General features: G+C 41.8%; 37 protein-coding genes and 6 pseudogenes across 44 annotated transcripts; 15 read left to right on the top strand and 28 right to left on the bottom strand.

Moving 5' to 3' along the window:
- Positions 1–2,595: 2,595 nt before the first annotated feature.
- Positions 2,596–370,046, bottom strand: LOC309516597 (vomeronasal type-2 receptor 26-like; the record flags this gene model as incomplete). The annotated part of the gene is made up of 5 exons (XM_082195358.1): positions 2,596–3,497; positions 4,518–4,644; positions 5,773–6,000; positions 6,696–7,553; positions 369,981–370,046. The coding sequence occupies 5 exons, from the start codon at positions 370,044–370,046 to the stop codon at positions 2,596–2,598; spliced, it is 2,181 nt and encodes a 726-aa protein (XP_082051484.1).
- Positions 19,074–20,006, top strand: LOC309517503 (olfactory receptor 12D1-like; the record flags this gene model as incomplete). Its single annotated transcript, XM_082196732.1, has 1 exon — positions 19,074–20,006. The coding sequence occupies one exon, from the start codon at positions 19,074–19,076 to the stop codon at positions 20,004–20,006; it is 933 nt and encodes a 310-aa protein (XP_082052858.1).
- On the top strand, positions 24,098–25,036 carry LOC309517504 (olfactory receptor 12D1-like; the record flags this gene model as incomplete). The annotated part of the gene is made up of 1 exon (XM_082196733.1): positions 24,098–25,036. One exon carries the CDS (start codon positions 24,098–24,100, stop codon positions 25,034–25,036), a length of 939 nt encoding a protein of 312 aa, XP_082052859.1.
- LOC309517505 (olfactory receptor 12D1-like) lies at positions 31,136–32,074 on the top strand (the record flags this gene model as incomplete). The annotated part of the gene is made up of 1 exon (XM_082196734.1): positions 31,136–32,074. The coding sequence occupies one exon, from the start codon at positions 31,136–31,138 to the stop codon at positions 32,072–32,074; it is 939 nt and encodes a 312-aa protein (XP_082052860.1).
- LOC309517506 (olfactory receptor 12D1-like) lies at positions 35,411–36,366 on the top strand (the record flags this gene model as incomplete). Its single annotated transcript, XM_082196735.1, has 1 exon — positions 35,411–36,366. Exon 1 carries the CDS (start codon positions 35,434–35,436, stop codon positions 36,364–36,366), a length of 933 nt encoding a protein of 310 aa, XP_082052861.1. The 5' UTR covers positions 35,411–35,433.
- Positions 40,495–41,433, top strand: LOC309517273 (olfactory receptor 12D1-like; the record flags this gene model as incomplete). The annotated part of the gene is made up of 1 exon (XM_082196415.1): positions 40,495–41,433. One exon carries the CDS (start codon positions 40,495–40,497, stop codon positions 41,431–41,433), a length of 939 nt encoding a protein of 312 aa, XP_082052541.1.
- On the top strand, positions 50,363–51,307 carry LOC309517262 (olfactory receptor 12D1-like; the record flags this gene model as incomplete). Its single annotated transcript, XM_082196404.1, has 1 exon — positions 50,363–51,307. One exon carries the CDS (start codon positions 50,363–50,365, stop codon positions 51,305–51,307), a length of 945 nt encoding a protein of 314 aa, XP_082052530.1.
- On the bottom strand, positions 54,892–55,821 carry LOC309517283 (olfactory receptor 5V1-like; the record flags this gene model as incomplete). Its single annotated transcript, XM_082196424.1, has 1 exon — positions 54,892–55,821. The coding sequence occupies one exon, from the start codon at positions 55,819–55,821 to the stop codon at positions 54,892–54,894; it is 930 nt and encodes a 309-aa protein (XP_082052550.1).
- On the bottom strand, positions 62,088–83,028 carry LOC309517289 (olfactory receptor 6B1-like; the record flags this gene model as incomplete). The annotated part of the gene is made up of 2 exons (XM_082196430.1): positions 62,088–62,850; positions 82,779–83,028. The coding sequence occupies 2 exons, from the start codon at positions 83,026–83,028 to the stop codon at positions 62,156–62,158; spliced, it is 945 nt and encodes a 314-aa protein (XP_082052556.1). The 3' UTR covers positions 62,088–62,155.
- LOC309517507 (olfactory receptor 8I2-like) lies at positions 68,651–71,650 on the top strand (the record flags this gene model as incomplete). The annotated part of the gene is made up of 2 exons (XM_082196736.1): positions 68,651–68,668; positions 70,703–71,650. The coding sequence occupies 2 exons, from the start codon at positions 68,651–68,653 to the stop codon at positions 71,648–71,650; spliced, it is 966 nt and encodes a 321-aa protein (XP_082052862.1).
- On the bottom strand, positions 74,872–75,835 carry LOC309517239 (olfactory receptor 6F1-like; annotated as a pseudogene). Its single transcript has one exon. The product of its transcript is annotated as an olfactory receptor 6F1-like (transcript).
- Positions 89,876–90,805, bottom strand: LOC309517284 (olfactory receptor 226-like; the record flags this gene model as incomplete). The annotated part of the gene is made up of 1 exon (XM_082196425.1): positions 89,876–90,805. One exon carries the CDS (start codon positions 90,803–90,805, stop codon positions 89,876–89,878), a length of 930 nt encoding a protein of 309 aa, XP_082052551.1.
- LOC309517508 (olfactory receptor 9S13-like) lies at positions 101,954–102,895 on the bottom strand (the record flags this gene model as incomplete). Its single annotated transcript, XM_082196737.1, has 1 exon — positions 101,954–102,895. One exon carries the CDS (start codon positions 102,893–102,895, stop codon positions 101,954–101,956), a length of 942 nt encoding a protein of 313 aa, XP_082052863.1.
- Positions 108,812–112,977, bottom strand: LOC309517509 (uncharacterized protein; the record flags this gene model as incomplete). The annotated part of the gene is made up of 2 exons (XM_082196738.1): positions 108,812–109,762; positions 112,054–112,977. 2 exons carry the CDS (start codon positions 112,975–112,977, stop codon positions 108,812–108,814), a joined length of 1,875 nt encoding a protein of 624 aa, XP_082052864.1.
- LOC309517510 (uncharacterized protein) lies at positions 119,486–129,741 on the bottom strand (the record flags this gene model as incomplete). Its single annotated transcript, XM_082196739.1, has 2 exons — positions 119,486–120,503; positions 128,798–129,741. 2 exons carry the CDS (start codon positions 129,739–129,741, stop codon positions 119,486–119,488), a joined length of 1,962 nt encoding a protein of 653 aa, XP_082052865.1.
- Positions 134,421–135,344, bottom strand: LOC309517293 (olfactory receptor 6Y1-like; the record flags this gene model as incomplete). The annotated part of the gene is made up of 1 exon (XM_082196435.1): positions 134,421–135,344. One exon carries the CDS (start codon positions 135,342–135,344, stop codon positions 134,421–134,423), a length of 924 nt encoding a protein of 307 aa, XP_082052561.1.
- Positions 140,232–143,008, top strand: LOC309517243 (olfactory receptor 6B1-like; the record flags this gene model as incomplete). Its single annotated transcript, XM_082196383.1, has 2 exons — positions 140,232–140,319; positions 142,034–143,008. Exon 2 carries the CDS (start codon positions 142,049–142,051, stop codon positions 143,006–143,008), a length of 960 nt encoding a protein of 319 aa, XP_082052509.1. The 5' UTR covers positions 140,232–140,319; positions 142,034–142,048.
- Positions 157,646–158,623, top strand: LOC309517511 (olfactory receptor 6B1-like; the record flags this gene model as incomplete). The annotated part of the gene is made up of 1 exon (XM_082196740.1): positions 157,646–158,623. One exon carries the CDS (start codon positions 157,646–157,648, stop codon positions 158,621–158,623), a length of 978 nt encoding a protein of 325 aa, XP_082052866.1.
- LOC309517512 (olfactory receptor 5F1-like) lies at positions 161,516–162,452 on the bottom strand (annotated as a pseudogene). Its single transcript has one exon. The product of its transcript is annotated as an olfactory receptor 5F1-like (transcript).
- On the bottom strand, positions 182,124–183,264 carry LOC309517513 (olfactory receptor 14C36-like; annotated as a pseudogene). The gene has a single exon. The product of its transcript is annotated as an olfactory receptor 14C36-like (transcript).
- Positions 192,242–226,620, top strand: LOC309517514 (olfactory receptor 2AP1-like; the record flags this gene model as incomplete). The annotated part of the gene is made up of 3 exons (XM_082196741.1): positions 192,242–192,603; positions 224,958–225,471; positions 226,540–226,620. The coding sequence occupies 3 exons, from the start codon at positions 192,242–192,244 to the stop codon at positions 226,618–226,620; spliced, it is 957 nt and encodes a 318-aa protein (XP_082052867.1).
- Positions 195,211–196,161, bottom strand: LOC309517515 (olfactory receptor 2AP1-like; the record flags this gene model as incomplete). The annotated part of the gene is made up of 1 exon (XM_082196742.1): positions 195,211–196,161. The coding sequence occupies one exon, from the start codon at positions 196,159–196,161 to the stop codon at positions 195,211–195,213; it is 951 nt and encodes a 316-aa protein (XP_082052868.1).
- On the bottom strand, positions 199,891–201,513 carry LOC309517237 (olfactory receptor 2AP1-like). Its single transcript, XM_082196378.1, has one exon. The coding sequence runs from the start codon at positions 201,017–201,019 to the stop codon at positions 200,054–200,056; it is 966 nt and encodes a 321-aa protein (XP_082052504.1). The 5' UTR covers positions 201,020–201,513; the 3' UTR covers positions 199,891–200,053.
- Positions 212,141–212,992, bottom strand: LOC309517516 (olfactory receptor 2AP1-like; the record flags this gene model as incomplete). The annotated part of the gene is made up of 1 exon (XM_082196743.1): positions 212,141–212,992. One exon carries the CDS (start codon positions 212,990–212,992, stop codon positions 212,141–212,143), a length of 852 nt encoding a protein of 283 aa, XP_082052869.1.
- LOC309517517 (olfactory receptor 10A5-like) lies at positions 235,963–236,884 on the bottom strand (annotated as a pseudogene). Its single transcript has one exon. The product of its transcript is annotated as an olfactory receptor 10A5-like (transcript).
- On the bottom strand, positions 239,852–240,796 carry LOC309517518 (olfactory receptor 2AP1-like; the record flags this gene model as incomplete). The annotated part of the gene is made up of 1 exon (XM_082196744.1): positions 239,852–240,796. The coding sequence occupies one exon, from the start codon at positions 240,794–240,796 to the stop codon at positions 239,852–239,854; it is 945 nt and encodes a 314-aa protein (XP_082052870.1).
- On the bottom strand, positions 245,962–246,906 carry LOC309517519 (putative olfactory receptor 2W6 pseudogene; annotated as a pseudogene). Its single transcript has one exon. The product of its transcript is annotated as a putative olfactory receptor 2W6 pseudogene (transcript).
- Positions 250,682–251,695, bottom strand: LOC309517520 (olfactory receptor 2AP1-like; the record flags this gene model as incomplete). Its single annotated transcript, XM_082196745.1, has 1 exon — positions 250,682–251,695. One exon carries the CDS (start codon positions 251,693–251,695, stop codon positions 250,682–250,684), a length of 1,014 nt encoding a protein of 337 aa, XP_082052871.1.
- On the top strand, positions 252,119–268,629 carry LOC309517522 (olfactory receptor 6C75-like; the record flags this gene model as incomplete). The annotated part of the gene is made up of 3 exons (XM_082196747.1): positions 252,119–252,140; positions 266,982–267,073; positions 267,667–268,629. The coding sequence occupies exon 3, from the start codon at positions 267,676–267,678 to the stop codon at positions 268,627–268,629; it is 954 nt and encodes a 317-aa protein (XP_082052873.1). The 5' UTR covers positions 252,119–252,140; positions 266,982–267,073; positions 267,667–267,675.
- On the bottom strand, positions 262,500–263,513 carry LOC309517521 (olfactory receptor 2AP1-like; the record flags this gene model as incomplete). The annotated part of the gene is made up of 1 exon (XM_082196746.1): positions 262,500–263,513. The coding sequence occupies one exon, from the start codon at positions 263,511–263,513 to the stop codon at positions 262,500–262,502; it is 1,014 nt and encodes a 337-aa protein (XP_082052872.1).
- On the top strand, positions 276,683–277,510 carry LOC309517523 (olfactory receptor 10A7-like; the record flags this gene model as incomplete). The annotated part of the gene is made up of 1 exon (XM_082196748.1): positions 276,683–277,510. The coding sequence occupies one exon, from the start codon at positions 276,683–276,685 to the stop codon at positions 277,508–277,510; it is 828 nt and encodes a 275-aa protein (XP_082052874.1).
- On the bottom strand, positions 288,909–289,868 carry LOC309517276 (olfactory receptor 10A7-like; annotated as a pseudogene). Its single transcript has one exon. The product of its transcript is annotated as an olfactory receptor 10A7-like (transcript).
- Positions 300,930–301,871, bottom strand: LOC309517264 (olfactory receptor-like protein OLF3; the record flags this gene model as incomplete). Its single annotated transcript, XM_082196406.1, has 1 exon — positions 300,930–301,871. One exon carries the CDS (start codon positions 301,869–301,871, stop codon positions 300,930–300,932), a length of 942 nt encoding a protein of 313 aa, XP_082052532.1.
- On the bottom strand, positions 305,051–308,282 carry LOC309517232 (olfactory receptor 6F1-like). 2 transcript variants are annotated; one of them, XM_082196371.1, is made up of 2 exons: positions 308,014–308,282; positions 305,051–306,078 (listed from the first exon to the last, which is right to left on the bottom strand). In XM_082196371.1, the coding sequence occupies exon 2, from the start codon at positions 306,067–306,069 to the stop codon at positions 305,083–305,085; it is 987 nt and encodes a 328-aa protein (XP_082052497.1). In that variant the 5' UTR covers positions 306,070–306,078; positions 308,014–308,282; the 3' UTR covers positions 305,051–305,082. The 2 variants fall into 2 exon arrangements, with proteins under 2 accessions (XP_082052497.1, XP_082052498.1); XM_082196372.1 differs by lacking the exon at positions 308,014–308,282 and adding an exon at positions 307,612–307,780.
- LOC309517241 (olfactory receptor 6B1-like) lies at positions 309,969–312,811 on the bottom strand. The gene has a single exon (XM_082196381.1). It carries the CDS (start codon positions 311,402–311,404, stop codon positions 310,442–310,444), a length of 963 nt encoding a protein of 320 aa, XP_082052507.1. The 5' UTR covers positions 311,405–312,811; the 3' UTR covers positions 309,969–310,441.
- Positions 314,123–315,661, bottom strand: LOC309517229 (olfactory receptor 6F1-like). The gene is made up of 2 exons (XM_082196369.1): positions 315,579–315,661; positions 314,123–315,246 (listed from the first exon to the last, which is right to left on the bottom strand). Exon 2 carries the CDS (start codon positions 315,235–315,237, stop codon positions 314,233–314,235), a length of 1,005 nt encoding a protein of 334 aa, XP_082052495.1. The 5' UTR covers positions 315,238–315,246; positions 315,579–315,661; the 3' UTR covers positions 314,123–314,232.
- Positions 317,496–318,460, bottom strand: LOC309517281 (olfactory receptor 5V1-like; the record flags this gene model as incomplete). The annotated part of the gene is made up of 1 exon (XM_082196422.1): positions 317,496–318,460. Exon 1 carries the CDS (start codon positions 318,426–318,428, stop codon positions 317,496–317,498), a length of 933 nt encoding a protein of 310 aa, XP_082052548.1. The 5' UTR covers positions 318,429–318,460.
- On the bottom strand, positions 323,808–324,740 carry LOC309517282 (olfactory receptor 5V1-like; the record flags this gene model as incomplete). The annotated part of the gene is made up of 1 exon (XM_082196423.1): positions 323,808–324,740. The coding sequence occupies one exon, from the start codon at positions 324,738–324,740 to the stop codon at positions 323,808–323,810; it is 933 nt and encodes a 310-aa protein (XP_082052549.1).
- Positions 330,750–331,667, top strand: LOC309517300 (olfactory receptor 5A2-like; the record flags this gene model as incomplete). The annotated part of the gene is made up of 1 exon (XM_082196442.1): positions 330,750–331,667. The coding sequence occupies one exon, from the start codon at positions 330,750–330,752 to the stop codon at positions 331,665–331,667; it is 918 nt and encodes a 305-aa protein (XP_082052568.1).
- LOC309517261 (olfactory receptor 10A4-like) lies at positions 338,918–339,862 on the top strand (the record flags this gene model as incomplete). The annotated part of the gene is made up of 1 exon (XM_082196403.1): positions 338,918–339,862. The coding sequence occupies one exon, from the start codon at positions 338,918–338,920 to the stop codon at positions 339,860–339,862; it is 945 nt and encodes a 314-aa protein (XP_082052529.1).
- On the top strand, positions 344,499–345,287 carry LOC309517524 (olfactory receptor 10A4-like; the record flags this gene model as incomplete). Its single annotated transcript, XM_082196749.1, has 1 exon — positions 344,499–345,287. The coding sequence occupies one exon, from the start codon at positions 344,499–344,501 to the stop codon at positions 345,285–345,287; it is 789 nt and encodes a 262-aa protein (XP_082052875.1).
- Positions 370,047–381,184: 11,138 nt separating the features above from the next.
- On the bottom strand, positions 381,185–387,724 carry LOC309517222 (vomeronasal type-2 receptor 26-like). The gene is made up of 3 exons (XM_082196362.1): positions 385,467–387,724; positions 384,762–384,888; positions 381,185–383,356 (listed from the first exon to the last, which is right to left on the bottom strand). Exons 1-3 carry the CDS (start codon positions 385,623–385,625, stop codon positions 382,446–382,448), a joined length of 1,197 nt encoding a protein of 398 aa, XP_082052488.1. The 5' UTR covers positions 385,626–387,724; the 3' UTR covers positions 381,185–382,445.
- A 3,209-nt stretch (positions 387,725–390,933) lies between these two features.
- On the bottom strand, positions 390,934–392,852 carry LOC309516598 (olfactory receptor 10A3-like; the record flags this gene model as incomplete). Its single annotated transcript, XM_082195359.1, has 1 exon — positions 390,934–392,852. Exon 1 carries the CDS (start codon positions 391,879–391,881, stop codon positions 390,934–390,936), a length of 948 nt encoding a protein of 315 aa, XP_082051485.1. The 5' UTR covers positions 391,882–392,852.
- Between the last annotated feature and the right edge of the window lie 183,864 nt (positions 392,853–576,716).

Here is a 576,716-nt window from a genome sequence, read left to right on the forward strand (position 1 = left end):
AAAGTCTTGAAAAATAAGAATTAGTGTGGCCAAAAAATGCATAACAGCATATTTCTTGATGCGGTAACTCTGCAGAGGAAAAGAGAAATGCCCTAGATCCATTCATTTCACTGTCACTTGGGAGGGAAAGCTTATTAATGCCTTGTGCTTAGCAATGTTATCAGGAAGGTAAAATATTTATAAACAACTCCCAGCATTGACAAAATATCATTTTTTAAAACACCCACCATAAATAAATGCAATATTCCTCAAATATGTGTTCCTTGTAATTAGGGTCTGAACATATTACAAAAAAGTGAGGGGAGAGGAGCAGGGAGATGGTGTCTTACATAGGTTCATGCGTCACAATATGTGTAGGCTGCTTCAAGAGAGAAAGTAAATCATAGAGATAGAAGACTTGAGAAACAATCCCACCAATCACAAAGTCCCCTGGCTGGAAAAATTCATGAGGAATAGAGAGCAGATCATCACGAATGCTGCAATTAATAAAATGTGACTTGCATACAGCATGACACAACAGGAGAAGCAGCAACACCATCAATGTCATGATCCTGTTGGCAAAACCACCCATTCACCCATTCAAATGTTGGTTTTGAAAGTCTCCTTGGCTACAGCCACAACTGAAGGGTGGATAATACTCTGGCTGCATAGATTTACAACTTTGTCTGTTATGGATGTGGATGCCAGTACCAATTTTTTCTAGTTCAGGGTTTCTAAAATTGCTGTTCGTGGACTACCAGTGGTGTGCATGCTTCGTTCAGGCTGTCCACAGCATGTCTGTAACAAATAATTATTATCTGAATTCTATAGAATTCAAGCTGGAATACAATAAAATAGAGATTTCAAAATAAAAGAAGTGGCCCATGCTTTGGGGGGGGGGTCTACTGTCCTAGTTATATTGTTCCTCTGTTTTTTCGCTTTGAGGTGGGTCAAGAATAAGTTAGTGGAATGTGACTCCCACTGATATTGGTGGGTCTCATGCAATCTAGATCCTAGTCTCCTCCCTTTACTTTGATGGTGGTGGGGTTTTTTTTGTTTTTTAAGAAAAAATGTATCTGCTTGTGGAAATATATCCTAACGTATAAGTGAGAGATTTTTTAACAGAAGAGTGACAGAGCCCTGCCTCTACCTAGATCTAATTCTGAAGAATACAAGTGTTTTATAGCTTTTCTTCAGACACTTGCTAACATGTGCTGAATGTCAGTTGCATAAACCAGCAATTTTGACAGGTGTGATTATCATTCCCCAGTGTGTTGTTGACTTTTGAAGTTCTATCATGCATAACAAAACTGTTAGAAGATTCCCTCCCTTCTTTTTCTCTGACTCATACACAGATTATTTTTTCCCTTTGATGGAAAATAAGTAGCTAGTCTTGTATAGCTGGTAGATCCAGATCTGACCAGTACCAAGGTCAGCTTCATCCATTGGTCATTCATATTTGAGATAACTGGAAAGCCTGGTCTGGGGAAAGTGAGAGTCACAATTTGTTGTGCTGATAGATACAGTTCTCTTAACAGATCATTTCTAACTATTTTTTGACCCATTTCCTTTTACTGGTATTTAATTTAATTAATAAGATTCTCTATTAATGCAGTACTTAAAATGTTCGTGATGTTAACTTAAAGCAGGGGGGGAGTTGTATGTTCCTCTATCAATGCCTTGCACCTATCATGGCTGCTCTACCCCTTCACATGGCAGGGAGGAGAAGGAAGGTGAATCATTCCAACTGAAATAACATCCAGCCCCTACATCCTTTGTAGTCTTTGGGGTTTCTTTCCTCTCTGAATTACCTCTCCTGAGAAAAATCCCCAGAACTCTACTTAAAGAAAGTTATTCCACCTCATATGGCAATATGTAAAGGGCAAATGTGATTGTGCTCTGGATACGCCAAAGAAGATTTTGAGTACAGCTCATATTATAGGAACTGTCACTGAATTTTGATGTCAATTGAAGCGATTAATGGTTATTTTACTGAAAGATAAACAATCCATTTCATGATTGTTATTATTTGTAAATTCACTATGGGTTGTGGGCTTCCCAGAGCTCTTCCCAGAGCTTTTTAATTGATTTTGTACTTTTAAATCACTTAAAAGTCATTTGAGCCACTGATCATATGTATGTGAACACACACACACACAGACACAGTAGTTTCCTATGGGGGGACGCAGAGGGACGCATCTCCCTAAACATTTCGTGAATCTAAGCTTGGCCTCATTGAGGGGCAGTATTTCACTATGAGTAGAAAAATGAGAGTACCCCTAAACATTTCACACAGGCAGAGCAAGAGAGAGAGATTTGTTCCTAGTAATTTAAATGTTTGGGACCAGCACAAAAATGAATCATACGAGTTTGAAAATTACATACACATTCCATCTAGGATTCAAATGCAAGGGATGCTAGCAAACTTAAGTGAGAAGCAAATATAAATGCAATGTTTCTGGCCAAACTCTGCATACAAGAATTTAAGGACAGATGTTTGCTTAAGCAAGGACCCATGACCAAATTCTTATGACATCCCTCCCACCAGCATTTCCAATGAACTACATACACAAACAAACAAACAAACAAACAAAAAACAGATACATTCATGTTCTTTTACTTTTTTCTGCTGATTAGTATTTCCCTGGTGTTAAGCTCAGGTCTGAATATAATAATGTAGCATTTTGGGGAAAAGATGCAAGCCAGTAATCCAGCACCAGAAGACAAGATGGAAAAGATCTCCACGGCTACCATGTATTTTCCTTTGGTGCTCAGATAGGTGGGAACAAAGGACAACCAAACACTACAAAACACCAGCAAGCTGAAAGTAATAAATTTGGCTTCATTGAAACTGTTAGGTAGCTTCCTGGCAAGGAAAGCCAAGATGAAGCTGACAATGGCCAACAAACCCATATAGACTAAGACACCATAAAACATGGCCACTGAACCCTCATTACATTCAAGTATGATTTCCCCATGCAGCGAGTGCATATCCGTATCTGGGAATGGAGGGGATGTACTTAACCAAAGAGTACCTATGCAAGCCTGAATAAAGGAGCAGAAAAGGACAATAGAATTTGCCAGCCTTTTCCCTATCCATTTCCTCATCCTGGATCCTGGTTTGGTTGCCATGAATGCCAAAAGCACAGTAATGGTTTTTGCCAAAACACTGGAAAGGGCCACAGAAAAGATGATGCTAAAGGTGATTTGTCGGAGAAGGCAGGTCACCTTTCCAGGCTGTCCAATGAAGAGAAAGGAGCAGAGGAAACAAAGCAGGAGGGAGATGAGGAGGATGTAGGTGATAGTCCGATTGTTGGCTTTGACTATGGGAGTATTATTGTGCTTCATAAAAGTCCCAAGGATGAATGTTGTGACCAGAGAGAAAGAAATAGTCAAGATAACTAAGATAAGCCCTAAATCTTCTTCATAAGAGAGGTAGCTTGGGACCTTGGGAATGCATTGGGTTTGGTCATGGTTGGGATACTCATCTTCTGGACATTTCACACAGGCAGCCATATCTGAAATAAAAGAGGAACTGTTTAAATATTTCAGATATTGACCAATGTACAGCTAAAGTATTGGTTCTTAACTTTTTGGGCGGCGCGTCACAGAACTTTTATATAATCTCCTCATAAAAATATCCACATAAAGACATAAACAGCAAATTTTGCATTCAATTTATATAATTGCTTTCAAAATTCCCTTTTTTCACATAGACAGAATCTAAAAACCGTCTACAATGTTTCATGTTATTTCATGCAGCTGTAAAACATTGGGTTGCTCTGTTATACTGACAATTTATTTTGCCCGTTGTTTGAAATATTATTCCTAAATTAATGATGACAGAAACTGTATCGCAAGATTATCAAAGGGGAGAAACAACGATGGTGAATGTATCCTGAAATGTTGGTGATATTATCACCATGTTGTGTAATATAAACTCGAAGGCTGGGATTCAACTAGTGCAGGCTTTTGGGTGTTCTTGAAGAATGAATGTTTCACAATGAGTTATCACATCTGATAACGAATATGCAGAAAGTAGAAATGTCCTTTATTATGTATTTATTTAAATTATTTTTTCTCTGCTCTTCATTATTAATCTAATTTAAAAGTAAAAAAAAAATGTTGTCATAAGATTCTATTTTTTTAAAAAAATGTAACTAAATTTAACTAAAAACAAACTATATTCTTGAAATGCCAGATGGTCAAGAAGGAAAAGCGTCTTCTGGATACCATATTGAAACTTCACATTTCAAGGTTGGAAAGATCTAGGAAAGTCTTTTTCATTAACTGTGGAGCTACTTGACAAGGGGTCTTCATATCCACCCTGTCAGGTTGCTTTGACTGACAGATAGTGATGGACACAAATTCAGCCAGTCCCATACTCTTTAAAACTCTTAAAATATAATAGTTAGGGATTTTTATTTTTTGTTTACATTTTTTCATTTCAAACTACCGTCATAAGCATTTAAAGTGTTACACTTTATGTTTTGTTATGGAAATGCAAATAAGATAGTTGTGTCCGTTATTCCTCCCACCTTTATACTTAGAGACCATTCCTTCTGGACATGGAGCACAATCATAGCAGCAAAATTTCTCTCCCTCCTTCTTTTTCTTGCTGTAGCCAGGATAGCAGCCGTCATTGCACACAGAAATGGGTAGCACCTGTACAGAACCAATAAAGAAAGGGTAAGAGATCACTGAAAAAAAGGAGGTTGGGAGAAGAAATAGAAGCTCCAGGTTAGAGCTGGGAGAGTTCACTTTTCTCTGTCTTGTCAAGTTAAGATTTACTTGTGGAAGAGGACTTTTTCTGCTTCACTCTCTCACACACTTTTGCTTTCATTTAGGTTAGGTTTTTTATTGTATTGTTTTATATCCCTCAGCTGCCGTGGGAAAACCAGGAAATCCCGTTTTGTCACACACGAGTACAGTGGCCATTTTAGGCATTGTTATCTCACCCTTTAAAAAGTGCCTTTTCAGGGCCATGATCTCACGCGAATCATGTGACTCACATGGGAGCACGGCCCTGGAAGGTGGCACCCTAGTTTTACAGCGTGTTGAGGGGTATGTTGTATTAATAAAAGGGAGAAAAGGAGATTGTTTCAGTTGCTGAGGAACTGAGAGGTTGGGCATTAGATTTTGTTCTACTCACATAAATGTACATTTTGCATTGGAATGAAGAACCTCTGGCTCACTAGCAGGCAACCCTCCCCAGGTCACATCGCCCAAGTGCTTTCCCCTGGCTAGAATGTGTTCTTAAACTCTCATAATGTCTCAGCATGGCCTTTTCAGAGAGATGTTTATTTGGTAGTGTATGTAGAAACTTACAATTTTTAAATAGGTGGATATAGTTCTTTTAACATCCTAAATAAGGAAATATCTATCCAAATGAAAATAATCCCTTAAAGATAATACCTAGCCCCCTTTCCTGAAATCAGTTCATGAAATAAGTTATTTATTTATTGGGGGACAGGAAAAATAAAAAAAATACAGTGGTACCTTGGGTTACATACGCTTCAGGTCACATACGCTTCAGGTTACAGACTCCACTAACCCAGTTTCAGTTTAAGAATGGACCTCCGGAACGAATTAAGTACGTAACCAGGGGTACCACTGTAATAGAAATTCGACCTAGTTAGAACAGAAATATAATAATGTTTTTGAAAAGATTCATGGAATAATAAAACATCCTATGGGATTTTATGAAAACTAAATTTGAAAGGGAGTTAGATGACTTCAATCCCTTTGAAAAAATTGAGTCAAAACATCAAATGCCACAGAGCTGTGTCTCACCTGATTAAAAACATTATGCCACACAATTTGATCATCATTTATGCTTAATTCTTTTCCTAAAGGTGCCTGAGAATCCAGTCTTCCAACTTTGACCCTAAACAATGAGCCATTCGGGGAAATAATCCAGTTTGTTACATCAAAACCTGTAACTAACTCTCCATTATCATCAAAACACACTGAATCCCCAGCACTATTGTTGAACAAAATGGACCTTAGAAAATGATGGACCTAGATAGGAAGAAAGTGAAGACTGTTTCAAAATTCTTCAACAATGTATGTGGTGACTTCATCCATTGGGCGATCATGTTTTGTTCTTGAATTGGAAACCTTATATCAGGGGTCTGCAACCCGCGGCTCCGGAGCCGCATGTGGCTCTTTTACACCTTTGCCGCGGCTCCAGGGCGGATACTAGTGAGGGGAGGAGGCGCATTGTGCGCCCCGACACTCCCCATTGTGGCGGGTGCTGTACTCGCTGTGACGTCGCATGGGGGTGGTGCGTGCGTTAGTCACGCACCGTCCCGACGTCACCTTCCCGCCCGCTGTCAGATCGCGGCTCCGGAGATATATTTGTTTTAAATGTCGCAATGGTTTTGCGGCTCCCAGTTTTTTTTTCCCTTCGGAAACGGGTCCAAGTGGCTCTTTTTGTCTTAAAGGTTGCAGACCCCTGCCTTATATGATTATTTGATATTTCTAATTATCTTTACTTTCCTTTATATCCAGGTTGGTGGGTGATTTTGAATTGAAATAACAATATTTTATCATGGGATCATCAATACTTATCATAATGGATTTCCAAAAGGAAAAGAAAAACATGAAAGGCAATGAAAACCAATAGAGACACAGGCATTGTCTCATGCAGACCTAAAATTCCCTATTTTTCTGGATGAAAATATAGACTTTTAAAAATGTTCAATTGTAATTACCTGCCATGGTTGCACATTCTGAAAAAACAGTTTCTGTTGTTCTCCCAACTGTCTGACTTTGGAATTGGATTTGTATATGGCTTGCAAAGCATGAGCCACAGCATAGACGGCATTGTAAACATTGTAGCTGTGGCCAGTCATTTCCATTTCAAACAAGGTACCAGGAAGACTCTTCACCTTCTCTCCTCCAGAGCAGTATTTCCTTTCCTGATGCTGCCCATTAGACATTTGTAATGAACAGTTGAATGCCTGTTCCCAAAAGTCCTGGATAAAACCATCTCCTTTGGCCCATGAAGGTCTTAGCATCTGAAGGAAATTTTGGAATCCCAATGGTTGGTTTGAATGAACCGTGAAGGATATGGAACCATGGAAGGTTTGTAAATCCCAAATCTTCTGAATAGAGTGTGATGCAAAATCCCAGTGGGATGTAATAATCCACACTTTACCCAGAGGTGGCAAGTCCACCAAGGGTGCTAGAAACAACATCATTCTTAGAACTTGAAAGGATGGAGGTTCCCCATATACAAAAAATACATTGGCCTTTCTTTCAAAGACAATGATATAAGCATCCATGTGCTTAAAAAACCAGTCTAGCATCTCATCCATATAACTCCATTTTGGAATGTTTACTATGAAGTCATAACAGATGCCATTCTGGGTAAGCATTGGCACTATTGTCTGTAAAAACCTATTCCCTTTGTCATCATCCACGGCACAAAGCCCAACCCAGGTCCATCTGAAATGCTGAAGTAACTGGACAAGTCCTTTGTGCTGCTGGGCTTCATTGGGGACCATCTGGTACAAGAATGGGAATAGCATTTCTGCACTTTGTAGGGGTAAAAATGATCCGTAAGTGAGCTGTAATGAAACCCATGAATATTTCTCAGACAGATTACAAGAGAATAGTAAATCTAGTTCAACATCCTTTTGGAAACCAGAATCACAGTTTCTGCAATCAATGGCTGTTTCATTAGCCCTATTATTGAAGTATTTTTACTCCCAGTGTTGGACCTTAAGCAAGTACTTCTTTTGCAGCAGTACAGACTGAATCTTTGACCTCTTCTATGTGGCAACAGTTTCAGTCTTTGAAGAGTGTTGCAATATTCTGCCTCAAACTCATTTTCAAGAGCCTGAACATACCAATTTCTTTCAACCTTTCCTTATATGATGTGTTTTCCATACTCCTGACCATATTCATTGTCCTCCTCTGAACCTATTCTGAAATGAGTGCATTCTTATTTAAGTGTGGCAACAGTGGTCAACATGAAGTCTTACTAGCTAAAGCTACATAGATGGGCCTTTACTACTTTCAATTCAGGCTAATCTTGTATTTATCTATTTACAGCCACATCACAAAATCTCACATAAATCTGCTTTCTGATCAGCTGAAATCTTGGGAGAATGATTTCACATGTCATACTGGTAAGGATGGGGGGGGGGAATTAATTTCACATTTACAGCTAAATCCATTTAAAAAGTATATGAGAATCGAAACAAAGCCATTCTCAAACCAAACAATGTTTATAAACAAGCATATATAATAGGAAAGTAAGAACAAAAATAGGATATCAATGCAAACAGTATAAAAACTGCATTATATTAGGAGAAATTGCTTGCAAAAATGCACATTAGTCACAGCTGCATACAAAAGTGTGTTTATTAGGAGAAATTAACACATTAAAAACATTAATATGAGAGGATTTTGTCTAAAGAAATGCAATTTGCTGCAGAAATGTGCAGAACTGAATTTAGGATTGGGAAAATGGGAATCTGAGCAAATCAAAATGGACAGCTCTTTCCACCCCCAGCCTAGTGCCAAGCCATGTTTCCTGCATCCTATGGGTGTGCAAATGGGTGTTGTTGCTTGCCTAAACATTTGATTTGTCTCCTTTGATTTCATTTCCCTCCCAAGTTTTTCATTGCAATAACATCATTGTGATTTTATTTCTGTGTTCTTCAGTTCTTCTTCTCAGTGATACTAGTTCCCTCAGCTTCAGGGTGTATAAACACCAGTTTAGGTAACTTTCCCCCCCCTGCTGCAACCAGTTCACTCAAATGCTTTCAAAACATCCTATTACTACTATGTATAGTAGCCTTAGGAATAAGATAGACACCAATGCTGGAGGCAGAATGAACTTTAAGCTAAATATTCTCTTGTGGTTCTTTTTGAGGGTTTCTGAAGACTCGGGAGACACCATTCCTGACACTAGCCTCTAAGTGGCTTTTACCTCAGGACAAATTCCCAGATTTCAATTCCAGGCAAATATATCCACAGCCCAGTCCAGCTACTGGGGACAATCTGCCCTAAGAGCTCCTCTGATTGTATTTCTGCTTGCTTGGACAGTTTAAACAATTTCAGATACTCAAATACAAGCAAGTATTTACCCTGGGCAACTTCTCAGATCAACTCAGATGCTGGCTTCCTACTTCTGATCTGCACCAATGGATTTTAATAACACACTGGGCATTAACATACAGGCCTCAGCTTTCCCCTCAATTACTCTCTACCCTTATTTATCACACTGACCTCTTCAGCTCCCTCAATTGTCAAAACTAGAAGTGCAGACTAAATTTTCTTGATCCATGACCCATATAATATAATCTTAAAAGTAATTCCCTCTAGCTACACAGGAAACAATGTCTCTATGCAGGCAACATCCCACACTGACTCTGTTCAAGTGAGTTTGTGCTGTGATAATGCTGCTTGCCTTCTAGTGGTGAAAATACTGGTGTGTTCTGGGGGTGTAAAAACTGCTTGGTTTTGTGTGTCTGGAATATAATGGAATGCCCATAGGTAAAAGTCACATCTCCTGTTCAATGCCCACTTTCGTCTCTGTACTTACACCCCTGTCATTCACCCCTGCAAATTTCTCTTTAAGTGAAAAAATTTACCTGCCCATCAGCTGCCCATGATCCAAAAGATCATCAACACTTTTTTCTCAAATCATGGTGGTGTTTACAGCCATATTGCAAAGCTCACAAGTATCTCATTTTCATAAAACTATGCACACAGGTTACCTGTGGTGTTTTGTGGATTGCTGAAATAATGGCCACATTGGCAGAGATTTCAGAGACACATCCTCCAACAACAGCGACCAGTTTGTTCTGATTTTGACATTTGAAGTTAGGAGAAAATCTTTGTTGTTTAGAAAGCAAGCTCAGGGTGGCCTTATAGGTCATGCTAGCAGTGTAGCTATTAAGAATGTGGAATCCCAGAGAAATGTTTGGTAAGATATTGGGGTTCTCATTTATCTCTTTTACAGCAAAGGCTAAGGCCAGGATGTGCTGGTAGTCCTTAGGCACCGAACTGCAATGTAAGTTACAGCTTTTTAATAAAACAACAGTGACAGAAGCAATGAAAAACACATTTGTATTCTTCATCCCTCATCCACATCCATTCAAGACTGCTGTGAAGCTAAAAGGAAACAAACTCAAAATGAAATGAAAATAAAGTATCTCAGTTGAGCAACTAAATGCTCAAATTGTTTTGGGATCATACTTTTTGTTAACAAACTGCTGTCTGCTGTTGCTGTAGTATTTCCCATTGTCTACAAGCAACAATGTCAACCAGGTAAACAAGCTGTAAGTAACCCAATGTATATAGACCATATATTCTCTATTTGTAGATTATATTATATTTTAAATGAACAATTATTTAATATATTCCGGAGCCTTTTTTAATTTAAAACAGCATAAACGAAGAACAGAGCAATACAAACAATGAAGCTCCAACACCAAACTTGAGAACACTCATACAGATATCAAATTCCACCTTAGTGATGAAAATCATCTCCCTTAATGTATTTTCACCATATGCATATAGGATTTCACATTAGTTTAAATTATGCATTTTGTGGATTTGTAGCTATATATATTGCAATCTTATATGTATAAATGTGGAAGAGCATGTAAGGGACAGCATGTTTAAATCAAAATGTGAAACACACTGCAATACAATGTCATATTCCTCCTTGAGCATATCCCTCCATTGTGCAGAAGAAAAGATAAACCAAACAGGTCCATTCAATTGTTTGGCAGTTGTAAGGGAAAGTTTATTATTATCTTGTGCCCAGCAATATCACATAGAAGGCAAAATAGTTATTAACAACTCCAAGCATTGCCAACATGCTGCTTTTTCACAACCAGAATAAATAAATGCAGTATCCTTAAATATGTGTTCCTGGTAAATATGGTCTTTACATATTACAAAAAAAAAAAAAAAAAAATGTGTGTGAGAGAGAAGGGAGAGCAAAGTGATGATGTCTTACATAGGTTCATCAGTTACAATCTGTGTAGGTGGTTCAATTAGAGAAGGTACATTATAGAGAAAGAGGACTTGAGAAACCATCCCACCAATAACAAGATCCCCTGGCTGGTAAAATTCATGAGGAATAGGGAGCGGATCATCACGTATGCTGCAATTAATGAAATGTGACTTGCATACAGTATGGCACAGCAGCATAAGCAGCAAAACTATCACCATCATGATCCTGTTGACAAAAAATCCCTTCCAAATTTCAATTCCCATGGTACCCTCTACAGCATTACTTGTGGTTTTTCAAGGTTCAGTAGGTATGGCCTCAATCAAATAGTAGATAATACTATGGCTGCATTGATTTTCACCTTTGCCTGCTATAGAATGAGTATGCCAGTTCCTTTGTTTTCTAGTTCAGGGGTTCTCAAATTATTGTTTGTGGACCACCAGTGGTCTACATGCTCCGTTCAGGCTGTCCAACAGCATGTTTGTGAAGAACATTTATAATTTGAATTTTATACAATAAAATACAAGATTCAAAATGAAAAAGCAATAAAGTACTCTTAAAATTATGCAACCTCAACATCTTAAAATTGCTGCAAAAGGAAGACCATTAAGTGGTCTGCAAAGAACTTCAACAAGTTTTATGTGGTCCATGGCAGGAGAACTGTTCTAGTTAATATTGTTCATCTGTTTCTCTCTTTGAACTGGATCGATAATAAGTTAGTGGAATGTGACTCCTGCTAATAACACTGGGACTCATAAAGTCTACATTCAAGTCTAAAGCTCCACACTTTATTTGTATGTATGTGTGTGGGTTTTTTGTTTTTGTTTTTTGGAAGAATAATTAACTTCTGAAAATATATCCTAATATAAAGAGAGATAATCTAACGGAAGAATGACAGAGCCCTGCCTCTACCTAGATCTAATACTGAAGAATACAAGTGTTTTATAGCTTTACTTCAGACACTTGCTAACATGTGAATGTCAATTGCATAAACTAGCAATTTTGACAGATATGATTATCATTCCCCAGTGTATTGCTGACTTCTGAAGTTCTGTCATGCATAACAAAACCGCTAGAAGATCTTTCCCAAATATTGTTTTCCCCATTTATTTTTACTGATAGTTAATTTAATTAGTAAGAATCTTTATCAATGCAGTACTTAAAATGATCATGATGTTTACATAAGAACGGGTTGGGAATGTTTCCTGGCCGAAGAAGCTGATACTCTAAATGTTGTGTACTGTATGTATCTGGGAATAGGCTGGATATGAAGTTGTTACTATGATGCTAAGAAAATGCAGAAGCAAGAAAACACATGACTCAGGAATCTTTGAAAGTTACTATGTTTGGCTTGGCCCAGGTCCTTCAGTATAAATTGCTATTTTAACTATATTGATTGCTATGGTATATTTCAATCATTGGTGTTCAGATGAAATTAATTGAACTTGTATTTTCATTTTATGTGGCTATATCTTATAATTGGTTTTGTACTTGTAAACCACTTAGAAGTTGTTTGAGTCACTGATGGCGATATATATGCAACCAAAAACACACATATGGAGAAATTATTTCCAAGCCAATTAATTTTTGAGGACCCTCAAAACAAGGAATCATATGAGTTATAATTGTGTCTTCATTTGAGTTAGCATTACCCTAAACAGTTAAGTAGGAAAGGCTCCATTCAAATGCAGGAGATGTTAGCAATCTTAAGTGAGAACCAAATTAAAATGAAATATTTCTGGCCAAACTCTGCATACAAGAATTGAAGGACAGACATTTGCTTAAGCAAGTACCCATAGCTGAATTCTTAAGACATCCCTCTCACCAGCATTTCCAATGAACTACATACACAAGCAGAAAGAAACATATGCACTCATGTTCTTTTACCTTTTTCTGCTGATTAGTTGTTCTCTGGTGTTCAGCTCAGATCTGAATATAATAATGTAGCATTTAGGGGGAAAAGATGCAACCCAGTAATCCAGCATCAGAGGACAAGATGGAAAAGATCTCCACAGCTACCATATATTTTCCTTTGGTGCTCAGATAGGTGGGAACAAAGAACAACCAAACACTACAAAACACCAGCAAGCTGAAAGTAATAAATTTGGCTTCATTGAAACTGTCAGGTAGCTTCCTGGCCAGGAAAGCCAAGATGAAGCTGACAATGGCCAACAAACCCATATAGACTAAGACACCATAAAACATGGCCACTGAACCCTCATTACATTCAAGTATGATTTCCCCATGCAGCGAGTGCATATCCGTATCTGGGAATGGAGGGGATGTACTTAACCAAAGAGTACCAAGGGAAGCCTGAATAAAGGAGCAGAAAAGGATAATAGAATTTGCCAGCCTTTTCCCTATCCATTTCCTCATCCTGGATCCTGGTTTGGTTGCCATGAATGCCAGAAGCACAGTAATGGTTTTTGCCAAAACACTGGAAAGGGCCACAGAAAAGATGATGCTAAAAGTGATTTGTCGGAGAAGGCAGGTCACCTTTTGAGGCTGTCCAATGAAGAGAAAGGAGCAGAGGAAACAAAGCAGGAGGGAGATGAGGAGGATGTAGGTGAGAGTCCGATTGTTGGCTTTGACTATGGGAGTATTATTGTGCTTCATAAAAGTCCCAAGGATGAATGTTGTGACCAGAGAGAAAGAAGTAGTCAAGATAACTAAGATGAGCCCTAAATCTTCTTCATAAGAGAGGTAGCTTGGGACCTTGGGAATGCATTAGGTTTGGTCATGGTTGGGATACTCATCTTCTGGACATTTCACAAAGGCAGCCATATCTGAAATAAAGGAAGAGCTGTTTAAATATTTTGGACATTGACCAATATATAGCTAAAGCATTGGTTCTTAACTTTTTTGAGGGGGGTGTCACAGAACTCTGATAATGTCATGATGATTTTTTCCTCTGGGGAAAAAATGCACATAAAGACTTAAACAGAAAATTTGAATTAAATTTAATTGATTAATTTAATTTAATTTAATTTCCCCACATAGACATATTCTAAAGACAATCTTCACAATGTTTCATGAAACAGTAAAACATTAGGTTGCTTTGCTATGCTGACTATTTATTCTGTTCTTTGTTAAAAAATTTAACATAAGGCAGGTGGGGGGTGCGTTTCCTGACCAAAGAAGCTGATACTCTAAATGTTGTATAGTTTATGTACCTGGGAGTAGACTGCATAATATGAATTTCAGAGTCCTGCAAATATATGTTCCATGTATTTTAACTTAGTCTAGTGACTAGCAAAGGATCTGCTACATTTTAAACCAATTACATATATATGCTTTGCTGGCTGTGATTCTTTGTTCTGCTCACTGTGGGCCGGGAAGGTCCACAAAAGTTATATTACAGGAATTTAATTTTGAGGTTGCCAATGCATAGATCTCAGTATCTAGGCTACTGGAATAGTCATAACCAGTTTGCCAGATGAAGAAGGTTTAAGGTGCTCCTTGCTGCTTACATCACTTGGGCTTCCCATTAAAGAGAAGGGTCTACAACATCCCTAGATTTTGTACCTCTTACTTCAGAAGGAGCACAACCCCCCCCCAAGAACAGGTAAATCTCCAAACCTCTAAACTTGGGAACTGACCAACCACCATGCCATTGCCCTACCAGCATTTAACTCATGGGTAGGCAAACTAAGGCTCGAGGGCCAAATCCGGCCCAATTTTCTTCTAAATCTGGCCCTCAGACAATCCGGGAATCAGCGTGTTTTTACATGAGTAGAATGTGTCCTTTTATTTAAAATGCATCTCTGGGTTATTTGTGGGGCATAGGAATTTGTTCATTTTTTTTCTTTATCAAAATATAGTCCAGCCACCCACAAGGTCTGAGGGACAGTGGAACGCCCCCCTACTGAAAAAAATTGCTGACCCCTGATTTAACTTCTGACATTTGGCCTTCAGTTAGCCCACCACTGTAGCCAGATAACTTTTTGGGTTGGTCACTGGTGACTGCTGACTTTGATGTAACAGTGGAATAGAGCTGAGTTCCAGCAATATACTGATGACTCCTTTCCCAATATACTTTCTCGCTCCCAACCTTACTTAGCACTCCCTGATTGGTGGAAGCTTACAAAACTAGTACTGGATAATTGTATAGTATTCGTGTCCAGTGCCGGATTTACGTATAAGCTATAGCTTAGGGCTCCAATCTCTTGCCCCCCCCAAATAATTCAAAGGGGAAAAACTGGATGTACTTTGATAAAATACATATTTTCTTATGTGCAAATGGCTTTAGAAGAAGAAGAAGTGTTTGGATTTGATATCCCGCCTTTCACTCCCCTTCAGAAGTCTCAAAGTGGCTAACATTCTCCTTTCCCTTCCTCCCCCACAACAAACACTCTGTGAGGTGAGTGGGGCTGAGAGACTTCAAAGAAGTGTGACTGGCCCAAGGTCGCCCAGCAGCTGCATGTGGAGGAGCGGAGACGCGAACCCGGCTCCCCAGATTACAAGACTACCGCTCTTAACCACTACACCACACTGGCTCTCGTATTGGGTCCATAAATTACAATATAGCATATATTCAACACAAAAAACAGCGACAAGTTGTTGTTGACAAAGGACAGCTGGAGATATAAAGGACCGCATTACCTTTAGTAGCTTAGGGCCTCATCAAACCTAAATCCGGCCCTGCCTGTAACAACCCACCCTGGAATTTTACAGGACAGTTAATTTTACTCTGTGCTCCAGCATATAGAGTCATACCTCGGGTTGAAGGAGCTTCAAGTTAAGTATTTTTGGGTTGCGCTCTGCGGCGACCTGGAAGTAACGTACAGGTTTTGCCACTCACACATGCACAGACGCTCAAAATGACATCACGCGCATGCGCGGAAGTGGCGAAACGCAACCCGTGCATGTGCAGACGTGCAGATGCGTCTTACGTTTACTTCAGGATATAAACAGGGCTCTGGAACGGATCCTGTTCGTATCCAGAGGTACCACTGTAGTCAACATCTGAGTAACAACACTGCTTATTGCTGTTCCCTTGCCTCACCACTGGGAGAAGGATAAACGGCAAACCTGTGAGTTCTCTCCTCATAGATTTTCTTTTTTAGCCTTCTAGGCAGGCCTAGATCTCTCCTTAACTGCTCTTACAGTTACTTCACTGCAACCTTCGTTTCCTCCCTCCTCAGCATATACTCATCCCCCCTTCTGCCCCCCCCCTTTCTCCCTCTTTTTGTTTGGTCAATATCCAAGTCAGATCCTCTCAAGGCTTTTGCTGGCTGGTCTCTTCTTCTCTTGCCTGCACAGCATTCCTCAACCCTGAGTGTCATTTTAACTCCCAGCTGCATTTTTATTACCCAGCTAAAAAAATTGTGTTTGTTCTCATAATCCACTGCTGCACTTCGAGGTTGCCAAGCTTGGTGTCTGCATGTTTCTCCTCTCTAGAATCTCCCTGCACCCACCATGACTGCTCTCCCGCTTCACAGTTGTCCATGGCTACTAACCACAATTATTATTTTCTTCATCCAATTTCAGAGGCAGTGTGCATCTGAATACTAGTTGCTTGGAATTAAATGAAGCATGCTGTTGCAGTCACCCTGTGAACCCTAATTCAATGTGCAGCCAGGAAGGGCAGCAGGGCTCAGTGTTCAATCCTGGTGGATAAAGCTTTAGCAGCATGTTCCATGTGCTACCACATGGAAGCACCAGCAGGACAGGCCCTGCAGAATCTGCCTTCCTCTCTTTCTCCACCCACCCTCCACTGTACCCTGACAACCCAGCCCTCCTGCCTTTTGACAGCACACACCCCTCCAAGTCAGCAGACCTGAGATAATGTTAATTAGAAGTTGCTTGTTGCATATGCAAATGGTTGATAAAAATGTGCCCCTTGCATCAAAATACAGTCTTGTGTTTTATTCCAGTGGGAGCACATTGATATGAATGACATGGGTGTTGTACCAGGATTGGGGGACTAAGGGTTCAAATCCCCACTCAGCCGTGAAGCACAGTAAGTGATCTCAGATAAGTTATCATCTCTTAGCCTAACAGAGTTGTTGCGATGATAAAAAAGGAGGCTGACATCCATACATGCCACCTTGCACTCCTTGGAGTATGATATGGGTTGAGTTGTACTTTGCTTGTATTAACCCTGAGTAAATTACCTCATTTATTTACGCATTTTCTCCCCTTGAGAGTAATTAACAGATCTCTTGTCCCTCCACTCACTGCACCCCCAGTGTATTGATTTTATACAAAGGGACTGCATAAACAAGGTCTGCTATTGGGTACGAATGGCACCATACAACCACAACATCACCAGTTTTTTCTGGAATACTGCTTTCCACTGGACACCATTGACTGAGAAGAATAGCTGGAAAAGTTAATGCTTGGTCCCTAGAAAAAGATGCAAGTATAAAGTGTACTCTTTGTATTCTTAATTTCTACTTTCCTTCCTCCAGTCTTCTAAAAGGAAACACTCCAGTGCTGAGCAATTATGTTTGGGTAAATACTATTGAAATATGAGCTACGTCCACACATTCCTGTGCTTGAGTCTAGTCAACTCCTGATTTATGACGTCTATTTACAGTGGGTAAAATAGTTGTAAAAGGAGTGGGATATAGGACGGAAATTGGAGAAAAGTTAGAATAATAGAAGATGGTCTGAAATTGCTTCTGGACCAAATATAGGGATAGGGAACCCATGGCTGTCCATATTCATTCATTCATTCTATTTGTATGCCACTTTTCCACACAAAAAAGTCATGCTCAAAATAGCTTGCAACAAAGAAACCGGGATGCATTTCAAACACTACAAAAACAATTTCATCATAACAGAGCAAAACAATAACATAGTAACAATTTAATAACAACAATTTCAACTTCATATATTCTTGGTTTCCATTTCCCATTTGCCCCATCTAGCGTGACCAATGATCAGGGATAATGGGAGCTGAAGTCCTACAACTTCTTCAGAAAACATCCTTGCTTAATTCCAGCATGACTTCTTCTTCCCTTGGCAGGGGGTTGGACTTGATGGCCCTTGTGGTCTCTTCCAACTCTATGATTCTATGATTCTATGATTCTATGATTCCTTAGGTCTTTGCCAACAATGAAGGTGCTCTGTAACTCAATAATAATTCTATCTGGTCAAAGAAAGGAGTGGTCATGGAAGAAGATCTGCCAAGTCCAAATCTATCAGTCTCACAATAGCAGGGCAATAGCAGGGTAGAAGGGGGGCATTACTACTATTTTTTGTCATTATTACCCCTGGAGCATCAAAGAAGTAGGGGAATATAATTGCTTTGGACCCACTTTGAGAGCAGTTAGAGAGTGGCTTGCCTTGTTTTCCCAAGCTTCAGATGCTTGCTCTGTATCTTATAATGGGGGAAACAAACATTTATAACTTGGGGAGGGGAAGTGGATAAAAATTTGCAGACATAAATTTCTTCTAAAGAGGTGCGAGGATTTTAGAGTGAGAAAAAGGTGCACTTGATATACACACCAGTGTCACATAAGAACACAAGAAGTGTCCCACTTAGTCAGGCCAAAGGGCCAACATAGTTGAGTAGCCTGCTCTCACAGGGGCAACCAGACACCTATGGGAAGCATACAAGCAGAATCTGAGAGCAATATTCTTCTCCCAACTTGTGATTCCCAGCTCCTGTTATGTACAGGTAGTACAAAGCTGGTTAGGACAGTGATGGATATGGGCATGAAGCATTACTTGGGAAACTGGTTGGTGGGCATGCCTTTGTGGCACACAGTGTCTTTGTTATGTGTATGCAAGTTCTCACTCTTCATTTAAGAGCCAACAAGCCCAGCACATCATTGTAGGCTGATCTTTAGAGCAATTTGCTAATATGAGAAGATTGGGGCCTGAGGAGTCAGCAAAGATGAAGAGATCAGCTCTTCTCTACTCACCCACCCCAAATCTTATGCATACCCTTTAGCATAGTCAGGAATTTAGATTTGGCAGAGGATCCTAGCTGTGATTTACTGTGGCCTATGAAACCAATTTCTATTTTTGATGTTCTAGACTTACTTATCCTTTCCCCCATCCGCCTGGTTTACTTCTTTCTTTGGCTTCATCTTTGCTCATTTACAACTGAAACAGCCTGTCATAATAATGCTTCCTTGCAATATTTCTGCCTTTATTTTCAGTGATGGAGAACCAGACAAATGTGAATAATTTTATCCTCATGGGTCTGACTAATGTCCCTGGGCGGAAAACCTTCTTCTTCATCAGCTTCTTCTTTGTCTACTTTGCTATCATGGTAGGGAATGCCATCATTTTACTCATAGCACTGATTGAGCCACGCCTGCACATCCCTATGTACTTCTTTCTTGGGAACCTCTCTTGCCTTGACATATGCTACTCCACCGTCACTGTACCAAAGATGTTGACAGGCTTCCTCTTCGGATACCAGAAAATCTCTTTTATTGGATGCATGACACAGCTTCATTTTTTCCACTTCCTGGGTAGCAGTGAGGCTTTACTGCTGGGTGTCATGGCCTATGACCGCTATGTAGCAATATGTAATCCACTGCGTTACACTGTCATCATGAACAAGAAGACTTGCCTTTTCTTGGCCATGGCTACCTGGACCACTGGATTCCTCCATGCTCTCATGCACACCATAATGACATCTCGGGTCCATTTCTGTGGCCCCAACGTAGTCCAGCACTTCTTCTGTGACATTAAACCCCTTTTGAGATTGGCGTGCTGTAGCACCATTCTGAACCTCCAGCTCCTCAACATAGTTACAGGCCTAATTGTTGTGCTCCCTTTCCTCCTAACATTTCTTTCATACACCTACATCCTCTCCTTCCTCTTCTTAAAGGTAAAGTCTAAGGAAAGCAGAGCAAAAGCCTTCTCCACTTGTGCCTCACATATCACAGTTGTGACTCTTTTCTATGCAGGGGCTATCTTGACTTACGTTCCCCCCTCCTCAGGAGAATCCCTAAAGCAAGAAATCATGGTCACTCTCATGTACACTGTTGTCACTCCAGTTCTGAATCCTCTGATTTACACTCTAAGGAATCAAGAAGTGAAAACTGCTATTAAAAAATTAATAAATCAAAAGTGCAGAGCTTAAATATGGACTTAATAGTTTGTTATTGCTCTTGTTTCAGAGATATTGGCCATGGAAGGTCATAAGATGCAGCTAGGCACAGAGAATGTCAAAAGATCCTCATAACCACTTTTAGGCTTTCCTGTGTTGAACTAAGGGAGGGGGCAGCTATATCTGGATTCTTTATTGGTGGGTGGGATATTTTCATGCAACGGGCATGACTTTTCTAAATCTTTTTATCAGATCAAATCCACTGTCTTTTATATTGTGTCTTTCCAAGCTACAGTAAGTAACAATCTGTTGGATAGATCTGGTCTCTGAAACTGGTTCAACCTCACAAAAGGTCTACAATAGGGATATAGAACAATCCAGATGCTGTTGGACTGTACCTCCAATAATCCCAGACATCATTGCCAATAACCAAAGAATATGAGAGTTGTGGTCCAAGAACAAATGGAGAGCTAATGCTTCCCATCCTTGGTCTACAGACTTTTATAATGAATCGTTATGGTGATTCCCCTTTCCTGTAGACGCCTAAAAATGTATGTAACACACAGAAAAAGCCAACATGCCTTTAAAACATGAATACCATGTGAGCATGCCTGTAGGGCTTGTCTGTAGATCATAGGCAAGTGTATACTCTATGACCAAACTCTCTGCTGCAATGTAATGCAGGTAAGATCTTTGGGGTAGATCTTGATTGATGGAAGGCATGGTCCTTATTCAATGTTGAAAACAAAAATTATTTCATTGTGGGATAAAGGGAACTGATATGCCTCTGTAATTTCATCAAAAAGAAAGGGAGGAAGGAATGTGACTGTACTTGCATTGCCAGAAGTATGTGTAAATGGTTAGTTTTTGGGAAACAGCAATCTGTGTTGCTGAAGAGATATCATACTGGCAGGTCCAAAGTTCATTGTACTGGCAGCAAGGGCCAAAATGCTCTCACTACTCTATTTTCAGTTTATCAAAAGAAGCATGTGCATATGCAGATCATATCCATTTCAGATGTGATGCAGCAGTTGGAATTCTACCCTGGCAACTGAGATGACATTTGAGAATAAAACCAAGAAGCTAGGAGCTGATCCAAAGCACAGATCTGATGGAAAGAGGGTATCATTGTAAGCAGGTATAAACAAATAAAAGCAACATTCAGCTGAAAAAAGCAATCTCTTGGGAAAATGAGGGGCTCCTGTGACACCTTGGTTACAGAACATAGTTTGTCTAGGCTAAGATGAGCAAATCTGTCAACTACATTTTCCCTCAGTTTCTCATTTTTCCAACTTATTTTCACTTTCCACATTTCCACATCAGTTTGTATTATTTAAAGTCCTCGCAAAAATTCTCTAATTTCAGTGTGAATTTCTCCTGATTGCCACATGTTTGTATGGGATTTCTCCTGCTATACCATTTCCCCCTACTATAATAGAATTTTGTGTGCTGCTTCCACAAATATGTCACTTTACACTGGTGTTTGCATTTTTGTACACATTACTTGGGTGGCATTGCTAAATTCAAAGAAGTTACCATTTTAAAGCATGGCTGTGTTTTGTTTTGCTGATTGCTTCACAAAGTATGAATTAATTTGCTTTTTAATGAGAAATTACCCACAAATGTGTCTGAACTGTTGGAAAGGAGGCAATGGTGTGGTGTTCCACACCCAATTTGTATAATTCAAGCAAGAAAGAAGGTGAACTGTGCAGTGAAATGCAAAGTTGAGTTATTGGGTGGATTCTTGATTTGGCATCCCAACACCACCTTTGATAAAGAGGTGTCAGGGACTGGACTGAGGGGGATGAGACTGAGGAGGAATGGTGGATACTGCCCCCCCTTCTCCTGAAGCTGTGGTTTGAGGAAGGTCACAGCTCAGAGACAGGTGAACAGAAAAGTTGAGAGGTGTTGGGAGAAAAGAAGGGCGAGACAGAGACACATTCTCACAGAACAGCATTTCTGACGCCCCCTCCTTCTCCCAGAATCTGGCATGCATTGAAAGTGGAAGAGCAAAGGACTCAGAGACAATAAGACCCTGGTGGCCACTGTAAGGTGAAGTGCTGTTGCTAGGAAGGGAGGGAGGAGGAGCTCAGTTGGAGCAACACCATTAACTTAAGAGGCAGTGTACAGAGGCCTCTTGCCATGAATATTGAATAAAGACTCAGTAAGAGCTTCCTTGTCTACTTCCTTGACTGTCTACTGTGAGAGGGGAAAGGATCAGAATTCACTGAAACCTGACAAAAGGCCGTGTTTAGACATAATGGTAGTTGCTCAGATGACAGTTTAGGTTGGCCCTACTCTTCTTTTAGGGGGTTGTAAAGCTTCTGCCTGAGCCTCCAAAGGAAATGGGTATCCCATTAAAGGGATCTGGGAGGAGTTGCTACTCTTCAGACACCCAGGCATGGGCTAGGACCATAGCACTCCTTAAGACAGTTCTCCTGTGGTGGTGACCCATTTGGATGTACTGTATGTTACAGGTCCTCCTCATCTCAGGAGCAACCCCCTTTGGAAATACTTCCAGCAGCTGGGCTGGGTGTTAATGGTTATACCCAGTGTGTTTGCCAAACCTATTACACCTGTAAATAATAAAAGTTGTGGCCTTATTTGACCCCCAGAATTATTATTGTGTATTGATTGGTTCTTTTCCTAAATCAGGGGACATCAGGGTAGTGGTGGTGCCTGGGCACATGAGGAGAAAATCTGTACGCAGCTTCCAAGGTGCAAATACAATTACATTATGATGGATTCTGTACTCAAGAATGTGGGCCTTATAAAATAATATTCTAAAAATAAAATTGGTCATTAAAAACAGCTTGGCAGAATTTATTGATTCTACAAATTGTGTTCTCAAAAGCACACTTTATATTCTCAAAGGCACACAGTGTTTATTTTCTCAAAACCAAGAGATTTATAGACTCTATTCCCACATGAAGAGGTACTAAATTAATGAATGTAGCTGATTTCCCCAATGACAGCCAACAATCTTTAACAAGCTGGGCACATGTTGCATACTAAGTCTTAGGCTTACACATTCACGTGGGGTCACACAGCAATCAGAGTGTATTTCTTTTGTCTCCTTTAAATACTTCCTTCATACCACTTAACATCAGTCTCAGGTTCAATCATCTAAGGGAAAAGCGAACTCATCAAGGTAGGCGCTGTCTGCAGCTTGAAAGAACACACTATATAGCTGGATGTTAATATAGCAATTTATGTTCATCCAATTCTTTACTCCCAGGGTGAAATTATGCATGTTACAGCCTGCTTTTGTGAAAACTACAGCTGATAAACCTGAGTAAAGAACACAATAGAAAAATGAAATGCTCATGGTGATAAAGTAAAGCAAAGGGTTGAAACTGGTGCTAGTAAGATAAGACCATTTGAAGTTAATGAACATAACTTGGGTTCAATAATTTAAATGGGTGTTTGCTGCAACTCGAATAACTGGATTGGCAAACATTAATTAATTGGTAAACATTAATCTTGACCAATGCTATCTGTAACTATTTTTTGTCCAAATGTGGATTTCAGATGATCCTGAAAGAGTCATACTGGAAGGAGAAAACAGGTACAATTTTGCTGTAGTTATTTATGTAATGATATGCTAAAATGTGAGTGTCTATTTCTGGGGGTAGGAGGGGATGGCTCTGCGACTGGGATGCGATAAAATTGTCCCTGATTTGACCAAAAATACTGTTTCTTGACTGTTATTCATCAGACAGGTTTGAGGGTTGTGCGACACCTGGGCATGCAAGTAATGATTATGGTTGTAGGAAAAATAAAATCATTTCCCTATAAAGAATGTAAGTGGGTTTAGAATTAGACTGGGGTTTTATCTGGCTATGTTTGTAGAGATTTCAAACACAGTCATACCTTGAGTTGCGTTTGCTTCACATTGCCTTTTTTCCAGGTTATGAATACTTCTGGGTTCGCCGGTTCGCACATGTGCAGAAGTGCTCTATCACGTCACACGCACAAGCAGAAGTGGTGTTCTACTTATGGACTTTTCAGGGTGCAAACGGCACCCCAGAAGGGATCATGTTTATAAGTAGAGGAACCACTGTATAGGTAAATGGCTTGAATGGTACTCACCTACCTTTCTTTCTCCCTGCTGTCTTTTAGAGATGAAGAACCAAACAGAGGTGAGAGAATTCATCTTGACGGGCCTGACCAATCTCTGGCAGCTTCAGTGTACACTCTTTGTCACCTTCCTGATGCTATATTTAGCCAGCCTATTGGGGAATGCATCTATTGTGCTTGTTGCAGTAGTTGAACCAAAGCTGCACACTCCCATGTACTTTTTTCTTGGAAACCTTTCCTGCCTTGACATCTTCTTTACCACAACCACAGTTCCAAAGATGCTAGCTGGTTTTCTGTTGCCAGTCCAAACCATTTCCTTTGGTGGTTGCATGGCACAACTCCACTTTTTCCATTTCTTGGGCAGCAGTGAAGCCATTCTTCTTGGAGTAATGGCATTTGATCGCTATGTAGCAATATGCAACCCTTTGCGTTACTCCATCATCATGCGCAAGCAGGTCTGCCAAATCTTGGCAACAGCCACATGGTCTACTGCCTTTTTTCATGCCCTGATGCATGCAGTGGCAACTGCCCGTTTGCCCTTCTGTGGGCCCAATCACATTGAACACTTTTTTTGTGAAATCAAGCCTTTGCTGAAACTGGCCTGTGGTAGTACTCACCTGAATCTCTTACTTCTTAATATTGTAACCAGTTGCATTGTCATGGGACCTTTCATTGCCACACTCCTCTCCTACTTCTACATTATCATTTTTCTTCTCTTCAAAGTACAATCCCAAACTGGTCGGCAGAAAGCTTTCTCCACCTGTGGATCTCATCTGATGGTGGTTGGATTGATGTATGTGCCAGTGTTGTTTAACTACATGCTTCCTTCTGTGGGTAATGCTTCTCAAAGGGATATGATGGTGACCCTCATATACAGTGCTGTTACACCAGTTTTGAACCCACTTATCTATACATTGAGGAACCAGGAAGTCAAAACTGCCTTGTTGAAGATTCTGGGAAGAAGGTTTTTGACATTTCACTGAAAGGAAATGATCAAAAGAGGCTTTATTGGTTTGTTCTTGTTCTTGTTTTTATTATATTTTTGTAGTTCTTTGGTGTATTTTTATGTTGAGAATCACCCTGAGATCTACAAATGCAGACCCTCCAAGTGTCCCTAATTTACAGGGACATCCCTGATTTAGAAAAGCCATCCTGGTTTCTGATAAGATCCCAGAATCTCCCACTTTTCCTTAAGATGTCCCTATTTTCATTGGAGAAATATTGGAGGGTATCTGACCCCTGAGCCATGTGAAGGCAATCTGTTTAGGAAAGGTGTTTTTTTATGCTTTTTATGATTTTATGTACCGTATTTTTCTCTCTATAACACGCACCTGACCATAACACGCACATAGTTTTTAGAGAAGGAAAACAAGAAAAAAATATTCTAAACGAAACAGTGGATGTATGATTTTTGTGGTTCATGCCGTGGCCACAGACATGTGATCTGACGGTGAGTTTGGGATAGCCCAATGCAAAAATCCTGAATATCCATGTGGATCCATGCTTTGTAACCACGTTTTTGCGCCATTGCGGTCACATGAAACAGTGGGTGCGTATGTGTTTTTTGGTGCAGGCTGTAGCCATGGACATGCTATGTGATCTGATGGTGAATTTGGGGTGACCCAGTGCAAAAATCCTGAGGATCCATGTGGATCCGTGCTTTGTAACCACGTTTTAAGTGGGGAGGGAAGGAAAAGCATTCAAGGGACAAGGAGCACGCGTGGGGTGTGTGGAGAAGGATGCTGCTAATAATGCAGGAGAGGCTCCTCTCCTCTCCTGCTTTGCTCCTTTAAAACAAGCAGGCTCTGCTTCTCTCCCTCCTCCCCGGCTCGGCAGCTGCCGAAACGCTCACACTCACACTTAAAGATAATTAAAAGCAACGTGCTAAGACAAAGGAAACCACGATAGTAACCACTCTGAGACAAATCAAGAAAAATTGTGACCAACACTCTCCCCCAAGAAGCCCAGTGAGGTCAAAACACACACACACACACGCAGAGAACCGGCCCTAAAGTCACAGGGGCGCTGGAAGTCGCAGGGGCACTGGGGGAGTGAATGGGAAGCAAGAGAAGGAGAACGATCCCTCACACACACACAGACACACAGAGCATCAATCCTAAAGTTGCAGGGGCACTGGGAGAGCGCAGGGACGCTGGGAGAGTGAACGGGAAGCAAGAGAAGGAGAATGATCCCTCACACACAGAGAGACATACAGAGTATCAATCCTAAAGTCGCAGGGGCGCTGGGAGAGTGCAGGGGCGCTGGGAGAGTGAACGGGAGGCAGCAGGAGGAGAACGATAGCTCAAGCACACACACACACAGCCCCTACAGTGGCTAATCCAAAATCGGACAGCAAAAAACTGCAGGCAGAGACAGAGAGCACGGGGTTGTTTTAAAGCAGCCAACTGGACAGGAGCCGCTTACACTCGTGTAAGCGGCTCCTGTCCTCTCCCGCTCTGCTTCTCTCCCTCCTCCCCGGTTGGGCTCGCTGACAGGAGCCGCTTACACCCGCTTTGCTGTTTCAAAGCAAGCCACGGACCGCTCACGACTGCAGCAGATTCCCCCGCCATCCGTAGGCATTCACTCCATAACACGCACAGACATTTCCCCTTACTTTCTAGGAGGAAAAAACTGTGTGTTATGGAGCGAAAATTACGGTGTGTTGGGAGCTGCCCAGAGGCAACCCAGTAAGATGTGTGGGGTATAAATAGTAAAACTATCATTATGGAATGGGATGTCCCTATTTTCATTGGAGAAGTTTTGGAGGGTATGCAAATGAAGGGTGGTATAAAATTTAATAAATAAATGCAAATAAATAAACTGAGGAACTTTGTCTGAACCTTACATCACTTTTAAGAGCCTAACAGAACAATCATAGTATTTAACAAAAGCATGTTCCCAAAAATAGTCTTGATAACATTATAAACACATTTCCAGTTTAACTCAACACAAGTCCACTATAACTTAATAACTCCACTTATTTGGTGGTTTTCAATCAAGTATTGAAGTTTCATACTGAGCTCACCAAAATTATGTGGATGGGAAGGCAAAAAGGAAATGAAAGTTGGGGTGAAATCTCCCTATTTGCAAAAGTATTATGAGACATGATAAAATCGACCAATATGATATATTCCTTTAGTTGTCAACAATACCCATTTGCTGCCTACAAAGAACAAACTGATGAGCCTTTCCCAAACTAATAAATGGATACAGATCTGATATATAAAAAAGGCAACATGAAGAAACCATTGGGTAAAAAAGAAGAAGGATTCACTGTTACTGGCCTGAGAAGAACTACAAAAGAATTTCAAAGATAGACTCCAGCATGAAATTTCATAGCTGGAATTCATCAGCAAGTTTGCTTAAACAAGCTCAAAATTTTCTCTCTCACTCTAGACAACATCATATAAAACAAACAATTAACATACCATCTCAAAAGACCTTATTAATCATTTATGTTTTCAAAAACAAAGGAATTCTCATATGACATGAAAAATCTCTAAAGGTTTTGGCTTTTTCTCCTAAAGGGAGGTTGGTTTTTCTTTTCCAAAGGAGGGTAGATGTGATAAAATGAGCACTCTCAAAAGTATACAAAGAAGCTATATCTCTCCTCTGCTTTAATATGAGTGTGGGCAAACTGATGATAACATCTTACTCTAGTTCTGTGGATTTTAATCTATTTACAAGTTGAATATCTAGACTGAAAGAAGTATATAGTTTGCTAAGGTAAGAGCTGCAGCAGCAAGCAACTTTTTTAAAAAGATAACAAAAATGCATTCAGTATGTGGATCCCTTAACTACAGGGTTGCCGTATTTCAAAAAGTTGAGCTGTTTTTAAACAAACTCCAAGATTATTGAGCCTTTTTTCTTTCTTTTTTTACAAAAACGCAAAAAACTCACAATTTTCGGTCAACTTCTCTAAGATCCAATATAAAGAGCCTGTTGGAAATGACCCTGGGACGTCAATTCCAGCTTTGAAATCCCGGTAATGAAATCCCAGGAAAATCCAGAAATAAGGTAAAAGTAAAGGGACCCCAGACCATTAGGTCCATTCGTGACCGACTCTGGGTTTGCGGCGCTCATCTCGCTTTATTGGCCAAGGGAGCTGGCGTACAGCTTCCGGTCATGTGGTCAGCATGACTAAGCCACTTCGGCAAACCAGAGCAGTGCATGGAAACGCCGTTTACCTTCCTGCCGGAGAGATACCTATTTATCTACTTGCACTTTGACGTGATTTCAAACTGCTAGGTTGGCAGGAGCAGGGGCCGAGCAATGGGTGCTCACCCCGTCGTGGGGATTCGAACCACCAATCTTCTGATCGGCAAGCCCTAGGCTCTGTGGTTTAACCCACAGCACCACCCACATCCCATCTACTTAGCAAATTTCAGATACCTTCATACCTTATTCTCCCCTATGGGTTGCATTACAGAAATAAAGGAATAAATGAGTTAAAAATTAGGAGTACAGTTCACACAGTGGAAAAAGTGGAATAGATGTGGGAAATGATACAAAGCATTATTTTTACAGTCTGCACATGTAAATCATGTCTCGTTTTCTGTCTCGTAGTAATACTGTTGTGCTAGTTTTCAATATTAACAATTACTTCAGCAATTAACAATTGATCTTCAGCAATTAACAGTTTTAAACACTTGTCTCCATGCCAAGTAAAAAAATCTTTATCTGATTAAATGTTGCCTAATAACTAGTGGGTAATCAGTTGGAGATGCAACTCGATGGAGCTGCACCAATATAGAATGAGTATACATAGCTATGGGCAGATCTGCACTATACATCTAAAGCACAAGTGGTGCATATTTAAAGCACAGGACTTCTCCCAAACAACCCTGGGAAGTGTAAGTTCTTAGGAGTGCTAGAAATGGTAGCTCTGAGATGGAGTAGCTCTGTTTATGGTTGCCAGAAGTCCCTGTTTCCCGGGGACAGTCCCCGGATTTACAAATCTGTCCATGGACAAAATCCGTCCCCGGAATGTCCCCAGATTTCATTTAATGTCCCCAGATTTATATTTTAGGTGTTGTAGATTTATTAGCAGGGAATGAATGTTGTGTGATTGGTTCAACGGCACAAGACACATCATATGGGGACCTCCGGCAAGGCAAAATGGTGGGCACCATGGCAGCAGGCAGCTCCTGAAGCCAGCCAGAGCCAACTGCGCTACCAGGTTGGCTCCGGGCTGCTGAGACTGTCACTGCCACAGCAACTGCCAAGGGGGAACTGGAGACGCCTGGCGCATCAACTGGGGAAACCGCTGACACCTCCAACCCAAATCGAGCCTGGAGCGAGAGCACCTGGCCACCCGGCCGACTGCCCAGTGGTGCTCTGGGGCCAGGAAAACCCCAGAGCTGATGCAGAGAGAAGGAGAAGAGGAGAAGGAGAAGGAAGGGAGAGAAAGAGGAAGGAGAAAAAAGAGGTGAGCCCCGACCTTGCTGCGCCGCTGCTGCTGCTGAAGAGGAGAAGTAGGAGAGCACTGGGAGGGCAAGGACACATGGCCAAGCCCAGGCCCAAGCCGAGCCTACTCCACAGTGGCTAGCACTCCAAGAGAGCAGGTTGGGGCCTAGAGGAAGGCCATGTGACAGAGGGGACCACAGAAGAGGACATATTACTTCTTTAAAATAATAATAATAACTTTTTTAAATAACCTTTTTCTCTTTTCAAAAAAAAAAAGTGTCCCTGGATTCTTTGAAAAAAATCTGGTAACCTTACTATAGTTCCTACAATTTTGGGGGTGAATAATGTGTTTCAAAAGTGTGCTGAACATGCTTTAGGTGTATAATATGGATCTTCCATAAAATTCACTATCATTCATTTTCTTTGTTCCTTTGCATGCAACTGGGGCAATGAGTTTCCCATGTTTGCAGCTGTCCCATTGTACTGTAACTTTAAGTGCAGTGTGATGTTGAGCAACTTTGTAGCTAATAATGTTTAACTCAATGTCTTTTTTCTTGGGGGGAAAGTGACATCAAACTTCCCATAATGACACAGATACAGGGGCCAGTTAAAGTTGCCAGTCTGAATCAACAAGAACAAACCTTTTTGTAGTTTATGCAACACTTGTTGTTTTTGTTATTTTCTTCACATTTAACAAATGAAAGGAAGGGGGAACAAAAAGAAACATGGGACACATCTGAAGAAGCCAGTTTGGTTGTTTGGTGAGCACTCTGGTGAGTTGAGTCTTTTAACCACAGACCAATGCAATAGATAGCCCAAGCCTGTAAGTGTGATGTAAGGCAGGTTTACAAAGGTTGCTAAAACAATGACAAAGCAATGCAAAGTGGTTCCTTGGTTATGTTCAGAGAAAGAAAAAGAAGTGAGGGATACGTTTATTGCTTGGACAAGACAGTGAAGTGTTAACAGGTGATGGAGAGAAGGTGCAACCACTAATTTTTTTTGCTTTGCACTTCTCCCATAGCGGTAATGGTGTTCTACCTGGGAATAGCAAGAGAGAGAAAGAGAGTGTGTGTAGGATAGAAGAGACTCTAACAAACTCATTTCATACAAAATGTGATCTGATTATTCAATATGTCACTAACTGTGTTTCTTTAATTCAGGGGCGGCCAATGCAGTACCCTTCAGAAGATGCTATTACTCACTCAATTCCTGAACAAACTGGCTAGAGCTAGTGGCAGTTGGAGTCCAACAACATCTTGAGGGCACCACTTTGACTATCCCTGCGCTAATGAAAATTCATCACTCTTTCAGGAATGACAGAGTGAGATAAATATCGCATCAGATGTATTCCACCCTGCATTCAGCACTCTACTTAGCATCACGAAAATTGAAGAAATGATGGAGATTATTTAATCCAACACTCTGGACTTCTGCTGAAATACTACATACTTTGAAAATAATCTTCATGCCTTTCTATCTCATATTGTTTTCCTTAAAATTAATTTAAAAACTGACCAGGGAAAGAAGCCTTGTCAAATTGCCTTCATGGCTTCAGTCCCAACACCACAATCCATTGTCTTTCAATTCAATCATCACTACAGTACATTCTCTTCTAATTCCATTCTAAAACCACTGGCCTATTTTCCCCCATTTTTATTTTTTTTATCTGCACAGAGATGGGGAACCAGACAGAGGTCTACGAGTTCATTCTCTTGGGTATAGCAAATGACCACAGACAGCAACACATGCTTTTCACAGTCTTCCTGCTGCTCTATGTGGCCTGCTTGCTAGGAAATGGGGCCATTTTGGCAGTAGTCCTGGTTGAGCAACGCCTTCACACCCCCATGTATTTTTTCCTTGGAAATCTCTCTTGCCTTGATATATGTTGCTCCACAGTTACTGTACCCAAAATGCTGAATGGCTTCCTAAAGAGGCACAACACTATCTCCTTTATTGGTTGCCTGACTCAACTGCACTTCTTCCACTTCCTGGGCAGCAGTGAAGGCATGCTTCTGGGAGTCATGGCATATGACCGCTATGTGGCCATATGCAACCCTCTGCGTTACACCATCATCATGAATAAATGGGCTTGCCTTGCACTAGCTGTGGCTACCTGGGCCGCAGGCTTCTTTCATGCCCTAATGCACACAGTAGTCACTTCCCGGCTGTGGTTCTGTGGTCCCAATCTTATCCAGCACTTTTTCTGTGACATCAAGCCCCTGCTAGAATTGGCTTGCAGTAGCACGGCCCTCAACATGACCCTCCTCAATGTTGTCACAAGTTGCATTGCTCTAGGTTCCTTCTTTCTCACTCTCCTTTCTTATCTCTATATCATCTCCTTCCTCTTCTTCAAAGTCCAGTCATGGCAGAGCCGTTGGAAGGCCTTCTCAACCTGTGCTTCTCACCTAACGGTGGTAGCACTTTTGTATGTTCCAGTTATTTTCAACTACATGCTTGCCTCTACTGGTGAATCTTCTGAAAGGGAAATGAGCATCACTCTGTTGTACAGTGTGGTCACACCTGTTTTAAACCCCTTGATCTACACTTTGAGGAATCAAGAGGTAAAATCTGCTCTGAGGAAAATATTATGCAGAAAAATTATCTTTCAAACATAGGAAGCTGGCTTATACAGAATTGGATCATTGCTCTATTTGACTAACTGATGATGGCTCTCCAGGGTGTAAGACAGGGTCCTCTCCTAGTCTTACCTGGAGATGCTGAGGAATAAATCAAAGATGGTAGCCTGAGCCATACTTTCGAACTTTGAGTCATGCCATGTAACTTACCCACAAAACAGTTTCTAATGAACTGTTAGAAAGGAGGCAATGCTGTGGTGTCCCCAAACAGTTTTGCACAAATCAGAGGTCTTGTTTAGACATGACGGTGTCCACCTGTCAGCTGCAGGGAATAATGCCTGGAGGCTTAAAGGCCTGGTTGAAAATGTGATTGGTTTGATGACAAGCCAAAAGTGCTTGGCTCATGTGGCAGTTTAGGCATTTGCTTGGCCTTAGTCTTGGTGGAGGGCAGGCTGTAATCCTCTGCTTGTTCCACCAAAGGAAAGAGGTATCCCATTAAAGGGACCCAGGAAGATGCCTAGGAGGGGGCTATGGTCATTGAACCCCTTAAGGTGGTTCTCTTGTGGGGGTGAGACATTTTGATGTATGTTATAGGTCCTCCTGGTCTCAGGGGCAAACCCCTTTGGAAATACTTCCAGCAGCCAGGCTGGATGTTAATGGTTATACCCAATGCTACGCCAAACCTATTACATTTGCAATGAATAAAAGTTGTGGACTTTTTTGACCCCAAAATGTAAATGTTGTGTCTTGACTGGTTCTTTTCCTAAATCAGGAATCATTGCATGTGGTGGGGCCAGGGCACACAACTTCTAAAGAGAGGAGAGAATGGTGTTAAGATGGACTATCTACTAAAAAATGTGAGCCTTTAAAAAAATTGTTGAACGAGCAAACATTGATGATGTTAAAAATAATCTTGGTCATTAAAAATAACGTAGCAGAATATATGGATTGCATAATTTTTGTATTCTCAAAAGCACACTTTGTATTATCAAAAGCACAAATTGTTTATTTTCTCAAAATAAAGAGCATTGTGGACTCAATTCCCACATGAGCAATCAAGAGGCACTAAATTAATGAATGTAGCTAATTTACCCAACGGCGGCCAACAATCTTAACAAGCTGGGCACATGTTGCATACTAAAATTGTGTGGGCTCACACAGCAATCAGAGTGTTGTTGTTGTTGCTTTGTCTCCTTTAAATACTGTACTTCCTTCATACCATTTAATGCAGTCTCAAGTTCAATGGACAAGCGGACTTATCAAAGTAGGTGCTGTCTGCAGCTTGAAAGAATGCACTATATAGCTATCTGTTAATCAAGAAATGTATGCTCATCCCATTCTTTACTCCAAGGATGAAAGTATACAAGTTTGTGCTGACAGTCTGCATTTGTGGAAATCTACAGCTGATAAACCTGACTAAAGCACACAATAGAAAAATGAAATTTTAATTATGATAACACAGAGGAAAGGGTTTTATCCAGGTTACTCATTTCAGGAAATTATACTTTGTAGTCACTTTAGGTTCCATATAAGTTGCATTAATTCTTTTTGCGAATCTATTTTCAAAGAGGAAGTGCCCTTCCATTGCATGCCTGATGTTTTCCTAAGGTTGTGTTACATATGTAGGGTGACTGGGAAATTAGTAGTTATATTTTAGACATTAGTTAAAGGAATTCTGTATGTATTTCTAAAGTCTTTAAAAGTCGTTACACACCTTTGTTCTGGGTCTTCCTTGCAAGGAGGGAGAGAACTCTGTTGCAACAGAAAAGAAAAATCTTCATTGCTTTCCAACTCCACTGAGGCACAGAGTCACACGACGGAGCCAACAAAGGCAAAGCAAAACTGCTATGGAGTGGGGTCTATGTGACTGGGCAGACCAGGCTTACTGCTTGGAGGCTCAGAGCTTCAATGGCTCTAGAGCCATGGTTCTCAACATGGGGCACATGCCCCACAAGGGTGATTTTTAAGGGTGGCAATTTGAGAATGAATTAGACCAAGTTAATAGGAGTTCACTTTTTGAATAATAAGAATTATATGTCACCAGGGTGGGGGGTGGGGAATCAGGATTTCCGAGAGGCTTAGGTGGCTTAGGTGGATCATGACCAAAAAAAGTTGGGAACCACTGCTCTAGAGGCTTCACCCAGGGCAAAATTCCTGGCTAAACCCCTTCATTTCACCACTGCTGTAGTTATTTATGGAATCAGATACTAAAATGTTAGTGTCTTATAGAATCAAAGACTTGGAAGAGACTCTGAAGATCATCTAATCTAATCCCTGCAATGCTATTCCTGTGTGATGGACAATGAAATATTCATATCTCAGTGTCTGTTTCTGTGGGTAACAGAAACAAGGACAAAACAATGCTTTTGTTGGATTATGAAGTCTTTAATACTGAAACTGAGTTATAATCAATGTCTGGAGTTAATTTCCTAGTATTAATGTTACTAGAGGCAGAATACCTTCTGCTGTGCTTCAGATGTGCTTTTTAAGCAGAGACTCATTGAGAATTTTGCAGCAAAGCCTGCATGTATAACATACAGTTAATACCTTACTTGAGCTGCAAAAGAGACATTATTATTATTATTATTATTATTATTATTATTATTATTATTATTATTATTATGCCACCCATATGACTTGGGTTGCCCCACTCACTCTGGGCGTGTTCCAACAAAATATTAAAAACACAGTAAAACATTAAACATTAAAAACTTCCCTATACATTAGAGCACTCTCCAAACATTTTGCATTTCTGTAATTACCATGTAGAAGTTCTAGATGTTATTTACACAAACTCAAAAATGTATTGTTAATGCAAGTTAATGATGTTTTGGATAGTTGTATTCTTTAGAAAGCTTACAGCATTTTTCATTAACAGCTTCCTGCTGGTTTTCTCTCATACAGAGTCTGGCTAGATTCTATTTTTAAGAGACTTAACCATTTTGGCTATGGTTTTTGTTCACTTTTTTCCTCCACCCCATTTTCTGGGAATTGTAGGTGGAAAAAGTGGAGCTGCACTGAGGTTCTGCTTGTGACCTGGAAATAGACATCTGGCCTACCACTGTGAGAACAGGATGCTGGGATAAATGTTCTCGTGAGTAAAGGCTCAGAAAGAGTGTCCCACGAGCTTCTCTGCACGTTTAAAAAGTCTGTAGATTTTACAAGTCATTCATCCGTATGATATGACTAGGAATCTCAAAAGGAATGAAAATGGTTGAAGGAAAAGAAAATCACTTCTCTACGGGGGTTTAGAATTAGACTGAGTTTTATCTGCTTATGTCTGTATGGATTTCTGATACGGGTGATGGATGTGAATAATACTCTACAGTGATCTCAACTACCTTTCTTCCTCCCTTTTAGTGACAAAGAACCAAACAGAGGTGAGAGAATTCATCTTGATGGGCCTGACCAATCTCTGGCAGCTTCAGTGTACACTCTTTGCCGTCTTCCTGATGATGTATTTGGCCAGCCTACTGGGGAATGCAGCTATTGTGCTTGTTGCAATAGTTGAACCAAAGCTGCACACTCCCATGTACTTTTTTCTTGGAAACCTTTCCTGCCTTGACATCTTCTTTTCCACAGTCACTGTTCCAAAGATGCTAGCTGGTTTTCTGTTGCCAGTCCAAACCATTTCCTTTCCTGGCTGCATGGCCCAGCTCCACTTTTTCCATTTCTTGGGCAGCAGTGAAGCCATTCTTCTTGGAGTAATGGCATTTGATCGCTATGTAGCAATATGCAATCCTTTGCGTTACACCATCATCATGCGCAGGCAGGTTTGCCAAATCTTGGCAGCAGCCACTTGGTCCGCTGGCTTTTTTCATGCCTTGATGCATGCAGTGGCAACTGCCCGTCTGCCCTTCTGTGGGCCAAACCACATTGAACACTTTTTATGTGACATCAAACCTTTGCTGAAACTGGCCTGTGGCAGCACCCACCTCAACCTCATGCTCCTCAACACTGTAGCTAGTTCCGTTGCCATGGGACCTTTCATTGCCACACTCCTCTCCTATTTCTATATTATCATATTTCTTCTATTCAAAGTGCAATCCCGAAGTGGTCGACAGAAAGCCTTCTCCACCTGCGGATCCCATTTGATGGTGGTTGGATTGATGTACGTGCCAGTGTTGTTTAACTACATGCTGCCCTCTGTGGAGAATGCTTCTCAAAGAGAAATGATGGTGACCCTCATATACAGTGCAGTTACCCCAGTTTTGAACCCACTTATTTATACACTGAGGAACCAGGAAGTCAAAACTGCTGTGTTAAAGATTTTCGGCAGAATATTTCAGTTTCCACTGAAAGGAAAAAATCAAAAAAGACTTTGTGAATAATACTACAATAGGACAAGCATACACTAAAATGGAAACTCAAAATGCTACGGTAATACAAGAAGAATAACAAAAAAAAAAATGGGTTTTACAATGCATGACATCATTGCAGGTCTCTGATATCAGCTAAAATCTTTTGTTTAAGCATAGATAATATAAGCCACCACTCCTAAGAAACCATATGAACATCATAGTTTCTTAGCTTTCTTTGAAAGTTCTGTTGATGTGTTTCCTAAGTGAAATCTCCAAATGTACTTTTATCTCTTGTTGTGAAAGGCAATGGACCTTATCAAAGCACTTAAAAAATTAGATGCTGTGTCCTCATTCATGTCAATTTAAACCTGGGTGGAGAACCTAATGGGTTCTGGAGCCCAAGATTGACAGGTGGGTGGGAAATCTGCTCATCAGTCACATGATGGATGGGTGCTTTACTCTTCCCACCACTAAAAATCCCTTCTGCAGGGTTCCCAAACTTTCACTCACTTGGGAATCACAGTGTGAGAGGTGTTTCCTGCCCTTTGCTTGGTGCTTTTGGGAGTTCTAAGTATCTGACTGGTAAAGCCTTGATTATCCCCTCTCCATCAGGTGATGGAGAGAGGAGAAATAAGGCTGTACTTTGAAGGATTGGTTGCAGGCAGGAGAAGCCCCTCTCACTGTTGATGCCAGCATAAAAGGGGGACACTTGCATCCACAGCTAAGCCAGAATTGATCTCTACCCTCCCACTCACAAGCTGATGTCACTTGTGACATCATCTGATTGAAACGTGGATGTGGTTTGGGGAAATCACGGCATCTTCCAAATTGGACATCCTTGCTTCAAGGCATAGTGTATACACTTCCATTACCTATTACCAATCAAGTGATTGAGAGTGGAGTGGAGAAATTAACCAGTATTTTACCAAGAATCCCTGCCACAGGCAATGCCTGCAAAAAGTTGGGGCTGCTTTCCTGGGTTATTCCCAGTACGAAACAGGCATGCAAGTTAGTGTTTTACTAGAAGCGCCAACCCACCAGCTGACATCACTTGTGACATCAGCTGATTGATAGGTAAGCATGATTTGCAGAAATGGCATACGGGCCAAATTTGAACCCCCGGTGGACCACGATTGGCCTGTGTGGTGGAGGTTCCCTACATTACAACATAGCTGAAATTGTGGATACTTCACTCCTTCCTGTTTGTGTTGTTGCTAAGAGCTAAGCCATTTCCTGGTTTCGTCAGAACCTGGGCCCAATGGCACTAGATGTCCAAAACTGAGTTTGGTTCCAGGATCTTTCTTTTTTAAAAAAACAAAACAAAACCATTTTATTCAAAATTAAAACAAAACATATTATCCAAAAACATATCATCCTTATTCCCCCCATTTCCCCCCCTCCCTAGGTTCCAGGATCTTGATAATAAAATCCATATTACAGTCAACGATTTCTCATCCAAGCACCTTACCTCAGTTAAAACAGCATAATAGAATGATCGTATGTTTTAATGAAATCAATTTCCAACAATATTCTGGATAGCGTTAAAAAAGCCTTTCAAGTTTACCTTTACACAGCTCTACCTATCAATTGGTGATTTGTTGGTGTTCACTCATGTGAGTGAAAAGCAGCATAGAAATATAATAAATGGAACAAAAATGAAATGATCCTAGTTGGCTGAAAGGGCTCCAATAGAAAATTATTGCTTGTTCTAAGTGTTACTTAATACCACCATGTCAACCATTTTCTCAATACATTGAACTCAAACTTATTACAGAAAAGGTAGAGATTTGTGCGTGAGTGAAATGAGAGGGAATGAAAAAATCTGCACTGTGTATCAGTCTTCAAGGAGTGGAAATAATGGTGCTTTATAACAGACCCTTTACTCTGAAATGTGAGTCTTTCAAAAATTATTGAAACAACCAGATATAATGATGCTACAGCAGTAAAAAAAAAAAGCCATTTAATAAAATTTGTTACAATTAACCGATGTCACATATTATTTTATTCTCAAAAGCATAAACTGCACAATCAGAAGCAGCAATGGTTTATTTTCTTAAAACCAATATGCTTTTGCATTCAGTTCCCATCTGAACAATCAAGAGTCCCTAACTTGATTATTGTAGTTGTTTTCCCCAATGACAGCAAAAAAATTTAATTGGCTGGGTACAAGTTCCATATTAGGGTTTAGGCTTATAAAGCCATGTGGGGTTCAAACAGCCACCAGAGTGTATTTTTTCCTGTCACCTTTAAATACATATGGCTCCCTTCATACCTCTTACAGCATTCAAAACTTCAATTTACCTCTAGTCTTATCTAATGGGCTCATCAAGGTAGGAGCTGCCTGCAGCATGATCAAACAGAATATTTAGCAGAATGTGTGTCAAGCAAGGTTGCAACCCATTTTCCAAATATTTTGTCATTGTTTTGGCCCTCCAACCCCTTTTGCAATGCAAATAAGGTGGCTTATCTAGAATGTCTGGATTTCATGGGTGTGCACTAGCTACAATAATTCATTGTATCTAATGCTGCGAAGCATACATAGGCCACAAAATTCACATTGTATCTGTATCAGTGTCAGGGATGAGCAAATATCTCAATTTTTTTAACCTCTCAGTGTCTTGCTAAATGCGAGATGGTTCTTTTAAAATTAGATTCAGAAGCAATACAAATCCAAGTGGGTGAGAAGATTACAGATTTTATTCCAAACGGCAAGCAAAATATACATTACCAAGAAAGTACTTCAATATGCCACTAAGAAGCCCTGAAGAAGTGGCGAAGTGACCCCCAGGTAGCCTTTGATGCACAGCTCTGTGGCCAATAGACTGTGCCAAACTTCTGACTTCTATGCCCCAAAACTAGATATTTTATAGACCTGTGGCCTGTTAGGGTTTATACAGGCTCAGCTATGAGACAAAAAGCCAGGCCATACATGCCATACATCAAAGGCTTTTACTGACCAGGATAGAGAAAACAATAAAACACAGATAACCAGAGCCAGGAAGGGATAATCAGAGACAGGAAGAGTTGACCATGCCAGATCACCAATCTCAAAATCACAATAATTATTCTAGAATAATTATCCCATACACTCAGTTTCTCATCTTTTCAGTCTTAAATTTGGTTATTCACATTTCCACATCAAGTTTGTGATTTTTTTTAAAAAAGAAAAGTCCTCATGAAAATTCAGCATCATTTTAACACAAATTTCTCCCATTTTTTTCTAATAGGATACATTTTGGTATGTTGATGCTCACAAATAGATGAATGTATATACACACTATGCCTGCACGTGCATGTACCGTATATCAATCTTTGTACAAATTACAAGGCTATAGTTGCACCATTCAGATAAGGGTTAATTTTGGAAGAAGCTTGTGTTTGCTCCCCATATTGTTTTTGAAAGTATGAATTCTGTTGATAGACTCTGATGCTACAAGGCAGGTTCCTGGTATTTGTTAGGCACACACACCATGTCAGCTGCTGGGAGTTGTACTCTGTTGCCACCTGATGCACGTATGAAAACCTTCATACTTTTAAGGAATAGAAAACAAAAAGATCAAAAAGCTGCATCACCACTAGATACAGGGATACTATTTTTAACAAACATATTCCAATATCAAGAGAAGAACATTTTTGTTAGTGTCTTGAATCCATGTTGGTTGCAGACAGCTTCTCTAACCAATTTCAACATTGATGATGTAATCAACTGTTTTGAAATCTACAAAGCTACAGTATGAGTGGGCACTAGTCACAATGGCCATTTTCTACCTCCGCTGTCAGAGGCAGTGTGTCTCTGAATACCATTTTCTAGAAATTGCAGGTGGATAGAGTGCACTCAGGTTCAGCTTTTGATGTGGCCACGAACAAGTAATAGGCTACTTGAGAATGGTACTACTCTCATAAGTAGTTATAATATTTTTATTATTATTAAAAAATACCTAAACAAAATGAAGGTGGGTTTAGAGTTAAATAGAAATGTTCTTTGTCATCTTTATCATTTATGTACATGCTAACAGTCTTTCACCATTCTTACAATTCCACTGAGCAATTTTATACACTTCTTTCTGAACAATTTTCTTATATACTGTAGGTAATGAATATTACTTGCACTCTACAGTGACCTCCTCTCACCTTATTATTCTCTGCTGACTTTTAGTGATGGAGAATCAAACAGAGGTTACAGAATTCATCTTAATGGGCCTGACCAATGTCTGGGAGCTTCAGTGTATACTCTTTGCCGTCTTCCTGATGATGTATTTGGCCAGCATAGTGGGGAATGCAGCTATCTTGCTCGTCACAATAGCTGAACCAAAGCTTCACACTCCCATGTACTTTTTTCTTGGAAACCTTTCCTGCCTTGACATTTTCTATTCCACCACCACAGTTCCAAAGATGCTGGCTGGTTTTCTATCAGAGACACAAAAAATTTCCTTTGGTGGCTGTATGGCTCAGCTCCACTTCTTCTATTTCCTGATCAGCAGTGAAGGCATTCTTCTCGGTGTCATGGCATTTGATCGCTATGTTGCAATATGCAACCCCTTGCATTACACCATCATAATGCGCAAGCAGGTCTCCCAACTCATGGCAGCAGCCACATGGTCCGCTGGCTTTTTTCATGCCCTGATGCATACAATGGCAACTGCCCGTCTCCCCTTCTGTGGGCCAAACAGCATTGAACACTTTTTATGTGATATCAAACCTTTGCTGAAACTGGCCTGCGGTAGCACCTACCTCAGCCTGATGCTCCTCAACACAGTAACCAGTTGTGTTGCTATGGGTCCTTTTATTGCCATACTCCTCTCTTACTTCTACATTATCACTTTTCTTCTCTTCAAAGTGCAGTCCCAAAGTGGTCAACAGAAAGCCTTCTCCACCTGTGGATCCCATCTGACGGTGGTTAGTTTGCTCTACGTGCCTGTCCTGTTTAACTACATGCTCCCCTCTGTGGGTAATGCTTCTCAAAGGGACATGATGGTGACCCTCATATACAGTGCACTCACCCCACTTTTAAACCCACTTATTTATACTCTGAGGAACCAGGAAGTCAAAGCTGCCTTGCTAAAGATTCTGGGGAAAAAATATTTCATTTTTCACTGAAAGGAAATGATCAAAGACGGGTTTTTCCCCCCAATGGTAGTACTCTTAGACATGTAACCACCAGAGCAGGAACTCACACTGTAGCAGAACTGCAAGAGAAAGACAATTGGGTTTTACTTTGTGGTAAATCATTACAGGCCTCTGATAGTGGATGAATTTTTTTGTTTAAATTTGTAAGCCACAACTCCTGAGAAATTTTATGGGTGCCGTGGTTCTTCAGCTTGCTTCTAAAGGACTTCTGATGTGTTTTCTCAGTAAAATCTCCAAATATGCTTTACATTCTACATCTTATGTAATCAATAAGAACTCTATTTATCAAAGGACCCGAAAATAAATTGCTGTGGCCTCATTCATATATCAGGGATGAACTCTCCCTTTTTTTCTTGAGCACAAGTGCCAATTTTAAGGGAGGGAGGGAAATCCTCCTGTTGATCATATTACAGCATTATGATATCACATAAAAGATGACTGGGTTGTCTTGTAAACATCTCTTGCACAGGGTTCTCTAGCTCCTGGCACTTTGTGGTAGGATGCCTGGGGACGGCAGTAACAAGTTTGATGCTTTGGGGAAATCTGAGGATAGGGTGAGGAAAGCATCCTTTCTCCTGCATTTTACAAACATTGGCTGCATGGGACACAGGAACCAATCACAACTGATGCCTGCAAAATAATAATAATAATAATAATAATAATAATAATAATAATAATAATAATGGTGATGATGCAGAGATTTGTCTTGGCTGAACACATGTGTTCCAAGTAGGGAACAGGGATGCACATGCAATAAAGAACTAAATTCTATCCTCCCATCAGTTAACATCACTTACAACATCAGCTGATTGATAGGTGGGTGCGGTTTCAGGAAATTGCCTTGCAGACCAGAATGGTCTTCTTCGTGTTCCTGTTCCATAAGAGGTCTGGAGGGTGGCAATATGTGAACCGGTCTTTTCTACCATGGCTCCCTATTTATGGAATGGTCTGCTCAAGGAGGTTTTGCTAGTGCCTTCATTACACACCTTTTGGCACCAGGTCAAAATGTGCTGGGGCAGCAGGTCGGGGAGGGGGTTTTGGTTTGTTTTTGTGTATTTTTTTGTGGATGCTTCATTTTTTCCTGATTGTGCTGCTGCCAGGAGCACATACATTTCCTTGCTTCAGATTCCATATTAACCTGGGTCTCAATAAACCCAAACCAGTGAACCAATGACAAACATTGATTGCAACTTGTGTGTCAGGACTGGAGTCAGTAGTAGGTCAGCAACGAAACAATAAATCACCCGAGGTCAGTGAAGTTAACTCTTTTATTCAAGGAAACAAACCACAGATCCGGCCCAGTGGTCTCAGCAACTCGTTCTATGAGGTATTGCCCCGATGAAGTAGTTGCAAGGGCTGAAGATTCTCACCTTCCCAGTGCTGCCTAGAACTCCTCCTCTCCAGGGTCTTTCTCCTGCAGTCTTAGGCTGTGTCTGCACACAACCACCCTCTGCTCTGCTCCTTTCATTTCTCAGCATGTTCTAGGAGACCAGGGAAAGGGTAGCTGGTTGCAGCAGGAGGGGGAGACCTGCTGACTTCTTCAGCAGCCTGCCTCTCTATCTCTTGGCTCCACCCCTCTACAGCCCCCTCTTCTGCCTCAGAGTTTGAACTGTGCTCTGCTTTGGCCTCTTCCTGTTCCCTAAATCCTGTCACCTCTTCCATATCCTCCAACATTTATCCAATGAAAATAGGGACGTCCCATTCCATAATGATATTTTTACTATTTATACACCACACATCTTACTGGCTTGCCCCAGCCACTCAGGGCAGCTTCCAACATATATAAAAACACAATAAAGCATTAAACTTTTTAAAAAAAAACAACTTCCCTATACAAGATTGCTTTCAGATGGCTTGGAGGTCAGATAACTCCATACCCTCCAACATTTCTCCAGTGAAAATAGGGACGTCCAAAGGAAAAGTGGGACATTCTGGGATCAAATCAGAAACCGGGATGGCTTCTCTAAATCAGGGACATCCCTGGAAAATAGGGGCACTTGGAGGGTCTGCTCTTCTGCTTCTGACACCTCCTTCTCTCAGTCTGCTCCTTCTCCCTCTGACCACTCATTGTCATCTTACCACAAATTCCTCGGCTCCGAGCCTTCTTCCTCTGGGGGTTCCCTAGAGGGTTCATCAGCTGGTACCTCCCATCACTCTTCTGAATCCAGCTGTGGTTTGTTTGGAGAGGGGGGGGAAATGACCACCCCAGGTTTGGGTGTAACAGTAAGTTATGGGTGGGGAACCACAGCACTACCACCTTGTTCTCTCTGTCTGGCTTTGAGACTAAAAGGCCACACCCCTCATTGACCTTTCTTTGCCCCCTTTGCCACACATAAGAATGAGTTCTTATGTGTGTCTTGCTAGTCTGAAATCTAGTCCTTTTAGATTTTACCGAAATAAACAAAATTTATAATGCTACTTTAAAAGAAAAGAGAAGAAAAAAGCTTGATCATTGAATGCAACTTGCCAGCATGCATTGATTGCACAAATTGTTTCTATTCTCAAAAGCACTATCTGTATTCTCAAAAGTGCAACTAGTTTATTTTCTCAAAATAGATAGGCTTCTAGATTCAATTCCCATATGAACAATCAAGAGTCTCTAACTTAATGCTGGTAGTTCTTTCCCCAAATGGGTCACATGTTACATACCAGGGTTTAGGCACATATATTTATGTGTGGTTCACACAGCAATCAGTGACACTGTTTTTATCTATTAAAAGTCATATGACCTCCTACCTTGTATAGTATTCTCAGCTTCAATTAACTTCTAGTCTTATGTTATGGACAAATGGATTCATCAAGGTAGGAGCTGTCTGCAGCTTTACAGGACACAATATATAACAGGATGTTAATGAAGCGATTTATGTTTGTCCCATTCTTTCTTATGAAAGTTGCAGTGTACATGTTTGAGGTTACAGTCTGTTTTGCAGAAAGCTACAGCTAATAAACCTTGGTAAAGAACACAATAGAAAATGAAAATGTTCATGATGATAAAATACAAATATTGTGTCCAATGCTAGTCCTACACAGATAGCATCCTCTGAAATTATTGAAGATTACATAGTTAGGTTCTTTATTTTCAGTGGGTCTAAATCAGCGGTTCTCAACCTGTGGGTCCCAAGATGTTGTTGGACTACAACTCCCAACATCCCTGAGCTCTGGCCTTGCTAGCTAGGGGTGATGGGAGTTGTAGTTCAACAACATCTGGGGCCCCAAGGTTGAGAAAGGCTGGTCTAAATTGAATAGAATTGGTGCCCTACAACTCAAATAATTGATTAGCACACATTGATCCTAAACAATGCTATCTGTTTCCATTCTTTGATCCTAGACAACATATCAGAAGATCCCCAATGAGGCATACTGGAAAGAGAAAGCAATAACAATCTTGCTTTAGTTATTTATGGAATTTGGTATTAAAATATGAGTGCCTATTCCTGTGTGCCTATGCGTATGTTTCCATGGGTAACACGGGCATGGACACAACATTGCCATTGTTGCATTAAGTGTTTAATTCTAAAACTGAGTTATCATTAATGTTTGGAGGCAATGCCCCTTGCATTATTGTGGTTTGAGGCAGAATACCCTTTGCTGGTCTTCAGATGCGTTTCTAAGCAAGGTGAAAATATTTCAGCAAAGTCTACCATCTTTAACATACAATTAGCATCTCACCTGAACTGCAGAAAGGACTAACTTTCATAGTCTCATTAGAACTCTTTATGAACATTTTGCATTCATTATAATTTTGAAATTCTGAATGCTGTTTTCACCAACGGTAAAATGTGCGGAAGGGCATTTGCATATTTATAACCCATTTTTCCTTCAAAAGCTTACGGCAGATTCCATATGCCACTTCATTCTGAATTAGGCCTCCTTCCTATCTCTGCCACACAAATAGGCACACCCCCCCCCAAAGGCAATCTAACCTAAGTTCATGATTTGTATGCTTCCAAATATATCTGTCATTGTTTTGATTCTTTCCCCCATTTGTATTTCAAGGCAGGAAATCCAGATTCTAGCTAGATTGTAAGACTGTGCACCAGCTACAAAATTCACCTAGTATCTGTATCTGTGGTAGGGATGGCCAAATATCTCTGTTTGGTTTTTCTCAGGATCTCATTATTTTCAAACTTAAATTTGGTTCTTTAAATTTCACTATCTATCTGCATGAAGATTCACTGGGTGTTTGCATGAATTTCTCTAAATATACTCATGTTTGCAAAACAAATTTTATATAATATAATTCATAGGTGAATGTCTTCCTCACTAGCAGATGCATATTCTTCACTCTTCATCTCAGCATGTGATTTTTCTGTACACATTACTTAATTGGAAGACTGCATTGCAAAATACAAAGAAGTATGAATGATGAATGTTTTTGAGTTTGTTGACTGAAAGTATGGATTCTCTTGGTCATGATGGACTCTGATGCTACAGTGCAGCTTCAAATAGTCATCCCCCCCACGCCATGAGATAAGAGATAATATGAAGATGAAGCTCGTAAGTATTAACTGATATCGCCAAACTCAGTGAGAGATGCATTTACAATTAGGCTGGGGAGTTCTAAGTCACCTTCCATCATTTGTGTGCATGTTATTAGCCTGTTTCGTTCACCTTCTATTCCCACTGCAGTTTCAGAGCTTACTGACTTGTGGTTTTCTTGTGTGTGTGTGTTTCTTGGTGGCTGATTAGCTGTTTTCCCTGTGTAAAGCTTTTTATGATGGAGGACCTCTGTAGCCAACCCCAACGACACGATCTCAAGATGGAAGGGGAGGGAACAGCTGCAGTCGCCTGCGATTCCTGCGCAATGTTTGCCATCTTGCCAAAGGTTGCAGGCAGCTTTACCTGCAGCAATTGCATGTTGATTGCCCTCTTAAAAGACAAAGTCCAGCAACTGGAGGAACGTGTAGCTACGCTCCAAAGAATTAGAGAGCTGGAGCTCTTCTTGGAAGCAACAGAGCACACCGTCTCCACCAAGGAGGAGACAGGGGACTCCCCTGAGGAGTCTAGTTCACCAACACAGGAGCCAGATATATGGAGAAACGTGACTCAAAGAAGTAGGAGGCCCAGGGTTCACTCTGATTGCTTAGAAATACACAATCGCTTTGAGGTCCTCTCCCCTAGCATGGAAGACGAAGAGCAGACTCCATTTGAGGATCTCTCCCTCATTACAGTCGATCAGGTATATGAAGACGAGCAGCAAAGTCAGTCCTCAGGGAATGTGCAGGCGACCTTGGAACGGACAGCTCACGGAAGAACCCCGACCAAACCCAAGAGGAGGCGTGTAGTGGTGATAGGGGATTCCCTACTGAGGGGAACAGAAGCAGTGATTTGTGGGCCTGACAAGATGTCTCGGGAAGTGTGCTGTCTCCCCGGGGCTAAGATCCAAGATGTAACTGAACGACTGCAAGGAATCATAAAACCCAATGACAAATACCCCTTCCTCTTGGTTCATGTGGGAACCAATGACACTGCAAGCAATAGCCTCCAGAAGATCAAAAGAGACTACGAGGCTCTCGGCAGGAAATTGAAGCAACTAAATGCACAAATTGTCATCTCATCTGTCCTCCCAGTTGAACGACGTGGCCCAGGGAGAGAGGGGAAAATAGTGGAAGTGAACAGCTGGCTTCGCAAATGGTGTAAACAGGAACGGTTTGGATTCTTAGATCACGGACTGCAGTTTCTTGAAGATGGACTTCTGGCAAGTGATGGGCTGCACCTCACAACGGTTGGGAGAAATGTTTTTGCCAAAAATCTCAGAAACCTCATCAGGAGGGCTTTAAACTGACTAATGTGGGGGAGGGAGACAGTGCTCCTGAAGGTAGGAGTCTATCAATTAATGAAGATGATCATCCAAATGTCATAGACCAAATGGAGCAAACAGCACGCGGACCTAGTGGTGGGAGGAAAAAATCCTTAAATAAGAGACACGGGGGAATGATTAATGGACTTCAATGTCTGTACACTAATGCGCAAAGCATGGGAAATAAACAAGATGAGCTTGAGCTCTTGGTACAGCAAACTAAATATGACATAATAGGCATCACTGAAACCTGGTGGGATAAGTCCCACGATTGGAATGTAATAATGGGGGGATACAATCTATTTCAGAGAAACAGACCAGACAAGAAAGGAGGAGGAGTGGCGTTATATGTCAGGGATGTGTATACCTGTGAAGAGATCCAAGATTTAGATCCTCAAAGCCAAAGTGAGAGTATTTGGGTCAAAATTAAGGGAGAGAAGAATAACAGAGACCTCATTGTGGGAGTTTACTATAGATCCCCAAGCCAAACGGAGGACATAGATGATGCCTTCCTGGAACAGATGGCCAAGCATGCAAAAGGAAGGGAGATAGTAGTAATGGGGGACTTCAATTACCCGGATATTTGTTGGACGTCAAACTCAGCCAAGAGCATAAGGTCAAACAGATTCCTCACTGGCCTTGCAGACAACTTCATTGTCCAGAAAGTGGGAGAAGCAACAAGAGGAACAGCCATTTTAGATCTGGTCCTAACCAATGTTGATGACCTGGTTAGTGGGGTAGAAGTGGAAGGATCATTAGGCGCGAGTGATCATGCTCTTCTGAAGTTTACTATACAGCGGAAAGGAGCAGCCAAGCATACTAGGACTCAATTTCTTGACTTTAAGAAAGCCGACTTCATAAAACTTAGGGAAGTGCTGGGTGAGATCCCATGGACAACAATACTAAAAGGAAAGGGAGTTCATGATGGCTGGGAGTTTGTTAAGAGGGAGATACTAAAAGCACAACGTCAGGCAATACCAATGAGACGGAAACATGGAAGGTGCCTAAAGAAGCCAGGGTGGCTATCTAAAGAACTTTTAACTGAATTAAGATTAAAAAAGGATGTGTACAAAAAATGGAAAAGGGGGGAAACCACCAAAGAGGAATTCAAACAAATAGCCAGCACGTGTAGACACAAAGTCAGAAAAGCTAAAGCACAGAATGAACTCAGGCTTGCTAGAGAGGTTAAAAGCAACAAAAAAGGCTTTTATGGGTATGTTCGTAGCAAAAGGAAGAACAAAGAAACAGTGGGGTCACTCAGAGGAGAAGATGGTGAAATGCAAACAGGGGACACAGAAAGGGCTGAACTACTCAATGCCTTCTTTGCCTCAGTCTTCTCCGATAAAGAAAACAATGCCCGACCTGAAGAATTTGGAGCAAATGATTCAGCAAAGGAAACACAGCCCAGAATAACTAAGGAGATAGTACAAGAATATTTGGCTAGTTTAGATGTATTCAAGTCTCCAGGGCCAGATGAACTGCATCCAAGAGTATTAAAAGAACTGGCAGATGTGATCTCAGAACCACTGGCAGTCATCTTTGAGAATTCCTGGAGAACAGGCGAAGTCCCGGCAGACTGGAGGAGGGCAAATGTTGTCCCTATTTTCAAAAAGGGGAAAAGAGAGGACCCAAATAATTACCGCCCAATCAGTCTGACATCAATAGCAGGGAAGATTCTGGAGCAGATCATTAAGCAAACAGTCTGTGAGCACCTACAAAGGAATGCTGTGATCACCAATAGTCAGCATGGATTTCTGAAAAATAAGTCATGTCAGACTAACCTGATCTCGTTTTTTGACAGAATTACAAGCCTGGTAGATGAAGGGAACGCAGTGGATGTAGCCTACCTTGATTTCAGCAAGGCATTTGACAAGGTGCCCCATGATATTCTTGTAAAGAAGCTGGTAAAATGCGGTCTTGACTATGCTACCACTCAGTGGATTTGTAACTGGCTGACTGACCGAACCCAAAGGGTGCTCATCAATGGTTCCTCTTCATCCTGGAGAAGAGTGACTAGTGGGGTGCCACAGGGTTCTGTCTTGGGCCCGGTCTTATTCAACATCTTTATCAACGACTTGGATGATGGACTCAAGGGCATCCTGATCAAATTTGCAGATGACACCAAACTGGGAGGGGTGGCTAACACCCCAGAGGACAGGATCACACTTCAAAATGACCTTGACAGATTAGAGAACTGGGCAAAAATAAACAAGATGAATTTTAACAGGGAGAAATGTAAAGTATTGCACTTGGGCAAAAAAAATGAGAGGCACAAATACAAGATGGGTGACACCTGGCTTGAGAGCAGTACATGTGAAAAGGATCTAGGAGTCTTGGTTGACCACAAACTTGACATGAGCCAACAGTGTGACGCGGCAGCTAAAAAAGCCAATGCAATTCTGGGCTGCATCAATAGGAGTATAGCATCTAGATCAAGGGAAGTAATAGTGCCACTGTATTCTGCTCTGGTCAGACCACACCTGGAGTACTGTGTCCAGTTCTGGGCACCACAATTCAAGAAGGACACTGACAAACTGGAACGTGTCCAGAGGAGGGCAACCAAAATGGTCAAAGGCCTGGAAACGATGCCTTATCAGGAACGGCTAAGGGAGCTGGGCATGTTTAGCCTGGAGAAGAGGAGGTTAAGGGGTGATATGATAGCCATGTTCAAATATATAAAAGGATGTCACATAGAGGAGGGAGAAAGGTTGTTTTCTGCTGCTCCAGAGAAGCGGACACGGAGCAATGGAGCCAAACTACAAGAAAGAAGATTCCACCTAAACATTAGGAAGAACTTCCTGACAGTAAGAGCTGTTCGACGGTGGAATTTGCTGCCAAGGAGTGTGGTGGAGTCTCCTTCTTTGGAGGTCTTTAAGCAGAGGCTTGACAACCATATGTCAGGAGTGCTCTGATGGTGTTTCCTGCTTGGCAGGGGGTTGGACTCGATGGCCCTTGTGGTCTCTTCCAACTCTATGATTCTATGATTCTATTCTATTCTATGATTCTATGACTATTAAATTTTCTGATACGGATAAATGATTTTATGAGCATTCTGCAATGCCCTCACCTCCTCTTATTGTTCCCTATTGTCTTTTAGCAATGGAGAACCAAACAGATGTGAGAGAGTTCATCTTGATGGGCCTGACCAGTCTCTGGCAGCTTCAGTGTACACTCTTTGCCGTCTTCCTGATGATGTATTTGGCCAGCCTACTGGGGAATGCAGCCATTGTGCTTGTTGCAATAGTTGAACCAAAGCTGCACACTCCCATGTACTTTTTTCTTGGAAACCTTTCCTGCCTTGACATCTTCTTTTCCACAGTCACTGTTCCTAAGATGCTAGCTGGTTTTCTGTTGCCAGTCCAAACCATTTCCTTTGCTGGCTGCATGGCCCAGCTCCACTTTTTCCATTTCTTGGGCAGCAGCGAAGTCATTCTTCTGGGAATAATGGCATTTGACCGATATGTTGCAATATGCAACCCTTTGCGTTACTCCATCATCATGCGCAAGCACGTCTGCCAACTCTTGGCAGCAGCCACATGGTCCACTGGCTTTTTTCATGCCCTGATGCATGCAGTGGCAACTGCCCGTTTGCCCTTCTGTGGGCCCAATCACATTGAGCATTTTTTGTGTGACATCAAACCTTTGCTGAAACTGGCCTGCGGCAGCACACACCTCAACCTCATGCTCCTCAATACTGTAACCAGCTGCATTGCAATGGGTCCTTTTATAGCAACACTCCTCTCCTACTTCTACATTATCACTTTCCTTCTCTTCAAAGTGAAATCCAGAAGTAGTAAACAGAAAGCCTTCTCCACCTGTGGATCCCATCTGATGGTGGTTGGATTGATGTACGTGCCAGTGTTGTTTAACTACATGCTCCCCTCTGTGGGTAATGCTTCTCAAAGGGACATGATGGTGACCCTAATATACAGTGCAGTCACACCAGTTTTGAACCCACTTATTTATACTCTGAGGAACCAGGAAGTCAAAGCTGCCTTGGTGAAGATTTTGGGAAGATTTTCACTTTTCACTGAATGGAAATGATTAGAGGCAGCGCTGGATTTATGTATAGGTTAAGTAGGCTGAAGCCTAGGGCCTCTAAATCTAGCAGGCCTCACCAGCCTGCCCTCTCCCCAGTGCTGCAGTCTCCCCTCTCCCAAAATTGCAAACCCAAGACTTCATGTGAGGGCAGGACAACTTGGGCCCAGCAACTATGATACTCAGGGCTAGCCATTGGGGTCCAATTTGAAGCAGTGGAGTGCAACTTGGGTTTTTGTTTTTTGTTTTTTGGTAGGGCCCCAGTTCACAGCTAAAGTCTGCAAAATCTCATAGATATAAATATAATCCATCTAGATTGCCCAGGTGTGATCCATCTAGATCCCCTTAGGAGTGGCACCCAATTTGGCCCAATTGCTCCAATTGCCTTAAGGGCAGCCCTGATGAGACTGTGCAGGGCTTGGACTGACAAGCCCTGCCCCTTCTAGGTCCCTGGTGTCACATAACAAGAATGAAGGACTTGTTATGGAAACAAAGGGGGGGCACTTACTGGAAATCAGTTTTGCCACCTCTCCCCCCAAACCCAAAGACAATGAGCCCAGCCATCTTTTATTCACAGTCACATAAGCACTACACTACAGTATGACCATAAACCTGTACGTTCAACTACTGAAATATACACCCAATATGTAGCAATGTAGATTTACGTTACTGCTTTATGAATGAACACTGTGTTTTATGAATGGACTCTGTATATTGTGAATTACCTAAAAGCCACCTATAGGGAGCTCTAGAATCTGACAGCTAACCAACTGGGTACTACCAAACAGCGACCCCTATTGCTGAAAGCAGGTAACCAGCAGGGAACACGTCAGTTCAGCCTATGCACTGTTGACTGTACACCCCCTGCTGTGCAGATAATGTAGAAAGCTCTTAATTATATCCCTTCTGGCATCCCGGCCAACTCTATTACGCTGGTGTAAACACTGGTATCTGGTGGGCAATATCATCCTTTATTTCCACACTGTGGCTGCAGACCAAATCACCTGTTAAGAGAGTTATGAGATTCAGGTGAGGGTCAGATGCCTTGTCAATCACAGCAGGTATATAAGAGGTTTCGCCCTGGCCAGGCCTTTGCCCACAGTTTTTTTAACAGGGCAGGGCAAGAGTCCCAGGGGGGCGCCGTCCGCGGTGAGCGGCAAGCTCCTTAGGGGGCAGTGTGGCAATGTCACTCCCTCCCAGGGATGACACCCGGGGCAGGCTGCACACACCACACACCGCTTCCTCTGCTGGTGTTTGGGGGCATTCTTCCTGCACTTTCTCTTTCCTGCTAATACATTGTCTCTGATTTTTCCAGCAGCTGCTTGATTTGCAGCTTTTAAAACATGATAACCAGGTCTTTTTATCAGCTGGAACTCACTGGAACTCAGTTCTGGCACCTCTCAGATGAATTCCATTGCCATTCTAAGAGAACAAGGGAGGTGTTCATGGTGAATTTCAGCACCTATTTTTCTAGAAAAATAGCACCGGTGATAACATTTATCTCTGGGTTCAATCATTTTGCATGACAACTCTTGGAAAATGTGATAAAAATACACCTTGAAGTGCATGTACAAAAAGCACAGATTGAGTTTATGTTGCTGAACTTCATCATGATCCATGACTTTACTTGTATGACATTTTTTTTATCCCTATCCCACTAGGGAAATAATGAACAAAGTCATGTCAAGATTCCACCCACCCACTGCCCCTCAACTATTTAGGAAGAACCAGACATAGTACAGTTTATGGGTCAAATAAGGCTACAACTTTATTGGTTAAAGATGTAAGAGGTCTGGCATAGGCATTGGGCATAAACCCCAACTTCTGGCCTGCCTACCAGAAGTGAAGCCCTGGGTCAACCTGACAGTGTCGGGTCCTAGGACTTATATAAAATAGGAGGGCCCCTGTGGGGATCATCATCTTGACGAGTGCTATGGCCCAACCCCCACCCCTCCACCCTTTGGGCATATGAACTCCCCATGTACAGAAGCAGCTCATCTCAGATCCCTTTAGCAGGATACCTTTTCACTTGAAGGGGTAGGCAGAGACTACAACCTCCTCTCCATCCAAGACTAAGGCTCACCCAATGCCTAAGCCACCTAATTTGTGACCATTGCTATTTGGTAGGCAAAACCAACAGACAGGAGCCAACTGGCCTGGTGGACAAATTCCTGCCTGGCCCTGAATATGGCAACCAACAGAGTCCATAGCAAGGTCAAATTACCCAAGACAAACCTTTACACAATGGGAGGGTGGGTGAGCCAATGAAGAACTGAGCACTAGAGCCAGAGCAGGCTGCTTTAAATGCCCCAACAGCAGACTCAAAGGAAGACTTCATGCTCCATTGGGTCCACCCCCTGAGTCAGCCCCACCTCCCAACCTACCTGCCATTGACCACTTTGTAGGCAGTCCTGGATCTAAGTGAAACCATTAAGATCTATTCTTCATAGAATACTTGTTAATAAAGTTTCAGTTTTGTATCCATTGTGCCTCACCTTTAAGGTGTTCCCAATTCAAGAAATAAGTGGTCACAAGACCCCTGCAACAAGAGTAGTTGCTGTTGAATTATAGTAAACACTGCCAGATACAGAGAACCTCTGAATTCATAGTCTCTGACATATCTGACTTGTCTAAGCTTAAATCACCCAGACCTGGTCACATTCTCTTGTTCCCATCTTTACTGAGGGAGTTTGCTACATGGTATAGAATCATCCCAATTAAAAAGAAAATGAAACTGAAGCCTTTCTAATTAAAAAGATAGGCATCTGAAGGCTTTCTAGTTTTAGCATGTGGTTAAGATGAATTTTCACATATCCACCAATTTGCCACATATGTTTTAATAATAAAAGGAAATTGTCAGCAAGGTGAGTTGTAAGCGCTCAGCTGAGATAAGAGTCCGGGAATCCAGTCATATTTTACAAGGCCTTATTGCTTCTTGACATTATTTACAAGCAGTTCAAAGATGCAATCCGATCATGGTGGGTAGTTGTCCCGACTAACTACCTTCCGCTTTGGGGGCCAGCATAACCAACGTCTAAGCCCAACCCCCCTCCTTCCTCTGTGACGAGAGGTACTTGCCCTCAGAAGTACCTCCTCCCTCTCAGATTCACTCCCCTCTGACCCCCCTTCATCTTCTCTCTCTTCTGAAGACGAAAAGCTGCTAATCAAAGGGGCTTTCTCCTGATAACTTCTCATTCCCTCCTCCCTCTCTGTCTCCAGTTCCCTGACAGAAATTGTGTTAAATTAACTGTGATAATTCATTGTGATGCACAGTCTTGGCTATTTAACCATTCCTCTTGACAAATCTGATTTGCCTCCCACCCCAGCAGCTCCAGTGTTTGTTGGAACATTATTTAACATGCTTTTACTAGTGAAATTTCTCATATTAAACAGGTTTTAATGAGAATTTCAGTGTGAGGATACAGTTACCCAAAAGACATATATAGAAAATGTGTGTTGTTTAGCTCCAAGGCAATGAGAGATTTACATTAAGAGTGATGGTGTGGCACTATGTAGAATACCCCTAGTATTTCTGATATCAGGCTAGAAGAAATCTGTTCTAATTCTTCAATTCTGAATTGAGGATTACCCTAGTTTCTGTCTAGCCTCACAAACTTCTTGAATGCCTCTTTTACCTCCTTGTTCCTTAGACTGTAGATAAGGGGGTTGAGAATAGGGGTGATCACTGTGTACAATACTGCTACAATTTTGTCCATGTCAAGGTACATGGATGGAGGTCTAACATAAGTGTAAATGACTGAACTGTAGAAAAGTGTCACCACCATTAAATGAGAGGAGCATGTGGAGAAAGCCTTTTTCTTCCCTTGCACTGATTGGATCTTCAGGATAGAGGAAACAATGTAGATGTAAGAGACTAGAGTCATCAGAAAGCAACCAAAGCCCAAAAAGAGGTCCGTCACCAACATTAGATACTGGTTGAAGGTTGTGTCTGTGCAGGAGAGCTGAAGCAGTGGTGGTAGCTCGCAAAAGAAGTGGTTGATAGTACTGGGTCCACAGAAGGACAAGCGGAGGACAGAGAGAACATGAACATTGGCAAGTAGGATACCAAGCACCCATGTCCCAATCACTAAGTAACTGCAGACTTTCTGGCTCATGATGATGGTGTAGCGCAAAGGTTGGCAGATGGCTACATAGCGGTCAAAAGCCATCACAGCCAACAACAGCAGTTCAGTGGCCAGGAAGATGACAAAGAAATAAGCCTGTGTTAAGCAGCATTGGAAGGAGATGGTCTTTTTCTCATCCATTAAATTCAGCAGCATCTGGGGAATGATTGCAGTGATGGTGCAAATGTCCAGGAGGGAGAGGTTGACCAGGAAAAAGTACATAGGAGTGTGAAGTGTGTGACAGACCCTGATCAATGTGATGATAGAAATGTTGCCCACCAGAGCTCCTGCATAGGCAGATGCAAAGGCCACAAAGAGGGGAAATTGTGCTTGAGAGAAGCCAGAGAAGCCCAGTAAGATGAATTCTGTCACAGAAGTTTGATTGTTACCTTCCATTCCTGCATATCCTTTGGATCATACTGAGAGAATTAATTTTAACTGGAAAGGTTTGACAATCAGATTTGTTTCTTTTTAAGAAAGAAGAACACCTGGCAATGTTAGAAGTCTTCTCCTCTGAGGTACTGCAAAGAAGGAAGACTGTTAAGCTGATTCAACCACAGTTCATTCCTGCACATCTCTACTAAGAAATTAACCTCCACTGAGTTCAACTGGAAAAATCCCACAGCTAAGCATATATAGGATCGTAGCCTTGGACATTCATCAAGCCTCTGGGAGGAGGGACAGCTTTGAGAGTTGTATGGCTCACCATGCAATACCATAGCTCCTCAGCCAATTAGCTTGGAGTAAATGATCACAAACAAGAGTTTCAAAGAACTGCAAAGCAAATAATTATTAGATTAAGTGTGGTGTAGAATTCGAGTGGCATCATGCGATTCACAATTTATGATTACCGTTATGTATTTTGTGAGTTATTCACCTCCATTTCCTTCTTCTTACTAAGTAAAGAAAATGGAGGGGAGGGTACCTCATGCAAGTATTGATAACTTTGGCTGTTTACTTTTATTCCTGTCTCCTTGATCCACTATGGTATTCCGTTAAAGGAATCCAGGGCCTGGATCCTGTCCGAAGTCCGCTTGAGGAGCTAGGGCTTTGTAAGGTTTACCCTTATTGACTTCCTGCAAAGGGGGCAGGAGTCTGATATAGTCTAAGCCAATGCCTAAGCCAATACCGCTCACATTTCTGTAATTCAATAAAGTTGTGGCCTAAAATTTTGCCAATAACCTTAAACTAAAATTCTGTGTCCGTTTTGCCACACAATAGCCAAGCCTCAGAAACATACCATTGCACCCTATAATCTGTGGCTTGGTCTCTCTTTATCCAAAGTTAGTTCTACTCAGAACAGACGCAATGAAATTAATGGACACAACTAATTTAGATTCATTTATTTCAGTGAGTCTAGTCTACACTGTAAATTGCTTTAACATTTTTTTTAATCTTTTCCAATTATTTTAGATTTCTTTTACTGTAAGTGGTAGAAATATACTATGCATCATGCAAATACCTGACTGCATTGTCAATATTAATTCATATCCCCCACTTACTTTAGTTGCAGTCATGGTTTCCACTTGATGTCTACCCCAGTGTTGTTTATGATGCACTTACATGGCAGTGCTGCAGAGTTTCTTAATGATCTTGTTGAGTTTATTTCAAAGTCGGTGCACTTAGAACAAGCACCCCCACAAAAAAGCACCAAAATTTATTTTTGGTTCACCACTCCTGATATGAAAGAGCAGCAGTCTGTTATTACTTGGCCTTTAATATATCCTCAAATCCTATTCACAAACATGGGCTGGACCAGTTTGACTGCACACATGGGTAAAAGGAAATGCACAAATCATTAATCCAAGTGTGTTTTCTAACTATGTAATCATTACATCCCTTCCAAAATATCACAGATGAAAACAGGAATGCTCTTGGGTACTAATAATGTGTCTCCCTTGAGATGACTGCCTGCATCCATCCTATCTGGTTACATATGGGTTGAGGGGAGTGCTCCTCAGCAATAACCAACAGAGCTCCTAAACTCTTGATATGTGACCAGGATAAGTCTTAATGGCTTGGGCATTCATTGTGAGCAATTGGCTACTTCCTGGGTCCTAATCTGCATTGACACTATAGTAGATGCAAATGTTAAAGTCCCCGCCTCATATGAACCCACAAATTTTGGCTCTTGCATACTTCTGCATCTGAAGGCCATCCCTCTATCATTTATGTACACATTCTATGTCCCAATCAATATGTGTAGTGGTTTGGGAGGTCCTGCATTTGTGCCATACTCTCAGAAAAGAGAAATTGTGAAGAGGACTGGCAAAGTAATTTCTTCCTATGATGATTTTGCCAGGGCCAGGCTCCATACTCTTAAATGGAGAACATGATTGCTCTAGACACTATTATCACAGCAGAAATCACATAGTGTGGAAAACAGCAATATGTACTTTCATGTCATATAACTGATGTTGTTGTTGTTTAGTCGATTAATCGTGTCCGACTCTTCGTGACCCCATGGACCAGAGCACGCCAAGCACTCCTGTCTTCCACTGCCTCCCGCAGTTTGGTCAAACTCATGCTGGTAGCTTCGAGAACACTGTCCAACCATCTCGTTCTCTGTTGTCCCCCTCTCCTTGTGCCCTCCATCTTTCCCAACATCAGGCTCTTTTCCATGGAGTCTTCTCTTCTCATGAGGTGGCCAAAGTATTGGAGCCTCAGCTTCACGATCTGTCCTTCTAGTGAGCACTCAGGTCTGATTTCCTTAAGAATGGATAGGTTTGATCTTCTTGCAGTCCATGGGACTCTCAAGAGTCTCCTCCAGCACCATAATTCAAAAGCATCAATTCTTCGGCAATCAGCCTTCTTTATGGTCCAGCTCTCACTTCCACACATCACTACTGGGAAAACCATAGCTTTAACTATACGGACCTTTGTTGGCAAGGTAATATCTCTGCTTTTTAAGATGCTGTCTAGGTTATTCATTGCTTTTCTCCCAAGAAGCAGGCGTCTTTTAATTTCGTGACTGCTGTCACCATCTGCAGCGATCATGGAGTCCAAGAAAGTAAAATCATTCCCTCCCTCTATTTCTTCCCCTTCTATTTGCCAGGAGGTGATGGGCCCAGTGGCCATGATCTTTGGTTTTTTGAAGTTGAGCTTCAGACCATATTTTGCGTTCTCCTCTTTCACCTTCATTAAAAGGTTCTTTAATTCCTCCTCACTTTGTGCCACTCCAATATCCCTGCCAAGAAAACTCCATGGACAGGCATATAACTGATAATTTTGATGATTTTCCATGTGGAATTTAAAGGAAATAGTTTTTTCCGAAATTCTGAGGTTGTCAATTCCAGTTTCTAAAATCTGCACTCCTTTATGTCAAAATTAACTGATCTGTAATATTCTGGTATAGGTTTTCTTTTTTCTTTTTTCTTTTCTTTTCCTGCATGTTAATAGCATAAAAGAATCACTAGGAGAATATTGACCGTTCTACCCAGGCCCATTCACAGTAAAACCAGAAGGAACAAATCAGTGGTGGACTTTGGTTTTTAAATTTTCAGTGGCACTCTGTGTAAGGCCAAAATTTTGCCTTCTATTCTGCTCAATTTGTGATGTTATAATTGCAAAGACCTACAGTACCCTCTAGTGTCGGTGCTCAATGCAGTGGAACCAGTTGCACCCCCTGAAATCTGCCTCTGAACAAGCTGTGAATGAACACAGAGGCCCAGATGTTGGAGTAAGATAAGCCCCAGCTACTCCTCCTCCCTTTCTGTTTGGTCTTCAAAAAAGAAAAAGAAAAAGAAGTTTACACTCAATTTCTATATTCTAATCATAATGTCTCATACCAGCAGGTTTCAGTAATGCCCATTAGGTCATATCTGCTATCCTTTATTTAGAGCAGAATTTCATCTTGCTTGTTTCCCCTACTCTGTGCATTCTTATAGAGACCACTATTCATTTATACATCTCAGAATTTCTTAGTTTTTTTTTAGAATTCCCACACAACAGTAGTGCTAAATATTTTTCTTTATCTTTCATGTTTTAGTTCAATGTTATGCAATGCTTGCAAATGAAGAATTAAAAGTTTTGATATCCACTCTCTGTCCAACATTTTCTCCCTTAATGCATTTCTCATTGTTTTTTGGTCACATATTTTTAATAAGGGTCAAGCTGGGCCATATATATTAGCAGTTTCATTAATGCTCACTTTCTTGCTTTCCTTGTGTGTTTGGTATTTTACTTTTGTTGTATTTCAGCACACTACAAATTCAGTCTCCTACAAGGATATATTAACAGCTTGCTTCTAATTGTTGAACAAAGAAAGCTCTGCAAATTCTGTGGATACACTAAGGCCTTATTATTCTAACTTGACTGCTCTGAACCCCTGGGTATTCTGTGGTTAACTCTTTTGTGTTTTCTTTATTATTAATCCTAACTTTGTCAATTGATACTCCCTCCAGTTACTATTTTAGACTTAAGCATCAACTCGATATGTGTCCTGTATACATAATCAAAGCCTGTAATTGAATTATGTTGAAAATCAACATTGTCCTTTTCATAAACTATTAAAGCTTCACTTTTGGGACCAGAGAGCAATTTGGTCATTTCAGTGTCTTTCACTTGGAACTTGAAAGCAAAATCACTGGGGCCAAGAATTCTTTAGGGATTAAGTTAGACATTTGGGCTTGATGGTTCACAAGAACAAGTCATGTAAGTCAATACAGTAGAATAATGCTAAAAAGGCAGAAGAAAAAAATCACATCTCACCCTACTCACACTTTACATGCATATAGCTGCTTTTGCTAAAAGGGAAAAAAAGTGCTTTGTCTGTATTAATTTTATATTATATTATTTTCTCCCCCCCCCCCCAATTCGGTACAGGTAGACAAAGCTGCTTGAAAAAAGATAGCAACATTGACAATGCCAGTGCAAAACAAAGAGTATTTATAAAGTGACAATCACAAAACACAAATCATGGACAATTAAAAGAGAACCATATCTTGTTACATCTCAAACACCATCAGAAATAAAACAATATTTAGATGATCCTTAAGCTAATAGAGAAGAAGCAAGATGTTTCATAGCTTGCCATTCAAATGGCACAGTGTGTGTGTGTGTGTGTGTGTGTGCGCGCGCGCGCGCGCTCTGTGTCATTTGATTGATTATGTGGGGCAGGGCTTGCCTGTCCCCCTCAATACTTTAGTCAAGTTGGCACCCCTGCTACTGAGAAATTATTTGTGTGTTTCATCATCCCCTGCACCTCAGAGATGAGGGAACACAGATCAGGGCCTTAATTGTTGACCATAATAGTTGACCTAAACCTACTGGTAGGTCCACAGAGAAACTGGTGGCCCATGACATCTTAGGTTCCATATAAGTTATGAAGGACTAGAGAACATCAGGCCTGGGGGGACTTCCCACAGGTCCAAGTCCCTTACATGCATGTTTTTTCTGGCTGCAATGTGCCCTTAAACTGTGATATAACTTCTTGCTCACCTAGAAGGAGCAAGGAGATTTGTAGTGTGTGTGCAAACCTTTGGCATTTCCGTGGCTGGAATGTAGGCTGCAATACAAAGAGTCATAGCCATTCCCCTGCCCATTTTTGCAGCTAGTTCTGTGTACAGTGTACAGCCATACAACAACGAGCTTTATTAGAGTTCAGTGATGCATTCCAGCTGGACAAAAACACTCAATAGGGGTGCAAACCAGGGCTTGTGCCCACCTTCAAAGCTGACTCATATAGACTATAGTAAAGTTAAGGATCTGGTCCACCAGCCAGACCCAGTTACCAACCTCTGGGAAGCAGCAGGCAAATGATCACACTGCACTATGCAGGATGAGCACCTCCCTGTTCAGGGGAGATGTTAATTCTATGCTCCTTTGCAAGCAGCTTTTCTCCTGGGACGCCACTTACAAAGGAGCACCCTGAATCATGCAACATCAATATCTCCTTTGAGGGCAGCACTGAACCAGGCCTTGAGGGGCAGGCCTCGGGCAGGAAGAAGAGTCAGGCATCAGATGGGAAAACTCAATGGAAAGGCTGAGACCTCCCATTACCTCTGACTGCAAGCTCTTTCTTTCCCCAAAAGATGCAACCAGAGGTCATGGTTTTCCCACCTGATGCCTGACTCTCTTTCCTACCTGGTGCCTTACCCCATGACAAGGCCTCACCCCTGAGGCCTCACCTTCTGTATATGCCCAATTTGGCTCAGGACTCAGGGCTGCCATATGTCTTCTTTTTCCAGAACACATCCTGTTTTTCATGGGTTTGTAAATGAGAGTCGTCATAGCGATTCATAGTTAAAAGTAGAAGTCGACAAATGTGTCCTCTTTTTTCTCTTTAAAATATGGCAGTGCTAATAGATGACTTTAGACAGGCCAATATTTTTGCAAACTGCTTTTTATCTGTAGTGTGGGGTTACACAAGAGAGTTACTGAATCAACTCTTTCTGGTGATCTCTATAAAATTTATAAAACAACTAGACATGGTTTGTTTTTTCTATTTATTTTCTCTGAACAACAAGAAATAGGGATTACCAAGATAATAAATGTAAAACCCTGGAGGCCTTCTTCTGGCCATCCTAACTAGCTCCCTCCAACATCATTCTTACCATAATGGTAGTCATATAATAAGGAGAAAAGGAGTGGCCAGGTTATTGGGCTGGGTTGCTTTTCACTTACTTCCCATCCCACTGGCAGAGACTCCTGACCTTGGACAATGGAATTCTTCAGACTTATATCTTCTTGGTTTAGAGAATCCCACCTATCTTGATTTGGAAGGGCAGCATTATTCTGAGCCGAGCCAGCATTTTCTGCCCAGATTTTTCTTCAATGTCTCTTTTACTTCTTTATTTCTCAGACAATAGATGAGAGGGTTGAGAGCTGGCGTGACCACAGCATAGAAAATGGACACTATTTTGTTGAGATTAAAGGGATGAATTTTTCTAGGTCGAGCGTACATGAAGACTGTTGTTGAAAAAAAGATGATGACCACAGTGAGGTGTGAAGCACAAGTTGAGAAGGCTTTTTTCTTCCCTTGGGTTGTGGGGATACGGAAGATTGAATTGATGATAAAAAGGTAGGACAGAATGGTAACAGACAATGGGATTAGGAGGATGACCAAAGCTAAAATGAAATCAACCAACTCAGCCACTGACATGTCAGTGCAGGAAAGGTTGAGTACAGGGGAGATGTCACAAAAAAAGTGATTAATGATCCCAGGCCCACAAAAACTCAATCTAGAGATGAAGGTGACCTTGACCAAGGAGATGGAAAAACCACACACCCAGGAGAACACACCCAGTTGGAAACATAATCTATGGGTCATAATAACTGGATAACGAAGTGGGTTGCATATGGCTACATAGCGATCATATGCCATGACTGCTAGGAGGACACACTCAGTGCACATAAGGGAGATAAAGAAGTAGAGTTGTGCCATGCAACTCTCAAAGGAGATTACTTTGGTCTGTGACCAGAAGTCTAACAGCAGTTTTGGAAGTGTGACAGTGATATACCAGATTTCTAAGAAAGACAAGATTCCCAGGAAGAAATACATGGGCTTGTGAAGGTTCCGGTTGCCTTTTACTACAGAGATAATAATGAGGTTCTCCATGACTGTTAGTATATAAGTGAGGAAGAAGACCACAAAAAGAAAACTCTGGATCTCCAGCTCAGCAGGAAACCCCAGGAGGATGAATTCAGAAATGATAGTTTGGTTCTTCATCTCCAAATATATCTGTAATAATGCAAACCTAAAGAATAAAATGGCAAATCATGATATTTAGTAAAGTAAAATATACAACAGAAAGAATGATTAATTTTAGTAGTAGTAGTAGTCACATAGGGAACATTACAGCCAACTAAGCATTTTGAATTCTCACTGATTACATTAACAGAGCAATCCTAAGTGGGACCAGGGAAGAGTGGAATGACAGATTCACCACTGCATCCCAAGCCTTGTCAGCTTACCTGAAGGTGATGGAATAGTTCTTTCTCCAATTACTCTGTGCCAGCTACAGGTCAATGCAGCTGAGGAGCCCAAGGATCAGGTCCCTTAGGGTAACCACAAGCTTTGGATAAAGCAGATCTAATGCCACCATTGCCCAAGTCTGAAATGTCCAATACCAGGATTTCCCACTTGCTACCACCAGCAGAGGCTGTAGCTTTTGGCATCGCAGTGGCTCCTACCATGGTCGAGTTCTCCACCAGCAGTTTCCTGCTCTACTAAAGGAGAGGCACCCCTGCACCACCAAAGTACCCCCTTCAGTCATCAACATTGTGGGCAGAGGAGCTGTAGGATTGCTCTCAGAGAAAGAGTTAAGCACAAACATTTCAGTAATAACTTAATACCTAAGCTTCAGCAGTGAAATACCAGCATGCATTATAACAATCACCTTTATTGACATACTAAAGCATATAAGCCAAAGCATAAAATTAGCATCTGTTCAGAAAAGGGCATACAGTGGTACCTCGAGTTACAGACCTGAACGTCTGTAACAGATGCTTCAGGTTACAGACTCTGCTAACCCAGAAATAGTACCTTGGGCTAAGAACTTTGCTTCAGAAGGAGAACAGAAATCGTGCTCCGGCAGAGGGACGACAGCGGGAGGCCCCATTAGCTAAAGTGGTACCTCAGGTTAAGAACAGACCTCCAGAACAAATTAAGTTCTTAACCTGAGGTACCACTGTTCTTTGAGGTAAAACTAATAAGAAGGTTAAAAAGGGCCTCCCAAGTCTTATAGTTTCGTGACATCTCTAAGAAAAGGTCCTGGAAAGGTCAGGGCAATTTAACCTTCCTTTCAGCATGGAGTTTAAATATTTATCACAGATTTTAAAATGTGTAAAATGGGCAGTAAAATAAAACATGTACAATGGTTTTGACCTGTTTTATATTGCAATAATAATGCCTTTCTGAAGATGGAATTTTTGAGAATCTTCTGTGCAGAATTACAGGTGGCATGATGTGAAATATTGCAAGGGGAAAAGCTCCATGTTGGTGAGGGGTCATATAGGTGATGTATATATGGAGTGGCCTGACCAAGCAAAGGTAGAATCCCTAACCCCAACAGAGAGCAAACCTAGGCGGAATGTCTGGAAGTCCTGGGCTATGCAAATGACAAGACCCTCTCTTGGCCTCACTGATGTGGTCCAAAGGAAAGCAGAGCAATACATTTGACCCCAGCTTGGCTGCAGGAGTTGCCAGAAGGCAACAACAAGGTGCCATCCAACTGTCTTAGGCACTCCACTCCAGATTTGTGTAGGGTTTACTCCTTAGCCTTTATTCTCCTGAAGAAATCCCCTTACAGAAGTGTTTCCCAACCTTGGGACTCCAGCTGATTTTGGACTACAGTTCCTATCATCCCTGACCACTAGTCTTGCTAGCTAAGGATGATGGAAGTTCTAATTCAGGAGCTCCTGTCTGACAACTACAACTTGATTTGTACAGTTTTCCAGTTGAATGCGGATAAGGGAGAGAAAATCAAAGAAATAAGCAATAAAGTTAAATCTGTTTCCTATACTTTAAATTGAAATGAATAAGTCCCATTAATGTTCCCCCAATAAATAAAAAGCACAAAAACAAACAATTTATCAACAAGACTGATTAGATAAATAAGGCCATTATTGCATTTGGTATTTGTGTGTCACCGAACACACAAGGTCTGATAGTTTTCTACTCACATTTGCTTTAAATCGTTCCAGAATCAAGCATAATTGTTTCATAGGTACCTATGTTGTGGCTTCAATTTTTTTGCTCTGTGAATAAATCTAATAATTCATTTATTTCATTTTGTCTATGGCCCAATTGTAACAGTCAGCTTGCTTGTCGTATTTTTTTTTCCAGTGGCTAGATACTGTAGATGTCTTTCCTTTAAATAAAGTCCCTTGGCTTTCTGAAGACACACCAATGAGTGCATCTACTAATGTGTAATTAGTTAGCAGACAGTCTCTCCAACCTGACACAATTAGCTGGTGTGTGGGTGTGGGTGTAGGTGTAGGTGTAGGTGTGTATAAAGGGGATAAAGGATACAACAAAGTCTTAAATGAACTTCTGCCTTGGTTTTGCTCTAAAGTATTCCCTTGGTATTAAATTATCCAGTTTAGTCTAATTTAAGTCAGTAATGATGGCATAAAGGTTAACCCTTGTTCAGAGCATTTAATATTATCAATAGAGTGAATATGCTACACTTCTGTATTTGGCTAAGTGTAGAGTTCTAATTTTCATAAATGTTCATAAATAGTTTAATGGATTTAGATCTATGACTTGAGAGTCTGTATTTACGGTACTTTAAAAGCACTTTTAAAGCTCTACCTCTCATTTAAATCAGAACCAGGGAAGGCAGTGAATATCTTATGTGAGTGTCTGGAGGCAGTTGGAGGATGGATGGCAGCTAATGGATTGAGGTTGAATCTCGACAAGACAGAAGTATTGTTTCTGGAGGACAGGGTGAGGGCAGGTTTGGGGGATTCCCTTGTCCTGAATGGGGTGCCTGTGTCCCTAAAGGAGCAGGTGTGCAGCCTGGGAGTCCTTTTGGACTCACAGCTGTCCATGGAGGTGCAGGTCAACTGTGTCCAGGGCAGCTGCCTACCAGCTCCATATGGTATACCGGCTGAGATCTTACCTGTCTGCTCACTGTCTCACCAGAGTGGTACATGCTCTAGATATCTCCTGCTTGGACTACTGCAATGCTCTCTATATGGAGCTACCTTTGAATGTGAATCAAAAACTACAACTAATCCAGAATGCAGCAGCTAGACTGGTGACTGGGAGCAGCTGCCAGGGCCATATAACACTGGTCCTAAAGGATCTACACTGGTTCCCAGTGTGTTTCTGAGCACAATTGCAAGTGTTGGTGCTAACCTTTAAAGCCCTAAACGACCTAAGCCCTGTATACCTGTAGGAAAATCTCCACCCCATCATTCAGCCCAGACACTGAGTTCCAGCACCAAGGGCTTTCTAGCTGAAAGAAGTAAAGCTACAGGGAACCAGGCAGAAACGTCATATTTGGTGCACAGTCTTGATTCAAAATGGCACCTGACATCCAAACATTGATGAAGGCCGGCACTCCCACCTGGGAACCCCTCATGCTGAGTTTGGAAGTGTTATGTAGATAGGTGGCCAAACCATTACTTCAAAAATGGTGAAGTCATGCCAACGTGAAGTTTTGGGCCTCCATTTTGATTCAAACTGGCAGCTGACATCCAAACATCATAAAAGATCACTGCCCCTACCTCAGGATCCGAGATAGATATGGAACTGGGTGTATGATTCATATAATATGGTCAAGGACAGTCTGGAGGTTTCCTGGAAGACTTCGTTTTATAATACAGTAGTACCTTTGTTTATGAACACAATCCGTTCCAGAAGTCCGTTCTTAAACCAAAGCGTTCTTAAACCAAGGTGTGCTTTCCCATAACAGCGGGGGACTCAATTTACAAATGGAACACACTCAACAGGAAGTGAAACATGTTCTTATTCCAAGGTAAAGTTCACAAACCAAAGCACCGTACTTTGCAGCGTACTTAATCCAAGCTGTTCATAAACCAAGGTACCACTATACTAGATTCAAGCACAGTGTGGAAATTGATTGTGAACACCTACCTAAATCTCATCTAAATAAATACTAAGATGATGACGTGTTACAATGCACACAACTATAAACTGTCTCTACCCAAGTACAAGTGTTTGTGTGAAAGAGTGTACAGTGGTACCTTGGGTTAAGTACTTAATTCGTTCCGGAGGTCCGTACTTAACCTGAAACTGTTCTTAACCTGAAGAACCACTTTAGCTAATGGGGCCTCCTGCTGCCGCCGCACCGCCAGAGCCTGATTTCTGTTCTTATCCTGAAGTAAAGTTCTTAACCTGAAGCACTATTTCTAGGTTGGCAGAGTGTGTAACCTGAAGCATATGCAACCTGAAGCGTATGTAACCCGAGGAACCACTGTACACTTCTTGATTTGTACAGCTCAAGCTATTGTTACTGAGGGATTTTTCATTAGTATGATTTGGCGAAGGGCATGAGAGGACAGTCCCCTGGCCATGTCATGTTTTAAGTTTGCTGCGGCCATTCCTCCCACCAGCGATGATTGGACAGCAGGGCTGCCCATGGGCAGGGCCCCGCCCAGTGCCAACAACACAGCCAGATGGCTACGAGGAGGGTGTTAGTCTACACCCCCAGCTGGATCACTGCGGGACCTGATGCCCAGCTGCAACGCTGCCCACCATAAAGGGTAAGCGGACTTTCTCTCCCCCAGCCCCTAGTTGTTGGGACTCAAATATTTGTGGGTTGTTTTGGGGAAAAACTTGATGGTTCATAGACTATTAAAGAGCATCAGTTTAACTGAAAGGCCATAGGGGTAGGGTTGTTGTTGTTGTTGTTGTTAAGAGCTGATTGTGCAATTGAAAAGATGACTGCTCAGGTGAAATGGCTTCAACTTGACAATTTGGCAATTGACAACATCAGACCAGAAAGCAAACCTGACTCAGAAGCTTTTAAAAAGGTCATATGCCATCATTCAAACCACTCCAGGCAGTTATTATAAAGTTTTCTCACTGGTGTGTCTGGTTTCCCTAGAATTTTGTCTTTTATCCTGAGTTGGCTTCTAATGCACAGAATGGTTTTCTGATCGTTATTTTTAGCTATGGGATAAAGATGAGGGGGATTTACTAATTCAGTCCCAAATTCTAAAGGTCATGTCTCGTTTAATTATATATATGACAAGGTCTCATCCAAAAGAGAAAGAGGCTACAATTATTCTCACATTGTCTGTCTTTCAGAGTTCTCTGCTCTGGCATCTGTTGATGATGATGATGATGATGATGATGATGATGATAATAATAATAATAATAATAATAATAATAATAATAATAATTTATTTGTACCCCGCCCATCTGGCTGGGTTTCCCCAGCCACTCTGGGCAGCTTCCAACAGAGATTAAAAATACATTAAAATGTCACACATTAAAAACTTCCCTGAACTTCCAATAGCAACAGGGTTAATTATTGGGCAAGTGTCTGATCTTTGGTCCTACTCATCACTAACTCTTGCTTTCATTAAATGGGGCCATATGCTCCCTTCATATCATGGTAGGGAAGCGCCAGATAATAAGAGCTCCGCTGATTCCCCAGGTCATATCATAAGGAATGCCCAAGAGAACAAAATAATAATAATCTCTTGAGAGAAAGTGCCACGTTGTAGAAAATAAAACCCTTATGAAGTTGTTAGATGTAGTTCTATTTATTTCAGAGCATTGCCATGTTGCTGAGAGACACAGTGGATTATGGTGTCAGTGGATGCGGTAAGTATACAGAAACGTAGGACACAATATCCCAGGCTATAGTCATTGGAATACATATCTTACACCAATGGTCAAATCCTTTTCAGATTGTTAGATCATTGTTTGCAGTTATGCAGAGGAACTGCAGTTGGTAGCCCTTGCATCTGATTATCTACTAGATCTTCTCAATCTTCTACCAAAATCAGTTATTCCCACAGGATTTTTAATCGTTTTAATTCAGTTTCATTTGAGACATAAATATAAATGAGTAACCATGTGTAAGTGATTGTTATACCATGGGTACTGTATGTAGTAAGCTAGGCTATTTAGTCCAATGCCCTGTTGCAATGCAGTGTTCCATACCTAGATGTTTTTGTTGTTTAGTCATTTAGTCATGTCCGACTCTTCGTGACCCCATGGACCAGAGCACGCCAGGCACTTCTGTCTTCCACTGCCTCCTGCAGTTTGGTCAAACTCATGCTGGTAGCTTCGAGAACACTATCCAACCATCTCGTCCTCTGTCGTCCCCTTCTCCTTGTGCCCTCCATCTTTCCCAACATCAGGCTCTTTTCCATGGAGTCTTCTCTTCTCATGAGGTGGCCAAAGTATTGGAGCCTCAGCTTCAGGATCTGTCCTTCCAGTGATCACTCAGGGCTGATTTCCTTAAGAATGGATAGGTTTGATCTTCTTGCAGTCCATGGGACTCTCAAGAGTCTCCTCCAGCATCATAATTCAAAAGCATCAATTCTTCGGCGATCAGCCTTCTTTATGGTCCAGCTCTCACTTCCATACATAACTACTGGTAAAACCATAGCTTTTACTATGCGGACCTTTGTTGGCAAGGTGATGTCTCTACTTTTTAAGATGCTGTCTAGGTTTGTCATTGCTTTTCTCCCAAGAAGCAGGCATCTTTTAATTACGTGGCTGCTGTCACCATCTACAGTGATCATGGAGCCCAAGAAAGTAAAATCTCTCACTGCCTAGATAACACTATGCAATTTTAACTCCAGAGTGCATCCAGCAGAAAAAATATGTCCAGGGATCAGGTTGAATTAGAACTTTATTATGCATTTGCACATGAGCTGGTCTGAAGGTTGACTGTCTTCTTTAAATAATGTAATTTCATTTGCATAAGCGCAGTTAGTCACTCACAGGGCTCCTGCCTCTGCACATTTTGAAATCAGTGCAGCAAGTCCCATGGGGAGCAATGAGTACTGATGACGTGTTATCAATCTCACATGGAATTTTTATGTATCATATGTACATTTTATGTATTTTATGTTCAATTACTCCTAAGACTCTAAGAATAAACTATATGTCAAAGCATGTAAATTGTACATAAAATACGTACATAAAATTGCACACAAGAATAATGACATGTGATTAGTAGGAATATACAAATGTGCCTCAATCCATCCCAACATTTATTTTCACATTATTCTGGTATTTAAATTTAAAACAAAGATTTATGGGATGGGTGGGGAAAGATGAGCTAAGTTCGATGTGCATTGTGAAAAGGAAACTGCACACTACCTAGTTGCTATTAAGCAGCTGGAAGCATTTTAAAAAATACAACTCAGCTTGGATCACCTCGTGTTTTGCCACCCTTGGAATTCTTACATAAAAGGTGTAGATTTTTATGAAGGGTTGCCATATTTTGAAGACCAAAAAAGAGGAAATTTGGCGTATGGATATATGTGAACTGATCCTTAAAACCTGCACAGAAATGGGATGGAAAAGACTTCAGTCTTATTTGGTGGTGAACTAGGCCCAAAACTGATTTTGTCCTTGAGCTTATCCCTATTTGTGATTCATGGATCAATCGCTCCATTCAGAAAGTGCCTTGGTTCATGCATGCCAAACGATAGCTACCATTTTGCCTAGCTCCATTTATCTTATCAATTCACACTGAAATAAAATGTGTAAAGAGCTCTGAACAATATAAAGGTTAAGCAGATTGTTAATTTGTTTATCAAGTGTGTGTCATTATTACATTTTCCTCTTAAGAATACCATAGCTGCCATGATGGTCTTTCCATTGCTATTTTCCTCTTAGGTAGCCACCTCAATAAATCAAACTGCCATCACAGAATTCATCCTCCTGGGATTTGGACATCATCCTGAACTACAGATTCTGTTCTTCTTGATATTTCTGAGCATCTACATTTTAACCTTAATGGGGAACCTTCTCAATGTTGTGTTAGTTGTGAATGATAGACAGCTTCATACGCCCATGTATTTCTTCCTAGGGAATTTGTCCTGTTTGGAGATTTTCTATACCTCAACTATTCTGCCCAGAATGCTAGTCAGTTTCCTAACAGAGAATAGAACCATTTCCTTTTCTGGCTGCTTTATACAATTATATTTATTTGGTTTTCTGGTGACTGCAGAGACATGTCTCTTATCTGTGATGTCATATGATCGGTATTTAGCAATTTGCAAACCACTGCAATACTCATTTCATATGAACAGCAAGGTCTGTATCTCTTTAGCAGCAGCATCCTGGATAAGTGGTTGTTTCTCTGTCTCTGTGGTAGTCATATGGATGACACAATTAACTTTCTGTGGTTTCAACGGAATTGACCATTTCTTTTGTGATTTTATACCTCTCAGTAAGTTGGCCTGTACTGACACTTCATTAATTATGGCGATAGCCCTTATGTTATCTTCCTTATTCACTTTCCCTTTATTTATGTTGACCATAACATCTTACATTTGCATAATCTCAGCCATTTTGAGGATTTCCACAACATCTGGGAGGCAAAAGGCATTTTCTACTTGCTCCTCTCATCTTATTGTAGTCACCATTTTCTATGGGTCCTTAATGATTGTTTATGTCCTCCCGGATGACCCCAAACTGAGAGGCTTAACCAAAGTGCTCTCTACTTTCTACACGATCCTTACACCAATGATCAATCCCCTCATATACAGTTTAAGGAACAAGGAGGTTAAGGTGGCATTGGGAAAACTGGGCCAGACATGCATGTTGTCCCTTAGAACTTAGAAAACCAAATTATCTAAGTAGGACTAGATATGTAAAAATACAAACACAGAAACAAGTTCTTCTTTTAATTGACTGTATAAATAATGAGAAATAAAATGTGATGGATATTGAAATAATGAAACACATCATAGGATTTGATTTTCTTTGAATTTTGTCTCTTTGAACCAGAGTAGGCAACACAATTTCTTCCAGATGTTGCTAGACTACAACTCACATCTTCCCTGCTACGTTAACAATAACTAAGACTATTGTTCTTTGGAGTCTAACAATATTTGGAGGACACCACCCGGCTATCCCTCGTATAAATTATTCATTCAAGCTCAACTATATGTTGTAACTTTTATTACCATTGTAAAAGGTAAAGGTACCCCTGCCCGAACGGGCCAGTCTTGACAGATTCTGGGGTTTGTGCGCCCATCTCACATCTATTGGCCGGGGGCCAGCGCTGTCCGAAGACACTTCCGGGTCACGTGGCCAGCGTGACAACGCTGCTCTGGCGAGCCAGAGCCGCACACGGAACGCCGTTTACCTTCCCGCTGGTAAGCGGTACCTATTTATCTACTTGCCCCCGGGGGTGCTTTCGAACTGCTAGGTGGGCAGGCGCTGGGACCGAGCAGCGGGAGCGCACCCCGCCGCGGGGATTCGAACCGCCGACCTTTCGATCGGCAAGCCCTAGGCGCTGAGGCTTTAGCCCACAGCGCCACCCGCGTCCCTCATTACCATTGTATATATGTCTAATTAACACACATATCTAAATTCCAAATCATGGCAAATATGTACTTCATGAATACTAGATTAATTGATACGATAGTTGTATTGAAATCAATATGACATAAGTTATCATCAACCTAAGTCACATTGATTTCAATGTTTCTGCTCTAAGCATGGTTAAATCTGAAACCAACTCATTCTGTACAATACTTTTATCCAGATTCTGTCAGAATGTGGATGGAATGTTTGAAAATTAATTTTAATCCAGAGCTATGTAAAAATTAAAAATACATTGGCACTTATATGTTAACACACTTTCTAAAGGCTATAACAGCCAAATGGGATCAGACCAAAGGTCATCAAGCCCAATCATCTGTTCTCACAGTGGCTAACCAAATGCCTGTGGTAGGGAGAGCCAATGTTATATCATTTTTTTGCACCACGTTGCATCAAATGTTTTGGGGAAAGTTGTAGACCACAACATCTGGAGAGCACCATACCTTCTTGCTCATGATCCCCAGCAAATAGAACCCATTTTTATGTAGCTAAATAGATAGATAAAAAGTCCTTTGAATTGCCACTAGTTATTATAGTTTATACACAGTGGATATCAAGCATTAAAAACAAACAAACAACTGTGCAGGTTTCCTATGGGTCAACTACTGTAGGAACAAGATACTCCAGTAGATAGACCTTTGTTCTAATGTAGCATAGCTCCTCTTATGTTCTTATCTTCAGAACAGCTTTCAACTGGAATTAGATTGCAAAGAAGAATTCAGAATGCATCCTGGTACAGGATAAAAGTCTCAGAAATTTGGACAACTTACAATGGACTTAAATTGACATCAGCTCATATTTGAATTCCATAAAATCATTGAGCTATGTGGTTAGTCTTAAAAACTCAAAGTGCTGAAAGTATAACAATGTGATTTTGTATAAATGCATTAGGATTCGAATGCTCTGTAACCCTATGTAAGTGTCTTTCAGACCCATGTATCTCTAGCTATGAATTTCTCTAATGCTCAATGAACCTGGGGCTGAAAACATTCTAAGCTTGCAAGAAATCCTAGGAAGTAGACAATTATTCTTGATTCAAATTTGTTGTACAACCAACACTTTGTAAAAACTTTATTTAACACAGTGTGGGGAAAGTAAACTCCACCAAGATATTGTAACACCTTTAAATAAATACATACTTCCTTTTAAAATAAGAACAAAGAACTTTAGTTATTACACACAAAAAATGTTAATGATTAAAATAAATTGCATTACACACAGCAATTAGGCACATATTTAAATACAGTGGTACCTCGGATTACATATGCTTCAGGTTACATACGCTTCAGGTTACAGACTCTGCTAACCCAGAAATAGTGCTTCAGGTTAAGCACTTTGCTTCAGGATGAGAACAGAAATCGTGCTCCGGCGGTGCGGCAGCAGCAGAAGGCCCCATTAGCTAAAGTGGTGCTTCAGGTTAAGAACAGTTTCAGGTTAAGTACGGACCTCCGGAACGAATTAAGTACTTAACCTGAGGTACCACTGTATGGGTGACAATCAAAAAGGTGTGTATGAAGAAAGGTTTAGTTCCATTATAGGCATATATAATATATAGGGTTTATATCACTCTGTCAAGTCTTTCCATAAGGGATTCTGGGATTTCTGAGCTGATGTGGGAGAGAAATTAATTTCCATTACCAAATTTGCACTTCCTAAATCAATACATGAACCAAGAAATACATGTTCTTTGAAAGTTGCACTTCACAAAGTTTGTGATGCAGCTGAGAACATGTACAAAAAATCAAAAAATGCAGGCAAAAGAAGTGTACAGAAGTGAAAATAGCAAACAAAATTGCATTCTGTGAAATGAAAACTGCTTGCAAAAAAGCTAGGCAAAACTTTGTACAAAAATTTGCATATGCGGAGAAAAGTGTGCAAAAAATGTAAGAATTTTCATGAGAATTTAAAAATGAAAGACAAATGGGGGCAGAAATTGGGTGAATTGGACTATGACTGTAAAAAGGAGAAATTGCGAGAAACCAAATTTTGACAGATTCATCCAACTGCAAACTGCAAAGTTTGGTGTAGTTACCACCAAACTACACTTCCTGTGGTTGGAGCAAGGGAATCATTTTAAGCCTTTTAGGGAAGGGGGGGGAATAAGGGAGAATAAGAGAATAAAGGAGGGAGGAGAAAGAGAGATTTTGGCACCGGGGTGGAGGAAGGGGGTGGTTTGCCCCGGATATCACCACTGAGGGGGGTGACAAATGCTCTGCCCCAAATGGTCCACCAACCGCCTCCCCCTCAGCTATAGGGCAGCTAAGTGGGAGGAGGCAGGCAGACTCCTCAGAGGCCCCATGGAGCATCCTGCCCCAGCTTACCCCATCCCCACGGATGGCTGGCCCTGGCCCTGGGCACAGGGCACATGCGCCACCCCAGGCACCCAATCGGCTTGCTCCACCGCTGTTTGGCACATCAGAGCTAATGAGCATTTTGCCCACATATTGTCTTTTCTACCAGCAAACCATGATCATAGCTCCAATATTTTTAACAAAGACCCGCTTCCTCAACTTCTTCAAAGCATCCTTTACCTCCTTATTCCTTAAGCTATAAATCATTGGATTGAGCAGTGGGGTGACTACTGCATAAAAAACTGATGCCACTGTGTCTAGCTTAGAAGGAGAAGGGGAAATGGGTCTTGTATATATGAAGATAACTGTGGCATAGTAAATCACCACCACAGTAAGGTGTGAACCACAGGTGGAAAAGGCCTTTTGTCTCCCACTGGCTGAGGGGATCCTAAGTATGGTTGAGATTATAAAGGTATAGGATACCATGGTGAGCAAGCAGGTGCTGAGGATGACAAAGGAGGCCAGAACTGTGACTAGGGTAGAGCTGACAAAGGCATTGCCACATGAGCGCCTCAACAGGGGCCCAGCGTCACAAAAGAAATGGTGAATCTCCTTAGGCTCACAGAATGAGAGCTGGGAGATGAGGACAATGGGGAGCAAAGGAGCTAGAAATCCACCCACCCAGGCTGCTGTCACCAGCCATGTAGTTACTTGCAGAGTCATAAGAGCTGGATAATGAAGAGGACGGCAGATGGCCAAGTAGCAGTCATAAGCCATAGTAGCCAGGAGGAAGCATTCAGTGGAGCCCAAGGCGAAGAAAAGATAGAGCTGGGCAATGCAACCCGCCACAGTGATTGTACTCCCACCAGCCAGGAAACTTTCCAGCATCTTCGGCACAGTGGAGGTGGTATACCAGATCTCCATGAAGGAGAAGTTGCCTAGGAAGTAGTACATGGGTCACTGCAGTTTTGGGTTTGCCTTAATGACTAAGATGATGACGATGTTGGCAGTAATAGTGAGAACATAGGTGGCCAAGGCTAGGGTGAAAAGCTGTGGAAAGCTGTGGAGAAGCTGAGAACCCCAAGATGACAAACGCCTTTACCACACTCCTGTTAGAAGATTCCATGTCGGCATTCTCTCTGGTTAGCAAAGTTGTGGAGAAGGAACAAAAAGGGAACAAAAAGGGGAAAGATTAATGTGCTATATTTAAGAACATTTATTTACATTTGTTATTAGGAATGTCAGAAATGTGATGAATGTGATGAACAGGGATGGAGAACCAAATGTATCCTTCCATACTTCTCTATCTATATCCCTAAATGTTGAGGAATGTACATCCATCTACACTTTATACTTCATGTAGTTGATGGGAAAAACTAATGTAACATAAGGGCATCCATGATGAACATGATTGCCAACTCTAGATCATGGCAAATTCCTGCAAGAGTACATGTGCAGGTATTTCCCCAGTCTTGGCAGGCTGTATGGATATGACTAACTTAACACCATTAATTGCAATGGGTCTACTCTGTTTATTCAAATCTTTTTCCATGTTGTCAGGGGTTCAGGAGCAGAGGCAAGGGCAAGGGAGGAAACAGAGAGCGAGGGGGAGGAGGCAGAAGAAAAGATGAGTGATGACGACGACCCGAGATCTCCGAGTCTTTCCAGTGAATCAGAAGATTCACAGAAAGGAGCACCAGTGGCCAGGGCAAGGGGGGAGCCTAGGGGGACACCCCAGGAAGATAGAGCCAGAGGGGACTCAGAGGGGAGCAGTTGGAAATCGGGACCAGCGTCACCGCCAGAGAGCAGGGAAGAGGAAGGGCGCCAGGGATCAAGCGCTGGCGGCTCACAACAGGGGGGAGGGCACGAGTCAGGAGTGGCCACACCTCCATCGGGGAGCGAAGAAACGGTCAGACGGAAAGTGGAAGGTTGGGCGCGCGCGCCAAGTTCAAATGCACAGGAAAGAGACGCAGTAGGCAGCCCGGAAAGGGAGCCAGGTCCTAAAGCCCGGCACAAGGAGACAGGAGGGTCCGGGGGGTCGGCGTCAGAAGAATCCCGGAAGGAAGAGACCCCGGGGGGCAGAGGGACCCAGAGGAGAACAGTCAGGCGGAAAAGGTGGAGCAGGGCTAGGATATTAAGTTGGTGTACAAGGGGCGGAGACTCAGACGGAGCTTCGCCGATCTAACGCATAAGACGTAGAGTTGCACGCAGCAGCTTGAGATTGGATACTGTAACTCAATAAAGACTTTTACTTAATGATCGCTGGCTAGCGTGATCCTCTGTGAGCTAGGATCTGGGAGCAGCTCTGACACATGTCATGTGGGAAAGCGTGTTCTCCTTCATGGAGAGCACATGTTGCGGTGGGGGCCGCCAGGACACTCCAAAGTTGGGGACGGGCTAATTGTTCGTTGGCCACTGGTGTGATTGGGGCTTCCCTTGTTGTTGGGAAGAAGTTAATGTTGCCATTTGTTGATTGATAGCCAGAAATGCTAAAACTCCTTGCACGAGGCTAGGGCTTCCTTTTTTCAACCATGCATCGGATTGCCCGTCCCACCCTCCCTAGAATTAGGGTTGTTCACTTTGACCTTACTATGCCTGTCATGGGGTCGTCTGCTCTTGGGGCAGGGGCCCGGTAGGAATTTCGTCCATCTGGCTGATTGGCTGGGGCCATTTGTTTTTTGCCTACTGCATAGCAAATCGTCACAACTTGTAAGGCTGCGGTTAGGCATTGGTTTATGGCTTGGTTGGTTGAGGGGCATGGATTGGCTGTGCCTGCCCCTCTAATGCTGCTGCTGCAAGGGATTCCGTTAAAGGAATTGGGGGCTAACTATTGCTTGTCCACTCTGTCAAGGGGGCTCGGGTCATAGCAATGAGCTCCTGGTTGCATTTGGGGTGAGGGCAGGTTCCCTGCTCTGCGTTACCCCCAAGTGTATTCCCCTATTCTGACTTTCGCATCGTGCGGAATGTCAGTCTGTCCCCCATGGTGGGGGCAGATAGTCGCAACCAATGTGTAAGCAACCACTCGCAAATTTGTATTTCAATAAAGTTGTGGCCAAAATTATGCCAAAAATCTTAAACAAAAAATTCTGTGTGATGTGTGAGTTATTGGGGTGGCCCTGGGGACCTCGACACGCAATTACCCATCCAAGAATTAATGACCTGTGCATTTTTTGAAAGCTGCATCCCAAGTAAAGAAAGATCTGTTCAGCGATATATTCAACAAATGTTATTTTCACCTACATATTTCCACACAAAAACAGTTACACAGATGTTGTCTTCTTTCTTTAAGAAGAATGGGATTATTTAAAAGAGGATTCATGAGCACATATCAGAAGTAGCTACAGTGCCTATTATGACTGGTTATGGCTTCCAGAGCCTCAGGCAGAGATGATGACAATAATAATAATAATAATAATAATAATAATAATAATAATAATAATAATAATAATAATATACCCCGCCCATCTGGCTGGGTTTCCCCAGCCACTCTGGGTGGCTTCCAACAAAAGATAAAAAATACAGTAGTACCTCATGTTAAGTACTTAATTCGTTCCGGAGGTCGGTACTTAACCTGAAACTGTTCTTAACCTGAAGCACCACTTTAGCTAATGGGGCCTCCTACTGCTGCTGCGCCACGGGAGCCCGATTTCTGTTCTCATCCTGAAGCAAAGTTCTTAACCTGAAGCACTATTTCTGGGTTAGAAATAGGGCTGCCTTCAGATGTCTCCTATCATCTGCTACCTGATCATTTTAACTTCCCAGAATGGAAAGGGATTAAAAATAATGGGGCATCTGCCTGAAGAGACAGTACTGTACCACTGAGCTATGCACTCTTCCTGTTTTATTCCTTCTTCATTGAATATAAGGGATACCTTCTGAGGTTGTGGAACTACAATTTCCATTAGCCCAAATTGTTGGCTATCCCAGAAAACTTACCAGGTAGCATTCTATGATTACAAAGTAAGAATGCAATTATGCATTCCTTGATTATACTAAAATATAATCTATTCCACTCAATATTCTGTCTGAAGCAGTGGTGAGCCAAATGCCCCAGGGAATAATGAAGAGCTAAAGAAGGTTGTAATAATCATTTCAGGGAAATAGTTCTAACAACACAATTATATGCAAGTTTGCTCATAAGTGTCATTGAATTCAAAGGGGTTTAAATCCAGGGAAATTGACATATGATTCAATCCTATAAACGCTATTCATACTCAGTGGCAGTGACTACTCTACGTTCATTATGTATTACAGGAAGTTAAATGTATCCATACCCACTCTGTCCACGCTGATCTGTAGGTTGTGTCTCAGTAAGTTATGCACGCAGCAGAGTCACTGAAATGGATTAACCTAAGTTAGTCATGTACATCAGCATCAATAAATCTACTCTGAATAGGACTAGCACAGGATGCAACCTGTAGTTTTCTAATTTCTATCAATCTCCCCACTTTTATATTTGTCAGCAAAACAAAACCCATCATTTCAGTGTAGAAAAGGTGCTCCAAATATCTGATCATATTGATATATACCGATATACCAATATATATGCCGTATTTTTCGCCCTATAGGACACACTTTCCCCCCTCCAAAAATGAAGGGGAAATGTGTGTGCATCCTATGGGGCGAATGCAGGCTTTCGCTGAAGCCTGGAGAGCGAGAGGCGTCAGTGCGCACCGACCCCTCTCGCTCTCCAGGCTTCAGGAAGCTATCAGCAAGCCTTGGGAGCCCGGCAGGAGTGCCCGCTGGGCTGCCAAGGCTTGCAGGCAGCAACCTGCAGCCCGAAGCATGGGGCGCACTCCGGAGCGTGCCCCGTGCTTCGTGCATATGTCCGCAAGCCTTGCGAGCCCGGTGGGAGTTCCCGCCGGGCTCGCAAGGCTTGCGGGCAACAGCCTGTTCTGGGGACTGGGGTCAGGGGAAGCTTGGGCTTCCCCCGCCCCCAGCCCTGCAAGTAAGCTCCAGGAGCGATGGCGAGGTTGCGCAACCTTGCCATTGCTCCCGGACCTGTTCTGGGGGCTAGGGTCGGGGGAAGCTCGGGCTTCCCCCACCCCCAGCCCCGCAAGCTCTGAGAGTGGGAGGTCCCGCCGGGCGTGCAAGGCTTGGGGCGGCAGCCTGCTGCCTGAAGCATGGGGCGCGCTGCAGAGCACGCCTCGTGCTTCGGGCAGTTGTCCACAAGCCTTGTGCACCCAGCGGGAGGTCCCGCCGGCCTCGCAAGGCTTGCGGCCGGCAGAGTGATGGGAGCTGGGGTCAGGGAAAGCTCAGGCTTCCCCCGCCCCAGCCCCAGCCCCGTGGCTGGTGGGGGGAAATATTTTTTTTTTATTTATTCCCCCCCCAAAAAAAAACCTAGGTGCGTCCTATGGGCCGGTACGCCCTATAGGGCGAAAAATACGGTGTGTGTGTGTGTGTGTGTGTGTGTGTGTATACACAGTGGTGCCCCGCAAGACGAATGCCTCGCAAGACGAAAAACTCGCTAGACGAAAGGGTTTTGCGTTTTTTGAGTTGCTTCGCAAGACGAATTTCCCTATGGGCTTGCTTCGCAAGACGAAAACATCTTGCGTTTTTTGCAAGTTTGTTTCCTTTTTCTTAACACTGTTAATACAGTTGCGACTTGCCTTCGAGGAGCAACTCATAGAACGCGGTGTGGTAGCCTTTTTTGAGGTTTTTGGTGATTTTTGAAGCTTTTCCAAAACTTTTCCGACACCGTGCTTCGCAAGACGAAAAATTTGCTAGACGAAAAACTCACGGAACGAATTAATTTCGTCTTGCGAGGCACCACTATATATATATTGCTGTAACTCTTTGTATTAATGTGTACATATTAATGCATGCACACACACATAGAAACACAGACACCTATATCTACCAATCTACATATCTACATCTGTTTAGTTCTAAGGATTTATTAGATAGACAGATACACAGACATTGTAAAAAGATGATATAAGAATATATGGTAAATTCATCAATAAGATATGTATTCACCTGAATGAAGGGTAATCCACAGGGCTCACACAAGCTGCCAGTTATCCAGGAGGCATCAATACTATTCAGGCTAATTAGTAGAATGAAATCCTATGAAAATGGCAAACTAATATAGATTATTGCCAAATGAAACAATGATACTAAATCCTTTCATTTAAAGGAATGAGTTTTCAAGAGGCAATTCATAACTTAACCACTTACATCTTTGCCCTTCTTATCTCATCTATCCTTGTGCCTAAAATTTCCTGCACCATGTTATCCCGCAAAAAACATAAGACGGGAAACTGTACAGCCTGAGAAACAGCTTTATGTTGTTTGGTGCTGCTATTTCAAGAGTCACTTCACACACACAGAAGACCTAATCTATATCTCCGAGTATTAGATAACCTTTGGGATATGTTTAATAAAAATCAATTATTTACATATTCTCTCTCTTTCTCTCCTGCCAATAGCCTAGATCATAATTCTTGTTTACCTAACATAGAGGTGGAAAATTGTTCCATGCACTTTTTAGGATGTGGAAGAATGAACAGATTAGTAGGCAAAGGAGATCCAAATTGGCCTCACCATTTGGTAGCCTACAGGTCCACAAATTTTCAGTGTTTATTCTAAGACAAACAAAGAAAAGTATGCCATTAGTCCTTTAAATTATGCAGCTGTAAACAAAGGTCACCCCGTGTGCTCTGACTAATGTTTTCAAAGGCACTGGACTACTGACAACCACTAGGGGAAGGTATTCAAGTATTAAATATATTTTAAAAATATTTTAAATGAACCATAAACTAAAGGCAGATTAAAATACCTGATAGATTCTACATGTCTGAATAGGTTTGCCAAATAAAAAATGTTTTTAGCCACCATGGAAAATAATACAGTGGAAGGGGCTGCCTGATGTCAGTAGATAGGGAGTTTCATTGTTTGGTTGCTGCCATACCTAAAGATTAATTTCTTACAAGTGCTGAATGACTATATGTGACACTTTAAATATTGCCAGTTCTGCAGCTTGAAGTGGTAAAGTGTACATCTATGGGGTAAAGCAATCTAGCAGGTAAACTAGTCCCAAAGTATTAAGGACATTCTTCCTATTTATTTCATTATAAATATACACTGCTCCATTGTAGAAAAACTCAATGCAGTTTATGTACTTATAGTAACAGCCTGAAGTTGATCCAGTAGCAGACTGTCAACCAGTGCAGTTTTCTGAGCACAGATGTTAAGTGCCAAAGGCACATGACTTTCTGCCTACCAGCACATGTTTTCCTTGCCCACACTGCTGTTTGGTTTGGGGCATGTCTTCCTTGTTATATTTTAATAAATATAACCCTGTCTGAAGTCCTCATTTGAAGCGCCGTGCAAGTAAACATATGCCCTTCAGATGCACTTCAGATGTAGATATTAGCCCATTCTCATTGATGAAGGTCCATGCACTGATTTTCTGAAGGCATCTTTGAATTCCTGATTCCTCAGGCAGTAGATGACTGGATTGAGAAGTGGTGTGAGGACGGTGTAGACAACAGACACCAGCTTGTTGGCATAAAAGGAGGTGAGGGCTCTTGGCCGGGCATAGATGAAAATAGTGGTAGAATAGAAAATTGTGACTACCAGAAGGTGTGAAGCACAGGTGGAAAAGGCTTTGTGCTTCCCTTTGGCTGAAGGTATGTGGAGAATTGTGGAGATGATGCAGATGTAAGAGGTGATTGTTACAGAGAGTGGGCCAATGAGAATGAGTAAGGCAAGAAGGAAATCAATGAGCTCAGCCAATGACATATCAGTGCAGGCCAAGTTGAGAAGTGGGGAAACATCACAGAAGAAGTGGTTGATAACGTTGGGTCCACAGTAGCTCAGGCGTGAGATGAAGATGATCTTCCCCATGGCAATGAAAATGCCACTCAACCAGGAACCAGCTGCTAGACGAATGCATAAGTTTTGACTCATAATAGCTGGATAGCGCAATGGGTTGCAGATGGCAACATAGCGATCATAAGCCATAACAGTTAGAAGGACACACTCAGTGCATGCCAAAGCCAGGAAGAAGTACAGCTGAGCCATGCAACCTATGAAAGAGATTTCCCTCTTTTCTGCCACAAAGCCAGCAAGCATTTTGGGGACCGTGACGGAGACATACCAGATCTCCAGGAAAGAAAGATTACTCAGGAAGAGATACATAGGCTTATGAAGATTGATGTTCATCCAGATTAAGGCAATGATCACCACATTCTCCATTATTGTCAGTGTGTAGGCAACCAGAAAAATGGTGAATAACAAGAGCTGCAGCCTCAGATCTCCAGGAAAACCAACCAGGATGAATTCATTCACTTGTGTCCAGTTTGCCAGTTGCATCTCAAATGCTTGCTGGTATCATAGATAAAAGGCAGAAAGAAGATTAATACACATGACTTGTTCAAAAGCAAATGACAGTGAGTGCCCTTCCACTCTGCAAATTTAATTTAATATCTTTATTTCATAAAAATTATTCACCAATTGATTGTAAAGGACCTGAAAGTGATTAGCAAAATGAGAAAACCATACAATCAAGGACTGTACTTTAAAACACACAAAAGTTAAAATACTAAAATAGATTAAAATTAATTCAACTTTCTATACATATCTGTTGTTGCATAGAGAGCTTTATGATTTCTTTATTCAGGAAACCATATTTCACAGGGTTGCATCCAGTCTAAATCCCATTCAATTCAACATGAAAGCCATGACTAAGTAAAGCCCCACTGATATCAGTGGGAACTGAGTTCAACTAACTTCGGCTGTAATCCAAACACACCTTATAAGAAGCAAAGCTTACTCATCAAGCTACCATAGCCTGGTGGTCCACTCTACAGCCCAGGGCAGTGCATCTTGTTTCACTGCTTGGGGAAAAATGGAAAATTCCACTTTGCCCTACTGCCCCTGCCCCCACCCACTCTTGCCGCCACCTGCTTTTGTGTGTCCTGCCCCATCCTCTGCTGGCATAGAAACGGCACTGCCATCGATGCCAATTTTCAGTGAGATATTGCCCCAAAGTGGTGCCAATGGTGGTGGTGCTTCTCTGCCACTTGAAAAGGAGGTGGAGCAGATGGACCACCTACAGGAATGCCACCTGGGGGGCTTCTGCCACCTAAAGCAGTAGCCTCACATGCCTCATGGATGGGCCAGCACTGTCTACAGTGAATAGATTTTGAAGGACTGTCAGAGGACATTGACCTCTGCTTAAGAATTGTCCAGTCTAGATTAAAGATAAGGAACCAGAAAAAGGGAGATCGGGAACCTTGAAGATACCCAACAAAAGTTAGTAGCACCTGGTCATCAGTCTAACCCAGCACAGAAATCACCTGATTTCTTCCCCTCTATATTGAGATGTATTGCATTTCTATTTAAATTCTTGTAGTTCTTTCTAAATGTGTGTATATACATATGAAGCACCATATGAAAAATTTATGCAAATATTTCATCCTCTTTTTTGTGAATGGGAAGCCTCTTTTTTTGGCAATACATAATTGGCCATTCTACATTAAACATAGACTTATTTCAGATTAGATATACATAAGATGGTGCTGGATGTGACTCTTAATGTATAACGGATGACTTAAGTTTTTAATGAGTGTTGCTATCAAGTTGTTTACCAAAACTGATTCATAAATCCATGTTCATAAGCATGTAGGTAGTGGGACGCGGGTGGCGCTGTGGGTAAAACCTCAGCACTTAGGACTTGCCGATCGTCAGGTCGGCGGTTCGAATCCCCGCAGCGGGGTCTGCTCCCGTCATTCGGTCCCAGCGCCTGCCAACCTAGCAGTTCGAAAGCACCCCGGGGTGCAAGTAGATAAATAGGGACCGCTTACTAGCGGGAAGGTAAACGGCGTTTCTGTGTGCTGCACTGGCTCGCCAGATGCAGCTTGTCACGCTGGCCACGTGACCCGGAAGTGTCTCCGGACAGCGCTGGCCCCCGGCCTCTTAAGTGAGATGGGCGCACAACCCCAGAGTCGGACACGACTGGCCCGTACGAGCAGGGGTACCTTTACCTTTACCTTTAAGCATGTAGGTTAAATTTTATAACTGTAAAAGCAAATATATATACAGTATACTCATTAACAGCAACAGCAACTGGAGACAACACAATCATTTTGGGATGGTTAAAGAAATGAACACCCATAGTGGGACAGGAAGCCAATGCATTATTGCAACCCCAAATGGTGAGCATTAGACATTTTCAGTAGTACCGGGATTTCCCTTTGGTGCTGGTAATGGTCACTGCACTTATTTTGCAAACCTTTATTCAGAATGGTGACAGACTGCACCTTTTGGCCATTTTAACCCCACTTATTACAATTACCCTTCAATACATGCCAGCTGAGTTGTGCCCCTGTCTTTTGCCGTCATAAATTTGCCACCAAACATTTGTTAATCTTGAAGGTGCATCAAGACTTTGTTGAAGGGCTAGCCTCAAGCAGAGCAGCCAATGGTGACTCTCATCCCACTCAAGTAAATGTTCACACTACCCAAGTAAGCTGGTCAAGAATTTTGGGCATCTTGAAGCATTTGTCTCTCTTCCCAGCAGTAAAAATAAAATAATGTTAGCTCGATGTTAGACGGCTCCCCTTCCCATACTTTAGTTAGTGGGTATTGCTGCATTTATTCATTTAATTCCAAACAAATCAGTATTTTAAATGTTATCTTCTTTCTCAGGACCTCACATTGTGCACTAACATACTTAGTTTGTTTAGTTATTTACATTGCAAATGTCCTCTCCTACATCAGCAGTCAAACTGGAATGCATATACAAACAAGTCTATGCATATTTTAGGGATGCTTCCGAACTTTCCACTGTCATAACTATAAATTGGTTCACTTATATATTTTAATATGGCTGTTAAGTACAATAATAGATACCTCACAGCATCTTAAAAAGCAGAGACATCACCTTGCTGACAAAGGCCTGTATAGTTAAAGCTATGGTTTTCCCAGCAGTGATGTATGGAAGTGAGAGCTGGACCATAAAGAAAGCTGATTGCCAAAGAATTGATGCTTTTGAATTATGGTGCTGGAGGAGACTCTTGAGAGTCCCATGGACTGCAAGATGATCAAACCTATCCATTCTGAAGGAAATCAGCCCTGAGTGATCACTGGAAGGACAGATCCTGAAGCTGAGGTTCCAATACTTTGGCTACCTCATGAGAAGAGAAGACTCCCTGGAAAAGACCCTGATGTTGGGAAAGATTGAGGGCACAAGGAGAAGGTGATGACAGAGGATGAGATGGCTGGACAGTGTTCTCAAAGCTACGAACATGAGTTTGACTAAGCTGCGGGAGGCAGTGGAAGATGAGTGCCTGGCATGCTCTGGTCCATGGGGTCACAAAGAGTCGGACACGACTAAACGACTAAACAACAACAACAGATACCTCACATATATTTCATCATCTGTCCACCCATTTAAAATATTGAATATAATACCCTTCCATTTTAATAAGTCAAGGGAAACTGATTATAAACATTCTGCAATAAAATATTGATTTATCATAATAGTATATTGAATCAGATAGGACTTGATTCTAATAGGAATTTCCACATAGGAATATGTGGTCAGGCTGCAATCCTATACTCAATTAATTTGAAGTCACACCAAACTCAGGAGAACTTACATCTGATCTCAAACAACCTCACAGCTAAATAAGACAACCTTCTGAACAATATTTTAAAACTGAGTTATTAAAAAAGATAATGTCTAGCAACAGCAAAAAAAATCAATGCTACCAAAAATAAATTCAGCTGCATTTACTGATTTAACCTCACCAAAGTCAAATTTAAATTCTTCTAAATATAATCTTGAAACAACTGCATTTAAGCAAACAAACAAACTGCTTCCAAAAATCTCATCTTCTTTTTTCCTAATAAATTTACCACTTGGTGAATGGTTTTATATATTCGCTCTTGTACTAATAAGTACACCTAGTTCTGTTCCGTTGGTGAAAACTACTGATCTCAGAAAGCTGTCCTAAATGATACTAGCACACAAAACCCTTATTTTAAAATATACTTAACTGGAACAGAACTGCAAACAAAACAACAACAGTGCATTACTTCAAAACCAAATATTGTTTGTCATGCATAGAAAATGAGAAGTGCATCTTTAATCCAAATTACAAATTTGGATTACCATTTACAAATCATAAAAATGCACATGTGAAATAATGAAAACATTGCAAATACTTGCAGATACTAATTTTGAGGTTTACCTACACAGGAGAGATGAAGAAACAATGGAAAGAATTTCTATCTTCCCAAAAACTTGTTCAGACAAAAAGTTACAAGAAAATTGAAAAGAAAAATATAATCAAAAAGAGAAAATTATTTCTCCACTGATATATGGGCACTGCTGCTCATGATGAGTAGTGATGATGGTCACAAATGCAAGAGGGCAGAGGAGATCAATGCAGAAACTGATATAGTCAGGCTGGGCTGAAAATCACACCATTGCTGAGTCTTTCAGAGATCTGTCCACAAAACAGCAATGGGAAGGTTTCTATTATGTCCCTTTGGCAGCCTTTTCCTTTCTCCTTCCCTTGAGTTGCTGCACTTGTTTAGGAACAAACTCCTAAAAAAAAACTTGGAACAAACTACTAACCCAAACCTCTCAGTGGGTGCCACAGATGTAAAAGCCTCCTCCTCTGTCACCATCTGCTGCCCTGGAGATCGAACCTGGGTTCTGCAGATGCTCTACCACTGAGTCACAGCCCTTTCCTAACACCTTCATCTCTAAACTCTAATAATAAAGCCTTCTCCTATGTTGACACCATCTGTCTCACTTCAGATGGATGGGGGCACCCAAAGGAAAGTTGAGAGCCATCCTCCTACTTGCCACGGAAGCATCCCAGTGACTCTGGGAAATGTTTTCTTCTTCTAGAAAATGCACTGACAATGCCCCCTGCTCCTAGGATGCTATCATTCATGAAAGCAAGGATGAAGGAGGCCTGGGAGAGTCTTTTAGTCCTCCCAGACCTATGGATCTGATTTAGCCAATATGAGGGGCAGATAATTGAAGGAGGAGGAGAATGGTCGGGCAGAGTTCAGCATAGCAGGGACTTACAACTGACATATAAAACTCCTGATGATATGTGGTGTGGTGGTTAGAGTGTTGGACTAGGACCTGGAAAGCGTGTTCTCCTTCATGGAGAGCACGTGTTGCGGTGGGGGCCGCCAGGACACTCCGAAGTTGTATGGCGGGCTAATTGACCGTTGGCCACTGATGCAATTGGACTCCCCTTGTCGTTGGGAAGAAGTTAATGTTGCCATTTGTTGGTTGACAGCCAAAAATGCTAAAACTCCTTGCACAAGGCTAGGGCTTCCTCTTTTCGCCCGTGCATCGGATTGCCTGCCCCCCCCTAGAATTAGGGTTGTTCGCTTGACCTTCCTATGCCTGTCATGGGGTCGTCTGCTCTTGGGGCAGGGGCCCGGTAGGAATTTTGTCCATCTGGCTGATTGGCTGGGGCCATTTGGTTTCTGCCTACTGCGTAGCAAATCGTCACAACTTGTAAGGTTGCGGTTAGGCATTAGTTTATGGTTTGGTTGGTTGAGGGGCAAGGATTGGCTGTGCCTGCCCCTCTAATGTTGCTACTGCAAGAGATTCTGTTAAAGGAATCGGGGGCTAACTATTCCTTGTCCACCCTGTCAAGGGGGCTCAGGCCACTGCAAGAGCTCCTGGCTGCATTTGGGGTGGCCTGAGGGCAGGTTCTCTGCTCCGTCGCTACCCACAAGTGTATTCCCCTTTTCTGACTTTCGCAGGCGTGCAGAATGTCAGACTGTCCCCCACGGTGGGGACAGCTAGTCGCAACCAATGCCTAAGCAACCACTCACATTTTTGTATTTTAATAAAGTTGTGGCCACAATTGTGCCAAAAACCTTAAACAAAAAATTTGGTGTGATGTGTGAGTTATTGGGGTGGCCCTGGGGGCCTCGACACGCAAGAAAAAGGTTCAAATCCCTAATTAGTTATGAAGCTCATGGACCCAGGCTCTCAGACAAACTTACCACATATGATTGTTGTGAAAGTAAAATACAGAGGGGGAAGAACCATCTATACCAGCTTGATGCTTGAATAAGCAAAGAATTGACCTCCGCAGCCGATCCTTTAAGAAAATAGCTTTAATTATAAAGTACAGTCCTGAATCCAGCCTAGAGCAGAATAAGGTGCTTCCCATCACTAAAACATACTTATGGAAAAACAAAGTGTAGGAGGAAGAGAGTGATGCAAACATATATAATGGGCGGCAGGACAACAGATACTGGGAAATGTCTTAAGCATGCAGCTTAAGATATTAGACCTCAAAACACTTGGTTTGAAATACAGCTGCATATCCAAAAACATATCTAGTGTTGTTGCCGATTTCTGCATATCCTAGCCTGGAACTATATGGAAATAATAATAATAATAATAATAATAATAATAATAATAATAATAATTGGTTCTCAGCAATTTGTAATGTTCATCTCAAATAAAATGCATATATTGCAGCTCCAAGAATTTATCACACCAGTTTTGAACAACTTTTTTTTCCCATGATACCAAAAGCATTTGTTTAACTCTCCCCCCCCCCCCCGCCATGTTAATGCTTACTAGATATTTAGATATAAGATTCCAGGGACTGCTGGGCAAGGTTAGTGTCACTCCCAACATTCAGGGGAAAAGAAAACATATAGTCCTAGCTTATTTAAGAACAATCCTCTTCAACAAATCTTTTGGCTGATTAACATCTGATGTCCTTTAAAATGTGTTGTGGAATGGAGAAATATTGGTTTGTTATTGTTCTTATTTTTACTGTGTATTTTTTGGTTTTTATATTGTAATCTTATGTTTTGAACTGCCCTGAGATCTACGGATTAAGGGTGATATAAATTAAAAAAAATACTAATTATTAGTATTTAGAAAATGCAGTAGACCCTTGGCTTACGTTACCCTCAGGTAACGTAAACTTTGGGTAGTGAAAGCGGCAAACCCAGAAGTATATTTCCGGGTTTTGCCGCTCGTGCATGCACAGATGTGCTCTACGCACCACGTGTCTGCACAGAAGCGGTGCCTCCAGTTGTGGAAACTTTAGGATATGGCCGGACCTCTGGAACGGATTCTGTCCGCAATCAGAGGTACCACTGTATAAGTATTTGGAACTGTCTCAATGTAGAAACTTAGTTCTTTGCCTTATGCTTAACGTCGAGAAGGTCCATGAACTGTTTTGCTGAGGGCATCCTTGAATTCCTGATTTCTCAAGCAGTAGATGACTGGATTGAAAAGCGGTGTGAGGACTGTGTAGACAACGGACACCAGCTTGTTTGAGTTAAAGGAAGTGAGTGCTTTTGGGCGGGCATAGATGAAAAGGGAGGCAGCATAGAAAATGGTGACTACCAGAAGATGTGAGGCACAAGTGGAGAAGGCCTTTTGCTTCCCTTTGGCTGAAGGGATGCGAAGTACGGTGGAGATGATGTAGAAGTAAGAGGCAATTGTCACAGAAAGGGGGCCCAGGAGAATGAGTAAGGCCAATAGGAAGTCAATGAGCTCAGCCAATGACATATCAGTACAGGCCAGGTTGAGAAGTGGAGAAACATCACAGAAGTAGTGGTTGATGGTGTTGGGTCCGCAGTAGCTCAGCCGTGAGATGAAGAAGACCTTCCCCATGGCAATAAAAAAGCCACTCAACCAGGATCCGGCTGCTAGACGAACACAGAGGTCTTGACTCATAATGGCTGGATAGCGCAATGGGTTGCAGATGGCAACATAACGGTCATAGGCCATAACAGCTAAGAGGACACACTCAGTGCATGCCAAAGCCAGGAAGAAGTACAGCTGAGCCATGCAACCTATGAAAGAGATTTCCCTCTTTTCTGCCACAAAGCCAGCAAGCATTTTGGGGACCGTGACAGAGACATACCAGATCTCCAGGAAAGAAAGATTACTCAGGAAGAGATACATAGGCTTATGAAGATTGATGTTCATCCAGATTAAGGCAATGATCACCACATTCTCCATTATTGTCAGTGTGTAGATAATTAGGAAAAGCGTAAATAGTGACATCTGCAATTCAGGGTTTCCAGGAAAACCTACTAGGATAAATGTATGTGTCTTGTTCTCCCATTTCATCCTCAATAATATGTTGTTGCTGTTTAGAGCTGTAATAATATTCAAAGTTCAGATTTCACAATTTTATAGATACATATTATTCAGGCCAAATCACATTCAGAATTAATAGATAAATCAGCATCTTGTCATATCATATTTCTTAATCTGCTAAAATCCCATTGTCTATAAAGATTTACCAGACTGAGTCAGAAAACAATTGCACAGTTCTGCATCTGCAGAGATACCAACACATATTATAATGCAATAAGGATTATGAGCATGAAAGAAGCCATTGGTTTCTCTGAAGGTATGGTGATAGTCTTGAACATTTTAACTTCTGAGGGAAGAAAATGCTTGACCGCATGTTCAGAAATCACCCAGATTTTCTGATGTGTGTGAAAGGTGTTATTCGCTAGAGAAACACCACGCAGGACCTAGGGACCAAAGGATTTATGTGGAGAGAGCTAGAGAGTGAAAAAGCTTAGTGGCACTGGTAAATCATTTTAGAAGAAGGGGATTGTAAGAGACAAGGCACAGCAACATAAACTTCCCTTTTTAAGACCTACAGCTCATCATAGGGGTGTAACTTGGAAGAGGCCATAGTACAGTTATAGAACACATGCTTTGTATGCAAAAGTTCCCAGCTTCAGTCTCTGGTGCAGGGCTCGTAAATGATTCCTACTTCAAATCTTAGAGAGCTGCCAGTCAGTACTGACAACATTTTGCTATAAGGACTGACTGACTGACTGACTGACTTACTTACTTACTTACTTATTTGAGACCATCAAAATGGTGTACAATGTGCCACATAGACCTATGTTTCTAAGTAATGTTAGCTTTAGATAAGCAATGATAAATATACCCAGTTGTGTTCTTATTCAGTTTTATGAATTGAGTTCATCCATTTAATTACAATGAGTGGATGACATGGGTGACAGATTTCTCTGCCTTTGATTTATTTAGGGGGGGGGGCGAAAGAGGGGGCACAAATGCTTACATTTTTTCCAGGGGAGGAGGCAACTCTGATCTGCGTAAAAACATTATAACAAATAATGGAAAAGCAGATCCTTCCTATTACCTTGTTCCTCATCCACAGTACAGGTGGAAGTATGCAGAGTGAAAAATGCTCTGTACAGAGTGTAATTTGAGCAAGCCAGTTAGGCAGAAAGCAGCAACTGCGGCCACTGCCTGGCTGTATAAGTGCTGGGATAGCCAGATATTGAACTAGCTAGATAGGACCTCCCTGGACCACACGTGCAAGCGTGTACACGAGTGCACACACAAACAAACAAAAAGGAGGGAAGGAAAAATCTGAAAGAACCACTCAACTTGTTGCAACATATGGCTAACTAAAATGCTGCTTTTTGTACATACTTGAGACAATTTGTGCAATTTTTGCCTCATTTCTCTGAAGTTGGAAAAATGTTCTTAAGATAATTCTCCCCATGAAAATGAGATTCAAAGGCATGGGTAGGTGGGAAGACATTTCACAACAGTGGCCTTGCATTACGAAAATCCCATTTGCTCAGATTTCTAAAATTCTAAAACAAACGTTATACATCAATTATCCACTTTCATGCACATCTCTCTCTTTTTTAAGAACAATTCACATAGATTCATCGTGTAAAGTGTTAGCTGATATAAAAAAAGGAGTCATTTGATTGTTCTGCATTGCAAAGATTTGGCATCGTTATTGACAAAGTTTACTTACATAGCAGTACATCCACAGGATAACTTGTTAGTTTCCACCCCCAAATATATATACGTATATTTGTAAAGGCAAACAATGCGAGTCTTTCTGTGGTTGTTCCAAAGCTGTAGAGAAGAAAAGTCTCTCTGGGTGGCTTTGCAGGCTTCCGATTACTGATCTGCTGCATGTGAAGGAAAGATGGGACATAAAGCATGGAGACTCATGCTAGATGTGTGAGGTAATACTGTTTCTTCCGCAACCCAAGATCAGTCAGTCATAAAATGTTTGGGGAGTTTGCTTGAAGTTCCTCTGACCCTCTCCTTTTTTTTCTTGTTCCCTCGGGTCATAGCAGCTGGAACATAATCATCAACTCTACTATTGAATCACATGTATTAGCACAGTTCAGCTCAAGTTTGTCAGTGTTTAATGCTTGAAGTTAACCATTATAGTAGGCATAGTCTATTGATATACTACATTTCCAACAAATACAGCTGTGCTCAAAGTGATTCACATTACAAAAGAATAAATGCAGTAGTAATATTGATAAATAATAAGTATGTAAAAAACACACACAAGTGAGCATAAAGTTTGCCAATATGCCAAGTAAAAATATCCAATAACATCACATCCAAAAGTAGCTGCAAAAGTTCTTCTGGAAATGGCCCCCTTTTGGTTAAATACTGTAATGTGCTTACATGTTTCTGAACTTTAACCCTTTGCTTTGTGTGCATATTGAAGGGTGAAAGGATGGCGGTTTACCCAAAGCTCTGCCCGTTAGCAATCAAAAGCCATATCACTCAAACCTTGTACTGTTTCTTGAAATCTAAAGCAGCTCTTATTAAATGTTGGTAGAATATCTGCTCACCTGGGGCTCGGGGTGGGGGTGGGCATTTGCTGCACACCATGGCCATGGTTGGTCCAGGGACCCCACCAATTTCCGGTGCAGATAGCGGTGGGTAGCCACCTGCAGCAGCCCACTACCAGCCATGCCAAACCTTCCAGATGTGGGCAGACATCACCCATGAGACCAATCAGGGGCAAGGATATGAGGGTTGTGCCCAGCCCACTGCTGCACATCACCGCTGCGGACATACAGATTGTTGACATCAAATGATGTGCCTATCTGTGGGAAAGAAGAATTTCCCAGGACGTTCACAGGCTGGATAAGTCTCTGTGAAGAGTGTAATCTGAAACCTTCCATTTGCGCATGTTCAGGAAGTTTGTCAGACTTGCTAGAAGAACTGAACTGAAAGGACGTGTTTTCCTATAGTGCTGTAATGTCAGAAATAAACATCATGTAAATAGATTTCTGACTTATTTTCTTTTCCCTGCGGAAGCAGGAGAGAGGGGTTGTGCATTTTACCCACTCTTGGGAAAATGTCGCCTATCAAAATCTCCCTGGTCTGTCTGGATATCAGCCAGAGGAGGTTACTGGTAAGCAAGCTCCGAGGACAGTGAGAGGGGCCAGCCTCTATGGAGGTGGCTTGCAAACCAACACCCACCTCTGGGGATGACCAGGAACAGGCCACCTTCTTTGTTGCCTTTGCAGGAATTTTCCACCCACCCATCCAGGCTGTTAGGGCCCTGCTCAGTAGAGGAATGGACACATTCACATATGGACCTTGCTATGGTTTACTTGGTCACTGTATTCACAGAGAATTTTTTCCAGCCCTTTCACCTGGGTGCCTTTTAGACAGAGGTGTCAGGGACCCCTGGCAATACAATTAGGCTTTCATGCTTTACAAGGCAAAGTAGGACAATTTTGCTGGTCCCAGGCTCTCCATCCTCCTCATCTGGACCTTGTGTCTTATATCTGATCCTGAACTTACAGGATTTTGATAACTGAATAATAATATAATTCTAGACAATGGGGCATAGTCTAGCATAGCATTTGATGTGACAAAGTACCAGGGAGATCAGGGTTAGAATTCTTGCTCCATAATGAAACTTTGTCAGTGACCTTCAGTCAGTAACAATATCTCAGGTGGTTCTAGATGACCCATTTTTTAAGCATTCATCCTTATTTGTTTGCAGGGAGCTTAGATGTTGACTATTTATTAAGCCTTCATTCTGATTTGTGGCAGGGGGTGGGTGGCAAGTTAGATCATGTTACACCAGGTGCGGTCCGAGACTTTCCTGTGCATTTTGCATCACTTTCCTTATCATAAATGCCGATCTTGTACGGAAGTGGGTTATTGTTCAAGTCAATAGTAATTGTGTAATCTGAATGTGTTGGTATGGAATTGAAACCTGCCTGAAAATAAAGGCATTATGGAAGCATTCTGAGGCTACTACCTCATAGTGTTGCTGTCCTGGCTGTTTTGTTGTTGTTGTTGTTGTTGTTGTGGGCATAGAATAAAATGTATGCCACTTTATAGCACTTGAAGTGAAAGTCAGTTAGTTAAAATAATTCATAAACTACCACCATTCAACACTATTGTGGAAGTTCACAAAAAGGAAAGAAAAAACAAAATACAAAATGAAATCAATAAGAATATATTCAATCCATCTGTAAAACGGACACAAACAATATCCAACAATGCAACTGTGAAAAGAAAAACCCTAGTTGATTTAAAATGTCTTAGGGAGGTTGTTGAAAGAACAAATTGTTTGTACCGCCCTAATTTCAAGCAGAGAGTGCATTCCAGTGTGTGGGTGCCACCACACCAAAAACTCTGCTCTAGGTAAGCATTCGATAAACTTCGAAGGTGTGTACTGGGGTGTCAGGGGATGATTAGCTGCTTGTGCTTAAAATAGTGCCCCTTCAGAGTTTGTGCGACCCCACAAACCTCTGTGTGTGACAGAGCTCCTCAGACATGTCTGCTCTAGTCACTTGTAGAGTCCGACAGTGGCTGTCTGCGGAAGCGCTTCCAGCAAAGAAGTTCCTTAACGGAAACGCGTCTCCTGGACTCACGACGTGACAGCTTCCGACGAAGCATAGGTCTCCCTGCAGTTGCTTCTGACACCTCCCCGCTATTTTCGCTCGAAGTGTCTCTCACCCCTTTCTCTCCCCTTCTGCTTCCTGCCTGGGCTGCTGCGTCTCTCTCAGCATTACTGAGATCCTCCTCCAGAGACCCCGCGCTCCCCCTACTGGTCCCTGCTTTAGCTGTTGACTCTCTCCCAGTCTCTGGGAGCCCTACCACTTCCCTTTCCTCCGATGTCAGTTCCCTGACATCCACCTCCCCTCCAGGGCCCCCCTCTCCCCCGCCCCTACTCTCTCCTCTGGGCGGTGAGGAGCTGAAACCCCTAAAAGAATCCTCCTCATCTTCCGACGTCTCGAACATTTCCCTCCATCGGTCTTCGTTCCGACTCGCTGAATCCTCCTCCACCTCGGAATCAGCGAACCCCTCCAACTCTTCTTCTTCGTCGGTGGTGGCGAAGTATTCCCTCCGGAACCTCGCCACTGGCTGGGGTTTCCGAGGGAATCTCTGATGAAAAGTTTCAATCAAAACCTCGTCATCTACATCCTCTGCCCTGACCCAGGTGTTTTCCGACTCCGGCTCCCCTTCCCACATTACCAAATACTCTACTTGCTCTCCCCTCCACCTGGAATCGAGAATCTCCGCTACATGGTAGCTGTGTTCTTTTTCCTCCATAGCTGGTCCCCTATTGACCCTCCCCTCTCTGTCCCCTATATACGGTGACAGCAATGATCTGTGGAACACTGGGTGCAACTTCATGTGGTTAGGTAACCGGAGTCTGAAAGCCACTGGGTTGACCTGTTGCGTGACTTCAAATGGGCCCAGTCTTTTGGGTCTTAACTTCTTACAACCTCCTTTAAATGGTAACCCTTGGGTGGACAACCACACCTGATCCCCCACCCTAATGCTTTCTCCTTCCCTTCTGGTTTTGTCTGCCTGCCTCTTATATTCCTCCTTCGCCCTGTTTAAATTAAGTTGGAGCTGGCGATGGATCGCTTCCATTTCTTCAACGAACTGTTCTGCGGCTGGAACGCTCCAGTTCTCCCCCTCCCCCCCTGGGAAGGCTCGGGGATGACACCCGTGATTGGCCAAAAAAGGGCTCATTCCCGTGGACACGTTCTCCGCATTGTTATAGGCAAATTCTGCCAACGCCAGCTTCTCCACCCAATCATTCTCTCTGTCATTCACATAACACCTCAAATATTGCTGGAGGACACCATTAGCTCTTTCCGCCTGCCCGTTGGTTTCTGGATGACGGGCAGTTGAGAAATTCACCTCTACATGCAATAAGCTCATGAGCTTCCTCCAGAACCTGGAAGTAAATTGTTTCCCTCGGTCCGAAACCACCCTCAAGGGGGCACCATGCAATCTAAACACATTTTCCACAAACAATTTAGCGGTTTCTTCTGCTGTGACCGCATGTGAGCAGGCTATAAAGTGGGCCATCTTGGTTAACAGGTCTACCACAACCATAATGGCTGTCTTCCCTTTGGACCTGGGCAGATCAGTCATAAAATCTATTGCCACTGCCTCCCATGGTCTTTCCGGCGTGGGTAGTGGTTCTAATAAACCTGCCGGTGCCCGCCTCTCCCCCTTGGCTCGTTGACATCGGTCACACCCTCTCACATACTCCCGCACATCTTCCCTGACCTTGGGCCACCAGAATTCCCTGGTAACCAGCCACATGGTTTTGTGTTGCCCAAAATGCCCTGCTGTGGGGCTATCGTGCAGTTGCTTGAGTACCTTTTCCCTCAATTCTCCTTCAGGTACGTATAACGCTCCCTTGTAGTACAACGCCCCGTTTCTCTCCTCAAAACCCCCGGGTTTGTCTCCCTCCCTCCTGAGACCCCTGAGTTTGTCCTGGGCATATTCATCCTGCACCGTTCCCTCTATCAGTTCCCTTAGCCCCACCAGTGCCGCCCCACACACCCAGCGATCCTCGGGAATGACATGGGTCTCTTCGGGTGCACCCTCTCCCTCCAAATATTCAGGTTTGCGTGATAGAGCGTCCGCCCTAACGTTCTCCTGGCCTGGTACGTAACAAATCTCAAAGTTAAATTTGGAGAACTCCTGGGCCCATCTCAACTGCCGTTGGTTGAGCACTCGCGCAGTTCTCCAATACTCTAGATTCTTATGGTCCGTGCGTACTTGCACCTTCTGTTGTGCACCAATTAGTAGGTGCCTCCATCTCCGGAAGGCCTCATAAATCGCAAGAAGTTCCCGGTCATACACCGTGTAGTTTCTCTCCGATTTGTTCAGCTTTCGCGAAAAGAAGGCACACGGTCGCCACTCGGACCCCTCCTTCCCTGGCTGCAGAAGAAGCACCGCCCCTATGGCTCTGTCAGAAGCGTCTGTTTCGACCCTCAGCTTTTTTTGTAAATCCACATGTAGAAGTTGTTCGTCAGAGGCGAAGGCCTTTTTCAGTTCCTCAAACGCTCGCTCCGCCTCCCCCGTCCAAACAAACTTCTTTTTGCTGCTGAGACAGTCCGTGATGGGCGCCGTCAGGTGAGCGAAGTTTCGGATGAACTTACGATAAAAGTTTCCAAACCCTAGGAACCTCTGCACATCCTTCTTAGTCTTGGGGGTTTTCCATTCCAGCACCGCTTGAACCTTGCCGGGGTCCATGGCCAACCCCTTGTCTGACAAACGGTACCCCAGGAATTCCACCTCCTTGGTATGAAACTGACACTTCTCCAGTTTCACCCACAGTCTGTTGGCATGCAGCCTGCTCAACACTTCTCTGACGTCTCTCACATGTTGCTCCTCATTCTCCGAATACACCAACACGTCATCTAAGAAGGCCACGCAATTCTTGTAGAGCAAAGGCCCCAGTACATGGTTCATAAAGGCTTGAAAACACGCGGAGCCTGCTTGTAATCCAAAAGGCATAACGAGATATTCAAATGCCCCCAAAGGGGTGAACATGGTGGTCTTCCATTCATCCCCTTTCCTTATACGTATCAGGTTGTACGCCCCCCTTAGGTCCAGCTTTGTAAAAATCTTTCCTTTTCGCACCCTGGTCAAAATATCGTCAATCCTGGGCATAGGAAAAGCCACCGGCTCTGTCACTGCATTTAGGGCCCGAAAGTCACATACCAGTCTCGGCTTGTCCGTGTTCTTTTTATCCACAAAAAACACTGGGCTACCCCCCGCTGCCTTGGACTCTCTGATGAAGCCTCTCTTCAGGTTCTTGTCAATGAACGCTCGCAACTCCTGCATCTCCCTGTCTGACATGGCATACAACCTGCCTACAGGAAGCTGTGCTCCAGGGAGTAAATTGATCTGGCAATCAAAGGGCCTATGCGGGGGTAGTTGGTCAGCTTCCTTCTCGCTGAACACGTCGCTGAGATCAGCATACTGTGATGGCACCTTCCCCTTCTCCATCACTTCCGTCCCTGCTAGGGTGGCTTGGGCCCCTGCTGACCCCTTTTCCCCCCTGCAGTGTTCTAAGCAATGTGCGGAACCGAAGGAAACCACTCTTTGATGCCAGCCCACCAGCGGATCATGTAGGGCTAGCCAGCTCATTCCCAAAATAATGGGAGCGCCTCCCAAGGTGGCCACATTAAACGCTATCAGTTCTGTGTGCCTTGCCACCCTCATTATCATTGGGATGGTCTGCAAGCTGACGCCTCCTCCCAACAGTTCTCTGCCATCGATCGTGGTCACCTGCAGGGGGTTGCTTAAGGGGATAGTCTGTATCTGGTGTTCAGCCGCAAACTCCTTGCTCATGAAATTGCAGGAGCTGCCTGAGTCCAACAGCGCCTTTATTTTTAGGGGGTGTCCATTTTGCAACTCTAGCGACACTTCAATCACTAGAGCAGGTCGAGGAGCTTCTGGCACTGGCACTTGGGAAAGGGGCACTTTCACTGCTCTTTGGCCTGGCTGCAGTGCCCTGCTGGCAACCAGGCGTTGGCTTTTACCTGCTCCGTTTCTCCCTGCTCTTCCCCCTCAACAGTTCCCACCATCCCTTGCCATTCCTTCCTCTGGGGGCAGACTCTGGCAAAGTGGCCTGGCTGTTGGCAGAGATAGCATTTCCGGGGTCCCTTTCCCTCCTTCTTCGCCCCCTCACTGGGCTTTGAAACTGCGCGCGCGCGGGCTGTTCCGATTTCCATCGGCTCTGCCGGCGGGAAAGCTGGCTCAGGAATGTCTGGAATGCGTAACTCCTTCCAACGTTCCCCTCTCCCTTCCCGCCTCTCCAAGGCTCTTGCCTCCTGGCGCGCTCCAATGGTCAGCGCAGATTTGGTCAGCTGATCCATAGACACCGCCCTGGGGCTCCTGGCCAGCTCGTCTTTCACAGCTGAAGAAAGACCTTCTTCAAATAGCATCTGAATGGGTGCTGCCGATAAATCCCACCCCAATCTGTGAATCAGCATGGTAAATTCAGTCCAGTATTCACGGTCAGATCTGCTTCCCTGCTTGCAAGCCATTAGCTGTCTGCGCACTCCCCCCTCCTCAATATCGCTGGAGAACATGATATCCATTGCACGAAAGAATTTCATAGCGTCCTTCAGGATATCGTTGTGCGTTGCCATCAGGGGTCGAACCCAGTCCCGCGCCCCCTTCTCAAGATGCCCAATTACGAAAGCAACTCGGGATTCCTCATCAGGGAACTCATCAAACTGCACATTCAGGGCATATTGCATTTCAGTCCTAAAGGCATGGTAATCCTTGGGGTCCCCCCCAAACTTCTGCACTAATCCTGGTACCTTTCTGGGGAACTGAGTGGTTCTCCCCTTCTTGTCTGCATCTTGAGCCCTCCTCTCCTCGAGCCTCGCCGTCTGCAGCGCAAGTTGGACCTCCAATGCTCGGTATCTGTCTTCCAAGCTTGGACCAGCTCCACCCCCTGCGGCTCCGGCTCCTGCTGGGTCGCTCATGATGCCTTCTCCTGCACAGGCAGCGTACAGAGACTGTCGGACTGCTGTCAGGGGATGATTAGCTGCTTGTGCTTAAAATAGTGCCCCTTCAGAGTTTGTGCGACCCCACAAACCTCTGTGTGTGACAGAGCTCCTCAGACATGTCTGCTCTAGTCACTTGTAGAGTCCGACAGTGGCTGTCTGCGGAAGCGCTTCCAGCAAAGAAGTTCCTTAACGGAAACGCGTCTCCTGGACTCACGACGTGACAGCTTCCGACGAAGCATAGGTCTCCCTGCAGTTGCTTCTGACACCTCCCCGCTATTTTCGCTCGAAGTGTCTCTCACCCCTTTCTCTCCCCTTCTGCTTCCTGCCTGGGCTGCTGCGTCTCTCTCAGCATTACTGAGATCCTCCTCCAGAGACCCCGCGCTCCCCCTACTGGTCCCTGCTTTAGCTGTTGACTCTCTCCCAGTCTCTGGGAGCCCTACCACTTCCCTTTCCTCCGATGTCAGTTCCCTGACATGGGGCACTAGTGAACAGTAAAAAACATGATGCATTAACCCTACAAGAAATAGGCTCCAAATACTAGAAGAAAAATGGAGCAATTCTGTCTTCACAAGAGAGCAACACTGACCATTTAGAAAACTAGCAAACTAGCAAACATGGAGAGAACTTGAATTGTGCTTTTCTAAAGGAAAAGCAATTGATGAAACCAGTTGAAAATTTGGCAAGATGAACAGTATTGGCGACAAATCTTGGAATGCTGGGTTGCTTTGGTCAGAGTCCTTGGCATGCAAAACTTGGCATTTTTTGTAGTACAACTGAAAAGTTGTACTGTGCTAGCAATCAGGATTTTTTGAAGTTGCAGAATACTTAGCTATTATTTCTCCTATCATGAGCACTTGACCTGAATAAATTGGTGACCAAATTTGCAAAGGAAAAGGTATGCAAACGGAGATTTGTCTGAAACCTAAACTTTTAAGAGACTTAAATTTTAACATCACACTTCACAAGATTATTCAAAATATTTTGTTTGCTAAAAGATTTTATTTTGTATTTGAGAAAGATAATCAAAAAATTGATGTATTATTCTTTTTCCATAGTGGGAGGGTGGGGTGGGCTTTTTCTCAGGAGGGTAGTGAGTCAATCACCCATCTCCTACTACCCTCCTGAGAAAAACCCCCACCCAACCCTTCCACTATATATAAGGATCTGGTGACTACTGTTTCAGTGTATCTGAAGATGTGTACATGCACACGAAAGCTTATACCAAGGACAAACTTAGCTGGTCTCTAAGGTGCTACTGGACAATTTTTTTATTTCTTTTTTTGTTTCATTTTTCTATAAAACATCTGTTTTTAAAAACAGAAGCTAGCAATTTTGGGGCGGGGAGGTGCCTTGCCTAGGGTGCAAAATAACCCGGCACAGCCCCTGCTTACACCAGACTTGAGTTCACTCAGCTTCCACTCAACCAGCTAGAATGAGCAACTTATGCTAGTGTATGTTCAGAACAGTTCAGTACTAGCTAAGGCATCAGTTAGCTAGCTGAGCCAGAGATTCCATGTTGGTTATCCCAGTGGTTCTTGCCATAGGATTTTTCCCTGGGTAAAAGAGAATATTGAGAGTTCTGATTACAAATGTAGTTTTTTTTTTTCCTGGTTTGGCTTGGCTTATGGGATTTAGCACCCCCATAAGGTTTTGTCAGATTTTATCTGTTCATTGAAAAGAGCCTCTTTTTCCCCAGATTCCTTTTTAGAGCTGCTTTGACATCTTTGTTCCTAAGGCTGTAGATGAGGGGATTTAGCATTGGAATAACAAGAGTGTAAAACACAGAGACAATTTTGCTTTGAGCTGGGGAGGACATGGCAGCAGGCTGAGCATAAATAAAGAAGACTGTCCCATATAAGATGGTCACTGCTGTTATGTGAGAGGCACAGGTAGAAAATGCTTTTCTCCTGCCCTCTGCAGATTGAATCTTGAGAATGGTGGAGAGAATGTAAGTGTAGGAGGTGAATATCACCACTGTGGTGATGGCAATGATAACGTTGGAGAAGGAGAACATCACAGCTTCGTAGAGATATGTGTATGTAGTGGCAGCGTTCATTACAGCAGGGACATCACAGAAGAAGTGGTTGATTTTGCTGAGGTTGCAGAATCGCAAATGGAAATAGACACTTGTCTGAATCACTCCGTTTGTACAACCGCAAGCATAGGAAGTAGCCACCAGACGATGGCAAGACTTCTTGGACATCTTAGTTGGATAGAGGAGTGGGTAGCAAATGGCCATGAAGCGATCATATGCCATGACTGCTAAAAGAAACCCTTCTGTAGTAACAAAGATGGTGAAGAGCATCAACTGGGCCACACAGCCCTCATAAGAGATGATGTTCTTCTCCTCGAAAAAATTCACTAGAGCTTTAGGAGCAATGGTGGAGGAATAGCAGAGGTCCAGGAAAGACAAATTTATGAGAAAGTAGTACATAGGGGTGTGGAGCTGAGAGTCAGCACTTATGACAGCAATCATACCACCATTGCCCATCACTGTGGTGATGTACAGCACCAGAAAAGTGACGAAAAATGTTACTTGCAGCTCTGGGAGATCTCTGAACCCCACCAGGATGAACACAGTGGCTGTGCTGCAGTTGTCCATGATAGGTTCCTGAAATAAATTAAAACATTTTAATGATACACAGCAAACATCCCTTGTTAGTTGGCTCCTCGGAAACATTTGGCCAGCCACTGTTAGTAATAAGTTCAACAAATCATTCTGATGTGGTTGAATTATATTTTCCTTTGTGCTGTCTACATTTATTTTTCTCTTTTTGACAATTTAATTTTTATGCCTTCCTTTTACATCACTATTGATATATTTCCATCATTTAGTGAAAGAAAAAGAGAGAAAGAAAGGAGGGGTTCTTTTCTCATTAGAGCTTGTCATGGTGTTCTGTAGATGTTGTTGGCTGGGGCTGTTGGGAATTTGGGAAGGGAGTGTCACACAACATATGGAAGACACCAGTTTGGCTCGGACTTAAATTCACTTGTCTCGCCTTAACATCTGAAGGGCGGATATGGCTCCAGCTCCCAAAAATGTCTTTCTCGATCCTTACATCTTCTCTTTCAACTCAGTGGCTAACTATGCACAAAATTCCGCTTCAGTGCAGTAACTCATACTAAACATTCCCTTCCCCATCTGTCTCCACTTTCTTAAAGCAAATTATTTTACCCAGGCATCTTCTACCCAAATACTGAGCCAGCACTATGTTTAATTTATTTCTATGTTAAATTATTTGGGTTGCTTCAGTTTTATTCCTATAGGCAGCAATCCTATACACAGGCATCTGAAATTAATTTTGGTTGGAGCCTGTGGGGCTTACGTCTGAGAAGACATTGGCCATTAGGCATAACCAGAATAAAATGCACGGAACTGCCAACATACCACTTAGTCATTTCTTTGAACCCAGAACATGTTCTATCTCTACAACACAAATAATAGCATAATGCTTGGAACAATTAGCATTGAAAGGGTGGAAGAATATAGGGAATCTTTATAAAGCCGTGGCCATGGTGTTAAAACTGATGTAAAGATTAAGGGGGGGAAACCCTACATTTTTTTGCAGTAAAATAAAAGACTTCTTGAATTCAATGAAGCTTGCACCCAGATAAATGGGGTTAGGTTTACAGTTTGAACTGGAAAAAACAACAGCAGATTTCAGAATAGCCAAATCTCTGCATCAAACTCATTAAATAAGTCAGCAGCCCCACCTGCTTTAGCAGAGTTGTCAAAATGTGAAATGATAAAACTTACTCAAGAGGTAATGGGGTAGGCAGAAAGTCATGTAATTGGAGCTCTTATGCTTGCATGTAATTGGAGCTCTTCTTGTCAACGAGAAAAATCCAAATTTCCCTTCAGATTGGTAGTCTTATAATATAGCGGGCCAAACAAGGGATCCTATACATTCTTACATTGGAATAAGTCCCATTGTGCTCAGTAAAACTTACTTATTGAGTAGACACAAGGCTAAAAACTCTGTATCAACAGACAAAGCCTTCCCTTTTGTGTCGGAGCCAGCCGTTATACAAATGGTGCTTTTTAAGCATAAAATAAAGACACAGAAGCTAGCAATCTTTCCATAGACGGAGGGCAGCTGAATCAGACTTCTCCTCTTCCTCCAGTCCGTTTATTACTCCTTTGTCCTCTCCAGCCGCATGGCTGCATTCCAATGTCTCACGTTACCTACATCCGGTCAAGGCTTTAACCCACCCACAAACGATATAGGGTTACACTGCCCAGAGGGGGGGGGGACATAACTCCATATGAGGTCATGCATTCCAATACATTGTAAAGCTCAGAGTGCTGGTCAGCCGAGGTCAGGGGGCACCCTGCAATATTACAAGCCTTTACCATGGCTATGACTCCCACACTTTTGAGTTGCCTGATCAGAGCCTGTTTGACCTCCTTGTTCCTTAGGCTATAGATGATTGGATTTAACATTGGAATGACAACTGTGTAGAAAACTGACACCACTTTCCTTTGATTGGGAGAGGACATGGCCCCAGGTTGGGCATACATAAAGAAGACTGTCCCAAAGAATAAGCTTACAGCCATCAAATGGGAAGTGCAAGTTGAGAAAGCTTTGTGTCTCCCTTTGCCAGACAGTATGTGCACGATGGTAGTAACAATGTAAATGTAAGATACTAGGACAATTATGGCTGTGGTCACAATGATGAGACCACAGACTACAAGGAGACCATTTCATTCACAAATGTGTCGGAACAGGAGGCCTTCATGACCACTGGGACATCACAAAAGAAGTGGTTTACATGAGTTGGGCCACAAAATGCCAAACTAAATGTAAACCCGGTTTGGGTGCAGCAGTTGACACAACCAAAGAAGCAAGAGATGCACACAAGACACATACACCTCTTCTTGGACATAATGGTATGGTAGAGAAGTGGGCTACAGACAGCAATGAATTGGTCATATGCCATCACAAAATGTCTTAGGGAGGTTGTTGAAAGAACAAATTGTTTGTACCACCCTAATTTCAAGCAGAGAGTGCATTCCAGTGGGTGGGTGGCGCCACACTAAAAGCTCTGCTCTAGGTAAGCATTCGATAAACTTCGAGGGTGTGTACTGGGGCACTAGTGAACAGTAAAAAACATGATGCATTAACCCTACAAGAAATAGGCTCCAAAGACAAGAACTTTGGAGCAATTCTGTCTTCACAAGAGAGCAACACTGACCATTTAGAAAACTAGCAAACGTGGAGAGAACTTGAATTGTGCTTATCTAAAGGAAAAGCAATTGATGAAACCAGTAGAAAATTTGGCAAGATGGGACTTCCGGGGTGGCGCCATTGGCAAAGGCACACTCCCTCTGAACTGGAGGGACTAGCTCTGCATGAAACGGTTCTTTTCCGCTATGGCGAAGCGGGGACCCAGCTAAAATTCACAGGCGGATGAAGCCTGTGACCATGGGACTCAGCGGGCACCCCTAGTGCCCCCCCCCAACCTGCAAAGGAACCCACTAACGGGCTCCGAAGTGAAGAGGGGAAAGTGGCGTGGTGCTGTGAGTCAACTGCTATTTCCGTGGAGTGAAGCCACACAGCCGTTGCCAGAGAGCGCTGCCATTTTCCTGGGACAATTTGGCTTCTAAAATAAGCACCCATGAGTACTTAAACTTTGAACAATCAGACTTTAAACAAGGACTTGCGAGAAGAAAGGAATTGGACTTAAAAATTTATTTTAATTTGGTACTGAAATGGGAAGGTCTAAACAGGAAGTCAGACTTCCGTTTCTTTGTAGACAGACAAAGACAACGTAAACTAGAGCTCAGAAAATTGCTTTTAAAGGATTGGTTTTCATCATTTAAAATTGTTGAACCCCCCTTCGGCAGCAGGAGAAGAAGGGGGATCTTTTTTGGACTGTTTAAACCTGCAGAAGTGAGTTTAAATTAAAGTAACTTTCCACCGTCCTGATCCTGGAGCGGGGTGTCAGGACTGACGTTTTGAAGCTCATTGACCAGAGACAAACGTTTTTGACAGATAGTTAAAGGAAGAGAAACATAGTGATTCCATTGTTTCCTTTCGCACTTTAAAGGAACAAATATTGACAAAATATCTCAATATACTTTGTTGCAAGAACAAATAGAAGTCCCCCCCCCAAGAGGGAGACTGTGAAACTGTAACTAATTCCAGGGAGCTTGCAGCTGTCTCAGATTACAATCGTGGGAATGGACTTGTGACCTTGTAGGACAATGTATTCAGAGGCTCTGTTGTGTTCTTTCTGTAAAACAAGTGCCCTACTGGAACAGTTAAGTGAGAAGATGGATTTGATGACTAATGCGGCCAGAATTTTTGAACAGGCAGTGGGAAACTATGTGGAGCCCACCCAGGAATTAGATCAGGAGTGTGTCCTGATAGAGCAGATGAGAGAAGAGGATGTTGCTGAATCTTGGGCACCAGAGATGGAGGGAGCTGCGGCCTTGCAGGAACAAGAGCTTTTGGATTTGACAAATGAACTTGGAAAAAGCCAGATTTGGAAAGATAAAGTTTGGACTGGTCTGGAAATGGGGGGTTGGATTGACCCCCCTATGCAAGGATGTTTGGACTTTCTGAGTCTGGCAATGGGCCGTGAGATGTTTGGAGCTGTGGAGGCTCTCAATTTCGGAGGGATTCTGAAACATCTTCTTAAATACCACATGGAGTTGAGTCTGGACTATGGAAAAGGGGCTGATCTGTTGAAAAGGGTCAAAAACATCACCAAGCTGGAGTTCCCACGAGTGAAAGGAGAATATGAAGAAGAGCTGCGGAAGGGACATGGAAGAGATTTAAGGGCCTCGGATATAAGGTTGCCAGGTTAATGCATTAGATCAATGGGATAAAAAGGACTGACAAAACCCGGGACCAGGAGGAAGGGACTATTTCTTTTTTTACTATTAGGATTGTTTTATAAAATTGATGAATGTTAGAAAAATGTTGGAACAAAACTATTTGGCTTTAGTAAAAAAAGTTTAAAGAATTAGGTAAGAATATTATGGTTGTGAGAAGTAAAAATAAGATTTAAGTTTTAAGTTTTTAAGGTTTTCTATAAGATAAGATGAAAATAGATTAAGGTAACGTAATGACAGAATACTATGAAATATGGAAAGGATTTGCTGCGTAATTATTAATCAGGATACAAAAAAAAGGGAGGAGGAGGAGGTCAAAGAAAGAAGGTAAAGAGAGTTGAGGATTTGAGAATGAGGGATGTATTTTTGTTTGTATGTGGTGTATTTTTGGTTTTTTGATTTTGTATTATTTGAGGTGGTTTCTTTTTTCTGTGTTTTTTTCTATTTTCTTTTTCTGCTTTGTTTTTTCTTTGTAATTTCAAAAATCTTCAATAAATATCATATTTTTTAAAAAAGAAAATTTGGCAAGATGAACAGTATTGGCGACAAATCTTGGAATGCTGGGTTGCTTTGGTCTGATTCCTTGGCATGCAAAACTTGGTATTTTGTGGTACAACTGAAAAGTTGTACTGTGCTAGCAATCAGGATTTTTTGAAGTTGTCGAATATTTAGCTCCTATTTCTCCTATCATGAGCACTTGACCTGAATAAATTGGTGACCAAATTTGCAAAGGAAAAGGTGTGCCAACAGAGATTTGTCTGAAACCGAAACTTTTAAGAGACTTAAATTTTAACATCACACTTCACAAGATTATTCAAAATATTTTGTTTGCTAAAAGATTTTATTTTGTATTTGAGAAAGATAATCAAAAAATTGATGTATTATTCTTTTTCCTAGATTCAGGTAGGTAGCAGTGTTGGTCTGACGCAGTACACACACACACACACACACACACACACACACTAAATGTGCAGTGGAACCTTAGAGGCGAACTAAGTTTGTCCTTGGTATAAGCTTTCATGTCCATACACACTTTTTCAGATTCACTGAAACAGAAGTCGCCAGACCCTTATATATAGTGTGTGAGGGTGGGGTTTTTTTCAGGAGGGTAGTGAGTCAATCACCCATCTCCTACTACCCTCCTGAGAAAAACCCCCACCCCACCCTTCCACTATATATAAGGGTCTGGTCACTACTGTTTCAGTGTATCTGAAGATGTGTACATGCACACGAAAGCTTATACCAAGGACAAACTTAGCTGGTCTCTAAGGTGCTACTGGACAATTTTTTTATTTCTTTTTTATTTCTTTTTTCTATAAAACATCTGTTTTTAAAAATAGAAGTTAGCAATTTGGGGGCGGGGAGGGGCTTTGGCTAGGGTGCAAAATAACCCAGCACTGCCACTGCTTACACCAGACTTGAGTTCAGTCAGCTTCCACTCAACCAGCTAGAATGAGCAACTTATGCTAGTGTATGTTCAGAACAGTTCAGTACTAGCTAAGGCATCAGTTAGCTAGCTGAGCCAGAGATTCCATGTTGGTTATCCCAGTGGTTCTTGCCATAGGATTTTTCCCTGGGTTAAACAGAATATTGAGAGTTCTGATTACAAATGTAGATTTTTCTTCTGGTCTGGCTTGGCTTATGGGATTTAACACCCCCATAAGGTTTTGTCAGATTTTATCTGTTCATTGAAAAGAGCCTCTTTTTCCCCAGAGTCCTTTTTAGAGCTGCTTTGACATCTTTGTTCCTAAGGCTGTAGATGAGGGGATTTAGCATTGGAATGACAAGAGTGTAAAACACAGAGACAATTTTGCTTTGAGCTGGGGAGGACATGGCTGCAGGCTGAGCATAAATAAAGAAGACTGTCCCATAAAAGATGGTCACTGCTGTTATGTGAGAGGCACAGGTAGAAAATGCTTTTCTCCTGCCCTCTGCAGATTGAATCTTGAGAATGGTGGAGAGAATGTAAGTGTAGGAGGTGAATATAACCACTGTGGTGATGGCAATGATAACGTTGCAGAGGGAGAACATCACAGCTTCGTTGAGATATGTGTATGTAGTGGCAGCGTTCATGACAGCAGGGACATCACAGAAGAAGTGGTTGATTTTGCTGAGGTTGCAGAATCTCAAATGGAAAGAGACACTTGTTTGAATCACTCCGTTTGTACAACCGCAAGCATAGGAAGTGGCCACCAGACGATGGCAAGACTTCTTGGACATCTTAGTTGGATAGAGGAGTGGGTAGCAAATGGCCATGAAGCGATCGTATGCCATGACTGCTAAAAGAAACCCTTCTGTAGTAACAAAGATGGTGAAGAGCATCAACTGGGCCACACAGCCCTCATAAGAGATGATGTTCTTCTCCTCGAAAAAATTTACTAGAGCTTTAGGAGCAATGGCGGAGGAATAGCAGAGGTCCAGGAAAGACAAGTTTTTGAGAAAGTAGTACATAGGGGTGTGGAGCTGAGAGTCAGCACTTATGACAGCAATCATACCACCATTGCCCATCACTGTGGTGATGTACAGCACCAGAAAAGTGACGAAAAATGTTACTTGCAGCTCTGGGAGATCTCTGAACCCCACCAGGATGAACTCAGAGGCTGTGCTGCAGTTGTCCATGATAGGTTCCTGAAATAAATTAAAACATTTTAATGATACACAGCAAACGTCCCTTGTTAGTTGGCTCCTCGGAAACATTTGGCCAGCCACTGTTAGTAATAAGTTCATCAAATCATTCTGATGTGGTTGAATTATATTTTCCTTTGTGCTGTCTACATTTATTTTTCTCTTTTTGACAATTTAATTTTTATGCCTTCCTTTTACATCACTATTGATATATTTCCATCATTTAGTGAAAGAAAAAGAGAGAAAGAAAGGAGGGGTTCTTTTCTCATTAGAGCTTGTCATGGTGTTCTGTAGATGTTGTTGGCTGGGGCTGTTGGGAATTTGGGAAGGGAGTGTCACACAACATATGGAAGACACCAGTTTGGCTAGGACTTAAATTCACTTGTCTCTCCTTAACATCTGAAGGGCGGATATGACTCCAGCTCCCAAAAATGTCTTTCTTGATCCTTACATCTTCTCTTTCAACTCAGTGGCTAACTACACACACAAATTCCGCTTCAGTGTAGTAACTCATACTAAACATTCCCTTCCCCATCTGCCTCCACTGTCTTAAAGCAAATTATTTCACCCAGGCATCTTCTACCCAAATACTGAGCCAGCACCATGTTTAATTTATTTCCATGTTAAATTATTCGGGTTGTTTCAGTTTTATTCCTATAGGCAGCAATCCTATACACAGGCACCTGAAATTAATTTTGGTTGGACCCTGTGGGGCTTACTTCTGAGAAGACATGCATAGGATTTCTCTGTTGGCCATTAGGCATAACCAGAATAAAATGCACGGTACTGCCAACATACCAATTAGTCATTTCTTTGAACCCAGAATTTGTTCTATCTCTGCAATACAAATAATAGCATAATGCTTGGAAGAAAATAAGGAATCTTTATAAAGCCATGGCCATGGTGGTAAAACTGTTGTAAAGATTAAGGGGGAGAAAACCCTACATTTTTTGCAATAAAATAAAAGACTTCTTGAATTCAGTGAAGCTTGCACCCAGATAAATGGGGTTAGGTTTACAGTCTGAACTGGAAAAAAACAACAACATATTTCAGAAAAGCCAAATCTCTGCATCAAACTCATTAAATAAGTCAGCAGCCCCACCTGCTTTTGCAGAGTTGTCAAAATGTGAAATGATAAAACTTACCCAAGAGGTGGATGGGGTAGGCAGAAATTCCAACCCCATCAAGCTGTTCTGCAAGAAAGCCTCAACAGTAGAATTTGAAAGAATTTATAATAAATGAAGTCTTACAGACCTGAGGGTTAATTTATTCCCCACAGTGTCATAAAGTTAACTGCTTGAGACCAATTAAACGTACATGGTGTATGTTGTAGATATATGTATATACCTACATATATATATGTATATGTATACACACACACACACACATACACATATACGAAAGCATATACATATATATATATATACAAATATAATATAATAAACATATTATATATGTTTAATGCATCATGTTTGAACAAAATAAATTTTAGTATCCCTATTCAGATATTATTGACTTCAGATGTAACATTCTGTTACACATACACACACACATATATATGTATATATATAAGTTAGGTGCCAGATTAAAGACTAAGCCTCAAAGGATACTGTTTTAGGCATATCCAATAAATGCATTGACCTTAGATCTTTCGCTTGTCCCAGATTTTTAAGACACAATTAAATTGTTGAATTACAAGGCAATCTGAGGAATTCTACTCAGAAGTAAGGCCCTATTAGTTTACTTCCCTCCCTCCCAAAGTAGTTGTGACTAACATTTTTCGAGCAAATGGGCACATTGCCCTCTGAGAGGCATTCTTCTGTTGGTGCCAAGGAGCAGCCTATGAATAGAAGCAGGCCACAACAGCATTTGTTTGTTTGTTTGTTTGTTTATTTATTTATTTATATTTTTAGTGAGTGTGTTTGCAATAAAAGGGGTGGGGAAGGCAAAGGAAAATGGTTTTTAGAAACCTGCTTCTTTAGTTATATGCATATATTGACTTCACTTTGTGTCTAGGTTAGCAAACTTTCTTGAGTGTTGCATTGGATTGGTTTCCTTGATATAGTTGGCATGGATTCATTTGAACTGCTTTCTTGTGTCATGTGCTTTGCATGTAATGCGAGCTCTTCTTGTCAAGCAGGAAAAATCCAAATTTTCCTTCAGATTGGTAGTCTTATAATATAGCGGGCCAAACTAGGGGTCCTATACATTCTTACATTGGAATAAGTCCCATTGTGCTCAGTAAAACTTACTTATTGAGTAGACACACAGCTAAAAACTCTGTATCAAAAGACAAAGCCTTTCCTTTTGAGTTGCCTGATCAGAGCCTGTTTGACCTCCTTGTTCCTTAGGCTATAGATGATTGGATTTAACATTGGAATGACAACTGTGTAGAAAACTGACACCACTTTTCCTTGATTGGGAGAGGACATGGCCCCAGGTTGGGCATACATAAAGAAAACTGTCCCAAAGAACAAGCTTACTGCCATCAAATGGGAAGTGCAAGTTGAGAAGGCTTTGTGTCTCCCTTTGCCAGACGGTATGTGCAAGATGGTAGTAACAATGTAACTGTAAGATACTAGGACAACTATGGCTGTGGTCACAATGATGAGACCACAGACTACAAGGAGCACCATTTCATTCACAAATGTGTCTGAACAGGAGGCCTTCATGACCGCTGGGACATCACAAAAGAAGTGGTTTACGTGAGTTGGGCCACAAAATGCCAAACTAAATGTAAACCCAGTTTGGGTGCAGCAGTTGACACAACCAAAGAAGTAAGAGATGCACACAAGACACATACACCTCTTCTTGGACATAATGGTATGGTAGAGAAGTGGGCTACAGACAGCAATGAATCGATCATATGCCATCACAGCCAGGAAAAAGGCCTCTGTGGTTCCAAAGAGAGAGAAGAAGAACATCTGTGTTGCACATCCATTGTAGGAAATGGCCATGTCCCCTGTTGCAAAGCTCACCATGGCTTTGGGAGTGATGACTGAAGAGTAGCAAATATCCAAAAAGGACAGGTTCTTTAGAAAGTAGTACATAGGAGTATGGAGTTTGGAATCGGAACTGGTGATTAAGATCATACCAGCATTTCCCACCAGAGTGATGGTGTACATCAGCAAAAAAAGCAATAAGAAAACTATTTGTATTTGTGGCTGACCCTTAAAGCTCACCAATATAAATTCAGTGACCTCAGTATGGTTTCCCATAGCTTAGTTATGACAAGGTGGAAAGTCAGGGAAAAATGTCTTTAAATATCCTTGTATTTGTATTTGCAAACTTCAGAAATGAGAGCTTGAGTATGCAATCCTCACAGTGTGGATGCCAAAGGCATAGGAGCACTCTACTGCTACTTTGCATCATAAATATAGCTGCTTTGTAAAATTGTAGTTACAGAAACCTGAATGGGAATACAAAGGAAGAGAGGGAGAGAGAGAGATTACACAACAGTGGTTCCTAAAGTAGGTAGTAGTACTGCCTGTTGTGGGGGATTCCCTATATTACCACTAAAAGCCAAGGGCTGACAGGTGGATGCTGGAGGCGTAAATGACTATCAAACTTTGAAAAGGTGGTATCACTGGATCAAGTTGAATAATGTTGTTGAATTAATTAAACTAAATAGTTTTAATTTGATTGTTTTTTTAAAAAAAGAAAGCAAGAAAAGTGACTTAAAGAGAATGCATCATTGGGCTAACAACAACAAATACACACCGGTCTTAACTAGATTTTGAATAAATGTGAAATTAATTGTTACTGCTTTGATTTTATTATATTATCATCTTCTTTAATGGACCATGGAAACCACAGTTCTGAATGATGATTTTCATAGGGTATGGTGTACTGGGGATGAGTTTATGGAACTAATGAGGCAGTGGCCCAAAATCAGTTAGGAACCACTGGATTGCATCTTACTGACATTTCAGTGAAGCTTAAGTACCTCAGAACAAACGAGGTGGAAGGAATTCTCATAACCAGTATTGATTCATGATTAAGCAATTACAATAATCAACAAAGCTCCGCAATTCAGAAATTATTAGGAGTTTTTAAGTCCTAAAGACATCAATAAAGGTAAGTAATGAGATGGTGATAATGATGATTAATCCAGCAATGTCATACAGCTCATTGGAAAACTTCCATCACTGGAATGGGGAGTGAATAATTTTTCAATGAGTTTCTGCTCTCCTGCAACCTCTTGTGTTACTATATCTACCTGATGCTCTGGAACATATTTATTGGTGTGTGGGCTGCAGGGAGAGGGGAGAATCACAAAAAAAATCATTGCTTCCCATTCCGTTGATGGATGTCTTATAGTCAGTTGAGTCACACCATTGGATTAAATCGTCATCGGGATGAATACAGTGTCTAATGGTGGTTTTGAGTCTTAGTACAAACTAAAACAAAGATAATGCCCTGCGAATGACTAGCCAGTTGTCTAACAAAAAAGACCAAAAGGGAAAACATAGAAAATGAAAAGTTCAATATGTATCAGTACAATAAACATCCATGGAAACCCCTGCTGATTGCCTGATATTAAAACATATATGAGGAGGGGAAAGTCAAACAGACAGTTAATTCAAATTTTGAGAAGTTGCTTGAAATAAGAGTGCAGTTACATGAATTAATAGAAAAAGGACATAAACAAGCAAGGGACGTATATATGGCTCAACAAGTAAAAAAGTATCATTAAAATGAAGAAAAACAAACTGATTTAAAAAAAGAGATGGGTCACAAAACAAAAAGGGGTCCAACAGCATGTACTGGTCTAAAAGAAAATCAACCTGTTGTGTTCTGAGGAAATCAGCTGTTGATGTTGATGTTGTTGTTGTTGTTTAGTCGTTTAGTCGTGTCCGACTCTTCATGACCCCATGGACCAGAGCACACCAGGCAATCAGCTAGTTACCATTAAAATATTTTGAAGCAATGGGTTTCCATTACATATTCTAATCTAGATTTAGGTTGGTAGCCATGTTGGTCTGAAGCAGTCGAAATAAATAAAAAAATTGTCCAGTAGCACCTTAGAGACCAACTACGGTAAGTTTGTTCTGGGTATAAGCTTTTATGTGCATACTATCCCTTGCAAAATTGTAGGACTAATTGCAGTCGTTAACAGTCGTCAACAGGTTTACCATACCCATTGAGTCAATCACCTATCTCGTACTACCCTTCTGAGAAAAAACCCACTCCACCCTCCCACTATATATAAGGGTCTGGTGACTTCTGTTTCAGTGTATCTGAAGAAGTGTGCATGCACACGAAAGCTTATACCCAGAACAAACTTAGTTGGTCTCTAAGGTGCTACTGGACAATTATAAAGAGCCCTTCCTAGCCATTCACACAGCTGCTGAGGTGTTATGGTTTATGCACAATCCAACTGCTTAGTAGCCAGATGCAGTTGATGGCAGGAAAGGATACGGAGAACAGAAGGAGGAATGAGTTTTAACTGGATTTATACATGGTCTTTGGAAGTCCTGATGTAATTGAGGTTTGCCCACAAATGTCCATCAAACACTCTCTTATGCCTGAGTTGCTTCTACTTCTACTTCTGCTTTGCTTTTTAAACTCCCCCCTGATTCTCTCAACAGAGAGGGTTGTGGGTTTTTTAGGCTGATTGACTTGCCAAATTATTTTCAAAAACGCATTCATTGCAAGTAATACACACACACACACACACACACACACACATTACTGGCATCTGAATAGTAGAGATGGACACCTGACTTTAATAACTGAGTTAGAAGATTGGTTCATGTAACTCAGTATTGTCTACACTCCAGGGTTTGGGGCAAGGGATATTCTCAGGCCTATGAGGAGATGCTGGTGATAGCCTAGGCATGCTTTACCACTGAACCACTGTGGCAACATGAGAGACTGTCTTGTGAAGAAGAAATGTGAGGGATGAAAAAATGTATGCATGTATTATTAGTTAATAAAAACAGATTACACTATATGTAAAAATGAATAAATCTGAGGTTTTCTTATTGATCTCAGCTCACCACCATCATCAAAATGCTCCAATTCCTTATGTACAACTCTTACCTTGTCAAGTTTGTTGTTGTTTCACCTTGCTTTGATATTTCTTACAATATGAAGTGTTTCTGATTACATTACAAGGTCAAGTTGATTTGCAGTTACTTCCTTTAAAGTGTGAAAATGTTCACTTAGTTGCAGAGATAAGCAACCTACTGCTTGAAAACATGGTCCTTCTAAGGAAACAACCATTCAAAGTTTTTCCTATAGTGTGGCAGCATTTTATGGTGTCCCAGTAACCTGCTTCTTAAATATTTTGGATCATTTCCCCCTGAACTAATTCAGCTTTCAAGGACCTAGTGCCCTCCTCTCTCTTCCATCGGAGCAATGCGCCATGTTCCTCTCCTACCACAGCAGATATTTCATTCTCCATTGGGTCAGATTTTGAATCAAAATGAAATGAAAACATTAGCTTTTGTTCTGTTTCACTTAAAAGTATATATCGGCACCTACCTCTGAAACAAGCGAGTCACGACAATGTTCTTTCTGTGTTCAGTGTTAATGCATGTGTAAATAGTCCCATAACACTTGGGGGACAATTGCTTGCATAGTCAAGCTCAATCTCTTGAGAACCACTAAGCTTCAAGATGCAAGAGCTCCTAGTGGGACTAGCTTCCAGATGTGCTCTGTTTTGTAAGATTAAAACATACCACAATTTAAGAGATACTTCAACAGATGGGGGAGGAATGAGTTTTAAGTGGATTTATACATGGTCTTTAGAAGTCCTGATGTAACTGAGCTTTGTCCACAAATGTCCATCAAACAGCCTCATATGCCTGAGCTGCTTCTACTTCTGCTTTGCTTTTTTAAAAACTAAACTCCCCCCTGATTCTCTCAATAGAAAGGGTTTTTGTTTTTTTAAGGCTGATTAACATGCAAAATTATTTCCAAAAACACAGTCATTGCAAGTATAATACATATCTAAAGTACTATATTTCTGCAACATGATTTTAAAAAGTATTAATAAAGTTACATGCATTGTGTTATGTACTGATATATTAGGAAATGTGGAGTGCATTGTGCATATGCTATTATATGAATAATAATACAAAATTCAATTCAAAAGGCAATAAGAACAGAACAGGGAAATGAACAATCTGAAGCATTTATTATTCATGGTCAGCAACTCTGGACATCCCTGACTATTGGTCATGCTGGCTGGGGATAATGGGAGTTGCAGTCCAACAACATCTAGAAGGTTGCACGTTGGCAATCTCTGACATATGAAGATGCTAGCTTAACAATGTATTACTAACAAGTCGAGGTAGCCTAATCAACACTAAAGACAAAAAGTGTGTTAAACAGTGTAAAAGCTTTCGTGTTTAGCCTGTGTGTCTATATTTACAGATAAACATACTTGGCCCACACTCACAGAGAATTGCTGGAAGATACCATCACATTGCCTGGGCAACCAATGAACTATTTCCGGGCTCTGTAGCATGGCTCAGACACATTCCCAACACACACACACACACACACACACACACACCTGCTACACAATACAGAAAGATTGCAGTGTCAGAAAAGAAAAGAAAATGTTGCTGGAAGAAAAACAGGTGTCCCACAAAGCAACTTTGTCACCCTCAAAATATGACTCATATTCAACTATCTATGTTATTGTTGGAGCCGTCTCAGTTGGGTTGAGGCCATTTGTCAGTTACGCTCCTTCACTGACAGGGAAGGAGGACGATAACATAGAGAGAGAGAGCAGTGAAGAATGGAATACAGGGGGGAGGGAGAAGCAGCAGAGAACAGCAGTAACTTGATCTCTGAGCAAAGAGATACAGTGGTACCTCGGGTTACACACACTTCAGGTTACAGACGCTTCAGGTTACAGACTCCGCTAACCCAGAAATAGTACCTCAGGTTAAGAACTTTGCTTCAGGATGAAAACAGAAATCATGCAGCAGCGGTGTGGCAGCAGTAGGAGGCCTCATTAGCTAAACGGACCTCCAGAACGAATTAAGTTCTTAACCTGAGGTACCACTGTAATGGAAGGGAGAGCCAGAGTGAAAGTATGCAGCTTGTCAGCTCAGATAATGACTCAGACTCAGGAACACTGGCAGTGTTCTCTCCAAAATCTCGTAGGGTCACAAGACTTTACGAGAAGTGTGAAAAGGAAAGGAACAGGAGGTGGGGGTTTTCCTCTTGGGGGAAGGGGCGGGGCTTAGTTCCGGCAACTGTGCTTTCTGAGGATGATGAAGATTAGTTGAGCTCCGACCCAGGGCTTGTTATTGGACTAATGTAGCACCCTGCTTGTGGTTAACGCTTAGCTGGAATGAAATATTCAATGCAGCAATAGAGAAATTAAAATAATAATTTATTTGTCAGACAAATAAATGAGAGACACAGTGGTATAAGGATACCAAAGCTCTGCCCCCTCCAGCCCTGATGGCCAGCACTTATATTTCCTCAGCCCAGCCCCCTTGCTCCTCCTTTGGCTGCCTCTGTCCAATCAGCCTGGTTGAAATTCCTATTGGCTGTTTGCTAGAACCAATCATAAAACATACACCCATTTCCTATTACCTTTTATGGGAGACAAAGAGCTATATTTCCTGCTATCCATAAATGGCAGACAAGTAGCCATATATCTTACATTTGCCTCGACCAGGCACCTTAATTACCAGATAACCTTTTTGCCCTATTGCCCTATTGCCCTATTCACTCCAGAACAGATGGCTAATGGTTTTAATTTTTATCTTAAACAGAGATCTTGGGTTCACCTTCTCACACACCATCATTGAAATAAGAATCTAACATAAGAATCTAACATTTCTTACTTTCTAAATCCTTTGCATAATTACATTTAAGCCAATATATTTCATACATAACATAGATAGATTTTTAGAAGGAAAGGCCTTTTCAAAGTAAAAAAGGCACTTTAATAAAAACAGTTTCGAAAGCAGCCTCTTTAGTTTACAACTCCTTTTCCTAGCCAGCTGCTGTTTCTATTAGCTCTTGCCCTTTAACCTTATGAAAATATGGCTCGAGTCTTCTGTTAAACAATAAAACTTACTATTTACCAACTCTTAATTTGGGTTTTTGCAGCTTGATTGTATTCTGTAATTTGTATGGTCAGTGTGACCTTTTGCTCCCAGCCTGTAATTTCCTTTTACAACCCTGAGGCACTGCTATAGATCAGAGGGGCCCTGTTTAGGAAGATAAACATCTGCCAAAGCACTCAGCCAGCTGGTTTCTGTCTGGCATGAGAGATACAAACATTTACAAATATATATTTTTAAGCTCATTTTAAAATGCAGGCCTTGATCTGATGCCTCACTAATAAATCTGAAATAATTTACTGCCGGAGTCATCTTTTGCATGTGGGAGAGACCCAAGACATTATAGCATTGCTTCAGGTGGAAGCATGCCCATGGCTGTCTTGCCTGCCCCATCACCTCCACCAGTGGCAGAGAAGCGCCGCTGCCAGCAGCACCAATTTTGAGCAAGAGTGTGTCCATTGGTGGCAATATCTCATCTGAAATTGCCATGCTCTTGCCCCAAATTGATGCTGGTAGCAGTGCTGCTTCTCTGCCAGCAGTGGATATAGCAGGGCTCACAGCAGCAGGAGGAGGAGGAGCAGGCGGTGGGGTTGGCAAGAGCAACAGGGCAAAGCAGCACTTCCCATTTTGCCTCAAGTGGAGAAGCTGATTGTTGTGCACTGCCAACCATAAAAATATAATATAGTGTTTACTGGGTGAAAGCAAACCTTTTCAACAGTCTTCCCAAGGCATCTTTGACCTCCTTGTTCCTCAAGCTGTAGATTAATGGGTTCAACATTGGGATGACAATAGTGTAGAAGACAGATACCACTTTACCTTGGTTAGGAGAAGCGAGAGCTCCAGGTTGGCCGTACATAAAGAAAGCTGTCCCAAAGAACAAGACTACAGCCATGATATGAGAAGTACAGGTTGAGAAAGCCTTGTGTCTCCCCTCCACCGAAGGTATGCACAGGATTGTGGCTACTATGTAGCCGTAGGAGATTAGGACAGTTGTGGAGGTGATAATAATGATAAATCCACACATCCCCAAAAGCACCATTTCATTTACAAAAGTGTCTGAGCAAGAGGCCTTCATGACTGCTGGGACATCACAAAAGAACTGGTTGATCTCCCCTGGCTCACAGTAGGACAAGCTGAATGAAAGGCTTGTTTGTGTGCAACAATTGATAAAGCCAAAACAGTAGGAAATGGCCACCAGAAGTGTGCAGGTCTTCTTGGACATGGTGACATTGTAAAGCAGCGGATTGCAGATGGCAGTGAACCGATCATACGCCATCACAGCAAGGAAAAAACATTCGGTGGTCCCAAAGAGAGAGAAGAAAAACATTTGAGTGGCACACTCATTGTAGGAAATGGCCTTGTTTCCAGTAGCAAAACTCAGCATGGCTTTGGGTGTGATGACTGAAGAGTAGCAGACATCCAAGAAGGATAAGTTTTTCAAGAAAAAGTACATAGGACTTTGCAGTTGGCCATCAGTAGTGATGATGGTTATCATTCCAATATTTCCTATTAAGGTAATGACATACAACAGCAGGAAGAGAATAGAGAGAGCCAGCTGTAGTTCCATATTGCCTTGGAAACCCGCTAAAATGAATTGTGTAGCCATTGTGTGGTTTTCCATTTTCTTTTCTTGACCATAAAGAACATGGGTTGTAATTATGATGGGGGCTTTAAAGCAGAATTGTGCCTTCTGTCTCCATTGCTGTCTATGCCATATGATAAAATATTATTGGATTTCCACAGTTAACAGTAACATTATCCATTTCCCACACCATTTTATTTCTCTCTTTTTAAAATAAGAACCGATGAATACAGTGCAAGGTTTGTCTTTCTTGAAATTATTTCAGTGCTGGAAGACAAATGCAAGTGTGAACAGATTTTTGCAAGAGATGGTGTTGTGGACTCCTTAAAATATCAAATAAATAACATCTAGAATACAGTAACAACTATAATAACAATATATCTGTTTTCACCTAATATTGACTGCTCTGTTATTTATTCTGCAAGTAAGTTTTCAATGTGTGTAATTTTTCTACACTGCCTTGTGAAAGATGGCATCTACACTATATGGAAATGAGAATGCTCTGCTGCAGTCATTGTGAAGCAACAGATCCAAGCTTGTCACAAAATGTACACTTGACAAAATGCCAAGCTCTTGTATGATACATGCATTTGCTGTACATGGCCATGCTGCAACCTCATTAATCTTGCACTTAACTGAGGTTTTTCAAATGTATTATACCATCATTCTAAAATGGGCTTAATAATAATTTCCTAAATCAGACTGTCAGAGCTGTTACTTGCCTTGCCCAGTGAAAATGAATTGGTGGGCATTTTTACTGGTTTAGGAAATTGGTCCCCAACACCCCTTATTAGTAGAATAGTGTGATGCTTCACTTACTGTGATTTGACTACAACAGGTCCCAGGTGCAATCTCCAGCATCTCCAGAAAGGGCTAAGTATGACAGCTACCTGCGATCCTGGACCTCTGCTGCCAATAAGTGTAGGCCAGTTATCTTCAGCCTTTTCAGACTCAGGACCCACTTTTAACTGAAACATGCATTTGGGTACCCATCTCTTCATATGTTACCTTACAACTGCATGGTGGTAGTGCTCCTGGATCAGCTCATGACTGAGTAGTAGGTCCTGGCCAGTTGAAGATCAGTGGGTAGACAATACTGAGCTAGATAGATCAGTTGTGTGAGTGAGCATAAGGCAGATCTTTATTTTTCTATGTTCCTAGGCAGAGCATCATACAAAATATTGACTACCCCTAGATGCAGAAAGTATTGTCAATTCTCGCAATATGCAAATCTTTTCAATGTGCTTCATTTTTACTAATTTTTTGTAAAATGAAAAAAGAGACCCATTCTCCAACAAAGAGGAGCTCATTATAGAGTCATTGTGTAAGTTGCTGTGGCTCTGTGGCAGATAAAGCACATGCATACAACCCAAAACTCATGAAAGCCATACACCCCATAGGGCTCCTTTCTTTTTATTCATACAATCTGAAAAGGAGAGAAGGAACGACTCAAGCAGTATCTCAGTGGATTAGTGAGTCATCATTGGGGATGTGTCTGTGGGAAAATATTGTGTTTGAGTTACCAGAGAGTAGTTCCAAAGTTTAACTGTATTTCATACATGCAACCAATGACTTCATTAATATCAAGTCATAGCTGAATATACACGTTTCTTATGGTAGTCAGTTGGTTTTTGGTATTTTATTCCCACTGTGAACCCCAGTGGTTCTTATTCAGTTTTAAATAAGATACATTGACCAGGAGCAGAACAAGGAATTTTCCATCCTGCTAATAATTCCCTTATCAAAATTCCAGTTTCTACTCAAGGCTAATATCAAACTGTTTTCCAAGATCGGGGTGGGGGGCAGATGGGGGGACAGGGGACACACCATCTGGAGGTACAAGCAAATATGACTACTAGAAGCTTTTCTCTACTTCCCAGATGTCATGTACTTTGGAATTGGAGATGAGGGTTCTCTCCAAGTCCACATATCATTTCCTTTCACAGCTCTGATGCACATTCAGGGCCTTCAGCAACTATCATTTTTATTACCCCATGTAGAGTGTGGGCACTCACATTCTGCTTGAAGGACTGACAAATGATCCTTATGTACAGTGCAGGTTCCAAGTACACAATTCGTTGCATTTATCTTATAAATAATTTACTCTATGTATTGTTCCAAAACATGACTGTGAATGTAGTTAAGAAGTGCATTTCATCTCTAGAAAATATAATGGCTACTACTCTTTTTCTTCAACAGCCTCCGTAACAGCTAATGAAAAAAATAAATATGAAAACATGTAGTTACATGCTTTTTAAAAAGCCAGCTTGCATTGCCTATTTTCCTTTTAGCAGACGTGGAGATACGTCAGAAAGTACTTATGTAAAGATGATCCAAACCCTTCTTCAAAGGGTTCACCATCTCTCATCCAATAATGTCAAAAGCTTCAGAATAAAAATAATCAAAAATGTGGATGTACCTTGTTTCAAAATATTGCAGCTCCTAGCTATGGAGCAGAAATTTAAAATAGGAAATTTGTGTAACACACAATAATTATCAGTTTCAACTGTCTGTAATAATTTTAGAAAATCTATTCATATACATGCTACGACATTACTATGATTAGTTATGGTGGTTATATCATCAAGAATCATCTCTCACCTCTGTTAATCCAAGGATGGTGTACAAACTGTACATTTGCATGACTCTGAAACCTCTTTACTCCAAAGCCGTGCACCTTCTATTCATAGTTAAATCAAGATCTTCAGGGATTTTGCCTTCTCCCACTGAAATACATGAATGTATCTATAAATGTATTTAAAGTGGGGAGAATTTACCTCAGTGGGATTGTGTTCTTGTTTCTTGTAATAGTTTTCTCTCTTTAAGTAAATGGTGCTCACTTCAGACTCAGTCCCCAGAGTGTTACTATGTTCGGAAATGCAGAGCAGATGTAACATTTTCTAAGTGTAAATTAAACATCTGCATAACAGTAAGGGGTTTTGCAGTGTGCTGGCTATAGATTTGCTATACAGATAAATTAACAACAAGGAAGTTTATACATGTAGATTAAATTTGTTGCACATTTTAAGATACTGGTTTTAGAAAGCACTCACAGGAAAACAAAATTTGTCATTTGGGTTTTTAACTCTCTCTCTCTCTCCCCCTCTCTAAATGTAAAGTAGCAGAAGACATCCAAGAAATGTGTGGGAAATACATGTAGACTGCTCCTGTACATCCAGGGACATCAAACTCCTAGATATAACTAGTTCTGCGCTGAAATCTGTTGGCCAGAATTTCCATAAAGATTTTTCTTCTTTCCTGTCTGTGAAAGTGCCAAATTTTGAAGCCGCATAAGGTGCCACTGAAATTTGAGACCCCAAGGTATGCCACTACTCTAGTCCTCTTTTAAAGTCATCCATATTGGTGGCCATTATTGCATGTTGTGGGTCCAAATTCCATGGTTGTTTTTTCTTCAGAGTGGACAAATCATTTTTATTGATTTTCCAAATTTTATCAAATGAGCCACAAATTAAGACAAATTCAATACAATTTTCCCCCAAATTCCACAGTTTAACTATGCACAGTTGATGTAAGTAATGTGAGAGTGTAACACAAAGTCCATAGAAAACATGATGAGATAAAATCAGGGCTGGATTTAGGTTTGATGAGGCCCTAAGTTACTGAAGGTAATGGGGCCCTTTATATGTCCAGCTGTCCTTGGTCAACAACAAATTGTTGCTGTTTTTTGTGTTGAATATATGCAATATCGTAATTTATGGACCTAATAGGTATCTAAAGCCATTTGCACATGTTGCCATGCAACCAGTCCATGCAGAATGTAGGCACCTTATATATAGAAATGAGCAAATCAGTGATATTTTAGGGAGCAGGCTAGCAGGTGGGATCCATTACTTACATCATAGGAGCCTACACTGTTACTGTATGTAGGTTTTATTTTATTTGTTATAAAATTCTACGCACTGAAGCCAGGAACAAACATCCTTTCAAGCTGGGAAAGCGTGTTCTCCTTCATGGAGAGCACGTGTTGCGGTGGGGGCCGCCAGGACACTCCAAAGTTGGGGGGCGGGCTAATTGATCATTGGCCACTGATGCGATTGGGGCTTCCCTTGTTGTTGGGAATGTTGCCATTTATTGATTGACAGCCAGAAATACTAAAACTCCTTGCACGAGGCTAGGGCTTCCTCTTCTCGCCCGTGCATCGGATTGCCCGTCCCACCCTCCCTAGAATAGGGTTGTTCACTTTGACCTTGCTATGCCTGTCATGGGGTCGTCTGCTCTTGGGGCATGGCCCCAGTAGGAATTTTGTCCATCTGGCTGATTAGCTGGGGCCATTTGGTTTTTGCCTATTGCGTAGCAAATCGTCACAACTTGTAAGGTTCGCGGTTAGGCATTGGTTTACGGTTTGGTTGGTTGAGGGGCATGGATTGGCTGTGCCTGCCCCTCTAATGCTGCTGCTGCAAGGGATTCCGTTAAAGGAATTGGGGGCTAACTATTGCTTGTCCACTCTGTCAAGGGGGCTCGGGCCATAGCAATGAGCTCCTGTTTGCATTTGGGGTGAGGGCAGGTTCCCTGCTCCGTTGTTACCCCCAAGTGTATTCCCGTATTCTGACTTTCGCATCGTGCGGAATGTCAGTCTGTCCCCCCTGGTGGGGGCAGATAGTCGCAACCAACGCCTACGCAACCACTCACAAATTTGTATTTTAATAAAGTTGTGGCCAAAATTATGCCAAAAATCTTAAACAAAAAATTCTGTGTGAGTTATTGGGATGGACCTGGGGACCTCGACATGCAAAGAGCAACCAATAAAAGTCTGAATGAACAGGTAGCTCTTAAGCAGATATGAAAAGCTCATCACAGCGCCTGCAGCTGGTCAGTTGCTTTAATGTACTGCTTGTGAACCTCGTATAAACATCTTGTGAACTCTTGGAAACATACTGTGTCTACTGAACATAATGGAACAGCAATGTTCTGATGTATTAGCAACATATAGTGGTACCTTGGTTTGTAGCCGTTTTGGATTACAACCGTTCTGGATTACAACCACGTCAAACCCCAAAGTGTGTGTCCCTTTTTTGGATTACAACTCATTTGGGGGGGGGGGGGGGTTACAACCCTTTTTTATTTTGGAGGCCCCATTGGTGAAAGCGGACCTCCAGAACGGATTATGGTTGTAAACCAAGGTACTAGAAGGGTTTGGAGAGTTTCTTTACATAGCAGTTGTCTTCTACACATACAATCTTTTCATAAATTTTGATAAGTGAATGGATTACTATGTGGGGCTTCTCTTGCCCTGGATCTGAAATCTGCAATAAGTGTGGAATGCTGTGGCCAACATGTAGCACCTCTGCTCAGAGACCTGCACTAGTTGCCAATCAGTTACTGGGTCAAGTTCAGGGTGTTACTATTAGTACATAAAGCCCCTAAAAGACTGGGACCAGTTTATATGCGAGATTGCATTACCCCATATATACCCACTTTACTTCTTCGAGCACTTGCAAGAAATTGATCTTTCGGTGTGGCAGCACCCAAGCTTTAGAATTTCCTTTTTGTTCACACTGTTCACCTCAGCAGGCCCCTTCATTCCAGTGCCTACTATTTCTTTTCTTTTTTCGTTTCTTTTTTGGCAAGCCTATTCAAATATGTAAAAGCTAATGGGTGCCTTAATCTGGCTTTAGCCAATTGTTGATTTAAAATATTTTTGAATATCTAAAACACCTGTTTTAGAATGTTGTCTACTGATGAATTTTTGTAAACCACTTTGAGGTTTTATTAATCAAGCAATATATATTGGAAGCTGCCCAGAGTTGCTGGGGCAACCCAGTCAGATGGGTGGGGTACAAATAAATTGTTGTTGCTGTTGTCATTGTTGTTGTCATTATTATTATTATTATTATTATTATTATTATTATTATTATTATATAAATAAATAATAGAATAAATGTAATGTCACTTAACATATGCTAACATGCCATAACAAATGAATCTTGCAGACAAAAAATTCAGATTATCCAATAAAATATATTTATTGTTACTGTTATTTTCCTCTGAAACACTTTTTTTAAAAAAATAACTTGTCTGCTCCCTTTTTATAGCTTTCCCTAAAAGAAAAAAGAAAAAAGACAAGACTAAATTGAGATAAGATATACAAACATTTTAACCCAATAGTTAAAACCCATTCCTTGCATAGTTCGGGATTCCCCCTGTAGGTTATGTTAGGATACACATATGTTACACAGGAGACATACAGTAACATGAGAATATACTGTGGTTTGTGAATGAAACCTCCTCAACTTCTATTCTTAGCTATATGTAATTTCCACGCGACTTCTTTCCAGAAGGTAGCTAACCTTTTGAAGACACACATGAAAAAGACACACATGAAAAATACATCTTTGTTTCTCAAAATCTAAGGCTGTGGCTCTCTGGAAACTGAGTTCAGTGAAATTAAGACCACCATCCATTGCAAACATACCAGGGAGTCAGCCCCCCTGAACTAACTTCTGAGTGGTATAAAACTGAGTCATATTCAGAATAGGGATGCAAAAGAAATTCAACTGATCCAGAATGCAGCAACTCAATGCAGCTATTGCTTCAAAAAATTTCTCTTCCTTGAATTTTGCAATGCAGTCCTCCAACAAAACAATGTTTATATTGTATACATTGGGGGAGGTATGCATTAAATTGTATATACCAGCAATATAAAATGCATTATATTAGAGGAATTTATATATTAGTTAATACTACTCAGAGGAGACCCAATGAAATTAACAAATACGTCTACTTCAATTTCATTGATTTCAATGAACTTTGTAGGATTTGAGTCATGCAGAGCATCTAGCTACACACCAGTTTAAGTACTCAGCACCATAGCCCTTAGGACAGTCTTGTTATTGCTGCAGTCAGATGTTAACGTGTGTGTGCACGTGCACACACGCACACACGCACACGTGCACACACACACTAAATTTGATTTTAGAAATGTCTTATGAGTATCTTGGTTTGTTAGAGAGTTTCTGGAAGGCATTTTACTTGAAGAAGTTAAAAGCTACTGGCTACTTGTTCCAGAGTGCTGGAGATGCAACAATAAAAGCCTGTTTTCTTCTACATATTAAGCATACCTGTAGGGCATGCAGTACTCTTAGCAGTGCCCCTTTATCATTGTTTCAGGATACGTTTAACATCTAAATGTGTGTGAATTAATGGAATATTGGTGTGATTGAAGGGGAGAAGTGTATGGATGTCTCTATGGGCTTTGTAGGTGGCTTCCTCCCCCCCCCCAACTTTTAGATTTGGCCCTGCACACTACCAGCATTTAAGCTTTGGAATGTGACCCTTAAGCCAAAAAGGCTTCTCCGCTCCCTGGCTGCTTCAAAAAACAGCTGTGCTTGCCTTTCTAATAGGCAAGAGCAGCCTGCTTCTTACTTCTCTGTAACATTAAATCTGAACTCTTCCCTGGATTACTGTTGTTGCTTTAGTTAAATTTGTATAGAACCGAATGCCAAAATAGATTTATATGTGGTTTACAAATATAAAAACCAATTGCACAAATATTAAAATATAAACATCCATAATTAATCCATAACCCAGCCAGATGGGTGGAGTATAAATAAATTGTTGCTGTTGTTGTTACACACACAATAAAACATTGAAACATAAACCTCCATCATTAAAACATGCAGTAAAACAATCCCATTAAAACAATACAGTGCTTGAAACATTTTGAGAGACCAAGGGAATGTCTGTGTCTTCAAAGCCCAGTGCAATGCCAATATAGGTGTGTCCTCTTGTATTTCAGCAGGGAGTGCTTTCCATAACACCAGTGCCACCAGACACAAGGTCTGTCTCTGCATCACCAGAAGTTGATAACCAGAAGTTCATGGAAAGGCTAAATTTGTTCCATTTGCTGAGCTTAATGGAGGGCAATTGGTTCTTTCAGATAACATAGTCCAGAGCTGTTTGGGTCTTTATATTTTAGTAACATAACTTTAAATCTGGCTTGGTACTTAATAGACAACCTGTGAAGTTCCCTTAGCACAGGTGTGACATGTGTCTAGTAAGGAGCACCACTCAGGCTATGGTATTCTGTGCTAATAGCAGTCTCCATATCAGTCATAAGCAGTGCCGGATTTATGTATAAGCTAAGCAAGCTATAGCTTAGGGCCCCACTCTCTTGGGGGCCCAAAAAAAGTTAAAGGGGAAAAACTGGATGTACATTTCCAAAATATAAGATTAAAAAAAGAAATAAAATAAAACCTACATACAGCAACAGTGGCAAATGGCTTTAGATACCTATTAGGTCCATAAATTACCATATAGCATATATTCAACATAAAAAACAGCAACAATTTGTTGTTGACAAAGGACAGCTGGACATATAAAGGGTCCCATTATCTTCAGCAGCTTAGGGCCTCATGAAACCTAAATCTGGCCTGGCTATAAAAAGGCTTCCTTTATGGCTTCCGCAACAGGGTTTTCTTCAGTGCCTGTTTCACTTCATTGTTCCTGAGACAGTAAATAATCGGGTTGCAAAGGGGGACTATGACAGCATAAAGAAGTGAAACAAGTTTGCTCGAATTGAGGGAGCTGATGGCCCTGGGGCGGGCATAGATGAAAATACTGGCAGAGTAGAAGATCACTACCACAGTGAGGTGAGATGCACAAGTGGAGAATGCTTTCTGGCGGCCTTTGGCTGAGGGAATGCGTAGGATGGTGGAGATGATATAAATGTAGGACATGATAGTGACAAAAAGGGGAGTCAGTAGGATAAACAAAGCTAATATGAAATCTGTCAGCTCAGACATGGACATATCAGTGCAAGACAAGTTCAGAAGTGGGGATACATCACAGAAGAAGTGATTTATGATATTGGGGCCACAGTATGTCAACTGAGATATTAGGAGGACTTTCCACGTTGAGATGAAAAAGCCACTCATCCATGATCCAGCTGCCAGCTGGATGCAGAGAGTTTGTGTCATGATTACCTGGTAGCGCAAAGGGTAGCAGATGGCAACGTAGCGGTCATAGGCCATGACGGCAAGGAGGACACACTCAGTGCAGCCCAATGCCAGGAAGAAATAGAGTTGCATCATGCATCCCACAAAGGAGATCAGATTGCTCTCTATCACAAAGTTCACCATAGCCTTTGGCAGGGTGACGGTGATGTACCAGATCTCTAAGAAGGACAAGTTCCACAGAAAGAAGTACATGGGAGTGTGGAGGTTGTTGTTCACCCAGACTGTCAGCATGATTATGACGTTCTCAGACAAAACCAAAATGTACACAATGAGGAACAATGTGAAGAGCAAGATTTGGAATTCCACGGGTGTTGGGAAGCCCAGAAGAATGAAATCTCTAACACTGGATTGGTTCTGTCTCTCCGTGACTGAATGCCTGTTCTGCATAGAAAAAACACTTACAGTGATTAGAAAAAGAACCCAGCACCCAAATTAGTTTTGTTTGTTTCAAAGTATGAGGGGTTTTTTACAATCTAATTTTCTGGGACATCCAGTAGTTATAGCAAGCTTCCCTAGCCCCCACCTCAGTGCAGCTTAAGCAAAAAGTGATGCAGCTTGAGACAAACAAATCCTAATTTCACAACTCATAGGGTGGCCACACAGCCCTGGCCCAAAATGAGGATCAGTGTCATCAATGCAAAGTGAAAAGCCAGCGAGCCATGCATAAAAGCCACCTGTGCCTGACTCCCTCAGTCCAGTCGGCAGAAGAGCAAACCTTCTCTCCCCTCCCTTATATTTAAACATTTTTGTTGGTCACTTCTCATCTCTCCCAAATCCCTGCACTTCCAAATATATGCTCCAGAGAGTTGGCAGAGCTTCAAAATGTTGTGGGATGTAGTGCAGCAGGGTGCAAAGGAAAGGGGCAGTCACTGAAAATTGGCTCTTTCTCACCCCACTGGATCAAATACCAGCCGGAGGTACCAACTAGATGCGACATGATAAAATAAATAATAATCAATCAATCAATCAATCAATCAATAGCATCATTTATTTTCTGGGGAATAAGGAAAATATTTTTGAATAACACTGTTAGTGTAATCCTATGACTTGGAAGAAAGCCCTACAGAACACATAGCATGATTTACTTCCAAATTAACATGCATATGATTGTATGATTGTACTTCACAAGTTAAAAAGCCCCTTGTGCTCCAGGAGGGACTAGCATTTAAGAATAAAATTAAAAGGCCATGCTTCTCCAGGAAAAAAAAGATGTTATTGCTCTGTTTTTAATTCAGCCTTTCTATGGGACAGTACCAGCACTCCAGCATTTCCATATATTTGTATCTGAGTACATTCATTTAACTTGATGTAATGACTAGAATTGCTTCCATCTTGTTTAAGTCTATTCACTGCTTTATGTTCAGTGGCCCCCAATAGATCACATTGGATAAAATATAACGCTTGATGGTGAAAAGTCTTTCATCATTCTATTTGTGTTTACTCTGAATTAAGCCCTACTGGGTTCAGTAGAAGGGTGTGTGTGTTTTTGTAGTTATGAACTAAAGGTTGCAATGTCAATAGGTTAGATCCACAGAAAGATCTTCTGAATCATAAGAGTGTTTTAAAAAGCCCTGATGGATAAGAGCAAAGTCTTATTTCATAATTTGTATAAATGCCCTTTCCTAAATAGATAAATAAATCTACTTTCCAAATAGGTTCTCATAATTTTCAGCTGCAAACAAGTGAAAAATGTTTGTTATTTATTTAAAAGCATAAAAAAAAATTATTTATAATTTGGTGAGTACAATGGTGTTCATGGTGTGCTGCAAAAGTATTGAATTTATTATATTTTTTGTTCTATTCTTCCCAGAAAACAAATATACATTTTTTCCTTTATTTTCAGCAGTTTTATTCAATATTTTTAAATCTTGTTCTAATCAGTGTAAATAGTGCCATGTGGCCTCTGCATTGGAATAGATAGATATGAAGGTTGCTAAATTGGGAGAAAGTTCTACTGAACTCCATAGAACCCACTTTCTAGTAAATATACATAATAACAAACAGCAAATTTGAAGCATTTTATATCATAGTTGCATTTCAATTTATTTTATCTAATTGTACTTCTAAGTAACAAAGATCCATATCAGCACACAAGGACTTACCATGCTTTCCTTTGAAGGATCCTACCAAATCCAGATTTTGCATGGCAACAGTTGAAAAATGAGAAACCCTTTTCCTTTTTGGAGGATAGATTGTAAATAAATCATTGCGCCAAAATTAAGTCTGCACTGGCAAAAAATGTTTTCTGATTGGCAAGACTTGACTGTTTTCACCAACAGTCTGCAGTCTGCATTACAGATGAATGCAAAGCTTTTCCTGGTGGAGTAGATAGTATATAGTGTAAAACACTTTTATCCTGTACTAGTCTAAGATGCTGTATTAGATCACCGGGGGAAAGGCAAATGACACAGGCAAAAACATTTTTTGGGTTTCCAGGAAAGCTTGTAAAGTTTTTTTTCAAAGATATGGCGCATGGAAATATGCAATTAGGGCACTTCCAGCTGTCACTATTAAAGTTCAATTAAAGTTCATTTGATGTTCTTTGCAATGAACTCACTTTTGTTTTGTTTTTTTTAAAGGACTTTTTCTGATAAGGAGAGTGACAGGAAAACATACTGGAAAGTGTGGGATAACAATTGCTGGGTGCAATGTCTTATAACCTCCCTGCAAATAAATTGGCATGAATGTGAAATAAATACATGTGCAATGATGTCATCTAACCTCACTGCAGAACATGTGCAAAAAAGACACTTCTCTGAAACCCTGAAGAGCTTCTGCTGGTCAGTGGGGATTGGTTTAATTTTAGTATAGTAATTTTTGATTATTATTTTAAAAGTTCCTTCCCCCCCCCCTTTTGAATAGTTTGTGTAGTTTTGTATAGTTCTGTCTTAAAAGGAGAGGGTCAGGGCTGCCTGGGAGTGGGCCTCAGCCAACAGAATGGCTGAGGCAGGTTCCACGGGGCGGGGGGGGGGGGATGCACTGGGACACCCGATCTCCGTGATCTCAGGTAGGAGGAGGAATTATGCTAAGACCAGACCACGTCATTATCGAGGAGGCAGGTTTAGTCATTGTTTGAAGACTATCCCTGCCTCCGGGCAACCTATTGGGAAGACCCAGTTCTCTGAGTGCATGTTCTGGAAGTTGGGCAGAGTGGTACATGCTTTGGTTATCTCCCGCTTGGACTACTGCAATGCACTCTACGTGGGACTACCTTTGAAGGTGACCCGGAAACTACAACTAATCCAGAATGCGGCAGCTAGACTGGTGACTGGGAGCAGCCATCGAGACCACATAACACCGGTCTTGAAAGGCCTACATTGGCTCCCAGTATGTTTCTGAGCACAATTCAAAGTGTTGGTGATGACCTTTAAAGCCCTAAATAGCTTCAGCCCAGTATACCTAAAGGAGCATCTCCACCCCCATCATTCTGCCTGGACACTGACGTCCAGTGCCGAGGGTCTTCTAGTGGTTCCCTCACTGCAAGAAGAAAAGTTACAGGGAACCAGGCAGAGGGCCTTCTCGGTAGTGGTGCCCGCCCTGTGGAACGCCTTCCGATCAGATGTCAAAGAAATAAACAACTACCTGATGTTTAGACGACATCTGAAGGCAGCCCTGTTGATGTTTTAATGTAATTTTAAACTTTTGCTGAAAGCCACCCAGAGTAGCTGGGGAATCCCAGCAGGATTGGTGGCGTAATAATAATAATAATAATAATAATAATAATAATAATAATAATAGACAATATGAGCTAGTTGTACTGGTGCTCTAACTTAGTATAAGGCAGCTTGCTATTATATTTTTCTTTCACTTTGCATTGCACAGAAGATTTTACTGACTTGATTTTAATTCTTGTGAGCATCCCCCCATCCATTAAATAAATAAACACATACATGAACGTCAAAAATTTATTCACTGGAAATAAGATGGACAATAGCATTATTATTATTATTATTATTATTATTATTATTATTATTATTATTAACCCATCAACCTGAGATCACAAGGCAGATTGCAACAATTAAAACACATTGTTAGAAACAGCTTAAAACAACTTCCAAAGGTTCTAAAAAATATACATTTCAGGTGTGTCAGATTATCAAAAGGGGAAAACATGGACTGAATTCTGTGCTTAGTGATACTCAGAGTAGACCCATTGAAATTAATGGACATGGTTAACATAGGTAAAACTTGCTTAGCTAAAACTCACTGTTTCTTTTTTTGTTGACATACCACAATTGCTGGGATTTGTCTTTCAAGGAGGTGCAGAATATATCCAGCATTGCTGATTTTGCCATTTTATTTCAAGCATGTTCATTTAATTAAATTTCTCCGCTATAAGACTCTGAAGTGTGTAACCCAAATTCAAAAACACTGGAGCACTGTTCAGGCATTCAGCCTGATCGTGCAAAGGCAAAGTGCATGCAGGGGGACACCACACCTGTCCCCATTTCCCTTGCACTGCCAGGTGTACCGCCTTTACCCCTGACTTTCAAAGATCTTAACAGTGCTTCTAAATATGTTCAGCTGAATTTTCTTAGAAACCTCCTCATTACAATTTCCAGTTGTAAAGAGGCTTAAAAGTGAATCTAGCTGATTATGCTTAGGGCAACCTTCATACCTTTCCAGCCAACACAGAAAGATTGGGTACAACAACTTGCCTAGTATTCAGGGGTTAAGGGTTGCAGTGTATTCCTATGTCCCACATACACTTTTAGTCCTTATGTGATCAGGCTGAACACCCACATAAGGCATTATGATGCAATCCATACATTTCTACTTGTAAGTCCTACTGTGTTCAGTGGGGCTAACTCCCAGGTAAGTTGGTATAGTCAATGGCCACAACATTGTAAATAATGAAACAGCATAAATGAGACAAACCAAGAGTAGGTTTGACAGAAGAGTTTTCAGAATGGCAAATGATCAAAACTTAAAATCAATCAGATCCCCATATCAAGTAGATTAAAAAGAAATCCCCTAGATGGGTATAGGACTGCAGCCTTCTTTTGTTTTCCACTATCCAACAGTTTATGGTGTCCTGTATTCCAACTCCCAACTTCATCAGTTCCTTAAACTGATAGAGTCTTCCTCAGTGCATCTTTTACTTCCTTATTCCTGAGGCAATATATTAGAGGGTTCAGAAGGGGCACTACTACAGTGTACAGCACCGACACCACTTTGTTGGAGTTGTAGGCATACATTGCTTTGGGCCGTGCGTAGGTGAAGAGTGTGGTAGAGTAGAACAGCACCACAACGGTGAGATGGGAACTGCAGGTGGAGAAAGCTTTCTTTCTGCCTTGAGCTGAAGGGATCTTCAACACCGTTGAGATGATATAGATGTAGGACAGCACAACAACACAGAGTGGGACCATGATAACCATAAGAGCTAGGATAAAATCTGCCAGCTCAGCCATGGAAGAATCTGTGCAGGATACATTCAAGAGAGGTGAAATGTCACAGAAATAGTGGTTGATCTTGTCAGTGCCACAGTATTTCAGCCGACCGATGAAGCTAAGCTTGATTGCAGAGGTAATTAAGCCGCACGTCCAGCATCCCGCTGAGAGCCGAGCACATAAACTATTACTCATGATAGCTGGATACCGCAGTGGGTAGCAGATGGCCAAATACCGGTCATAAGCCATAACAGCCAGAAGGATGTATTCAGTGCACACAAATGTGACAAAGAAATACAGTTGTGTCAGGCAGCCTTGGAAGGAGATACGCTTGTCTTGTGTGAGGAAATCTGCCAGCATCTTAGGGACAATGATTGTGACATACCAGAATTCAAGGAAAGAGAGGTTGCACAGAAAGTAGTACATGGGCTTGTGAAGGCTGTTGTTCAGCCGAACAACTATGATGATGATGAGATTTTCCAGTAGGGTCAGCAGGTAGCTAAGTATGAACAGGACAAAAAGAAGAATCTGAAGCTCTGCAGCGCTGGGAAATCCCAGAAGGATGAAATAGGGGACATTTGTCTGGTTGGTTTCTTCCATTCTTGAATGCAGGGTACTTGCAAGAACAAGAAGGAAGAGATGTCATACAGCATCTATTAACCCCCCTTTTACACCTTAAAAATACATAATAATGATGATCAGTGCTTTTTCTCTAGAAAAATAGGTGCCAGTACTCACCATGAAGTTGTTACAGTAAGTGCCACACTTTTTAACAATAAAAAGAGTTGTCAGTACTGCGTACCCTTGAGCACCCCCTGGGGGAAAAAACACATTGATGATTTCAATAATATTTAAAAATGAATTTAAACCTTTCATGCATATAACCCATTTTGATTAAAAACAAAAAAGTAATAAAAGCTGGTAAATAATTCTGCTGTGTATTTATTTATTACTTATACTGGGAAGTGGGGGTAGATAAATCTCTCAATTTAAATTTACCTATCTTTTCTCCCACCCACTCCACTTTAATTCTCCACATTTCTATATCACTTTGAAGGACTGTGAGGAAGGTAAGGCTGAGAGGCAGGTCATGGCTGAACATCACCCAAAGCACTTCATGCCCAAGGTGGGATATGAAACCTGGTTTCCCAGAGCCTAGTCCCTGATATACCACACTGGCTCCCACACTGTACTAGTTTGATATATGTATATATGTGGGGGTTTGGATTGCAGCCTAATACTGTAAAACTTAGGGCACTTACAGCCTGTTGTTGTTTTGGGTTGGCATTCAATGGCATTCAATACTCAGGTTGTACAATTGAAATGGATATGCGGTTGCACTGCTGCACAACAAGCCTTCTAGCCTCCAAGATCAGACTTGCTGCAATAAGGAAAGCAGCGGGAAAATGCACTCAGAATTGTGGAATAAGACTTGTTTGAGGCAATGTGGCATAGCATCCCCACAACAAATCAGAATCAATGCTCAGCAAATTGCTGATGCAATCAAAACTCCATGCAAATTTTGTGGCGGGGAGAAGGGGATGAATGCTTAATAAACAGGTCATCTGAAAGTTACCTTTCTTTTGGAATAAATTATGTTGAAACCATCAGGATTTTCTCCCACGTAAGTCTATCTCTGAGTGCAAAGTTGGAACTGGCTCTGTTGCATTCATAAATCAGTTTTTAGTCAAGCCCCATCACAGTTTACTATAGAACCAAGGAGAATTTCAGAGGGGAAAATGTGCTTTGTTGTTGTTGCCCACAACAAAATAAATCTCATCCAAATTTCTCCCCAGATTCCAGAGTTTCTATTACTTGGCCTTGTTCCAAATGTGTACACCAAATACTATACATCTGTGGATATTCAGGCTTTTGCTTAACAACAACCACTGTCATTTCTGAGGACTGGCCATGTTGACTGGGACTGATGGGAGTTGGAACCCAACAATATCTGAAAGGTCATGGGTTCCCCATTCCTACACTACACTATACCAGCTAAACTGCATCAACATCAGCAGACATTATTTGCATGGGCATAAAAATACTAAGCAAATGCATTTACTGTGTTTAGCTTCCCTAGCCTATCTGTGCCTGATCTATCTTAATATATGCATATGCAGGTATAAATTTCCTGTAGTTTATATTTAATAACCAATCAAAACATTATGCACAGATTTGTAGAAGTAAAGAATACAATTCACCTATTATGTGTCCAGGTAAGTTTTTTGCCTCCGTGTTCATATGCAGCTGCATACAAAGAACTTCTATTAAATAGATTTCTTCCACTGTGGCCATATGCATGCCCCACCTTGGGACTAGGCCTGAAAATCAGCAGTTCCCTCCCAAGGGTAGTAGCCTCAGAAGATATCTCCCCACCACTCCCTCATTCCAGTCATATTCTTTCCCTTTTCTTCCTTCCTTGTAATTTATAACTGAGTTTAGAGATCACAGCTGTAAGGGGGGATACAACTAGACCATGGAAAAGATAGCACTGATTTAACACAAGGACATATCATAAAAATGCATTGTCTAAATAAAAATAATCTAAGATATTGACAAGTTTATAAAAATGGTGGATTTTTAAGACTGCAGTGTTCTCAGTTTTTCCACAGCTAAAAAAGAATAAAACACATTCATAAAATAAAACTCAGTTGCTTAAAGGGGACATCTTACATCAAGTCAGAGCAATCAGGTTATTGGCAGCTTCTTTTGAAACTGGCAGTGAGCAGTGTTTGTTTTAATTCAGCATTCCATGCTCCTCAGCTTGATCCTCATCAGCTACTGACTCATGTCCAACAAGGCTTGTTTTCAGCCTGAGTCCCAGCAGTTGGTTTCAGGTTACCTCCCCACCACCAATAATTCTTCTGGCGTTGTAGTGGGGAACCTCAAACCCTTCAATCCTCTCCACTTGGCCTTCAGAACTATGACCATCCCTTGAGTTGTGAAGAGACTTCTTGCTTGCCTGGATGAAGAGTGACCATACCCACTTCTGCTTCGTCCACAATTTGTATACAACCTATAGAAGGCAGCCTATCGGGAACACTACTTAGCGATTTTGGCAATTGATTGGAATATAAAATAAATAAACAAACAAACATGCATCTCAGGCTGAAAATGGTTTTCCTCTCTTTTGTAAGATAATCATGTCTCCCTCTTAAAATTGATTCTTTCCCACCTGCCACCCCAACTGTCATCTCAGGTTCTACACTTCTGTTAAGAGTCTGCAAGACTGAAAGCTGCACCTGAGGGGTGGGGAGTGCACACTGAAGGAGAAGGGAGGGTTTTTAGGTGGGGAGCAGGATTTAGCTTCAATAAGCTGCACTTAATGTTCCCCACTCCCTCCAAGCCTGATGACCACAGAAGGGTGGCTGAGCAGATTCAGGGGGCTATGGAGATGGTTGCAGGGTGGGGGACATGCCACTTTTTTGCCTTTAGCTGCAAGTGCTGGTCCTGTGGCATGGACAAATTGATTGAAGGACACTAAGAGGTGCCTGAGCCTAGAGAGGGAGCTAATTGTCTAGGGAATGGCCCACTGGCCGACCAGTTTTGAGGGGCACATTCGTGGCACCCTGCAAGCCCAGTGTCATTTTCTGAGATTTGCAAAAATAGCGCTGGGTTCACAGGATGCCGTGAGCTGTTGTGTCCTTCTCTGGCACCTTCCAGCTTTCCTTCCTCCTCACAGCTAGAGGGGGGCTGAGAAGGACAGCTCATGATGCCCTGTGCCACCCAAAAAACTTTGCCCAGAGTGATAGCCCCCCAGTCCACCCTACCCCCCATCTTCACCTGTACGGCCAATAGATACATAAAGAGAGTTCAGGAAATGGGATGACATCACAGAAAATGCTCCATCCCTGTAAGTCACCTGCTTTCTCCTAATCTTCTGGGCAGAGGGGTGTCCAGAATAGGGTCTTCCACAAAGATTGTACAACCATGTTTTAAAAGTTCAAATTTTAAAATTATTATTTCAACCCACCCACCCCGCCCCCAAGAATCGTGGTTATTATAGTCAATCACCATTACCCAAGGATCTTTAGAGCCCTAAACCCTGGCATTCCCCTTCAGTTCAGGTCTCAAACTATGCCAGATCTGGCATGGCATAGTAATTCCCCCCTCCCCCATTGTGGCCAATGGAAGGCTTCCTTTCTTTTCTCCAATTTCTCATTTTCAATTTTAAGCTTTCCTGCTGAGAGAGTTATGGGCCTAGCCTTCTCAAAACCTAATCAAATTCAATAAACAAAACCAAAATGTTAACACGTTGAGCTTTCTGTGTTTACTCAAGCTCCAGGGATCAGCAAACTTTTTCAGCAGGGGGCCGGTCCACTGTCCCTCAGACCTTGTGGGGGGTCGGACTATTTTTTTTGGGGGGGGAGGGAAATGAATGAATTCCTATGTCCCACAAATAACCCAGAGATGCATTTTAAATAAAAGCATACATTCTACTCATGTAAAAACACGCTGATTCCTGGACCGCCCGCAGGCTGGATTTAGAAGGCGATTGGGCCGGATTTGGCCCCCATGCCTTAGTTTGTCTATCCATGCTCCAAAATATCATGAAATTATAGCTATTAAGGAACAACCCCTTAACAAGTCCATTACTTAGTTAGTATTGATATGGTATCGTATTGTATCGTACCCTATGATTTGTTCCAACTTCATCACTATATTGGAGTCAAACTGCTGAACCCAAGTCCTAGATTTGCCTGTTCACTGGAATAGATTAATGGAATCCATGCAACTTAAGCCATCATAAAGCAGAAGCAACTGCCAACAAGGTGACCTACTTCTGAATATTCAAGAAAATTTCACTAGGCAAACCATTTATACTGAAGCCAATGCATTTAACATGACTCATAATAGTCATTCATTCATTTTAGTCATTTATACTTCACATTTTAGGACCCAAATCCTCATAGCAAGCCCTAAACTAATATTCAGTTAAAACAATATGAAATTGAAACATAAAGTACTAAATCAATAGACATCAATTCCATTAAGTGGTACTTGTGTCTAATTGCTTTCTTACAAACTGTTAGTCCCAAGTAGGTGAGCTCTAAAATAGAGTTTACTTTGTCTCACTGGAAAGGGTACTTCAGAGCGTCTGATTACAACATCCAAGGGAGTTTATTCTTCCTCTTGCTCTTTTCCCATTGTTAACGTCTAATTTAGATTATGGGGAGGGGAGTAATAGACAGGGGTTCTACCAAGTTAAGAAGCTCTGAGGGAGAAGGTTCTGATGAGACTTCAGGTGCTGTTTACATGAATATATCAAGCTATGACAGAGCTCGGCCAATTCCAAGCAGGTGAAAATCCTCCCACAGTTACTGGACTGAGCAGAATTAAACGTTCTATGTTACTGAAAGAATAAAGGGCAGGCCAAACAACAGACCAGAGGTTTTGATAGTTTGTAGCTGAAGCCTGTTCATGTTTGCATGTTATATTCCAAACTTCTACTTGTTTGCTCTACTTTATATCCTGTATTTTTTCTCTCTCTCACCACCCTTAAGAAAGCACTATAGTGGAAGCTCCATTCAAATACTCCGTCAGAAATTCCAGACATTCTTGTCCACTGCATGTTGTGAGTACAAACTTTTATTTCCTGAATTTGACGTAGTTTGTTTCTGAAGCCTAGACAAATGTTAATTTTTGTGTGGCATGTGCTTATTTATATTTTTCTTTATGTTGTGATGAGAAACCTGTGGCCTTCCAGATGTCATTGGACTCCACATCTCATCAGCCCCAGCCAACATGGCTAATGGTCAGGGATGGTGGGGTCTGTAGTCCAGAAACATCTGGAGGGGTGGAGTTTCCCTGCTCCTGGTTTACTAGTTAAGAAGTAAATTTTTAATGATAACTTGGGAAAAAGTAAGGACTTGTCAAAACAGTAACGTATGGTTGTATCCAATGAAGTTATCCCATTAGCACAAGGATGTCCACTTGTCTCTCACTGCATCCAGAAGTACTTATGCCAGGCTCAACAACTTTGGTTGACCCTCACACATGTTCACTTCATCAAATCTCTTTGAAAAAAGTTTGGGCACCCCTGGCTTATGCTAACAGAACAACTTAATTGGATACAGCCTTTAGGCTGCAATCCTAGCCCCACTTACTTGGGAGTAAGCCCAAGTAGATGTTGTTAGGCTTGTAATGTTAAATGTCAAATAACTAAGCAAGTGAGATGCACCTCATTGCCAGTCTCATGCACAAGAAAATGTGGAGCAAAATCCATCCAAGCACAGGCACTGAAGTATGTGCACTCTGAACTCAACAGGACTATTGCATATTAGATCAGATCATGCCCATAACTATGAAAATGCCATGCTGCCTAAACACTTGACTTGATCCTGAGATCAAACTGTAAACTGAAAGTGTAATGTGATCTAAAAGTAAAGTATGCACAACTTGGCATAAACATTGTTTCACTGTACTTGGTGCAATGGTTGCATACATTTCTCATGTCCACCATTGGGCTGGTTTGCAGATGCTTAATTACTCTGCACTTGCAGACATTGTGATTGAATGTGTGGACTGGCTGCGGAATCATGGTGTTTGAGGTAATGTGATTTGATAGAATAGTTCTGGCCGTGGAATTTGATCTGGCATGACTTGGTCACATATCATGCAAATCAACACCTGATACTATATATGGCAATCATTTATGCGTGAACCAACCCAGTGGTTATGATATTAGAATGCAGGCTTCTTACATGAATTGTTTCCTGTATATTGTATGCTTGATTTCCATTAGATAAACTTGATGAAGGTGATATATGTTATGTTGGTGGTAATAGGGACAGAGGAAGCTGATTCAGACCATTGATTCATCTAGCTCAGTATTTTCTACATTTCCACTAGCGGAAGTTCTCCAAAGTTTCTCTGGGACTTTCTCCAAGCAAAGCAGATGTTCTACCGTTCAGTTGTGGTGACCCTTCCAGTGGATCTGTGATGACCCATTCCCATGTTGTTGTTGTTGCGGGAAATGTCATCAGACTCAAATTCCCACCATTCCTCAACTGCAGCCCCCTGAATCCACTTCCAAAAGCAGGTTTAAATGCCCTCTTAGCCTATGGAACCACATTTTGGGAAGTGGATGCAGATGTAGAGGGAAAGAGCAGAAGTACGTTCAACTTTTGCCACTGTATTTGTTGTGAGGTATGTCATCACAATGTGGTTTGTCCTGTTCTTTCATGTATTCTGCCTTGTATTTTTAATACATTAAAATGATGTGTTGTTTGGCTAGCATAATCACCATCCACATCTTAGCATGCTTTTGTTTACTCCTTGTTCTTCAGGTCATTAGATCAGGCATGAAGCTGGAAAACCAGACCAGAGTCCAGGAGTTTATTCTCCTTGGTTTCCCTACTGCCATAGAATTTCAAATACTGCTCTTTGTAATATTCCTTGTTATTTACATCCTGACCCTCCTCGAGAACATTGTGATAATCACTCTGATCAGGACAAACAGCCATCTCCAAAAACCTATGTACTTTTTCCTTAGCCACCTGTCTTTCCTGGAGACCTGGTACATTTCTGTGACTGTTCCCAAGCTCCTGGTTAACTTCCTAGCAAAGAACAAAAACATTTCCTTTGAAGGCTGCATGGCCCAGCTCTACTTTTTCATATCCCTAGTCTGCACTGAGTGTGTCCTCTTGGCTGTCATGGCTTATGATCGCTACATCGCCATCTGCAACCCACTGCGCTACCCAGTCATTATGAATTCCCGGCTCTGTTTGCAGTTAGCTGTGGGATCTTGGCTTGCTGGTTTCCTAATCTCAATGCTGAAAGTCTTCTTCATTTCCCGCTTGAGTTTCTGTGGACCCAACATCATCAACCATTTCTTCTGTGACATCTCACCTCTGCTGAACCTCTCCTGCACGGACAGAACTGTAGCTGAGATGGTGGACTTTGTATTTGCCCTCCTTATCCTCATAATCCCACTGTCTGTCACTATTGGTTCCTATGTGTGCATAATAGGCACCATTTTGCGTATCCCCACAGCCAAGGGGAAAAGAAAAGCCTTTTCCACCTGTGCCTCACACCTCACTGTGGTTATTATTTTCTACTCAGCCACTCTCTTCATGTATGCCCGACCAAGAAGAATCCATTCTTTTAATCTCAATAAACTCGTGTCCATTGTATACACTATTGTCACCCCGATGTTGAATCCATGCATTTACTGCCTCAGGAATCAAGATGTGAAGGAAGCCATGAAAAAGATATTTTGTAGCAGGAATGCTGAAACCACGGTTACCACCAGTGACCATTAGACTCACACCAGACAGAAAAGAATCCCTTATATTCTCAAATATAAGAAATGACTCACAAATACAGATCAGACCTCCAGTCAGACCCTTTGATCCTCCTCTTTATGATAATCTCTCTAATGTGAACACTTGCTCACAGCGATTCAAAATGCTGCATGGTCAGAAGCACGTTATCCAGACTTCCGGTTCGGCGCCAGCGCTAATGGCTGCTCCCTCTCCGAGCTCCGGAGAGAGGACGGCTCTGCGAGTTCGGGTCTGACCCGCTACGGCAAGCGGGGGACCCCTAAAATCACAGGAACGGAGCCTGTGAACAAGGAGATTCGGTGGGCACCTGAAGCGCCCCCCTTTACCGCAGAAAGAGCCTTTTTAAAGGCTCCGGAACGACAACGGGGAGCGCGGTGCTGAGAATCGCTACCCAGCCCGCAGGGTGAAGCCGCGTCGCCATTAGTGGAGAGCGCCGATTCCCTTCCTGAACAATTTGGACAAAAAAGACCCGTGAGTAAGATTGAACCTCTATTCGTGCCAAAACTATCTGAAATTAGGCTGAAAACGGGAAAGGCGAAAATTAAGGAAGTCTGCCTTCCCCCGACTGCATGACAATTAAAGCAACGAAAGTTACTGAGCTGCATCCGTATGGGATATTGTTTTTAACTGCTTGAATCCGACATTTGGACTTTGACTATCCCCTCTAGCTTGCAGGGCAGAGGGGAGGAATAAGTGACTTTATAAGCTGCATGACCAACTTAAAGGAAAGGGAACTCTCTGCAGCCTTCAACCTGGCACAAACTGCTATTAGAACAAAGGAACACTGAACTGACTTTAGACTCTTGTGAAAGTAACAAAGTGGAAGTCTCATTGCTTATTTGATACAAAGTTTTGGGACTTTGTGGACACAATATATCAGGGAAGGCTGGGACTTTATTTAATGAGAAAGTGTTGCAATATACATATAGAAGCCTCCCGATAAATTTGCTTTTCAAATATTCCTTGCCTTTGTTTGCGGACATTTTGATTTGCTCCCTCTAGAGGGTAAATTAAAAGTTGCTACGCTTCGGGACAGTGGAATTTTCCTTTAGGAGAAGGCTCTCGTGGGAAACGACCTTGGGATATGAGTGGCCCAGCAGATGAGATAAGCACGAGAGCCAAGACAAGGCAATATCAACAACAGCTACAGCAACACAAGAAAAGAGGCTCGATCTCAGGCATAACTCCTACAGTGACAACAGGACAAGAAAAAGGTACAGCAGTCTCCATGGATGCAGTGTCGCAAGCCCTTCTTAAGATAAACCAGTCTCTGGAGAATCTAACAAAGCAGACGGCAGAAAATACCAAGAAATTGACAGAGAATTCACAGAAATTGACAGATTTAACAACAAGACTTGACCTGAATACAGAATCTATAAATAGGCTTACGCAAGAAAATTCTGCCACACGACAAATTGCGGAGGAAGCCAGAACTATTGCTGGAGAGACCCAGGAAAAATTAGAACCGATTGCCAGGAAGGTCTATGACCACGACACAACTCTGGCATTGTGGGAACTACAAAGAAAAGAAAGGAATTTGAAATTACGATCAATTCCAGAGGACGAAGGTGACAATCTTACGGACTTTTTAACGAAAGAGTTTGCTGATTTCTGGGAAGACCTAGAGGAAGACGAGTTTAAAATCACAACAGCATTTAGACTGGGCAGAAGACAGAACAGAAAGGCGCCGAGAGACTGTCTGATTACCTTGAGATCGAAGGAGGAAAGAGACAAAATTCTAAGACTGCACTTTGAAAAGGCCTTACAAATTGGGAACTCTCCGATACAGATCTTTAAAGATATTCCTAAACATATTTTGGACTTGAGAGCTTCTTATAAGGATTTGGTCTACCTGTTGAAGAAGAACACCATTCTTTTCAGGTGGGAATTTCCACAGGGACTGTCTTTTGACTATAGAGGGAAGAAGGTGAAAATAAAGACGATACAGGATAAAGACAGGTTCCTGCAAAGAAATCAGGAAGACCTACAGAAAGGAACTGTAGACCCAATTGCTGAGCAAAGGAGTGTAATTGACATCCTGAACCTTTCGTTTGGACAGAACCTTCCACCACCAACAGAGGAGGAACAACAACTGGGAGCTGTTGGAGGAATACCAGAAAAATAACAAGATGGCCCTGCAATTCCTTAGTTGGAATTGTAATGGGATGAACAGCCCTTTGAAGAGACGACAAATATTCCATATTTTGAACAGAGAACAACTGGACTTGATTTGCTTACAGGAAACCCATATAACCAGAGCACACAGGAGACTGCTTATGAATAAAAAATTGGGACAAGAATTTATTTCGTCGGACAAAGTTAAAAAAAGAGGAGTTGTGATTTATGTAAAAGAGAAGTGGGCTCCAAAAATGATGTTTAAAGATGAACAAGGAAGATATTTAGCGGTGGAGATTCAGGTACAAGGAGAAAAATTTTTGATAATTGGGATCTATGCGCCAAATGAAGGTAAAGCAGAATTTTTCAAAAAACTTCATGAAACTTTGACGGATTATTTGGAATACAATATGATAATTATGGGAGATATGAATGGTGTAGTTTCTACAAACATGGACAAGACACAAAGACTGACTCTTACTAAAGAAGGGAGACTCCCGAAGACTTTTTTCGAAATGACTGAAAATATGGACTTAATAGACATTTGGAGAACAAGGAACCCTCTTGAAAGAGAGGGAACCTTTTTCTCCCATGCAAAGATGACCTGGACCAGAATCGACCAAATCTGGGTTACTAGTGGAATGGCTCCGAAGATTAAGAAGGTAGAAATCTGCCCAAAAACCTGTTCCGACCATAACGCCATGAAGATGGAAATGAAATCTACAACAACTGGTCAGTTTAGATGGAGAATGAATGACACCCTATTTCGAGATAGAGAGATCCACATGAAGGCCCAAAAAACTCTAAAGGACTATTTTGAAATCAATCTAAAGGGCGATGTGGAAAAAAGAGTGATCTGGGACGCAAGTAAAGCTGTGATGCGAGGATTTTTGATTCAACAAAACTCAATAAAGAAGAGAAAACAGAATGAGAAAAAGGAAAAAATTTTGGAAAAGATAAAAGAAGGAGAGAAAAAATTAAGATCAAAACCAAAGTCCCAGGAGATTTTGAGGGAGATTAAGTTGTATCAAACACAATATATGGAATTGATGAACCAAGAGATAGAATGGAAAATAAAGCAAATGAAACAAAAGACATTTGAGTCGGCAGACAAATGTGGTAAACTTCTGGCATGGCAACTTAAGAAAAGACAGAAATTAAATACAGTCACAAGTCTAGAAGTGGATGGAAAAAATATATCTAAACCCAACGAGATAAGAAATTGCTTTGTGAGTTATTTTAAAAAACTCTATTCCCAAGGATTACAAAATGAAGAGGACATAGATAAATTCCTTAATAAATATGGATTACAAAAAATCTCTCATCATAGTAAGGTGGAGCTAAACCAGAGAATAACAGAACAAGAGATAGAGGGTGCCATTCAGGATATGCAATTGGGCAAATCTCCAGGGCCAGATGGACTGACTTCCAGATATTACAAATCTTTAAAGGAATGGCTAATACAACCGTTGAAGGAAGTTTGTAACGAGATCTTAGAGGGAAAAAAGGCACCCGAATTGTGGAAAGAAGCATATATCTCACTCATACCAAAGACAGAGGCTGAAAAGACTCAACTGAAGAACTACCGCCCAATTTCGTTATTGAATGTGGATTACAAAATTTTTGCAGACATTTTAGCAAAAAGATTTAAAAGAGTATTGATGGAGAAGATTCACAGAGACCAAGCAGGCTTTCTCCCAAAAAGACACCTCTCAGACAATGTTAGGAACATAATAGACATTTTGGAAAAGTTAGAGGTGAATATAAATACTAAAGCAGTTTTGATATTTGTGGATGCGGAGAAAGCCTTTGACAATATTTCGTGGAGTTTTATGAAAAAGAATCTTCATGGGATGGGGGTAGGACAAGGATTTGAGAATGGTATGGGTGCAATATATTCTGAACAAAAAGCTAAGCTAATTGTAAACAATGTAATAACTGAGGAACTTAAGATAGAAAAAGGAACACGACAGGGGTGCCCAATTTCCCCATTGCTTTTTATTTCGGTCCTGGAGGTGTTGCTGAACATGATTAGAGATGACCAGCAAGTTAAAGGGGTACAGGTCGGAACTAAACACTATAAGTTAAGAGCGTTCGCAGATGACCTTGTATTGACTTTGCAGGAGCCAAACACTAGTACAAAAAGAGTGTTGGAAATAATCCAACAATTTGGGCAGGTAGCCGGATTTAAATTGAATAAACAAAAAACTAAAGTCTTAGGGAAAAACCTAACAGATATGGAAAAGAATAAGTTTCAAGAAGAGACAGGTCTGACGGTGGTTAAGAAGGTGAAATATCTAGGGGTTAATTTAACATCTAAAAATTTGAATCTGTATAAGGATAATTATGAAAAATGCTGGTCAGAAATTAAAAAAGATCTAGAAATATGGTCAAATTTGAGATTGTCAATGTTAGGCCGAATTGCAGTGATTAAGATGAATGTATTGCCTAGAATGTTATTTTTATTTCAAACTTTGCAGATTATTGACAAGATGGACTGTTTCAAGAGGTGGCAGAAAGATATTGCGAAATTTGTCTGGCAGGGCAAAAAGCCCAGAATAAAATATAAAATATTAACAGATGCAAAAGAAAGAGGGGGATTTGCCCTGCCGGACTTAAAATTGTACTATGAAGCAGCAGCATTCTGCTGGCTGAAAGAGTGGATGCTCCTCGAGAATACAGATATCTTGGACTTAGAAGGTTTCAATAATGCATTTGGCTGGCATGCATATCTATGGTATGACAAAATCAAAGTGCATAGTGCCTTTAAAAATCATATTGTAAGGAAAGCGTTGTTCAATGTTTGGATGAGATATAAAGATCTGTTGGAAAACAAAACCCCTAGATGGTTGTCACCCTTAGAGGCTAAGGCCCACAAGAAAGTTAATATGGAGGACGGATGGCCAAAGTATTGTGAGATCTTAGAACAGGATGGAGAGAAACTGAAATTAAAGAGCCATGAAAAACTAAAACCCAAAGTACAAGATTGGCTCCACTATTATCAAATAATGGAGGTTTTCAAACAAGACAGGAAAATTGGCTTCCAGGTGGAAAAATCAAAACTTGAGACAGAATTGTTAGAACCCAATACTAAGAACTTGTCAAGAATGTATAACTTGCTGTTGAAATGGAATACACAAGACGAAACAGTTAAATCAGTTATGATTAAGTGGGCACAGGATATTGGTCATAATATTATGTCTGCTGACTGGGAAAGGTTGTGGAACACTGGTATTAAATTTACGGCATGTAGTGCTTTAAAGGAAAATGTTATGAAAATGGTCTATAGGTGGTACATGACCCCAGTTAAGCTAGCAAAAATTTACCATTTGCCTGATAACAAATGTTGGAAATGTAAGGAAACTGAAGGTACTTTTTATCATCTTTGGTGGACATGCCCGAAGATTAAGGCTTTCTGGGAGATGATATATAATGAAATGAAAAAGGTATTTAAATATACCTTCCTTAAGAAACCAGAGGCCTTTCTCTTGGGCATTGTCGGCCAATTGGTGCCAAAAAAGGATAGAACTTTTTTCATGTATGCAACAACAGCAGCAAGAATACTGATCGCAAAGTATTGGAAGACACAAGATTTACCCACCTTGGAAGAATGGCAGATGAAAGTGATTGACTATATGACATTGGCGGAAATGACGAGCAGAATTCGTGACCAGGGAAAGGAGACTGCGGAAGAAGACTGGAAGAAATTTAAGATTTATCTTAAGAACTATTATAAACTTGATGAAGCTTAGAATGTCGAGATTTTACAGAGAGAAAGGGTTGCAGTAATATAAGATCAGATTAAGAAAGGACTATGATGAATTAGGATGGGAAAGAACATTTATAAGTTGCTATAAAATTTGAACATGAGGATGCAGAAAGGGGAGGTATGGGGAAGTCCGAGGAAAGAAGTTTATGAAAGGATATTTTGAAATTATATTTGTTTGTTTGTCTGTTTTTCTTTTATGTTTGTTTGTTATAAAAACTTTTGTAAAACTAATAAAAATTTTATAAAAAAAAAAAGAAGCACGTTATCCAATTCATACACTAGTAAATTTGGTTTGGAGTCAGAGGGCTGATGAAAATGTGCACAGGGAAATAGAGATTGCTGTCAAAGAATGAACAAAAATGTGGAAGCACACAATTTTATATGGAATTCGTCTTTGACACTGACTACTTAACTCAGTTTTGAAATGATTTTTTTAAATAAAAAAATCTCATTTTTATCTCTTACCATAATTGGGAACAAGACAGAAAATGTACATTTTAAAGCAAATTCAACTTAACGTATTATGCTTGCACATTTTATTTCTGTTTCTAATTTTTTAATTGTCCAGAGTTTGAAACATAGTTTTATGAATGTTTTACACTGCTACTATTGTCTGCTATATAGAATGCTCTTTTAATTTTAATTTTGTTATATATATATACCCAGTGATATTCAGAATATCACTCATGAAATCACCCAAGATATCCCTCAAGTAATTAAGGAACAAAAGAAGAAAAGGCACACTAATCTAGGAACTTCCTCTCTGCCCAGAACGTTGGAGGCTATACACCACACCCCTCAACAGTATTTATAGGAACTCAAACACCAGACTCTGCTCTGTTCCAGTAACAAGAAGCCGAAAGCACCAGCCTGAAGATGACGAGTGAGACCTCGTCGAAACGTCGCACAGACACCCCGACTCTTACACGGGAAGACACCCGAAGACACCAAAACCTGCATATATATATATATATATATATATATATATATATATAGTTTTGTTTGTTAGTTGCCCTGGACTCACTTTGGGTAGGAAGGGCAGGTTATACACTTGAAATAATTGTGGTGGTGGCAGTGGTAGTGATAATATAGTCTATATGTATGGAATAACAAATTTTAATCTGATATGTGACAATTTCAAGTTTAATTCTGAAATTATGCTGGATAATCACTAATAATATTCACTAATGTTAAAATGTGTATATTAAAAGGGAAAGGAAAATAAGAAATTTCAATTTATAAATATCATTCATCTGGTTGTTTTCCTTGAAGTAATGTACCATTGTTTTCCAATGTTAAGTGTTCAATGAGTTCATTTGATGACACTTAATTTCCAAATCTGAAATGATGGTGTGTGGTTTTTTAAAAAAAACGTTTTAAAGTGCTTCAGTATTTGTCATTAATATTCATCTGTTTTTAGCCTTCTGTATTTTACTATGCTGTTTTAATATGTATAAGCCATATTGAGTCCTAGACTGGGAAAAGGTGAGATGATGATGATAGTTTTCTTTTAAAACATTTTTTTTTAACAATTACAAATATAAAAAGCTTATCTAGCAGTACATCTAATGGTGTTTTTTCTATTCACACATATAACATGCGGAGTCTAATTTAAGAAAATGGGGGAAATGGTCCAGAGTTGTCCAGAGCTTTTTTTTTGGGGGGGGGGTAATGCCGAAAATCACTAAACGCAGGCTGCTGCCAATTGATCACGTCAACGAACTGCAGCAACAGCCAATCCACTACAGCCTTTGCTGAAGCAACCAATCACCCACTCAGTTAGCATAGCAGCTGCCAATCCAAAGCAGCCCTTGAAGCAGCCACCAATCGCCCACCAAATTGCCGCTGACAAGCTCCTGCTCGTGACTACAAGCAGTCACCCTCCCCCCCCCCATTTGCTATCCGTGTATAAGATGAGGCACGGTTTTTAACATTATTTTACTGTAAAAAAACACCTCGTCTTATACACGGCAAAGTGCGGTACTTAATGTAACTTCTTCACTGAGAAGACTGAGAGGTTGTTATAACAAGGTATTGATAGTGTGGTTCCTTACTGTACTTTGTTGGACAGGAAAAGCTTCCCACCACAGTGTGTTTTCCTCCCCTCCCCTTCCCTTTTCATGGTGGCGAAGAAGCTCTGGTAACATTACAGGTATCCTAGCAGGAGGTAGCATGGAGTCCAGTGGCCATGAGACTCAGAATGAGGCATAGCCAGATAGATGGCTGTAAACAGCTCCCCACAGGATCAAAAGCAAGTATAGGAGAGAGAGTTTCCCCAGCAAGGGCTAGCTCTTTAATTAATTAATTAATTCCAAAAAAAAATGTGCACGCCGCCCATCATCATAAATACCCACAAGACAGACATGGGATGAATAATTAAAATTATAAAGTACAATATAGCTTATTAAAACCACAATTAAAATCTGCACCAAACCAATAGCAGAAGGCACTCCCTGTTTCCAAATAGACAACAAGGATTAACTGCCTTCAAAAAAACCTGGCGAAAAGAGATGTCCGAAACTCAAGTCATATTTCTCACAGGAGGGAGTCTCTTAGCCATGGGGTCACCACAGAAATCATTGTTTATTTTTATATTAAATTTATATCCACCCTTTATCTGAAGATCTCAGGGTCGTTCACAGCATGCAGGATAAAGCGGGTTCTCATTAAAGGAGAGCACGGGTTGCGGATGGGGCCAAACAAGACACCCTCTTGGTTGTCAGGCAGGATAGTCCAAGGGCTTGGTTTAGATTGGTGGATGTAATCACTGGGGTAAAATTGATGTTGTCAATTTAGGGGTGGGATCAGAGGTTATTTAAGCAAGGTCCACAGCTTGTTCCTTTCTCTTTCGCTGTGGACACTGGATCTCCCACCCGCCCTCCCTTGATTGGGCTTCACTTTGACCTTGCTATGCTTGTCATGGGGTCGTTCACATTGGTGCGGGGGCCTGGTAGGAATTTTTCCTTTTGGCTGATTAGTGTGTGCCAATTGGGTTTTGCCTACTGCGTAGCAAATCGTCACAACTTGTAAGGTTGGCGGTTAGGCATTGGTTAAATTGGTTTGTGGAGGGGTATGGATTGGCTGTGCCTGCCCCTCCAATGCTGCTGCTGCATGGGTATTCCATTAAAGGAATTCTGAAGCTTACCATCCCCTTTGTCCAAACCCTGGGGGCAGTGTGCGGGCCGTGTAAGCTTCAAGGAGCATGCGGGGAGTAGCTGAGGGTCTGTGTCGCAGCTCCAGCTGACCCCGATCTTGTTCCTCCGCACTGACTCACGGGAGTCAGTGCTGTCCCCCAAGGCGGGGGGGACAGCTAGTCATAACCAATGCCTAAGCAACCACTCACAATTTGTATGATAATAAAGTTGTGGCCAAAATTATGCCAAAAACCTTAAACAAAAATAATGTGTGATGTGTGAGTTATTGGGTAGGGGTGTCTTGGGGACCTCAGCACGCAAAAGCATGAAAAGCCCTGTCTTAAGTCACTGCCTGTAACATACTTATTGGTGGGACAACCAGAAATCGTAGGTGGTATAACTGTTGAAAGTTGTGTGTGAGAGAGAGAGAGATTCTGTACCTTTTTTTAAAACTAAGGACACCAGGAAAACAGGGGGCATAAACAAGTTGTGGGATAGAGAAGTAGACATCATTTTGGAGAAACAGAGCTTGGCCTACAGTTTGCCTATTACGGTATTGACTCCATTAACTTTATGTGCTTCCACTGTGTTTGTGCTTCATCTGCTTCATCTAATCACCCTATATGTTTGCTTGCATTTCTACTCGCTCCCTGGACAAAGGTGACTCACCAAACAGTTCTGGTCCCATCTATGACCATAATTGAATAGCATTTTGACAGCCACGTTGTTTGGGGATTTGTATTTCCATCCCATATACCCTGTCAGTTTTCTCAGAGGTAGTTCAGATGATATATTTGGGCTGATCTAACACATCACATTGATTGATTAGAAAAGCTCTGCACTTTTTCATGTTTGCTACATTCCTTCTTCATCTTTTATGAGCATCACACACAAAGTATGTGGCTGATACATGAAGAATCCAGCCACTAGTGAATCAAAAGTGCCATGATGTTGGCAGAAGCACCAGCTTATGAGGGTGATGGGGGGGGTGCAATGTCAGGCACATGACATGACATCCTGACATCATGCGTATGACGTCAGGATGTCGGGAGGTGCAGTCGAATGTGGCAGTCCCACAAATCAATGGCCAGCTCCTCCTCCGCCTCTTCTTGACACTAGCACTGACAGGAGGATGCTTCAACCCTTCTTCCCCTCCATGGCAGAAGAAGGAGGAGCCAGCCACTGGGGACATGCTGCACTCGGCTCCACACTTCGGCTCTGTGCTTTTAGGACATCTGGCAGCCATGGCCCTTACCCCAAAAATATAGGGGGGGAGCACTTGTTCCCCAGGAGCCGCCCCCCCCAGATGTAGGGAACAAGGCTACATGCTGCAAATACCTTGAGCTTATGAACTTATATAAATAAGAGCTGTAGATCAAGAATAAAAAATCTTGAATCCTTAATTTCCACAGTTTTGACCATGTGAATGGACGCAGGTTTGAATTTCTTAAAGTACATTCATGCTTCAGAACAGTATAAATTACAATAACGTCTTGTTTACACATTTCATGGTGTGTAGAAGTCAAATAATAAAGTACTGTATAACTCTGAGCTATTATCCTGTCAGCTGCATTTGCGAAGGCATTCTACGAGCCAGTTCCTGAGTATTTAGCTCCCTTGATATCCCTTGTTAGCAGGATAACTTATACATCAAGGCAGTTCAAGCAGCATTGCTCCTCTGAGAATTCTGATGATTTTGGTAAGGCTGCATAAATTTTTCAGCATAACTTCTTGTTGGATTAGCCTTTTCTTTGATCCAACACAGTTCCAAGTTGTCTTCACAGAAGCTCTAAATTAAAAGAAAAACAGAAATTTGACTTGCTCAAAATTTAACCAGAAAGATACCATCCAGCATATGATGAAATATTCACTGAAGTTCACATGTAGATCAGGTACTGGCTTATTTTGTTTATTTCAGGTTTTTTGTTTGTTTTAAAAAATAGAAATGTCCTGCATTAGTTTTAGCACTTTAAAAAGGAAGTATGTTTAAGGGGAAATGTATTTCACATTTTAATCTCTGTGCAATTGGTTTTTATACTTTGTAAACCACTTTATATGCATTAAATGATGTTGATGAGGAAAGTAATGCTAAAATGGGAAATGCACATATAAATTCGCCCCAATTCTGTGAGGTAATTAATCTCTGCACAAGAATATTGGCATACACAGTGAAGCTTTTGAAAACATTTCCTAAATAGTACAAACTCTGCTTTCAAATGTGATGCAAGATTGCTACTCTTTTAGGGGAGATGTTTGCGGATCTTTCAGCTACAGAACTCTGGAAAGGAATCAGTATCTCTCTCTGCTGGAATTAATATCCTTAAATATAACTTTTCATATCACTGCAGAAATTAAAGCCCCCTTGTCTTCTACTTCTGAAACAGTTACCGTATGTTACTGAAATATAGCAGAAATTTTATTTGCAAGTAGTAATAGAGAAAAAACTCGTGCAGTAAGGTGGGAAACGAGGAACTTCACATTCCATTGCATTTCTTAGTTTCAGCTTTTGTATATCTGAAAGAAGATGGTTTCTTCAACAATTATAATATACCTCTAGATTTCAGGAAATGCATTATTTGTCCCACATTTAACAATGTGGAAAGATGGATATTTTAATGAACACAAATCTCAGACAAACTGTATGGCATGTTCAAATTTGAATGATTTTTTTTTTAAAAAAAGAATGCATTTTCATAGAATTAAATAATAATAATCAAGGTTTGGTAAATTCTCATGTGGAAGACTTGCAGCCATAAAATGCAATCAAAATTAATGAACAGAGATTGGGAGAAGAGTTGCTATAGGTGTTATTACATGTAAGGTGCTGTGCTGTTTTTAGTGTAATTACTGGTATGTGCTAAACAGATTTTTTAGATGTATATAAATATATATATTAATGCTATCAATGTTTAATTGATATTTTAACTTGATTTTTTTCTATTTTTAGTGGATGTTGTTTTTATATGTAATCTGCCTTGAGTCCCATCAGGGGGAAAGGTGGGGTATAAATAAACTGATGATGATGTTGCTGGTGATGATATAGCCATCAAAAAATGCGAGAGAACATTCCCATGATTTTTAAGTTATTTATTATATTTGTGAGCTGCTTCATAATTTATGTTGTAATGTAAAATTCAACTTCAATTTTAAGCTTCCGTGACTGGAGACTTTTAAGACTCACTTAATATGAAACAACAAACATTTACAAGAAACAATGTGCAAATAGGATACTGACAGTGCAATCCTATGTTGATTTACTCAGAAATAAGTCCCACTGAATTCATTGGGACTTACTTCCAATGAATGGGACTACAGCCTTGTATAGGATTTCAGCTTTAAAGTTAAATCTGTCCTCTGCCTTCCACATGACACATAATATTGTGGGATGAAAACAGAAGTAGAACTTAACACCACTAAGAGGTGTTACTCTTCTACTGACATGTGCTCAAAGGTCCACTGGTTTTGAAAATCTGCTGTCTGAAAGCACCTCAGGCTTTGTTTAAAATATAATATAAAATATAAGGTTCCTTCAAAAGTGGCATGTAAGATTTGTGCTGATGGCCCATCTCAAATTAATAAGGTACAAGCACAGGACAAGCATTTCAAATGAAGTGAAATATAAGTGATGGGTTGGACTAGGGCCACATTTTATTTAAACTATATCTATAGAGCAAATGAGAAGAATGGGATTCTAACTTCAGCATTGGGTGAGAGAAACCCTGCCAATTCTAAGGGACATAAGAAGGCTAGGCTCCAAAGACTGGGACACACCTTATGGTCAGTAGGGGGATCTTCCTTCCTCACTCCTGGGCTTCAGAACTCTGTGCAGATGTGGCAGGTGAGCTTCAAGAATGCTTCGTATCCAGGAGGTCACTGCAGCCATGGTTAAATGGGTGCAAGGCTTTGGGTACACAATAACCATGAGACAATGGGAACATTTGTGGAAAACAGATTGGAAATTTACAGTTGCTTGCACTTTAAGAGAGAACTTCCTTAAAATGCAACATTGTTGGTATATAACCCCTCGGAAGCTCTCCAAAATGTATAAAAGTGTACCAAGCAATCGTTAGAGGTGTAAAGAAAAACCAGGTAATCTATATCACATGTGGTGGCAATGTAAAGAAATCAAGGTGTTCTGGATATGAATTTGCTGAATTAATTTTTTTTAAAAGGGATACAAGAACGGGAGACGTGAGGAAGTCCGGAAAATAAGCTAATTGAAGATGAGAAATTAAGAAAGAGGGAATTTTTGTTTTTTGTTATTATATGTGTTTTTATCTCTTTTTTCTTTTTCTTTTGATGTGTTTAATGTCTGTATTTTTGTATTGTATTGTTTTTTGTGATTTTGTATTTTCTTTGTCTTTTATTGTGAAAACTTAATAAAATATTTATATATATAAAAAAAAGAAATCAAGGTGTTCTGGGAGGATATCCATTCTGAACTGGAAAAAAATGTTAAAAATATCTTTCAGCAAAAAACCAGAAGCTTACCTGCTAGGAATCATAGATTTGGATATCCCTAAAAAAGCAAAATAACTTTTTCTCTATGCTACAGTTGCAGCAAGAATGCTCATTGAAACAAATTGTAAAAGTGATAAAGTCCCTTCTAGATCAGAGTGGATTCAAAAAGTGACCGAATATGCAGAATTAGACTAGTTATCAGAAAGAATAAAAAATAAATCAAAGGAAGTGTTTACCACAAAATGGGAAGTCTTTAAAATTTATTTGAAAAATAGCAATGACAGTTTGAAGTCTGTAGCAGCATTTGAATAACTTCAGTAGAAGTTTTAAATCTGATGGAAAACCTAGGATAGAATAAGTAACATTAAAGCCAAAATATGCTATAATATGGCACTGAATAACAGATGAGAAATAGAAGTAAGGAGTAGACGGGAAGTCAGCTACATATGAAAAAGTTATTTCTATGTTAAATGTATTGTGAGCAATATTCAATGCATTGGTGTTGCTGCTATTGTTTTGTATTTTTCTTTTCTTCTTTCTTTCTTAGTTGTTAGGTGATGGATATCAGTGTATCTTCATATTTTCTTTTTGTATGTGGTGCATTAAAATGAAACAAAAACTATTTAATTTTTTTAAAAGAATGCTTCACATCCAGTTTAAGGGCCTCACAACAACTGGCCTCTGCAAACTTCCTTCATGGTCAAAGGTGCTCACCTGATACCTTATCTAACCTTGACCTTTCCTGCCACTCCCTGTCAACAATGTGACCAACTTAACCATGAAACAAAATTAATCAAATCAACCTATTTAACAGCATCAACCCCTAAACACCAATTTAGTCCAAAATAATTAAACAAGACGAGACAGATATTTTCTGAAAATTATTCAGGAAATTAAAGGCAAGAATGCTAAAAACTGAAGCATAATTTAGTGCTCTTCTGATGAATCTCCAAATAATTTTGTAACGTAACCAATCTTGGAAGACTCTAGAATGAGCTACAAAGCTTCAGAGTAAAAGAAATTGCGAAACAAGGCAGTTGAGCTCTGTGGATGTCAAAGTGAAAAGGATGCATCATGCCTATTTTTTTCTGTTTTCCCTCTCATCCTTCCTATTTTCTTTTCTATTGCTGTAGATCCATGGACCATAAGAATAAGAGTGTTGTCCGGGAATTCATCCTACTTGGATTTCCAACCACCATGGAACTGCAAGTGCTTCTGTTTGTGATATTCCTTGTGGCCTACATCCTGACACTCATGGAGAACACAATTATCATTGTTGTGATCAAAATCAACCCTCAGCTTAACAAACCTATGTATTTCTTCCTCAGCAACCTCTCCTTCCTGGAGACATGGTACATCTGTGTTATTGTCCCAAAACTATTGGTTAACTGCCTGGTGGAAGACAAGTCCATCTCATTTGAAGGATGCATGACACAGCTCTACTTTTTCAGCTCTCTCATATGTACAGAGTGTATCCTTCTTGCTGTAATGGCATATGATAGATATGTGGCCATCTGCAATCCACTGCGCTATCCAACCATCATGACCCAGCGCCTTTGCTTGCAGTTAGCTGTGGGTTCGTGGCTAACTGGCTTCTTCGCCTCAATGCTGAAGGTTGTATTTATATCTCGCCTACCCTTTTGTGGCCCTAACATCATCAACCACTTCTTCTGTGACATTTCACCTTTGCTAAATATGGCATGTGAGGATATGACAGTGGCTGAAATAGTGGACTTTGTCTTGGCACTGATAATTCTGCTGGTCCCACTCTCAGTTACAACACTTTCCTATGTGTGTATCATTGGTACCATTTTGCGTATCCCAACTGTCCAAGGCAGGAAGAAGGCCTTCTCTACTTGTGCTGCTCACCTCACTGTGGTCACCATCTTCTTCTCAGCCACTCTCTTCATGTATGCAAGACCAAAGAGGATCCACCCTTTTGATCTAAACAAATTGGTTTCTGTCATATACACCATTGTCACTCCAATGCTGAACCCATTCATTTACTGTCTGAGAAATCAAGAGGTCAAGGGAGCTTTAAGAAAAGCTTTCTGTAGCACAAGTGCCCTCCCCAAAATCTCAGCACCCCTCACTAATGCTGAATGGCACAGATAGATTTATTTATTTTTTTCTCATTGAGAAATATCCTTGGACCTTTTCAATTTTCATTTGCTGGAAGAAGTATGTCGGAGAGAGTGTCATACCCATCAACTGTCCCTGAAAAACTGGGACATCCCATTTTCCTCCAGAAGAGCATGTGGCCATTTTGGGCGCCACACTCTTGTGCAATTTAGAGCCAAGATCTCCTCCAGCCAAACAACATTTTTTCTAGTCCACAATCTCACACAGTGCCCCCAAATGTGTGTTTTTTCAGGTCCATGATCTCACTCAGTGCATTTTGGGGTGCTGTGCCTGAAAATAATAATTTTTCCAGGTCCATGACTGAGTGCAGACCCAGGAGATGTCCCAGTTTGGGGCCATGTTGCATTGGAGAGTATGATATGTGTGAAAAAGCATTCTTAGATAACATTTTTTCTCCCAATTTATTTTGATGTCTGAGGCAGAAAGCCCAAATATCCTTCCTTTAGTGAAGATTAAATAATCAATTTCTATTTTGATAAGAACCAAATAAATATTCAAAAGTTGATGACAATGAACACATACATGTTCATTTTTACGTGATGGGAAAAGGGTAAATTGTAACCCTTTGCCCACCATCTACAGAATTGAGTAGCATAACCAACCACTTTTTCTTTTTATTATTATCTAGAATTAGTTCTTGTCACTTGCATCATGTCAGGAACATGATTAAGTTCTATTGTGTTAGGGATGAGCATAGCTCCTTTATTTAGATTCTTATTGTGCTATGAGCATGTTCTTCCCTGTGTGCTCCTCCTGCTGAAGCTTAAGTAGGAGCCTCTTTCTGTAATTTATGAACATGGTACGGACATATCTAGTAGGAAAAGAAATGGAGAGGGGAATTGTTCCATCTGCAGTTTAAAACAAAGAGGCTTTTGCTGGTCCCAGACTTGTAAACATCTATCAAGCAAGTTATGTACTTCTCTAAATTTAGAAATACAGTCTCAGGTTTGTTTGTTTTTTAAAGCATACAAAAATGTGTATTTTAGTGGGAGGGTGTATACAAAATAAATACTTTAGAGAAAAGTGTGTGCAAACTGTATTTGTGTGTGTGTGAACGTGCGCATGTGTACATAAAAACACTTAAAAAGCATCCACAAAATCTAGGACTGGACAGACCTATGGTAGAGCACATTTGAAACGGGCATGAAACAAAAATAGGCTGAAGGAGAAATGAATTCACTGTTCCTGTCAGTGGGTGTTGGGTGTTGGTTTTATCTGCTTATATAGTATTTTTCTGATGCAAAATTCCACAAACGGGTAACCACCAAAGAAAAGGCCCATTCTTGCCTTGCCACCCTCTGGACTTCTCATGGAGAAGGTGCATGAAAAAGGGCCTCAGATGACTATAATAGGGTCCAGGTCAGTTCATGGGGGAGAGGTGGTCCTTGAGGTATTGCAATCCTGAACCATTTAAGGTTTATAGGTCAAAACCAGCACTTAGAATTCGGCCCAGAAACTAATCAGCAGCCAGTGCAGTTGGGCCAGAATCAGTGTAATATGCTCACACCATCTTGCATTCAGCCAGATCTTTCCTCCCCTTGTATGAGAGCCATCTCCCAGCTTGTTTCCTTGCCCTAAACTCTGGAGTATAATAGGGAGTGGGTGCTCAGGAATGATTGTGTCAATGGCCCGATATTCCAGAGGTTGGCCAGGATTCCAACAGTAGTGCCAGTCATATCAGCCAGAAAATCCCCCAGTCTCATCTGGAAGCCTACTGGATCCACTGGCCTCTGAGAGCAGTCCATCCATTTAGGTCCTCTGCCTATGCAAAGGGGAAAAGGTGCAGGAAGCCTAAGGCTCAACAGGAAATGATCTGACCATGGCAAGGGACTGATGTCAATGTTCCCCACTTTCAGATCTCCCTCTAGCTGCCCAGTTGACCAAAAAGGTCCAGAGTGTGGCCTGCCACTTGTGTTGGGCAAGTGACATGTTGGGACAGTCCCATCGTCATCATAGCAGCCATTAAGTCCTGAGCCACTACAGAGCCAGCTGCCTCGTCATGGATGTTAAAGTCCCCCAGAACCAGCAGAACTCAACACCACCTCTGAGACCAGCTTTGTCAGCACAGGCAGGAAAACTGCTGGGCAGTGAGTTGACCAATACACCAGCATAATCCATAATCTGTCCTAATTGCTCAATATCAGGAACACACATGCTAGGTTCCCCCTGCCTGCTCCTAAACTGGACAGGGAGCCTGGTGGGAGAGATGGAATCTCTATAGACTACAGCAACTCCCCTTCCCCAACCCTGAAGCTGCACTGAGTACTCAGGGGGGCACAGCTCAGTAAGACTAACTCCACCCTGCTCACCCACCAGATCTCACTGACAGAGTAGATAACACTTCTCATTCATAATCAGATTATGTGCAAGGGAGCTTAATCTAGTTTAGTATTTTATACCTTGACTAGCAGCTAGGAATGAGGGAATACATAAAATTCAGTTTCTACCAGTTTCTCATTTTCTCCAAACTTTGATTTTGTTATGCAGATAGTCACATCAGTTTTTGATGGAAAAACAACAACAGTGCCTCATGAAAATTCACCAGCATGGTAGCATAAATCTCTCCCCATATAATTGTTATATGTGATTTTCTCAAATACAGACTTATTTCCCTGTGCAATAATGCATTTTTGTTTACATTCTTATACTGATTTATATGTATACTTTGCATATAAGACTGAAGGCTCTCCCAGCCTCACCTGGTGATGCCAGGGATTGAACCTGGGACCTTCTGCATGCAAAGGAGATGCTCTGCGCTACAGGTAGAAGACAGAAGGTGCTTCTCAAAATGTATTTGGTGAGCAAATGCCAGTTTGTCATTTGAAAACACCAACTACATGAACTTTGAAAAAGAATTAAATATCTTCATTTGTTAAATTTTCTGCACACCATATTGTGTAGCGCTCTCTTCACTTCTTCGTTACGGAGGCTGTAGATGATGGGGTTTAACATGGGTATCACAATAAAGTAAATGACAGAGGGAGCCATTTCCTGATCCTGAGAGTTCTCTGAGGTTGGCTTCAAGTACCTGAAGAAAATTGTTCCATAGTACAGCACAACAACTGTCACGTGAGATGTGCAAGTGGAAAAAGCCTTGTGTTTCCCTTCTATGGAGCGTATCCTCAAGACAGCGGAGATGATGTGAATATAGGAAGCCAGTGTTATGAAGAGAGCCCCCATCCCTAAAAATGAACCAAGGGTGAAAATCACCATTTGGTTTGCAAAAGTGCTGCTACAGGAAAGTTTGAACAGTTGTGGGGCTTCACAGCTGAAGTGATGGATTACATTGGCCCTGCAGAAATGCAGAGTTGTTAGCAGAAGGGTGTTCAGTAGAGCATAGAGAAAGCCAGTGAGCAACACACTGCACACCAGCTGCGAACAGACCCGTTTGCTCATCATCACGTTATAATGCAAGGGGTGACAGATGGCTGTGTACCGATTATACGCCATCACAGAGAGGAGGAGACCCTCTCCCACTGAAAGTGCCATGACAAAGAAGACCTGGGTAAAACAACAATCAACCGTGATTGCTTTTCTGGCTGAAAGGAAGTCTTCTAACATTTTAGGAACTGGGAACTGTAACAGAAGAAAAAGCAATATCAAGGGACGCCAAATGAGAAAGGAAGACATACATGGGAGTGTGAAGATTAGCATCCATTCTTATAGCCAAAATGATGGCTAGGTTGCCAGACAGAGTTATCAAATAAATCAACAGGAAGATTGCAAAGAGTAAGATCTGGAGCTTTGGATCACTGGAGAAGCCTAAGAGGATGAACTCAGTGATGTGGGTTTGATTATCCATATGTGTTTCCTCCTGTAGAAAGCACAGAAAAAACCCCCAAAACAAAAAAGTGTTTTATATGTGTTTTGTAAGATTTGAAGAAACTTTCCCCCAGTCCAACTGGGAGACATAGATAATTTATGCATGGGTCACATCCACGTCAGGGCAAAAAGTCCTAACATTAATATATACCAATGGGGCCTAAGCTGGCAGTGACTAACCAGGAAATAATCTACCATCATAGCTGAGATATGTGTCATGAAGAAAACATTTACTCAGCATGCAATAGCTGTGGGGGAAATGTGAGTCACCGGGGGGGGGCATTTTTTGTGAATGTATAAACTACAGTGGAAGACTCCAAAGGTGATGTGTAATTTAGAATAATAAAACCAACAAATAAGAACAATGCAACCATAAAAGCAGTTTTGAAAACTCCTTGACTAACATCACCAAAGGACCCATTCCAATCCAGCTTCCGCTCTGGTCATGGGACCGAGACGACTCCGGTCGCCCTAACAGATGATCTCCGTAGGCAGCTGGATCAAGGCGGGTCGGGGCTGCTGATTCTTTTAGACCTGTCAGCAGCCTTCGACATGGTCAATCACGAACTCCTGGACCCCTGCCTCACCGACGTGGGGATCCAGGGCACATTCCTTCAATAGCTGCGCTCGTTTCTCTCTGGTCGGGGACAGAGGGTGGCGCTTGGGGGGGAAACTGTCGTCGCGCCACTCCTTGGTGTGTGGAGTGCCGCAGGGTGCGATAGTCTCCCCGATGCTTTTCAACATCTTTATGCACCCCCTCGCCCAGCTTGTCCGGAGTTTTGGGTTGGGCTGCCATTAGTATGCTGATGACACCAAACTCTATCTGTTGATGGATGGCCATCCTGACTCAGCCCCAGACACACTGATCAGACGTTTGAAAGCTGTGGCTGGATGGTTACATGGGAGCCTGTTGAAGTTAAATCCTTCGAAGACAGAGGCCCTTTGGCTGGGTCGACATGATATGGGATTGGGGGGGGGGGCAGCTCCCATCTCTTGCAGGGGCGCAATTAGTGCCAGCACTGTCCGTTAAAAGTTTGTGTTTAATCTTCACACTTCCCTTTCCATGGAGACGCAGATTGCAGCTATAACAAAGGCAACATTTTTTCATCTCCGGCAAGCTAAGCAGTTGGCTCCTTACCTCTCTTGCCCTGACCTAACCACTGTGATCCATGCAACAGTCACCTCCAGACTGGATTATTGTAACTTGCTCTACATGGGGATGCCCTTGGGACTGACCCAGAAACTCCAGCGGGTGCAGAATGCCGCGGCGAGACTCCTTATGGGGTCCTCGCTGCGGGATCACATTCACCCAGTGCTATACCAGCTGCACTGGCTCCCAGTGGAGTACAGGATCAGGTTTAAGGTGCTGGTTTTAACCTTCGAAGCCCTTGTACCTACAGGACTGCCTCCCCTGGTATGCTCCAGAACTCTTGCCCAATGGTTGCCATTAATCTGATTTGAACTGATTTTATAATGAAATGATTTTAGAATGTTGTATCATTTTACTGTTGTTATCTGCTCTGGGCCCGGCTTTGGCTGGGGAGGGCAGGATATAAATAAATTATTATTATTATTATTATTATTATTATTATTATTATTATTATTAGTGTACTCTTAAGGGTAATTCTCACACGTTGTTGCATATAAAAGTAACCTATGGTTTGTACAGGTTCTGGGGTGGGAGCACTTGCAGCAGATAAAGCTCAGGAAAAGTCATAAAGATAAAATTAAATTCATCTGCGAAACAAACAAGAATGCCTGTGCAATTTTTTAAAATGTTTGCCAGACCCTAAGGAGAAAAAAAAAAACAGGCTTGGAACCAAGCAAACTTTTCCAAGGAGAGCTTTCCACATGTGGATTTCATGGTCAGACAGAAACCTGGCCAACTGAGATAATATGCACACACGGGTGTGTTTGGACGGGATCGGATGGAGAATAATGCTGATGAGGAATAAAGGGTTGAGGCAGGTTAAGGAAATAGGAGGAGGTCCTTCAGATTCTGCACGATTGAAAAATGTGCAGAAAAGGGCAACAAAAATAATCAAGCAACTGAAACTCCATGAAGCATTTGAGTTTGCTTCCTTGTTTTTAGTTAGCAAAATATGACTTACCTATCAATCTATCACACTATGTAACTCAGGGGTAGTCAACTTTTAATACCTACTAATGCATCTTTCTTGATGGTAAAATTTCCTTACTGCCCACCAGTGCTCGATGGAAGGAGGATTCAGCTTGTGCCCTAGAAGCCCCTATCACCCACCTAGAATCCTGAAATGCCCACTAGTGGGTGGTTGGGACCAGGTTGACAACCCCTGGTGTAACCAGATATTAATTCAGATACATACCACTAGATAAAGCTTTATTACGGTATTTCTGCTTTTTCTTACAACCATCTTGACATCATTACAGTTAGAGATGAAGAATTGGCTTCCCTGTGCTTTCTTTGAAGAAGGTTTCTTCTGAAGAAGCTTTCTTCAGGTTTTTTGTTTCCTTAAGCTTAGCTGTGGTCCTATAGGATTAGCTTCATAACCTAACTATAGGACACAGGGGTAGCAATCCCCAGGGTTCTACAGTGAGCACCATATATTCTGTACCCTTTACCCAAAGACGTCACTGCAAATGTGCACTGTTACTATGTATTATTTCCCTCCTGCAATTTTCTAAAAAAATGTGAGCAATTCTCAGGAGCAAAACACAGATAAGATTCTCCCTTACCCTTCCCTCGTACATTATATAGGGATGTTTTCATTTGCTATCAAATTATGCTCAAAAAAAATTTGTGAATAAGAAAACAATTCAATTGTTTTAAAATTTGAGTAATAATTTGAAAAATCCCCCTTTGGTTGCATAGCCCCATTGGCAGGTGATAAAGTTGAGGAAGGGTTATGTTTTGCTTTTGCTTTTTTTCCAGCTGGGGGTCTTTACAGAAGTCTTCATTGGATTTTGTGGGAAGAGGTAAAAATGCCCTCAAAATATTGTATTACTTTTCAAGGGATGGGAATCACCAAACTTTCAGGTCAGATGTGGATCTTTGCCTCTGCCTGTTATGTTTCTGAAGGCTGACTTGCTTCAGATAGAAGTTGGTCATTTATTGCCACTGGTGCAATGCTATGAGATGGTTTTTCCAACAATGATCCTTACTGCTCAATTCCTTTTTATGCTGAGAGGCCTATTCAGTCATTTATTTATTTTTAGATGAGCCTATGTTTTTATGGTATCTTATACTCCATTGATTTTGTATACATTGTATATGTATACAAAAGCATCAGGGTTGCAGGTTTTCCCACATTTGTGATAAATGTTTTGGGAGCCAATCCACCGCTTCCTGTGGAGTTAAGCGGCCTTTTCGTGGGGCAAGGACAGGTTCTCAGCAGGATCAGAAAGGATCCTCTCCTTTAGCAGCCTGTGTTGTTAAGTGAGGGCTTATTGACCCTAGCTCACTCATACTCCCATTATGTTGCCTGCCTTGAGGGCGGGGATGCACAGGTATCCTGATACAGCTTCTGCTTCCTATTTGGCTTGGATTTTCTCAGGGCTTTCGTATCCCAGTGGTGTTCCCACCTAGGCTACCAAAGTTGAAAATCAAAAATCTGTCAGGGAGTTGGCTGATGTTGCTAGGAAAAAGATCAGGGAGCAATTGACTTTGGGTAAAAGGCTGGCCCATTTGCGCACCCTCCTTACCTAGATTTGCACCTTTCTCCTTTGGGTGTGTTGCCTCAAAAGGCCCCAGGTGAATTTCGCTTAATTCACAATTTATCTTACCCGCAGGGTTCATCAGTAAATGATGCCATCCCTCCTGACTTGTGTTCTGTTAAGTATGCCACCTTTGACCAAGCAGTCAAGTTGATCAGGAGCTTTGGGAAGGGTGCACTTTTGGCAAAGTGTGATGTAGAAGCTGTCTTCCATTTACTTCCCGTTCATCCACATGATTTTAAGTTGCTGGGGTTCCAGTTGAATGGAACTTTTTGTCAGGTGTGTGTGCAGGAGCCAGGCCCTGTGACCAATAGGACTCTGCAGGACTGGGGGCCTTCCTAAGTTTGTTCTGAAGAGGCAAGGTGCAGCCACACAAGAGAAGCCAATTGGTAACTCACAGCACCTGGTGACAAGAGCTGGGAAGGGATATAAGGTCAGCATTTTCCCTTCAGCTCTTTGCCACAGCAACACTTTCCCTGCCTTGCTGCTTTTGACTCCTTGACTCCTTGCTTCTTGATCCTCGGACCCCTGACTTTGTGACTCCTTGCTTCCTGACCCTCGGACTCTTGGCTTTCTTATTCCTGGCTTCTTACTTGTTACTTTTACAGAGTAACAAAAACGCAGGGTTTTGTCCCCAAACAGTGCTTCCAAGTCCCATTTCAGGAAAGTGGCCCAGAAGGATACCATGGCTGACGGTACTGAAAACCACTGAGAGGTCCAACAGAACTAGCAGGAACATACTCTCTGCATCTAATTCCTGGTGTAAGTCATCAATCATGGTGACCAAAGCCATCTGTCCCATAACCAGACCTGAAACCAGATTGAAATGGATCTAGATACAGTGGTACCTCTGGTTATGAACTTAATTCATTCTGGAGGTCCATTTTTAATCTGAAACCATTCTTAACCTGAGGTACCACTTTAGCTAATGCGGCCTCCCGCTGCTGCTGATGCTGCTGCCACTGCTGCCGCATGATTTCTCTTCTCATCCTGAGGTAAAGTTCTTAACCTGAGGTTTTACTTCTGGGTTAGTGGAGTCTGTAACCCGAAGTGCTTGTAAACCGAGGTGTTTGTGACCTGAGGTACCACTGTAATTTCTTTCCTCCAGAAACCCCTGGTACTGACACGCGCTTATTGCAATTATATACCACTTCTTCCTCCAAAGAGATCTTTGTTATTTTTAACTTTTATGAAGTTTACTTTTGAGTAAGCAGGATTAGGAGTAAAGCGTTATTTTAATTTCCAGTTTATGTTCAGGTTATAATTTGAATATGAAAAGTGCCACTCCTTCAATTGCCACAGGAGCCCAACAAAATGTCTGAAGAGAGATCTCTACCCGCCCAACAGCCATTCTCCTCTGCTGCCTCTGACCATAAACTTTCCACCTTAAGTGGGACTCAGTGGTGCCAGTTCTAAATTAAACTTACTATTTTTTTATATAAGACCATGAAAAATAAGAGATTATTGTGCAACAAATTTGTGATGAATACTACATATACTATCAGAGTGTCTAGTTGCGATTCTGTGATAGCATCCCATTAATGCTTTCTTTAAAATAACCACTAGATGGAAGCACAAGCTAGAGAATAATCACAGGAATGTTTGCATAAGAATGCTTTGAAGGAAAGGAATATGAAAGGTGTATAGGCAACATCATGGAAGTTGCACGTTGAATCATAATTTGGGAGAAGTACTTCTTCCATTAGAAATGATAAATACTGATCATTTTCACAATTGGGGTCTAATCTGTACAACACAGGAAGCTATATTTTCTGTTTCCTCTTGAAGGTAGTGAGAACCACTACACTGTACCTAGAAACCTGTTTTAAAAAGGAAAAAGTACAGCACACCACAGAGTTGTCCTAAAAGCCAGCTAGTTCCCCAACACACATACCTATACCACTTGAAACATTAAAACATCTGGACCCTAAATTTGATAAATAAGCTTCCTCCCCCCATGGACATACTGTATACTGTGGGAATTAAAAAAAAATGGATGCAAATCATGATCTTTTAATGAATCTCCATTTAATGTAAATGTTATCCATTTATCCTTTGGTGTCAGTTGCCTGGATTATACCCTGATCCTTTTTTAGTGCTATGATATCAAACAACTTCCATGAATCATCCTTAAAAATGGTAACAGTAACATGAGTTGTGCTGAGAATGGCCTCTTCATGCTGTTGGGACATCTACATACAGTGGCGTAGCGTGGGGGGTGCAGGGGGGGCCGGCCGCACCGGGCGCAACATCTGGGGGTTAGGGGGCGCAAATCCACGGGTTAGGGGGCGCAAATTACTTGCCTTGCCCCAGGTGCTGACAACCCACGCTACGCCACTGTCTACATAGCATCACACATACACATATCTAACAGTCACCGTGAGATTCCTCACTCAGTTGAACAATTGTTCGTGGTACTTTTTAGTGCCACCCTTTTGCACTGCAGATGTCCAGAAGGTGGTATTACAGCTACCAACTCAGAAGATGTCAGCTGACGAAAGGAGCAATTGAATCCGACCTAGAATGGCTGCTAACGGATTGTCTGAACAATCTGTTGCTCAAACACAGGTAGAACTGCTTTGCTTTTTCACCGACTATTAAAATATATTAAGTGTCCATCTATACGTATCATTATAACACGGACTATCTAATATTTTAGATAGACTACTTCCTGGTGAAGTTTGGACTCATGACAGTTATCCGCCATGACAAGAGTGGGGGACTGATGAAGATGGTCTGCCCTTCAAGATTTATGGATCCTAATGTATCCCTGAATGCTCTGGGGGACTTTCCAGTGGATAGAGCAGGTGATCCTGTTGAGGCACCCATGTCACTGTGGAATGGTGAGATGAGGAAGGCTACTAACATCATCACTGACGAGTGCCCATAATGCCCCCTGGTACTCTATCGTTGCATGTGATAAGATATGGATGTCAACTAGAGCACTGGCTGTTTAGATCTTGCTCGAGGCCAACTGAGCATGGGTTACAGCACCCAATCGCATCAACAATGTGGCAATAAGAGCAGTGAATAAATCTTACTTCATAGTCTCTACTGCCTCCTCAAGTACAGGCATATCTCATTTCATTGTGTTTTGACTGAGCTTCAGAGACAATCTGGTTTTGAAGGGTTGCTGCAGCTACTGAGTTGGAGACTAAGCTGCTGGTGCCTGTCTTGTAGGACAGTGATTCCTGCTGCTCTTTACAAGGATGCAGGTGTAGCTGCAGACAGTCAATCAATGCAGCAAACTTCATTGCTGTTTTATTTTAAGAAATTGCCACAGCCACCCCAGCCTTCAGCAACCACAACTCTGATCATTCAGCAGCCATCAACATTGAGGCAAGACCCTCCATCAGCAAAAAAATTATGACTCACTGAAAGGCTCAGGTGGTGGTTAGTATTTTTAAGCAATCAAGTATTATTTTTATTTTAAATTTAAGTATGTACATTTAAAACAAAAACAAAAACAAAATTCTATTTCACACTTAATAGTCTGCAGTATAGTGTACAGTGGTACCCCGGGTTACATACGCTTCAGGTTACATATGTCTCAGGTTACAGACTCCGCTAACCCAGAAATAGTACCTCGGGTTAAGAACTTTGCTTCAGGATGAGAACAGAAATTGTGCTCTGGCAGCATGGCAGAAGCGGAAGGCCCCATTAGCTCAAGTGGTGCTCTAGGTTAAGAACAGTTTCAGGTTAAGAACAGACCTCTGGAACGAATTAAGTACTTAACCCGAGGTACCACTGTAAAGGTAACTTATATATATATATATATATATATTGGGGGTGGGTGTATAACTTTCTTTATTGCAATATTCACTTTATTGCGGTGACCTGGAACTGAACCTGCAATATATCGGAGGTATGCCTGTGATTGTCCCACAGAGCTCTTCTGGCTCATCCAGAATCTGGTCTTACCTGGTGTGGTGTGAATAGGACTCTGGAAGCAACAGAGGCCTGCTGTGAAGATAAAGTATTTCACCTCCACAGTGATTTAGACGCAACCATTTTGGTTCAGTCCCAGATAAAATGTTCACTGCTACATCTTCTCCAACTTCATGGGATCAATTTCCGTTTATGAGGCCTGATTATGTGGCAGGGTGCTTGCAGAGAGATGCGTTCAACTACATGCCTTCTTAATTCCTGCTCTTCATGGCTGATGAAATTGAGTTGGGGAGGGTGTTTAATAGGTAGGTCCAGGTAACTGCCACCTTAAAGGAAGTATTGGTGCAACTACTACTAAAAAACCCCATCTCTGGACCCAGTTTATTTTAACATCTATCACCTGGTTGCAAATATTTCCTTTCTGGAGAAGGTGGTTGAGCTGGTTGTGGCATTCTTAGATGAAACTGATTATCTGGATCCATGGCAGTCTGGACTCAGGCCTGGGTTTGCAACTGAATCAGCCTTGGGGCCCCTGATAGATGAGCTTTATATAGAGAGGGAGAGGGGCAATGAAACCCTGCTACTTCTGCTCAATCTCACAGTGGATATCAACTCCATTAAATATGGTATTCTCCTTGACTAAATCTGTGGGATGGGTATTGATGGTTTTGTGACGCACTGTCTCTATTCCTATATGCAGGGTCATGTCCAGAAAGTAACAGTGGGAGAGTGTTCTTTGGCTCTCTGGTGTCTATAACATGGTGTGCCACAAGCACTATTTTGTTCCAATGATTTTCCCAATGAAGCTGTGGAAGTGGCCATTAAGTGTTTCGAAGCAAGGTATCATCAATAAGTTGACGATACCCAAGGCTATTTCTCCATTATATCTGAATCAGTCAAGTGTGTGCAAACCCGGGGCTGGTGCATGAATGCAGTGGTGAAATAAATGAGGGTCAATAAACCAAACTTGAATATGGAAAGATGGAAGACTTTTGGGTGGGTGGTTCCTGTGTCTCAGAGATAGGTCAGCTGCCTATTCTGACAGAGTGGCACTCCCTCTGAAGGAAAATATATGCGGGGGGGGGGGTATTCCTTGCTCTGTAACTGTCACCAAGGCCAAAATGACCTCAGTGGCCAGGAGTGCTTTTTACCAGCTCTGATTGGTATAAAGCTATGACCGTTCCTGGACCATGACAAGCTGACAACAGTGGTTCAAGCACTGGTAACCTCAAGATTTGATTACTTAACACATTTTATTTGGAACTTCCCTTGATTCTAGCCCAGACTTTTTCAGGCTGCAGCAGCTAGACTACTCACGGGAGCAGATTAATAGCAACTGGTTACTCCACTTCTGAGAGAGCTGAACTTTTTACCAATTCACTACCAAGCCAGGTTCATCTTTGGCCCAATTTCCTAAGGGACCACCTAATTCCTTATGGTTCAACTTGATTGCTCAAATCCTCTGATGGGGCAATTCTGATGGATCCCCATGGCCTCAAGGTTCAATTGGCATTCACTAGGGATTGAGGGTGTAGGCCTCACCCTGTGGAATTTCCTACCAGCAGAGATTTGGCAAGAACCATTGATCCTTCCCTTCCTTGGGGTGTCATTTGCAAACTTTTGCTGTTGTTGTTTAGATGGGACTTTGTGACCTGACTTTTCTCTCAATTAACCAGCCAGTATTTCTTGATGGTTCTAATTATTTTTATATGTTGCATTTCAACTTGCTATATTTTATGAATGTATAGATTATAGATTCTTAAATAAGAAAGAGGTGGGTTTTAAAAAAAATACACAAGGGCATGGATGATGCCTTCCTAAAGCAGTTTACCAAACATTCAAAAAGGAGAGATGCAATATTCATGGGAGTCTTAAACAACTCTGACATCTGCTGGAACTCAAAATCTGCCAAGAATGTAAGGTCCAACAAATTCCTCTATGTCAATTTCATCTCCCAGAAGGTGGCAGAAGCAACAAGGGTGTCATCTCTCTTGAACTTGGTCCTCACCAACAGGAAGGAACTGATCAATGACGTGAAAATTCAGGGAGCCTTGGGAGGAAGTGATCATGTCCTTTGAAAACCAATACCAGATAGGCGGCAATAAATGGGAATAGAACATATAACTAAGTCAAATTATAGCTTGCATTGAGAAACAGAAACCATGTTCAGCAAAGGCCAGAAACTCTTGTATGGCAGGGGGCATCACCTTGCCATACATGTAGACTTTCTGCTGTAAGTTAGGGCTCTAGATGTAAGAGATTTCCATGTGTGTGTTGAGAAGGGGACTGTTATTACACCTGCCACCATTTCCAGGTGGTCTTGGGGGCCTGGGCACACACAAAATTATCACTGTGAATGCCTGGCCTCTTTCCACCACTGGTGCCGCCATGGCAACTGGGCCAGGGCACCCATGCTCCACCCCACTGCTGCTGTGGAAGCACAGCCACAGCCACCATGGGTCCCATCAGAGGCCCCGTGGCAGAGGCCCCTGTGCAGTTGCCACCATAGCCATGGAGAGTGGTGTGCGCACACCATGACGTTAGGGTGACGTCATGACATCATGTTGTGCACACACGCCACTGCGCACCCATGCTCTGGGGCCCAAGTTGGTGCCTCCGGTCATCACTGTGGCAGGTTCACTCCTGACACAAAGGAAATGGGAGATCCCTTTACATATGAAGACTACACATGTAGGTCACATCCACATCATGCATTTAAAGCACACTTTAGGAGTCATGGTTTCCTCCAAAGAATCTGGGTAGCGGAACTTTGCTATGGGTCCCCGAACGATTCCAGATACCTTTATTAAGCTACAGTTCCCAGGACTCTTTGGAGAAAGCTATGCCTCTTAAAGTGGTATGAGATTGTTTTAAATGTATGGTGTCGCTGTGGAAATGTGTAGCCATTGCAGCCACTTAGAGAATGGGTGACCTGGTGTTGGTGTCAGCATACATCCACACACTGTGCCATACCCATCAACTCCCCTGCTTTGAGTGGGATATACCAGAATTACAGAAGCTGCCCTGGCTTCAGATTGGATTGTGGGATACCCTGTTTTGGCTCCCGAGAGAGTGTGGCCCCCAGAGACACCCATTTTGTGGGGGCGGTGCTCTCAAGCAAATCACCTGGATCCTGCAAAAGCACAGCCCCCAAAGACATGTTTTGAGAGGCCAAGCTCTCATATAACTTCTGCGGGAGCCTGGCCCTGAAAGACATACGTCCCAATTTTCCTCTACAGGATGTTAGAGGGTATGCCAATGTTGGAGGTAGTGACAGAGGAAGCCTGTTGGGCACCTGGGGCGTTGCACCCAGGGGTGGAGCCAATGCCCATAGGGGCAGGCAAAGGTGGAGCTAGCGGCGTCGGTGTGCGCCCCAGGGGGTGCATCAGTGTCAGCGCGCATCCCATGTGTGTGTTGTTGTCTTCACACATCCTGAGGTGCATCATCGCACATCCCAAGAGGTTGCACTGGTGGCAGAGAGAGTCCCGGGGGGGCGCCGCCTGCAGTGATGTCACCCCCCTCAGGAATGACACCCGGGGTGGAACGCCCCCACCACACCCACCTTGCTCTGCCTCAGGTTGGAGGGAATGGCTGACATGAGGCAAACTTGCGTCTCCTACAGCCTTCAATCACTCATTCCTCCACCTTTTTTAAAAAAATGATATTTATTGAAAAAAGAATCTTCTTTTTTTAAAAAATATACAAAGAAAAAAGACAAAAACAGAAAAAGAAAAAAAATAAAACCATCATTTTCAAATCCTCCACTTTCATTACCTTCTTTCCATGACCTCCCATCTCTTGTATCTTGATTAATAATTGTCACAGCAAATCCTTTCCATAATTCATAATATTCTGTCATTACATTACCTTACTCTATTTTCATCTTATCTTATAGAAAACCTTAAAACTTAAGACTTAAATCTTATTTTTATCAGCTTCTCATAACCATTACCTTTTTACCTAATTCTTTAAACATTTTTACGAGAGCCAAGTAATTTCATTTCAACATTTTTCCAACGTTCACAAAACATTTCTAATGATAAAAAAGAGAATAAAAACAATCCAATCTTCTTCCAGTGTTCCCTCCCCCCGGTCCTGGGATTGTCAGTCCTTTTTATCCCATTAGTCTGGCACATTAACCTGGTGATCTTATATCCGAGGCCTTCAAATCTCTTCCATGTCCCTTCCGCAGCTCTTTTTCATATTTTCCTTTCACTCGTGGGAACTCCAGCTTGGTAGTGTTTTTGACCCTTTTCAACAAATCAGCCCCTTTCCCATAGTCCAGACTAGACTCCATGTGGTATTTTAAGACATGTTTCAAATTCCCTCCAAAATTGGAAGTCCCAACAGCTCCAAACCTCTGACGGCCCATTGCCAGACTCAGAAAGTCCAAACATCCCTGCATAGGGAGGTCAGTCCAACCCCCCATTTCCAAATCAATTCAAACTTTGTCTTTCCAAATCTGTTTTTTTCCAAGTTCATTTGTCAAATCCAAAGGCTCATTTTCCTGCTGGGCCAAAAGTCCCTCCATCTCTGGTTCCCAAGATTCTGCAACATCCTCTTCTATCATCTGCTCTGTCAGGACACACTCCTGTTTAAGTTCCTGGGTGGGCTCCATATAATTTCCCACTACCTGTTCAAATGTTCTGGCCGCATTAGTCATCAAATCCATCTTCTGACTTAACTGATCCAATAGGGCATTTATTTTACAGCAAGCACCCAACAGTGCTTTTGAAAACATTGTCCTACAAGGTCACAAGTCCTTTCCCATGGTTGTAATCTGTGGCAGCTGCAAGTTCCCTAGAATTGGTTACAATTTCACAGTCCCCATCCAGGGGGAAACTTCTGGTTGTTCTTTCTTTTAAGGACAATAGAAACAAAGTTTCTTTTTTAAGATATTTTGTCAATATTTGTTCCTTTAAAATGCGAAAGGAAGAAGTGGAATCACAATGTTACTCTTCTTTTAACTATCTGTCAAAAACATTTGTCTCTGGTCAATGAGCTTCAAAACGTCAATTCTGACACCCCGCTCCAGGGTCAGGACGGTGGAAAGTTACTTTACTTTAAACTCACTTCTGCAGGTTTAAACAGTCCAAAAAAGATCCCCCTTCTTCTCCTGCTACCGAAGGGGGGTTCAACGATTTTAAATGGTGAAAACCAATCCTTTAAAAGTAATTTTCTAAGCTCTAGTTTACGTTGTCTTTGCTTTCTTCTGATTACAAGGAAACGGAAGGCTGACTTCCTGTTTAGACCTTCCTGTTTCAGTACCAAATTAAAGTAAATTTTTAAGTCCAATTCCTTTCTAATCGCCAGTTCTTATTTGAAGTCCAATTGTTCAGTGTTTGAGTACTCACGGGTGATTACTTTATATGCCAAATTGTCCCAGGAAAAAGGCAGCGCTCTCCGGCAACGGCTGTGTGGCTTCGCTCTGCGGAAATAGCAGTTGACTCACAGCACCGCGCCGCTTCCCCCTCTTCGCTTCGGAGCCCGTTAGTGGGTTCCTTTGCGGGTTGGGGGGCGCTAAGGTGCCCGCCGAGTCCCACAGTCACAGGCTTCATCCGCCTGTGATTTCTGAAAGGGTCCCCGCTTTGCCGCAGCAGAAAAGACCCGTTTAGCGCAGAGCTGGTCCCTCCGGTTCAGATGGCGCCACCCCGGAAGTCCCCATTCCTCCACCTTTTAATCAGTGCAGGTGAATTCCTGTAGGGTGAAACAGGAAAGGGTGAAGCAGGAGGGCCTCTCCAGGTGGGGCTTAAGCAAAGGGTTGGATGTAACACTACCCCTTACCCTTGGCTAGTTAGATTCACCACAGTTTGTTATGAACAGTTAGTATCCTGCACCATTGTCCCCTACTGCAAATCTATTGTGTTTAAATTAATAGTCACCCAAGATTGTGTTTTGCCTCCTTATTTCCTGTGTGGTTGCAAATGGACACACATTCCCAAGCACTTCCTTCCTTCCATTCCCCTCCACAGAAACTGGATAGGAAAGGTTGCAGTGTTTAATTTCTCACTGTTCTGTATAAAAGATGCATTGTACCAACTACACAATATATTTTATGTCTGGAGGTACAGAGTAGGGTATTGAAATTGGAAGGACAGTAAGTGTTCACAATATAATTTTGCAGAGGTATCCCCAATATTTCTCCAAAATGTTTGTGTATAATGGTGGGCAAGCAGAGCTGGGAGAAGCAGGTTGGAGGAAATGTAATATATGCACGGTGCCTGCCAATTAGGAAGGCAGTATATAAGGCAATTTAAGCTTAAGCCAAATGAATTTCGTAGGGCTGTCTTCCTATACATCTTGGTGCTAAATTGGAATGGCTGCACTGAAATTAATAGTGTTGAAGTGTAAATCTATCTTTAGATCACATCCTGAACATAATTCCTAGGCCCTTTCGTAAAGCAGACCATGAAACAGGCATCTGCTGATGAGAAATGATTTTTTTAAAATTACTCTTATTCCCCTTGACAACCTTATGTCATTAATGTGCAGCCTGGTTAACAAGGTGCTTCGTATTTAGTAGTTAGCAGCAACCAGGTCATTAAAAAGTTTTACGCAAAGTAATTATAGGAATAAATGTCTCTCAGCCTTCTCCCTCTGGGAGTGAGAGTTCTGTCAGTTTCTCTGAGGGCTTTGAGCAAACACAAAAGCCCTAATTATAACTTGGCAAAACTCTTGAGGCCTTGTTGATGAGGGAGGGAACAAAGCCTTCTGGAACCAAAGTTTGGAGTTGAACTTGGAGTCTCCAAGGTACAGCATTGGTTGTGTGACAGGCAGGTGGAAAAGAGACAGAGTGAGAGACAAATGTTATGTCAAATGATTTTTTAATGGCACAAAACAAAGGCCTGAGGTCTAATGCTGTTGTTCACATCAATAAGACAATCAGTTTTATTGTTTATAGTCAATGGCCAGCACAATACAGTACGAGCACAAAACACACAGCTACAAAACAAAAGACATTACATGCACCTGACCAGGACAAATCTTCAATGTCCAAGATTTACGAACATTATATATAATAATACCTGAACAGAGCTATACAGATGTTCTAATTCATCAATGTGTAATGAATGTGCTCTATTTGAGGCTATCTTAGGACCAGTTGAGGAAGCTCAAGCTGCTGCAAAATGCTATGGCCAAACTGTTGGTGGGGGCAGACTACTGCCAGCTCATAGCTCCATACCCTCCAACGTCTTTGAGCCAAAAGCCTGGGCACTCCCCCCCCCACATGCTGCCACCCGCATGTGTTCAGGCCCCCCACATGATTTCACCACTTATTCCCCCATCCAGTTTTGTCCCACCATCACTGGCGCACCCTCCACTGCCTATCTTTTTTGTCTGGCCTTCCTCATTACTTCCGCTGCCGCTGCAACAAGACCACTATCACGGCAAGGTCTGCCACTGCCTTGCCACTGTGAGAGCTGATGAGGCCCGCTACCACTGTCCACTGCCATGAAGTTCATCGAGGTCTGCTGCTGCCACTGTGAAGCCCTATGAGGCCCGCCACTGCTGTGAGGCCCAGCAAACTGAGCCACTGCCTTGAGGCCTGATGAAGTTCACTGCCGCCACCAACCTCCACTGTGGCTGCTGACATACTTCCAGAAGTTGGCACTGCACCAGAAGTGCACTTCCAGAAGTGCAGCCTGCTTCCTTGCAACACATCAGTGACCATGGTTGATATCTGGACCTAATTGGAGGCCTCTGTCAGTAGCAGAGAAACTGGGGCATCACAGATTGATATAAGGAGTCAGGGTGGCTTTTGTCAATTTGTGATGTCCCAGAGAAATCAGGACTATTGGTGGGTGTGTAACTCCAGTAATTTAAAGCTTGTCCATCTGCTACCAGGCAAGGTTCAAGGTTTTCATGTTGATTAGAAGGTCCTTAAAAACTTGAGTCCAGGGTACCTTAAGGAGCAATAGATGCCTTATATCCCTGCCCAATCACTGAAGTGTTTAGTGGTCTTCATTCACTGTCTGTAGTCCCCCATGGTTCAGACAGATAGATCATAGCCATCAGGAGTTGTGTTCAGTTCTGTGGAACTACCTTCCTGTTGAGATAAATGATTTGATTATCTATTTGTTTAAAGGCCTGGGGGGCATTAATGTGCCTGATATGGAGGATATAATTATTTTCTTTATATTTTTATTGCTGGTTGTCAGAAATCAAGAGCAAAGATTACAAAACAAACATTCACAATGGTGGGGATTAAAAAAAAAAACCCAGCTGCCAGCTGCCTAAATTAAGTCTGGCAGAATAGTATTTTGCACTGGGCTGCCAGGTCAGGTGACTGAGCTGAAGGGGCCTAGAATCCAGCCTGAGTCCCTCCCACCCCACCCGCTTGGTTTAGTCCCTTTAGGGGGAATTACACCACTCTTATTTTAGCCATTTTCAGATCAACTGACTGAGCAAATTACTTCAGCATATCTTTGACAGAGCTGGGTTAGGGACATAACATCCGCTGAGCCTGACTGAACTGGGAATCAGCTGACCAAAGTTGAGATCCACTGCATCTTAAACTGCGCATCCTTGCAGATCTTGTCATAGCTCTGCCTCTCCTATGCACTAGCTGCCTGGCTGGGCTGTATTAGGAGTTTAGCAACAAGTCGGATAAAAGAGGAGTCTGTTTTCTGTTGGAGGTTGAAATACCAACTGCACTTACATCACACACACACACACACACACACACACACACACACACACAATGAGATTATGATGTTGGCAGTTTTATTTTTGATCCCTTTTTCCAACGTTCCCTAACACAGAATTCACCTTTTTCACAACTGTTTCACACTGAGTCAGCATTTTAATGTAACTGTCCACTATGATCCCAAAGTCTCTTTCCAGGTCAGTCACCAACAGGTGACTATTGTGTGAAGTTAGCATTTTTTTGGCCCCAATGTATACTTGCTTAAACTAAATCACATTTGACATGTTAATACCCATTCACCCCGTTTGAATATATGTTTTGGGTTGTATTGAATGGGTTGGGTTGTATTGAATGCTAGTCTTTGATAAAATCCTTTTGGCTTTCCTTGACATTCTTAGATTATTATGCATGACACATGAAACCCCCACATTTCACTGTACAGTTTAGGCATACAGTGGTACCTCGGGTTACAGACACTTCAGGTTACAGACGCTTCAGGTTACAGACTCCACTAACTCAGAAATAGTACCATGGGTTAAGAACTTTGCTTCAGGATAAGAACAGAAATCATGTGGTGACGGCGCGGCGGCAGCAGGAGGCCCCATTAGCTAAAGTGGTACCTCAGGTTAAGAACAGTTTCAGGTTAAGAACGGACCTCCAGAATGAATTAAGTTCTTAACCCGAGGTACCACTGTATTTCATTAACACTGAACGGATCTGTTACATGAAGTGGAGAACATACAGTCGCATCAGTATATGACTTTCTGCACCCTGGTGTTCATTATGAGTACCAACTAAAAATGTAGTCCATCTGTCTGTGCCATACTTGGCACTGTTGCTATCTGTTGTCTTCTACTGCCCTCTTGTGCCTGTTATGCAGATTAGCTGCTCTATTATTAATTCAGATCCCATCAGTTCAACCCTGTTTAGGGACACCTACATGTGTTCAGGCTTTCCCAACACAGGTCACGTAACATAGAGCAGCCATGCTAGATTCTTGCATTGAAGAATCTTGTGGCACCCTAAAGACTTTTAATAGTTAAACATCATCATACTTAAAAGTTATTTTTAACTCTAACAGTAGTTATAATAGTTCATGATTTTGATTCCTTCTCTTTGGTTAATGTTGAGCATTAGGGACGCGGGTGGTGCTGTGGGTTAAACAACAGATCCTAGGGCTTGCTGATCAGAAGGTCGGCGGTTCGAATCCCCGCGACGGGGTGAGCTCCCGTTGCTCGGTCCCTGCTCCTGCCAACCTAGCAGTTCGAAAGCACATCAAAGTGCAAGTAGATAAATAGGTACCGCTCCAGTGGGAAGGTAAACAGTGTTTCCATGCACTGCTCTGGTTCGCCAGAAGCGGCTTAGTCATGCTGGCCACATGACCCAGAAGTTGTACACCAGCTCCCTCGGCCAATAAAGCAAGATGAGTGCCGCAACCCCAGAGTCAGTCATGACTGACCTAATGGTCAGGGGTCCCTTTACCTTTTTATGGGTTTGGTTGTAAGGAATGAAAAATACACAGAAATGGGTTTTGTTGATTTTTTTTAGCCAGCTTTTATTTCAGACAGTGCATAACAATCCCCTTTGTGGTAGAGAAGGTGCATTTCATGAAACAGCATTCTATCCATCTTTAAGAAATTACACTGTTCTCCACTTTGGGGGCAGAGACCTTTAAGAAAGTACTGTATTTTTCCGTGTATACGACAAGGTTTTTTATTTTTTAAAAATGCTACAAATTTGGGGTCATCTTATACATGGATAGTGCTGAGATGGGACGGGTGATTTGTGGCTGCCGCAAGCAGGAGATTGTCAGCGGCATTTGGGGAGGGGGGGTTGAATGGTGGCTGTGGCAAGGTCAGCTGGCGATTGGCTGCTGTCAGGTCAGGTCAGGCAGGTGAGTGATTGTTGGCACTCCCCCCCCAAAAAAAGTTCAACAAATCTGGGCAATCTTCCCCCATTTCTCAAAAAAATAGAGGTTGTTTTATACACAGGGGGGTGTTATACACGGAAAAATACTATAGATGGACATGGTTCTCAAAGGAAATCAATCTGACTTAAATAAATATAATCTATAGATACTTTCTCCAGATATACACATACATATACAGGAATAAAACACACGGAACATATTATTATATATCTTTTTTATTTAGTATACAGTAGAACCTCTACTTACGGCCACCTACACTTGGGCCCGACCACAGCAAACCCGGAAGTAAATACCAGGTTTGCCGTGATTTGCGCACGCGCAGAAGCGGCTTCTGCCATTTACACACATGCAGAAGCGGCTGCCGCAGTCTACGCATGCACAGAAGTGTGCTGCCGCTGAATGTGCCTGCACACAATGCCGCTTCTACCAGTGACCCATTATGCCTACAGGACAGGTCACCAGAATGGATTATGGTGGTAAGTAGAGGTTCCACTGTATATATTTAAGTACATAGAATATAGGTCAGCTGTGATTATGTTGATCTTTTCCAGGCACCTTGATCTTTTTTTTAGCTTTGTACATGTAGGAATTATTTTAAATAGAAAGAGTGAACTAGCTGGTTTGGGTCATTCTATATGTCTAAACTAAAATACCCACAAATATACACATCTGGCCTATAGCCTATTTATATGTCATACATACAAACAAAGCAACAACAACAGAAAATTAAACATCTGTGGCATCTACTTATTTGCTAATTTGTGGAAAGAATCATAGAAGCTCTCACTCAAGTTACAACCTGGGTTCGGAAACCTTGTGTCAGAATATCTTTAGTGGGTTAGAAAACATATTTATGAAGGTAGTGAGTACTGAAACTTTGAAAATTGGGCACTACTGCAAGAAGACAAGCAACTCCTGGGAGTTCCTGACTCCATTGCTCTCACACACAGGAATACACACTCTCTTACACACAAACACACCAAGGAGAAACTTCCTCAGTCCAATACCTAGAACATCTGGCTTCCAGTTCTGCTCTGCCTGAATAGAGGCTGCCTCCATGACAGCAGGAGATCGTTGGGAAAAGAATAACAAGGTTGACTGCAAATTGACCCCAGGGACGGGGGGAATGGACTTCATAGTTCGTCTTGGTACCTGGCTCTCACTCTAGCATGGGATTTTTGGGGGCAAGGAGGTACTGAATGCAAAAGTACTTCACCTACTGAAAACCCTCCAATGCCACCATTAAGAAGCAGAGGTTTTCCTGTTAGTTAGAGCTTAATTGGACTAAAGTACAGACGTGTGGTAGAAGAGATAAGATGACAAACTGCAGAACAAACCAACTGCAAGGACTTTAAAGTTTGAACTTGAGATAAGACTTCATTTGGTGCAAAGGACAGTGAGGGGAGAGACTACGGTTTATTTATTTAAAGTTTTCTTCTCTACATTTTTGAGTCAGCAACCCTAAAATATAGAAAATCATCAAACCACCAAATCTAGCACCCGGGGGTGACTTTATCTATATTAAATAATTTGTTATCTGAATGATTGGTATTAATAATTGTATTATAAATGGGTATTGTCATAATGTCGCTACTATTGAACTGTAATTGAAAACTAATAAAAATTATTATATATAGAAAAAAATGACTCAGAACATCTATGTAGGCCTTATTGTTAGGCAAGTGATCGAAGATCATGCGGGCCAGGACAATTAGTTTTTTAATTAATTTTCTCAAAGCCCCCTTTAGTTCTTTGTTCCTTAAGCTGTAAATGATGGGATTTATCAGTGGAGGCACCACAGAATAGAGAACAGCAGCTACGAGGTCCTGACCAACTGAGGATGCTGACCTTGGTCTTGTATAAGTAAAAGCTCCAGTGCCCAGAAACAAACAGACAATGATTAGGTGTGGGAGGCAGGTGGAGAAGGCTTTGTACCTTCCTTGGGTAGAAGGGATCTTTAGCACAGTGGAGAATATGTATACATAGGAAACTAGTATGATAGAGAAGCATATAGATGCCAATGAATATCCCAGGACAAACATTAAGATATCATTGACATATGTATCTGACAAGAGATCTTCAGCAGTTGTGGGACATCACAGAAAAACATCACATCACAGAAAAACTGTCCAATGGTGTTAGATTTGCAGACGGATAACCTGAAGGTATTAGCTGTATGCACAACAGAATAAAGCATGCTACCAATACAGGAACCAGCTGCCATTTCTATACACACACACACCAGCTCATGAGCACCCTGTAATACAAGGGGTGACAGATTGCAGCATAGCGATCATAAGCCATTGCTGTAAGAACGATTCTGCATCTGCAAAAGTGATGACCAGGTAGACCTGAGCAACAGGAAATCTGTCTGGAGTTGATCAAAGAGTTCACCATGGATTTGGGAATGGTGACGGAGATGTAGGAGATGTCAAGAAAGGAAAGGTTTGCAAGGAAGAAGTACATAGGGGAGTGGAGGTTGTGATCAAGGCCTACAGTTGTAATGATCAGAAGGTTTCCTATCAGAGTTGTCAAGTATATAAGAAGAAATGTGGCAAAATGTAGGAGCTGCAGCTCCCGTGTGTTTGAAAATTCCAGAAGCAAGAATTCACCCACAGAAGTCTGATTGGACATTTCTGATGCAGAAGCAGCCCCCTGTTAAAACAAACAGAACAGAACACCATATATTGTTTCTTATGGAAGCAGAAGTAGGAAAACTGGGTGGTAGCACATTATTTATTTGTTTAACAGCATTTATATACCACTTGCTAGGACAAAATACTTCTATGTGCCTTACAACAGAATCTAAAACAGTCTTTAAAAATACAAATGAAAACACATATTAAACATAAATATAAAACACTTACTAAAAATACATGCCAAAAGCACATTACATGCCTGAGAAGGCATTCTAGAACAAAATGGCTTAGCAAGCACTGGAAACAATACCATGAAGGCTCCTGTCTAATATCAAAAGCAGGAAGTTCCAAAGTATATGTCCTGCTACATGAAATGATTGATTTATTGTAAGTGTGGAATGAGCATTATGTGGCACTTGTAAAAGTGCCAGTTCCAAATTTCTAATCAGAGTAGAATTTAGGGCACCAAGCCAAGGGGGTACCACAGGATGCCATGACTATGACAGTGCACATGCAGAATGGAAGGCAGGGGGCATCAAATTTGGGCCTCACACAAGAGGCTGATGAAATTTAATAGACCAAATCTGACCCTGTTCTAAGGCATCAAGTGTGCCCGTATGGGGTGGGGTGATCCTTGGCGTAACATAATCATGTCTTTTAAAGATGCACTAGAAGAAGAATGGAAAGGATTAATGTGGCCACAGAATTTCATCTATGGTAAAATTTGGAATGCAATTTGGAGGTTTATCCTTGGACAAAACATCAGAGAGCTTTTGAAGGAAATAGCAGAAGTCATAATGAAACTGGTTAGATCCTCCAGGAAGATTAAGGCCTTTAGAGCAGGTTGAAAAAACCTTGTACAAATTAACATTAGAAAAGTGCATGATGCAATAATGTTCCCAAGGACCTCACCAGTTTTTCTGACGATAATGGATCTGTAAACAGCAGGTAACTTTTTGCTGACCTTATCCACGAGCCCTAAACTAAGAGCAGCATACATAGTTTGGCCAGCCCCATTTTACCCGCTTCCCAAATCATCAATGAATTGTGAAGTAAACCTATGCAAACTATACAATTTCCCCCTCAAGCATAAAGTGCATTGAGTTGCCTTTAAAATATTTAGTTTAATCCAAATCATTAAAAGTGATGGTGGCAAAGGAGAAAGAGCAGCATGCAAATACAGGCAAAGGTATTTTCTGTGTGTTGTAATTTTACATTTCTGGTATGATATATGGTGGTATGTCTGGGGAGAAAATGTAGATATTTAAAAAGGTGCAACAACAATTTTCTAACGACTGTGCAAAATTGTCTGCTTCAAAGCCAGAGTTGGAAGTTCTTTGAGCAGCCACAGAATGAAGACCACCTGCAAGAAAGGCAGTAAGTAGCATTTGACGAAACATGTGATGGCAAAAATCGGAATCATTAGCAGGGCTCTTGTGAAAATCTGTGTTCCACATAGGGAGTTTAATTCCGTAAGGCCAACATGAACTATATTATCAACTGTGTCACTGGCATCTTATCCCTGAGGTTTATTATTCACGATGAATGCTCTACTGTTTTAGAATCTTGAATAGTTATCACAGATTGGAAGAGTGAGCAGCCTGTGGTCTGATGGTCACATCTTGGGCTAGTTTCATGCTAGTGACAAGGAAAGGAACAATGGGGGAAAGAGAGTGACAGGAAGAGAGGGAGTGGGGGAGCAGAAAGAGAAAAAGGAATGGAATTCCATCTTTTGGTACTGCCCACATTTAGCTCTGAAGTTGCCATTGCTGATGTCAACCCACCCAACTGACAACATATGGCAAGCAGGCATCCCTCAATGAACTGTGTCATTCTACAGAGAAAATGTTCATTTCCTCTGCTATATGGTGTGTGTCATCTCACTTCTCTGGATCCCTATGTAAATAAAACTACAGTATCCACACACAAGAGAAGAGGTACCAGTGGCCTAAAGTGAGGTGGGGGTGAGGGTTGTGGGATCTGTTGGGGTCTGACTTTTAGAGGACATCTGAAGGCAGCCCTGTTTAGGGAAGTTTTTAATGTTTGCTCTTTTACTGTATTTTTAATATTCTTTTGGGAGCTGGCCAGAGTGGCTGGGGAAATCCAGCCATATAGGTGGGGTATAAATAAATAAATAAATAAATAAATATTAGGCAGTCATCCAATGCTGAACCCTGTCTTGGTGCAAGCCAAGCTGGCAAGGTCTCCCTGGGCAGCTGGGCTGAGGATTCCAGCCAGGCAGAGATCCAACCCAAGATTGGGGCATGCCAAGGCCAATCCTCCCCTCAGGTCCCTTATGGAGCCCCCTTTCACTATGTTGATCCTTCCTAATACCATTTTCACCCCTATACATACAGCATCATTCTGCCTAACAAAAGCAAACCTTACATTTTACTGAAGGAAAGGTGGAAAAAAAACCCTGAGTGAGTGCTTGAGGGCCCTGCTCTTGCCACTTACCATCTGGCCTGGGGCGAGGCCTGAAGCCTCATAAGGACTGTGTGCTGCTTGCTGCCTGCTGCCCAGGAGGAGTCCCCTGAGTGAGTGCCTGAGGGCCCTGCTCCTCCCTGCCACTTACCACCTGGCCCAGGGTGGGGCCTGACAGGCCTCACTAGGACAGTTGTTACTGCCGGAGAGGCACAGAGTGTTTTTAAAATGTTTTTAAAATTTTTCTTTGGATTTTTTGTATGTGGGGGGTGGGGGTGGGATGGATGTTTGGTTGGGCTTGGGGAATTTTTATTTTTTTTTATTTTGATGTTTTTGTAATTTTTACATTTTTTTGTTTGTATTGTTTTATTGGTTTTGTTTGTTTGTTTAAGGTGTTATTTGGTTTTTAGGGGGAGGGGTCAGGGCTGCCGGGGAGTGGGCCCCAGCCCACAAAATGGCTGGGGCATGTTCCACAGGGGGGGATGCACTGGGACAACCGATCTCAGTGATCACGGGTAGGAGGAGGAGTTACGCTAAGACCAGACCATGTCATTACAGAGGAGGCAGGTTTAGTCGTTGTCTGAGGACTATCCCTGCCTCCGGGTCTGGTCCTGTCCGGACGGATACTAGAATCAGCAAGGGATACCCACATGACCTGAAGGGGCTGCTGTGCAATGCCAGGTCAATGATTCATAAGACCACTGCCATCCATGACTTGATCATGGATGGAGGATTTGACCTGGCATGTGTAACAGAGACTTGGTTGGATGAAGCAGATGGGCCTGTCCTTGCCGCTGCTTGTCCACCAGGTTTCTCTTACGCACAGCAACCCAGGTCATGTGGGCGGGGAGGGGGGGTTGCAGTGATTTTTAGGAAGTCATTAGTTTGCACCAGGCGTCCTATTGGGAAGACCCAGTTTTCTGAGTGCATGTTCTGGAAGTTGGGCAATAGGGGCAGTACAGGATTCCTTTTGGTGTACCGACCTCCCCGCTGCACCAAGGATTCCCTGCCCGAGCTGCTTCAGGTCGTGGTGGATGTTCTCCTGGAGACACCTAGCCTGGTCGTCCTAGGGGATCTTAACATCCATGCCGACACAACCTTACAAGGGGCCGCTCGGGACTTCGTGGAAAGCATGGCCTCCATGGGGCTGTCCCTGAATAAGTCTGGCCCAACTCATAGCCACGGACATGCCTTGGACCTGGTGTTTACCTCTATGGATGTTGGTGATCTGACACTAAGTAAAAGCGAAACGAAAGAAGTGCCATGGTCAGATCACTTCCTGGTGCAACTGGACTTCTCTGCGACCCATCCCCTCTGCAGGGAGGTGGGACCAATTCGGATGGTCCGCCCCCGCCACTTAATGGATCCAAATGGTTTCCAGAGAGTGGTAGGGGATGCTTTATCCCATGTTGATGGCCTTTCAGCTGATTCCCTGGTGGCCCGCTGGAATGTGGAGTTAACCAGGGCTATTGACTGTTTGGCTCCGAAGCGCCCTCTCCGATTGCATGGAGCCCGGACAGCCCCGTGGTTTTCCACGGATCTGAGGGCAATGAAACAATCGTCGAGATGGCTAGAGCGCCGGTGGCGGATAACTCATTCCGAATCTGACCGGACACAGGTTAGAGCTCAACGTCGAGCCTACCAAGTGGCGATAGCGACGGCAAAGAAGAATTTCTTCACCGCCTCTATTGCATCTGCAGAAAACAGCAGCAGGAGACTTTTTCAGGTGGTTCACAATTTAGCGGAACCACCTGCAACATCGGGGCCCAGTACGGGCCACATGTTCTCCTGCAATGATTTTGCAAAGTTTTTTGCAGATAAAATCGCCCAGATTCGGGAAGAAGTAGACTCCACCGTGGCAGCAGGGCCGGGGCGGGAGAGTGCTAGAGTTCTGTCTAGTCAAGTTGAGTGGGATCAATTTCAATCTGTTACCTCCGAGGATGTGGACAGGCTGCTTGGACGAGTGAAACCAACCACCTGTCTCCTGGATCCTTGCCCATCCTGGCTTATAAAAGCTAGCCGGGAAGGACTGGGCGATGGGCTTCGTGGGGTGGTGAATGCTTCCCTCCGTGAGGGAGCCTTCCCAGACCTGCTGAAAGAGGCGGTTATTAAACCGCTTCTTAAAAAAACATCTTTAGATGCGGCCACGATGGCCAACTATCGCCCAGTCTCAAATCTTCCATTCCTGGGCAAGGTGATTGAGCGAGCGGTTGCCGAACAACTCCAGGCACGCCTGGAAGAAGCGGACCATTTGGATCCCTTCCAGTCGGGATTCAGGCCTCATCATGGGACTGAAACTGCCTTGGTCGCACTGGTTGATGATCTCCGGCGGGCTAGGGACAAAGGTGAGAGCTGTTTCCTAGTTCTGCTGGATCTCTCAGCGGCGTTTGATACCATCGACCATAGCATCCTTCTGGACCGTCTTGAGGGGCTGGGAGCTGGGGGCACTGTTATACAGTGGTTCCGCTCCTTCCTCCTGGGCCGTGTTCAGAAAGTGGTGGTGGGGGATGAGTGTTCAGACCCCTGGGCTCTCACTTGTGGGGTGCCTCAGGGTTCTGTCCTCTCCCCCATGCTTTTCAACATCTACATGCGGCCGCTGGGAGAGATCATCAGGAGGTTTGGGCTGGGTGTTCATCAGTATGCGGATGACACCCAGCTCTACCTCTCTTTTAAATCAGAACCAGTGAAGGCGGTGAAGGTCCTGTGTGAGTGTCTGGAGGCGGTTGGAGGATGGATGGCGGCTAACAGATTGAGGTTGAATCCTGACAAGACAGAAGTACTGTTTTTGGGGGACAGGAGGCGGGCAGTTGTGGAGGATTCCCTGGTCCTGAATGGGGTAACTGTGCCCCTGAAGGACCAGGTGCGCAGCCTGGGAGTCATTTTGGACTCACAGCTGTCCATGGAGGCACAGGTCAAATCTGTGTCCAGGGCAGCTGTTTACCAGCTCCATCTGGTACGTAGGCTGAGACCCTATCTGCCTGCGGACTGTCTCGCCAGAGTGGTGCATGCTCTGGTTATCTCCCGCTTAGACTACTGCAATGCACTCTACGTGGGGCTACCTTTGAAGGTGACTCGGAAACTACAACTAATCCAGAATGCGGCAGCTACACTGGTGACTGGGAGCGGCCGCCAAGACCATATAACACCGGTCTTGAAAGACCTGCATTGGCTCCCAGTACGTTTCCGAGCACAATTCAAAGTGTTGGTGCTGACCTTTAAAGCCCTAAACGGCCTCGGTCCAGTATACCTGAAGGAGCGTCTCCACCCCCATCAGTCTGCCCGGACGCTGAGGTCCAGCGCCGAGGGCCTTCTGGCGGTTCCCTCATTGCGAGAAGCAAAGCTACAGGGAACCAGGCAGAGGGCCTTCTCGGTAGTGGCGCCCGCCCTGTGGAACGCCCTTCCAGCAGATGTCAAAACGATAAACAACTACCTGACATTCAGGAGACATCTTAAGGCAGCCCTGTTCAGGGAAGTTTTTAACGTGTGATATTTTACTGTATTTTTGGTTTTTATGGAAGCCGCCCAGAGTGGCTGGAGTATAAATAATAAATTATTATTATTATTATTATTATTATTATTATTATTATTATTAATCAGGTTGAAGGGGGGAGGGTCATTTCCAGCCCTGTCAACCAGTAACCCAAATAGTTGTGTAAAGGCTCTAACTCAAGGGCTGAAGGGGAAGAAGCTTGCAGGGCAAAAATACCCTAATCACTGGTGTGGAAAGACTTATATAGGCTTTTCTCCTCTCTACCTTCCTGCAAGGGCCTATGGACAGTGCCGGAGACCAAATGGGCCTATTGACAGTGTGGCTGCAGACCAAAGCACTTGTCAGGAGAGCTATGAGATTCAGGTGAGAGTCAGATGCCTTGTCAATCCCAGCAGGTATATAACAGGAAGATCCGGCCTGCTGGGCCTGAAGGTAGTGGAATGGAATCCAGTAGTTGGACTAAGCCAAGCCTGCACCATGGGAGTTGGCCAGTGCTGAACCTTGTCATGGTGGAAGCCAAGTTGGCAAGTTCTCACTGGGCAAAGAGAATGAGGATTCTAGCCAGGCAGAGACCCCAACCTGAGTTTGAGTGTGCCATGCCCAGTCCCCGCTACCTTGGGCCCTTTAAGGGGGCTTTCCTTTTTACTAAGTTGATTCTTCCCAGTGTTGTTTCCATCCACCATACCAAGACAGCAATTTCCCACCTAACAAAAGAAAGCCATCATTTTCACTGAAAGACAGGTGGTGGTGGGGAACCCAACCAAGTTTAAATCAGATTGGGGGGGGATACTTTCTGGCCCTGTCAATCAGCAACCCAAATAGCTCAGTGAATACACTAACCCATGGATTGGCAGGTGGGAAGCTTGCATAGGCGCCGACTCCATGGGGCTTGAGGGGGCTTGAGCCCCCTCAAAAAAAATTTTGGGGGGGCTCAGCCCCCCCAATAATCTCGGGCGCCCTTGCCGCCGTCCCCCGCCTCCTCCCCACCTGCTCCCTCCCCAGCCAGCCAGCCAGCCGCGCGCCCTAGCTGGAGAGCCCCGGCCGTCCCCCGCGAGAACAGGGGAATCCCCGGGGGCGGGGGCTTCTGCCTCTAGCCCCAGGTTTCCCGCATATCAGCTGTTCCGGAGCTGATTAATAGGCAGCAGCACGCTCTCCCCTATTCGCTCACGAGGGGGCGGCGCCACTTTATTTGCATATTCATGAGCTTATTTGCATATTCATGAGCTTATTTACATTTCACGAGCTTTCCCGGGCCCCCCCAATATTTTTTATAAGTCCGCGTCCCTGGAAGCTTGTGGGGTGAAATGACCCCAAACTCCAGAAGGGGAAGCATTATAGAGCTTTCCATCCCCTCCTATGAATTAACCTGCAAGTAGAGAGGGAAGGCTCAGTGGAGAAAAGGGATGACTATGGAAATATCTCAGTTACCATAAAGGATCATCATGCCATCTTGAACATCAAGGTAGCAAGGAGAGAGTGCTCTAGAATTCTGATTCTATGAAACTCACAGGCACACATAAGTAGGGCAAGGAGGATGAAAGTGGGTTGCAGCTCCAGGTGTTGCTGTTAATGTGGAGAAAGGAATAATTCAAAGGAATGACAAAGTAGGAAAACTCTTCCATTTTCTTCTAGTTGTGAGGGGCGGCTCACAAGTGGAGTAGCCTAGGGCCTCTCTTCATCTAAATCCAGCCCTGCTCTCAGGTCATCTATCTCCAACTATCTGAACTCATTCCATTCTTCCTAAGCACCAGGCCATCTCCTTCATGACAACTCCACAGGTCATGTCCAGTCCCTTCCAATCCACTAAGGGATATTCAACAAAACCAAACCTATTTCTCTAAACTCCACTGTCAGGTCCAGTAATAAAGATGACATCTAATTAAGTTTTCCGGGGAAGAAAATTGATAAGGGCTATGGAAATATTGGAGGGGTGTCATATGCTCTGTGGGTTCAGAGTGTTGCAGAATGTTATGACATTTGATTTGCTGTAATGAATTCCCTCACTCCCAATTCATGGTTTTAGCAATATATTATGTCCCTAATGGTTGAACGGCAGGTTCCGTTCGTTGCTTTAAAAAAAACCCAAAGGACGCATTATCACTGGTTGTATTGGTGGTATGGTGTTTAGTTCGTAGCACTGAAAGACACAAGGACACTGAATGAGATCAGGGAAAGAAAAGGACCTAGGAACTGATCCATTTGTTATCATAAAATTTATCTGCGCTGAATAACAGCAATAGAAGTAGAGCTATAGACAAATCATAAATGAAGAGAGGTGGGTAACTATCAGGAAGTATGGTCTTTTCAGAGATGGCTGAGGGAGATTACTCCAACACTATTTTTGTGATCTGTTCAGTGCCAGGTGAGTATATTCACCCAGATCTTTAACTTATGTCTCATAGTCTGGTGCTTACTTTTAGCATGTGTTTAAATTGAGGTTCCTACTTGCTTCCATTATATTTTAACTTTCCTCTTATTATTAAATTTGTATGTGACATATTTTGTTTTTGTTTTTTTAGACTGGCCCAGGGAACTTTTACTATAGACAGTCATATAAAAGGTAAAGGTAAAAGGTATAACAAAGTAATATAAATTCAGTTAAGTCCCAAAGTTATAAGATAAACATGTTCCACAAACTATTCTTCCAAAGCTATGACCATGATAATCTGTTGCAGGAAAAGAATTACATTTTTTCTTCTCTTTTTTGCAACCTGTTGATGGCTGATTAATTCATTATGGCAGCAGCTGTCAAGGACTAGAGTTGCCTTCAACAGATGCCCCCCCAAACAAAAAAAACAACAAAAAACATTTGAAATTAGTTTTACATTGAAAGGAAAATAAAAACCTTTGTGAGGATCTTTGAACTGTATTCATGATCTTTGATAAAATCTTATACAAAAAATCTGTGATTTTCCTTTTTATTAATGAACCATCATTCACACTCTTAATCATGCTCAATCCTGTAAACTATTTGAAGAATTCTGTTGAAATATGAAGTGGTATATCATATGACTCCTCTCTCTGCATTGTTCTTTTCACAAAGATTTCATTTGTCTCAATGTTGGGAAACCAGACAAAGAGGCCAGAATTTATTCTCCTGGGATTTCGGGAATTCTACGAATTGCAGACACTTCTTTTCCTGACATTTCTGGTAATTTATGTTGTGACCATAACTGGAAATATTCTTACGTTTGCCCTTATTGTCATTGATCAGCACCTTCATACCCCCATGTACTTTTTCCTGGGGAATCTCTCCTTCCTGGAGGCCTGCTGTAGCTCCAATATATTCCCACGGATGCTTTTGGCTCTCATTACTGGAGACAGAAGGATTTCCTACAGCAGCTGCTTAACACAGTGGTATCTCTTTGGTTCCTTAGAAGCTACAGAATGCTTTTTACTCTGTGTGATGTCTTATGACAGGTACCTAGCAATCTGTAAACCATTGCACTATGCAACAACTATGAAAACCCAGACTTCTATCCATTTAGCAGCTGCATCTTGGTTCAGTGGATTTATAGCTTGCTTGATATTACTCATTTTGATATTACAGTTAATGTTTTGTGGCCCTATTGAAATGGATCATTACTTCTGTGAATACTTCCCTCTTCTCAGACTCTCTTGCAGCGACACCAGTGTGTTGGAAATTGCAAGTTACATTGTGGCTGTCATATTTACTGTCCCTCCATTTGTTCTAACTATAACTTCCTATGTATACATTATTGCTGCCATTTTAAGGATCCCCTCTGCCACTGGGAGGCAAAAGGCCTTTTCCACCTGCTCCTCTCACTTGATTGTGGTTTCAATTTTTTATGGCACACTCATGATTGAGTATATGATACCGAAGTCAACAGAAAACAGAGAGATGCAAAAGATTTCTTCTCTCTTGTACACAGCTCTGTCGCCTCTGGCCAACCCATTTATATACAGCCTAAGGAACAAGGAGGTCAAAAATGCCCTGAGAAATAATATTGGTAGTATTGGTATAGAGCTCCATTCATATACCTCAATATATTTAAGACTTATATATGTCCACCAAACCCCAGTTGTTTTGTTATGCCATTTTTTATATTTTCTTTGACAGATTTATGCACATCATTTCTGATTGAACATATACCCAGAAACATTTCTATATAAACAAATTTATTTGGTAAGGGGGCAAAGCTGTGTAGAAGAGGAGACTTTCAATATGTGACTCTCTCCAGTCTTTGATAAGATAAATTGCAAGTAAAGAATTTGTGGTCTTTCAACTGCTGTTGGACTGCAACTCCCATTAGCCCCAGAAAACATGGCCAGTAACAGATATTGTATACACAATATGGTTAGCATGGGTGTTTGGTATAACACAAAGTGGATGATGTAAGTGGAGCAGATGCCTTCAGGTAAAAAAAAAACAAAACCAAAACAAAACAATACACAATACACAACAAACAAAAACCAGCAACCAAGGTATCATGTGTCTGAGTCAGAGGGAAAAGATGTGGGGAGGTTTAATGAGTCTCTAATTCTATGACTGCTTTTGAATTATGGTGCTGGAGGAGACTCTTGAGATTCTCATGGACCTCAAGATCAAACCTGTCCATTCTGAAGGAAATCAGCCCTGAGTGCTCACCGGAAGGACAGATCCTGAAGCTGAGGCTACAGTACTTTGGCCACCTCATGTGAAGAGAAGACTCCATGGAAAAGACCCTGATGTTGAGAAAGATTGAGAGCATAAGCAGAAGAGGACGACAGAGGACGGGATGGTTGGACAGTGTACTCGAAGCTACGAACATGATTTTGACCAAGCTGCGGGAGGCTTGGTCCATGGGGTCACAAAGAGTTGGACACAACTAAATGACTAAACAGCAACAACAATTCTAAGACCTTGGGGGCAGAGGTATGCACTGGGGGATAGGAAAAATCATCAGAGGAGAGGGGAAGGTAGATACTTAATGTTGGTCACTGGTGCTGAGCCCCCATCCCATAAAGACTTAAGTAGCCTGTGCTCTCATCTTGTTGTGCTGTTAATGTTTGCTCTGGGAGGTTGTGGATTTTCCTTCACTGGAATTTTTTTAGCAGAGGTTGGACGGCCATCTGTCATAAATGCTTTAGTTTAGATTTCTGTATTGCAGTGGGTAGGACTACATACCCCTCGGGGTCCCTTCCAACCCTATCATTCTGTGATTCTATGACAGGGATGATGTCAGCAGTCAAACACCAGAAGGTATGATGCAATAGTTATGGTGCCTGATCTAACATGTTGATTAGCTTGTCCTCTGATTTGTAAAATTAAATTTCATTTTAAAATAATTTCTTGCCAATAGAAAACTCCTACCTGGGTTCAGACAGTAACTGGAATTATGTTACAAATGAAACACCATAAGTGATGAGAAACAGGCACTGTGATTAGTTCCACACCATTATTTACTGGATCAGCTCCCCACACCCATACATAAACATTCTTACAATTATGTCATTCAATGCAATTTATTACATAGATTATTTCATTCTTCTTATTAAGTTTTTTTTTAATTCTATACCATGGACTCACTGAAAATATGTATGTAAATACAGGAAAACATAAAATACTTTAAAAATAGAACATAAGCGTAAGGCTGACTGGGACATTAAACAAAGAGATTAAACATCTTTGTGTGATTTTCAATAAAAAAATATCATTGACCAATTTCTTTGGAGGGGATGATTGAAAACACTTTGAAACATTTATTTCAGCATTGTTGTTTTTTAAAAAATAGTTACTAACAAATTCAGATTAGAACAGGCCTAATAATGCCATGATCACTTCAAATTGAGAACGAAAGACCATTTAAGGATGTGTGTTATAATAAAATATGAATTTAAATGTGTTTTTAATTGTCATCTATATTTTTATGCCAATTTCTTTTTCTTCAGGGGGGGGGACCCTAAAACTGTCATGCAATGGAAACAGACAAATCAGCACATCCAATTCAGCGACGGAACTTCATATCACCCACCAAAAAACAGATGTTAGAGAAAATCACATTGTTGCATCTTTTTCACATTAATTCACTTCATGAGAATTGCTTTGCACGATACAAGTTTACCAATTTTATTTCTCAGGGCATCTTTGACCTCCTTATTTCTCAGGCTGTATATGAATGGGTTGGCAAGAGGCGGCAAAACTGTGTACAGCAGAGAGGAAAGTTTTTGCATCTCCTTGTTGGCTTCACCCTTTGGTAACATGTACACAATCATTAGCGAACTATAAAAAATTGAAACTACAATCAAGTGAGAGGAACAGGTGGAAAAGGCCTTTTCTTTCCCAGTGGTGGATGGTATTCTCAAGATAGCAGCAATAATATATGAATAGGATGTTAAAGTTAGAACAAAAGGAGGAACTGTGAATATAGCAGCCACAGCGAAACCCATATTTTCCACCAAGCTGGTGTTGCTGCAAGAGAGTTTAAGAAGAGGGAAGTAGTCACAAAAGTAATGATCCATTTCCCTGGGGCCAGAAAATGATAACTGTAGCACCAGAATGAATAACATAGAAAACCCTATAAAGCCACTGAGCCAAGATGCAGCGGCTAAATTGATACAAGTATTGGTTTTCATAGTAGTTGCATAATGCAATGGTTTACAGATTGCTAGATACCTGTCATAAGACATCACACAGAGTAAACAGCATTCTGTAGCTTCCAAAGAACCAAAGAGATACCACTGTGTGAAGCAGCTGTTGAAGGAAATTGTTCTATCTCTGGTCAGGAGAGCTGAAAGCATTCTTGGAAATATATTGGAGCTGTAGCAAGCCTCCAAGAAGGAAAGATTCCCAAGAAAGAAGTACATGGGAGTATGTAGATGGTGATCAGTGACAACAAGGACAACAATCAAAGTATTCCCAGTTATGGTCACCATGTAAATGACTAGAAATGTCAGGAAAAGAAGTGTCTGCAATTCATAGAATTCCCCAAATCCGAGGAGGATAAATTCTGTAATCATTGTCTGGTTTCTCAACATTGAGCAGAATGAAATCCTGTTGAAAAGAGAAATGGATAAGTATCTATACAGAGACAGGGAGGTAATTTATATCCTGCTTCATGTTTCACCAGAAATCTCCAAGTGGTTTACAAATCTCAACAGAAATGAATCAATTTTAGAAATAAAATAGCGAATGCGCATGGAAAATCAAAGTCTACTTCTCATTTTAAAGCACAAAAATTATATTTCTAAAATGTAAGTAAAACATATAATAATGGGGGGGGGACAAGTCCTTTGCAAAGAATCAAAAGTGGATAGCTCAGTTGGTTAGAGTGTGGTGCTGATATGGCCAAGGTTTCAGGGAGAGCTGCATATTCCTGCATTGCAGGAGATTGGACTAACTGATCCTCAAGGTCTTTTCCTACTCTACAATTTATTTTTTTTTTATTATTATTCCATGGTTGTGATCAGAGATTACAAATAGATCTCCTATATTCACAGACCTCAACAGGAGTTTTCCTCCCAGGTGTCATGGTTTTGCATTTGCTGAAGTGGACTCTAGTCCATGCCAGCTTCTTCCATAATAATTAGTTGGCCCTTAACATTTTGCAGAAATGTTTTTTATGATTGTTGCCGCGACAGAGTGACATAGCTACAGCTCAGGAAGATTATTTTGTGGGGCATGTTTATTTCATAGGCCAGTCCATTATTTCTATTCATTGCTCTGAAGGAACTTATAGGAACTTGGCTGTCTTATGACATAAGTTGCCTGGGCAACTCAGAAGAAGTAAAAAATACTTCAGAATTTTATGGACAAAGACACACAAAGATTTCAGTGAACGCAAAGTTCTCTGCTAGGCACTGAACATATTACTACTATGGTGCCAGTTGAGCGTCTCTAGAAAGACTGTTCCAAAGCTGATAGATCACCCTTGAAAAGGTCCCACTCTCTGATGGTTACTCACCTCTCTTTAATTTATGTTCTCACAATGGTTTCATTCTGTTGCTGTTTTTTCCATGCTAATATACACTGTCATGACAAACAACCAGTTCCCAGATCCTTCTCTTCATCTCATCACACTCAATGCTAGTGTAAATCTCAATTCTATGGCATGAATGCTATGCCAATAATACAAAGTGGGGATATGTGTACTCTAGGATGTTGGTTTTATTAAGATAAATACAGAAGTGACGGCTCAATCATCAGGGACATAATATACTGCAAAAACAAGCAATGCGGCAATGTATTGACTAGGGAGTGAGGGAATTCAGTGCAGCAAATTAAAGGACAGAACACTGTGTACCCCTCTGAGCCCAAAAAGCATATGACAACCCTCTGGTCCTTTTGAGAGTCTGTACCTATCTTTTTATACTGCAACTTCAGGGAATCAGTTGGTCAACTTGATTAGATTTTCACCTTTATCGCTGGGAGTGCATGCCTACCTTGAAAAATAACTTCTTTGGAGTTCAACACTCTTAGGGAGCAGGTAAAAGGTAAAGGTAAAGGGACCCCTGGCCATTAGGTCCAGTTGTGACCGACTCTGGGGTTGCGGCACTCATCTCGCTTTATTGGCCGAGGGAGCCAGCGTACGGCTTCCGGGTCATGTGGCCAGCATGACTAAGCCACTTCTGGTGAACCAGAGCAGCGCACGGAAACGCCGTTTACCTTCCCGCCAGAGCGGTACCTATTTATCTACTTGCACTTTGACGTGCTTTCAAACTGCTAGGTTGGCAGGAGCAGGGACCAAGCAACGGGAGCTCACCCCGTCGTGAGGATTCGAACCGCCAACCTTCTGATCGGCAAATCCTAGGCTCTGTGGTTTAACCCACAGCGCCACCCGCGTCCCTTAGGGAGCAGGTAGGAATTCCTTATCCTTGACTTGGCATCCCATTTGGGAGTTATTGTGCATTTTTGTAATCTGCTATGGGATATGCCTCCCATCTGTAAATTGTGAGGAGGGATCCTGCATAAATTCAGTCTTAATAGTACTTCTAGACATATTAGAAGCAGCTTTCCCTATCATAATAAGCACTGCTCCAGGAGGTCTTGTCCCTAACAATATTATAAAGTAGCTTTGAAGGATAGGATACCAAAAGTAGATTTACGCACATATATGTACGAATATCAGTTTATTTCCATATGATTGCCCCGTGTTTCACCACCAAAACAAAATCTAGTGTAATTATCAATTGGAAATATATTTACAACTTTCAAGCCCCTCTTTTCTAGCTCCCATTCTTGGTACTGGGATTCTCCATGATGAAATTATACCAGGTTCATCAACCATTTTAGTCCAGTGGGCACAGTTGGGCTTTTGAGAAAATGTTGTTTCTGGCAGTAACAAATATTATATACACAAGATGGCCATCTTGTGTATGGAGGCTTGGCATAACACAAAGTGGATGCCATAAGTGAAGCAGATGCCTTCCGGTGAAGAAAACAAAACACAAAACACAATACACGAACAAACAAAAACCAGCAACCAAGGTGTCTGGGTCAGAGGGGAAAGATGTGGGGAGGTTTAAGGAGTCTCTAATTTTATGGCCTTGGGGAGCAGAGGTATGCAATGGGGGAGAGGAAAAATTATCAGAGGAGAGGGGGAGGTAGATGATGTTGGTCATTGGTGCTGAGCCACCACCCCATAGAGACTTAAGTAGCCTGTGTTCTCATCTAGTGGTGGTTTTAATGTCATGCCAGTGCCCAAAACAAAACTCTCATCCATATGGTGACTGACTTGGTGTCCATTATCAAAACCTGACTGGGTAAGCTGGCATTAGGAGGAGATTGACCGTGCCTAGCTGTGCCCACCTGAATGGTAGTACTGCACCAGTCAAAGCAGGAGTTTCTGGATGTATGGGATCTTATGATGTAATAATGAAAACAATATAAACAAATTTAAGACTAGCTGTGAGGGGATGTTAAAGATAAGTATCAATATAGTCAGTGCTTTGGGGAGGGGGGCAACGCAGAGGTATTTATACCCCTACACATTTTGTGAATCTAAGTTTTGCCTCATTGAAGGGCAGTGTTTCAATATAAGTAGGAAAATGAGAGTACCCCTAAACATTTTTTATTTTTTAAAAAGCACTGAATATAGTTGTATAAAGAAGAGTATGCTTTCTTTTTTATAATTATTTTTTATTGAAAGTTTTCAACACAGAATACAATAAAAGCCACACTAGCCTAAATAAAAATAAATCTAAATAAAAATAAATCTTAATCCTTATTCTACACAAAGGAGGGTAAGCCCTCTCAGCTCTCACTTGGGAGTTTCTCCCTCTTCCCCCCACCCTGGGAAATACGCCCTACCCTGCCCCTCACATAGGGCCAAAAAGGCTATGTTTTCTATTGATTGGGCTTTATCTGTAAGCGTGTAAAGGAGCAGAACAATAGATTGTAATATTCATTTTATGTATACGTATTAGAGCTAACAGATAAAAAATAATTAACCCTAGCACAAGAAGAAAGCTATTCAGTATTTTGAAACATCAGCAAAGTTTAGGGGTGAATCTGAATTGTGTTTGGTCCACAACGTAAGCAAAAAATTCACAATTTCCAGAGTAACACAGTGATTAGGATGTAGTTGGATATTACCCTTCTCCAAACGTTTCAGTGCATGTCTTGAATTGAAAACCATACCAAAATGTGTTAAAATGTGTATATTAGAATAGAGTGTGTCTAGAAATATGTGAGATAAAAGATTAATTTAAATATCTACCTAGTTGAGCATTTAATATGAATTTTCATACCTTTATTTTACAGATCAATGGAAGCAAGTTGGAATGGGTTTATGAATGTAAACATTTGAAACTGACTTGAAGTGGAAATAGATGAATCAGCTGATCCCTATCAGAGTCTGAAATCTGTGTCATCCACCATAAGGAAAGTTCTGGGAGCAGCATGAAGACAACACATAGCATGTTGCTTCTATCACATATGACCACACTTCATGTGCCTTCCTTTGTGTGGCACAAACCTACCAATATTATTTCTCAGGGCATTTTTGACCTCCTTGTTTCTCAGGCTATATATAAAGGGGTTGGCCAAAGGGGGCAAAGCTGTGTACAAGAGAGAAGAAATCTTTCGCATCTCTCTGTTGACTTCAGCCTTGGGTAACAAATACAAAATCATTAGTGAACCATAAAATATGGATGCCACAACCAAGTGAGAGGAGCATGTAGAAAAGGCCTTTTGCCTCCCAGTGGAAGAAGGGATTTTCAAGATGGCTACAATTATATATACATAAGAGGTTAAAGTTAAAAGAAAGGGAGGGAGTGTGAATATGGCACTCACAAGAAAACCCAACATTTCCATCAAGCTGGTGTCACTGCAAGAGAACTTAAGGAGCGGGAAGTAGTCACAAAAGTAATGATTAATTTCATTGGGGCCACAGAATGTTAACTGTAGCATCAGACTGAGCAATAACAGGAAGGCTATAAATCCACTGGACCAAGATGCAACTGCTAATTGGATACAAGTCTGGGTGCTCATCATTGTAAAATAATGCAGTGGCTTGCAGATTGCTAGATACCTGTCATACGACATCACACAAAGTAAACAGCATTCTGTAGCTATTAGGGATCCACAGAGATACCATTGCATTAAACAGCCGGTGAAAGAAATCCTCCTATCTCCAGTCAAGAGAGCTGGTAGCATCCTCGGAAATAAATTGGAGCAATAGCATGTCTCCAGGAAGGAGAGATTCCCCAGAAAGAAATACATTGGGGTATGAAGATGCTGATCAAAAACAACCAGGACAACAATGAGAATGTTTCCAATCACTGTCACAACATAAATCACTAGAAATGCCAGGAAGAGAAATGTCTGCACTTCGTAGAATTCCCCAAATCCCAGGAGGATGAATTCTGTAATCTCTGTCTGGTTTTCAAACTTCATCTAATAGGAAAAAAGTCAAATCCTATTGAAAAGAGCAATTTTTATTAATGAAATAATGGATGAGTGCCATGCTAACATTAATGCAATATGTTTGAGAGCTGATGTTGTCACACAAGCATTGCCATTGACTATAATAACAATTTTCGGATTGTGCAACATTTTTCAAAAGTGCAAGACATCCACTGAATTTGACTGTTGTGCTTTGCCAGCAAAACAGCTTTTCCCCACAACTGGGTATCACTCATTTTCATAGGCACACTGAAACATTATATTAACAGGTAGTGAGAAGCTGATGTAAGGATCAATGGAGAAAACATTGGTTGAAGGCACTTGACCTAATCTGTTTTCATATTCACCTTACCATGATCATGATGCATGCTCGGAATCCCATGGTAGGTAGGGATGGAGGAAGGAAGAATCACCCTGAACACTGTCGCTTCTTGAGCTTAGGTTTTGGTCTATTATAGCAATGCACTGGAAAATTCACAGTACATATGAGAGCAATATGAGAAATTATATTAAAAATAAATGTTTTTCAAAAAATTGGAAACTAATGAAGTACTTTCTATAACATAATATCCTGTGGTATTGATCCATGACCATGCTTCTAACATGTAGATTCATTTATTTATTTGAAATCCTAATAATAATAATAATAATTTATTATTTATACCCCGCCCATCTAGCTGGGTTTCCCCAACCACTCTGGGCGGCTTCCAACAAAACACTAAAATACAGTAACCTATTAAACATTAAAAGCTTCCCTGAACAGGGCTGCCTTTAGATGTCTTCTAAAAGTTTGGTAGTTATTTTTCTCTTTGACATCTGGTGGGAGGGCGTTCCACAGAGTGGGTGCCACTACCGAGAAGGCCCTCTGCCTGGTTCCCTGTAACTTGGCTTCTCGCAGCGAGGGAACCGCCAGAAGGTCCTCGGCACTGGACCTCAGTGTCCGGGCAGAACGATGGAGGTGGAGACGCTCCTTCAGGTATACTGGACCGAGGCCGTTTAGGATTTTAAAGGTCAGCACCAACACTTTGAATTGTGCTCGGAAACATACTGGGAGCCAGTGTAGGTCTTTCAAGACCAGTGTTATATGGTCTCGGCGGACACTCCCAGTCACCAGTCTAGCTGCCGCATTCTGGATTAGTTGTAGTTTCCGGGTCACCTTCAAAGGTAGCCCCACATAGAGCGCATTGCAGTAGTCCAAGCGAGAGATAACCAGAGCATGTACCACTCTGGTGAGACAGTCCACAGGCAGGTAGACAGTCCGCAGGCAGATGGAGCTAGTAAACAGCTGCCCTGGACACAGAATTGATGTTATTTATATGGATTTCATATCTGTCAGAGCTGCTTCCAGATCCTAGCTCACAGAGGATCACGCTAGCCAGCAATCACTTTGTAAAAGTCTTTATTGAGTTACAGTTTCCATTCTCCAGCTGCTGCGCGCAGCTCTACGTCTTATGGGTTAGACCGGTGAAGCTCTGTCTGGGTCCCCGCCTCCTGTACACCAACTTAATATCCTAGCCTTACTCCACCTTTTCCGCCTGACCGTTCTTCTCTGGGTCCCTCTGCCCCCCGTGGTCTCTTCCTTCCGGGACTCTTCTGACGCTGACCCCCCGGACCCTTCTGTCTCCTTGCGCCGGGCTTTAGGACCTAGCTCCCTTTCCGGGCTGCTTACTGCGCCACCTTCCTGTGTATTTGAACTTGGCGCGCGCGCCCAACCTTCCACTTTCCGTCTGACCGTTTCTTCGCTCCCCGATGGAGGTGTGGCCACTCCTGACTCGTGCCCTCCCTCCTGTTGTGAGCTGCCAGCGTTTGATACCTGACTCCCTTCCTCTCCCCTGCTCTCTGTTGGTGACGCTGGTCCCGATTTCCAACTGCTCCCCTCTGAGCCCCCTCTGGCCCTTTCCTCCTGGGGTGTCCCCCTAGGCTCCCCCCTTGCCCTGGCCACTGGTGCTCCTTTCTGTGAATCTTCTGATTCACTGGAAAGACTCGGAGATCTCAGGTCGTCGTCATCACTCATCCTTTCTTCTGCCTCCTCCCCCTCGCTCTCTGTTTCCTCCCTTGCCCTTGCCTCTGCTCCTGAACCCCTGACATCCATCCCCCCCTCGAAGCCCCCTCTTCCCCCCTCCCCTCCTTCCGGTGCGGGTGCTACCGTGTCATGGGGACGAATGTCGGATACAGTTCGCTTCCCGTGGCGGGCCTCCATCTGAAGTCTTCCGGTTCTTCCTCCCTGCTCTCGTCGACGACGGTCACTTCCGCTTCCATCTCTGTGCCGCCGTGCTCGAAACCCGGGTCGTCCCCGAATACGTCCATGTCCGTCTCTCCCTCGCTTCCTCCTGGGGGCGTTGCTCGGCCTGGACCCTCCAGCCACTTCCTGCGCCACTGCTCCTCTGGTCTATCGTCCCACCAATACGAAGGTTCTGAGGCAGATCCCGAGGGTGACCCCTCCGGGGAACGTGCGTCGCGTGTCGGTTCCTCGTCCGAGTCGAACCCCCGGAACGTGCTGGCTGAAAGCGTGGGCGTGAAAAGCCAGTCGTCGAAAAAGTCTGCCGGCATGGGCCTGTGTGGGAAGAGGGCATGAAACTCTTCTTTGAGCAGAGGTTCGTCTAAAGCGTAGCCCGGCACCCAGCTGTTAGCACTGGCCGGGGTGCCCTCCTTGGCGAGAAGGTATTCTACCCCCTCTTCCCCCCATCTAGAGTCCAAAATCTCTGTGACTTCGTTGATGCGCTCCCCCTGTGCCACTCCCCCTTGCTCGGTTCTCTCTCGGAGCGGACTTGGTGCCGTTCCTGGTTCCTGAAATCTGTGAGGTGCCTTGTAGGGAGTGAGCACCGATCTGTGGAACACCGGATGCATCCTGGAACCCTCCGGAAGCGCCAGCCTGAAAGCCACCGGGTTGACCTGCTCTTCGACTTGGTAGGGCCCCAGTTGTTTATGTCCTAGTTTCTTCTTCGCTAACGACCTGGCTGGAACTGCGTGGGCTGCCAACCATACCCAGTCGCCCACGCGGATCTCTTCGCCAACCCTCCTGTGTTTGTCCGCTTGTACCTTGTAGGCGTGCTTCGCCAGCTCCAGGTGCCGCCGAAGCTGATCGTGGACCTCCTGCAACTCCGACGCGAACGCATCTGCTGTCTGCGGCTCCCCCTCCCCCATTCTTTCCAGTCCCGGGAAGGTTCTGGGGTGCCTCCCGTTGTTGGCGAAGAACGGCGTGACCCCCGTGGACACGTGCTTCGTGTTGTTGTAGGCGAACTCGGCGAGAGGCAGGTAATCCACCCACGTCGCAGGCTGTTGATTTGCATAACATCTCAGGTACTGCTGCATGATGGCATTGACCCGCTCCGCTTGCCCGTTGGTCTGCGGGTGTCTAGCCGAAGCCAGGTTGATCTTGACGTTCAGGAAGCTCATCAGCTTCTGCCAGAAGTTCGAGATGAACTGCCGCCCCCGGTCGGACAGTATAGACCGCAGCAGACCGTGAACCCTGAACACGTGATCTATGAACAGTTTGGCGGTTTGTTCTGCCGTGGCCACCTTCGCACACGGGATGAAATGTGCCATCTTGGAGAACAAGTCCACCACCACTAGCACTGCCGTCTTGCCCCTCGAGCTGGGCAGATCCGTGACAAAGTCCAGGGCCACTCTCTCCCACGGTTCGCACGGGGTTTGCAGCGGTTCCAGCAGTCCCGCCGGCGGTCTGTGTACTGGTTTGGCCCTCTGGCAGGTGTCGCACCTCGCCACGTAGTCCGCAACCTCCCCTCTCATTCTGGGCCACCAGAAGTCCCTGGCGACTAATTCTATCGTCTTCTCCTTGCCAAAGTGCCCGGCAGTGGGTGCGTTGTGCAGCTGCTGCAGTACCTTGGCGCGAAGATCGTCCCCCGGCACATAGATGGCCCCTTTACAGAGGAGTAATCCATCGCGAACTTGGAACTTGCCGGTCGCCGCCTTGCCCCTTTGCGCCTCTGCCATCTTGGTTCGCGCGAAGGTGTCGTCCTGCAGCGCTCTCCTCACCGCATCCAGGTCAACTGTCGCTGAAGCGCACGCCCACACCGTCGGTGCAAAGATGTGCATGGCAGCCGCTGGCGTCGCCTCCTCCAGGTACTGTGGTTTACGGGATAGGGCATCCGCCATGACGTTGGTGTCCCCCGGGACATACTCTATCTGGAAGTCGAAGTTCGCAAAGAATTTGGCCCAACGTATCTGCCTCTGGTTCAGGAACTGCGCCGTGCGCCAGTGCTCCAGATTCTTGTGGTCCGTGCAGACCTGCACCGTGTGCTTGGCGCCGATCAGGAAGTGCCTCCACGCCTTGAAAGCTGCATGAATGGCAAGCAACTCCCTGTCCCAGATGGTGTAGTTCTGTTCAGACTTGCTGAGCTTCCTGGAGTAAAACGCGCCCGGCCTCCAGGCCCCCTGCGGGTCTTGCTGCAACAGGACTGCTCCCACGGCTCTGTCTGATGCGTCCGTCTCCACCCTCATTGGCCTGCTGGGGTTGACATGCAGTAGCTGCTCTTCCGACGCGAAGAGACGCTTGAGTGCCTGAAAGGACTGCTCCGCCTGCTCCGTCCAGATGAACTTCTTCTTCTTGGAACTGAGCGTGTCTGTGATGGCCGCCGTTTGCATAGCGAACCCCTTGATAAACTTGCGATAGAAGTTCGCAAAGCCAACAAACCGCTGGACCTCCTTCCGGTTGCGCGGGCTCTTCCAGTCCAACACGGCACGAACCTTGGCGCTGTCCATGGCGAGTCCGTCTGACAACCTGTAGCCCAGGAAATCCACCTCCGTCACGTCGAACTGGCACTTTTCCAGCTTGGCGTAAAGCCTATGCTGCTGTAGCCTGCTCAGCACTTCCTTGACGTGTCTGTCGTGATCCTGCTGGGACTCAGAAAATATCAGGATGTCATCCAAGAAGCAGACGCACGTCTTGTAGAGGAGCCCCGCCAGCACGTGATGCATGAAAGCTTGAAAACAGTGAGAGCCATTTTGCAATCCAAAAGGCATAACCCTGTATTCGTAGGTGCCCAGGGGCGTGAACATGGCTGTCTTCCACTCATCACCCTCCCGCATGCGAATGAGGTTGTACGCCCCACGCAGGTCCAACTTGGTGAACACGCGACCCTTGCGTACCGTCGCGAGGAGGTCGTCGATCCTGGGCATGGGGAAGTCCGATGGCTTGGTCACACTGTTCAAGATCCGGTAGTCCACTACAAGTCTTTTTTGGGGCGTGTCCTTCTTCTTCACAAAGAATACAGGACTGCCTCCCACCGCCTTGGACTCCCGGATGAAGCCGCGCTCCAAATTATGATCTATGAACTCCTTGAGTTCCTGTAGTTCATCCTCAGACATGGAATACAGCTTCCCTTTGGGCAGCGCCGCCCCTGGCAATAGGTCAATCTTGCAGTCATATGACCTGTGGGGGGGTAGCTTATCCGCTTCCTTCTCGCAGAAGACCTCAAAAAATCCCGCGTATTTGTGGGGGATTGCTTGCAGCGTCCCCAGCTGCAGCTGCGCTTCCTCCTCCTCTCCCTCCTGCCGGGGCAGGATGCAGTGTTCAGCGCAGTATGAGGAGCCAAAGACTAGCTGCCGCTGGTACCAAGCCAACGTCGGACTGTGTCTGTCCAGCCAACTCATGCCTAAGACAATAGGCGTGTCCGACAGTCTGGTGACATTAAAACTGATGATTTCCCTGTGATTTCCAAGTCGCATCACCATTGGTGGCGTTTGCTTCACCACCTGCCCCCCTAGCAGCTCCCTGCCATCCACCGTGACGACCTGCAGGGGCAGCGTGGCAGGCAGCAGCTGTATAGCGTGTTTATCGACAAAGTCCTGCCCTATAAAGTCTGCATTGCTTCCTGAGTCAATGGTGATTGGCACGTCCATGGTGAGTCCATTGGGTAGCTGGAGCGATGCGGTGAGCCTCACCACTGGTTTGGGCGGGAGGGGGTCTGTGGGCTGCAAAATCTCTGGGGACTGCTTCACTGACACGTCTGGCTGGGCCCCAGTGCCTCTCTCTCCAGCCAGACTCCGTCGTTTCCCTGCTGTGGTTCCCCTTGCTGAGTTGCTGCAGTTACCATTGCTGAGGCTGCAGTGTGCTTGTGGAGCCTCTGGGGACACTCTTTCGCCAGGTGCTGCGGACTTTCGCAGATGTAACACTTCCTGTTCCCTCTAGGAGGCTTCGCCTTGACTGCTCCCGGTGCTAGGGCTCTGTTTGCTGACTGAGCCCTGGCACCTCCAACCTCCATAGGTTCCGCTCCCCCTCCTGGCGGAGGTGTGGATTGCGCACGCGCAGCTTCCCTGGGAACGAAGGAGAACCCTCTCGCTGGTTCGCGCCCTCCACGTCCTTCGTCCCTGCTCCATGGACGTTCCTCCAGCCGCACTCCCACCGCCAGCGCCCTCTGAACGACCTCCTGCGTGGTCCGGGGTCTCTCCCCCCTTGCAATTTCGTCTTTAACCGCACTGTTCAAGCCTTCCCAAAATAGATCTCTGACTGGAGCTGAATCTCTGTCCCATTCCAAGGCACTGACTAATGCAAAAAAGCGGGCATGGTACTGTCTTACGCTGGCCCTCCCTTGCTTCAGCCCATGCACCTCTTTCCGGGCAAGATCCACATCTATGCTTGATAAAAAACACCCATCCATCGCTTTAATAAAGGCATCCGCGGTTTGGAGCGCTGGATCCTTATCCCTCCACAAATTGCGCAGCCATGCTTTCGCATCTCCATGCAAATGGGACATGATAAATCCCACTTTCTCTTGCTCATCTCTAAAGTCTTTGTTCAGCAGTTGCAGTGCACACTGTACATCTGCTCTAAAGTTGGGGTACATTTGTAAATTCCCATCGAAGTGAGAGACTAGACCGCCTGTTCTTCTTCCCAATCCAATCCCCTCCCGTTTGGGTGTCAGTTCCCCTTGCTTCGTAAGCACTTCCAACCTGACCTGGAGATCCCTGTAGGCGGCAGCTGCGTCCTCCTCTCTCTTCCTGGATGCAAGTATTTCGGCATTCAGACGTGTCACTGCTTCTCTGAGTTCTCCTATCTGCTGTTCGGCCGTCATATTGTCTGCCGTTCGTGAGCTGAGTCGCAGGCACCCTCCTTCTCCTCTGTCCACGAGGCTGTAGATGCCCACAACGTGAGACAGAGCTTACTGTCAGAGCTGCTTCCAGATCCTAGCTCACAGAGGATCACGCTAGCCAGCAATCACTTTGTAAAAGTCTTTATTGAGTTACAGTTTCCATTCTCCAGCTGCTGCGCGCAGCTCTACGTCTTATGGGTTAGACCGGCGAAGCTCTGTCTGGGTCCCCGCCTCCTGTACACCAACTTAATATCCTAGCCTTACTCCACCTTTTCCGCCTGACCGTTCTTCTCTGGGTCCCTCTGCCCCCCGTGGTCTCTTCCTTCCGGGACTCTTCTGACCCCCCGGACCCTTCTGTCTCCTTGCGCCGGGCTTTAGGACCTGGCTCCCTTTCCGGGCTGCTTACTGCGCCACCTTCCTGTGTATTTGAACTTGGCGCGCGCGCCCAACCTTCCACTTTCCGTCTGACCGTTTCTTCGCTCCCCGATGGAGGTGTGGCCACTCCTGACTCGTGCCCTCCCTCCTGTTGTGAGCTGCCAGCATTTGATACCTGACTCCCTTCCTCTCCCCTGCTCTCTGTTGGTGACGCTGGTCCCGATTTCCAACTGCTCCCCTCTGAGCCCCCTCTGGCCCTTTCCTCCTGGGGTGTCCCCCTAGGCTCCCCCCTTGCCCTGGCCACTGGTGCTCCTTTCTGTGAATCTTCTGATTCACTGGAAAGACTCGGAGATCTCGGGTCGTCGTCATCACTCATCCTTTCTTCTGCCTCCTCCCCCTCGCTCTCTGTTTCCTCCCTTGCCCTTGCCTCTGCTCCTGAACCCCTGACAATATCATTTAAAAAACCCTAGAGCTCTCAGTACAGTGGTACCTCATGTTATGGAAGGGATCTGTTCTGGAGGCCCGTCTGTAACGTGAAATGCCCGCAACTTGAAGCACTGCGTCTGCGCAGGCACACAGCACAATTTGGCACTTCTGTGCATGTGTGAGCAGCGAAACCCGGAAGTAACCCGTTCCTGTACTGCTGGGTTGCCGCGGGACATAACGTGAAAAGACACAACATGAAGCGGATGCAACACAAGGCATGACTGTACTACTCTTTTAATCTCCTTGCTGAGTTCATTTGGAATCAATTATCAACACCATAGTAATGCTGAATTAATATGAATAGGAAGAAAACAAAATGTAAGTTCAATGATACCTTATACAAGTGAGTTGCTTTGGGTTGCCCTGGGCAAGATACAGCAAAATAATAATAATAATAATAATAACAACAATAACAACAACAAAAACCCAATAATAATGGGAGGACAGCTTCATCATTTTCTCTAAGAAATTGTTTGAAATATGTGAACTAAAACACAGCCAAACTTCAAAATTTGCACTGCAAATTTTAATATGCAGCACACAAAGCAAAATGTAGATATTAAGGAGAAATGTAAATTTAAAAAATGCACATATCAGTGAAAACATCATGCAAAATGCATTATGATTGAGAAAATTGTTTGCAAAGTTACATATCTCCGTCAGGAATACAGACAAAAATGCACAAAAGTGCTGATGAATTTTCATGGGGTCTTTTATTTTTCATATATTGAAAATCATTCAAACTGATACAAAAATTTGGAGAACTGTTAAGACTAGAAAAGTGGTAACTTTGTATATGCCTAAAAGTAATAAATGTTTACCTTTCTGGTGAGATTTCTCAGTGCTATTTTACTGATCCATAAGTTCCCTGCTTATTGTGAACAGAAGAAAACATTATAAGGTCCTTTGCTTCTCCTGACGTCATCTAATAGCATTGCCTCTTTCACTATCGGGAATTATGCATGTCTACATATGTAAAACAGTTTTGTTGCCCTGTGCTGTTCTAGATTACAAGGTGTCTTCAGATGCTTTTATGTGAAAGAAATCATAATTTACTCCCTCCACTTCTAATTACCAGAACAACAAACACTTTTACGGACACATATTTTAAGTACGTAAGTGTGTTTAAAAATGCTGTCCTTAAGAGAATATGATGGCAGAATATGGCGCTCCCAGGATATTGGTGATATTAATGGACAGAGCCATCTGGGAAACAATATATTTCAACACATTCATAAAACCCCAGAGCAATAATAATGTAATGGAAAATGGAAAGTTTCTCAAGCACTGGTTTTTTATTGCCACTAAAACAGATGTGTGGGTATGAGCCTTTGAGAAAGCAGGATAAGAATCTTATGTTGAGTAAACAAGCTTGACAGAGGATGCCCTAAGTGATTAGTGGGTAATAGCTTAAGCAAAGCTTCACAAACATTACAAGCGGACTTTTCAAGAAAAAGAGCCCAGGTACCTTCCAGCTATTTAAATTGCCATTTAATATTCAATAACATCACAAAGAGCTTACAGGGTAGCTTAAAAAAACACTGGCATGTTGAACACCACATATCTGGCTGTCAGGATAGCCAATTAAGCTATTCAAAAGAACCAAGAACATGCTGGCAAGAAGTGAATTTAGAGACCATAGGATGACCTTTCTCAATAGCTTATCAGAAACAGGTGCACCAAAAGGAGAACAATGTCTGTGAACACTGTGCTCATTTGAGGTACAAAATGTGGGAGGATTTGAAGACCACTCAAACCTACAAAAACACTTCATGGCCTGTGTACTATATTCTATTAAAAGTGACTGCCAACAAAATTATATGGAGAAATGATCTAGGGACATTCAAAGAACAAATTAGGGGAACATATTTGTTAGTATTTTTTGCTCCATAAGACGCACCTGACCATAAGATGTACCTAGTTTTTAGAGGAGGAAAACAAGAAAAAAAAATATTCTGAATGAAACAGTGGATGTATGATTTTTGTGGTTCATGCTGTTTTTTGCTCCTCCTTTTCTTCTAATTTCTCTCCTCATTGATTTATCCCTAGAGTGCCTTATCTCCCTCCCCGATGGCTTGCCAATCAGCTGCTCAGCAGCTTTGTTTCAACACCCACTTCCCTCTTTCAAAAAAAAAAAAAAAAAGCATGATCTGCTTTTTGCCCCCGGGCAATTTGGCTCCAGGGACCACACATTCGCTCCATAAGACACACAGACATTTCCCCTTACTTTTTAGGAAGAAAAATGTGTGTCTTATGGAGTGAAAAATACGGTATATGTAAAAAAAGCAACAACAAAAACCATGGCCAAGCCAGTCAATTTATGAAACAAAATTATTCTGTAAATGCTTTAAGGTTTGGGGCTCTAGAAAAAGGTGCATAAAAATGATAATGGGGAAAGTGGGGCAGATTGATGCAGAAATATTCAATCTCATATTTTATGTAACAAAAATGAGTCAAATAAAAAAAAATGCCTTATGCATGGCATAACTAATCAATGTTATAATAGCAATCAAAAGAACCATTAAAGTTAGAAGATAAAGAGAATATAATGACTTGCGTAAACAATGGGTTTTGTATCATTCTGCCCCACCTACGGGGCACTTAGATACATTGGATGAGGCACTTTGATACAAAGCGTAAATTGTATGAGAATGGTAATTATTTACAAAAATATAATGAAAAAACAATTTTTACTGTGAGAGATCATAATCAGCCTTACAATTTGTTACTTAAAATCTAAATTAAGTATCAAAACTAACAGTGTCTCACACATATCATAGACTCTATGGCAGGTTTTCTTAACAAAAGATCAAAACAAAATATAAGCCACACCCGAATATAAGCTACATCTTTAAAATTCAAGGGGGGAAGGACAGGACAATATCCAAATATAAGTTGCTCCCTTAAAATTCCGCAGGCACTCACAGCCATTCCATTTTATCGTATGTCTGTAATATCATAAAAGCCAATTTTTGTAAGGTCATGAATTTAAGTTGCACTTTAACTTTTCATGGACGGAATTTGGGGGGGGAAAGCGAGGCTTATAGGCCAAGACAGGACACACACACACACACACACACACACACACACACACACACACACTGGTTTATATAACAACAACAGCTGTAGCACAACTATTATCACTTCCACAATAAACATTTATAATAAACAAAGGACAGTACATAGAATGTTGCTTCTTTTACACATTCACAAGCTTCTTAGCAATTGCTTTGCATGATACAATGCTACCAATATTATTTCTCAAGGCATTTTTGACTTCTTTGTTTCTCAGGCTGTATATAAATGGGTTGGCCAGAGGGGGCAAAACTAAATACAAGAGAGAGGAAAATTTTTGCATCTCTCCGTTGCCTCCCCCCTTTGGTAACATATACACAATCATTAGTGAACCATAAAAGATCGAAACCACAATCAAGTGAGAGGAGCAGGTGGAAAAGGCCTTTTGCCTCCCTGTGGTGGAAGGGATTTTCAAGATGGCAACAATTATATATACATAAGATGTTAAAGTTAAAAGAAAAGGAGGGAGTGTGAATATAATAGCCACAATGAAACCCAGCATTTCCATCAAGCTGGTGTCACTGCAAGAGAGCTTAAGGAGCGGGAAGTAGTCACAAAAGTAATGATTAATTTCATTGGGGCCACAAAACGTTAACTGCAACATCAGACTGAGTAATATCAGGAAAGCTATAAATCCACTGATCCAAGATGCAACTGCTAATTGGATGCAAGTCCAGGTGTTCATGGTTGTAAAATAATGCAGTGGTTTACAGATTGCTAGATACCTATCATAAGACATCACACAAAGTAAATAGCATTCTGCAGCAATCAAGGAACCACAGAGATACCACTGCATAAAACAGCTGGTGACAGAAAGTCTTCCATCTCCAGTGGAGAGAGACAAAAGCATCCGTGGAAATATATTGGAACTATAGCAAGCCTCCAAGAAGGAGAGGTTCCCCAGAAAGAAATACATAGGTGTATGAAGATGCTGATCAAAAACAATAAGGACAACAATGAGAGTGTTTCCAGCCATCATCACAACATAAATTACTAGAAATGTCAGGAAGAGAAGTGTCTGCACTTCGTAGAATTCCCCAAATCCCAGGAGGATGAATTCCTCAATCTTTGACTGGTTTTCCAACTTCATCTAATTGAGAAATGTCAGATCCTATTCAAAAAAGGAATAACAAAAAATAAAAATAATTGATGAGTCCATTGTCACATTAGTGCAAGAGGTTTGAGAGGTGATGTTGTTATACAAGAGGTGGAGCTTGTGTATTAGTGTCATTGAATATAGTGACCACAGTTTGTCTTTGGGTTGTGTAAGATCTCACCAGCTCAGGGCACTGATTTAGCTATTATGCTACACCATAGATACACTGACATGTTATATCATCAGGTAGTAAAAAAGCTAAAGTAAGATTTTTGTAGTGGAGAAAACATTAGCAAAAGGAATTTCACCTAACATATCTTCCTGTTTACTTTTCCATCATGATGATGCATATTCAGATAATAATAATAATAATAATAATAATAATAATAATAATAATACCACCTCCTACCTCATATGCAGACATTTATTTTATCATTTATTAAAGGAAAATTTCTTTCAAAAAAATAACCAATTATATTTGGAAACCAAATGAGGTACTATTCTCTAACATTATTTCCTGCACTATTAATCCATGCCTCTACAATTCTAACATTTAGAAAACTTTTTTGAAATCCTAAATTGATATATAAGCAATTCACATCCTAACAAACAAACAAACAAACAAACAAAACCTATAATTTTCTTCAGGTATCAGTCCTGCTCTTTTAATCGTTTTGTTGATGTGTTTTCTTTTTTCTTTTTCTTTTTGGAGTGGTTGGGACCAATGATCAACAGGATGAATATTACAAATAGGAGTAGAAAATAAAATAAAATAACCACTGATAACTTGTGAAGTGGTGAAGTTCTTCAGTTCCTCTAAGTGTGCAGAGAGATCAGAAATAAACCTCAAACTCCATTATTTCAAATGAATCACAGGCATTCCCCTTAATAGAATATTTCCTATTATGCCTATATTTTAGGTACGACCCATATTTTAAAGTCCAGTTCATTATGTGAAATGAGCTCCTTGTTGGCTGCTCACCTCCCACTGCAAAAGCAAAGCTAGAAAAACAGAAATGGCAACATAGACACTGATGTCAAGAAAGTAATCTTGTTAACTAAGGCTGGGAAAGCTGTGGTCCACCAGATGCCCATCATCCCCACCAAGCATGGTCAATGGCCAGGAATATTACGATCTGTAGCCCAGAAGCATTTGAAAGGCTATGGGTGCTATGACAGACCAGATGCTGTTGGACTGCAACTCCCATCACCTTCAAACAACATAGTCAATGTTCAAGTATGATGAGCTGTAGTAGTTGAGAAACATTGGAAGGGTATCAGGTTTCCCATCCTTGTAGAGGAATTAGGAATGAGAGGGCAATTTGGTTCAGTTAGGATTTTAATGCAAGCCTAACTAATTCACACTTTAAAGAACAATAGGCAAACCAAAATGCAGCTGAACTTTGAAATCTGAGCTTCTTCCAATTTTGTAATTCAGTTCTCTAACCAAATATTATGTACAACATGTGGATATCTGGAATGAAAATGCATGTATAAGTGAAAATAACATTCAAAATGTCTTAAAAATGTTTTTTGTAATGTGTATATCAGTCAGAAATGAATACCTAAAAATGCCCTAAAATGGTCACAGATGTTTTTGACAACATATATAAAGCATACAAACCGATGCAGGAATGTGAAGAACCAGGAAAGTGATAGCTTCATTCATAATTAAGAGTAATAAACATTTACCTTTTGATGATATTTCTTGGCACTATTTTACTGATCCATGTTATCTGTTTATTGAGAATAGAAAAAGGCATTCTAAGTCTCTTCCTTCTCCTTGAGTCATCCAATATCACTGTCCTCTTGATTTGGGAATTTATGCATGCAGACAATGTGTACCAGTTTTGATGTCCTGTGTAGCACATCTTGTGTTGTACAAATATTAAGATGGCAAAACCTGTGCTTTTAAGCAAAATAAATCAGCTTTTACTGTCTCAGCCCCACCAGAACACAGCAACACTCTTAGGGACATTTACTTTAAGTTCATACACTATTTTAAAATATTCTTCTCAAGGGAATATAGTCTATAATGACAAAATGTAACTCTCTCAGGATCCTGGTTTTATTATGAAGTGAACAGTCATCTGTGAAACAGAATCTTGCAAAGAACACAAAAATCTAATAATGTACAAGATAAGGGACAATTAGTCCCCAAAATCCTGAAAGAAGACTCAAGATATGAAATGGTCGAAAGGTTATATTTATTAAAAGATAACAAAATGGAAGATCTTCTATTCATATAAACCAAATTGATTCAATGAAACAAAGGGAATCTCACCAGTCAGGGGAAGTCTCAATTTATTTAGTTAGTTATTAAATATTATGCATCATTTGTTCATAAAAAGACCCTCAAAATGGTTTACACATTTAATAAAACAATGAAAGTATCAATTAAAGATGATTTCTGATAGAGAGAGATAATGTCAGGGAGTAATGATAACAAAGGAGTGTAGTTAATTAAGAAGAAGATTTATTGCAAAAACAGAGTACACCGGAGCAGTGATCACAGCCGTCTGTCTATAAATCTGTTACGGAAAAATCTGGGGGCGGGGTTACTCTGCCACCCAGCTTGTCGGACTAAGTCCGCGGGTCCCTGCGGAAGAAATGAGCTCAGCCGGACACAGGAGCAAACTACAGAAGATCCGAGTTTATTGCGCAACAGGTTCAAGGCGAGATTGAACCCCGAGAAAGGGGTGACAGGAGTTTTTGAAACTTCCCTCCATGTCCCAGAATGCAGTGGAGAATACATAATAATTGCATCATGAATACCTTAGAGAGAGGTTGGGTTACACAGCTGACATCACAAATACATTAGAGAGAGGTTGAGTTACAAGGATTAACATATGGATCAGGGAGGGGGGGATATGCAGAGTCGGAGATATGCGCGGATAAGCGCTTCCTGAGTATCGGTGATGAGAAGACAATAGTCCAAATATGCAAAGTCTATCACCTGGCATTGCACGGAGGAAAGGTTGGGTAGAGTGATTTGGTCGGATTAGGGTCTTCCTGAGTATGTGACTCCTCGCTGGATGGATTATGGAGGCCGAGGAGGTGTCATGGAGTCCTGAAGAAACTGAGTCAATTGACACCAGAACCAAGGAAATCGGAGACGTGGTTGATTTTATATGAATTTTAGAAGTTTTAGTCCATTCTAGTCCTATTCTTATATTAGTAATTGCGGTCACAAACAAAATAGATACATTGTTACAAGATTTGACACTTTTATGAGTTCACGAGTTTCGATTCCATTGTTCTCCCGGCGGGGAGCCGCCAGTAGCTTGTCAAGAGGTTAAATGAGGCGTGCAGAGGCTCGCTGAGCTGGCTCTGCAGAGCGGGTGCATGGTTCTGATTGGTTAAAGCGCTGCCATTGAAACAAATGGGAACGCAGTTTGGAGCGAGAGGGAGAGAAAGAGGCTTGAGAGTTTGGGCTTATTTCGCCCGGGTGCTTGGGTTTTGGGTTGGTGTGGTGCTTGTGTAACGGTGAGGGGGCTGAGGGGTGAATGTACAGTGGGTGCCCTCGAGGTCATCGCCTCGGACGTACGAAAGGAGGGGTGAAGGAAGGCACCCCCCTTCCCGTATCAAAATCAAAGATGTCCCTTCTAAGAAGGGTGTTTCCGGTGAGACCAGAAACAGCCGAACTTCCTCTTGTGACCTATTCTGTCTTGAAGACCCCCCCCCATACATCTAGACCTTGGACTGAGGGGGTTAGCTCCCACATCTTCCTCCTTCTCTGAAACAGTACTTCCGTGGTCCTTCCCGCTCTCTGAGCTGCTTTCGTTTCTAGCCCTGCATTTTGTTCTTCACTAGTGTGCTGGCAAGCTGCCAGCTGACTCTCTGCAACTCTGTTATCAGTTGACATTCCTAAGGGCAGGGCAGTTCGCTCTCGGCTGTAAGCATCCTGTCTTGCAGTTAACCCTCTCTCTTCCTGGCTACTTCCTACACTGGGAGCTGGTTGCAAACTTTCCCTGGGGGCTGGCTCATCCATGACAGATAATATCTGACATATGGCCAGTGTGAAATGAAATACACCCAAGAGTGATTGTATAGGGGTCAGTGCCATGCTGCCACTTTTCAAACAGTGTTGCTGCTGCTGCTTACGAGGATGATGAAGGGTGGGGCAGGGAGGTGGCAGGGTCAGGGTTCCACAACTGCACCAGTGGGAGTTGCAGATTGGCTCCTCTGGTGCACTCACATAACTCCAACACCCTGCCATCCTTCAGCATCACAGCAAGTGACAACAATGCATCACTCTAAGCACACAATATGCAGCTGGAAATAAAACATTTTAAGTGTGCCGTAAAGTGCATTATACAAATGTGACACTAGATGATGATGGTGAGCTATGGGAAATTCAGTATTTTGTTTTCAAAACGTTTTGGTTTTTTTTTTTATTAAAAAAAGCATTTTCACTGTGTTTTTTATATGTCTCTAGATTCTACCTTGTATACACCTGCATCTCTAGTATGCTTTCCTCTAGTACGGTCGAAAAACAATACTGGAAAGTCAACATTCGGTACTCATTAATGACAGTTTCTTATCAGATCTCTATGAAATGTAGACTTCTAAAGCTATTTTCACTCTTCTCTCATATATCTTGAATTTCTGACCAATCCCACCCACCAGTTTTTGTAGTTCCTGAGGATGCCAGCTAAAATCTAAATTCAGACATCAATAACTTGTGCTAGAGGTGTGTATGATTGTCATTGTATGATTTTGTATGATTGCCATTGAATATTGATTGGTGACTTTGCTCAAGACAAGACGCAATTCTCCAAGTTCCTTTATTTTCATTTGCTTTCAGGGATGAATGCTGTACGTCTTCCATGCTTGAGTACCCATCATTTTGGGGTAGCAGGGGCTGGAATCCATCAACGTCTGTATTTGTGTGTTCCCTAACCCTGAAGAAGATGATGCTAAGCAAGTGCTAATATGATCTGTATCTTGGTTGAAAGGCGACTAGGTAAGAGCAGGAAATGAAAGGTCATAAAGCTAGCTTCCTCAAAATGTTATACAAAACATTTTCATGATTTGGAAATAACACCTTGATTGCATCTCCCAATTATTGTCCAAAACAGTAAGCTAAAGATCACCTAATGAGATCGTCTAAATCATCTAAAACTATTTTTGAATTGCTATTTCAAAATTTCCCCCCTGAGATGTCCAATTAAATATAATTTCTAGAAGATTTACAAACTGAGGCATCTAGTAATATCTGGAGACAGATTCCATGTTTGCATGTTGTAGGATAAATAACGCACTAGGCGAAATGGTGTCCATTTCATTTTTCCATTTCATTCCATTTCAGGAAGACTCCCTGAGTGAGTGCTTGAGGGCCCTGCTCTTGCCACCTACCATCTGGCTTGGGGCGGGGCCTGGGGCCTCATAAGGACTGTGTGCTGCTTGCTGCCTGCTGCCCAGGAAGACTCCCTGAGTGAGTGCTTGAGGGCCCTGCTCTTGCCACTTACCATCTGGCTTGGGGCAGGGCCTGGGGCCTCATAAGGACTGTGTGCTGCTTGCGGCCTGCTGCCCAGGAAGACTCCCTGAGTGAGTGCTTGAGGGCCCTGCTCTTGCCACTTACCATCTGGCTTGGGGCGGGGCCTGGGGCCTCATAAGGACTGTGTGCTGCTTGCAGCCTGCTGCCCAGGAAGACTCCCTGAGTGAGTGCTTGAGGGCCCTGCTCTTGCCACTTACCATCTGGCTTGGGGCAGGGCCTGGGGCCTCGCAAGGACTGCGTGCTGCTTGCGGCCTGCTGCCCAGGAAGACTCCCTGAGTGAGTGCTTGAGGGCCCTGCTCTTGCCACTTACCATCTGGCTTGGGGCGGGGCCTTTGGCCTCATAAGGACTGTGTGCTGCTTGCAGCCTGCTGCCCAGGAAGACTCCCTGAGTGAGTGCTTGAGGGCCCTGCTCTTGCCACCTACCATCTGGCTTGGGGCGGGGCCTGGGGCCTCATAAGGACTGTGTGCTGCTTGCTGCCTGCTGCCCAGGAAGACTCCCTGAGTGAGTGCTTGAGGGCCCTGCTCTTGCCACTTACCATCTGGCTTGGGGCAGGGCCTGGGGCCTCATAAGGACTGTGTGCTGCTTGCGGCCTGCTGCCCAGGAAGACTCCCTGAGTGAGTGCTTGAGGGCCCTGCTCTTGCCACTTACCATCTGGCCTGGGGCGGGGCCTGGGGCCTCATAAGGACTGTGTGCTGCTTGCTGCCTGCTGCCCAGGAAGGCTCCCTGAGTGAGTGCTTGAGGGCCCTGCTCCTCCCTGCCACTTACCACCTGGCCCAGGGCGGGGCCTGACAGGCCTCACTAGGACAGTTGTTACTGCCGGAGAGGCACAGAGTGTTTTTAAAATGTTTTATAAAAATTTTTTTCTGGATTTTTTGTATGTGGGGGGTGGGGGTGGGATTGATGTTTGGTTGGGCTTGGGGAATTATTATTTTTTTATTTTGATGTTTTTGTAATTTTTATATTTTTTGTTTGTATTGTTGTATTGGTTTTGTTTGTTTGTTTAAGGTGTTATTTTGTTTTTAGGGGGAGGGGTCAGGGCTGCCGGGGAGTGGGCCCCAGCCCACAAAATGGCTGGGGCATGTTCCACAGGGGGGGATGCACTGGGACAACCGATCTCAGTGATCACGGGTAGGAGGAGGAGTTACGCTAAGACCAGACCATGTCATTACAGAGGAGGCAGGTTTAGTCGTTGTCTGAGGACTATCCCTGCCTCCGGGTCTGGTCCTGTCCGGACGGATACTAGAATCAGCAAGGGATACCCACATAGCCTGAAGGTGCTGCTGTGCAATGCCAGGTCAATGATTCAGAAGACCACTGCCATCCATGACTTGATCATGGATGGAGGATTTGACCTGGCATGTGTAACAGAGACTTGGTTGGATGAAGCAGATGGGCCTGTTCTTGCCGCTGCTTGTCCACCAGGTTTCTCTTACGCACAGCAACCCAGGTCATGTGGGTGGGGAGGGGGGGTTGCAGTGATTTTTAGGAAGTCATTAGTTTGCACCAGGCGTCCTATTGGGAAGACCCAGTTTTCTGAGTGCATGTTCTGGAAGTTGGGCAATAGGGGCAGTACAGGATTCCTTTTGGTGTACCGACCTCCCCGCTGCGCCAAGGATTCCCTGCCCGAGCTGCTTCAGGTCGTGGCGGATGTTCTCCTGGAGACACCTAGCTTGGTCGTCCTAGGGGATTTTAACATCCATGCCGACACGACCTTACAAGGGGCCGCTCGGGACTTCGTGGAAAGCATGGCCTCCATGGGGCTGTCCCTGAATAAGTCTGGCCCAACCCATAGCCGTGGACATGCCTTGGACCTGGTGTTTACCTCTATGGATGTTGGTGATCTGACACTAAGTAAAAGCGAAACGAAAGAAGTGCCATGGTCAGATCACTTCCTGGTGCAACTGGACTTCTCTGCGACCCATCCCCTCTGCAGGGAGGTGGGACCAATTCGGATGGTCCGCCCCCGCCACTTAATGGATCCAAATGGTTTCCAGAGAGTGGTAGGGGATGCTTTATCCCATGTTGATGGCCTTTCAGCTGATTCCCTGGTGGCCCGCTGGAATGTGGAGTTAACCAGGGCTATTGACTGTTTGGCTCCGAAGCGCCCTCTCCGATTGCATGGAGCCCGGACAGCCCCGTGGTTTTCCACGGATCTGAGGGCAATGAAACAATCGTTGAGACGGCTAGAGCGCCGGTGGCGGAGAACTCATTCCGAATCTGACCGGACACAGGTTAGAGCTCAACGTCGAGCCTACCAAGTGGCGATAGCAACGGCGAAGAAGAATTTCTTCACCGCCTCTATTGCATCTGCAGAAAACAGCAGCAGGAGACTTTTTCAGGTGGTTTACAATTTAGCGGAACCACCTGCAACATCGGGGCCCAGTACGGGCCACATGTTCTCCTGCAATGATTTTGCAAAGTTTTTTGCAGATAAAACCGCTCAGATTCGGGAAGAAGTAGACTCCACCGTGGGAGCAGGGCTGGGGCGGGAGAGTGCAAGAGTTCTGTCTGGTCAAGTTGAGTGGGATCAATTCCAATCTGTTGCCTCCGAGGATGTGGACAGGCTGCTTGGACGAGTGAAACCAACCACCTGTCTCCTGGATCCTTGCCCATCCTGGCTAATAAAAGCAAGCCGGGAAGGGCTGGGCGATGGGCTTCGTGGGGTGGTGAATGCTTCCCTCCGTGAGGGGGCCTTCCCAGACCCGCTGAAAGAGGCGGTTATTAAACCGCTTCTTAAAAAACCATCTCTAGATGCGGCCACGATGGCCAACTATCGCCCAGTCTCAAATCTTCCATTCCTGGGCAAGGTGATTGAGCGAGCGGTTGCCGAACAACTCCAGGCACGCCTGGAAGAAGCGGACCATTTGGATCCCTTCCAGTCGGGATTCAGGCCTCATCATGGGACTGAAACTGCCTTGGTCGCACTGGTTGATGATCTCCGGCGGGCTAGGGACAAAGGTGAGAGCTGTTTCCTAGTTCTGCTGGATCTCTCAGCGGCGTTCAATACCATCGACCATAGCATCCTTCTGGACCGTCTTGAGGGGCTGGGAGCTGGGGGCACTGTTATACAGTGGTTCCGCTCCTTCCTCCTGGGCCGTGTTCAGAAAGTGGTGGTGGGGGATGAGTGTTCAGACCCCTGGGCTCTCACTTGTGGGGTGCCTCAGGGTTCTGTCCTCTCCCCCATGCTTTTCAACATCTACATGCGGCCGCTGGGAGAGATCATCAGGAGGTTTGGGCTGGGTGTTCATCAGTATGCGGATGATACCCAGCTCTACCTCTCTTTTAAATCAGAACCAGTGAAGGCGGTGAAGGTCCTGTGTGAGTGTCTGGAGGCGGTTGGAGGATGGATGGCGGCTAACAGATTGAGGTTGAATCCTGACAAGACAGAAGTACTGTTCTTGGGGGACAGAAGGCGGGCAGGTGTGGAGGATTCCCTGGTCCTGAATGGGGTAACTGTGCCCCTGAAGGACCAGGTGCGCAGCCTGGGAGTCATTTTGGACTCACAGCTGTCCATGGAGGCACAGGTCAAATCTGTGTCCAGGGCAGCTGTTTACCAGCTCCATCTGGTACGTAGGCTGAGACCCTATCTGCCTGCGGACTGTCTCGCGAGAGTGGTGCATGCTCTGGTTATCTCCCGCTTGGACTACTGCAATGCACTCTACGTGGGGCTACCTTTGAAGGTGACTCGGAAACTACAACTAATCCAGAATGCGGCAGCTAGACTGGTGACTGGGAGCGGCCGCCGAGACCATATAACACCGGTCTTGAAAGACCTGCATTGGCTCCCAGTACGTTTCCGAGCACAATTCAAAGTGTTGGTGCTGACCTTTAAAGCCCTAAACGGCCTCGGTCCAGTATACCTGAAGGAGCGTCTCCACCCCCATCATTCTGCCCGGACGCTGAGGTCCAGCGCCGAGGGCCTTCTGGCGGTTCCCTCATTGCGAGAAGCAAAGCTACAGGGAACCAGGCAGAGGGCCTTCTCGGTAGTGGCGCCCGCCCTGTGGAACACCCTTCCAGCAGATGTCAAGGCGATAAACAACTACCTGACATTCAGGAGACATCTTAAGGCAGCCCTGTTCAGGGAAGTTTTTAACGTGTGATATTTTATTGTATTTTTGGTTTTTATGGAAGCCGCCCAGAGTGGCTGGGGAGGCCCAGCCAGATGGGCGGGGTATAAATAATAAATTATTATTATTATTATTATTATTATTTTCACACATCATACAATAAGCTCATGAAGACAGAGGGCTGAGGCACACCATCCATGAAAATATAAGGAAACATTATTATTATTATTATTATTTTAAAAAAGGAATCTGGATCTTTTAAAAAATCAAACTGAACAGGAGCTCTGGATATGCTTTTCATCACATAAAGGTACAAACAAAATGCAACTAGATATATATTTTTAAAAAATGAACTTCTGCTACAGAAGGTTAGAGTTCTGTTCAAGTCCCATTCAAGTGCATCTGAAAGGAGGTTTGTTTGCTGTTGTTTTTTTTAAAAAAAACAGCAACAAACCAACAACCACCACCAAAAATCACAATCATAGAGCTATATCCCATGGTGCAAGAACAGAATAGATCTTTCCCTTCTCCTCTTCCTTCTCACTCCTCCAGATGGTTGGAAAGCCTAGAAAACACTCTGGACTATCATTGTGAAAGCTGCCTTCCTTTTCCCCCATTATCTTTCTGTATTCTCATTGTCTAGTTAATACATATTTTGTTTGCTCTTTCAGAAAGACTATGACTACTTTTATAACCAAAATGAAGGCAACCTGTTCTTTGATAGATTGCAGCTCCAAATTATATACTCACTTACCCTACTAAAAATTATGGAGATTACTTCTCCACAGATATGTAAAGAATGGCATTGCAATTGACACGTTGTAGGAAGCATGTTTTGTTTTTGTTTTTTTGACATTTGACATTCATTATTAACTTAGTGCAGGTTATCTTATTCCATCTTTCCCTACTTTTTGAGTACTTGTGGGTCTGGAAGACCATTTTCATCCAACAAATAAAGTATTCATGAGATAATATGCAATGGCTGAAGAATTAGAGATAATATGTGTGAGTCTTCTTATCAGTCATTAAAATTGTTTCTCAAACATTAGGCATGAAGGTTCCTTCTATATGGGGAGGGTGATATCACCAACCACCTGTGGAATCATGCAGCGCATCTTCATTGTTTGCAAAGAAATAACCAGTCAGCACTATAACTCCTGACCTAATTTGTGGGGACTAAGTCCAGGTGTCCAGTTTTTGTTTACTCCTTAAAACGTATTGTATTCTGTCAGAGTTGCTGCTGATGGCAATTGCATGTACAAGTGAAATAATATAAAAGAGAGGACTTCCTCATGTGGAAGAACTGAATGGAGATAAAGATTCATAAATAATTCTAGACAATGCCACTGAGACCAAATAATCTTTTTCAGATGGTAAGCAAATTGAATTGCATATTTTACATCAGTGCATTAAAAAAAACTTAAATGCATCAATAACATTTATTATTAATTTACTAAAGGAGCTCTGCATTACATTTGTTATTAACGTAAATGAATTCCTGATTTCAACTCTATTTTTATTCAAGCCATGGCTTGGGGTGTTAAGTTTTTAAACATCTGCCAAGACGCTGCCTTTAACACCCACTTCTTGCAGAAACATAAGCAGGTGATAATGGTTATCTTAATGTCTCAAAAAGGTTCACCTATTGATTCCTGCTAACCAAATTGCTTCTGAAGGTGAGGTCAGGTTTTCAGAATTGTCAATAAAAATAGTTTTGAAACTGTAGTGATGTGGAAATGCGGGGCTGGCAAGGAGCGTGCAGCAAATGAATTACATTGCAAATGTGCTGAATTTCTGAAAACTTGGCTATTTGTAATAGAGTAACAGTGTCGATTGCTTTATTCTACTGTAGCACCCAAATCCTCTTTATGAATGGAATCATAAGGCAAAGGAAACGAAATGAATGGAAGTGCCTGTAAGAGAAAATCAAACTCATGTCACTCAGTTTATCCTTCTGGGATTCCGAGAGCTGAAGAATCTGCAGGTCCTTCTGTTTCTGGGATTCCTTGCAATCTACATTGTCACCATGGCAGGGAATCTTCTCATTCTTGTGCTTGTAGTCAGTGATCAACACCTTCACACCCCCATGTACTTTTTCCTTGGAAACCTATCTTGTTTAGAGATCTGCTACAGCTCAACACTCATACCTGTATTGCTTACCACTCTCTTGTGGGATGGAAAGGTCATTTCATTTGAGAGCTGCTTCCTGCAGTTATTTTTCTTTGGCTACTGTTTGGGTGCAGAATGTTACTTGCTTTCTGTGATGTCCTATGACAGGTATTTAGCAATATGTAAGCCACTGCATTATGCAACCGCTATGAACACCAGGAAGTGTGTCCAATTAGCAGCCGTGTCCTGGACAAATGGTGTCATAGGCATTTCCATAATCATGGCTGCTATGCTGCAGCTTACATACTGTGGCCCCAATGAAATCGATCATTACTTCTGTGATTCCGTGCCACTTAAAAAACTTTCATGCAGTGACACAAATTTGGTAGAGCATGTCAATTTAACTTTGCTGTTTATATACACTATGCCCCCATTTCTACTGACTCTAGCATCCTACATATACATTATAAGGGCAATCTTAAGAATCGCATCGACCACTGGAAGGCAAAAGGCCTTCTCCACATGTTCCTCTCACCTCATTGTTGTTTCAACTTACTATGGCTCTTTAACAGCTGTGTATCTCTTACCAAAGTCATCTTCAATTAACAAGGCCTTTTCTCTTTTGTATACAATTCTTCCTCCTCTAGTAAACCCCCTCATATATAGCCTGAGGAATAAAGAGGTAAAGAGGGCCTTCAGAAAGGCAAAAAATAGGATAGCAAATTTCAAAATATTTCAAAATGTGCTAGCTAACTTGTTTAGCGTTAAAGATTAGTGGGGGGAGGAAAAGGAAGACCAGGGAGGGAGTTGATCAATACTGCCCTGCACCTGTAACCTGATCTGGGCACAACTTGCCACACCCAAATCTCATCCAAATCAGTTTTTTTGGGGGTGGAGCTAATGTGTAATTAGGGTTTTTTAAACCCCTGACTAAACATACAGTCAGGAGGGACATGGAAGAAGGAGATGCTGATTCTCATCCACTGCCACCTGACTGAGAACAGACCTGACTTGGTCCAAGCCTGGATCTCTCAAAACTGATCTGATTCAGTTCAAGATTCAGTCTTTGGGTCAATCTGGCACAAAGTCCTAGTGATCAGATTCAATTGAATCTCTGTGAATTGAATTAATGCGTGTTGACGTGCGGGTCCTTTTGTACTCAGAAGAGGGTAGAATGAGGGTGGATGGAACGGAGTGGGGCATGCATATACATGCTCTGCTGATATGGGGTGGGAACAGAACCCCCTTGTGAAATTATATATATATATTCTCCTTCTCACTACTTTGATGGTGGTTTTGTTCCAAATGGAGATTTATAATGCCACATACCACAACACTCTTTACATCAATGGACTAGCTGCTGTAACTTCAGTCCAGCTACAACTTCTTCCCCTTTCTAACTCCAGAAGGAAGAGCTTGGAATGGCTGTAGAATGTTCTTCACAGGGAAATACATACCATCATGTTCATTTTTTAGGTGCCAGGCTAAGACCTTTTCATTTGCTAACTAAGTTAGCCTCTGTGATATTGCTAACCTTTTAGTGTGTATGTGGTTGCGAGGGGAAGTAGGTTTTGCCATTATTGTGTTACTAGATTACCATTGCATTAAAAATATTCTGACCAATGGATGTTTATAAATAAGAAGAAGGAGAAGAAAATAAGAAGAGCCCGGCTGGATCAGACCAAAGGCCCACTGAGTCCAGAATTCTGTTGTGGATATCAGATCCCTGAATTATACTCTCAATAATCAGGGAACAGAAGACTCTGTCGTAAATTACATACCTCCACCTCTGTGTATCAATTCCTGTATTAAAGATATTAAAGGAACATAAAAAACATAGCTGGTGATGAATTAAACCGCTTCTTAAAAAACCATCTTTAGATGCGGCCACGATGGCCAACTATTGCCCAGTCTCAAATCTTCCATTCTTGGGCAAGGTGATTGAGCGAGTGGTTGCTGAACAACTCCAGGCACACCTGGAAGAAGCAGACCATTTGGATCCCTTCCAGTTGGGATTCAGGCCTCATCACGAGACTGAAACTGCCTTGGTCGCACTGGTTGATGATCTCCGGCAGGCTAGGGACAAAGGTGAGAGCTGTTTCCTAGTTCTGCTGGATCTCTCAGCGGCGTTTGATACCATCGACCATAACATCCTTCTGGACCGTCTTGAGGGGCTGGGAGCAGGGGGAACTGTCATACAGTGGTTCCGCTCCTTTCTCCTGGGCCGTGTTCAGAAAGTGGTGGTGGGGGATGAGTGTTCAGACCCCTGGGCTCTCACTTGTGGGGTGCCTCAGGGTTCTGTCCTCTCCCCCATGCTTTTCAACATCTACATGCAGCCGCTGGGAGAGATCATCAGGGAGTTTGGGCTGGGTGTTCATCAGTATGCAGATGATACCCAGCTCTACCTCTCTTTCAAATCAGAACCAGTGAAGGCGGTGACGGTCCTGTGTGAGTGTCTGGAGGCGATTGGAGGATGGATGGCAGCTAACAGATTGAGATTGAATCCTGACAAGACAGAAGTACTGTTTCTGGGGGACAGGAGGCGGGCAGGTGTGGAGGATTCCCTGGTCCTGAATGGGGTAACTGTGCCCCTGAAGGACCAGGTGCGCAGCCTGGGAGTCATTTTGGACTCACAGCTGTCCATGGAGGCACAGGTTAAATCTGTGTCCAGGGCAGCTGTGTACCAGCTTCATCTGGTACGCAGGCTGAGACCCTATCTGCCTGCGGACTGCCTCGCCAGAGTGGTGCATGCTCTGGTTATCTCCCGCTTGGACTACTGCAATGCGCTCTACATGGGGCTACCTTTGAAGGTGACTCGGAAACTACAACTAATCCAGAACGCAGCAGCCAGACTGGTGACTGGGAGCGGCCACCAAGACCATATAACACCGGTCTTGAGAGACCTACATTGGCTCCCAGTACGTTTCCAAGCACAATTCAAAGTGTTGGTGCTGACCTTTAAAGCCCTAAACAGCCTCAACCCAGTATACCCGAAGGAGCGTCTCCACCCCCATCATTCTACGCGGACACTGAGGTCCAGCACCGAGGGCCTTCTGGCAGTTCCCTCACTGCGAGAAGCCAAGTTACAGGGAACCAGGCAGAGGGCCTTCTCGGTAGTGGCACCCTCCCTGTGGAACGCCCTCCCACCAGATGTCAAAGAGAACAACAACTACCAGGCTTTTAGAAGACATCTGAAGGCAGCCCTGTTTAGGGAAGCTTTTAATGTTTGATGTATCACAGTATTTTAATATTCTTTTGGAAGCCGCCCAGAGTGGCTGGGGAAACCCAGCCAGATGGGTGGGGTATAAATAATAAATTATTATTATTATATTATTATTATGTTTCATTACAGATCTCCATTAGTCAATCACCATTTTTTGGGAAATGATACTTCATTTTAAGTGAACACCCATCACAAGACATGTTCTGCAACTTTTATATTTGGACGATGTGGTGGTACTTCCACACTCACAGATAGGATTAAACCACCTATTGCTACACTTTTTGGAGTATTGCGGATGCACACTAAATTCTAGAAGTCAACAATCATGGTCTTTGCAAAGTCATGGAGCGTGCATAAGTGAGTGATAAGTGGAAACATCATTGAGCAAGTTTAGTGGTTTAAATATGTAGGCATTTAATTTCATTATAAGGCTGGCTGAGTCACAGAATTTGCTTTTAATGATGCTAAAAGTAATTTCCAGTGATCACTCATTTCTATTATTCCAAAGGGAACCAGGGGTGTGCAATGCTAAGCACACAACTGCTATATGACATCAAAGTTTGTACAGTATATATCTATATCCTGATATACAGTACAACAACATAACAGCCTTATACCTCTAAGCAAAATAGGGTGGAATGTTTTCAATTTGCATGCCTTGTCTCCTGATTTCTTGAATTAGGATATATATATAATGGTTCTATGGGGAAGTGTTTACATAATTAAGTGGAATCCTAACTATGCCTACTCAAAATTCATAAGGACTTAGTTCTGTGTAGATATGATTAGAATTGTAGCCTAAATAGATGGTAATTTCCCCGAACATCCATTCAGTTCTATTTATAAGAAAAGAGTTCTATTAAATTTTGAATTTTTGATGCATGCATTTCACTTTCAAAATCTTCCCAGCAGCCTTTCTCATTGCATCCTTTACATCTTTATTCCTCAGGCTATATATGAGGGGGTTAATTAAAGGGAGCAGGACTGTATACAAAAGAGAAAATATTTTATTGAAATATCTCAATGTGTCAGTTTTTGGTATCAGATAGACGATAAAGATGGCCCCATAGAATATAGAGACAACAATCAGCAGGGAAGAGCAGGTGGAAAAAGCGTTTTGTCTCCCAGTGGTGGAAGGGCTCCTCAGGATGGCAGCAATAATATAAATATAAGAGACCAAGGTTGAAACAAAGGGAGGGAATGTGATTATAAATGCCACAGCAAAGGTGAGAAGTTTCACAAGAAATGTATCCCTGCAGGATAGTTTTACCAATGGCAGAGCTTCACAAAAGAAATGATCTATTTCATTGTATCCGCAGTACCGTAGTTGTAACATCAAGCCCAAATATATAGAGATGACTGCCATGCTATTGATCCAAGAGCTCCCTGCTAACTGGACACAGACCTTACCATTCATCAGTGTTGCATAATGTAGAGGCTTGCATTTTGCTAAGAAATGATCATAAGACACCACAGAGAGGAGATAGCATTCTGTACAAACCAAAAAGGAGCCAAAATAAAACGGTGTGAAGCAACCCTTAATGGAAATAGCTTTGGCCTGTGTCACAAGAGCAGATAGCATCTTGGGCAGAATAGTTGAACTGTCCATCATCTCCAAGCAGGACAAATCCCCCAGGAAGAAATACATGGGTGTGTGCAAGTGCTGATCAGTCAGTATTAGAAGAATGGTGAGGAAATTGGAGGCCATGGTCAAAATGTAGATCAGTAAAAATGCCAAAATCAGGAAGAATTTAAGATGATGAAGTTCCCCAAATCCCAGAAGGATAAACTCAGTGATTTCAGACTGGTTTCTCTGCATTGTGTTCTCTATCTAACATATATACAGTACTAAAGTGATAGTTGAGCATGAGCTATGAAGTGCTTCTATAGGGGCATGAACTTCAGGAGCACTCGTTGCACAAATCCCCCAGATAGAAGCCCATCTGTGAAGTTTGCAGTTGCGCATCGAGGTCCCCCAGGCCACCCCAATAACTCACACTTCACACATCAATTTTTGTTTAAGGTTTTTGGCATGAATTTGGCCACAACTTTATTTAAATACACACACATGAGTGGTTGCTTAGGCATTGGTTACGACTATCTGTCCTTGCCCCAGGGACAGAACTGACTTCCGGATTCCAGCGGAAGCCAGTGAGGGAAACAATTTTTGGAGAGAAAATGAAGCTGGGCCTCAGTCCCTCACTTCTCACCCTCATGCTCCTGGTGGCTTGCATGGCCCAAGTCCGATGCCAGGGTCAAGGACAAAAAGAATGGCAAGCCCCTGGATTCCTTTAACGGAATTCCCTTTCCGCACCACCATTGGAGGGGTAGGCACTTACCCCTCCACCAACCAATTTTAACCAATGCCTACCCGCCAACCGTACAAGTTGTGATGATTTGTTACGCAGTAGGCAAAAACCAAATGGCAACAGCCAATCAGACAAAATTCCTACCAGGCCCCTGCCCCAAGGCAGACAACCCCATGACAGGCATAGCAAGGTCAGAGGACAACGAATCCCCCCCCCCTTTTCAGGGAGGGTGGGCGGGTGATCCGGTGCACGCAGCCCAAGAGAAGGCCCCAGGCTGCGAGCCCTGTATTTAAGACCTCTGACCCCTCCCACACTTTAGCAACATAACATTCTCCCCAGCAACACTCCTTGCCCAATCACAGCATGTGGCCAATTTGCCCAACAACAGTGGGGTGGTCTTTTTGGCCCCCACCACAACACGTGCTCTCTATTATGGAGAACACGCTTTGCTGAATGGTGAGTATCAGGATGTTGGCAATCAGGGTTAATATGCAGAATTTGTTTTCTCCCCTGCCCCTGGGCACTTTCCCCCTTTTAAAAATAAATGTTAGCAACAGAAAGAACTTCAGATGTCAGAGTTCTTCAAGGAGTAAATTCTGTATTTGCTCGTTTGGTTACACTACGTGGCCTTTTTCATAATAGGCATGTTGTGAAATTATCTCATATCCTGAAAAAACATTGAGAAGGTAAAATTCAATTAAGACTTCTATGAAGGTATAAATTCCCAAATGGAATAGTATAAATTCACCTTAAACACTCTGTCACACACAGTTTAATGTCATTGTGTAACGTATGCTCTACAATTCCTTATTCTCATAAGAAATAAGGCCCAATATTGGTTGGAGGAATATTGGGGGTGGAGGATTCCCAATTTCCTTTAGTTTGAGAATGATTACTAAAATGTATTGATTTGGCAGAGATGCACACAGTCTAAAGGAGAACTGGGTCTCAGTTTACTATTAATGATGGTGCTTTATTTCTTATTAGAATTTTAATTGTAGTTATATAAGCCTAGATAAGAAATTATGTTTGAAAAATAAATTATTTTCTTTGTTTATTTAAATGTGATTTTTTTTAAAAAAAGGATGATATCAAATGTGCCATATAGTATATTTATTTCAAAATAAACATAGCAGACTGTAAGAAATTAAATACAAATTCATCGGATTATTTTTTTTTATAAAATTTTTTATTGGGTTTTCACATTTTTTAAAGACAAACATACAGAAAAAACAAACAGACAAAAAATACACAAAAACAAAAAAGATATAAAGTTTCAAAAAACGAGAAAACTTTTCATAACCCTGGTCTCTGACTTCCCCCCACCCCCTCCCTTGTATCCCTATTCCCAGATTTAGATCAGCAAATTGTTATTTCTCAAAATCTTAACCAGCTCAATAATAGCCCTTTTATAAAAGAATACGATTGTTCTAAGCTGGATCTCAGTTTTCTTCCATCGATTTCCCATTTTATCTTTCATATTGGTCATATTAATTAATTTCCATTATCCTGAGTGTTGTTAAAATTGCATCTTTCCCTCCCCCCCATCCCCGATTTGCGTCCCTTCCCAATGTATGTCCAAAATATCAGTTCTTAGCCTGGGTTCCTCACGTCCGAGGCTCTCCCGTCTCTCACAGTCCCTCTCCGCCGGTCTTGTTGGTAATCCTTTATGTCGGTCCTCAAATCTCGAAGGAGATCTCTCACAGTCCATCCATAGTCTCTTACAAACAACTGCTGAAGAATTTCCACAAGGCATGGATCTTTCATATCATAGTCAAAGTCAAAGTCAAAGTCAATGTGGAGGCCCCAATTGTATTTCTTTATTCTAAATTCCTGTATTCCATAAACTTCCAGGGCCTCCACATTCGTCTTTTGCTTCCTTCGTAGATTTGTTGTAGGTTTAATCCAATAGTCTCCTTGCTTGTATTCCACAGATGTCAAATTCTTGTTAGTATCTTCCAGCTTTACTTTCTCTTTCTCTTGTTTTGTCTCCTTCTCTTTGACTTCAGATTCAGCTGTGAGTTGTTTCTCATTCCAGTCCTCCTTACAGTCAGCAGAGTTACTTGTTTCTGTATTGAAGGCCATTATATGTTTACCCATTTCTGAGATATGCTCTTGTAAGGTTCCCACCAGAAGGACCATCCTTTCGATTTCAGCCAGTACCTTTCCATTCACAGCCATTGTAATTCCACAGAGTTCCCCCTAGAGGGAATCTGGTTGTTTATCGTTACTTTCTCCAACAGTCCTCTTTCTTAATTTTATTACTTTGTTTCCAACAGTTTAAGTTCAATTGTAACACCTCTTAATCCAGAGGGCTCTTAAGTAGCAATTTTTCCTGTAAGCTGTATGTTTAGCAGCTTTGACAGCTGTCAAATTCTTTGCTTACAGGCTCCAAAGTAGGACGCTCCCGGGCCGGGGGGGGGGGTTGTTTACGACAAAGAAAGGAACTTCCAAAACTCCACTCTTCTGCACAAGATTGCTTTCTCCTTTTGCCAATCTTGGAAGTCAATATCTTTTCCAAACTCACCCTTTCCAGGGCAGGCTCTCCAGCTTAGTTCTTACGTCGTTGCTTTAACTCGTCTACAAGGTGAGGGTGCGGACTTCCTTTTAGCACACCCCCCGGTCGTCTCAAATTCAAAAGAAAAGTTCTTAGAGTCCAATTTCAATTTACTCACAGGTTGTTTTTTCAGCCGAATTTCAAGGAAGGAAGTCAGCGCTTTTCGGTCATGGCTCGCGGCTTCGCTCAGCAGGGGTAGCGATGGACTCTCAGTGCCGCGCCACCCCCCGTATCCCCTCCGCAGCCTTTAAAAAGGCTCTTTGCGAATCAGGGGGGGCGCTTAAGGCACCCGCCGAGTCTTCAGTCCGCAGGCTTCCGCGCCTGCGGTTTTAAGGGTCCCCGTGTCGCCGGCACGGCAAAGACCCGTCCCCTGCTGAGCCGATTCCCTCCGGAGCTCGGAGGGAATCCGCCATTCCCGGATCGCGCCAACCCCGGAAGTCCAAATTCATCGGATTTTTAACACCAAACTTTTTACAAGAAGAAATATGAGTGGAAATAAAACATTCAATTGCTGTTTCACTTTAACAGCAGAGAAGAGTACAGTAATTCTAGGATGGGAGGAAAGGACTTTTAGTTTAAGATAAGGGTTGAAGGTACTTTCTGAGTTGCTTATGCTTCACCTCCAGACGCCACAAGTAAAATAAGCTAAGTAGCTATTTTAATTCAACAGAATATTTATCACACTTGCCTACTTGCTCTGTTTATGATTTCTTTCTTTTTTTATTCTGATCTAATATACTGCCCTGGTGCCCATCTCATCTCTCTCTCTCTCTGAAACATTACAGTGGGTGACTAAATTGTAATAAAGGAAGCGTTGTATGTTGGGTGGTAGACATATCTATTAATTATATGAAGCAGAAGTTAAACCCAGGTCCTTTAACTTTTAAAAAATCCATATACATATATTTTTATATAGGCACATGTGTGTATTTTTATGTACATTAATGCTAATCTTCAATCAAAATTGTTTTTTATTTTAAAGAAAATGCAGTATATATATATTATTATTTATGTTTTTGAGCATTCTAAAAAATAACCACAAATGTATAGTGTGCAAGATACAATACCTCAACCACAAGTAAATGGAGAACTGGCATTTGCAGTGGGTCTGTGCACTTGTAGGCTCACACTGAATAGCATGCCTCCTTGACTTATTTATTGAGGTTTAGACTTACTTAATATTTTGAAGTCTTATGACCTCTGTAATAGTCTTCCTGTCCCTCTGGGCTTGTTTCAGATCACAGAAGGCTCCCTTTGGTTGAAATTTATCATCAAGAAATGGAGATGAATGTCTCAAGAGATTTTGGCTATTTGTTGAAGCAGGAATATTGAACATTAGTTATGAACTGCAAGTTGCCAGGCAGTCATATTTTTTGTTCCTTGGGTTCATCTCTCATGCCACACACACTCCATTTTCCCATATACAGTGGTGCCCCGCAAGATGAATGCCTCGCAAGACGGAAAACCCGCTAGACGAAAGGGTTTTCCGTTTTTGAGCTGCTTCGCAAGACGATTTTCCCTATGGGCTTGTTTTGCAAGACGAAAACGTCTTGCGAGTGTTCCGATTTTCCCCCGCTTCCCCCCTTTTTCTAAGCCGCTAAGCCGCTAATCCACTAATCCGCTAAACCTTTAATAGCCGCTAAGCCTTTAATAGCCGCTAAACCACTAATAGCCGCTAAACCGCTAATAGCGCTAATCCGCTAAGCCGCTAATAGGGTTGCTTCGCAAGATGAAAAAACCGCTAGACGAAGAGACTCGCGGAACAGATTAATTTCGTCTTGTGAGGCACCACTGTACAAGTGGTTTATTTTTGGATGTTATGTTAGTTGCTTGCTAATTACAGTGGTACCTTGGTACTCGAATGGCTTGGCTCCCGAACAAATTGGCTCCTGAACGTCACAAACCTGGAAGTAAGTTTTCCAGTTCACAAACTTTTTTGGAAGCTGAATGTCCAACGTGGCTTCCGCTTCAGTGCAGGAAGCTCCTGCAGCCAATCAGAAGCCACGCCTTGCTTTTTGAACAGTTTCAGGAATCGAATGGACTCCTGGAACGGATTAAGTTTGACAACCAAGGTACCACTGTATATATTTTTTTGAGTCGTTTTGTTATTTCACGTGATTATTTTGTATGCTTTTAAATATTTGGCAATGGATGATGGGATTCACTGAGAAAGAGAGGCTGGTGTCTATGATGGAGTTGACCATGCTTTCCCACACACCACTCTATAACTCAGGAGTGAGTAACCTGTGGTCTATGCCATCAATATGTTGCTTGACTCCATCTCCCATCATCCCTAACCATTGGCCATATTGATATGCCTGAAGGAAGTTGGAGGGCATAACTAACACCGATTCTAAAATTTATCAGATCTAAATTGTAATCTTAAACTATTCCATATAATACCCTATAGTTCCACTAGAAAAGAATAGTTAATACCAGGGATCTTTTGCATAAATTCATGGAGATTAGGTCTAAACATAGTCACTAGTCATGACTATATGAAACATCCAACTGTGGTAGCAATATGCCACTGAGTACTAGTTGCTAGGGAGTAAGAGTGTGAGAGAAAGTTGGTATTTGTGCCTGATTATGGGCTTCCCAGATGCATCTAGCTCTCCACTATAAGAAATGGGATGTTTGACTAGATGGATGTTGGTCTAAATTAGCAGGGCACTTTTGATGATCTTAGGTCATTAGGGTAATTCTGGCGTTTCCATGCACTCTGGTTTCTGTCACGGTGTTCTGTTGAGCCAGAAGTGGTTTAGTCATGCTGGCCACATGACCTGGAAAGCTGTCTGTGGAGAAATGACAGCTCCCTGAAAGCAAGATGAGCGCTGCACCCCAGCCTTTGACTGGACTTAACTGTCCAGGGGTCCTTTACCTTTTTTTTTACCTTTCTGACATTTGTGTTCAGAAATATCTATTAAAATTGGATGACTGCTTCTGTATATCCTCATTACAGAAACATAATCAAACATCACACATAAATGTACTGACAGAACAGGGCTTACAGAACAGGATGTCTAATCAGTATTTACAGCTTAATATTTTCACTTTTTTATACACTTTCATATTTCATATGAGTTAGGGATGAGTGGAAAATACACTTCTGAGAGCAACTCTGACTTCCTTGTTCCTCAGACTGTAAATAAGAGGATTTAACAAAGGTGGCAGGACAGTGTACAAGAGTGAAAGGCTTTTGTCTATGTCATGGAAATGGCTTTTAGGTTTCAAATACACAGTTATTCCAGAGCCATAAAACAACATCACTACCATGAGATGTGAGGAGCATGTTGAGAAGGCCTTTTGCCTCCCTTTCACAGATGACATCTTGAAAATGGTGGAGGCAATGCACATGTATGACATGAAGATCAATGCAAAGGGTATTAGTCCAAGTAAAGCTACCTCTACCAGAGCCATCTTCTCATTTATAGATGTATCTCCACATACAAGTTTGACCACAGCAGGGAAGTCACAGAAGAAGTGGTTAATTTCTTTGGCATCACAGAAATAAGAGGTGAACACCAGGAAAGTCTGCCCGAGTTGCACTGGAATGGCAGCTAGCCATGAAGCTGCAACCAGCCCAAAACACACTCTACTGCTCATAATCAGGGTGTAATGCAGGGGCCGGCAAATGGCAACATAGCGGTCATATGCCATGGCCACCAAGAGGAAGCACTCTGCTGCCCCTGTGATGAGGAAGCCGCACATTTGAAAGGCACAACCAACAAATGAAATAGTTTTGTCCTTTGATAGGAGATTTTCAAGCATCTTGGGAATAATGACTGATGTGCAGCAGATCTCTAGATAGGACAAGTTTCTGATAAAGAAATACATGGGGCTGTGGAGTGCCTGGAGGCCAGTGTGACAGCTATTATGAGGATGTTCCCAATCAGGGTCAAAACATAGATGCTTAGGAAAATGGAGAAGAACAAACCCTCCAGACCTGGCAGATCAGAGAATCCCAGTAGCAGGAAGCTATTCACATGCTCTTGTTGACTCTCATTTGTAAATCTGAGAAAAACAGAAAAAGTCTTTATGATATCAACGTGAGAGACCCAGCATATTTCTAAAGGAAATGGTTCCAGATAATCAACGGTCCTCTCCAGAGCGGATTTGCAAAGATATACAAGAGTTGCAGAAGGAATCAGCAAAAAAAAATATATTCCTTTCCCTTCTGTTAGTGGCAGCATTTCAAGAACAAAATCTAGTTTATGGAATTCTGGATCTAACTGAATAAATTGCTAGGAATTTGGCAGTCTTAATTATTGTAACTGAGTCTATTAGTGTGATTTTCTCTGACGACACTGATGGTGACTAGGGGCTCATTTTTGAAGGCTCTGATATTTGAGATTTGGAGAGAGATAGTGCATTACTAATTAATTAATTAATTAATTAATTTATATGCGACCCTTCACCTGAGGATCATAGGGTACCTTACACTATAAAGCAAGAAAATATATAACATAATAACAAACGAAACAATGCTGCCTGCCCCCTGCCCCCAGTTTAAAAAGCCATGGATTGTTTTAATTAGCCAAAGACTCAAGATAAGAGAAATGTTTTCATCTAGCACCTAAAGATATGTAATGAAGGTGCCAGGTGAGTAGGAAAGGTAAGGGAGTTGGCTCTGGTTGTATATATCAGAGGTGGGGAACCTGCAGCCCTTCAGGTACTGCTACTTCCCTCTTCCCTGATGCTTTGCCATGCTGACTTGGAATGATGGGAGTTCGAGTACAACATGATCTGGAGGCCCACAGGTTCCACAACTCTGGCATATATAAACTAAACAGACATTACAGAGACCACAAGTTTCCAGTACTCTCTCTTTGGAAACCTGAAAGTTTAAAAGATTCATTGTTGTATAACAAAGGAAGAAGTTTTTGAATACTGGAAGAGGAAATCAATGTTCCTTTTCTTCCTTCCAGAAAGAACCCAGTATAGTGAGCTATGTATGGTTTATAACTTCATTGAGAACTACCCACCCCAACTCTAAGCCATGATACTATGTTTTTGCTCAAGCAGACCAATTGCCCCATTCCACCTCCCAATAACACCCGCAGTATTCCAGACATCTTAGAAACTGAGCATAGGTCCTTGTTGGGTTATTATTTAAACTTTTCCCCCTTTTGATTTAGACACTAATATATGTGTGCCTATATGGTAGCTCGTAGAAGTATGAAAGCATTGGCTTCTGTTTACTGTGACCTTATTTTGAAACTGATAAGTACAGGGCCACCGGTATTTCGTATTAGAAGAACACAATTGTTCCTAATATTTTCTAATATACCACAAAATATTCATAGATATTTTTTACATGGAGTGTGAACAAAAGAATGTGTTAAGTACCTCTATCCCAGATGAATGAGGAATTGAAGTTTATGGAAGGTCCAATTTCTATTATTCGTTGGTCCTGGAAGAAAGCTGTACCTTTTCCATTCTTTTCCAATATTCATGATATTTGGCCTACATTTTCTTAGTTGCTTGTGTAATTTCTGCATCTGATGGTTTTACATTTCTCGTTTCAGCAACAAAAGGAAGTCTCCCCTTGACTGTTATTTATTCTTGGGGAAAATAGGTGGCCTTGTAATAATTTATTAGCAGTGGTTTCAGAGAGATTGCCAATTATTAGTTATGAACTCCAGTGAGAGTTCAGGCAAACAAAATGAACTTAGACTGAAATAACATGGGAATGTTGCATTATTAAGGGAAATTCCTGAAGATGGTCCTTTGGACAATACACATAATGTGGTCACACAATTTCATTTCTCACTATTTGCTTGGGGATTCTCAGCTGAACTGGCACACTAATTTCATTCTGAAACACTCTGTTTCGGTGGGATTCTGTCAGATTCTATAATGACCCCACCAGTATATTTTGAGTATAGACGTGTTCTTAAAAAGTTTAAGGTTGGAAGATTTTCAACTTCTCTGCCATTTTGTTCAAACTTCATGTGCATTAGGAAGGGAAAAACAAAAAAATGAAGATATAAAAAGAAAGAAACAATTGGATTGAAATTGAAAATCAAGTTTTGTACAGGGAAAGGAATAGGAATTTGTGTATTGGAACATCCTGCAAACCAGGAATGGGGAACCTGTGGATACCAGATGTTGATGGACTTCAACTTGGAGCTGCTCCATTAGCATGGTCAATGGTCATGGATTATGGGAGTTGGAGTCCAACAACACAAAGAAAACCACAGGTTCTTTATCCTTCCTGTATACCACACTTGATTGAGATATTTATACTGTGGCATTGTACTATTTTTTTCTGTTTGCTATACATCAATACAAGAAGTGCTACGGATGACATTGTATAACCACACATTTAAAAAATCACTCATAATTTTTATTTTTTTGCATGCATTCAGTTTTATTTATAATCATGGAGAAGACCACCAATCCTGATTCTACTAAGGCAGGCTTCCTCCACCTCGGCCCTCCAGATGTTTTTGGCCCACAACTCCCATAATCCCTAGCTTGCAGGACCAGTGGTCAGGGATGATGGGAATTGTAGTCTCAAAACATCTGGAGCGCCAAGGTTGAGGAAGCTTGTACTAAGGTCACATACCAGATACACTCTTGTAAATGTGCATATTCTCAAGCTCCACATACAAACCTCACTGAAAATGTGCATATGCCCATGCCCTACTGCCAAGCTCTGGATCCTCCTAGCCCTGAAGTTTATCCTCCTGATATTACTGCCTCTTCACCTACCGTCTCTGCGTGAGTAATGAGAGAGCATGGAGAAAGACAGTAACCTCCACAAGCATTATCCCCTCTCCCTTTAAAAGTTGTGGTGCCTGTTGGTCCCAGAGGAAGAAGCAATCCAAAGGATAGTGAAAACAGTGAAATAGGAAGAGGATGAATTCTTGAAAGGAACCTTAGCAGAAACTTCTTACCAAAATACCCATAAAGCCTGGAACCGATGTTGTTTGGAAAAAGCTTTGGATAACTATTTAGCTTTGAACCCCTAACTCACAAAATGGCCTTCTAAAATCTTCCCCGTGGCCTTCCTGAAAGATTCCTTCACATCCTTGTTTCTCAGGCTATATACAAGGGGGTTAATTAAAGGGGGAAGGACTGTATAAAAAAGAGAAAATATTTTGCTAACGTTTCTCATTGCTTCAGTTTTTGGTATCACATATACAATGATTAATGCCCCATAGAACATGGAAACAACAATCACATGAGAAGAACAGGTGGAAAAGGCCTTCTGCTTCCCAGTGGTGGATGGGATTTTTAAAATGGCAGCAATAATATATATGTAGGAGATCACAGTCAAAAGAAAAGGGGGAAAACTGAACAAGAAACCAAGGATTAGGATGAAATATTTCACAAGCCTGGTGTCACTGCATGAGATTTTAACCAATGAAAGAGATTCACAAAAGAAATGATCAATTTCATTGGAACCACAGTACCGTAGTTGCCATATCAAGACCAAGATTATGGTGATCGCTACAATGCTGTTGATCCAAGAGCAACTGGCCAGCTGGATACAGAGTTTACCATTCATAAGAGTTGCATAATATAGGGGTTTGCATATGGCTAAGTAGCGGTCATAAGACATCACAGAAAGCAGATAACATTCTGTTCCAATCAGGAAAGCAACAACAAAAAATTGTGTGTGACATCCTTTAACAGAGATGGTTTTGTCTCCTGTCAGAAGACTGGTCAGCATCCTGGGCAGGGTGGTTGAGCTGTAGGCTGCTTCCAAAAAAGACAAATTTCCCAGGAAGAAGTACATAGGTGTGTGCAGGTGATGATCAGTCACTATGAGAAAGACCATGAGGATATTGAAAGCAATTGTCAAAATGTAGATCCCCAGAAACACAAGGAACAGAAAGATGTGCAGATGAGGGAGATCTCCAAACCCCAGAAGAATGAACTCTGTGATTTCACTCAGGTTTCTCTGCATTGTGTATTATCATCAAATGCTACATTCTGAAAGATAATTGGAAAGTGATATGAAAGTGATAGGCATTATACAATAGTTGAGTAACACTGAGTGAAGTAATGGAAGGGAGAAAGATTCCATCAACCAAGTCTCTGAAAAAAATTACACCTCTCCTGGGAAGACATGTGAACTAATGCTAGTGTACTGGAAGAAGCAATGATCACCATTGTCAAAGTAATGATTCTTCAAAATTAACTTTGTTGGACTGGTCATGTTGTGCTGATGCCTGATTATTATACGATATACGATATGATATATGATATCTTTATTGTCATTGTCCCTTGCGGAACAATGAAATTGAAAACTACATAAAACTACTACAAAACTACATAAAACTACTACAAAACTACATAAAACTACTACAAAACTACATAAAACATTCAAAACCCCCTAAAAACTCTAAAACCCCATTTTAAAATACACTATACTACTATTGTCTTCCAAAGCAACTACTCTACTCTGAACTTTAAAAGGTAGGCATGATGCTGGTGGTCAACAAAAGAGTTTGAACAGCTCTCTCAGGGCAAATATTAAAAAATGTAGTATAAACATTGACAACTGAGAAACACTGGCCTGCGAGCGCTCCAATTGGAGAACAGCCTTTACCAAAGGTGTGATGTGTTTTGAATTACAGATGTGTTTTGAAGACACTCGAACTCAGGACAAAAGGGAGAAAAGCACTAAGAGGAAGGCACACTTGGCAAACTCTCACCATTATCAACTCCCACCCAGAAACCTATGTCCCCACAGTGGAAGGACATGCGGATCCAGAATTGTCCTCCACAGTCACTTACAAACTCACTTTTAAAACTGTGTCTGTGGAAGACAATCTTACTCGGCTACAAGTGATTGCCAAAGAAGAAGAAGAAGGAAGGAAGGAAGGGAGACCTAGTTGATTGTTAATATAGGCCACAACTTTACTGAGAAAACACAAGTAACACTGGTGCCTGACCAGTAAATGGGACACAGCATCACAAGTTTCCTCTCATTATACCATAATGTTAATTTATTGCTTTTATCTGAATGACTGCATTTTGAACAAGAAGGCAGCATGCTGAATTTAGTAGGGGTACTCAGTGGGAAAAAATAGAGCAACTGTGGGCTAGCAGGCTGCTTGATAGAATCTTGATTTAATTTTGATGCAATGCTTTGTACAATTGAACAATGGAGGAAAAAATATGAGAAATCTAGGAATGCTGAAGGATCATCCTTATCCACACTTCCTGAACTAATACATGGATCAGGACATACATAATCCTTTGGATTCCATATTTTTCTGAATTGTACAATATCATTTTCAGCTATGAAAATAAAGTCATAAAAATACCTGAAGGCATTAAAATTGGTATTTCCAGATAACATGTATTTAAAAATGCATACGTACATTGTAATACATATTTAAACCTATTTCATTTTTATTGTAAAAGAGGGTGGGGACTATGAAGGACCACACAGAAATAATCAACTTTGAAAATAAGACCATAGCATAAAGAATTCCAAAATCCTAAGAGAGAATTAAGTGAGGGGAAAAATGAGAAGTATATCATTAACTTAAATATAATTTGGTGGTCTTCTGAATTTGGCTGTCTTGATGTTTGATATTGGTTTCATCTGGAAAAATTGATAGAGAAATGCACTTTAGTCAATTTGGGGATTATAGAGCTTTGTATATTGAGCAATGGCAGATAAGCACTGAGATGGAATATGCAGCTTCCATCTTGGCAGAAGTAAGGCGACTGGGGGACTTGAGTTCTGAGCTGGCTGATGGATTTAGTTTTTCTACTTGGGAACCTATTGTAGGAATAACTGTTGTTGCTGTCTTGGATATTTTGTTTGTATATATGCAACCACAGCCAGTGTGGTGTAGTGGTTCGTAATCTGGGGAACCGGGTTCGCGTCTCCGCTCCTCCACATGCAGCTGCTGGGTGACCTTGGGCTAGTCACACGTCTCTGAAGTCTCTCAGCCCCACTCACCTCACAGAGTGTTTGTTGTGGGGGAGGAAGGGAAAGAAGAATGTTAGCCGCTTTGAGACTCCTTAAAGGGAGTGAAAGGCGGGATATCAAATCCAAACTCTTCTTCTTCTTCTTCTAAACCAGCCTTTAGTGCCCATGACTAAATTAACCTATGGATTTCAGTGGGAAGTCATCAGTGGTCTCCCAACCAAAGAAAACAGAGAACATTCAGTGCAGCCTCATACTTCTAACTACTGAATAAAGTGAGGAATTGAGAACCACACGTTAATTGCAAATTTTAGTTCCTGCAGATGATCAGCACTGAATACAAATACCTATATTGTGAAGGAATGAGGAGCTGAAGTTTGCATTGAGTGCAATTTCTGAGCTGCTGTTCTTGGGAGCAAGTTGTAGAGGACGTTTTCTTTTATGTCCATCTTCACAGACCTGATTGGAAGTTTCTTTCTCTATAGCTGCTTTATTTATTTTAGCATCCCATGGCATGCTTCTCAGGGTTTATCAGAAAGAAACAGTCTCTAGATGGTTGTTATATATTATTATAAATCAAAGGTAAACATACTGAGAGATAGGGACTAATTGTCAGAGAGGGAACATTAGCTTGAAATCTAGACCAAACTCACATGGGGATCTTGCATCCCTGGTGTCAGATGTGGGGCACTTTGGGGACTTCCATTCTTAGAAATGTTCTTTAATGAATACTCAGATTTTGTCAAGGGAAATAAAGCCCTAACTATTTTCCTTCTGCAGATGTTGATTTGGCCACTTAAATAGTAAGACTATTTGAGTGGGATTGGTGTTACTCTATTTTTTTTTTAGTTAGCCTTGTGTGGAATGTATTGAAGTACCTTTGTGGGGGTCAGGGGGCAGTCAGGTGGAGGGGACTCCCTGGTTCTGAATGGGTTAACTGTTCCCCTGAAGGACCAGGTGCACAGCCTGGGAGTCATTTTGGTTTCACAGCTGTCCATGGAGGTGCAGGTCAAGTCTGTGTCCAGGGCAGCTGTCTACCAGCTCCAACTGATTCACAGGATGAGACCCTACCTACCCGCAGACTGTCTCACCAGAGTGGTATATTCTCTAGTTATCTCCCACTTGGACTACTGCAATGTGCTCTACATGGGGCTACCTTTGAAGGTGACCCGGAAGCTACAACTAATCCAGAATGCTGCAGCTAGACTGGTGACTGGGAGTGGCCACCAAGACAATATAATACTGTTCCTGAAAGACCTACATTGGCTCCCAGTACATTTTTGAGCACAGTTCAAAGTGTTAGCACTTTTAAAGCCCTAAGGGGCCTTGGCTTCTCCACCCCCGTCGTTCAGCCCGGACAATGAGTTCCAGCTGCAAGGGTCTTCTGGCAGTTCCCTCACTGTGAGAAGTGAGGTTACAGGGAAACAGGCAGAGGATCTTCTGGGTAGTGGCTCCTGCCCTGTGGAACGCCCTCCCCTCAAATGTCATGGAAATAAAAACTATATGGTTCTTAGAAGACATCTGAAGGGAACCCTGTACAAGGATTTTTTTTTAATGGAATAATAATAATAATTTATTATTTATACCCTGTCCATCTAGCTGGGTTTCACCAGCAACTCTGGGCGGCTCCCAATAGAATATTAAGAACACGATAAAACATCAAACATTAAAAACTTCTCTAATGTCTAATGTTTTACAACTTATTATGTGCTGTAAGCTGCCCAGACTGGCTGAGGAAACCCAGCAGATGGGTAGGGTATAAATAATAAAATTCTTATTCTTATGTTCGTGGACAAATGCCGGCTTCCTCAGCCAGAAAGCGAGATGAGTGCCAAAACCCCATAGTCACATTTGACTAGACTTAACTGTTCAGAGGTCCTTTACCTTTCTTTTTTTAAAACCTCATGCAATTAGGAATCCTGAAATTTATGCTGTTAAGACACCTAATCATGTGAAAGGACCCCTATGCACATACAGTTGCACATTTGCAGATTCGTTGTAGTCCTCCAAATGAAGTTACATAATTCAGTCTCCACCTCCCCAGAATGATACTGATTGGTGAGCGAAAATCGGCTACTGACCATAGTTTCTTACAGCAGATGACCATTGTGAAACAAGTGAGAGGGAAATGATCTTATACTGTAAATAAGGCAAATGGAATTCAAAATGGTATTTCGAAATGGGAGGAAGTCATGGAACAACTTTTATAACTTATTCAAATAACTTTTATTGCTGGAAAATGTGTAATGGAGAACAGAATGTAAACTTTATTAGAAACCCCCCAAGTTCCTGCATGATCCTGTTCCTAAGGGGCACAAAGAAGTCTGAGATATGCCTCTGAAATCAGTCTGCACATACTATAGACAGATGATATCTGTGGGCGGAAAATGGTGAGAGTAAGAGAGACTGGATATTTTCCACACTTCGGTATTTTTTAAATGCTTAATCAGAAATGTTTTGGGAAATGAAAGGAAATTAACCTCTTTTAGAAAAAATATTTTATATTATTTTCTTCTTCATTTGAACGGTTGGGTGTGTAAGAACCACTAGACCCATCCACGTTTCCATCTCTTTTTTGATTTCATATTGTTTCATTAAGAAATTTCAGCTATGTTGATGACAGGAAAATTCCCTTGGAGTACAACTCATGATTGGGGGCTCCTTTCATGAACAGATTGGTGTTCATGGAATAGTACATATAGCAAAATAAGGGAGGCAATTTCAGCTCTGTTTCACAGGTCACAAATCAGCCTCTAACGTCACATACCAGCATGCAAAAGTAACACATATGCACATACTCTTGTAGATGTGCATATTCTCAAGCAACACATACAAACTTCATTGCAAATGTGCTATGCCCTACTGCCAAGCTCTGGATCCTCCTGGCTCTGCAGTTTGTCCTCCTGCTATTGCTGTCTATTCACTTGCCATCTCTGAGTGAGTAATGAGAGAGCATAGAAAAGGGCAGTAACCTTCACAAGCATTACCCCCTCTCTCTTTCAAAGTTGTGGTGCCTGTTGGTCCCACAGGAAGAAGCAATCCAATGGGTAGTGAAAACATTTACATAGGAAGAGGATGAATTCTTGAAAGGAACCTCAGTAGGAACGTCTTTCTCGGATACCCATAAAGCCTTGAACCGATGTTGCCTGGCAAAAGGCTTTGGATAACAATTTAGTTCTGAACCCCTAATTCAGAAAATGGCCTTCTAAAATCTTCCCCGTGGCCTTCCTGAAAGATTCCTTGACATCCTTGTTTCTCAGGCTATATACAAGGGGGTTAACTAAAGGCGGAAGGACTGTGTAAAAAAGAGAAAATATTTTGTTAAGGTCTCTCATTCCTTCAGTTTTTGGTGTCACATATACAATGATTAATGCACCATAGAACAGGGAAACAACAATCACATGAGAAGAACAAGTGGAAAAGGCTTTCTGCCTTCCAGTGGTGGATGGGATTTTTAAAATTGAATCAATAATATATATGTAGGAAATCAGGGTCAAAAGAAAAGGGGGAAAACTGAACACAAAAGTCAGGATTACACTGATATACTTCACAAGGCTGGTATCACTGCATGAGATATTGACCAATGCAAGAGAGTCACAAAAGAAATGATCCATTTCATTGGAATTACAATACTTTAGTTGCAACACCAGGATCAAATATATAGAAGTAAACAAAATGCTATTAATCCAAGAGGCACTGGCCAGCTGGATACACAGCTTACCATTCATAAGAGTTGCATAATAGAGGGGTTTGCATATAGCTAAGAAACGATCATAAGACATCACAGAGAGCAGATAACATTCTGTGCCAATCAGGAGATCAAAGAAATATAATTGTATATGACATCCTTTAAAAGAGATGGTTTTGTCTTCGGTCAATAGACTGGTCAGCATCCTGGGCAGTGTGGTTGAGCTGTAGGCTGTCTCCAGAAAAGACAAATTCCCCAAGAAGAAGTACATGGGTGTGTGCAGGTGATGGTCGGTCACTATGAGAATGACCGTGAGAATATTGAAAGTCATTGTCAATATGTAGATCACCAGAAAAACAAGGAACAGGAAGATCTGTAGATGAGGGAGCTCCCCAAATCCCAGAAGAATAAACTCAGTAATTTCACTCTGGTTTTCCTGCATTATAGTTGTCATCAAATGTGTATAACAAAGTTATATCATATCCTGAAATACAACTGAAACATAAGATAAGTAAAAGGTATTTGTAGTCATGAATTTTACAGATACCACTGAAGGAAAATGTGGAGAAAGTGCAGTATGACTCAGGGATGTTTTGCAGGCTATAACATTTCTGAAAGCTCATAATGCTAAAATGCCCGTGGAGTGAACAAAAGTTGCTCAAAAGCATACCAGCATGAATATATAAATAGGTACCACTGTGGCAGGAAGGTAAATTGTGTCTCTGTGTGCTCTGGCTTCTGCCACAGTGTTCCATTGTGCCAGAAGCAGTTTAGTCATGCTGGCTACATGACCCAGAAAAGCTGTCTGTGGACAAATGCTGGCTTTCTTGGTCTGAAAGCGGAGATGAGCACCACACCCCACAGTCAAATTCGACTGGACTTAACCGTCCTGGGGTCCTTTACCTTACTGCACTCCAGCCTAATCGGAACATGTTGCATTTAGCAGGAATACTTATTGGTATACTGGTAAAATACTCATAGAGGCTTGCAGGCAACTTGATAAAATCATGACGGAGAGGGAGGAAAATCGTGAAATCTATACATACAGGGGAAACAACCTTATTCGCAGTTACTGGACTAAAACAGGGATCAGGACATAAGTATACTTTGGAGTTCATAATTTACTGAATTTTGTAATACAGAAAATAAATGAATGTACCAAACTGCATTAAAATGTCTAATCTTTAGAATACGTGTAGAAATGCATACATTAAAAATATCTATTTCAGTTTATCTTGTGAGGTAGATGTATTTAATTGCAAATTTTCATACAGTATTCTTTTATTAAATGCAAATGAATGTGATATTGACATATAGTATCACAGGAATAGCCATTCTTATTTTTGCCTTCAGTGCTCTACTGGTATATATGTAAATAAATCAATGGTCATATTAGGAATGGGGGGGGATCAATTCAGTTCACATTGAAAGGCAAGCATACACAATTTGTAGTTTCTGAAACAATGCATGGATCAAAACACAGCCATGCATTGAAATTTGCACTTCTCTGGATCTTGCAATAATACAGTTCTCCAGCCAAGTCATATTTCTAAAAATGCATATACATGGGGAAAGTGTTCATATAAATCCATATATTCATGAAATAATAAGCAAAAATGTGTTCCATTAGGGGGAACTGATTTGTAAAAATAAGTATCTTAGGCAAATTTGCATACAAATATATGCATATTTTGAGATATTTGTACTAAAATCCTAGTGAACTTTTATGAGGACTTAGAAGAATTTCAGAAACCAATGTGGGAATTTGGAAAACTGACCTTCGAAGTGGGAAAATGGCAACTTGAGAGAAGCCAAAATTCACAGATTTGCTCATCCCAAATTCCAACTGGCCATTGGTTAGATCCAGATTAAGTGAATTGAATTTAGTTCCCATTGAAAACTATGGATCTTATTAAGCCATGATAAGTTTGACCCATTGATTTCAGTGGAGGAGTCTACCCCAAAAGCCTCCAAATCTTTCTCAAACAAAGAAAATGAAAGCATTCAGTGCTGTCACAGCTTTGTTACTCAAAGCAAGCAGTTCACAAACACTCATTTATCACGGCGCTTCAGTTCCTGCAAATAACTTGCACTGAGTGTCATTACCTCTCTCATGAATGAAGTTTCTTGTAAGCTCAATTTCGAGCAACTTTTGGTCTTGGGAGCAAGATGTGCACTGTGTCTTCTATAAGCATCTCAATAGACAAAGCTTGCCTTCCCATAATTTCTGAATTCTGTTTAGTCTGCTATGGCTTGTTTCACATCTTAGGCTATATATATATATATAGAGAGAGAGAGAGAGAGTGTTTCTATTTTATTATTATGTATTATTAAGCATAAAAGGTAAATATCTTGAGAGATGCAATAATAATCTGAGAGGGAATGTAGGTTTCAAAGCTAGACGGAAGCCACACGGGGATACTGCAGGCCCATAGTCACAGAAGTAGGACACTGTGGGGATTTCCCTCATTCAGAAATATTCCCACTCCTTTCCTAAATGTTCAGAGTAATTCTTCTTTTAAGTACTACCTCTTTTACTTTTACTTAATTATAAGGAGCAGGGAAGGCATTTGGGCAATATACAGCTTAAGGCCTCATTGAAAAGTAAGGCAATAGATGTCGTATTGACCTACTGTTTTTAAAGTGAATTGTTCATAAGGGTATGTGCTTTTCGTTTCATTAGACCTTTTGGCAGTGCAGTGCATCCTACTTTTTATGTTTTAATTTTTACCCACATACTGGGTAAAATGAATTTTTGACATGCCTAGTGCAACTGTGGTCATTGACCCAGACCAACTTGTAGCTGAAACCAGAAACAATATGTAAACGAACACAAAGCCATCCTTTTAAATTCACTCTTCTCTGAATTTTGCAGTGCAGTTCTCCAGCCAATTAATCTGCACACAACTGCATACACTGAGATAAAGTGTGTATTGGGGAAGATAAAATACATAATGTATTATATTAGGAAAAAATGCCTGAAAGAAATCAGTAAATTCGCAAACAGAAATGTGTATCTCTGGAGAAACGTGCATCAAAAGGCTTCCATTAGGATTCCCCTCCCCCCACTCAGAAATTGCTGCAGGTGTGAAGAACTGGATTTAAGATTGGAAATATGAAAAAATAAGAGAAACCAAAACTGGTAGATTCATCTATATCTATCTACAACTGAACCATGGTAGGGGATAAGGAACCAAGAGAAGTGAAACTGGCAGATCCGTTTATCCCTAGACATCCATAGGATTTATTTTACTTTATTCATTTATTTCAAAAGATGTACATACTGCTGGATTGCATTAAAATCTCAAAGTGGTTTTCAGCAAGAATGAAAACTAAAATTATCAGTAAAAACAGATAACTATTTAAAACTTTTTTTAAAAGTAAAAGCAGCAGTATACTAAAATCCAAATTAAAATCCACATGCCTGGATATATTGGCCTAAAGAAAAATGTTTTTGGCAGGTGCAAAAAAAAAAAAGTACAGTAAAGGCACTTGCCTTAAGTCAATAGGCAGAGAGTTCAAAAGTGTGCATGGATCTTATGAAGCATTTTTAGCAGGCCCAGTTTTACTGACTGATGCAGTTAACTGGACATAGATGGAGTAAGGTGATATCACAGTTCAATTTATCCCAAGCTTTATGTAGCTACAGCTTGAAGTAGGCCTGGTAGCAAATTGGCAAGCAGTGCAGGTTCTGAGCAGAGGTGCTATATGTTGATAGGGTAGATATTAAGTTGCATTGCAGAGAACCTCTGGAAAAAAAACTCCATCAATGCTTCTCTTCAGATGTAGCACTGAAACCATTGTAACACTATACCTCCAATTACAATTACTCAGAGTCAATCCAAGAGGATACCAGCATCCGAAGAGACATCAAGAAGCACAAGCAAAGTCCCACTCCCCCCATTAACTCTCTGTGCCAATTTCTTAAATATATATGGCCACAGTGAACAGTTACACTGAAACGGATGCTTGAAATCAGGCATTGGCAAACACAGCCCTCCAGCTGTTTTTGGAGTACAACTCCCACTATCCTTAGTTAACAGGACCAGCGGTCAGGGATGATGGAAATCTAATCCCAAAACATCTGGAGGGCTGAGTTTGCCTATGCCTGCTTGAAAGTAACTTTCAAGCAAAAACTTTCAACTTCCATGACTTCACTCACGCAACTAATTTGTATAATTTCTTGCTCTCACATGATAATGTCAGAACCTGAACAATCAGACATTTTTCCTCCACACCCATACAGCTTTATTTCTTGGAAGAAATGAGCTATCAGTATTTGGAACCAAGAGGCACAAATTTCCCTTCCAAAATTTTCCAGCAACCTTTCTCAGAGCCTCTTTGACATCTTTATTTCTCAGGCTATATATGAGGGGGTTAATTAAAGGAGGGAGGACCATGTAAAGTAGTGGAAAGATTTTGTTAAGGTCTCTAATGGTTTCATTTTCTGGTTTGAAATATGCAATGAATATTGACCCATAGAAGATAGAAACAACAATGATGTGAGAAGAACAGGTGGAAAAGGCCTTCTGCTTCCCAGTGGTGGATGGGATTTTTAAAATGGCTGCAACGATATATATGTAGGAGATAAGGGTCAAAAGAAAAGGAGGAAAACTGAACACAAAAGCCAGGATTAGAATGACATATTTCACAAGGCTGGTGTCACTGCATGAGATTTTAACCAATGAAAGAGATTCACACAAAAAATTATCAATTTCATTGGAACCACAATAATGTAGTTGTGATATCAAGACCAAGCATATGGTGACCAACACAAGGCTGTTCATCCAAGAGCAACTGACCAGCTGGATACAGAGTTTACCATTCATAAGAGTTGCATAATATAGGGGTTTGCATATGGCTAAGAAACGATCATAAGACATCACAGAGAGCAAATAGCTTTCTGTACCAATCAGGAGAGCAACAACAAAAAATTGTATGTGACATCCTTTAACAGAGATGGTTTTGTCTCCTGTCAGGAGACTGGCCAGCATCTTGGGCAGAGAGGCTGAGCTGTAGACTGCTTCCAAAAAAGACAGATTCCCCAGGAAGAAGTACATAGGTGTGTGCAGATGGTGATCAGTCACTATGAGAAAGACCATGAGGATATTGAAAGCAATTGTCAAAATGTAGATCCATAGAAAAACAAGGAACAGAAAGATGTGCAGATGAGGGAGATTCCCAAATCCCAGAAGGATGAACTCTGTGATTTCACTCAGGTTTCTCTGCATTGTGGTTGACATCAAATGCTACATTCTGAAAGATAATGGGAAAGTGATATGAAAGTGATAGCCATTTTACAATAGTTAAGTACCACTGAGTGAAGAAATGGAAGGGAGAAAGATTCCATCCACGGTGTCTCTGGAAAAAAAATGCACATCACCTGTATTATTTATGCAAATTGATTTTCTCTGGAGTTAGAGATCTGACGGGGACAAACCTTGCTTTGCTGAGCTCGTATTTTGCACAATTTGTATACGGTGTCTGTTTGATAATGTGTGGTTTGCTATGCCTAATAAAGGATATTTGATTTTTTGGCCAATGTACTGGAAGAAGCAAAGGTCACCAGTGTTGAAGTAATGATTCTTCAACATAAACTTTGTTGGACTGGTCATGTTGTGCCGATGCCTGATTATTGTCTTCCAAAGCAACTACTCTACTCTGAACTTAAAAATGGTAAGTGTAATACTGGTGGTCAACAAAGATGGCGACGAAGGTTGCAGCCTAGTTAACTTCGTCTGCCTTTAGATTAAGTCTTAAGTAGTTTTAAGTGGTTACTTTTAACCCCCTCAGTGTTTTTACTGTTTTATTGCTTTAGACTAAGTTTCAAGTAGTTCTAAGTAGTTTTTTTTTTTTACCCCTCTGGGCTTTTATTGCCTTATTGTTTTATCACCTGCCTCGTGCTTCAGCCTTGCTGCCTTGCCGCACCCCCCGCTGTGCAGTTAGTGCTGTGGAGCTGAGTAATCTTCTGAATCGACTGTGTGGGGAAGGGAAGAGGTCTGGCCTGACTTCCCTGCCGTGAAGGGGCCCCCCGTCACTGGAAAGGAAAAAACTCAAGGTGGGTGATCGGAAACACCAAAAAAAGGGTTGAAGCAAGTCTTCTTCGAGCCCCATCTGAGTCCCGTCTGTGTGAGTAAGACCGTCTTCAGCAAACCTGGCTGATAAAGAGGCTTGGCTTGGAAAATAATTACCATCCTTCACCTTATATCAATTAACCTCCAACTTCTATCAGCTTCTATCAGTAAAAAGGACACTGGGAGTTGACGGAAGAGCTCTTAAATCTTCCTCCCTTCCTCCCTCTTCCTCTCTCTTTCAGCTCCACCAAAGAAACGTACTGAGAATCAGTGCTCGTTGATGAGCTAAGCAGGAGAAAGCTGCAGATCCACCCCTACTCATCCATTGGCCCTGCTAATTAGGCAGAAACACTGGGGGACAACTGGATCTCTAGTAGGAAGACTACTACCCAACATGGTCCTCACTAGAAAGATATGTAAGGAGTTGGGTATCTTGCCAGATATGCCACTTAGCCCCCCGGGACCTGGAAAGAGACAAAGTAAAATTATAAATTACTTCCCCAAGAGGGAGGAATGCATGAGTGAACAAATTGAACCAATTATTGACAAAGTCACTCCTCCCCCCCTTACTTATCTTGACCGGTCACATTACTTCAAAGAGTTTCAACAAAACTCTGGAAACACAAATTCCCCAAGAAGCCTGGCGCAAGAGCTAGTTCTAGCTGAGAAACTTGAGGAAAATATTTCTGTCACTTATAATCAACGGCCCCTGGCAGAACTAACAACAGGCCACCAAGACCAGGCGCCCACTTCCAAACATACTCAAACTGAACTGAGTGATGGCCATTTTCAGGCCCATTTCCAAAATATAAATATAGACCTTTCCAACATAAAAAATTATTTGACAATAACAAATGGGTTATTGCTGACCCTTGTGGAAAATTTTATTCTCCAACCAAAAGAGGCAACAGCACCTGATGCACCCCAAGGGCATAAACCAGATGACCTGGTGCATAACCCTGATGAACTAGTGAAGATGAGACAAGCAGTAACAACCAAGAAATTGCAAAAAAAAAAATAGATCAAAAGCCCGGGAAAAGAAAACTAAGAACATTAAAACAACAAGGAAAATAAAGATAAGCTGACATAAACAATGGCAGAAATTATTTAATCTACTCCCATTGGACTCAAATAAATCTGCTGCACGTGACAAAAAAGAGAAAGGCAGGAAGGGGAAAAAGAAGCCATCGCCAAAGCTAATGGCTAAGGTGGCATCTCTGAACCAGAGTTTAGAACTAAATGGGAGGACGGAAGCAACGTCCCAGAGCTCTGGTAACAGTTCTCTCAGTGAGCCAGATTCTGGGGGAGAAGTGGTCGCTGACAATGAAGGCAGCAAACCGCTCAGCAAATCGGGAAATGGGGACGATGCAATGCCCAATCGCGATGACAACACTATACAAGATGGGCAAACCTTTACTCAGGCAAGATGTTGGAACCTGATTTTAAATCCCCAAAAATTGGTATTTACAAACTTCCCAAAATCAAAGGGCTTCCTTACAGGGAAAGATCGAAGAATGAGCTCCTTGAACTTTCTGAATGATATATTGCCAGGAGCAGTAAAGCCATATGACATTATTTCTGTAGACTATTTGCATCATGATGGTTGTTCAATGAGAGCAATGATCACATTTAGAGACCAGAACCTGGCCAAGTTCATCTACAGATCAAGATATATATTCTTAAAGGCCCAGATAAAAATTCTCAGATTTTTTGAAAACAAGGCACCACTGAATCCCCTTCTGGAAGCCAAGCCCGCAAACCCTAGTAAGGAGAAACAACCTCCCAAAATCCGGCCTGGTCTCCAGAAACGAGAGCCTCAAAAACTAAAAAGGAAAGATGCCCACCTGCAAGACCTGCAACCTCAAGAGAATGAAGATGAGGATCTTTTCTCCGTGGAAGAAAATACATTAATTAGGCAATTTTGCCATTTTCCATCTCCAATACAAACTGAAATATTAGAAAGATTGGATATGCTAAGAGCTAAGCTGGCTGGGAGAGATATAATCAAGGAAATCAATGTGGACGTCCATAAAAAGGACCAGTCTTCCTATAATTTGAACCCAATACAAGAACAAAACCCAGTGGCCTGCTGGCCATGTTACCTCCAGACAATGGCTGAGATTAACCTACCCTCAATTAAGGAAGCCTGGCACACTGAAGAGAACACTACACCACCTCCAATAAGGAGAACCATCCCGAAGGTGAACTCACCAGGCTCTTGGGACAAGCTGAGGTACCTAGATGAGGCAGAATTAGGCCACAATCAGGTACCGGAAAAATACCTACGGAAAGAGATAACACACTTCAAAGGCCCGGTGACCACTAATGTCAGTATTCAACAGTTAACAGCTGAAACTATAGAACATTTGGCTAGTTTGCCATGTATGGAGAGCAATGGGCCGGCTCGTAAAAAAGTAATCCCTAAAAGCACCTTGGGAAATAATTGACAAAGATCAGACCAGAGACAAACTCCAGGCGGCTCCCTATCTCCGCGGAAATCCGACATCATTAGATATGACCAGACTCAACCCTCACTCACAAATCAAGCAAAAGCAGTTCTTTCCTTGAAAGACGCACCCAACCCATCCCAGAGCCTTAAAATTGTCTCCTGGAATGTTAACGGCTGAGCGACAAAGCAAATGGATCCTGAAGCAATGAATTTCATCTCTTCTTTCGACATTGTGTGCCTCCAAGAGACCTGGTCCCAACAAAGTATCGCTCTCCCAAATTATTGCTCCTTTAGCTCCTGTGCTCGCAAACTAACCAACAGGGGTCGCCCCCAAGTTGGCCTCGCCTGTCTTATTTCAACCAGCTTATCTCTCACTATTTGCGAGGAAATTAAATCTTCCCCTTACTTTCTCACTATAAAGATCCATCTCCCAAAGACCAAAAGCCCATGGTTGTTAACTACAGTATATCTGCCCCCAGTAATTAACGATTCTGACCGCAATGAAAGGTGGTCTGAACTTTCGTCTTGGCTCCATGATCTTCAAACAACTAACCCAGGACTTCCTCAAATCCTCTTAGGTGACTTTAATGCAAGAATAGGTCCCAACGATGATGATATAGTATCTCCCGCAGCACTCCTGGACAACCCCCTGCCGCCCCCCTGGGGAAACAGATGCTCTCTTGATCCTATAACAAATGCGTTGGGGAGACTGATGGCCCAATTGGCCATGGAAAATGATCTCTGTATCGCGAATGGCAACATTACTCCCTTGTCCTCGCAGCAATTTACGTGTATCACTTCCCGGGGAATCAGTGTTGTCGACTACATTTTACTGACGCCGGAGCTATTCTCAATTTCTACAAAAATGGAAGTGGCTGAATATTTTGGTGGTGACCACCTTCCATTGACTCTATTGTTAAACCTAACAGAGCCACCTTCAGTCCCCTCAAACTATAGAACCATGGTACAAAGCCACCCTGTATACAAAACAAAGAAATGGACAAACCTCAGCTCCTCCCTTGCCCTGAACATACAAAAATCATTTGATATGTCTGCAGCTCCCTCTGATTCAATCCTGCCCGCTGATCAATACCGGAAATTATTTGATGCTTTCTCAACAATTTACACAACCACTACCTCGCCTACTCACCAACGCCTTTTCTCTGAATCGCCTTGGTTTGACAAGGAATGTAAAGCCCTAAGAAGGCGAATTAGGAAAATGGTCAGAATCATCAAATTTTCCAACGACCCCCAAACCCGTGCAAAGCTCATAGATATTAAAAGGACATACAGAAACATGATTCATTGCAAGAAACAGCAGCACATCCTTGAGGCTTGGTCCACTCTTCGTTCGGCTGTAGAGAGGCATGACTCCCGCTCCTTCTTGCGCTTAGTTAGACCTTCGGCACCATTCAATCCAGCTACCCAGATTTCCGCTGATGAATGGATTGCCTATTATTCAACCAGTTTCGCTTCTTCAAATTTTATAGATCTCCCTCAGTCCTCGTCGGACCTCTGTTCCTGCTCTCTTAGTCCCACTTCCTCAATAAACTTTACCTCAACTCGCATTTTCAACATCATAATGTCAATGCGAAGGAATAAGGCCCCTGGCCCAGACATGGTCCCGTTGGACCTTTTCCTGACTGATCCTCTTTGGTGGAGCGATCACCTGACTCCTGTATTCACCGCTATCTCCTCCGCCCTAGACATCCCCGACTCCTGGAGAGAAGCTATAATAGTTCCGATCTTCAAAGGCGGCCAGCCAAACATCCCTAGGAACTATCGCCCCATCAGTTTATTATCCATCCCGGGGAAAATATTTGCCGCTGTTTTATTGGAGGAACTTCTCTCATGGGTCCAGGAGAGGAACATTCTACCGCTGGAACAGATTGGTTTCCGAAAGTCAGCGTCAACCATGGACCACTGTCTAACTCTCTATCACCTTGCCAGTAAATACACTGCTCTACGGCAAGGCCACCTATTTGCCGCTTTCATGGACCTGGAGGCTGCCTTTGATTCCATTCCTAGGCAGAGATTATGGTCCAAACTAGCCCATCTGGGAATTGATCCGCACCTTCTCTCCCTAATTATTTCCCTTTATTCAAACACCACAGCCAGCGTCCGAAGCGGTCCCAACGGCTCCCTCACTACTCCATTTCCAACGACCAAGGGCGTCCGACAAGGTTGTCTCTTGGCCCCTTTATTGTTTAATCTCTATCTTCATGATGCAATTTCCACTTTGAAGCTAGCATCTAAGTATCCTCCTCACTTAGCAGGCCATCCCGTTGCTTCTCTTTTCTATGCTGATGATGCCGTCATCTTATCCAGAACAGCTGCGGACCTAGCAAATGCAGTTAATGCATTTATCGCCTATTGTAAGGCGGAAGCTCTTAACATTAATTATAAAAAATCGAAAGTCCTCCACTTCACTCGTTCCCGCAAACTCAAGTTGGAGCCGCTTAAGATCACAGGTGGCTACTTAGAAAAGGTAAAAGCCTTTAAATATCTAGGCATAATATTCACTTATAATCTCTCCTGGACCACCCATCTACAATCTGCCTTTCTCGCTGCAACTACGACCTCTAACGCCATTGTCCGATTTTACCACCAGAAGGGCAGCAAACATCTTCCAGCAGCAATTCAAATATTTAATGCCAAAGTTGTCCCTAAATTATTATATGGATGCGAAGTATGGACTACAGCAATATCAGGTAACTTGGATCGCCCTCTTCATATGTTTCTGAGATCTCTTTCCGGCGTCCCGAGATGTGTCTCAGGTGCAGCCCTACGACTCGAGTTCGCCCAGCCCTCAATTGTTAAAAGAGCATGGAGTCGAGCCATTTCCTACAGCTTCCACCTATTAGCATCGGATGCTCGAATTAGAGGTGGTTTTTCCAATCTGATCCTAAGAGACATTCATAATTCCCCTTGGAAAACTACAATTAACCTCAAATTCCGCTCTCTTCTCAATTTGAATTGTAAAACTGTTCTTAACTTAGAGTGTATCAGCCCGGCGGCCCTACCTCTAATCAAAAAGAAACTACAGCAACTTGACTTCTCTAACACAGCTTCCTATGCAAGAGGACCGTGTTCAGGCCTAGCCCTAGCTATTCCACCCCCTGAAGGGATCCCTCTATACTGCTTCACAATTTCCTCGGAGGCTAAGCGTAGGGCCTTTACCTGTGCCCATCTCAACTGTTTTCCTACAGCAGTTCTGTCGGGTCGTTATTCCAGAGTTCCCATCGCAAATAGAACATGCACCTGTAATGACATGACCCTGGAGACAATGGAACATGTAATGCTCTTCTGTCCCAACTGGACAGATGAAAGATCTCGGTTTTTAACTCCCCTCGTGAATAAGCTTCATCTCCCAATCCAGCCTTGGATAGTGCCCCTCTTTTTGCAGGATTCTGATTGTTGGATTACCGAGATGACAGCTAACTTCCTGCTTAGTGTGATGAAGAGGAAAGCGGCACTAACTTCTTCCTTAACATCACAGTTGCAGTCGATACGCCACACAATCGAATGAAGTTCCAAGTAGCCTTATTGCACAAGGACAATCGAGTTAGGACATATCTGAGGAGCTGAAGGACCCTTTAACGGTCCTCCTCCAGCCTCAGCAGTTTTTTTTGTTCCTTTCTTTAAGTAATCGCCCAGGATGATATCTACTTTTACCTCCCCACCCCCATTTTATGTTGTTATTTCAATGTATATCATGCTATGGCCACACGGCTAATGCAATAAAATAAATACAATAAATACAAGTGATTCTATTTAAAATTTTACAATGGCTCAACAAAGAAAGTGGTCAACAAAAGTGGTTGAAAGGCTCTCTCAGGGCAAATCTAAAAAAAAAATGTAGTATAAACACTGACAACTGTGAAACACTGTCCTGCCTTTACCAAAGGTGTCATCTGTTTTGAAGATGCTCAAACTCAGGACTTAAGGGAGAAATGCACCAAGAGTGAATTGCATTTGGTTCCCATAACTAAATTAACCTATGGATTTCGATGGGACCTAAGAGCCAACCCCAGCAGTCTTCAGTGGTCTCTCAACCAAAGAAGCAGAAAGCATTCAGTGCAGTGACATATTTCTTACTTCAGAACAAAGTGAGGAATTGACAATCATACATTTATTACAAAGCTTTAGTTCCTGCAGATAATTAGCACTTAATGCAAATACCTTTATTATGAATGGATGAGGAGCTGAAGTTTGTATTGAGTGCAATTTCTGAGTTGCTGTTCTTAGGAGTAAGTTGCATAGTCTGTTTTCTTCTATCCTCATCCTCACAGACTTGATTGGAAGTTTCTTTCTCCATCGATGCTTTATTTATTTTAGCATCCCATAGCATGTTTCTCCTCTCAGGCATATCAGAAAGAGGAAGCCTCTAGCTGGTTAATATATATTATTATATTATATATTATTAGAAATTAAAGGTAAACATATTAAGAGATAGTGACTAATTGTCAGAGAGAGAAGATTAGCTTGAAATCTAGACAAAACTCACATGGGGATCATGCATCCCTAGTCACAGGTGTGGGGCACTTTAGGGACAACCATTCTTAGAAATGTTCTTTAATTAATATTCAGATTTTATTAACGGAAACAAAGCCCTAGCTCTGCCCGCATACAATATGCTGTTGATTCGGTGACTTAAAATATAAGACGATTTGAGTGTAATTGGTATAACTTTCAGGTAGGTAGCCAATTTGCTCTGACGCAGTCGAAATATATAAAAAGATTGTCCAGTAGCACCTTAGAGACTAATTAAGCATGTTCTGGGTATAAGCTTTCGTGTGCATGCACATGAAAGCTTATACCCAGAATATACTTAGTTGGTCTCTAAATTGCTACTGGTATTACTTTATTCGTGTGAGTTGGCCTTGGGTGGCATGTATTTTTCATTCCGCGTACCTTTTCTCCACTGCTCTGCATCCTCCCTTTTGCTTTCAAAAACCATATTTCTGCACTGATTTCTTTAAAAGGAAAAGGGATTTATTTATATTTATTATTATATTTATTTATATTTATTTATATTATATTTATTTATTGGTTTTCACATACTACAGTACAATACAAATGTACCAAAGCCAACACCATTTCTCCCCATCCCCCCATACATTTACATTTATATTTCCTCAATCCATCATATTATTCTTTTCTCCCTTTTCCCACTTCCCTCCGCCCCCACTTCATTTCCTCCACATTATACAATTTACAATATACAATATACAATTTACAATAATCTTTTCATTCTACAGTCTTCTCAAGTCATCTATATATTCTTATTATCTTTCCTTACGAATTTTTCTTCCATCCACTACTTCACATTTTAATCTAGGCATATTAGCATATCTTTTTGAGCAATATTTTGCCATATATTCATCAAAACATTTCCACTCCTTTTTTTGATTTTTGATTCAACTGATTTCTTATTACAGCAGTTAATCTTGACAAAATTAAATATTCATTTAGTTTACAAATCCATTCCTCCTTTGTGGGTATGGTGTGTGATTTCCACCTAGCAGCAATCATTATTCTAGCAGCTGTACTTGCATATAGGGACCCCCCCCCCAAAAAAGTGTTATCTCTTCATCTATCAATCCAAGGAGATATGTCTCTGGTTTCTTTGTTACTGATATTTTCAACATCTTCTTTAGTTCTTCATGTACTTGACATGCCTAGTGCACTGAACTGTGATCATTGATCCAGACCAACTTGTAGCTGAAACCTAGAAAAGTATGTGAACCAACACACAGTCATCCTTTTGAATTCACTCTTCTCTGAATTTTGCAATGCAGTTCTCCAGCCAAGTAATTTGTACAGAACTGCATACACTGAGATAAGTTGCATATTGGGGAAAATAACATACAGAATGCATTATATTAGGGGGAAATGCTTGAAAAAACATGTATATTCACATACAGAAATGTGTGTCTCTGGAGAAATTTGCATCAAAATGCTTCCTTTAGGATTAATTTGCCCCTCCTCCCCACAAAAAATTGCTGTAGGTATGGAGAACTGAATTTAAGATTGGGGGATAATGAGAAAATAAGAGAAACCAAAACTGGCAGATATCTACAACTGAACCATGGGAAGTGATAAGGATCTGAGAGAAGTGAAATTGACAGATCTGTTCATCCCTAGACATCCGTAGGATTTATTTCACTTTATTCATTTATTTCAAAAGATGTATTTATTGCTTGTCAGGAATGAGTTGTGAGTGCTAGCAGAGATAAGAGTCCGGGAATCCAGCCATTTTTACAGAGATTTATTGGTTTCTTCTCTCTTTTTACAAGAGCTCTAAGAGTACGTCTCCATCATGGTGAGTCAGTTGCCTCGACTGAGGGAACTTTCGATTTTCCCCTGCATAATCCTTTTCCTAAGCCCAACCCCCTTCCTTCCTCTCTGACAAAAGTGGCTCGGCCCTGGAAGTGCCTCCCCCCTCTCAGATTCATTGCCTCCTGACAGCCTTTCATCAACTTCCTCATCCGAGGAATAACAGCTACTAATTAATGGAGGTTTCTCTCAGTAAGTTCCCATTCTCTCCCCCTCCTCTGCCTCCAATTCCCTGACATTGCTGGATTGGATAAAAATCTCAAAGTGGCTTTCAGCAAGAATGAAAACTAAAATTATCAGTAAAAACAGATAACTATTTAAAGCTTTTTTAAAAAATAAGAGCGGCAGTATGCTAAAATCCAAATTAAAATACAGATCAATATTCCACATGCCTGGATACATTGGTCTAAAGGAAAATGTTTTTGGCAGGTGCCAAAAAAAGAGTACAGTGAAGGCACCTGCTTTAAGTAAATAAGCAGAGAGTTCAAAAGTGTACATGAGGCTTATGAAGCATCTTTAGCAATCCCAGTTCCACAGACTGATGCAGTTAAGTGGGCATAGATGGAGTAAGGTGATGTCACAGTTCAATTTATCCCAAGCTTTGTCTAGCTACACCTTGAAGTAGGCCTGGTAGCAAATTGGCAAGCACTGCAGGTTCTGAGCAGAGGTGCTATATGCTGATAGGGTAGATATTCAGTTGCATTGTAGAGAACCTCTGGAAAAAAACTCCATCAATGCTATTCTTCAGAAGTAGCACTGAAACCACTGTAACACAATGCCTCCAATTATAATTACTCGGAGGCATTCCAGAAGGATACCTTCATCACTAGTATCAACATCTGAAGAGACACTAAGAAGAACAAGCAAAGTCCCACTTCCCTGATTAACCCTCTGTGCTAATTTTTTAAATATATATAGCCATAGGAAAAAGTTACACTGAAACAGATGATTGAAACTTAACTTTCAAGCAAAATGTATTATAATGTTTTCAACTTCCATGCCTTCACCACCTAACTAATTTGTATAATTTCTTGCTCTGACATGATACTGATATGGGTGAGGGTTTATATAGCTAAGGCAGTAATCTAAATTCTGTTTATTTGGGAGTAACCCCATTGAATTAAATACAATGGACTTCTGCATAGACATGATTAAAACTCAGAGCCTGAAAAATCAAACATTTATCCTCCATACCCATACAGCTTTATTTCTTGGAAGAAATGAGCTATCAGTATTTGGAACCAAGAGGCACAAATTTCCCTTCCAAAATTTTCCAGCAACCTTTCTCAGAGCCTCTTTGACATCTTTATTTCTCAGGCTATATATGAGGGGGTTAATTAAAGGAGGGAGGACCATGTAAAGTAGTGGAAAGATTTTGTTAAGGTCTCTAATGGTTTCATTTTCTGGTTTGAAATATGCAATGAATATTGACCCATAGAAGACAGAAACAACAATGATGTGAGAAGAACAGGTGGAAAAGGCCTTCTGCTTCCCAGTGGTGGATGGGATATTTAAAATGGCTGCAACGATAAATATGTAGGAGATAAGGGTCAAAAGAAAAGGAGGAAAACTGAACACAAAAGCCAGGATTAGAATGACATATTTCACAAGGCTGGTGTCACTGCATGAGATTTTAACCAATGAAAGAGATTCACACAAAAAATTATCAATTTCATTGGAACCACAATAATGTAGTTGTGATATCAAGACCAAGCATATGGTGACCAACACAAGGCTGTTGATCCAAGAGCAACTGACCAGCTGGATACAGAGTTTACCATTCATAAGAGTTGCATAATATAGGGGTTTGCATATGGCTAAGAAACGATCATAAGACATCACAGAGAGCAGATAGCTTTCTGTACCAATCAGGAGAGCAACAACAAAAATTTGTATGTAACATCCTTTAACAGAGATGGTTTTGTCTCCTGTCAGGAGACCGGCCAGCATCTTGGGCAGAGAGGCTGAGCTGTAGACTGCTTCCAAAAAAGACAGATTCCCCAGGAAGAAGTACATAGGTGTGTGCAGATGGTGATCAGTCACTATGAGAAAGACCATGAGGATATTGAAAGCAATTGTCAAAATGTAGATCCCTAGAAAAACAAGGAATAGAAAGATGTGCAGATGAGGGAGATTCCCAAACCCCAGAAGGATGAACTCTGTGACTTCACTCAGGTTTCTCTGCATTGTGGTTGACATCAAATGCTATATTCTGAAAGATAATTGGAAAGTGATATGAAAGTGATAGCCATTTTACAATAGTTAAGTACCACTGAGTGAAGAAATAGAAGGGAGAGCAATATAATCTAGTCTTCAATGGTCTCTCAACCAAAGAAAACGGAAAGCATTCAGTGTTACCAGATACTTCTTACTACTGAATACAGTGAGGAATTGACAACCACACTTTTATTACAAAGTTTTAGTTCCTGCAGATAATTAGCACTGAATGCAAATACCTTTATCATGAATGGATGAGGAGCTGATTTTTGTATTGAGTGCAATTTCTGAGATGCTGTTCTTGGGAGCAAGTTGGATAATTTGTTTTCTCCTATCCCCATCTTCACAGACTTGATTGGAAGTTTCTTTCTCCATAGCTGCTTTATTTATTTTAGCATCCCATGGCATGTTTCTCATTTCAGGCTTTATCAGAAAGAGGAAGCCTCTAGCTGGTTGTTATATATTATTAGAAATTAAAGGTAAACATATTGATATATAGGGACTAATTGTCAGAGAGGGAACATTAGCTTGAAATCTAGACCAAACTCACATGGGGATCATGCATCCCTAGTCACAGATGTGGGGCACTTTGGGGACTTACTTTCTTAGAAATGTTCTTTAATGGTTCAGATTTTATTATGGGAAATAAAGCCCTAGCTCTTTTACTTATGGAGTTATAAGAACAGCATGAATACATGCTGTTGATTTGGTCACTTAAAAAGTACAGTGGTACCTCAGGTTAAGAACTTAATTCATTCTGAAGAAGAAGAAGAAGAGTTTGGATTTGATATCCCGCCTTTCACTCCCCTTCAGGAGTCTCAAAGCGGCTAACATTCTCCTTTCCCTTCCTCCCCCACAACAAACACTCTGTGAGGTGAGTGGGGCTGAGAGACTTCAAAGAAGTGCGACTGGCCCAAGGTCACCCAGCAGCTGCATGTGGAGGAGCGGAGACGCGAACCCGGTTCCCCAGATAACGAGACTACCGCTCTTAACCACTACACCATACTGGCTCTCACCATTCTGGAGGTCTGTTCTTAACCTGAAGCACCACTTTAGCTAATGGGGCCTCCTTCTGCCGCTGCACAACCACTGCACGATTTCTGTTCTCATCCTGAAGCAAAGTTCTTAACCTGAGGTAATATTTCTGGGTTAGCGGAGTCTGTAACCTGAAGCATATGTAACCCGAGGTACCACTGTAAGGCTATTTGAGTGGGATTGGGGTTACTTTATTTATGTGAGTTGGCCTTGGGTGGCATATATTTTCCTTTCCAGTGCTCTGAATCTTCCTTTTTGCCTTCAAAAATCATCTTTCTGCAGGGATTTCTTTAAAGGTGGTATCTATATCTACACACACACGTGTGTGCGCCTATGTGAAGGGTATCTTATAATATGATGTGTTTGCAAGTGGCAATGATCTCCTAAAATTCCTGGGTGTCAGATTCTCTCCATAATTTCTGAAATTTGTTAATGTGGGCTTCAAAATCAAGTCAGCTTCCTCAGGAGCTGGGCTTAGAAAGGTGCCATCCAAAAATAAAGATCAGTCACAGCAGAACCATTACCCTGACAAAATATGAGACAAGTGCCCTAGCTACTTCATTTGGTATCTGAACCACAAGCCAATATAGTGGTCATCCAGTATGAAAATTATATTCAAGAGTATCATATCCTTTGGAGATCCTTCAGAAGATCCACAAGCTATTTCTTTCTTTCCTCTTTATAATAAATGTGATCCTTGATGCAACAAGTATTAGATTATGGAAGATGAGCAGACTTTATATTTGGGAACATCCATTTCCTTTATAATTGATATATTACCCATATACAGAGCTATAGCTAGGTGATCTTGCGCCCCTGGAAGAACCGTCCAGATTGCACCCCCTAGCCATCGACAAATTAGCTCTTCTTTCTGCCTCTCCTCCATCCCCCTCCACCCATTCAATGCCTCACGCACTTCACCTTGTAATGAATTCCTTTACAGAAAATCCAATATTTAATTTATTATTTCTTAATAAAAGGTTTTTGTGTGCCATGAAGGTCCCTCCAGCACAGCCAGCAGGTAGAGCACCTTCTTGCCCATGGGCTGCCCCTTTTTGACTCCCCTGCACCCAGGAGAGCCCTCTCCCCCCCAAGCCAACAGGGAGTGCAGCCAAAAGGCCATTCAAGCTTTTAGTTCCTAACTTAGCAGCGAAATATTTTTCCCCACCTTTGAAATGGGGTCGCTGGCAGCTTCCTACCCCTCTTGATTCCTCTGAGCAGCCAATGCCCCCCCCCCCAGTTCGATGGATCAATGGCAGGGAGCTCTGCACAGAGAGCAAAGGGGCACTGAGACCATATAATACCGGTCCTGAAATACCTACATTGGCTCCCAGTACATTTCCAAGCACAATTAAAAGTGTTGGCTCTCACCTTTGAAGCCCTAAACGGCCTCGGCCCAGTATACCTGAAGGAGCCTCTCCAGCCCCATTGTTCACTGAGGTCCAGCTCTGAGGACCTTCTGGCGGTTCCCTCACTGCAAGATGTGAGGTTACAGGGAACCAGGCAGAGGGACTTCTCGGCTGTGGTGCCCGCTCTGTGGAATGCCCTCCCAGGAGATGTCAAGGAAATAAACAACTATCTGACTTTTAGAAGACAACTGAAGGCAACCCTGTATCGGGAATTTTTTTATGTCTAATGTTTTACGATTTTTTATGTGCTGTAAGCTGCCTGGAGTGGCTGGGGAATTGCAGCCAGATGGGTGGGTATAAATAATAAAATTAATATTATTGCTATTAAGTCAAAGGCCTTGCTTCAACCATACAATAGAAGACTGAGAGATGTAACACTAATATGTAGAATATTTATATTGTTTAAACAACAAAAAAGTACCTTCCTTTGTCCTCATGACTGAAACTCTGGCATTTTAGCCAACTCAGATAATTAGTACGGCCCAAAAGGCTAGGTAAGATTGCTGTGGGGACTAGATTTGTTATGTGAGCCACTGGGTTGGCTATCCTAGCATTGGGTATTGTAATATTTAAAATGACTCTCCTTCATTACTTGCTCCTTGGTTGGGAACTGTTGTAAAACTGCCAAGTAAACAAAACCTGGCTCTCCTTGGGGAGCTGGTCCCTCTGGGTGGAAATATGCATATCTATAAATCACTTCAGCATAGAAGCATGGGAGTATTGTTGTGATGATTTCACGTACCTCATTCAGGTATGTAAAAGATTTTGGGGGCTTGTTTCATTTTGTTTTTGTTTTTTAATGGTGCATAGGCACAAATGAGAACAAGGAACTTGATGTCTTCATAAACGATTAAATCCACTCCTGTATGTGTGTGCATATGGGAAATGTTTTGCAAATTCATGCTTTTTTCTCCCTGCAGTATACAGCAAGGATGCGCTAAATATTCATCACTGGTAAATTAGACAATTGCAACATATCTCTTTGTTCTGTTAGGAGTTGGAGTGTCAACCACACCATAATTGAGAGTTTCACATCCATGAGGTGTGATTTCTCTGTTTCTTCTCCAATCAATATCCACTATTTAGGTAAGAAGAAAGCAACTTCACTTAACTACATGGTAAACATATTAGTTTTCTATTAGGTGATAAAGATATGTAAATAATCTTCCCGCCTTATTCCTCCAATTAAAAAGAAATTTAAATTAAGATATTTCAGAAGTAGGAATGTTATCTCTGTGCAACTTGAGAAATAACTTGAAAGGTTGCTGGCCCCTTTAATGAAGGAGGTTTGTCTAATAATACTTTACTTGTCTACATAAGTATTTTTGCATCCTTTTTGTTGTATGGTATGCTAATATTCTCTTAAATTTAGCTTTTAGAATGTGTGGATTAAATTGATCATTGAGAATTCCATTACGGGTGGACGACTCATATGTGGATCAGAAATTAGTTATCCAGTGGATTTCACACTGCATGAAAGTCCCACATTTAAATATGTCTATTTTCAGGGATGGGGGAATCATTGTGAAGTGTGTGTTTTGAGATTTGAGAGAAATATATTTTAAATTTTATGTTTCACTCGTGTTTTGTGAATAAGTCTTTTAACCTAAACTAGCTGGGGGAAAGCCCCATTTGTACATAGAAAAAGTTTATTTAATAACAATTTTACTTATTTCTAGATTCATTCTATGGAAAAGAAGGTATTGGAAAACCAAACTGTGGTTTCAGAATTTATCCTTCTGGGGTTTGGAGATATCCCAGCTGTCCAGGTCTTGCTCTTTCTGATGGTCCTGATAATCTACATTATCACCATGGCTGGAAACATCCTCATTGTCACACTTGTCATGGCTGATCAGCATCTGCACACACCAATGTACTACTTCCTAGGAAATCTGTCATGCTTGGAGACTTGCTACAGCTCAACAATCTTGCCCAGAATGCTGGCCAGTTTTGTGACTGGAAACAGATCAATTTCTTTCAATGGCTGTTTTTTACAGATGTACTTTTTTGGTTCACTAGCTGCAACAGAATGTTTCCTCTTATCTGCCATGTCATATGATCGATATTTGGCCATATGCAAACCTTTGCACTACACAACCCTTATGAGCAACAGGGATTGCCTCTGTTTAATGATTGGGTCCTGGATAAGTGGCTTTCTAGGAAATACTGTATTATTTCCTTTGTTGCAGTTGACATTCTGTGGGGAAAACGAAATAGATCATTTCTTTTGTGACTTCAACCCCTTGCTAAAATTGGCTTGCAGTGATACTCACAAAATCATAATTGTTGCTTTCATGATGGCTTGCATTTTCACACTGCCTCCCTTTTTTCTGACGGTGACATCTTATGCTTGCATCATAGCCACTGTCTTGAGAATCCCTTCTTCCACAGGAAGGAAAAAGGCTTTCTCTACCTGCTCATCCCATCTCATTGTGGTCACCATTTTCTATGGCACCCTGATGATTGTATACATGCTGCCTGACACTCAGTTGCTGGGAGATTTGAACAAAGTTTTCTCTGCATTTTACACTGTCTTGACTCCAATGGTCAATCCCCTGATCTATAGCCTGCGAAATAAAGAGGTGAAAGAAGCCTTAAGGAAAATTCAAGCAAAAATAATTCAGGCTAGATTTCTAAGATAAAACAGTGTGTGTCAATGAATATTTGGTTTCCTCAGAATTGTATCCATTGCTGCTGTAGTGATGTAATAGTTATATTTGCACTGTAGTAGTTCCTAAGGGATGCGGGTGGTGTTGTGGGTTAAACCACAGAGCCCAGGACTTGCTGATCAGAAGGTTAGCAGTTTGAATCCCCACGACAGGGTGAGCTCCCATTGCTCAGTCGCTGCTCCTGCCAACCTAGCAGTTCGAAAGCATGAAGTGCAAGTAGATAAATAGGTACTGCTCCAGCAGGAAGGTAAACGGCGTTTCTGTGCACTGCTCTGGTTCGCCATGTTGGCCGCATTCTGTACACCGGCTCCCTCAGCCAATAAAGCGAGATGAGCGCCGCAACCCCAGAGTTGTCTGTGACTGGACCTAATGGTCAGGGTTCTCTTTACCTTTACCTTTTTAGTTCCTAAGACATCATAAGTTTTCTATCATCTATCATCTATCTATCTATCTATCTATCTATCTATCTATCTATCTATCATCTATCTATCTATCTATCTATCTATCTATCTATCATCTATCATCATCTATCATCTATCATCTATCAATCATCTATCATCTATCATCTATCATCTATCATCTAGCGTCTAGCGTCTAGCGTCTATCATCTATCATCTATCATCTATCATCTATCTGTCTATTTATCACCTTCACTTCCATTTCACATGTATAGAGCATTTCAGGTGCACACCAGTTCCTCTACATCTGACACCCCATGAAATAGTCATACAAGGAAAGTTATGTACAATGTAGTAGGTCCCTCCTCCGGCCAAATACTCCACAGTGATTATTTGTACATGCATAGTGGCTGAAAAATACTTTATTCACTCAATGTAGTGTTCTCCAGACATTGCTGAACTCCAGTTCCATAACTAATGCAGAGCCACAGAGCAGAAAGATCCCAGCCAGTCTTGCCCAAATTCATGTTGGGATATGGAGAAAAGTGTGAGCACAAGGTGCTAAAGGCAGGAGTGGGTGAATACGTAAATTTCAGTTTCTCTTGTTTCTCATTTTTTCCACTTTTCAGTTTTCTAGATTTCCACATCAGCTTGCAATTTTATTTTATATTTAAAAATCCCTCGTGAAAATTCACCAGCGTTTTTGTGATTATTTCTCCTGAAATATTTTGAAAAACAATTTCCCCAAATAAAATGCAATTCAATGTTATTTTGACTAACTCAATGCATTTTTATGCACACTTCACCCTAGTGTTTTTGTGATCATTGCTTCACTAAAGAATTGCAAAATTAGAGAAGGAGCAATGTCAAAGGCTGGCTGCAAGCCATTTCACATATTGTGGTGGGAAGTGCAAATTACGTAGGTTCCCTTTAAATGCAAACTTACTCATCCCCACCCCACAGCCCTACTTACTGGTCAACACCAGCACCTTGGAAATGAATTGACATTCAGCGGTGATTGTTAAAAACTGGTTATGATACATTTCCCATCTCAGTCAAATTTATTGTGCTATTTGAAGTTATAAAGCTACATTCCAGGGCAGGCCCATGTACATTGCAGTAGTAGTATAACCAAGGGGTTGGTGGAGAATGAATCACTGAGCTTTACTGCTGGTTATTAATCTGTAACCAATTAGCAAAGATTTATGTAGTTCTTATGGATCACTAATGGAAAAGCAGGAGAAAAAGAGTGCAAATAACAAGGCCAGTGGAAGTGATGGTATTCCAGCTGAACTATTTAAAATTTTAAAAGATGATGCTGTTAAGGTGCTACACTCAATATGCCAGCAAGTTTGGAAAACTCAGCAGTGGCCAGATGATTGGAGAAGATCAGTCTACATCCCAATCCCAAAGAAGGGCAGTGCCAAAGAATGCTCCAACTACCGCACAATTGCACTCATTTCACACGCTAGCAAGGTTATGCTTAAAATTCTACAAGGAAGGCTCAAGCAGTATGTGGACCGAGAACTCCCAGAAGGATTTAGAACTCCCAGCAGGATTTAGAAGAGGCAGAGGAACCAGAGACCAAATTGCAAACATGCGCTGGATTATGGAGAAAGCTAGAGAGTTCTAGAAAGACATCTACTTCTGCTTCATTGACTATGCAAAAGCCTTTGACTGTGTCAACCACAGCAAACTATGGCAAGTTCTTAAAGAAATGGGAGTGCCTGATCACCTCATCTGTCTCCTGAGAAATCTCTATGTGGGACAAGATGCTACAGTTAGAACTGGATATAGAACAACTGATTGGTTCAAAATTGGGAAAGGAGTACGACATGGCTATATATTGTCTCCCTGCTTATTTAACTTATATGCAGAATTCATCATGCGAAAGGCTGGGCTGGATGAATCCCAAGTCGGAATTAAGATTGCCGGAAGAAATATCAACAACCTCAGATATGCAGATGACACAACCTTGATGGCAGAAAGTGAGGAGGAATTAAAGAAACTTTTATAATGAGGGTGAAAGAGGAGAGCGCAAAATATGGTCTGAAGCTCAACATCAAAAAAACGAAGATCATGGTCACTGGTCCCATCACCTCCTGGCAAATAGAAGGGGAAGAAATGGAGGCAGTGAGATATTTTACTTTCTTTGGCTCCATGATCACTGCAGATGGTGACAGCAGCCACAAAATTAAAAGACGTTTGCTTCTTGGCAGAAAAGCAATGACAAACCTAGACAGCATCTTAAAAAGTAGAGACATCACCTTGCCAACAAAGGTCCGTATAGTAAAAGCTATCGTTTTCCCAGTAGTGATGTATAGAAGTGAGAGCTGGACCATAAAGAAGGCTGATCGCCGAAGAATTGATGCTTTTGAATTCTGGTGCTGGAGGAGACTCTTGAGAGTCCCATGGACTGCAAGAAGATCAAATTGATCCATTCTTAAGGAAGTCAGCCCTGAGTGCTCACTGGAAGGACAGATCATAAAGCTGAGGCTCCAATACTTTGGCCACCTCATGAGAAGAGAAGATTCCTGGGAAAGACCCTGATGTTGGGAAAGATGGAGGGCACAAGGAGAAGGGGATGACAGAGGACGAGATGGTTGGATAATGTTCTCAAAGCTAGCAGCATGAGTTTGACCAAACTGCCGGAGGCAGTGGAGGACAGAAGTTCCTGGCGTGCTCTGGTCCATGGGGTCATGAAGAGTCGAACACGACTAAACGACTAAACAACAACATGTGCACATTTGGTTATATCTTTGGAGCAATTCTTGAATGGTTCAGACTCCCAGCAGTTCTGTTATTAAACCTGAAAGCAATGAAAGGGGATGCAGGAGAAGCATCATCTCCAAGTTGCTGTCAGCACAAATCAATGCTTTTTCTATGTTCCTTGATCCTTTTCACTGTGGATGCTAGAACCATCTATACACAGTTTATTTGGGCCTAAAGTGCAGTTGGCCTGTCACTTATGCAAGAATTCCATTCTGGGGGTACAGATGCAACGACAAAATCATGCAAAGTCAGGAACCGCCCAGAACCACACCTCTATAAGGTGGAGGGCTCCTTCCATGACCTTCCCAGAGCCCCAGAAGGGCGCAACTCCTACTCTTTTATAAAAGGTGTTGGGGTGAATAGTGAGGGGAGGGGAGGCTTGGAGCAAGCTGTGCGGGTGATGAGCTGTGAGGGGATAGGGGAGGGGTGGATGATTTGTAAAGGAAAGTATATTTAGTCGGACTTCCGGGTTGGCGCGATCTGGAAATGGCGGATTCCCTCCGAGCTCCGGAGGGAATCGGCTCAACTGAGGACGGGTCTTTGCCGCGCCGGCGACGCGGGGACCCTTAAAAACCGCAGGCGCGGAAGCCTGCGGACTGAAGACTCGGCGGGTGCCTTAAGCGCCCCCCGATTCACGAAGAGCCTTTTTAAAGGCTGCGGAGAGGATACGGGGGGTGGCGTGGCACTGAGAGTCGATCGCTACCTCGGTTGAGCAAAGCCGCGAGCCATGACTGGAGAGCGCTGACTTCCTTCCTTGAAATTTGGACTGAAAAGAACAACCCGTGAGTAAGACGGAATTTGGTTTCAAGAATATTATCCCGTGAATTGGAGACGACCGGGGGTGTGCTAAAAGGAAGTCCGCACCCCCCCCCTTTGCAGACGATCCAAAGCAACGATATAAGAACTAAGCTGGAGAGCCTACCCTTTGAGGGGTGAGTTAAAAAGACATTAACTTCCAAGATTTGGTAAAAAGAAATTTTGAGCTGGAGAGTGGAGTTTTGGAAGCTTTCTTTCTGCTGTAAACAACCCCCCCTCCCGGGCCCGGGAGCGTCCTGTTTTGGAGCTTGTGCAGGAGGTGCAGTGTTTGACAGCTGTCAAAGCTGTCAAACGGTCAGTTTAGAGTGGAAAAATTCTTATTTAAGTTCCCTCTGGACCAAAATGAGTTACAATTGAACTAAAATTGTTGGAAACAAAGTAATAACAACAAGTTAGAGGATTGTTGGAAAAAAAAAAGAATACCAAGTAACCAGATTCCCTCTAGGGGGAATTCTGTGAAATTACAATGGCTGTGGATGGAAAGTTACTAGTGGAAATCGAAAGAATGTTTCATTTGGTGGGAATCTTACAAGAACAGAGTCTGGCTATGAATAAACAACTTATGACCTTGACTTCTGGAACAAGCAGCTCTGTTGAATGTAATGAGGACCTGAATGAGAAAGTATCCACAGCTGCATCGGAAATGACATTTAAAGAAGTGGAAGAGTCAAAACAAGAAAAAGAGAAAGTAAAGTTGGAAAGTACCAACCAGAAATTGACACCTGTGGGAAACAGACAAGGAGACTTTTGGAGTAAATTTACCACCAATCTGCGAAAGATGCAAAAGATGAAAGTGGAGGTCCCGGGAATTTATGGAATACAGGAACTGAAAATAAAAAAATATAATTGGGGCCTCCACTGTGACTCTGACTTTGATTTTGAAGATGCAGGTTTTGTGGAAATTTTCCAGCAGCTGTTTCCAAATACCCTTATGGGAAGAGACTATGGGTTGATGGTGATAGAACTCTTTCGAGATTCGACGACCGACAAAGAGGATTACCAACAAGACCGGTGGAGAGGGACTGAAAGAGACTTGAAAGCCTCGGACGTGAGGAACCCAGGCTAAGAACTGTTATTTTGGACATACACTTGGAAGGGACGAAAACCGGGGATGGGAGGGAGGGAAGAATGTTTTTTTTAAAAAAACACTCAAGACAGTGGGGTTTAGTTAAATATGATTTTCATCTAAGATAAAATGGGAAATCGATGGAAGGGAACTTGGGTCCAACTTAGAAAAAATCTATCTTCTTTTATAAAAGGCGTAATATTAAGATGGTTAAGACGAGAAATACCAATTTGCTGACAGAATTTTGGGAATTGGGATGCAAGAGAGGGGGTGGGGGGAAGTCAGGGAACAGGGTTAGGAAAATAAGATTTTCTGAAATTATACATGTTTTTGTCTTTTGTCTTTTTGTGTGTTTATGTGTTTATAAAAGGTGAAAAACCAATAAAAATTCTTTTAAAAAAAAGAAAGTAGATTTAGTCAAGTGTAAAAGTATGCACATACAGTTACACATTTGCAGACTCATTGTAGGCCTGCAATTGAAGTCACATAATTCAGTCTCCACCTCCCCAGAATGATACTGATTGGTGAGCCAAAATGGGCTACTGACCATAGTTTCTTACAGCAGATGAGCGTTGTGAAACAAATGAGAAGGAAATGATCTTATAATGTAAATAAGACAAATGGAAGTGAAAATGGTATTTCAAAGTGGGAGGAAGTCATTGAACAACTTTTATAACTTATTCAATTAACTTTTATTGCTGGAAAATGAAACAAAAGTTTACCTAATAGAGAACAGGATGTAAACTTTATTAGAAACCCCCTAGGTTCCTTCACAATCCTGTTCCTTAGGGGCACACAGAAGTCTGAGATATGCCTCTGAAATCAGTTTGCACATCCTATAGAGGGGTGATATCTATGAGCGGAAAGTAATGAGAGTAAGAGAGAAGGAATATTGTTCACTCCAGTATTTTTTAATCAGGAATGTATTGGGAAATGAAAGAAATTTTCCCTGTTTTAGGGAATAATATTTTATCTTATTATTTTCTTCTTCATTTGAACAGTTGGGTGTGGAAGAAATACCTGACCCACCCACGTTTCCATCTCTTTCAAGATTTCATTTTGCTTCATTAAGAAATTTCAGCTGGCATTTCCTGCACTGGTGTTTATTTGTGTTCATTATGCTGGTAAGTGAGACTCTTTACTACAAAAAAATTAACAAGAGAAAGAACCAAGACTGTTTTACTCTATTGAAAGATCCACTGTATTTTGACTTCAACCTGATCTACAATGCAGTTCTATTTACTGTCTACTCAGAAGTAAATCCCACCACGTTCAAAGGGACCTACTCAAGTATGTGTGTATAAGATTAAAATGTTTATATGATAATTAATACTGCATGAATGCATACACAATAAGCTTTCTATGTAAGAGTGAGATTTATTAAACTATTGCTATCATGTTGGTTTCTCAGTGATAAAACGTATAAGGAAACAATCATGTATTAAGCACCACTGTATGGCAGTAACTTCAAAGACAGAATCACCATGGTCTTTAAACCTCCCTTGTTGAAATAAGTGTGACTGAAAAGCCTTTAATTTTGGGTGGACCATGTTCATACTTTTAAATAATGTTTTTATTTTAAATAACTACTTCCTCAAATTTATTTATTTGGAACAGTTTTCAAAGGGAACACATATTTTCCATTGAAATAAAATGGCACTAAAAAAGCCAGATTATGCAACATTAAAAATAAGAGTGATTACATTCTGCAATTCATCTTTTCCACCAAAATTCAGTGCTGTATTGTCTGATTGTTGTTGGATTTTTGTTTTGTTTTTTGTTCACTTAATTTAGATCACTTGAAGTTATATTTATCACAACAGCAGAAATGTTATTTCTTCCAGCAGTTTTGTGCTAATATGAAAAGAATGCCCCACTATGCAATAACTCACTCCATGTGAACAAATTGCACTGTGATCACTGAGGCTACGTAGAGTAGAGCTATTTAAAACAGCCCTGATGTTGCAACGTTAATGTGCTAATCTTGACAATTGTTCCATGAAATCTTTGGATGTGGCTATTCAGAGAAATGACTTGTTAACATGCGGCTGCCAAAGCTCGGGTGGTTTTCTGTCAACTCTTTCACAGAAGCCATCTCCAAATGGCTTGTGTCCTATGTTCTCCAGAGCAGCCTTCCCAAACCTTGTCATTTCCACATGCTGTTGGACAGCAAATCTTATAATCTCTAAGCACGTCAATGCTGGCTGGGGCTAATAGGAATTTTGTCTGAAACATCATGAAGGCATCATGTTGACTAAGATTGTGAAACTTTTGCTTTGCGACAGTCTGAAGACTACATACAATACTAACTAAATAAAATGCAATCTCACAGTGCTTTCTTGCTGCTTTTACTGTCAGCAGTAAATATGCAAATACTTTATTACTGCTTCATTGATTGGAATTATTTCTTCCTATGTTATTTTAAGGGACGCAGGTGGTGGTGGCGCTGTGGTCTAAACCACAGAGCCTGGGGCTTGCCGATTGGAAGGTCGGCAGTTCGAGTCCCCGCTACGGTGTGAGCTCCCGTTGCTCTGTCCAAGCTCCTGCCCACCTAGCAATTCAAAAGCATGTCAAGTGCAAGTAGATAAATAGGTACCTCTCCAGTGGGAAGGTAAACGGCATTTCTGTGTGCTGCTCTGGTTCACCAGAAGCAGCTTAGTCATGCTGGCCACATGACCCAGAAGCTGTCTGCAGACAAATGCCGGCTCCCTCGGCCTGGGAGCGAGATGGGCACCACAACCCCAGAGTCGTCCTTGACTGGACCTAATGGCCATGGGTACATTTACTTATGTTATTTTAAGCTTTCTTTAACACATTTTGCATTCTTTTCTTCTTCCAGAAGAGTCAAACAAGAGCAATGAATGCTACAAGAGAGAATGGATTTGTCCTCTTGGGTTTAATGAATCATCCTGACCTGCAGCTGTTTTTGTTCATTTTCTTTCTATTGGTTTACATAATAATAATGTTGGGGAACATGCTCATTTTCATCATAGTCATAGCAGATCCATCACTTCACACACCAATGTATTTCTTTCTGAAGGTCTTGTCTTTCCTGGACATTTGCTACTCTTCGGTGACCCTCCCCCAAATGCTGGTTAATTTCCTATCAGAGAATAAGAGAATTTCCTACACTGGATGTGCCACACAAATGTTCTTCTTGCTTTTCTTAGGGGCATCAGAATGCTTCCTCCTGGCTGTTATGGCCTATGACCGTTACGTGGCCATATGCAAACCACTGAGATACATGATCATCATGAACCAGAAAGTTTGCCTTTCACTGACTGTCCTCTCATGGTTCATGGGCAACTTGGTGTCTCTGCTTCAGACAGCTTGGGTTTTCACTCTGCCATTCTGTGGATCAAACAAAATTAATTATTTTTTCTGTGATATCCCACCACTCATGAAGCTTTCATGCATTGACACTTCTTTGTATGAAATGCAGCTCTTTACAGCTGCCATCCTAGTTATCTTCACTCCCTTTTCCCTTATCATTGTGTCCTACTCTTTGATTATTTCCAATGTCCTGAAGATGACATCCTCGGAAGGGCGTCAGAAAGCTTTCTCCACCTGCTCTTCTCATGTCTTGGTGGTGACCCTGTACTATGGGAGTGGCAGCTTGATTTATCTAAGGCCCAAATCACTTAATGCTCAGGATAGTGAAAAATACTTGGCTTTAGTGTACACCGCCATCACACCCATGCTGAACCCTATTATCTACGCCCTAAGGAATAAGGAGGTAAATGGTGCCATTAAGAGGATGGTGACCAGGACCAGGAACAGAGAATTATTTTTTCACAGATGATCATTCATTCATTCATCATAATGTTAGGAAGCAATAAAGATAAGTTAGTATACTTTCAATTGCTGGTACTATATAATTTCCACAGATTGAGCATGACCAGAATGCATAAAGTGGTGTCTAAAAGAAGCACAAAGGACAGTTCCTGCTCCTAGTAAACAGCATGCTGAAATTGGATTTTGTCATACAGGCAGCTACCTCAATTGTTCCCCATTCAAAGAACAGACCAGACCAAGTAGGAGAGTACTGGATTTTGTTGTTGTATATGCATAACTTAGTCTTAGCCATTCAAAGCACAGACCCAAACAGCAAATACTTAATTGAATCACAACTAGGTACAGAGTACATCATGGAAACCCGCCCCTTCTGTTCAGTTTTCCCTTACAAAAAAGGGGGATATATGAGAGGGGGTGAAGTTACACAAAAACATGCAAAAATTCCTTGAAATTGTAAAAAGATGTAATAAAAATGACCACATAGTATTCTTAGCTGTAACTGCAAAACAATTAAAATAGCTGTAAGCATGGAGTTGTATCAGACTAACATAAATCATATTCAATGACTAGTAAGTATGTAGTATAAATTTAAAACAATCCTGATTTACCCCAAAGAATCATTTGAGATGTAGTTTATTAAGAGTTTTGAGAGTTGTTAGGAGACCCACTACTACAGTGATGGCAAACCGTTTAGAGACTGAGTGCCCAAACTGCAACCCAAAACTCACTTATTTATCGCAAAGTGCCAACATGGCAATTTAACCAGTATATCCCATTTTTTTCTGTTTTTCACTTTTCTTCTTTGTGACTGTTGTTGTAATAAATAATCCTTCATAAAAGTTATTGCATTACATTCTTCATTAAATTATCTTTCCATTCATATATAATTTTATGGCATAACTCAGAGCTTTTTTCTTCTAAAAAAATGTCTCACTTTGACTCAAAATCACCACCGGGGGGGGAAATAAATACAGTTCAAATGGGGAAGAATAAATACAGTGAATTTCTTCTCCCATTAAATTTACAAAATGTTTAGGGGTATGCGTCCCCCTGCGTCCCCACAGAAAAAAAAGCACTGGTATTACTCCCAGACAAAGTGGTGTTATGAGTCATCATACCTTGAAAATACATTTTTCCCAGAAGGTTCCACAATTTTGGCCACTAGTGTACACTGGAGGGCTGTACTAAGAGCCACCCTCCCCCAATTCTTAATATGATATAATAATGATTGTCTGTGTGCGCACATACAAATAAATATAAATAAAGAAATAAACCCAGCCAGGTGGTCTGAGTATTATTATTATTATGATGTTGTTGTTGTTGTTGTTCGCCATTTCTTCAGCTGTTGTTGGATCACAGCCTCCACGGAATGAATTTTTCTGTTGGCTTCTGGAAAGCCCAGCAAACATGTAAACCCAACAACCCCTTCTTAGGTTGCCATCTTTATATGCTTACTGACCTGGGAGTTAAGCCCTGCTGAACTCAAGGTGGTCTACTCCTGAGTAGGAAAAACAGACTGGTGGGAGGCCCTGGCACATCAAAAGTCAATGCCTGCTCAGTCCCTCGTTCGCTCGCTCGCCAGGCCCTGGTACCGCAGGCTTTGGACGGTGCGTGCGAGCCCTCCTCTCTTCCTCCTCCCCCGCTGCTGGCATGGAAGGTACAGCCCTGCTGAGGTGACAGCGCACGTGCCCACAGAGAGGGCACTCAGAGTGTGCCATAGGTGTCATAGGTCCGCCACCACTGCCCTATGACATGCCCTCTAACATCCTGCAGAGGGAAATTGGGATACATGTCTTTTGGGGCTACGCTCCCATGCAAGTCACATGATGTACATGAGAGCAACGTGCATCTTTCAGGGCAGGGAGGAGCCTTCCTCACCTAGAGGGGCTGTCCACAAAGTAGTTGATCATGGGTGGTGGAGAATCGTGTGGGGAACATGACAGGAGAAAAATGAAGTCTCATATACAGCATTATATGTTCCCCAAAGGAAGCCAGCATGGAGGAGGAGAAGGCATGCCCTGCTGCCAGTGGCTCTTTAGGTTGTGAAATGCTTCCATAACCATGAAGTACTTTATGGACTATCAGTGCTGGATCCCTGCCAGGCTAACACACCCTGCTCAGCTTCCATACTTCTGCCAGTCACCTTGGAGATGGACAGCCATGCCAGGGCAGGGCATTCCCTGGTTGCTAGGAGACACTGACAGCTCAGGAAAAGGGTGGCAGGGGGTGGCAGGTAATGCTGAGTGGAACCTCCCCATGAATCAGTGGCATAGTGGGGGGGGGCTGTGACTCCGGGCACATTTTTTCAGGGGGTGTGACCAGGTGCCGCTGCAACAGGCTCCCTTATCAGAGCCGGGCCCTTGTGCCAACTCCAGGGGGCCCAGGAGGCTGGACACCCCCAAAATGTTGTTTTGGGTGCCTGGCCCCCCTCCCATCACCGCCACCCTTTTTTAAAAATAATAATAATAATAATATTTTTATTACATTTTTCCGATACAAACTCCAAAGATATAAGAAATATAAGAGAGAAGTAAGAAAAAAGAAAAGAAAAAAAGAAGAAGAAAACCAACTTTCCAAAACTTTTTTGTACAACCTACTGGACTTCCCCACATCTTCCTCACCCTGTGTTCTTTACAATAAAAATATCAGCAAATTATTACCTTGTTTCATATCTTATTTTGTACCTTTCAGATAATATGTTTTTGGGTTTAAAATACTTTTTATCAATTACTTGTACCTTAAGTTAAACATAATATTACTTTGAGTTTCAACCTTTTCTTACTTATAACTTAGTTTCCTGTTTCACCAAATCTAATTGCTGAAGCTAAAATTTCCAAATCGTGCAAACCATCACCGCCACCCTTCACCACCATAGCGACATGCGGTACACTGCTGCCCAGTCTTCATCCCCTTGCTGCCAGCTACCACCTTACCTCTGGCGCTCTGGCACTGTGGCTCCAGACAAGTGGTACATTACCATGGTATGTTAAAAAGAAAGAAAGCAGCATTAAAGAGAGAAAGAAACAAAGGCTTACAGATTATATTTGATGGTGCACTAGGTAAAGCGTCATCTGGAAGAGCATTGTTAGCTGTCCTCTGTGTTTTTTAAGCTTAAGAGTTATGACAAGTATGGTAATTTAAATACAAGTATGCTCCTTTAGAAAATATATCAATTAAGAAACCACAAAACATATCTTCTTCAAGTTGGTACCCCTGTTTCATATTTAATTCAGCACCTGATAATACAGTAAGGGTGTATGGTGCCCTTCACAATCAAGAAAGTACTATCCTACCAAAACCATACCTCTATAAAGTGGAGGGCTCCTTCCATGACCTTCCCAGAGCCCAGGAAGGGCACAACTCCTACCCTTTTATTAAATGAGTTGGGGTGAATGGTGAAGGGAGGCGAGGCTTGGAGCAAGTTGTGCGGGTGATGAGCTGTGACCGGATAGGGGAGGGGTGGATGATTTGTAAAGGAAAGGAGATTTAGTCAGGTGTAAAAGTAGCATGTGTTGGCCAGGTATGGAGGGATGTGGGTTGTCAAAGGGTTTGGTGGGTAGGTGGGGTTGGTGACCAGAGTGAGCAGGCATTCCCTAGTTTTAAAATAAAAGAAGAAGAAAAGCAAGATAGCCTGGATATCTGGTGTCCTTTTTTCTCTCAGTCACATTCTGGCATTATTGAGGAAAATCAAGAGAATTCAATGGGAAAGGTGGCATTGATGATGACCTCAATGAGCTCAGAGAGGTATGGCTTTAAATAGCTACCTCCCTACCTTTAGTGGATGGGATTTTCCAGATGACTGATATATGTGATCACTTGCTGCCCAAGCTTTCTAAATGGTTGATACCACAGATTTAGATCTTCTGCAAGTAGCACTGAGCTATGCTCAGTTGGACTTAATGCACTATAATAGGAGCTAAGGGACTGTGAGAATACTTTTGTGCTATGAAACTTGTTGAGTTCATTGATTTTCATGTCAAGGGGTGGGCAGGGGTTAGAAGCAGGATCATAAAAACAGGGTCTACTGCAATGTATCTGTATTCATTTGAAAGTTTGCATGGAGTTTAGACTGTTGCTCGTACAAAGGTACACTTGAGGGGCCCTACTCATGCAATTAGGAATCCTGAAATTTATGGAATTGGGATTCCTTATCATGTGAAAGGACCCCTATGCACATACAATTGCACATTTGCAGACTCATTGTAGGCCTGCAATTGAAGTCACATAATTCAGTCTCCACCTCCCCAGAATGATACTGACTGGTGAGCCAAAATGGGCTACTGACCATAGTTTCTTACAGCAGATGACCGTTGTGAAACAAATGAGAAGGAAATGATCTCATAATGTGAATAAGACAAATGGGATTGAAAATGGTATTTCAAAGTGGGAGGAAGTCATTGAACAACTTTTATAACTTATTCAATTAACTTTTATTGCTGGAAAATGAAACAAAAGTTTATCTGATAGAGAACAGGATGTAAACTTTATTAGAAACCCCCAAGGTTCCTTCACGGTCCTGTTCCTTAGGGGCAAACAGAAGTCTGAGACATGCCTTTGAAATCAGTCTGCGCATCCTATAGGCAGATGATATCTATGAGTGGAAAGTAATGAGAGTAAGAGAGACTAAATATTGTTCACTCTTCAGTATTTTTTAATCCGAAATGTATTGGGAAATGAAAGTAAATTTCCCTGTTTTAGAAAAATTATTTTATATTATTATTTTCTTCTTCATTTGAACAGTTGGGTGTGGAAGAAATACCTGACCCATCCACATTTCCATCTCTTTCAAGGTTTTATTTTGCTTCACTATGAAATATCAGCTGGCATTTCCTGCACTGGTGTTTATTTGCGTTCATTATGCTGGTAAGTGAGACTCTTTACTACAAAAAAATTAACAAGAGAAAGAACCAAGACTGTTTTCCTGTATAGAAAGATCCAATGTATTTTGACTTCAACCTGATCTACAATGCAGTTCTATTTTCTGTCTACTCAGAAGTAAGTCCCACCACGTTCAAAGGGACCTACTCAAGTATGTGTGTATAAGATTAAAATGTTTATATGATAATTAATACTGCATGAATGCATACACAATAAGCTTTCTATGTAAGAGTGAGATTTATTAAACTATTGCTATCATGTTGGTTTCTCGGTGATAAAATGTATAAGGAAAAAATCATGTCTTAAGCACCACCGTATGCCAGTAACTTCAAAGACAGAATCACCATGGTCTTTAAATCTCCCTTGATGAAATAAGTGTGACTGAAAAGCCTTTAATTTTGGGTGGACCATGTTCATACTTAAAAAAAAATGATTGAAAAAATAACTACTTCCCCAAATTTATTTATTAGGAACAGTTTTCAGAGGGAACACTTATCTTTTCCATTGAAAAACAATGGCACAAAAAAATCACTTCAGCCGGATTATGCAACATTAAAAATAACAGTGATTACATTCTGCAATTCATCTTTTCCACCAAAATTCAGTGCTGTATTGTCTGGTTGTTGTTGGGTGTGTTCTTTTTGTGGTTTTTTTGTTCACTTAATTTAGATCACTTGAAGTTATATTTATGACAATAGCAGAAATGCTATTTCTTCCAGCAGTTTTGTGCTAATATGAAAAGAATGCCCCGCTATGCAATATGTCACTCCATGTGAACAAATTGCACTGTGATCATTGAGGCTATGTAGAGCTATTTAAAACAGCCCTGATGTTGCAAGAATACTGTCCTAATCTTGACAAATGTTCCATGAAATCTTTGGATGTGGCTATTAAGAGAAACAATTTTTAACATGTGGCTTCTCAAAGATCCAGTGGTTTTCTGTCATCTCTTTCGCAGAAGCCATCTCTAAATGGTTTCTGTCCTGTGTTCTCCAGAGCAGCCTTCCCAAACCTTGTCATTTCCACATGCTGTTGGACAGCAAATCTTATAATCTCTAAGCACGTCAATGCTGGCTGGGGCTAATAGGAATTTTGTCTGAAACATCATGAAGGCATCATGTTGACTAAGAATGTGAAACTTTTGCTTTCTAACAGTCTGATGACTACATACAATACTAACTAAACAAAATGCAATCTCACAGTGCTTTCTTGCTGCTTTTACTGTCAGCAGTAAATATGCAAATACTTTATTACTGCTTCAGTGATTGGAATTATTTCTTCCTATGTTATTTTAAGGGATGCAGGTGGCACTGTGGTCTAAACCACAGAGCCTAGGGCTTGCCGTTCGGAAGGTTGGCAGTTCAAATCCCTGCAACGGGATGAGCTCCCGTTGCTTGGTCCCAGCTCCTGCCCACCTAGCAGTTCAAAAGCACGTCAAGTGCAAGTAGATAAATAGGTACTGTTCTGGTGGGAAGGTAAACGGCGTTTCTGTGCACTGCTCTGGTTTGACAGAAGCAGCTTAGTCATGCTGGCTATATAACTCAGAAGCCGCCTGCAGACAAACGCTGGCTCCTTCGGCCTATAGAGCAAGATTAGCGCTGCAACCCCAGAGTCTTACCTTTACCTTTACCTATGTTATTTTAAGCTTCCTTTAACACATTTTGCATTCTTTTCTTCTTCCAGAAGAGTCAAACAAGAGCAATGAATGCTACAAGAGAGAATGGATTTGTCCTCTTGGGTTTAATGAATCATCCTGACCTGCAGCTGTTTTTGTTCATTGTCTTTCTATTGGTTTACATAATAATAGTGTTGGGGAACATGCTCATTTTCATCATGGTCATAGCAGATCCATCACTTCACACACCAATGTATTTCTTTCTGAAGGTCTTGTCTTTCCTGGACATTTGCTGCTCTTCGGTGACCCTCCCCCTAATGCTGGTTAATTTCCTATCAGAGAATAAGAGAATTTCCTACACTGGATGTGCCACACAAATGTTCTTCTTGCTTTTCTTAGCGTCATCAGAATGCTTCCTCCTGGCTGTTATGGCCTATGACCGTTATGTGGCCATATGCAAACCACTGAGATACATGATCATCATGAACCAGAAAGTTTGCCTTTCACTGACTGTCCTCTCGTGGTTCATGGGCAACTTGGTGTCTCTGCTTCAGACAGCTTGGGTCTTCACTCTGCCATTCTGTGGATCAAACAAAATTAACTATTTTTTCTGTGATATCCCACCACTCCTCAAGCTTTCATGCATTGACACTTCTTTGTATGAAATGCAGCTCTTTACAGCTGCCGTCCTAGTTATTTTCACCCCCTTTTCCCTTATCATTGTGTCCTACTCTCTGATTATTTCCAATATCCTGAAGATGACATCCTCAGAAGGGCGTCAGAAAGCTTTCTCCACCTGCTCTTCTCATGTCTTGGTGGTGACTCTGTACTATGGGAGTGGCAGCTTGATTTATCTAAGGCCCAAATCACTTAATACTCAGGATAGTGACAAATACTTGGCTTTAGTGTACACTGCCATCACGCCCATGCTGAACCCTGTTATCTATGCCCTAAGGAATAAGGAAGTAAATGGTGCCATTAAGAGGATGGTGACCAGGACCACGAACAGAGAATTATTTTTTCACAGATGATCATTCATTCATCATAATGTTTGGAAGCAATAAAGATAAATTAGTATACTTTAGATTGCCGGTACTATATAATTTCCACAGATTGAGCATGACCAGACTGTATAAAGTGGTGTCTAAAAGAAGCACAAAAGACAGTTCCTGCTCCTAGTAAACAGCATGCTGAAATTGGATTTTGTCATACAGGCAGCTAGCTCAATTGTAACCCATTCAAAGAACAGAAGAAAAGAGAGTTTGGATTTGATATCCTGCTTTATCACGACCTGAAGGTGTCTCAAAGCAGCTAACATTCTCCTTTCCCTTCCTCCCCCACAACAAACACTCTGTGAGGTGAGTGGGGCTGAGAGACTTCAAAGAAGTGTGACTAGCCCAAAGTCACCCAGCAGCTGCACGTGGAGGAGCGGAGACGCGAACCCGGTTCCCCAGATTACGAGTCTACTGCTCTTAACCACTACACCACACTGGAGAGTATTGGATTTTGTTGTTGTTGTTCATGCATAACTTAGTCTTAGCCATTCAAAGCACAGACCCAAACAGCAAATACTTAATTGAATCACAACTCGGTACAGTGTACACCATGGAAACCTGCCCCTTCTGTTCTGTTTTCCCTTACAAAAAAGGGGGATATATGAGAGGGGGTGGAGATACACAAAAATTCCTTGAAATTGTAAAAAGATGTAATAAAAATAATCACAATACAATGAAAATAGCTTTAAGCATGGAGTTGTATCAGACTAACATAAATCATATTCAATGACTAGTAAGTATGCAGTATAAATTTAAATCCTGATTTACCCCAAATAATCATTTGAGATGTAGCTTATTAAGAGTTTTGAGAGTTGTTAGGAGACCCACTACTACAGTGATGGCAAACCGTTTAGAGACTGAGTGCCCAAACTGCAACCCAAAACTCACTTATTTATCGCAAAGTGCCAACATGGCAATTTAACCAGTATATCCCATTTTTTTCTGTTTTTCACTTTTCTTCTTTGTAACTGCTGTTGTAATAAATAATCCTTCATAAAAGTTATTGCATTACATTCTTCATTAAATTATCTTTCCATTGATATATAATTTTATGGTGTAACTCAGTGCTTTTTTTTTCCTTCTAAAAAAAGTCTCATTTTGACTCAAGGAAATCACCAGAGGGGAAAAATAAATACAGTTCAAATCAGGAAGAATAAATACAGTGAATTTCTTCTCCCATTAAATTTACAAAATGTTTAGGGGTATATGTCCCCCTGTGTCCCCACAGAAAATAAAGCACAGGTATTACAAAGTGGTGTTATGAGCCATCAAACCACGGATATACTTTTTTCCAGAAGGTTCCACAATTTTGGACACTAGTGTACACTGGAGGGCTGTACTAAAAGCCACCCTCTCCCAGTTCTTAATATGATATAATAATGATATAAATATAAATAAAGAAATAAACCCAGCCAGGTGGGCAGGGTAATAATAATAATAATAATAATAATAATAATAATAATAATAATAAGTTGTTGTTGTTGTTTGCCATTTCTTCAGCTGTCATTTGATCACAGCCTCCACAGAATGAATTTCTCTGTTGGCTTCTGCAGGAAAGCCCAGAGAACATGTAAACCCAACAACCCCTTCTTAGGTTGTCATCTTTATATGCTTACTGACCTGGGTGTTAAGCCCTGCTGAACTCAAGGTGGCTTACTCCCGAGTAGGAAAAACAGACTGGCGGGAGGCCCTGGAGCATCAAAAGTCAACGCCTCCTCAGCCCCTCGCTTGCTCGCCAGGCCCTGGTACCGCAGGCTTTGGACGGCACATGCGAGCCCTCCCCTCCTCCTCCCCCCCCCCCCATGACCGGCACGGAAGTTACTGTTAGAATTCCTGCTCCATGACTGTAGTCAGTGAGGTCTGCATGGGATTAATGTCTATCACATGACGGTGTATGTTTTGACTCCACAGAGTGGGAAGTGATGGAGACAGGAAGTTTGTGTTAGTGTATTCCGTGAAGTTGGACTATTGTCCTTTCTTCTTTTTCTCTTTGCTGTCTGATGCTACAGAGAGGGAGAGCCATGTTGCCGTGCTCCGTGTGTGTTTATAAGTAAATAAAGTAGATTAGCCCAAATACTGAGTTGCTGAGGTCTGTCACACAAAGTGCGCAAACTCTGTGGATCTCTAAGTGTGCTGGTGTCGGTTGGCATTGGTTGCTGTGATGTTCAGGCTGAAGAAAGCTTATGAAGCTCCCGAATGATCAACCAGGAGGGAGGGAACATGCCAGTTGGGCATGTGTCTCTGCCAGGGTCCTACTCGAGTGTAAGCTGAACTCCTGACATATTACGGCCCTGCTGGGATGACAGCACATGTTCCCACAGAGAGGGCACTCAGAATGTGCCATAGGTGCCATAGGTCCGCCACCACTGCCCTATGACATGCCCTCTAACATCCTGCAGAGGGAAATTGGGATGCACATCTTTTGGGGCTGCACTCTCCACGAAAGTCACATGACTTACATGGGAGCAATGTGGATCCTTCAGGGCAGGGAGGAGCCTTCCTCACCTAGAGGGGCTGTCCATAAAGTAGTTGATCATGGGTGGTGGAGAATCGTGTGGGGAACATGACAGGAGAAAAATGAAGTCTCATATACAGCATTATATGTTCCCCAAAGGAAGCCAGCAGGGAGGAGGAGAAGGCATGCCCTGCTGCCAGTGGCTCTTTAGGTTGTGAAATGCTTCCATAACCATGAAGTACTTTATGGACTATCAGTGCTGGATCCCTGCCAGGCTAACACACCCTGCTCAGCTTCCATACTTCTGCTAGTCATCTTGGAGATGGGCAGCCATGCCAGGGCAGGGCATTCCCTGCTTGCTAGGAGACACTGGCAGCTCAGGAAAAGGGTGGCAGGGGGTGGCAGGTAATGCTGAGTGGAACCTCCCCATGAATCAGTGGCATAGTGGGGGGGGCTGTGACCCCAGGCACATTTTTTGAGGGGGCATGACCAGGTGCCCCTGCAACAGGCTCCCTTAGAGCCTGGCACTTGTGCCAATTCCAGAGGGCGCTAGGGGGCTGGGCACCCACAAAATGTTGTTCTGGGTGCCTGGCACCCTCCCATCACCACCTTCACCGCCATTGTGACATGCTGCCCACTGCTGCCCAGTCTTCGTCCCCTTGCTGCCAGCTGCCGCCCTACCTCTGGCGCTCTGCCACTGTGGCTCCAGACCAGTTGCCACCAGTTGCAGCATTAAAGAAAGAAAGAAACAGAAGCCTAGCAGAGAGCTGATATTTGATGGTGCACTAGGTAAAGAGTCATCTGGAAGAGCACTGTCAGCTGTCCTCTGTGTTTTTTAAGCTAAAGAGTTATGACAAGTATGGTAATTTAAATACAAGTATGCTCCTTTAGAAAATATATCAATTAAGAAACCACAAAACATAGCAGGCTTATGCAGTCTGCATGCATTTCTGCAGTGCAAAAGGACATTTTCCACACCATTACACAGAGTAACATGTTTATTCATTTACATAATTAGATCATTATTACTTTTGTTATATAAAAAATAGACTAGCTGTAGTGAAAATGTAGGTTACAGGTTACTTCACCCTGATAGGGTTGCCATATTTTGAAGAGCAAAAAGGAAGACACATTTGCTGACTTCTACTTTTAACTATGGATCGCTATGACGATTCTACCCATGAAAAGGAGGACATGTCCTGGGGGAAAAGGACATATGGTAGCCCTTTGTGACAGTTATGTCAAAAACAGTTTCTATGGTGCTATACAGTATGAGCTGCATCTGACGATTTCCAAAACTGTTTCTGTCTGTTGTCTAAAGGAACTGCCTGGATATTTCTTTTTTCTAACAGCCAGGACTATATCAATATCTGTTCCTCAACTGACATTAGGAAATCTCCATGTTGTCCGTAACACATCTTTGTAGTCTATGAGAAGATTTTCTGACCAAGAATTCTCTTCATGGCTACCTTCACTTCATGGTTCCTCAGAGTGTAGATAATGGGGTTTAGCATGGGTGTGAGGACTGCATAAAATAGAGACAGCATTTTTTTGACTTCTGGGGAATAGTTGGAGTTGGGTCTCAGATAGACAATGCTCCCACTTCCATAGAACAATGTCACCACAATGAGATGAGACGAACAAGTAGAGAAGGCTTTGTGTCTGCCCTCTGCTGAAGATATTCTGAGGATGGTGGTAATGATGCGTATGTAGGAGATCAGGATAAGTACAAAAGGAAACATGAGGAACAAGAGCGTAGAGGCAAGGGCTTGCATTTCAAATAAGTAAGTATCAGCACAAACTAACTTCAGTACTGGTGGCGCATCACAGAAAAAGTGATGACCTCTTTGGGTCCACAAAAGGGGAGACTAAAGATCCAAGCTGCCTGCAATAGTGATACGGGAACTCCAATGACCCACACCCCACCCACCAACTTGTGGCAGAAATTCTTGTTCATGACAGTGGCATAGTGCAAGGGGTTACAGATAGCAACATAGCGGTCATAGGACATGGCAGCTAAAATGAAACATTCAGCACATCCAAAATAGAAGAAGCCAGACATTTGAATGGCACAGCCGATGTAAGAAATACTTTTATGCTTCAGCAGAAGGTTGACTAGCATTTTAGGGATTGTGTCTAAAGTGAAGCAGATCTCAATGAAGGACAAGTTCCTCAGGAAGAAGTACATTGGAGATTGAAGAGCTGGATCTATCATGACAACCACAATGATGAGGACGTTCCCAGTCACTGTCACAATGTACATTATCAAGACTAGGGGAAACAAAAACAGCTCTATATTTGGCATGGTTGAAAAACCAACGAGGATAAATTCCATCACACTTGTTTGGTTTTTCCACTTCATTTCTTCAAGATTATTGGCTTGGATTATATACTGAAGGTAAAGCAACAAACAAAGAGATTAATAGCTATTTAATACATTTTGCACTGGCTCTATTAAATTGATTTACAGTGCAACCCCAATCCCGTGATCTGTTTGGCTGGGGTGGATTAGGATAATGTGGAGGTGACCAGATAATAACTTTTTAATGTCCCACTTCAATCAATCAATTCTTTTTTCACATATTCAAAATACAAACTTCAAACTTCATCCTTATGCTTTAATTTACATCATGTTGCCTTAGTGTTTTACATTTGCTTGTCATAATCTAAAGTTACAATTCAAAGTTTATTCTAAAGCCTAACATTTATATAGCAGTTGCAGGGAGCTAGCTTTTCCAAAAATGCTTAATATTCTCCATGTCATTTGTTATACCGCTTCTTTTAGCTTTTCATTTTTGTCAAGACTGAATTTCATTGAACATTTCTATTTTTAAAAAAGAAGATAAATACCTTTAAGTTGATTTTTATTTTAGGCAAATAGTTCAAAAAACAAATAAATTTCCATCAATCCTTAAATGTATTTACTTTTGTACAATAAAATGTCTTAACTGAAAGGACTGAAAAGATATATACCCTCCTCTAAAAAGACAGTTTGCAAAGTACATGTCCCAAGTCATGGCCATATTTTATGTGGTTGCAGCCAAGGAAGTGGTGAGTATACTGCACATCTATCTGCCTCTCCATTAGCCTGGATCTAGCAGCACTCATTTCAGTGAGAGATGAGACACAGAGGCTTCCGTCATCATCTTCTCTAGGACCAACTAAAATATTGCTTAAATTAATAGTTTAACTTACTGCAAAGGAGGGTAGTGTTCCTGTATCTTTCATAGCCATGCAAAATTGTTGCTAGATTAAAATAAGGTCTACTTGCTATTAGAGGCTCAGTATTGCTGTCTTATTTTGCATATGGTCACCCTAACTACTCTTTCAGTGTTAATATTCATCAGCACACCTAATCACAAATCAGCTACTGCACATTGCTATGAGATCATTTGCAGATGAGGAACAGGCACCCCTTCAGATGTGACTTCAACTGCCCTCAGCACAAGGCAGCATGGCCATTGGTCAAGGCCGATATGTGTCAAAGTACAATACATTATGAGCCACAGGTTCCCCATCCCTTTGATAACTCTATTAACATTACAATCCGATCCATGTTTACTCAGAGATAAGACCAACTGTGCTGAAGGGGACTTACACACTGTGCATCCAGTGGAAACAGAGATGCTACTCATTTGTAAGTGAAGACAATACAGTTCCAAGTGAGAGAAAAAGAGAGAGCCAACCCCATTCTACTAAAACCTGAAAATATGCAATAAGAGAATCTAAATTATTTGTGCACTTGTACTTCTTGTTTCATACCATTTGAGTCAACTCCTAGGGGCTATGGGGGCTTCTGCCCCCACAATAAAATATTTGAGGTGGCCAGGCCCCCACAAAGCTGATAGGCATTCCCATTTAAATGGTGTGTGTGCTCAGTGTCATGTGATCAAGTATGTGGGGCAGGGCTTACCTGGGCCCCCACAATATCTTCTTCAAGTTGGTACCCCTGTTTCATACTTAATTCAGCACCCGATAATACAGTAAGGGTTTATGATACCCTTCACAATCAAGCAATTCTCACCTACCTCTTAAATGTGAAAGAAAGTTCTGTGTTAGCAAAGCAGGCGCTGCTTGGTCACCTCAGTCACTGTGATTATTTAGAGCATAATTCCCAAGCCATTCTTCACTTGAGAATATAAAGACAACACTATTAAAAAGTCCTTGCAGGCCTTGATTTACATTATCTTTAGAGTTCTAAATCTTGTTCATACTTTTGAATTTCCATAGTTCTGTTAAACTACTAGTGAAAAGGATAATTAATCCCTTACTGGCATATAAGCTTCGGAAATTATTTCTTATGGTAGTTATACTTTGCGTTTTTTAGCGGGAATTAAGGATATGGAGGCTGCCCTCACCTTCATATTTAATTAGAAATGTGCTATATATTTTTAAAGGAGCAGAATGCTGTATCACCTTAGTCCCCAAAGGTAAATGTATCATTTGGGGATACATTTGTTTCCTAGTAGAATAAACAGAACTAGGACAGGTTTCTACTAGTTCCAAATCTACATTACCTCATTTCTTCATTCACACTATTAGAGATCAGAAAAGGGATGCCTGTTGGGGGAAGGGGCAGAATTTGAAGCAATGTGTTTGATGATGCAAGCACCTTTGAACAAATTGTTTTGAGCAGAATTGAAGTGGTCACAATTTGAGGCTGACACTTTTGGACTGTCAATAATAATAATTTCTCATGGGAGAGAAAAATAGCAAACTTTGCATAAAATTTGCATATGGTTATTAATATGTATAGATGCAAAATAATGCATTGTCACTAAAACGTAAATAGAAACATGACATCTCAGCATATTGGGGAGGACACTAGGTGATGTGTGCGCCTGCTCAGTCTGCTATCCAGGTGCTTCTGATTGGCAACTTCAAGCTCTCTCTTGTTATGATTCATCATAATTTTTATACTTGACAGTTCAAATCCAGAACTGCCCTCTTGACAGCTCTTCAAGATAAAGTGTGTGGTGGGGAGGGTACGCAACCGATCGGGTACATGTCCACCCTGAACCCACCCCTGATGCCATTATCTAAAGCACGGTGGAATTTGTTGTGTCAGGGGGTAAATGGTTAGCAACATACTGGAATACCACAGAGTCCATGTGTACTCCAGTCTTAGTTTTTTTGTCATTCAGAACATTTCCAAACATAAACGGTTTCATGTGTGGTTTCCACAGTCACTTTAAGTTACTGAAACAGTCATTGATAACTGTTGATTAATGTTCAGAAGTAAACAATGCTACTTTCAGGTTCTAAGCCTTTTTCAAGGAAGTAGGCCATGATCAAGTTTATCCACTCAGCCCCAAAATTTATCAACTCAGCCCCAAATTTTCTATTTCAGTGATATGGTGTAAAGATCTGTTCACAGAATATGATTACTACAATACAATACAATCTGGGAAACATATTAATTGGGATACATTCCTTGTGTCTAATTCTCATGGGACAGAAGACTTATAATGCACCAGAGCTCCGTTTGATTTTAGAATTCATTCATGCTACTGGAAACTCATAGTGAACAATTGTCAGCTCCCATTGGTAGTCTGGACTAGGAATTTCCCTATGGGAATCACCAATGGGGATAATGATTGTTGATGTTCCATGGCCTCTATTGATGCCACATTTTTCCTCTGACTTTTGTTCCTGGGTATATATAATTAGCTGTGTAATTAGCTATTCATAATGAATTTTGGTCTCTAAAAATCCAAGGATGATGCTTTAGTATTTATTTTTTAAAAAATTAAAGACAGAAGTTACAAATAGAGAACTATATTTAGTTTCATCAATGGTAACTTTCATCAGGTATTGCTGTGAAGCCAATGTCCATTACTGAGCCATATAAATACTCATTACTGAAATTCAACAATAATTACTTTGTGGGCTGTTGGTTTACTGCCCCTAGATTATGGACTCCATGCTTTGAACTCTAACAGGAATACAATTCGTTGAACTATTTTGTTTTCCAGATGTTTTGAACTACTCAGCTCCTAAATGGAAGCCTGTTAAGTACAGATAAAGGAACATTTCCAAGTTGGAATAATGGAATAAAAATGTTTGCTAACTTTTGCTTGTGAAATCATCAATGAAATAGAATCGTGAAAAATGTCAAATGTCATCTGTCAAAGCAACCAAGGCAATCATAGTTATAGCAAAGAATGGATTTTGCTTCCAGTTGGAAAGTGGAGTTATTGGTATTGCGGTTCTGTGTACTGTTACCCGGGATTGCAGTTTAACTTTTTAATGAGCTGACCTAACCAGACTATGTTCAATGAGTTCATTCTTTTGGGGTCTGCCAATCTGGGACAGCTTCAGGCCCTCCTCTTCGTTCTGTTTCTTGTCTTCTATCTAGTGACTTTGATAGGAAACACCTTCATAACAAGTTGGACCCCATCTTGCACAGCCCTATGTGCTACTTCCTCCGAAACCTGTCTTTGGCAGAAGTTGAGTTCACATCAGCTGTTGTCCCTAAGTTGCTTGGGGACCTTCTCTCTGAGACAAAGACTATCTCCTTTTTTGAATGAAGGGCACAAATATATTGTGCCGTCTTCTTTGGGGGCCTAGAGTGTTTCATATTATTAGTTATGGCACACGATTGCTTTGTCTCTATTTGCAACCCGCTGCATTATACTGTCATAATTAATAGGAATCCTTAATAATGTTAAAAATGTGTTATTAAAATATGACACCAGAGGGTGCTGTAGAGCAGGGATCAGCCAGCAATGAAAAAATGCATTGAGCATTATATAACATTATTTTTCATAACATATTTACAGATCAATGTAGATCCAGCCTTGGTCAAAGCCCAGATCATTACGAATCAGTCTGATTCAGTTCTGGCTTCAGATGAATCCTGTAGGGAACATATACTAGAACCTTTCACTTTTGCCTGCAAGTGATCCCTACCATACATGCAGTCTCTTGACTTCAGTTTGCTTGGAGATCTAAGTCCTTCCATATATATAATATAAGGCACTCCATTAAAAAAGAAAGTAAAAGAAGAAACAAGGTATTCAGTCTTAAACCGCACTTTATGTATGCAGGCTTGCGGAGAGCTGCTTGCATCCCGAAGCCTGGGGCGTGCTGAGCAGGACGCCCCAGGCTTCGGGCAGATATCCACAAGCCTGGGGAGACCGGCGCAACTTCCCACCGGACTCCCCAGGCTTGCAGATAAGCAGCCTGCTCTGGGGGCTGGGGTCGGGGGAAGCTCGGGCTTCCCCAGCCCCAGCCCCATGCCTGGGGGGGGGAAATAAAATTATTTTCTTTATTTACCCCCCCAAAAAAAACACCTAGTTGCGCCCTATGGGCCTGTGCGCCCTATGGGGCAAAAAATACGGTATTTTTTACCTCCCTTCAAGATTTGTCCTCTTCAGCCAAGTTTATATTTTGAAAACTTAACTTCATTTTCCTGCTGCTTATCCCCAAGGAACATATATATTAACAAGGTGAGAACTCCACAAAGAATTTACTTTCCCTTGATTATACTACATAAGATATTGTCTGTGCTATTCAGCTTTAAAGGTTCATTTTAAGTCATATATGTTTCTCTGCAGAAAGGTTTTATGTCAGATTGTGTGACGAATAGTAGATCATATTAATTTCCTAACCATCAGGTATTCAGTTTTCTTGCAGGATATTTTGTGACTTTTAGTTGCTGTTACTAAAGGTATTGTCTTTGTCCATGGAGTTTTCTTGGCAGGGATACTAGAGTGGCTTGCCGGTTCCTCCTCCAGGTGGATCACGTTTGGTCAAAACTCTCCACTATGACCTGTTCATCTTGGGTGCCCTGCTCGGCATAGTTCATAGCTTTTCTGAGTTATTCAAGCCCCTTCGCCACGGCAAGGCAGTGATCCATGAAGGGGAGTGATCCTGCGGGAGGCAGTAGAAGACAGAAGTGCCTGGCGTGCTCTGGTCCATGGGGTCACGAAGAGTCGGACACGACTAAACGACTAAACAACAAAAGGTATTGTGCTATTTTTACCTTTGGTTTCTTTTTAATGGGACAACATTTCCCTTTTTCTTTGTCAGAATTTTCGAGTGATTTTTTTTTATATGTACCCAGATATTTAAAAGACATGGGGTATTATTGGCGACTTATATGTGACTGTGGCTATTAAATTCTGCAAAGGGGATCAGCATTTTAGGAAACAGACAGGGGCTGGAATGGGTATTACAAAAATGGCAGGTAAATCCCATAGGTGGCTCTGCATGGTCAAATTACATTTTTACTTTCACCATATGTACAAGTAGACAATGTCTAAAAGGAGCAGGTATCTATTTGGCTAAGTTCTCATAATGGGCAAAAAAGGGGGGATTAATTAAACTGAATAACAGCAGTATAACTACAGATTTCAGTGAAGGACTTTTAAAACTGATGACCTTGAAATAATTTAGCAGTAGTAGTAGTACCCCACCTATATGACTGGGCTGCCCCAACCACTCTGGGCAGCTTTCAGCATATCCAAATAGTAATAAAAGAGTAAGTGTTTAAAACTTTCCTATATAGGACTGCCTTCAGGTGTCTTCTAAAAGTTGTATAGTTACTTATCTCCTTGACATCTGATGGGAGGGTTCAATGGGATGCACTCCTAGGTAATTGTTGTATAGCATTATAGCCTGAATGTGTTTCCAATTTTCTATGCACAGAACTAGGTGTCAGGTGGAAGATGTCTAAAAATATAAGGGCCTCTGATTATGATCACAGAATCTTGGGAGTGGGGATTGGTAATACTTGAGGTATTGCAGTCCTGAGCCATAGGTTTCATGGCACATTTCTCTCCTTCTTTCCCATTTGAAACTGTGATCTATTAAAAAAAAATCTGTTCAATACCCATAGATGGATAAAGTATAGAGCTGACTTATACATGAGCTTGTAGTGTGATGAGCAAAGATGACAGCCAGGACCATTAGAAGCCACGAGAAATAGCTGAGAAATATAGGAACCAGAGGCAGTGAAAAAGAAGCAGAGACTTCAGCCACTCAAACCAAAAGCTCTCAAGAAATACGTGTTGTGTGATATCAACTTGGTTAGGTGTGTTGCATTGAAAATAGCATTTCCTGTCATCACAGTTACTTTTATCATTGCAGATGGTATCTGATGAGAAAGATGTGGAGACAGAATTGGACATCAGTGAATGAATTCATTCTTCTTGGCTTCACCACTCACCCCATATTGCAGCAAGTCCTCTTGGTGCTCTGCTCAGCTGTAATTCTGGCTACCATGTTTGGGAACGGCCTCATCATCTACTTGGTGTGGGTTGACTCACGCCTTCATACAGCCATGTATTTTTTCATTGGTAATCTCTCTTTTCTAGACATGCTATTCACAATCATTACTGTCCCTCAGATGCTTGTCCACCTGGCCTCTGGGATAAATATCATTACCTTCAGTAGATGCATGGTCCAACTCAACCTCACTCTGTCTTGTGGGATGACTGAGTGCTTCATCCTGGCTCTCATGGCATATGACCGCTACGTGGCCATATGTCAACCACTGCAGTACCCAATCATCATGAGGATGCAAGTGTGTATCCAGATGGCAGGAGCCTGTTGGTTAGGTGGCTTCTTCAATGCTGCAGCACTGACAGTTGTCACTATAAATTTCCCCTTCTGTGGGCCCAACCAGATCAACCATTTCTTTTGTGAGGAGCCTGCTGTGTTGCAGCTGGCTTGCATGGACACCTATATAGTAAAAGTCCTCATCTTTGCCCTGGGTGTCATTGTGCTCATTTTCCCTTTCACTTTTATAGTGATCTCTTACATCCACATTGCCAGGGTGGTGCTCAGCATGCACTCAGCAAGGGGACGGCAACGAGCTTTCTCCACCTGTGCTACCCACCTCACTGTTGTCACATTGTTCTACAGCACCATTGGCTTCACCTACTTGCAGCCCCAGTCCAGCCGTGTGGCTGACCAGGAAAAGAGAGCCTCAGTTTTCTATGCTCTGGTCTCCCCCATGCTAAACCCTATCATTTATAGTCTGAGAAATAAGGACGTTAAAGGAGCTTTGGCCAAAGCAATGGGGAAAGTCAGCTGAGTCTCTTCCATATTACAGCTTGGAAGAGAGATTATGCATTCAGTGTACAAGCACCCTTAATCCAAACACTCCTGGAATTTATTCCATTTGATCCTCTCCCAGTAAACCACAAAATCTTTAAAGGGTATCTACTATGCTCACTTCTTCAAACTCTGTTTTAATCTGCAGGTCTATACTACATACTTATTATTAGGGTGATTATTAGTCACCCTCTCCTTTGTCACCTGTGGGTCATCCAATAACTGCCACTCTCTACTGAGAGCACTGCACGAATTGGAAACTCTCCAGAGCCATCTCAATGAGCAGGTGGATCCCTCTTCTTCAAAAAATTATTACAATTTGGACTAAGAAACTGGCGTGTTCTGGAAAGAAGGAGATAAAAAAGACCTGCTAAATAAATCAGTCACTGGGCTTTGATCTGAAAGGGTCTTTCATTGTTGTGCTTCAATTTAAGTGGGGTGAGCGGCTGTTTCTTTTTCTACATTTCTACATTTGCTACTTCATGATTTGGTGAACTTCACTAAGAAAGAATCAGTTATCTAAATGGAATGCAGGAGAAACTGTAAAACTAGAGAATTTGATGCTTGACCGCGCAGTCCTCTGTGGAGAGCCCCAATTAGAACTGGCAAAAACAAGATCAGATATGTATGCAGCACGGGTTGAGAAAATGACACAGGCTGTGGCGCAGGAGAAAAAGAAACAGCCTCCCCTCACAGGGGGCTGAAGACAATCGATGGATTATAATTGGGGAATATTCCACACACAAAACTGCATTTGCTTGTATGGATTATTGCTATATATGAATTAATGTGAAAGTGAGGGTGAATATTTGATCTTTGCGAGCTTCCTCTAGGGCCTGGGGTGGGAGCAAGCTTGAATTCTAGAGGTACCAAATAATTATAGATTGTGAAATATACCCTACGGCACTGCTTTTCTATGGAAGACTCATATTTGGAAGATCAGCTTGTTGCGTAGCAAGACCCTCAAGCCAACCCCCCCATTAGTATAAAGAAATTCACACAGACACAGAATTTTTGTTTAAGGTCATTGGGGATTTTTTTTGGCCACAACTTTATTGATTACAGGAAATGAGAGCGGTATTGGCTTAGGCATTGGCAAAAGACAATATCTGACTCCTGCCCCCTTTGCAGGAAGTCTGTAAGGGTAAACCACCCAAAGGGAGACTGCTTCGGGGGAACCCACCTGCATCTCCCCTGGTGTTCCCAGAGGCCTGGCATGGTCCTAGCCCCTCAAGTGAACTTCAGACAAGATCCAGGCCCTGGATTCCTTTAACAGAATACCCTTGAACCATGGAGGGTCAGGTGATGGCCGACCTCCCCTCCTCCACTCAACAATAAGCCAATGCCTAACCACCAAACCTTACATAGTTGTGACAATTGCTAAGAGGTAGGCAAAAACCAAGTGGCCCATGCCAATTCGCCAAATGGAAAAATTCATACCCGGTCCCCGGCCCAAGATGGGCAACCAACCGAAGTCCAAAGCAAGGCCAAATGACACTTAAATTAAAGGGAGGGTTGGTGGGTGTTCAGCAGCACGAATCAGGTGCTTGGCACACGTCACACTGCTGCTTTTATACATTCTCTCGTAATCAGCTCTTCAAATTGATTGGGCAATAGCCCTGGGTGATCATGGTGCCACCCTGGCGTGAGGGTGATGGCTCTACCCACACCGGGGGGGGGGGGCAGGTTGAGGACCTGCCCACAACCAGGGTCAACTATTAAGATGATCCCACTTTAAAAAACTGAAAATTGCTGTGCCATAAATCTTATTAAATGAAGGAGAGCTGGAAGAGAGCCCAGAGCCCTTGAAGATAAGACTGTGGAATGAAAGGGGGGGCCACTGGAGGGGACTGCACTGAAAATCAATTGATGGATAACAACACAAAATAAAATGCCTCTTACATATGGGTTTGTTAAACATGATAGAAAGTCACATACCAGTGATTGTGAGGATAGGACAATGGGTTAAGATCAGAATTATGAAACTGGGGAAAAACAACAGAGAAGGAAGCAGGAACAAGTGAAAGAATCTTTCTCCCAACAGCCAGAACATGGGAAGCCCTCTTAAAAAAATTAATTTGGAATGTATAATTGGCTTTATTGTTTGTATTATGATGTGGCAAGATTTGATTTGTTATTAATTGGAATGTTATTAATTGAATATTAATAAAAATATTTTATATAAAATTAGTCACTCTCTCCTTGGTAGCTCTCCTAACTTTAGATCTGGCTGGGAAATTATGGGTGATTTGGATCTGTAACATAATTCTCAGTACTTCACTAATCTACAGTTTGCACAATATTCAGGAAAGTCAAGATCAAGGCACAGTAGTGTGTTTACTTACTCGCTCACCCACAGTGCAATCCAACAATCTTTCCCTTAATATTGATGGCTACTGAGTTCTTAGGATACTATGTTGTCCCCTGTCAGCAGAGTGACATTGTTCTGATTGAACTACAACTCCCATCCACTCCCACCAGCAACGCCTCTGTGAGAAATGGCAACACATGAATAGTTAGAAAGACAGAGTCAGAGTTTACAGTTGAAAGTTGCAGTGATTTGAACCCAATATAAAGCAGCAAGTTTGGGAGAAGACAGAGGCAAGAGCAATGCCTGATGTCTGTTTGAATCCAAGGCTGTGGCTATGGGAGAAAAACACCCTTTTGGAGTGGCGATGCTGTGAATCCATCTGTCACAGGCTGTATATATACTGTTAAGTACTTAATTCGTTCCAGAGGTCCATTCTTAACCTGAAACTGTTCTTAACCTGAAGCACCACTTTAGCCGCCGCACTGCCGGAGCACGATTTCTGTTCTCATCCTGAAGCAAAGTTCTTAACCTGAAGCACTATTTCTGGGTTAGCGGAGTGTGTAACCTGAAGCGTATGTAACCTGAAGCGTATGTAACCCGAGGTACCACTTTATATGTAAATAAACCATATATCATAAAAACACCACATTCTCCACTGTGCCTCATTCTTGAAGGAAACATGAACCCTGGGTGTATTCCTGGAATCTTGCACCACGCATTGCTTATATCAAGTCCGATTTAGGGTGAAAGATTTCTGCCTGTATTGCAAAGGGTTGGACCACATGAGCCTTGTGCTTCCTTCCAGCTATACAATTCTATGATTCTATTATATCAACATCATGCTTTCCAATGAGTTCAGATGTTAACATTCAATTGCCAGTCATTGTGTGGACTCATTAAGAGCTGTGCATGTATATGTAAATCAGTCCCCAACCTCCCAAAGGCAAGAGCAGATAGAGCTTATATTTGACTTTAACTTGCATCAGTTAAATATCTGATAACCATTGTACATATTTTAATGCTGCTATATAATTTTTTACAAATGGTTTTTTAGCTTTCCGTGGGGGCGTTTTTCCTTACTGCTTTAGCCAAGGCTCCTTTGACTTCCTTGTTCCTTAAACTATAGATAATAGGATTAAGCATTGGAGTGACCACGGCATATACGAAAGCCAACATCTTGTCTTGGTTGGGTGAAGTGTTTGTTCTGGGGTTCATATAAGCAAATGCAGCTGTTCCATAGCAGAAGGTGACGACAGTCAGGTGAGAGGAACATGTGGAGAAGGCTCTGTGCCGACCTTCTGAAGAGTGGATGCATAGGATAGCACGGATTATATAAACATAAGAAAGCATTATCAAGATGCAGGGGATGAGTAGCACAATGACCCCTGCCACCATAAGCATGATTTCATTGATAAAGGTCTCAGAGCAAGCTAACTTGATAACACCCAGGACTTCACAAGCAAAGTGGTTGATGATGTTGAAAGTGCAGAAGTGAAGGCGCATGGTGAACCCAGTTTGCACTAGAGCATTGAGGAAGCCACCAATCCAGGAAGCTAGTGCCAACTGAATACACACTGTCCTATTCATGATGACTTTATAATGCAAGGGATAGCAAACAGCCACATATCTGTCATAAGCCATGGCTGCCAACAGGATAAACTCAATGCCGCCAAAGGTCAAAGAGATACAGAGCTGGGCCATGCATCTGTTGAAGGAGATGGTCTTTGGACTAATCAGGAAATGAACCAGCAGTTGAGGCACCACACTTGTTGTGTAGCAGATGTCCAAGAAAGAGAGATTGGTCAGGAAGAAGTACATTGGTGTGCTGAGCCGTGGGTCAATACGGATGGCCACAATGATGAGTGTGTTACCTGTCAGGGTGATGAAGTACATGGAGAGAACCACTGCAAAGAGGCACAAATTGGCGCCTCGGTCGCTGGAGAATCCCACAAATATGAACTCTTTGATACTGGTCTGGTTGCGTTGTTCCATTATGCAGACAATGTATCTCTGCTGAAGGGAAAAAATCAGAGGAAGTGGGAAGCATGACTTACACTTTGTGGTTTGAGGTGTCACAGTCCCTTTGCTCCTCATCTAAAAATTAATGATGGACACAGACATAACATTTTAGGAGCACTCTAGGTAAATGGAAAGCATTGTCAGTGTGATGAAATGTTTGCTACAGTACCAGGAGAGTGTAGGAATGGGGGAGAAATTCATTTTGGTTCAATTCAGTGCACATCTTAATGAAAACTGAGTTGAACTCATCTAATTTACGGTTCCCAAGACAACTTGTAAAAAGAAACACAGCTATCCTTCAAACACATGCCTGAATTTTGTAATGTAGTCCTACATTCTAGGGACGCGGGTGGCGCTGTGGGTAAAACCTCAGTGTCTAGGGCTTGCCGATCGCATGGTCGGCGGTTCGAATCCCCGCAGCGGGGTGAGCTTCCGTTGTTCAGTCCCAGCTCCTGCCCACCTAGCAGTTCGAAAGCACCCCCAAGTGCAAGTAGATAAATAGGTACCGCTTTATAGTGGGAAGGTAACGGCGTTTCCATGCGCTGCACTGGTGCTGGTTCGCCAGAGCAGCTTCGTCATGCTGGCCATGTGACCCGGAAGTGTCTTCGGACAGTGCTGGCTCCCGGCCTCTTAAGCGAGATGAGCACGCAACCCCATAGTCGGACACGACTGGCCCGTATGGGCAGGGGTACCTTTACCTTTTTACCTACATTCTACTTTTTAAAAAACAATGTATATGTCAGGGGAAACCATGCATAATTTAAAGCAAATAACACAAAAGACCATAACAGAGAAAATGCATCTGAAATGTTTAAATTAGACAAAATGCCAATTTTAGGAGAAATCAGTACAAAAATGCTATTTTGGGGAAAAACTTCCCACCCCCACCCCGCAAAAAGAAATGAAAACTATTATGGAAATGTGGTGAGTTTAATTTCATTTTGAGAAAATTAGACATTCAGATTGATAGATTTGGTCATGCCTGATGAAGAGTTAATAATTGCAGGAGGGATCATTTGCTTTCTATATGCTGCTAAATGGACAGCCCAGCAAGTTTCTCCAGTCTTATTGCCCACGATTAGAGTGTTTACAAACATGCAAATTTTAGATCAATACCCAAAATACAAATGAAATTGCTGTAAACAACACAGTAAGGAATCTTTAAAAACTAACAAGAAAGAGAGAGAGAATGATGCATCTATTTAATGATTAGTGTTATATGACAAGGGGGGAGTCTGTATGATGCCTGAGTCCCTTCCCATTTACTGGGTCCTGTGCTAAGTAAGGGTTAAAAGCTGGTGGGAGATTCCATTACTAACTGGGCAATGGTAAGGTAATGGCCATAGCTTGCCATTTAACCACCTTCATCAGCAACTCTTTCTCTAGACAATGATTGTGAATCACCATCTTTTACATTTTTGTACGTGCTGTAAGCCACCCAGAGTGGCTGGGGAAACCCTGCCAGATGGACATGGTATTATTATTGTTGTTGTTGTTGTTGTTGTTGTTGTTGTTATTATTATTATTATTAAAACATCACAGTCTTTGCTGTTCCTCATTCCAAAGGAAGTGGACCCTTGGTAAGCCCCTTGTACCCTTGGAGTCTCTCACCTATCAGAGCCAGGGCTTGGGTGTAACAATTGAATGGACAAGGATGAGGAAAGGTGGATGCAAATATCAAAGGATCATTTCAGTAAAAACAAACACAAACATGAAATGAACTGTAGTCCAGAAAGGTTTATAACATAGGTAATTGGCTCAACCAATAATGGATACATCCATGAAAACTAAACCAATACCAACAGATGATTCAGCCAAGCTACATGAAGTGGGGAGCAGGAAGGGGGAATCATTACTGTGTCTGACCATTTTAGGAATAATGTTCTTTACTTGCCGACGCTGTCAGCCACCTCAGGTTCCCTCCATCTGAATTGGCAAAAAGTGCAACATAGGGGGGGAAAGAACTTTATTCCTGAAATTGCTCCTGTGAGGAACTACTAAGCATATAGGTGCACATAAACCTAGATGTGGAACAGGAACTATGAATGAATGAATGAATCTTTATTTGCACCAGCCATTGACTATAGCAATAAAACAACAATACGATATACAAAGAATAGAAATAAAAGTCAATTATTTAAAATACATTTTAGAGTTTTGAATCAGTAGCCGAATAGTTGATCTTATTCTGATTGCCCATCTAAAAACCTTGCAACCTTTGCTATCACCTGCTCATCTTGATCTGAGAAAGGACACTGTGGTAGTGGTTGGGCGACCTGGAATGGACAATAAAAGAGGGGTGAGGAACTACTAAGCATATAGGTGCACATAAACCTAGATGTGGAACAGGAACTATTGTTATTATTATTTTTTAAAAAAAACACACCAATACATAAGAATAAAGTTTCACTGGAGAACCCCCATCTCTATCCCCACTCCTTACTTCATCTGGTGTGTATTGGTCCAGCAAATGGAAGTCTTGTAAGAAACATGGATTTTCCAAGAAGACACTGTAGACAATTATTGAGTTCAGGTTCAGCCTACAGTTCCAAATCCCCATTGGGCAATTAATCAAGACAACACTTTTTAAAGTTTTGAGGTTAGAGCTTTCATCATCCAAAGCCTCTGAAAATAATTTGAGGCTGTACCAGTTTATCAGTTTCATAGGATCACTTGCAATATATGATGTAACCAGGTGATCCTCAACTAAGTCATGCACAAAGTAAACCCATTGACATCAATGGACTCAACAATACTATTTTGGTTCAATTCAAAATAAAGAAAGAAATGAGGCTTAGAAAAGGAAGGGCTTGGGGGTGGGGAGAAAGAGAGGCAGATCAGAGAGGGTAGGACTTTTTCAATTATCCAGTCTCCCTCGTGAAAGGTCGTGCAAGCACATGAAGCAGTGATAGTTTTGATTCAGATAATAATATTTATTTATTAATTTCATAAAAATTAAAGACTGCTTGATTGTAAAAAACAAACAAACACTCAAAATATTTTACAAAAGAAAAAAAAGAGAAATTACAGCTATACTTTAAAACATACAGAAGTTACAATACTGAAATAGATTTAAATTATATAACAAATATATAATTCCCACAGTACATGTGACAAGAGAAAGGATTTAGAAAATCAAGAGAAAACACACACATCGCAATCCTCCGGCAGGATGCTCAAGTTTTCACCCTAATTTAAAAACATTATTTTGGAATTTCTGGGGCATTAAGCTACGAGTCAGTCTGCCAACAGACCTCCTAAAAGACTCTTTCACTTCTCTGTTCCTGAGACTGTATATCAGTGGATTGACCAGAGGGGTCAGAATGGTGTAAAAAGCAGAGAAGACTTTGTTTAGCTTTCTCATATTTTCAGTATTGGGCAGCACATAGACTATGATTAGGGTGCCATAATAAATTGTAACCACGGCAAGATGAGATGAGCATGTGGAGAAGGCCTTTTTCCTTCCAGTAGCAGATGGGATTCTCAGGATAGTGGTGATGATGAACATATATGATGTCAAAGTCAATAGAAAAGGAGGAAGGATGTAAATGACTGAAAATATGAAACCCATCAATTCAAATTTTTGTGCCTCAGTGCAAGCAATTCTTGCTACTGGGGTAAAGTCACAAAAGAAATGTTCAATTTCATTGGGGCCGCAGAACGTCAACCGTGTCATTGGGTACATCATTATTGACATTGCTAGAAACCCATTAATCCAAGACCCAGCTGCCATGTGAAGGCAGAGCCTGTTGTTCATTAGGGTTGCATAATGTAGGGGCTTACATATTGCTATGTATCTGTCATAAGACATCATAGCTAGGAGACTGCATTCAGTAACGATCAGAGAACTAAAGAAATAGAATTGTGTGATGCAGCCAGGGATGGAAATAGCTCTGTCTGCAGTCAGGGAACTAACAAGGACCTTGGGCAAGATGGTTGAACTGTAGAAGGTCTCCAAGCAAGACAGGTTAGCAAGGAAAAAGTACATAGGAGTGTGAAGGTTGTGGTTTGTCACAACTAATCCAACAATGAGGATGTTTCCAGTCATTGTAAGGATGTATATAGTTAGAAACAAGATGAAGAGGACAATCTGTAGGTCTTGAAAATCCCCAAATCCCTGGAGAATCAATTCTGTGATGATGGTTTGATTTCTCCCTTCTGCCATTGCCATCCTTCATATCTAGGGGGAAATGTAATAAAATTCACTGAATTATTAACCATTATTTGCTGCTGCATACGGTACAATGACTATTAAGTATGGCTCTGCTAGGGATTGTGTAGGTGATTCTCTTTTGCCAGAACTTTCCATATCTTATGTGTGTGTTTTTGAGACACAATGATCTGAAGGTTTAGTGTTACACATTTCACAACAGCATTACTCTTGTCAGTGTATGCTTTTGTAGTGGATACATATGCACTCATTATCAAAGTGCAAGTTTAACTTCCATTAATGGTTTTCCTATTTGGAGCAACACAAAAACAAGCGTATGAGAATAACTTGCATTTCTACATCCCACATCATTCCATGATTATTGAGTAGGAACATTGTTTGTTGTCAGTGTTAATAAATGCAAAGAACAAGTAGTTTTGTATTTCAGTTTGAATGAATCAATAAAAACGTTGATACAAAAATAGAAGAGTAGGAAGGGGATGGAAAGGAAGATATCTGTACAACTGCATGTCCAGTCTCTTCAGCTTAAGGCCACAATCCTACATGCATTTACCTAAGAGTAAGCCTTATTGAACTCAATAGATCTTACTTCTTAGTAGGTGTTTAGAGGATTGCATTGTAGTTGATGTAGTTCTGGTGAAGTTCAGAAATTTAATTCAAGGAGTAAAACTAATCTTAGTTGTTTTTCTTTCTAGCAGCCAATGACAGCTGGCCTTAATTGAATATGTGGTGATTGTATTAGTTTATAGTCTCACCATTATTTGATCTCCCACATCTCATCTTTCTTTAGTTGTGCCCTTGTGACAGATATAGGTGGCCCAGATAAATGAGTAAATACAAGGTAGGCAATAAAAAGAGAACCAACATATCTAAGGAGAGCCAGAGGCAAAGGCAACCCATAGAACTATAATATCATAGAGATGGAAATCACCCCAAGGATCATCTTGCATTGATCACCCTGCAATGCAAAAATCACAGCTAAGGAATCCCTGACTGATGTCCATTCAACTAATGGCCCTCTGGGATCCTCAGGTGAAGAAGCTTTGGGTCTCTGTTTTTGGATGATGTTCAGTTGCATGCTAATAAATTCAGTTTGGGCAATTAAAGTTGATTGGGAGTTATTGTGCAAGAAACCAACATCACCAAAAGATCAGATAAAGAAAGTGAAAGGAAAACATGTGGGATAACATTTGATCAATCAGCTTACTCCCCTGCAAACAAGAAGCAGATCCTCTGGAAGCCAGACATGTGGCCTTGGAGCCTTACAAGATCCTGCAGTGAGAACCGGTGGTGGTGTAATGGTCAGAGTGTCAGGCTAGGACCTGGGAGACCAGGGTTCAAATCCCTCATTGAGCCATAAGCATGTTCTGTTACTTGTCAGCTTGTCATGCAATTGTACAGAAAATAGCCCCAGGAATTTGGAGGCTAATCACACTACTGGCTTCCCACCTTCTAAGGAAAGGCTATCACTCAGATACAGAGGTCTTGGCCTCTTTTCCTCATTGATTTTGTTTTCCCTCCCCCATGAGCAGTGTTTCTTACCTGTATAGTCCTTTATCTCATTCTGTTGAGTGATATGCTTGAAGTGCAAAATATGGAGCATAGATTGACCTTCTGTTCTTCTTCATGCTCCCTGTATTATTATTCTCTCTTTCTTGTTCTGATATTTGCATCTTTGAGTTCTGCATGGATTTCATCTGTACATATGAACCCTTACAGCAAGGAGACATTATGTTCTGAGGACCAACCCCCATACAACTGCCACTTTTTTCCATGTATCCATCTAATTTAATGTCCCTTGGAGATAAGTGTCTCCTATGTCTCATTTAAGGGAAGAACTAAGTCTCCTGGGGTCACATTCAAATTCAATTTTTACCTTCACAGAATGCAATGTTTGTGATTAGGTACACCCACAGAGGTAAGAAAAAAGAGTCATTCCATTACCTGGAGGGGTCACTTCCTGGTTCGCATGGAGAAGCTATTTTCAACAGAGCCCGATGACAAAAGCACACAGCTGTATTGAGGCAGCAGCAAGTGTCAAATTTTTGCATCTCTAACAATTTTGCACCTGGGGCAACCTCCCCTATGGTCCCCCTCACCCTATGCTGCTGCTGGATGGTGCCATTCAGCCTGGCAGAAAAACTGGGGATAATGTTGCCCAACAAGGCTATGTTGTGCGTGTCAGGTTCATACACCCAGGATGCCCACAGCATAGAGGGAGGCGCCTTAACAAACCTAGCTTCATGAACATAGAGTGCAGCCCTGGTGATGAGAGGGATAGAATCCCCTGTTTATTAGAATTCACTGGCCCAGATGTATTTTATTTGGTTACAGTGGTACCTTGATTTTAGAATGTAATCCATTCCAGAAGACTGTTCGAGTTCTGAAATGTTCAAAAAACAAAAACTCAACAGCCAACAGCTAGGTAGGCCTCAGGATCTTGCACTCAGTGGAAGCCGCATGGCATGTCTGACATCTCAGGTGTGTTTGAAAACCGAAGCATTTACTTCAGGGTATACAGAGTTCATAAACCAAACTGTTCATCAATGGAGATGTTCAAAAACCGAGGTACAACTGTATTTTGGTTTAATTAGTTTGTTTTGCAGGGCCTCTGGTTTGTTATATTTTAATAAGTATAACATGTTTACACAAAATATTGTGTGTCTCAAAATTTCCTTCTGGTGTGATGGCAATTGCCTATATCCCACCTTTCAAGATGCAAATTCTACTGAGGCAGTAAAGGTAAAGGGACCCCTGACCATTAGGACCAGTCGTGACCGACTCTAGGGTTGCGGTGCTCATCTTGCTTTATTGGCCGAGGAATCTGGCATACAGCTTCTGGGTCATGTGGCCAACATGACTAAGCCACTTCTGGCGAACCAGAGCAGCACACTGAAATGCTGTTTACCTTCCCGCCAGAGTGATACCTATTTATCTACTTGGACTTTGAGGTGCTTTCGAACTGCTTGGTTGGCAGGAGCAGGGACCGAGCAATGGGAGCTCACCCCGTCGCGGGGATTCGAACCGCCGACCTTCTGATATGCAAGTCCTAGGCTCTGTGGTTTAATTCACAGCGCCACCCGCATCCCTTTCTCAAATTATTCTGCCTAGGGAAGACCTTGCAAATGAATATTGCTTTCAGTAAAATAAATATTACTATGAAAATTTAGGGGTTATGATAGTCTCAAAGAATAAATTCTATGTTTCTTGATGCAAAAAAAATATCTCCAATATTCACACTTGACTTCATGTGGCTAGAAATTGGAGGTTTCCAGTTGTGAAGGGCATCAGAGTGGTCACAATGTGAAACTGATGTAATACAAACAAGCAACAGCAAGCATGCAACTGTTGCAATGCTGAGTACTACCAACAACAACAACAAACCAATGCTGACCATTTTCTGAGAAAGAGGAATCAATCAGTGGGATGAGGAGGTAATTTTCACCCCTCCATCCTCCCCTCTGCATGGTGCCTTTGCAGCAGATTTAGAGGGGGTGAAGTGTGCAGTGAAAGCTACAGTAAATTTCTGAAAATCTGCTCCCTCCCCATTCTGTTTTTAAAAACGTTTTCTTTCAGTAGAAAGGTGCAATTGGACACAATAGGGTTGATCTGGAATTTATTATCATTTATTTATTGTTTAGACCATTTATATACCACTTTATATATTAATATATATCCAAGTTCTATAAAGCAAACATAAACAACAAAAATATTTTCAAAACACCAAATAAAATCAATAACACAAATTACTAAAAATAAAGAAGTGTATCTGAAGAAGTGTGCATGCACACGAAAGCTCATACCAAGAACTAACTTAGTTGGTCTTTAAGGTGCTACTGGAAGGAATTTTTTTATTTTGACTATGGCAGACCAACACGGCTACCTATCTGTAAACAAATTACTAATAAATACAAACAAATATCAATTCATTCTCCTGTGGCACACTGCCCCACTCGACAACCCTCTTCCAACTTTCACCCAGAGCCGCAAAACATCCCAGAACACCTCCAAGATTTCACAACAAAGAAGAGTCTTGGAACCAGCTGACATCACAATAATCACTCATAAGCACTGGGATTGCTTTTATTGGCAGGCAAAAAGGTTCATGGGGCTTCAGGTGGTTCTTAGCTGTGTCCCTTTCAGCACTCAATAAACTACAGTGTACAACTACAGTTTACGCACCTAGCTCCAAGCTACAGCAGGTAGAATTAAGCAGATCATGAATGGTGATAATGAATGACACAAGAAAAATAGTATAATTTCTTCTGTACCATCACTATATGTATGACAAGAGAAAGAAAGAGATTTAGACACTATATAAAGGCTTCAGTATCCATAAGATGAAGTCACCAATTTCTCCCCTAATCCAAAATTAGTGCCTTTGATTCCCTATGATCTTATGCAGCTTTCCAATAGATTTCTTAAGAGACTCTTTCACTTCCTTGTTCCTGAGACTGTATATCAGGGGATTGGCCAGAGGTGTTAGGATGGTGTAAAAAACAGAGAAGACTTTGTTTAGCTTTCTCATATTTTCCCTCTTGGGCAACACATAAACTAAGATTAGGGTCCCATAATAAATTGTAACTACAACAAGGTGAGATGAGCAAGTGGAGAAGGCTTTTTGCCTTCCAGTGGCAGATGGGATTCTCAGGATGGTGATGATGATAAATGTGTATGAGGTCACAGTCAATGAGAATGGTGGCAAGGTGAAAATGGTTGAGAATATGAAGCACATCAGTTCTAATGTTTGAGTTTCACTGCAAGCGATACTTGTTATGGGGGTAAAGTCACAGAAGAAATGTTCTATTTCATTGGGACCACAAAATGTCAACCTTGTCATCAGATACATCATTACTGACATTGCCAAAAAACCTGTAATCCAACAGCCAGCTGCCATGAGAACACATCGCTTAGCTGTCATATGAGTTCCATAATGCAGAGGTTTACATATTGCTACATACCTGTCATAAGACATCATAGCTAGGAGACCACATTCAGTAACTACCAGAGCAGTAAAGAAATAGAATTGCGCAATGCAGCCAGGGATGGAAATGGCTCTCTCTGCAGTCAGGGAACTGACAAGGACCTTGGGCAAGATGGTTGAACTGTAGAAGGTCTCCAAGCAAGAGAGGTTTGCCAGAAAAAAGTACATGGGAGTGTGGAGGTTGTGGTTTGTCACAACTAATCCAACAATGAGGATGTTTCCAGTCATTGTAAGGATGTATATAGTTAGAAACAAGATGAAGAGGACAATCTGTAGGTCTTGAAAATCCCCAAATCCCTGGAGAATCAATTCTGTGATGATGGTTTGATTTCTCCCTTCTGCCATTGTCATCCTTTGTATCTAGCAGCAGTGGTTCTTTTTTCCCTTTCAGTAGTCAGTGAAAGCTTTCCTTCATTTAATATCAGTGACTTACATTGTCATGTATTGTATGTGCACTTCCTTTCTTCAGTCATGCATTTGTTGTGCATTATCTTTTTTCTCACCTTCATGACAATTATTTCTTAGTTTACATTATTCTGTTGAGTGATAAACTTAAAATGCAGAATATGGAGAACCTTTTCTTCATCAACATGCTTCCTGTATCTGATAATCTATCTGTCTTATTCTGATACTTTGCTTTTGCTTTCCTGTAAAGTATTGTACTGCTCCTCCCCTGCCTTCATTGCATAAATGGTAGAAGTTTGTCTTCTGCATCCATTTCATTTATACAGATGAAACCTCATGGTAAGAAGACATTATATTCCGAGGACCAATGTCATCTACACCTTCTACTTGTTTTTGTGTATGTAATGTCTAAAGTAATTTCCCCTGGTGATGTGTGTCTCTTATGTCTCATTTAAATGAGTAACTAAATCACCTGGGGTCATATTCAAAAATAAAGTTGATGATTAGGTCATTAAAATTTGACAAAATAGTCCCAGTCTGCTAGGAAATTCTGGCACATTGACCCCCCAATATCCCTTCATTAACAAAGAGTTGGGTTTGCTTGTTAAGCATGCTAGTCTTTATAAAAGGGATCAGAAGACTAAGATGGAAACTGGAAAAGTTTGCTTGTTGCTCAATGTAACAAAGTGAAAAGGGTTAATGAAATCAGGTGTGTCGTAATTAGTACAATGGACTATCTAAACTTGTCAGGCAAGTTTATTTATATCTATGCTAAAAAAGATTCAAACATAATAGTGCTTGGACATGTGTGATGACATATGCTCACACCTTTTCAGTGGCTTGTCATGTCAAGTAGATAACATTCAGAAAGGCGTGTGCAGAGGGGGACATCTGTCCAAGCTGCTGTTCAGAAAGGAAGTTGATATTCTTGGATACTGAAAAGAAGATCTTGTTAGTTCCGTTTCCTAATATGGACAAAGATATGACACTACTGTATTTTGTACTTGATTTCTGAATCTGAGGTCTCAAGTAAATGTGATACAAGATAACCACAATCTGATCTCACAACATTCCTCTTACTTTAAAGAAGGTGCAGGAGAAGGTGCTGAACTGAATCAGGACCATACTGCATCAGAAAACAAGCTTAAAACTCCCTTAGTTTCTTTTCCTCAAATAGCCCTGCCCCAGTGCTATCTACTCTGCTGGAGAAATCATGTCAGTTTTCCCATGTTTTTCCCCAGTATGGAAAACAGATGGGACTCTCTGTGTGGTAAAGAACATGAAAATCCTCCAGGTGAAAGGGTTTATTTCCAATTTAACTGCTGATCCAATTTGCCTGATGTCCCAGAGAAAGATTTATTGTCTAAATCTTTCTCTGGGACATCAGGCAAATTGGATCAGCAGTTAAATTGGAAATAAACCCTTTAAAGACTTCACTATCTTCCACCAGTAAGCATTAATTTCTACTCTAAACTTAAATAGTTCTTTAGATTCTGGGGCATTATGCCCTGAGTCAGCTTGTCAAGATTTCCATCAGTCATGGATGTTCTCATCACATCTCACTGTTACTTATGCTTCAAAATGAACATGATAAGTTGGATCCTCCATGTTGTGCTCGGCACTGAAACTCTTCCCTAACCAGCTTGTGGGCGGGGTTTGCCCTGCTCCAAGCCGGTGGTGCCACAGTTATGCCAATGGCCTTTAGCCAATCAGAAGTGTGGCAAGGTTGGGGGTTGGGGGTATTTATTTGGCAGCATGACATAGGGGCCTCCTTTTGCTTTGCGCTGCTGAACACCCACCCACCCACTCACCTGTTAATTAGGTTGTGTTTGACCTTGATTTGGACTTTGTTTGGTCGCCTGTTTTGGAATGGGGGCAAGGTAGGATTTTTTTCCAATGTGGCAGACTGGCTGTGGCCACTTGGTTTTTGCCTACCTCTTAGCAATCGTCACAACTTTGTAAGGTTTGGCAGTTAGGCATTGGTTTAGGGGAATGTGGGGAGCGGAGGTGCGGCCATCACCTGCCCCTCCAATGAATAGGGTATTCTGTTAAAGGAATCCGGGGGTCTGGATCTTGTCCGAAGCCTGGAGAGGGGCTAGGGCCATGCCAGGACCCCTGGGAACGCCAGGGGTGAACACCAGTCTATATACATTGATGGAGCTCCCCCTGCTGGTTGTTTACCCTTCGGAGGCTTCCTGCAGGGTGGGGCAGGAGCTATATATACAGTGGTACCTCTCAAGACGAATGCCTTGCAAGACGAAAAACGCGCAGACGAAAGAGTTTTCTGTTTTTTGAGTCGTTCCGCAAGACAAATTTCCCTATGGGCTTGCTTCGCAAAATGAAACGTCTTGCGAGTTCTTGCGAGTTTGTTTCCTTTTTCTTAAAGCCGCTAAGCTGCTAAGCTGTTAATAGCCGCTAAGCCGTTAATAGCCGCTAAGCCGCTAAGCCGCTAATAGCCGCTAAGCCACTAAGCCACTAATAGCCGTGCTTCGCAAGACAAAAAAACCGCAAGGCGAAGAGACTCGCGGAACGGATTAATTTCGTCTTGCGAGGCACCACTGTAGTTTGATACCAATGCCTAAACCAATGCCAGTCACATTTGTGTATTTTAATAAAGTTGTGGCCAAAATTTGCCCAACAACATTTAAACTAAATTCTGTCTCCACTGTGTCTTTATTTCCATGGGGGATGGGTTTTGGGGCTCGAAGCACAATTAAGCTGAGAATATTGCAATACTGGGAAATTGGAGTCAATTTGAAGTGAGGAAAATGAATCTAGGGTGATTTAGGATTCCATCCCAAACTAAAAACAGTGCCTTGAATTTCCTTTGACCATATGCCATTAGTCAGTTTACCAACAGATTTCCTAAGGCACACTTTCACTTCCCTATTCCTGAGACTGTATATCAGTGGATTGACCAGAGGAGTAAGAATGGTGTAAAAAACAGAGAAGACTTTGTTTAGCTTTCTCATATTTTCATTATTGGGCAGCACATAGACTATGATTAAGGTGCCATAATAAATTGTCACTACAAAAAGGTGAGATGAGCATGTAGAGAAGGCCTTTTTCCTTCCAGTAGCAGATGGGATTCTCAGGATAGTGGTTACAATAAATGTGTATGAGGTCAGAGTCAATAAAAATGTAGGCACGGTGAAAATGGTTGAGAATATGAAACCCATTAGTTCAAATTTCTGAGATTCACTGCAAGCGATTTTTGCCACAGGGGTAAAGTCACAGAAGAAATGTTCTATTTCATTGGGACCACAAAATGTCAACCTTGTCATCAGATACATCATTACTGACATTGCCAAAAAACCTGTAATCCAACAGCCAGCTGCCATGAGAACACATCGCTTAGCTGTCATATGAGTTCCATAATGCAGAGGTTTACATATTGCTACATACCTGTCATAAGACATCATAGCTAAGAGACCACATTCAGTAACTACCAGAGCAGTAAAGAAATAGAATTGTGCGATGCAGCCAGGGATGGAAATGGCTCTCTCTGCAGTCAGGGAACTGACAAGGACCTTGGGCAAGATGGCTGAACTGTAGAAGGTCTCCAAGCAAGAGAGGTTTGCCAGAAAAAAGTACATGGGAGTGTGGAGGCTGTGGTTTGTCACAACTAATCCAACAATGAGGATGTTTCCAGTCATTGTAAGGATATAGATGGCTAGAAACAAGATGAAGATGACAATCCGTAGATCTTGAAAATCCCCAAATCCTCGAAGAATTAATTCTGTGATGATGGTTTGATTTCCCTCTTCTCTTTTTTCCATATTGTATGTCTGAAGAAGCGGGAAAAGGCCCTAATACAAATTAGTGAATTATTAGATATCAAGACATCAAGCTCCACACGTAGCACTGGTGTCATTTTAATTTATTTTTTATGGAAGAGATTTCCATGTTACCTTTCCTAATAAAAACATCTTCCCAAAGTGACATAAAATGCATTTTTCGAAACCAAGAGAGAAAGAAAAAAAACACTATTATAATCTAAATAAGATAAAAGTGATATAGTCATTTAATATTAACCCAATCAAATATATAATTCCCAGTCACTGAAAAACTTACAGTACCAACAATTATCCCTAGTTAAACACAGATGAAATACACAGACCTTCAGGGCCTATCTAAAAGAGGAGAGAGGGAGAGAGAGAATTGTATCATTAGGGAGTTCCATGCCTACCAAGAAGGCTTTGCCCCCCCCCCCAGATTCAAATGTTAGCTGGCATTTACAGTTCTAGGACAGCACTTACCCAGAGCTCTCCAGGACAATCATTTTCTACTGCTGAACATTGTTGCATGGAGGAGGGGGATCCAGAGAATATGTAATTTTAATGTTGCATCAAACATTAACAACATGCCCCTGTATTTCTTTGAAATTTTGTCATGATTAGTTTCATTTGTAAACTTAATGTATTCCGGTCAAGAATCATTTCTCACTGGTTTAGCAATATCTTGTTTTGTTGAATGGCCAGGGAGAATATGGAGTATCAATTGTTTTTTTGAAATAAATAACAAGATGAAAGATTAAAAATATATATATTAAAAGATGATCTAAAAAGAATGAAGTGTTTTTGTTTTAAGACAGTCTTTAAAAGAATCTTTCAAAAAAAGTTTTTTTTAAAAAAATAATTCCAGTAGCACCTTAAAAACCAACTAAGTATAAGATTTCTAGGTATGAGCTTTCGTGTGTATACACACTTCTTCAGATACTCTGAAGCAGAGGTTGCTACAACCTTGTAACTGTTGATGACAGTTAATGATGGCAGTTGGTTTCACAGGGAAGGGCAAGGGATTTTAAGGTGCTACATGAATTATTTTTTTAAAAAAATGGGAAAGATTCTTTTAAAGACTGTCTTAAAAGACTTTATTCTCTTAAGGGAGTTCTTTTTGGATCATCTTTTAATAATTTTTTTTTTAAAAAAATTCATCTTGTTATCTATTATGACTATGACAGACCAACACGGCTGCCTACCTGAATCTGGTTTTTTTAAAGTTGTTGTTCTTTATGCATGATGTATTGAATCTTCTTCCTGTATCTCTCTGTGTGATTTTTCTTTCAAATAAAGCAATGTACTATGCCTTTTTAATTTTTAGTGCATGCATGACCGAAGTTCTATATCCATTTTCTTCATATATGATATACATCTCAGCAATGAGGCATTTATTTATTAACGTTAATCCCTCCCCCCAATATTTCATCTTTTTTTGCTTAAGAAAACATATCCTAGAACTGAACGTCTCCGGTGATTAATTATGTGTCTTCTGAACAAGGTTCCAGAAAACCAAAGTGTTGTATACTAATGGGAATCCTAAGTATGCAATAATAATAACGTAATCATGTTTACATTTATTCACTTTAAAACCCTAATCATGAAGCACAATCTTATGCTTGTTAATTCAGATGTAATTATGCACACAGACCCTGCTTTCCAAACACAATGTGTTCCCAGGAAATTGTTTGTTAGGCACATGTTCATATAATAAGCTGATTACTTCCATTATTTCCGGTATAGGAACCAGGGGTGCCAACTTATGGGAGAGCAAAGATATCAAATTTTTAAAATAAGAAAGATAGTTTGCAATATTTCTTGACCATTGACCATTGACAAATGAAGTGTTGGTTACTAGTTGCACTGTTTGTATAAGACACTATTTGTGCATGTGAAGAACCATGAACTCTGTCTAGAGTTTGTTAGAGGAAAGGAAAATATGGCATAAATAAACAGATTAGTTGCACCAATAAAGGTTGATCAGTGTGATCATGTGAGATCTGGGAGTTGAGTTTCAAAAGTAAAAACAACATTAGAATGAAAATGTGGCCACTACAACAAAATATAATAAAGAAACATAAATGAAAGCAGAACTGGAAATTTTGGCTGTTTTAAACAATGTTAATGATATGTCACTGTGATAATTCATAGTCACTGTTTTTCTTATTCTTGCTTACTTTAATCACAAGCAATAGATTGGGTGAATGCTAAATGTTCAAGTAAAAAAAACAAACCTAAAATAAAATACAACACATCTTTCATTTCAAATACAGCTTCTTCATAAATATCTTTTTCAGTGCACCCTTAATATCTTTGTTTCTCAAGGTATAGATTAAAGGGTTCAGCATGGGTGTGACAATGCTGTAAATGACAGAAATGATTCTGTCTTTGTCTAAAGAGTAGGTGGAAATTGGACGGACGTAGGTGAAGATGGAACTCCCATAATATAAGAGGACAATGGTCAGGTGTGAGGCACAGGTGGAAAAGGCTTTGAGCCTTCCTTCAGTGGAGCGTATCTTCAAGATAGTGGAAATGATGTAGACATAAGAGAGGACAATGCAGACAAATGGGGTCCATCCTATGAAGACCCCAATGACAAGAAGAATGATCTCATTGAGGGAAGTGTCTCCACAAGAAATCTTCAGAAGGGGAGGGATATCACAAAAGAAATAATTGAGCTGATTTACCCCACAGAAAGGTAGTTGGAAGGTAAAGTAGGTGTGCACAGCTGAGTTGAGAAAACCACTTGCCCAACAGGCTCCGGATAACTGGAGACAAAACCCTTTCTTCATGGTGGCTGCATAGTGCAAAGGATGGCATATAGCTACAAAGCGGTCATAGGCCATGGCAGCCAGTAGGATGCACTCAGTACCCACAAATGAGGCAAAGAAATAAAGCTGAGTTATACAACTGGCATATGGAATGCTCTTTTTCTCTGAGAGAAGGTGGACCAGCATCTGAGGGACATTGGTGCTGGTATAACAGATATCCAGAAAAGAGAGGTTCCCTAGAAAGAAGTACATGGGTGTGTGAAGCTGAGGGTCCAGGCAGGCAATGGTAATGATGGAGATGTTCCCCACCAGAGTGCAGATGTATGTGATAAGAAAGAATGAGAAGAGCAACAGCTGCAGCTCCTGAAGACCAGAGAAGCCCAAGATGAGAAATTCAGTCAGTGCTGTTTCATTGATCATTGTTTTGGTGTTCTCTGTTTGGGAAATGAGAAAAAAAAATCTGATAAGTGTCCTGCCACCATAAGAAGAAGCCAAGAACAGAGATTGATCAGAAATTCTGTAAATGCACACAACTTTTTATTCATTTGTTAAAACAATAAACTACACACCATTTGAATATATTGTGACAGTGCACAAAAAAGGATTTCAAAGGAAACTCAAGGATAAATGAGTAAAAATACACTAGATCCATCTGTAAAGCCAGCATGAACCAATGGCCAACAAAAAGCTTGTTTGAAATCCTTAATAGATTCACATCATCCCCATTTCCACAGCAAGCATGTTCCAAAGTGTGAATGTTGCCACACTAAAACTTAGGTGTTTGCTAAATTGATTTTTGTGGTAGGAGTGGCACCCATAATAGATCCTCAGCAACATGATGGAAAGTAAAATAGAAAAACTTAATGCAATGTCTAGAAGACGTTGAGCGTTGGGGCCATATTAGACATTAGCTTAATATGTAGCATCCAGTTTCATATCTTGTTTTATTTCTCTCAGTTTTCTCTCTGGTTACATAGGCTTCAGGTTACATACGCTTCAGGTTACAGACTCCGCTAACCCAGAAATAGTACCTCGGGTTAAGAACTTTGCTTCAGGATGAGAACAGAAATCGTGCTCCCGCGGTGCGGCAGCAGCAGGAGGCCCCATTAGCTAAAGTGCTTCAGGTTAAGAACAGTTTCAGGTTAAGAACGGACCTCTGGAATGAATTAAGTACGTAATCCGAGGTACCACTGTATAAGGTTCAGTTCTCCACTTTTCCAGATCAGTTTGCCAATACTTTAATTTTTAAAAATCCTCATGAAAATTAATCAGCATATCTGTGTGAATTTATCTGAATGTAAACAAATCTGTTTGCAATTTTGTCTAATACACACATTTTGGCAAAGCAATTTTCCATAATATATCATATTATTTGAATAATATTTACTGTCTATACAGTAAATATTATTTACTGTACCTCGTGTTAAGAACTTAATTCATTCTGGAGGTCTGTTCTTAACCTGAAACTGTTCTTAACCTGAGGTACCACTTTAGGTAATGAGGCCTCCTGCTGCTGCCACGCCACCGCCACGCAATTTCTGTTCTCATCCTGAAGCAAAGTTCTTAACGCGAGGTAATATTTCTGGGTTAGCGGAGTCTGTAACCTGAAGCGTCTGTAACCAGAAGTGTCTGTAACCCAAGGTATCACTGTATATACATTTTTATGCATAGTAGTGTGTACATTTTTCTACATATTACTTAGATGGAAAACCACATTGCAAAATTCGGAAAAGTATACATTTCAAAGGATGGTTGTTCTCTAGCTCTCATATTGTTTTAGGAAGTGTGAATGAAGTAAGTCTGCATTTAAAGGAGACCTGAATTGAATTTCTCCCCATCTCTAGTGGAAGACCATGCTTACAAGGGAAGAAGCATGGAGGGAAGGGAGTGGAGAGCCACCATGGTGTAGCGATTAAAAGCGGTAGTCTTGTAATCTGGTGAACCGGGTTCGTGTCTCCACTCCTCTGCACGCAGCTGCTGGGTGACCTTGGGCTAGTCACACTTCTCTGAAGTCTCTCAGCCTCACTCACTTCACGGAGTGTTTGTTGTGGGGAATGAAGGGAAAGGAGAATGTTAGCCATTTTGAGTCTCCTTAGGGTAGTGATAAAGTGGGATATCAAATCCAAACTCTTCTCCTTCACTCCTCTGCTGCAGTTGGATTCGAGATTGCTCCCCATTGCTAGGAGCCTTAATGGGGTGAGGGAGTCCCCATCATCCAAACCACACAGGATGAGGAGGCTATCTCCATTCTGAGCATGATGGGGAAGTGGAGAGTTCAGTCTTCCCTACCCATGCTCTGCATTCACAATACACATTGTTACCCTATGCATCTAATCCATTAAGAAAACACAAATAGCCTAATAATGTGCTCTGCATTCAGCAAACATCTGGTTTGACCCTTCAGATTTCTAAGATACTGTGTCCCAGCCCTGCACAGCTTGCTACCCACTACAGCCCAAACTTTTCTTATAATGTAGCTTCCAGGTTTTTAAAAACCCCACACATAACTTGAATCTCTCAGGCAAACAACACCTCCTGCGTTTATGTATGTTCTGCTACTTGCCTCCCTATTTCTAACTTTGAATCTGCAAAGCTAAAAAGCTGTAACCTTTTTATTGTTTCTTTTGTGTCTTAACATGGCATGCATTACAAGAGATAAGCTTAACAATGTTTGTTTGTGTGTGTGTGTTCTATACACTAACATTCAGATTCTAAACAATTTTCTGTCAGTTATTTTCTTCTAGCATGAACATCTTAATCAAGTCAGTTGTGTATATAATGGAAGGACACACTGAGACATACCTAGGAACACATGTTCTTAAAACACAAAACTACCACAATTCAGGTGATTGTAGATAACATCAGAGCTCAAGGACCAAACACCCAGCAAAATTCTGGACCAGATTCCCTTCTAGCGGAACATGCAGTGCAAATCTGTGCTTGGAGTTGAATTTTGAAGTCAACGAAGTTACAATTCATGCTATAAAGAAGCACACTGATTTTTACAGCTGGCAGGTACTTTTCACTGGAAATGAAGTATTATTTTGTACTCACTGTGCATTGAAATATCAAAGGAAAAATTGGTCACTTCAAATAGCTAATTCAATTGCATGTTGGATGGTAAATATCTGCAGGTATCACACACTTACCCCAGTACAGTATCTCACACATGCACATATAAATATATTCAGAAACCACGTGAGACTTATTCCCCAATTTATTTCTGCTGCAATGTTGCCAGGCAGCCCACAGTGCCCTTAATTGCAACTGAAGACTATAGCCTAAAGAGTTCTCAATATATGCCAGTAAATAATTAAATTCAAAGCCAGAAATACTGAGAGGGAGCTGGAGAGTCCTTGTGGCTCACAAGGAGGCCCTCCACAGAGTCTAAAGAGGACATCAGTGGGGGCGGAGTAAGCCCCAAAGAGACCAGAGGCACAGTGGGGCTTTGTTCATGCTGCTCAACCTCTCTGCCTAACAGCAGCAGCCACTATCCCACATGTCCTCTAGCCCCCTGCTGGCCCTAGAGCTTCAGTTCTAGTTATGGATATTTTGGGGTACATCATTTTTGTATGGATTGAAGAGAGGTTGGCAGACAGGGTGTTTAAAGGGTGTTTAGAAGGTGCTCCCCACTTCATATGATTTCACTTATGCTGCGGGGGCCTGGAATGTAACTGTTTATTTTATTTTGCTTATTTTTGCAGGAGTGGGGGGAGGATCCAAACCTCTGTGTGTGTTTGAAGCAGAGACTTCTTCCCATCTGGTGTCTATGATTTCTCCTGCATCTTCTTCTCTGTCTACTCATGGGTCATCGTGCACTGCCTCTGGACATAATTCAAGATGTAATGCTGTCAATAGATCAGTAGCCTCACATCTGTTAGCAATATTGAGTTGCATCAGGCTTCTCATGACAACTAGCTGAAAGGGAAAAACCCACTGGTATTGGATTCCCACATCTTGTAACTTTCCATAAATAGTTTCAGATTATGGCATTTTCTAAGGGTTTCTTAGAACCACAGATGGCTGGTTGTCATGTGAACTATCCTGTTAGTTGTGGAGTTTCTTTTTTCTTTCCTGTAACAAGCAAAACACAATACAGGCAAAATACAATACCACATCATGTGTGGGTACTCCTTCTCTGAGATTGGAGTCAACCATGCTGTGAATATGTTCCAAATTATCATTATTATTATTATTATTATTATTATTATTATTATTATTAATGGCCCTTCACCTTAAGGTCCCATTACAGCATTAAAAACAATATTAAAAACAATTAAAGTGGATGCCATGAATTAGTGTCTTGAACCAAGTGACAATGAAGGAAGTTAGATCTGGCTTCACCTCTTTTTGAAATCTACACAAGCTTCTGTCTGCACTCAGAGTTTTCAGCCTCTTTCAGTTTCTCCCTGATCTCCATGTTGTCACATTGTGAATGATGAATTTGCTTATTGCATTCAAGGCTCATTTCCAGCTTTCTCTGTGAGATATCCACCAGCTGTTCGGGCCATATATTCCCATGTTTCTTTAACAATGTCTTATATGGGAAGTGAACAACTCCCTGAAATTAAGATCTCTGTTCCTGAAAGCTTTACCAGAGTTTGTCAAGGTAGGAGCCATGCTTGGTGTGGCCTGGTCTCATTGCAAGCCCTCATTAGACCTATTTTTCTCCCATAGCTTGAAAACAAACAAACAGGAGAGGTCACTTAGTTTATGTTTGGTTTCACTGACATTCCCTCTGTACAATCACATCGCATCACAGTAGGGGAGCTGTGGACCATAGCTACCAGTTCAGGGAGATAGGATTCTGGTGCTTCTCTGGAATGACAGTTTCAAGCAGCCATTTTTCTTCACATTGGCCTTCTTGCCCCCCACCGTGTTTAAAAAAAGTATTCGGGGAAATTGGCCATCATTTTGCTGCCCATCTCTCCTAATTATCTGCATTTTTGTATGCAATTTGCCTATTATTCACATTTTTACTAGAGCTGTGCAAGAACACACCACCAATTTGTTCTGGGGCCCCAATCTCTCTCCCCCAATCAGTATTATTTGCCTCGAGCCATCCCAAGGGCCACACATTGAGCTATGCATCTGTCCCCAAAACAAGATGGAGAGGGCTAATTCTTAAAAAGAATTTCTAAACCTTCCCTTTGAAAAGGTGGAGTATCTGTGTAGAACCTGTAAAGCAAGAAGATCCTGTAGGAAAGCAGATTGTGAAGCAAAAGCCATACACCACAGGATTTGTGAATGTGCTGTGGACAAATCCAACCAGATCTGTAGCTATCTATAGCTGCCTGTACTGGAAGAAATATGAATATGGCAAAAATAAATAAATTAGTTACTCCAATTCAGGCTTGAGAATTAAAGATCTTACAGTTGAGTTTCAAAAATAAAACAATATTAGAATTAAAACTCAGGCCTTTCTCTCACAAAATGTCTCCCTCTCTCACACACATACACATAAATCAGATAGAAAAAGAGAAAGACAAATGAAAGCATGTTTAATTTAATGATACTAAAATGCCACTGTGGTAATTCAGTCATTGTCCATCTTATTTTTGTTTACGTTAATCCCAAACAATAAATAGGTGAAGATTAAATGTTAATAGAATCAAATAATCATGGAACAGTAGAGTTGGAAGGGAGCCTTGGGATAATTGTCTCCAACCCACTTCAGTGCAACAATATGCAGCTGTCCCATATGGGGATGAAACCTTCAACCTTGGTGTTATCAGCACCATACCCTAACCAACTGAACAAGTTAATCATCATCATCTAAGATAACATGCAACTATTCTTTCATTTCAAATATAGCTTCCCCATAAATATCTTTTTCAGTGCACCCTTAATAACTTTGTTTCTCAAGGTATAGATTAAAGGGTTCAGCATGGGTGTGACAATGCTGTAAATGACAGAAATGATTCTGTCTTTGTCTAAAGAGTAGGTGGAAATTGGACGGACGTAGGTGAAGATGGCACTCCCATAATACAAGAGGACAATGGTCAGGTGTGAGGCACAGGTGGAAAAGGCTTTGAGCCTTCCTTCAGTGGAGCGTATCTTCAAGATAGTGGAAATGATGTAGACATAAGAGAGGACAATGCAGACAAATGGGGTCCATCCTATGAAGACCCCAATGACAAGAAGAATGATCTCATTGAGGGAAGTGTCTCCACAAGAAATCTTCAGAAGGGGAGGGATATCACAAAAGAAATAATTGAGCTGATTTACCCCACAGAAAGGTAGTTGGAAGGTAAAGTAGGTGTGCACAGCTGAGTTGAGAAAACCACTTGCCCAACAGGCTCCGGATAACTGGAGACAAAACCCTTTCTTCATGGTGGCTGCATAGTGCAAAGGATGGCATATAGCTACAAAGCGGTCATAGGCCATGGCAGCCAGTAGGATGCACTCAGTACCCACAAATGAGACAAAGAAATAAAGCTGAGTTATACAACTGGCATATGGAATGCTCTTTTTCTCTGAGAGAAGGTGGACCAGCATCTGAGGGACATTGGTGCTGGTATAACAGATATCCAGAAAAGAGAGGTTCCCTAGAAAGAAGTACATGGGTGTGTGAAGCTGAGGGTCCAGGCAGGCAATGGTAATGATGGAGATGTTCCCCACCAGAGTGCAGATGTATGTGATAAGAAAGAATGAGAAGAGCAACAGCTGCAGCTCCTGAAGACCAGAGAAGCCCAAGATGAGAAATTCGGTCAGTGCTGTTTCATTGCCCATTGTTTTAGAATTTTCTGTTTTAGAAATGAGGGAAAACTGATAAGTGTCATGTTGCCATAAACAAAACACAGGTTGAACACAGATTATACAAATGCACACAACTTTTTTTCTTTCCTTTTAAGAAACAGTACATCATTTTAAAATATTGTGGCAGTGTGCAAAAAATGGAGGGGGGGCACAGAATATTATACCTATAAAAATGCACTTGTTCCATCCGTAAAGACGGCCTGAAAAAGACCTAGCAATGCTATCCTAGAAAAGCCTTTTAGAATAAACAGAGGCATGCATTAAAAATAAGAGACTATTAGTACCATCCTCATTTCCAGTGGAATCATATTCAAACTCTAAGTGCTACTACATTAAAATCCCTAACCTGTGTATCTTTTAAATATAATCTGAGGTGTGAGTGGCACCCAGAATAGGGCCTAAGCAACAAGATGGGAAGTAAAATAGAATTATTTAATGCAATGTCTAGAAGATGTTCATCCTCAGGATCAAACTAAATGTTAGCTTAATATGTAGTATTCAGCTGTATACCATACTTTTCCGTGTATAAGACTAGGTTTTTTCTTTAAAAAATATGCTAAAAAGTGGGGGTCATCTTATACATGTATAGTTGATAGGGTGGACATTTGATTTGTTGCTGCTGTGGCTGTCAGTGGCTATTGGGCATGTAATTTGGTTGCTGCGTCAATGGCTGGTGTTAATTAGCTGACACTGCAGCGGGCGATTGGCAGCTTCTACCAGTGAGGAGACAGATGTGAGGTGGATTTTTGGATGCATGCGGGTGATCAATTTTCGGCAATGCCCCCTAAAAAATCTCAACAACCTTGGTTAATTCCCCCTCAAAAAAATTCAACAACTCTGGGCAATTCTCCGCAAAAAAGGAAAGCTCAACAACTCTGTGCCGTCTCCCCCCATTTTCTTAAATTTGAGTCCCCGAAAATAGGGGGCATCTTATACATGGGGGCGTCTTATACACAGAAAAGTATGGTATATTTTATTACAGGTACAGGGGGTAGAAATGGGTAAATCCAACAATTTTCATTTCTCTCAGTTTTCCAGTTTTCCTATATTCAGTTCAGTTCTCTGCATTTCCACACAGGTATATTTTAATTCTTTAAAATCCTTATGAAAATTCATCTGCATGTTCATGTGAATTATTTTATATAATTTATGTTACAATTCTGATGTCCTACTGTGTTATTTATTGTATGTAAGCCGCTTTGTGACTCATGTGAGTGAACCAAGGCACAGAAATGTAATAAATGAAATGAAATGAATTTCTCCTAATACAAACATATCAGTATAAATTTTACCCTATATAAGAGAATAGAAACCCTAAGCCCTCTTCTTGATGTCAAGTTACAGTTTTTAAACTGAACTTCTTAATCAAATTGCACTTTTGCGTTAACAATTCAAAAAAAGCTAAGCAAATATAACAAAAGGAAAGAAAACAAACAATCAAAGAAACAAACATATAAACTATAAAACATCACAGCCTGGAAAAGCAAAAATGCAAAGATACAGCGTAGCTACAAAGGAACAATCCAAAGATTCCCATTACAAATAAAGAAAGTTATGTAAAAAATAAAAGTATTCTCAGCCTGTAAGTTCCATCTTTACTTAGAACAAATGAGCCAGACATGTGCATATCCTGATGACACTGAACAACAATTCTCCTAAATATTGGTATAAGAAAGAAAACCATGCCGGGGGTGGGGGTGGGGGTTCATTCAAGCTTTGCCCTTCAGCTACTAGGAACATACCCAGGATCACATTTTATTAAAACAAACAGCGGTCACAATTCAGTTGATTAGAGGTAACATCAAAGGTCAAGAAGCAAGCACACTGCAAAACGCTGGATTAGATTCCCTTCTAGTGGAACTTGCAGTACAAACCCATATTTGAAAATAAAGACGTCAGTCCTTAGAAGTCAGCAAAGCTGCAACTAGTGGTATAAGCAAGCACACTGAGTTCCACAGTTGTTAGATACATTTCCAAGAAAATGACAGTGTTGATTTGTACTTACCATTCATTGATATATCAATGGAAAAGTTGGCCACTTCAAACAGCTAACTCAGTTGCATGTTGGATGGTAAATAGCTGCAGGCAGCGAACATGTCCCCCAGTATCTCCCACAAGCACATATATATTTTCAGTGACCACATGAGACATATTCCCCCATTAATTTCTGGTGCAATTTTGAGAGGCAGCCCATAGTTCCCTTAATTGCAACTGAAGACTAACCTAAGGCGTACTCTTTTCATGATGCAAAGATGGTGACAGAAGTTACAAACAGGGAGTTTGTAACTTATAAGTTATAAACAGGGAGCTACAATTCTGCATTTAGATGTGTTTCTATGCATCTGTGAGTTTAAAAGCAGTATTTTCTCTGTACAAATACTGAAATGAGTCCCCCCTCTTCCAGCATATTCTAATCAAAGCCTTAAGACTCTTAAATAAACAATGTCAATGAGCAACTTTTATTAGGTCAGTGTCAGCGACCTAATATTTCCCCCCTGATTTTTGGAGGACTGATGCTCACTCTAATCAGGTATACCAACTTCTGCCAAGATATACCACCTCAAAGAATCAGACAGTTCACATTCTGTACTGCTCTGCTGGAGAAACAGTCTACCAAGAAAATCAATTATTATCACTGCCTGCATGTCCCCTTGATGCCTAATAATGGAATGTTTTAATAGCACTATTAATCCTCTCCAGGGTATTCATCATAATCTGAAATGCTTCTGCATACTTAGCCTAGTGAATTGCAGTTGTAAAATAAGGAGGAAAAAGAAAGTCATACCTAAACTGTAGTAAAATTGCATGGAATTAAACGTGTGCAGATATGTTTAGGATTACACAGTTAGTATACAAATATAATAGAATCCATAGTAGGGGGTGCACATATTTGATAATTTTGGTTTCTCTTGTTCCATGCCCTCCAACATCCCACTTATCAAAATTGGGGCACTTTTTGGGTCCAAACTCCCATGGGAGCCAGCTGATTTGTGCAAGACAAAAAAGAAAAAAAAACATTTTTTGGTCCAGTGCTCTGGAGCAAGCCTGCTGGCTCACATCAGAGCACTGAACCAAAAAGTGGGACTTTCTAGGATGGCTGGGATGGCTTCTGTTGTTCTGAGATATCCTGTTCAAAATGGGTCTGTTGAGGGGTATGTTCTTGTTTTCCCAAGCTTTTAAAGTATTCACAAAACTTCATCACCATTTTGATGCACATTTTCCCCAATATACAATCCATATTTTTGTATTTAATTTTGCCTAATATACACATTTATACTAGGGCTTTGCAGGAACAACCCCCCCACACACACTCTAGCCCTGCTATTAGCTCCAATATCAGGGTGATTTGCTCTGTGCCTATCTGGGGGCCCTGCACCCCACCATGGCTCCACCCCCAATGAAATTTGGGTGGGGTGGGGCTAAGATATTTTAAAGAGTTTTTCAACCTGTAGAAAAGGTCAGGGGTGGTGCACGCCACCCAGGATCTGATACTGCGTGGTGTCTTTCTCCACCAGCTGGCTGTTGTGAGCAGCTTTCGTTGTGCAAAGAAGCTGCTCACAAAGGAACAACAGCCAGAACTGTACAGAATTTGTTAAGCAGGCATCCACCTCCTGAGGATGTTGAGTAGAGGCAGTGATGCTGCAAAGGGTGGGCATTATGTCAGGCAGGAAAGGAAGCCATGGCACTGGACCTACTTTCTCCTGGGTAAGTCTTTTTCACATGTTTTTGTGTCCTGACTGCCTCTCTTCCCTATCTGTTACATCACTCCCTGACAGGAATGGATTGTTCTGAGCCAATCCAACTGTACCTATAGAAATCCATGTGTATCAGTACCCAGCTCGTCAGAAGGAAGAGGCCCTCTGAGTATGCCCAATTTGGCAAAGGCCAAATCCAGCCTTAATTTTTACAGTTCCTAACTACTATTAATATTATACAATATTTTTATTTTCCCCGCAATAACTGATGCTCCTCTCAGTCTATCAGAAGGCCTTTTGCACCATAAATACTTTTATAATGTTTTATACTTTGATGTTTTAATATAGGTCTTACATTTTGTACATTATAAAAAAATTCCTTCCAGTAGCACCTTAAAGACCAACTAAGTTAGTTCTTGGTATGAGCTTTCGTGTGCATGCACACTTCTTCAGATACACTGAAACAGAAGTTGCCAGATCCTTCTATATAGTGAGAAGGTGGGGAGGGGTATTACTCAGAAGGGTGGTGGGAATGGGAGATTGGCAGATAGCTGAGATGAGCCTGTTGACGACTCTTAACGACTGCAATAGGTCTTACAGGAAAAGGCAAGGGGTGAGAAGGTGAAGAATGGCTTAGTCATGTATAATGAGATAAGAATCCAATGTCTTTGTTCAAACCAGGTCTCTCCATGGTTTTAAGTTTGGTAATGAGTTGCAATTCAGCAGCTTCTCTTTCCAGTCTATTTCTGAAATTCCTTTGTAGTAAAACAGCTACTTTGAGATCTTGTATAGAATGTCCTGGGAGATTGAAGTGTTTTCCTACTGGTTTCTCTGTTTTGTGATTCTTGATGTCAGATTTATGTCCGTTTATTCTTTGGCGTAAGGTTTGGCCTGTTTATTTTGTACATTGTCTGCATTAATTTTTGTAAGCTGCTTTGAGTCCCAGATGAGGAGAGCAATGGGGTATACATTTTTTAAAAAAATATATATGTCTAGGAAGCAATCTCAAAAGCATTAAAAATACTAATAACTGAAATCCCACATGTTTGATTAATCTTCAGGGAAATGGTTCCCCATCCAGAGGTTACTTAACTCTTGTTTCCTCTTCCACCTGGCTCAATTTGAAAGCACAGCCTTTGTGGGTTCCTTGTTGGTGTAATGCTCTCTATGCAAAAATAGTGTTGTGGAACAAATCCTGATGAAGTTTCCACATAGAATTGTGATGGGGTGCAGAACCTATTTATTTTTCTTGATTGTGTCATTCATCCTAAAAAAAAAAAGTTATATCACTGACAAACCCATCCATCAACTTTGTATAGAACACAACTTCTGTGGTAATTTGCAATGGGAGGGAGACACATGAAGTAGGTAAGGATTTGTTTTGTCTGTTCAGTTATTTATGAAAGAGAAAGTACGAAAGAGAGATTCTAATATTGTGAAAGTACAATTGCTGGCTAGATCAGATGGGAGTTGTTGTCCAAGACATATGGAAAGCATCAGGTTTTGTTATTATATAATAATCCAGTGCTTTGGGGGGGCACTCAAGGGTATAAAGTACCGGCACCTTTCTTCCCACAAATTCTAAAAGTGTAACACTTTTTAAAAAGCACTAAATATATTATTGTTTTAAGTAAGATATATTTCTATACTTATATAGGGGGTGGGCTTTCAAGCTGTAGTTTCAGCTGACTTGCTCAAGATGGAATGCTTACAATATATTCATATACAGAAGAACTGAAATGGATTTATGAGACTAATGAACATTTTCCATCACATCATGAGGAGATTCCTCAATATTTTGGGCATCAATATTAGAGATGTAATTGAAATTTTACCTAAATAAAACTTTGAGGGGAACATAGGTGGCAGATTGAAAAGGTAAAACTAAGATTTGTTGTGGCAAAGATGAGAAGAAACCATTTGTGACAATGCAATGGCATATACAGAAAACAGCTAAATCCAGAAGCAATAGTAAATATGGATTTTATGGTGGCCCTCATTGCAGTCAACAAACTATTTATATATCTTCCTATGCAATTTAGCCCAAGTGGACACAAAGTGGTATAAATAATGTGAAACTCAGCAACAGATTGTTCTTCAGAGCAAAGAGCCAGAAGGAGGTTGAACGTTGTTGTACTCTCCTCAGCATATACAGTATGAGCCTAATGAACCAGTTTTGTTCATTATCTGCTTTGCACAATTCCTCTTGAATGTATTAATTCATCTTCTTCCTCTCCCCCACCCTCGACATTTCTTTCTAGATCATAGGCCTGTTGTGAAAAGTACAATGGAAAACCAGACCATTGTGGATGAGTTTATTCTTCTGGGGCTTTCTGATGATGCAACACTCCAAGTTTTCCTGTTTCTGATTTTCTTGTCCATCTACTTAATAACCCTTGTAGGAAACATGCTTATCATGCTGGTGATAAGGGCTAACCCTCAGTTACATACCCCAATGTATTTCTTTCTTACTAACTTATCCTTTCTTGACATCTGCTATTCCTCAGTAACAGTTCCCAAGATGCTTGAAAGCCTCCTAGCTAGTAAGAAGACAATTTCTCTCAATGGCTGCATCACTCAGATCTTTTGCTTCATTTTCATGGTTGGAACGGAGATCTTCTTACTTTCAGCAATGGCATATGACCGCTTTGCTGCCATATGCAACCCACTGAGATACAGCACCATTATCAGCCACCGTGTATGTGTCCAAATGGTGGTAGCTGCATGGATATCGGGCTTCTTGGATTCCCTTGTTAATACCCTCTTTTTAACTGGCTTGCACTTCTGCGGTCCCAGAAATATTAACCATTTCAGCTGTGAGTTGCCTTTGCTGCTGCAGCTGTCTTGCAGTAGTACCTTTGCCAATGAAATGGTGATTCTGACCTTCAGCATGACATTAGGGTTTGCCTCCCTCCTTCTAATTGTAGCTTCCTATATGCGCATTATTAGCACCATTCTCAAGATACGTTCGGCGGAAGGAAGGCAGAAGGCATTTTCTACTTGCGCTTCCCATCTCACTGTGGTCCTCCTGTTTTGTGGGACAGCATTCATTAGGTACATGAGACCTGCATCTGGGTACTCAGAGACATTAGACAAGCTGGTGTCCATTCAGTACAGCATCCTCACCCCCATGTTAAACCCTATCATATACAGCCTAAAAAACAAAGAAGTGAAGATAGCTTTAAATAAGCTCCTAAGAAAATGACTTTGATCAAGGCTTGACAATGATTTAGATTTTCATACTATCGTGATTTTCATACTATCCTGATTTTTAAAATGAAATTATGTGTGAGAAAAACCTATGCACACTGTTATACATTTGAGGGGACTGGTAAGGGGGAGGTTTAGCGGAGCCAGAACAATTATTTTATTATTTTATTATTTATTTATTTATTTCATTTATATACTGCATAATTGTAGAAAAAACCTCAAGGCAGTTTACCTAAAATGAATGATTTGCTAGGGAAACTATTGATGAATGCCTCCCCCAAGCTAGGTGTTGAGTCATCCTGATCTGCCTTGCCTGCTGCCTCCGTCCACCTGCCCACTAGACCAACCTGCTCAGCACTGCGCCTTAGCTGCCAGGGCTCTATGCCCCCTCAAAAATGTGTGTCCAGGAGCATGGCTCACCTGCCCCCCCCATGCTATGTCTCTGGGTAGATCATCATCAGCAGCAGCAGCAGCAGCAGCAGCTGGAAGTGGCTTGGAACTAGTCTAATTTTATGTTGGCTCAACTTGCCCCATCATGCTTTACACCAGCTTTTTCCACCTAGGATTGTTCCCTTAGTAATATCTGAATTCTTGTGCAATGGGAATTTTTGTCAACTTGCAAAACATTTATGAAATGTTGTTTGATTAATAATTACATTATAATAATTTCAATCATAAAATTTTTATTATTTATACACCGCCCATCTGGCTGGGTTTCCCCAGCCACTCTCGGTGACTTCCAACACATATAAAAGCATAATGAAACATCAAACATCAACAACTTCCTGACACAGGGCTGCCTTCAGATGTCTTCTAAAATTTGTGTATTTCTTTATTTGCTTAACATCTGATGGGAGGGTGTTCCACAGGGAGAGGACCACTCCCAAGAAGGCCCTCTGCCTGGTTCCCTGTAACTTCACTTCTCACAGTGAGGGAACCACCAGAAGGCCCTTGGAAGTGGACCTCAGTGTCCATGCTGAATGATGGTGGCAGAGACACTTCTTCAGGTTTAGACTTTACAACAAAAATATGAAAGAAGAGACTTAACATTCCTGGATACTGGGGGGGGGGGGGAAAGTATGCTTCTCTATTCCATGACATTTTAGCATGCTAATAGCAAGAAAAAAATCAGGTTAAAATTTGAACACGCTGAATCTGATAGCATATTTCTCATGGTTCTGTGAAAAAGATAAAAATCCAAAACCTGTATGAATATTAAAATGTTTATAACAATTTTCTATAGCAGTTTTTTTTTAAAGTTTTTGTATTTGAATATATCTGAATTGCCTTTGTGTGCAATGAAAATGTTACATTAACTGGCACATATAAAAGGAGAAAAAGCAGGTATTTTACAGGGGGAAAGACAATAATCAAATGGTGTACTGACAAAAAATAAAAAATACACACTTGTGGCTTTGCCAGCTGATTCAGCAACATACCAGTAAAATCAGAAGTAGAGTCTGGCCATTGTCAAGATTCTTCTTGCAAGAGTGCCTCTTGAAAAACATGAGTATTTGTGAATGTATTGCTGCATGCCACCACAATCTCTAAGCAGAGCAAGATTCTAGCAGCAAATCCTCAGCTCCACCCAGCTTTCCCTTCTCTGCAGCACTTTCTTCTTCCACTGCTGGCACTGGAGAAATCAATTAACAGCAGCTCTTCAGCTGCAGCAAGTTCACCCTTTTCCAAGGCATTGTCTTCCTCCTTCAGATACTGATGGCATCTCTGTGCAGTCCAGGTCCTTCAGATTCCCATCCACCTTCTGGATCTCTTTAGTCACTCTTTCCATCTGGGTGCATTGCAGCTAGACTCCTGGATCACTTTTAAGCCCCTGTATAACTTTTAACACATCACATGGCATCACACTTTCCTCTCCACAGCAGCTGATCCATTTTATCCAGCTGTTGGCTTTGTAGCTGCATTAGTCTCTTAAACCACTCGATGAACGTTGATATTCTTCTCTCCATTTCAACTTGGGCACATCTCTCTAGCAGGCTGTCCTCCAGGAAACATGAATCCAAACTTCTGACACCAGTGTTACCTGTCATCCCAATCTCCAAGCGATATAAGATTCCAGGGGTTCCAGGGGTTCATGTTTCCTTTTGGATATGAAGCACATTGGAGACGGTGGTGTATTTATGGAATATTGAGACATGTATGCAACCTGACCCTACGATGGAGGGATGCACAGCATCAATACCCCAAGAGGGTCTTGTTTCTCCCATATCCTCTGCCTTGGATTTAAGCAGACAACAAATATCATGCTCTGTTTCTCTGCCTTTCCAGCTTGCTGCTTTTGCCTCCAGCTTCTAGCTCCCATAACAGCTAACTCTTAACTCTGGCTTTTGTCCTTCTCACTATCTGCAAATAGAGAAAGGGTGCCATCTCCCACAAAGCCCTTCCTTTGGTCTCCTTAGACCACACCCGGATTCTAGTCTGAATATTTCCCAGAATTTGAAGGCTTGATTATCACTTGCTGGATTTAGGAATTAGAGAGGCCGGCATCCTGCTTAACATTCCAAGCCTTGATTAAATTCTAATACTCATTGGATTTGGAGATTAGAGATGTCTGGAACCCACAAACTCATACCAATACTATCATTCTTCCATGAGGCCATCTGAAGAGAAAGAATGAAAGCATCACTGGTTAGAGTTTGACACTTCTCCCCAGGGTGTTTCTAAACAAGGGTGTGGGGGCTCAGGTCACAGATCTCTTCTGTGTCTAGCTTTGATGTTATATTGTTGTTGTTGTTTAGTCGTTTAGTCGTGTCCGACTCTTCGTGACCCCATGGACCAGAGCACGCCAGGCACTTCTGTCCTCCACTGCCTCCCGCAGTTTGATCAAACTCATGCTGGTAGCTTCAAGAACACCATCCAACCATCTCATTCTCTGTCGTCCCCTTCTCCTTGTGCCCTCCATCTTTCCCAACATCAGGGTCCTTTCCAGGGAGTCTTCTCTTCTCATGAGGTGGCCAAAGTATTGGAGCCTCAGCTTCACGATCTGTCCTTCCAGTGAGCGCTCAGGGCTGATTTCCTTCAGAATGGAGAGGTTTGATCTTCTTGCAGTCCATGGGACTCTCAAGAGTCTCCTCCAGCACCATAATTCAAAAGCATCAATTCTTCGGCGATCAGCCTTCTTTATGGTCCAGCTCTCACTTCCATACATCACTACTGGGAAAACCATGGCTTTTACTATACGGACCTTTGTTGGCAAGGTAATGTCTCTGCTTTTTAAGATGTTGTCTAGGTTTGCCATCGCCTTTCTCCCAAGGAGCAGGCGTCTTTTAATTTCGTGACTGCTGTCACCATCTGCACTGATCATGGAGCCCAAGAAAGTAAAATCTCTCACTGCCTCCATTTCTTCCCCTTCTATTTGCCAGGAGGTGATGGGACCAGTGACCATGATCTTCGTTTTTTTGATGTTGAGCTTCAGACCATATTTTGCGCTCTCCTCTTTCACCCTCATTAAAAGGTTCTTTAATTCCTCTTCACTTTCTGCCATCAAGGTTGTGTCATCTGCATATCTGAGGTTGTTGATATTTCTTCCGGCAATCTTAATTCCGGCTTGGGATGTTATATTGTGAGTGAGCATTATTTTCTTGGAAAATATTCAAAAGGGCCAGTTCTGGGGTGGCTTCTAATACCTGTTTATTTATTTTGCATATTTCTTGTAGGACCACTGTCCCAAAGAGTTGTATCTGCACATACTTTTGTAACCCATGAAAACTTTTAATAAAAATTATCCAACAAAAAGTGTCTGATTTGTTGAGTAGTAACAGAGAGTGCCTTGAGTTTGCACATCTTGTGTTGTGCCATTCATGGGGGTTATTGAGGAGCATTCCTGTAGGACAGGGATGGAGAGCCTTTGACCCTTTAGAGGTTGCTGGACTACAAATCCCATCATTTCTGAACATTACCCATGTGGGCTGGGACTGATGGGATTTGAAGTCCAACCATATCTAGAGATATATAGGTTCCTCTTGGTTGATTTTATTTCTGAATTAAAGGTATCATGAAATAGAAAGGATTTACAACCTTTTCAGCCAGGCAGAAATGTTCATGTGTTTCTAACCTCTTCAGGTGAAAGTTCCTAAATGTTGGAGTTTTGAGACTTTGGAAGAAGATGAATAATAAACTGAAGTTATTCTGGTGTGTGGACATTTTGCCCCTAAAATTTAAAAGTGAAAGGAAACAGCTGGGCATATCTGATTTTCATGAAAGTGTTGCCATTCCTAGGTGCTACTGTTGGTGAGTGGTTTTGAGAATCTAAGAGCATCTGAACCTTGACCTCGTTGACCTATTGTTGAAATAGATTAAATGATATTTGATTTTCTGTTTAATCCCAACAAATGGATTTTCAGAATTCTGAATAAATAAAGTCATGGAAATAATAAATGCTTAGACCCAGTACTGGACACATGATAAAGTTACAGAAATCAATTGGTTTCAATAGGTCTTATTTGTGTATTACATAGTTCAGGGGTGAAAAATCTTTTCCAGGCCAAGGACTGCATTGACCCATGGCAACTCATGGCACACATTAAAGTGGATGTGCCTCAAGTGTAAAAGTGGGTGTGGCTAAAGCTTAAAAGTGGGTGTGGCTAAAGCTTAAAAGTGGGTGTGGCCATTTTAATTTTTAATTTTAAAAGGATACATTTGGTCACAAAAATCTCTTGACATCACAGTGTCAGAGGAGGCAACTCATATGAGTGACAGGTAAAAGCATTGTGCTCCCCCCATTTTTTTTACCTGCATTCTACTACAGCTTACTAATTGAATCAATGACACTGTAAAAAGCCAGAGAGATGTACAACAACTCACCTATCATAAAAAACTTGGTGAAAATCAGTAGCTCACCTGACTGAGTTGAGTTGCTGCTGCATGGTGGGATGGAGAGGAAGAGGGGCAAGGTTGACTTGATTAAATGCATTAGGTGCTCCTGCTGGTGAATTTGTACCGTGATGGCTTTCCATCCTGGAATTTAGCCACAACTCATCCAAAGGGAGGTCAGATGATCAGTGCAGCCCCACTATGCCATCCACTTCTAGTGAGACTACCTATGATTATCACCTGAACTCCTGCATAACAAATTATTAAACATTGATGGAAGGCTACTCCTTCTGGACAGTTTTGCAGCTGTCAGGGACATTTGTTGTTGTCTCAGCACCTCATTGTTGTTGTCTCAGCACCACGCTTGAGTTGCATTGTGGGTTTAACTAATCACCTATGGGCTAAGTAGATTGGGGCAACTGTTCACTATGTTGCAGGGGTTATATATCACTGTGTTGTTGGGAATTTTTTCCCCACCCGGGGGCCACTTTCTCTTTTTGGAAACTTTCTGAGAACCACATGTTATGAAATTAACAACAAATGCCAATTTAAAAGTGTGGATAGTGGAGATTTTTGCCCAGGTTTGAAGCAGAGATGGTCGCTAGATGGCTCCTTCATTGTATCCTGTAGAATGATATGAATATTCCTGATCCTGGTATGTTAAAATTAAATAAAATGGCTTTAGTTAGTCCAGTGATAGGTGTCTCATCTTACTTTGCACATCTTTCTGAAACATGTTAATTTAAAGATTAGCACAGTAATGTAGTGAGGTCCTATTAATGTTTAGCCAGAACTAAATCTCACTGGTTTCAATAAGGCTTACTTCTTAGTCTGTTTCTAGGAGTTTGCATTCACAGAGTCCCTTGTTCTAGAGATGTCTTAAGGAGAACCTGGATATCATGCACTTTTGAAAAATGTAATCATTTTGCTTATAATTGGTTTGCTTTGGTTTACTTCACTTATTAATTCACACAGAAATTCCTCAAGAATAATATCTACCACATTTTCAGATATGACAGGACACTGACAATTTCCCTTGATTTTTTTATAAATCATTTATATACCACCTAATTATTCGCATTTCTAAGAGGTGTACATGAAATTGCAATACACGACACAGATCTAAATAAAAAGTAGTTTAGGCAATGAAGTAGGAGTACTTAATGAAGCCTCCAGGGTTCCAGAGTCCCAACTTCCTACACCCGCAAACCTCCTGTGATTAAAGATGACCCAGATAAAAAACATTTGCTGCTCTTCTTTGCAATCAAAGATTTTACTACAAGGTATGATTTGCTGTTTTCACCTTACATAATTGCCAACAAACTCCAGAGCAGGGATGGGTGGATATGTCAGCTTTGTTTTGCTGGAGAACTCCATTACAAAATTCACAAAAGTGTGACTTTCAAAGAATGGCTGTGGTTTTGTTTACATATTGTTTTGAGAAGTGTGGATTATGGATTAGGTAAGTTCACCATTAAATGGGTATTGAATAAAATTTCTTCCCCATCCTTATTCAGGCGTACTAGGTTTTTTTCTTGTTTCTTGGTTTGTTTGTTTTTTTGGAATTCTACAAAATGGGGATATTTGTCACAATTTATCAAAAGAAATGTTAGTTAGCCTAATGAAGAAAGCACAGGGTCACATCATGCAAGGATAAAGAACTGACCCCCCCCCCCAGATAATGTTGGACTACAACTCACATCATCCATCAGCATCTATCTGGAATTTTGGGGTATTTCAAAATATGTGTAGCTTGCCATTTTTAGTGTCATGTGACTATATGGAACAGGTAATTTATTCTGCATAAGCAAAACAGTTTGTGTCATTAGAAGAGTTAAATTTAGAACATTGGTTTAAGCATTTATGAAAGAAAGGAATCTTTAACATGCATTTCAAGGAGTTTAGAACTGAAATATGTTAATGATAAGCTTATATAAGCTATACTTGTTTGTCCAATGACAGCCTCATAATGTCAAGTTTTCATTTATTTTTTCTTCCTCTGCTCCTTTCCTTTATAGATGTTATTTTCTATTCTACAAAGAAAAATGATGGCTCCAAATGAAGACTGGATATACAGTGAGGAATGCAGCTGCTATACTGCAAAAGCATATTGGATTTTTCACTTTCCCATAATCTGCACCATGCCATGGTTTCCCAACATTATCACCATGTTTTGTGATGCATCTTAAATGCATACTTGGAGATCAATCTGAGGTGCTGTTGCCACAACCAGAAGCATTCATTTTGCAAAAGCATTCCAAAACATAGTGCATTGTGGTGTAGCAATTCTTAAATGTTTGTGCAGTATATTGTTCTTATCACAATTCCTTTGAGTCTGGTTAGCATTACAGGAACAACATAACAGTGGGGGAAATAGCCACCCCCTTCCCTTAACTTCTTAGTAAATAATAAAGAATGGCATGGACAAACAGTAGTGATGTCACTGAGTTTATTTTGTTGGGGTTTTCTGATCTTCTTCAGCTCCAGCTTCTGCTTTTTCTGGTATTTGCGATTATGTATATTGTGACCTTATTGGGAAATATCACCATCATTTTGCTCACAACAATTGATCCAGCCCTTCGAAACCCCATGTATTTCTTTCTCAGGAATTTGTCTTTCTTGGAGATCTGCTTCACTCTAGTTATAGTCCCTCAAATGTTGGTGAACCTCCTTTCAGAGAACAAAACCATTTCCTTCCCTGGGTGTGTCATGCAAATGTATTTCTTTTTCTTTTTTGGAAGTTCTGAGTGTTTTCTCCTGGCTACCATGGCTTATGACCGCTATATAGCCATATGCAGCCCTTTGCACTATACATTAATTATGAAAAAGAGGTTTTGTATCCATCTGGCCCTGTTCTCCTGGTGTTCAGGAATTCCAGTGGGGACAGTTCAGACAACATGGCTATTTAGTTTCCCATTCTGTGGTCCTAATAAGGTCAATCACTTTTTTTGTGACGGTCCACCAGTGTTAAAACTAGTCTGTGCAGACACTTATCTGTTTGAGCTGTATGCTGTCACAGGGACTATTGTAATTGTACTATCCCCATTTATCCTAATCTTGGTCTCCTATGTTCATATCATCACTACGATCTTACGAATGCCATCAGCCGAAGGCAGACACAAAGCCTTTTCTACTTGCTCTTCACATCTTGTTGTGGTGACTTTGTTCTACGGCACAGCTGGGTTAACTTATTTCCGACCCAAATCCAGTTATTCTCCAAACACCCAAAAGCTGTTGTCCTTATCGTACACAGTTGTCACTCCCATGCTGAATCCCATCATCTACAGTTTGAGAAACAAGGAAGTGAAAGAAGCCATGAAGAGACTTTTGAGTAGAAAAACACTGCAATTGCAGCTGTAATCGCATGAAAGACTGGAAGGGTTCCAGGGATGTAGTTCAGTAGTGGTGCATCTGTTTTGCATGCAGAAGGACCCAGGCTGAGTCTTCAACAATGACAAAAAGGGCTAAGAGAAACTCAGTGTCTGAAATCTTGGAGATCCACTCATAGACAATGTAGACAATATTGAACTAGATGAACTAGTGGTTTGACTGCATATGGCAACTTCCTATGTTCCTCACTCACCTGCAAAGGTACCAGATTGAAGGTAACAGATTGAAGGTAACAGATTGAAGTATCCCTTCAGTTATTTCTTGTTGTTGCATTTTAACTTATCTCCCTGTTTTGAAAATATATTTTGAGAATGAGATATAAAGTTATAAGTGATCCCTTCTGTTGCTCTGCGATTGAGAATCTTGATAGAAAATACTGTATTCATAGAAACAGATATGTTAGGACTGGATCCCCTCAATTCCCTAGCTTGCCATAAAGTCAGGCATAGCCAACGCCCTGCTGACATTGTTTAGTTCCAGTTCTCATCAGCCCCAGCCAACATGGCCAAAGGGCATGGAGGATGAGAGCTGCAGTCCAACATCTGGAGACAAGCCCTGCATAAGTGTACAGCTATTGTGAATGCAGCTCTCCACTCACTGGAGGACTGTCAACAGGGAAGGAGGGATCAGGATGCACAGGGAAGGCATTGGGGACAATGCGAAAAATGAATGGACCAAGCACTTCATGGTGGTTGTTAAAAATATTTTGTGCCAATGCTTGCTAGCGCTGCAAATAAGAACATGAATGTGTTAGTTTGGTTGGTTTATATATTTCCTATATATGAACTTCAGTGCTTTATTTTTTTAGATTGTCTTAAGGTGTTGGATCCAAAGATTCTTGTCCTCCTTTGAAACACACTTCTTCCAGTGGAATTATCTTCCTTGGAAGAAGTTCCTTCTGTTGGAGAAAAGCATCATTTCAATACAACCCATTATGGGTTGCTATCACAATGAAGTAATAGTTTCCTGTAAAACTGATAATTTGTACAGCACCCCATGCCATGCTAAGAACATAAAATCATAGAGTTGTGGAGTTGGAAGGGACCCCAAGGGTCATCTAGGCCAACTACCTGCAATGCAGGTACCTTTTGCTCAATGTGGGTCTCATGTTGCTTCCACCATGTGGTCTGAGCCTGTATCTTGGATACTGCTGGGGGTGGTGGGAATACAGCCCTCTGTCTCATTAACTGTTGTAAGTACTGATGACAAAATGCACGGCTGATGAAGACAGAAACCTATATCAGAATTAAAATTAATCTAGACTGTTAATCTACTCTTGTGGATAGGGGAAACAGCATATTACTTTAAACATGTTCTATTGCACCCACAAAATGTCAGCAGGGAAAACATCCCTGTTAACATAATTGTATCTGTGTTTTCTGAAAAGTAAACATTTGGTTTAATCAGATATTGCACAATTAGCATTAACTGCTCTAGGGAGAATGAAGAGGGGACAATCTAATCCCAGGTGTCACTTAAGGAATTCATATAATCAAACTTGATCACCAAAGCACAAATCTTTCACAATCTGGGTGGCTCCTAAGCTCCTAAGATTCTGCAGGTAGGCAAATAATTTATTCATTTTTACTTAGCAAACCTTTGCCATGTAGCTGCTGCTCAACAGGAAATTTATGAGTTCAACCTTAGTATATTCACATACATGTCTGGGTTTTTAATCACCTATTCCAATTTAGGAATAAGAACATAAGAAGAAGCTTGCTGAATCAGGCCAATCTAGTCTAGCATCCCATTTTGACTGTGGACATTGTGTGATTCTTCACTTTGATTTATATGATATAACATTAATTTAGAATCAGCAAAGCTTCCTTTCCATTTCATACTGTATTCTGTCCACTTGCATTAGCCTGCATTCTACATCACTATACATGATAAATGGAGAATTCACATAATTTTAGAGTAAACCTCCATAATTTTAGTACTTCCAGCCCCTGTCCAGTACAGCACTTTTGCACTTTCAGCATCCCAGATAAATAGCATATCATCCTCTGGTTAATTGCTTCCAGCGAAGGAGATTTCACCATCTCCAAATGTAGTGATGTGTACCCATCGGAACTTTTCCTATGGCTCCCCTCACCCCCCATAGATAATACCATCAGTAAAGTTGGCAAAACTTGATATAAAATATACCATCAATAAACTTTCATGACCCTGGTGCTAGTCTTTATCTTAAACATAATCTAAAAGGTTTGTGTAAAAATTATTGACCTCTTAATATTAAAGATTAGCACACTAATTTGGTGTTATCAGCAAACTTTAATTATCACCTCCTGTAAGAAACAATCAGGTTACACAGAGAGAGAGAGAGAGAGAGAGAGAGAGAGAGAGAGGGAGAGAGCGTGCGCAATCTTCCTCCAAAAGTAAAGTCATGATTCAGGAAACAAGCAAGATAAATGGTGTTTTCTTACTAAGTATATGGACAAGGTCTGGACAAGGTAAACAAAACAGAGGAACTTGTAAGAAATGAACAAATGATTAGCCAAAGACCCCTCCCATTTCCTCAGTGCTTTTTTCCACGAAAATATGTGCCAGAAGTCACCTTGAACTTGTTACAGTAAGTTGCTGGGTGATGCAGTTCAGTCTTGAACACATACCAGTGCCCCTAGTTCTGGTGCAAGTCAAATAAATGTTCCCGCACCCCTCATTCTCTTATATTCAGGTGGATGGCTAGGACAGCTCAGAACAGTAGAGGCCTGGCTGGGAAGCTTAAAGCCCACCACCACTAAACGGGAGACAGATTGAAGAAAAGGAAATACAAATTAGCACTGCCCCATAGCTTCACCAATCGCAGCTAGGTGCAGCTAGGTGGAGTCATAGATGTAAAATAAATGTCAACTCACATACACTGGACAGCTTGAGGAGGAGCCTACAAAGAACTGTGCGACTAGCTCTGTGCACTCAAGGGGTCTTTGAATTTGTATGCCTTGACCGGGGTTCCCACTTTACTGCCCACCATGGCAGCCAGGTTGAAATTGGGAGAATTCCCAAAGCAGTTTGTGATATGGTATTAAAGTCTGCAGGGAAGAGATACTGTATTTCACCACATAATCGTTACATTTTTATGTTAATTTTTCTTTCCAAAAAGGGGTGTGTGGTGATTATGCAAGAAAAAAGTGGGCGTGGGGAGAGTGTTTGTGTGCTGCTGCATTTGGGGACACCTGGGAGGAGACAGTTCTGCAATAAGAAACCCTACATTCCCTGCCCCGTGAGCCCCACATGGAGAAGCAGAAGGCCCTCTGCACTGGCCCCGCCTCAGGCATGCACCCCTCTGCTGCTTGCTCCCTGGCACAGGCAGTTACTGGGTACTGGGCAAATCTGCAGATCCCAGCTGTGTGCCTCTGGGCACGACCTCACCACCATCCCTTCCCCTGCCAAATTTCTCCTCCATTGCTGGGTCTTGGGCTGGGCCTCCTCAGCTGCCACTGCTGCGTTCGCTCCCTGTGTGGGGCTGCTTTGTTCTTCATGGGCTGAGGGCTGGCTCAGCCAACAGGCAAGGCCCACAGGCAGGCGTGGGCCCACAGCAGAATAGGAAGAGCCTAGGAAACAGCTGCACCAAGTGCCATTTAATTTTTAAAAGCAGAGAAATGCTGTTGAAAGTAAACAACAGCTTCAGAGCAAAATGAAACACCTCATTCGCAAGGGATTTCCACACTTTGGAAAGGTATTTTCATTCCTGCGACGATTATGCGGTGAATCCTTTGGGACTGATTTTAGGACCCCCCCCCCAAAAAAGGGGTATAGCTATTTTGCAGTGGCAATGATTATTTGGTGAAATACAGGTAGATCATTCTTGAGAGAAATCTAAACAGATAGTTTGCAGAGGTCTTATTTGAAATTACACTTGCAAATTAGTAAGTGGAGCATTTCAGTCATAGAGCCAAAAGGTATGGATTATCTCCCAACCAATTCTGTAAATGTAATGGTTATGTTTCGAATAGATTTTTCCCAGCCACAGTTAAACATGTAAGTTATTCCATCTAACAGTTTCTCAATGAGGGAGTGAACAACTCTCCTAAGCACACTATAGTATTTTATTTTATGTGAAGTTGCTACAGGAAATTGTTGTGTAATGCAGGGTGTTGGAGGGGGAGAAATGCATTGAGAACAAAATGAGCACATTAAAGAACAAGACACTGATTAACAAAGTGATGGACAATTAGACCGAGGAAGTCAACTTTTAAAGACTGATGACAATACATTTCCCCTTATCCTGCCTTAAACTGCCCATATTTGACCTGTCCATCTTTTATTGCTTTCTATATCATCTACTAACAGAAAGGAACAAGTTCAATGGTTGAAGAGTGGTAGAGAGACACTACCATCTCTTTAGAAAATTGCTTATAGAAGAAGGAACACCCCGACAGCTTTATCTGACAGTGTTCAAGACATGATGACACAGACTGAGAAAAAGTTAATTACCCAAGACAATTGGACCAGTGTTACAGAATTCATCCTTATTGGCTTTTCCAATCACCCTGAGCTTCAGGTACCTCTTTTCATCCTCTTCCTTATCATCTATGGAATAACTTTGTCAGGAAATGTCCTCATTGTTCTTGTCACAACCTTGGACCTTTCACTTCAAAGCCCCATGTATTTCTTTCTCCGGAACCTTTCTTTCTTGGAGATCTGCTTCAATTTGGTCATTGTCCCAAAGATGCTGGTCAATTTTCTGATAGAGAACAAGACCATTTCCTATGCTGGCTGTGCCACACAAATGTATTTCTTCTTCTTCTTTGGTGCAGCTGAGTGCTGTCTTCTTGCTGCCATGGCATATGACCGTTACATTGCCATCTGCAATCCCTTACGTTATCCAGACATTATGAGCAGAAGGACCTGCTTCCAGTTAGCTGCTGCATCATGGTTCTCAGGCTTCCCTGTCTCTACTGTACAGACCACATGGATCTTCAGTTTGCCATTTTGTGGACCTAATAAAGTCAACCATTTCTTCTGCGACAGTCCCCCTGTTCTAGAGTTGGCTTGTGCTGATACTTACATGTTTGAAATTGAAGCTCTCACGGCCACTGTGCTCTTCATCATGTTTCCCTTCCTCTTGATTCTCCTCACATATGTTCGTATCATCACCACTATCCTGAGCATGCCTTCAGCAGAGGGGCGACATAAAGCCTTCTCAACATGTTCATCTCATCTCGTAGTGGTTACTTTGTTTTACGGTACAGCTACATCTACCTATTTCCGGCCCAAATCCAGTTACTCACCAGATACAAAGAAGATCCTCTCCCTGTCCTACACAGTCATCACACCCATGTTAAATCCAATCATCTATAGCCTGAGAAACAAAGATGTAAAAGGTGCATTGAAAAGGACATTGTGCAGGAGAATATTTGCCCAGAACACAATATTATTTGTTGATCATTAACATAGCATGCCTTGATAACTATGATATAAAATGGTGATTTGGATGTATGGATGGGCTTTCTTTTATCAGCTTTGTATCTTATATAAATTTATGTTATAATTATTTTCAAAAAGTATCTTCAATTTTTAGGAAAATATATATCCAAACACTTGAAGGGTACAGGAATTACAGGGGAAATACAGCATGTAATGAACTTTTATTGTAAAATATTATTTTTATTAATCAACTTGCTTTCTTGTATACAATTATTTGCCAATACTTGTTTCTTTCTTAATTTCTTTTGATTGAAGTTATTCGGTTGGATGATAGCATTGATGAGAATAAGAGCCAATCCCATGAAACTGCTGTTACTCTATGTGCAGTATAGCTATTAGGACTGTACATTCTACCACGTGTTCAGCATGGGATAATGCTTAATTCCTGTATCCCATATCTCCTCAGAAGGAGTGACCCTACTATTAGGCAAAGAGAGGTGTCAACCTCAGGTATTAAATGCTGGAAGGCAGGGAATGGCATTGGTAACTTATTTAAGATAGTGATAGCATGCTCAGAGAATATTGACCCTACCAGCTTACTTGCAAAAGCTACAATTTCCAGACTATCTTCAAAGGTAGTCCCATGTAGAATGCACTGCAATTGTAAGCTTAGAGGTTGGCACTGCATGAATAACCATTGGTCAGCCTATCTTTATCCAGAAATGACCACAGTTATGGTGCTGGAGGAGACTCTTGAGAGTCCCATGGACTGCAAGAAGATCAAACGTATCCATTCTTAAGGAAATCAGCCCTGAGTGCTCACTGGAAGGACAGATCGTGAAGCTGAGGCTCCAATACTTTGGCCACCTCATGAGAAGAGAAGACTCCCTGGAAAAGACCCTGATGTTGGGAAAGATGGAGGGCACAAGGAGAAGGGGAAGACAGAGGATGAGATGGTTGGATAGTGTTCTCGAAGCTACCAGCATGAGTTTGATCAAACTGCGGGAGGCAGTGGAAGACAGGAGTGCCTGGCGTGCTCTGGTCCATGGGGTCACGAAGAGTCGGACACGACTAAATGACTAAACAAAAACAACATCACATCAACCAAACCCAGGCATAGGCCTTCCTAACCACTAAGGTTACCTGTCCCTCAAGTGACAGAGATGTTTCCAGAAGCACCTGCAAGCTACATACCTGCTCCTACTTGTTTACTATTTTCTGGGAAATTTTTGATACTGATTTGTTTTTGAAGGACCCCCTTTGGTATATATAAAAGTATGCTGGATATAGTCTGGGGCGCACTGTTTACATGGGACTCTGGCTTGCTAAGAGGGCCTCTTCTAATTGAATTGAGAGTGTGTTCTAGTACCCAGCTACCATTCCCATACAGTTGTGCATTGAAATTTGGTCAGTTTGTTTCCAAGCAAACACAAGCTTGCTAATAACCTCTTTTCCACCTCTTCCCATCCCCTATACTTCCTAGTAAGCAGTAGAAATATGGATGTGTGGGGGTGTGAAAGTGCAAAGGTATATAAAGTAGAAGAGTGCCTAATGCTTATAAAAAAAGAATAATTAAAAAATGAAAAATAAAGCAAATTAATATACTTTATACATCATTAGTAACATTCATAAAATCAGCTCCATTTCAGTTTGGAAGCTCAGAGCAAGACTTGAAGTAGCTTAGAGGAAGTTACTTGTACACCCCCTTTATTTCTTGCATCGGATAATAATAATAATAATAATAATAATAATAATAATAATAATAATAATAATAATAATTTATTATTTGTACCCCGCCCATCTGGCTGGGTTTCTCCAGCCACTCTGGGCGGCTTCCATAGAAACCAAAAAACACTAAAATATCATACATTAAAAACTTCCCTGAACAGGGCTGCCTTAAGATGTCTTCTGAATGTCAGGTAGTTGTTTATCATTTTGACATCTGATGGGAGGGCGTTCCACAGGGCGGGCGCCACTACCGAAAAGGCTCTCTGCCTGGTTCCCTGTAGCTTTGCTTCTCGAAATGAGGGAACCGCCAGAAGGCCCTTGGCGCTGGTCCTCAGCGTCTGGGCAGAACGATGGGGGTGGAGACGCTCCTTCAGGTATACTGTGCTGAAGCCGTTTAGGGCTTTAAAGGTCAACACCAGCACTTTGAATTGTGCTCGGAAACGTACTGGGAGCCAATGTAGGTCTTTCAAGACCGGTGTTATGTGGTCTTGGCGGCCGCCCCCAGTCACCAGTCTAGCTGCTGCATTCTGGATTAGTTGTAGTTTCCGAGTCACCTTCAAAGGTAGCCCCACGTAGAGCGCATTGCAGTAGTCCAAGCGGGAGATAACTAGAGCATGCACCACTCTGGCGAGACAGTCCGCAGGCAGGTAGGGTCTCAGCCTGCGTACCAGGTGGAGTTGGTAGACAGCTGCCCTGGATACAGAATTGACCTGCGCCTCCATGGACAGCTGTGAGTCCAAAATGACTCCCAGGCTACGCACCTGGTCCTTCAGGGGCACAGTTACCCTATTCAGGACCAGGGAGTCCTCCACACCAGCCCGCCCCCTGTCCCCCAAAAACAGTACTTCTGTCTTGTCAGGATTCAACTTCAATCCATTAGCCGCCACCCATCCTCCAACCGCCTCCAGGCACTCACACAGGACCTTCACCGCCTTCACTGGTTCTGATTTGAAAGAGAGGTAGAGCTGGGTATCATCTGCATATTGATGGACACCCAGTCCAAACCCCCTGATGATCTCTCCCAGTGGCTTCATATAGATGTTAAAAAGCATGGAGGAGAGGACGGAACCCTGAGGCACCCCACAAGTGAGGGCCCAAGGGTCTGAACACTCATCCCCCACCACCACTTTCTGAACACGGCCCAGGAGGAAGGAGCGATACCACTGTATAACAGTGCCCCCAGCTCCCAACCCCTCTAGACGGTCCAGAAGGATGTTATGGTCGATTGTATCAAAGGCCGCTGAGAGATCCAGCAGAACTAGGATAAGGATGAGGCACAAGAAAAAATGGCCAAGAAAATTGATAATTACATATTCCACTATTAATTATTTTGTTATGGGCATGTTGGAGAACAAGTCAATGATTCTTAATACTTGGGAGCTACTTTTCAGTTCGCTCTGCCCTGTTCACTTCAGATTGAATATGTTGATGATTACCAGTGTTCACACTTCCCATATGTTTTGACACAGTTCTCTGCTCAAACAACAAATAACATGCATGTTTTGAGAGATTTTTTAAAAAATTATTTTGTTCAGAAAAATCTGAATGCAAACATATTTTATTGGATATTTCTATTTAGATTAAAAAGAAGCTGTAGACCGATGTGGCAATGAGATGGCTTGGATCACACACATGTTAAAGTTACATGGAGCAGAAATAGACTAATATGCCCATCCCTGGATGCAAATCCACCCGTCTGGTACATATGATGTTCCATTTTCACCATTGCAGACATAATTTTCTCAGTGACTGAATTCACTGGGGAAATCAAACTTCTTATTAGCAATCTGCACTTTGAGGATTATTTTTTTCAATGCTGCTTTCATATCCTTATTCCTCAACGTGTAGATCACAGGGTTGAGCATTGGAGTAACTACACTGGACACCACAGCTATGATTTTGTTCATGTCAAAAGATGAACGGGTAGTTGGACTTACATACATGAATATCACTGTCCCATAATATAGAGAGACGACAGTAAGATGGGAGGCACAAGTGGAGAAAGCCTTGCGGCGCCCATGTGAGGAAGGTATTCTCAATATGGTTATACTAATGTATATATAGGAGACAACAGTGGACAGGAATGTGCTCAGAATCACCATAGCAGAAAGGAAGAATACAATCTTCTGTGTAAGAGATGTGTCAACGCAAGCCAGTTTTAGTAATGGTGGAATATCACAAAAGAAATGGTTTATCACATTGGGTCCACAAAAGGGCAAATTCACCACCACTATGGCAGCTACCATAGGGGCCAGACAGCCTCCTGCCCAGCAGGCAACCACAAGAAACACACACACTCTTTTATTCATGATTGTTGAATATCTGAGAGGATAGCATATGGCCACATATCGGTCATAGGCCATCACTGCAAGGAGGAAGCACTCAGCTGTCCCAAGAAAAAAGAAGAAGTAGGACTGTAGCAAACAGGCAGCAAAGGAAATTGTGTGCACCCACATCAACAAGATGGACAGCAGCTTAGGGACTGTTGAAGATGTATAGCCAATGTCCAAGAAAGAGAGGTTTCCCAGGAAGAAGTACATGGGGGTTTGAAGGTGGCTGTCTGTCTTAACAGTTATGATTATGATTATGTTGCCAGTCATTGTAAGAAGGTACATAGCAAGGAAGAGAAAAAAGAGGGCAATTTCCACCTTCCGAGTATTAGGGAAGCCCAGAATAATGAAGGTTGTCACTATGGTATGGTTCAGAGGTTCCACAAACCAGTATTCTTCCATCTACAAGAAACAAACAAACAAACAAACAAACAAACAAACAAACTGTATTGCAATGTCATGTCTTCTTATTTTTAAAAAATCCCAGTAAATATCACCAAACTATGCAAGACACTCTTGGCTTTGTCCCCATCCTCTTCTCTCATTAAGGTGCAAGCCTGTTCACATACACATAAAGGGTGTGGGTATTGATAAATTATTGAAAATATGAATTTGAAAACTGGAAATAATAAAAAGTTGGGACAGATGCTGCAATCATAGAATTATAGAACCAATTTCTAGACAAAATGTTCCAGCAGAATTTTGGAAAGTGCAAAATTTCATAGGGTTTGTTTGGATTTTTGCATGGATAAAACAGTTAAAGATTTCTTTTTTACAATTGAAAACAACATTTCTGGATGTGACATTTCTATGAGAAGTCATTGCACAATGGTAGATCATCTGCTTTGCATGTGGAAGGCTCCGGGTTCAATTCCTGATCTCTCCAGGTGGTGCTGGACAAGAATCCTGTCTGAAACCTAAGTAGCCACTGACTGGCAGTGTATATAATACTAAGCTACATGGACCAGTAGTGTGACGCCGTATAAGACAGCTTCCTATATTCCTCTAATGGAAGTATGGAGATACCATGAAGTTTAACCTAGTGCAAAATATTAATACAGTTTAGGAAATTCTTTTTTAAAGTGGGAATACAATTGTAATAAAATAAATTAATAAACTCTTCAGTAGCACTTCAGTATTATTGTATCTTCGTTGGCAAGAAACATTTCCATTTCCATCTCCTCTCCAATAACTGAAGGCTGGGATACAAAAACTGTAGCTGAAATTTTATGCAAGCTTATGAAAGTCAAGGAGGAAGAATCTGTCCAAAGATACTTTTGTTGAATTGTTGACAGGTTTGTTTGTTATTAATAATATGCTCAGGCTGCAATCCAGTGCACGTTCAAGGCATGTGCTTTGAACTGAATAGGAATTCTAAGCAAGTTTATTGAGACACCAGAATATTATTATTAGGAGAAGTGATGTGTTGCAATTAAAACAAAATATTTGGGGTGATATAATCAAACTAAAGTTGTCTTTAGGAACAATCCTATGCACAAGAAACTGACATAAAGTAAGCCAGGCATAAGTTAAACTGGTGTAGGTTTCACCAGATCCAAACTCCGTGCAGGAGATGGGCTTAAGTTACACCACCCTATTTGCTGGCTTAACTTTTGCAAGGTTTCCAAGTCATGTGATCAAGCTGGCCTGGGATTTAGCCTCATCCTCCCCACTGGTCCTGGAATGCCCTGGAATGACCCTTTTCACTGTTTATGCTGATTTAAGATCTGCTGGGCTTGGCTCACCTGGCTAGATTCCAGCCGAGATGGGGTGGGGTAGATTCGGCAGTGTATCTCCAGCTAAGCCAGGAATGGGGAGTTATGCTGTCATCCTTGCTATGCTAGGAACCACTCAGCTCAACCAGACAAGTGCTGGATTCTAACCCTGCTCATTCCAGGATATATTACAATATAATTCTTCTCCTTCGCTCAGATTTCAGTAGGAGGAAGTTAACCATACACTTATTTTGGCTGAACTGCATCTGGAGTTTCTTAGCCTTAGGCAATTTGAATGCCTAACATTTACTGATATATTTAGATTAATTTTATTATTTTTAAATAAATAAATAAGTTCATGTCACTAGACTATGAAGGACAAACATCTTGATGGAGGGGGGGGGGGACAATAGCAATAATGATAAAAATGAAATTAAATCCCAGATCTGAGTCACTGCAAACCAAATTAACACACTGAAACCAAAAATGCAACAGACTTACTGTACAGGCTTAAAATTGTCACTTGGAGTTCAGGGTCTGTTTTTGACTTTGTGTCTATTGTCAAAAAACAAATTCATAAACAAGGACTATTGTAAATGAATCCAGATATGTTATAATAGTTGTTTACAACATGCAATGAAATAAACTATAGGAGAAATCATCATAAACTGTGTCCTTTTATTCCAAAGCAGTGAGCACTGGCTGCTATATCAATTCTTATTAGCAGGATTAGTATCTCCAAGAATGCATGTCTCTTGGGTTTTGAACAATTTAGCCTAGTGAGAATTAAATGTATTCATGTGTTTTAATGATGAGAAAATAGTATCCAGGCAAGCAAATATAGGTTATCTTTTCAAAAAAAACCAAACAACCCAAAGCTTAACGCAATGTTTTCTTCCCAATCTATTCAGATGCCTCCTGTTGCTTTCAAACACCACTTTTCCCCTTTCATTGTCTCTCCATGCTCATTGTCTCAAAATATAACAACAGAATACTTTACTTATGAGTAAAATAGATCTTTATTCAGGCAAGTAGCAGTATAGGCTCAACAGTACAGTGGTACCTTGGTTCCTGAATGGCTTGGCTCCCGAACAAATTGGCTCCTGAACGCCGCAAACCTGGAAGTGAGTGTTCCTATTTGTGAATTATTATTTTTTTTGGAAGCTGAACATCCGATGCATCTTCTGCAGCTTCTGATTGAGTGCTGGAAGCTCCTGGAGCCAACCAGAAGCCGCACCTTGGTTTTCGAACGGTTTTGGGAGTCTAACAGACTTCTGGAACAGATTAAGTTTGAGAACCAAGGTACCACTGTATAGGTTCAGCAGCAGATAAAGGAGTAGGAGACAAGAGTTCAGGAGCCAAACAAGGCATTCATAATTTGAGAGAAAGAACAGAGATGTCCCAACAAGCTTTTGAAGATGAAAACATGGTAGGCATCCTACTCTCGCCTCGGAGGTGAAGCCTGATTCTCAGTGAAAAGACAGCACCATTCCCTTATGTTTCCTCTATAGCCTCTGTCTTCTTGTGCTCAGCCAATGCTAGCAGCTGGTTGATGCCCTCCCCTCCTGTCACCCTTTTTTCCTGGGGTTTCTAAAAATGAATTTAAAGAGATTTTCAGCAGACTCCTAACAGTGGGCTCCTAAGGCCTACTCAGTCCTGGTGCCCTCCCTGTGGAACATCCCTTCAGATGCCGAGGAGATAAAGAACTACATAACTTTTAGAAGACATCTGAAGGCAGCCCTGTATTGAGATTTTTTTATGTTTGATATTTTACTATGTTTTATATATGTTGCAAGTCACCCAGAGTGGCTGGGGAAACCCAAGCAGATGGGTGGGGTATTAATAATAACAGTAATAGTAATAATTATAATTATAATGTCTTCTGAGAAGTAAGTACAATTAGATTCAGTGTGGCTCACGCTTAGAATCATAGAATCATAGAGTTGGAAGAGACCACAAGGGCCATCGAGTCCAACCCCCTGCCAAGCAGGAAACAGTAAGTGGGGTTGCGACTGAAGTTTCAACTTGCAATCCTGTATTGCAATGTTTGTCAACATTGGTTATAAATCTACTCTAATAGGATAATACTGTTAAACATAAGAAATGAATTAATTAAATTAATGGTAGTGTACTCAGAGTAAACCCATGGAAATGAATGAATATGTTAGTCTTGTCTATTAACTTAAGGGGTCCACTCTGATTAGAACTAGTATTGAATACCACCCTATCTGCTTCAGTTTTCCGCAAAAGCAGTCCCTATTCCTGAAATTAAAGGGGCCTGCCTTCACAAGCAATTTTCTCATAAGGTAGATGACCAAGGAAGATGTAACCATTTAATTGTCATCTCCTGTATCTTCTCCATCTCTACAGTGTGGTTTTAGGCTGATATAAAATGAGATCCAACAACATCATAGATGTGGGTAGAGATCGTATTTTAACATTGAATATCTCCCCTCCGCAGTACCAAATAATCCTTATTGCTTCCAATCATACATTCCAGTTAATGAGACATAAATTGTCAGTTAAGCAGATAGTCAGGAAGTATGGCACTGAAAATGAAATGAAAAACATTTTGCTGCTCACACAGTTTTTATTCTGAACAGCTAATTATTCTCAGATAAGCGCATAGGAGGTTATAAGGCTCAGCAAAAGCATTATATAGTCCACTTCTGGGCTATGTCTTGCTGACTTGCTGCTCAGTGCTGGAAGCAACTGGAATCACTGCAAAATAATTCTCTCCACGGTTCAATAAAATTAGGGTTGCAATATGTCCAGGAAAACGTGGATGTGTCCAACATGCCCTTCCAGGTGGATTTTTACATTTTAAAGGAAATGTCAGGGGGGTTGGGGCTCGGGAGGCTTGGGCAGCTTGGGCTTGGACTTGAGCTGTTCTGCATGCTGCAACCACTGCCAGCCTGAGCTGGTGAAAGAGGTGCACAAGTGGAGCAACAGCCCTGTGCATCCACATACCTCTTTTCCTGGCTCAGGATAGCAGTGGCTCAGGCTGTTCTCCTTTTCGCTCTTCAAGATATGGCAAGCCTAATGAAATTCTTTTTTCTTAAAGAATTGGTCCCTAGTGTTCATTTCTGGCTTCAAAATAATGATGTACATTTTAGGGACAAATATGCATCCCAGCAACCCAGCACTCGAGGCCAGAATGGAGAAGATCTCCACAGCCACCATGTATTTGCCTTTGGTACTCAGATAGGCTGGAATGAAAGATATCCAGACACTGCAGAAGACCAACATGCTGAAGGTGATAAACTTGGCTTCATTGAAACTGTCAGGCAGTTTCCTGGCTAGGAAGGCCACTGTGAAGCTGACACTGGCCTGAAGGCCCATGTAGCCCAGGACCGTGTAAAACATGGCATCTGAGCCTTCATTACATTGCAACACAATTTCCTCAGGCTGTGTGATCATATCAAGGTCTGGGAATGGAGGAGAAGTGAATAGCCAGACAGAACAGATGCCAACTTGAACAAGAGAGCCAAAAAGGATAAAATAGTTGGATAGTCTTTTGCCCACCCATTTCCTCATCTTGCTTCCAGGCCTTGTGGCCATAAATGCCACAACCACAATGATGGTCTTAGCCAGGACACAGGAAAGGGCAAGAGAGAATATGTTTCCAAAGGTAGCTTGTCGAAGAAGGCAGGTCACCTTGCTGGGTCGTCCAATGAACAGCAAGGAGCAAAGGAAGCAGAGCAAAAGGGAGATTAGCAGAAGGTAGGTAAGGTCCCGATTGTTGGCTTTGACAATGGGGGTATTCTGATGTTTGATGAAGGTTCCAAGCACCAGGGCTGTGAACAGCGCAAAAGAGACTGCCACAGAAGCCAAATTGATTCCTAAAATGTCATCATAGACTAGAGAAGTTATGACTTTAGAGATACATCTGTTTTTATTGTTGTTTGGATGTTCATCTTCTGGACATTTTTCACACTTATCGGCATCTGTAAGAAATAAATATACCGTCTGAATAACAGGTACATACCTCTTTTAAATGTCTTATGTAATATGGCCAGCCTGCTCCATGTGATTGCATGCTTTCTAATTTTTGGGTGCCCCCTTGGTCTGAAAGCAACCCAAACCAAAACAGAGTACTTTCAGATGAGTAAAACACTTTTCAAGGATGGTGGAATTAATGCAGGTAGGGGGAGCTTGTTGCCTTCCAAGTTTTCTTAATTGAACTACAGCTTCAACCATTCCTGACCATTTAACATATACTTACTGCTGATGGAAGTTGCAGTCCAACAACATATAGAGAGCCATCCCTGGATTAATGGGTCAAAACCAGCACAGAGCTGTTGTAGAAGTATCACCACTGAATAGGGTTGCCATATTAAAAAAGGCAGGTTGGCTGTGGTGTGAGGCAGGAGGTTGGGTGAATAGGTGGACAGGGGGCGACTGGCGGCAGTGGGGTGAGTGAGCGAGTGATCGGCAGGGGTGCGGTGAGTGGGAAATCAGTGACCTGCCTGTACAGGACATAACCCACAAGGGGACCAGGAGGGCTGAGTGCACTCCAAGCATGCATGCATTACACTGCCGCCGCTCCCCAGAGCCCTGCTCACTCCCGTGCGCCTACCTTGTGCCCCTGCCCCCCCTCCAAGTTTCACACCTGCACCCCATCCTTCTTCTTTGGCAGCGCTTGGCAGCTGTGGCGCTGTCGGCTGGTGCATTTATTTTAATAGATAAATAGGTAAAGAGATAAATAGGTAAAGCGATAACTAAACAGATTCCAAACCTGGACATTTTGGGTAAAATGATAAAATACACCTACATGGGTGTGCTGGTGCCCAGAAAAAGGACATGTTCAGGAAATCCCGGACATATGCCAACCCTACCCTTGAACAGGTAATATCCTACATTATCCAGTTGTATACTTTACTGTCAATCTGACACTAAACTGTTTTGAAGTGCAGGGTAATCATCCCCCCCCCCAATTTCCTATAGGATGAAAATGCACAAAATAATTTGTAGTCCCTAAAATTCCAAATCTTGTTCCTGCCACTCTATTAAATATTTATTTTAACTAACCTTGTACCAGTAAAATAAAATCCATGCATTTGTTTTCTGGAATTCATAACACACATTCATCCCATCATGAAACCCTAATTGTAGCTGGTCACCAATCTAGCTGCAAACCAAACCCAGTTTTGCTGAGCTTCAGCAATATGTTGGCCTGATATGCTTTCAGATCAAACTCTGGAGCACTATCTGGTTTTCCTGTGGGTTACAGATAGCACCTTGAGTATTAAATGAGAAGATGAAATAATGGAGAAAGGCATGAATATTTGAAAAGAATACTAGATGCCGTTTCTTTCAGAAATTAGAATGCAGAGATTTTTGAATCACATACCCACTTGGTTTGAAATTGTCCCGTCTGCACATTTGAAACAATCATAGCAGCAAGATTGTTCTCCTTCACGGACTTTTTTGTGATATCCAAGATGGCATCTTTCACTGCATAAAGAATGGGGTACTGTCTAACAAAAAATACAAGGGAATGCAGTTTAAATAAATATAATTGGATTTTGATTCAATGGTTTAAACTTTGTTCATCCACCCACCCCATAAAAGCATATACAGTGGTACCTCGGGTTAAGAACTTAATTCATTCTGGAGGTCCGTTCTTAACCTGAAACTGTTCTTAACCTGAAGCGCCACTTTAGCTCATGGGGCCTCCTGCTGCTGCTGCGCTGCCGCTGCACGATTTCTGTTCTCATCCTGAAGCAAAGTTCTTAACCCAAGGTAATATTTCTGGGTTAGTGGAGTCTGTAACCTGAAGCGTATGTAACCCGAGGTACCACTGTATAGAAATAAAATTTCCTATTCACATCATTCACTTTGCCTTTAATGTATCTCAAGACTCTTTGTTGGTTTTGCTGCAAGAGACTAAAAGGGCTATCCCTCTAGAAATTCATTAACTTCGGAGGGGAACATGCAGGGAAAGTCATTGATCTATAAATACCAGTTGATGGCTGAGACATACATGTCTATTGTGTGTTATGTAAAGAAATGTGTAAATACATACAGTATATTTCTGCATCAGTGAATGTTAAAATAGAACACAGACTTGTGCAAAATATACCAATTCCAGCATAGCAGAAAATGCTAGGTGTGAATAAATGTTGTAATGTATTAAAGCATGTCAATATTTTTATAGGAGGGTGGACAACAAGTGCAATAAGGCCCCAGGAATCACATTCAGCCCTCCGATCTGAGGTTTCCAGTGCCTGTTATAACAGAATTAACATTTTGTATTCTCTCTATAATTTCTTTCTTTCTATATAAGAAAAATTAAAAAATGATAATAACATTGTCACTGACATTAACAATGGGCGGAATACTCCATCAATCCAAATTCAAAAGTATTGATTCATGTAGGCAGTCCAAATGTCCAAATGTAACTAAATAGGACTGGTAATGGTAAACACTGTGTTCAAATATCTCAAATTCCAAAGGGCAACAGAGGGAGAGTTAGTCAACACTTTAGCTTTTCTTCTTGTTAAAAAGGGGTGGGGAACTCACATGCCACATCTTTAAAGGTAAGCTGACACTCATCTGAAAGTTGCCACATACATTCTGAAGTCAGTGCTATCACATTTTTCAGATGCAATGTAATCACACCTTCCCTAATTAATATACCGTATTTTTCGCTGTATAGGACGCACACTTTCCCTTCTAAAAAGTAAGGGAAAATGTGTGTGCATCTTATGGAGTGAATGCAGGCTGCGCAGCTAAGCCCAAAGCCAGAACAGGGAGACGAAGCTCTGTGCAGTGCTCCATCTTGCTGTTCTAGCTTGGGGGTGGCTGCACAAAGCCTCCGCAGGGCAGTGGGGTGAAGGCACAATGCTGCCCTGCGAAGGCTTCATAGGCTGTCCCCAAAGCCAGAACAGCAAGAGGCTATCCCACAAGCCAGATCCCTCTTGCTGTTCCGGCTTCTGGGGTTCAGAATTTTTTTCTTCTTGTTTCCTCCCCCCCCAAACTAGGTGCGTCTTATCGTCTGGTGCGTCTTATAGAGCGAAAAATACGGTAGCTATTAAATACTTCTTCTATTCATTACGTTGGCTAGCTTCTACTGCTTTATCAGAAAACCAGGGGACATTTTTAGTTATTCCAGACAACCCAGTACATTAAACGGTGAAGCAATGGCTGTGGGCAAGGCTTCTATATATTTTTTTCACCATCAACAGACATTGTACCCTGAAGTGGATTGCAGCCTCTGTTTAGTTGTACACTTCACAGGTTTTCCAACAAAAGTGCTCTAACGCTTCCTGTTACATGATTACACAGACCTCAAAATATCAGGGAACCACTTAGGATGTTAAATATGATTGCATCAGCTTTCCTAATTTCAGAAGTTGACCAAAGGTTTAACCAAATTGCCAAAATATATGATAGGAAAATCTCCAAGAACTCATAGAAAACCTTCCACATCCTGGGGTAGATCATACAACAATTTCCCCCTCAAAGGAACATGTACACAAAATGTGCAGCAATCTTTAAAACAAAATGACAAGTTTCAAACATAGATGATTGGAAAAGAAAATGCAAATCTGAAGGTATTACACACTGGAGTACCTACCAGTTTGAATTTGTTGGGCCATATAATGTCATGTTCCTTCATGTAAACTTTTTGATCTGAGGAAGCATGAGAAACTACTGTTCCAACTTTTACTTTGGTGAAAGAATTGTTGGGGAAAGTAACCATGTTAAGAATATCATATCCAAGGGATGATTCCAAGTTTTCATTGAAATATATTTCATCTCCAGCACTGTTGTTAAAACGGATTTTTCTCAAAAAAGTGTGAAGCTAGATGAAAATGCAGAACTTCAGAATTTACCAAATAGAAAAAATGTTTGCAAGCATGTTCCTGGCAAGGCGATGCATACATTTCAGTGCTTACAATAATTAAGTTATCATGTCGAAATGCATGTTTGATGGCAGGGGGGAATGGTCTAACTATTACTGAGTTGTAATCTTCCCTAAATTGCAAAGATGACACAATTTTTCAGTGCTGCTTTTTAATTGTGTATTCATAAATCAATTAATTAAAAAAACACACACCCTAGAATGAGTGCAACATTTTCCCTTAGGTGTTGAATATATCTATTTTACTAGCATTTTCCAGGTGAAACCTAGTATTCTTCCTCACTAGTGCTCGACACCATTGACTCTTGCTTCCAGGAAATAAAATGAAAATAGAGAAAGGAAATAAAATGTGTTTGCAAAACACAAGGAGGGAAGAGGGAGAAGGAACAGAATAACAAAAAGAGATGACCAATGAAAGTATGTCCTACTGAGTTCCACAACTGTCTCAATTGTGTAATAATTATGTATACTGAATTTTTAAATAAATTGCGAGACATGAACTTTGTAGCTTATCAGCATTTAGCTTTCCTCTGTGCTGTCCAGGCACAGTCTGCACTTTACAAGCAGAACTAAGAGGAAGTATCACATAAAAAAATTTTTCCCACACATACCACAAGGTTCTAAGTTAATAATAAATAATATCATATGCAGAACTGTATGATCTCTATTTGGTTATTTTTAACAAAAAAATAGCATCGATAAAATACATGGAAGGCTTCATAAGGTGTACAGGGCAGCTTACACAACATAACATGAGTACACAATTGAGTGTGCAATTTTTTAGCCCATCTGTAAAATGCAAAGACAAGATCCAGCACACCTTTGCAAATAACTTGAGGTTATCTCATCTAACATTACCTCCCATTGTTCCATTCTCCAAAGGTCCAATCTGAGTGCTTCTCCCATCAACACCCGTCTAGAAGAGTACATGACATGTAAAGAATGTGCCATAGCATAGATGGCATTATAGATAGCATAGCTCTCACCAGACATACTCATTTCAAATATAGTATTTGGAAGATACTCCAGCATTTCCTCCCCAGAACAGAGATTGATATTTACTTCAGCCGCAAATGAATTTGAAATTGAACACTGAAACATAGCATACCAGAATTGTTGGATAAAAAGGTCATTTTGGTGCTGGTAAGGATTGAAGTTCTGGAGAAAGCTCCAGAATCCTGGTACCTCCTTTCTGTGGATTGCCATGGACAAGGAACCATGGAAGATTTTGAAATCCCACTCTTTTAGCAAAAAGGCTGAGGTCAAGTCCCACTGAGCTGGAATGATCCAAACTTTCTCTAAGGGTGTCTTCTTGAATGGTTGATGTAGATATAATGTTAACTGAAAAACCTTCATGGCATAAGTGTCTCCATATGCAATGATGACATTGGCTGTGGTCATGCTAAGGGCAAACAAATCCTCTTCTTTATAATGAAAGTTATATCCATAGTCATCCCTTCCACTGAAGGCGACATGTGGTACCTTTTCTGCAAAAGCGATGCAGATGTAATTCCTACTGAACACTGATTTCAAGCGTAGTGCAAACTCAGACCCATTGTCATCATCGGATACAATGAGTCCAACCCATGTCCATCCAAAATATTTTATCAAGTGCACTATTCCTTCATCCTGATAGACTTCATTTGGAACCATTTGGTAGAAAAAGGGGAACTGAGGTTTATCCTTTAGTGCTGGGTGAACTGAACTATAACTGAGCTATGTAAGAAAGAACATAATGGGTTTTTTCATTTTTATTTTTTGCAGTTCTGAAAAAGACACAAGAGCTTAACCACACACAAAACTAGTCCCAGTAAAACAGGTTCTTTCTTAATATAAGTTTGAATTTTTCACAGAAAAATATTCTTCTGAAAAAGCAGATAAGAAGGACCTGCCAGACTCCTTTTTAACTTTCTCTTCTTATCTTTCTACTTGTCTGCTAATCTTCCTTTTTAGTATGAATGGGGAGACACTAAGTAAAGAGATAAGAGCAAACATGGAAAGATGGAGGCCAATGACTCATCTCCTCCAGCAATCTCTGCTGCGCTGCCTTCTGAATTATCAATAGGGTATGGTGGAATTTAAAAATTGCTACTTTTCACATGAAGATTATAATTTCTATCCAAATTCTTATTTCAAAGCCACTCTAACGTGCAGCAGCTCCTTCATCATATTTGAATTATTATCTCTCTTCATTCAATATGTTAAAAACTTCTCAAGGAAAAAAATATAAATATTGACCAATTCTGAAATAACAGAAAATGTCTATTTTCCCCTCATTCTGAGGACATGCAGATGAAGAATGAATAGCTCAATGAATATCGTTTTCCAGCTGAAAGCCTTCAGACAGTGTTTGTCACTGCCATATCTCAAATTTTAAATAGAAGAGGGTTGGGACTGAAAATACAATTTTTCAAAAGGAAGAATAGAATGGTGGTGATGGTCTGGTAACACCATCAGTTGTAATATCAAGTTAATACTCTTGACATTGGTGGACATATCTACACCTGAAACAACGTTTCTTCTCAGGGTTGCATTCTTGGTTGACCTAAGGAGTGTTTTTGCAGTCCCCTAGAAAGAGATGGGAAGAAGGATCTGCATGGAACACCATGTGGAACAGAAAGATTGTTTCCCTCTGCAGGTTCTGTTTATGCTTGGAATTAATCAAGTCCCCATAGTTCAACCCAGCTACTGTGCCCTTACGTTTATTTCCCCAGCCTAAAAAGGGTTTCTCTGCTTCCTTTATAGCAGGGAGGCTCATTCATTTCATATCACAGAAATAGTGGCAGAAAAAAGCTTCAGGTGTTTTCACCTGCATAAAGTAGCTGTTAGACAGCATCAGCACCAGTGTGTGCATATGAAATAACAGAAAATGGCTATTTCCCCCTCAATCTAAGGACATGCAGAACTCAACTGGGAACTCAGCTTGTCTATGCTGAACAAACAAGTAAATCAAATATTCGGTATACAATGTAACTTTTAAAGTCTGTCAGAATTTGATAGACCCACCCACTCCACAAAAAGAAAGGAGAAAGGGGAAAACAAAAAAAGGCCAGGAAGAAAAAGCAGCACTGAAACTTTCGGGTCTAGATAGCAGCACATGGTGTTTGTATTGATCTCCAACCCTTACACAGATTCAATGAGAGTCCCCCCCTGCTTTCCTTGGACGAATATGATTTAATGTCCCCTACACACATTCCCACCTGGGGAATCTTATAAAGGCCTAAGACGTTGGCTATCTGCATGGAAGTGTCAGATGTTAGCCCTCCAACAATTGCTGAAATCTGGGGTTTCTTCCCACACTTGAAATTAGGGAAACTTTCTTTTTGTGAAGACAAAAGGCTCAGGATGATATCATAGCTCATCATTTGAAGGTTGAAATTGTCATAGATGTGGAACCCCAAGGTAACATTGGGTAAGAATTTTCGGTTCTTGTTGATCTCATCAATAGCAAAAATAATAGCAAACACATGTTGGAAGCGCTTCAGCAGCGGCCTAAAAAGAAATAATTTCAGGATTATTTGTTCATTGTTATAGCTTTTGAAATCCAGGAGAAATCAGAAAAACAGTACAGTTAAACAAAAATCAAACATTAGTTGGCTTAGCTTTCTATTGGCTTAAATCTTGCCAGCTAGAAGAGAATGGTTTTCAGTTACTTTGCCTGAAAGCATTTATTTATTTTAAAAAAGCTAACACACAGGACTCAGCTACATTAGTTTTAAAAAATCATTTTAAATGTGTTATACCACTGTGACACCATATGGTGATGTAGAGTTTGGCCTTTCGGCAATGTGATTTCCCATTACAAGGTTCAAAACGTGTTTTCCAGAAATGGTTTTTTGATGTGTCGAGATCCAGCCTCAGTGTCAGGATTGAGGGTCTGAAGAATAAACAGTTTCAAGGGAAATCATTGCTCAGCTACAGAGCAGTCATAAAGCCACTGTGCCTTTATATGCTGCCTTGGGTTCAACAAATTGAAGAGAGCATGAATTTTAGTTCATGAAAACTTAGGCCAGAATAAATGTTAGTCTTTAAATGAACTAGGACTCGCTGCTGCTGCTGCTGCTGCTGCTGCTGCTGCAACAAGCAAAGGTAAATATTCCTCTGGAAGTTATGTGATGAACATGAGTTGAAATGCAATCTGGATGCATAGACATCAGTCACTTTGCAGTGTGTACAATTATCACAATGTGCCTGCACTCTTCCACACTGGTTAGCATGAACTATCCAATCTCGGGGCAGGGTAGATTTAAGAAATTATTTCTCAACACCTTATTATCCCTTAGATTTAGTTACTTGGCACTGTTACTGTGACAATCATGTTTGAATCCTTCCGATTGCTCCATAACCTAATAAAGTAGAGTTACTGTATCACATTTCCTTGCATGTTGTTGTTTAGTCATTTAGTTGTGTCCGACTCTTTGTGACCCCATGGACCAGAGCACGCCAGGCACTCCTGTCTTCCACTGCATACCCTTAGGCAAAATCTCAAAGGACTCTTCTTTTGGTGTGGGAGTATGAAGAGATAAAAGTCACTCAGTGCTGTTACTATGGCATCAAACTTGGAATTTACATATTTGCCCTACATTCAAATAAAGCACAGACTTACTGAAACACATTTTTCTTGAAACATGTGGGTATAAGCGTGAAGTTCTCATATGAATAAATACTATCATGCAATGATAAAATTCCCCCAATGACATGCTTTTTAGGCTTATAATAATCAAAGTAGCAATTGTTGTCTCCTCCATGGCTCCCCTTGAAGTTGTCACTGATAGCCTGTGGCAGCAACAGAAGGAGCAGAAGCAAGAACAGCATTTTGGATCCCTGCAGTTTAGTCAATGACTCAATCATTCATCCATTCATCTGTACAAACAGCTGAAATTATACTCCACGTTGTAGACCTGAGCATCTGATCTGACATTATTCACCCTCATTTTGGTGGAGCCCTTTCATGCTCATCCTTTCAAGGGCAAAGAGCACTTACTAATAACAGATGTCATGGCCTTAATAACTATTATTTTCAATTGATATTCTGTCTATTATTTACAATTCAGAAGTTGTATCAAGAAATCCCTGGAGCTTTGAAATTAAGAAAACCTCACTCACCACATTTGCGATAATTATGAGGGAGTTAATCATATTTTTAAAATCTTTTACTTTTGGAGGTCTCTGTGCTGCACAACAGTTTTATAATTTAAAAAATATAACCAGACATTTACGAAAGGCCATTTATAATTGTCTGTGGATATCTAGCAGGTGTTTTCACTGTATTCTTTTTGGCACCTGCTAAAAATAATAATAATGCTTGATGGTTGTACAGGGAAGCTGAGATTTAACTCTGTATTTTCATCACAGACCACATTGTTACCAGACTGAAAAAGACTGAAGGCAGTCTTGAGCACAAACTCTAAATGAATGTTAACATTATTTAAAATAAATAGGGAATAATGTCTCTATGGAAAAATGTGATTATATTGAAATAAAGTGCAGAAGTAGAACAGCCACTGAAGTAGTGGTATATGTATGTTTTGGGGCGGATGTGATGGCAGTGATCAAGAACTCAGTGGTTCCAATTTATCCATCACTCTTTATTAGCCAAGAACCTGTTAACTTACAACTGATGCTATCCAATAGTAACAGTCAATGCATGGATACACAATTAAACACATACTTTGTGTAATGGAAAATTCTATATAGGGTGAGAGATCAAAATTAAGAAAACTTCAAGAAAATCATTTTCAGCTTTCTTGCATCTGGGAACATTCACACAGCTACATATGGAAAGTGATTCTATAAACAGCTTTTGGGGTTTCTATGGCAATTGAAATATTCTTAAAGTACCTTTAGTCCTCTACTTGTGAGTATTAGGTGGGGTTAGAGGAACAACATTTTTTCTAAATTGCTAGTAAAATGAAATAGCTGTCAAAAGAATATTGTAATATTTTTCTATTAGTCACATTTACACACCACTTTTCCTCTGAAAATCTTAAATTTACTTACATATGGTTCCAAGATGGTCCTCAAGGAACATCTTCAGAGCCAGCTGTTCTTCAGAGCAAAATTGTGCTATATAGATTCAGATTATCTTGCAAGTCTATTGTTACCGTACTATTGTTGTTGTACATTTTAATGTTCCACAGTTAGTAATAAAAAGAAATAATATGATCATGCAATTAAATATTATAGTAATTACTGTTATGAACTCTATCATGAGCCTTTAATTTTTGCACAGGCTGACAGTGTCTCATAGACAACTCTCTGCTTTTAAAACAAGGATATCAGTTGGATGGGATTAGTTTCAACACTGTCTTCCTGAGAGCTCCTTTCACTTCTTTGTTCCTCAGACTGTAGATAATTGGATTCAGTATGGGAGTAATAACAGAATAGAAGAGAGAGAGAAGCTTATCCACATTCAGAGAGTAGCTAGATTTGGGGCGTATGTATATAAAAATGGCCGTCCCATAAAACAAGGAGACAACAACAAGGTGTGAGGAGCAGGTGGAGAAGGCCTTCTGGCGGCTCTGGGCTGATTGCATCCTCAAGATAGTAGAAATGATGTGGAAATAAGACATAAGGATCAGCATGAAAGGCATCAGGATTACAAATGCAGCAGCTACAATGATTTGGATTTCGTTCCAGTATGTGTCCCCACACACTAGTTTTAGCACTGGCTGGATTTCACAAAAGAAATGGTTGATGACCTTGGAGTCACAGAAAGGCAGGTGGAAAATGAAGGTGGTATGACCCACAGCCACCAGACAGCCACAAGCCCAAGAAAAGGCAGCGAAATGGACACATGCTCTCTTTCTCATAATTACCGGGTAGCGCAGTGGATTGCATATAGCAATGTAGCGATCATATGCCATGATGGCTAGCAGACAGCACTCAGTGGCACCAAAGAAGAGAAAAAAATACATTTGAGTGGCACATGCACGTAAAGATATGGTTTTGTCAAGAGCGACAATGTTCTCAAGCAGCTTGGGGATTGTGACTGAAGTATAGCAGATCTCCAGGAAAGACAAGTTCCTGAGGAAGAAGTACATGGGAGTGTGGAGGGCAGCATCAACACTAATGATGACAATGATGATGACGTTGCCAAATACAGTGACAAGGTAGATGCACAGGAACACTACAAAGAAAAGGAGTTTGAAATCTGAAACATTAGAAAAACCCAGTAAAATAAAGGCATTCACTGAGGTGCTATTTTCCATTGTTTTTTCTTTTATATCTTTTGTCCATGCGGTAGACTTGGAAGAAAAGGAGGGGGCCATAAATGAGAAAAAATATGGAAATGGAATTATTTGCATTTTTCAAATGATTCTAAAGATGCTAGGAAACTATAATTCACAATAAACAATATCTCACCTATGAATATTGCTCTTTAACAGAAGTATCAGCGCTGCAAACAGGGCATTTTATCTACCACTTTTCAACTCTTGAGGCCAAGTCCTTTGTGTATTTCATTAGTTGGCCTAGTTTTCCTGCTAATTATATTGCTGCCAAATCAGTGGTTTGTTTTATTTAGTTATTTAAAAGAGAGAACTACAATTAATAGATTGTTTCAATTAAATCTGCTTTGAGGATTCTGTTTGGCCATTATTCGTTATCTAAGGGGACTCTGCCTGCTTTAGTTCACTTGCCAAAACCCCCCACCAAAACATTCTACTTGCTGAAATCTCTGCCCAAGTAAAAATATTGCCCCAGCTTCTCCATTCTATTCTGTAACTCAGTTTTGCACTTGTATTTTCAGCTTCACCTCGCCCCTCTCATTTTCTACAACCTGCCACATGCCACGTCCATGTAAACCACCTTGCACTTTCCTCCTCCCACACATTGCAACTACTAAGCATACTTTCCCCCTTGCATCCCATTATGAAGCCGACATCCACTCAAATTCTGCAGCCCTTTTTGTACCCCTGATTTAATCTACAACCCTGTTCCCATGTATCTTACTCTCTTCTTCTTCTTCTTCTTCTTCTTCTTCTTCTTCTTCTTCTAATTCTTCTTCTTCTTCTGGAACCCTCATTATCACCTTCAACCTCTTTTACTCCTTCCTCCTTTTTTTACTACAAAAATCCTAAATGGGGTTAGGATTGCAGCCTCACCCTGCAATTCTATATTGAAATGTTTGTTTATGTTGGTTATTAATCTGCTCTAATACTATAATATTGTTAGACACCTGTGATTTTCCTCAGAAAGGAAAATAGTTCATAATAAATGAATTTATTAAATTAATGGTGGTGTACTCGGAGTAAACCCACGGAAATTAATGAACATGTTATTCTTGTCTATTAACTATAGGGATCTACTCTGAATACCACTCTATCTGCTTCAGTTTTCAGCAAAAGCAGTCCCTGTTCCTGGAATTAAAGGGGCCTGCCTTCACAGGTACATTTCTCATGAGGTATATGACCAAGGAAGATGCAACTATTTAATTGTCAACTTGCGTATCTTCTCCATCTCTGCAATGTAGTTTTAGGCTAATAAAAAATATCGTAGATGTGAGTGGAGATAGTATTTGAACACTGAATGTCTCCCTCCACAGTACCAAATATTCCCTATTGGATCCAGTCATAGATTCCATTTAATGAGATAAATATTTAGTTAATTTAGCCAATAAGCAGATAGTCAGGAAGTATGGCACTGAAAATGAAATGAAATACATGTTGGTGCTTTCACAGTTTATTATTCTCAGATAGGAACATAGGGTGTCCTGGACATTATGCAACTTAGCACATACAATATATAGTCCACTTCTGGGCTATGTCTTGCTGACTTGTTGCTCATTGCTGGTATCTCTTCAAAATAATCTTCTCTGTGGTTTAGTGAAATTCTTTTTTCTTAAAGAATTGGTCCCTAGTGTTCATTTCTGGCTTCAAAATAATGATGTACATTTTAGGGACAAATATGCATCCCAGCAACCCAGCACCTGAGGCCAGAATAGAAAAGATCTCCACAGCCACCATGTATTTGCCTTTGGTACTCAGATAGGCTGGAATGAAAGATATCCAGACACTGCAGAAGACCAACATGCTGAAGGTGATAAACTTGGCTTCATTGAAACTGTCAGGCAGTTTCCTGGCTAGGAAGGCCACTGTGAAGCTGACACTGGCCTGAAAGCCTATGTAGCCCAGGACTGTGTAAAACATGGCGCCGGCACCCTCATTACATTTTACAACAATCTCCTTAGGCTGTGTAGTCATGTCAAGATCAGGGAAAGGTGGAGAGGTACCTATCCAAATGGCACAGATACTAATTTGAATGAGAGAGCAAAGAAAGATAATGTAATTTGAGAGCCTCTTGCCCACCCATTTCCTCATCTTGCTTCCAGGCCTTGTTGACATGAATGCCACCACCACAATGATGGTCTTAGCCAGGACACAGGAAAGTGCAAGAGAAAAGATGTTTCCAAATGCTGCTTGTCGAAGAAGGCAGGTCACCTTGCTGGGTCGTCCAATGAACAGCAAGGAGCAAAGGAAGCAGAGCAAAAGGGAGATTAGCAGAAGGTAGGTAAGGTCCCGATTGTTGGCTTTGACAATGGGGGTATTCTGGTGTCTAATAAATATTCCAAGTACCAGGGCTGCAATAAGAGTGAGAGAAAGTGCAGCAGAAGTCAAACTGATGCCTAAAAATTCATTGTAGACCAGGAAGTTTGTGGCTTTCGGAATACATTTGTTCTTATTTTTGTTGGGATATTCATGTTCCGGACATTTTTCACACTTACGTGCATCTGTAGGAAGCAATTAGACTTTCAGTGTAACAGGTTTGTATAACTTCCAGAGGCATCACATAGTCCCTATGGCTTAGTTCCTATTTTGTTTCTGGCTTCATCTGCAAACTAGGCAAACTTTTTTTAAAAAAAAATGACTGGTGATAGTTGGATACTCTTTGTGGAACAAGGATTTTGTTCAACTTAACAAGTAAAAGCTCTGCAGGACCTGGTACCTTTGTTGAAGTTCCTTCTGCTATATCAATTGCCCCAAGCCCTGCAGATTTTGCGAGGAAATAAACTTCTGTTGCTATTGTAGTGGTTATTGTTTTTGCATTTGTTGATGATGTGCAGTGGGTTTGGAAAAGCCCACATTCCAAAACAAAAAGTGCCAATTCTGGCTTGGGCTGAGTTGGATTGATAGAACCCTGGTTTGCCCCAAATGAGTTGTACTACCTGGAGCACTCTGTTGCTGTGAGGTGGCAGTGTGTTGAGCTGCAGGCATCTCCTTCCACAAGGAGTAGTTAAGCAAATGCACATTTTGCAGGATTGACTCCCAACTCTCCATCCCCTAATACCGCCCTTCCAGTCCTCCTCACGCCCCATCCAAGGTTGCAATACCACAGCAACTGCTCAGTCCTTCCATCATCCAAAGCTTGGCTGCAAATGAAGTCAGTAATGCAGGTGGAGCTGAGTCCTGGCTGGGGAAAAGTAAGCAGGGAGCCACAGCCAGCATAGCCCAAGCTCAGCCTAGGCCCAGCTATGAAGGCTGCATTGCAGTATTTGATAGGCCAAGGTGGTTGCTGTGGCAACAACATCTTGGGAAAGGGAGATAAGGAGGCCTAGTGGCCAGGTATGTACACAGTGGAAGAGTCAGTATTCAATCTTGCAGGAAATTCCTTTGTAAAAACCTTGCAGGGAATACAGGTTCAAAGGATTCCCTGTACCTCACATGATTGAACCCTTGGGTTATAGAAATGCTTAACAAATATTGACCCCCTCCCCATTTGATTCAGGGTCAGATTCAGGTAGGAGCACATGCTCTCTGGATAGGTTAAGTTCAGATCAGCCCAATCTCAGCCCCGGGATCAGGATCCCACATTGGGGATTGTGGGGGAGCAGTGTGCACAGTTGCTGCTGTTGTTATAATACTTACTTTTACATCACCATAAGCTCCTAGGACAGACTACAGCAATTTTAAATAAGGATTAAAAACACTTTAAAAAAATTACAGTCAAAGGAATATGGTAGGTCTTGAAAATATATATCTAAAAGGCCATGATAATGAGATGTGCTCCCAGCATACATTTGAATTATATAAAGAAAGTCCCAAACAATAGATGACATATAATGGAAAATCCCATACCTGTCTGGTTTGAAATGGTCCCTTCTGGACACTGGAAACAGTCATGGCAACAAGGTGGTTCTCCATCACGGACTTTTTTGTGGTATCCAGGGTGGCATCTTTCAGTGCACATAGAAGGAGGCAATGTCTAATCATAAATGCAAGGTAATACAGTTTAATTTAATTCATCTGAAGTTATTGATTTTGACTGGTTTTTGTTGTATTTTAATTTCAGTGATGCTTGTAAGTGTGAAAAAAATTCAGTGATTAATAGTTTTTACAATGCTTTTACAAATCTCCTACTTGGAGATTTTGGATTTAAAAAACAAATAAAAATAAAAGAAGATATCTGCTTCTGGGCATTGGCATTGCTAACATGTTGTTTGGATTGGGGTAAATGTTTGAGGGTTTGGTGCCATTAAAACAGGGGTCAGCAAACTTTTTCAGCAGGGGGGTGGTCCACTGTCCCTCAGACCTTATGGTGGGCCAGACTATATTTTGGAAAAAAATATGAACGAATTCCTATGGCCCACAAATAACCCAGAGTTGCATTTAAATAAAAGGACACATTCTACTCATGTAAAAACATGCTAATTCTCAGACCGTTTGCGGGCCAGATTTAGAAGGTGATTGGGCCGGATCCGGCCCCCGGACCTTAGTTTACCTACCCATGCATTAAAAGCTTGCCATGCCATGCCATTAAAAGCATTCAAACTATTTCTTTTTTAAAAAAGTTACCACTATCACTTACATATCGTCTTTAGAATATTTTATATAAGTCTATATTACATTTCTTTGAGATGCATTTTTGAGAATTTCTAAGTTTGAGATCATTTTACATTATTATTGTAATTCTCCTCATTTTTTATCCTTGCCTGAGTTCAGTTTCAACCTTCAATGACCCATATTTTTACAATAACTTATTTCCAATATGTCACAATTGGAGAAACTCCAGCTATGCGGGCAATTTATTAGAATTCTCCAGAATTAAACAATTCCTTATTTCCCTTATTAGTACAATAGATTTTAACAAAACAAAAATTAAAGACCAAGAAGCCACTGAATTATGCTCACAAAGGTCTCTTGGACAAAAAACCTGTAAGCAACTTTTAACATACAGTCATAGCTACTTAGCATAGATTGGAAAAGAAGAAGCAAGACTGAAGGTAATTAAATGTGGAGTACCAACCTGGTTGAATTTGTTGGGCCATGTAATAGTATGTTCCTCAATGTTAACTGGCTGGTCTGAGGAAACCTGGGAATTTATCCTACCAACTTTCACTTTCCTGAAAGTGTTATTTGGGAAAGTAACCATGTTAACAATGTCATATCCCATTGACAATTCCATGTTTTCATTTAAAAATATCTCCTCCCCAGAACTGTTGTTGAAATGGACTTTCCTCAAATGCGAATGGAGCTAGATAGAGAGACAAAACCTCAGGATTTACAAAAGAGAGCAATGTTTTACAAGCATGTTTCTGGTGCAACAGTTTGATACAATGCTATCCTTATGTCAGTGGTTTTCAACCAGTGTGCCATAGCACCCTGGGCTGCCTTGAATGATGGTCAGGCATGTCATGGGCAACCATGGCTTCCATCCCTCTTTCCTCTCTCCTCTGATGCCGTCTCGTACCTCTGACTCTGAAAGGCTTTCACAACTGTTTGTTGCAGCAGGCCTGGCTACAAGCTCCCAAGGTGAATGGCGCCTCAGGGGCTGGCCAGGGGGTGCTTCCCAGGCCCTTGTGGGACACTGTGAGGAGGCACCTCTCTTTGGGGTGGGGGAAGGCAGCAGTGGCTGCCCAGAGGACTCCTAAGGAGAGGGGAGAGAAGAGGAGGTTGAGGGAACACATTCCAAGGGAGGGTGTTTGAAAAGGGGTGAGGGGCTGCCTGCTCTGCAGGCAAGGGGTGACATAACTGGGATGCTGAGCCCCACAGGCATGCCACAGAAAGAATGTAGATACTCAAGAGAGCCATGGACCTAAATATGTTGAAAACCTCTGACTTACGTTGGCATTTTTGTGTCCCTGGAAGAAATCCATGCTATGTGTATGTATTAGCATTGGAAGGCCCTAATTACTTAATTAGGGACGCGGGTGGCGCTGTGGGTAAAAGCCTCAGCGCCTAGGGCTTGCCGATCGAAAGGTTGGCGATTCGAATCCCCGCGGCGGGGTGCGCTCCCGCTGCTCGGTCCCAGCGCCTGCCAACCTAGCAGTTCGAAAGCACCCCCGGGTGCAAGTAGATAAATAGGTACCGCTTACCAGCGGGAAGGTAAATGGCGTTCCGTGTGCTGCGCTGGCTCGCCAGATGCAGCTTTGTCACGCTGGCCACGTGACCCGGAAGTGTCTCCGGACAGCGCTGGCCACCGGCCTCTTGAGTGAGATGGGCGCACAAACCCCAGAGTCTGTCAAGACTGGCCCGTTCGGGCAGGGGTACCTTTACCTTTAATTACTTAATTACTGGGGTGCCTTCCTAGATTTCTAACATTACTCTCTTTTTCAATGCTACAGGTACTCACCACTTTGCAGTGAAAGAAAGAAAAATAATATGCTAGGGAGAAAGTATTTTAAAAAGAGCAAAAAGTTCCAACATACAGCACAGTAAAAACAAAGCTAATCTAAATAAAAACAATTAAAAAGGGAAACAAAAAAGAGAAAGAAGAGGGGGGAAATACAAAGACCTGTGTTAGAGGTAGATCTTAACCCTTGTTTCTCACAAAAGGGGACAGATCCTCCTAGCTCTCACCTGGGAACTTTCTTTTCTTTTCCCAACCTCCCAGCCTTTGAGTCTTATGTGTAAAATGGGTGACTAAAATTAGCTGCCACTAATCAGATACAAATCATTTGATAAAGGAGGACCACATCATATTAATCAAATGTCAGTTTGTTTGTTTGTTTGCTTGCTTGCTTGCTTCATTTCATAGATAACTGAATAAGATGCTGCACATCTTCTTGAATTGATCACATGCACCAAGATTTCCATGGCACCAGTGATTTTCATATGACAAAGTACTCCAACAACATTTGAAGGGCAAATGTTTGGCAAAGGCTGATGTAAAGGGTCGGCATTCAGTCTTAGAGGACCATAGAACTGTGACAAAGCCTGATTATTATTCAATTGAATGTGACGGTAGAAATATTCAGTAATAACTTATAACAAGATAAACACAAGCAGAGATTATTTTACATTGGCAGATCATGGATGATAGTGTTGAGTATAAATCCAATCAAATTCTTATAGGGAATCTCTGAACCACTTAATAATAATCTATGCTTCTATCAATACTTTCTTTCAGGGTTCCATTCAACCTAAAGCAAATTATAGCCAACTGTCCATACTAGCTAATTGTAACCAATCTTAACTAATAATTTATGTTGAGTGTCCAATCTTCCTCACAGTGTTGCAGGATAAAGTAAAACGATGTTTCCACAAAATTGTTTTTCACTTTTTAATATTTAGTTAGAGATCTGCAAATAATATATTTTCATGTAGAAATATATGCTCTGCTTAAAATCATTTTTTCACTGAAAGGAAGCTTCAGTGAAATATATGCCAGGTTTCTTACAAAGCCACTTTGACCAGTAAAGGGTTTATCAGTGTTTCCATAATACTATTATTAAAATTCCACTGTTTTGACACAATCAGATTCTCAAATAGCTAAAAAATAACTCACAGTTAAAGTAGTGCCACTAAATATAAAACATTACCTCCCAAGGTTCTACTGTCTGAAGGTCCAATCTTGCTGTTCGTCTCACCAATGGCTTTCTGGAGGAGTAAATATCATGTAAAGCATGTGCCAAGGCATAGATTCCATTATAGATAGTGTAGCTCTCACCAGACATATCCAACTCAAACATTGTCTCTGGAAGACTTCCTAGCATTTCCTCCCCAGTACAGTTTTTGATATTTATTTCCCTCATAACAGAATTTGTGATGGAACACTGAAACATAGAATTCCAGACTACCTGGATAAAAGCATCATTCTGGTGCTGGTAAGGATTAAAGGTCTGGAGAAAGTTCCGGAATCCTGGCACCTCATTTCCATGCATTACCATGGACAAAGAACCATGGAATAATTTGAAATTCCAGTTTGTATGAAGAAAAGGTGAGGTCAAATCGAAGTGGGCTGAAATCACCCAGACATACTCTAATGGCCTCTTCTTGAATGGTTCATGTATAGTCAATATGAACTGTAAAGGTTGCATAAGAGAAGTTTTCCCATATGCAATAATTACATTGGCTTTAGTCATACTAAGAGCTGTCAGGGTATCATTTTCATAAAACATCTGGTTTGTAGTTTTATTCAGCCTCTCAATGAAAAGACCAGGCGCTATTTTTGTAAAAGCAACACAGATGCCATTCCTACTAAATAGTGATTTCAAACTTCCCAAGACCTCAGGTGTAAAATTGTCATAGGAAACAATGAGTCCAACCCATGTCCATCTGAAATATCTGATCAAATGCACTATTCCTTCATACTGAGAAGCTTCAGTGGGGACCATTTGGTAGAAAAAAGGGAACCGAGTTGTATCCCTTAGCGCTGGGTCAACTGAGCTATAACTGAGCTGTTGAGAAAGAACATAAGGTGTGAAAAAGACTTTAAAACCTGGTTGCAGTTTAATTTTGTCACATAAAAGTAGGCACAGGTGAACTGGACTCTACCTTCAAAGAATTCTGAAGTCTTCCCTGGGCCCAGTCAGAGGAAAATAGAAGAATCCTGATAAAATAAATAACTAAGAAGGCACTGCTAACCACTTTTCTGTTCAGTGTCTTCTCATCACTGCTTAGCTGGTAATTTCTTCCAGCAGTTGTGAGAGGGGGGCAAACAATGTTATCCAGTATGCAGAGAGATAAAATAAAATTGAGAAATGCAGGTCATGTACTCCATACCAGAGTTACTAACATTTATTTGGCCCAAGATCCACATTGACCATCAGCCATCTCTTTGCAGCAGGAATGCAAACTTGGCCCTGCAACCATTGGTGCCAAAAATGCATGGGCCTGGCACCTAAATTTGTAAGTGCCCAGCCCCTTTCGCGGGGAATTTTGTGGATGCTTGGGCACCCAGGACCCCAAGGAGTCGGCACCTATAGTCTGCAAGTTGAGGGGGGGGGATGGAGGGTGGGAGGAAACCTGGTGGATTGGAAAGGGGCCCAGGGCCTAACCCTGTTGCATTATTATTATTATTTTGTCTTTTGTGTTAGCACCATTATTTATTTGTTAATTTCCTATTCCATATTCCATTTGTATACCAGACAGAACATGTTTGGGCTTTCTGGCACATCAATACAAATCCCATGTAAAAAATTTGCTGAAGAACTCATTTAGTGGTTTACTTTAATCATCTCATTATTATGTACTGTAAAGTACATTTAGTAATTTACCACCCTAATGACCATTTTGTTTGTTTGTCATAAATAAATTAGCAAACAATCAGTATTATATATTAATCAACAGTCATAATAGTCCTTCTAAACCTTCCAATTTCCAGTTTCTATGCATATGTACTCCATAGTTTCTACCAATATGCCCAGTGTCTTGATCCCTTATGCACACAGAGTTATTTCCATCAAAATTATTATTATTATTATTATTATTTCTTTCTTTTGGGGTCCCCCTCTTTTATTTGGTATTCTTGTGCAAACATGTTTGAGAGGGAGAAGGAAAGAGAGAGGAAGTGAAATCACACCTTCATGTCTCTTTCTGTGAAGCATCTGTTGATCTGTTGCAAGAGATATCTATCATATAAGAAGTCAAATAGTCAGTCCTGTCCTAAAAACAGCAAGACTCTGAAAAAGTGTGCAAAGGTACTTCATCTGGAAGACACCATTTAGTGTGCTTATCTCCCTGATGTGGGCTCTTCCAATCAAATGCTCGACAGATTCAACAAGAGGTTATTTCTTCCATAATGAATTGGTGAAGAATATGGTTCTGCATATCCTTACCTGTGGCATCTTATAAAGGCCTAAAATAGCAGCTATCTGCATATGAACATCAGAGGATAGCCCACCAACAACTGCTGACATTTTATATTGCCTTCCACACCTGAAATTAGGAAATCTTTCTTTTCGAGATGATGGCCGGGTGAGGATGATATCATAGTTCATTTTTTCATCTAAGAAATTATCATAGATGTGGAACCCAATGGTAATATTTGGCAAGAGTTTTGGATTATTGTTGATCTCATTGACAGCAAAATTGATGGCGAAGGCATGCTGGAAGTTCTTCAACATCGGCCTAAAATGAGAGTCATTGACTTAGATTTTTTTGGTACATCTTTTAGCTGTTTCATTTGCATTCTCAAGACTCTCATAGGAAACCTGATTCAAACCCACAAGAAAACAGAAAGCAAAAGCATAAAAATAAAATTTTAGAGTTCATCAGAATAACTCACTATTGGCTGATTTCTGGGGAGCCAGAATAGAAAGATTTTTCTCTTATGTTGCCTGGTAGTCACACATACATGAAATGGCCAGCAGTAAAAGGCTGTACATAACTTCCAAAGAAAGAGAATTGTTCAGTTAAGGGGCATCCATAGAAACATGGCTTTGCTGTTTAAATATGATGTTTGAAATACACACACACACACACACAGAGAGAGAGAGAGAGAGAGAGAGAGAGAGAGAGAGAGAGAGAGAGAGATGCATTGCATACACAGTGCACTGTGAACAGAATAATGGAGGAGTTGAACTGCAACAAGTAAATCTGAACCATTATTTCAAATTGCACATGCAACTGGCTTTGTTGCTGACACCTCCTTCTCAACAAGGCGTTTGGTTTCCAATTAACATATTATACTATAGGAGATTTCCATGTTCATTCAATTTCCAGATTTTCAGGAAATTTCATCTTCCGGGGGCCACATCCTTTACAGATGTGTTATTTAGGCAATATTGATACAGTATGGTGTCCTATCCTACACTTAATTCTAACTTCACCACTGTCTTGGAGCTGGATTTCATTTTAATGCCATTTATTCTCATTGTTTATTTTCTTCCTCTTTGCCTATGCACCCCTGCCAATTAAGTATAATGCCACATACATCTAAAGGCATTTATCCTAGCCAAAGGAAGTATCAGTTTTTCAAATACTATAGGAGTCTGTGTTTGATGATGCAATGAATACCTCTCTGGAAGTTCTGGTGAACATGTAAAGTAGTCTAATAGGCACCATTCACTTCATATGACTCCACACTGGCATATGCTACAGTTGCCATGAAAGTTATTGCTATGGTACTGAGTAGAGCTAATAAATTGTTCTCACCACCAAGTTATTTAGCCCTGATATTAAGGTATCAAACTTGGAATTTGCCCCACATTCAAATAAAATAACAGACTTACTGAAACACCCTGTTCTTGAAATTTATGGGTATAACTGTGAAGTTCTCATGTATGTTAACAAGAGCATGCAATGATAAAAGTCCACCAATGACATGGTCACCAGGCTTATAATAATCAAACTGAGAACTATCTCTTTCTCCTCTGTGGCATCCCTTCGCGTTCTTGCTGATGGCTTGAGGCAGCATCAGAAGCAACAGAATAAAGAACAACATTATGGATCATTGTAAAAAGAGACAGTGGGAATTATACTGAACAGTATCTATGCGCTTATTCTAGCCTGAGCATCTAATCTGAGATTACATAACCTCACATTCAAAGGCTATGTAAGGACATGCAACTTTGACTTTCCCCCTTTATTTTATTCATAATGTCAATAATTTTGAAAGTTATATCTGTAAATCCTTTGGGGCTTCAGCACACTCTGAATTACAGTACTTCTGATAATTACAGAGAAGCTAGGCACCTTTCAAAAGCTGCAGAATTAAACTGCAACCCAAACATACACGCTTTACCTTAAAATAATGTTAGTTTATAGTATGTTGTAGTAGAAGATATCCTACTTGTCTGGTCAAAATACCAATTCAAGGTGGCTTACAATATCATAAAAATAAGATAACACACGGGATTTTTTTTTTAAAAAAATTATTTGAAAAACAAACAAACGGAAATACCGGAGTAAAAAAATTAAAGGAACTGTTTTCTTTTCTTTCTTTCTTTTAAAAAAGCTCACAATTTATAAAACAGTTATAACTTTCCCTCACAAGATTCTTCATACTCAGAGGAATTTGCCTGACTGCATTACTAGCAAAGTCACTTTATTTTGACATAAGTTTTCATCAGATGCATGAAGTCATATTCTCAGTGAGCAGGGTACAGTGTATTCATATTTGGGGGGGGCAATAAAGGGGGATCCACAGAAGAACCCTATGAAGGAGGGGGTATTATGGCCATTCTGCAAAAGGGCAGTTGAGAAAGTGTGACCTGTCTGATTTCACCTAGTGACAGAAAAATGTTATTAACCAGGAACCAAATTTTGTAGTCGCTACCAGCAGCGTAGCGTGAGTTGTCAGCACCCGGGGCAAGGCAAGTAATTTGCACCCCCTAACCCGGGGCAAGGCAAGTAATTTGCGCCCCCCCCAACCCCTAACCTGCCGATCTGAGTCGAGTTGCCGCTGGCGCTGCCGCCCAAACCACGCCGCTTGCCCGGAGGAGGAGGGGGGCAGAGAGGCGAGGAAAATGCAACATGGCCCAGCAGCTGCAGCAGCAGCGGCGGAGGCGGGGCTGTGAGGAGGGGCTGCCTGGCGCGTCCTCCGCGGCCCTGACGCGTGGGGCTGAGAGCCGCTGCCTGCCGGACGCCTTCAGCCCGGGCGCGCGCACAGCTCGTCAGTTCCACGAGACATGGGGCTCTGCTACAGCCTGCGCCGGAGGCTCTTCGGCGGCTCCGGAGGCAGCGAGTGCGCCCCCCCCAGATGTTGCGCCTGGTGCGGCTGGCCCCCCTGGCACCCCCCACGCTACGCCACAGGTCGCTACACAGAATTGTATGATGCTGAAGGCAACAATCCAGAGGCCTTGTCATGAAATAAGGATTGCAGAGTTAGCTGTGTCACATCCAGTGCAGAAGTTATGCTGGGCATACCCTTGTCAGACACACTTTTGGCACTGGTGTAAATATGGCCTACCTGGGCTTTGCTCTTCCAAAGAAATGGGGAACTTATCCAATCAGTGTTCCTATTTACATAGAAGAGCCTCACACATCTACTTGTATACATGTGCAGGGCCCTGACACCAAATGTGTGATGGCGATGGACACAGGTCATGTATGGATATGGACGGGCATAGCCAAAAGACAGAAACCTCACATATTGAAAGAGCGTAAGACCTAATACACCCCATGCCATGCAACTGACTTAAGAATCAAAATATTGGTTTATCCACTCAGGGCCTGCTATCAGAACATGCTTTCTGTGAAAATTCGCTTATCAGAACACAATGAATTAGTACCCAAATCTCGCTACAGAAACTGCTGATTGGATAAATGATGCATTTTTCAAATTTTCCCATAGGAAATAATGGAAATTGTCATATCATTATGGGAAAGCCTGCCAAATGAATGATTTCTCCAGAATGCATTGCGTTCAGATAGCTGGACCTGCCTTGTGTATTGTGCAAAACAAACAAAAGGAAAGGGGAAAAGTAGCTGAACTCTGAGCCAAAAGTGCATCAGTGCTTGGGCAGACTAATTCTGCCTCCTCTGAACTGCAGCGATTTCCTCCTCTCCTGTCATTCACCCCACCCTTTATCCCATACTGTTCAGGAACTCTGAACATCCCCCCCCCCCGCACGCAGGGGGTTTCTAACAGCATGCATTGTTCTATGCCAGCCACGAGAAGAAGGAGGCGCCACCGCCACCCTAAAGGCCTGGCTCGGGTGCAGCTTGCCTTGCCTCCCTATGGCCCTAGCCTCAATGAGTGTCCACAGAATCAGATGACCTTTGCCTTAATTTAATATTCCCATGCTTATTGGTGAGCAAGCAAATTTCTGAATGTCTTTTTTAATAAAGGAGTTTTTTTTATTCCTACACATGTTTCAGGCATTAAGATATGCACCTTTATGGACCTGAAGGAAGCCTCTGAATAAGTGCAGAGGCACTGTGGGTTAAACCACAGAGCCTAGGGCTTGCTGATCAGAAGGTCGGCGGTTCGAATCCCCACGACAGGGTGAGCTCCCGTTGCTCTGTCCCAGCTCCGGCCAACCTAGCAGTTCAAAAGCACGTCAAAGTTCAAGTAGATGAATAGGTACTGCTCTGGCAGGAAGGTAAACAGCGTTTCCGTGCGCTGCTCTGGTTCACCAGAAGCAACTTAGTCATGTTGGCCACATGACCCAGAAGCTGTACGCCGGCTCCCTCAGCCAATAAAGCAAGATGAGCGCCGCAACCCCAGAGTCATCTGCAACTGGACCTAAGGGATCCCTTTACCTTTACTTTACCTTTCTAGGATAGTATGATGTGTCACCATTTATTAAAGCCTAAACGGAATAAACATGTGCAGACATTCTTAATATTAGTGTATTTTTCATATCTGAGTCTATCTATACAACTTTTATCTGGGAGAGAAAAATAAAAGAAGAGAAGGCGGGACAAAAAAACACACAAGGGAAATCTGCTCAAGGGAAATAAAATAGTGTAGAAACTATTTTAGGCACGAACCCAGTTTGACTAGAGAACATATTGCCTTGAGATGTGGTGTGCTCTCCTTCACTTAAGTTATTTAATTCCACTTTCCCCACATGCACTTTGTGTAATCATCTACTCCCTTTTGTTAATTTGACTTTATGCTACTCCTTAAAGGTCCCAGTTGCCTTTCAGGTTAAGGACAACCAAAAGTTGAGACATGTGGATTTCATGAAAGATATCTACTTTCTTCTTCAAGTCATGCTTACAAACTTTCCCAGAACCCTCTTCTACCGCTTCTTTAAACTACACTCTATACACCCCACAATCCAATTAAGAGTACATCATTTTTATTCATAGAGATTAATACATGTAACCAACTAGATGTGAGCATATGGGCACACTCTAATGCTTATGCCTGAAACTGTTCAATACGGGGTTAGAAATGTCCACCATTCACCATTCATACACTGTTGTGGCAAAATTGTGTTCTCTAGGGACTGGAGTTACATTATGGTGCTTAATATTAAGTCAAACTATTGGACTGCCTAGTCCAACATATTCCATCCTGGATTGGACTTGAGATACAAGGAGATGTGTCCTATTATTGTTGCCATCACTCAATATCCTCTGAGGTCGGCCACCAGCAATAATACATACCAGATATTTCCTCTGTAGAACAGTAATCCTTTTTTAAAAAATTAGTTTTTATTGGGGGGTTTTGTGTTACAAAACAAACAGATAAACAGGCAATAATATTCTTAAGGTGATGACCCTGCCTGGCACATGACAGAAAAGTGATATGTCCTGATTTCTACCCCCACCCCTCCTAAACACCTTTCAGTTGGCCTACTTTTGTAGTCAATTTTAGTTTCTGGACTTTTAAAGGGCAGCATGCACAGTGGGAATTATCATAGTCCAGTCTGGATGATTTTTTTTTTATGTAAGGGTGTAAATTTGGGTGATAATTGTGAACACACTGTTGTTGTTGTTGTTTAGTTGTTTAGTCATGACCCCATGGACCAGAGTATGCCAGGCACTCCTGTCTTCCACTGCCTCCGGCAGTTTGTTCAAACTCATGTTTGTAGCTTCGAGAACACTGTCCAACCATCTCATCCTCTGTTGTTCCCTTCTCCTTGTGCCCTCAATATTTCCCAACATCAGGGTCTTTTTCAGGGAGCCTTCTCATGAGGTGGCCAAAGTATTGGAGCCTCAACTTCAGGATCTTTCCTTCCAGTGAGCACTCAGGGCTGATTTCCTTAAGAATGGATAGGTTTGATCTTCTTGCAGACCATGGGACTCTCAAGAGTTTCCTCCAGCACCAGAATTCAAAAACATCAATTCTTCAGCGATCAACCTTCCTTATGGTCCAGCTCTCACTTCCATACATCACTACTGGGAAAACCAAGCTTTAACTATACAGACCTTTGTCGGCAAGGTGATGTCTCTGCTTTTTAAGATGCTGTCTAGGTTTGTCATTGCTTTTCTCCCAAGAAGCAAGCGTCTTTTAATTTTGTGACTGCTGTCAGCAACTGCAGTTATCATGGAGCCCAGGAAAGTAAAACCTCTCACTGCCTCCATTTCTTCCCCTTCTATTTGCCAGGAGGTGATGGGACCAGTGGCCATGATCTTCGTTTTTTTGATGTTGAGCTTCAGACCCTCTTTTGCACTCTCCTCTTTCACCCTAATTAAGAGGTTCTTTAATTCCTCCTCACTTTTCCCTAGTGAACACACTAGAGAAAATATATATTGGGTGTGTGCCAACTATGATCACATATACAACAAATTTTCAAGTGTAACATACATTATACATCTCTCTAATTATTTCAGTGCTATTACATGAACTGATTTTTTTAAATGCAATGTTTTTTCTCTTGTATGCAGAGGGGCACCCATGAAGGACTCTACAAATTCCTGTGTTTATACCAGTGCTTCTCATGCAGTCAGTTTCTAGGAATAGAATAGTGTGATTTCCCTAAGCTATTTTGTGAAATTGTTTTTTCTAAAGAAATTGTTCTTTGTGTTTACTTCTGGCCTTAGAAAAATAATAAACATTTTGGGGGCAAAAATGCAACCAAGTAACCCAGCACTGGACACCAAAATAGAGAAGATCTCCACAGCCACCATGTATTTCCCCTTGGTGCTCAGATAGGTTGGAATGAAGGATATCCAAACACTGCAAAACACCAGCATGCTAAAAGTAATAAACTTGGCTTCATTGAAACTATCAGGCAGTTTCCTGGCTAGGAAGGCCACTATGAAGCTGATACTGGCCTGAAGGCCCATGTAGCCCAGGACCATGTAAAACATAGCATCTGAGCCTTCATTACATTGCACTACAATCAGCCCAGATTGTGAGACCATATCAAGATCTGGGAAAGGGGGAGATGTGAATAGCCAGATGGCACAGATGACAACTTGAATAAGAGAGCAAAAAAGGATAATGTAGTTGGATAGTCTCTTGCCCACCCATTTCCTCATCTTGCTTCCAGGACTTCTGGCCATAAATGCTACAACCACAGTGGTTGTTTTGGCCAATACACAAGAAAGTGCAAGTGAAAAGATGTTTCCAAAAGCAGCTTGTCGGAAAAGGCAGGTTGTTATTCTGGGTCGTCCAATGAACAGCAAGGAGCAAATGAAACAAAGCAAAAGGGAGATTAGCAGAAGGTAGGTAAGGCTCCGGTTGTTGGCTTTGACAACTGGTGTCTTCTGGTGTTTAATGAAGGTTGCAAGCACCAGGACTGTGAGGAGAGCAAAAGTAAGTCCAGTGGAAGCCAACCCTTTCCCTAAAGGTTCATCATAGGCTAGAAAAGTTGTAACCTTAGGGATACATCTGTTTTGTTTCTTGTTTGGATGTTCAGCTTCTTGGCATGTTTCACACTGATACGCATCTGTAAAACACACACATAAATTTCCTGTATGGCAGAGCTTTTCAGCATGCAGCCTACATCATGCAACACAGCACATCAGTCAATAATCTACAAAAGTTAGATAATCCCTATTCTGATGTCTGATATTGTTTTGGGAAGTGGGGAAAATTTGCAGCTGGCACTGAAGCCCCCACTGTTATGTGGTTTGCTGATGTGAAAACAGACATAGTGTGTACAGCACACCAACACACTGAAAGGAGCATTATTTAAGCCCATCCAGCCTCCTTTTCCTTGTTTGGCACCCTCCCACCCTTTTCTGCATTGTGGTTGCTGTAGTCACTTTGGGGCTGAGTAGGAATATTTGGCTAGCTTGTCTAGATTTGGGAGAAAGCCCCCCCCCCCTTTCCATACTGTAGGATTGGAATAGGAGATTGTTAGGTGAGCTGCCTTAATATTTGGCTAGTCATGCTGATTGGTTGATTTGACGATATTGTTCAATTGGCTGATATTTAATTTGGCATTTCAGTTTCATGTGTTTAAATAGGTGAATCTGGTCACTTTGGCAGAAACGTGGGAAAAGGAACTTCATAGGGCAGGTTGATAACACACTTAGACATAGGTGCAAATTCTTAGGGGCCAAGGGGGCTTCAGCCCTCTCCCCCATAAAATATTTGAGGGGCAAGTTGATGGGCGTCACCATTCAAATTGTATGCGTGCATCGTGTCATATGATTGATTATGTGGGGCAGGGCTTGCCTGCCCTCCCAATATTTTATTCAAGTTGGCACCCCTTCACTTAGGCTACCTTGTGGATGGGTGGTCCCTCTCAAAGCTGTATCTGAAGGATACACAGCCTAGGAGCAGGATAGGGACTGTCGTTGATGCTAAATTTCCTCATTCAGACAGTTGTAAGGCTTGAAGGGTGGTGATGATATAAGACTTCCTCTACTCACATTCAGTGTGTGGCTCAGGTAAGCCGTCAGTGGATAGGCTTGCATGGTTTTGTCACCTTTACAGCCACGGGATTTCTTAGTCTGAGCCAGTTTCCTCCCCTATAGTTTTTTCTGTAGGATTTGTATGTAACGTTTAATAAATAGATCCTTTTTCATCCTAGCTGTATGTGCCTATTTATTTCAGCCTTAGGCCAAAAATATTTTATCATTGTGTTCTGACTGATCTGAAAATACCATGTAAAGGTTAAGCATCTAGTAATATACAGCTCATGTCTGGTTGGTTTTGTGTGGTGGAATGCTAACTTTTTAACCCCACCACACACACACACATTGTCAACATAACATTATGCATTATCTTATCCAATGCGACCAATTGATCTGAATGAAAAATCCAGGCATATATTATAGGCTGTCTATTAAAAACAGTTAATATTTGAAATATATAGTTTGGATAGTGTCTCTGAAATTACCTACCTGTCTGGTGTGAAATGGTCCCCTCTGGGCACTGAGAACAATAATAGCAGCAAGATGGTTCACTCTCACGAACTTTTTTGTAGTATCCAGGGGGGCATCTTTCAGTGCACATAGAAGGAGGCAATGCCTAACCATAAAAATAAGAAAATACAGTTTGGTGAATTTCAGGTTATAAATTCATTTCTCTGTATTTTAGCCTGAAGTTGTATATTTAACCTCTGTTTTAAAAAGACAAAGACAAAGTGATCACACTCCAGTGTTTAAAATAAAATAACTAGGTATAAAACTTGGGCAGAAAACCTTGTCCCACTCACATGCAATGTCAAAGTACTATGCGTAATCTAACTGGTCCACCACTGAGATATTTATGTATCATTTTAAAGTGAAGTTATCAGGTTGATTCAGTTGATCCAAATAACAGAGGCAGTTTAGGTTTCTTTATTTTTTCTACATAGGTCAATTTGGTATGTGCCAAAATCAAGTTCTTCATCACTAAAGCCTTTAGTTATTAGAGGTAAGGGAATAAGCTCTTTCATGGCAAATTGAGAGGATTTAAAAAAACAAAACAAAACAAACCCAACCCCCCCCCCAAACCCTCATGTCTTGAGAAACAATGGAACTCATTCATTTCATTTTCTAGATTGAATCCCACAGATTTTGGGAAACTATGAAAAATGGCAAATTATTAAAATCTTAATTACCCACCTGGTTGAAGATGTTGGGCCATATAATGACATCTTTCTTAATGGTAATTTTTGCATTAGAAGACTGGAGGTCTACCATTCCAACTCTTACTCGGATGAAAGATTTATTTGGAAAAGTAACCAAGTTAACAATATCATATGATCCAGTAGACAATTCCATGTTTTCATTAAAGAATACCTCCTCCCCAGCACTGTTGTTGAAATGAATTTTTCTCAAAAATGTCTGGAGCTAGATGGGAAAATCAAATCTCAGGATTTATAAATATCATCTCTCATTCTAAGAGTAGCTACTGAGCATCATTTGGGAACTTGCAGTCTTTCACAGAAAGTTTGTGAAACTTCACCAAGGTTACTTATTTACTAAATGACTTCAGCGAAGGTGTTTGAAGTCGATCAAAGATTCTGACCTTCACTAGCAACATGTGTAACACTAGTCCACCCATTGCAAAAGTACTGAGACTAAATATCTCATATTACCTCCCATGGCAGCAGTGCCCAATGATCCAATCCAGCAGGTTTCCCCCTCACTCTTTGCCCTTGTGCATGAAAAGCATGTAAAGCATGTGCCAAAGCATGGACTGCATTGTAGATACTATAGCTCTGATCAGACATGCTCATTTCAAGCACAGTCCCAGGAAGACTATTTAACTTTTCCTTGCCTGTACAGTGCTTTTTATTTAGAGTTCTGCACTGAAATGCAGCTTCCCAAAACATTTTCATAAATAAACTATTTTGGTGCTGGTGAGGGTCATACATCTGGAGAAAACTCTGAAATCCTGGTACATGGTTTTTGTGGATTGTCATGAACAAGGAGCCATGGAAGTATTTCAGGTTCCAGCTATTCCAAATAACACTTGAGGTGAAATCACACTGGACTGTGGTAATCCAAACCTTCTCTTTGGGTTTCCTTCCCAAGCAATACTCAGTATACAGCATCATCTGTAAACCTTGCATTGAGTAAGTGTCTCCATCTGCAACAATCACATTGGCTTTGGTCCTATGAAGTGTTGCCAGGATATTTCCCTTAGAAAATATATTCCATGCACTAGAGGATTGGAGAAAGACTAATGGTGCCTTCTCTGCAAAGGCAACACAGATGCCATTCTCATTGAGCATATATTTCATACTTTGCACAAACCGTTCACCACTGTCATCATCTGAAACAATAAGGCCAATCCATGTCCATCCCAAATATTTTATCAAGTGCACTATCCCTTCATTCTGGGTATTGTCGTTTGGGACCATTTGGTATGTAAAAGGGAAATAGGTTTTATCGCTCAGTCCTGGGTGAAATGAGCCATAACTGAGCTGAAAAGAGAGGGAAATGCAGTATTTTAAGCTGTGGAAGGTGTTGTTGTTATTTTACAAAGTTGATCCCATAAAACATTTACTGAGAATTTTTCTGATGGTATCTATGATGAATGTTCTGCAGTATATCACAGATGTTCTATGAAAAACTGGACATAGTGAATAGAAGATGGGTTTGATATGTAACATATATATTTTATATACATATTCACAACTTAAATATTCAGTAAAACAACCTTATTAAAACAACACTTTACCTAAAACAGACAGGTAGAGTAATCAAGAGAATTTCTGTGTAAACACATATGTCTTCAAAAGTCAGTGGAATGCCAATATAGATGGGGCCTATTGGTATTTCAGCAGCGTGTCATAAACAAACAAACAAAAATGAGAATATCATGCCTCTTAAAAAATGCAGGTTGAAACAAAAAGAGTGGGTACACTCTACTTTTCTAAAAAAGAAAAAAGAAACAAACTGCTCAAGGATGGCTGGCAACAACTCATTTGTCATATAAAAAGCATATTCTAGTTTGAAGTATATGATATAGTTGGGCATACAACTACAGTGCAGTGCACATACAACTTGATCTTCATATGGTGCAGTTTCTGTGAGCTGCTCATGCACCAAATAAAGGCAGTACATTTCTGCTGGTGGAAATACATGTCTCAACCTAGGCTGAAAGCAACCCAGACTGCCTAAAGAACATATAAATCCATATACAAATAGATGAGTTTTCAAAAGGGGAATCACAGCAGGAAGCACAAATCAGATTTCTGATCACTCATCTATATAAACTCATATCTCTGGTGCTTTTTTGTACTTAAACATCAGAAATTTCAACTTGTCAAACATGAGAAACACTGAAATTTCATCTCTTGCACAGTTATCTGTAAACTTTCTCTCCACACAACCCTACCTGTGGAATCTGGTAGAGGCTTAAGAGAGTGGCTATTTGCATAGAAGCTTCAGAGCCAAGTGCTCCAATGACTGCCAACATCTTTTGCATTCTGCACCTGGTATTAGGGAAGCTGTTTTTCTTTGCTGACAGCAAGGACAGTGTGATATCATAGTTTAATCTTGCTTGGAACATATTATCATAGATCTGGAATCCCAGAGTAGAATTGGGTAGAAGGTTTGAATCTTTGTTGATCTCATCAATTGCAAAATTGAAGGCAAAGACATGCTGATAATTCTTTTTCATCAACCTACAAAGACAGTAATATATATTTTTTATTTGCACAGCACTTCTTTCTCTCACCTACTCGCCGGTTGCAAAGAGACCCAATTGATAATGTATTTCACAGCTGATAACCACCATGGCTCAGAAAGAGAAGACAAAGGTTTTCTCTTATGCGTTTTCAAAATACCCGCACACAGCTATGTGGTTATAAAACCGCACGGTTTGAGTGGATATCCAGAAATCTGGTCATGCACTGGTCATTGAACAGATCTTAAACACTGTAGTTATTTTACATGCATACGACTATAGTCTTCTCCATTGAAAAGCACTGACAGCAATATAACAGAGAGCAGCCATTTCAGACCTGAAACACACTTGCATTTTGTATTTGGGATTCATTTTGCAATCTGTGTACATAGTTGAGCTACAGAAATCAATAAGTGTACACATGTGTAGTGAGAGAGCGTGTATTTTGTGTAATTTGTGAACACATATTAAGTTATTTAAGACTGACCATTACAAGAAAGGTATACACTTTGGGAACAGAGACATAGATATTGGGGTCATGTCCAACTTTACGATTCTAGGATTAATCCATGTTGGGAGCCTGAGTCAACTCCCCGTGGTTGATATAGAAGCTCCACACTCTGCCAGCTCCTCCAACTCAGGGCTCAAGGCTGGTGCCATGACCTACTGGCCTCGCTGGGCATGTGACATAGCCCAGCACCCCTCAACCAGCATATTAGGAGTGCTGAATTATTTCAGCAGTAGAATTTGGGGTTTTAATACATGTTTATTTATTCCCTTTCCTCCAGGGAGCTCTTGGTGACATCAGTGATTTTCTGCTGCATATTATAAGTTCCAAATTACCCTGGGTTAGGCTGAGAGAGGTACTGATTGGCCCAAGGTCACCCAGCGAGCTTCATAGCTGAGTGGAGTTTTGATCCTGGGTCTCTTCTCAGTCCTAGTGCATCACTCTAACCACTACATCACACTGGCAAAGTTATTTACCGCATAGACACAAATAAGCCTGAGTCTTAGCTGTGGTTTCTGCATTGCAGGACTTGGACTGGATGTTCCTTTGGGTCCCTTCCAACTCTACAGTTCTATGATTCTATGATTCCTAGGATCTCTTGTGCAAACTTATAATATCTATTACAAATCTATTTTACACCAAACATTTTGGGGATATTTACTACATGCTATTTTCTGTCCATTGGTGCCGCAGCCTACAAATTCCCAAGCAACAGCCCAATCCACACAAGCTTTTACTACAGAAACATGTGCCTAAGTGCTTACACTTAGGACTTGCTTATGGGGCATTTAACCCACTACAAAGGGTTTCTTTCATTGCTTCAGTGTTCTCCCAAGCAATCAAAATCAATCTTCTCTCAATCAAAAACCTACTACACATTCAATGTGCTATTGCAAGGCTTTCAGATGCAGGCTGGTGAATGATTGTTCTGTTGTCAAACTGTGAGCTGGGTAAAACAACCTCTCGCTCGGCAGTGGATGAAGTGGTCATCATTTGCCTACACTCCCCCGTGCTCTAAATGTTGTATAAAATGGCCTTAAATGCTCAGAATCTGGGTTTGCCTTTATACAATCACTAATTTGGGTTGAGATTCATTCACAAACTACCACATTCGGGTTGCACAATTAGTGCATCTGCACAATAAGCCTGTTTCCCACCAAAATTGGACTTTCTGTGATAAAGGAAGCTGGAAAGTGTGGTATAACAATTGCTTGAAAGGTGATGGAATAATGTAGTGGATAGTGTGAGATAAGGTAAAGGTAAGATAAAGACAAAGGTGAGATAAAGATTGCTTGCTGAAACATCATATCATCTCCCTCCCCCAAAATAAAAAGAGAACGAATACTCAATGAAGAGTTGACACCATCTAATCTCAATGCAAGCTTTGTGCAAACAAATCAGGAGGAATGTTCAATAAGAAGGAAAACTGGAACTACTTAGATACTGTCATTTGTTTAAACATATACACACTTAACTGGAACACACGTTTGCTGAAGCTCTCGGGTAGCATCTTAAAGGAGTCATCAGGATATACACCCATGCGCAGAGACAAAACTGCACCAATAACATGGTCCCCTGGCTTTAAAAAATCGTCTTCATATCTGTGAGCTGTTGCTTTGCATTTTTCCTTCAAATTATCATTGGTGGCCTGGAGCAGGAGCTGTAGCAACAGCAGCAGCACGAGTAGCATCTTATGTCATTGCAGCCCATAAGCCTTATTCATTCTCACTGACTGCAGTAGCTTACAAGACATAGCAGGAATATGGACAGGATGCAATGTTATAGATAACCTTGTTCCATGCTGGCTCTTTTGAGATATTATTCATGTCAATCATGACAAAGACCTCCTGCTATATCCTTGCTCAATACAGTTTTCAATAATCTTTAGAGCATTTATAGTAGATCTCACAACTGATGCAAGGTTTTGCAAGGTACTTCAATTGATTTAATTTGTTTTCCTATTGGTGTTGCCAGTTAGTTCTTAAATTCTCTGGAGCTTTTACAGTGAAAAGACTCAAGCACTGTATTTTCAATAATTATAGGGAAGATAGTGGTATCTCTAGTCTTTCTCACACAAACACACTTTCTCTCATTGTTCCAGTAGAATGGCAGGAAAACAATTATATGCAGAAAGAAGGGATGAATAAAAAAATGAGGTGGGGGTGGGACCTAACACACATCACTGCAATTGGAGGTAGAAGAATTCATTTCCTGTACAAAAATAGATTTATTTCCCACACTCTGTCAAAAGGTCATAGGACAGTTTACAACACAGTAACAAAATAAAGAAGCATAGCATGCAAACATAAAACAATAATCATAAAATACATAATAAGCATATTAATGCTGCATATTGCATAAGATTTAGAATCCCCAAATCTAACAAGGAATTTGAGACATTTTAAAATTCGTTTCAACATAATTTATTTTGTCTATTCATCAAGTCACTTATAAACTTTTATCAAAACCTTTTTCTTCCATAGTTTTATTAGGGCTCCCTGCATTTCCTTGTTTCTTAGGCTGTAGATAATTGGATTTAACAGTGGCGTTACAACAGTATAGGAAAATGATAAAAGCTTGTCCAGAGGTGGAGAGTAGCTGGATTTGGGTTTTAAGTACATGGAACTAGATGTACCATAGAAGAGAATAACAACTATTAAATGTGAGGAGCACGTGGAGAAGGCTTTATATCTCCTCTCCAAGACTGGCATCCCCATGATGGTAAAGATAATGCCCATGTAAGAAAGGATGATCAGCACAAATGGTAGCATGATAGCCATCAGAGCAATTCCAATTACCTGGACTTCATTTAGGAAGGTGTCTCCACAGACAAGTTCTAACAGTGGCTGTATTTCACAGAAGAAGTGGTTGATGATCACACCACAAAATTGCAGGCGAAATGTGACAGTAGTGTGGACCAGCCCAACTGCAGTCCCACAAATGTATGAGCCAGTCACCATCATCCAGCAAACATTTCTCCTCATGATAATTGTGTAATGCAAAGGGTGGCATATTGCAACGTAGCGGTCAAATGCCATGGCAGCTAGAAGAAAACACTCAGCAACCCCAAAAAACAGGAAGAAGAACATTTGCATGGCGCATCCCGTAAAGGAAATAAATGTAGCATTCACCAACAAATTCTCTAATAATTTGGGGATTATGACTGACATATAGCATCCCTCCAAACTGGCCAAGTGCATAAGGAAAAAATACATTGGAGTGTTAAGCATAGGGTCAGATTTTACAAGCAGAATTATCAAGCTATTGATCATTAAGGTGATTATATAGAGGGAGAGCAGCACTACAAATATTAACACATGGAACTTGTGAGTCTCTGAAAATCCCACCAGTATGAATGCAGACAAAGTTGTGGCATTTTCTTGACCACACATGGCCTCACTGAGATATTTAGCTTCTTCAGCACTGCTGTTTGTATCTACATCTAGCAGTCTACTATTTCACCACCAACCTATTCATTGATTAATTCATCCATAATCATGACTCCTGCTTGTTTTCTTTTAAACTAATGTCTGACTAGTAGCCTAATCACTTTTGATCATCTTTGTTTTCTGCATGTTCAGTGCTCCTGGTGAAGATGTGAAACATAATAATTTTCTTGCTTTTATTTCATGGCACCAGCTTCTTATAAGTAAGATTACTTCCTCTGCCACTCTTTGCTCTGTAAGACAACCAAAAATAACATGTTGGGTTTTGTTTTTTGCTTTTAAAAAAGAGAGTTCATCTTATGTGTGTGAATATGTAAAGTCACATGGAAAACTAGAACAAATCTCTTACATCAGGGATGGAAAACTTATGGTCCAGGTGTTCTTAGACTACAGTTCTTATTATCCCAGACCATTGGATATGTTGGTTGTAACTGATGGGCTCCAACCTCCAATTGGAGGCCATAGATTTCCATCTCTGTCTTGGAGCTTGATTGCATAGACCTTGGGAAGTGGACAGTGAATGTTAAGTACCTGGCATGCCACAACTCTAGGCTAATAGGCTGATTTGGCTTGTACGCCAAAGTCCAATGACACATGTGGGTAACCTAATGTGATGTGGGGAAACATGACATTTCAGTTTGCAGTGTTTTATCTGCGGTGACTAATACCCTTATCTAAGTTATTACCTTACTACAGTCAATGAATATGCATGTGTGTGAACCAGACTATAGTTCTAGTCGTGGAGCTGTACAGCACTTCAGAATATTTGCCTGTCTAGCACAGTATTGTCTGCTTTGACTGCAGCAGCTCCCCAGGCTCTTAGGCAAAGAGAGAGAGGGAGAGGTCCTTTATCTGCTACCTATGCCTTTTAACTGGAGATTGCAGAGCTTGAATTCTGAGCCTTCTACTACTGACTATGGTCTGGAGCAGCCTGCAAAGTTTCATTGCTGTAGGCAAAGCACCCTACCATTGAAATCACCCTATTAAGGGAATTTGCATGAAAATGTGTGTATAACTGGAAAAATTACATACAAAATGTGTATTTTTTTTGGGGGGGGTGCATTAAAATCTTACTGAATTTTCACAAGGACTTAAACAAAAAAATCAGAAACTGATGCAGAAATGTGAAGCTGAAACTATAAAAATGAGAGAAATCCAAAATGGACAGATTTGTCCATTCCTAGGTGCAACTAAAGTGGGTGTGGCTACCCATAAATGCTCCCTTTTACATTTACAGGACACACATAGGCAGGCAGAAACACAAAGGCACACAGTCCTCTCTCCTCTGCTAATAAATGGAGGTTAGCTGTAGAATGGGGATTATCATTCTCCCATCAAATAGTCATCCAGATGACCAGGGAGAGGATGATTTACATCAGGGTGCTAGTGCAGTCTCAGCTCACTTCTTCTTCTCATTCTTTCTGAGTATTGGGGGGTAGAGAGAGAGAAATTGGTTTGGAAGGAAGGATAACCATACCTGTTTTACTTGGTAGTGATCTTGAAGCTAAGCAATTGAATTTCCTTTGAAGTCAAAATAACCAGATTTGACCTCAGTTAATTTTTGTTATGAAGTATTGTAGCAGAATTGGTGAGAGATTATCATGGATATATTATTGGGTTCAAATTTGGAATTAGGCTTGTGTGTTCAAAATGAGATTGTAGGGAATATCACTGCTTCACACGAGCAGTTTCCACCAGTTCTGGTAGCCACCATGAAGTTATTACAATAAGTGACACATCTTTAACCAGTGCTTTTCTTCTAGAAGAAGAAAAAGTGCTGGTACAGTATATCATTGAGAACCTCTGAAAAAAGGCACTGGTTTCCACCATGAATTCGGGGAAATAAATGGTGAAGGTCAAGCCAGGTGAAACAGGGGAACCATTGCATATCATCAGAGAAGTGACAACACTTCTCTTTGGAGATTTGGTTTGCTGATCTGGGCTACTGAGTGCCCTATAGGCATAGGACAGGGATATTCATATGATGCATACATATATTACAGGTTGTGTTTCAGCTCTCCAATAAAACTGTAAAGATAAGTGCTGTTTTAGCTCAGTGCTAGCTCTTTCTCTTCATATCGATTTATTATTCAGTCTGACAAAAGATTCAGTAAAAGTGTTACTCATAGAGAAATATTGAAAGAAAAAACATATATAGGCTTGTTCACAGGATACACTGAACAGGTACAAACTGTCTCTACACATGTACAAGCATTTGTGCAAAAGATGGAACACCTGTTGATTTGTAAAGCTGAACTATTTGTGTACACAGGTGGACAAATTGCACACTCGTTGAATACAGCATACAATCATCTCTTCTGTTAAGATATATAATGTGAGTAGAACACCAATATTTCTGCAACAAAAATCTGCTCCTGGTGAATCGGAGGATGTATTACCTAACTATTTGTATTAACACTAACTCGATACTCAGTACATATACTTTCATTTTTTATTACTAAATCATGTTTCTGGTGGGACAGGTTAAAACATATTAATATTTATTTACCTTATTGAAGCTGGTTGCTTCAAATATTACATGATTCTTCTTGGTCTTCTTATCCCCTAGCTATGTCAAGTGATGTGATACTCTGCAAATCTTTAGCCACCATGCTAGAGATTGAGATGGAATGAAACCAAGACTTTCCTCTTTTTTTGTGTGTGCAATCAGTTGCAAAATACCAAGGAGGCCCTACATTTGAGTGGTGTAGAACTCCTGAGATTACAGTGTTGAAACCATTTCCATCCACCTTGATCACAAGAGGAACAATTTATATTAGCATGCCCAATTAACACAATCCTCTGGGACAGTGATATATATATATATATATATATATATATATATATATATATGGATTCAAATATGATTCTTGATTCATAGTTATGCCATAATTATAACAAGAATATGTCAACAAGAATAATAAATATTCTTTTACAGCAGCCCACTGCTTATGATTTTCATTTTTCAAAAATGAGGATGAATATCATGTTAATTGGAACTCGACAAAATAGGTCACTCACACAGAAAGCCTGGCTCACACTGCAATTTATCTGTAGATGAATTGGATAGTAGCCCAGACATATAAAGAAGACTTGGGTCCAGTTCATACATTCAGTCAGGGTAGTATCACTTCTTAGCCATGTTAGTCAGCAATGCCTAAGCATACAGGTGAAGTGTCTCTGGATTCCCATATGTTAGTTAACTCTCATCAGCCCCAGCCACTATGACCAATAGTAAGGATGATGTGATGTGCAGCAACTTCTTGCCCAAGCAGAACTTAGAAACTCAGGAAGGCCTTCCTGTCTTTATCATCAAACCTAACAGTTGCAGTAATGTAATTTTAAAAAACACCTGAATAAATTGTACTCATTTGCAGTAGTTGCTGAATAGTAGTTGCTGCACTGAATCAATGTAAGATGTTTCTCTGTACTGACTTGCTTTCTGACAGCTTCGGTCAAGTGAGTTGTGGGAGGGTTTGGAGGGGAGGTAGAGAAACTTGGGGAAATCGAACTGCCCCAAAATGCCATCCACACAAGAAAAAAACATACCCTTTCTCTGTCAAATGTCTGCTATGTTGCTGCAGTAATCTGAAGGACAGAGAAAAGGATTGCTGCACCACATTTTAATGCACCTGGGACGATAGCCCCAGCAACCCCCCCCCCCGCTATGCCCCTGCCATAATCAACAAGGATGAGCGGGGATTAATCATATACATGGTTGGTCTCACTATCAAGGTTATTGTCCACATTCTCAGGTTGTACAAAAGGAAATGTGTCAATTACAACTGGACAAGCAGATGCCAAAAGTACATGTGTAGGACCTGCTACTTCCATGGCATGCAATTCAGACTGAAAAACAATAACACAAATGAATTTGTCCTACACTGCATTGCCTAATGCTAAACTCAATTTCCCCCAGCCTCTATTTAACAAGTGGATTCTCTGTAATTTTATCTAACCCTTTCTAATTCCTGTGAATTCCCAAATTTTCAAATTGAGAGCAGTGAGCAATTTGAACCATATACAAGATTTCAACTCTCAAAGAATCATTGTCTTAAGGGACATAGCTAAATATATGTACATACATGTCTAACAGTTTCTATGAGCAAAAATTTCAAAAAAAAACCCTACAGTTAGAATTTTCTTCTTCCCTGTCATATAAAGAACCATAAATGTTATGCAACATTTCTAACCTGTGTATGACAGAGTTGTTATGAGGATAACATAAGCAGGAATGAAGACATCTGAGTTATATGCCATGCTGCATTTAACATTTTGAAAACGCATAGTAATAAATGTAATAATGCAGAGATGAAAAAGAATACAGAATATGATCATCCATGGCTATATTATATTAATATGCTTTTAAACAAACACATTCCACTACAGCTAACCTATAAGCTTGTGAAAACGAAAGATCATGCCTTAATATTTTTTTGGGTGTTTTCTTTTTGTTTTTTGCTTCAATGGATCAATGCTACAACACTTCAAATTCCCACTACCAACTTTCTTTTTTTAACTTGGGGGAAAGCTAATGAGCTATGGAAGACATTGAAGAAAGTTGAATCAGCAATTAAGAAGGATATAACTTAACTGTTTTCCCCTTCCTAATCAATTTCTCTTTGATGTTCAGCTCAGGCCTGAACAACATAATGTAGCATTTGGGGGGAAAGATGCAACCCAGCAACCCAAAACTGGAGGCTAAGATGGAAAAGATCTCCACAGCCACCATGTATTTTCCCTTGGTACTCAAGTAGCTTGGACAACCAAACACTGCAAAACACCAACATGCTGAAAGTGATGAACTTGGCTTCATTGAAACTGTCAGGCAACTTCTGGGCAAAGAAAGCCACCGTGAAGCTGAGAAGGGCCAGCAAGCCCATGTAGCTCAGGACACAGTAAAACATGATTGGGGATGACTCGTTGCATTGCAGGATGATTTCTTCACTTGTTGACTTTGTGTCAGTATCTGGGAAGCGGGGAGAGGTTGCCATCCACACTGTGCAAATGCCTGCTTGAAGAATGGAGCAAGAAAGAACAATGGAACTGGCCGGTCTTTTCCCCACCCACTTCTTGATGCTGGATCCTGGCTGTGTGGCCATAAAAACAAGAACCACGGTGATGGTTTTGCCAACACTGAAGAAACAGCCACTGAGAAGACTATGCCAAACACAGTTTGGCGCAGAACACATGTCACCTTTTCAGGTCGGCCAATAAATAGCAAGGAAGAAAGAAAGCAGAGCAGAAGGGAGGTGAGAAGTATATAGGTGAGATCCCGGTTGTTGGCTTTGACTATTGGAGTGTTGTGGTGCTTTACAAAAGTTCTTAGTATGAGAACTGTGATCTAAGAAAATCAAAGAGCACAAGTGGTTAAACTGACCCCCAGAGGTTCTTCATAAGATAATAAAGTTACAATCTTGGGAACGCATGCCGTTTGGTCCCTGTTGGAATATTGATTATCTGGACATTGGAAACACTCAAGCATGTCTGAAAAATAAAATAAAGTTGTGGGGTAAATATAAAAAAAATCAGGTTATAGGTGCCATTTATGACCAGGTTTACAATGGGAAGAATCTGCAATAATTACAAAACTGACAAACATAATGTTATTGTTCCTTTAACTCATATATTACATATTGAGCTCCTTTTGTGAAATGTGGCTCTCTGAGCATTGATCACTTGCAACTTGTACCATTGATGAACTTCTGTGACTGAGCAGAATCTTAGAATCGACAAGAGCCTTGCAATGAAAAAGAAAGTTTATCTTAGGTAAATTTATAATAATACTTATTTGTATTTATTTATTTTCTGTAAGTGTATGAGCCCTTGAAAACCTTTTCCTTCAGCAGTCAATAAAGGAGGGTAAGGTGTGTGAAATTTAAATCTTGATGATGACAGAATATTTAGAAGGTCCAGTGCAGTAACTCAATTAATGAGTCACCCTCAACACTTCCTTTTATCCTATTATGCTTTCCTTTGGGGGAAAACAATCTTTAGTGCTTAATCAGAGCAAACAGCAATTCAGGCTTTCCTGGATTGCCACTTGTTCCAATCTATTGCTAAAGTGTGGATATTCCAACTTGGATCCGTGCCTAGAAAGTGTGGATTGAGTAGGAAACTGCTTGTACCTGTGCTTTCAAGGTATGACAGAAGGGGAAGCATGGGTGAGCCCGCACATTAATTAAGTGAAATGGCTCTGCTCTGGGTACTATAAGCATTTTATTTTCCGTTTCCATTCAAATCCCATTGTTTCGTAAACCATGGATCTTCTTTCTTCTGACAATACATGTAGATATGTACAGCACTGTGCACTTGATTGGACCCACATTTGCCTGCACAGAAATGAACATCTCCCAACCTTTCTTCCAATGGAGAAAAAAAAACATATATCTACATCTACACATGCTTAATTTTTTTTAAAAAAACACTAGCTTTAGGTTTACTCGAATTGGGACAGCAGCACTCCTGGTTCATTCCCATTACCTGCCATGTCTGCTGATTCTGCGATTGCCTCCTGCCTCCCAGCATGATAGCCTTGCTTCTCAATGTGGTTGAGTGCATGGCGTGTAGAGCATGAGCTACGGCATAGACACCATTGTAGATACTGTAGCTGTCGCCAGTTACACGCATTGGGAACACATGCTCAGGGAGGCTGTCCAGCTTCTCCTCCCCAGTGCAAATTGTCCCACTCACATTGCCCAGAACAGAATCCTGGAATGTACAGCCAAATGCATGAGTCCAGAAGTGCTTGATGAAATCAACTCCTTCAGAGCTGGAAGGGCTTCTGCTTTTAAGAAATTCTAGAAATTCCACAAGTTCATTCGAGTGAAGTGAGAATGATATAGCACCATGGAACTCTTGTATATACCACCTGTTTATTGTGACAATGAATTTTAGCTCCATTCCAACTGTCAGTATCCAAACTTTGCCTTTGGGATTTTGCATTGTACCTTTATATCGTTGGGTTAATATCCATGACAGGGCAGCCATGGAATGGGCATCCCCACTAAACACCGACACATTTGCTTTACTGTTCATGACTTTATCATAAAATTTATGTACAACTTTCATAAAGCTCTCCACGCTGCCTTCATAAGTTATACTAGTGAATGATTCCATGATAGCAAAGCAAATGCCATTCTTGGAATACTCTGGAAGCATATTCTGCACAAACCATTCTAAAGCCACCCCATTTTGAGAAAAAAATCCAATCCATCTCCAGTTGAAATGCTGAAGTAGTTGCAGAATCCCCTTGTACTGATCAGCTGCACTAGGAACTATTTGGTACAAAGACAGCGACTTGGTTTCCTCAGATATCACTCTAGTTGAACCACAAAGGAGCTAAAGATAAATGGAGATGCAGTGATTGTGAAGAAATTCAAAATTAGTGCAGGTTTCTATATAGAAGACAATGTGTATATCACCCTGTTTTTAAATACTTAGCATTAGAAGCCGCATATATAAGCTAAGTCAAAAATCTGAATCCAATATTTACAGGTTAGTGCCCTATTCAGACACCATGAATCTTATATTTTATTTCACAAAATTGCTCTTAAAAATTTCACAGCCGTTATTGTTCCTTTAATTAATCAATATTGTTTGAAGCTCCAAGAGGAGCTCATTGTTCATTGTTATTCTGGTCTGAGGCCTGATCCAGTGCCAATAGAAATAGAAGCTTCTGTAAATGGCCATGAAAATCTTAGTAGACACTGCCCTGTACTAAGCAACACTAAGAGAGTAATCCTTGCTTGCGTGTTGAGTTCCGCAGTGCCACCCCCCCAAAAAATTCACACAGCACACGTTAATTTTTGTTTAAGGTTTTTGGCATAATTTTGGCCACAACTTTATTTAAATACAGAAAATGTGAGTGGTTGCTTAGGCATTGGTTATGACTATGTCCTTGCCCCCCCAAGGACTGCGCTGGTACTTCCGGACACCACCGGAAGCCAGCGTGGGAAACAAGTATTGGGGAGAAATGAGGCTGGGTAAATGCAGTCCAACACCTCTCACCCTCATGTTCCGGTGGGGTCTTGCCCGGCCCAAGTCCGGCTCCACGGACAAGGACGAAAGGATGGCAAGCCCCTGGATTCCTTTAACGGAATTCCCATTCGCATCATTTGGAGGGATAGGCACCTTACCCCTCCAAGCACCAATTTAACCAATGCCTAACCGCCAACCTTACAAGTTGTGACGATTTGCTACGCAGTAGGCAAAAACCAAGTGGCAAGAGCCAATCAGCCAAATGGCAAAATTCCTACCAGGCCCCCGCTCAAAGGCGAACGACCCCATGACAGGCATAGCAAGGTCAAATGAACCCAAGAACCACCCTATAAAAGGGAGGGGGGCGGGTGATCCGATGCAAAACGGCCAAGAGGAAGTCCCCTAGTCTAGCTCCTCAATTTATAGACTCTAAACCCCTCCTCCAATTTTGCAACACCCAAATTTCCCCAGCGACCCAATTAACCCTTTCATCTTGGGTTCCCAAAATTGCCAAGTCATGATGGTGGCCTGCTCCCCAACCGCAACACGTGCTCTCTGCTAGTGAGAACACGCTTTGCGTGTTGAGTTCCGCAGTGCCACCCCCCAAAAAAATTCACACAGCACACGTTAATTTTTGTTTAAGGTTTTTGGCATAATTTTGGCCACAACTTTATTTAAATACAGAAAATGTGAGTGGTTGCTTAGGCATTGGTTATGACTATGTCCTTGCCCCCCCAAGGACTGCGCTGGTACTTCCGGACACCACCGGAAGCCAGCGTGGGAAACAAGTATTGGGGAGAAATGAGGCTGGGTAAATGCAGTCCAACACCTCTCACCCTCATGTTCCGGTGGGGTCTTGCCCGGCCCAAGTCCGGCTCCACGGACAAGGACGAAAGGATGGCAAGCCCCTGGATTCCTTTAACGGAATTCCCATTCGCATCATTTGGAGGGATAGGCACCTTACCCCTCCAAGCACCAATTTAACCAATGCCTAACCGCCATGGAGCCCACGGCTCCCCGCCAAACCACTCACAGCCCCAGCCAAGACCTCAGCTTGGCCACCACCGCACCTAGCCAAGCTTCATTACCCGAAGCAGAAAGGTGCACGCCATCATCTCGGAATAAATCTGGCCTCTGAGACGAAATTCCAGGATGAAAAATCACATCCCCACCCAACTCCCAGACCTTCCTTGTCACTGCGGAGTTGACACGGCTCCTGGCCCTCTCAATGGCGGCTGGGCAATGACTGCCCTTCCAAGCGCGCCGTTGTAGCAACCTTGACCAAAAGATTTTTCCGTCAGGCATCATAGCCTGCAGCGTCTCCAAGTCCGATAAAATGGTAGCACGCAGGGAAAAACAGTTCATAGAAACCAGGTCGTTCTCACCCAGCTGTAACACAATGGCCGACGGGGGTACCTCCCATAACAACCGCCTCCGAATCCGAGGCAGGAGCTCCGACCAGCACATTCCCCTTCTGGATATCCAAGACAACTGAACATGTCGAGGAAGGCCGAGACCAGGACCCAATCCCATCTGCCGAGCCGCAACGCCAGCCCAATGGATGATGCTGTGCCCCACCATCCATATGCGGACAGCCGCTAAACCTAATATAAACAAACAAAACAATGTAAGGTCCTTATTAACGAATATAACTTCTGAATACTTCAGACTTCCAGCGACCCAAATCCTGTATTCTGGCCGCTGACAAGCCCCAATGCGCCGCTGTAGTGGCAGCCCCAATCCTGAATGAGTGTGGGGCAAAATCAGATGCCCTGCCGCCACCCTCCAGAATTACTTTGCGCATTACTTTCGCAAACTGCTGCCTTGACAGTGGGGAACCGTCCCCATGCCTAAGCAGTGGACCATCCCCAGGGGTGCGGACTGACAGGTACCTCCTAACATCTTTCACAGGGCAAGGGCCTGCTTCACCCGTGGCCGGGAGACGAATGAGGGCCCCCCTGCCTTTTTGATCCGTCTTTGAATGTCTAATTGTGATACAGAGTTCTACAGGAGACAACTGCACATCCTGCATCAAAAGACCACGAGTACGGCCATCCTTATGGTCTTCAACCACTATTTCACCCACCCTTAGAGCGCCAAAAAAGGCAATTGAAAAGGCAGCTGAAAAAAGGCGGGCCTCATACACAGACCAACAAACCACCCGCAGCTTTCTGCGCATCTCGCACAACATATCAAAAGATATGGGTTGTCGATTTGCAGGCCGGGAAAGACAAAGTCGACTCCATCCCTCCAAGGCTTTGCGAACAATGAACTTCGCACAAGGATCCTTATCAAAGAACACCTTGCAGAAAAATGCTATAGCAGCCGCATGTATCCGAATTGTCTTAGCTGCCCTGCCCAATTGAAATAGATGTGCCAGGTAACTTAACACCTGGGAAGATGTGGGTGAAGCTCTTTTGAATTCACAGGCAGATTGCTGCATAAACCTTAAAAAATCACCCCACACTTTAGTGTAAGAACGTAGGGTAGAAGGGGAGACCGATGCCGCTACTCCCTGTAAAACTAATTGTTGCCAAGGCTCCAAAGATGTTCCGGGAAACATTCCGGACGTATCCGAGCCTCTGGAACCAGGAGTCTGAACCGCTCCATCTGAAAACGGGACAGAGCATCAGCAATTTCGTTAGACACCCCGGGGATAAAATGTGCTGAAAAAACTATATTATAACGTAAGCAGTGTAACACAAAAACCCGTAATAAGGCCGACACCCGGGGGGAGCGTGACGACAGTTTGGCCAACACTGACACCACAGCCTGATTATCGGTCCAGAAGCAGACACGACGGTTCCTGAACTCCTCGACCCACAAATGCACTGCCACTGCAATGGGAAAAAACTCGAGAAAGGTTAGGTCCCGCGTAATCTCTCCCCCCTGCCATTCCTGCGGCCATCGCTCTGCACACCAGCGTCCATTCCAATAGAGGCCAAAGCCAAGGGAACCAGCAGCATCAGACTGCACTTGAAAGTCATTACGCAAGTTCAACGTGTCTTGCCATAATGACACCCCATTGAATTCCTCCAGGAATTCCAACCAAATGGATAGATCAGCCCTCACCTGGGTGGAAAGACGCACCCGATGGTGCGGTGCTTTTAACCCTGAGGTGAGACGAGCCAAGCGAGAGCAAAAGGGGCGCCCCGGCGCCACCACTCTACAAGCAAAATTCAAATGTCCCAACAGCGATTGAAGCTGCCGAAGGGACACCTTCCTCAATGGGAGTAATTCCCCTATCACCCTTCTCAATTTCTCCAGCTTATCACTAGGTAAGCTAGAAGTTTGAGCCACAGTATCCAAAAGGATACCCAAATAAGTCAGCCGAGTCGAAGGACCCTCGGTCTTGTCTGCGGCTAAGGGAACCCCCAGTTCCTGAGTGAGATCAGCAAACGCCTGCAATAGCAGCGAGCAGTCACCGGTATCAGAGGCCGAGGCCAATAAAAAATCATCCAAATAATGACTGACCCCGCCCAGACCAGTTTTTTCTTTCAATGCCCATTCCAAAAAGGAACTGAAGGATTCGAAAGCGGCACAGGCAATTGAACATCCCATCGGCATGGCCTTATCAAAATAATACTTGCCCTCAAACTGAAAACCCAGTAACCAAAAATCTTCTGGATGTATTGGCAAAAGGCGAAAGGCAGACTCAATATCGCATTTCGCCAACAACGCAGAATAGCCAAAACTCCGAATCATCTTGATCGCGTGATCAAGAGATGCGTATTTGACAGAGCAGAGCTCAGGAGGGATAACATCATTGACCGATGTACCCATGGGATGTGATAAATTATGAATCAAACGAAATTCCCCCGGCGCCTTCTTTGGCACAATGCCCAAAGGGGATACATGTAAAGTTTGAAAAGGAGGGGTATCAAAAGGACCGGCCATCCTTCGCATAGCCACCTCCTTTGCAATCTTCTTCCGAGCAACCTGAGGTAGCTCGCGAACTGACTTTTGGTTAGCGGGATTCCTTGCCACAGGAGACTTGGCTACCGGAATCCGAAAACCCTGCGAAAAACCAGTTCCTGAGTGAGATCAGCAAACGCCTGCAATAGCAGCGAGCAGTCACCGGTATCAGAGGCCGAGGCCAATAAAAAATCATCCAAATAATGACTGACCCCGCCCAGACCAGTTTTTTCTTTCAATGCCCATTCCAAAAAGGAACTGAAGGATTCGAAAGCGGCACAGGCAATTGAACATCCCATCGGCATGGCCTTATCAAAATAATACTTGCCCTCAAACTGAAAACCCAGTAACCAAAAATCTTCTGGATGTATTGGCAAAAGGCGAAAGGCAGACTCAATATCGCATTTCGCCAACAACGCAGAATAGCCAAAACTCCGAATCATCTTGATCGCGTGATCAAGAGATGCGTATTTGACAGAGCAGAGCTCAGGAGGGATAACATCATTGACCGATGTACCCATGGGATGTGATAAATTATGAATCAAACGAAATTCCCCCGGCACCTTCTTTGGCACAATGCCCAAAGGGGATACATGTAAAGTTTGAATAGGAGGGGTATCAAAAGGACCGGCCATCCTTCGCATAGCCACCTCCTTTGCAATCTTCTTCCGAGCAACCTGAGGTAGCTCGCGAACTGACTTTTGGTTAGCGGGATTCCTTGCCACAGGAGACTTGGCTACCGGAATCCGAAAACCCTGCGAAAAACCATTACTCAAATATTCTGCAGCATCCCCGTTGGGGTACGACTGCAACCAAGTTTGTAAAACCTGCAAGCAGACTGGTGTATACGCTAGGGATGTCAGCGAACTACTTTCCAGTTCCTGAGGTGGCAGGAACTGGGGTGGGCTTTGGGGGTTGCTGAGATCCCCCTTTCCCCCCCCCCGAAAGGGCCGCCGACCTGCAAAACAAGAGGAAGTGGGATGCGGACCATTGCACCTTTTGCAGGCGTGGGCAAATTTGCACCCCTGGCGATTACAGGAGCCTTTGTTGAAATCCCAGCAAAACAGGCGCCGGCCAGCTTTCATTGCCAGAGCCTTAGGCTTCTGCTGCTCCGGCGCCTTTTTATCGATAAGTGGAGCCACGTGGGTGGTCCACACGTCAAGATCTTTACGATCCCAGCGAGCAGAAGGAATTTTTGCCGCACGGCGCCGGAATGCCTCATCGTATTTTATCGCGGCTTTTTCACCTGCTCTGGTGAATGCAGAGCGAACAATAGACAAATAAACCATTAAATGAAGAGATCTACGAGGATAGGCCGCCATTACTACGCCAGCAAAGACCTGAAAGCAATCGAGCCAGAGCTCGAAGGTCCTATCTGCATTGGATACCCCTTGGCGCTTTTTGGAAGAGCTACTCTTCTCCTGGTCCTCCGAAGGCGGGGCCAACTTAAACATGTCTACATATCGACCATCCAAAATCCTAGAGCGCACCTTCGATGACAGGTGCAAACCAGGAATAACGTCTCTGGCGGAGTTGGTGGATACTTTAACGTCTGGTACCAAAACGCCATCCAAACATTCCTGAACTATGCCATACCTAGCCCGATGTGTGTTGGACCGGCGCTCCCAAGCCCACCTAGGGAGCCCCGATGCGGATTCGCCAAAGCCCCAGTAAAGCTCCAGCGAGTTACCTGACTCCTCGTCAGAACTAGAAGAAGACGTACCGGTATAAGAAGTAGAGGAGTCATCCCTCCTTCGCTTTGCATGCTTCCGGGAAGATCTCCTGCGGCGACGCTTCCCGCCCGAAGACTTCCTGGCCGGAACCGGTAAGCTGTCCTCAATGGAAGATTCCGATTCCTGATCCGGCCGCGAGGGACCTGGAGCCGATGGAGAAGAAACCACCCGTGAGGGACCAGGAACAGATGCTGCCTCAACAGTAGGCAGCACTAACCTACTATGGCGGGAAGAAGGGGCAGCATGGGCACCCCTCCCCGAAGCTCTCCGGGAAGGATGGGACCTCCGTGCACGGCCACGAGCAGCAGGTATGTATCGGGGTTGGGTTGGCTGTGGGTCACTTCCCCCCACCACAGGCAACAATCCCCCACTTTCATCCTCCTCAGATGATGACAAGACCGGAGATGATGTTCCCACAGGACGAGGCGGTACTGTCGACGCGGACGGCTGACTGGAACACTGCTGTAGAAAACCGTCCAGATTAGCCGCGAAGCGAGATAAAGCAGCAGGATCACCGGCCATGCTGGACACCAAAGACTGCACTCGCCCTTCTGGTTGTCTTGTAACAGGTGAGCGCAACGCCTGAGATGGGCCTCTAATAGGCCGTTTTGCAGTGGATGATGGACCAGGGCGGGCTGAGTCCCTCTTTGGAGCCATACCTGCTAGGCAAATAAGAAAATAAAAGCAGAAAATTCCAACTGTTAACAAATAAAAGGCCTGAAACCAATAGCACTTGTAACCAAGAACTCAAGAGACTCTTGCGACAATTAACTTCAGTAGAACCAGGAACAAAATAATTAATTCGAATTAAACTCCTTAATTACAACCTTACGCGCCTTCCGGGCCAGCCTGCAAGGAAAGAAAGGAGTAGGCAGCCCAATTAAGGGCACAAACCAAAACAAAAGTTATTCAGTTAAACCAAACCTGTAAGAAAATCAAAATTCCACAGCAAAACAATATGCAATGGTGCAAAAATCAGATCAGCCAGCAGGTGGCTCTATGACAACCTGTCCACTTAAGGAGAGGAGGCTGCAATACCGGCTAGGCCTCTAGGGGGAGCTCAGGAGTAGGCCGGCTGCAGTACCGGCTAGGCCACCAGGGGAGCTCAAGAGCTGGCCGGCTGCAATAACAGCCAACGGCCACAAGGAGGCGCAGGCCAATATCAACGATGAACGCTCCCAACCCCACCGCAATGGAGGTCCCCGTGAAGCAGCAAAAAACGCCTCCGAAGAGGCACAGGCCGCTCTGAGGCCGCAGGAGGCCCTGAGGGCCTCAAGCTACACACCAGCAGCCAGTTACTCAGCACGCAATCGAGGGGGCCTGCTATAGCAGGCACCAGCCGCCGCGGGAACTAGCCGATATACTTCAATTAATTATTTATTTATTTCTTACAGCCCACGGTGCGTCGGAGACGCGACGGAGGCCGCAACCGCCGAGAGCCAGCTCCAGAGAAGAGCACAGGTAAGTTCAGTTAAAGCGAGGGACGGGGAGAAGGAAGGGCGCCTAGGAGCGCTCCGCGGCTCGAAGCCGCGGGGCGAACCTGCGGGCTGGTTGGAGTCTCCCTTAGCCAGGGAGACGAAGAGGGGATGGGGGAAGGGTGTAGGGCCGGCTGCGCTCCGCGGCTGCGGAGCCACGGAGCGACCCAACGGGCAGTTGCGGGGACTCCTACGCGACGCGCAACAATGGGGGAGGAAGGGGGAAGCCCGGCCGCGCTACCGCGGCCTTAGAAGCGGCCTGGGACGGCGAAAATAGCAAGGTAGACCTCCCGAAGCTGGGAGGGGGCACCCCCCTGCCTAATAAGAGAAACCCCACTTCCGTAAATATTCAACAATCAAAGCCTAGAGTTAAAATTAAAGGGGGAGGAATCAAAGAAATCCGGGTGGAAAATTAAGAAGGGGGGAGGGGATATAGGAAGCAAATGGCAATGAAAATACAACCGTCTCCGACACCAACAGCTTGATCCGATGCAAAACGGCCAAGAGGAAGTCCCCTAGTCTAGCTCCTCAATTTATAGACTCTAAACCCCTCCTCCAATTTTGCAACACCCAAATTTCCCCAGCGACCCAATTAACCCTTTCATCTTGGGTTCCCAAAATTGCCAAGTCATGATGGTGGCCTGCTCCCCAACCGCAACACGTGCTCTCTGCTAGTGAGAACACGCTTTATCATTTCCATCAACAAACTCTAGGTTCCAAATTGTCCTAAACATAGCATCTCTTTTCAGTTGTGATTTACTTGTTACTGGATTACTGAAATACCTTCTTCTGCTTCCCTCACCCATTGTTGTTTGTTTTAATATATGCGGCATTTTGTCAGATTTTTTTTTATTTTGGACTTTTTCCCCATGGAAAGGCTAAACACAGAAAAATGCAGTCTAAATCAAACAAAATAAAGCAAACAAACTGCTGTACTCAGAATGAATATCTTCTTTACTTGTTGCATGAAATGCATGTCATTAATTCATGGTGTGGTGAGACAGAGCCTCAACAGCAACCCTCCTAAAACCAGCATCACTCCAGATTTACTGGACAGGGTGTGGTGAGCCAGGGCAGCAATTGAGTGGGGGCTGTGTAGATATCACTGTAATCAATGCAGCACTCCTGCCAGTGCATTCACAGTCTCAATTCTGCTTCTTTTCTGATTTGCCTCACTGCCACACTGGCCAATAATAATGCACACATCTTTGTTTCCACACCATGATTTTGAGTGCCCTCTTTTTGTCCACTCTGTGCACATCCTACCTGTGGAATCTTGTATATTCCCCAAACTTCTGGTATCTGGTAGAAGAGGTCAGAGATCAGCTTCTCAATGATGGCCAATAGATTGTCCTGGTTAGTGCACTTGTAGTTGGGAAGAAGTCTGTCCTTGGGTGAAATTAGCTGCATAGCAGAATGGTAAGTCCAAATTTGACTCCAAAAGCTGCCATAAACCTTGAATCCAAGTGTAATATTGGGTATCATCTGAGGATTTTCATTGATCTCCTTTACCGCAAATGCCAAAGCCTGGATGTGCTGGTAATTGGCAGGTGCTACCCTATAAGAGATGTGAATTTACTGCACTTTCTAAAACATTTTCATGGTGTTGTGAAACTCTTTAATTCTAATTATTCATTTATTGCTGTTGTTGTTGTTTAGTCGTTTAGTCATGTCTTTGTGACCCCATGGACCAGAGCACGCCAGGAACTCCTATCTTTCACAATTATTCATTTATACATATCTACTATGTTTTGTGATGCTGTGCTTAGTGTAGTAATGCTTACAAGTGAACCGCGTGTAAGTCACATTTTAATGTGTACATCCTATTCTGCCAGCCCATTATAAATATTAAGGAAATTGATATTTTAAAATGCTGTCCTGAGCTAACTCAGTTCTTAATAACAGCATTCCTGCTATATGTTGTTATTACGAGATGTAGGAGAGGTATGTCAAATTAAGGGCCAGTGACCATTTTAGCAAAAAGAAAACAATCAGAAAGATTAGGTCATGATTTCCACCAACGTTTTCAGAGGTACTTTGCTTTTCCTTACTTTACAGGAGGTGGCCAAGGGGTGCTGTTTCTTATCTAAATTTTTACAGGTTCAGAACATTATGACTTCATACTCCAGATGCTCAGAAGATCCACAGAACCTTTGAAATCTCTGAGTGACAGTTTTGACTGGATGCTCAGCCAGAAATTTTACAGGAACAACATAGAAGTTCATATGGTAACCTGTGAAGTGTGCATGCAGCTGCTATAAGCATTATCATTATGTGTTTGAAATGGAAAATTGTGGGGTGATATAGTCCTTCACTACCTCAAGGAAACTAAGGTAAGCCAACTTTTCCTGATCTGTAATTCATCCTTTATTCCCATGAAAGTGAGGTTGGAGGGTTGACACATATTTACTTTAAAAAATTATAAGAAAAGAAATATATAAATAATAAAATATAATGGAAATCAGATCATGTTCGGTGTCTCCAATGCATTATATAACTCAGTGAGAATCAGGATTGCAAATTTCCACAGCAGTATCTGTTTCCTGTCATATGTCATAAAGATGTGTCTTGTGGTCTAGCAACAGAAAACACTATGATATATTACAGGGGTGTATGAAATCCATATACAAACATGTAGCTTGGTGTTGGCCCTTGAGAATAACTGCTGAAGTTGTTTGGAGGTTCAGGTAAAGAGTTTTGATTAAGAATGCCTCCATAGATGAAATCTCCTGATAGATAAAATTTGGGATTAAAAGGCAGGGAATGTGACATTGAACACTGAAAAACCTGAGTGTGACATTCAATGTGAGGCAGAAGTAGCAGCAACAATGGAACTAATATCTCCATCCTTCGTGCAAATCTGTCCCCTGAACACAGATTTATCTATTTCTTTCTACATCAGCAGCATCAGACTCTGCATGAATGTACACAAACAGTCTGACATGAATTCCCATTGCACTTGTTGACAGTCTCAAAATCAGCAATATAAAGCTTAACATAACAGAAATAATCTATGAATGTCTGAGCAGTCCCTGGTCCCTGCTGGTTCTGCTGGTTCTGGATTGTTTGGGGTATATTTATAGTAACATTTAAAAAGCTTGTTATTTGATTTGTACTGGAACTTTGGAGGGGATAGCGTGTTCTCCTTCATGGAGAGCACGTGTTGCAGTGGGGGCCGCCAGGACACTCCAAAGTTGGGGGGCGGGCTAATTGATCGTTGGCCACTGATGCGATTGGGGCTTCCCTTGTGGTTGGGAAGAAGTTAATGTTGCCATTTATTGATTGACAGCCAGAAATACTAAAACTCCTTGCACGAGGCTAGGACTTCCTCTTTTCGCCCATGCATCGGATTGCCCGTCCTTCCCTCCCTAGAATAGGGTTGTTCAGTTTGACCTTGCTATGCCTGTCATGGGGTCGTCTGCTTTGGAGCGGGGGCCTGGTAGGAATTTTGTCCATCTGGCTGAATGGCTGGGGCCATTTGGTTTTTGCCTACTGTGTAGCAAATCATCTCAACTTGTAAAGTTTGTGCTTAGGCATTGGTTTATGGTTTGGTTGGTTGAGGGGCATGGATTGGCTGTGCCTGCCCCTCTAATGCTGCTGCTGCAAGGGATTCCGTTAAAGGAATTGGGGGCTAACAATTGCTTGTCCACTCTGTCAAAGGGGCTTGGGCCATAGCAATGAGCTCCTGGTTGCATTTGGGGTGAGGGCAGGTTCCCTGCTCTGCGTTACCCCCAAGTGTATTCCCCTATTCTGACTTTCGCATCGTACGGAATATCAGTCTGTTCCCCATGGTGGGGGCAGATAGTCGCAACTAATGCCTATTCAACCACTCACAAATTTGTATTTTAATAAAGTTGTGGCCAAAATTATGCCAAAATTCTTAAACAAAAAATCCTGTGTGATGTGTGAGTTATTGGGGTGGACCTGGGGACCTCGACACGCAACTTGCAAGCAGCAGAATTAATTGCAATCCTTTTGATAACTGCAGAAGATGGACACTAGTAAAGAACAGATTTGTCCTGTCTGAACAGAAGTCGTATTTTCCTATCCCTTAGAAAATCATGTCAACTAGGAGGGATGATGACGTCAACATATTTGGAGTCAGGTAAGATGGTGTAATTGAGAATATGAAGGAAATGTTTTCTGCTCCTCTAGAAATTAAGTATCATCTTCATAAATGTCCTTTTCATCAGCAATAGAATTACCTAGTGGGTTTTGCAAGCAGCAAAAAAATGCTGGGTTGGATAGGGGGTGGCACACAACATTGTTGCATAAGGGAGTTAGAAGTGTGGCCTCCTTCCACTTATACTTGTGCAGGCCTCAATATATATTTGGCATTTGTCTTGTGTTTCATATGGCTTGCAGAATAATGAAGACCACAGATGGAATGTAACACAATCCTCAAAGTAGTTTCCTCTTATGGGCAAGAGTATGTGTTTCATTCTATGCAAGCACTGTTCAAGCATACATGCTTGAAACCACTGTTCAAGCATACATGAGATATTCTTCCACCATGAAACTGTATTCCTACTTTCTCCATTTCAGTTCTGTTATTCATCATTCCAGCAACAGCTGGTGAAGCACACAAACATTGATCATCCTAAATAAATTCCTTGTGGCACTTCAGAAATTACTGTGTGGGTATGTGGTTGGTACAAGGGAGTACAACTACCTAAGTCTAGTAATAATAAAATAAAAGTGGTAAAAATGGGTTGAGTCAAGTCTTCCTTGGAAAAAAAGGAAGTAGGGAGAGAATGATGTGGTCATTGTTCACAACAAGGGGCTTCTTACTAGATGAGCGAGGGGAAGATGATTCTAGTGCTGCCCCCTTTGGGCAGAGGGCCCTCTACGCAGCTTCAAGTGCTATGCTGTTCAAGAGTTAAAAGTCAGCAAGGAACACTCTAACAACATGATGGTGAAGAAAGCATAAAACATAGCTTCCTCATCTTAGATTTGCCAAATTGCAGTCCTTTTTATGTCAGTACTCCGCGTAAGTGAGTACCATAAGAAAAGGACAGAGGAATCCTTCTTAAAAAAATCCTATTATAGGTTTGGGGGACACTGCTAAATCTTAGAAATTAATAAATGGTAGGATTTTGATTAACTGAATGAAAGTTCAAGCTCCAGAACTGTGCCAGACAAGGAATCCCTGGGCTGACTTATGTAAACCAGCCTAGCTGGCCTGGTGAATAGCAAATCTGTTAACATGACAAAAGGTGTTGATGGGCCATTTGAGAGGAATCCTTTGGCCTAGGCCCTAGGTAGACAGATGTTGCCAGCTGATGTACAACCTCAGCCAGGCCTTACACTAGCTCATAGAGTGGGCTGCTTGGTTAGATGCATCTAGATGCAAAGGTTCACAGGAACAAAAATTCATAGGTAGTACCAAATCTCATTTGAAATATGGAACCAACTTAACATTGAAGAGCTGGATGTATAACATCCACACTGGTTATCTCTCCAAGTGGCTTCTCCCAGTGTTGAAAAGCATGGTGGAGAGGTCAAAGCCCTGGGGCACCCCACAAGTGAGAGTCCAGGAGTCTGAACACTCATCCCCCAACACCCCTTTATGGACATGGCCCAGTAGGAAGGAGTGAAACCACTGCATAACAGTGCCCCCAGCCATGAAGGAATGGTCCCTCTGTGTAGCAGATTTTCAGTCCTTGTGACAGTCCTGTATGGTGTGTGTGGCACACTTGCAAAAGAGTACCCCAAAGAATTACCTCTCCTTTTGATCAACAGAGAGAGGAAGGAGATAAGTAACAATGCAACCTTTAGAAGACATCTGAAAGCAGCCTTGTATTGGGAAGTATTTTTTTACGTTTTTATATATGTTGGAAGCTGCCCAGAGTGGCTGGGGCAACCCAGTCAGATGGGTGGGATATAAATAATAAAATTATTATTAGTAGTAGTAGTAGTAGTAGTTGTAGTAGTATTGAATAGGACATCCCTATTTTCATTGGAAATTGTGGAGGGTATGATATAGCTACATAGTGGTCATATGACATGATGGAGAAGAGGCAGGACTCAGTAAAAATAAATATAGCTGTGCTGCATACCAAAGGAAAATGATTTCTTCCAAGCACAACCAACATGTTGGGAATGGTGACTGAGATGGAGAACAGCTCCAAAAGGAAAAGCTCCTTAGGATGTGTGACATGCAGCATCAACACCGATGACAATCACAGTGGCTATACTGCTAGGTTGTTTGGTAGGGGATCCTACTACACAGTTTGGTAGGGGATCCTACTACACACAACTCACAAAGTGAAACCAGAACATACCAGGTTTAAATTTTAGTTCTGGCATATAGAACCCTAAACAACTTGAGACCAAACAACCTGATAAAGTTCCTTCTTTTGTATTGACCACTTGAGTCACGAAGCTCATCTGATGAGAAACTCCAGATCATTCCAAACCATTGAAGAAATTCATTTCATGGTGAACAAACAGGTGGAATTAGCAACTGTGCTTTCCTTTCTTAAGTAGTGAGCTTCCTGTATTTCCCTGACAAGTTAGAATTGTGTAGCATAATAGTGGCTAACCCACAACAGTTGCACAAGGTAACATCCAACATAACACATTACCAAATTAACTGCAAAGCTTTATTATGATAACTCAGGAAGCAGACAAGGAGATGAGGATCTGTTCCCACGCCTGCATTTCTAAATGAGAACCCAAGTTGACTTATTACTTTCAGGGGACCATCCAGACCAGATACAAAACTAGCAACCATGATCTACCTATGCACTAGAATTTATCTGAGAATGTCACTATTGGATGTCTGTAGAATTAGATATTTTTCAGAATTTATGAATGCTTGCCCCTCTTTTGTTTTCCAAATCCCTTTAAAGTCAGTGTGGTATAGTGTATAGAGCACAGTACTCAAATGAAGGATCCACCTTGAAATGGAACCTCTGCTATGAAGCTCGCTCAGCCTAACATAGCTAACAGTGATCTTGAGAACACAGCATTGATAGAGCTCAATGAATGCTGTCCTGCTCTGTTTAGATGAATGGTATGGACAGATAGTGAAGAAAAGGAAAGGAAAGAAAGGAACAGGAACAGGAACAGGAACAGGAAGATCAACATTTATGTCATTTTATTATGTTCTTCATACACCACAACCTAAATCTTAATTTGTACTTCAATCAGAAAAAGCATGAGTGAACAATGGAAGTCACATGCTGAAAATAGCAATGTTCTTCAGTGTTTTCCTCTCCTGGTTAACTGCTCCCTTTTGTTCAGCTCAGGCTTGAACAAGATAATGTAGCATTTGGGGAAGAAGATGCAAGTCAGCAACCCAGCACTGGAGGCCAAGATGGAGAAGATCTCCACAGCCACCATGTATTTCCCTTTGGTGCTCAAGTAAGTTGGAACAAAGGACAACCAAACACTGCAAAACACCAACATGCTGAAAGTGATGAACTTGGCTTCATTGAAACTGTCAGGCAAGTTCCGGGCAAAGAAAGCTACAGTGAAGCTAGCCATGGCTAGCAAGCCCATGTAGCTCAGGACACAGTAAAACATGATTGGGGATGACTCGTTACATTGCAGTACAATCTCCTCAGTCATTGACTGAGCATCAGTATCTGGGAATGGAGGAGAGGTGGAAAGCCACACCAGGCAGATGCCCGCTTGGAGAATGGAGCAAGAAAGGGCAATGGAGCTGGCCAGGCTTTTTCCCACCCACTTCTTCATCCTGGATCCAGGCTGTGTAGCCATGAAAACAAGAACCACAGTGATGGTTTTGGCCAGCACAGAAGACACAGCCATTGTGAACACAAGGCCAAAGGCAGTTTGGCGCAGAAAACATGTCACTTTGTCAGGTCTGCCAATAAATAGAAGTGCAGAAAGGAAGCAGAGCAGGAGGGAGATGAGGAGAGTGTAGGTCAGGTCCCTGTTGTTGGCTTTAACTATGGCAGTATCATGGTGCTTCCAAAATATTCTTAGCATCAAAACTGTGATAATGGAAAATGAAACAGCAGAAACTGTTAAACTGATACCCAAAGGTTCTTCATAAGATAAGAAGGTTATAGTCTTGGGAATACATGCATTCTGGCCCTTGTTTGCATATTGATCTTCTGGACATTTAGAACACACAGGCATATCTGAAATGGAAAACACAAAAATTACCAGATTAAAATTATTTTTAACCCTTTGCTTCTGACATGACAGGAATACAATAATGAATAAGTAACACAAACTAGCTATAGCTGTTCCTCTGTATAATCTACACTGCCGGTGGCACTGTGGTCTAAACGACCGTGCCTGATGAGCTTGCCAATCACAAGGTTGGCAGTTCGGATCCGCACAACCAGGTGAGCTCCCATTGCTTTGTCCTAGCTCCTGTCCATCTAGCAGTTCGAAAGCATGCCAGCATAAGTAGATAAATAGATACTGTGATAGTGAGAAAATAAACAGCATTTCTGTGCTCTCTTGCTTCCATCTTCGTGTCCTGTTGCACCAGAAACAATTCAGTCATGCTGGCCAAATGATCCAGAAAGCTGGGGTCACCTGGCTTCTTCAATCTGTTGCTGACATGTTTACTTCACTCTCCTTGATACTTTTTCAGTTGGTCCTGAGACAGATGATCAGCCAGGGCTCCCTCTAGCTCATAGAATAGCCTGCTGTGCTAGATGGCTCTAGGTTGATAGCCACACAGATTCATAGACACTACCAAATCTCCTTTGAAATATGCAAGGCACCTAACATTGCAGAGCTGGACGCATAAAAGGGCATTGCCCACATAGTACTCATTAACTGCATTTACATAATGTTTCTGTTATTCTTCCTTGTATTTGGCTGTGAAGTATAGACATTCTTCTTGCATCTGTATGCTGAAACTCTCACCTTCATGATCAGCTATCCACCCTTTGGGGCATAGAATGCAATCATAGCAGCAAAAGGACTCCCCCTCCTTGCTTTTCTTCATATAACCGGTTGGGCACTTGGGATTACACAAAGCAACAGGCTGTGTCTATCAACAAATGAAACATGGATATGTTAATCTTCAGGAGGATTATCTTGGAATCATTAAGGTTCTGGAGACAACATGCTGTACAGTGGTCTAGCTTCATAAGAAACATAAACAACATTTTGAATTGTTTACTTGTGGAATGAATGTTGAAGGCCCCGTCTAACAAGTGCACATGGCACTTGTCAAAGCTGAGACTTACAATACCCAATACCCCTTGCTGATGGCTCAATTGCAGCAGTAGGGGGCCCCACGACCTTCACCAGCTGCATCCACACAGCTGGAGACTACACTTGCATGGTAGCTGTTTCTGCTCATCCTGCTCTTCCTGCTTTGATTCTTTCCTGTTTCTGGGAGAAAGTGATGCAGGAGAGAGTAAGGAAGCACCTGGCTCTTCACTTCCCTGACCTACATCTTCCTGCACTTCCTTGAGGCATTCATTCTCCAGTTCTGCAGCTTCCTCTGCCTCTTCACTCCTGGCTGCTTGTCCTTCCCAGTCAGACTCCAGCTTCAAATCCCCCACTGCACACTCATCAGTTTCCTGAAACTCCCTGACATCAACTTAACATAGACATTTTTGCAATGTAATTTCTGTTGTCATGAACACACCAGCCAAAAGCCAAGCAGTACAGCTTGAGATAGAAGGCAGGCAGGCAGGCGAAGAACAGAGAGACTTGCAGACTTCTGAGAGAGCTGGAACCAGTGGGCTGACAACTCCCCCCTCTGAAGCTGGTAGGAATGCAGTTTATCAGCTCAGGGAAGGCGGGCTGGAGGGAAGCCAGCTTTCTCAAGAATCACATTCATGGCACAAGGGAGGGAGAGCAGTTCCTCAGCAGGACGGGGGGGGGGGAGCTGACCCCATCAACCGCAGGGCTAGACAGACGGGAAAAGTCCAAGACAAAAGACGACCCCTGAAACGTAAGGGTCGGAAGTTCAGGATACTCTGCAGAAGCCGGAAGGATTGTTCAGAAGGATCAACTTGATTGTGATGTATGTTTGCTCGGAGATAGCGGTCAGAGGCTAATTGCTTGTAAGCAACAAATCTTTCATTAAATTACTTCTTGCGTGCTGTTTCTCAGGCCGACAGCCAGCCAGCTCCTGGTGTCTGTCAATATAATTCATTTTACAAATATAAACATTTTGAAGCACACACTATGGCCTCTTACTCAGTGGATTGAGTCTACATAGGGCTGCTTTTTATTTTTGCTTGAATGAGAGCAGCATTTTCATGCAATGGGGAACCATCCATGAAATCTCTCCTCAGTGGGTTGGGATGGTTGGAGAATGAGCAACGGGCAAGGACAAAATTGAGCTCGGGATTGGGCTTCGCTCAAAGGACTCACCCTCTTCAAGAACTGGGACACTTCCCAAATATCTGCATTGAAGTTCTACCTGATTAAACCAGCTGTGCCAAACTATGGCTTCCTCATTGATGCTCAAGAGTTTGTCAGGAGTAGCTCGGGGATCCATCCTTCCAACTTTCATTCTCTTGAAAGATTGGTTTCGATATGTGACCAAATTGATAATGTCATACTTTTGAATGAGCTCCCCATTCTGGTCAAAGGAAACCTTCTCCCCAGCACTGTTGTTAAATGACACAGCTTTCAAAAAATGGTAGAGCTGGAACAAAAACAGAAAAAGGAGCTATTTAAGAGAATGGTTCAACCAGACAACCCCCCCAAAAAAAAACAACAACCCACCTCCAAACCACTTCAATGAAGGCCACTGTGGTGGATAATGCCCTCTTGATGGAGATAATGTTAATAAAGCTAGATCTAGGTCAGACTTTTACCATATTGACCTGATTATAATCCTCACTTTCCCCCCAAATTCCGACCATGAAAAGTGTGGCTTAAATTTGCAACCTTACAAAAATTGGCTTTTACAATATCGCTGCTGAAACAGACATATGGTAAAAAGGAATGGGTGTGAGTGCCTGTGGAATTTTAAAATTTTAAAGAGGCTTATATTCGAGTATTGTCTTTTTTTTTTATTTCCCCCTTGAATTTTAAAGGAGCAGCTTATATTTGGGTGTGGTTTATATTCGGGCCAATACATTATTATTCATGGCCAAAAGCTTATGAAAAGCTTACAGGTACAAAACAAATCAAAATGACAAAATTGAAGACAATAACAATAACAATAATTATTAATAATTTATTTATGCCCGGCCTTTTTCACTGGAGGGGTACTCAAGGAAGCTATGTATAAAATAATATGTATACAAATAAGAACTAAGAATACAAATACGAAGCAATGGGTAAAAGAGGAATAAGTAAATAAAATAATAAAATCAGGGAATCATCATTTCAGTGAACAACTAGATTTGAAACAGTGTAAGGGTTGGGAGAGGAATATATATTTTTTAAAAATGAACAGAAAATTAATTAAAACTGAAGGAAGGAACCAAAATAGATGATAAAAAATAGAGTGTTCTGAATACTCTCATATCCGAATGAATCTGATGCTACTATATAGGACTTACTCTCCATTTGTTTCTTGTTCATGCAACATTAGAGCTCTGCCTGTGTCTGAAACCACACACCATGTACATCTCTGAAGCTTACCACTCTTTCTCATATGCACTATTACATTTTGCTCTCTTCATTTCTCTTTCACACACCACACTTGACCTCTCTCTCTCTCGGCCCAAATGAATCTCATCCAATCACGCGCACACACACACACACACACACACACACACACACACACATATACACACAAAGACCATATCTGAGCATTCAAACAACCATTCAGAAAAGCTGCTGAATGGATGAAAACATGTTGGCCAACTGCTCCAAATGTGTTATGTAGAAATTAGCTGTGTAGGTGGAATGGTTCCTATCATTCCCTCTTCCCCAAAATATATTGGGAAACTACACAGAGCAAAGCGAGTTCCCATCCAAATCACCACATGGGCAGTGGGCAACAAAGAAGCAAAGAGACTGGGTGCTTATGTCAGCAAAATAGCAAATCCCAGAACCTAAATAAGAAAACAAAAAGAAACCTTCCTAAGAAACAATGTTTTCTTCTTAACAAACAATTCAGATGTACAATTAAAAGTCACTGAAATTAATAAAAAAAGTAGAACAAACAGCTTCTGATTCAAGTTTGGACTCTGTCACCTGCCATGGCTGATGATAGTGAAGACTCCTTCTGTCTCTCTTCATCCCTGCTTTGCTTCTGGATCTGGATGAAATCATGGCATGTAAGGCATGAGCCACAACATAGACACTATTGTAAAAGCTGTAGCTGTGGCCTGTTACACTACTTGGGAAGACATGCTCAGGAAGGCTCTCTAATTTCTCCTCCCCAGTGCAGGGAGAAGAATAAGCTCTCCCAGAGTAATTACCCAGTACAAAAGGGTCCAGAACAATATCCTGGGATATACAGCAAAATTGATCTGTCCAGAAATCTTTAATAAAAGTATCTCCTTCAGCATTCGAAGGGTTTCTGTTCTGAATAAAATGCTGGAATCCTTGAAGTTCATTAGACTGAAGTGCAAACGATAAAGCACCAGAGAAATCTTGGAAATCAAAGAAATCATATTCCAAGAGGTAGGTTTTTAACTCCATCCCGATAGTCAGAATGAAGACTTTTCCTTTTGGATTTGGCATTTGGGGCTTCATTTTTTGTTGTAGAAGACATCTCAAACTGATCATACTTGCAGCCTCTCCATGGAAGACGAGGACATTGGCTTTGCTGTTCACGATCTTATCAGACAAATACATTGCACTTCGGACAAAATTTTCTTTCTCAATATCATATTCAAAACTGGTGAATGTGTCAAGGAATGCAAAGCAAATGCTATGACTGGAAAATTCTGGAATCATCTTCTCTATGAACCATTGTAACGTCATTCCATCTGCAGCAAACAATCCAATCCATCTCCATTGGAAATGGTCAAGTAATTTGAGAATCCCCCTGAACTGATCAAGTCTCTTTGGAAACATTTTGTAGAAGGAAGGGAGTTCAGGGTTCTCCACTATGACTGAAGCAGAATCATATATGAGCTAAACATATATTGCAGTTGTGGAAAAGAAGATTTTTTTTAAGTTAACATTGGTCGTGCTTCTATGTTTGGGGGGGGGGTTTGGGGACTGCAAACACATTTGTACAGTGCTGTATATCTTAATAAAAAACCATGCATATATCTCAATGAGTTTTCAGACTTTGCAACGTATTTTTTTCTTTAAAATTTTCAAGGTTCAGTAAATTCTCTAATTTTACATCAAATGCAATTTTAAATCTCACATGTTATCCAGAAAATCTCAATTCACACCACTGTCTTATTAATTGAAGTCACATTAGAAGCAATCTTGCAAATTAAATTGGATTATGATACTGATGAAAAACACAATGAGATAAACTAGAGGTTTACATAAGATTCACCTGATGCTGAAGTTCCAAGGCAAATAAGGCATATTTGGAAGGACACAGGAGTTGGGCAAATCAGGTAAAGGCAACTACATATTTCTGCAGGTTTTATAACACAGAAAATTCCTTGGCTTTCATACACGGCTTCAACCCCGTAAACCAGAAGGAGCGTCTCCACCCTCATTGTTAGTCTACTGAGATCCAGCTCCAAGAGTCTTCTTGTGGTTCTCTCATTGTGGAAAGTGAGGTTCTAGGGAACCAGGAAGTGCCTTCTTGGTAATGGTGCCCGCCCTGTGTAACACCCCCCTGTCCAATGTCAAGGAACTAAACAACTATCTGAATTTTAGAATACATCTGAAACCAGTCCGTGTATAAGAAATACTTCAAAGTGTGGCATTTTACTGTAGATTTATAATTTGCTGGAAGCCGCAGAGAGTAGTTGGGGCAAACCAATCAGTTGGGTGGCTAATAATAATAATAATAATAATAATAATAATAATAACTCATGTCATAAGATATGAAGAAAAGCAGACACTGGGAAAGTAAGCCTTGTGGAAACTCTTAGACCTATCCTGATTGCTGGTTGTGTCTTTTAGGAGAAGGTAGGAGCAAACTGTGTCCACCCTCCTTCCTGCCTCCTTCTTGCCTAGGAAAGGATTTGCCTCTCTGTGTAGAAAGTGCTTGCTCCAGTCCTGTCTTCTGCTTGGCATTTTTGCAAAAGAACACCCCACAGAATTACCCCCTCCTTTAATTCATCAGGAGGAGGAATGAGAAAGTCACCTTCTTCTTACTCCCTCCTAGCAGCAAGTTTAATGAGGGTTGAAAAAGCACCTTGATAAAAACCAGTGCCAGTGCAACAGCCAATCAGAATTCGCGCCTCAGAAATCCAACGTTTCAGAAGCCAAATGGACTTCCAGAACACATTAAGTTGGACAACCAAAGTTACCTTGTATTGTTACCAAATCCTGTTTGCATAATTTTCTCATATATATATATATATATATATATATATATATATATACACACACACACACACACACACACACACACACACACACACATATGTATACATATACATATACATATACATATACATATATACATACTAATTTGGATGAATCCGAAACCACTTCTGAAATGAAAAGCAGTATTCACATTGTATATATTTGTTTTGTATCTTTACACACATACACTCTTACCTGAGGAATCTTGTAGATAGCAAATATTTGTGGTATGGGAAAGTAGTTATTAGTAACATCCGCTGTGATTGTCAATAAATGTTCATGGATACCACACATAAAGTTGGGGAGAAGTCTGTCCTTCGGTGAAATAAATTGCATCGCAGCAGGACAGGTCCACCTAGCTTGTAAAGTGTTATCATAAATATTGAATCCCAGTGAAATATTGGGTAAAATCTGGGGATTTTGATTAATCTCCTTTACAGCAAAAGCCAAAGCCAGAAGATGCTGATAGTTCTCTGTCACTCCACTAAAAAGAGAGTTGCATATTGTGTCACAAGTATATCCTGCTCTTTCTGAAGCTGTTATTTTCTAAAGTGGCAACCCTATCACAAGATCCCCTTGAATGAGCAGGTTAGAATGCAGCAGGTCTCTGAGCCAGAGTGCTGCTTCCTGTCTCAGCTGGCCCATCCTAGTTGAGCCTTGGCTGAGGTGGCTGAGTTGAAGCTGGCCAAGCTGACGATCACTGAGCTGATGCTGGGGGGAAACAGTCGTTCCAGAGGAATGGGACTAAAGTGGGGTTGAGTTAGGCTATTCCACTAACTCACAAGTTAGCCGACATACAAAAATATGTTAAAATGTTAGCTTCTTACTGCTAGGTTTGGTCGTACTGCACATGGAGCTGGAGGGTGTGTCACAGCTATGAAGTAGAATGGAAGGTAAGAGGCAGAGGGCACCCATGAAATCTGAGACCCCCCCCCCCCAATCCACCACTGGGCAGACTTAGGTAGAGGAGCAGCAGCATCTCTGCTTCTGAATGTGTCTTGGATGTGGTGGATTTTTACCTCAGCTTAAATCACACTGACCTACTCTCATCCAGTTTATTGTGCATAGGAGGGTTCCCCATTATTTTTTTTAAGTTATTGTTCTTCATTACTATATATTATGTACTCCCGAACACAAGTGAAGCAAAGCTACCATATCAACTTCACCACCATCATTTTATTTGTATGCCTTTCTATAATTAAAATCATGTTCAAGGCCGTTTACAACATAGAATCCTAGAAGATTAGGAAGGAACCTCATGTATAATCTACTCCACAGGCATCTCTAACCACCAGCATTCTGGTTAACAGCAAGAAAACTCTATCCCAGACAAAGCATTGTTCCAAAACAAATTTATTGATATGCATTGACTGAAGTTTGTAAAGTTAAGGTTAAAAGATGAAAAGATGAAAAGGGTTTAATGGGGAATATGGAAATAACTTTTTGAACACAATATAAAGGGGATGAAAAACAAAGGAAGCTGAGCATGGGTGGAAGGAAGTCATAATGGTACAAATATGGTACCAAATAGATAGCTAGACATAGATATATATGTATAGTTTGTATTGCAAAGAATAATTAAAGATGTAATTGAATATAATATTGCAAACAAAATGAGAGGAAAAAAAGAAAAAACCCCTATAACCCATTGCAGTACCTTAAGCACAAGCCATGGCAAGATTTACATAATTACAAACATGACAAAAGTCATAATGAATAAATAAAACACATCAAAAAGTACAAGCCCAAACCAAAATAAAAATTGGGGGGGGAAAAGTCAGCTGACATTCCAAAGCCCCAGTACATATTTGGTGGATATTTGTATGCAGGGAGGTGGGATACAAAAAGCCTATGATTAATTATTTGATTTTCCTGTTGCACAAAACACCATTGTCTGGAGGCTGAAAACTTAAGATTTCTGTGGACCTTCCTCTACCTCTCCCTAGTCTAGTCTGTTCAAAGTTTCTATTTTAGAATCAGGGCTGCAAAGAATCAAAGTTCAGTCTCTTTATTTTCTGCTGCTGAATGTAATATAACAGAGACAAAGTAGGAAGGAGAAATGATTCCTTATACAAACCCTTTAGGTACTTGTTCCCAATCAGGATGTCTGTTCAAGGTAATTGGAGACAGAGAAACGGCACTCTGAAAAACAATGGCTCCATAGGTGAAATCTCCAGGCTGATAATACCTGGGATGAATTGGTCTGGAACGCCACTTTCTACACTGAACATCTAGAGTTTTGCATGCTATGTGAGGAAGCAGCAGCAGCAACAAGAAAATTACTAATATCATCGTTCTCAAAGCAAATCTAAATTCAGTTGATCTGTTTCTATCTTCAAAATGACTAATTTCGCCATTCTGTGTACAAATCTAACCTCAGCACACACATCCCTCTATTTGTATCTCCTGCTGTGGGCTTAGAATCTGATAGCAAGACCCTGAATTTAATGACGAATTTGCAGATCTACCCAAGTCCAACAACCATTGACAGAAATCAATCTAACATAGACATCTTGTTCCCTACTTCCCAGTCCTGGTGTTGAATAAGAGGTATATTTTTGGGATCCTTCACAATGTACGTGATTTATTTTCTTATTGCCCACGGGAATTCCTGGGAAAATTTTTCCATTACAGTCCTCTGGCTAATTGCAGGTATTCTATAGTGTATCCTCTGAGCAATTCTTGAAGAACATGTACTTGTTACATCTTAAGAGAAATAATACCTGCATGTGATTTGGAGAATTATGATCAAAAGTAAGAGCAACAATTTAAGAGGCTTGTCTGGAGCCTGGTAGAAAATGGGATTAATTCGTCATAGGTATTTCATTGTCTGATAAAATAATTTGATTTCCCTCACTTCTGCCATTCTAGGAAAGAAAATACATTTTTTGGCACAAGCACTTTCAGTGTTTGTCCCCTAATTTTAAAGATAATAGGATCTGAAATGAGACTGCTAGGATCAAGCAAAAGCTCACAAATATGCCCCCATTATCAATTATGAAAATCAATGAGTAGGCATTGGAAATATTCCTATGGACCATTGTCTTGATGCATCTTCCGTGTCCTCTTCAGATATCTTTGCAGATCTCTGATTCATCTTTATGTTAATCTCATAAACATCTTTATGTTGTTTTTTTTAATCCCCTTTAAGAGAGGGATGTTAAGAAATAGACAAACATTTGGCACAAGGGAAAATACAAGGACATTTTATGGAAAGGAGATGATGGCAAAGGGGGAACACCTCAACTCCTACTTGCGCTCCATCACATTAAATAGTTGATGTTTGGGATGCAAAAAAATCAACTTTTAAATATTTTAGTGTGCTAAGCAGTTTTCTAGAACAATGTTAAATAATTGAGAATTCACATTAATAAAAGAGAATGCCCTTTATGATTCAAGAAGTTCAGTATCATTGTTGGGTTTAGGTAATAAAACAAGTTTGGATAATTTCCAAGAGTCAGGAATAAGTGCACCATGTTGAAAATCCACATGCAATGTATTCAAAACTAGTATAAGGAGGCCCTGATTGTGGGTGCTATACCGTCTCCTCCCCAATAAAACCATCCATGTTGAGTCTTTATTACCTTTCAGGCTTTATTAACTTGTTATACTTTTTCAAAGGAAATGCCAATTTGCAAATATCCAATATGATTTTCTTCTAAGTTTTCCAAACCTTCTGCTTTTGTTAAAAAAAAATAATTTTTTGGCGGGAGAATAAAAATTTGAATTAAAAGATTTAAAAAATTCAATGTTTCATTTGTTTCTTAAATTTTCATACTTGCTGAGCTTATTGAAAATACTTTTTTCTCAATTTTCTTTCATGAAAATTATTTGCTAACAATTTAGAATGTTTCCACATTCATAATATGCTCCATTGAAGTATTGTAATGCTCCACAATTTTTGGTTATTTTGGAGGCATTTGGGTCAGCTTTATGTTCGGTAACTATTTTTTATAATTCCCAATTTTCTTATTAGAATTTTTTTTCCAGTTTAAAGATAATTGTTACTATAAATACAGGCAACCCCCAATTTGCTATTGGGTTGCGTTCTGGGTCATTGGGTGTTGATTCCAGGTCACTGTGATGCGTGTGTGCACAGGCTTTGAATGTGTGCAATTTGATCATTGCATGTAATATCTGCTTCACTAGCGATTGGTGTGTGTGGCTTTTCTGCATGGCATGGTTGTGGTGGGTCTGCTGTGGCCGCCATCATCAGTGTGGTCAGGGGAGGGGACACTCACCTGCATCCACCTACCTTTGGCCACATCAGAGAATGAGGTGCGGGTGTGCAGTGCCCACGGAGCAAAATCAGGGCCAGGGCCATGAGGGCAGGCTGCCTTCTTGACTGACATTCATGAGATTTCCCACAGTGGAGAGCAGGTGCATTGCATATGGACCTTGCTATGCTTTACTGGGTCTTCATTGCTGGGGCCAAGGAGGAATTTTCTCCTGCAAGCAAATTGGCTTGCAGGTTTTCACCTACCTCATAGCAAGAGTCACAACCTGAAGAGATTATTTTAATATTTTAAAATATATATTTTATTAAAGATTTCCTAGTTTACAGAAATACATGTGTTGTCTCTTTTTCCAAGTTTTGTTTTCTACAGATCATTTTCATTTGTTGTGAGACATCAGTGTTAAATACAGCGCTAGGTTAGGAAGAAAAGAGGGGGGAGGATGGGCAGGGGGAAATGGTAAGGGGGGGTGGGATCAGCTAGTTATTCCTATAAAGTAATATTTGCAAACTCACAAACAGCTGCACCAGGTAACTGCCAAAGGCAGAACAAAACACACTGCCAAATAACTGCAAAGCTTTTTATGGTAAATCTGCTTATGGTTAATGGTGTTTCAGCCTAGTCATGGCCACATCCACAACCTGATGCCTGGTGGGGAGGATGACAGCCTGCCCGAGGATTGACTAATAGCGGGCAGGCTTAGGTTCAGGAATTTCACAGGGGGTGGGCCCAACCAGACATTAGGCGTCACTTGGGTCTGACACCAGGGAATTAAATAGAGGCCCGCACAGGCCTCCAAACCAGTTGGTCATCACACAAATAAGGGAACAGACAAGTGGATGGGGAAGTGAACTACTCCTGCAACTCCATTACCAAATGAGAACCCAATGAGAACCTAAGCTTCCATATTACTCTCAGAGAACCATAAGGACTGGATTCAAAAATAGATTAATTCAAATAGGATATGTGACCACCATTTACCTATGCACTTGTATTTACCTGATGCTGTCTATAAGGAATTACCTACTTTTCCCAATTCATGAACGTGTATCCTTAATTAATTATATATGTATCCTTAATTAAAGTAAGATCATTAAAGGCGAGATCAAAAAAACTACCAGGAAACTGTCTAATGATATTCAATTCATTAGATATGAGAAATGCTATATTGAAAATGAGTTATCAAAAAAACCCCTGATAATAGATGGGAGACCTATAATCATTTTTAAAGGAATCCCTACACGTTTCTTACGCAAGAGGGATGGTTACAAACAACTGGTGAGTGTGTTGAAAAGAAATGGTGTTCAACATACGTGGGAATTTCCAGAAGGGATTTCTTTCTACTACAAAGATAAAAGATTCAGATTGACTGATACTCAAGAAGTGAAGAAATTTATTAGGAGATATGAGAAAGAGCTAGGAAAGGTAAAAGAAGATAGACCAACATACAGATCTGAGTTAGAAGAGAGAGAAAAGAATAAGGAGAAGAGAAGAGAAGAGGAGGAAAAAGAAGAGGAAGAAGAAGAGGAAATAGAGGAAGAAGAAGAGGGGGAAGAAGAAGAGGAGGAGAATTTAAAGGGGGAAGCAACAAGAATTTGAATTTGAATTTAAATAAGCTTGATTAGAATTTATCATAATGACTCTGAAATGGATTTACTGGACTTAGAAGGTTTCAACAACAAATATGGCTGGCATTCTTATTTATGGCTTAACAAGGTTAAGGTTTATAAAGGTTTCTTGAACCATATCTTTAGAGGTGCCTTATATGAAGTTTGGGAGAAAAATAAAAAATTATTAGAAAGGAAAACACCCTGGTGGCTCTCACCGATAGATATACTAACAATAAAAAAATTGAATATGGAAGGAAAATGATTAAATTATGAGGAAATTTTAGTAAAAACGGAGAGAGGCTGGAAAATTAAAACATATGAGGAATTAAAAAATAATTGGACATGGTAGATACAATATCATCAAGTAAATGTGCTATGGAATGAAGAAAAAAAGGGTTTAGTGAGAACAAATCTAAATATCAAACAGAAATTTTGGAAGGGAAAACAAAACTCTTATCGAAGATGTGTAATGTTTTACTGGAATGGGACACCAAAGATGAGGAAATTAAGGAGGTGATGTTAAAGTGGGCAATTTACCTGGGTTATAATATAGATTATGATAAATGGGTGAATTTATGAAATAAGGGAATGAAATTTACTGCATGTTCCACACTAAGGGAGAACCTAGAAAAAATGATGTACAGGTGGTATGTTACGCCAGTTAAACTAGGAAAAATGTATAAAACAGGAAACAAGGCTTGTTGGAAATGTAAAAGCAAAGAAGGAGACCTATATGCTATGTGGTGGACATGCGAGAGAATGAAAAGATTCTGGGAACTCATATATAATGAATTAAAGAAAAATTTTAGGTATACCTTTCCAAAAAGGCCGGAGGCATTTTTATTAGGCATAATAGGAGAAGAGATTTAAAAAAGCCGACCATAAACAATTTCAGTACGCAACTGTGGCAGCTAGGGTTTTAGTAGCGCAAAAATGGAAGACACCAGAAATTCCAACTGTCATGGAATGGCAAGTAAAACTATTTGAGTATACAGAATTTGTGAAAATGATACATAGGATTAGAAACCAAAAAGGATCGAAATTTGTAGAAGAATGGAGTAAATTTTGTTATGGAAAAGGAGCAATGCAGTAGCGAGCTGAAGCTGGCTGGAAAGCAAAACATGATGGGAATGTTTGGGACTGTACCGTGAGAACAAAGGGGCAGTCTATTCACTGTGCTGAGCACCGGATGTTAGCTCAGAGTGTCATTTGACCTGTACAGGAAGTACAGGAGGTTGAGTTTGTCTCTCTGCTGTTGGTGTCTGAAGAGAGCAGACGCGTTTCTCTGTAATGCTGCAAAGACAGAAATAAAGGCATGTAAATACATTTCTGTCTATCTTTTTCCCCTCCCTGGGGGAGGGAGGGAGCAGGGAAGAGTGGTGTGTTCTTCTCACGCTTGAGGAGGATCGCCGATAGTGACCTAGCCTGTAACCTGCCGGGAAACGCAGACAGGGAGGTCAACAAGGAGATCAAGCCGGGTGCCTGGAGAGTGGCCAGTTCCTCTGATAAGGCTTGAAATCTGACAAATTTGTCATATATATAGAAACCAATTGTAGAAGCTTAAGGACTACAGCAGAGTTAGTTTAACTCTTGTGACAATAGAAACTGGGAAGGAGGGAAGTCGAGGAGTGATATAACGCAAGTAGATAAGTTGACAATATGTAAAGCTGAAAAGAATGTTTTATTTAAGTTTTTTATGTATTGCACTTTTATGTTGTCTGTTTTTTTCTTTAGTTTTTTTGATTTTGGAAAACCTAATAAAAATCATTAAAAATAATAATAATCCACATCCTAATTTATACTTAAATCAGAAAAGCCTTGAATGAGCTATATATAACAACAGCACCAACAACAATAACAAAAATAAGCAGCAGCAGCTTTTGAGTATTACAATGTTCTTCAGTGTTTTCCTCTCCTAATTAACTGCTCCCTTTTGTTCAGCTCAGGCTTGAACAAGATAATGTAGCATTTGGGGAAGAAGATACAAGTCAGTAATCCAGCACTGGAGGCCAAGATGGAGAAGATCTCCACAGCCACCATGTATTTCCCTTTGGTGCTCAAGTAAGTTGGAACAAAGGACAACCAAACACTGCAAAACACCAACATGCTGAAAGTGATGAACTTGGCTTCATTGAAACTGTCAGGCAAGTTCCGGGCAAAGAAAGCTACAATGAAGCTGGCCATGGCTAGCAAGCCCATGTAGCTCAGGACACAGTAAAACATGATTGGGGATGACTCGTTACATTGCAGTACAATCTCCTCAGTCATTGACTGAGCATCAGTATCTGGGAATGGAGGAGAGGTGGAAAGCCACACCAGGCAGATGCCCGCTTGGAGAATGGAGCAAGAAAGGGCAATGGAGCTGGCCAGGCTTTTTCCCACCCACTTCTTCATCCTGGATCCAGGCTGTGTGGCCATGAAAACAAGAACCACAGTGATGGTTTTGGCCAGCACAGAAGAAACAACCATTGTGAACACAAGGCCAAAGGCAGTTTGGCGCAGAAAACATGTCACTTTGCCAGGTCTGCCAATAAATAGGAGTGCAGAAAGGAAGCAGAGCAGGAGGGAGATGAGGAGAGTGTAGGTCAGGTCCCTGTTGTTGGCTTTAACTATGGCAGTATCATGGTGCTTCCAAAATATTCTTAGCATCAAAACTGTGATAATGGAAAATGAAACAGCAGAAATTGTTAAACTGATACCCAAAGGTTCTTCATAAGATAAGTAGGTAATAGTCTTGGGAATACATGCATTCTGGCCTTTGTTTGCATATTGATCATCTGGACATTTGGAACACACAGGCATATCTGAAATAGAAAACAAAAATATATCAGGTTAGAATTATTTTTTAACCCTTTCCTTCTGAGGTGAGTGGAATACAATAATGAATAAGTAACACAAATTAGCTATACAGTGGTACCTCGGGTTACATACACTTCAGGTTACAGATGCTTCAGGTTACAGATGCTTCAGGATACAGACTCTGCTCACCCAGAAATATTACCTCGGGTTAAGAACTTTGCTTCATGGTGAGAACAGAAATCGTGCTCCTGCTGCGCGGCAGCAGCGGGAGGCCCCATTAGCTAAATGGTCCCAATAACAGACAATGTAAAATGTTTCAAAGATTGGCAGAAAGCTCTATTTAAATTTATCTGGCGGGGGGAAAACCCATAATTAAACAGAAATTACTTACGGATTCTAAAGAAAGAGTGGGATTTTCCCTGCCAGGTTAAAAAATTTACTTTGAAGAAGCGGCGCTCTGCTGGATTAAAGAGTGGATGCAATTAGAAGATACAGACCTATTAGATCTGAAAGGATTTGACAATGTGTTTGGTTGGCATGCATGTTTATGGTATGACAAGGTAAAGGCCCGTAAGGCATTTAAAAATCATGTAATTAGGAAATTGTTGTATAATGTTTGGATAAAATATAAAGATCTATTAGAAAGAAAAACACCCAGATGGCTTTCACCAATGGAGGCAAAGGCCCAGAAAAAGTTAAATATCGATACCAAATGGCTGAGATATTCTGATTTAGCGTGTTCTCCCTCATGGAGAGCACGTGTTGCGGTGGGGGCTGACGAGACACCTCACTGTTGCTAGGCATATGGTTTGGCCATTCTTTAAAGCAGGGGCGAGCTGTTACTGTGGAAATTTATATGTTGCCATTTATTGATTGACAGCCCTATTTGTTAAATACATTGCAAGCAGCGACGTACTTCCTCTTTTCGCTGCGTGCTTCGGTTCACTTGCCCTCTCTTCCCTAATGTTAGGCTGTTTGCTTGACCTTGCTACGTCTGTCATGGGGTCGTCTGCTTTGGGGCAGGGGCCTGGTAGGAATTTTGTCCATTTGGCTGATTGGCTGGTGCCATTTGGTTTTGCCTACTGCGTAGCAACTCGTCACAACTTGTAAGGTTGCGGTTAGGCATTGGTTTGGGAATTGGTTGGTGGAGGGGTATGGACTTGGCTGCGCCTGCCCCTCCAAAATTCTGCTGCTGCTTCAAGGGTTTTCCGTTAAAGGAACCCAGGGGCTCACCATGCTTTTGTCCGAAACCCCCTGGTAAGGGGCTAGGACCACACAAGAGCCCCTGGGAGCATTCTGGGGAGAGGTGAGGCATGGTTCCCAGTCCTGTCTCTCTCCCCAGGTGACTTACCCTTGCTGACTTCGCGGGGGGTGCAAATATCAGAGCTGTCCCCGTGCGGGGTCAGTTAGTGCTACCAATGTCTAAGCAACCACTCACATTGCTGTAATTTAATAAAGTTGTGGCCAAAATTATGCCAAAAAACCTTAAACAAAAATTAAGTGTCATTGTGTTTTTATTTGGGGTATCTTGGGGACCTCAACATGCAAACTATTGGAAAAGGAAGAAGGATATAAACTAAAACCATTTGATCAAGTTAAAGATAAGTTAAACTGGTTACATTACCACCAGATTATTGAATTGTACAAATTGGATAAGAAAAACGGTTTTGCTTCTGAAAAATCTAAGTTGGAGACAGAGCTGTTGGATAATAAAGGTAAAAATTTGTCTAAAATTTATAAGTGATTGTTGGAGTGGCATACAAAAGATGAACAAGTTAAATCTGTGATGATAGATTAGGCAAGAGATGTAGGACATAATATAATGTTCGAGGATTGGGAAAGACTGGAATAAAGGGGTTAAGTTCACTGCATGTACTGTGTTAAAGGGAAATATGATGAAAATGATGTACAGATGGTATTTGACTCCTGTTAAATTAGCAAAGATATATCATTACTGTGATAATTTATCTTGGAAATGTAAAGAAAAGGAAGGAACTTTTTACCACAAGTGGTGGACCTGCCCCAAGGTGAAAGACTTCTGGGAAAAGATTTATAATGATTGAAAAAAAATGTTGAAATATACATTCATAAAGAAACCAAAGGCCTTTCTCCTTGGAATGACAGGTTTGGAATTGCCCGAGAAGGATGTTAAATTATTTTTGTATGCCACAACTGCTGCTCCTATTTTACTAGCTAAAAAGTGGAAAACCCAAGAATTACCAATGGTGGAAGAATGGCAGATGAAGATGATGGATTTTTTGGAGCTAGCCGACCTTCCCGGAAGAGTCTGCAACCAGAAGGAGGAGGAGTATCAGGAAGAATGGACAAAATGTAATGATTATTTAGTTAAATTGGTTAAGTTAAACTAATTGGAAATAGCTTGCAGGAAACAGATTGGCTTAGGAATTTATATAAGTTCAGTGATGTTTGATATCTTTAATTTTGAAATGAAAAGATATAATGATGTTAAATAATTAAGTTAAGTTTATAAGATTTGGAAAACCATTAAAAGGATATGCATTGAAATTCAACCAAGGGGAAGCGAGGAAGTCACTTAACAATGTTAATAAGTGTAATTTTAATAAGGTTGTGATTTTTGTTTGTTGTTTGTTTATCTGTTTGTTTGTTTACAATTTTGTGAAAATCAATAAATTTTTTGGAGAGAAAAAAATGAACAGTTTCAGGTTAAGAACAGACCTCCGGAACAAATTAAGTACTTAATACTCAGTCATCTGCACAGCAGGGGGCATTGTGGTCTAAAAGAAGAAATTACATACAGTGGGACCTCGGGTTAAGAACTTAATTCGTTCCAGAGGCCCGTTCTTAACCTGAAACGGTTCTTAACCTGAGGCGTGCTTTTGCTAATGGGGCCTCCTGCTGCCGCTGCGCCACTGGTGCACGATTTCCATTCTTACCCTGGGGCAAAGTTCTTAACCTGGAGCAACCACTTCCTGGTTAGCAGAGTTTTATAACCAGAAGTGTCTGTAACCCAAAGTGTCTGCAACATAGCTGTCAACTTTTCCCTTTTCTTGCGAAGAATCCTATTCGGAATAAGGGAATTTCCCTTTAAATAAAGGGAAACGTTGACAGCTATCGTCTGTAACCGGAGGTATTTGCATACTGTCCAGATTTGCTCAGTAAGGCTTCTCTTCCACTAACAAGAACACAGGAACATGAGAAAAGCCTCCGGGATCAGGCCAGTTGCCCTTCTTGTGCATTGTCTGGTTCTCACAGTGACCAGCCTGATGCCTGTAGGAAACCCCCAAGCAGGACCCAAGCAGGTTTCCAGCAAATGGTACAAGGAAGCATTCCTGCTGCTGACCATGGAGGCATATCCATCATGCCTAGTAGCCACTGATGGCCCTCTCCTTTAATTTGTCAAGGTTCTTAAAGCAATCCAAGTTGGAGGATATCTCTGTCTCCTATGGCAGAAACTTCCATAATTTAGCTTTGCACTGTGCACAGAACTGCCTTCTTTCATCTGTCCTGAATTTGCTAATATTCAGCTTCATTGGATGTCCACAGGCTTTAGTTCACAAACTTTTATTGAAAGTTTGTTTTTTCCACAGGTCAGGGAAAGAATAGGCAGAATCGGATGACCTGGCTTCCTCATTCTCTCGCTGAACTGAGAGGTCTGCTTCACCTTCCTTGACACTTTTTTAGTTGGCGCTGAGACACATCATAAGCCAGGGCTCCTTCTAGCTCAGAGTGGGCTGCTGTGCTAGATGGCTCTAGATGCAAAGGTTCACAAACACACAGATTCATAAACACTACCAAATCGCATTTGAAATATGGAAGGCACCTAACATTGTAGAGCTGGATGCATAAACTGCCATAGTCCACATAGTACTCATTAATTGCATTGGTATAATATGCCCATTATTCTTCCTCGTATTGGGCTGTGAAGTACAGACATTCTTCTTGTATCTGTATGCAGAAACTCTCACCTTCATGATCAGATATCCACCCTTTGGGGCATACAATGCAATCATAGCAGCAGAAGGACTCCCCCTCCTTGCTTTTCTTCATATAACCGGTTGGGCACTTGGGATTACACAAAGCAACAGGCTGTGTCTATCAAGAAATGAAAGGGGGAGATGTTGATCTTCAGAAGAGTCATCTTGGAATCTCATTGTACTTTCTGGCCATTTTCCTCATACACAGTCCTTTCTTTAGTCCTTTAGTCATATGCCCTTCCCTTCCCTTCCCTCCACTTTAACTGCTGCTTATTGTCATGCCTCCAGGTTCCTGGCTTGATAACACAGTAAGCATTGTTAATTAAAAAGGAGGATTTATTGCAAAAAACAAACAGATAGCTCCAGACAGCTGTAACATCGCCTCCAGCATCAATAATCAGGATGACCCTTCTGAAGACTATTTCCAGTTTCTACAGAAGATAAGAAATTTTTGAACCTTGCATCTCTTGCTTTATTTCTCATCTAACAGCCCTCCCCTTAGCTGATTCTTAGAACAGATTAAATCAGCTCCAACCTCTTCCCAGTCTGACATACTACTTCTGTCCCTTTTCTTGCCTGATTGCACTTCCTGAGAGTTTTGGTTGGGTACCAGCCTGCTCTCTGTCATTCCCTTATCAACTGGCTTTCCAAGGAAGTTAGCTCTCTCTGCTGTGTTCCCGGCTGCTTTCTTCAGTTCGCTGCAAACCTTCACTGGGAGCTGGCTCATTCCTGACACTTATAACACATAAACATCAATTCTCATAATTTGGTTTTTCCATATCCATACTGCATCTGTAACAAATTCATGATGAGTGATTCTCTCAATGTCAGTTTCTCTCAGGCATGCCATCTATGTGGGCCACAGAGAGGTTAAGGACCCTTAAGAAAACCAATCATGGGGTGGGCCCCCTCAATACTCTGGAGCCAGGCAGGTGCCATCAGGCTCTGCCGCAGCTGCAACGGGTTCCTTTGGACCTCTGTTGGGCCCTCCTGTCACTGCAATAGGCTCTGAATGGCCTTTTAGAGGGTGTGTCAGGCCGTGTCGGGTGTAACCGCAGCTGTGGCAAACCCATGCTGTGCATGTGATATCACACTCACTGACCCCCCCCCAATGTTGAGTGAAACCTGGTGTGCCTGATTTCACTCCATTTCTCTTTCTTTTCTGTGTAAAATTTAGTTATCCAAAATTGTATATGCTTTTTTTTAATAAAAAAAAAACTCCATGAAAATTCGCGAGCCTTTTAGTTTAAATTTCTCCTCATTTAGCAACGCTTGTATGCAATCAGCTGTCAGGAGTGCTCACCGTCCTAACAAGTACAGATTGCACTTGGCTAAGCTGACACTTACAATGACCAAATACTCCTTGCTGATGGCTCAGTTGCAGCAACAGGGGAGCTCACCCCATTCACCAACTTCTGTAACTTTCATTTACGGGCTGCATGCACACAGCTGAAGATGACACTAGCATGGTAGCTCTATACGCTCTTCCTCCTTCAATTCTCTCCTGGTTCTGGGAGACAGTGATACAGGAGAGGGTAGGGAAGCACCTGGCTCTTTACTTCTCTGGCCTGATTCTTCCTCCACTTCCTCCAGTCCTTCACCATCCAGCTCTGCAGCTTCTTCTGCCTCTTGCCTCTTGGCTGCCCTTCCTTCCCAATCAGACTCCAGCCCCACTTCCTCCACTGCACATTCATCAGTGCCTGAAACTCCCTAACACCACCACCACCATTTATTATTTGTATCCCGTCCATTTGGCTGGCTAACAACAAAGTTTAAAAATACATTAAAATGTCACACATTAAAATCTTCCCTAAACAGGGCTGCCTTCAGATATCTTCTAAATGTCAGGTAGTTGTTTATCTCTTTGACATATGATGGGAGGGCGTTCTACAGGGTGGGTGCCACTACCGAGAAAGCCCTCTGCCTGGTTCCCTATAGATTTGCTTCTTGCAGTGAGGGAACTGCCAGAAGGCCCTTGGAGCTGGACCTCAGTGTCTGGGCAGAATGATGGGGGTGGAGACGCTCCTTCAGGTATACTGCGCCGAGGCATAATATAGACATTTTTGCAAAGTAATTTTTGTCAAAAATTAAAAAGCCCTATATAGCCAGTATATTTCTGTTACAAATATAAACAATCCAAAGCACACACTATGTCCTCTGACTCACTGGAATAAGTCTGCATAGGGCTGCTTTTTTATTTTTGATTGAATAAGAGTAAAATTTTCATGCATGAAATCTCTCCTCAGAGGGTTGGGATGGTTGGAGAATGAGCAACGGGCAAGGACAAAATTGTGCAGAGGGTTGGGCTTTGAACAAAAGACTCACCCTCATTGCGAACTGGGACACTTCCCCAAATATCTGTATTGAAGTCCTACCTGATTAAACCAGCTGTGCCACACTATGGCTTCCTCATTGATGCTCAAGACTTCATCAGGAGCAGCTCGGGGATCCATCCTTCCAACTTTCACTCTCTTGAAAGATTGGTTTGGATATGTGACCAAATTGATAATGTCATACTTTTGAATGAGCTCCCCACTCTGGTCAAAGGAAATCTTCTCCCCAACACTGTTGTTAAATGACACAGCTTTCAAAAAATGGTAGAGCTGGAACAAAAACAGAAAAAGGAGCTATTTAAGAGAATGGTTCTGCAAAACTAAAAGAAACTTCCCAAAACCTTTCAATAAAGGCCACTGTGGTGGGCAATGCCCTCTTGATGGAGATAATGTTACTAAAGGTAAATTCATGTCAGACTTTTATTATTTATGGTCAAAAGCTTTTGCAAAAATCCAAACAGGCTTAGAGGTATATACCAATTACAATGACAAAAACAAAGACTAGAATTATTATTATTATTATTATTATTATTATTATTATTATTATTATTATTATTAAATTAATTTATACCCAGCCTTTTCCCATGAGGGGATTCAAGGAAGCAATGTACTAGTAGTAGTAGTAGTAAATTTTATTTATATGCTGCCCTCCCCAGCCAGAACCGGGCTCAAGACGGCTAAAATCAGGATATATGATACATTAAAGCAAAAGAACAATCAATTGAAATACAGATTAAAATAAGAATAAAATCAGATGGTGTCAGGGTTGCTTCCAGATCCTAGCTCACAGAGGATCATGCCAGCCAGCGATCATTAAATAAAAGTCTTTATTGAGTTACAGTCTCCATTCTCAAGCTGCTGCGCGCAACTCTACGTCTTATGCTTAGATCGGCGAAGCTCCGTCTGAGTCTCCGCCCCTTGTGCACCAACTTAATATCCTAGCCCTGCTCCACCTTTTCCGCCTGACAGTTCTCCTCTGGGTCCCTCTGCCCCCCCGGGGTCTCTTCCTTCCGGGATTCTTCTGACGCTGACCCCCCGGACCCTTCTGTCTCCTTGCGCCGGGCTTTAGGACCTGGCTCCCTTTCCGGGCTGCCTACTGCGCCACCTTCCTGTGCATTTGAACTTGGCGCGCGCGCCCAACCTTCCACTTTCCGTCTAACCGTCTCTTCGCTCCCCGATGGAGGTGTGGCCACTCCTGACTCGTGCCCTCCCTCCTGTTGTGAGCTGCCAGCGCTTGATCCCTGGCGCCCTTCCTCATCCCTGCTCTCTGGCGGTGACGCTGGTCCCGATTTCCAACTGCTCCCCTCTGAGTCCCCTCTGGCTCTATCTTCCTGGGGTGTCCCCCTAGTCTCCCCCCTTGCCCTGGCCACTGGTGCTCCTTTTTGTGAATCTTCTGATTCACTGGAAAGACTCGGAGATCTCGGGTCGTCGTCATCACTCATCTTTTCTTCTGCCTCCTCCCCCTCGCTCTCTGTTTCCTCCCTTTCCCTCGCCTCTGCTCCTGAACCCCTGACATCCATCCCCCCCTCGAAGCCCCCTCTTCCCCCCTCCCCGCCTTCCGGTGCTGGAGCTGGGTGCTGCCGTGTCAAGGGGACGAATGTCGGGTACAGTTCGCTTCCCGTGGCGGGCCTCCATCTGAAGTCTTCCGGTTCTTCCTCCCTGCTCTCGTCGACGACGGTCACCTCTGCTTCCATCTCTGTGCCGCCGTGCTCGAAACCCTGGTCGTCCCCGAAAACGTCCATGTCCGTCTCTCCCTCGCTTCCTTCTGGAGGCATTGCTCGTCCTGGACCCTCCAGCCACTTCCTGCGCCACTGCTCCTCTGGTCGATCATCCCACCAATACGAGGGTTCTGAAGCAGATCCCGAGGGCGACCCCTCCGGGGAACTGGCGTCTCGTGTCGGTTCCTCATCCGAGTCGAACCCCCGGAACATGCTGGCTGAAAGCGTGGGCGTGAAAAGCCAGTCGTCGAAAAAGTCCGCTGGCATTGGCCTATGCGGGAAGAGGGCATGAAACTCTTCCTTGAGCAGAGGTTCGTCTAAAGCGTAGCCCGGCACCCAGCTGTTGGCACTGGCCGGGGTGCCCTCCTTAGCGAGAAGGTATTCTACCCCCTCTTCCCCCCATCTGGAGTCCAAAATCTCCGTGACTTCGTTGATGCGCACCTCCTGTGCCACTCCCCGTTGCCCGGTTCCCTCTCGGAGCGGACTCGGCGCCGTTCCTGGTTCCTGAAATCTGTGAGGTGCCTTGTAGGGAGTGAGCACCGATCTGTGGAACACCGGATGCATCCTGGAACCCTCCGGAAGCGCCAGCCTGAAAGCCACCGGGTTGACCTGCTCTTCGACTTGGTAGGGCCCCAGTTGCTTATGCCCTAGTTTCTTCTTGGCCAACGACCTGGCCGGCACTGCGTGGGCTGCTAACCAGACCCAGTCTCCCACATGGATCTCTTCGCCAACCCTTCTGTGTTTGTCTGCCTGCACCTTGTATGCGTGTTTGGCCAGCTCCAGGTGCCGCCGCAGCTGATCGTGGACCTCCTGCAACTCCGACGCGAACGCATCTGCTGTCTGCGGCTCCCCCTCCACCATTCTTTCCAGTCCCGGGAAGGTTCTGGGGTGCCTCCCGTTGTTGGCGAAGAACGGCGTGACCCCCGTGGACACGTGCTTCGTGTTGTTGTAGGCGAACTCGGCGAGCGGCAGGTAATCCACCCACGTCGCAGGCTGTTGATTCGCATAGCATCTCAGGTACTGCTGCATGATGGCATTGACCCGCTCCGCTTGCCCGTTGGTCTGCGGGTGTCTCGCCGACGCCAGGTTGATCTTGACGTTTAGGAAGCCCATCAGCTTCTGCCAGAAATTCGAGATGAACTGCCGCCCGCGGTCGGACAGAATAGACCGTGGCAGACCGTGAACCTTGAACACGTGGTCTATGAACAGTTTGGCGGTTTGTTCCGCCGTGGCCACCTTTGCACACGGGATGAAATGTGCCATCTTGGAGAACAAGTCCACCACCACCAGCACAGCCGTCTTGCCCCTCGAGCTGGGCAGATCCGTGACGAAATCCAGGGCGACTCTCTCCCATGGTGCGACCGGAGTTTGCAGCGGTTCCAACAGTCCGGCCGGCGGTCTGTGCACTGGTTTGGCCCTCTGGCAGGTGTCGCACCTCGCCACGTAGTCCGCGACCTCCCCTCTCATTCCGGGCCACCAGAAATCCCTGGCGACTAATTCCACCATCTTCTCCTTGCCAAAGTGCCCGGCAGTGGGCGCGTCGTGCAGCTGATGCAGTACCTTGGCGCGAAGTTCGTCTCCCGGCACGTAGATGGCCCCTTTACGGATGAGCAATCCATCTCTCAGCTGGAACCCATCTGTCGCCGCCGTGCCCCTTTGCATCTCTGCCATCTTAGCTTGCGCGAAGGAGTCATTCTGCAACGCTCGTCGCACCGCCTCCAGGTCCACTGTCGCCGCAGCGCACGCCCACACTGTTGGTGCGAAGATGTGCATGGCGGCCGCTGGCGTGGCGTCCTCCAGATACTGTGGCTTACGGGAGAGCGCGTCCGCCATGATGTTGGTGTCCCCCGGGACATACTCTATTCGGAAGTCAAAGTTCGCAAAGAACTCAGCCCAACGTATCTGCCTCTGGTTCAGGAACTGTGCCGTGCGCCAGTGCTCCAGATTCTTGTGGTCCGTGCATACCTGCACCGTGTGCTTGGCGCCGATCAGGAAGTGCCTCCACGCTTTGAATGCTGCATGAATGGCCAGCAACTCCCTGTCCCAGATGGTGTAGTTCTGTTCGGACTTGCTGAGCTTCCTGGAGTAAAACGCTCCCGGCCTCCAAACCTCCTGCGGGTCCTTCTGCAGCAGGACGGCTCCGACGGCCCTGTCTGAGGCGTCTGTTTCAACCCTCATCGGCCTGCTGGGGTTGACATGAAGCAGCTGTTCTTCCGACGCGAAGAGACGCTTGAGTGCCTGAAAGGACTGCTCCGCCTGCGCTGTCCAGATGAACTTCTTTTTCTTGGAGCTGAGCGTGTCCGTGATGGCCGCTGTCTGCATAGCAAAGCCTTTGATAAACTTGCGATAGAAGTTCGCGAAGCCGACAAACCGTTGGACCTCCTTCCGGTTGCGTGGGCTTTTCCAATCCAACACCGCTCGAACCTTGGTGCTGTCCATGGCAAGCCCCTTGTCAGACAACTTGTAGCCCAGGAAATCCACCTCCGTTACGTCGAATTGGCACTTCTCAAGCTTGGCGTACAGCCTATGTTGCTGCAGCCTGCTCAGCACTTCCCTGACGTGTCTGTCATGCTCCTGCTGTGATTCCGAAAAGATCAGGATGTCATCCAAGAAACAGACGCACGTCTTGTAGAGGAGCCCCGCCAACACGTGATGCATGAAAGCTTGAAAAACGTGGGAGCCATTTTGTAATCCAAAAGGCATAACTCTATATTCGTAGGTGCCCAGGGGCGTGAACATGGCTGTCTTCCACTCATCTCCTTCCCGCATGCGAATGAGGTTGTACGCCCCTCGCAGGTCCAACTTGGTGAACACGCTGCCCTTGCGTACTTTTGCGAGGAGGTCGTCGATTTGGGGCATGGGGAAGTCCGATGGCTTGGTCACACTGTTCAAAATGCGGTAGTCCACCACGAGTCTTTTTTGGGGCGTGTCTCGCTTCTTAACAAAGAATACCGGACTGCCCCCCGCTGCCCTGGACTCTCGGATGAAACCGCGCTCCAAATTATGATCTATGAACTCTTTGAGTTCCTGCAGTTCGTCCTCAGACATGGAATACAGCTTCCCTTTGGGCAGCGCCGCCCCCGGCAGCAGGTCAATCTTGCAGTCATATGGTCTGTGGGGGGGGTAGCCTGTCTGCCTCCTTCTCGCAGAAAACCTCCAAAAATTCTGCGTACTTGTGGGGAATCGCTTGCAGCGTGCCTAGCAGCAGCTGTGACTCCTCTTGCTCCCCTTCCTGCCGGGGCATGATGCAGTGTTCAGCACAAAAGGAAGAGCCGAAGGTCAGCTGCCTCTGGTACCAAGCCAGCGTCGGGCTGTGCTTGTCCAGCCAACTCATGCCCAATACAATAGGCGTGTCCGACAGTTGAGTGACGTTGAAGCTGATGATTTCCTTGTGATTTCCAAGCCGCAGCACCATAGGTGGCGTCTGCTTCACCACTTGCCCCCCTAGCAGCTCCCTGCCATCCACCGTGACAACCTGCAGGGGCAGCGTGGCAGGCAGCAACTGTATAGCGTGCCGGTCGACAAAGTCCTGCCCTATGAAGTCTGCATTGCTTCCCGAGTCGACGGTGATTGGCACGTCCATGGTGATTCCATTGGGTAGCTGGAGCGATGCGGTGAGCCTCACTACTGGCTTGGGTGGGAGGGGGTCCATGGGCGGTAAATTCCCTGGGGACTGCTTCACTGACACGTCTGGCTGGGCCCCAGTGCCTCTTCCTCCAGCCAGACATCGTCGTTTCCCTGCTGCGGTTCTCCTTGCTGCGTTGCTGCAGTCACCATTGCCAAAGCTGCAGTGTGCTTGTGGAGCCTCCGGGGACACTCTTTCGCCATATGCCCTGGATCCTCGCAGATATAACACTTCCTGTTCCCTCTAGGAGGCTTCACTTTCACTGCTGCCGGTGCTAGGGCTCTGGCTGCTGACTGAGCCCTTGCACTCCCAACCTCCATCGGTTCCACCCCTCCCCCTGTTGGAGGCGTGGATTGCGCACGCGCTGCTTCTCTGGGAAGGAAGGAGGAGCCCCTGGCTGGTTCGCGCCCGCTGCGCCCTTCTTCCCTGCTCCACGGACGTTCTTCCAGCCGCACCCCCACCGCCAGCGCCCTCTGAACGATCTCCTGCGTGGTCCGGGGTCTCTCCCCCCTCACAATCTCTTCTTTAACCGAGCTGTGCAAGCCCTCCCAAAAAAGGTCTCTGACAGGAGCCGAATCTCTGTCCCATTCCAGGGCACTGACCAAAGCGAAAAAGCGGGCATGGTACTGCCTTACGCTGGCTCTCCCTTGCCTTAGTCCATGCACCTCCTTCCGGGCAAGATCCACGTCAATGCTTGATAAAAAACACCCATCCATCGCTTTAATAAAGGCGTCCGCATTTTGGAGCGCAGGATCCTTATCTCTCCACAAATTGCGCAGCCATGCTTTTGCGTCTCCATGCAAATGGGACATGATGAACCCCACTTTCTCTTGTTCATCTCTAAAGTCTTTGTGCAGTAGTTGCAGTGCACACATTACGTCTGCTCTAAAGTTGGGGTACTGTTGCAAATTCCCATCGAAGTGAGAGACCAGACCGCCTGTGCGTCTCCCCAACCCAATCCCCTCTGATTTGGGTGTCTGTTGCCCTTGCTTCGTAAGCACGTCCAACCTGACCTGGAGATCCCTGTAGGCGGCAGCTGCGTCCTCCTCTCTCTTCCTGGATGCCAGCGCCTCGGCATTCAGTCGTGACACTGCTTCTCTCAGTTCCGCTATTTGCTGTTCGGCCGTCATAGCGTCTGCCGTTCGTGAGCTCTCTAGTAGGCACCCGCTTTCTCTCCTCTCCGCGAGGCCGTGGATGCCCACAATTTGAGGAGACGGAGCTTACTGTCATGGTTGCTTCCAGATCCTAGCTCACAGAGGATCACGCCAGCCAGCGATCATTAAATAAAAGTCTTTATTGAGTTACAGTCTCCATTCTCAAGCTGCTGCGCGCAACTCTACGTCTTATGCTTAGATCGGCGAAGCTCCGTCTGAGTCTCCGCCCCTTGTGCACCAACTTAATATCCTAGCCCTGCTCCACCTTTTCCGCCTGACAGTTCTCCTCTGGGTCCCTCTGCCCCCGGGGTCTCTTCCTTCCGGGATTCTTCTGACGCTGACCCCCCGGACCCTTCTGTCTCCTTGCGCCGGGCTTTAGGACCTGGCTCCCTTTCCGGGCTGCCTACTGCGCCACCTTCCTGTGCATTTGAACTTGGCGCGCGCGCCCAACCTTCCACTTTCCGTCTAACCGTCTCTTCGCTCCCCGATGGAGGTGTGGCCACTCCTGACTCGTGCCCTCCCTCCTGTTGTGAGCTGCCAGCGCTTGATCCCTGGCGCCCTTCCTCATCCCTGCTCTCTGGCGGTGACGCTGGTCCCGATTTCCAACTGCTCCCCTCTGAGTCCCCTCTGGCTCTATCTTCCTGGGGTGTCCCCCTAGTCTCCCCCCTTGCCCTGGCCACTGGTGCTCCTTTTTGTGAATCTTCTGATTCACTGGAAAGACTCGGAGATCTCGGGTCGTCGTCATCACTCATCTTTTCTTCTGCCTCCTCCCCCTCGCTCTCTGTTTCCTCCCTTTCCCTCGCCTCTGCTCCTGAACCCCTGACAGATGGCAACCCACGAATTATAATTATAGGCGTTGGAAACATTAAGTGCTCACCAGGCCCAGCTATTTGTGTTGGTCTTATATGACCTGGTGAGAAGAGTTAGAGAAGCTACTTTCATACAGGGTCTTGTAATAAAGAGGGGAGAGGGTCAGACTGGGCCCCGACCAAAGGCCTGGCGGAACAGCTCTGTCTTGCAGGCCCTGCAGAAAGATGTCAAGTCCTACAGGGCCATGGTCTCTTGTGACAGAGCATTCCACCAGGCTGGGCCCAGGGCCGAAAAGGTAGAGGCCAGTCTAACCTCTTTGAGACCCAGGACCTCCAAGGTGTTATTGTTTTGCAGACCGTAAGGTTCTCCATGGAGCATACCAGGGGAGGTGGTCCCGTAGGTAAGAGGGTCCTAGGCTGTATAGGGGTTTGAAGGTTAAAACCAGCACCGTAAACCTGATCCTGTACTCCACCAGGAGCCAGTGCAGCTGGTGTAGCACTGAATGAACATGATCCCATGGCAAGGACCCCATAAGGAACCTCGCGCGGCATTCTGCACCTGCTGCAGTTCCTGGGTCAGCTTCACAGGCAGCCCCGCATAGAGCGAATTACAATAATTGAGCCTGGAGGTGGCCATCACATGGATCACAGTGGCAAGATTGGGGCAGGAAAGGTAAGGGACTAGCTGCATAGCACGACTAAGGTGGAAAAATGCCGCCTTTGCTGTAGCTGCAACCTGCGCCTCAATAGAGAGGGAGACATTGAAGGTTACACCCAGACTCTTGACAGAAGGCAGTGGCACTTATTGCGCCCGCTCAAGAGATGGGAGTTGGCCCTCAACTCCGTGTCATCCTGACCCAGCCAAAGGACCTCTGTCTTTGAAAGATTTAACTTCAACCAGCTCCCACACAACCATCTAGCCACAGATTCCAAATATCTGGTCAGTGTGTCTGTGGCTGAGTCAGGATGGCCGTCCATCAACACTTTCTCATGTGCCCTTTCACATTCCCCTCTCTTCATTTCTCTTTCACAAACCAATATGACTTCACATATACAGTTAAACGTCAATGGAATTAATAATAAAAGCAGAACAATCAGTCCCTGATTCACGTTTGGATTCTCTCACCTGCCATGGCTGATGATTATGAAGCTTCTGTCTTTCTCTCTTCATCCCTGCTTTGCTTCTGGATCTGGACGAAATCATGGCATGTAAGGCATGAGCCACAATATAGACACTATTGTAAAAGCTGTAGCTGTGGCCTGTTACACTCTTTGGGAAGACGTGCTCAGGAAGGCTCTCTAGTTTCTCCTCTCCAGTGCAGGGAGATGAATAAGCTCTCCCAGAGTAATTACCCAATACAAAAGGGTCCAGAACGATATCCTGGGATATACAGCAAAATTGATCTGTCCAGAAATCTTTAATAAAAGTATCTCCCTCAGCATTAGAAGGGTTTCTGTTCTGAATAAAGTGTTGGAATCCTTGTAGCTCATTAGACTGAAGTGCAAATGATAAAGAACCAGAGAATTCCTGTATATCCAAGATATGTTTGAAGAGGTAGGTTTTTAACTCCATCCCGATAGTCAGAATGAAGACTTTTCCTTTTGGATTTGGCATTTTGGGCTTGATTTTTTGGCATAGAAAATATCTCAAAATGATCATATTTGTAACCTCTCCATGGAAGACCAAGACATTGGATTTGCTGTTCATGATCTTATCAGACAAATACATTGCACTTCTGACAAAATTTCCTTCCTTAACATCATATTCAAAACTGGTGAATGAGTCAAGGAATGCAAAACAAATGCCATGACTGGAAAATTCTGGAACCATCTTCTGTATGAACCATTGTAACGTCATTCCATCTGCAACAAACAATCCAATCCATCTCCAATGGAAATAGTCAAGTAATTTGAGAATCCCCCTGAACTGATCAAGTCTCTTTGGAAACATTTTGTAGAAGGAAGGGACTTCAGGGTTCTCCAGTATGATTGAAGCAGAATCATATAGGAGCTAAACAAATATTGCAGGTGTGAAACATTTTCTATTTAGCTTACATTGGTGGCACTTCAGCACTGTATACCAGAAGGAGCATCTCCACCCCCATTGTCCGGATATTGAGATCCAGCTCCAAGGGCCTTCTAGTGGCTCCCTCATTTTGAACCAGGGAGGACCTTCTTGGTAGTGGCTCCGCCCTGTGTAACACTTTCCTGTCAATTATCTGACTTTTAGAATACATCTGAAGGTAGCCCTCTATAAGGAATGCTTCTATGTGTGGCATTTTACTGTGGTTTTATAATTTGCTGGAAGCTGCACAGAGTAGCTGAGCCAAACCAGTCAGATGGCCAGCATAAAAATTATTATAATTATTATTATTGATGAGGTGGGGCAGAATACATGAAGAAAAACAGGCATGGGAAGGAAAGTCTTGTGAAAACTCTAAGACCTATCCTGATTGCTGGGTGTGTCTTTCAGGAGAAGGTAGGAGCACACTGTGCCCACTCTCCTTCCTTCCTGCACTAGGAAGGATTTGCCTCTCTGTGTAGCAGCGTTTCTGTGCTTGCACCAATCCCGTCTTCTGCTTGGGATTCTGGCAAGACACCCCACAGAATTAGCCCTCCTTTTGATCAACAGAGGGAGGAATGAAAAAGTCACCTTCCTCTTCCCCCCTCCTAGCAGTATAATTAATAAGGGTTGAAAAAAAAAACCTGATAAAACATCAGTCCTATTATTTTGAATGAATGTGGTTGATAAATTGGGTCAGGACATTTGAATACTTTAATCAGCTTCCCCTTGCATAACAGTCTATCTTTTTTTGCAATTCCGTGTTTTTAGCCATTATGCCTATTCTATTAAAAGCTCTAGCTTCTACCTTCCATGTGTTCAAATTCCTGATTTGGTTTATTTTATGTCTGCTTTGTTGATCAGTCATATATAATTGTATATGGATTACTCATACTGTCATCACACCTTGTTTGATAACTCTGTATTCTATGCATTTTTGCATAATGTTCCTTTTTCATTTGAAATTTAATAAAAATATATTTTCAAAAAACTAATTTGGGATGGATCCAAAACCACTTCTGAAATGAAAAGCATTATTCACATTGTAAGTAATTATTTTGTATCCTTACACACATACACTCTTACCTGAGGAATCTTGTAGATACCAAATACTTGTGGTATGGGAAAGTAGGAATCATTAACATCTTCAGTGATTGTCAATAAATGTTCATGGATACCACACATAAAGTTGGGGAGGAGTCTGTCCTTTGGTGAAATAAATTGTATCGCAGCAGGAGAGGTCCACCTAGCTTCCAAAGTGTTATCATAAATGTTGAATCCCAGTGAAATATTGGATAAAATGTAGGGATTTTCATTAACCTCCTTTACAGCAAAAGCCAAAGCCAGAAGATGCTGATAGTTTTCTGTCACTCCACTAAAAAGAGAGTTGCATATTATACCAGAAGAAAATAACAAGTGCAGACAACTGCTGGAATTGTGTGAGTTAAAATGCGAACTTAGTACATATGTTGATTAACTGCAAGATAATAAGCTCATTTTGGTGTGAGGTGAGGATATTAATAGCAAGAGTAAGAAAAAAAATTGTTATTTAGGGGAACTGAAATTAATTCTAAATTATATTCCGGAAATGTGGGCGATTTCAAGGGGTCAAAAATAATGGGTGTACCATGCTATATTAGAAGCAAAAATAATGTGGACAGATTTGCTACATACGAATGAATTGCATGTCGATGCAAAATAAGAATAGATAAATATGAAGAAATCTGGAATGAATATTTAAGTGGATAGTGGTGAGAAGTAGGGGAGGAGAGTGAGGTGGGAAAATATTGTTTAAAAGGTGTAGTCATAAGTATATTAGTGTATTCAAATCTGAATTGTCAAAATGTGGTATTATTGTTATTATAGTTTTTGTTATATGTGTATTTTGTGGTTGATTGTATAAAAAAATGATTAGGTAATTTATTTATTATTTTTAAAAAAGAGAGTTGCATATTGTGTCACAAGTATATTTTACTCTTTCTAAAGCTGTTATTTTCTAAAGTGGCAATCCTATAGCAAGATCCTTGGCTGAGGTGGCTGAGTTGAAGCTGGGTGAGGGTCACTGAACTGAAGCTGGAGAAATGGTTGTTCCAGATGAATGGGAGGGCAGGACCACAGTGGGGGTGAATTACAACATTTCACTAACACACATTACCTGGCAAGCCGGCATACAAAAATATGTTAAAATAGAATATGTTCCCACTACCAGACCAGAGGCAGAATTGAGGCAGCTCAACCGGTTTGCTTGTACTGCACATGGAGCCACAGGGTGTGCCGCAACTATGAAGTATGAAGGTGAGAGGCAGAGGGCACCCATGAAATCTGAGACCCCCAAATCCACCACTGGCCAGGTTTAGGCCAAGGAGCAGCAGCAGCATTTCTACTGAATGTGGCTTGGATGTGGTGTATCTTTACCTCAGATTAATTCACACAGGCTTGCTTTAATGCAGTTTATTGCGCGTAGGAGTGTTCCTCAATTTTTTTAGTTATTGTTCTTCATTACTATACATTAATATATGTTATGTGCTTACACACATACAAGAGTAGGGGAAAGGTACAATATTGACACCACCACCATCATTTTATGTGTATGCCTTTCTACAGTTGAAACCATGCTCAAGGCAGCTTACAACATAGAATCCTAGAAGATTAGGAAGGAATCTCATGTGTATATTACCCTACAGGCATATCTGGTGGGCCTCAAACTACCAGCATTCTGATTGACAGCCTGAAAACACTCGCCCATTGCTCTATCTTAGGCACAAGACATGACAATATGTATATAATCACAAACATGAGAAAAGTCATAATGAACAAATAAAACACATCGAAAATAAAACAGCGAAACTGAAACAATTTCCACAAAAATCAGAATAAGATCTGATTCATAATCAGTTCTAAAAATGAAAAAAAAAATAACAACAATGAAACACCCCAACAAAAGATGTGAAACAAGACCCCAGCCCAAGAGTCTGTTCAGCAGCTTTTGTAGCTGAAGTCAGTCACTCAGTCAGGGCACTGCCCTCCCAGGCCTGATGCGTAAAAGGCCTCCATGGAAGCGAGCAGATCATCCAGGACTCACAAGCAAGATGGTCTCCTGGCAAATTTAATTCCTATATTAAATTACCACAAACAAACCCAATGAAATATATTAATGTTTTGGGAGCTGAGGAGAGGGATGCTCCTCACTGTATACATGGTGCTGAGGCTGAGCTGTTTAGATTATTTATTTGGTGGGGGTAGCAGCTTGGTTTATGAAGCAGAATTCAATATCATAACTTAACTGGGTACTGCTGTCCATCACTCTTCAACAGCATAAGAGTCCTGCTTTGGAAGACAACACGGTGATGGAGAGCGATACAAATGGAAAGAAGATGGACATGCACTTAAGTCAAGAAAAAATGCTTCAAAAGTCAGGTGGCATTCCAAAGCCCCAGTACATATTCAGTGGCTATTTGTATATGGGGAGGTGGGATGCAAAATTCCTATAATTAATTAACTGATTTTCCTATTGCAAAAACAACAACCCATGTCATTGTCTGGAGGCTGAAAACTTAAGATTCCTGTGGACCTTCCACCAGCTCTCCCTAGTCTAGCGTGTTTTTTGTTTCAGTTTTAGAATCAGGATTGCATAGAACCAAGGTTCAATCTCTTTATTTTCTGCTGTGGAATGTAATATAGACATAGACAAAGTATGAAGGAGAAATGATTCCTTATACAAACATTTTAGGTACTTGTTCCCGACCAGGATGTCTGTTCAAGGTAATTGGAGACAGAGAAATGGAACTCTGATAAACGATGGCTCCATAGGTGAAATCTCCACGTTGATAAAACCTGGGATGAATCGGTCTGGAATGCCACTTTCTACACTGAACATCTCGAGTTTTGCATGCTATGTGAGGCAGCAGGAGCAGTAACAAAATTACCAATATCACCATACTCAATGCACGTTTAACTTCAGTTGATCTAATTATATGGTCAAAATTAATAATGTCACCATTCTGTGTACAAATCTAACTTCAGCACTCAGATCCCTCTATTTGTCTCTACCGCTGTATGTTTAGAATCCCCATGATAGCAGCAGCCAGACTTTAATGAATAATTTGCAAATCTACCCAAGCCCAACAACCAAAAAATATGAATTGATAGAAACCAGCCTAACATAGGTTTGTTCTCTATTCCCTAGTCCTTGGTAATTGCAAGTACTCTATTTTGTATCCTCTGAGCATTTCTTGAAAAATTCATACTTGTTATATCTTAAGAGAAATAATACCGGCATGTGATTTGGATAATAAGGGCCAAAAGCAAGAGCAATAATTAAAGAGGCTTGTCTGGAGCCTGGCAGAAAATGGGTTTCATTGATCATAAGGATTGTCATGTCTGATAATGCAATGCAATTTCCCCATTTCTGCCATTCTAGGAAAGAAAACATATTTTTAGCCCAAGCACCTTTTAGTGTATATCCCCTAAGTTTAAAGTTAATAGGATCCAGATGTGAAATGGGACTGCTATGACCAAGCAACAACTCCCAAATATGCACCCTATTATCAAATATGAAAGTCAATGAGCAGGCATTGGAAATATTCCTATAGACCATTGACTTGAATCATCTTCTGTGTCCTCTTCAGATATATTTGCAGATCTCGAATTGACCTTTACTCTAAACAATTTTTTTTTAAATCCCCTTTAAGAGAGGGATAAAAAGAGACAAAAATTTGGCAAAAGGGGACATTTTATGGGAAGGAGATGATGGCAAAGGTGAACAGCTCAACTCCTACTTGGTCTCCATCTTTTCTGACTAATGTTTTGAAGAAAAAATGGCTGAAATGATGAAAGGAAAAGTTTTTGGCCAATCTGTGTTAAGAAGTGATATGGAAGCACACAGCCACTTAATGAAAGGCTAATTTTGAATAGATAAGTCCATTTCAATTTGCCAAGTGCCTTTGTGGCATCAAGTGACACCATTGCCAATTAAATACCCTTTGGTTTAGTGTGGTAAATCACATTAAATAGTCGATGTTTGGGATGCAAAATTAATATTTTTAATCTGATCTACTTTTAAATATTTTGAAGTTGGGTTTTGCTAAGCAGTTTTGCTAGAACAATGGTAAATAACTGAGTATTCACTTTAATAAAAGAGAATGCCCTTTATGATTCAAGAAGTTCAGTATCAATGTTGAGTTTAGGTAATAAAACAAGTTTGAAAAATTTCCAAGAGCCAGGATTAAGCCCACGTTGTTGAAAATTCACGTCTAATGTATTCAAAACTGGTATAAGCAGGCCCTGAATGTGGGGGTTATACCCTCTCCCAGTCATTTTTTTCTGGGGCATGCAGGGGTACCCCTAAACAATTTTTAAGAGAAAAAGCACTGCCCTCTTCTCCCCCAATAAAGCCATATATATTGGGAGTCTTTTTTTTTACCTTTCATGCTTTATTAACTTGTTTTACTTTTTCAAGGGAAAAGGGTATTTGCAAATATTCAAAATGATTTTCTTCTAGGTTTTTTTAAAAAACGTCTGCTTTTCTTAAAAAATAATTGGGTGAAAGAATATAAATTTGAATTAAAGGATTAATTTTTTTCAATTTTTTATTTATTTCATAACTTTCACATTTGATGAGCTTATTGGAACTATTTTATTTCTCGCTTTTAAAATATTTTTAATTGATTTTCCATTTTTAACATTCATATAACATCTTATTTCCTTTTACATAACTTTTAGCTCCACAGAGCCACTCGACTTCCCTTTCAAATACTTACTTCACATTTCTGCACAATTACATCATAGGAATTCTACATTTATCATGTATTTCTCTATTTTCTTTCACGTACACAATTTACTAATCATTTAGATTGTTTCTGAATTCGTAATATGCTCCATTTAAGTATTGTAATGCTCCATATGTATAACTGAAGGAGTGTCTCCACCCCCATCATTCAGCCCAGACACTGAGGTCCAGCTCCAAGGGCCTTCTGGCAGTTCCCTCACTGCGAGAAGCAAAGCTATAGAGAACCAGGCAGAGGGCCTTCTCTGTAGTGGCACCCACTCTGTAGAACCCCCTCCCATCAGATGTCAAAGAGATAAACAACTACCTGACTTTTAGAATACATGTGAAGGCAGCCCTGTTTCGGGAGGTTTTTAGTGTCGGATGTTTTATTGTATTTTTAGTATTCTTTCTGAAGCCGCCCAGAGTGGCTGGGGAAACCCAGCCAGATGGGCGGGGTATAAATAAATTGTTGTTGTTGTTGTTGTTGTTGTTGTTGTTGTTGTCTCCTACAGAGGCCTCCATCCCAGTTTGTCACCACACAACTAAGGGAACAGACAAGTGGATGGGAAAGTGAACTTCTCCCCCAACTCCATTACCAAATGAGGACCCAAGGAGAACCCAAGCTGCCATATTACTCTCAGAGAAACATAAGGACTGGATTAAAATAAAATATTAATACAAAGAGGATATGTGACCATCATTTACCTATGCACTCATATTTACCTGAGAGTGTCACTCAAGAATGCTTTCTGTAAGGAATTAGAGATTTTTCAAAATTCCTGAATGCTTATCCTTCACTTCTTTCTCAAAGCTCCTTAAAGTCAGTGTGGTATTGTTATTACAGCATTGTGCTCAAATGAAGGAGACTCACCTTAAAATAAAGCTAAGCTCATTTGTTATCATTAAACATAACATACCTAACAGTGTTGCTGAAATGGTAAAATAGAGAGAAAAATCAATGAATTCTGCCCTCTCTGTCTATGAATGATATGGATAGGGAGTTAGAAATAATTAAAGGAAAATGAACATTCAAATTATGTCATTTTAAGATGTTCTTTGTACATTGCAATCAAAATCCTTCTTTATACTTAAGTATAAATGTATAAATAAATAAAAAATATTATTAGTATTACTTTTATTAGCAGCAGCTTTTGAGAATTACAATGTTCTTTAGTGTTTTCCTCCCCTAATTAACTGCTCCCTTTTGTTCAGCTCAGGCCTCAACAAGATAATGTAGCATTTCGGGAAGAAGATGCAAGTCAGCAACCCAGCACTGGAGGCCAAGATGGAGAAGATCTCCACAGCCACCATGTATTTCCCTTTGGTGCTCAAGTAAGTTGGAACAAAGGACAACCAAACACTGCAAAACACCAACATGCTGAAAGTGATGAACTTGGCTTCATTGAAACTGTCAGGCAAGTTCCGTGCAAAGAAAGCTACAATGAAGCTGGCCATGGCTAGCAAGCCCATGTAGCTCAAGACACAGTAAAACATGATTGGGGATGACTCATTACATTGCAGTACAATCTCCTCAGTCATTGACTGGGCGTCAGTATCTGGGAATGGAGGAGAGGTGGAAAGCCACACCAGGCAGATGCCCGCTTGAAGAATGGAGCAAGAAAGGACAATAGAGCTGGCCAGGCTTTTTCCCACCCACTTCTTCATCCTGGTTCCAGGCTGTGTAGCCATGAAAACGAGAACCACAGTGATGGTTTTGGCCAGCACAGAAGAAACAGCCATTGTGAACACAAGGCCAAAGGCAGTTTGGCGCAGAAAACATGTCACTTTGTCAGGTCTGCCGATAAATAGGAGTGCAGAAAGGAAGCAGAGCAGGAGGGAGATGAGGAGAGTGTAGGTCAGGTCCCTGTTGTTGGCTTTAACTATAGGAGTATCATGGTGCTTCCAAAATATTCTTAGCATCAAAACTGTGATAATGGAAAATGAAACAGCAGAAATTGTTAAACTGATACCCAAAGGTTCTTCATAAGATAAGAAGGTAATAGTCTTGGGAATACATGCATTCTGGCCCTTGTTTGCATATTGATCTTCTGGACATTTGGAACACACAGGCATATCTGAAATGGAAAACACAAAAAATACCAGGTTAAAATTATTTTTAACCCTTTGCTTCTGAGATGACAGGAATACAATAATGAATAAGTAACACAAACTAGCTATAGCTGTTCCTCTATATTAGCTACACTGCCAGTGGCATTGTGGTCTAAACGACCGTGCCTCTTGAGCTTGCCAATCACAAGGTTGGCAGTTCGGATCCGCACAACCAGGTGAGCTCCCATTGCTTTGTCCTAGCTCCTGTCCACCTCTTGAGCTTGCCAATCACAAGTTTGGCAGTTCGGATCCGTACAATCAGGTGAGCTCCCATTGCTTTGTCCTAGCTCCTGTCCACCTAGCAGTTCGAAAGCATGCCAGCATAAGTAGATAAATAGGTACTGTTATACTGGCAAACTAAACAGCATTTCTGTGCTCTCTTGCTTCCATCTTCGTGTCCCGTTGCACCAGAAACAGTTTAGTCATGCTGGCCAAATGATCCAGAAAGCTGGGGTCACCTGGCTTCTTCAATCTGTTGCTGACATGTTTACTTCACTCTCCTTGATACTTTTTCAGTTGGTCCTGAGATAGATGATCAGCCAGGGCTCCCTCTAGCTCATAGAATGGCCTGCTGTGCTAGATGGCTCTAGGTTGATAGCCACACAGATTCATAGACACTACCAAATCTCCTTTGAAATATGCAAGGCACCTAACATTGCAGAGCTGGACGCATAAAAGGGCATTGCCCACATAGTACTCATTAACTGCATTTACATAATGTTTCTGTTATTCTTCCTTGTATTTGGCTGTGAAGTATAAATATTTTTCTTGCAGCTGTATGCTGAAACTCTCACCTTCATGATCAGATATCCACCCTTTGGGGCATACAATGCAATCATAGCAGCAAAACGACTGCCCCTCCTTGCTTTTCTTCATATAACCGGTTGGGCACTTGGGATTACACAAAGCAACAGGCTGTGTCTATCAACAAATGAAACACGGATATGTTAATTTTCAGGAGGATTATCTTGGAATCATTAAGGTTCTGGAGACAACATGCTGTACAGTGGTCTAGCTTCCTAAGAAACATAAACAACATTTTGAATTATTTACTTGTGGAATGAATGCTGAAGGCCCCGTCTAACAAGTGCACATGGCACTTGTCAAAGCTGAGACTTACAATACCCAATACCCCTTGTTGATGGCTCAGTTGCAGCATTAGGGGCCCCCACGCTCTTCACCAGCTGCATTCACACAGCTGGAGACTACACTTGCATGGTAGCTGTTTCTGTTCATCCTGCTCTTCCTGCTTCAATTCTTTCCTGTTTCTGGGAGAAAGTGATGCAGGAGAGAGTAGGGAAGCACCTGGCTCTTCACTTCCCTGACTTATATCTTCCTGCACTTCCTTGAGGCATTCACTCTCCTTCCCAGTCAGACTCCAGCCTCAATTCCCCCACTGCACACTCATCAGTTTCCTGAATCTCCCTGACATCAACATAACATAGACATTTTTGCAATGTAATTTCTGTTGTCATGGACACACCAGCCAAAAGCCAAGCAGTACAGCTTGAGATAGAAGGCAGGCAGGCAGGCAAAGAACAGAGAGACTTGCAGACTTCTGAGAGAGCTGGAACCAGTGGGCTGACAACTCCCCCCTCTGAAGCTGGCAGGAATGCAGTTTATCAGCTCAGGGAAGGCGGCCTGGAGCGAAGCCAGCTTTCTCAAGAATCACATTCATGGGACAAGGGAGGGAGAGCAGTTCCTCAGCAGGAGGGGGGGAGCTGACCCCATCAACCGCAGGGTTAGACAGATGGGAAAAGTCCAAGACAAAAGACGACCCCTGAAACGTAAGGGTCGGAAGTTCAGGATACTCTGCAGAAGCCGGAAGGATTGTTCAGAAGGATCAACTTGATTGTGATGTATGTTTGCTCGGAGATAGCGGTCAGAGGCTAATTGCTCGTAAGCAATAAATCTTTCATTAAATTACTTCTTGCGTGCTGTTTCTCAAGCCAACAGCCAGCCAGCTCCTGGTGTCTGTCAATATAATTCATTTTACAAATATAAACATTTTGAAGCACACACTATGGCCTCTTACTCAGTGGATTGAGTCTACATAGGGCTGCTTTTTATTTTTGCTTGAATGAGAGCAGCATTTTCATGCAATGGGGAACCATCCATGAAATCTCTCCTCAGTGGGTTGGGATGGTTGGAGAATGAGCAACGGGCAAGGACAAAATTGAGCTCGGGATTGGGCTTCGCTCAAAGGACTCACCCTCTTCAAGAACTGGGACACTTCCACAAATATCTGCATTGAAGTTCTACCTGATTAAACCAGCTGTGCCACACTATGGCTTCCTCATTGATGCTCAAGAGTTCGTCAGGAGGAGCTCGGGGATCCAGCCTTCCAACTTTCATTCTCTTGAAAGATTGGTTTCGATATGTGACCAAATTGATAATGTCATACTTTTGAATGAGCTCCCCATTCTGGTCAAAGGAAACCTTCTCCCCAACACTGTTGTTAAATGACACAACTTTCAAAAAATGATAGAGCTGGAACAAAAACAGAAAAAGGAGCTATTTAAGAGAATGGTTCAACCAGACAACCCCCCCCCCCAAAAAAAAAACAACCCACCTCCAAACCACTTCAATGAAGGCCACTGTGGTGGATAATGCCCTCTTGACGGAGATAATGTTAATAAAGCTAGATCTAGGTCAGACTTTTACCATATTGACCTGATAATAATCCTCACTTTCCCCCCAAATTCCGATCATGAAAAGTGCGGCTTAAATTTGCAACCTTATAAAAATTGGCTTTTACAATATCGCTGCTGAAACAGACATATGGTAAAAAGGAATGGGTGTGAGTGCCTGTGGAATTTTAAAATTTTAAAGAGGCTTATATTCAAGTATTGTCTTTTTTTTATTCCCCCCTTGAATTTTAAAGGAGCAGCTTATATTTGGGTGTGGCTTATATTCGGGCCAATACATTATTATTCATGGCCAAAAGCATATGAAAAGCTTACAGGTACAAAACAAATCAAAATGACAAAATTGAAGACAATAACAATAACAATAATTATTAATAATTTATTTATGCCCGGCCTTTTTCACTGGAGGGGTACTCAAGGAAGCTATGTATAAAATAATATGTATACAAATAAGAACTAAGAATGTGAATACGAAGCAATGGGTAAAAGAGGAATAAGTAAATAAAATAATAAAATCAGGGAATCATCATTTCAGTGAACAACTAGATTTGAATCAGTGTTAGGGTGGGGAGAGGAATATATATTTTTTAAAAATGAACAGAAAATTAATTAAAACTGAAGGAAGGAACCAAAATAGATGATAAAAAATAAAGTGTTCTTAGTACTCTCATATCCGAATGAATCTGATGCTACTATATAGGACTTACTCTCCATTTGTTTCTTGTTCATGCAACATTAGAGCTCTGCCTGTGTCTGAAACCACACACCATGTACATCTCTCAAGCTTACCACTCTTTCTCATATGCACTATTACATTTTGCTCTCTTCATTTCTCTTTCACACACCACACTTGACCTCTCCCTCTCTCGGCCCAAATGAATCTCATTCAATCACACGCGCACACACACGCGCGCGCACACACACGCACACACACACACAAAGACCATATCTGAGCATTCAAACAACCATTCAGAAAAGCTGCTGAATGGATGAAAACATGTTGACCAAATGCTCCAAATGTGGTATGTAGAAATTAGCTGTGTAGATAGAATGGTTCCTATCATTCCCTCTTCCCCAAAATATATTGGGAAACTACACAGAGCAAAGCGAGTTCCCATCCAAATCACCACATGGGCAGTGGGCAACAAAGAAGCAAAGAGACTGGGTGGTTATGTCAGCAAAATAGCAAATCCCAGAACCTAAATAAGAAAACAAAAAAAACCTTCCTAAGAAACAATGTTTTCTTCTTAACAAACAATTCAAATTTACAATTAAAAGTCACTGAAATTAATAAAAAAAGTAGAACAAACAGCTCCTGATTCAAGTTTGGACTCTTTCACCTGCCATGGCTGATGATAGTGAAGACTCCTTCTGTCTCTCTTCATCCCTGCTTTGCTTCTGGATCTGGATGAAATCATGGCATGTAAGGCATGAGCCACAACATAGACACTATTGTAAAAGCTGTAGCTGTGGCCTGTTACACTCCTTGGGAAGACATGCTCAGGAAGGCTCTCTAATTTCTCCTCCCCGGTGCAGGGAGAAGAATAAGCTCTCCCAGAGTAATTACCCAGTACAAAAGGGTCCAGAACAATATCCGGGGATATACAGCAAAATTGATCTGTCCAGAAATCTTTAATAAAAGTATCTCCTTCAGCATTCGAAGGGTTTCTGTTCTGAATAAAATGCTGGAATCCTTGAAGTTCATTAGACTGAAGTGCAAACGATAAAGCACCAGAGAAATCTTGGAAATCAAAGAAATCATATTCCAAGAGGTAGGTTTTTAACTCCATCCCGATAGTCAGAATGAAGACTTTTCCTTTTGGATTTGGCATTTGGGGCTTCATTTTTTGTTGTAGAAGACATCTCAAACTGATCATACTTGCAGCCTCTCCATGGAAGACGAGGACATTGGCTTTGCTGTTCACAATCTTATCAGACAAATACATTGCACTTCGGTCAAAATTTCCTTCCTCAAAATCATATTCAAAACTGGTGAATGAGTCAAGGAATGCAAAGCAAATGCTATGACTGGAAAATTCTGGAATCATCTTCTCTATGAACCATTGTAACGTCATTCCATCTGCAGCAAACAATCCAATCCATCTCCATTGGAAATGGTCAAGTAATTTGAGAATCCCCCTGAACTGATCAAGTCTCTTTGGAAACATTTTGTAGAAGGAAGGGAGTTCAGGGTTCTCCAGTATGATTGAAGCAGAATCATATATGAGCTAAACATATATTGCAGTTGTGGAAAAGAAGATTTTTTTTTTAGTTAACATTGGTCGTGCTTCTATGTTTGGGGGGGTTTGGGGACGGCAAACACATCCCAGTACGTTTCCGAGCACAATTCAAAGTGTTGGTGCTGACCTTTAAAGCCCTAAACGGCCTCGGTCCAGTATACCTGAAGGAGCGTCTCCACCCCCATCATTCTGCCCGGACGCTGAGGTCCAGCACCGAGGGCCTTCTGGCGGTTCCCTCATGGCGAGAAGCAAAGCTACAGGGAACCAGGCAGAGGGCCTTCTCGGTAGTGGCGCCCGCCCTGTGGAACGCCCTTCCAGCAGATGTCAAAGCGATAAACAACTACCTGACATTCAGGAGACATCTTAAGGCAGCCCTGTTCAGGGAAGTTTTTAACGTGTGATATTTTATTGTATTTTTGGTTTTTATGGAAGCCGCCCAGAGTGGCTGGGGAGGCCCAGCCAGATGGGCGGGGTATAAATAATAAATTATTATTATTATTATTATTATTATTATTATTATTATTATTATTTGTACAGTGCTGTATATCTTAATAAAAAACCATGCATATATCTCAATGAGTTTTCAGACTTTGCAACGTATTTTTTTCTTTAAAATTTTCAAGGTTCAGTAAATTCTCTAATTTTACATCAAATACAATTTTAAATCTCACATGTTATCCAGAAAATCTCAATTCACACCACTGTCTTATTAATTGAAGTCACATTAGAAGCAATCTTGCAAATTAAATTGGATTATATTTAAGATACTGATGAAAAACACGATGAGATAAACTAGAGGTTTACATAAGGTTCACTGGAAGCTGAAGTTCCAAGGCAAATAAGGCATATTTGGAAGGACACAGGAGTTGGGCAAATCAGGTAAAGGCAACTACATATTTCTGCAGGTTGTATAACACAGAAAATTCCTTGGCTTTCATACACGGCTTCAACCCCGTATACCAGAAGGAGCGTCTCTACCCCCATTGTTAGAGTACTGAGATTCAGCTCCAAGGGCCTTCTAGTGGTTCTTTCATTGTGGAAAGTGAGATTCCAGGGAATCAGCGAGTGCCTTCTTAGTAGTGGTGCCCACCCTGTGTAACACCCCCCCCTGTCAAATGGCAATGAAATAAACAACTATCTGAATTTTAGAATACATCTCTGAAACCAGTCCGTATATAAGAAATAATTCAAAGTGTGGCATTTTACTGTAGTTTTATAATTTGCTGGAAGCCGCAGAGAGTAATTGGGGCAAACCAATCAGTTGGGTGGCTAATAATAATAATAATAATAATAATAATAATAATAATAATAACTCATGTCATAAGATATGAAGAAAAGCAGGCACGGGGAAAGTAAGCCTTGTGGAAACTCTTAGACCTATCCTGATTGCTGGTTGTGTCTTTTAGGAGAAAGTAGGAGCAAACTGTGTCCACCCTCCTTCCTGCCTCCTTCCTGCCTAGCAAGGATTTGCCTCTTTGTGTAGACTGTGCTTACTCCAGTCCTGTCTTCTGCTTGGCATTTTTGCAAAAGAACACCCCACAGAATTACCCCCTCCTTTAATTCATCAGGAGGAGGAATGAGAAAGTCACCTTCTTCTTACTCCCTCCTAGCAGCAAGTTTAATGAGGGTTGAAAAAGCACCTTGATAAAAACCAGTGCCAGTGCAACAGCCAATCAGAATTCACGCCTAAGAAATCCAACGTTTCAGAAGCCGAATGGACTTCCAGAACACATTAAGTTGGACAACCAAGGTTACCTTGTATTGTTACCAAATCCTGTTTGCATAATTTTCATTTTTTAATTGAAATCTTATACACACACACACACACACATACTAATTTGGATGAATCCGAAACCACTTCTGAAATGAAAAGCAGTATTCACATTGTATATATTTGTTTTGTATCCTTACACACATACACTCTTACCTGAGGAATCTTGTAGATAGCAAATATTTGTGGTATGGGAAAGTAGTTATTAGTAACATCCGCAGTGATTGTCAATAAATTTTCATGGATACCACACATAAAGTTGGGGAGAAGTCTGTCCTTCGGTGAAATAAATTGCATCGCAGCAGGACAGGTCCACCTAGCTTGTAAAGTGTTATCATAAATATTGAATCCCAGTGAAATATTGGGTAAAATCTGGGGATTTTGATTAATCTCCTTTACAGCAAAAGCCAAAGCCAGAAGATGCTGATAGTTCTCTGTCACTCCACTAAAAAGAGAGTTGCATATTGTGTCACAAGTATATCCTGCTCTTTCTGAAGCTGTTATTTTCTAAAGTGGCAACCCTATCGCAAGATCCCCTTGGATGAGCAGGTTAGAATGCAGCAGGTCTCTGAGCCAGAGGGCTGCTTCCTGTCTCAGCTGGCCCATCCTAGTTGAGCCTTGGCTGAGGTGGCTGAGTTGAAGCTGGCCAAGCTGACGATCACTGAGCTGATGCTGGGGGGAAATAGTCGTTCCAGAGGAATGGGACTAAAGTGTGGTTGAGTTAGGATATTCCACTAACTCACATTACCTGGCAAGCCGACATACAAAAATATGTTAAAATGCTAGCTTCTTACTGCTAGGTTTGGTCGTACTGCACATGGAGCTGGAGGGTGTGTCACAGCTATGAAGTAGAATGGAAGGTAAGAGGCAGAGGGCACCCATGAAATCTGAGACAGCCCCCCCAATCCACCACAGGCCAGGCTTAGGTAGAGGAGGAGCAGCATCTCTGCTTCTGAATGTGGCTTGGATGTGGTGGATTTTTACCTCAGCTTAATTCACACTGACCTACTCTCATCCAGTTTATTGTTCATAGGAGGGTTCCCCATTTTTTTTTTAGTTATTGTTCTTCATTACTATATATTATGTACTCCGGAACACAAGTGAAGCAAAGCTACCATATCAACTTCACCACCATCATTTTATTTGTATGCCTTTCTATAATTAAAATCATGTTCAAGGCTATTTACAACATAGAATCCTAGAAGATTAGGAAGGAACCTCATGTATAATCTACTCCACAGGCATCTCTAACCACCAGCATTCTGGTTAACAGCAAGAAAACTCTAACCCAGACAAAGCATTGTTCCAAAACAAATTTATTGATATGCATTGAATGAAGTTTGTAAAGTTAACGTTAAAAGATGAAAAGGGATTAATGGGGAATATGGAAATAACTTTTTGAACATAATATAACGGGAATGAAAAACAAAGGAAGCTGAGCATGGGTGGAGGGAAGTCATAATGGTACAAATATGGTACCAAATAGATAGCTAGACATAGATATATATGTATAGTTTGTATTGCAAAGAATGATTAAATATGTAATTGAATATAATATTGCAAAACAAAACGAGAAGGAAAAAAGAAAAAACCCCTATAACCCATTGCAGTACCTTAAGCACAAGCCATGGTAAGATTTACATAATTACAAACATGACAAAAGTCATAATGAATAAATAAAACACATCAAAACGTACAAGCCCAAACCAAAATAAAAATGGGGGGGGGACGGACTCTAGCCCATTGCAGTACCTTAGGCACAAGACATGACAACATTTATATAATCACTAACATGACAAAATCATAATAAATTAATAAAACACATCAAAATGTACAAGGCCAAACTAAAATAATTTCCACATAAATCAGAATAAGATCTGATTCATAATCAGATCTAAAAATGAAAATAAAAAAGAATAAATAACAACAATGAAACACCCCAGCAAAGCATGCTGAACAATACCCCAGCCCAAGAGTCTGATCAGCAGCTTTTGTAGCTGAAGTCAGTCAGTCACTCTGTCAGGGCACGGCCCTCCCAGACCAGAGGGAAAATGCCTGCATGGAAGGGAGCAGATTATCCATCACTCACAAGCAAGATGGTCTCCGGTCAATGACATATTTAATTCCTATTCTGAATAACTACAAGCATACTCAATAAGATATATTAATGTTTTGAGAGCTGTGGAAAGGGAGAGGGATACTCCTCACTCTATACATTGTCCTGAAGCTAAGCTCTTTATATTCTTTATTTGGTGGGGATAGTAGCTTGGTTTACGAAGCAGAATTCAATATCATCACTTAACTGGGTACCATCACTCTTCAACAGAATGAGAATCCTGCTTTGGAAGACAACATGGTGATGGAGAGAGATACAAATGGGAAGAGGATGGAAATGTGCATAAGTCAAGAAAACAATGCTATAAAAGACAGGTGACATTCCAAAGCCCCAATACATATTCAGTGGATATTTGTATGCAGGGAGGTGGGATACAAAAAGCCTATGATTAATTATTTGATTTTCCTGTTGCACAAAAGACCATCGTCTGGAGGCTGAAAACTTAAGATTTCTGTGGACCTTCCTCTACCTCTCCCTAGTCTAGTCTGTTCAAAGTTTCTATTTTAGAATCAGGGCTGCAAAGAATCAAAGTTCAGTCTCTTTATTTTCTGCTGCTGAATGTAATATAACAGAGACAAAGTAGGAAGGAGAAATGATTCCTTATACAAACCCTTTAGGTACTTGTTCCCAATCAGGATGTCTGTTCAAGGTAATTGGAGACAGAGAAACGGCACTCTGAAAAACAATGGCTCCATAGGTGAAATCTCCAGGCTGATAATACCTGGGATGAATTGGTCTGGAACGCCACTTTCTACACTGAACATCTAGAGTTTTGCATGCTATGTGAGGAAGCTGCAGCAGCAACAAGAAAATTACTAATATCATTGTTCTCAAAGCAAATCTAAATTCAGTTAATCTGTTTCTATCTTCAAAATGACTAATTTCGCCATTCTGTGTACAAATCTAACCTCAGCACACACATCCCTCTATTTGTATCTCCTGCTGTGGGCTTAGAATCTGATAGCAAGACCCTGAATTTAATGACGAATTTGCAGATCTACCCAAGTCCAACAACCATTGACAGAAATCAATCCAACATAGACATCTTGTTCCCTACTCTCTAGTCCTGGTGTTGAATAAGAGGTATATTTATGGGATCCTTCACAATGTACGTGATTTATTTTCTTATTGCCCACGGGAATTCCTGGGAGAATTTTTCCATTACAGTCCTCTGGCTAATTGCAGGTATTCTATAGTGTATCCTCTGAGCAATTCTTGAAGAACATGTACTTGTTACATCTTAAGAGAAATAATACCTGCATGTGATTTGGAGAATTATGATCAAAAGTAAGAGCAACAATTTAAGAGGCTTGTCTGGAACCTGGCAGAAAATGGGATTAATTCATCATAGGTATTTCATTGTCTGATAAAATAATTTGATTTCCCTCACTTCTGCCATTCTAGGAAAGAAAATACATTTTTTGGCACAAGCACTTTCAGTGTTTGTCCCCTAATTTTAAAGATAATAGGATCTGAAATGAGACTGCTAGGATCAAGCAAAAGCTCACAAATATGCCCCCCATTATCAATTATGAAAATCAATGAGTAGGCATTGGAAATATTCCTATGGACCATTGTCTTGATGCATCTTCCGTGTCCTCTTCAGATATCTTTGCAGATCTCTGATTCATCTTTATGTTAATCTCATAAACATCTTTATGTTTTTTTTTAATCCCCTTTAAGAGAGGGATGTTAAGAAATAGACAAACATTTGGCACAAGGGAAAATACAAGGACATTTTATGGAAAGGAGATGATGGCAAAGGGGGAACACCTCAACTCCTACTTGCGCTCCATCACATTAAATAGTTGATATTTGGGATGCAAAAAAATCAACTTTTAAATATTTTAGTGTGCTAAGCAGTTTTCTAGAACAATGTTAAATAATTGAGAATTCACATTAATAAAAGAGAATGCCCTTTATGATTCAAGAAGTTCAGTATCATTGTTGGGTTTAGGTAATAAAACAAGTTTGGATAATTTCCAAGAGTCAGGAATAAGTGCACCATGTTGAAAATCCACATGCAATGTATTCAAAACTAGTATAAGGAGGCCCTGATTGTGGGTGCTATACCGTCTCCTCCCCAATAAAACCATCCATATTGAGTCTTTCTTACCTTTCAGGCTTTATTAACTTGTTATACTTTTTCAAAGGAAATGCCAATTTGCAAATATCCAATATGATTTTCTTCTAAGTTTTCCAAAACTTCTGCTTTTGTTAAAAAATAATAATTTTTTGGGGGGGAGAATATAAATTTGAATTAAAAGATTTAAAAAATTCAATATTTCATTTGTTTCTTAAATTTTCATACTTGCTGAGCTTATTGAAAATACTTTTTTCTCAATTTTCTTTCATGTAAATTATTTGCTAACAATTTAGAATGTTTCCACATTCATAATATGCTCCATTGAAGTATTGTAATGCTCCACAATTTTTGTTTATTTTGGAGGCATTTGGGTCAGCTTTATGTTCGGTAACTATTTTTTATAATTCCCATTTTCTTATTACATTTTTTTTTCCAGTTTAAAGATAATTGTTACTATAAATACAGGCAACCCCCAATTTGCTATTGGGTTGCGTTCTGGGTCATTGGGTGTTGATTCCAGGTCACTGTGATGCGTGTGTGCACAGGCTTTGAATGTGTGCAATTTGATCATTGCATGTAATATCTGCTTCACTAGCGATTGGTGTGTGTGGCTTTTCTGCATGGCATGGTTGTGGTGGGTCTGCTGTGGCCGCCATCATCAGTGTGGTCAGGGGAGGGGACACTCACCTGCATCCACCTACCTTTGGCCACATCAGAGAATGAGGTGCGGGTGTGCGGTGCCCACGGAGCAAAATCAGGGCCAGGGCCATGAGGGCAGGCTGCCTTCTTGACTGACATTCATGAGATTTCCCACAGTGGAGAGCAGGTGCATTGCATATGGACCTTGCTATGCTTTACTGGGTCTTCATTGCTGGGGCCAAGGAGGAATTTTCTCCTGCAAGCAAATTGGCTTGCAGGTATTCACCTACCTCATAGCAACAGTCACAACCTGAAGAGATTAATTTAATATTTTAAAATATATATTTTATTAAAGATTTCCTAGTTTACAGAAATACATGTGTTGTCTCTTTTTCCAAGTTTTGTTTTCTACAGATCATTTTCATTTGTTGTGAGACATCAGTGTTACATACAGCGCTAGGTTAGGAAGAAAAGGGGGGGTGGGTGGGGAGGGGGAAATGGTAAGTGGGGGTGGGATCGGCTAGTTATTCTTCTCTTCTTCTACTTAGTGTTTGATGACCAAAGGGATTAAACTATCATCTGTAGTGTCCTTTCTGAGGTAGGTAGCCTCCTGTAGTTCCCTGACAAATTAAAATCCTATAAAGTAATATTTGCAAACTCACAAACAGCTGCACCAGGTAACTGCCAAAGGCAGAACAAAACACACTGCCAAATAACTGCAAAGCTTTTTTATGGTAAATCTGCTTACCGTTAATGGTGTTTCAGCCTAGTCATGGCCACATCCACAACCTGATGCCTGGTGGGGAGGATGACAGCCTGCCCGAGGATTGGCTAATAGCGGGCAGGCTTAGGTTCAGGAATTTCACAGGGAGTGGGCCCAAGCAGACATTAGGCGTCACTTGGGTCTGCCACCAGGGAATTAAATAGAGGCCCGCACAGGCCTCCAAACCAGTTGGTCATCACACAACTAAGGGAACAGACAAGTGGATGGGGAAGTGAACTACTCCTGCAACTCCATTACCAAATGAGAACCAAATGAGAACCTAAGCTGCCATATTACTTTCAGAGAACCATAAGGACTGGATTCAAAAATAGATTAATTCAAATAGGATATGTGACCACCATTTACCTATGCACTTGTATTTACCTGATGCTGTCTATAAGGAATTACCTACTTTTCCCAATTCATGAACGCGTATCCTTCACTTGTTTCCCAAAGCTTCTTAAAGTCAGTATGGTATTGTTATTACAGAATTGTACTCAAATGGAGACCCACCTTAAAATAAAACTAAGCTCATCTGCTATGTTGCTGAGATGGTAACATGGAGAGAACAATCAATGAATTCTGCCTTACTCTGTCAGAATGAATGATATGGATGGAAAGTGAATAACGGGGGGGGGCAGAGAGAACATTCACAATGATGTCCTTTTAAGATGTTCTTTGTACAATGAAATCCACATCTTAAGAGGTGAAAGAAAATAAATGGGAGACAGAAAAGATTAAGGAGGAGATAGGTGTCTTGAATAAAACACAGCAGCAGGTATGGGACAGTTTAGCCATGCTCGAAATGAGGCAGAGACAAATGAATCTGAAATTCAGAGGAGTAGGGGAAGAAATGAATGAAAATATAAAAATTAAAATGATCCGAGAATTGGCAAGATGGATGGATATGAAAGAGGAAGAAATTAAATATACACTGGAGAATGCTTTTAGAATTAAAGTGAGATCATTAAAGGCGAGATCAAAAAAACTACCAGGAAACTGTCTAATGATATTCAATTCATTAGATATGAGAAATGCTATATTGAAAATGAGTTATCAAAAAAAAAACCTGATAATAGATGGGAGACCTATAATCATTTTTAAAGGAATCCCTACACGTTTCTTACGCAAGAGGGATGGTTACAAACAACTGGTGAGTGTGTTGAAAAGAAATGGTGTTCAACATACGTGGGAATTTCCAGAAGGGATTTCTTTCTACTACAAAGATAAAAGATTCAGATTGACTGATACTCAAGAAGTGAAGAAATTTATTAGGAGATATGAGAAAGAGCTAGGAAAGGTAAAAGAAGATAGACCAACATACAGATCTGAGTTAGAAGAGAGAGAAAAGAATAAGGAGAAGAGAAGAGAAGAGAAGAGAAGAGAAGAGAAGAGAAGAGAAGAGAAGAGAAGAGAAGAGGAGGAAAAAGAAGAGGAAATAGAGGAAGAAGAAGAGGGGGAAGAAGAAGAGGAGGAGAATTTAAAGGGGGAAGCAACAAGAATTTGAATTTCAATTTAATTAAGCTTGATTAGAATTTATCATAATCTCTGAAATTAATAACTTGAAATGTGAATGGATTAAATGAGAAATCAAAGAGAAATAAATTAGAAAATGTTTTGAAGAAAAAAAAACCTTGACGTAATTTGTTTACAAGAGACATATGTTGCTAAAAAACATAAGCATATTCTAAAATATAAAAGATTAGGTGCTGAATTTATAAATTCAGATGCGAACAAGAAGAGAGGGGTAGTGTTATATGTTAAAGAAAAATGGGAACCTAAATTAATCTGTAAAGATGAAGAAGGGAGAGTACTGGGGGAACAAATTAACTATCAAGGGGGGGAAATCAATGTGGTTACAATTTATGCACACAAATAAAGCAGAGATTTACAGGGAGTTAGAAGAAAAACCAAGTTAGAAGAAAGACCAAAAACTTATTCTAATAGGTATTATAATGGTGTGGTAATGCCAGAAATGGGTAGATCAATAAAAAAGAAGAAAGGCAATCAGGGTAAATTACCTAAGACTTTTTTCAATCTTGTGGAGAACCTGGAATTGACAGATGTCTGGAGGCTTAGACATCCAACCACCAAGCAATTCACCTTTTATACTGAACCTCATAAAAGCTGGGGAAGGATAGACCAAATATGGATCTCAAGACAACTAACTACAAGAACATTGAAATGTGAAATATTACCAAGAACTCTATCAGATCACAATCCCATAATTTTAGAGGTGAAAAGTAATGTTCAAGGCACATATAGATGAAGGATGAACGAAAACCTTTTTGAGAATTCAGAAGTTATTAAACTGATAAGAACAGATACTACACTTGATCTTAGCCAAAAGGCCGAGAAGCGATAGTGAACAATGTGGTGACAGAAGAACTTCATATTGAAAAAGGAACACGCCAGGGGTGCCCCCTATCCCCTCTGTTGTTTATTTCAGTCCTGGAGGTTTTGCTGAAAATGATAAGGGAGGATCGGCAGGTACAAGGAATACGGGTCGGAGCGAAACAATATAAACTGAAAGCATTTGCAGATGACTTAGTTTTAACATTACAGGAGCCAGAATCTAGCACAAAAAGAGTTTTGGAATTGATTCAGAAATTTGGTCGGGTGGCGGGTTTTAAGTTGAATAAACAAAAGACTAAGGTGTTAGGGAAAAACTTGACGGTTACTGAAACAGAGGGGTTTCAGAGGGAAACAGAACTAAACATTGTTAAAAAAGTGAAATACCTGGGGGTCAATCTGTCCTCCAAGAACTTGAATTTATTTAAAGATAATTATGAAAAATGTTGGTCAGAAGTTAAAAAAGATCTAGAAATCTGGTCAAGATTGAAACTATCCTTGTTAGGCCGAATTGCAGCTATAAAAATGAACGTTTTGCCAAAAATGTTGTTTTTGTTTCAGGCTTTGCAGATCGTGGACAGAGTGGATTGTTTTGGAAAGTGGCAGAAGGATATTTCTAAATTTGTCTGGCAGGGCAAAAAGCCCCGAATAAAGTTTAAAATATTAACTGATGCAAAGGAGAGAGGGGGGTTTGCCCTGCCGGACTTAAGGTTATATTATGAAGCTGCGGCCTTCTGCTGGATGAAAGATTGGATTTTATTGGAAAATACTGATGTCCTAGATCTGGAAGGCTTTAACAATTCGTTAGGTTGGCATGCGTATTTGTGGTATGACAAGGGGAAAACACATGGAATGTTTAAAAACCATATTGTCAGAAAAGCAATATTTATGGTCTGGAAAAAATACAAAGACTTATTGGAAAGTAAAACTCCGAGGTGGATTTCACCAATAGAGGCCAAAGCTCGGAAAACATCCAATATGGAGGCATATTGGCCGAAATATTGGGAAATAATAGAAAACATTGGAGGTAATTGGAGGTTGCAGAGCTTTGAAAAATTAAAGGATAAGGTGCAAAATTGGTTACATTATGCCCAAATTAATGAGGTTTTTAAGCAAGACAAAAAAATAGGATTCCAGGTGGAAAAATCGAAACTTGAGACAGAGTTGCTAGAACCAAAGACCAAGGTAATTTCGAGAATGTACAACTTGCTGCTTAAATGGAACACTCAGGATGAAATAGTTAAAACAGCCATGATAAAATGGGCTCAAGACATTGGTTACAATATCATGTCAGAAGACTGGGAAAAGTTATGGACCACCGGTATGAAGTTCACGGCATGTAATGCCTTGAAAGAAAACATTATGAAAATGGTATACAGGTGGTACATGACCCCAGTCAAACTCGCTAAGATATACCATTTGTCTGATAATAAATGTTGGAAATGTAAGGAGGCTGAAGGGACATTCTTTCACCTCTGGTGGACGTGCCCAAGATTGAAGGCCTTTTGGGAAATGATCTATAATGAGTTAAAGAAGGTGTTTAAGTACACCTTTCCCAAGAAACCAGAGGCCTTTCTTCTGGGCATTGTCGGCCAGAAGGTGTTAAAAAAGGATAGAACTTTCTTTATGTATGCTACAACTGCAGCAAGAATTCTTATCGCCAAGTATTGGAAGACCCAAGATTTGCCCACACTGGAGGAGTGGCAGACGCAACTGATGAACTACATGGAACTGGCTGAGATGACTGCAAGAATCCGGGACCTGGGAGAAGAGGCAATGGAGGAGGATTGGAAAAAATTCAAAGACTATTTGCAAAAGTATTATAAGTTGTATGAAACATAAGATGTCGTATGATTTAGAACGTTAGCCCCAGCAATGAAGTTTAATTATTTAGGAAATTGTTAACATTCGGGAAAGAACCAAAGTTTAAATGGGTTAAATGATATCAGGTTATATTTTTAGAGTAAACGGAGAACAAGAGATTTAAACTTAAATTGCAATTGAAAATATAAAGAAAAACACGAAATAAGGGTATAATTTGCTGATGACTTTATTATCAAGAATGCACTATGCGGGAGACGTGGGGAAGTCCAATGGAAATCTGAAATAAGTTATTGAAATGGATGTTATTTTCTGTTCTTTTTTCTCTTTCTTTTCTTTTATTCTGTCTTTTCTTATTTGTAATTTGGAAAAATGTAATAAAAATTATTATAAAAAAAAAGAGAATTCAGAAGTTATTGATAAAGCCAAAGAAACCCTGAAAGAGTATTTTAAATGGAATTTAAACAATGAGATAAATTTGGAAACTGTCTGGGACGCAAGCAAGGGAGTTATGAGAGGGTTCTTGATTCAACAAAATAACTATAGAAGAAGGTTACGAGAAAAGAAAAAAGAAGTCCTGGCACAATTGGAAAAGTGTGAAAAGAAATTAATAGCAAAACCCAAAGATGATCAGAATAAACAAGCAATCCAAATGCTACAAACCCAATTTTCTATATTAGTTAACCAAGAGGTTGAATGGAAAATTAAACTAATGAAACAGAATTATTTTGAGTCAGCTACTAAAACAGGAAAACCTATTGCATGGCAATTAAGAAAAAGACAAAAAGATTGTAAACATCATAGAATACCTGGAAGTTAAAAAATGAAATACCAGCTGTGCTAATTTTTATTGATGCAGAAAAGGCGTTTGATAATGTGTCGTTGCGGTTTCTAATAAAAAGCATGGAAGCAATGGGGATAGAGGGAACATTTCTGAAAGGTATAAAGGCTATATATTCTAAACAAATAGCCAAATTAATCATTAATAATCATTAATAATAATGTGACAGAGCCATTCAAAATTACAAAAGGAATGAGACAAGGGTGCCCTCTATCCCCCCTGCTATTCATAATGGTTCTAGAGGTGATAGCAAACAAGATAAGGAAGACACTGGAAATTTGAGGAATCAAAATTGGAAAAAAGGAATTTAAGCTGAAAGCATATGCGGATGATTTGGTACTTACATTAGAAGAACCGCAAACTACGGTTGGTAATGCATTACAAGAATTAGAAGAATTTGGTAAATTATTAGGATTTAAATTAAATAGAACAAAGACAAAAATGAGGGTAAAAAATTTGGAGAGGAATGTGATAGAACAATTGGAACAAAAATATGGAATCAAAGCAGTGAAAAAGGTGAAATATTTAGGGATCAAAATAACAATGAGAAGTATCAATTTAATCAGTGAAAACTATAATATAATATGGAAAGAAATCAAAAGAGATCTGGATACATGGAACAGATTAAAATTGTCATGGTCTGGGAGAATGGCTGCAATCAAAATGAACATACTCCCGAAGATGCTGTTTCTTTTTCAAACAATTCCAGTAATTAAGGGAGTAACACAATTTAAAGATTGGCAAAAAAAAACACCATCAAAATTCATCTGACAGGGAAAGAGGCCAAGAATCAAATTTCAACTGATAACAGAGCTGAAAGAAAGAGGGGGATTTGCGGTCCCAAATCTAAAATTGTATTATGAAGCATCCTGTTTATGTTGGATCAAAGAATGGATTACGTTAGAAAATACGGATTTACTGGACTTAGAAGGTTTCAACAACAAATATGGCTGGCATTCTTATTTATGGCTTAACAAGGTTAAGGTTTATAAAGGTTTCTTGAACCATATCTTTAGAGGTGCCTTATATGAAGTTTGGGAGAAAAATAAAAAAATTATTAGAAAGGAAAACACCCTGGTGGCTCTCTCCGATTGATATACTAACAATAAAAAAATTGAATATGGAAGGAAAATGATTAACTTATGAGGAAATTTTAGTAAAAATGGAGAGAGGCTGGAAAATTAAAACATATGAGGAATTAAAAAATAATTGGACAGGGTAGATACAATATCATCAAGTAAATGTGCTATGGAACGAAGATAAAAAATTAGGGTTTAGTGAGAAAAAATCTAAATATCAAACAGAAATTTTGGAAGGGAAAACAGAACTCTTATCGAAGATCTATAATGTTTTACTGGAATGGGACACCAAAGATGAGGAAATTAAGGAGGTGATGTTAAAGTGGGCAATTTACCTGGGTTATAATATAGATTATGATAAATGGGTGAATTTATGGAATAAGGGAATGAAATTTACAGCATGTTCCACACTAAGGGAGAACCTAGAAAAAATGATGTACAGGTGGTATGTTACGCCAGTTAAACTAGGAAAAATGTATAAAACGGGAAACGAGGCTTGTTGGAAATGTAAAAGCAAAGAAGGAGACCTATATGCTATGTGGTGGACATGCGAGAGAATGAAAAGATTCTGGGAACTCATATATAATGAATTAAAGAAAAATTTTAGGTATACCTTTCCAAAAAGGCCGGAGGCATTTTTATTAGGCATAATAGGAGAAGAGATTTAAAAAAGCCGACCATAAACAATTTCAGTACGCAACTGTGGCAGCTAGGGTTTTAGTAGCGCAAAAATGGAAGACACCAGAAATTCCAACTGTCATGGAATGGCAAGTAAAACTATTTGAGTATACAGAATTTGTGAAAATGATACATAGGATTAGAAACCAAAAAGGATCGAAATTTGTAGAAGAATGGAGTAAATTTTGTTACGGAAAAGGAGCAATGCAGTAGCGAGCTGAAGCTGGCTGGAAAGCAAAACATGATGGGAATGTTTGGGACTGTACCGTGAGAACAAAGGGGCAGTCTATTCACTGTGCTGAGCACCGGATGTTAGCTCAGAGTGTCATTTGACCTGTACAGGAAGTACAGGAGGTTGAGTTTGTCTCTCTGCTGTTGGTGTCTGAAGAGAGCAGACGCGTTTCTCTGTAATGCTGCAAAGACAGAAATAAAGGCATGTAAATACATTTCTGTCTATCTCTTTCCCCTCCCTGGGGGAGGGAGGGAGCAGGGAAGAGTGGTGTGTTCTTCTCACGCTTGAGGAGGATCGCCGATAGTGACCTAGCCTGTAACCTGCCGGGAAACGCAGACAGGGAGGTCAACAAGGAGATCAAGCCGGGTGCCTGGAGAGTGGCCAGTTCCTCTGATAAGGCTTGAAATCTGACAAATTTGTCATATATATAGAAACCAATTGTAGAAGCTTAAGGACTACAGCAGAGTTAGTTTAACTCTTGTGACAATAGAAACTGGGAAGGAGGGAAGTCGAGGAGTGATATAACGCAAGTAGATAAGTTGACAATATGTAAAGCTGAAAAGAATGTTTTATTTAAGTTTTTTTATGTATTGCACTTTTATGTTGTCTGTTTTTTTCTTTAGTTTTTTTGATTTTGGAAAACCTAATAAAAATCATTAAAAATAATAATAATCCACATCCTAATTTATACTTAAATCAGAAAAACCTTGAATGAGCTATATATAACAACAGCACCAACAACAATAACAAAAATAAGCAGCAGCAGCTTTTGAGTATTACAATGTTCTTCAGTGTTTTCCTCTCCTAATTAACTGCTCCCTTTTGTTCAGCTCAGGCCTCAACAAGATAATGTAGCATTTGGGGAAGAAGATACAAGTCAGCAACCCAGCACTGGAGGCCAAGATGGAGAAGATCTCCACAGCCACCATATATTTCCCTTTGGTGCTCATGTAAGTTGGAACAAAGGACAACCAAACACTGCAAAACACCAACATGCTGAAAGTGATGAACTTGGCTTCATTGAAACTGTCAGGCAAGTTCCGGGCAAAGAAAGCTACAATGAAGCTGGCCATGGCTAGCAAGCCCATGTAGCTCAGGACACAGTAAAACATGATTGGGGATGACTCATTACATTGCAGTACAATCTCCTCAGTCATTGACTGGGCGTCAGTATCTGGGAATGGAGGAGAGGTGGACAGCCACACCAGACAGATGCCTGCTTGAAGAATGGAGCAAGAAAGGACAATGGAGCTGGCCAGGCTTTTCCCCACCCACTTCTTCATCCTGGATCCAGGCTGTGTGGCCATGAAAACGAGAACCACAGTGATGGTTTTGGCCAGCACAGAAGAAACAGCCATTGTGAACACAAGGCCAAAGGCAGTTTGGCGCAGAAAACATGTCACTTTGCCAGGTCTGCCGATAAATATGAGTGCAGAAAGGAAGCAGAGCAGGAGGTATATGAGGAGAGTGTAGGTCAGGTCCCTGTTGTTGGCTTTAACTATGGGAGTATCATGGTGCTTCCAAAATATTCTTAGCATCAAAACTGTGATAATGGAAAATGAAACAGCAGAAATTGTTAAACTGATACCCAAAGGTTCTTCATAAGATAAGTAGGTTATAGTCTTAGGAATACATGCATTCTGGCCTTTGTTTGCATATTGATCATCTGGACATTTGGAACACACAGGCATATCTGAAATAGAAAACAAAAATATATCAGGTTAGAATTATTTTTTAACCCTTTCCTTCTGAGGTGAGTGGAATACAATAATGAATAAGTAACACAAATTAGCTATACAGTGGTACCCCGGGTTACATACGCTTCAGGTTACAGATGCTTCAGGTTACAGACGCTTCAGGATACAGACTCTGCTCACCCAGAAATAGTACCTCGGGTTAAGAACTTTGCTTCATGATGAGAACAGAAATCGTCCTCCAGCTGCGTGGCAGCAGCGGGAGGCCCCATTAGCTGAATGGTCCCAATAACAGACAATGTAAAATGTTTCAAAGATTGGCAGAAAGCTCTATTTAGATTTATCTGGCGGGGGGAAAACCCATAATTAAACAGAAATTACTTACGGATTCTAAAGAAAGAGGGGGATTTCCCCTGCCAGGTTAAAAAATTTACTTTGAAGAAGCGGCGCTCTGCTGGATTAAAGAGTGGATGCAATTAGAAGATACAGACCTATTAGATCTGAAAGGATTTGACAATGTGTATGGTTGGCATGCATATTTATGGTATGACAAGGTAAAGGCCCGTAAGGCATTTAAAAATCATGTAATTAGGAAATTGTTGTATAATGTTTGGATAAAATATAAAGATCTATTAGAAAGAAAACACCCAGATGGCTTTCACCAATGGAGGCAAAGGCTCAGAAAAAGTTAAATATGGATACCAAATGGTTGAGATATTCTGATTTAGCGTGTTCTCCCTCATGGAGAGCACGTGTTGTGGTGGGGGCTGACGAGACACCTCACTGTTGCTAGGCAAATGGTTTGGCCATTCTTTAAAGCAGGGGCGGGCTGTTACTGTGGAAATTTATATGTTGCCATTTATTGATTGACAGCCCTATTTGTTAAATACATTGCACACAGCGATGTACTTCCTCTTTTCGCTGCGTGCTTCGGTTGACTTGCCCTCTCTTCCCTAATGTTAGGCTGTTTGCTTGACCTTGCTACGCCTGTCATGGGGTCGTCTGCTTTGGGGCAGGGGCCCGGTAGGAATTTTGTCCATTTGGCTGATTGGCTGGTGGCATTTGGTTTTGCCTACTGCGTAGCAAATCGTCACAACTTGTAAGGTTGCGGTTAGGCATTGGTTTGGGAATTGGTTGGTGGAGGGGTATGGACTTGGCTGTGCCTGCCCCTCCAAAATTCTGCTGCTGCTTCAAGGGTTTTCCGTTAAAGGAACCCAGGGGCTCACCATGCTTTTGTCCGAAACCCCCTGGCAAGGGGCTAGGACCACACAAGAGCCCCTGGGAGCATTCTGGGGAGAGGTGAGGCATGGTTCCCAGTCCTGTCTCTCTCCCCAGGTGACTTACCCTTGCTGACTTTGCGGGGGGTGCGAATGTCAGAGCTGTCCCCGTGCGGGGTCAGTTAGTGCTACCAATGTCTAAGCAACCACTCACATTGCTCTAATTTAATAAAGTTGTGACCAAAATTATGCCAAAAAACCTTAAACAAAAATTAAGTGTCATTGTGTTTTTATTTGGGGTGTCTTGGGGACCTCGACATGCAAACTATTGGAAAAGGAAGAAGGATATAAACTAAAACCATTTGATCAAGTTAAAGATAAATTAAACTGGTTACATTACCACCAGATTATTGAATTGTACAAATTGGATAAGAAAAACGGTTTTGCTTCTGAAAAATCTAAGTTGGAGACAGAGTTGTTGGATAATAAAGGTAAAAATTTGTCTAAAATGTATAAGTGATTGTTGGAGTGGCATACAAAAGATGAACAAGTTAAATCTGTGATGATAGATTGGGCAAGAGATGTAGGACATAATATAATGTTCGAGGATTGGGAAAGACTGGAATAAAGGGGTTAAGTTCACTGCATGTACTGTGTTAAAGGGAAATATGATGAAAATGATGTACAGATGGTATTTGACTCCTGTTAAATTAGCAAAGATACATCATAACTGTGATAATTTATCTTGGAAATGTAAAGAAAAGGAAGGAACATTTTACCACAAGTGGTGGACCTGCCCCAAGGTGAAAGACTTCTGGGAAAAGATTTATAATGATTGAAAAAAATGTTGAAATATACATTCATAAAGAAACCAGAGGCCTTTCTCCTTGGAATGACAGGTTTGGAATTGCCCGAGAAGGATGTTAAATTATTTTTGTATGCCACAACTGCTGCTCCTATTTTACTAGCTAAAAAGTGGAAAACCCAAGAATTACCAATGGTGGAAGAATGGCAGATGAAGATGATGGATTTTTTGGAGCTAGCCGACCTTACCGGAAGAGTCTGCAACCAGAAGGAGGTGGAGTATCAGGAAGAATGGACAAAATGTAATGATTATTTCGTTAAATTGGTTAAGTTAAACTAATTGGAAATAGCTTGCAGGAAACAGATTGGCTTAGGAATTTATATAAGTTCAGTGATGTTTGATATCTTTAATTTTAAAATGAAAAGATATAATGATGTTAAATAATTAAGTTAAGTTTCAGTTACAGATAGGTAGCCGTGTTGGTCTGCCATAGTCAAAATAAAAAAATTCCTTCCAGTAGCACCTTAAAGACCAACTAAGTTAGTTCTTGGTATGAGCTTTCGTGAGCATGCACACTTCTTCAGATACACTGAAACAGAAGTTGCCAGATCCTTCTATATAGTGAGAAGGTGGGGAGGGGTATTACTCAGAAGGGTGGTGGGAATAGGAGATAGGCAGATAGCTGAGATGAGCCTGTTGACGACTCTTAACGACTGTAACAGGTCTTACAGGAAAAGGCAAGGGGTGAAAAGGTGAGAAATGGCTAAAATATCAAGGACTCATTAAAACATAGGAAGAACAAGGTGATTTGACGGAACATTAAACTGGATTGTATGTTCATATTTCTTCCCATAATGTATGGTATTATGTAGTTCTTGTATGGACATTAGCACATATTTCCAGGCTACCACATGGTTTGTGGCAAATGTTATGGCTCTAGATGCAAAGGTTCACAAAGACACACATTCATCAACACTACTAAATCTCATTTGAAATATGGAAGGCACCTAACATTGCAGAGCTGGACGCATAAACTGCCATTGTCCACATAGTACACATTAATTGCATTTGCATAATGTGCCCATTATTCTTCCATGTATTGGGCTGTGAAATACAGACATTCTTCTTGTATCTGTATGCTGAAACTCTCACCTTCATGATCAGATATCCACCCTTTGGGGCATACAATGCAATCATAGCAGCAGAAGGATTCCCCCTCCTTGCTTTTCTTCCTATAACCAGTTGGGCACTTGGGATTACACAAAGCAACAGGCTGTGTCTATCAAGAAATGAAAGGGGGAGATGTTGATATTCAGGAGAGTCATCTTGGAATCTCATTGTGCTTTCTGGTCATTTTCCTCATACACAATCCTTTGGTCATATGCCCTTCACTTCCCTCCACTTTAACTGCTGCTTATTGTCATGCATCCAAGTTCCTGGCTTGATAACACAGTAAGCATTGTTAATTAAAAAGGAGGATTTATTGCAAAAACCCAACAGATAGCTCCAGACAGCTGTAACATCGCCTCCAGCATCAATAATCAGGATGACCCTTCTGAAGATTGTTTCCGGTTTCTACAGAAGATAAGAAATTTTTGAACCTTGCATCTCTTGCTTTATTTCAGCTCCAACCTCTTCCCAGTCTGATATACTACTTCCATCCCTTTTCTTGCCTGATTGCACTTCCTGAGAGTTTTGGTTGGGTACCAGACCGCTCTCAGTCATTCCCTTATAAATCGGCATTCCAAGGAAGTCAGCTCTCTCTGCTGTGTTCCCGGCTGCTTTCTTCAGTTCGCTGCAAACCTTCACTGGGAGCTGGCTCATTCCTGACACTTATAACGCATAAACATCAATGTTCATAATTTGGTTTTTCCATATCCATACTGCATCTGTAACACCTTCATGTTGTGTGATTCTCTCAATGTCAGTTTCTCTCAGGCATGCCATCTATGGGGGGCCGGAGAGGTCAAAGACCCTTAAAAAAATCAATCATGGGGTGGGCCCCCTCAATATTCTGGAGCCAGGCAGGTGCCATCAGGCTCTGCCGCAGCTGCAACGGGCTCCTTTGGACCTCTGTTGGGCCCTCCTGTCACTGCAATAGGCTCTGAATGGCCATTTAGAGGGTGTGACAGGCTGTGTCGGGTGTAACCGCAGCTGTGGCAAACCCATGCTGTGCTGACAACCCCCCAATGTTGAGTGAAACCTGGTGTGCCTTATTTCACTCCATTTCTCTTTCTTTTCTGTGTAAAATTTAGTTATCCAGAATTGTATATGCATTTTAAAAAAAATAATTCTCCATGAAAATTCGCGAGCCTTTTAGTTTGAATTTCTCCTCTTTTAGCGATGCTTGTATGCAATCAGCTGTCAGGAGTGCTCACCGTCCTAACAAGTACAGATTGCACTTGGCTATGCTGTCACTTACAATGCCCAAATTCCCCTTGCTGATGGGTCAGTTGCAGCAACAGGGGGCCTCACCCCATTCACCAGCTTCTGTAACTTTCATTTACACACAGCTGGAAACAACACTTGGACGGTAGATGTTTCTGTTCTTTCAGCTTCAATTCTCTCCTGGTTCTGGGGGACAGTGATACAGGAGAGGGTAGGGAAGCACCTGGCTCTTTACTTCCCTGACCTGCTTCTTCCTCCACTTCCGCCAGTCCTTCACCATCTAGCTCTGCAGCTTCTTCTGCCTCTTGCCTCTTGGCTGCCCTTCCTTCCCAATCAGACTCCAGCCCCACTTCCTCCACTGCACATTCATCAGTGCCTGAAACTCCCTGACACCCCCCTCAGATTTATTATTTGTACCCTGCCCATCTGGCTGGCTTCCAACAAAGATAAAAATACATTAAAATGTCACACATTAAAAACTTTCCTAAACAGGGCTGCCTTCTAAATGTCAGGTAGTTGTTTATCTCTTTGACATCTGATGGGAGGGCATTTGACAGGGTGGGTGCCACTACCGAGTAGGCCCTCTGCCTGGTTCCCTATAGCTTTGCTTCTCGCAGTGAGGGAACTGCCAGAAGGCCCTCGGAGCTGGACCTCAGTGTCTGGGCAGAATGATGGGGGTGGAGACGCTCCTTCAGGTATACTAGGCCGAGACATAATATAGACATTTTTGCAAAGTAATTTCTGTCAAAAATTACAAAGCCCTATACAGCCTCTATATTTCTGTTACAAATATAAACAATCCAAAGCACACACTATGTCCTCTGACTCACTGGAATAAGTCTGCATAGGGCTGCTTTTTTATTTTTGATTGAATAAGAGTAAAATTTTCATGCATGAAATCTCTCCTCAGAGGGTTGGGATGGTTGGAGAATGAGCAACGGGCAAGGACAAAATTGTTCAGAGGGTTGGGCTTTGAACAAAAGACTCACCCTCATTGAGAACTGGGACACTTCCCCAAATATCTGCATTGAAGTCCTACCTGATTAAACCAGCTATGCCACACGATGGCATCCTCATTGATACTCAAGAGTTCATCAGGAGCAGCTCGGGGATCCATTATTCCAACTTTCACTCTCTTGAAAGATTGGTTTGGATATGTGACCAAATTGATAATGTCATATTTTTGAATTAGCTCCCAATTCTGGTCAAAGGAAACCTTCTCCTCAACACTGTTGTTAAATGACACAGCTTTCAAAAAATGGTAGAGCTGGAACAAAAGCAGAAAAAGGAGCTATTTAAGAGAAAGGTTCAGCCAACCCAAAAGAACCCCCCCCCAAAAAAAAAACCTTTCAATAAAAGCTACTGTGGTGGATAATGCCCTCTTGATGGAGATAATGTTACTAAAGGTAGATTCATGTCAGACTTTTATTATTTATGGACAAAAGCTTTTGAAAAATTCAAACAGGCTTAGAGGTATAAACCTATTACAATGACAAAAACAAAGACTAGAATTATTATTATAATTATTATTATTATTATTATTATTATTATTATTATTAAATTAATTTATACCCAGCCTTTTTCCATGATTGGACTCAAGGAAGCTATGTAGTAGTAGTAGTAGTAGTAGTAAATTTTATTTATATCCTGCCCTTCCTGGCCAGAACTGGGCTCAAGACGGCTAAAATCAGGATATATGATACATTAAAACAAAAGAACAAACAGTCAATTGAAATACAGAGCAAAATCAGAATAAAATCAGATGGCAACCCACAAATTATAACTATAGTCCCTGGAAACATTAAGTGCTCACCAGGCCCAGCTATTTGTGTTGGTCTTATATGACCCCGTGAGAAGAGTTAGAGAAGCCACTTTCATACAGGGTTTTGTAAAAAAGAGGGGGAGGGGTTGTCAGAATGTGCCCCGACCAAAGGCCTGGTGGAACAGCTCTGTCTTGCAGGCCCTGCGGAAAGATGTCAAGTCCTACAGGGCCATGGTCTCTTGTGACAGAGCATTCCACCAGGCTGGGGCCAGGGCCAAAAAGGTAGAGGCCAGTCCAACCTCCAAAAAGGTAGAGGCCAGGACCTCCAAGGTGTTATTGTTTTGCAGACCGTATGGTTCTCCGTGGAGCATACCAGGGGAGGTGGTCCCTTAGGTACAAGGGTCCTAGGCTGTATAGGGACCAGCTGCTTAGCAAGACTGAGGTGGGAAAATGCCGCCTTTGCTGTAGCTGCAACCTGTGCCTCAATAGAGAGGGAGACGTCAAAGGTTACACCCAGACTCTTGACAGAAGGCGTTGGCACTAATTGCACCCATGCAAGAGATGGGAGTTGGGCCCCCAACCCCGTGTCATCCTGACCCAGGCAAAGGACCTCTGTCTTCGAAGGATTTAACTTCAACCAGCTCCCACGCAACTATCTAGCCACAGATTCCAAATATCTGGTCAGTGAGTCTGGGGCTGAGTCAGGATGGCCGTCCATCAACAGATAAAGTTGGGTGTCATCAACGCATTGATGACAGCACAGCCCGAAGTGCTGAACATGCTGGGAAAGAGGGCACATGTATACAATAATATGTATACAATGCAAAACTATGTATACTATGTATACAAATAAGACCATAGGATAAGAATACGAAGCAATAGGTAAAAAAGGAATGAAGTAAATAATCAAATCAGGACTTCATATCAGTGTACAGCTAGATTTGAAACAGTGGTAGAGCAGGGAGAGGACTATATATATATTTAAAAATAATAACAGAAAATTAATAAAAACTGAAGGAAGGAACAGAAATAAAAATAAAAATAAAGCGCCGTTAATACTCTCATAGATAGGTCACACCATATACCCTATTTTTCGCCCAAAAAATAGCCAATATCCTCAGAAACCCAAAAGACAAAATCCAGCTGGAAAACCAAGGGGTCTATGAAATACCCTGCAAAGTCTGCCCAGCCACGTACATTGGACAAACAAACAGACGAATAAATGCACGTATCACAGAACACAAGAATGCCGTCAAAAAAGAAGAAAAAACTTCCTCTCTTTTCCAACACATGAAAGAAACAGGACACGAAATTAATTTTGCAGATTCCAAATTGCTCTTTAACATGGAACATCACCACAAGAGAATAATCATGGAAGCCATCGAGATAGAGAAACACCCTCACAACATGAACAAGCGTGACGACACGTCCCGCCTGCCAGACATCTGGAAATTAGCCCTCCCCACAAAAACCGACACCAGAACCAGAGGCACACAGAACGCCGTCACCAATCAACCACAACAGACCCAAACCCAGACCCTCTCCACAGACATATTACAGACTCCATCCAGTAGCCAAACTATAGTGGCACCTCCGGATGCTGCACCCCCCTGCAATCCCTACACAGATCTGGCTGGCACAAGGCACAAAACCACAGCTCGCCCCTATACACGAAGCCAAGCCAGAGCACAACTAAATGCAGCACAGCCATCTTCTCAGAAAAACTCTTCACAAGCTCAAGAGGTTAAGACACAAAAGCTTTAGCAACTAATCTACACTTAATGACCCACCCAGTGGTATTCAGAATATCACTCATGAAATCACTCAAGATATCCCTCAAGTAATTAAGGAACAAAAGAAGTAGAGGCACACTAATCTAGGAACTTCCTCTCTGCCCAGAGCGTTGGAGGCTATACACCACACCCCTCAACAGTATTTATAGGAACTCAAACACCAGATTCTGCTCTGTTCCAGTAACAAGAAGCCGAAAGCACCAGCCTGAAGATGACGAGTGAGACCTCGTCGAAACGTCGCACAGACACCCCGACTCTTACACGGGAAGACACCCGAAGACACCAAAACCTGCATTCCTGTACCCGTGAAAATCTACGAAAGCAAATATATATATATATATATATATATATATATATATATATATCTCACATACACCCTTTTATTTCATTTCTTCCATCTCTCCCTTTCTTTTTCACACAGCCCACAAAAAAAATAAAGCGCCGTTAATACTCCCATAGATAGGTCGCACGATATATATATTTCACATACACCCTTTTATTTCTTCCATCTCTCCGTTTCTTTATCACACAGCCCACATACAGACATTTTTTTCTCTCTCTCCCTCTCTGGCCAAATATATGTTGCTAGCAAAGACAACACTTGAGCTCACAAAAAAACATTAAGAAAGACTGCCCAGCCTTGTACCTCTTAACTATAGGGAATGAAGGCAACACAGAAGTGGACAATTGCACAGGATCAATCTAAAAGTGTCTACAGCAGATCAATCATTCTTCCTGCTAACTTGACCTGGAGATGTAATATTGCTGTTTTTGGACTTGGAGAACAACAGTGCCAAAGTTTTGGTCAGACCAGGGCTCCCCCTCTCCATCATAGTATGAAGCTGAGGGACACAGCTGTGTCTCCTTAATTAAAGCAGCACCTCAGTGTGGGTGAGACCAACAATTCAGATGAAGCTGTTGCTACTATAAAAGATGTATTCTCCTTATATTTCTTGCTAATGCAACATTAGGGTTCTGCTTCAGTCTGAAAACACACACCATGTACATCCCTCAAACATCCCACTCTTTCTCATGTGCCCTTTCACATATCCCTCTCTTCATTCCTCTTTCACAAACCAATATGCCTTCACATATACAGTTAAATGTCAATGGAATTAATAATAAAAGCAGAACAACCAGTCCCTGATTCACGTTTGGATTCTCTTACCTGCCATGGTTGATAATAGTGAAGGTTCCTTCTTTCTCTCTTCATTCCTGCTTTTGTTCTGGATCTGGATGAAATCATGGCATGTAAGGCATGAGCCACAATATAGACACTATTGTAAAAGCTGTAGCTGTGGCCTGTTACACTCTTTGGGAAGACGTGCTCAGGAAGGCTCTCTAGTTTCTCCTCTCCAGTGCAGGGAGAAGAATAAGTTCTCCCAGAGTAATTACCCCGTACAAAACGGGCCAGAACAATACCCTGAGATATACAGCGAAATTGATCTGTCCAGAAATCTTTAATAAAAGTATCTCCCTCAGCATTAGAAGGGTTTCTGTTCTGAATAAAGTGTTGGAATCCTTGTAGCTCATTAGACTGAAGTGCAAATGATAAAGAACCAGAGAAATCTTGTATATCCAAGATATGTTTGACGAGATAGGTTTTCAACTCCATCCCGATAGTCAGAATGAAGACTTTTCCTTTTGGATTTTGCATTTGGGGCTTGATTACTTTTCGTAGAAAATATCTCAAACAGATCATATTTGTAACCTCTCCATGGAAGACGAGGACATTGGATTTGCTGTATATGATCTTATCAGACAAATACATTGCACTTCTTTCAAAATTTCCTTTCTCAACATCATATTCCAAACTGGTGAATGAGTCAAGGAATGCAAAACAAATGCTATGATTGGAAAATTCTGGAATCATCTTCTGTATGAACCATTGTAAAGTCATTCCATCTGCAACAAACAATCCAATCCATCTCCAATGGAAATAGTCAAGTAATTTGAGAATCCCCCTGAACTGATCAAGTCTCTTTGGAAACATTTTGTAAAAGGAAGGGACTTCAGGGTTCTCCAGTATGATTGAAGCAGAATCATATATGAGCTAAACATATATTGCAGATTTGGAAACATTTTTTATTTAGTTTACATTGATGGTGCTTTCGCGCTGTATACCAGAAGGAGCATCTCCACCCCCATTGTCCGGATACTGAAATCCAGCTCCAAGGGGCTTCTAGTGGTTCCCTCATTGTGAACCAGGGAGGGCCTCCTTGGTAGTGGCTCTGCCCTGTGTAACACTCTCCTGTCAATTATCTGACTTTTAGAATACATCTGAAGGTAGCCCTCTATAAGGAATGCTTCTATGTGTGGCATTTTATTGTGGTTTTATAATTTGCTGGAAGCTGCACAGAGTAGCTGGGCCAAACCAGTCAGATGGCCAGCATAAAAATTATTATAATTATTATTATTGATGAGGTGGGGCAGAATACATGAAGAAAAACAGGCACTGGGAAGGAAAGTCTTGTGAAAACTCTAAGACCTATCCTGATTGCTGGGTGTGTCTTTCAGGAGAAGGTAGGAGCACACTGTGCCCACTCTCCTTCCTTCCTGCACTAGGAAGGATTTGCCTCTCTGTGTAGCAGCGTTTCTGTGCTTGCACCAATCCTGTCTTCTGCTTGGGATACTGGCAAAAGAATATCCCACAGAATTAGCCCTCCTTTTGATCAACAGGGGGAGGAATGAGAAAATCACCTTCCTCTTCCCCCCTCCTAGCAGTATGATTAATAAGGGTTGAAAAAACACCCTGATAAAACATCGGTCCTATTATTTTGAATGAATGTGGTTGATAAATTGAGTCAGGACATTTGAATACTTTAATCAGCTTCCCCTTGCATAATAGAGTCTATCTTTTTGTAATTCTGTGTTTTTTAGCCATTATGCCTATTCTATTAAAAGCTCTAGTTGCTACCTTCCATGGGTTCAAATTCCTGATTTGGTTTATTTTATGTCTGCTTTGTTGATCAGTCATCTATAATTGTATATGGATTACTCATACTGTCATCACACCTTGTTTGATAATTCTGTATTCTGTACATTTTTGCATAATGTCCCATTCTCATTTGGAATTTAATAAAAATATATTTTCAAAAAACTAATTTGGGATGGATCCAAAACCACTTCTGAAGTGGAAGGCAGTATTTATATTGTATATATTTCTTCTGGTTCCTTGCACACATGCACTCTTACCTGAGGAATTTTGTAGATACCAAATACTTGTGGTATGGGAAAGTAGGAATTAGTAACATCCGCAGTGATTGTCAATAAATGTTCATGGATACCACACATAAAGTTGGGGAGGAGTCTGTCCTTTGGTGAAATAAATTGTATCGCAGCAGGAGAGGTCCACCTAGCTTCCAATGTGTTATCATAAATGCTGAATCCCAGTGAAATATTGGATAAAATCAGGGGATTTTCATTAACCTCCTTTACAGCAAAAGCCAAAGCCAGAAGATGCTGATAGTTCTCTGTCACTCCACTAAAAAGAGAGTTGCATATTATACCAGAAGAAAATAACAAGTGCAGACAACTGCTGGAATTGTGTGAGTTAAAATGCGAACTTAGTACATATGTTGATTAACTGCAAGATAATAAGTTCATTTTGGTGCGAGGTGAGGATATTTATAGCAAGAGTAATAAATTTTTTTTGTTATTTAGGGGGACTTAATTTAATTCTAAGTTATATTCCGGAAATATGGGAAATTTCAGGGGGTGAAAAATAATGGCTGTACCATGCTATATTAGAAGCAAAAAAACTTGTTTTGATGAATTGGAAGAGCTGCAGAAAGATTCAGTTGAGCACATGGATTGATAATGTGGACAGATTTGCTACATATGAATGAATTGCATGTTGATGCAAAATAAGAATAGATAAATATGAAGAAATCTGGAATGAATATTTAAGTGGATGGTGGTGAGAAGTAGGGGGAGGAGAGAGAGGTGGGGAAATATTGTTAAAAAGGTGTAGTCATAAGTATATCAGTGTATTCAAATCTGAATTGTCAAAATGTGTTATTATTGTTATTATTATTATGGGCACAAGACATGACAATATTTATATACATGAGAAATCACAAACATGAGAGAAGTCATAATAAACAAATAAAACACATCAAAAATAAAGCAGTGAAACTGAAATAATTTCCACAAAATCAGAATAAGATCTGATTCATAATCAGTTCTAAAAATTTTTAAAAAAGAATAAATAACAACAATTAAACACCCCAACAAATGATATGAAACAAGACCCCAGCACAAGAGTCTGTTCAGCATCTTTTGTAGCTGAAGTCAGTCACTCAGTCAGGGCACTGCCCTCCCAGGCCTGATGCGTAAAAGGCCTCCATGGAAGCGAGCAGATCATCCAGGACTCACAACCAAGATGGTCTCCTGGCAATGACAAATTTAATTCCTGTATTAAATAACCACAAACAAACCGAATGAGATATATTAATGTTTTGGGAGCAGAGAAGAGGGATGCTTCTCGCTGTATAAATGGTGCTGAGGCTGAGCTGTTTAGATTATTTATCTGGTGGGGGCAGCAGCTTGGTTTATGAAGCAGAATTCAGTATCATAACTTAACTAGGTACTCCTCTCCATCACTCTTCAACAGCATAAGAGTCCTGCTTTGGAAGACAACATGGTGATGGAGAGAGATACTAATGGAAAGAGGATGGAAATGCACATGTCAAGAAAACAATGCTATAGAAGTCAGTTGACATTCTAAAGCCCCAGTACATATTCAGTGGCTATTTGTATATGGGGAGGTGGGATACAAAATTCCTATAATTAATTAACTGATTTTCCTATTGCAAAAACAAACCTGTCATTCTCTGGAGGTTGAAAACTTAAGATTCCTGTGGACCTTCCACTACCTCTTCCTAGTCTAAGGTGTTTTTTGTTTCAGTTTTAGAATCACGATTGCAAAGAACCAAAGTTCAATCTGTTTATTTTCTGCTGCGGAATGTAATATAGACAGAGACAAAGTATGATGGATAAATGATTCCTTATACAAACATTTTAGGTACTTGTTCCCAGTCAGGATGTCTGTTCAAGGTAATTGGAGACAGAGAAATGGAACTCTGATAAATGATGGCTCCATAGGTGAAATCTCCACGTTGATAAAACCTGGGATGAATCGGTCTGGAATGCCACTTTCTACACTGAACAGCTAGAGTTTTGCATGCTATGTGAGGTAGCAGCAGCAACAACAAAACTACCAATATCACCATTTTCAATGCACGTTTAACTTCAGTTGATCTAATTATATGGTCAAAATTAATAATATCACCATTCTGTGTACAAATCTAACTTCAGCACTCAGATCCCTCTATTTGTCTCTACCGCTGTATGTTTAGAATCCCCATGATAGCAGCAGCCTGACTTTAATGAATAATTTGCAAATCTACCCAAGCCCAACAACCAAAAAACATGAATTGATAGAAACCAGTCTTACATAGGTTTGTTCTCTATTCCCTAATCCTTGGTAATTGCAGGTACTCTATTTTGTATCCTCTGAGCATTTCTTGAAAAATACGTACTTGTTATATCTTAAGAGAAATAATACCTGCATGTGATTTGGATAATAAGGGCCAAAAGCAAGAGCAATAATTAAAGAGGCTTGTCTGGAGCCTGGCAGAAAATGGGTTTCATTCATCATAGGAATTTTCATGTCTGATAATATAGTGCAATTTCTCCATTTCTGCCATTCTAGGAAAGTAAACATATTTTTAGCCCAAGCACCTTTTAGTGTGTGTCCCCTAAGTTTAAAATTAATAGGATCCAAATGTAAAATGGACTGCTATGATCAAGCAACAACTCCCAAATATGCACCCCATTATCAAATATGAAAGCCAATGAGCAGTGGCGTAGCGTGGGGGTGCAGGGGGGGCCAGCCGCACCGGGCGCAACATCGGGGGGGGGCGCTCGCGCTCGCACTCTCAGCTCTCTGCCCCTACCTGGCTCACTCACTCTCTCTCACTGCAGTGCTGGCTGTGTGAATCCGATCCGAGCTGCCGGATCGCCGCCCACTGTGGAGGGGGGGTGCCAGGCGTGCGGTGCGGAGAGAGAGCGAGGGACTATCTGGGGGAGGGACAGTGCAGCGGCCGCCCGGTGCAGCGCTGAGCGCGGGAAAGAACCACCCCAGACCAGACCAGGCAGCAGCAAGAAGAAGCTGGCAGTGGTGGCAGGTTAGGGGTTAGGGGGCGGAAATTACTTGCCTTGCCCCGGGTGCTGACAACCCACGCTACGCCACTGCCAATGAGTAGGCATTGGAAATATTCCTATAGACCATTGACTTGATTCATCTGCTGTGTCCTCTTCAGATATCTTTGCATATCTCGAATTGACCTTTACTCTAAACAATTTTTTTAAAAAATCCCCTTTAAGAGAGGGATGTTAAGAAATAGACAAACATTTGGCAAAAGGAGAATAGCTCAGCTCATACTTGGTCTCCATCTTTTCTGACTAAAATTTGGAAGTAAAAATGGTTGAAATAATGAAAGGAAAAGTTTTCGGTCCAGTCTGTGTTAAGAAGTGATATGGAAGCACACAGCCACTTAATGAAAGGCTAATTTTGAATAGATAAGTCCATTCCAATTTGCCAAATGCCTTTGTGGCATCAAGTGACACCTGTGCCAATTAAATACCCTTTGGTTTGGTGTGGTAAATCACATTAAATAGTCGATGCAAAAAACAACAACAAAAAACCCCAAAAAAATCTGTTCAACTTTTAAATATTTTGGAGTCGGTGTGCTAAGCAGTTTTCTAGAACAATGGTAAATAATTGAGGATTCACATCAATAAAAGAGAATGCCCTTTATGATTCAAGAAGTATCAAATTTGGGTTTAGGTAATAAAACAAGTTTGGATAATTTCCAAGAGTCAGGAATAAGCCCACCTTGTTGAAAATCCATATATAATGTACTCAAAACAAGTATAAGGAGGCCCTCATTGTATGCGCTATACCATCTCCTCCCTCAATAAACCATCCATATTTGGAGTCTTTCTTACCTTTCAGGCTTTATGAGCTTGTTTTACTTTTTCAAGGGAAATGGGTATTTGCAAATATTCAATATGATTTCCTTCTAGGTTTTTTTCTAAACTTCTGCTTTTGTTAAAAAAATTAAAAGATTTTTAAAAATCATTATTTCATTTGTTTCTTAAATTTTCACACTTGCTGAGCTTATTGAAAATACTTTTCTCTCAATTTTCTTTCATGTAAATTATTTACTAACAATTTAGAATATTTCCAAATTCATTATATGCTCCGTTGAAGTATTGTAATACTTCACAATTTTTTGTTATTTACAGGGATTCAGGTCACCTTTATGCTTCGTAACTATTTTTTATATTTCCCATTCTCTTATTACATTTGTTTCCAGTTTAAAGATACTTGTTACTATAAATGCAGGCAATCCCCAATTTGCTATTGGGTTGTTTTCCGGGTCATTGGGTGCTGATTCCAGGTCGCTGTGATGCGTTTGTGTCCATGCTCTGAATATGCGTAAATTGTTCATTGCCTGTAATATCTGCTTGCCTAGGGATTAGTGTGGGGGGTTTTTCTGCATGGCATGATTGCATTGGGTCTGGCCAGGCTGCCATCTTCAGTGTGGTCTGGAGAGGGAACGGTCACCTGGATCCACCTACCTCTGCCAAATCAGAGAATGAGGTGCGGGTGGGTGGTGCCCACTGAGCAAATCAGGGCCAGGGACCTGAGAGCAGTCTGCCTTCTTGGCTGACATTCACGGGATTTCCCATCCAGTTTCTGAAGGGCCTGCCTAGTGGAGAGCAGTTGCATTTGTGCATGGACCTTGCTATGCTTCACTGGGTCATCGTTGTTGGGGCCAACGAGGAATTTTCTCCTGCAAGCAAATTGGCTTGCACGTTTTCACGTACCTCATAGCAACCGTCACAACATGAAGAGATTAATTTAATATTTTAAAATATATATTTTTTAAAAGTTTTCCTAGTTTACAGAAACAAATGTGTTGTCTCTTTTTCCAAGGTTTTTTTTTCTACAGATCATTTTCATTTGTTGTGAGACATCAGTGTTACATACAGTGTTAGGTTAGGAAGAAAAGAGGGGGACGGACATGGAGGGGAAAATGGTAAGTGGGGGGTGGGATTGGCTAGTTATGCTTCTCTTCTTCTACTTAGTGTATGTATGGGGTTCTTTTGATGACCAAAGGGATTACACTATCATCTGTAGTGTCCTTTCTGAAGTAGGTAGCCTCCTGTAGTTCCCTGACAAATTAAATCCTATAACATTATAGTGGCAAACCCAAAAGCAGCTGCAACATGTAACTGCCAAAGGCCCAACAAACTACACAGCCAAATTAACTGTGAAGCTTTTTTTTATGGTAAATCTGCTTACTGTTAATGGTGTTTCAGCCTAGCCATGACCACATCCACAATCTGATGCCTGGTGGGGAGGATGACAGCCTGCCTGGGAATTGGCCAATAGTGGGCAGGGTTAGGTGCAGGAATTTCACAGAGGGTGTGCCCAACCAGACAATAGGTGTCACTTGGGTCTGCTACCAGGGAGTTAAATAAAGGCCTGCAGAGGCCTCCATACCAGTTTGTCATCACACAACTAAGGGAACAGACAAATGGATGGGGAAGTGAACTACCCAGAATAACTAAGGAGATAGTACAAGAATACTTGGCTAGTTTAGATGTATTCAAGTCTCCAGGGCCAGATGAACTGCATCCAAGAGTATTAAAAGAACTGGCAGATGTGATCTCAGAACCACTGGCAGTCATCTTTGAGAATTCCTGGAGAACAGGCAAAGTTCCGGCAGACTGGAGGAGGGCAAATGTTGTCCCTATTTTCAAAAAGGGGGAAAGAGAGGACCCAAATAATTACAGCCCAGTCAGTCTGACATCAATACCAGGGAAGATTCTGGAGCAGATCATTAAGCAAACAGTCTGTGAGCACCTAGAAAGGAATGCTGTGATCACCAATAGTCAGCATGGATTTCTGAAAAATAAGTCATGTCAGACTAACCTGATCTCGTTTTTTGACAGAATTACAAGCCTGGTAGATGAAGGGAACGCAGTGGATGTAGCCTACCTTGATTTCAGCAAGGCATTTGACAAGGTGCCCCATGATATTCTTGTAAAGAAGCTGGTAAAATGCGGTCTTGACTATGCTACCACTCAGTGGATTTGTAACTGGCTGACTGACCGAACCCAATTGGTGCTCATCAATGGTTCCTCTTAATCCTGGAGAAGAGTGACTAGTGGGGTGCCACAGGGTTCTGTCTTGGGCCCGGTCTTATTCAAGGGCATCCTGCACAAATTTGCAGATGACACCAAACTGGGAGGGTGGCTAACACCCCAGAGGACAGGATCACACTTCAAAACGACCTTGACAGATTAGAGAACTGGGCAAAAACAAACAAGATGAATTTTAACAGGGAGAAATGTAAAGTATTGCACTTGGACAAAAAAAAATGAGAGGCACAAATACAAGATGGGTGACACCTGGCTTGAGAGCAGTACATGTGAAAAGGATCTAGGAGTCTTGGTTGATCACAAACTTGACATGAGCCAACAGTGTGATGCGGCAGCTAAAAAAGCCAATGCACTTCTTGGCTGCATCAATAGGAGTATAGCATCTAGATCAAGGGAAGTAATAGTGCCACTGTATTCTGCTCTGGTCAGACCTCACCTAGAGTACTGTGTCCAGTTCTGGCCACCACAGTTCAAGAAGGACACTGACAAACTGGAACGTGTCCAGAGGAGGGCAACCAAAATGGTCAAAGGCCTGGAAACGATGCCTTATGAGGAACGGCTAAGGGAGCTGGGCATGTTTAGCCTGGAGAAGAGGAGGTTAAGGGGTGATATGATAGCCATGTTCAAATATATAAAAGGATGTCACATAGAGGAGGGAGAAAGGTTGTTTTCTGCTGCTCCAGAGAAGCGGACATGGAGCAATGGATCCAAACTACAAGAAAGAAGATTCCACTTAAACATTAGGAAGAACTTCCTGACAGTAAGAGCTGTTTGACAGTGGAATTTGCTGCCAAGGAGTGTGGTGGAGTCTTCTTCTTTGGAGGTCTTTAAGCAGAGGCTTGACAACCATATGTCAGGAATGCTCTGATAGTGTTTCCTGCTTGGCAGGGGGTTGGACTCGATGGCCCTTGTGGTCTCTTCCAACCCTATGATTCTATGATACTCCCGCAACTCCGTTACCAAATGAGAACCCGAAGAGAACCCAAGCTGCCATATTACTCTCAGAGAACCATAAGGACTGGATTCACAAATAGATTAATTTAAAGAGGATATGTGACCACCATTTACCTATGCACTCATATTTACCTGAGAGAGTCACTCAAGGATGCTGTCTGTAAGGAATTACAGAATTTTCAAAATTCATGAATGCTTATCCTTCACTTTTTCCCCAAAGCCCATTGAAGTCCGTATGGCATTGTTATTACAGCATTGTACTCAAATGAGGGAGACCCACCTTAAAATAAAATTAAGCTCATTTGCTATAATTCAGCATAACATATCTAACAGTGTTGCTGAGATGGTAGAGAGACAAATCAAGGAATTCCTCCTTGCTCTGTCTAGGTGAATGATATGGATAGAAAGTGAATAGCGGGTGTGTGTGTGTGTGTGTGTGTGTGTGGAGAGAACATTCACAATGATGTCCTTTTAAGATGTTCTTTGTAAAATGAAATCCACATCCTAATTTATACTTTAATCAGAAAAGCTTTGAATGAGCTATATATAACAAGTACAACAACAATAACAAAAATAAACAAAAGCAGCTTTTGAGAATTACAATATTCTTCAGTGTTTTCCTCTCCTAATTAACTGCTCCCTTTTGTTCAGTTCAGGCCTCAACAAGATAATGTAGCATTTCGGGAAGAAGATGCAAGTCAGCAACCCAGCACTGGAGGCCAAGATGGAGAAGATCTCCACAGCCACCATATATTTCCCTTTGGCGCTCAAGTAAGTTGGAACAAAGGACAACCAAACACTGCAAAACACCAACATGCTGAAAGTGATGAACTTGGCTTCATTGAAACTGTCAGGCAAGTTCCGGGCAAAGAAAGCTACAATGAAGCTGGCCATGGCTAGCAAGCCCATGTAGCTCAAGACACAGTAAAACATGACTGGGGATGACTCGTTACATTGCAGTACAATATCCTCAGTCATTGACTGGGCATCAGTATCTGGGAATGGAGGAGAGGTGGAAAGCCACACCAGACAGATGCCTGCTTGTAGAATGGAGCAAGAAAGGACAATGGAGCTGCCCAGGCTTTTCCCCACCCACTTCTTCATCCTGGATCCAGGCTGTGTGGCCATGAAAACGAGAACCACAGTGATGGTTTTGGCCAGCACAGAAGACACAGCCATTGTGAACACAAGGCCAAAGGCAGTTTGGCGCAGAAAACATGTCATCTTGTCAGGTCTGCCAATAAATAGAAGTGCTGAAAGGAAGCAGAGCAGGAGGGAGATGAGGAGAGTGTAGGTCAGGTCCCTGTTGTTGGCTTTAACTATGGAAGTATCATGGTGCTTCATAAATATTCTTAGCATCAAAACTGTGATAATGGAAAATGAGACAGCAGAAACTGTTAAACTGATACCCAAAGGTTCTTCATAAGATAAGAAGGTTATAGTCTTGGGAATACATGCATTCTGGCCCTTGTTTGCATATTGATCATCTGGACATTTGGAACACACGGGCATATCTGAAATGGAAAACACAAAAAAAACCAGGTTAGAATTATTTTTAACCCTTTGCTTCTGACGTGACAGGAATACAGTTATGAATTAGTAACACAAACTAGCTATAGCTGTTACTCTCAGTCAGCTACACTGCCGGTGACACTGTGGTCTAAACCAACGAGCCACTTGTTCAGCACAACCGGGTGAGCTCCCATTGCTTTCTCCCAGGAAGACATTTGTCAGACAATGTGAGGAATATAATAGACATTTTGGAATTATTAGAGGTGAATATAAACACTAAGGCAGTAATGATATTTGTGGACGCGGAGAAAGCTTTTGACAATATCTCTTGGAGTTTTATGAAGAAGAATCTACATGGGATGGGGGTAGGCCAAGGATTTGAGAACGGTATGGGTTCAATATATTCTGAACAAAAGGCTAAGTTAATTGTAAATAATGTGGTAACGGAAGAATTTAAAATAGAAAAGGGGACACGGCAGGGGTGCCCAATTTCCCCATTGCTTTTTATATCAGTCCTGGAGGTTTTGCTAAATATGATTAGAAGAGACCAGCAAGTTAAAGGGGTACAGGTCGGAGCTAAACAGTACAAATTGAGGGCCTTTGCAGATGATTTGGTACTTACTTTACAAGAGCCAGTCACTAGTACGAAAAGAGTTTTAGAATTAATTCAAGAATTTGGTCAAGTTGCAGGATTTAAATTGAACAAACAAAAAACTAAGGTACTGGAGAAAAACCTAACAGGTATAGAAAGGGAGAGGTTCCAGAATGAAACGGGTTTAACTGTGCTCAAGAAGGTGAAATACTTGGGGATTAATATGACATCTAAGAATGTGAATTTATTTAAAGACAACTATGAGAAATGCTGGACACAAGTTAAAAAGGATCTAGAAATATGGTCAAATTTGAAGCTTTCCTTGTTAGGCCGAATTGCAGTTATTAAGATGAATGTATTGCCTAGAATGCTATTTTTATTCCAAGCATTGCAAATTGTGGACAAGATGGATTGTTTCAAGAGGTGGCAGAAAGACATTTCGAAATTTGTCTGGCAGGGCAAAAAACCCAGAATAAAACTTAAAACTTTAACCGATGCAAAGGAAAGAGGGGGATTTGCCCTGCCGGACTTTAAATTTTATTATGAATCAGCAGCTTTTTGCTGGATGAAAGACTGGATGCTCCTTGAGAATACAGACATTTTGGATTTGGAGGGTTTTAATAATGTATTTGGATGCCACGCATATTTATGGTATGACAAGGTTAAAACACATAAAGCTTTTAAAAATCATATTGTTAGGAAAGCACTATACAAGGTTTGGACTAGATATAAAGATCTGTTGGAAAACAAAACCCCAAGGTGGTTGTCGCCAATGGAGGCAAAAGCTGTGAAAAAACTCAATATGGAGGCCAAATAGGCAAAATATTAGGAAATTTTGGAACAAGAAGGAGACAAACTGAAACTGCAGAGTTTTGAGAAATTGAGGTTTAAAGTATGAGACTGGCTCCATTATTACCAAAAAATGGAGGTTTATAAACAAGACAGGAAAATTGGCTTCCAGGTAGAGAAATCAAAATTAGAAACAGAACTGTTAGAATCCAATACTAAGAATTTGTCAAGAATGTACAATTTATTGCTGAAATGGAACACACAAGATGAAACAGTGAAATCAGCTATGATAAAGTGGGCACAAGACATTGGTCATGACATTATGTTTGCTGACTGGGAACAGTTATGGACCACCGGTATAAAATTTACGCCATGTAATGCCTTAAGAGAGAATATTATGAAAATGATTTACAGGTGGTACATGACCCCAGTCAAGCTTGCAAAAATTTATCATTTGCCTGATAATAAGTGTTGGAAATGTAAAGAAATTGAAGGTACTTTTTTTCACCTTTGGTGGACATGCCCGAGGATTAAGGCTTTCTGGGAAATGTTATATAATGAGATGAAAAAGGTACTTAAATGTACTTTCCCTAAGAAACCAGAAGCCTTCCTCCTGGGCATTGTCGGCCAATTGGTGTTAAAGAAAGATAGAACTTTTTTCTTGTACGCTACAACGGCAGCAAGAATACTCATCGCAAAGTATTGGAAGACACAAGATTTACCCACTCTGGAAGAATGGCAGATGAAGGTGATGGACTATATGGCTTTGGCTGAGATGACCGGCAGAATCCGAGATCAGGGGAAAGAGACGGTGGAAGAACATTGGAAGAAATTTAAAATTTATCTTAAGAAACATTGTAAAATTAATGAGTGCTAAAATGTTATGGTTATAAAAAATAAGTGGATTACAGCTGTAATGATTAAGTAGAAGAAAAGAAAAGGAAACAATTAGCTTAAATCAAGGGGAGGATTTGCTGAAATAAATTTTGGAATTGGAATGCAGAAAGGGGAGGTATGAGGAGGTCGGCGAAATAAGTTTTAAGAAAAAAAGATTTGAAATTATGCATGTTTGTTTTTTGTGTTTGTAAGTTTGTATTGTGTATTGTCTGTGTTTATATAAATTGTGAAAATCCAATAAAAAGTTCATAAAAAAAACCTCTCAGTCAGCTACACTGCCGGTGGCACTGTGGTCTAAACCAACGAGCCACTTGTTCGGCAGTTTTAATCTGCACAACCGGGTGAGCTCCCATTGCTAACTCCTGCCAACCTAGCAGTTCCAAACCATACCAGCGTGAGTAAAAAATAAAAGGTAAAGCACTCAAGTCCTGCCAAAGGTGACTATGGGGTTGCGGTGCTCATCTCGCTTTCAGGCCAAGGAAGCCAGTGTTTGTCTACAGACAGCTTTCCATGTCATGTGGCCAGCATCACTAAACCACTTCTGATGCAATGGAACACAGTGACAGAAGCATGAGTGCACAGAAACGCTGTTTACTTTCCAACTGCAGCAGTACCTATTTTTCTACTTGTACTGGCGTGCTTTTGACCTGCTAGGTTGGCAGGAGCAGGGAGGGAGCAATGGGAACTCACCCTGTTGTGGGCATTTGAGCCACCGACCTTCCAATCGGCAAGCCTAAGAGGCTCAGTGGTTTAGACAACAGCGCCACGCATGTCCCATCAGAGAAATGGGTAACGCTGTAGCGGGAAGGTAAATGGTGTTTCTATGCTCTCTGGCCTCCATCACAGTGTCCCGCTGCACCAAAAGCACTTTAGTCATTCTAGCTACATGACCCAGAAAGCTTTCTGTGGACAAACACCAGTTTCTTCATCCTGTAAGCAGAGATGAGCGCCACACCCTATAGTCGAATTTGAGTGCACTTAACTGTCCTGGAGTCCTTAACCTTTACAGTAGAATATGTAATAACTGAAAAATGAAATATTCTCCTTACTTGTGTATTCACTCATGTATTCCATTCTATTTTAAATGTGCTATTACATTCAATGGCTAACATATCAAGGGCTCATTAAAACATAGGAAGAACAAGGTGATTTGACGGAACATTAAACTGGATTGTATGTTCATATTTCTCCCCATAATGTATTGTATTATGTAGTTCTTGTATGGACATTAGCACATATTTCCAGGCGATCACATGGTTGTTGCAAATGTTATGGCTCTAGATGCAAAGGTTCACAAAGACACACATTCATCGACACTACTAAATCTCATTTGAAATATGGAAGGCACCTAACATTGCAGAGCTGGACACATAAACTGCCATTGTCCACATAGAACACATTAATTGCATTTGCATAATGTGCCCATTATTCTTCCATGTATTGGGCTGTGAAATACAGACATTCTTCTTGTATCTGTATGCTGAAACTCTCACCTTCATGATCAGATATCCACCCTTTGGGGCATACAATGCAATCATAGCAGCAGAAGGACTCCCCCTTCTTGCTTTTCTTCATATAACCGGTTGGGCACTTGGGATTACACAAAGCAACAGGCTGTGTCTATCAAGAAATGAAAGGGGGAGATGTTGATCTTCAGGAGAGTCATCTTGGAATCTCATTGTGCTTTCTGGCCATTTTCCTCATATAGCGTGTTCTCCTTAAACAGAGAGCACGTGTTGCGGTTGGGGGAACAGGCCACCTTACAATGACTTGGGAAATTGTTAGCAACCCAGGCATTTAAGGGTTAAAGGGGTTGCTGGGGGAAGATTAATTTGGCAATTGGAGGAGGGGTTAGAGGCTATATATACAGGGGCCAAAAGAGGGAACGTCCTCTTGGCCGTTTTTGAACTGGATCAAGGAGCAGCCTAGAGACGGTTGTATTAAGCCTGACTAATTTCCTGATTTCTTGCACTTATTCCGTTCCCCTACCCCCTCTCCTTCCTATATTCCTTATTCTTAATTTCCGTTTGCCCTCTCTCTACTATTCCATTGTTTATCTTATCCATTCTGTCCTTTTTATCGTTATTTAATTTAGTAACCCCTGGTGGGATCTTTGAAGGCTGAGGGTGGGGACCCCCCCCGGCCTGGGGGAGGCCTGCTCGGGGGCAGGTTAGCGGCCGCTTTTGGGGCCGTCGGAACACCCCCCCCGGATTGCCAGCGCTGTGGCGGCGGAGCGCTGCCGTCTCCCTCCCCCTCCCGTCCACCCACCCCCCCTTTTTCTTTAACTTATATGGGCCTTGCGGCGACATAAGGCCCAGCATTTTTTCCTGCTACATAGGCCCTTGCGTCCCCGGGGAGTGGGGTGGGCCTTGCGGCTGCTGCCGCTAGGCCGCGGCCGCGCCGCGCCTTCCCCCCCCCTGTGTCAAGGATCTCGGCCTCGCGCCGCGGAGCGCTGCCGAATCGTCTCCCCTCCCGACCCCCACCCACCCTTCGAATTACCTGGTTGGGTGGCTGTGGGGTGCTCCCGGCCCCGGCTCCGCTGGCGCGGCTGCCGGGCTTCTGTCTCGGGCCCCTGTGGGGGGAAAAGAGAAATCGGGCGTTTGGCGCGGCGGGGCGAGCGGCCTGCTCCTGCCCGGCCTGAGGTGCGTGGGCGGCGCGGCGGCGCTGCCCGCGATCCGCGCCGGCGCATTTGGGGTGCGTGCAGGCCGAGGCCTAACCCCGGCCTGCATTGTCTGCCTGGGAGGACCTCCTGCCTCATCGAGGTCCTCCATCTTATTTTGCCAGCGTTGGCCTCCTGACTGCTCGCCGGCCCTCTAGTGGCCGTTGAGCGCTATTGCAGGCTGCCTGCTCGTGAGCTCCCCTAGTGGCTCAGCGCAGCACTGCAGCCCTGTAGTATTTGATTTGGGCGAACAGTGCCACCTTCTGGGTGGCCTATGTATAGCAGCCTCCTGTAGTTAACTGTGCACAGGCCCCCTGGTGGCTTGGCCTGGTATTGCGCTTGAGTCCTTTGTGTTCGCAACTGTTATTGCCCCTGCAGGGCGGCATTAGGGGGTGCACTGATTTGGGAATTTATAATTAATTAATAATTATTATAATTAATAATTGATAATAAATAAATAAATAAATAAATAATAAGAAATTAAAATAATTAATAAAAGAGGCTGAAATAGATTGGCCTTCCTTGAATTTAATTTTTCAGTAGTACTTAAGTTCCTTTGCTTACCAGTCCAGCGCCAGTGTTAAGGGCCTTTGGCCGGTCTTGGTCGATTCTTCAACAGGGTTGACAGCGTTGCTTGCGTTATTAATCAAGGCCTTCCTTGTCATTATTTGTTTTAACTAGCAGGCATGGCTCCAAAGAAAGCTTCGGCCCGATCTGGCCAGTCTACCTCTGCGAAGCGGCCTATCAGGGGTCCTTCCCAAGCACTGCGCTCACCTGCCCCGAGTCAAGCAGTTGGTCGGGTTCAGTCATTTATGGCAGGCATAGCTGATGATCCAGCGGCCATGTCTCGTTTTGCGGCTGAAATGGATGGTGTCCTCCGACGTTGTTCCACTCGGCCCTCTACGTCTGCAAGGCCACCTCAGCCGTTGGTGCCATCGTCACCAGCTTCATCAATCTCTAGCGAGAATGGGGGAGAAGGGCCGTCAACTAGTAATGCGCGGGTGGATTCCCGGTTTACCCAATCCTCTTACTCACCAGCTACTCATGTCCGTTCGCGTAGGACGAGGCTGTCTTCCAGGAGGGTGTCTCGTGGAAAGACCCCTTCAGCGCCTGCTTCCTGTCGGAATAGGGCTGTCCAGCCTTCAGTTGGGGTGGCTTCGGGTTCAGGCACCTCACATGTTGTATCTTCTTCTGTGGCTCCAGGTCCTTCACAGCAGGATCTTGACTCAGGATCCTCCATGGAGGACAGTCTGCCAGTTCCTGCCAGGAGATCCTTGGGTGGAAAGCGTCGTCACAGAAGATCTTCCAGGAAGCATGCCAAACGCAGAAGGGAGGACTCTTCTTCTTCTTATACTGGTACGTCTTCTAGTTCTGACGATGAGGTGGGTAGCTCAATAGAACTTTATTGGGGTTTCGGCGAGGCGGCCTCGGGGCTCCCGAGGTGGGCTTGGCAAAGGAGGGCCAATGCTCACCGGGCGAAATATGGGGCAGTACAAGAGTGTAGGGATGGAGTGCTGGTACCGGACGTTAAAGTCTCTACCAACTCGGCCAGAGACATCATTCCAGGTTCGCACTTGGCGTCGAAGCTGCGGTCTCGGATACTCAACGGCCGTTATGTGGATATATTTAAACTGGCACCACCCTCTGAGGACCAGGAGAAAGTGAATTTCTCCAAAAAGCGCCCTGGCAACCCCACAATTGACAGAACTTTCGAGCACTGGCTTGATTGTTTCCAAGTCTTCGCCGGCGTGGTAGTGGCAGCTTACCCTCGGAGATCTCTCCACTTGTTTGTTTATTTATCCATCGTTCGATCCGCCTTCACCAAAGCTGGCGAAAAGGCGGCGATAAAATACGATGAGAACTTTAGGCGTAGGGCGGCCAGGATCCCGTCAGCTCGCTGGGATCGTAAGGATCTCGATGTGTGGACCACCCATGTGGCCCCACTCATTGACAAGAGAGTGCTGGAACAGCAGAAGCCCAAGCTGGCAGCTTTTAGAACTAGCCGCCGTATGCTGTGCTGGGATTTTAACAAGGGATCATGTCAGCGCCAGGGGTGTAAGTACGCCCACAGTTGCGAGAAATGCGGCGGCGCGCACGCAGCGTCTGCTTGCTTTAGTGGACGGCGGCCCTTTCGTGGAGGCAGAGGGGGTTCTCAGCAAACCCCAAAACCAACCCCCTCTACTGCAGCTCCAGCACCAGGAAAGTAATGTATTGACATCTTTAGCCCACACCCCCATTCGCTTGCAGGTCCTACAATTCTGGCTCCAGTCTTACCCCAACAGGGAGGCTGCGGCCTATTTGGACAATGGTTTCTCAGTTGGCTTTAGGATTCCGGTAGCCATGTCTCCCGTGGCACGGAATCCTGCTAACCAGAAATCAATTCGTGAGCTACCTATGGTCGCCCGCAAGAAAATAGCAAAGGAAGTGGCTATGCATCGCATGGCTGGTCCCTTTGACGCACCACCTATTCATGATTTGCATATATCCCCGTTAGGTATTGTGCCAAAGAAGGCCCCGGGTGAATTTCGTTTAATTCACAACCTATCACACCCTGAGGGTACGTCAGTTAATGACGTTATTCCAACGGAGCTCTGCTCCGTGAAGTACGCTTCTCTTGATCAAGCGATCAAGATGATTCGGAAGTTCGGTCGTGGGGCCTTATTGGCAAAATGTGATATTGAATCGGCATTTCGCCTTTTGCCAATTCACCCAGATGATTTTTGGCTGCTAGGTTTCCAGTTTGAGGGCAAATATTACTTTGACAAGGCTATGCCTATGGGCTGTTCAATAGCGTGTGCCGCTTTTGAAACTTTCAGCACCTTTTTGGAGTGGGCCCTGAAGTTTAAAACTGGATTGGGCGGAGTCACTCATTATCTAGATGATTTTTTACTGGCTTCTGCAAACAACACCGGCGATTGCTTGGCGCTGTTGCAAGCCTTTGCCGACCTCACGCAAGAATTGGGGGTCCCGCTCACCGCTGACAAGACTGAGGGTCCTTCGACCCAGCTCACTTATCTGGGTATCCTTTTGGATACGGTTGAGCAAACTTCTAGCCTCCCTGTGGATAAGCTGGAAGCTTTGAGGAAGGTGATAGAGGAACTGCTTCCATTGAAAAAAGTGTCCCTCAGGCAACTCCAGTCGCTTTTGGGACACTTGAATTTCGCTTGCAGGGTGGTGGCTCCTGGGCGCCCCTTCTGTTCACGCCTTGCACGTCTCACTGCTGGGTTAAGGTTTCCGCATCATCGGGTTCGCCTTTCCCAGGAGGTGAAGACCGATCTCCGCATCTGGTTGGAATTCCTGGAGGAATTCAATGGAGTGTCATTATGGCAAGACACTTTGAACTTGCATAATGATTTCCAGGTGCAATCAGATGCCGCTGGTTCCTTGGGATTCGGCCTTTTCTGGAAAGGTCGATGGTGTGCTCAACGTTGGCCACCTGGGTGGCAGGGAGGTGAGATCACGCGTGACCTAACTTTTCTCGAGTTTTTTCCAATTGCAGTGGCAGTGCATTTGTGGGTCGAGGAGTTCAGGAATCGTCGTGTCTGCTTCTGGACTGATAACCAAGCGGTGGTGAATGTCCTAGCCAAATTGTCATCACGCTCCCCCAGGGTCTCGGCCCTGTTGCGGGACTTCGTGTTGCATTGTTTACGTTATAATATAGTTTTCTCGGCACGCTTTATCCCAGGGGTGTCTAACGATATTGCTGATGCTCTGTCCCGTTTTCAGATGGAGCGGTTCAGGTTCCTGGTTCCAGAGGCGCGGATACGTCCGGAATATTTCCCGGATCATCTCTGGAACCTTGGCAGCAATTAGTTTTTCAGGGAGTAGCGGCATCGGTTTCCCCTTCTACCCTGAGATCTTATGGAAAAGCCTGGGCTGATTTCCTGGCATTTGTCAGCTTATCAGATAGTGTGGCGTCTGGGGTCCCTCCCACCTCTTCGCAGGTGTTGAAGTACTTGGCGCACTTGTTTCAATTGGGACGTGCAGCCAGGACACTTAGGATGCAAGCGGCTGCAATAGCCTTTTTCTGTAAAACATATTTTGATAAAGACCCTTGTGCAAAGTTTATTGTCCGCAGGGCGCTTGAGGGTTGGGGTAGAATTTGCCCCCCCAGGCCGGCAAACCGGCACCCCATCTCCTTTGATTTGCTGAGCAGGTTGCGCAAAAAGCTCAGGGTGGTTTGTTGGTCTGGTTACGAGGCTCGCCTGTTCTCGGCTGCCTTTTCTGTCGCATTCTTTGGCGCATTGAGGGTGGGTGAGTTAGTAGTAGAAGACCACAGGGATGGTCGCTCTAGGGGCCTTCTGCTCCAGGACATTCAGCTGTCCCCTGCTGAATTGAGAATTACTATTAGACACTCCAAGACGGATCAGGGGGGCAGGGGTGCCTTAATTCGTCTCCCTGCCACTGGGGAGCCGGGCCCTTGCCCGGTTAAGGATGTCAGAAAATACCTGGAGTTGAGAACGCAAGGGGATGGCCCGCTGCTTCAACATGAGAATGGGTTGCCCTTATCTAGACACCAGTTTGCGAAGGTATTGCGTAAGGCAATTGTGGCCTGTGGGGGCACGGCTAGCGATTTCGCTCCCCATTCCTTTAGAATAGGGGCCGCCACGACGGCTGCTCACTGGGGCTTGTCAGCTGCCAGAATAAAGGATTTGGGTCGTTGGAAGTCGAATGCATTTAAGGGATATGTGCGTTAATGGTGGTGTCTGATGTTGTTTTCTTGTGTCATTTTGTCCCAGGTTTCGATGCCGTGCGCATATGGATGGTGGGGCACAGCATCATCCATTGGGCTGGTGTCGCAGCACGGCAGTCCGGGATGGGTCCAGGTCTCGGTCTTCCTTCGCACATACGGTTGTCCTGGCTATCCAGAAGGGGAATGCGCTGGGCAGAGTTTTTGCCACGAATTCGGAGCCAGCTGCTATTGGAAGGGCCGCCAGCTGCTATCGTGGTGCAGCTGGGGGAGAACGACCTGGTTTCAACGGACTGTTTCTCATTACGTGCTGCAATCTTGAGTGACTTGGAGACGCTGCGGGCAATGGTGCCCACAGCAAAACTATTTTGGTCCAAGCTTTTGCAACGACGTGCTTGGACGGGCAGTCGTTCCCCAGCAGCCATCGAAAGGGCCAGGAAGCGCATCAATGCTGCGGTTTCCAAGAGGATTGTGGAATTGGGTGGAGAGGTGATTTTTCATCCTGAAATCACCTTTCAAGCGGCAGCCCTTTTTAGAGCTGATGGAGTGCACTTGTCGGCTTCTGGGAATGAGGCTTGGATAAGGGCGGTGGTGGCCAAGCTGAGGTCTTGGCTGGGGCTGTGAGTGGTTGGCGGGGAGCTGAGGGCTCCATGGCGGTTAGGCACTGGTTAAATGGTGCTTGGAGGGGTAAGTGCCTACCCCTCCAAATGATGCGAATGGGAATTCCGTTAAAGGAAATCCAGGGGCTTGACATTCTTCGTCCTTGTCCCCGGAGTCGGACTTGGGCCGGTCAAGACCCCACCGGAACATGAGGGTGAGAGATGTTAGTCTGATTTCCCGGCTTCATTCTCACCCAATACTTGTTTCCCACGCTGGCTTCCGTCGGTGTCCGGAAGGCCAGCACTGTCCCTGAGGGCAAGGACAGATAGTCATAACCAGTGCCTAAGCAACCACTCACGTTTTGTATTTGAATAAAGTTGTGGCCAAAATTATGCCAAAAACCTTAAACAAAAATTGATGTGTGAGGTGTGAGTTCTTGGGGGGTGGCTTGTGGGACTCAACGCGCAAAGCGTGTTCTCCTTAAACAGAGAGCACGTGTTGCGGTTGGGGGAACAGGCCACCTTACAATGACTTGGCAAATTGTTAGCAACCCAGGCATTTAAGGGTTAAAGGGGTTGCTGGGGGAAGATTAATTTGGCAATTGGAGGAGGGGTTAGAGGCTATATATACAGGGGCCAAAAGAGGGAACGTCCTCTTGGCCGTTTTTGAACTGGATCACCCGCCCTCCCGCCCTTTTATTAGGGTGGTTTTGCTCGCTTGACCTTGCTATTGCCTGTCATGGGGTCGTTCGCCTTTGAGCGGGGGCCTAGTAGGAATTTTGCCATTTGGCTGATTGGCTGGTGCCACTTGGTTTTTGCCTACTACGTAGCAAATCGTCACAACTTGTAAGGTTGGCGGTTAGGCACTGGTTAAATGGTGCTTGGAGGGGTAAGTGCCTACCCCTCCAAATGATGCGAATGGGAATTCCGTTAAAGGAAATCCAGGGGCTTGACATTCTTCGTCCTTGTCCCCGGAGTCGGACTTGGGCCGGTCAAGACCCCACCGGAACATGAGGGTGAGAGATGTTAGTCTGATTTCCCGGCTTCATTCTCACCCAATACTTGTTTCCCACGCTGGCTTCCGTCGGTGTCCGGAAGGCCAGCACTGTCCCTGAGGGCAAGGACAGATAGTCATAACCAGTGCCTAAGCAACCACTCACGTTTTGTATTTGAATAAAGTTGTGGCCAAAATTATGCCAAAAACCTTAAACAAAAATTGATGTGTGAGGTGTGAGTTCTTGGGGGGTGGCTTGTGGGACTCAACGCGCAAACAGTCCTTTAGTCATATGCCCTTCCCTTCCCTCCACTTTAACTGCTGCTTATTGTCATGCATCCAAGTTCCCGGCTTGATAACATAGTAAGCATTGTTAATTAAAAAGGAGGATTTATTGCAAAAACCAAACAGATAGCTCCAGACAGCTGTAACATCGCCTCCAGCATCACCAATCATACTATGAAGTATGAAGGTGAGAGGCAGAGGGCACCCATGAAATCTGAGACCCCCAAATCCACCACTGGCCAGGTTTAGGCCAAGGAGCAGCAGCAGCATTTCTACTGAATGTGGCTTGGATGTGGTGTATCTTTACCTCAGATTAATTCACACAGGCTTGCTTTAATGCAGTTTATTGTGCGTAGGAGTGTTCCTAAGTTTTTTTAGTTATTGTTCTTCATTACTATACATTACTATATGTTGTGTGCTTACACACATACAAGAGTAGGGGAAAGGTACAATATTGACACCACCACCATCATTTTATGTGTATGCCTTTCTACAGTTGAAACCATGCTCAAGGCAGCTTACAAAATAGAATCTTAGAAGATTAGGAAGGAACCTCATGTGTATTCTACCCTACAGCCATATCTGGTTGGCCTCAAACCACCAGCATTCTGATTAAAAGCCTGAAAACATTCGCCCATTGCACTACCTTAGGCACAAGACATGACAATATTTATATAATCACAAACATGAGAAAAGTCGTAATGAACAAATAAAACACATCAAAAATAAAACAGTGAAACTGAAATAATTTCCACAAAAATCAGAATAAGAGCTAATTCATAATCAGTTCTAAAAACGAAAATAAAAAAGAATTAATAACAACAATGAAACACCCCAACAAAGATGTGAAACAAGACCCCAGCCCAAGAGTTAGTTCAGCAGCTTTCGTAGCTGAAGTCAGTCACTCAGTCAGGGCACTGCCCTCCCAGGCCTGGTGGGTAAAAGGCCTCCATGGAAGCGAGCAGATCATCCAGCACTCACAACCAAGATGGTCTCCTGGCAAATTTAATTCCTATATTAAATAACCACAAACAAACCCAATGAAATATATTAATGTTTTAGGAGCGGAGAAGAGGGATGCTTCTCGCTCTATAAAGGGTGCTGAGGCTGAGCTGTTTAGATTATTTATTTGGTGGGGGTAGCAGCTTGGTTTATGAAGCAGAATTCAGTATCATAACTTAACAAGGTATATTAACTAGGTCCATCACTCTTCAACAGCATAAGAGTCCTGCTTTGGAAGACAACATGGTGATGGAGAGAGATACTAATGGAAAGAAGATGGAAATGCACATGTCAATAAAACAATGCTATAGAAGTCAATTGACATTCTAAAGCCCCAGTACATATTCAGTGGCTATTTGTTTTTGAGGAGGTGGGATACAATATTCCTATAATTAATTAACTGATTTTCCTATTGCAAAAAAAATCCCATGTCATTGTCTGGAGGCTGAAAACTTAAGTTTCCTGTGGACTTTCCACCAGCTCTCCCTAGTCCAGGATGTTTTTTGTTTCAGTTTTAGAATCAGGATTGCAAAGAAACAAAGTTCAATTTGTTTATTTTCTGCTGTGGAATGTAATATAGACAGAGACAAAGTATGAAGGAGAAATGATTCCTTATACAAACATTTTAGGTACTTGTTCCCAATCAGGATGTCTGTTCAAGGTAATTGGAGACAGAGAAATGGAACTCTGATAAATGATGGCTCCATAGGTGAAGTCTCCATGTTGATAAAACCTGGGATGAATCGGTCTGGAATGCCACTTTCTACACTGAACATCTACAGTTTTGCATGCTATGTGAGGTAGTAGCAGCAACAACAAAATTACCAATATCACCATTTTCAATGCACGTTTAACTTCAGTTGATCTAATTATATGGTCAAAATTGAAATCAAACCTTTATTAGGCATTATGCAAATAAAAACCGTAAGAAGGAAAATAACATGTAAAAGCCTTGAAATATATATAAAAAGGCAGCAGTTGGCTACAATCATATATATATATATATATACATATAAAATCAGTGGTTTTCCTTGTTAACCTGCTCCTTGGAGGACTGCAGCCAAAAACTTGGCTACCCCCGCCGTTACCCTTTGGTCAACGTCGGATAGGCAGAATCCCGCACATTCACCTTGCTGGGGTTCCAGACCACCCAAAAGAGGGGACAGCACGCGTTGACGGAGCGTACTGTACAATGGGCAATGAAAGAGAATATGCTCTACAGTGTCCGGGACATTCATAGAGCATCTGCAGAATCTCTTGTTTCTAGGGATGTTTTGATATCTTCCCCAGACAAATGCTGAGGGAAAGACATTCAACCGGGCCAGCATAAAAGCCCTACGTTGGGCTGGGATTATTAATTTAGTGACGTAATTGACTCTGCTATCTAAGATATTTAAATCATAGAATATGGGGGAGCAAATTTTGTTTACAGCTGCCATAATATTTTGTCTCTCCACGTCCTTTAGTCTAGCTAGGATATTATGGAAAATGTATTGCTCATTAGAATTATACAGGGGCTCCAGCTCGATGCCTAAAGATTCAATCTTTTTTTCGAGGTACTGATACCATCTTGATTTATAGGAGTCTTTGAGCAGATCAGCGAGCAGGCTTGATGGAGAGCAGCGGAAATGGCAGCGTAACCAGTACTTTATTGAGGTGGACCAGGCCCAGTATTCCATTGTGTGTATGCCTATTTCTGCGCACATTGTTTCATATTTGATCGCAGCTGGGAGTCCAAGAATACGTCTCAGAAAGCTGGAGTGAATCTTATTTAAATCACTGTTATATGCTTGAATCCATAGCGGGATTCCATAGAATATCTGGGCTTGCACTTTTGTTTGAAAAATCTGATTGGCCGCAGGAATAAATTGATTACCTTTCTGATAATAAAAATGGGCAACTGCTGATGAGGTGCACTTTGCCTGTTTTATGGCATTTGTGCGATGACTTGCCCACCCTAGATTGCTCTGGAATAAGATTCCCAGATACCTATAGATTTTTACTTGTTGGATTTCTTGCCCTCTTATTTTCCATTTCTCTAGTTTCCAACCATTTGAGAAGACCAAAATTTTTGTCTTCTCGTAATTTATAGAGAGTTTATTACATTCGCAGTAAAGGGTCAGAGAAGATATAAGACGTTTCAGACCCAAGCTCGTTAATGATAGTAGGACTGCATCGTCTGCGTATAATAAGAGAGGAACTGGTTTCTGATTAAGTTTAGGGGCATGTGATTCTATTTTTTGAAGTTGATCTGGCAAGTCTGATAAGAATAAGTTAAATAGAAAGGGGGCAAGAATACATCCTTGTTTTACCCCTTTCGAGATTGGGATGTCTGATGAAAGATGACCTATGGTGTTAAGTTTGACTTGACAGACATTGGAAGAGTATAGATTTTGTATTAGAATCAATAAGCGCTGATCAATTTTTAGTTCTGCGAGTTTCCTCCACAGCTTTGGGCGGTCAATTGAGTCGAATGCACCACGAAAATCTACAAAAGCAGCATATATCTTAGATTGCCTTTGGGATCTATATTTTTCAACAAAATGCATAAGTATAAGGCAGTGGTCTAATGTAGAGCAACCTTTAGAGAAACCTATTTGTTCTTTCCCTGGTAAATTTAAATTTTTCATCCATATAAGGAGTTTAGATAGGAGGTGCTTAGCGTAGATTTTCCCTATCACTGATAGTAAGCTTATCGGTCTGTAATTCTTTGGTTATTAATAATATCACCATTCTGTGTACAAATCTAACTTCAGCACTCAGATCCCTCTATTTGTATCTATCGCTGTATGTTTAGAATCTCCATGATAGCAGCAGCCTGACTTTAATGAATAATTTGCAAATCTACCCAACTCCAACAACCAAAAAACATGAATTGATAGAAACCAGTCTTACATAGGTTTGTTCTCTATTCCCTAATCCTTGGTAATTGCAGGTGCTCTATTTTGTATCCTCTGAGCATTTCTTGAAAAATACGTACTTGTTATATCTTAAGAGAAATAATACCTGCATGTGATTTGGATAATAAGGGCCAAAAGCAAGAGCAATAATTAAAGAGGCTTGTCTGGAGCCTGGCAGAAAATGGGTTTCATTCATCATAGGAATTTTCATGTCTGATAATATAGTGCAATTTCTCCATTTCTGCCATTCTAGGAAAGTAAACATATTTTTCGCCCAAGCACCTTTTAGTGTGTGTCCCCTAAGTTTAAAATTAATAGGATCCAAATGTAAAATGGACTGCTATGATCAAGCAACAACTCCCAAATATGCACCCCATTACCAAATATGAAAGCCAATGAGCAGTGGCGTAGCGTGGGGGGTGCAGGGGGGCCAGCCGCACCGGGCGAAACACCTGGGGGGGCGCACTCATGCTCGCACTCTCAGCTCTCTGCCCCTACCTGGCTAACTCACTCTCTCACTGCAGTGCTGGCTGTGCGAATCCGATCTGAGCTGCCGGGTCGCCGCCCACTGTGGAGGGGGGGTGCCAGGCGTGCGGTGCGGAGAGAGAGCGAGGGACTATCTGGGGGAGGGACAGTGCAGCGGCCGCCCGGTGCAGCGCTGAGCGTGGGAAAGAACCACCCCAGACCAGACCAGGCAGCAGCAAGAAGAAGCTGGCAGTGGTGGCAGGTTAGGGGTTAGGGGGCGGAAATTACTTGCCTTGCCCCGGGTGCTGACAACCCACGCTACGCCACTGCCAATGAGTAGGCATTGGAAATATTCCTATAGACCATTGACTTGATTCATCTGCTTTGTCCTCTTCAGATATCTTTGCATATCTCAAATTGACCTTTACTCTAAACAATTTTTTTAAAAAAAATCCCCTTTAAGAGAGGGACGTTAAGAAATAGACAAACATTTGGCAAAAGGGGAAATACAAGGACATTTTATGGGAAGGAGATGGTGGCAAAGGAGAACAGCTCAACTCGTACTTGGTCTCCATCCACATCCACAATCTGATGCCTGGTGGGGAGGATGACAGCCTGCCTGGGAATTGGCCAATAGTGGGCAGGGTTAGGTTCAGGAATTTACAGAGGGTGGGCCCAACCAGACAATAGGCGTCACTTGGGTCTGCTACCAGGGAGTGAAATAGAGGCCTGCAGAGGCCTGCATACCAGTTTGGCATCACACAACTAAGGGAACAGACAAATGGATGGGGAGGTGAACTACCCAGAATAACTAAGGAGATAGTACAAGAATACTTGGCTAGTTTAGATGTATTCAAGTCTCCAGGGCCAGATGAACTGCATCCAAAAGTATTAAAAGAACTGGCAGATGTGATCTCAGAACCACTGGCAGTCATCTTTGAGAATTCCTGGAGAACAGGCGAAGTCCCGGCAGACTGGAGGAGGCCAAATGTTGTCCCTATTTTCAAAAAGGGGGAAAGAGAGGACCCAAATAATTTCCGCCCAATCAGTCTGACATCAATACCAGGGAAGATTCTGGAGCAGATCATTAAGCAAACAGTCTGTGAGCACCTAGAAAGGAATGCTGTGATCACCAATAGTCAGCATGGATTTCTGAAAAATAAGTCATGTCAGACTAACCTGATCTCGTTTTTTGAAAGAATTACAATCCTGGTAGATAAAGGGAACGCAGTGGATGTAGCCTACCTTGATTTCAGCAAGGCATTTGACAAGGTGCCCCATGATATTCTTGTAAAGAAGCTGGTAAAATGCGGTCTTGACTATGCTACCACTCAGTGTAACTGGCTGACTGACCGAACCCAATTGGTGCTCATCAATGGTTCCTCTTCATCCTGGAGAAGAGTGACTAGTGGGGTGCCAAAGGGTTCTGTCTTGGGCCCGGTCTTATTCAACATCTTTATCAATGACTTGGATGATGGACTCGAGGGCATCCTGATCAAATTTGCAGATAATACCAAACTGGGAGGGGTGGCTAACACCCCAGAGGACAGGATCACACTTCAAAACGACCTTGACAGATTAGAGAACTGGGCAAAAACAAACAAGATGAATTTTAACAGGGAGAAATGTAAAGTATTGCACTTGGGCAAAAAAAATGAGAGGCACAAATACAAGATGGGTGACACCTGGCTTGAGAGCAGTACATGTGAAAAGGATCTAGGAGTCTTGGTTGGTCACAAACTTAACATGAGCCAACAGTGTGATGCAGCATCTAAAAAAGCCAATGCAATTCTGGGCTGCATCAATAGGAGTATAGCATCTAGATCAAGGGAAGTAATAGTGCCACTGTATTCTGCTCTGGTCAGACCTCACCTGGAGTACTGTGTCCAGTTCTGGGCACCACAGTTCAAGAACGACTCTGACAAACTTGAACGTGTCCAGAGGAGGGCAACCAAAATGGTCAAAGGCCTGGAAACGATGCCTTATGAGGAACGGCTAAGGGAGCTGGGCATGTTTAGCCTGGAGAAGAGGAGGTTAAGGGGTGATATGATAGCCATGTTCAAATATATAAAAGGATGTCACATAGAGGAGGGAGAAAGGTTGTTTTCTGCTGCTCCAGAGAAGCGGACACGGAGCAATGGATCCAAACTACAAGAAAGAAGATTCCACCTAAACATTAGGAAGAACTTCCTAACAGTAAGAGCTGTTTGACAGTGGAATTTGCTGCCAAGGAGTGTGGTGGAGTCTCCTACTTTGGAGGTCTTTAAGCAGAGGCTTGACAACCATATGTCAGGAGTGCTCTGATAGTGTTTCCTGCTTGGCAGGGGGTTGGACTCGATGGCCCTTGTGGTCTCTTCCGACTCTATGATTCTGATTCTATGATTCTATGATACTCCCGCAACTCCGTTACCAAATGAGAACCCGAAGAGAACCCAAGCTGCCATATTACTCTCAGAGAACCATAAGGACTGGATTCAAAAATAGATTAATTCAAAGAGGATATGTGACCACCATTTACCTATGCACTCATATTTACCTGAGAGAGTCACTCAAGAATGCTTTCTGTAAGGAATTACAGAATTTTCAAAATTCATGAATGCTTATCCTTCACTTTTCCCCCAAAGCCCCTTGAAGTAAGTATGGCATTGTTATTACAGCATTGTACTCAAATGAAGGAGACCCACCTTAAAATAAAATTAAGCTCATTTGCTATAATTCAGCATAACATATCTAACAGTGTTGCTGAGATGGTAGAGAGACAAATCAATGAATTCCTCCTTGCTCTGTCTAGATGAATGATATGGATAGAAAGTGAATAACGGGGGGTGGGGGGAGGGTGGAGAGAACATTCACAATGATGTCCTTTTAAGATGTTCTTTGTAAAATGAAATCCACATCCTAATTTATACTTAAATCAGAAAAGCTTTGAATGAGCTATATATAACAAGTACAACAACAATAACAAAAATAACAAAAATAAACAGAAGCAGCTTTTGTGAATTACAATATTCTTCAGTGTTTTCATCTCCTAATTAACTGCTCCCTTTTGTTCAGCTCAGGCCTCAACAAGATTATGTAGCATTTCGGGAAGAAGATGCAAGTCAGCAACCCAGCACTGGAGGCTAAGATGGAAAAGATCTCCACAGCCACCATATATTTCCCTTTGGTGCTCAAGTAAGTTGGAACAAAGGACAACCAAACACTGCAAAACACCAACATGCTGAAAGTGATGAACTTGGCTTCATTGAAACTGTCAGGCAAGTTCCGGGCAAAGAAAGCTACAGTGAAGCTGGCCATAGCTAGCAAGCCCATGTAGCTCAAGACACAGTAAAACATGATTGGGGATGACTCGTTACATTGCAGTACAATCTCCTCAGTCATTGACTGGGCATCAGTATCTGGGAATGGAGGAGAGGTGGAAAGCCACACCAGGCAGATGCCTGCTTGAAGAATGGAGCAAGAAAGGACAATGGAGCTGGCCAGGCTTTTCCCCACCAACTTCTTCATCCTGGATCCAGGCTGTGTGGCCATGAAAACGAGAACCACAGTGATGGTTTTGGCCAGCACAGAAGACACAGCCATTGTGAACACAAGGCCAAAGGCAGTTTGGCGCAGAAAACATGTCACTTTGTCAGGTCTGCCAATAAATAGAAGTGCAGAAAGGAAGCAGAGCAGGAGGGAGATGAGGAGAGTGTAGGTCAGGTCCCTGTTGTTGGCTTTAACGATGGCAGTATCATGGTGCTTCAGAAATATTCTTAGCATCAAAACTGTGATAATGGAAAATGAGACAGCAGAAACTGTTAAACTGATACCCAAAGGTTCTTCATAAGATAAGAAGGTTATAGTCTTAGGAATACATGCATTCTGGCCCTTGTTTGCATATTGATCATCTGGACATTTGGAACACACGGGCACATCTGAAATGGAAAACACAAAAAAACCAGGTTAGAATTATTTTTAACCATTTGCTTCTGACGTGACATAAATACAGTCATGAATAAGTAACACAAACTAGTTATAGCTGTTACTCTCAGTCAGCTACACTGCCGGTGGCACTGTGGTCTAAACCAACAAGCCACTTGTTCGGCAGTTTTAATCTGCAGAATCGGGTGAGCTCCCATTGCTAACTCCTGCCAACCTAACAGTTCCAATCCCTACCAGCGTGAGTAAAAAAATAAAATGTAAAGCACTCACAGATGGTTAAGTCCAGCCAAAGGTAATTATCGGGTTGCGGTGCTCATCTCGCTTTCAGGCCGAGGGAGCCAGTGTTTGTCTACAGACAGCTTTCCAGGTCATGTGGCCAGCATCACTAAACCACTTCTGGTGCAATGGAACACTGTGACAGAAGCAAGAGCACACAGAAACGCCGTTTACCTTCCAACTGCAGCAGTACCTATTTTTCTACTTGTACTGGCGTGCTTTTCACCTGCTAGGTTGGCAGGAGCTGGGAGAGATCAATGGGAACTCACCCTGTCGTGGGCATTTGAACCACCGACCTTCCTTTTTTTATAATTAAAATTTTATTTTATTTATACAACAAGAAAAACAAACAAACAAAACAAATACCAAATTACACACAAATTACAAAAATAACCATAGACACATAATTTTCTTAGCAAACAATAAAACATCTATTGGTCTTAACACTAAAGACCCAACCTCCTGTCTATTCCATATTGCAAATTCATATTACTTATTGCCAATGCAATATTTTTTCCATAATTAAACTTATTCTTAATAAATCTAATTTCTTATATCTACCTTACAACTATTACTGAAGTTCCTCGAATGCTGCAACAGAATTTAAACTACTATATTTATTTTTCAGATATTCTTTGAAAACCTCCCATTTAGAAACAAATTCCTGTTTTGATTTATTCTTTATTTTTTCTGAAAACCATCTAATTCGGCATATTCTGTCAGCTTTTGGATCCAATCTTGTATAGAGGGGATTTCATTACCCTTCCATTTTGCTGTGATCAAAACTTTTGCTGCCGCTGTCACATATAAAAAGATACCCTTCCTCTTTTGTGGAATATCCAAATCTGTTATTCCCAGGAGGTAGACCTCAGGTTTTTTATTGAAAGAGAGCTTTAGCATTTTTTGCAGTTCTGCATGTATACTCTCCCAGAATACCTGTATTTTCCTACATATCCACCACATATGGTAGAATTGAACCACCAACCTTCCAATCGGCAAGCCCAAGAGGCTCAGTGGTTTAGACAACAGTGCCACGCATGTCCCATCAGAGAAATGGGTAACGCTATAGCAGGAAGGTAAATGGTGTTTCTATGCTCTCTGGCCTCCATCACAGTGTCCCGTTGCACCAAAAGCACTTTCGCCATACTAGCTACATGACCCAGAAAGCTGTCTGTGGATAGTTTCTTCATCCTGTAAGCAGAGATGAGCGCCACACCCTATAGTCGAATTTGAGTGCACTTAACTGTCCTGGAGTCCTTAACCTTTACAGTAGAATATGTAATAACTGAAAAATGAAATATTCTCCTTACTTGTGTATTCACTCATGTATTCCATTCTATTTTAAATGTGCTATTACATTCAATGGCTAACATATCAAGGGCTCATTAAAACATAGGAAGAACAAGGTGATTTGACGGAACATTAAACTGGATTGTATGTTCATATTTCTCCCCATAATGTATTATGTAGTTCTTGTATGGACATTAGCACATATTTCCAGGCTATCACATGGTTGTTGCAAATGTTATGGCTCTAGATGCAAAGGTTCACAAAGACACGCATTCATCGACACTACTAAATCTCATTTGAAATATGGAAGGCACCTAACATTGCAGAGCTGGATGCATAAACTGCCATTGTCCACATAGTACACATTAATTGCATTTGCATAATGTGCCCATTATTCTTCCTTGTATTGGGCTGTGAAGTACAGACATTCTTCTTGTATCTGTATGCCGAAACTCTCACCTTCATGATCAGATATCCACCCTTTGGGGCATACAATGCAATCATAGCAGCAGAAGGACTCCCCCTCCTTGCTTTTCTTCATATAACCGGTTGGGCACTTGGGATTACACAAAGCAACAGGCTGTGTCTATCAAGAAATGAAAGGGGGAGATGTTGACCTTCAGGAGAGTCATCTTGGAATCTCATTGTACTTTCTGGCCATTTTCCTCATACACAGTCATTTCTTTAGTCCTTTAGTCATATGCCCTTCCCTTCCCTCCACTTTAACTGCTGCTTATTGTCATGCGTCCAAGTTCCTGGCCTGATAACACAGTAAAAAAGGTAAAGGTAAGGGTACCCCTGCCCGTACAGGCCAGTCGTGTCCGACTCTGGGGTTGCGCACCCATCTCACTTAAGAGGCCGGGGGCCAGCGCTGTCCGGAGACACTTCTGGATCACGTGACCAGCTTGCCGAAGCTGCTCTGGCGAGCCTGCACCAGCGCAGCTCACGGAAACGCCATTTACCTTCCCGCTATAAAGCGGTACATATTTATCTACTTGCACTTAAGAGTGCTTTCGAACTGCTAGGTGGGCAGGAGTTGGGACCGAATGACGGGAGCTCACCCCGCCGCGGGGATTCGAACCGCCGACCATACGATCGGCAAGTCCAAGGCGCTGCAGTTTTACCCACAGCGCCACCCGCATCCCTTCGATAACACAGTAAGCACTGTTAATTAAAAAGGAGGATTTATTGCAAAAAACAAACAGCTCCAGACAGCTGTAACATTGCCTCCAGCATCACCAATCAGGATGACCCTTCTGAAGACTGTTTCCGGTTTCTACAGAAGATAAGAAATTTTTGAACCTTGCATCTCTTTCTTTATTTCTCATCTAACAGCCCTCCCCTTAGCTGATTCTTAGAACAGATTAAATCAGCTCCAACCTCTTCCCAGTCTGACATACTACTTCCATCCCTTTTCTTGCCTGATTGCACTTCCTGAGAGTTTTGGTTGGGTACCAGCCCGCTCTCAGTCATTCCCTTATAAATTGGCATTCCAAGGAAGTCAGCTCTCTCTGCTGTGTTCCCGGCTGCTTTCTTCAGTTCGCTGCAAACCTTCACTGGGAGCTGGCTCATTCCTGACACTTATAATACATAAACATCAGTTTTCATAATTTGGTTTTTCCATACCCATACTGTATCTGTAACACCTTCATGTTGTGTGATTCTCTCAATGTCAGTTTCTCTCAGGCATGCCATCTATGGGGGGCCGGAGAGGTCAAGGACCCTTAAAAAAAATCAATCATGGGGTGGGCCCCCTCAATATTCTGGAGCCAGGCAGGTGCCATCAGGCTCTGCCACAGCTGCAATGGGCTCCTTTGGACCTCTGTTGGGCCCTCCTGTCACTGCAATAGGCTCTGAATGGCCTTTTAGAGGGTATGCCAGGCCGTGTCGGGTGTAACCGCAGCTGCGGCAAAACCATGCTGTGCATGTGATATCACACTCGCTGACAACCCCCCAATGTTGAGTGAAACCTGGTGTGCCTTATTTCACTCCATTTCTCTTTCTTTTCTGCGTAAAATTTAGTTATCCAGAATTATCCAGAATTGTATATGCATTTTTTAAAAAAATAATTCTCCATGAAAATTCCCGAGCCTTTTAGTTTGAATTTCTCCTTATTTAGCGATGCTTGTATGCAATCAGCTGTCAGGAGTCCTTCACCATCCAGCTCTGCAGCCTCTTCTGCCTCTTGCCTCTTGGCTGCCCTTCCTTCCCAATCAGACTCCAGCCCCACTTCCCCCACTGCACATTCATCAGTGCCTGAAACTCCCTGACACCACCACCACCATTTATTATTTGTACCCCGGCCATCTGGCTGGCTTCCAACAAAGATCAAAAATACATTAAAATGTCGAACTTCCCTAAAGTTTGTGTACAAACTTCCCTAAACAGGGCTACCTTCAGATGTCTTCTAAATGTCAGGTAGTTGTTTATCTCTTTGACATATGATGGGAGGGCGTTCTGCAGGGTGGGTGCCACTACCAAGAAGGCCCTCTGCCTGGTTCCCTATAGCTTTGTTTCTCACAGTGAGGGAACTGCAGAACCCACAGTGAGGGTCCTCAGAGCTGGACCTCAGTGTCTGGGCAGAATGATGGGGGTGGAGACGCTCCTTCAGGTATACTGGGCAGAGGCATAATATAGGCATTTTTGCAAAGTAATTTCTGTCAAATATTACAAAGCCCTATACAGCCTGTATATTTCTGTTACAAATATAAACATTTTAAAGCACACACTATGTCCTATGACTCACTGGAATAAGTCTGCATAGGGCTGCTTTTTTATTTTTGATTGAATAAGAGTAAAATTTTCATGCATGAAATCTCTCCTCAGAGGGTTGGGATGGTTGGAGAATGAGCAACGGGCAAGGACAAAATTGTGCAGAGGGCTGGGCTTTGAACAAAAGACTCACCTTCATTGAGAAATGGGACACTTCCCAAATATCTGCATTGAAGTCTTACCTGATTAAACCAGCTGTGCCACACTATGGCATCCTCATCGATGCTCATGAGTTCGTCAGGAGGAGCTCGTGGATCCATCCTTCCAACTTTCACTCTCTTGAAAGATTGGTTTGGATATGTGACCAAATTGATAATGTCATACTTTTGAATGAGCTCCCCATTCTGGTGAAAGGAAACCTTCTCCCCAACACTGTTGTTAAATGACACAGCTTTCAAAAAATGGTAGAGCTGGAACAAAAACAGAAAAGGGAGCCAGATAAAGTTGGGTGTCATCAGCATATTGAGGACAGCCCAGCCCGAAGTTCTGAACACGCTGGGCAAGAGGGTGCATGTATACAAAAATATATATACAATACAAAACTATGTATACTATGTATACAAATAAGACCTTAGGATAAGAATACGAAGCAATAGGTAAAAAAGGAATAAAGTAAATAATCAAATCAGGACATCATATCAGTGTACAGCTAGATTTGAAACAGTGGTAGAGCAGGGAGAGGAATATATATATATATTTAAAAATAATATCAGAAAATTAATAAAAACTGAAGGAAGGAAAAGAAATAAAAATAAAAATAAACTGCCGATAATACTCTCATAGATAGGTCACACCATATATATATATCACATACACACATTCCATATATATCACATACACACATTCTTCCATCTCTCCATTTCTTTTTCACACAGCCCACATACAGGCACTTCTCCCTCTCACTCCCTCTCTGGCCAAATATATGTTGCTCGCAAAGACAACACTTGAGCTCACAAAAAAATATTAAGAAAAATTGCCCAGCCTTGTACCTCTTAACTATAGGGAATGAAGGCAAAGCAGAAGTGGACAATTGCACAGGATCAATCTAAAAAGTGTCTCCAGCTGATGAATCTTTCTTCCTGCTAACTTGACCTGGAGATGTAATATTGCTGTTCTTGGACTTGGAGAACTACAGTGCCAAAGTTTTGGTCAGACCAGGGCTCCTCTTCTCCATCATAGTATGAAGCTGAGGGACACAGCTGTGTCTCCTTAATTAAAGCAGCACCTCAATGTGAGTGAGACCAACAATTCAGATGAAGCTGTTGCTACTATAAAAGACGTATTCTCCTAATATTTCTTGCTAATGCAACATTAGAGCTCTGTTTGAGTCTGAAAACACACACCATGTACATCCCTCAAACATCCCACTCTTTCTCATGTGCCCTTTCACATTCCCCTCTCTTCATTCCTCTTTCACAAACCAATATGCCTTCACATATACAGTTAAATGTCAATGGAATTAATAATAAAAGCAGAACAACCAGTCCCTGATTCACATTTGTATTCTCTTACCTGCCACGGCTGATCATAATGAAGCTTCCTTCTTTCTCTCTTCATTCCTGCTTTTCTTCTGGATCTGGATGAAATCATGGCATGTAAGGCATGAGCCACAATATAGACACTATTGTAAAAGCTGTAGCTGTGGCCTGTTACACTCTTTGGGAAGACATGCTCAGGAAGGCTCTCTAATTTCTCCTCTCCAGTGCAGGGAGAAGAATAAGCTCTCCCAGAGTAATTACCCTGTACAAAAGGGTCCAGAACAATATCCTGAGATATACAGCGAAATTGATCTGTCCAGAAATCTTTAATAAAAGTATCTCCCTCAGCATTAGAAGGGTTTCTGTTCTGAATAAAGTGTTGGAATCCTTGTAGCTCATTAGACTGAAGTGCAAATGATAAAGCACCAGAGAAATCTTCTATATCAAAGATATGTTTGAAGAGGTAGGTTTTCAACTGCATCCCGAAAGTCAGAATGAAGACTTTTCCTTTTGGATTTGGCATTTGGGGCTTGATTCTTTTTCGTAGAAAATATCTCAAACAGATCATATTTTTATCCTCTCCATGGAAGACCAGGACATTGGCTTTGCTGTTCAGGATCTTATCAGACAAATATACTGCACTTTGGTCAAAATATCCTTTCTCAACATCATATTCCAAACTGGTGAATGAATCAAGGAATGCAAAACAAATGCTATGATTGGAAAATTCTGGAACCATCTTCTGTATGAACCATTGTAAAGTCATTCCATCTGCAGCAAACAATCCAATCCATCTCCACTGGAAATGGTCAAGTAATTTGAGAATCCCCCTGAACTGATCAAGTCTCTTTGGAAACATTTTGTAGAAAGAAGGAACTTCAGGGTTCTCCAGTATGATTGAAGCAGAATCATATATGAGCTAAACACATATTGCAGATTTGGAAACATTTTTTATTTAGTTTACATTGGTGGTGCTTTGGCGCTGTATACCAGCAGGAGCATCTCAACCCCCATTGTCCAGATACTGCGATCCAGCTCCAAGGGCCTTCTGGTGGCTCCCTCATTGTGAACCAGGGAGGGCCTCCTTGGTAGTGGCTCCGCCCTGTGTAACACTCTCCTGTCAATTATCTGACTTTTAGAATACATCTGAAGGTAGCCCTCTATAAGGAATGCTTCTATGTGTGGCATTTTACTGTGGTTTTATGATTTGCTGGAAGCTGCACAGAGTAGCTGGGCCAAACCAGTCAGATGGCCAGCATAAAAATTATTATAATTATTATTATTGATGAGGAGGGGCAGAATACATGAAGAAAAACAGGCACTGGGAAGGAAAGTCTTGTGAAAACTCTAAGACCTATCCTGATTGCTGGGTGTGTCTTTCAGGAGAAGGTAGGAGCACACTGTGCCCACTCTCCTTCCTTCCTGCACTAGGAAGGATTTGCCTCTCTGTGTAGCAGTGTTTCTGTGCTTCCACCAATCCCGTCTTCTGCTTGGGATACTGGCAAAAGGACACCCCATAGAATTATCCCTCCTTTTGATCAACAGGGGGAGGAATGAGAAAGTCACCTTCCTCTTCCCCCCTACTAGCAGTATGATTAATAAGGGTTGAAAAAACACCCTGATAAAACATCGGTCCTATTATTTTGAATGAATGTGGTTGATAAATTGAGTCAGGGCATTTGAATACTTTAATAAGATTCCCCTTGCATAATAGAGTCTATCTTTTTGTAATTCTGTGTTTTTTAGCCATTATGCCTATTCTATTAAAAGCTCTAGCTGCTACCTTCCATGGGTTCAAATTCCTGATTTGGTTTATTTTATGTCTGCTTTGTTGATCAGTCATCTATAATTGTATATGGATTACTCATACTGTCATCACATCTTGTTTGATAACTCTGTATTCTATACATTTTTGCATAATGTCCCTTTTTCATTTGAAATTTAATAAAAATATATTTTCAAAAAACTAATTTGGGATGGATCCAAAACCACTTCTGAAGTGGAAGGCAGTATTTATATTGTATAGATTTCTTCTGGTTCCTTGCACACATGCACTCTTACCTGAGGAATTTTGTAGATCGCAAATACTTGTGGTATGGGAAAGTAGGAATTAGTAACATCCTCAGTGATTGTCATAAAATGTTCATGGATACCACACATAAAGTTGGGGAGAAGTCTGTCCTTCGGTGAAATAAATTGTATCACAGCAAGAGAGGTCGACCTAGCTTGCAAAGAGGTACCATAAATGTTGAATCCCAGTGAAATATTAGATAAAATCTGGGGATTTTCATTAACCTCCTTTACAGCAAAAGCCAAAGCCAGAAGATGCTGATAGTTCTCTGTCACTCCACTAAAAAGAGAGTTGCATATTATACCAGAAGAAAATAACAAGTGCAGAAAACTGCTGGAAATGTGTCAGTAAAAATGCAACCTTAGTATATATGTTGATTAACTGCCAGATAATAAGCTCATTTTGGTGCGAGATGAGGATATTTATAGCAAGAGTAATAAAAAAATTGTTATTTAGGGGAGCTGAATTTAATTCTTAATTACATTCCAGAAATGTGGGCGATTTCAAGGGGTCAAAAATAATGGCTGTACCATGCGATATTAGAAGCAGAAAAACTTGTTTTGATGAATTGGAAGAGCTGCAGAAAGATTCAGTTGAGCACATTGACTGATAATATGGACAGATTTGCTACATACAAACGAATTGCATGTCGATGCAAAATAAGAATAGATAAATATGAAGAAATCTGGAATGAATATTTAAGTGGATAGTGGTGAGAAGTAGGGGGAGGACAGATAGGTGGGAAAGTATTGTTAAAAAGGTGTAGTCATAAGTATATCAGTGTATTCAAATCTGAATTGTCAAAATGTGTTATTATTGTTATTATTATTATGGGCACAAGACATGACAATATTTATATACATGAGAAATCACAAACATGAGAGAAGTCATAATGAACAAATAAAACACATCAAAAATAAAGCAGTGAAACTGAAATAATTCCCACAAAAATCAGGATAACATCTGATTCATAATCAGTTCTAAAAATGAAAATAAAAAAGAATTAATAACAACAATGAAACACCGCAACAAAGATGTGAAACAAGACCCCAGCCCAAGAGTCAGTTCAGCAGCTTTCGTAGGTGAAGTTAGTCACTCAGTCAGGGCACTGCCCTCCCAGGCCTGATGGGTAAAAGTCCTCCATGGAAGCGAGCAGATCATCAGGACTCACAACCATGATGGTCTCCTGGCAAATTTAATTCCTATATTAAATAACCACAAACAAACCCAATGAAATATATTAATGTTTTGGGAGCGGAGAAGAGGGATGCTTCTTGCTGTATAAATGGTGCTGAGGCTGAGCTGTTTAGATTATTTATTTGGTGGGGTAGCAGCTTGGTTTATGAAGCAGAATTCAGTATCATAACTTAACTGGGTACTGCTGTCCATCACTCTTCAACAGCATAAGAGTCCTGCTTTGGAAGACAAGTCGGTGATGGAGAGAGATACTAATGGAAAGAGGATGGAAATGCACATGTCAAGAAAACAATGCTATAGAAGTCAGTTGACATTCTAAAGCCCCAGTACATATTCAGTGGCTATCTGTATATGGGGAGATCGGATTCAGAATTCCTATAATTAATTAACTGATTTTCCTATTGCAAAAAACAAAAAATGTCATTGTCTGGAGGCTGAAAACTTAAGTTTCCTGTGGACCTTCCACCAGCTCTCCCTAGTCTAGGGTGTTTTTTGTTTCAGTTTTAGAATCAGGATTGCAAAGAACCAAAGTTCAATCTGTTTATTTTCTGCTGCGGAATGTAATATAGACAGAGACAAAGTATGAAGGAGAAATGATTCCTTATACAAACATTTTAGGTACTTGTTCCCGATCAGGATGTCTGTTCAAGGTAATTGGAGACAGAGAAACGGATCTCTGATAAACGATGGCTCCATAGATGAAGTCTCCATGTTGATAAAACCTGGGATGAATTGGTCTGGAATGCCACTTTCTACACTGAACATCTAGAGTTTTGCATGCTATGTGAGGTAGCAGCAGCAGCAACAAAATTACCAATATCACCATTTTCAATGCACGTTTAACTTCAGTTGATCTAATTATATGGTCAAAATTAAAAATGTCACCATTCTGTGTACAAATCTAACTTCAGCACTCAGATCCCTCTATTTGTATCTATCGCTGTATGTTTAGAATCTCCATGATAGCAGCAGCCTGACTTTAATGAATAATTTGCAAATCTACCCAAGCCCAACAACCAAAAAACATGAATTGATAGAAACCAGTCTTATATAGGTTTGTTCTCTATTCCCTAATCCTTGGTAATTGCAGGTACTCTATTTTGTATCCTCTGAGCATTTCTTGAAAAATACGTACTTGTTATATCTTAAGAGAAATAATACCTGCATGTGATTTGGATAATAAGGGCCAAAAGCAATAATTAAAGAGGCTTGTCTGGTGCCTGGCAGAAAATGGGTTTCATTCATCATAAGGATTGTCATGTCTGATAATACAATGCAATTTCCCCATTTCTGCCATTCTAGGAAAGAAAACATATTTTTAGCCCAAGCACCTTTTAGTGTATATCCCCTAAGTTTAAAGTTAATAGGATCCAGATGTCAAATGGGACTGCTATGACCAAGCAACAACTCCCAAATATGCCCCCCATTATCAAATATGAAAGTCAATGAGCAGGCATTGGAAATATTCCTATAGACCATTGACTTGATTCATCTGCTGTGTCCTCTTCAGATATCTTTGCATATCTCGAATTGACCTTTACTCTAAACAATTTTTTTAAAAATCCCCTTTAAGAGAGGGATGTTAAGAAATAGACAAACATTTGGCAAAAGGGGAAATACAAGGACATTTTATGGGAAGGAGATGATGGCAAAGGAGAACAGCTCAATTCGTACTTGGTCTCCATCTTTTCTGGCTAAAATTTGGAAGTAAAAATGGTTGAAATAATGAAAGGAAACGTTTTCGGTCCAATCTGTGTTAAGAAGTGATATGGAAGCACACAACCACTTAATGAAAGGCTAATTTTGAATAGATAAGTCCATTCCAATTTGCCAAATGCCTTTGTGGCATCAAGTGACACCTGTGCCAATTAAATACCCTTTGGTTTGGTGTGGTAAATCACATTAAATAGTTGATGCAAAAAACAACAAAAAACCTCCAAAAAATCTGATCAACTTTTAAATATTTTGGAGTAGGTGTGCTAAGCAGTTTTCTAGAACAATGGTATATAATTGAGGATTCACATCAATAAAAGAGAATGCCCTTTATGATTCAAGAAGTTCAGTATCAATTTTGGGTTTAGGTAATAAAACAAGTTTGGATAATTTCCAAGAGTCAGGAATAAGCCCAACCTGCTGAAAATCCATATCTAATGTACTCAAAACAAGTATAAGGAGGCCCTCATTGTATGCGCTATACCATCTTCTCCCTCAATAAACCATCCATATTTGGAGTCTTTCTTACCTCTCAGGCTTTATGAGCTTGTTTTACTTTTTCAAGGGAAATGGGTATTTGCAAATATTCAATATGATTTTCTTCTAGGTTTTTTTCTAAACTTCTGCTTTTGTTAAAAAAATTAAAAGATTTTAAAAAATCATTATTTCATTTGTTTCTTAAATTTTCACACTTGCTGAGCTTATTGAAAATACTTTTTTCTCAATTTTCTTTCATGTAAATTATTTACTAACAATTTAGAATATTTCCAAATTCATTATATGCTCCGTTGAAGTATTGTAATACTTGTAATTTGTAAGTATTGTAATTTTTGGTTACTTTGGAGGCATTCAGGTCACCTTTATATTTCGTAACTATTTTTTATATTTCCCATTCTCTTATTACATTTGATTCCAGTTTAAAGATAATTGTTACTATAAATACAGGCCATCCCCAATTTGCTATTGGGTTGTTTTCCGGGTCATTGGGTGCTGATTCCAGGTCGCTGTGATGCGTTTGTGCCCATGCTCTGAATATGCGTAAATTGTTCTTTGTCTGTAATATCTGCTTGCCTAGGGATTAGTGTGGGGGGCTTTTCTGCATGGCATGATTGCATTGGGTCTGGCCAGGCTGCCATCTTCAGTGTGGTTTGGAGAGGAAATGGTCACCTGGATCCATCTATCTCTGCCAAATCAGAGAATGAGGTGTGGGTGGGTGGTGCCCACTGAGCAAATTAGGGCCAGGGACCTGAGAGCAGTCTGCCTTCTTGGTTGACATTCACGGGATTTCCCACCCAGTTTCTGAAGGGCCTGCCTAGTGGAGAGCAGTTGCATTTGTGCATGGACCTTGCTATGCTTCACTGGGTCATGGTTGTTGGGGCCAACGAGGAATTTTCTCCTGCAAGCAAATTGGCTTGCACGTTTTCACCTACCTCATAGCAACCGTCACAACATGAAGAGATTAATTTAATATTTTAATATTTTAATATATATATATATTAAAGATTTCCTAGTTTACAGAAACAAATGTGTTGTCTCTTTTTCCAAGGTGTTTTTTTTCTACAGATCATTTTCATTTGTTGTGAGACATCAGTGTTACATACAGTGTTAGGTTAGGAAGAAAAGAGGGGGACGGACATGGAGGGGAAAATGGTAAGTGGGGGGTGGGATTGGCTAGTTATGCTTCTCTTCTTCTACTTAGTGTATGTATGGGGTTCTTTTGATGACCAAAGGGATTAAACTATCATCTGTAGTGTCCTTTCTGAAGTAGGTAGCCTCCTGTAGTTCCCTGACAAATTAAATCCTATAACGTTATAGTGGCAAACCCACAAACAGCTGCAACATGTAACTGCCAAAGGCCCAACAAACTACACAGCCAAATTAACTGCGAAGCTGTTTTATGGTAAATCTGCTTACTGTTAATGGTGTTTCAGCCTAGCCATGACCACATCCACAATCTGATGCCGGGTGGGGAGGATGACAGCCTGCCTGGGAATTGGCCAATAGTGGGCAGGTTTAGGTGCAGGAATTTCACAGAGGGTGTGCCCAACCAGACAATAGGTGTCACTTGGGTCTGCTACCAGGGAGTTAAATAAAGGCCTGCAGAGGCCTCCATACCAGTTTGTCATCACACAACTAAGGGAACAGACAAATGGATGGGGAAGTGAACTACCCAGAATAACTAAGGAGATAGTACAAGAATACTTGGCTAGTTTAGATGTATTCAAGTCTCCAGGGCCAGATGAACTGCATCCAAGAGTATTAAAAGAACTGGCAGATGTGATCTCAGAACCACTGGCAGTCATCTTTGAGAATTCCTGGAGAACAGGCGAAGTCCCGGCAGACTGGAGGAGGGCAAATGTCCCTATTTTCAAAAAGGGGAAAAGAGAGGACCCAAATAATTTCCACCCAGTCATTCTGACATCAATACCAGGGAAGATTCTGGAGCAGATCATTAAGCAAACAGTCTGTGAGCACCTAGAAAGGAATGCTGTGATCACCAATAGTCAGCATGGATTTCTGAAAAATAAGTCATGTCAGACTAACCTGATCTCATTTTTTGACAGAATTACAAGCCTGGTTGATGAAGAGAACGCAGTGGATGTAGCCTACCTTGATTTCAGCAAGGCATTTAACAAGGTGCCCCATGATATTCTTGTAAAGAAGCTGGTAAAATGAGGTCTTGACTATGCTACCACTCAGTGGATTTGTAACTGGCTGACTGACCGAACCCAAAGGGTGCTCATCAATGGTTCCTCTTCATCCTGGAGAAGAGTGACTAGTGGGGTGCCACAGGGTTCTGTCTTGGGCCCGGTCTTATTCAACATCTTTATCAACAACTTGGATGATGGACTCAAGGGCATCCTGCTCAAATTTGCAGATGACACCAAACTGGGAGGGGTGGCTAACACCCCAGAGGACAGGATCACACTTCAAAACGACCTTGACAGATTAGAGAACTGGGTAAAAACAAACAAGATGAATTTTAACAGGGAGAAATGTAAAGTATTGCACTTGGACAAAAAAAAATGAGAGGCACAAATACAAGATGGGTGACACCTGGCTTGAGAGCAGTACATGTGAAAAGGATCTAGGAGTCTTGGTTGGTCACAAACTTGACATGACCCAACAGTGTGACACAGCAGCTAAAAAAGCCAATGCAATTCTGGGCTGCATCAATAGGAGTATAGCATCTAGATCAAGGGAAGTAATAGTGCCACTGTATTCTGCTCTGGTCAGACCTCACCTGGAGTACTGTGTCCAGTTCTGGGCACCACAGTTCAAGAAGGACACTGACAAACTTGAACGTGTCCAGAGGAGGGCAACCAAAATGGTCAAAGGCCTGGAAACGATGCCTTATGAGGAATGGCTAAGGGAGCTGGGCATGTTTAGCCTGGAGAAGAGGAGGTTAAGGGGTGATATGATAGCCATGTTGAAGTACATAAAAGGATGTCACATAGAGGAGGGAGAAAGGTTGTTTTCTGCTGCTCCAGAGAAGCGGACACGGAGCAATGGATCCAAACTACAAGAAAGAAGATTCCACCTAAACATTAGGAAGACCTTCCTGACAGTAAGAGCTGTTTGACAGTGGAATTTGCTGCCAAGGAGTGTGGTGGAGTCTCCTTCTTTGGAGGTCTTTAAGCAGAGGCTTGACAACCATATGTCAGGAGTGCTCTGATAGTGTTTCCTGCTTGGCAGGGGGTTGGACTCGATGGCCCATGTGGTCTCTTCCAACTCTATGATTCTCTGATACTCCCGTAACTCCGTTACCATATGAGAACCTGAAGAGAACCCAAGCTGCCATATTACTCTCAGAGAACCATAAGGACTGGATTAAAAAATATTTTCCCCAAAGCCCCTTGAAGTCAGTATGGCATTGTTATTACAGCATTGTACTCAAATGAGGGAGACCCACCTTAAAATAAAATTAAGCTCATTTGCTATAATTCAGCATAACATATCTAACAGTGTTGCTGAGATGGTAGAGAGACAAATCAATGAATTCCTCCTTGTTCTGTCTAGATGAATGATATGGGTAGAAAATGAATAACGGGGGGGGGGGACATTCAAAATGATGTCCTTTTAAGATGTTCTTTGTAAAATGAAATCCACATCCTAATTTATACTTAAATCAGAAAAGCTTTGAATGAGCTATATATAACAAGTACAACAACAATAACAAAAATAACAAAAATAAACAGAAGCAGCTTTTGAGAATTACAATATTCTTCAGTGTTTTCCTCTCCAAAGTAACTGCTCCCTTTTGTTCAGCTCAGGCCTCAACAAGATAATGTAGCATTTCGGGAAGAAGATGCAAATCAGCAACCCAGCACTGGATGCCAAGATGGAGAAGATCTCCACAGCCACCATGTATTTCCCTTTGGTGCTCAAGTAAGTTGGAACAAAGGACAACCAAACACTGCAAAACACCAACATGCTGAAAGTGATGAACTTGGCTTCATTGAAACTGTCAGGCAAGTTCCGGGCAAAAAAAGCTACAATGAAGCTGGCCATGGCTAGCAAGCCCATGTAGCTCAGGACACAGTAAAACATGATTGGGGATGACTCGTTACATTGCAGTATAATCTCCTCAGTCATTGACTGGGCATCAGTATCTGGGAATGGAGGAGAGGTGGAAAGCCACACCAGGCAGATGCTTGCTTGAAGAATGGAGCAAGAAAGGACAATGGAACTAGCCAGGCTTTTCCCCACCCACTTCTTCATCCTGGATCCAGGCTGTGTGGCCATGAAAACGAGAACCACAGTGATGGTTTTGGCCAGCACAGAAGAAACAGCCATTGTGAACACAAGGCCAAAGGCAGTTTGGCGCAGAAAACATGTCATCTTGTCAGGTCTGCCAATAAATAGAAGTGCAGAAAGGAAGCAGAGTAGCAGGGAGATGAGGAGAGTGTAGGTCAGGTCCCTGTTGTTGGCTTTAACTATGGTAGTATCATGGTGCTTCCAAAATATTCTTAGCATCAAAACTGTGATAATGGAAAATGAGACAGCAGAAACTGTTAAACTGATACCAAAAGGTTCTTCATAAGATAAGAAGGTTATAGTCTTGGGAATACATGCATTCTGGCCCTTGTTTGCATATTGATCATCTGGACATTTGGAACACGCGGGCATATCTGAAATGGAAAACACGAAAAAATACCAGGTTAGAATTATTTTTAACCCTTTGCTTCTGACGTGACAAAAATACAGTCATGAATAAGTAACACAAACTAGTTATAGCTGTTACTCTCAGTCAGCTACACTGCCGGTGGCACTGTGGTCTAAACTAACAAACCACTTGTTCTGCAGTTTTAATCTGCAGAATCGGGTGAGCTCCCATTGCTAACTCCTGCCAACCTAACAGTTCCAAACTCTACCAGCGTGAGTAAAAAAATGAAAGGTAAAGCACTCACGGATGGTTAAGTCCAGCCAAAGGTGATTATCGGGTTGCGGTGCTCATCTCGCTTTCAGGCCAAGGAAGCCAGTGTTTGTCTACAGACAGCTTTCCAGGTCATGTGGCCAGCATCACTAAACCACTTCTGGTGCAATGGAACACCGTGACAGAAGCAAGAGTGCACAGAAACGCTGTTTACTTTCCAACTGCAGCAGTACCTATTTTTCTACTTGTACTGGCATGCTTTTGACCTGCTAGGTTGGTGCAGGAACAGGGAGCGAGCAATGGGAACTTACCCCATTGTGGGCATTTAAACCACCGACCTTCCAATCGGCAAGCCCAAGAGGCTGAGTGGTTTAGACAACAGCGCCACGCATGTCCCATCAGAGAAATGGGTAACGCTGTAGCAGGAAGGTAAATGGTGTTTCTATGCTCTCTGGCCTCCATCACAGTGTCCCGTTGCACCAAAAGCACTTTAGTCATTCTAGCTACATGACCCAGAAAGCTGTCTGTGGATAGTTTCTTCATCCTGTAAGCAGAGATGAGCGCCACACCCTATAGTCGAATTTGAGTGCACTTAACTGTCCTGGAGTCCTTTACCTTTACAGTAGAATATGTAATAACTGAAAAATGAAATATTCTCCTTACTTGTGTATTCACTCATGTATTCCATTCTATTTTAAATGTGCTATTACATTCAATGGCTAAAATATCAAGGGCTCATTAAAACATAGGAAGAACAAGGTGATTTGACGGAACATTAAACTGGATTGTATGTTCATATTTCTCCCCATAATGTATTGTATTATGTAGTTCTTGTATGGACATTAGCACATATTTCCAGGCTATCACATGGTTGTTGCAAATGTTATGGCTCTAGATGCAAAGCTTCACAAAGACACACATTAATTGACACTACTAAATCTCATTTGAAATATGGAAGGCACCTAACATTGCAGAGCTGGACACATAAACTGCCATTGTCCACATAGTACACATTAATTGCATTTGCATAATGTGCCCATTATTCTTCCTTGTATTGGACTGTGAAGTACAGACATTCTTCTTGTATCTGTATGCTGAAACTCTCACCTTCATGATCAGATATCCACCCTTTGGGGCATACAATGCAATCATAGCAGCAGAAGGAGTCCCCCTCCTTGCTTTTCTTCATATAACCGGTTGGGCACTTGGGATTACACAAAGCAACAGGCTGTGTCTATCAAGAAATGAAAGGGGGAGATTTTGACCGTCAGGAAAGTCATCTTGGAATCTCATTGTACTTTCTGGCCATTTTCCTCATACACAGTCCTTTCTTTAGTCCTTTAGTCATATGCCCTTCCCTTCCCTCCACTTTAACTGCTGCTTATTGTCATGCGTCCAAGTTCCTGGCCTGATAACACAGTAAAAAAGGTAAAGGTAAAGGTACCCCTGCCCGTATGGGCCAGTCGTGTCCGACTCTGGGGTTGCGCACCCATCTCGCTTAAGAGGCCGGGGGCCAGCGCTGTCCGGAGACACTTCTGGGTCACGTGGCCAGCTTGACGAAGCTGCTCTGGCGAGCCTGCACCAGCGCAGCACACGGAAACGCCGTTTACCTTCCTGCTATAAAGCGGTACCTATTTATCTACTTGCACTTAAGAGTGCTTTCGAACTGCTAGGTGGGCAGAAGTTGGGACCGAACGATGGGAGCTCACCCCGCCGCGGGGATTCAAACCACCGACCATACGATCGGCAAGTCCAAGGCGCTGTGGTTTTACCCACAGCGCCACCCGCGTCCCTTCGATAACACAGTAAGCACTGTTAATTAAAAAGGAGGATTTATTGCAAAAAACAAACAGCTCCAGACAGCTGTAACATTGCCTCCAGCATCACCAATCAGGATGACCCTTCTGAAGACTGTTTCCGGTTTCTACAGAAGATAAGAAATTTTTGAACCTTGCACCTCTTGCTTTATTTCTCGTCTAACAGCCCTCCCCTTAGCTGATTCTTAGAACGGATTATATCAGCCTCAACCTCTTCCCAGTCTGAAATACTACTTCCGTCCCTTTTCTTGCCTGATTGCACTTCCTGAGAGTTTTGGTTAGGTATCAGCCCGCTCTCAGTCATTCCCTTATCAACTGGCATTCCAAGGGAGTTAGCTCTCTCTGCTGCTTACCCTGCATGAAATTTAACCCTCTGTGTTTCCGGCTGCTTTCTTCAGTTCGCTGCAAACCTTCACTGGGAGTTGACTCATTCCTGACACTTATAACGCATAAACAACAATTTTCATAATTTGGTTTTTCCATATCCATACTGCATGTGTAACACCTTCATATTGAGTGATTCTCTCAATGTCAGTTTCTCTCAGGCATGCCATCTATGGGGGCCGGAGAGGTCAAGGACCCTTAAAAAAAATCAATCATGGGGTGGGCCCCCTCAATATTCTGGAGCCAGGCAGGTGCCATCAGGCTCTGCTGCAGCTGCAACGGGCTCCTTTGGATCTCTGTTGGGCCTGCCTGTTGCTGCAATAGGCTCTGAATGGCCTTTTAGAGGGTGTCGGGTGTAACCGCAGCTGCGGCAAACCCATGCTGTGCATGTGATATCACACTCACTGACACCCTCCCCCCAATGTTGAGTGAAACCTGGTGTGCCTGATTTCATTCCATTTCTTTCTTTTCTGTGTAAAATTTAGTTATCCAGAATTGTATATGTATTTTTTTAAAAAAAAATCGTGAGACTTTTAGTTTGAATTTCTCCTCATTTAGCGATGCTTGTATGCAATCAGCAGTCAGGAGTGCTCACCATCCTAACAAGTACAGATAGCACTTGGCTAAGCTGACACTTACAATATCCAAATACCCCTTGCTGATGGCTCAGTTGCAGCAACAGGGGGCCTCACCCCATTCACCAGCTTCTGTAACTTTCATTTATGGGCTGCATGCACACAGCTGGAGACGACACTTGCATGGTAGCACTTTCTGCTCTTCCTCTTTCAATTCTCTCCTAGTTCTGGGAGAGAGTGATACAGGAGAGGATAGGGAAGCACCTATCAGGTAGTTTTTTATCTCTTTGACATCTAATGGGAGGGCGATCTACAGGATGGGTGCCACTACCGAGAAAGCCCTCTGCCAGGTTCCCTATAGCTTTGCTTCTCGCAGTGAGGGAACTGCCAGAAGGCCCTCAGAGCTGGACCTCAGTGTCTGGTCAGAATGATGGGAGTGGAGACGCTCCTTCAGGTATACTGGGCCGAGGCATAATATAGACATTTTTGCAAAGTAATTTCTGTCAAAAATTATAAAGCTCTATACATCCTGTATATTTCTGTTACAAATATAAACATTCTAAAGCACACTATTTCCTCTGACTCACTGGAATAAGTCTGCATAGGGATGCTTTTTTATTTTTGACTGAATAAGAGTAAAATTTTCATGCATAAAATCTGTCCTCAGAGGGTTGGGATGGTTGGAGAGTGAGCAATGGGCAAGGACAAATTTGTGCAGAGGGTTGGGCTTTGAACAAAAGACTCACCCTCATTGAGAACTGGGACACTTCCCCAAATATCTGTACTGAACTCCTACCTGATTAAACCAGCTGTGCCACACTATGGCATCCTCATAGATGCTCAAGAGTTTGTCAGGAGGAGCTCGGGGATCCATCCTTCCAACTTTCACTCTCTTGAAAGATTGGTTTGGATATGTGACCAAATTGATAATGTCATACTTTTGAATGAGCTCCCCATTCTGGTCAAAGGAAATCTTCTCCCCAACACTGTTGTTAAATGACACAGCTTCCAAAAAATGGTACAGCTGGAACAAAAACAGAAAAAGGAGCTATTTAAGAGAATGGTTCAGCCAAACCAAAAGAAACCCCCCAAAAGCTTTCAATAAAGGCCACTGTGGTGGATAATGCCCTCTTGATGGAGATAATGTTACAAAAGGTAGATTCATGTCAGACTTTTATTATTTATGGTCAAAGGCTTTTAAAAATTGCAAACAGGCTTAGAAGTTTAAACCAATTACAATGACAAAAAAGACTAGAATTATTATTATTATTATTATTATTATTATTATTATTATTATTATTCAATTAATTTATACCCAGCCTTTTCCCATGAGGGGACTCAAGAAAACTATGTAGTAGTAGCCGTAGTAGTAAATTTTATTTATATAAAATAAATATCCAGCCACAACCGGGCTCAAGACGGCTGAAATCAGGATGTATGATACATTAAAACAAAAGAACAAACAGTCAATTGAAATACAGAGTAAAATCAGAATAAAATCAGATGGCAACCCACAAATTATAACTATAGGCGTTGGAAACATTAAGTGCTCACCAGGCCCAGCTATTTGTGTTGGTCTTATATGACCCGGTGAGAAGAGTTAGAGAAGCCACTTTCATACAGGGTCTTGTAATAAAGAGGGGGGGGGTGTTGTCAGAATGTGTCGCGACCAAAGGCCTGGCGGAACAGCTCTGTCTTGCAGGCCCTGCGGAAAGATGTCAAGTCCTACACGACCATGGTCCCTTGCGACAGAGCATTCCACCAGGCTGGGGCCAGGGCCAAAAAGGTAGAGGCCAGTCTAACTGCCTTGAGACCCAAGATGTCCAAGGTGTTATTGTTTTGCAGACCGTAAGGTTCTCGATGGAGCACACCAGGGGAGGCGGTCCTGTAGGTACGAGGGTCCTAGGCTGTATAGGGCTTTGAACGTCAAAACCAGCACCTTAAACCTGATCCTGTACTCCACCAGGAGCCAGTGCAGCTGGTGTAGCACTGAACGATTGTGATCCCACGGCAAGGACCCCATAAGGAGCCTCGTCGTGGCATTCTGCACCTGTTGGAGTTTCTGCGTCAGCTTCACAGGCAGCCCCGCATAGAGCGAATTACAATAATCAAGCCTGGAGGTGGCCATCGCATGGATCACAGTGGCAAGATTGAGGCGGGAAAGGTAAGGGACCAGCTGCTTAGCAAGACTGAGGTGGGAACATGCCGCCTTTGCTGTAGCTGCAACCTGTGCCTCAATAGAGAGGGAGACGTTGAAGGTTACACCCAGACTCTTGACAGAAGGCGCTAGCACTAATTTCACCCATGCAAGAGATGGGAGTTGCCCCCCAAACCCATGTCATCCTGACCCAGACAAAGGACCTCTGTCTTCGAAGGATTTAACTTCAACCTGCTCCCACGCAACCATCTAGCCACAGATTCCAAATATCTGGTCATTGTGTCTGGGGCTGAGTCAGGATGGCGGTCCATCAACAGACAGAGTTGAGTGTCATCAGCATATTGATGACAGCCCAGCCCGAAGTTCCGAACAAGCTGGGCAAGAGGGTGCATGTATACAATAATATGTATACAATACAAAACTATGTATACTATGTATACAAATAAGACCTAAAGATAAGAATACGAAGCAATGGGTAAAAAAGGAATAAAGTAAATAATCAAATCAGGACACCATATCAGTGTACAGCTAGATTTGAAACAGTGGTAGAGCAGGGAGAGGAATATATATATATATATATATATATATATATATATATATATATATGCAGGTTTTGGTGTCTTCGGGTGTCTTCCCGTGTAAGAGTCGGGGTGTCTGTGCGACGTTTCGACGAGGTCTCACTCGTCATCTTCAGGCTGGTGCTTTCGGCTTCTTGTTACTGGAACAGAGCAGAATCTGGTGTTTGAGTTCCTATAAATACTGTTGAGGGGTGTGGTGTATAGCCTCCAACGTTCTGGGCAGAGAGGAAGTTCCTAGATTAGTGTGCCTCTTCTTCTTTTGTTCCTTAATTACTTGAGGGATATCTTGAGTGATTTCATGAGTGATATTCTGAATACCACTGGGTGGGTCATTAAGTGTAGATTAGTTGCTAAAGCTTTTGTGTCTTGACCTCTTGAGCTTGTGAAGAGTTTTTCTGAGAAGATGGCTGTGCTGCATTTAGTTGTGCTCTGGCTTGGCTTCGTGTATAGGGGCGAGCTGTGGTTTTGTGCCTTGTGCCAGCCAGATCTGTGTAGGGATTGCAGGGGGGTGCAGCATCCGGAGGTGCCACTATAGTTTGGCTACTGGATGGAGTCTGTAATATGTCTGTGGAGAGGGTCTGGGTTTGGGTCTGGTGTGGTTGATTGGTGACGGCGTTCTGTGTGCCTCTGGTTCTGGTGTCGGTTTTTGTGGGGAGGGCTAATTTCCAGATGTCTGGCAGGCGGGACGTGTCGTCACGCTTGTTCATGTTGTGAGGGTGTTTCTCTATCTCGATGGCTTCCATGATTATTCTCTTGTGGTGATGTTCCATGTTAAAGAGCAATTTGGAATCTGCAAAATTAATTTCGTGTCCTGTTTCTTTCATGTGTTGGAAAAGAGAGGAAGTTTTTTCTTCTTTTTTGACGGCATTCTTGTGTTCTGCGATACGTGCATTTATTCGTCTGTTTGTTTGTCCAATGTACGTGGCTGGGCAGACTTTGCAGGGTATTTCATAGACCCCTTGGTTTTCCAGCTGGATTTTGTCTTTTGGGTTTCTGAGGATATTGGCTATTTTTTGGTTGGTGCAGAAGGCTGTTTTGATATTGTGTTTATGGAGGATTTTGCTGATTTTGTCTGTAGTGCCCTTGATATAAGGAAGGAGGGCCATGCCATTGTTTTCTTCTGTGTCTTGGTTTTTGGGGGGTGTTTCTTTTTGGATTAGCTTCGTAACCCTGTTTTTCTGGTATCCATTGGCGATTAACACATTTGAGAGATTCTGTAACTCAGTTGTCAAGTGGTCTTTGTCAGCCAGGCGTTTGGTTCTGGAGATGAGAGTCTTGGCTACGGAGTTTATTTGTGCAGGGTGGTGGTGTGATTGTGCATGTAAGTAGCGGTTGGTGTGTGTTTTTTTCTGGTAGATAGTGTGTCCTAGGGAGCCATCAGGTTTTTTGTAGATTAGGACGTCAAGAAAGGGGAGTTGGTTGTTGTCTTCTATTTCCATAGTGAATTGTATTTTGGGGTGTAGGCTGTTGAGATGTGTGAGGAAGCTATCTAGTTTTTCTTTCCCGTGTGGCCAAATTACAAAGGTGTCGTCAACATATCTGAGCCAAAGTTTGGGTTTGTGTTCTGACTTGTCTAAAGCATTGGTTTCAAAGTGTTCCATGTACAAATTTGCGATGACCGGTGAGAGGGGTGATCCCATAGGTGCTCCTTCTATCTCCTTCTAACACTTTGAAAAAACCTAATGGCTCCCTAGGACACACTATCTACCGGAAAAAAACACACACCAACCGCTACTTACATGCACAATCACACCACCACCCTGCACAAATAAACTCCGTAGCCAAGACTCTCATCTCCAGAACCAAACGCCTGGCTGACAAAGACCACTTGACAACTGAGTTACAGAATCTCTCAAATGTGTTAATCGCCAATGGATACCAGAAAAACAGGGTTACGAAGCTAATCCAAAAAGAAACACCCCCCAAAAACCAAGACACAGAAGAAAACAATGGCATGGCCCTCCTTCCTTATATCAAGGGCACTACAGACAAAATCAGCAAAATCCTCCATAAACACAATATCAAAACAGCCTTCTGCACCAACCAAAAAATAGCCAATATCCTCAGAAACCCAAAAGACAAAATCCAGCTGGAAAACCAAGGGGTCTATGAAATACCCTGCAAAGTCTGCCCAGCCACGTACATTGGACAAACAAACAGACGAATAAATGCACGTATCGCAGAACACAAGAATGCCGTCAAAAAAGAAGAAAAAACTTCCTCTCTTTTCCAACACATGAAAGAAACAGGACACGAAATTAATTTTGCAGATTCCAAATTGCTCTTTAACATGGAACATCACCACAAGAGAATAATCATGGAAGCCATCGAGATAGAGAAACACCCTCACAACATGAACAAGCGTGACGACACGTCCCGCCTGCCAGACATCTGGAAATTAGCCCTCCCCACAAAAACCGACACCAGAACCAGAGGCACACAGAACGCCGTCACCAATCAACCACACCAGACCCAAACCCAGACCCTCTCCACAGACATATTACAGACTCCATCCAGTAGCCAAACTATAGTGGCACCTCCGGATGCTGCACCCCCCTGCAATCCCTACACAGATCTGGCTGGCACAAGGCACAAAACCACAGCTTGCCCCTATACACGAAGCCAAGCCAGAGCACAACTAAATGCAGCACAGCCATCTTCTCAGAAAAACTCTTCACAAGCTCAAGAGGTCAAGACACAAAAGCTTTAGCAACTAATCTACACTTAATGACCCACCCAGTGGTATTCAGAATATCACTCATGAAATCACTCAAGATATCCCTCAAGTAATTAAGGAACAAAAGAAGAAGAGGCACACTAATCTAGGAACTTCCTCTCTGCCCAGAACGTTGGAGGCTATACACCACACCCCTCAACAGTATTTATAGGAACTCAAACACCAGATTCTGCTCTGTTCCAGTAACAAGAAGCCGAAAGCACCAGCCTGAAGATGACGAGTGTGACCTCGTCGAAACGTCGCACAGACACCCCGACTCTTACACGGGAAGACACCCGAAGACACCAAAACCTGCATTCCTGTACCCGTGAAAATCTACGAAAGCATATATATATATATATATATATATATATATATATATATATATATTAACAGAAAATTAATAAAAACTGAAGGAAGGAACAGAAATAAAAATAAAAATAAAGCGCCGTTAATACTCTCATAGATAGGTCGCACAATATATACATATACATACATACATATATATATATATATATATATACATATACATATACATATATATATCTCACATATACCCTTTTATTTCTTCCTTCTCTCTATTTCTTTTTCACACAGCCCACATACAGACATTTCTCTCTCTCTCTCTCTATCTCCCTCTCTGGCCAAATATATGTTGCTCGAAAACACAACACTTGAGCTCACACAAAAAAAAATTAAGAAAAATTGCCCAGCCTTGTACCTCTTAACTATAGGGAATGAAGGCAACACAGAAGTGGACAATTGCACAGGATCAATCTAAAAGTGTCTACAGCAGATCAATCATTCTTCCTGCTAACTTGACCTGGAGATGTAATATTGCTGTTCTTGGACTTGGAGAACTACAGTGCCAAAGTTTGGTCAGACCAGGCCTCCCCCTCTACATCATAGTACGAAGGTGGGTCTCTTAATTGAAGCAGCACCTCACAATGTGGGTGAGACCAACAATTCAGATGAAGCTGTTGCTACTATAAAAGACGTATTCTCCTTATATTTCTTGCTAATGCAACATTAGAGCTCTGTTTGAGTCTGAAAACACACACCATGTACATCCCTCAAACATCCCACTCTTTGTCACGTGCCCTTTTACATTCCCCTCTCTTCATTTCTCTTTCACAAACCAATATGCCTTCACATATAAAGTTAAATGTCAATGGAATTAATAATAAAAGCAGAACAACCAGTCCCTGATTCACATTTGGATTATGTCACCTGCCACGGTTGATGATAGTGAAGGTTCCTTCTTTCTCTCTTCATTCCTGCTTTGCTTCTTGATCTGGATGAAATCATGGCATGTAAGGCATGAGCCACAATATAGACACTATTGTAAAAGCTGTAGCCATGGCCTGTTACACTCCTTGGGAAGACGTGCTCAGGAAGGCTCTCTAGTTTCTCCTCTCCAGTGCAGGGAGATGAATAAGTTCTCCCAGAGTAATTACCCAATACAAAAGGGTCCAGAACGATATCCTGAGATATACAGTGAAATTGATCTGTCCAGAAATCTTTAATAAAAGTATCTCCCTCAGCATTAGAAGGGTTTCTGTTCTGAATAAAGTGTTGGAATCCTTGTAGCTCATTAGAGTGAAGTGCAAATGATAAAGCACCAGAGAAATCTTGTATATCCAAGATATGTTTGAAGAGGTAGGTTTTCAACTCCATTCCGATAGTCAGAATGAAGACTTTTCCTTTTGGATTTGGCATTTGGGGCTTGATTCTTTGGCATAGAAAATATCTCAAAGAGATCATATTTGTAACGTCTCCATGGAAGACCAGGACATTGGATTTGCTGTTCATGATCTTATCAGACAAATACACTGCACTTTGGTGAAAATATCCTTTCTCAACATCATATTCCAAACTGGTGAATGAGTCAAGGAATGCAAAACAAATGCTATGACTGGAAAATTCTGGAACCATCTTCTGTATGAACCACTGTAAAGTCATTCCATCTGCAGCAAACAATCCAATCCATCTCCAATGGAAATAGTCAAGTAATTTGAGAATCCCCCTGAACTGATCAAGTCTCTTTGGAACCATTTTGTAGAAGGAAGGGACTTCAGGGTTCTCCAGTATGATTGAAGCAGAATCATATATGAGCTAAACATATATTGCAGATGTGGAAACATTTTTTATTTAGTTTACATTAGTGGTTTTTCGGCACTGTATACCAGAAGGAGCATCTCCACCCCCATTGTCCAGACACTGAGATCCAGCTCCAAGAGGTTCTAGTGGTTCCCTCAATGTGAGCCAGGGAGGGTCTTCTTGGTAGTGGCTCCGCCCTGTGTAACACTCTCCTGACAAATATCTGACTTTTAGAATACATCTGAAGGTAGCCCTCTATAAGGAATGCTTCTATGTGTGGCATTTTACTGTGGTTTTATAATTTGCTGGAAGCTGCACAGAGTAGCTGGGCCAAACCAGTCAGATGGCCAGCATAAAAATTATTATAATTATTATTATTCATGAGGTGGGGCAGAATACATGAAGAAAAACAGGCATGGGAAGGAAAGTATTGTGAAAACTCTAAGACCTATCCTGATTGCTGGGTGTGTCTTTCAGGAGAAGGTAGGAGCACCCTGTGCCCACTCTCCTTCCTTTCTGCACTAGGAAGGATTTGCCTCTCTGTGTAGCAGTGTTTCTGTGCTTGCACCAATCCTGTCTTCTGCTTGGGATTCTGGCAAAAGAACACCCCACAGAATTAGCCCTCCTTTTGACCAACAGAGGGAGGAATGAGAAAGTCACCTTCCTCTTCCCCCCTCCTAGCAGTATGGGTTGGAAAAACCTCAGGGTTGGAAAAACCCCTGATAAAACATCAGTCCTATTATTTTGAATGAATGTGGTTGATAAATTGGGTCAGGACATTTCAATACTTTAATCAGCTTCCCCTTCCATAACATAGTCTTTCTTTTTGTAATTCTGTGTTTTTTAGCCATTATGCCTATTCTATTAAAAGCTCTAGCTGCTACCTTCCATGTCTTCAAATTCCTGATTTGGTTTATTTTATGTCTGCTTTGTTGATCAGTCATCTATAATTGTATATGGATTACTCATACTGTCATCACACCTTGTTTGATAACTCTGTATTCTAAACATTTTAGCATAATGTTCCTTTTTTCATTTGAAATTTAATAAAAATATATTTTCAAAAAACTAATTTGGGATGTATTCAAAACCACTTCTGAACTGGAAGACAGTATTTAAATTGTATATATTTCTTCTGTTTCCTTACACACATGCACTCTTACCTGAGGTATCTTGTAGATAGCAAATACTTGTGGTATGGGAAAGTAGGAATTAGTAACATCCTCAGTGATAGTCACTAAATGTTCATGGATACCACACATAAAGTTGGGGAGGAGTTTGTCCTTTGGTGAAATAAATTGCATCGCAGCAGGAGTGGTCCACCTAGCTTCCAAAGAGTTATCATAAATGTTGAATCCCAGTGAAATATTGGATAAAATCTGGGGATTTTCATTAACCTCCTTTACAGCAAAAGCCAAAGCCAGAAGATGCTGATAGTTCTCTGTCACTCCACTAAAAAGAGTTGCAAATTGCGTCACAAGTATATCCTGCTCTTTCTGAAGCTGTTCTTTTCTAAAGTGGCAACCCTATTGCAAGATCCCCTGGGATGAGCATCTTAGAATGCAGCAGATCTCTGAGTCAGAGGACTGCTTCCTGTCTCAGCTGGCCCATCCTAGTCGAACCTTGGCTGAGGTGACTGAGTTGAAGCTTGCTAAACTGACAGTCACTGAGCTGATGCTGGGGAGAAATAGTTGTTCCAGAGGAATGGGAGGGCAGGACTAAAGTGGGGTTGAGTTAGGATATTCCAGTAAGACACATTACCTGGCAAACCGACATACAAAAATATGTTAAAATGTTAGGTTCTTACTGCTAGGTTTGGTCATAATGCACATGGAGCTGGAGGGTGTGTCACATCTATGAAGTAGAACGGAAGGTGAGAGGCAGAGGGCACCCATGAAATCTGAGACCCCCCCAAATCCACCACAGGCCAGGTTTAGGTAGAGGAGCAGCAGCATCTCTGCTTCTGAATGTGTCTTGGATGTGGTGGATTTTTACCTCAGCTTAAATCACACTGACCTACTCTCATCCAGTTTATTGTGCATAGGAGGGTTCCCCTTTTTTTTTAGTTATTGTTCTTCGTTACTCTATATTATGTACTCCGGAACACAAGTGAAGCAAAGCTATCATATCAACTTCACCACCATCATTTTATTTGTATGCCTTTCTATAATTAAAATCATGTTCAAGGCCGTTTACAACATAGAATGCTAGAAGATTAGGAAGGAACCTCATGCGTAATCTACTCCACAAGCATCTCTAGGTGGGCTCAAACCACCAGCATTCTGGTTAACAGCAAGAAAACTCTAACCCAGACAAAGCATTGTTCCAAAGCGTGTTCTCCCTAACAGAGAGCACGTGTTGCGGTTGGGGGAACAAGCCACCCTGAAGTGAATAGGCAGATTTGGCAAGGAACCCAAGCCTTAAGGGTTAAAATTGGGTTGCTGGGGATTTTTGATTGTTGCCAATTTTGGAGGAGGGGTCAGAGGCTTTAAATATAGGGGCCAGACGTTGGGGCTTTCTCTTGGCCGTTTTGCACCGGATCACCCGCCCTCCCTCCCTTTTATTAGGGTGGTTTTTCTTGCTCGCTTGACCTTGCTATGCCTGTCATGGGGTCGTCCGCCTTGGAGCGGGGGCCTGGTAGGAATTTTGCCATTTGGCTGATTGGCTGGTGCCATTTGGTTTTTGCCTACTGTGTAGCAAATCGTCACAACTTGTAAGGTTGGCGGTTAGGCATTGGTTAAATTGGTGCTTGGAGGGGTAAGTGCCTATCCCTCCAAATGATGCGGAAAGGGAATTCCGTTAAAGGAATCCAGGGGCTTGCCATTCTTTTTGTCCTTGTCCCCAGAGTCGGACTTGGGCCGTGCAAGCCCCACAGGAACATGAGCGTGAGAAGTGAGGGTCTGATTCCCAGCTTCATTTTTCACCCAATACTTGTTTCCCACGCTGGCTTCCGTTGGTGTCCGGAAGGGCCAGCTCTGTCCTTGAGGGCAAGGACAGATAGTCATAACCAATGCCTAAGCAACCACTCACATTTTTTGTATTTGAATAAAGTTGTGGCCAAAAATTATGCCAAAAACCTTAAACAAAAATTGATGTGTGAAGTGTGAATTTTTTGGTGGGTGGCATTGTGGGACTCAACATGCAAAACAAATTTATTGATATGCATTGACTGAAGTTTGTAAAGTTAAGGTTAAAAGATGAAAAGATGAAAAGGGATTAATGGGGAATATGGAAATAACTTTTTTAACACAATATAAAGGGAATGAAAAACAATGGAAGCTGAGCACAGGTTTGAGGGAAGTCATAATGGTACAAATATGGTACCAAATAGATAGATAGACATAGATATATATGTATAGTTTGTATTGCAAAGAATGATTAATTGAAAGTACAAGGCCAAACTAAAATAAAAATTTTTGGGGGGGACTCTAGCACATTGCAGTACCTTAGGCACAAGACATGACAACATTTATATAATCACTAACATGACAAAATCATAATGAATTAATAAAACACATCAAAATGTACAAGGCCAAACTAAAATAATTTCCACACAAATCAGAATAAGATCTGATTCATAATCAGATCTAAAAATGAAAATAAAAAAGAATAAATAATAACAATGAAACACCCCAACAAAGCATGCCGAACAATAGCCCAGCCCAAGAGTCTGATCAGCAGCTTTTGTAGCTGAAGTCAGTCAGTCAGTCACTCTGTCAGGGCACTGCCCTCCCAGACCATAGGGAAAATGCCTGCTTGGAAGGGAGCAGATTATCCATCACTCACGAGCAAGATGGTCTACAGCAATGACATTTTTAATTCCTATTCTGAATAACTACAAACATACTCAATAAGATATATTAATGTTTTGAGAGCTGTGGAGAGGGAGAGGGATACTCCTCACTCTATACATTGTCCTGAAGCTAAGCTCTTTATATTCTTTATTTGGTGGGGATAGTAGCTTGGTTTACGAAGCAGAATTCAATATCATCACTTAACTGGGTACCATCACTCTTCAACAGCATGAGAATCCTGCTTTGGAAGACAACATGGTGATGGAGAGAGATACAAATGGGAAGAGGATGGAAATGCACATAAGTCAAGGAAACAATGCTATAAAAGTCAGCTGATATTCCAAAGCCCCAGTACATATTCAGTGGCTATTTGTATACGGGGAGGTGGGATACAAAATGCCTATGATTATTTGATTTTCCTGTCGCACAAAAGACCATGTCATTGTCTTGAGGCTGAAAACTTAAGGTTTCTGTGGACCTTCCTCTACCTCTCCCTAGTCTAGTCAGTTCAAAGTTTCTGTTTTAGAATCAGGGTTGCAAAGAACCAAAGTTCAGTTTCTTTATTTTCTGCTGCAGAATGTAACATAACAGAGAAAAGTAGGAAGGAGAAATGATTCCTTATACAAACCCTTTAGGTACTTGTCCCCAATCAGGATGTCTGTTCAAGGTAATTGGAGATGTAGAAAGGCCACTCTGAAAAACAATGGCTCCATAGGTGAAATCTCCAGGCTGATAATACCTGGGATGAATTGGTCTGGAATGCCACTTTCTACACTGAACATCTAGAGTTTTGCATGCTATGTGAGGAAGCAGCAGCAACAACAAGAAAATTACTAATATCATCATTCTCAAAGCAAATCTAAATTCAGTTTATCTGTTTCTGTCTTCAATATGACTGATTTCGCTATTCTGTGTACAAATCTAACCTCAGCACACACATCCCTCTATTTGTATCTACTGCTGTGGACTTAGAATCTGATAGCAAGAGCCTGACTTTAATGAAGAATTTGCAGATCTACCCAAGTCCAACAACCATTGACAGAAATCAATCCAACATAGACATCTTGTTCTCTACTCCCTAGTCCTGGTGTTGAATAAGAGGTATATTTATAGCATCCTTCACAATGTACGTGATTTATTTTCTTATTGCCCACGGGAATTCCTGGGAGAATTTTTCCATTACACTCCTTTGGCTAATTGCAGGTACTCTATTGTGTATCCTCTGAGCAATTCTTGAAGAACATGTACTTGTTACGTCTTAAGAGAAATAATACCTGCATGTGATTTGGATAATTATGACCAAAAGTAAGAGCAACAATTTCAGATGCTTGTCTGGAGCCTGGCAGAAAATGGGATTAATTTGTCATAGGGATTGCATTGTCTGATAAAATAATTTGATTTCCCCCACTTCTGCCATTCTAGGAAAGAAAACACATTTTTGGCACAAGTACCTTTCAGTTTGTGTCCCCTAAGTTTAAAGATTATAGGATCCAACTCTGAAATGGGACTTCTAGGATTAAGCAAAAGGCCCCCATTCTCAATTACAAAATATGCCCCCCATTATCAAATATGAAAGTCAATGAGTAGGCATTGGAAATATTACTATGGATCATTGTCTTGATGCATCTTCCGTGTCCGCTTCAGATATCTTTCGTATCTCTAATTCATCTTTATGTTAAAGTGTTTTTTAAAAAAATTCCCCATGAGGTGAGGGGTGTTAAGAAATAGACAAATGTTTGGCACAAGGGAAAATACAAGGGCATTTTATGGAAAGGAGATGATGGCAAAGGGGGAACAGCTCAACTCCTACTTGTGCTCCATCACGTTAAATAGTCGACGTTTGGGATGCAAAATAAATAAATAAAATAAAATAAAATAAAATCTGATCAACTTTTAAGTATTTTGGAGTAGGTGTGCTAAGCAGTTTTCTAGAACAATGGTAAATAATTGAGGATTCACATCAATAAAAGAGAATGCCCTTTATGATTCAAGAAGTTTAGTATCAATGTTGGGTTTAGGTAATAAAACAAGTTTGGATAATTTCCAAGAGTCAGGAATAAGTGCACCATGTTGAAAATCCACATCTAATGTACTCAAAACTAGTATAAGGAGGCCCTGATTGTAGGCGCTATACCATCTCCTCCCCCGAAAAAACCATCCATATTTGGAGTCTTTCTTACCTTTCAGGCTTTATGAATTTGTTTTACTTTTTCAAGGGAAATGGGTATTTGCAAATATTCAATATTATTTTCTTTCAGGCTTTATGAACTTGTTTTACTTTTTCAAGGGAAATGGGTATTTGCAAATATTCAATATTATTTTCTTCTAGGTTTTTTCTAAACTTCAGCTTTTGTTAAAAAAATTATAAGATTTTAAAAAATCATTATTTCATTTGTTTCTTAAATTTTCACACTTGCTGAACTTATTGAAAATACTTTTTTCTCAATTTTCTTTCATGTAAATTATTTACTAACAATTTAGAATGTTTCCAAATTCATTATATGCTCCATTGAAGTATTGTAATGCTCCACAATTTTCTGTTATTTTGAAGGCATTCAGGTCAGCTTTATGTTTGGTAACTATTTTTTATATTTCCCATTTTCTTATTACATTTTTTTTCCAGTTTAAAGATAATTGTTACTATAAATACAGGCAACCCCCAATTTGCTATTGGGTTGTTTTCTGGGTCATTGGGTGCTGATTCCAGGTCGCTGAGATGCGTTTGTGCCCATGCTTTGAATATGTGTAAATTGTTCATTGACTGTAATATCTGCTTGTCTAGGGATTAGTGTGTGGGGCTTTTCTGCATGGCATGGGTGTTTTGGGTCTGGCCAGGCTGCCATCTTCAATGTGGTCTGGAGAGGGGACGGTCACCTGTATCCACCTACCTCTGCCAAATCACAGAATGAGGTGCGGGTGGGTGTTGCCCACTGAACAAATCAGGGCCAGGGACCTGAGAGCAGTCTGCCTTCTTGGCTGACATTCATGGGATTTCCCACTCAGTTTCTGAAGGGCCTCCCTAGTAGAGAGCAGTTGCATTGTGTATGGACCTTGCTATGCTTCCCTGGGTTGTCGTTGTTGGGGCCAGGGAGCAATTTTCTCCTGCTAGTTAATTGGCTGGCTTGCACGTTTTCATCTACCTCATAGCAACCGTCACAACCTGAAGAGATTAATTTAATATTTTAAAATATATTTTTATTAAAGATTTCCTAGTTTACAGAAATACATGTTTTGTCTCTTTTTCCAAGTTTTGTTGTTCATTTGTTGTGAGACATCAGTGTTACGTACAGTGTCAGGTTAGGAAGAAAAGAGGGGGAGGGTGGGGAGGGGGAAATGGTAAGTGGGGGGTGGGATTGGCTAGTTATGCTTCTCTTCTTCTACTTAGTGTATGTATGGGGTTCTTTTGATGACCAAAGGGATTAAACTATCATCTTTAGTGTCCTTTCTGAAGTAGGTAGCCTCCTGTAGTTCCCTGACAAATTAAACCCTATAACGTTATAGTGGCAAACCCACAAGCAGCTGCAACATGTAACTGCCAAAGGTCCAACAAACGATACAGCCAAATTAAGTGTGAAGCTTTTTTATGGTAAATCTGCTTACTGTTAATGGTGTTTCAGCCTAGCCATGGCCACATCCACAATCTGATGCCTGGTGGGGAGGATGACAGCCTGCCTGGGAATTGGCCAATAGTGGGCAGGGTTAGGTGCAGGAATTTCACAGGGAGTGGGCCCAACCAGACAATACGTGTCACTTGGGTCTGCTACCAGGGAGTTAAATAGAGGCCTGCAGAGGCCTCCATACCAGTTTGTCATCACACAACTAAGGGAACAGACAAGTGGATGGGGAAGTGAACTACTCCTGCAACTCCATTACCAAATGAGAACCCAAAGAGAACCCAAGCTGCCATATTACTCTCAGAGAACCATAAGGACTGGATTCAAAAATAGATTAATTCAAAGGGTATATGTGACCACCATTTACCTATGCACTTGTATTTACCTGATGCTATTTGTAAGGAATTACATATTTTTCCCAATTCATGAACGCTTATCCTTCACTTATTTCCCAAAGATTCTTAAAGTCAGTATGGTATTGTTATTACAGAATTGTGCTCTATTTTACTCAAATGGAGACCCACCTTAAAATAAAATTAAGCTGATTTGCTATGTTGCTGAGATGGTAACATGGAGAGAAAAATCAAAGAATTCTGCCTTACTCTGTCTAGATAAATGATATGGATAGAAAGTGAATAACGGGGGGGGGGGGGCAGCGGAGAGAACATTCACAATGATGTCCTTTTAAGATGTTCTTTGTACAATGAAATCCACATCCTAATTTATACTTAAATCAGAAAAGCTTTGAATGAGCTATATATAACAAGTACAGCAACAACAAAAAAGGAGCAGCAGCTTTTGAGAATTACAATGTTCTTTAGTGTTTTCCTCTCTTGATTAACTGCTCCCTTTTATGCAGCTCAGGCCTGAACAAGATAATGTAGCATTTGGGGAAGAAGATGCAAGTCAGCAACCCAGCACTGGAGGCCAAGATGGAGAAGATCTCCACAGCCACCATGTATTTCCCTATGGTGCTCAAGTAAGTTGGAACAAAGGACAACCAAACACTGCAAAACACCAACATGCTGAAAGTGATGAACTTGGCTTCATTGAAACTGTCAGGCAAGTTCATTAATTAATTTTCAAGAGACTCATCTTGGAATCATTAAGGTTCAGTAAAGAATATGCTATACAGTGGTCCAGCTTCCTAAGAAACATAAACAAGATTTTGAATTGTTTATCTTTTGTATGAATATTGAAGGAAATGTGAGAATTACCTTGATACTTAAACCAGTGGATATGAGGCATCATTACACATGGTTCAGATGAACTCCCTCTACACAGAGAGGGGTGTGATGTTCTCTTGAAGAACATACCTCCCTTAGAGTGTGGTCAACCATCTTTGCATCAGGGGAGAGCAGTCCAACCAACTTTGTGTTTCTGCTCTTTCATCTAAAAACCCACACTCATCATAAGAGTGAGGGTAGCCACTCACTCCTATCCAGTGAGTGTCCTCAGATTCTCGATCCTATTGTGCTTTTTGAACATTTCCTCACACACAGTCCTTTCTATGGTCCTTTAGCCATATGCCCTTCCCTGCACTTTCACTGCCACTTATAAAGCAGAAACATCCGTTCCCATAATTCGTTTTTTCATATCCATATCTATAACACCTTCATGTTGAGCAACTCTTTCAATGTCAGTTTCTACCAGGCACACCATCTATGGGGGCCAGAGATGTTAAGGACCCTAAAATAAAGGGAATCAGGCCTCTCAATATTCCAGAGATTGGCAGACCCTATCAAGCCCTGCTGCAGCTGCAACGGGCTCCTTCGGGCTGCTGTTGGGCCTTCCTGTGCCTGTAGTAGGCTGTTAACGGGCTCTTAGAGGGTGCGACGGGCCCTGTTGGGGCAAATCCATTTTGTGTGTGTGGATTGACACACACATGCCACCACCATGCCCACGCCCCCATGTTGAGCAGATGGCACTTATCTAAGCTGACACTTACAATACCGAAATACCCCTTGTTGATAGCTCAATTGCAGTAATAGGGGGCCTCACCCTCTTCACCAGCTTCTGTAACTTCCATTTATTGGCTGCATACACACAGCTGGAGACTACACTTGCATGGTAGCTTGTGCTTCAATTCTCTCCTGTTTCTGGGAAACAGTGATGCCAGAAAGGGAATGAAAGCCCCTGGCTCTTCACTTCCCTGACCTGCTTCTTCCTCCATTTCCTTGAATCCATCACCCCCCAACTCTGGAGCTTCTGCTGCCTCGTGCTTCCTTGCTGCCCATCCTTCCCAGTCAGACTCCAGCCCCACTTCCCCCACTGCACATTCATCAGTGTCCTGAAACTCCCTGACACCAGCATAATACTGACATTTTTGCAAAGTGATTTCTGTCAATATAATGCATTTTACAAGTATAAACATTTTGAAGCACACACCATGCCCTCTTACTCACTGGAATAAGTCTTCATAGGGCTGCTTTTCATTTTTGCTTAAATAGGAGTAACATTTTCATGCAATGGGGAACCCTCCATTAAATCTCTCCTCAGAGGGTTGGGGTGGTTGGAGAATCAGCATAGGCAAGCACAAAATTGGGCTGAGGGATGGGCTTCGAACAAAAGACTCACCCTCATTAAGCAGTGGGACACTTCCACAGATATCTGCATTGTAGTCCTACCTGATTAAACCAGCTGTGCCAAACTACGTCATCCTCGTTAATGCTCAAAAGTTTGTCAGGAGGAGCTTGGGGGTCCATCCTTCCAACTTTCACTCTCTTGAAAGATTGGTTTGGATATGTGATCAAATTGATAATGTCAGACTTTTGAATGAGCTCCCCATTCTGGTCAAAGGAAACCTTCTCCCCAACACTGTTGTTAAATGACACAGCTTTCAAAAAATGGTAGAGCTGGAACAAAAACAGAAAAAGGAGCTGTTTAAGAAAATGGTACAGCTAGACAAAACAACAACAACCCCCAAACCCATTCAATGAAGGCTACTGTGATGAATAATGCCCTCTTGATGGAGATAATGTTAATAAAGCTAGATCTAGGTCAGACTTTTATTATTATGTACAAAAGCTTGTGAGAAGCTTTGAGGTACAAAACAAATCACAGACAAAAACTAAGACTAAAATTGTTATTAAGAATATCATATTTATACCCAGCCTTTTGTCCTGGGGGGACTCAGGGCAACTATGTATACAATAATGTGGATACAATACAAAACTATGTATAAGAGGATATGAAGCAATGGGTAAAAAAAGAAAATAAGAAAATCAAATCAAGGCATCATCATGTCATTGTGCAGCCTATTTGAAAAAGTGGTAGAATAGGGAGAGGAATGTATATTTTTAAAAACTGAATGAAAAGGTAATAAAAACTCAAGGAAGGAATAAAAATAAATGATAAAGTGTTGTTAATACTCTCATATTCACATGAAGCTTATGGTCCAATATAGAATTATTCTCCATTTGTTTCTTGCTGACACAACATTAAAGCTCAGCATGAGTCTGAAAACACACACCATGTACAGTGGTGCCTCGCAAGACGAACGCCTCGCAAAACGGAAATCTCGCAAGACGAAAGAGTTTTCCATTTTTGAGTCCTTCCGCAAGACGAATTTTCCTATGGGCTTGCTTCGCAAGAAGAAAGCCCATAGGGAAATCTCCAGGGACCTCTTTTAAAATGCTGGCAGTCGGGAGCAAAGACTTTCGCCCACCGCCGGCCTTCAGAAGAGGTCCTGGACCTCTTCTGAAGGCCGGCGGGGGGCAAAAGTCTTTGCTCCCCCCCCCGCCTGCCTTCCCGGGACAGCGGAGACTTCTCCACTGTCCCGGGCGATCTTAAAATGCTGGCAGGCGGCAGCGAAGCCTTCGCTGCCGACCCCCAGCATTTTAAAAGCCCCCGGAACAGCGGAGGCTTCGCTGCCGCCCGCCAGCATTTTAAAATCGCCCCAGGACAGCGGAGGCTTTTAAAATGCTGGCGGTCGGCAGCAAAACCCTCCTATCCCCGGAGCTTGCGGGGCAGGAGGTGGGGAGAAGGGCTTTTCTTCCCACCGCCAGCCTTCAGAGCAGCCTTCTGAAGGCTGGCGGTGGGAAGAAAAGCCCTTGTGTCCCCCCCCAGCCTTCAGAAGAGGTCGGGGGACAGACTGTCCCCGGACCTGGTCTGAAGGCGGTTTCCATAGGAACGCATTGATTGATTTTCAATGCATTCCTATGGGAAACCTTGCTTCGCAAGACGAAAAACTCGCAAGAAGAAAAAACTCGCGGAACAAATTAATTTCGTCTTGTGAGGCACCACTGTACATCTGTCTCTCAAACATACCAATCTTTCTCATATACCCTTTTACATTGCCCTCTCTTCATTTCCCTTTCACACACCACACTTGCACCTCTCTCTCTCTCTCTCTCTCTCTCTCTCTCTCTTTCTCTCTCTCTCTCTCTCTCTCTCCAATTGAATCTCACCCAATCATGCATACACTCACATCAACACACACATAATTCCCCCTACCGCAAAGTATGGGTAAAAACTCTCTACACAGAGCAAAGCAAGTTCCCATCAACATCTCCACATGGGCACCAGGCAACAAAAAAGCAAAGAGACTGGATGTTTATGTAAGCAAAAAAGGGAATCCCTGAACCTTAGACAGAAAACAAAAAAGCCTTACTAACAAACAATTTGTATGGAGATGTACAGATAAATGTGATTGAAATGAATAATAAAGGTAGAACAACCAGCCCCTGATTCAAGTTTGGACACTGTCACCTGCCATGGCTGCTGATAGTGAAGGTTCCTTCTTTCTCTCTTCATCCCTGCTTTGCTTCTGGATCTGGACGAAATCATGGCATGTAAGGCATGATCCACAACATAGACGCTATTGTAAAAGCTGTAGCTGTGGCCTGTTACACTCTTTGGGAAGACATGCTCAGGAAGGCTCTCTAGTTTCTCCTCTCCAGTGCAGGGAGAAGAATAAGCTCTCCCAGAGTAATTACCCAGTACAAAACGGGCCAGAACAATATCCTGGGATATATAGTGATATTGATCTGTCCAGAAATCTTTAATAAAAGTATCTCCTTTAGAATTAGAAGGGTTTCTGTTCTGAATAACATGTTGGAATCCTTGTACCTCATTAGACTGAAGTGCAAATGATAAAGCACCAGAGAAATCTTGTATATCAAAGATACGATTGAAGAGGTAGGTTTTTAACTCCATCCCGATACTCAGAATGAAGACTTTTCCTTTTGGATTTGGCATTTGGGGCTTGATTCTTTGTTGTAGAAGACAAACGACCTTGACAGATTAGAGAACTGGGCAAAAATAAACAAGATGAATTTTAACAGGGAGAAATGTAAAGTATTGCACTTGGGCAAAAAAAATGAGAGGCACAAATACAAGATGGGTGACACCTGGCTTGAGAGCAGTACATGTGAAAAGGATCTAGGAGTCTTGGTTGACCACAAACTTGACATGAGCCAACAGTGTGACGCGGCAGCTAAAAAAGCCAATGCAATTCTGGGCTGCATCAATAGGAGTATAGCATCTAGATCAAGGGAAGTAATAGTGCCACTGTATTCTGCTCTGGTCAGACCACACCTGGAGTACTGTGTCCAGTTCTGGGCACCACAATTCAAGAAGGACACTGACAAACTGGAACGTGTCCAGAGGAGGGCAACCAAAATGGTCAAAGGCCTGGAAACGATGCCTTATGAGGAACGGCTAAGGGAGCTGGGCATGTTTAGCCTGGAGAAGAGGAGGTTAAGGGGTGATATGATAGCCATGTTCAAATATATAAAAGGATGTCACATAGAGGAGGGAGAAAGGTTGTTTTCTGCTGCTCCGGAGAAGCGGACACGGAGCAATGGATCCAAACTACAAGAAAGAAGATTCCACCTAAACATTAGGAAGAACTTCCTGACAGTAAGAGCTGTTCGACAGTGGAATTTGCTGCCAAGGAGTGTGGTGGAGTCTCCTACTTTGGAGGTCTTTAAGCAGAGGCTTGACAACCATATGTCAGGAGTGCTCTGATGGTGTTTCCTGCTTGGCAGGGGGTTGGACTCGATGGCCCTTGTGGTCTCTTCCAACTCTATGATTCTATGATTCTATGATTCTATGATTCTATGATCTCAAAGACAGCATTTTTGTAGCCTCTCCATGGAAAACCAAGACATTGGCTTTGCTGTTCATGATCTTATCAGAAAAATACATTGCAGTTTAGTCAAAATTTCCTTTCTCAACTGGTGAATGAGTCAAGGAATGCAAAACAAATGCTATGATTGGAAAATTCTGGAACCATCTTCTGTATGAACCATTGTAAAGTCATTCCATCTGCAGCAAACAATCCAATCCATCTCCATTCGAAATAGTCAAGTAATTTGAGAATCCCCTTGAACTGATCAAGTCTCTTTGCGACCATTTTGTAGAAGGAAGGGACTTCAGTGTTCTCCAGTATGATTGAAGCAGAATCATATATGAGCTAAACAAATATTGCAGGTGTGGAAACAGTTTAGTTTAGTTTACATTGGTGGTGCTTATATGGGGGAGGAGGGGCGTTCAGGACTGCAAACACATTTGTACAGTGCTTTATTTCCTAATAAAACACCATGCATATATCTCAATGACTGTTCATACTTTGTAATGTATTTATTTCTTTTGGTTTTTCAAGGTTCAGTAAATTCTCTAATTTTATATTAAATACAGTTTTAAATCTCACATGTTATCCAGAAAATCTCAATTCACACCATTGTCTTCTTAATTGAGGTCACATTAGAAGCAACCTTGCAAATTATGTCGGATTGAGCTATTTATGATACTGAATGAAATACATTATGAGATACACTAGGGCTTTATATAAGATTCACCTGAAGGTGAAGTTCCAAGGCAAATAAGGAAGGACACAGAAGTTGGACAAATAAGGTAAAGGCAACTACATATTTCTGCAGCTTGCCTAACACAGAAAAATCCTTGGCTTTCATGCACAGCTTTCATACACGGCTTCAACCCTATATACCAGAATGAGCGTCTCCACCCCCATTGTTTTACTACTGTGATCCAGCTCCAAGGGCCTTCTACTGGTTTTCTGATTATGAAAAGTAACGTTCCATGGAATGAGAGAGGGCCTTCTTGGAAGTGGCGCCCGCCCTCTGTAACACCCTCCTGTCAAATGTCAAGGAAATCAACAACTATCTGACTTCTGGAATACACCAGAAGGCAGTCCTGTATAAGGAATGCTTCTATGTGAGGCATTTTACTGTAGTTTTGTAATTTTTTGGAAGCTGTAAAGAGTAGTGGGCTAAAGCAATCAGAATTACCCACTCCCTCTGATCAACAGGAGGAGGAGTGAGAAAGTCACCTTCCTCTTCCCCAGCAGTATGTTTAATAAGGGTTGAAAAAAACAACCTCATAAAACACCAATCACATTAATTTGAATAAACGTGGTTGATGAATTGAGTCAGGGCATTTGAATACTTTAATCACTTTCCCCTTGCATAATAGAGTCCATCTTTCATAATTCTGCCTACGTTAGCCATTATGTCTATTCTATAAAAAGCTCTGGCTGCTTCCTTCAATGTGTTCAAATACCTGATTTGGTTTATTTTATGTCTGCTTTGTTCATCAGTTGTCTATAATTGTATATGAATCAGTTATACTGTCATCACATCTTGATTGATAACTGTATTTTATACATTTTTGCATGATTTTCTCTTTTTCATTTGAAATTTAATAAAAGTAAATTTTTAAAAAACTAATTTGGATGCATCCAAAACCACATCTGAAATGGAAAGCATTATTCAAATTGTAAATGTTTGTTCTGTGTCCTTACACACATACACTCTTACCTGAGGAATCTTGTAGATAGCAAAAAAAAGTAGGAATTAGAAATTTTCATGGATACCACGCATAAAGTTGGGGAGAAGTCTGTCCTTTGGTGAAATAAATTGCATCGCAGCAGATAGGTCCACCTAGCTTGCAAAGTGTTCTCATATATTGGAATTTGCTGCCAAGGAGTGTGGTGGAGTCTCCTTCTTTGGAGGTCTTTAAGCAGAGGCTTGACAACCATATGTCAGGAGTGCTCTGATGGTGAAGGACCAGGTGCACAGCCTGGGAGTCATTTTGGACTCACAGCTGTCCATGAAGACGGAGGTCAATTATGTATCCAGGGCAGCTGTCTACCAACTCCACCTGGTACGCAGGCTGAGACCCTACCTGCCTGCGGACTGTCTCGCCAGAGTGGTGCATGCTCTAGTTATCTCCCGCTTGGACTACTGCAATGCGCTCTACGTGGGGCTACCTTTGAAGGTGACTCGGAAACTACAACTAATCCAGAATGCGGCAGCTAGACTCGTGACTGGGGGTGGCCGCCGAAATCCACATAACACCGGTCTTGAAAGACCAACATTGGCTCCCAGTACGTTTCCGAGCACAATTCAAAGTGCTGGTGTTGACCTTTAAAGCCCTAAACGGCCTCGGCCTAGTATACCTGAAGGAGCGTCTCCACCCCCATCATTCTGCCCGGACGTTGAGGTCCAGCGCCGAGGGCCTTCTGGCGGTTCCCTCATTGTGAGAAGCAAAGCTACAGGGAACCAGGCAGAGGGCCTTCTCGGTAGTGGTGCCCGCCCTGTGGAACGCCCTCCCATCAGATGTCAAAGCGATAAACAACTACCTGACGTTCAGAAGACATCTTAAGGCAGCCCTGTTCAGGGAAGTTTTTAATGTGTGATATTTTAGTGTATTTTCGGTTTCTATGGAAGCCGCCCAGAGTGACTGGGGAAACCCAGCCAGATGGGCGGGGTACAAATAATAAATTATTATTATTATTATTATTATTATTATTATTGGGAAGGAGATGATGGCAAAGGGGGGACAGCTCAACTCCTACATACTCTCCATCTTTTCTGACTTACATTTCAAAGCAAAAATTGTTAAAATGGTGAAAGGAAAACTTTTCGGTCCAATAAATGTTAAGAAGTGATATGGGAGCGCATAGCCACTTAATGAACGATTAATTTTGAATAGATAAGACCATTTTAATTTGCCAAATGCCTCTGTGGCATAAAGTGACACCAGTGACAATTAAATACCCTTTGGTTCAGTGTGCCCCCAATCGCGTTGCGCTGCCACTTTTAAAGGCCCCGAGAATCACGCCGCTCACCCTAATTGGCCAAAACAGCCTGGCACGTTCCCAGGGCCTAACAGTTAAGGTTTGGGCCACACCTATCAACAACTCACCCTGGTTGGGTTGATTCTCTGTGCTTTTTGATTCTCTGTACTTTTATCCTTTTACTGTATTTATTTCTAACAATTTCAACTATAAAATGTGATTATCCTGAGTCAAAATGAGAGTACCCCTAAACATTTTAAAGAGAGAAAGCACTACAGGTCCCTGATATTGGGAGTCTTTCTTACCTTTCAGACTTTATTAACTGGTTCTACTTTTTCAATATGATTTTATTCCAGGTTTTTATAAACTTTTGCCTTTGTTAAAAAAATAATAATTTGGTTGGAAGAATGTGAATTTGAATTAAAAGATTATTTCCCCCAATATCTCATTTGTTTCATAATATTTCACACTTGCTGAGCTTATTGAAAATACTTTATTTCTCCTTAAATTCAGTATCCTATTGTTCTTACAACATTGTATTAAAATGAAGGAGACTCACCTTAAAATAAAAGTAAGCTCATTTGCTATCATTCAACATAACATACTTAACAGTGTTGCTGAGAAGATAACATGGAGTGAAAAATCAATGAAATATAAACATTCACAATTATGTCATTTTAAGATGTTCTTTGTACAATGAAATCTAATCCTTATTTACAATTAAGTCAGAAAAGGATTGAATGAATTATAAATAAAAAAGAATTATTATTATTATTATTATTATTATTATTATTAGCAGCAGCAGCTTTTGAGATTATACTGATCTTCAGCGTTTTCATCTCCTAATTAACTGCTCCCTTTTGTTCAGCTCAGGCCTCAATAAGATAATGTAGCATTTTGGGAAGAAGATGCAAGTCAGCAACCCAGCACTGGAGGCTAAGATGGAGAAGATCTCCACAGCCACCATATATTTCCCTTTGGTGCTCAAGTAAGTTGGAACAAAGGACATCCAAACACTGCAAAACACCAACATGCTGAAAGTGATGAACTTGGCTTCATTGAAACTGTCAGGCAAGTTCCGGGCAAAGAAAGCTACAGTGAAGCTGGCCATGGCTAGCAAGCCCATGTAGCTCAGGACACAGTAAAACATGATTGTGGATGACTCGTTACATTGCAGTACAATCTCCTCAGTCATTGACTGGGCGTCAGTATCTGGGAATGGAGGATAGGTGGAAAGCCACACCAGGCAGATGCCCGCTTGAAGAATGGAGCAAGAAAGGACAATGGAGCTTGCCAGGCTTTTCCCCACCCACTTCTTCATCCTGGATCCGGGTTGTGTGGCCATGAAAACAAGAACCACAGTGATGGTTTTGGCCAGCACAGAAGAAACAGCCATTGTGAACACAAGGCCAAAGGCAGTTTGGCGCAGAAAACATGTCACCTTGTCAGGTCTGCCAATAAATAGAAGTGCAGAAAGGAAGCAGAGCAGGAGGGAGATGAGGAGAGTGTAGGTCAGGTCCCTGTTGTTGGCTTTAACTATGGCAGTATCATGGTGCTTCAGAAATATTCTTAGCATCAAAACTGTGATAATGGAAAATGAGACAGCAGAAACTGTGAAACTGATACCCAAAGGTTCTTCATAAGATAAGAAGGTTATAGTCTTGGGAATACATGCATTCTGGCCCTTGTTTGCATATTGATCATCTGGACATTTGGAACACACGGGCACATCTGAAATGGAAAACACAAAAAACCAGGTTAGAATTATTTTTAACCCTTTGCTTCTGACGTGACAGAAATACAGTCATGAATAAGTAACACAAACTAGTTATAGCTGTTACTCTCAGTCAGCTACACTGCCGGTGGCACTGTGGTCTAAACCAACAAGCCACTTGTTCGGCAGTTTTAATCTGCAGAATCGGGTGAGCTCCCATTGCTAACTCCTGCCAACCTAACAGTTCCAATCCCTACCAGCGTGAGTAAAAAATAAAAGGTAAAGCACTCACGGATGGTTAAGTCCAGCCAAAGCTGACTATCGGGTTGCGGTTCTCATCTCGCTTTCAGGCCGAGGGAGCCAGTGTTTGTCTACAGACAGCTTTCCAGGTCATGTGGCCAGCATCACTAAACCACTTCTGGTGCAATGGAACACCATGACAGAAGCAAGAGCGCACAGAAACGCCGTTTACCTTCCAACTGCAGCAGTACCTATTTTTCTACTTGTACTGGCGTGCTTTTGACCTGCTAGGTTGGCAGGAGCAGGGAGGGAGCAATGGGAACTCACCCCGTCGTGGGCATTTGAACCACCGACCTTCCAATCGGCAACCCAAGAGGCTCAGTGGTTTAGACAACAGCGCCACACATGTCCCATCAGAGAAATGGATAACGCTGTAGCGGGAACGTAAATGGTGTTTCTATGCTCTCTGGCCTCCATCACAGTGTCCCGTTGCACCAAAAGCACTTTAGTCATTCTAGCTACATGACCCAGAAAGCTGTCTGTGGACAAACACCAGTTTCTTCATCCTGTAAGCAGAGATGAGCGCCACACCCTATAGTCGAATTTGAGTGCACTTAACTGTCCTGGAGTCCTTTACCTTTACAGTAGAATATGTAATAACTGAAAAATGAAATATTCTCCTTACTTGTGTATTCCATTCTATTTTAAATGTGCTATTACATTCAATGGCTAAAATATTAAGGGCTCATTAAAACATAGGAAGAACAAGGTGATTTGACGGAACATTAAACTGGATTGTATGTTCATATTACTCCCCATAATGTATTGTATTATGTAGTTCTTGTATGGACATTAGCACATATTTCCAGGCTACCACATGGTTTGTTGCAAATGTTATGGCTCTAGATGCAAAGGTTCACAAAGACACACATTCATCGACACTACTAAATATCATTTGAAATATGGAAGGCACCTAACATTGCAGAGTTGGACGCATAAACTGCCATTGTCCACATAGTACACATTAATCGCATTGGCATAATGTGCCCATTATTCTTCCTTGTACTGGGCTGTAAAATACAGACATTCTTCTTGTTATCTGTATGCTGAAACTCTCACCTTCATGATCAGATATCCACCCTTTGGGGCATACAATGCAATCATAGCAGCAGAAAGATCCCCCCTCCTTGCTTTTCTTCATATAACCGGTTGGGCACTTGGGATTACACAAAGCAACAGGCTGTGTCTATCAAGAAATGAAAGGGGGAGATGTTGATCTTCAGGAGACTCATCTTGGAATCTCATTGTGCTTTCTGGCCATTTTCCTCATACACAGTCCTTTAGTCATATGCCCTTCCCTTCCCTCCACTTTAACTGCTACTTATTGTCATGCATCCAAGTTCCTGGCTTGATAACACAGTAAGCATTGTTAATTAAAAAGGAGGATTTATTGCAAAAACCAAACAGATAGCTCTAGACAGCTGTAACATCGCCTCCAGCATCAATAATCAGGATGACCCTTCTGAAGACTGTTTCCGCTTTCTACAGAAGATAAGAAATTTTTGAACCTTGCATCTCTTGCTTTATTTCTCGTCTAACAGTCCTCCCCTTAGCTGATTCTTAGAACAGATTAAATCATCTCCAACCTCTTCCCAGTCTGACATAATACTTCCCTCCCTTTTCTTGCCTGATTGCACTTCCTGAGAGTTTTGGTTGGGTACCAGCCCGCTCTCAGTCATTCCCTTATCAAGTGGCATTCCAAGGAAGTCAGCTCTCTCTGCTATGTTCCTGGCTGCTTTCTTCAGTTCGCTGCAAACCTTCACTGGGAGCTGGCTCATTCCTGACACTTATAACGCATAAACATCAGTTTTCATAATTTGGTTTTTCCATATCCATACTGCATGTGTAACACCTTCATGTTGAGTGATTCTCTCAATGTCAGTTTCTCTCAGGCATGCCATCTATGGGGGCCGGAGAGGTCAAGGACCCTTAAAAAAAATCAATCATGGGGTGGGCCCCCTCAATATTCTGGAACCAGGCAGGTGCCATCAGGTTCTGCCACAGCTGCAAAGGGTTCCTTTGGACCTTTGTTGGGCCCTCCCGTTACTGCAATAGGCTCTGAATGGCCTTTTAGAGGGTGTGTCAGGCCGTGTCAGGTGTAACCGCAGCTGTGGCAAACCCATGCTGTGCATGTGATATCACACTCACTGACCCCCCCCCCAATGTTGAGTGAAACCTGGTGTGCCTGATTTCATTCCATTTCTCTTTCTTTTCTGTGTAAAATATAGTTATCCAGAATTGTATATGCATTTAAAAAAAAAAAATTCTCCATGAAAATTCGCGAGCCTTTTAGTTTGAACTTCTCCTCATTTAGCGATGCTTGTATGCAATCAGCTGTCAGGAGTGCTCACTGTCCTAACAAGTACAGATTGCACTTGGCTATGCTGTCACTTACAATGCCCAAATTCCCCTTGCTGATGGCTCAGTTGCAGCAGCAGGGGGTCTCACCCCATTCACCAGCTTCTGTAACTTTCACTTACACACAGCTGGAGACGACACTTGCATGGTAGATGTTTCTGTTCTTCCAGCTTCAATTCTCTTCCCCCACTGCACATTCATCAGTGCCTGAAACTCCCTGACACACACCCCCACCATTTATTATTTGTACCCCGCCCATCTGGCTGGCTTACAACGAAGTTTAAAAATACATTAAAATGTCACACATTCAAATCTTCCCTAAACAGGGCTGCCTTCAGATGTCTTCTAAATGTCAGGTAGTTGTTTATCTCTTTGACATCTGATGGGAGGGCGTTCTACAGGGTGGGTGCCACTACCGAGAAGGCCCTCTGCCTGGTTCCCTATAGCTTTGCTTCTCGCAGTGAGGGAACTGCCAGAAGGCCCTCGGAGCTGGACCTCAGTGCCTAGGCAGAATGATGGGGGTGGAGACGCTCCTTCAGGTATACTGGGCCGAGACATAATATAGACATTTTTGCAAAGTAATTTCTGTCAAAAATTACAAAGCCCTATACAGCCTGTATATTTCTGTTACAAATATAAACATTTTAAAGCACACACTATGTGCTCTGACTCACGGGAATAAGTCTGCATAGGGATGCTTTTTTATTTTTGATTGAATAAGAGTAAAATTTTCATGCATGAAATCTCTCCTCAGAGGGTTGGGATGGTTGGAGAATGAGCAACGGGCAAGGACAAAATTGTGCAGAGGGTTGGGCTTTGAAGAAAAGTCTCACCCTCATTGAGAACTGGGACACTTCCCAAATATCTGCATTGAAGTCCTACCTGATTAAACCAGCTGTGCCACACGATGGCATCCTCATTGATGCTCAAGAGTTCATCAGGAGAAGCTTGGGGATCCATCCTTCCAACTTTCACTCTCTTGAAAGATTGGTTTGGATATGTGACCAAATTGATAATGTCGTACTTTTGAATGAGCTCCCCATTCTGGTCAAAGGAAACCTTCTCCCCAACACTGTTGTTAAATGACACAGCTTTCAAAAAATGGTAGAGCTGGAACAAAAACAGAAAAGGGAGCCAGATAAAGTTGGGTGTCATCAGCATATTGAGGACAGCCCAGCCCGAAGTTCTGAACACGCTGGGCAAGAGGGTGCATGTATACAAATATATATATACAATACAAAACTATGTATACTATGTATACAAATAAGACCTTAGGATAAGAATACGAAGCAATAGGTAAAAAAGGAATAAAGTAAATAATCAAATCAGGACATCATATCAGTGTTCAGCTAGATTTGAAACAGTGGTAGAGCAGGGAGAGGAATATATATATATTTAAAAATAATATCAGAAAATTAATAAAAACTGAAGGAAGGAACAGAAATAAAAATAAAAATAAACCACTGTTAATACTCTCATAGATAGGTCGCACCATATATATATATCACATACACCCTTTTATTTCTTCCATCTCTCCATTTCTTTTTCACACAGCCCACATACAGACATTTCTCACTCTCACTCCCTCTCTGGCCAAATATATGTTGCTCGCAAAGACAACACTTGAGCTCACAAAAAAAATATTAAGAAAAATTGCCCAGCCTTGTACCTCTTAACTATAGGGAATAAAGGCAAAGCAGAAGTGGACAATTGCACAGGATCAATGTAAAAAATGTCTACAGCTGATGAATCTTTCTTCCTGGTAACTTGACCTTGAGATGTAATATTGCTGTTCTTGGACTTGGAGAACTACAGGGCCAAAGTTTTGGTGAGACCAGGGATCCCCCTCTCCATCATCGTATGAAGCTGAGGGACACAGCTGTGTCTCCTTAATTAAAGCAGCACCTCACAATGTGGGTGAGACCAACAATTCAGATGAAGCTATTGCTACTATAAAAGACGTATTCTCCTAATATTTCTTGCTAATGCAACATTACAGCTCTGCTTGAGTCTGAAAACACACACCATGTACATCCCTCAAACATCCCACTCTTTCTCATGTGCCCTTTCACATTCCCCTCTCTTCATTCCTCTTTCACAAACCAATATGCCTTCACATATACAGTTAAATGTCAATGGAATTAATAATAAAAGCAGAACAACCAGTCCCTGATTCACGTTAGGATTCTCTTACCTGCCACGGCTGATGATTATGAACCTTCCTTCTTTCTCTCTTCATCCCTGCTTTTCTTCTGGATCTGGATGAAATCATGGCATGTAAGGCATGAGCCACAATATAGACACTATTGTAAAAGCTGTAGCTGTGGCCTGTTACACTCTTTGGGAAGACATGCTCAGGAAGGCTCTCTAGTTTCTCCTCTCCAGTGCAGGGAGATGAATAAGCTCTCCCAGAGTAATTACCCTGTACAAAACGGTCCAGGACAATATCCTGAGATTTACAGCGAAATTGATCTGTCCAGAAATCTTTAATAAAAGTATCTCCCTCAGCATTAGAAGGGTTTCTGTTCTGAATAAAGTGTTGGAATCCTTGAAGTTCATTAGACTGAAGTGCAAATGATAAAGCACCAGAAAAATCTTCTATATCAAAGATACGTTTGAAGAGGTAGGTTTTTAACTCCATCCCGATAGTCAGAATGAAAACTTTTCCTTTTGGATTATGCATTTGGGGCTTGATTCTTTTTCGTAGAAAATATCTCAAAGAGATCATATTTTTATCCTCTCCATGGAAGACCAGGACATTGGCTTTGCTGTTCATGATCTTATCAGACAAATACATTGCACTTCGGTCAAAATATCCTTTCTCAACATCATATTCCAAACTGGTGAATGAGTCAAGGAATGCAAAACAAATGCTATGATTGGAAAATTCTGGAACCATCTTCTGTATGAACCATTGTAAAGTCATTCCATCTGCAACAAACAATCCAATCCATCTCCAATGGAAATAGTCAAGTAATTTGAGAATCCCCCTGAACTGATCAAGTCTCTTTGGAACCATTTTGTAGAAGGAAGGGACTTCAGGGTTCTCCAGTATGGTTGAAGTTGAATCATATATGAGCTAAACATATATTGCAGATGTGGAAACATTTTTTATTTAGTTTACATTGGTGGTGCTTTGGCGCTGTACACCAGAAGGAGCATCTCCACCCCCATTGTCCGGATACTGAGATCCAGCTCCAAAGGAGACAGAAGAAACATTTTACCATATGTGGTGGGAATGTAAAAAGGTAAAAAGCTTCTGGGAGATGATCTATAAAGAGTTAAAGAAAATGTTGAAATATACCTTTGTTAAAAAACCAGAAGCTCTTTTGTTGGGAATACTGGATAATGAAATTAGTAAAAAAGATATGAAATTAGTTTTGTATGCAGTAGCAGCAGCCAGAATTTTGCTGGCACAGAAATGGAAACAGGAAGAGATGCTCACGAAAGAAGAATGGAGGATGAAACTGATGGAATATGCAGAAATGGAGAGATTGACGGGGAGAATTAGGAACCAACGTGACCAGAGATTCTCCGAGGACTGGAAGAAATTTACAGAGTATATCAAAAAGTTCTGTGATGAGCAAATAACGTTCATTGGCTTTTAAGAAGCTCTGTGAAATTACTGTTAGAAATATTGTTTAAAAAATATGATTTGATTAAGAGTATTTGAGTGCAATATAATATTGGGAAATGTGAGACGAGGATAAAAAAAATAAACGGAAAATTATCAGACAAGCTGTGAGAAGTTCTGGAAAAAAGGGTTTAAGTTAAAAATGGATGTATAATTTTGTAAAAAAAAAAATTTGATGGAAAATCTAATTAAAATATTTATATATATAAAAAAAGAGATCCAGCTCCAAGGGCCTTCTAGTGGTTCCCTCAATGTGAGCCAGGGAGGGCCTTCTTGGTAGGGGCTCCGCCCTGTGTAACACTCTCCTGTCAAATATCTGACTTTTAGAATACATCTGAAGGCAGCCCTCTATAAGGAATGCTTCTATGTGTAGCATTTTACTGTGGTTTTATAATTTCTGGAAGCTGCACAGAGTAGCTGGGCCAAACCAGTCAGATGGCCAGCATAAAAATTATTATAATTATTATTATTCATGAGATGGGGCAGAATACATGAAGAAAAAAAGGCATGGGAAGGAAAGTCTTGTGAAAACTCTAAGACCTATCCTGATTGCTGGGTGTGTATTTCAGGAGAAGGTAAGAGCACACTGTGCCCACTCTCCTTCCTTCCTGCACTAGGAAGGATTTGCCTCTCTGTGTAGCAGTGTTTCTGTGCTTGCACCAATCCCGTCTTCTGCTTGGGATTCTGGCAAAAGAACACCCCACAGAATTAGCCCTCCTTTTGATCAACAGGGGGAGGAATGAGAAAGTCACCTTCCTCTTCCCCCCTCCTAGCAGTATGGGTTGGAAAAACCTCAGGGTTGGAAAAACCCCTGATAAAACATCAGTCCTATTATTTTGAATGAATGTGGTTGATAAATTGGGTCAGGACATTTGAATACTTTAATCAGCTTCCCCTTCCATAACAGAGTCTTTCTTTTTGTAATTCTGTGTTTTTTAGCCATTATGCCTATTCTATTAAAAGCTCTATCAGCTACCTTCCATGTGCTCAAATTCCTGATTTGGTTTATTTTATGTCTGCTTTGTTGATCAGTCATCTATAATTGTATATGGATTACTCATACTGTCATCACACCTTGTTTGATAACTCTGTATTCTATACATTATGCATAATGTTCCTTTTTTTCATTTGAAATGTAATAAAAATATATTTTCAAAAAACCAATTTGGGATGGATCCAAAACCACTTCTGAAGTGGAGGGCAGTATTTAAATTGTATATATTTCTTCTGTTTCCTTACAAACATGCACTCTTACCTGAGGAATCTTGTAGATACCAAATACCTGTGGTATGGGAAAGTAGGAATTAGTAGCATCCGCAGTGATTGTCAATAAATGTTCATGGATACCACACATAAAGTTGGGGAGGAGTCTATCCTTTGGTGAAATAAATTGTATCACAGCAAGAGAGGTCGACCTAGCTTGCAAAGAGTTATCATAAATGTTGAATCCCAGTGAAATATTGGATAAAATCTGGGTATTTTCATTAACCTCCTTTACAGCAAAAGCCAAAGCCAGAAGATGCTGATAGTTCTCTGTCACGCCACTAAAAAGAGAGTTGCATATTATACCAGAAGAAAATAACAAGTGCAGACAACTGCTGGAAATGTGTGAGTTAAAATGCGAACTTAGTACATATGTTGATTAACTGCAAGATAATAAGCTCATTTTGGTGCGAGGTGAGGATATTTATAGCAAGAATAATAATATTTTTTTGTTATTTAGGGGAACTTAATTTAATTCTAAGTTATATTCCGGAAATGTGGGCGATTTCAGGGGGTCAAAAATAATGGCTGTACCATGCTATATTAGAAGCAAAAAAACTTGTTTTGATGAATTGGAAGAGCTGCAGAAAGATTCAGTTGAGCACATCGACTGATAATATGGACAGATTTGCTACATACGAATGAATTGCATGTTGATGCAAAATAAGAATAGATAAATATGAAGAAATCTGGAATGAATATTTAAGTGGATAGTGGTGAGAAGTAGGGGGAGGAGAGAGAGGTGGGGAAATATTGTTAAAAAGGTGTATTCATAAGTATATCAGTGTATTCAAATCTGAATTGTCAAAATGTGTTATTATTGTTATTATTATGGGCACAAGACATGACAATATTTATATACATGAGAAATCACAAACATGAGAGAAGTCATAATGAACAAATAAAACACATCAAAAATAAAGCAGTGAAACTGAAATAATTTCCACAAAAATCAGAATAAGAACTGATTCATAATCAGTTCTAAAAATAAAAAAAGAATAAATAACAACAATGAAACACCCCAACAAATGATATGAAACAAGACCCCAGCCCAAGAGTCTGTTCAGCAGCTTTTGTAGCTGAAGTCAGTCACTCAGTCAGGGCACTGCCCTCCCAGGCCTGGTGGATAAAAGGCCTCCGTGGAAGCGAGCAGATCATCCAGGACTCACAACCAAGATGGTCTCCTGGCAATGACAAATTTAATTCCTATATTAAATAACCACAAACAAACCCAATGAGATATATTAATGTTTTGGGAGCGGAGAAGAGGGATGCTACTCGCTGTATAAATGGTGCTGAGGCTGAGCTGTTTAGATTATTTATTTGGTGGGGGTAACAGCTTGGTTTATGAAGCAGAATTCAGTATCATAACTTAACTAGGTACTCCTCTCCATCACTCTTCAACAGCATAAGAGTCCTGCTTTGGAAGACAAGTTGGTGATGGAGAGAGATACTAATGGAAAGAGGATGGAAATGCACATGTCAAGAAAACAATGCTATAGAAGTCAGTTGACATTCTAAAGCCCCAGTACATATTCAGTGGCTATTTGTATATGGGGAGGTGGGATACAAAATTCCTATAATTAATTAACTGATTTTCCTATTGCAAAAACAAACCTGTCATTGTCTGCAGGTTGAAAACTTAGGATTCCTGTGGACCTTCCGCTACCTCTTCCTAGTCTAGGGGTTTTTTTTGTTTCAGTTTTAGAATCACGATTGCAAAGAATCAAAGTTCAATCTGTTTATTTTCTGCTGCGGAATGTAATATAGACAGAGATAAAGAATGATGGATAAATGATTCCTTATACAAACATTTTAGGTACTTGTTCCCGATCAGGATGTCTGTTCAAGGTAATTGGAGACAGAGAAATGGAACTCTGATAAACGATGGCTCCATAGATGAAATCTCCACGTTGAAAAAACCTGGGATGAATCGGTCTGGAATGCCACTTTCTACACTGAACATCTAGAGTTTTGCATGCTATGTGAGGTAGCAGCAGCAACAACAAAATTACCAATATCACCATTTTCAATGCACGTTTAACTTCAGTTGATCTAATTATATGGTCAAAATTAATAATGTCACCATTCCGTGTAGAAATCTAACTTCAGCACTCAGATCCCTCTATTTGTCTCTACCTCTGTATGTTTAGAATCCCCATGATAGCAGCAGCCTGACTTTAATGAATAATTTGCAAATCTACCCAAGCCCAACATCCAAAAAACATGAATTGATAGAAACCAGTCTTACATAGGTTTGTTCTCTATTCCCTAATCCTTGGTAATTGCAGGTACTCTATTTTGTATCCTCTGAGCATTTCTTGAAAAATACGTACTTGTTATATCTTAAGAGAAATAATACCTGCATGTGATTTGGATAATAGGGGCCAAAAGCAAGAGCAATAATTACAGAGGCTTGTCTGGAGCCTGGCAGAAAATGGGTTTCATTCATCATAGGAATTCTCATGTCTGATAATATAGTGCAATTTCTCCATTTCTGCCATTCTAGGAAAGTAAACATATTTTTAGCCCAAGCACCTTTTAGTGTGTGTCCCCTAAGTTTAAAATTAATAGGATCCAAATGTAAAATGGACTGCTATGATCAAGCAACAACTCCCAAATATGCACCTCATTATCAAATATGAAAGTCAATGAGCAGGCATTGGAAATGAGCAGTGGCGTAGCGTGGGGGTGCAGGGGGGCCAGCCGCACCGGGCACAACATCTGGGGGGGCGCGCTCGCACTCTCAGCTCTCTGCCCCTATCTGGCTCACTCACTCTCTCTCACTGCAGTGCTGGCTGTGCGAATCCGATCCGAGCTGCCAGATCGCCGCCCACTGTGGGGGGGGGGTGCCAGGGGTGCGGTGCGGACAGAGAGCGAGGGACTATCTGGGGGAGGGACAGTGCAGCAGCCGCCCAGTGCAGCGCTGAGCGCGGGAGAGAACCACGCCATACCAGACCAGGCAGCAGCAAGAAGAAGCTGGCAGCGGCGGCAGGTTAGGGGTTAGGGGGCGGAAATTACTTGCCTTGCCCCGGGTGCTGACAACCCACGCTACGCCACTGCCAATGAGTAGGCATTGGAAATATTCCTATAGACCATTGACTTGATTCATCTGCTGTGTCCTCTTCAGATATCTTTGCATATCTCGAATTGACCTTTACTCTAAACAATTTTTTAAAAAATCCCCTTTAAGAGAGGGATGTTAAGAAATAGACAAACATTTGGCAAAAGGGGAAATACAAGGACATTTTATGGGAATGAGATGATGGCAAAGGAGAACAGCTCAACTCGTACTTGGTCTCCATCTTTTCTGACTAAAATTTGGAAGTAAAAATGGCTGAAATAATGAAAGGAAAAGTTTTCGGTCCAGTCTGTGTTAAGAAGTGATATGGAAGCACACAGCCACTTAATGAAAGGCTAATTTTGAATAGATAAGTCCATTCCAATTTGCCAAATGCCTTTGTGGCATCAAGTGACACCTGTGCCAATTAAATACCCTTTGGTTTGGTGTGGTAAATCACATTAAATAGTCGATGCAAAAAACAACAACAAAAAACCCCCAAAAAATCTGATCAACTTTTAAATATTTTGGAGTCGGTGTGCTAAGCAGTTTTCTAGAACAATGGTAAATAATTGAGGATTCACATCAATAAAAGAGAATGCCCTTTATGATTCAAGAAGTTCAGTATCAATTTTGGGTTTAGGTAATAAATCAAGTTTGGATAATTTCCAAGAGTCAGGAATAAGCCCACCTTGTTGAAAATCCATATCTAATGTACTCAAAACAAGTATAATGAGGCCCTCATTGTATGCGCTATACCATCTCCTCCCTCAATAAACCATCCATATTTGGAGTCTTTCTTACCGTTCAGGCTTTATGAGCTTGTTTTACTTTTTCAAGGGAAATGGGTATTTGCAAATATTCAATATGATTTTCTTCTAGGTTTTTTTCTAAACTTCTGCTTTTGTTAAAAAAATTAAAAGATTTTAAAAATCATTATTTCATTTGTTTCTTAATTTTTCACACTTGCTGAGCTTATTGACAATATTTTCTCTCAATTTTCTTTCATCTAAATTATTTACTAGAAATTTAGAATGTTTCCAAATTCATTATATGCTCCGTTGAAGTCTTGTAATACTTCACAATTTTTTGTTATTTTGGAGGCATTCAGGTCACCTTTATGTTTCGTAACTATTTTTTATATTTCCCATTTTCTTATTACATTTTTTCCCCAGTTTAAAGATAATTGTTACTATAAATACAGGCAATCCCCAATTTGCTATTGGGTTGTTTTCCGGTTCATTGGGTGCTGATTCCAGGTCGCTGTGATGCGTTTCTGCACATGCTCTGAATATGTGTAAATTGTTCATTGCCTGTAATATCTGCTTGCCTAGGGATTAGTGTGGGGGGCTTTTCTGCATGGCATGATTGCATTGGGTCTGGCCAGGCTGCCATCTTCAATGTGGTCTGGAGAGGGAATGGTCACCTGGATCCACCTACCTCTGCCAAATCAGAGAATGAGGTGCGGGTGGGTGGTGCCCACTGAGCAAATTAGGGCCAGGGACCTGAGAGCAGTCTGCCTTCTTGGCTGACATTCACGGGATTTCCCACCCAGTTTCTGAAGGGCCTGCCTAGTGGAGAGCAGTTGCATTTGTGCATGGACCTTGCTATGCTTCACTGGGTCATGGTTGTTGGGGCCAACGAGGAATTTTCTCCTGCAAGCAAATTGGCTTGCACGTTTTCACCTACCTCATAGCAACCGTCACAACATGAAGAGATTATTTTAATATTTTAATATATATATATATTAAAGATTTCCTAGTTTACAGAAACAAATGTGTTGTCTCTTTTTCCAAGGTGTTTTTTTTCTACAGATCATTTTCATTTGTTGTGAGACATCAGTGTTACATACAGTGTTAGGTTAGGAAGAAAAGAGGGGGACGGACATGGAGGGGAAAATGGTAAGTGGGGGGTGGGATTGGCTAGTTATGCTTCTCTTCTTCTACTTAGTGTATGTATGGGGTTCTTTTGATGACCAAAGGGATTAAACTATCATCTGTAGTGTCCTTTCTGAAGTAGGTAGCCTCCTGTAGTTCCCTGACAAATTAAATCCTATAACGTTATAGTGGCAAACCCACAAGCAGCTGCAACATGTAACTGCCAAAGCCCCAACAAACGACACAGCCAAATTAACTGCGAAGCTTTTTTATGGTAAATCTGCTTACTGTTAATGGTGTTTCAGCCTAGCCATGGCCACATCCACAATCTGATGCCTGGTGGGGAGGATGACAGCCTGCCTGGGAATTGGCCAATAGTGGGCAGGGTTAGGTGCAGGAATTTACAGGGGGTGGGCCCAACCAGACAATAGGTGTCACTTGGGTCTGCTCCAGGGAGTTAAATAGAGGCCTCCAGAGGCCTCCATACCAGTTTGTCATCACACAACTAAGGGAACAGACAAATGGATGGGGACGTGAACTACCCAGAATAACTAAGGAGATAGTACAAGAATACTTGGCTAGTTTAGATGTATTCAAGTCTCCAGGGCCAGATGAACTGCATCCAAGAGTATTAAAAGAACTGGCAGATGTGATCTCAGAACCACTGGCAGTCATCTTTGAGAATTCCTGGAGAACAGGCGAAGTCCCGGCAGACTGGAGGAGGGCAAATGTTGTCCCTATTTTCAAAAAGGGGAAAAGAGAGGACCCAAATAATTTCCGCCCAATCAGTCTGACATCTATACCAGGGAAGATTCTGGAGCAGATCATTAAGCAAACAGTCTGTGAGCACTTAGAAAGGCATGCTGTGATCACCAATAGTCAGCATGGATTTCTGAAAAATAAGTCATGTCAGACTAACCTGATCTCGTTTTTTGACAGAATTACAAGCCTGGTAGATGAAGAGAACGCAGTGGATGTAGCCTACCTTGATTTCAGCAAGGCATTTGACAAGGTGCCCCATGATATTCTTGTAAAGAAGCTGGTAAAATGCGGTCTTGACTATGCTACCACTCAGTGGATTTGTAACTGGCTGACTGACCGAACCCAATTGGTGCTCATCAATGGTTGCTCTTCATCCTGGAGAAGAGTGATTAGTGGGGTGCCACAGGGTTCTGTCTTGGGCCCGGTCTTATTCAACATCTTTATCAACGACTTGGATGATGGACTTGAGGGCATCCTGATCAAATTTGCAGATGACACCAAACTGGGAGGGGTGGCTAACACCCCAGAGGACAGGATCACACTTCAAGACGACCTTGACAGATTAGAGAACTGGGCAAAAACAAACAAGATTAATTTTAACAGGGAGAAATGTAAAGTATTGCACTTGGGCAAAAAAATAATGAGAGGCACAAATACAAGATGGGTGACACCTGGCTTGAGGGCAGTACATGTGAAAGGGATCTAGGAGTCTTGGTTGATTACAAACTTGACATGAGCCAACAGTGTGACGCGGCAGCTAAAAAAGCCAATGCAATTCTGGGCTGCATCAATAGGAGTATAGCATCTAGATCAAGGGAAGTAATAGTGCCACTGTATTCTGCTCTGGTCAGACCTCACCTGGAGTACTGTGTCCAGTTCTGGGCACCACAGTTCAAGAAGGACACTGACAAACTGGAACGTGTCCAGAGGAGGGCAACCAAAATGGTCAAAGGCCTGGAAACGATGCCTTATGAGGAATGGCTAAGGGAGCTGGGCATGTTTAGCCTGGAGAAGAGGAGGTTAAGGGGTGATATGATAGGACTTCCGCAGGCGGCGCGAACGGCAATGGCGGTCTCCTTCGCGCTGTGAAGGGGAAGCTCCGCAGAAAAGGGTCATCCGCTATGGCGAAGCGGAGACCCAAGTCGGAAACCCACAGCAGTGAGAGCCTGTGGTCGTGGGACTTGGCGGGCACCAGAAGCACCCCCCGAAACGAAGAAGGAACCTCGTAAGGGGCTCCGGAACGTGGAAGGGCTGGCGCGGTGCTGTGAGTCGATCGCTCTTTCTGTGGAGTGAAGCCGCATAGCTGCTGTCGGTGAGCGCTGACCTTTTTTCCTGGAACATCCGATTCGAAAAGCATCAACCCATGAGTAAGAGGGACTGAAGGAATTGGAGACTAAATTGATTTAAAATTCGGCCAAAGCGGGAGACGCAACCAGGAAGTCCGTCTCCCGGTTCTGCTTAAGGATCTAAAGCAAAAGACTTTGATCTGCCTGAAGCCTTTGAAGTGGCGCTAAAAGTTTTTAACTTGTGCATTATTTGAGTTGCTTCCATAGAGACTAAGGGATTTAATTTTTTTCTGGACTTGGTTTTACCTCTCCCCGTGGATTTACAAATTTATTAAGTAACCCAAATACTTGGACTGCCAGATTAATAGAGCTGTCAAATTGTGGACTTTGTCTTTGTTACTTTGAACTGCTACATTTGAGTATTACCTGATTGGATACATTGAAATACTGTTTCTGGCACTTTTTAGAGACATTGTTTCATACTAAGGATTAACTCTGCTAACTACAAGAGAGCTGAAGGTCTTTTGGAAATTTATGGCTGTTTGGACATTGTTAAAAACTTTGAAGCTGTGGAATAACTTTTTATTTTATTTTTTAGGAGTAACAAATTTGTTGTTTCCCTCAAGATACGTTTAAACTCCCCCTAGAGGATTTTGGATTTATAACTGTCTGGGACTTGTTTTTTTTTCTCTCTCTCTTCTCTCCTATCTTGTTGTTTATTCTCTGGACTTGTGGATTCCCATGGGACCATACACGGTTTGACCTTGGCACGTAGACAGGAGTGGAATGAGTGGCATCGGGAAAACAAGATCGGCTAATGCTAAAGCTAAACAATCAACTCAAACAACCTTGACTTCACAGCTGCGCAGATCATCTGTTCCTGCTATTTTGGTGACACAAGAGGAAGAAACTGAGCAGACTTTGCTAGAAGGTATGGCTGCAGGAGGATCTACCTCAGTACTAGATAAAATTTTGGAAAAATTGGAAAGTTTGGACAAAAAGGCAGATGAGCATTCGGCTAAGATTGATCAAACCACAGCCAGCGTTAATAAATTAACTGAACAAGTTGCTCTGCATGCACAATCAATTGGGAACCTCTTTGAAGTCACCACAGAAAATCGCAAACTGGCTGTGGAAGCTAATCAAAAAGCTGAAGCATTAAAGGAGGAGGTAAAACCATTGCATAAGCAGATTGGTGAACAGCAGGCCTACCTGTCTATGATTGAATTACGTAGTAGGGAAAACAATCTGAGACTGAGGTCAATTTCAGAACTTGAACAAGGGGATTTAATTGATTATTTGACAAAAGAATTTTCCAAGTTCTGGCCTTTAGAAGAAGATAAGGATTTTAAAATTGTGAGTGCCTTCAGACTGGGAAGAGTAGCAAAGAAAGATAGACCCAGAGACTGTTTGATCATTTTGAGAGCCAAGGAAGAAAGAGATAAAATATTAAGCCTACACTACGAAAAGTCACTTGTAATTCAAGATAGGAGAGCAGAAATTTACAAAGATATCCCGAAACAACTTTTGGATCTTAGATCCACCTATACAGAGCTAGCAAAATTGCTGAGGAGCAATTCAATTCCTTTTAGGTGGGAATTTCCCCAAGGACTATCTTTTACTTTTAGAGGGAAGAAAGTGAAAATTAAAACAGCCGAGGATAAAGAAAAGTTTCTGAACGATCACAGAGAAGACCTTCAGAAAGGGATCACGGGAATTCCAGGGTCTGGGCCATTGCCTATACCCACACCTTTGGGGCCTGAAGACCAGAAGAAAGAGGCGCCACCACCAAAGGAATAACAGATTTGTCCAGGATGTCTCTGCAGCTCTTCAGTTGGAATATTAATGGCTGTAATTCCCCGGAAAAAAAGGAGAAGGATATTTCATTTATTACAGAAAGAACAATTGGACATTATTTGCTTGCAGGAAACACATGTGACTAGGCTCCACAGAAAAGTGTTAATCAATAAGAGATTAGGCCAAGAATTTATCTCATCGGATCGAGTTAAGAAAAGAGGAGTGGTGATATATGCAAAGGAGAGCCTATCACCAAAATTTCTATTTAAAGATGAGCAAGGAAGAATTTTGGCAATCGAGATACAAACTCAAGGCGAAAAGTTTTTGATATTGGGAATTTACGCACCGAACGAGGGGAAATCGGAATTTTATAAGAAACTGCACGAGACAATGCTGGACTATCTGGACTATAGCAACATCATTATGATGGGAGACATGAATGGGGTGGTCTCTACAAACATGGACAAGTCACAAAACCAAAGCTTGACAAAAGATGGCAGACTACCCAAAACTTTTTTTGAACTAACTGACAATATGGACTTGATTGATATCTGGAGGACAAAGAACCCCCTAGGAAGAGAAGGAACATTTTTTTCTGAAGCCCAACTGACATGGACAAGAATCGACCAAATATGGATAACTAGAGGACTGGCACCTAAGGCTAGAAAAGTGGAAATCTGCCCAAAGATTTGCTCCAGCCATAACGCAGTGAAAATGGAAATGAGATTAACTACAACCGGCTCCTTCAGATGGAAGATGAACGACACCTTGTTAAGAGACCAGGAGATTATTAAGAAGGCCCAAAAGACCTTAAGAGACTATTTTGAAATAAATTTGAATACCACAGTGGAAAAAAGAGTAATCTGGGATGCAAGTAAAGCTGTCATGAGGGGGTTTCTGATACAACAGAATACGATAAAGAAAAGAGCACAGAATGAGAAAAAGGACAAGATTCTGGAAAAAATAAAGGAAGGCGAGAAAAAGCTAAGATCGAAACCAAAGTCACAGGAGATTCTGAGAGAAATTAAACTCTACCAAGCACAATACTCCAAACTGATAAATCAGGAAGTTGAGTGGAAAATTAAGTTAATGAAACAAAGGACTTTTGAATCAGCAAATAAATGTGGGAGGCTGCTAGCATGGCAGTTGAAAAAGAGACAAAAATTGAATACGGTCACAAACCTAGGGATTGAAGGGAGAAACATTCAGAACCCTGAGGAAATTAGAAAGTGCTTCCAGAGATACTTCAAACAACTTTATACGCAAGGGCCACAGAAAGAGACTGAGATAGACCAATTTTTAAGAAGAAATGGATTACCAAAACTGTATCAAGAAAATAGGACAATTTTGAATTATAAAATAACACAACAAGAAATTGAAGGTGCCATCCAGAATATGCAACTGGGCAAGTCTCCAGGGCCAGACGGGCTTACCTCCAAGTACTATAAGATACTGAAAGACTATCTGACACAACCATTAATGGAGGTCTGCAACGAGATTTTGGAGGGGAAGAAGGCACCAGAATTGTGGAAAGAAGCTTTCAACACATTGATACCTAAATCGGAAACTGAAAAGACACAACTTAAGAACTACCGTCCCATCTCTCTCCTGAATGTGGATTACAAAATTTTTGCAGACATTCTGGCAAGTAGATTTAAAAAAGTGCTAAATGAAGTAATTCATAAAGACCAGGCAGGTTTTCTCCCAGGTA

Source organism: Podarcis vaucheri (genome assembly GCF_965113315.1).
Source record: "Podarcis vaucheri genome assembly, chromosome: 13".
In the NCBI taxonomy this organism is placed as follows: domain Eukaryota; kingdom Metazoa; phylum Chordata; class Lepidosauria; order Squamata; family Lacertidae; genus Podarcis; species Podarcis vaucheri.

Excerpts from the sequence above, each read along its gene's own strand:
- LOC309517222 (XM_082196362.1), bottom strand. The coding sequence starts at position 385,625 with ATGGAATTGTCTACTGGATCATATGATATTGTTAACTTGGTTACTTTT. Across the intron at positions 384,889-385,466 it reads GGCCCAACATCTTCAACCAG|GCATTGCCTCCTTCTATGTG; the intron begins GTGGGTAATTAA and ends TTTTATGGTTAG. Across the intron at positions 383,357-384,761 it reads GACCATTTCACACCAGACAG|ATGCGTATCAGTGTGAAACA; the intron begins GTAGGTAATTTC and ends TGTGTTTTACAG.
- LOC309517232 (XM_082196371.1), bottom strand. The coding sequence starts at position 306,069 with ATGGCAATGGCAGAAGGGAGAAATCAAACCATCATCACAGAATTGATT.
- LOC309517241 (XM_082196381.1), bottom strand. The coding sequence starts at position 311,404 with ATGACAATGGCAGAAGGGAGAAATCAAACCATCATCACAGAATTGATT.
- LOC309517237 (XM_082196378.1), bottom strand. The coding sequence starts at position 201,019 with ATGAAGTTTGAAAACCAGACAGAGATTACAGAATTCATCCTCCTGGGA.
- LOC309517229 (XM_082196369.1), bottom strand. The coding sequence starts at position 315,237 with ATGGAAAAAAGAGAAGAGGGAAATCAAACCATCATCACAGAATTAATT.